The sequence below is a fragment of the Hyaena hyaena genome, unplaced genomic scaffold (genome assembly GCF_003009895.1).
Source record: "Hyaena hyaena isolate Hyena2069 unplaced genomic scaffold, ASM300989v1 scaffold_103, whole genome shotgun sequence".
Lineage (NCBI taxonomy): Eukaryota > Metazoa > Chordata > Mammalia > Carnivora > Hyaenidae > Hyaena > Hyaena hyaena.
The window spans coordinates 3,122,463-3,699,178 of record NW_024080735.1 but is presented as its reverse complement, the minus strand read 5'-3'; the positions used below and the strand labels follow the sequence as shown (position 1 = coordinate 3,699,178).

Below are 576,716 nucleotides of genomic sequence, written 5' to 3'. Positions count from 1 at the left end.
CACGGTCTTAATTTTGAGAAAGGGGTTGTTCTCTGTGTTGTTATTCTTAACAGCTGTTATGACAATGACTCTTAAACTCAGAATTTTTGAGTCTTCTCTAGTCATAGTAATTTTCTGAGAGGAGCCTATCTCACACCCAACTATACTAATGGTGGTAACTATAGCAACAGAGAGCTTTCCTATTTCACTCCCCAGTGAAACTGGTGGAAATTATTAAAGAAAAAGTGAAAATGGAAAAACCACCATTTGCAGACTCAGTAACGAATGGTCCTGAGGGCAAACAGTCAATGACAAAACATCAGTTCAAGGAATCGTATCCAAGTTGTTAGGGGGGAGTCTGGGATTTGAAGCGGGAGCAGGCCCTTCCTCTCCCTCTGCCAGCTCCGGCAGGTGGAGACTCTGCTCCAGACGGCTGGAGCTCTGACCACAGGGCTCCCTCTGTCCCCAGATGGGAGGGCTTTCTTCCGGGCGGGAGCAGGATATGAGCGTTTCCCATCCTGCCCTGCGTGCCTGTTGTGAGGCTCTTGGTGACAGGTAGGATGCCCACGTGTGCAGGTGTACTTCGTTCACATGATGCTGGGAATACCCGGGTGCTGGCTGTCCTTGGCCCGGCCCGAGGTGGCGGTTCCATGCCAGGGGGGGATCAGGCTGCTGTTCCATTCGTCACATGCTGGGGCTTCAAAAACAGGGGACAGCTTGGAGCTGTTCCTACCCCCAAACCCTGAGCCCAGGGTTCGCCATCCTGCCTCGGGGGACAGCAACTGCTCTCTTCTCAAAGGGGACTTCATTTTCTCTCTTACAGAAACCTGACCTATGGGCACAATCGGGAACAGAAGAGGTTGTGATGGAAGGTGACTGGGAGGAGGTTTGTTTTGATACTGGTTAAATTACAGGCCCTCTGCTTTGCAGAAGTGGTGGGGGTGGGGGGTGTAGGGGGTGCCGGGAAGACAGCTGGGATGAACGCACCTGGAGTCCAGATATAGATCAGTCACCGATCTCAGAAACGGTTCCTTTTAAAGGAATCTGAGAATCCTTGGCCCGGTCCAAAGTCACGAATATTTACTGTGGTTTTTTTTTACTTAACAGTTCTCGTTTTTGTGGCTTTGGTCCCTATTTTGTTAACTTTCATTTACACGGTGTGAGGTAAGTGTCCAAGTTCATTGTTTTTGCATGCAGCTATCAAGTTTTTCCGGGACTGTTTCCGGCAAAGGCTGTTCTCTGCCCATTTTGGCAGCCTTGTTGAAAACCAGGTGGCCGTGGAGGCCTGGGATGTTTTCTGATCGCTCTGTGTCATCACATTAACCTATAGGTCTCTCACTGTGTCAGTGTCACACTGTCTTGGTCACTGCTGTCTATATCCGTAAAGCCATCTAATTACGGATCTACCTGGCTGCTGAAATACTTTCTGTGACGCAGATGAATGCTGAGGGACAGGAAACAATGGACACAAATGCCGACGGACAGGAGAGGAAAAGCATCAGGTTGTACAGGGTCCAAGCGGGAAAGGAGGCCTCCTAGAAGGTCTCCATCACGTTCACTGCATGCCTTTGCGGACGAGTTACCACTGTCCTGCACGCCCTTTGCACGTTGCTCTGTCTAGCATACCCTCTCCAAATCTTGCTTCTTCTTTGGGTCAGCCTCATGCTTCTACCTCCAGGAGTTTTCACGGCCACCCAGGTAGAACAAACTAGACCCAATCTCTCTCTGGGGGCCCAGGAGGTTTGCCTGACCACGGCGGGACACACTACTACCAGTCATTTACCCCCACGCGCTGCAAGCTTTGTGTCCTGTCCTTAGCATAGGGTTTGACCCACAGCACTCAAGAGTGTGCTGGGTGGGCCAACTGTCCAGAATGATCTTAAATCTTAAGTTACACAGCGGTAATCGGGGTTTGTTGCAGGGTCCCTGAGCAAGTGTAATCCCTTAGTGTTTCAACAACACAGCTCAACAACTAGCTGTAGTAAGTTCCATAAATACACGTATCTGTAAATGCACTTAAAATCCATAGACTTCGTTCCGAACCGGCAACTTGCCTGCTTACGATCTGCCGTTACTGAGGAGGGGGAAGTACACTTACCAAAAACAACACATGTCTATATTCACCAACCCGCACTGGGGCAAGAAATTATTGACTTGACAGTACGTATGTTTCTCTCATCAATTTTTTATTGAGCTACTTGTGCAGAGGAATGAAATTGCGTGTTTACTAAGTTATGTTCAGATCTTTACTCATTTAAACAAGTTCATTTAAATCTTCCATAAATGACAAGCAGCTTACACATTTGATCACTGTCATTAGAAAGTTAATAAAACGAGTCATAGTCAAAATGTCAACAAGGCGATGGGCCATCCATCACTGACCTGACTGAAAGGCCGCACACGCACTGCGACGGTCACACTGTCCATACTTGGCACAGGTATCTTCACCAGGTTCCCGTCGCTCGTGTCAGTTATTTGGTAGAAAAATAAGGTAGAAAGTGCACCACTGTGCTTCACGCTGAAATGTTAAAAGCTGAGCCAACGAAAGCAGTTTGTTTCTAGACAATCAATTATTCATGGTCCATTCATTACACACGATCAGTGGCCTGTTATAAATTATTTTACAACACTTACTTATTGATGAGTGTCATAGCCCACGTCAAGCATCCCCACTTCATTGCACACAGTCATCCCAGAGGACAGTGTCCTGGTTCTTCCTCCCACCCCTTCCCCACCTCTACTTAGGCTCTTTGCCCGTCCTCAATAGTCTGTGCCTGAGGTCCTAGGAATATGTGTCCGTTTAAAAACCTGAATGGTAAGGGACTTCTGTAATTTAATAGCAATCTCCTTCACAGCGAGAATGTCGTAAAAAAAATTTGTTCAGACTTGTCATTCTATCCACAGTGAGCACACACAAGGCGTGCCCAAGGGCCATGAAACGGACTTGTCTCAAGTTCCCCCCTTCTCAACCCTTTCCGAGAAGTTGCTAGTGAGCAGTGAACCGGTCGGTCTAACCTGGATAATTAGTCTCTGAATAATTAAGAGACCATACAAATAGCCTTGAAGCTTGCTGAACAAGGAATGCCAACGTCGTATTGAACCGATGCATTACTTGGAAAATCGCTCAGTTGAGGTAGAATATACAAAATTTGTTAGACTACAAAACGCGGCAGAATTACATGCCCATAATTCGATTTCAACATAGTAATAACAAGCCAAAAAAAAATACATTTTTTGATTAGAAATCTCAATCATAGAAGCAAAGTGCATAAATTATAAAACAGCAACTTTGAAAAAGAATCGACAGTTCTTCAATCGTCCTGATTTTAAGACTGGCCCACCGCCATCAACTGTAGAGGAAGCCAGGGCACCAGCGCCTAGCGGCATTAGAAAATCAGTATTAAAACAGAAATCACCTCTCAAAAATCTAACAGACACAAACTACTGTGAAGTATACACTTTATTTAACATTCCAATAATAAGCCATATTTACATCCTGTATAAATGTATGAAGTCTTAATATAAAATAGAAAAAACTGCCTGGACTAAAAGATTCACACTCCTTATGGAGTTACTTTGCCTACTGAAGAGCCTCTGTCTACAAAAATTTACAGTAACTTATACAAATCCTTTTCTTCTAAATTAGGTAATTTTTAATAATCCACACAAGTTTGATGACTCTTAGAAATTGGTGTACATTAAAAACTTGAACAAAAATTACAGCAGTTTTCTGCGTAAAACTTGCTTTGGAAAGGAAGACAGTTTCTTCCTGCTCCTTCCCAGACCTCTGGCCGGTACTGCGGGAGCCCTTCGAGGCTTGTTCTTTACGTCATCTGCCGGGCTTCCCAGAGGAGAAACCAGCCTGATCTTCACAGGAGGAGGTGACCAAGGGTCTTCTTCTTTGTTTCTGAGGACAAAACACAACTCGAGTAAGAGCACACACACGGTAGTGGAAAACAGGGCCACTTCCCCATGGCACTCAGGAAGAAGCATGAAGGAGCGGGTGCTTTCCTGGTGCTTTGAGAGGAGTGAAGAATGTCGTGAAGGGAAGTGGAGGCAGAGTGAAGGCCCACGTGACGCAGAGGGGTGAGCGCCCAGCAGGCCCGTGACTGTGACACTAACAGCAACCCTCACACCCCACCGTCCGTGATCCCGCGCACACGTCCGCCACAAGTGTCCCGCCTGTGCGACAAAGCCAACTGATGTATAAGCCGTGTTCTCAATTAGGGTCAAAAATCTTGATAAGTCAGCTTTCAAAGTACGATGTAATGGACTGCTTTGTACTTTTACGAAATTCGACCACCCCGTAACACAAATCCATCCGGAGAAGTCTCCCCACAAATGAAGTTTTACTGCCATTAGTAAAACAACTGCAAGATTTTTAAGTTTATAATTAGTTTTACTACTGTTACCTACCTTTACTAGGGAAAGGGCGACACATCCGTTCACCCCCCTCCCCCGCCCTCAGAACAGAGGACACAAGGGGCACAGACCTGCCCCACAGCCCTGCTTTCAAGGGCCACTGGGTTCTCACTGGCCTGTGGAGAGGCCCCTCGCCTTGCTTGGTAAGGCCCTGTAACCGCCGGCAGCCAGTGCTCACAGACACCCCAACAATTACCCTTTTCCGAAGAGCTTGATCTCTCAAGACTCTTTTCAGATCTAATTCACAAAACAAAATGGATAAAAATTACTGCATAAAACAGGTCAGACCTGCTTGCCTGTCTGGTCTTTGTGGTCCGGGGTGTTTTCGCTTTTTGCTTTCCCACAGTTTCTGTTGATTGGGTGTGATCTTTCTGCGGGGTACAAGTTTGGAGAGAGAAATTGTTAGTAACTAAGTATTTGCAATCTGAACTGAATCCTTCTATCCTGAGTCAACGAATCCCCCCAAACAGCGCTAATGAATTCAGAGGCAAGTCCCAGGTGGACTTTTTTTTTTTCCTTTAATGTTTGTTTATTTTTGAGGCGGGGAAGGGCAGAGAGGGAGGGAAACCGGATTCCCAAGCAGGGTCTAGGCTCTGAGCTGTCAGTACAGAACCCAACATGGGGCTTGAACCCACCTCTGTGACCTGGGCTGAAGTTGGCCGCTTAACCGACTGAGTTGCCCGGGGCGACCCCCCTCCCCACATGGAATCTCTTTATTTTCAGCAGGAACTCTCCGGTCATTTCAGGCCGCTCCTCCTCCCCATGCACACAGTCTGTCTCCAAGGCACAGGTTTCCTCGTCTGCTGCCCTCCTGTTCCCAGTGCTTCTGTCCAAACCCAGGGCTCATCATCTCAGGAAGGACCGCGCCCCCAGGGACTCCCTTTCCTCCCCGGAACTCATGTCCTCCTGCCTTCAACATGCACACGGCAGTTTGTAAGGAGCTCCACCCCCGGTGCCTCTGTGGTCCCTGACGCTCCCTTCCAGGACGGCCTGCCTCCTTCACCTTCTGCCTAGAGGGCTACTTGGGTAGAAACGATTCTTGGCATACTGTGAATTAATTGTGTGTGTTTTAGCCTCTTCACTTAAACTGAGCTCCTGAAAGGCCAGGCATTTGCCCAAGTGATTTCTGTGGGCGTCTCTGCCTTTGCACAGTAACTGGTCACGGCAGATAATTCAAGAAACGCTTATGAATTCACACTGCTAAACAGTTCAGTCCATGAACTCTTTTCGTTTTATGGTTTTGTGCAATCAGGTGACTGGACAACTCTGAAACCCTGCCCCTCCAAGTGTGGTCTGTGGATGACACCCCGGGGGTTCAGGGACCAACATTCATATAAACGCCTCCAGAGAAGGCGGAGGAGACGCTAAAAGTGAAAAACCTCTTCCCCAACAGGTCATCCAAGCCGCAGCTGCCAGTAACATACCATCAGCGACGTGCCACAAATGTGGCCACAGGCGGGCACTCCAAGTGCAGAGAAGGCAATTTTGGGCTTTCAGTATGTCTGCTCTTTTAATTATTTTTTGAAATTTATTTTTATTTATTTTTTGAGAGAGAGAGAGAGAGAGAGAGAGACAGAAAGAATGAGGCAGGGGCAGGGAGAGAGTGGGAGACAGAATCCCAAGGAGGCTCTGTGCTATCAGAGCCAGACGTGGGGCTCAAATTCACAAACTGTGACATCATTACCTAAGCAGAAGTCAAGGGTTGGAAGCTTAACTGACTGAGCCCCCAGGTGCCCCAAATCTCTGCTCTCTTATTTTTTTTAAATATTTTTTTAACATATACTTATTATCTTTGAGAGACAGAGCATGAGCGGGGCAGGGGCAGAGAGAGAGGGAGACACAGGATCTGAAGCAGCTCCAGGCTCTGAGCTGTCAGCACAGAGCCTGACGCGGGGCTCAAACCCACAAACCGTGAGATCATGACCTGAGCCGAAGTTGGCCGCTTAACCCACTGCGCCACCCAGGCACCCCTCTCTGCTCTTTTAAAAGAGATTTATTTATGAAACATTGCTTAAAAAAGTAAAGAGCATGTTTTTTTTTCTTTCTTAGAGAGAGGGTGCAGAGGGAGAGGCAGAGAGAGAGAGAGAGAGAGAGAGAGAGAGAGAGAGAGAGAATCATAAGCAGGCTCCCGATGCAGGGCTCGATCCCACACCCTGGTATCACGCCCTGAACCATAATCAAAAGTCGGACACTTCCCCCACTGAGCCACCCAGGCGCCCCAAGAGCACGTTTAAACGTGCCTACAAATGAATAAAATGCACTTCTTACCAGTTCGTCTCCGAGTCTTGATGTATTGGATGCATTTTTCTGCCTGGTCCGTAAAGTAGGTGGTGAGAAGACAAACTGAGGAGATAAATCTGAAACTAATTCTTGCAGCTGTGCTGGAGCCTCTATCTTTTTAGCTGCAGAAAGGCAGGGAAGAAGAAACAAACACTGAAATCCAGGTCCACAAATACGGATCTTGAGATCTATCTTTTATAAAAGTGTGGAACAGAGAACACACGCTGGAAAGATGTACACATTTCCGAGCCTGGAAAACGCTAGTGGGGACACACACTGGCCGTGTGAGGAGAGACAGACGCAGGGAAAAACCTCCACACCGTTTGGGTCAACCTGACGTGTAGAAATTTAATGCCCCAAACTAAATAGTGTTACAATATAAAAACAATATTTAAGAAGCAAACTCAGAACTGTTATTCTGCGAGTTTTCATCATTACTGCTCCTCCCTCATATGTTCTCGGGAAGGAAAACATCCATCTTCTATATAACCTGTGCTAGTTTACTTCAAAATCCCTACTATTCCAAGATGACATTTTTATTTACAAAGATATTTTCAAAGAGACTCAAAACTTTTTTCCTTCCAGATCATTCTCAGCTAGTGGTTCCAGTCAAAGGAACAACAGAAAAGTTCACGTTGTGAAGGGAAAAAGGGAACAGAGAAAGTAATTAATAGAAGAAAAAACAGGCTGATTGGAAGATACTCCATAGATAAATAAATAAAAGTGATTTACTTAAGAACTGGTCCAGAACATGTGACTAAAAACATCACAGATGTTCTCTCAGATTTATTTTTGCCATTGGGTCTCCATATCAAAGGTGATTACCAAGGTTATTGTGGAAGCAGCAGGTGCAGCCAAACCCGTCTGCCACAGGTTAGATCCCAGCTTCTGGATCCGCTACTTGCGGGGCCCAAGGCAAATCAGATAAAGCTCTCTGTGCTTCAGTGTCTATAGTATGGGGTCACAGCACTGGGACCTAGGAGTTGCTGTGAAGATTACAGGATCAGAAGAGAGTGTGGGGCGCCCGGCAAGGTCTGTATTCGTCACAGGCTTGTGGCTTCCAGAATTTACAAATCCTAAAGTAAGATTCTCCAAGTTCAATGTTATTTCACCTAGTGGGGGCCATCAAGACTTCTGTAAGATATCAAATTCTGCATTTAAAGCCCAGGATTCTTAAAAAGGAAACAGGAGTGGTCAGAAATGAAAGTCCTCTCTGCTGCCTGCTAATAAGGGGCAGAAATGGCAACAGCTGGGGTGCTGGGGGTAACCTTCCCCTTTGGGTGTTAAAAAAACAACAACGGATCCATGTTCTTTACAGGAAATGAAGACACTGTATTTTTCTCTTTCTAGGCTACCCGGAGCCACAGAGGGTCTGCCCTTCACAGACGCGCTTCCGCTCCTCACCGCCGGTCCCCCTGCAGCGCACAAACTACACTATCATGTGCACACGTGTCGGGCCTCACCCGCCTCCCACGTGCTCCTATTGGCCACACAGGACTTGGTTCCCCATGTTAGTTCCTCCCCATCTCTCTCCAGTGAGTTCCAACGTCCTAGTGGCAAAGCCAGGGACGGGCTGGTAAGTGGCTCTGACACCGGGAGCAGCAGCCAGCAGGAGGTGGCTCCACCGCAGCGTGCGTGCGTGTGTGTGTGTGTCTGTGTGTGTCTGTGTGTCTGTGTGTGTCCCTGCACCTGGTCCGGCCTCGGGCAGAGGTGCGCCCCTCAGCATCTGCTGCCGGCAACAGAAAGGAAGGAAGCTTTGTGTCTGAGCAGCGAATACATTCAGAGGTGGCATCTCTTTGACGGGTTTCGATTAAACAGAGGACGTTCTGCACCTGCTCCCTGCACTTCCTACCCCTCCCTGAAGAGCTTTCAAACTATGACTGGGGTTGGCATGGGGGACAGAGGCGCAGTGGGGGGGGGGACAGAGGGACAACCAGAGCCTGGGGGGAGGGGCTGCCCTGGTGAAGGAGCGACAAAAGAGTGCAGCGCTGCCGCCGTCACCGCACGCGGAGGAAAAGCAGGATCGGGAGGGCCACACGGCTGCTCGCGCCCAGCTAGTAAAGTGGCAGAAATGACAGTTGCCCCCACCCCCCCAACTTCTCATCACTTCTCGCCAGAAGGTGTCTCTCTTTAATACCAGAAAATCTGAGAACCATTCAGATGCCCGGAGAACGCGTGAGCAGCCTACGGCCCGGCCCTCTCAGCGTGCGAGCAACAAAACACACAAGCATCTGAAGACCCTCGGCGGGCAAGGGGGGAGCGGAACGCACAACTGCACACGCCCCAGGCTGCTGGGCGTTAAAACTATGCCCACCAGGGGAAGGGGCGGCGGACACAGGCTTGGGTCCTCTGAGGACCGTGTTCTGGTCTCTCGGGCACGCGTGCTTCGTTACAGGAGGGGCTACAGGTAACGTGGGGGGTGACCGTAAAGGCCACAAAGCGGGGGATCGCGGCTGTCCGTATGAGAAGGGCACGCAGTTGCTGTGCTGGCTGCACCGTTCTAAGCCCCGGGGAAAGCGGAAAAGACTTGCGTTAACGACCTTCTGCTCCCTGCACTGCTGACTTCCTGTCATCTGAACTCACATGAGCTGCGATGCACATTCGGAGCGAAGGATGGCCGCGGCCCCCTTTCCCGGCACCAGGAAACTGAACTACACACATCACAAAATCAAAGACCTGATGTTAAAAAACTGGGAGGGGGCAGAGGAGACCTCCTACAATCACAAATTATTATTTTTTAATGTTTATTTTTGAGAAAGAGGAGAAGGGGCAGAGCGGGAGACTGAGGATCCAAAGCGGGCTCTGGAGCTGACAGTGGAGAACCCGGTGCTAGGCTTGAACTCCGAAACCACGAGATCATGACCTGAGCCAAAGTAAGATGCCTAACAGAATGAGCCAGACACGCACCCCAACCACAAACTCTATTAATTTTAAAGTTTCTTTCTTTATTTTGAGAGAGAAAGCACACACGGGGGCAGGGAGCAGAGAGAGGATGAGAGAGAGAACCAAGCAGGCTCCATGCTTTCAGCACAGTGTGTAACCGAGAGCGCCACCCAGGCGATCCTCAACCACAAATTATTTTTAAAACAAATGATTAATCTCATGACAAAGGGCCCTTTCCTGGGCTCAAGCTTTGTGAACATAACAGACGACTGCATAAATACGTACATTTAAAGAGGTGCCTATGCAGTGAATGCTGAATGTAGAAAATTTCAGTTTGCAGATTTTTAAATGGCTTATCTCCCCGTGGGCCTTCCTCAAGTCAGGAGGCAACAATCTGGGACGTTCCCCACTGCATTTGTAAGTACCTGCAGCCGTCTGCATAGGTTTAAGACAACAACGAAGTCACCTACTTTACTTAGAAGTCTCTGAGCCGCTTCGCTGAAATCAACCATTTAATCCGTAAAGAAACCACCGCTTTGATCACATGTGCAAACAACTCCCGCACCAAGTCTGCTGGGCCACAGCGGCCTCTCTCCGTTTTCTTCATAGTCACCTTTTAGACCCTTTTTCTCCAAGTACTAACCAGCCCAGACCCTGCTTAGCTTCCGAGATCAGACGAGATCGAGATCGGGTGCGTTCAGGGTGGAATGGCTATAGACTAGACCCTTTTTCTTAAGTGCCTGCTTCACTGAAAAATTCCCCCTCCAAGTCTTAACGGCACAGATACATTGTAATCTTTGCTATCCTACACAGACCTGTGCTCTAGACCTAAAGAGGAAGAGGCTCTCACCCTCTGTGGAAACCCATCAACCCTTTGCGAAGGTACTGACTGAACACTGCGACCATGAGCTCATCAGCGGCAATGAGGCAGGACGGACAGGCAGCCGAGCCAACCGGGGGTGGCCAGGAGCACGCACTTAGGTAATCTGTGTCCTAGTGACATCTTATCACTCCTTCCCCTCCCTGCAAACAATCCGAAGCTGCGGGTATCAGTGGGGTCAAGAGCCAGACACGGCGGCGGCACTTAAATAAAAAATGCTGCCTCTACGTGGGGAGAAATTAAGTCATTCAGGTCAGGGCAGAAAGAGAAGGGAGGATACTACTCTAAAAGATAAAAACCCTGACAAGGGCATTACAGGATTTAAAGAGTCCTACTGGACCAGAAAATTCTTGAATCTAAAGATAAACCCTGAAATAGAAAATCTTTAAGTTTTACTATTAAAAGATCAAGACTGTTTTCTTCTTTGGAACGGGGAGGGCCTCTCTATAACTACTGATCATTTTCAGGTAATTCATCAAATCTGATCAATAACTGATCAAGTAATTTCATCACAATCAGTTATAGTCTTAAATGGAATTGAACTGTGCTGAAAACAGAAGGCATCGCATGAGATGAAAACCGTGCTTTGAGTAGAAGTAGAAGTACCTTTCTCCTTCCGTGGAGCCTTGGACACTGGAGGGGAGAAGACGAACTCCACTTCCGGCTCCGGGAGGTCGGGGGGCGAGACCCTGGTCCTCCTCCTGCCACGCGCAGGCCCTTTGGCTTCCGGGTCACCACGTTCTTTCAGGTCTTTGTCGGTGTCTTTTTCCGATATTGAGCGTAATGCACGTGTGCGGCTTTGATTTTCGGTCCTTTTTGTAAGCCTTCTCTCCTCGCTGGTCTCGGCGGTGAGCTCCTCAGCTGGCGCCAGAACGGACCTCGGCACAGCTGGCTTCCCCGCGTCAGCCTCGCCGCTCCTGGCCGGGGTGCTCCTGGCGGCCCTCCTCTGGCGGCCGGGGGTCTGTGTCTTCTTGGGACTCCTTACCTCCTTGGTGGCCTTGGAGCCCACATCTTCAGGTGGATTTTTCCTCGGTCGACCTCGTTTCCTAGGCTGATCTGATTCGGCCTCAAGCGCCACCTGGGATGCGTCAAGTTGGGAGTCTTCTGGAACACCCAGTGTGCTGAATTGTCTCTTAGCCCTTCTGTCCTGCTGGACAAGTGCTGCCTCGTCAACTTGCATGGGATCTGGTTTGCGTCCTACACTTCCAGAAGCTCCTGCGTTAGCACTTCTCAGTTTTCTGGTGCTTCTGCCAGAATGTGCTGCTTTACTAGCGTTCCCATCTTGATCTACCACCATCTCCATGCTGTCAGCATTATCCACTGCTTTTTTACTTCTTCTTGGGGTCTTTTTGGTGACAGGTGAAAGCTTGTTTTTGCCACCTTGCTTATACCCCGTATTTTCGGAAGCCCCGATTTTAGCACTTCTCAGTTTTCTGGTGCTTCCACCAGAACGTGCTACTTTACTAACTTCGATATCTAGATCTACCATTTCAGCACTGTCTTCATTTTCCACTGCTTTTTTAATTCTTCTAGGGGTCTTTTTGGTGACAGATGAAAGCTTGGTTTCTTTAGCTGCCGGTGCCCGCAGTGGAGAGGACTTGAACGTCCCGAGCCTGCCGTCTGCGGGGGCCGGGTGCTCCTGTGCCGTCGGAGCATCACTTTCTAATGTGCGTTGAGGATCTTCCTTTCTCTTCCGTCCTCCCCGAGGAGTACCAGAATCTGGAGGTATCTGCCGGTTCTGAGACGCCCCCACGAGGTCTTTTGTCCTCCTTGCTCGCCTCCCGCCTGAAAGCCCCAGGGCGTCGGGGGTGGCAGCAGCCTCGGGCTCCTCCTGTTGAGCTGGAGTGCCGTTCAGGTCTGGGATGCGCTGTCCTCTCCCGCGCGTTCTGGACGAGACCATGTCCCGCACCTGGCTCACGTTTACAGTCACTGTACTCGTTTCCTGAACAGTCTTCAATGTAGATCTGCCTACTTTGCTGGGGCAGACTAGCTTCTGGCTTATTAAAGGTATGTTTTCATGAATGGACGATGGGTCCACTGTACCGGAAGTAATTTCTTTACTTCTTGTGTCTTTAATCACATCTAGTAAGTTTTCTGCAATTGCAACTTGAATTGGTTCAGGCACATATGGTAACGTCTCTATCTTCTGGGACTCCTGGTCACTCGCGGTGATGGACGGGGAACCTGCGGCGCGTCCGTGACCACTGTCCTCCCCGCCGCATGCGTGGTTCTCCTCCGCTGCCATGTTCGCTGCCTTGGCTGACACACTGGATGCTGCAGAACCACCTGCCTCAAACTCTCCTTCTTCACCTTCCAGGATCAAGGTAAAGTTGCTCTGAGCCCCAAAAAGCTCCCCGTCTACTTCGGCAATATCACACTCAGCGGAGTCTTTGTTATCAGGTAAGTCACAGAACTGCTGCTCAATGGTATCAAAATTATACTGGAGCTTAAGTGTCCCTGAGGGATACAACTCAGTGAATGAAAGATTGCTAGCCTCGCGTCCTGAACCTTGAACTCCAAGCTTTTCATGTTCAATCGCCTAAAATGAATTAAAGATAAAAGATGGGTTAAAGGATTTTAACATATTTATTTTAACCTAAAGCACAAAGTTTTTAAAAAATCACCTCACCCTTGGTGTATGAACTGTAAACATATAAACTACATTTGATATGGCCTATGCTTATGGGTTTACTTTATAAAATATCCATTTAAGCAAGCAGACATTATTACTGAGTCAAAATAACTAAACAGAAAAAGATTCTGAATGGAAGTAAAACAGAAATTCCACATTTCCCTAGGTAAAAAAAGGCATTCTTTATAAAACCTTGAAAATTATCATGATGCTAATAACAGTTGTGAGACGAATTTAAAGGACTTATTCTGTTCTCACCCGAGAAAAAAAAATTAACTGGAGAAAAAGAAACAACCCCCAAATTGTGTTTTAATGGTAATCCCCAAATTGCCTAACTAACCACACTTTTTCTAAATAGCACGATCCCCATAAGGTTGAAGAAGAGTTCACCTACATAAGCTCCCTTGGGCTAGACTCAATCCTCTTCCCTTTGCTGGGGCTGCATAAACCATGAAATTCCTAAGGCTTTCAAGTTCAGTACCTCTCTTGCAAGGGTTTGGTGGAAGAAGGAATGGTCCTTGCATTTACCTTTTGGTAAGGGAAGGGGAGAAAAAGGAGGAGGTAGAAAGTAACAGAGAGATCTCCTGACCAAGAAGGTAGAACATTACCACCCACCTAGACAATAACATTTCCCACTCCCCAAACATTCAGTGAGAGGAGAGACTGGAAATACCCAGAGATCAAGTTTCTCACTCATACCATGCCAATTTTTATTAGCTTCCCAGATGAAGGAATGGGGACGTTATCCACCTATTTTACAGTGAGAATACTCATAAAAACAAATATGGATAAGCATGACACGATTATGTTAAGAAACTTCCCAGATACTACACAGCCACATTTCTATAAATTAGAGGTGTTTTTGGTTTATCTTAAAGTCATTTATCATATAAAAGTTGCCTATTGATAGTAAAAGAAACTTGATGGAATTTTTAGAAAGCATAAATCGTATTAAATACCAAAATATAAAAATAAAAAATAAAAAAAAAGGAAAGAAAAAAAATCCTTTCTCAAGGGTATAGAGGTTAAACCCCAGTCAGATGATGATCATTCTCCTACAAGTATACATGAGGGAAAAGGTCCTATTTTTTAAAAAAATTTTTTTAAATGTTTATTTTTGAGAACAAGAGAGCACGGAATGGGGGAGGGGCAGAGAGAGAGGGAGACAGAGAATCTGAAACAGGCTCTAGGCTCTGAGCTGTCAGCAAAGAGCCCAACGCGGGGCTCGAACTTGGGTATGGTGAGATCGTGACCTGAGCCAAAGTCGGAGGCTCACCTGACTGAGCTGCCCAGGCACCCCAAAAGTCCTATTTAACTGTATTCAATTATTTTCAAATATATGCTCTGAAGAGGTTCAATGTCATACTTGTCTCTGGGATGGCCAGTACCTGCCACCGTATGGCTAAAAGAGCCTTCATCTGAAGCAGGTACTAAGCAAAGATTAAATTGTGAGGGGCGCCGGGAGGACTCAGTGGGTTGGACGTCCAACTTCGTCTCAGGTCATGATCTCAACAGCTCATGAGTTCAAGGCCCACAGCAGGCTCTGTGCTGACAGCCTGGAGCCTGGTTTGGGTTCCATGTCTCCCTCTCTCTCTCCGCCACTGCCCAACTTGTGCTCTGTCTCTCAAAAATAAACTTAAAAAAAAAAAAAAAAAAAAAATTTAAATTGTTAAAATTGCGACAACATAGCCTTTTGGTTTTCATGCAAAACAATTTCTCACTTAAAGGATTTGTTCTTTTATATTCCACAAAATATTTACACTTTCTTTTCCACGCAATTATAAAGAGGCTTTTTAGATAGCAATCAGGTAAATCTATGCATTAGGTTTAAACTATGGCTTGAAAACTAACTAAACCAAAACTAACAAGTAAGTGAAAACTTAATTTTTTTACATGAATTTCTTGAGTATCCGGAGGGCTGTCAGAGACAGGAGGCTTTTCTTCTGCTAAGTCAACACCTGCTTTCAGTACATCAGCTGCTACTTCATGATCTTTTAAGGTCAGTGCTATCTCTCGGTCAGACTTATGATCAGAGGTAACAGGACTTTTGGAGACAATAAGCCCCAGGTCCCCAGGGTCACCACGGACATCGGCCGCAGCTGAAAGGAAAACGAGAGTTAATCCTCCAGGTTTTAAATGGAAAGAAAACCAAAAAGATACATACCACACTATTTGAGAAGTAACAGACAGGAAAAGGCTGTATTGCACTTGAGACTATTTCCTTGAAAACCAGACATATTGCCAAATGGCCTCTAATATCTGAAAGGGGAAAAGTCAGTGAGGGCTTACATGTTAATCCTCTCTCTTCAGTGTCCATTTGGTTTAAACAATGCATACTTGCTTTACACAAACACACAAATGATAAATTTTACATTTAAAAATTACAATACTGGGTTTTTTTTTTTTTAATGTTTATTTTTGAAAGAGCATGAGCAGGGTATGGGCAGAGGGAGAGAGGGAGACACAGAATTGCAAGCAGCCTCCAGGTTCCAAGCCGTCAGCACAGAGCTGGATGTGGGGCTCGAACTCATGAGCCGTGAGATCATGAACTGAGCCAAAGTCAGACGCTCAACTGACTGCACCACCCAGGTGCCCCAGCCCGTGTTCTTTTCAACTTGGATAGAAAGATTTCTTGCCCTTACTCTGAAACTTCAGTATGAGCCCAACTGCTCTGAGGGGCTCAGATGTTTGTTCCCCATTCATTCGTCAGGTGACTAGTGGCACCCAGCTCTCCCTGCTGAGCCATTACAGGACGTGAAGGACACAGTCTGGGCTTTCTCTCGCTACAGAGAGGACTAGATCTCTCTCTGTGAGCAGAAAGCATCCAAATGGCCACAAATACACTCTACCACTTGGAAAAACTGGAAGGGAGCTGAGGGAGGGCAACAACTCATCTAAAAAAAAAAAAAATTCCTCCTTTTATCTATTTGCCAGTGATTTATAGGTCATTAGCACCCATGATTATTTATATGTCATTTGGGTTTGTGAATGACACAAAATACAAAACACTTCACGGCGGGTGTGTGTGTGGGGGTGTCTGACTAAATCAAAAGCTTTTAGAGTTTAACAAAAAATAAAAAGGTTGTTAAAAAAAAAAATGAGGAAAAATATTTTCACACTTTTGACAGATAACGGGGCTAGCGTCCCTAATATGAAAGACAGCTTATAAAACAAAATGAAAAAAGTTGTCCCCTGTCCATTTGGCAAGAGGAATGGGAAAACACGTACTTCACCTTCTGATTGTGAGTGTACAAAAGCAGTGAATAACCTGTGCTGGAGCAAATCATAGAAGTCTGTGCATATTCCTTGACCTGCGAGGCAAGCCTGTGGTTTGGAACCACTGAACAGAAATACGGACACAAAATGTGCAAAGATACGGATACACAAAAAAAATTCAATGCAGAAATGAAATGGAGAAACAGGAATGATCGGCCCAGGTGCTCCTCAACATGCAACGAGTTAAGCATACCACAAAACGTCCATACTAACAAACACTACCAGGGCTGCTGAAAAGGACAGCATTAATCTAGATTAATGACGTAGGAAAATGTCATATATATACTGCTAACTGAAAAAAAAAAGAGTTGCTTTTTCGGTAATAAACTGATGATAATTTATAATCCTAGCTAACATTTACTGAGCTTTTATTAACATTTAAAAGTATTAATATTTTATAGAAAAGCAATGGGAGGTACAGGCTGTAACCTTTACGTATTTTAAAGTGCAGAGCTGGGTTATGAATCCAAGCAAAGCCTCCACACTTACCTTTTCAACACAAGCAGGAAAATATGCACAAAGACAGAAACCCAGGAAAGATACTTTAAATTGTCCATAATGGATCCTTAAAGTAGATGACCAGGTTATGGGGATTTCTACTTTACTTGGCTATGATCTCCTCGTTATTTTACTATAAACACATATTTCATTCAAGGGGCACCTGGGTGGCTCAGCTGGTTAAGCTACAGACTCCTGGTTTCAGCTCAGGTCATGATCTCGCAGATGGTGGGATTGAGACCCACATTACGCTCTGCACTGACAGTGTGGAGCCAGCTTGGGGTTTTCGCTCTCTCCCTCTCAAAAATAAACTTAAAAAACAAAAAACAAAAAACAAAAACAACAACTACATTCTTAATGAGGGGGAATAAACCAAAACCAAAAACCAAGTTTATTCAAGTCTGTCCTAATCCCTATTCATGATATGACGGGCAGGAGGGTGTTTCGTTAAGAGCATGAGCTTGGAGTCAGCAGCAACATTGTATTGGTAGGTGATCACGCTAAATGCTAAGTTCTGGGCATCAGCATTCAAGATGTCTGCTTTCCCCAAACCCAGCTGTAAGCTGAGGAAAACACAGCTCCCTCATCTCTATATGGCCAGGGTCTAAGAGAAGGCACTTAAAAAAAAAATGTCATTGGATTATTAAAATAAAAAAAGAAAAAATCAAATGAACTTTATATGTTCGTTAACTTCCCTAGAGAAAATTCAGTCTGGCTGGGGACTGATAACTTATTTTACTCTTCTTAGATGTTCTGAAGGAAAATATGTCCACAAAAAGCCTTCTAACACCATTCTACTATCAGACCACAGAATGCCTTAGGAGAGACTCTAGAACCTGACTAAAGAGGTAAAACTGTGGTAAGAAAATCTAGATAACAGATTCCTTTGTTCTAAGAATAGAACACTCCTGAAACACTGTAACAGAATTATTCGTTACAGTGCTTCAAAATAATGTATATACGCTTCGGTTACCTGCTCCGCTTCGGTTACCTGCTCCGCTTCGGTTACCTGCTCCGAGTGAAGAGGTGCAGGCCTCCACCGACACTACTCCTTCGTCCAGAACTGGCACCCCCAAATTCCAGGTGAGGACTTTCCTTTAAAAACAGAAATATGCCAGTGAGCATGTATGAAGGCCCCGCCTGCTCTTACACCTGAGTTAACCACGCTCCTTCTGCTACATGCCCTACAGGTAATGAAAACCAAGGTTCAGAGAACCAAATACCACCCTAGTTCGGTTTGAAGAACACTCTACAATCTGTAAGTGAATTCAGAAACAAGCAATGCTGGATTTGGTGCTCCCATCTTCTAGGACTTCAACCTGTTGGCAACAGTGGCATGACCTTAAATTACAAGTACAAGTACTTTAAAACGCTGGTCAGTGTAAATTACACTTATGCTGGTTTTTAAATTATCTGTGGGCAGACCCTTAAGTAAGTCTGTCAGGTACTATGGAGTACCGCCTCTATCCGCAGTAAAATCAGGTTCAGTATTTCAGTGTTATGAAAAGAGGATGATAAAACAGTGGGAGACCGATGGGGCCTGTATCACTAGATTAAAGTTAAGTTCTGGAAATATGGGGACAGTGATCCCTTCGATCCCTTCCTGTGCTGAGCTAGCCTCTCCCCAACTAAATCATGCTAACTTTGTGAGAGGGGACAAAATAAAATTATAAACTCGAGAAAAAGCATGCATTTGGAATATATACGTTTATTTCATAGGTGTATTTTAAAGAACTTATCTCACAATGTCAGGATAACCAAGAACTGATAAATTTATATTTAAAAAGGACACAGCTTGTTATGATGGAGACTATTCACCTAGATTATTACCGGTCACCACAAAGTTTGTCACGTGACTGTGTTTGCTTTGCAACTGTTGCAATTAACAACCAAACCCACCGCAATAAGTATTATTTTCATTGAAATTCAAGAAATGTGAGAATGGAATAATAAAAACAATCTAGGTGATCTTTTCATATTACGTCCTCCCACTTTTTGTGTGAAGTCCCAGCAAAGAGTCCGGCTAATCAAGATCTGTCTTCTCGGAAGGGAAGCACCTGACTGAGGTCACGAAGGAGACGTGACTGTAGCGACACTGATTTTTGTGGGTGCTTTGTGAACTCCCTCAGGCCCGACAGAGCGATGAACCATCGACAGTATCTTAAACGATCATGCTGTGTGTGCGTTCATTCGCCCTTGCTGCTTCCTGATCACCAAAGCTGCTACTTTTCTGTACTCTGCAACTGCGCTGCTCAGGCTCCGGGTGTGCGAGGTGTCCACCCTGCAACCAGACCGAGGCGCTTCTGCTAGAAGGTCCATCACGTCACTGCTTAGTTCAGCGGACTCTCAAGAAGGGATGCGGTGCACAGATTGATATTCTAATACAAGCTGCCTGTCTGCTGTGTCGCAGAACATAAACCAATCAGGAGCCAGGGTCCGTCTGCTGGAGCACACTGAGAGCACCCCAACATCATCTAGGGCAGTGCCCACATGTGCAAACACTAAATAAAACTGGGGCGGGGGGCGCACAGTGCTTCAGGCAGTCATTCAAAACCTAAACTTGGCTGGAGTTTCATATTCACTGGATGGCAGGAACAGCATAGCCTCTGTCTATACTATCAGACAGCTCATTGGCCTGAAGCCACTGGAAATGGAGGGCGTGGAGGAATATACAGCCATAAATCAAACTCCAGTCTTCAACAAAAATGGAATCACCAATAAATATAAAAGGAGATCTGCCTCAACTCATCGTGACTTCAAATATTCGGGAAATGTCTACTTTCATTCTAGGATTCATGGTAACTACTAAATAACACACATTTGTACCAATGGAAACCGTTTAAATGGAAACCGTCACTGGAGTGGGAATGTCCAAGATCTAAAATAAAAGCTAGCCTATGCACCGAATATTAAACTACTGGCTCACCGTTTTAGTACACTTTCTTAACACGGGAACTTTTCTCTGCTAACTTACCCTTCATGGGCTGCTGGTACATAGAGCGAAGCTTCGACTCCTTGAACGGGGCTCGAGTGACTGAGTTCTGCAAGTTCCGCATGACTGAGTTCTGCAAGTTCCGCCTCTGCAGCCACCTCTTCCAAAGGGCCTGGAAATCACGCGGTGGAGAACACTTACAATGATTTATGCCACATGTTTAGCGATTCCTCACGGTCCTTCTTGGATGATTACTTTTGAACAAGTCTGTTGGGTCTGCTTTTTTATACGGTTAGGTTTACTCGCTCGGCATCAGAAATACCAACAGGTCCTTCGAATTCTCTGAGCCCAGTCCAAGGGCCCCCTTACCCCACCACTTCTCACTTCTGGCTTCACGCGCAAGTGTTGTACACGGATCGACTCACTCAGTCATCAACAGCCAAAGTGGTCAAATTATCCTCCCCATTTTATAGATGAGGAAACAGAGGCACACAGTCACATCTTATCCCAGGCCTAGTAAGTAGCCAATCATGGAGATTCAGTCTGTTTTCTACAGTTTGTGCCTTAGGATGCCCCATGAGAACAGAAGTTTCTATTTGAGACTGCCTGATCTTTGTAGGAACATCAATGAAGATACTGCCATGAACATCCTCTGTTTCATCACTCAATTATTTTAGGGGAACAGAACACATCCAAAGTGATGTCAACATGTAGACAGGTGCTATTCACGGGGACAGCCATAGGCTCTTAGAGCAATTACTGATGCCTCTGTTTCTGAAACAGACCTCAGAGCCCCAAAGAAACTACCAGGACACAGATTTTTATAGAAGTACTCAATTTAACAGTTTGAGAGTCAGGAGTTACCTTTAAATATTCCTATTAAAACTGAGCAGGGGTTTGAAGCATGAAAAAAGAGACTAAATTTCTGATGCAATTCTCAGCCAAGTCTCTCCTCTCTCTGGGGTTCCCCTGCGCCCTCCATGCCGCCTCCAGCAGCATGTATCAAACAACAGTGTAAGTGCTTGTTCATTTATCTAGAGTCCACTAGGCTCTAAGTTACCAACGGGCAGGGCTGCGTCTGCTCCCCTCACTGTCTGACCCTCAATCATGACCCACACAGAAAGCGTCCACCTGCTGCGCATGCCTGAGGGGCTCTAAATCTTTTCGATGGATAAATAAATGTAAAGCTATAAATTCATGGGCCCTTGGTTTGTTTTGATTGCCCCGCTCTTATTTTAGCAGTAGGGACTGTGACAAGAACAAATGAACGACCTGGTTTTCTAAGCAGCTTTCTAGGAAGTTAAGGCTGCTGGACAATTTAAAACCCGCACTAACAATTGAGTCTGCGGGGCTGTACTGCTACTCCTCACGGACAGAAGAGGGCGCGGAGGTGCGTGTGTGCACTGTGTCTACAAGCCAGCACGCTGCCACCGTGTGACTCTCCAGTCCCGATGCTTCTCTTACCATGGAAGAATTCTGTTACAAATTCTTTATCTGGAAATGAGTCCTTACCCATCTGTTTCTCCAGGTCTGGAGGAGTTACTTCTGATTCAAGAACTTCTGTATCACCGTCCTTCTCAGCCTGTTCAGTTACATTAGTAATTAGTTCTGTGGAAGAGCTCGCCGGCTTTGAGGCCACGGAAAGATCTTCCAAGTCTCCCGGGGACGGCGCATCCTGGTACTCCAAGGTGGTCTGGTCCGACCTGGTTGAAGTTCCGCTACTTTCTTTGCTCACGTCCAGTTTCTCCAAACTCTGTGAAGCTGCGTCCTCTGATCTCAGGTCTGATTCTTGATCGTCCTTTTCAGGACTGTTCAGGGCAAAGGCTGCCATCTTGTCTCTGCTCCTTAGCCATCTGCTTTCCTCCGGGGCTCCGCATTTATGGAAAGGGGTAGTAAAGGATAGTTTTGTTTTGCTCTCATTTGCACCCTGTCAAGTAAACGATTTTGGGGGAGAAAATACTGACTAGTAAAAGAATCATAGTTGAGCCTCAGCTATCCACACTTTCCATGTTTGCTATTTCTCTAGAATTCTCTCCTCAATCAACACTTAGTTATTCCTAAATCCATCCTCTCAGATAGAGAACGAATATACATACATGGCTGTGAACGTTTCCCTGACTGGTAACAAGACAGTTTTTCCAAAAGGCTAAACACAAAAGGCAAGATGACCCACTACCACCAAACGGTGCCCTGTGAATCCACAATGGAGCTCTGACAACATACCCACCTAAAAAACCAGTGAGAAGCAACACAAGATAAGGTGAGAAACAAACCACGGATTAAGAATTAGGAGGCTCCAGCCACCAAATAGCTATTTGATTACAGGCAATTTACTTGGTGCTTCTGGGCTGTATTTTCTTCACTTGTAAATGATGGGTCTGGCTTAGCCAATACCAGGAGTCTTTCTGAACTAATGTTTTCTGATTTCATGACTATCTGCGAGATTGCAAACAAAATCTACAGTGATATTATTTATTTGGCTTCATCTTTTCACTCCAAAAAGCTAATATATTCTTATTAAGTCTTTTTGGTTCAACTACGATCAGGCTTACTTCAGCAGTCCGTTTTGTGGCAATGCCTTCTTCCATGAATGAAATTCTAGTTTCTTTAAGTCGCAAAGGAGGGGTAAGGGACCTTCCAGGTGATAGAGATGGAGACGGTAATGGTGATGTTCGAAGACCAGACCTTAAGATGGACTGAGGAGTGAACTCGGCAAACCCAGAGGAAGTGATGGACATGGCCAGAGTTTTAGCTTTCTGTGACAAAGAACAAATGGAATTCTGCCGTTAGTATTTGTAAAAGGCACTTACAGAAGGACAGACAGGGTCAATGGAGTCACAGTGGTGGCTGTATGTATACATATGTATATATATATACATATATATACATATGTATATATATATATATATACACTCACCTCTAATAAACACATCAATAAAAACTTTTATCACAGATTACTGGGAAGAAAACACAAAATTCTACTCATAGGTTTCTATTTACAGAAAGCAACAAAAAAAACATAAAACTGTATCTATAATCATTCTAAAGACCTTGGTTGTTCCTAGTTTAAATTCCACTTAAAAAACAAAGCGTAGGAGCGCCTAGGGGGCTCAGTTGATTAAGCATCCGACTCTTGATTGTGGCTCAGGTCATGATCTCACGGTCTCGGAGTTCAAACCCCACATCAGGATCTGTGCTGACAATGTGGAGCCTGCTTTGGATTCTCTTTCCCTCTCTCTGCCCCTCCCCCGCATGCACATGCTCTCTCTCTCAAAATAAATAAACTAAAAAAAAAAAAAAATACAGTGTAGAGATAAATTATTTAATGCTTGCTTACAAAACTTTAGTTAGGCAGAGAGAAATGATAGTGTGCAATGAAAAGAACAGAGTTTAATTACAGCAAGTTAATACAGATGAGCCTGACTTTAAAACTGTTTTAAAAATTTTTTTTTATGTTTTATTTATTTCTATGAGAGAGAGAGACAGTGTGAGCAGGAGGGGGTCAGAGAGAGAGGGAGTCACAGACCGAAAGAGGCTCCAGGCTCTGAGCTGGCAGTCAGCACAGAGCCCGACGTGGGGCTCGAACCCATGAACGGCGAGATCATGACCTAAGCGAAAGTCGGACGCTTAACCGACTAAGCCACCCAGGTGCCCCATAAACTGTTTTTATAAAAAAATATAATTTCATCACACAACTCCAATAGTAACTGATTACTTATGGAAATCCTGAGGATTTTCCATAATCAATAGAAATAATTAGCACAGAAACTGTTTAGCAGAAATAATTCCTTCACTTAACTTCTCCTCTAAAGGACTAGCAGATTGTTGTATCCCATTAGATTACTGAATACCAACAGATCTATTTCAATTACTAGATTTTTTTGTCTAGATTATTTTTGGTAGTAGGCACAAAATATAATTACATGACAGAATATGGAATGTAATTTAACAAAATTTTTTAATGTTTATTTATATTTGAGACACAGAGACAGAGCGTACACAGTGGAAGGACACAGAGGGAGACAGAATCTGAAGCAGGCTCCAGGCTCTGAGCTGTCAGCACAGAGCCCGACGCGGGGCTCGAACTCATGAACTGCAAGAGCATGAACTGAGGCGAAGTTAGACACTTAACTGAATGAGCCACCCAGGTGCCCTGAGATGTGGTCTTTTTAATAGATGAAAACAAAGAAACAAAAACAAATTTAAGGGAAAAAAAGGAGGGGGGCAACACCTGAGTGGCTCAGTCGAGTGTCCGAATCTTGATTTTGGCTCAGGTCATGGTCTCAGGGTTCATGAAATCAAGTCCCGAGTGGGGCTCCATGTGGAGCCTGCTTAAGATTCCCTCTCTTTCCTCCCTCCACCTCGACCCAACTCACCTACTTTGTGCGGGGAAGCACTCTCCCCCCACAAAATAAGTAAATATTAGAAGAAGGAAAGAAAGAAAGGAAACAAGAATCACAGTATCCTGCATATTGAATGTCAGGAACTGAATTAGCTTATCCACCGTCTTTTCAACTTCTTTTAGTATTTTCAGACTGGCATTTATTGAACTATCTTACTCACTCTGAAAAGCAAGACTCCCCTGGCTCTGCTCGCAGTGCGGACTATGCAGAAATACATAAATATTTCTGGCCTAAATATGGGCAGAGCCTGTGGGACCCCGCCGGGCGCTGGGCTCGGCATCAGCGCACAGCCGGCACAAGACCCTGGCGGCGGCGGGACGGAGGCAGGTCTGCTGCTATGGTTTCCAGGGCTTCTCAGAGACGGTGGAGGAAAAGGAATCAGGCAGACAGGCTGCTAACAAGGGCTAACAGTTTACAGTTTCACCGAAGGAGAGAATGTATATAAATAAAAATGCCCCTGAGAACTGAAAGCATCTGATAGAAGGAAGAAGTAACAACAAAAAGGCAGCAGAGATGGGCGGGGGGACAAACCCAAGAGCGTGAAAGCTCTTTCCGAGGTTTTAACTTAGAGGTTTCAACTTGTAAGGACCACAGAGACTTGCGTTGCTCTAACAACGTCAGTGAGGCATACAAGGTAAATCCAGTAACAGTCTGTTTAAGATGTAAAAATACAGTTAACAGTTTGGAAAGGTAACTCCCCCTAATGGGTTTAAAGCTGTCAATTACCCAGAGAAACTGGTTAAAAACAGCTTCTCTCTTCTACTTGGAAAGTGAGAGCTTCCCAGCTTCCTTGCGAATGTAGGTACCGACTACTCACCTTCACGACAAACGGAGTTTCAAGTATGCGGAATTCTGAAGCCCTGGGAGAGCTCTGACGCGATCCTTTCTGCTGGGATCTTGATTGTAGTGAACTGGACGCTTGGTACAAAGGAGACTGTGGGGGGGTTTGCTGAGTGAATCTCAAACGCTGAGGAGGCTGGGGCACAGGATGGACGACCAAATCCAGTGGTCTGTAATCAAGGCACACACACAGGGCACAGAGATCCGAGTAACTCACTTGCCGACAGACTCATTTGCTAGACTCATTTTTATGAGCACGTACAAATTCCCAGCACCTGCACAGGACCTACATAACGAATCCTGGCATGCTCTGCCGTTATGGCTTTTACTGCAATGCAAGGATGATCACCAAGCCACACACAATCTTTATTTTTTCAAATTAATGAGGACAGTGACAAAATGGAATCCCAAGATTCTGCTGAATGTTTTCTAGAAGGTCCTGGGCGTACTTCACACAAATGATATAATTAATCTCATCAATAATTTGTATTAAGCATGCATAGTCCCAACACCTTAAAAACTTAATTTATAGGTAAAGAATTTACATTCAAAGTGAAAATTCAGGTTACAAATCCTGATGGACCATTTATTTGCGTAGGTCACTCCTCCCCCAATGTCCTCATAAACAGTCTGCTTGATGGTTATATTCTGTAGCAATAAGAACAAAACATTTTTACTTCCCCCAAATGACTCTATGGTTCAGCTGCGAAGAACCAGAGAGGTACCGCCTGTCTGGTGCCCAGGAATCTCCCCCACCCCCGCCGTCCTTGCCCTTCTGTTCTCTACATTCAAGTGAGATTTTCACGACTGGGCCAGTAGATGAACACAGTTCACAGACGGGGGCTTTAAGACTCCACCTGTGACCTGGTGGGAAACATTTGTAGGAAGCATTATCTTAATAATGCTTATTATTCTGTACTAATAAGCATAGCCTTGAGATTTCCACCAAACCAAACATACCCAATCAGGCCACTAAATATTTCTTTCTCTGTTGCCTGTTCCAATTCTTGTTTTCCTTCTCTGGGTCACTGGTATTCAAAAATCTGTAATTGTAAACTGCTCACTTTTAGACTGAACTATTCCCAAATAGGTGTTTTGTTAAATGCCTTTGCACTGTGTTAATATTTATGCTCAAGGTGCCTATTTATAAATGATCCTCAAAAGCACGGCCTGTGCAACAAAGTTACCTACTTAGTAAATGAGAAACTCTTATACTCATAAGACCTAATATATATAAATTCTACTAAAACAATTAAAGAAAAGACATTTTTTGATTATGTTATTTCCTTTAAAAATGTGGTTCTTAGGATTTCTACAATTCTTATACCACTGTAACAGTAAGTAATGCATTTCAGGTCATACGCACACACAAAACATAAATTACATAGAATAGCATATATACATATATGCCTTACTATATGCAGTGCCCACTGACATTACCTTTCTGTTTTGTGGAAAGACATGCTAGTCACAATCCATTAAATTTACGTACTACTCACTAATGCAAACCAGTTTGAAAAAACAGAATTAGGGAATGGAATGATTTCTATAAAAATAAATATTCACACCTCAATGGACTTTCTTCCATGTGAGTTAATCATAGCTTTGAAGGATTCTCAGTACTTCTTTTTCTTTAGGTCCTTAGGCCATTAGTCATGAGTCTGAAAACTTTTATTATTGTTCCCCTCTTGAACCCCAGATCTATTAAAGTACAAAGGGACTGAGAAAAAGTGACTTGTGGGGGAAAAAAAAATGGAACTACTGACAGGAAAACAGAATGACAATAATAATGACTTTTATTTGAGATAATCTTCCTGGTAATAAAAACAACCTCGACCTAATTAAATCTAACCCCCAAACAGAAAACCTTGTAAAGCTTTGAAAATACATATGCCCACTTTACTATAAAAAGCTTTGGCCCCAACTGTTTGTAAATTACTAATTTCTTCCGAGTACTTTAAATTCAGATCATCTGATTCTCCCAAAATAATGTAATTTCGTTCTTGATAAGATGTAAACGATCAGTTATGTACAACAATCATGAGCCTGGTATTAAAGACAAGGAATCAAACGTTAAGAGACACCTGATTGTTCTCTGCTACTGAGGGTATGAATACTTTTTCCAACAATCCAATATTTTAAATGAAACAATCACAATTTCATCTTGGATGCAAAACTTCAACTTAACTATTTCCTCTCCTAAAACACAGTTGAAGATGGACAAGTATGACTGCATCTGAAGCCACGTAGGCATTTAGCGGGCTCTGCCAGCACAGGACAAAGTTCCAGTGAGCCAACCAAGATTAGTCACAAATTATACAAACAAACTTCAGTCACAGATCAGTCAACAAGGAAATTATATTAAAGAAAGCAAGTTAATAGTTTACTTTGCTCATGATTTTAATAAAACAAAGTTTGCTTCTTTCCATTAAGCAATCTGAAATCATTCAGCGAAAATTCTAAGTAGACTAGCAGCTGGTGTAAAGTTCCCTAAAATTACTTACACAACTTACCAAGTTATAAAAAAATTAAAAACAAGCATAAAAACTCATTCAAGGATTTAAAATAAAGTTTAAAGATAATTAAAAATTACAGTGCAAGTATTATCTAACATTGTGACTTCAGAATGATTTAATTAAAGTCTTACCTAGAAACTTTTTGTGATGCTTTTAAAATTGGTGTTCCAACAAATGCCTCAGGCATTTTTGCATGTGAGATAGAAGGAGAAGGTCCTTCTGGTTTAGGACTACAAAGAAAATAAAAATTTAACTTTGGATTATGTATTATGAAGAGTATTATGTTAAAATATGCTTTAAGAAGAGGGGAGAGGGGGCTCCTGGGTGGCGCAGTCAGTTGAGCGTTTGACTCTTGATTTCAGTTCAGGTCACAATCTCACGAATCATGGGATTGAGCTCCGCATCGGGCTCTGTGCTGAGAACGCAGAGCCTGCTTGGGATTCTCTCTCACTCTCTCTCTCTCTCTCTGCCCCCTCCCTCTCTGCCCCTCCCACGCTTGTATGCATTCTCTCTCACTCTCAAAATAAACAAACTTAAAAAAAATGAGATGTGATTAGAGAGGAGAGGAGGGCTTTCACTTTTTACTTTGTACATTTCTGCTTAGTTACAAATAACAATAAATATAAATGCCTTTAAATTTAAAGACAAAAAAAATTCTTCTTACAGTAAGAATAGTCAACATACAAACTCTTCCTTTTTGCACACACTAATAAACTCTAAGGCTGGATCGCTGATGACGGCTTCTGACCTCCAGGGAGGCTTAGTGAGCAGCCAGGCGGTCCCGGGGTGTGAGGAGAGCGTACCTGCTGCAGGCTGACGGGCCGTCCGCAGGGTCACTGTTCTCCCAGACCTCTCCGATTTTAGACAACACGCTGCTGATGAACGTAGATCTTGTTAACACAGTCCCTGTTCTGGTCTGCTTGGTAACAGTGGACAATGGTTTGGGTCTAGAAACTGTAATACAAAGAATGTGAGGTTTAATTTCATCTCTAATACCAGGATTTTACTAGATTAATATGAAAGAGCAACTGGAAAACAGGGGTCACGAGATAAGAGTAGTTTAAAATTATACTTGGCTTAGCAACATCTATGCAGCAAGATTTAACAACTTGAGCTTTCAGGAGGCAGTAAAAATATTACTTGCCATGTTCTCTACTAGCTGCATGGGAGTGTCCAAATGAAATACAATGAGTTCTTTTATTCTGTACTACACTGCTAAATTATAAACACTTCCAAGAAAGCTTTATATCGGGGGGAGGAAGGATGGGAAGGGGCAGCTAGGATGGCCAGTAAAAAAAAAAGCAGTACTGTAATGAATCAAAGCAAAAGTGAGCTGAAGAGAAGGTAAGTGTTTTCAGAAGGTAATCATCCTTTCTCACCTGATAGTTTATGATAGTTTTCAATGAAATCTTATTACCTTCTTGAAGCACTGGTGATGTGGACAGATGGTAAGGCTTAGCTTGCTCAAAGGCTAATTTCCGCTGGATTTTAGGAAGGACTTTCCCATATTGGTCTATTATCGCATTCCGAACCTCTGATCTCTCTCGCAGAAGAGGGTCACGATCATTCTATTGAACATGCCGTGATTGGTAAAGATTTAATCTTCAAAACATTAAGTGCTATGTTTACATATTTACCATTTAGAACAGAATTCTGCACACCTGAGAATGTCTTCCTCCTTCCTACATATCCCTTCCTCCTGACCCAGGACCTCTGACGCACACCTAACTGCATTGGCAGTCCCTGCCCATCAGCCTCGGTCCTTCACAACTACTAAAACAGCAGCTATCGTTCACTGAGCGTCTACACGGTCAGGCACCATGTAGCTCCGGACACACCTCTATGCACCCCCACAAAGAGACCTTGTCATTTTACAGATGAGGAGCTGAGGCTCAGAGGATGTTTCAGGCAGAGTGCAGAGCAGAGTCCATCGGACCCCTGAGCCCGTGCTCCTCGCACTGTGAGAACTCCGACTGCCCGCCCGCCTCTTCCTCTTGTTCCCGAGTGAGGGGCTTAGCCTGGCAAGAACTGTGGGCAGTCGGCTCAAAAGAAACGGCACACGTGAGAGAATTAGGGAAGCACCGACACCCTGTTGCCCATCTGCTACCGAAAGCAAGGAGGGGATTCTCCGAGCTCAGGATTATGTAACAAACCCAGTGGTTACCAATGCACAAACTCTTACAGAGCAAAGTCACCAGCTTCCCTGTTCTCTTGTCCCCCCAAATGAAACAAGTTTCACTCTACCGTGAGGTTGGCCTTCAGAGTTTGGTTCAGCCTCAGGGCAGAGGCGTAATTGGCACGCTGCAAATAGTGAACTAGAAGGAATTCCTGATTTCGAACATTGGGGCTGGACTGCAGAAACCTCACCAAGCACTCCTGGGAAGAAGCACAAACACGTGTAAGCCACTAACTGCCCTGACCTTCTGACAGGCTGGGGTGGGGGGTCCTCACCTGCTCGGTGTCTGTGAAGGGCAGCTGCAGCAAGTCCTCCATGAGCCCCGTCTCCTGGCAGACCTCATATGTGTGCCTCAGGAGGTCCTCCACGTTCAGGCCAGTGGAGTGCTGTCGCAGGAAAGCCCACGCCTCCACCACGTACCTGGAACCGGCGTTCAGCACGATTTCGTGTTAGAAAAGAGTTGGAGGTACTTAAAACAAGCGATCCACCTACAGAATCTTTGATGAAATACTCATTGTCACGGGTGCCCATGCGGCTCACTCGGTTACGAGTCCGATGCTTGGTTTCAGCTCAGATCTTGCTTGCACCATTTGTGAGCTTGAGCCCTGCACAGGGCGCTGCACTGACAGCACAGAGCCTGCTTGGGATTCTCTCCTGTTTCTCTGACTCTCCCCTGCTCACTCATTCGGTTTGTCTCTCAAAAAAAAAAAAGAAAAAAAACAACAAAAAACAAAAAACTAGGGATCATTGCATAATGACGTTTGCTAACGCCAACAAGAAGACTTCCCGTGATGCTGTTCTGGACTATTACTCATGTGTAAACAGGAAACCTCGGTAAGGACACGAGCTAACGTGGTCCGGGTGGAGGAAGGGAAGGGTAGTGGTGCGGCAGAGAAAAGCGCCTCTCATGGAAGAGACCCCCAGGGTGCAGACAGTGGACATGGAACAGTGTTTACGGGCCGGTGATGGGCTTACTTAGCTCAGTAGAAGAACACTGTGACTGTGTTCTTTAAGTAAGATCTGATTAGAGAACACGGGTTCAGTTAGACACTTTTGGGGGCGCCTGGGTGGCTTAGTCGGTTAAGCGTCCGACTTTCGCTTAGGTCATGATCTCGCGGTTCGTGGGTTCNATTTATGAAGTCAGATATACACCTACCTTATGGTCGAGCAATGTTAGATCTAGGTATTTTCCCCAAAGAAATTAAAACGTATTCACAAAATGTTTATGACAGTTTTATTCATAGCATCTAAAAATTGCAAACAACCCAATTTCCATATAGAAAAGAAATGTATAGGGGCGCCTGGGTGGCTTAGTTGGTTAAGCGTCCGACTTTCGCTCAGGTCATGATCTCGCGGTTCGTGGATTCGGGCCCCGTGTCGGGCTCTGTGCTGCCAGCTCAGAGCCTGGAGCCTGTTTCAGAGTCTGTGTCTCCCTCTCTCTCTCTGACCCTCCCCTGCTCATGCTGTCTCTCTCTCTCTCTCCTAGAAATAAATAAAAATAATAAATTAAAAAAAAATTAGACTTTTGGACATCGCATGGGGGTCAGGAGGCTATCCTTCCATGGGCAATAAGACCATCAAATAAGCAGTGTTTCTCATGATATACTGTTAAGTGGGAAAAAAAAAAAAATAAAGCAAGCTTACAACAGTACAAACAGTAATTATTTTAAAAAATTAACCAATGAACAAAGCCTATAAACATTTACGTCCTTATTACGTAGATAACAAAACATCTTGAAAGCCAGGAGAGTATGGGGGTTTCTGGTTTTCAACAATAGATATTTACATGCTTCGAAATGAGTCAAAAGGATACACAGCACACTCCCAGACTCTTAAGCTGCTTCTCGGTGCCCAGGCAATGCTAACAATCTCGTGCATCCTTCCTAAGAAGTTCTGGATATACGTAAGAAAATACGTATCTGTTTCTTCCCACCACTACTTAAAACTCTCTGTCCCCACTTTCTGAAGAGCACTTGTTGGCATGTAATGAACCTATTTACTAAATAAACATTTATCACCATTAGCTTCTTTAAAAATTTTTTTTTAACATTTATTTTTGAGAGACAGAGTGCAAATGTGGGAGGAGCAGAGAGAGAGGGAGACAGAATCCGAAGCAGGCTCTAGGCTCTGAGCCGTCAGCACAGAGCCCAACGCGGGGCTTAAACCTATGAACTGTGAGATCATGACCTGAGCTCAAGTGGAACGCTGAACTGACTGAGACACGCAGGTGCCCCTTTCTTTCTGTTCAGTCCATATTTATTCAGCTAGCTGAATGCTTCTGGCTGATCCAAATTATTTCATTTCAACAAGTACTTCCTAATTCATTACTTTTGAGGACACTGGCAGTTTCCACTTAACCAACCCACTATTCCACTAGGGAACTTATCTTCTATCTGAGATGGAGAGATTCAACCCTCTCTTCTCAGAGATGCACTGTTTAACACAAGAGAACAAAGAAAACACTGACTTTCAGAGTGCTGGCACTGAGGTGGTGTTTGGCTCATTAAGGACAATTTGCCACGAGTAAAGTGACTGTTTTCTAAAAATATAAAAATGACCAATTGACAGAACTAGAAAAAAATGAGTTGTATAAGACAGTTACATTCAAGTAAGAAATACTAGCTCCAAGCAACTTCCCCTACTAATTTGGTTAGCAAGGAAACCTGATAATCAGATCACTGTATTTCCAATCATGACATTTAACTTGTCGCCATTACATACATGACAGATAACGTAACTGCAGATATGTGTTGCTATAATATAAATGGCAAATATCATACTGAGTAGAGAACATTATTAAAATATGGCAAAGGGAAGAAGCAAAGTAAAGATACAACCTGCTCAAATCTGGCCAAGGTATTTAAGACACCAAACCTAATTTTACAACCCAGGATGACTTCATCCTACCTCTATATTTTTGGCTCCTTTTCAGAAGCTACTAAACCTCAACTGCCCATGGTGCAGACTGCAATACTGACAATTAGCAGCAGATATAATTTCTTTGTTTTTTTTTAAATGAAATGTTTTTTTCAAGTTTACTTGAGACCGCGCATGCATGTGAGTAGGGGAGGGGCTGACAGCAAGGGGGAAAGAGAACCCCAAGCAGGCTCCGCACGGACAGTGGGTGGGGAGCTCCATGCAGAGCACCATGAGAGCATGACGGAGAGAGCCACCCAGGGAGCGTCCCGCCACAGATATCATTTTAAACCTCAGGTGGGATTCCCATCATTCAACATACTCCTTATTCATCCTTTTCTATGGCAAAAGGTTTTTTAACATTTTTTTCCTAACTTTGAAAGATGAAGAATCCTAAGAATGGATATCACGTAACACAACCAAAGCAGAATATTACGTACTGTCGATTTCATTGACTCTGTTTTACTGATGTATGATCAAGACTTTGATTGTAGATTCAGAATACGGACTCACCTGTTAGAAAGCAGAACAGTGAGGTGAAGGAGGACGTCGTCGACACTGGACACCGTGGGCTTCATGGTCTGGATGTACCTGAGGGCCTGTCTGTGCTCGCCCTGACTCATAAAGGCTTGAATAATCTTCGAATGCTGCCATGACACAGGTTTTGCAGTGCTTGGGTGAAACAGGAGATCCAAGCCGCTCTGCGAAGAGGACACGAAACTTGGTGAGCACAAACAAGGCGTGCCGTGTTGCGACAAAGCAGCTGAGCTCTAAAAAGACAGGCCACGCTAGAGCCACACAGAGCGGTTTAAATGCAACCTTTAAAGATCTCCTTTAACCCATGGTATATTTTAAGTAAAAGCCTTATCAAAAGCTTCTTTTGAGGCCTCATTAAGCTATTATATGAAGCTTTCTACCACCACCGTCAGGCTCAATGCCAAGGCCTGCCTTCTACGGCAACACGCCTAACAGATCTCTAACAGAAAAATCACCGTATTTGTACTGTTAGTAATTGTTTACTATTTCTTTCCTTCTTTGGACAGTACGGAACCTGGGGTTCTGAACTGTTTTATCTTTGTATCCTCACTGGCTAAGACAGTGCCTGGTAAAGGCACTGATGGAACAGAGTCCTTAAATTCCCTCTCAAAGCAGAATGTATCGTATCTTTAATATCACAACCCAGCTATGTACTTCCTTCTAAAATCTTAATCTTGTATGAACGTTTACATTCTAAGTGACCAGACTTACCCCATAATCATTATGATCTATCAGCCAAAACCCTTGGATAAGTTTAACCTGGCCCCATGAAATGGCAAAGGCAGTCGGAAATGATTCAATGCAAGCATCTGTTTTGTTTGGGAAGGAATACATGATATCAAGTAACAAATAAATGGTCTTTAAAAACGAGGGTTAAGGGCAATAAACAAGAAGAAACCCCCCACCTATCCGCTTGTATTAGGCAGCAACAGACCACAGCAGCGAAGCGGCTTGAAGGGGCTGCTGTTGAGCACTTGGAAAGCCCGAATGGATAACCAACCACGGTAGTTTTACTAAATGCGGGTGTAGCCAATCTACACCCGACCTCACTGGTTCTCAACACTAAGTACCATCACGAAGGAGGAAGACTAAAGCATACTTTCTTCAAGAAGCCAGTGGCTTACGAGCAAACTGAAGAAGCAGAGCTACAGACAAAACTCCAGGTAGGCAGCAAAACCCAGCATCTTAAAGCAAACCCATCAAGTCTCTTATAAACTATGAATGGAACCACATGTTTTTAGATAAAGAAACCAACATCAGTACAACAGTCTTACTGCAAAGACCACTGGGCTCCAAGGCAATACCTAAGGTAACAGAAAGCTCACTTCTCGTGTATTCGATTGAACACAGAGGTTAACCTCACTAAGAAGGAGCATTTGGCCGGCAATGTTTCACAGCCATTCTAACTTTGGTACCATCCCGGGCACATGGTATAGTCTGAGGAGAGTCCTGGACGCCGTCCCTAGAAAGTTAAGCACCAAACACAATTCTGCATGGCTTCAGGTCTGAACCCTCTGAACCCGACCAACAGACCCCGGATTAATTTTTCCTTTAGAAAAGTTCCCAGTATGAAACGGAGACTGGTTTAGGTTGTGTGAGGCTCTCTCCACTCTGCGATCTGATGGCTCAGGTAACGCATGAGTTGCGGGACAGCATTTAAAGGATACGATGGCGTGTTTGCTTGCTTCTGTCACATCGTCTAGTAGGTATATGTCCAGTAGTGCCTATGAAAGGACAATACATTCAGTGTGTTTTATACACTCATTCACTCATGCTCCCTGGTTTCCCCAGCCTGTGCCGGGAGTGAAAAATAGAGCTAAGCATGTCTCCTGCTCCACACCTCTGCTGTCGGGCACTTACGTGTAGACTGCTGGGGGGGTATTTTCCTGTGCCTCCTTCATCCCGTTTCCACAGTTTCTCTACACCATCTCCCAGCTGAGAAACCAACCCGTCGATCATCAAGTAATCAGGATTCCACTTCCCTCTGAAAAGGGCAACAATCAGGATTATTTAATATTAGCACGGATTCCTATTATCAGAACAAGAGGCATCAAAGCCTTAAAAGTAACAATCCTGACAATCAAAAGGAGAAGAGACTTGACTTGCTAAGGGCCCCACTTAGCATCAAGTGAGCCCCAGTCATCAAGAACCAGTTAGGCCCCGAAGAGGCCTCCGGCTGGGGTACCAGCAGGCCAGCATGGGAAGGTCAGGTCCCGGGTAGAACCGGGTCCCACCTGCCAGGTGCCTGAGGCGATTCAGAAAGTTTAGCAAATTGGCTCACATACTCTGGAAGTAACAGATCTAGAATTTTCAGATATGTCTAATAAGTCTCCCAAGACCGTGGTCAGTCTCCAAAATTATTAGTTCTTCCAAAGCACTGGACCCCTCACTGGCCACGCACCAAAGTTCCAGAAGCCACTGCCTTCTAGGCACTGCTCTCTGGGTGACTGTGACCTCGCGCCCGGCACCTGGGCGAGCCAGTGAGGTCAGGGCTGCGGGCTGTGGTACTACTGAGCCATTCCAGCCCGAGGAAGAAGGCGCAGAGTCCAGAGGCAGAGCTGAGGCTCACTCCCTGCTCTTTCTTCTAGTGCTTCTGCTTCCTTATTTCAAAGGACTCAATGAGGCTAACAGTCATGTATTTTCAAAAAGAAATAAAGGAAATAAAAAAAAACCCCAGAAAAGAGTGGGTGAAGTGATGAACCGCAGCTGTTAATGGAAAGAACGTGACACGCCTAACTGGTGGTATGTTTTATGCTTTTTTGGGGACTCGGAGCTTCTAGTCTTTTTCTGAATATGAATGCTCAGGAAAAATACACACAGGCTCTCCTCTATTAAACCAATCGTGGGAACTACTTAGATTAGGAAATACTGAGGGGCTATACTCAAGTTTCAGAGTAAAAGTGGTAACCCTTAGGTCAAGGTAGACAGGCAGACATTACCACTAAAATAATAAGGCTGGCAACAAATCCTGTCACCATACTTGAGAATTCCACACATTTTGGCCTCTGTAGGATGATGAATTCTGTTCTGAGAAAGCAATGACTTCTTACAAAAGCAATTGCTAAAATGTTCTGGAAGGTTCCGGACATACCGTACCTGGACAGACGCTCACACTTCTGTCGACGGCTGTTGTAGTAGTTCTGGATGACGGGGTAGTTGTAGCACAGGCGGGGCAGGGGCGTGGCATCGTCTAGACATTGGTTAAGGGTCGGGTAAAGGTCAGTAAGATCTCCAAAACATCCCAACGCTACTTGAGGTTACGCACATTAACGCTTTACTAAATTCATAGGATGTTGTTTAACCTGCAGGTTTCCTAAATTTAAGTACTAAACTTACTTAAATATAGTAAGTGAATTTAAGTAGTAAACAAATGTCATCAGCAGATCCAGAAATGAGAAAATAGAGTCTCTTGTGACAGTCTGTAAACACAAGGGTGCTGGCTTAAAACTCTGGAAAAGCTATTCTAGAAATTGATTCTACTCCCTTAATCACAAATGATAATTGAAAGGCAGCAATGTTGACCAGTTAAGTAAAATCAAAGGGCATAAGGGAAGGGTAGATCAGCAGCGATCATGCACAGGAAAGACACGCTTCTTAACAGAATCTAGTGTGTGTCCCAGACATGCAAGAAGTTAGAGGCTTTAGAAGTGCTCCAAGCAAACATGGCCCAAGTCCAATTCTCTAATTCTTGGTATTGGCATAAATTATTAGGTAAAAGGAGGTATTCAACAGACGGCAAATAATATTGGTTAATAACCATTATTAAGAGAACTCATAAGGAGAAAAAGAACAGTAAGTTGGATTAGGAAACCCACAGCTGAATGGGTCTGAACACAGCTGGTGATCTCACCGACCCCTCGTTCAGAGCCCTGTGCTGTGTCACTCGGTTCAGGGAGTGACGTGTGCGCGCCTGGGAGCGGCACGGGGCGAGGCTCCCAACACAAAGTGCGAAAGGACAGAAGGAGGTAAGAACAGGAGAAAACCTGAGTGAGGTGCTGGAAGAAAGGAAATCTGAAACCTGAGAACCACCAAATGATAATGACTTAAGAACGCGTCCACGCCCGGAACTCTGTTACCTGAGCCCTCTGGCAGCAGCCCCGAGCGACAGAACCACAGCACCACTTGTGTGTAGCGGCAGATGAGGCTGGTCACCAGGCACTTCCTGTGGAGGTCCTTAAGGCCTGTGTAGGAGGGTCAAACACCAGATATGCAAGGTGCACACTGTCAACCACACGTGAAACTCAACACACTTGGCGGTTCTCAAAAACTAATTATTTCGTGATTTTTAACAGGATATGTGTGTTTTTGAACACCCTCGGCTTGAACAAGTAATCTCCAAAATTCTAAAGTAAGTAACTTTCCAAGTAGGCATTTTTGAGAAATCTGATTCCACCTCAGCTGTTTCCATTTACTTAGTTTCAGAAGCCGAATCTAGACATTAATATAAACTAGTAGAGTAATATTAACATATAGCCTGTTCAAACCAGGCCTTTAAATGAAATTGGCTATTTTTTTGTTTATATAGCAAAACAGAGACCAAACATTTACAATGACTTCTGTGAATAAAAACGAGTAATTTAAGAATTCGAAACTCTAATGTTAGTATGTACTCCACCCCAATGTTCAGAAAATTTAACCCTCAAATTTCCCACGCTTATTTACTTAAGCAGGGGCTCATGGCACATCGAATAACATTCTGTAGTTTCCATTAAAAAACAAACACAAGAACCAACGCCTCACCACAATGATGCATCTAAGACACGGATGCTTATTGTTTCTCGAAGCCGGAAGTAAAATTGAAATAAAAACTCATCTACAGAAGACAAAGCACACACCTCTCTCAGTGATGTCTTGGGCCTCCCTCACGAAACAGTTTAAGACGGAATTGAGGTTGCTAAGAAGCAAGCAGCACTGCCGAAGGGACTGTATGGTTTGCGTATCGATGAAGCGACACGAGCCATCAAACAATGGTGTACCTTCCAAGGATAAAATACAAGATTCGTTTGGACACAATAAACAGGAATTAATTAAAATCACAAATGCAGTATTTATCAAACTCCTATTAACCACAGAATCAGTCTACACATTCTGGGTTTTGCAAAACACAAACCTCAAGAGCCCCAGATGGGACAAATACAAATTACTATTTTTTATGAGGCACAACAAGGGTAGCGATACGTGAACAGAGGAAAGTGATCGAGAATCAACTTCAGATTCACTACAAATTAGTTCATTAAATGCTTCTCCTCCAAATAAAGCTTTCAGGGCAGATCTCTTACATACAGTGCTGTTTTGGGATTAGTATTTTACAAGAACTCTTCCTCCACCTCCAGTCTTCAAAAGTGAGACACTAAAATGAAGACTCAGATAAAGACTTTATTATAATAAAATTGCATGCTTGTTACAATTCCTTGTAGATTTGGTTGTCCTTTCATTTCAAACTCGAGATTGAGTTTGTAAATTCATTTTTTGGGGAAAAAATGGGTATTTTAGTTGCTACTAGCTACACCTTTTAGGTAAGATTTAATCTCATTAATATTTAATGGGTAATTAAACCACAAAACAAGTATCCTAATCAGAAATCCTTCCTCAAATGACATGCTCTACTTCCAATACATTTAAAATATTAGGCTTCGCACTTTAATTACATTTAGGTTAAAAAAAAAATTTTTTTTTAAATGTTTTATTAATTTTTGAGAGAGAGACAGAGACAGCATGAGCACGGGAGGGTCAGAGAGGGAGGCAGACACAGAATGCAAAGCAGGTTCCAGGCTCTGAGCTAGCTGTCAGCACAGAGCCCGACGCGGGGCTCGAACCCACAAACTGTGAGATCACGGCCTGAGCTGAAGTTGGACACTTAACCAACTGAGCCACCCAGGTGCCCCTACATTTAGGTTTTAAAAAAAAACTCCATTAACTAATAATGAAAGTTCAAGGCAGCAATAATGGCGGAGTTACCAAGTTCAAGCCTGAAGCACATTATACTCTTATATAAGAAAGGCATACAATTTGTGAACTAATCTGAAATTTTTTTTACACGAGTTACAGAATCATAACCAATCCTGAAAATATTTTCCTCTCAAAAAAATACATTTTTACTCTGATTCTGAACTATTAGGTGTTTGTCCCTCACTTCAAATGTACTAAGTAATCACCAAAATATTTAAAACTATTTCATGTTTATAATGTTATTAAATATGCCCTAAAAATATTATAGAACCTCAGGTCTTCCGACAAAACTTGAAAATCCTCTAAGAATAATTTACTTAAAAAGTCCATTTGTTCATTCATCACTGACACGATGAGAGAAGTAACAAAAACATATACATCTAAAACTTAAATTTTACTTTCTTGTACAGGGCAATCACATATTATACCTTTCACATTTTTTGCACAAATTAGGCATTAGTGTTTAATGCTCACAGGACACCTCAAAACTCAAAGTGTACAACAAATAAGCAAAACTGTTAAGAAAAAGGACTTTGAACGACTGATAAAAACATCTGTTCGTAGAAGACAGAGGAGATTTTTGCCCTCCTATTCAGCCTTTTTATAGTCATAAATATTTTAAATAGAAAGTAAACAGAGGAGATTCTGGGGTTAACTGGCATATTCTAACTCCATCATCAACATGTTTTATAATCTCATAAGATCAAAAATTAGAATTCCAATTCTTGGTATTGGACACATCTTAACATGTGCCAGTTTAACAATGTGTTGCAAAATCTTGCTCAAGAAAGAATTTGGTCGGGGCGCCTGGCCGGCTCAGTGGTGGAGCGTGGGACTCTTGATCCTGAGGTTGGGAGTTTGAGCCCCATGCTGGGTGTAGAAATTAAAAATAAAGTATTCTTTAATTTTCAAAACCTTTTTATTTTAGAGAGAGAGTGCGCAAGTGGGAGAGGGGCAGAGGAGAGAGGGAGGGAGGGAAGGAGGGAGGGAGGGAGGGAGAGAGAGAGAGAGACAGAGAGTGAAAATCCTAAGCAGGCTCCGTGTTCACTGCGAGCCTGATGCAGGACTCGAAGTCACAACCCTGGGATCAGGACCTGAGCCGAAATCAAAAGTTGGAAGCTCAACTGACTGAGCCACCCAGGCACCCCGAAAATAAAATCTTTGAAAATCAAACAAAAATAATAATTTTGTCACCCCAATTTAAAAAGAAATGGTATTCTTTTTATTAAAGATAAAAAGAGCTCACAACGTCAAAATGATTAAGGTATTAAAGAGCTCACAACATCAAAATGATTAAAAGTTGTCATGTACTTAAAACATATACTAAAGTTAATGTTTTAATATAATACTTACACAGTCTGTCAAATTCCTCTTTTGTGAAAATCACTTTATTCCAGGTCCATTCAAGAACAAAGCGCAGATTAGCAGCAGAATTTGGTTGTTCTTATTTGTAAATATCAATGGAAAAAATAAAGAATTATTAATTACAAACAAGAAATTAGTAACTTCGGGGAAACGAGAGCCGCCATCCTGATCAAGCGAGCAACGTTAAGTTCAACAGTAACAGAGACAAGCAGGTACTGCCCCCTCCTGGTGAAACACAGCAAGGAGCACGTCCTTTTATGCAGTGCTGTTGTGAAATGTGTAAAATCTGAATCTACTACGGGGAAAGAGTAACAAACACACACTGAAAGGCTGTCTACAAAAACAAACACACACTGAAAGGCTGTCTACAAAACAATAGGCTTATATTTCTTTTAAAATGTCAATTTCTTCAAAGATAGCGCCCTAGGAATCGTACAAGACTAAGAGAAATTTAAAAGACATAAACACTAAACACAAAGTATATTCCGGATTCCCTACCCCTCTAAATGCTACAAAGGACATTACTGGCCTGATGAATAAGATTCCAGTAAGGTCTGGAGATCAGATAACAACATGTATTAATGTTTTCCTGATTTTTAGAAACACAAAGTGGTTTGGTAATATAAGTTTTTGTTCTTGGAAAAAAACACTGAAATGTTACTTACAATTAAAGAAACCTGACATCCTCAACTTAGTCTCAAATGACTCAACAAAAATAATGTGTGGAGTACGTGTTTGTAAAGAAGAGGACACATACCATGAGGATGAATTCCAGAGAATTCTGCTGAGTGAAAAAAGAGTCAACCCCAAAGTTTACGTACACTGTAATTACATTTACGAAGTTTTTAAAAATGTGTGTTTATTTTTGAGACATAGAGACAGAGCACGAGCAGGGAGAGAGAGAGGGAGACACAGAATCCTAAGCAGGCTCCAGGCTCTGAGCTGTCAGCACAGAGTCCAATGCGGGGCTCCAACTCACAAACCGTGAGATCATGACCTGAGCCGAAGTTGGATGCTTAACCGACTGAGCCACCCAGGTGCCCCATGAACATTTTTGAAATGACAAAATTATAGAAGTAGAGAACAGATTGGTGGCTGCCAAGGGTTAAGGATGGGGGTGGGTAATGGCAGGCGTGGCTATAAAAAGGGCAACGTGGGGGCACTGACTGAGATACTGTACTAGAGGTCGCCCAGGCCTTGCCGGGGGAAGGCGATGGTGAAAGGGTACACGGGATGTCTACATGATGTCTTAAAGCTACGATGTCAATTGATGATCATCTCAAAATAAAGCTTAACTAACTCCCCCCGCAATGAATAATTAAAAATTTTTTAAATACAAAAATAATTTTTTATTTGTTAAAAACTAAGATCTTACCTTCTGCTATCCACTTGTTGATGCATCCAGTCAAAAGTCCCAGGGAACTCGTATGGATTGCTGCCGACAATATAGCTTCTAACTGTTCTTCCTAAAAGAAGACAAGAAGATTAAAAGTAAGACAAGAAGATAAAGGACCTGTGATCCCAGGCTCAGAGACAGCAAGTTCAATAAGAGGACACATGGGTAGAGGCTTAAATATCCTGACCCGCTAGACGGCTGTAAACCAGAAGCTAGACGTGGACGCCACTCGCAGTGACGCGGCCTCACTGCAAGGCTCACATTGGACAGTGGGAACGTAGAATGGTAAAAGTCACTTTGGGAAACAGTTGTAGATTCTGGTCACCTCAGACCTGGCAACTCCATACCCAAGAAAAATGAAGGCACAGGCCCACACCAAAAGTGTCCATGAGATGTTATTCTTAATAGTCCCAAAATGAAACCAAGCCAAATGGCCACAGGCTGACGAATGGATGAACAAAATGCGGCACATGCCTGTGCAGACACCAAAGGGGACGAAGTACTGGTGTGTGCTACCACACAGTGAACCTGAAGTTCATACACGTGTGAAATTCCTAGGGGAAGTCAGTCAGAATGCAGATCAACAGTTATCAAAGCTGGAGGACGAAGGGGAAGGAAGGAGAAAGGGGGTCTTTGTGGAGGCGATAAAAATGTTCTAAAACTGAATGTGGGGCCGGGCGCACAATTTCGGGAATTTATTCAAAACCACTGAATTACCCACTTTCAACGGGTGACCTAAAGTATATAAGTTATGTCTTAATAAATCTGATACTTAAAATATTGTTTAGTCACATTTAATATCCAAGAAATCTATGAATGTCATTTATTCTTTTTTCTTTTTCTTTCTTTTTTTTTTTTTTTTACAAATAACTACATGAATAAACAGAGAGTTAGATAGGAATAGAAATGCTACGGTATGATGAAGGTTCACCCAAATGAAGAAAAGCACAATTCTAAAAGGAGACTTGCTAAAGCATTTACATTATGATCAGGGACAAAACAAGTGTGTCTGCTGGTACCATTATTTTTTCCGGTTTGTGGAGGTTCTGCCAACACTATGCAAAAATAAACAAAAATAGTAAAAGAAAAGAGGGCTACATTTCTGCCGACTGTGTACCTTGAAAATCTAAGAGATTCTAACTTGGTTAAATAGATATTAAAGAGATATACAAAAATTAATTGCATTTTCATATGTTAGCAGCAACCATTTAGAAATGAATACAGGAAAAATGTTCTACTCACAATGAGCAAAAGTACAGAATACTTAAAAGATAAAAATAGAAACAAATTCGTAAGAAAATAACCATAAACTCTTGCTGATAAATGTAAAACAAACCGTGGGTAAACGGGAAGATACAAGATTTAGACTTGGATCTGATAAAAATGTCAAATCTCTCCAAACTTAGTATGTGAATATAATAAGTTTCCAAAAAGAATTCCAATGGAGGTGCTGGATAAAACCATCTTATAATTAATACAAAAAATGCCTATGAACTGACCAAAAATTACAGGGAAAAAAGGGCTACATTAGCAAATATTAAAACAGTATTTTAAAATGGCATATAAATAGATGAGATTAACAGGACAAAATTAAAATACAGAAACAAAACCCAGTCCACCCAGACACTGGAAATCAAATAAATGTGGTATTTCAGTAGCACGGGAAAAGCCTATTCTATGTTTTTCTAAATGGTACAGAACCACTAGACTAAACACCATCTGGGAAAGAGGGGGGAAATAAAAAAAATCAACCTTCACCTGATCTGTTACACAAAGATGAATTAAAGCTTTAAATGTTAAAGAAACATTTACGTGTTAGATTTTTTAAGCCAGAGCTATAAAACAAATTTGACCACAAAAATCAATTTGTATGTAGCAAAAGATACCATTAGACAATCCAGAAGAAAACAGCAGGAGAAATATGTATAAAATGACAGAAAAGAGAAATATGTATTTCATAAAGAATTTCTATAGACAACCCAGTAAAAAAGGGTAAAACCTATAAATATGTCATTAATTATGATCAGCCAATAATAACATGAAACTGCACACACCTCGTCCTTTTCACATATACGGAAGGATACATCGAGGAACAGAACGAAAAAGTCTACAGTCAAGAAGCCCACACAGCACATAATGCAAACCGGCAGGTGACTACGAAGCGGTCGTCCAGACGGTGACCCGGGCCTAGGCGGAGACGACTGCTGGACCCCAGAAGCTTGTCTGCTCCTCCCCGGTCAGAAGCAAGTCCCACCAGCCCCCACCATCTCCCACGGTGACCCCCATCATCTCCCCTGCCTTCTGAAGGAATCATTTTCTTGCTTTTCCTTTTGTTTTACCTCTATGAACACATCACTGAAGAACGTTCTAGGAACGGACAACAGAATGCCAATACTGATGTGCCTCCGAACAGTTTAGCCAAGTTTCTAAATTCAAACTATTCGTTTATTATTTATATAACTGGAAACAAAACCAGTTTCCAGGTTGAAGTACCAGGTTTAAAATAATCAATCACAGAAAACACTAAATGCTGTTTTATCCACGCAGCTGAATTATAGGTAATTGTTTCTCATGTCAAATTTGTAAGACATTCTTGCCTTAACTAAATTTGACAACGTGTAATTAGAAAAGATTAATCAGCATTAAGTTTCCTAGAGTAAAAGGGTTGAATGGAGCACCTGGAGCACCTGGGTCTGGAGGATGACGAGCAGCTGGCTCTCTGCTGTGACCAAGCAGGAGCGCTTGGCAGGCAACGGCAGTTTCAACCCGACTCGCCTGGTCTCACTCTCTCACACCTGTGCTGCTCTCACGGGGGCTGGAAAACGGTCCCCGGTCTGTTTTAACAGCTTCCACTCGGGTCAAGGCTGAGGTCACGATGGGGTGCCTCCTGTCCTGTGTCCTATTCGGCTACGTGAACCCAGTGTCGAGTCATGGCCTAATGGGTCCGGGGAGTGTGTGGCGTGAGCCAAACCCGAGACCACAGCTGCTGATCACGCACACTGAGCTCTACGTTACCCAACCCACCAAGGCCGAAATCACCTAGCAGATTTTTACTACAATAGAAAGCTAACGGTCTATGACCCCAAATAAACAACAAAGTTAGAGGTCACCTCACCTGAGTTAAGTTGGAAGGCTGAATATCAGCGAGTCTCGGGGACAGAAGACCAGCCATTAGACAACGATTATAACCATCAGGTATGAATTCACTGAGAGACGGTCCTGATTTCTTTAAAAAAGTCAAAGTCTGCAAAGATTGGTTAGTAAACATCAAAAACCACAACTTAAATAAACAAATTTAAGATAATAAACTCATCATCCTACTTTACACTTAATGTTTCGAGTAAAATTAAAAGACACTGAACAGAAATTGCAAAAGACTCCATTTTTACGTTTCTGACAAGGAAAAGGGTTTATCGGTTCTCGAGCTAAACCAATGCTTATTAGTGATAAAGAACATTACTGATAGGTGTACTTTAGGTCACTTTTTGTTTTTATGAAAAGTAACCCTATTAACCTTCCTTATAGCTGACAGACTTGGTAACAGACCTTATGAACATACCCCCTCCATCCCCCCTCACCGCCCCCGGCGGTTTATTCCTGATTTAATGTACAAAAGATCGAATACAAGTATAAATATGGCATTCACATGCATCTAGCTGATTATCAATTTAAACATCTGCCATTTTGTGCCTTCCTGGAAAAGTGGTTTTCAACATTAGTCATTGCCCACTCTGTGCCAGGCACCATCCTAGGCATCTTTTTTGTGTCACTTCATTTATTCATAAGCTTCCTGAGAAGAAAGAGGAGAAGTGAGGGATGGACAGAGAGGGGTGTGGTTAAGGCACTGACCTACTTCGCTCTCTTCCTGAAGGTCCAAGCAGCTAACATCCACACAAAGCTGCTAAACACAGCCCAACGCCTCTTCTGGTACGTTGCCATCAGTAACTAATGTCACTAGCCGCCAACACCACAAACCTAGCAGAACCTACCATTTGAGCTGAAACAACAGTCGGCGTAACTAACACTAAATGAAGTTTACATCCAATGACCTGACTTCAGCCCAGTTAGACACACTCTGTCCACAGTGTTAGTTGCTACCTACCTCCTTGTGAAAGCCATTACAAGTTATACGAACAATTCCTGAGTTTAATAAACAAGTGGCATCTAAAAAAAAAAAAGGAAAAAACAACCGCTCACATATTATATTTTAGACTGCACTGATACAACAAAATGTACCCTAAGAAGAGACTGCTAGGCAAAGTATCAAAATCGTTGCATATGACAAGTTTTAAAACAGGGGCGCCTGGGTGGCTCAGTTGGTAAAGTGTCTGACTCTTGATTTCGGCTCAGGTCACGATCTCAGTCCATGGAATCGAGCCCCACTTCGGGCTCTCAGCAGCAGGGAGCCTGCCTGGTATTCTCTCTCTCCCTCCCTCTGCCCCTCCCCTGCGTGCGTACGCATGCATGCTCTCACAAAATAAGTAAACTTTAAAAAATAAATAAAATAATTTTTCCAGGCACTTTTATCCTAGCAAGATACCCAGCTTCATCATAAATAATAGTTACCTTTTCTATCAAGTTCAAAATAGTGATACTTTCTTTATAAAATATCTAAGTATTAACTTTCTCACATACGTATCAAGGTAATTTCCTCAGCTACCCATATATTAATGGTAAGGAGACATGAAGAGATAATTATATACACATGCCAACTATACACTGTATATGTACCATATGTATATGCACACACATCACACACAAACACGCGGACACGTTGTTATTTTTCTTGAAAGGTCATGTTAAGGAAATACATACCAAAATTGTAAGTACTTGGGCTAAAAAACTGCTCAGGAGGTGGAAAGGAAGGAGGCACTCCTCGACTCAAGCTTCTCTCGTGCACCAGCACATCCAGGATGTAATGGGGGAACGTCTTACTCACGACAGAATCCAGAGACCACAATGCAAAATAAGGGCAATTATGCAGATACTCTCCTGATCTGAAAGAAAATGTTACAGAATTATTAAGGCACCAAGCTGCTACACATAAAAAATAAATACCAGAATGAGAAAGAGAGAGAGAGAAATCATACCTTAACGAATCTGGCATTTGAGCATGATACCAACGATTTATGTCAAAAAGTCCCAAATACACAGAAGGCTTTCCTTGTCCGTATACATTCACCTGCCAGGTAAATACTGAAACACTAGTGTCAGGAGACAGCGCTAAAAGGAAAGAACGTAGTTTTGAAAAATTGAATAAATCACTGCAAAGTAAAATTACCCAAAATAAAATGTCAGCAGCATTTTCTCATACAGTAAGAAGTTTCAATTCCATTTGATACATCAAAACACACTTCCACTGCTCATTCTGTAAGAAGAGTTACATTCACTTGTATCTTAACTGTTTTCCTATTTCAAGAAGATTTTATCAAAAAGTAAACATCAGAAAAGATATATCTTGGCTTATTTTCACTTAACGCTTTGGCCACTTTGACGCAGCTGAGGTAGAAAGCAGAAAATGATTTGAATGAATATTGTCCCAACAACGGAGCAGTTAGTACAGAGCATATCAATACCTACGATGGACGGCCCAGGCGCAGGGCTTAACTCTTGAGAGGAATTCTAGCCGAGAAGGACGGATCCAGCCTTACTGTACAGGGGGGAAGACAAGCGCTTGGATGGTAGTTGGGGAATGGAAAGACAGAATCGCAGTGAGAGACGGCAACAGCAGAGAAAGATGTAAGCATCGGAGAACCAACAGAGGGGAAACACAAAATGGAAGAGGGGCGTGAACGATGAGAAGAAGTGGAGTGCGGGGAGTTCTGTGTGGGGCATTTTGCTGGATGTGACCACCAGACCACCTACCGACGTGGGACTAGAACAGAGGACACACTCAGGGCGGAGGCACTGACCATGAGCTCATGAGCCCCAATAAGAACACCAACGCCGCCAGGGCCCTGGTACACGTTCCCGGACTGAACGAACCCATCCCACGGTCCCGCTCCACCGGCACAACAGCTTCTGCAGAAGGTACAGCTGTATCACTCTGCTCACGGTGGGGGAAGGGAGGCCCTCACAACCAACGACACAGATGGGACGTGAATCCCTGCTGGATTCTAAACCCTCTGCAACTGTGAGCAAGCGAGTCTTGTTCACCAGGAAGAAGGGATGATACGGAAGGAAACAGAAAAATTGAAGGCAACCACCGCAGGTCTGCCATCACGTCTGGAAACTACACAGAGGGAACCATTACCCATGGTGTGCACGCTAGTCAAACTGCAGACCTTCTCCGCCTGTTCACAGGGAGCTGGAGCAAGACTCAAGGGCCCTTCAGTAAGGGTGCCTGAAGCTACCCTGTTCTTGGGTTCCGCAGAGCAACGTGGAGAGTAACAAATACCTAGGACATCACACAGACCTAAATAAATGCTGTACTTAGTATCCCAATTTTTTAACTGCCAGGAGTATGAACTCTAAGAAGCAGTTCTCTGTCATAAATCTTAAATCAAGATAAATCTCAAAATCAAGCATTCCACATGATATACATTTAGAGCACTTTTTAACCAACCTTCATCCATACCTTCCTCTCTGTCGCCATGATATCGAAATTTCTCTATACTCTGGCATCCCAACAGCTTGGTATTACTAGTCTGTCCCCTCAGGGGAAACATGCCACCTGTGAGGTCCAGTGTGTATCTTTCTTCACAGTACTCTAACCCCTGAGAGAGAAAACGTATATGAACCTTAACAGAATTCTAAGCAAAGAGTCATTCAAAAACTAAATGTCCTCCAAATCTCGGGTGCCTGGGGGACTCGGTCGATTAAGTGTCAGACTCTTGGTTTGGCTCAGGTCATGATCTCATGGTTTGTGAGTTTGAGCCCCATGTCAGGCTCTGCACGGACAGTGCGGAGGCTGCTTGGGATTCTCTCTTCCTCCCTCTTTCTCTGCCTCTCCCACTCGTTCTCAGAATAAACTTTAAAAATTAAACATGAAAAAAAAATAAGTGGTCTCCAAACTTAAAGATCTTTCACACAATCCAAAGGAAACACAAAAAGGTTAAAGACTAAAGAGAACAAATCACTGAAAAGGGCTCTGCGATTTTATAGAGCATAAGACACAAAAGGCTAAATTTAGTCTCTCGAAAATAGTTACCAACAAATCTTCTAAAGCCGTTATCAAACATGGGAACCTTGCACTTTGGGCTGGAGTGTGAACTGGACTAACCACAAAAATTGCACACAAGTATACTCCAGGCCAGCAAAGCTGTTCCCGTGTTCTCAGGGAAATTCTTGCTCTAGAGAAGCAGCTCTTAAAATTGTTTTTGCTAATCAATCTCTTTAAAAACCTAAGAGAAGCTATGAAACTTTCTCCCCAGAAAAATCCATTGATCATAAAAAAGTCAAACATAATTGGGAGACTCGTGGATCCTCTAACGCCCACCCACATGTCTGCAAACACTAGGCTCAGGAAGTCTGCTCTCCAGAGAGGGGAGGGAGGGCTGGCCACACCGCGAGGGGCAGCACACTTCTTCCTCGAGGATTCAGCTGGAGAAAGACTTCTGAAAGGCCGAACATTTACGTGCTTTTACAACTGTTAAATATTTTTTTTTAATTTTGGGGCGCGTGGGTGGCTCAGTCAGCTGAGCGTCTGACTTCAGGTCCGGTCATGATCTCAGAGTTTATGAGTTTGAGCCCTGCGTCAGGCTGGCTGCTATCAGCACACAGCTCACTTTAGATCCTCTGTCCACCCCATCTCTATCCGTCCTCTCCTCGCTTGCTTGCTCTCTCTCTCAAAAAGAAGCATTTTAAAAATTTTTATTTATTTTTTTAAGATTTTATTTTTAAGTAACTCTACACCCAGCATGGGGCTTGAACTCACCACCACAAGATCAAGAGGTCGCGTGCTCTACTGAGCCAGTCTGGCACCCTAGGACTGTTTATAAAGTCACCCTATGGCTTACTGCTTGGTATCAGAGCTGTTGCTCTAATAAGTAGAGCTATTTTTCTTGGGTACCAATTAGGTCACAAGATGAGTCTTGTCTAATCCCCTCATTTTAGAGGACAGTGATGGCCAGGGAAGGTAACTTGGTAAAACGCTCATCTTCTAATCCCTAATCTAACACTTTTTTCATTATACTATGAATACATTATTCACTTGAACAGAAGAGTAATTTTTCAATATGTTGATACCTTAAGACAAAGATTAAAAAAGGCAAACAATGACAATATGGTAATAATGAAATGTATCCCCAGTACCATTTACCTCATACAAGATCTGTCCTGATGCCAAACACTTTCTATCACCGAAGGCCAGCTGAAGTAGGTGTAAACTCAAAACATCCCCTTCACTGAAAAAAAAAACACAAAAAAAACAGAGAATAGCTGAGAAGAAACACTCAACATCATATTGATATATGAAGCATCTCTTACTGTCCAGTATGTAACACTGAGTGCACATGACAAAACTAAGGTAAAAGTGAAGAACTTACTTGGTCGTTTTCACAAAATGCAGTCCTCTGAAACAACTGATTTTTATCTTTTATTATTTTTTAAATCTTTATTTCCTTTTGAGAGAGACAGAGTGCGAGCGGCAGAGGAGCAGAGAGACGGAGACACAGAATCCAAAGCAGACTCCAGGCTCCGAGCTGTCAGCACATAGCCCTACAAAGGGCTTGAACTCACAAATCCTGAGATCATGACCTGAGCCAAAGTCACATGCTCAACAGACTGAGCCACGCAGGCATCCCTGACTTGTATTTTTAACTGATTCTAATCAGCTTAAGCTGATCTTATTTGCAACCTTTAGGTGGCCCCTTATGTGGCAGAGACTACAGCTCTTTACCCAACTTTCTTTCGCAGGGATGTGTTTGTTAAGTACATGGCTGCCGAAAATGTGTTACATTTCCCAACTTTCTGTGCAGCTGGGTGCAGGAGGCCAGTTTCACCAACAGATGGGAACAGAACTATCCTGCGGCAACTACAGAAAGCCCTTGGTACGGGACAGCACGTTCCCGCCCCTCCTTGCTGGTCTCTTCCTCCAGCTTGTGACGCTCCTGCCTGGAACAAAGGGGCTGCCATGTACCACAGCACGATGGCTAGACAGTGTGAACATAAAGCAGATACCGGATCGGGCGTGCGCTGCTCCAGGACACCAGCACGCAGTAAGGACTGAAAGCACACATTTCCATACTGTCTGACTTTGAATTCTTAGTCTCTCTGGCTGATCTTTTTTTTTTTTTTTTTTTAAATAGTTTGTCAACTTGGTTTCCATGTAACACCCAGTGCTCATCCCCACAAGTGCCCTCCTCCGTGCCCATCAGCCCTGTTTGTTCTCAGCATTTTTTTTTTTTTTTTTTTTTAAATAGTTTGTCAACTTGGTTTCCATGTAACACCCAGTGCTCATCCCCACAAGTGCCCTCCTCCGTGCCCATCAGCCCTGTTTGTTCTCAGCATTCAAGAGTCTCTCATGGTTTGCCTCCCTCTCTCTCCCCAACTATTTTTCCCCTTCTTCTCCCCCATGGTCCCAGTCAAGTTCCTCCTAATCCTCCTATACGTGCAAACATATGGTATTTGTCCTTCTCTGTCTGACTTATTTCGCTCAGCATAACTCCCTCAAGTTCCATCCATGTTGCTACACATGGCCAGATTTCATTCTTTCTCATTGCCATGTAGTATTCCACTCTACAGATGAACCATATCTTTTTTTTTGTTAATGTTTTATTTATTTCTCAGAGAGAGACAGACGCCATGAGTAGGGGACGGTCAGAGAGAGAGGGAGTTACAGAATCTGAAACAGGCTCCAGGCTCTGAGCCAGCTGTCAGCACAGAGCCCGACACGGGGCTCGAACCCACGAACCATGAGATCATGACCTGAGGTGAAGTCAGACACTTAACCGACTTAGCCACCCAGGCGCCCCGAACCATATCTTCTTGATCCATCCGTCAGTTGATGGATATTTAGGCTCTTTCCATGATTTGGCTATTGTTTTAGAGTGCTGCTATGAACATTGGGGTACATGTGCCCCTATGCATCAGCACTCCTGTATCCCTTCGGTAAATTCCTAGCAGTGCTACTGCTGGGTCATAGGGGAGTTCTATTGTTAATTTTTTGAGGAACCTCCACACTGTTTTCCAGAGGAGTCGCACCAGTTTACATTCCCACCAACAGTATGGGAGGGTGCCTGTTTCTCCACATCCTTGCCAGCACCTAGAGTCTCCTGATTTGTTCATTTCAGCCACTCTGACCAGCATGAGATGGTATCTCCGTGTGGTTTTGATTTGTATTTCCCTGATGAGGAGGGATGCTAACCACTGTTTCATGCGTCTGTTGGCCATCTAGATGTACTCCTTGGAGAAGTGTCTGTTCATGTCTTCTGCCCATTTCTTCACTGGATTATTTGTTTTTCGGGTGTGGAGTTTGGTGAGTTCTTTATAGATTTTGGATACTAGTTCTTTATCTGATATGTCATTTGCAACTATCTTTTCCCATTCCATCAGTTTTATGGACTGTTTCCTTTGCCATGCAGAAGCCTTTTATCTTGATGAGGTCCCAATAATTCATTTTTGCTCGTGATTCCCTTGCCTTTGGGGATGTGTCAAGTAAGAAACTACTGTGGTTGAGGTCTAGGAAGTTGTTTCCTGCTTCCTCCTCTAGGGTTTTGATGGTTTCCTGTATCACATTCAGGTCCTTTATCCATTTTGAGTTTATTTTTGTGTATGGTGTGAGAAAATGATCTAGTTTCATTCCTCTGCATGTTCCTGTCCAGTTTTCCCAGCACCATTTGTTAAAGAGGCTGTCTTTTTTCCATTGGATGTTCTTTTCTGCTTTGTCAAAGATTAGTTGGCCAGACATTTGTGGGTCCAATTCTGAGTTCTCTATTCTATTCCTTCGGTCTATGTGTCTATTTTTGTGCCAATACCATACTGTCTTGATGATGACAGCTTTGTAGTAGAGGCTAAAGTCTGGGATGGTGATGCCTCGCATTTTGGTTTTCTTTTTCAATACCACTTTGGTTATTCGGGGTCTTTTGTGGTTCCATACAAATTTTAGGATAGTTTGTTCTAGTTTTGAGAAGTATGCTGGTGCAATTTTGATTGGACTGCACTGAATGTGTACACTGCTTTGGGTAGTAATGACATTTTAACAATATTCTTCTGACCCATGAGCATGGAATGTTTTTCCATTTCTTTGTGCCTTCTTCCATTTCCTTCATAAGTTTTCTATAGTTTTCATCATACAGATCTCTTGTATCCTAGGTTAGGATTATTCCTAGGTATTTTGTTTCTTTGTGCAACTGTGAATGGGAACAGTTTCTTGATTTCTCTTTCTGTTGCTTCATTATTGGTGTGTAAAAATGCAACTGATTTCTGTACGTTTATTTTGTACCCTGCAACTTTGCTGAATTCTTGGATCAGTTTTAGAAGGCTTCTGGTGGAGCCTGTCGGGTTTTCCATGTAGAGTATCATGTCGTCTGCAAAAAGTGAAAGTTTGACGACTTCTTTGCCAATTCTGATGCCTTTGATTTCCTTTTGTTGTCTGATGGCTGATGCTAGGACTTCCAGCACTATGTTAAACAACAGTAGTGAGAGTGGACATACCTGTCGTGTTCCTGATCTCAGGGGGAAAGCTCTCAGTTTTTCCCCGTTGAGGATGATGTTAGCTGAGGGCTTCTCATAGACGGCTTTTATTATGTTTAAGTAGGTTCCTTCTATCCCGACTTTCTCTAGAGTCTTTATTAAGAAGGGATGCTGTATTTTGTCAAATGCTTTTCTGCATCTATCAACAGGATCATATTGTTTTTATCTTTTCTTTTGTTGATGTGATGTATCACATTGATTGATTTGAGAATGTTGAACCAGCCCTGCAACCCAGGAATAAATCCCACTTGATCTTGGTGGATAATTCTTTTTATGTGCTGCTGAATTCTACTTGGAAGTATCTTGTTGAGGATTTTTGCATCCATATTCATCAAGGATATTGGCCTGTAGTTCTCTTTTTGTTGGGTCTCTGTCTGGCTTGGGAACCACCATGATGCTGACTTCGTAGAATGAGTCTGGAAGTTTTCCTTCAATTTCTATTTTTTGGAATAGCTTGAGAAAAATGGGTATTAATTCTGTTTTAAATGTCTAGTAGAATTCCCCAGGGAAGTCATCTGGCCCAGGGCTCTTATTTTTTGGGAGATTTTTGATAACTGATTCAATTTCTTCACTAGTTATGGGTCTGTTCAGATTTTCTATCTCTTCCCAGGTGAATTTTGGTAGTGTGTGTGTGTGTTTAGGAATTTGTCCATTTCTTCTAAGTTGTCCACTTTGTTGGCATATAATTTTTCATAGTATTCCCTGATAATTGCTTGTATTTCTGAGGGGTTGGTTGTAGTAAGTCCTTTTTCATTCATGATTTTGTCTATTTGGGTGCTCTCTCTTTGCTTTTTGAGAAGCCTGGCTAGAGGTTTGTCAATTTTGTTTATTTTTTCAAAAAACCAACTCTTGGTTTCATTGATCTGTTCAACTGTTTCTTTGGTCTCTAGATTGTTTATTCTGCCCTGATTTTTATTATTTCTCTTCTCTTACTGGGTTTGGGGTGCTCTTGTTGCTCTCCTTCTAGTTCCTTCGGTGCACTGTTAGATTTTGTACTTGCGCTTTTTCTAATTTCTTGAAATAGGCCTAGAGTGCAATGTACTTTCCCCTTAGGACTGCCTTTGCCGCACCCCATAGAGTTTGGATTGTTGTGTTTTCATTTTCATTTGTTTCCATGTATTTTTTAATTTCTTCTCTAATTGCCTGATTGGCCCATTAGTTCCTTAGTAGGATGTTCTTTAACCTCCATGTTTTTGGAGGTTTTCCTGACTTCATCCTGTGATTGATTTCAAGGTTTGTGTTCAAGCATTGTGACCTAAAAGTGTGCATGGTATGATCTCAATTCTTTTGTATTTATTGAGGGCTGCTTTATGTCCCAGTATGTGATCTATCTTAGAAAATGTGCCATGCACACTTGAGAAGAAAGGAATTCCATGGCCTCAGGATGTAGAGTTCTAAATATATGTCAAATCCCTCTGTTCCAATGTGTCTTTCAAGTCCATTATTTCTTTAGTAATTTTCTGTCTAGCTGATCTACCCATTGCTGTAAGTGGAGTATTAAAGTCCCCTGCTACTAGCACATTCTTACCCATAAAATTGTTTGTGACTGTTTTATGTATTTATGTGCTCCCGTATTTGGGGCATAAACATTTATAATTGTTAGCTCTTCCTGATGAATAGACCCTGTTATTAGTATATATTGCTTTCTTCATCCCTTGTCACTGCCTTTACTTTAAAGTCCAGTTTGTCTGATGTAAGTATAGCTATTTCAGCTTTCTTTTGACTTCCAGTAGCATGATACATATTTCTCCATCCCCTTACTTTCAATCTGAAGGTGTCCTCAGGTCTAAAATGAGTCTCTTGTAGATACAAATAGATGGATTTTGTTTTTTTTTATCCATTCTGCTACCCTATGTCTTTTGATTGGAGCATTTAGCCCATTTACATTCAGTGTTATTATTGAAAAATATGGGTTTAGAGTCACTGTGTTCTTTGTAGAATTCATGCTTGTGATGGTGTCTCTGGTACCTTGCGTTCCTTGCAACATTTCCCTCATAGAGTCCCCCTCAGGATTTCTTGTAGGGCTGGTTTAATGGTGACAAATTCTTTCAATTTTTATTTGGGAAGACTTTTATCTCTTCTTCTATTATGAATGACAGGCTTGCTGGATACAGGATTCTTGGCTGCATATTTTTTCTGTTCATCACATTGAAGATCTCCTGCCATTCCTTTCTGGCCTGTCAAGTTTCAGTAGATAGGTCTGTCACCACTCTGATCGGTTTCCCTTTGTATGTTAGAGCCCTTTTATCCCTGTTTTCAGAATTCTCTCTTTGTCCATAAATTTTGCCAGTTTCACTATGATATGTCGTGCAGAAGATGGATTCAAGTTACATCTGAGGGTAGTTCTCTGTGCCTCTTGGATTTCAATGTCTGTTTCCTTCCCCAGATTGGGGAAGTTTCAAGGACTCCTTCAGCACCTTTCCCTCTCTCTTCCTCTTCTGGGATTCCTATGATAATACAGATATTGTTCCATTTGATTGTATCGCTCTGCTCTCGAACTCTTTCATGTTCCTGGATCAGTTTATATCTCTTTTTCTCAACTTCCTCTTTCTCTATAATTGTGTCTTCTAATTCACCTATTCTCTCTGCCTCTTCAATCCATGCATTGGATGCCTCCATTTTATTACGCATCTCATTTATAGCATTTTTTTAATTCATCACAATTATTTTTAGGCTCCATAGTCTTTGTAGCAATAGTTTCTCTGATGTCTTCCATGCCTTTTTCAAGCCCAGTGATTAATTTTATGACTATTGTTCTAAATTCTTGTTCAGTTATGTTGCTTTTATCTGTTTTGAGAAGTTTTTAAAAACTTTATTTGTAGTTTCTTTATTTTTCAGGCAGAGAGAGACAGAGCATGAGTGGGGAAAGGGCAGCAAGAGAGGGAGACACAGAATCTAAAACAGGCTCCAGGCTCTGAGCTGTCAGCACAGAACCCAATGTGGGGCTCAAACCCATGAACCGTGAGATCATGACCTAAGCTGAAGTCAGACACTTAACCGACTGAGCGACCCAGGCGCTCCTGTTTTGAGCAGTTCTTCAGCTGTCATTTCTTCCTGGAATTTCTCCTGCAATTTCTCTAGAGGAGAGTTCTTCCATTTCATCATTTTGGTTAGCTTTCTATCTCTTGTTAGTTTTAAAAGCTCGTTATGCACTCTGCACCTAGGAGTGCTGCTGTATTAAAGAAGACTCTTTGACTGTCCAGGGCCTGTCCATTCAGGAAGTGCTCTTTGAATGGTGTCTCTTGGTCTCTCTTGTTGAGACTTTGGTTATTTTATTTCCCTACTTGTAGTGGTATTTGGGGCTCTCCACCATGTGCACTTTGGCTTGTTTCTTGAGGTAGCCCTGTCCACAAACAAGGGCGTGCCCTCTGGGTGGTTGGCCGGAGCCTGGAGTGGGTTTGAGGATTGGTGACGAGGGTTGGGAGCCTCTCGCCTCACCACTGGGGATCGAGCCGAGCCAGAAGCACAGTGACGCAGTTTCAGGCATGCCACATACCCTCCAGATTGAGCTGGCTGGTGAGCAGAGGGGTGGTTTCTCCCGGGGTCGCCTGGGACCAGTGTGTCCCACTCAGGGCGAGCTGGACAGCAGGAAACCGGATCCCTCTGTGTCCCAAGCCGAGGTTTTTCTCTTCTCCAGGGACAGGGACAGTGTCTTGAGTAGTTCCGCTGCTCTTTCTTTTCCCCTAGACTCACCGCAGCTCCCCGCAAAGGGGACTCCCTCCACTCCCTCCAAGTCTCCGGTCCCAGCCCGTTTTTATCTTTCTCAGTTCACACTCACGCTATAAGGTTTTCTCAGCGGAATCTGTCTCCTTTTCCTCCCATATTCCTGGATATTCTTGGATTCTGTAAGGGTTCCTATGGCTTCAGGCCTTCTCCATTTGACAGATGGGGGTGAGTGAAATGTACAGAGCTCCCTGCTTCTCCGCCATCTTGCCTCTCCGTGGCTGATCTTTCTTAAAGGACCTACTCTACTTGGCTTCCAAGGATACCACAGTCTTCATGGTCCCCACATACACTACCCTCGGTCTCTGCTGGCAGTTCTGTCTCCTGCTTCTCAACCTTCGGTCATCCCTGCGTGCAGAAGGCTTCCCAGCTCTCTTCTCTAGCTATTCTCTCTCTGGGCTAGTAGTGCTCTACCTTGGTTGCTTATGATTAGAATCACCAGAGGAGTTTACAGAAAATACTAGTGCTTAGATAGGCCTTACCACCAGAAATGGGTTTCACTGGTCTGGTGCACCAGAGCAAACTCAATACTCATATTATCCTGACCTCCACGGCCCTCCACACACCAGTTCTATTTTTCTGACCTCACCCACGACTACTCTGCATTCTACCCTTTACCACTCTTGCTGCTTTTCCTTGCAACATTTTTCTAAGGCCTTTGCCATCTTTCCCTCAGATCTTCCCATGGCTCTCCTACCTCCCAGTCCCAACCGACTTCATTCACATCTCCCTGACTACACAGATCTAAAATAGCAGTTCCCTATATCACACATTCTGTATCTCCTCTGCCAGCTTTATTTTTCTGTACTTAACATCACTACCTGAGATTACATTAAATATGTGCACTAATATACTTATGAAATATACTCCCTGAAATATACCATCCAGAAGAACAGAGATTTATTGGTTATGCATCGCTATGTATCTCCAACTGTCACTAGCACCCAGTAAATGCTCGATAATTACGCTGAATGAATAAACACACGGATGTGAAACAAAGACAACCTCGCAAAGACCAAATATTAAACAGGATAAACTGCATACAACCACCATTCAAGGGACACCAGTTTTTCCATTCACTTTTCCATATTACAAAATTAACTTGGCTTTTATTGTAATTGAGGAGCATGGTAGTGAGGATGGAGTTGTACACCCGTGTAATCTTGTGGTGGTGTGGTCACGACAATGATTCTTTCCTTCCTTCTTTTATCCCATTTAAATAATTACTCTGGCAGTAAAAAGGAAGGACCACGCCATCTTTCTCATTTAGACTTACAATCTAAATTTATATTATTTTCATCAGCTTATAATACCAGTACGGTGCTGGGAAAGTCCATGACCAGGGGATCAAAGAAGAGCCTTTGTTAAGTAATATGCCTTTGTGAAATGAGAGATTAGACTAAGCGTGATTTAAAGCAGGATTCCTGCCCTGGGATCTGAGGGGAGATAAGAGAGCATCTGTGAGTTCCCGTAAATTGTAAACAAGAATATTTCTCTTTATATGTGTATGTGAACAATACATAATAAAGATATATATGTACACGTATACAAAGAATACACACACAAACAACACTTCTACAGAGTGTATGTAATACTCACATATAAACAAATGTAAATACTCTCTTTAAATTTTTTTTAATGTGTTATTTCTGAGAGAGAGAGAGACAGGGAGAGAGCGTGAGCAGGGGAGGGTTAGAGAGGGAGGGAGACACAGAATCCGAAGCAGGCTACAGGCTCTGAGCTAGCTGTCAGGACAGAGCCCGACGCAGAGCTCGAACCCACAAACCGTGAGATCATAGCCTGAGCCGAAGTCGGATGCTTAACCGACTGAGCCACCCAGGCGCCCCTCAAATGTAAATACTCTTGTGTACAACTTACAGGAGCTCACAGACTGCACTCTGTCTCCCCGCAGACCCCAGGCAGGAATCCTGCTTTAAATCGTATCACATACACACACCAATACATATCCCGGCCTTCATCAGATTCTCAAAGAGCCCCATGACAGACTAACTTAAGTCAAAGACTAGAAGACCACAAAAATACCATTCTCAAAAACATCTCACATCAGTAACACTACAAACACAAAGTAAATCATGTCAGAATAAATAATCCAAATTACCAAATAAATTAACCCTACCCTATTAAAAGAATATATACAGTATCAGAAAGTGGTTTCAAAGTCATTAGAGAATTATGCCCATGTCTTATTTCCAAAATGTGTCGTGATAATAAACATAAGTAAATGCAGAATGTCACCGTAAGAGAAGCAAACAGTATGTTCTGCCTGTATTTTAAACTATGATTCATTTGTGCTTCAAGTGCAAATTCAGTTGACCCTCCAACAACATGGGTTTGAACCCATGTTCAAAAGTTACAGGTGGGGGGCGCCTGGGTGGCTTAGTCGGTTAAGCGTCCGACTTTCGCTTAGGTCATGATCTCGCGGTACGTGGGTTCGAGCCCCGCGTCAGGCTCTGTGCTGACTGTCAGCACAGAGCCTGGAGCCTGTTTCAGAGTCTATCTCCCTTTCAGAGTCTATCTCCCTCTCTCTCTGACCCTCCTCTGCTCACGCTGTCTCTCTCTCTCCTAGAAATAAATAAAAATATTAAAAAAAAAAAAGTTACAGGTGGATTTTTGACTGCAGGGGGTGGGAGGTGGGGGCTGGGGGCGGTGAGTAGAAGAGTCAACTGTGGAGCTCTGAAAACCTCAAAAAAGGACTCAGGGAAGTGCATTCAGTTCACGAGGGTTTTACACAAAATCAGGAGCAGAGAATAGCAGACAGCTTCCTGATTACAAGGACACAGTAGACATCACTCACTGACAGTACTAAAAGAATCAAGAGTGGTATGATAAAAAAGAACGCAGACTTATTCACCAAGTTCCAAAATAAGAGAACAACACTCTAGACTTTAGTGTACAAATCTTAGGAAAAGCAAAATTTTAAAAACCCACATAAATAATAATAAATCAGAGCACTTGGGTGGCTCAGCTGGTTAAGCATCCGACCGCAGCTTAGGTCATGATCTCTCCATTCCCAAGTTTGAGCCCCGTGTCGGGCTCTGTGCTGACAGCTCAGAGCCTGGAGCCTGCTTCCGATTCTGTGTCTCCCTATCTCTTTGCCCCTCCCCTGCTCATACTCTGTCTCTCTCTCTCTCAAAAATGAATGTTAAAACAATTTTTTGAAGGGTAATAAATTACCGAACTCATCCTAAGAGGCAATCCTAGGAGGAAAAATAACCAAACAACAATCATTTAGATGAAAGTCCCCTTGCATCCCCCTCCCCACCCCAACCCTGCCTGAACAGCCCAGCGGAGTCTCAACCATCAAACTGCTGCTGCCCACACCGCACTGGGGCAGACGGAAACACAGCCTGGACTCCATGAAGGAGAGAGAGCTCCACAGCGGTCTCCTTATTTTCAGTTCCATAGTTTTTCGGGATTGACAAATTTCAAAAGTGGCAAATCAAGTCTTCTTTCCATCACTGACCACAGAGTAAGGCAAGATAAAACCACCAAGTGTGGCATCTAATACAAAATCCCAGAAATCTAATACAAACAGACCCCAATTCAGGTACCCAGAGCCCGAGGTGGGATGGGCTTGGGAGGAGCAAGTACTGGGAACAAAGGTGATCACCATCGTGGCGTTTATATCATAAGCGCGACTGTTTCACTAATCTTAGAAGGGATGAAACATTAAAGAGAAAGAAGAGGAAGTCAATACTACTACCATTCTAGCCCTGGAAACAAGCGAGCATAACCAGACAGAATCAGCTGAAAGATTTCTCACGAGCTATACTTGGGACAAAATTAGACCCTGTGACAGAGTAAAAAATAAGCAAGTGAATGCTACGAGTTTACTGCGCCAGGCAAGCAGGACAAGGAACAGAGTCGGGGTCAATAAAAACGGGAGGCACACACAACAGGGAAAGAAGGTGCTGGGACACGAGACCCCAGGAGGCCACCGCCCCCCACCTGCACTGGCCGGCTCCCGGCAACAGCAAGCAAACAGGCGCGCACAGTGTCCTCCCGGCCTCAGAACGTACTCAACCACGTGGAAACAATCCCTTCGTTTTCAGGATCGTCCCAATTGCCACCCGTGACAGTGATGTTGCTTCCGGGGAAACTGAGACAATGTACTGTGAAGCTTTCTGAGAGGCTCGCTGCGGCCTCGTCGCTGGCCAGGGTCGTTGAAAACCCCACGCGCCACACTCACCTATCCTGTGTAGACTGAACGGCCCACAGGTAACAGCAATTACGAGGGTCATTCTCCGGTTCTTGAAAAGTGAGAGCGTACACAGGGACTCTTCCACCTTCCAACTGGGTATAGTACCTAAAACGGTAACAGAAAGGACTTCATATTCTTACGTGGTGATTTCAGGAAGAATCCGGGCTCTCATGGGAGACTCTCCGGTTAGAGCAACTGCCGCTCGCGCAATCGTCTCATCTTCAAAACTACACAGGGCATTCGAGGTCACGACTGCCCGTGGCCATGGTGCCAGAAGGGCTAAAACCACCCCCAAGGTCGCCTTCCAGTCCCGTGGACGCCACGTGAGCTGCTCCCCAGGGAGGCGGCACTCCGCCTGGGCCACCTGCCCCGGCCAGTTTCCCCAGAACAACCCCGAGGGGGTGAGAACGCTCCCGGGAACCAGCGAGAAGTCAGCCCGGAGCGGCCAGCGCTAGGGACGCACGTAGAGAGGCCGGGGACCCCCAGGTTCGCAGGAGCAATTCAAAGACAAGAGCTGGGGAAAGGCTCTCGGCACAACACAGAGAGCTGAGGTGGCCTCCCGTGGGGGCTACTGGGCGACAGCACCTCCACCCCATTGCTGGTAACTTGCAAAACCCAAACCAAAAAGAAAAAAAAAAAAGGACTCTGAGGATCTGAGGAGGTGCAAGGACAGAAGTTACTTAAAGCACTTGTGATTCTCTACTTTATCAAAGAGCAACGGTGAGCAGCAGGTCTGGTTTGAGATGAGAGAAACTTGTTATTTTCCTCCTCTCTCTTTTCTCTTTCACCTCAACCCTGGTATACGGTATACATTTATTACCAAGGTGAGCCAAGCAGGAAACGTTTGGAAGAGTAACTACTACTGATTTTTTTTGCAAGATAAAGTATTCAAGAAAATATTCCAATATGCCTTGAAAAAACAGAGAATATTAAATTGACAACTTACAAGGAAAATGGGCATCTACTTAGCTATAGGGATTAAAAGTCTGCAATACTTATCTGTCACCCTCCTCAATAAAGGGTTAATCCCACACGATTTTCAAGATTTTTTATTAAAATCTTAATCTCACACCCAGTGTGGGGCTCAAACTCACAACCTCAAGATTAAGAGTCGCACGCTCTACTGACCGAGCCCCCTTCAGCAATTTGAACACCAGAAATGCCAATTTAAAAAGTATCAATACAACTGGGGGAAATTTAAACAGCATCAAAATTTCAAAACATGGTGTCTTTTAACTTTGATTAAAAAGCCTGTTTTCCCATCAACCAAGTACTACCATCACCTTCTACTCTACACGTGTGGTTGGAAGTACTCATGACAGAATTCATACCCCATGAATACGTGGCTTACCATTACAGAGCAGCATCTTACTCGCCAACAGCCCACCACACTCGCTGAAGGGCCTTTTAAATACACACCAAAGAGCCGACCTATATTCACGCGATGAGGCCTTCCTTTATTATATCAAGTTATGATTTTGTGCAGCAAGAAATCATCCAGACTCACTAAACTGCTAAGCTACCCTACCTTTTTCTCTTTACTCTAATTTTAAACTATTAATACCTGAGTACAAGCTATCTTCGGAAAACGGCTACCAATAAACAAACAAGAGGAAAAAGCTGTACTTACTCTCTTTTCATGCTTTTCATATTCCACAGAGCTAGGTAGCCGTCAGAAAAGCCCACGGCCAGCTGGTTAGTCCTGCTGATGTAACAGAGCACCGACACGGCCGTCCCCGACGGGCTGGTGAGCTGGAAACACAGGTGGCGCCCTGCCCGCGTCACAGTCTCTCTGATGTGCGGCACCTCGGCCGGAATGCCAGTGACAACTTCGAGGTCTAGAGACGCAGAGTGAGTAAGATCAGCAAATTGTAAAGAGCATAAAAGCAAACGTGTCACCCCCTAGTCAAGCTGCAACTGAAGCCCACTGGGGTCGATGAAAAAGGATCTGTGACAACACAGCACGCTCAGCTCCTAAACAGCCTCCCATCTATGTAAATGCTACGATTTTCAAAACACATTTAGGTGTGTAACTTTTTAAAACTCTCATGGCACGTTTTAAATATTCTCTAAAGTACATTTTTTTTAAAGGATTAAAGAATTTCCTTACTAATCATAAACAAAGCTGACAGTTTCTTTATTTACATTTAGAACTAAAAACCTAAATACTCCCTTTGGAGAAGTGCCGGTTCCAGGTCTGGGGCAGGAAATATGTGAGGTGAGCCTAGTTCATCTTGTGCCCGAAATCGAGGAAGCCATCGAAATCTATAGGGGATCTGGCAGACTCCAGAAGGGGCTTGTCAGTAACAAATGCCATTTTGAGCACTGTTTCTTTAACAATGAAAATGAATGAATGAAACACATTAAGTATGTAAAACCTCATGAGTTCCCGCCCTGCTCACCTAAAGACTTTCCTGAACCATTTTAAGTCCCTGGGTACCAGCTCCTTACTCTGAAAATTAGTACTTAGAGAAATAGTAAGCATTTATCCTTTTCTGTACAAACTGTATTTCAGGCAAACAGCCCTAGTTAATGAGAAAATCCTTCCTTAGATTTACAGAATTTTAAAATCATCATTTTTGTATCCCCTAATGAAGAAACTGAGGTAACAGTCTCAATGGACGAAACAATTAATTTATGTAGGGTTTTTCAACTCTGGCTCCACTGACGCTCTGGGTCAGAGCAATCTTGGCTGAGGAACAGCCCTATGCGTATAGGATGGTCAGCTGCATCCCGGGCTTCTACCCAACGCCACCAGCACCATCTCTCTCCAGGAGCAACAACCAAAACACATCCCGGACACCTCATCAAAGATCCCCCAGAGGGCAAACGTCACCCCCGGGTGAGAATCACCGGTACAGGGGGAAATTGTAACAAGGAAGAATCAAGCTGTCGTCATCTGGACCTACTGGTCACTGAAGGTGAAACATGACACCATGTGCCCCTGTCATGATACAATACGAAGCACCTGGCTCTTCCGAGGCAGCCTTGCCAATGTCACACCTGACTCTGGTCAGAACTGACTTACGTTTGCAGAAAACGCAAAATGTAAATGACAGCACGTGAAAACACCCTGATAACTGCAAACTGCGGGGCATTCTACCAGCTAAACTAACTTCTTTAGCAAGTCAGAAGCACTACAAATAGAAAAAGAGGGGAAGGGGGAGGACTGCTCTACATTCAAGGCGACAGAGACGTACCTCAAATGTCATGTGTGGACCTTCTTTAGACCCAGATTCAAATGATACAAATGCAAAACGATGCTTTAGAGACAATCACAGCAATCTGACTTATGGGTTCGTTACTAGATTACACCAAGGAGTTCTTATTAACGTACTTAGGACTGGTAATGGCCTTAGGACTATGTAGTAAAACAGCCCTTATCAGCTTTAAATTAATTCAGAGGCAAAGGTGGGGGAGAAGGAAAAGAAAACAAATGTACACGTGGTAAGTTCTGAAAACGAACTTGAATTTAGGTGATGGACATGTGGGAATTCTTATATTCTTCTCTCTTTGAAGATGTCTGAAATCTTTCATAGAAAGGAAAACTACTCAGGTCCGTATGTTAATATAACCGAGATGCAAGGGCAGGTTCCCTCAACGCTGCTATGCAGAGGGGAAAAATCATATATTGTACTTGAACAATTACCCTCTTGATCCCTTCTGCTTCTGATTTTTTTTTCCCAGAGAAGCAAGTGATTAAATTTTGCCAAAATAAATAGTTCATACAATGGAATAATGTAACCTTACGCAAGAGGGTAAGATAGACTCTATCTGTACTGATGTGGGAAGATGTTAAGGTTGGAAAAATTGTAACACAGTATTTATAGTATAATAAACATCAGGAACTTCATTTTCTATGTTATGTGTATTACAGTGAAGACCAAATAGTTGTAATCCTAAATTACTTTTGTAAACAAAAAAATATATTTTGTATTAAACCCCAATTTTTTATTCAATGGCTTTATAATTCTTTATAACTGGGAAATGATTCTGATCTCTGATCACAATCCAAAGTGTATCATTATAAAACTATCCTTGTGTTGAATTCCACTACTGATTGTGGACTTCTGAAGTAAAGAAAGTTCTAACTCTACTATTCTGGTCTGAAGAAGAGTTTTAATTATGAATATGAGCACATTGATTAGCCTTACACCTAGAAGGATACGATCTACAAAACTCTGGAACAAAAGCCATCATGACTATTTAATTCCTCTATCAACTTTCTGTAAAGGCAGTTTAGGCATTTCTAATATTCTATAAATTCACTTTCAGTTTCTGTGATTTCTGCAAGTCAATTCTTTTCATTAATTTTACACAGAGTTAATCAGTCAGATCTTTGTACATATCAAATTTGCAGATACAATTCTCATCACTGTGAGGATCTTTTTTTAAATTTTTTAATGTTTATTTATTTTCGAGAGACAGAGACAGAGAGTGCAAGTGGGGTAGGAGCTGAGAGGGAGAGGGAGACACAGAATCTGAAACAGGCTCCAGGCTCTGAGCTGTTAGCACAGAGCCTGACGTAGGGCTCCAGCTCACGACCTGTGAGATCATGACCTGAGCTGAAGTTGGATGCTTAACTGACTGAGCCATCCAGGTGCCCCCAGGATTTTTTTTTTTTTTTAAGTGTACATGTGGCCATTATTTCTGTCAAATCAAGTGTTTTCAAGTCATATTACAGAAATCTGTAAAATCAAAAAGTTTGTTCAGAAATCTGATTTTGCTCTTAAGTTTCTGGCTAAATATAATTTTTACTACTTGCAGTTACAATCAGTTTTATTAAACACTGACAATTTTTATTCGTTATGCTCATTATAATTTGGGGGAAAATAATGATCATTTGTATCTTTCTTTCTTAGCTGATCTACAGAGAAAGATCTGCCCTATTATAGGACTGCTTTAAAAATCAAGAAAGTCCTCAAAATTAAACGGTCTTTTCCTAAAACTGTATGATATATACATTTTTAAAAGGCTTTTAGGTTACCTCTCCTCCCTACATAAGCCAGTCTTAACACTGGATAATTCTATAACGTCTACACCTTCAGCCCTCCTCCTGGCATAACGGAACGACAGCTATTGTTCAAGTGTTGATTTAAAACAAATCAGGAATTGTCTCAAAAATAAATAAAACAAATCAGGACCTCAATCTCTTTCAAGACCTACTTTCGTACCTCATCAATAAACAGAATAACTCATGCAAAAGTATCCCTGGGCCCCAAAACGCTAATACAATGGGTCCAGACCATTAAAGAAACAAAGACACACAGAAGCAATTTCTACATAAAGGTTTTTCACTGTTTAAGGAACCCTGGTCCATTGCATCGGAATCCACCAGCGCTCAGTTCGAGGCTCCACACGATTACCTGATGCTTCCACTTCATTCTGGCCGCACGACAAGTCATCCAAGCACAGGTCAATGAGGAGGATGTGCCCGATATCAGTCACCACGGCCGCCACACCGAAAAGCCACCGCAGGCTGGGGTGCAGGTGCTGGGTGCTTGCACTGGCGCCGCCGTGGTTGATGACAGGCTCGATGGCGGTCACCTGGGGGGCAGAGAGTGAAAAAACACAATGAAACAACAGAACAAATTTGGAGGTTAGAGACGGCTCTCAGCGATAACAGATTTAAACATTTTCTACTAGAGATTATAAATTTGCATTTGGCTGGTGGATCTGAATAACGTTAATGAAACCTTCAGGAACAGAAACACCATCGTTTCACTATAAAAATATATCCGGGTCGGTGTTTACTGGAAGCGTACCACAGGCCAGGCCTTGTCTAACTGCATCACGTAACGTCATGGTAACCTTGGATACGGGGTTATGTGTAATTACACCTGTTACGGATGAAGCACGCTGAAGCCTAGAAAGTTTAACTGGGGTCATTTATACTCAAACCCAGATTCTTCTCTATAAAGCTGTCAACCAGCTACTGCTCCATCATACAGCCTGTTGTCCTGAGGAAGGATGAAAAGAAATCATTCAAGAAAAATTTACAGTTTTACTTTTATGCATTTTATGCATTCATGTCAGAGTAAAGTTTGTTTCAGGCTGTAACTCATTACAGACAAAAGCCTGGCTCTGTATTTCACTGGTATACAAAACATTCTACAGTGTTTCTAATTCTGAAAGCCGTGATTTCATGGACTGTCTTCCTTGTCTAACTCACAGTGATATTGTCTACAAATACTAAAGCCCAGTCTCTCAGTCCCTTCTGAGTGGTTAAAAAATCTATCTGGGTTTGCATTCCTCATACAAACACTGTATTAATTAACTGAAAATGGGATCTTATTATTAATTTTAAAATGAGACACTTAAAGCAAACAGAGTTAAGAGAGGATACTGTGCCCCAGACAAGAAACTTAGCTGACCAAGTTCTTGGGAAGGTTTCGATCAGTCTCCTCCCAGCCCTTCCCTTCTATATCCCCCCTTCTCTGCGGTGCCAACCATCTGCACGACTGAGCAACCAGGCACCTCGCCACCCTCATTCCTTCTCAATTACTCATCCAAATGATCGACAGGGCCAGGCCGTGTTACCTCCTGAATATATTCTACTTTTGTTCCGTCTTCTCCACTTTGACCGTCATTTCCCTTGTCCAGTTCATTATCATTATCCATCTGCACCTACTCCAATCCAATGAGCTTTTTATACTAGAGCTCTGCTTCAACCTTAAACGACCACCAAAGACTTCAGATGGAGGCCACTAACTACAAACAAGTCCCTTCACTATCCCAACCTTCCCCATTTCTAGACCCCACCTCCTCCGTCCCCTCCCGCAGCCATTCTACGTAAGCCCAATCCCCAAATGTCCCATACACTAGGACTTTTTACATGCTGGTCCCTTTGCCTAAAATATCCAACCTCTCTAAGCAGAAATTATCTAGGTGTTTCCATGTTCCGTGTGCTTGAGTTTATCAAAATACTTACTATACTTAGGCTATAAACTTATTACCTGTCTTCTCCCACTAGACTACAGGCTTTTTCAACAGCATGAACCAAGTTCCATTTATCTACTTTTCTCCAAAATTTAGGATATAGCTTGATTTACAGTAAGCACTCAATAAACTGCTAAATGAAATCTGACTTTAAAATCAGCACTGGCAACTACATTTAAGACACCAGGCTATGACCACTTCGACCCCCAGCAGTGCCCACTGAGTGAGTTTCCTCAAACTGTCAAAACATAGTATTTTGACATTTACCTCCCTTTAAAAATTCTATTCTAGGGGCACCAGGGTGGCTCAGTCAGTTAAGCATATGACTTCAGCTCAGGTCATGATCTACTGGTCCGTGTGTTCGAGCCCTGTGTCAGATTCTATGTTGACAGCTTGGAGCCTGGAGCCTGCTTCAGATTCTGTGTCTCCCTCTCTCTCTGACTCTCCCCTGCTCACGCTGTCTCTCTCTCTCTCAGAAATAAATAAAACATTAAAAAAAAAATTTTTTTTAAATATCATTTGACTCTTAAGAAAAATATATTCAACTCTTAAACAAGAGTGAAGACATACTTTCCATACTGCGGCAAGGCTACAGTGTCAAATTAAAAAAGAAGAAAAACAAACCGAAACACACCACAGTAATGAGTATTTTAATAGAAACTTCCAGTGTGCTCATAAACTCCAACTGAAGCTGATGAGACTCAGATGATCCTCTTCACACAAGAGAGTATCAGAACACTTCGTGTCACCCCTACTTTCATTTGCAATTTTCTAACCAAGCATAAAAAGTTCTATATTAAACGTTAAGTTCTTTTGATAACATACTGTCTTTAAGCTCTTTATTTTGAACTTTTAATGGAAAATAACAATTCCATAGAAGTAAGCAAATTTTAACAATGCAGAGCTCAATGGATTTTCCCAAAGCCAACACACCTGTGTGACCAGCAGGGGTTAGCTCTGAACACAGAGAGCTCATGTATATTCAACGGCACCTACCCTTCCAGGAAGAACAACAGCTTTCACTACTCTGGACACGCCAAGGTCGTACAGACAGAGAACACTCCCTTCTGCTTCCTCGAGTCCGATTAACAACCCAGTTCTCTTCTGCCAGGAGAATTCCTTCATAGCCAGGACTATGGGAGGCTGGTGATTCGCTCCACTGAATCGATACGCAGACAGCCGCGCTCCTGTTAGAAAGTTCACTACCTCGAGCTGTGGACCACAAGCCAGGCAAGCAAGTGCATTTCTCCCTAGAAGAAGGAAAAGAAAAAAGAAAAAAAGCAAAAAACGTTACTTATTTCAATGGACACCATGTAAGTAAACAGAAGTTAGAAGTTTTACATACATGATATACAGCTTATTATGTAGAACCTGATGCATTAGCTCTAAAGTGAAATCTGACCATTTATAGAACACAGTGGTCCAGAGATTAGTAAAATACATTAAACAACTATTACCTCAGTAAGAAAGTTAACCATTGGGTGAAGGCACCTGCTATGGGCTAAAAGAAACGATCTCATTTAGTCCCCGTCACACCTCAATACAGAGAAAAAGCAACGGAACTCTCACACAGGTAACTAACCTGCCCCCGGCCGTGTGGCAACAAGGACCGCAGCCAGAGGGGCACCGCAAGTCAAACTCCAAACCTCACAGGTCCACGATGTTATACCTCAGGAGTTACACGTGGTGCTCTGAGCCTCATAAGATATAACCCATGGTTCTATCCCCGAGTTGTTCAAAATCTAACTGAGAAGACAAGATGTAACTGGTGTCACAGGAAAGGCCAGGAGCCCTTCTGGACCCCTTACCAGTCATGCCTGGATCTTACTGTGTACACAGTGTAAACTACCCGGAGGTTTTTAACCTATCTGATAGGTTTTTAAACGTTACCCTCTCTGCTAAGCGAAACAGGGACAAGGGGGAGCACAGGGCACAGGTGCAGGATGAGACCCCAGGCCCGGCGGGCGACCATGAACGAAGAAAAGTAGACTGACAAGAGATTCGTCTTGGAGACAGGACTGAGAGTATGCGCTTGCTGATGGAAGACCATAAGGGAGGTAAATAAACCAAGAATCAGGAACAGACTCGAATTTGCCCTTGAGCAGCTGGGTGCGTGGTAACTTTTAAATCTGTGATGGCTACCTCGCATCCAAGGACACAGGTGGCTAACCCAGGCTGGAGCAACGGGACACTCTGCAGTTTAAGGAAACAGCACAGCACAGCGGGGACCCAGAACACATGGCTTCAGAGAGAATTCTCACCACTTGCTATCTCAACCTGCCGGGTTCTTAGCCGCACAGATCAGTGAGGGTCTACTCAGAAGAGTCTGATACCTCAGGGCAAAGTTGTTACAGGGCCTAGCACTGCTCTTATACTCCAGACAGGAGCGCTGCGAATAGCCACGTGGCTGACAGGTGTCCCTGTCCACCCACCAGGGTGGATGGCTGGGAAATTCACTTTCCTAAAACTCGCCTGCAGCCTCTTTCAGCGGACTGAAGTCCACGACTGAATGGCTCCTCTGCTACGGTTTTCTGCTCTATTATATAATCGAAACTGTATATTAAGATCTTGTTCAAGTTAACGAAATTAAGAAATAAGACTTTGTGGGTATTATTCGAGGCCCTACAGTCAGACTGTTCTACTCATAAGACTATTTAGATTCTAATCCAAATTCATCGCCAGTAAACCTTACTGATTACAAAGAAATAACAGCTGTGTATTATTTCTATCTTCTAAATATAAACAGTCAATACTAAAAGATAGTGTACACATAGTACAAAAACTATAAAGCACACAGTACTCTTAATAAGCAAAACACCCACCCAGGAGTCACCGAGAATTGTTCGAGAGTATACGGACATGATTCCACATGCAGCTGGGATGCCAGATGCTCAGGTAAGACCCCTACGACCAGGTAGTGCGATTTTATCCCGGATTAAAGGAAATTATAATACGTGCTTATTATTCTCTCCCAAATCTATCACATTGGTCAACGCCCAGTAACGTTATTTACCTGGAGTGAGCCTTCCACGAAGCACACATTCTGACGTCCTGCCGTCTTCCGCACAGGCTTGCACCGTCACCTCCGGCAAGCGCAGGAGGGCCGTCACTTGCGCCGTTAAGCCTCGCATGCTTTCACTGTAAGGAGTTGGAAGAGAAAGCATTACGTTCGGAGCGTAATATGCTTGAGCCCAGAAGAAAAAACGGAAAAGCCATCACACGAAAATAAATATGCTAAAACCAAAATCTGATTATAAAACACATTTCGTGTGCTTCTGGGTCTAAGGTCCTACCTCCTAATAAGATGTTTCCCAACAGCCTTAGGAGAGGAAAGATGTAGTAAGCCAGATGGCCTGAGGGTAGACTTGATTCCCCAGACGGCCTGGCCCTGTGCAGCTCACCTTATCTACTGCCTGACCTACTACTCTCCAAGAACACTTCACACACAAACAGGAAGAACTGATGAATGTTACAAAAACTGCTGCTCCAGGGAAGGGGGAGAAAGTCCCCCAAAAGTGTGCAAACACACAGTAATCTCAGGAATTGAGTTTGGGACGGCTCTTTAACTAGACAGGAAAAAAAAATTGGAAATTATCTTTCACTTCCAATATATAGAAGATTAGATTCCCTCTACTGTCAGCGACCAAAACTAATGGTTAAAATACCACTTTTTTGGGAGGGGGCAAGATGGCGGAGAAGTAGGGAGCTCCATACATTGCACTCGCCCCCATATCTCACACAGAAAAGATCTGAAGCCATAGGAAACCTTACAGAACCCAAGAGATTGGGAGAAAAAGGACGCAGGATCCACTGAGAAAGCCTTCTAATGTGAGTGCGAACTGGGGAAGATAAAATCGGGCCAGGATCGGAGACTGGAGGGACTGGGCGATCCCCCTCTGTGGGGAGTGAGAGGGGAAAGAGAGAGTCCGAAACTACTCAAGACACGGCCCCTGTCGCTGGGGAACAGAAAAACCTCCGCTTGGGGCACAAAAGGACTGTGCACGCCAACTCATCCTGGAAGGGCCACCCGTTGACCGCTCCTTTGAGCTCCTGGCTGGGTGGACCCCTGGAGTAACCGCGTGCGTACTGGGCCTCTGTGCTCTGAGCTGGCTGGACACTTAGAGGGAAGGCGAAGGGCTTAAAACTGGGAGATTTGCCCGCGAGTTCGTGTTTCGGGTGATGAAACACGGAGGGACCCAGTTTCCCGCTCTCCAGCGGGCCTGCGCGCCCCCCAGGCAAACCCCCCATCCTTGCTCGCCAACCCGACCCAGAGGAGAAGGGAGCAGCGATTCATGCTTCACCCCCAGGGCGAGGCAAGAGGCTTGGAATTGCCCCAAGGGGATCACCTGCGAGGTTGTGTCTACGGCAATTTCAGTGGGGCGCACGGACTGGGATTTGGAAACTAGTCTGGCCTGGGTTAAAGAGTGTGACCCACTTTGGCTGCGCCCCTGGCACGGGGAGTTTACACACCCAAAAAAGCGAGGTGCAGTGCTTGGTTCAAGAAGGGACTGGAGCGCCCCCACCCTCCTCCCCACAACTGCCAACGCAGAACCCCCACCTGACGCATCGGATCACACCATGCCCGTCCCTGCCTGAGAGCTGCCCTCCTCCCCTTTTTTTTTTTTTTGTTCTGGAACACTGACCTGATTAACTCTGGTCACCAGCTTGCTTAAACAGTCACATCTAGTCCATTCTGTAGATGTAAATTCTACACCTACCAACCTTATCATCTCTTTCTCTCAGGAGTAATTAGACTATATAGTTTCTCTGGATAAGACCAGCGTCCTTCTCTCATCTATCCAACCATATTCCACCCTTTAGCTCTTTGAAAAAAGCTTCTTATCTCTTCTGCCTGTTCATTCTATTTCCAATTTTGCCTCATCTCCTCCCTGTCTTCTCTCTCTTTCTCTATGCTCTTCAACCAGCACTGCATACACACGGCTATTTAATTGTAGCTGGGAAATCCGGTTATATGCTTTAAACCATTCTTTGTCCATCGGTTTTCTTCTTTTTTCTTTTCTCCTTTTTGACCCTTTTATGTATTTTATACTCTCTATTATTTGCCCTCCCTCCTCCGTCTTTTCTCTTAACTTTTTCATTTTCCCTCTCAGTTTGCATGTTTGTTGGATTTGTCTGTGCGTTTGTGTGCCCCTGCTCCCTGTGTGTTTGTCTGTCTGTTTTCTTCTCCAGGGTTACTTCAAGAAACTAGCCATAGTATACATGGTGGAGAGTCCCAAATATCACTACTAGTAGGAAAATAAAATAACCAAGGTCTCAACAAGAGAGACCAAGAGATACCATTCAAAAAACACTCTCTGAAAGAATAGGCCCTGGACAGTCAAAGAGTCTTCTTGGGTATAGCAGCGCTCACAGGTGCACAGAGCATAACAAGTCTTTAAAAGTAACGAAAGACAGAAAGCTAACTAAAATGACAAAACGAAAGAGCTCTCCTCCAAAGAAATTCCAAGAAGAATTGACAGCTAATGAACAGCTCAAAACAGATATAAGCAGCATAACTGAACAAGATTTTAGAATAATCATAAAATTATGACAGAAGGTAAAGCTAAGGGCTGGCAGAGCCAAGGCAAGCTAAGAGCCCCCTCCTCACCCCACTGAGCTCCGGTAAGGTTGTGTCCTCGGCATAAAGGTCAGTGAGAAAAGCACTCAGTGTGCAAGACAGGGTGCGGTAACGCTGCCCGTTTTAACCATGGCTGTTAAGTCTCTACTCGGAGTATTTCCCTTCACACAAACTGGTGGCCAGAATCCAAGCTAGGTTATCTGAAAGCACCCGGGGAGGGTTTTTTTATAAATTATTCTCAGGTTGGTAACGCTGCACACAACCCATAGAAACCACCTAGTCTCTAGAATATCAAGGAGTTTTCAGAGATGAAATTCCAAAGAAAATGGGCTCACAGTCAAATAATGAACTGTAACAAGGGTACCATGATCAGCAGCCAGCAGAATCAACCTGTCAAAGACTTCGGATGTTGAAAATGATCAGAGAACAGAAAATAGGTTTAATAGGTTTAAAGAAATCAAAGTTCTAGCTTGCTAATGCGGAAGAAATTTCACAAAAATAATGAATAGTCAAGCAGATCTGACAAAAGTTACAGAACTTGTGGAATAAAAAATTAAGTGAAACTCAGAACTCAATGGGGAAAATACCTCAATGGAGTTAGAACTGCGGCATATGCAACAAGATGGAAAAGCGCCACCAGAGTACAACACTACACAATGAGAGGAGCAGAAAATACATGTAGAATGATTACATTTACATTAAGGTAAAAAGGTTGCAAAACTAAGCAAAATAATACCTAAGGATACAAACGTGTGTAGCAAAACTATGCATGAAACAAGGAAACAAACACAAAAACCCGACAGTAGTGTGAGAAGAGGGAAAGGGACTGGAACGCAGGGGAGTAAGCCAGGGCTCTGGGGCAATGGTAACGTTCTTTTTCTACAGCCCCATGGTGAGCAGGCTCGTGTTCACCTACTCACCGCTCAGGCTTCTTTGTAACTTACAAATATTCTCTTTTATATCCAGGCAGCAAATAGTTCTTTTGTATCAAAAGTCAGCAAAACCAACTTAAAAAGTTAGTAACACGGCACACTAACTAGAAGGAGAAAGAGAGCCCCAAACTCCTGCAGAACATAAGACAGAGACAAAGAAATGAGCAGTTGGAAGTTACAGACAAGAGGGACCCCTGGCTGGCTTGGTCGGTGAAGCATCCAACTCTAGATCTTGGGATGGGGAGTTTGAGCACCCTGCTGGGTGTAGAAATTACAAGTAAAGTCTTAAAAAACGTGATAGACAAGAGAGGGAGAAGAACATATGCTTATTCAGAATCCCTCAACATACAACACTAAATGATAAGGAAGAAGCAGTATTCTAAAAGATATTTCCCAGACTTGGACATACCAATTCTTTGGAATCAGGAAGACCAGTGAATCCTGCATAGAGTAAATAAGAAGACGGCTGGAATATCTTCAAAATTCTAAGCAAAAATTGCTGTCAACGTTAAATTACAGATCACTGGAGTTATCATTAAACATGAAACATGTTTTTAGGAAACCAGAGTTCACCACAAATAAACTCTCCCTTAAAGAGACTTCGAAAAGATTACAGCTAGAAGGTTTCAGGTGGGATAGTGGTCAGAGAAAAGCTCCAGATACCTGCAGCGGGTTCCCCTGAACCTTCGTATGATCAGCGTAAGCATGTAAGGAAACCAGCAGAGGCCAAGGAATGAATCACTGCAAAAACCGAGGAGGGACAATCCCCAAAGCTTGCACAAGGCCAGGAATAACCCTGCACTGGAAAACATTCTAATACATGAGGCCCTGAGTAGGGTACTCGGAATGGTATTGACTGCTCCAGTTGGGGGGGGGATGGTGAAATTCGCCCTTGTCCAAGGCTCATTCTGGGCCTTTCTAAAAAGGCAATCCTCAAAAGACTCAAACTGTTTCCAAATAGCTGAGCGGCATCCTAGAACATGGAAGGCTCAAGAATATGTAAAGGAATGCAAAAAATACTCAGTACTCAAGAAGGTGAAATTCGCAATATCTGGCTTCCAATCAAAAATTGTCAGGCATGCAAAAGAAGTGGAAAAATATGACCCATAATAAAGGGAAAAAACCCAAACCCTGACCAATAGAAACAGACCACGAAATGACACAAAGGTTAGAATTACTAAAGGAGGACATGAAATCAGTTATTCTAGGGGCGCCTGGGTGGCTCAGTCAGTTAAGCGTCCGACTTTGGCTCAGGTCATGATCTCACGGTTTGTGGGTTCGAGCTCCGCATCAGGCTCTGTGCTGACAGCTAGCTCAGAGCCTGGAGCCGGTTTCGGATTCTGTGTCTCCCTCTCTCTCTGACCCTCCCCTGCTCATGCTGTCTCTATCTCTTTCACAAAAATAAATAAAATGGTTTTTTTTTTTTCAAAAAAAAAAAAAATGAAATCAGTTATTCTGGCTATAATCCCTATGTCCAAAAAGTCAGAGGAAAGCATAAGCATGTTAAGACTCAGAAGATATTTAAAAAGACTAAACCAAACATCTAGAGATGGGATATACACGGATAGAGATTCACAGACAGACACATTAAGTATTACTGAACTTAAACACCCACAATAGAAACTGTCTAAAATGAGCCACCATGAGAAAAAAGACTGGAGCAGAAAGGGAAGGAGCAGGGCACCTGTGGGCTATGAGACAATATTAAGTGCCCTAATATATGCAAAAGCAATCTCCAAAAATAGAGAACAGGCATATTTCAAAACTACTGGCCAAAATGGTCCAAATTTGATGAAAACTATAAACCTACAACCAGAAGGTCACTGTACTTCAAGCACAAGAAACATGAAGAAACCTCACTAAAATACATCATAATTAAAGGACAAAATCATAAAGTCTCCCACTGCAAAAAGGAACAAGGTAAGAATGACAGGAGACTTCTTGTGGAAAACAATGCAAGACAGAAGACAATGGAACAAATAACTGAAAGAAAACAATGGAACTGAAAGAAAGCTGTCAACCTAGAATTCTATATCCAGTGAAAACATCACTTAAATACAGAGAACAAACTGAGGGCTAATGGGAACGGGCAATGGGCACTAAGGGCACTTGTTGGGAAGAGCACTGGGTGTCATATGTGAGTGATGAAGCACTGGAATCTACTCCTGAGGCCAAGAGTACACTATATGTTAGCTAACTTAAAAATACATTAAAAAAAAAAAAAAAGGCAAAATAAAGACCTTGCAGACATACAAGAGCTGAAAAGACAGTCACCAGTAGTAGATCTGCACTACAAGGAATGTTAAAGAAATTCCTTTAGGAAGAAAGCAAATGATACCAGACGGAAATCTAGATCTACATAAAAGAATACAGACCACCAAAAACTGGCAAATTTCTTCTTAACCCATTGAGCCACCCAGGTGCCCCCCCCCCCCGTCAAATATCTTCTTAAAAGACAATTATGTATTTGAAGCAAAAATGATAGCAATATATGGAGTTTCTAATATGTTTACAAATTAAAATGACTAACACAAGGCTTAGGAGAAATGGAAGCACAGTTACAAAGTCCTTACACTGTATATTAAATGCTCTAATGGTACTTCAATATAGGTGGCAATAATTTAAAGATGTACACAATAAACCTCAGCACAACCACACAGCACAACATATACACACTGAGCTATATCGCTAATTAACCAATGGAAGCAATAAAATATCATCATAAAAACTTAAATCCAACAGATGGCACAAAAAAGGGAAAATGAAAGAACAGATGGGACAAAAAAAAATTGGAAGACAGCAGATTTAACCCTAACCGTGGTACATCAACATTAATGAGATGACTTGGAAGATGGCAGATTTAAACCTAACCATGGTATATCAACATTAATGAAATGACTTTAACGTTCCAATTAAAAAGCAGACTGTCAGATTGGATTTTTTTTAAAAAGCAAGAGTTTAAATAAAAAGGCTAGTTAGGTTGAGAGTAAAAATAATGGAAGCTAGATCACACTAACACTGATTTAAAAAAAAAAAAAAGGTAGAACAGCTATATGAATATCAAAGAATTCAGAGCAAAGAATATTACCACGGATAAAAAGGTTCACTTCATCATGATAAAGTGCTCAAGTCACCAAGTAAACATTAACACTCCTGAACATTTATACTGAATAACAGAGCTTCAAAATAAATGGGGCAAAAACTAGGAGCTGAAAGGAAAAACACAAACCCACAACTGTAATTGGAGATTTCATCAGCCCCCTCTCCACGACTGACAGTAACAACTAGACAGAAGAGCAGTAAGGACAAAAAAGACCTAAATACATCTGGCCAACCTGACTGATTATTATAGAACATTCTACCCAAGAACAAAAGACTGCACATTCTTTTCAAATGCACACAAATGACTTACCAAGATAGACTATATACTTATATTTAAAAGGATTCAAATCATACAAAGCATGTCCTCTGCTCAAAATGAAATAAAAAATCAGTAAAATGTCTGGAAAATTTACAAACATTTGAATACTAAGTAACATACTTCTAAACGAGTCATGGATCAGAAAGATCAAAAGGGAAATGAAAGTACTTTGAATTGAATGAAAAAAAAAAGATGTATCAAAATTTGTGTGATGCAGCTTAAAGCAGTACTTACGGGGAAACTGATAGCACTAAACTTCTGTAAGAGCACAGATCAGTAACCTAAGATTCTACCTTAAGAAACTAGACAAACTCAGCATCAGCAGAAGGAATAAAAGAGCTGAATTCAGTGAAACAGAAAACAAATAAATCATAGTAAAAAAATCAGTGAAATCAAAAGCAGGCTGACAAGAATTAAAAAAAAAAAAAAATTAGATTAACGAAAGTGAGAGACCAGAGACAGAACTATTTCACTTACGACAAAAATAAATTTTTCTCTTTATCTCATTCTGCAAATTTAACTAGGATGTGTCTCGTTGTTGACCTGCTTTTGCTGATCTTGTTGGGAGTTCTTGGTGTCTCCTGAATTTGGATATATTTCCTTTCCCAGATTAGGTAAATCTTCAGCTATAATTTCCTTACCATCCGCTAAAATGCACAAAAATAAAATGCTGAAATCCTAGCTTCCTCCTAAATCTTCCTCTATCTTCACCTCACCATATCCCTCTTTATCCAATTGTTTCTCAGGATTAAGGTAACAATTAAAATTCATTTCTCGGTCCTGCAAGTTAATTACACTTAGCTTCTATATAACTAAAAGAATGTACTCCATTAGTTTGGAATTAGAGCAGTGTTCTCAAACTTCCATCCTACACCAATGCCTGGTTCAAGATGAAAAAGGATTTCTCAAAGCTTTTAGTGTCTGAGAAGCAGCAAGGTGAATTATAATAGCAGGCTCCATCCAGAGTATGAGAAAAGGCAGGAACTTTGAATCAGAATGGCTTTAAAGCCCACGTTCTGCCACTTCCTAGTACATGGAATGCTGAACTTCCGTACTGTCTTCGTGTCACACCTTCTGAAAAAGGTGAATACTTATCTCTCCCAACTCTTAGCTTATCATAGTGCCTGGCATGAAGGAGTTCAAAAAGATGTTCAGTGAGTGAAAGAGAAAGTTTTTCAAATTTACAAGTTAGCCTTTGAATCTACGAGGGAAAAACTGGTTTCAAGACCTTTCGAATCCCAAATTTACAGTGTGAATTTTAACATTTTAAGCACATTGAAGAGAACTAAAAAATATATTAGAAAGAACATCTCATATGGACACGTATGCTCACATACACACATTAAGCAGCCATGCTCAGCATCGTACAAAATTAAGTAGCGTCCCAGCCTTCAAGACACGCCAGCACTGGGAACCTCTGAAAGGGAATTTAGAAAGTTTAAACTCCTTCTGAAGGGCCAGGTAGGCAGAGCAGGACATGACGCTGGCTCCCAATGAAATAAAGATATTGTTCATCTTCTTGATAAAGCACAGATGGGTTATGTCACTGCCTTCTCAAAACCCTCCAATGACTCCCTTCTACTGTAAAAAGCAACATCCTCAGCCTCAGACAACGAAGGTCCTCCTCGACCAGGCAGCCCCAGTCTATCTCTACAGCGCGGCCTCCCAAAACCATCATCAGTTTGCTACTGCCTGTACTTTTGCTCTTTCTGCTGTTCCGCTTTCCAGCTGTCTGCCAAAACCCTGCCTACCGCTTAAACACTAAATTCCTAGCATGGTCTGGACAGACCCATCCCTTCCCATTTAATCTGATCTCTTAGCTCGCTCCTTTCCACCTTTAGGGAAGCAATCACAAATATTATTTCTGAAAGTCATTACTTGTCTTTGCCGGTCTTCCCCACTATCATATTAATTCCTAGAAGGCAAAAATCATAACTAATTCCCGTGATTTCCAGTCACAATGCATTGCAACTAACAGATCCAAAACATGGTGAATCAGGACAGCCTGATACTAGTAGCTAACAGAAATAGATATATTGAACAATAAAATCAATTTTTAAAACCTCAGTATTCTTAAAAACCAACAGGAAAAGAACCCAATTAAAAAATGCAGAGGGGCGCCTGGGTGGGCTGTTAGGCGTCTGACGTTGGTTCAGGTCATGATCTCACGGTTTGTGAGTTCGAGCCCTTGCATCTGGCTCTGTGCTAACAGCTCAGAGCTTGGAGCCTGTTCAGATTCTGTGTCTCCATCTCTCTCTGCCCCTCCCCTGCTGGTGCGCACTCTCTCTCAAAAATAAACATTAAAAAAAAAAAAGGCCACAGACCTACCAGAAACTTCACTAAAGAAGATACATGGATAGCAAATAAACACACGAACAGAAGCCCCACAGCATACGTCATCAGAGAAATGTGTCGTAAAATGACGAGATACCACTGCACACCTTTTAGAAGGGCCCAAATCCGGAACACTGACACCACCAAATGTTGGTGAGGGTGAGAAGCAACAGGAACTCTCCTTCGCTGCTGGTGGAAACAGCCACTCTGGAAGATAATTTGGCAGTTTCTTTCAGAACTAAACATATTCTTACCATACGATCCAGCAATCAGGCTCCTTGGTATTTACTCAAAGGAGGTGAAAACGGACGTCCACACTAAAGACGACACAAAGATGTTTTATCAGCTTTCCTCATAACTGTCAAAACCTGTAAACAACTAAGATGCCCTTCTGAGTGAATGAAGGGTTGAATAAATGGTGGAACATCTAGACAATGGAATTTATTCAGTGCTAAGAAGAAATGAGCACGGTGCCCGGCTGGCTCAGTCCGAAGAGCATGCAACTCTTGATCTCAGGGTCCTGAGTTGGAGTCCCATGTTGGGCGCAGAGATTACTTAAAAACAAAACAAGCAAACAAAACTTTAAGAAAGAAATGAGCTACCAAGCCACAAAAGGACATGGAGGAAACCTAAATGAATTCTTACTAAGTAAAAAAAGGCAATCTGAAAGGGCTCCATACTGCAGAATCCCAACTATCTGACGATTCTGGAAAAAGCAAAACTACGGAGACAATAAAAAAAAAAAAATCAGTGGTTGCCAGGGGTTAGCAGTGAGCGAAGGACAGAGGCAGAGCGCAGAGGGCTTCTAGGGCAGTGAAACTACTCTAAATACTATAATGGTGATCTATGTCGTCATACATCTGTCCCAAATCCACAGAACACACACCAAGGGGGAACCCTAATATAAATTGCCAACTTTGGTGACACCGATGTGTGTAGGTTCATCAACTGTAACAAGCGTTCTACGCTAGTGGGGGGTCTTGATAATGGGACAAAGTGTGTACCAGAACTCCCTGTACCTACCACTCAACTCTGCTGTGAGCCTAAAACGGCTCTAAAAAATAAAGTCTATTAAAAAGAAAAAGCCCATGGGGCTCCTGGGTGGCTCAGTCGGTTAAGCGTCTGACTTCGGCTCTGGTCATAATCTCACAGTTCATGAGTTCGAGCCCCACGGCGGGCTCTGTGCTGACAGCTCAGAGACTGAAGCCTGCTTCGGATTCTGTGTCTCCCTCTCTCTCTGCCTCTCCCCCACTCACCTCTGTCTCTTTCTCTCTCAAAAATAAATAAAACATTAAAAAAAATTTAAGAAGCAAAAAAAAAATTTCCAAAATTACCAGGAAAGATTTTATTAGCACAGAATACCACAGATCAGTTCTGTAGGAAATATACATAGGCTTGAAAGCAGCTGCATTCCACCGCAGCAAATAATTCAGTAATTATATTGTTACACATACTGAACAAACTTCTCTACAGAACATTCTGTATGCATTTTTACTCCTCCCCCCCCCCCCCCCCCCCCCCCGGCCTTTTACTGAAAACTAAGGTGATACACATAGAAGCTGCCAGCGCACTCAGAAACCTCCGGCCTTGTAGCGGCTGTTCTTCCAAAGTTAACAACTTGGAACATTTATGGATCTCCAAGCACTTTTAAAAAGTTGTGCTGGGAAGGGACTGGGAGGGCAGGTAGACGACCCACTTCTGACCTCAAGGAGTTGCATTCTGGGAGACGCATCATCAAGAACAGAATATTAGACACAAATAAATAGGGGATAAATGATGTGGGAGAAGGAGAAATGAAAGCGTGCCTAGGAAAGAAGGCATGGAAGCTGAGCAAGGTGCGAAACTGGAGAACTTGAAAGGAAGCAGGTATGGCGCCCAAGGCCACGGGGCAGAGCAACACCAAATCACACCTTCAAGAAAATGGGCCCAGGAGTGGGGAGCCTTCTGGTAGCAGTAAAGCACAGAGCAGACGTATATTCTAGAGACCGCTGACCTAAACCAGGGAAGTTCTCCTTCCTTCTGTTAAGAAAAACGAGGAGTCCCTGGAAAATGTTCACGGTCAGGAGACAAAGAAACTATGTCTTATTTCCCCTTAAATCAAGAGGAGTCCGTCCCCCAAGTGAGACTGAAATCTTTTTAAAATGGATTTTAATTTTTCCCTGTCTTGCGAACTGGGGTCACTTCGGTAGTGGGTTACGGGAAAACGGGGATCAAAAATTACAGGTGGGAGAGGACGTGGACGTCCCCCGTGGCGTTGGACGCACATGGAGCATCCCGCGGGCCTGAAAGGTAGCCGGGCTTGACATCCCCCGGTCACCGGCCCAGCCAGTCAACGCTCACCAGAGCTTCCTAACATCTGCTAGTTCTTTAGGGTATTCTGAGAACCGAAGTTGGGAGTTGCTGAGAGATCCGGGTTTTATCCTAAAGGGCCCGGCTCCTCCAAACGCTTCTCAAACTGCCGATTTGAAAAAAAGAGAACAGCGAGCAAGGACCTTGTTGGCGCTGAGCACGCAGACCGCCGCCCCCCACCCCCCGCCCAGAAGTCAACTAGTAACAAAGTGACGGTTCTCAGGCTCCCGAAGGGGGAGACAAGAAGGTGGGTTAAGAGCCACTCCGAGACGTCCCGCGCTCCTACGCCGCACTTGTCCACTCGCCGCGCCCCCACTCACCCGAGCCAGGCCCAGGAACATGTGGGGTGCAGGTCGGCGCCGGAGGCCAAGGTCTCCACCGCCCCGGGGTACAGCGCGGGAGGAACGCCGCGGGCCCTAGCGCCCTTCGGGGCGTGCGGGGCCGGCTGTCGCGGAAGAAAGATCGCAGCGCCCATCACCATGTGCCACCGCTCGGCCGAGTGGTGGTTATGTAACCCGTTGCCAGGGCCCATCCCCACAGTTGGAACGCACCGCCCCGCGCCGCCAACCGCGTCCGCTCGCGGGACGCCGCCCCGGCCCCGCGCGGGGAGGCCCGCGGCCCTGCGGCCCAGGCCGCGCGGACCCGCCCTCGCGCGCCGGTCCGGCCCCTCCCGCCCCTCCCCTACCTGCGCAGGGCGGGCGGCCGAGTGCGGGGGGCGCGAGGCCGGGCGCGAGCTCCTCCCGCGCGGGTCCGTCACAGCATCTCCCGGGAGACACGGCCGCCGCCACGGGCAGGGCGCGCTCACCGTCGCCGCCGCGCCGAACCTCCAGCCTCCGCCCGCGACCTCGCCGGCCGCAACAGCCCCACAGCCCCGCGCGCGCCTCTGCCGGCTGCAGGCCGGCGCGCCGCTCAGCGACTCGAACGCCGCGGCGGTTCCGGGTCCTCCTCCCCGCGACTCTGCGTCCCAGACGCTGACGCCGCCAGCCCCGTTCTGAGCATTACCCTGGGCCGACCGACCGATCCGGTCGTATATACCCGGGAGCGGAGGGGAGGGGCGGGGCGGGACGCGGAGGGGGGGGCAGGGGGCAGGGGCGGGGAGCGGGGGTGCGGCGCGCGGAGGGAGGGCGGCGGTGAAGGATATCGCGGCGCCGGCCCTGAGTTCTCGCGAGTGTTGAGGCCTCGGCGCCTGCTCCGCGGGAATTTTCAAACTCTCGCAGGAGGAGGTGGGGGGAGGGGAGGGGAGGAAAGGGAAGCCGGCTGGAGAAGGGCTGGTCATTTACATAAAACAGGATCTCCCCGCCTCCAAAGAGCTGACGGGACCGGAAGTGGAGGGCTGTGGGTGGGAACTACGAGTCCGTGATGCCTCGCGCGCCGCACGGCTGCGGCGGCCGGGCGCTAGGCCCCGCGTGGAGTCGGGAGTGGTAGTTTTTTTTTTGCCAGCGGTCCGCCGCGCCGGCCGGGACCCGCCCTCCACTAGGCCTCGTGGGCGGGGAGAGCGGCGGGAGCGTCTCAGCCCGGTTAGCGGGTGGCCCTGCTTGCGAGCGACCGCGTGACAGTCTTTGCCTCCATTGGAGGCGCGTCAGCTTGCGGTGGTTTTCGTGCCCAAACACGTTTCAAGCAATTAGTGTCTAGTATGCCCCTAATCGTGAACACCAAATAAAAGGGTCCTAACGTGGGGTAAAGGGAAGATCCTAGCAGGCCGCTTCTCTTACTAGCGAAGTTTATCCTTTTCTGTTACTCTTTCCCCTATTTGAGATACGCTGCCTTTTAGGAACATAATTTCCTTTGTCTCGTAATTTTGGTTTCTTTATTGACACCAGCCTCTAAACATATTTGTTTGCAAGGGTGCTGGGCTAAGTTGTGGCAGAGGAGTTAAAAGGGGTCTTGGGTTATTTGTCTTAATTATTTTAAGCAGACCTTTCAAACAGAAACCACCGCCTTGGCAAATGTGCCTATGTCGTGGCCTTGTCCCCCGCCCCCATCCTGCACTTCCTTTCTTTGGCACCATTTTATGCTCAATTCGTGAGTACTGAACTTCTTGGGAGTCGGAAGACCGGAGTTCTCAACTCTGGTCTCCTGCTCCTGACGCTGTGTGACCTTAGGAAAATCAGGTGACCTCTCTGGGCTTCAGTTGTCAGATCGGTGGAGTAAGGGGGACTGGATTTGAGGATTGACTGATTCGTTACACAGCCATCTGTTAGCTTTTCTCTAAGGGCCCAGCCAGTTGCAAAATTCAAAAATCTATCTCCTCCTACTTACTATAGAGATTAATCGACCTTCTAAATCAGATTTTAATCTTTCCTTCCATCTTCCCACCAGGATGGTTACTGTGTGGCTATCTATAATCTGGGCCAACCCTACCTGTCCTACTTTATTTACCTCTGTAGTTGTGAGGATCCTTTCTTTACTCTGAGGAGAGCAAAAAGCAGACAGGGCAAAACGGGAGCTGACCCACCCCCTGAAGGTGGGATTCCTCAGGTACAGGTAACTGCGTAAGAAGAGGCAAAGGAAAAACAATTGGCCAACTGATAAAGATCACAGTCATGTAGGACTTGAAACTCCACCACAGTTTGTAACCATCTTAATAATTTACAAGAAAAATACAATCTTAATAGTAGACCTCCAGGAAACTGTAGACTCAATCTCCTGGAGCCCTGACATCACCTTCACCTCCATAGGATAGGAAACTTTATATGATCAGTCACTCCCCACAATCACAGTGCTGCTCTCTCTGCCCCCAGGTCTTGTCCCCCTGGTATAATAACATCTTTCCTTGCCCTACAATGTCACAAGAATTCTTTCTTGGCCAGAGGGCTTGACGATTCCATATCAACTCTCCTCCAAACGTATTTTTGCCTTTCACTGTCTCCCAGCCTCTCCCGTTGTCTAAATCTCAATATCCTTCAGGGTCCAGCTCAAGCCTCTTTTCTCTCCCCAGTCTGCCCTTCAACGTCAGCCCACATTAGTTATTAAGAACTGGCCCCGAAAATATGCTAATGGTATTATTTCATGTCTGTTTCCCTGTTTGCCTCCAACTCTGTCCATCTACCCACCACCCCGGTCTCCTAAATACCCTGAAAGCAGAATGTATCTTATATTCTTTTAAGTTTATCTATTTGTTGGGGGGAGGGGCAGAGAGAGAGAGAGGGAGAGAGAGAGAGTCCCAAGCAGGCTCTGAGCTGACAGTGAGGAGCCCTAGGCGGGGCTGGAACCCATGAACCGTGAGATCATGATCTGAGCCAAAATCAAGAGTTAATCACCTAATGGACTGAGCTGCCCAGGTGCCCCAACCTTACACTTTTTTTCAAATGCTTCCCTTATCACTGCTAGTTGTTCATTTTATTTTTATTTTTTAATGTTTATTTATCCTTGAGAGAGAGAGACAGACAGACAGAGCACAAGTGGGGGAGATGCAGAGAGAGAGGGAGACAGAATCCGAAGCAGGATCCAGGCTTAGAGCTGTCAGCCCAGAGCCTGACGTGGGGCTCAAACTCACAAACTGTGAGATCCTGACCTGAGCGAGGTGGGACGCTTAATCCACTGAGCCAACCCCGTGCCCCTAGCTGTTTATTTTAATTCCGTTTGAAAACTGAATTTTCACTTCAAAGCTGTCATTCACCCCTTTTCCTTCTTTTCATTTCAGCATATGCCAAATCATTTGTTAGTTTCAAGAAATGTTAATGTGCATTTTTTCATGGTTATTCTTATTTTGTTGAACAGTAGTTTCGATGTAAAGCTAGAAGGGGACTTAAAGAATGTAGAATAGTGAAGGGGTGAAGGCCTTCACACACTTAGTGAGTAGTCAGCTAGGAAGATGCATGAAACTTTGGGTTGGAATCAGAGTGAAAACATGTTGGCTGAAGGGAGATCCTTGATTTCCTCCTTCAACAATCTCTCGGTTGACAAAAGTCTATAGAAATATGAGTGTTTATGAAAAACTCATATTTTCACAAAACGCCATCGGATGGGAGAAACGGTCAGGATGGAAGGATGTGGGCTGTGGGGGGCAGTCAGTCTGCAGCCTGGATGGCTGGACCGGAGGACCCCGTGTGGGCCCAGGACCCGGACATTAAGAGCAGGCTGGGAAGAAGTCTAGAGGCAGAGCTTAGCGCATTCACCACAAGCCCTAGCTTTCCGGTCAAGAGTCTCAAGTGATGCCGGTGCTTTCCTCAGACAAGGTGTATTCAATGGAAAAAACAGTCCGGGTTTGGTCGTCAAATGAGTTTGGGGAAACGCTGATTAAACAAAATCCAGCATTTCCTGTATGCAGTATTTCACTGCCTTCAACATTCTTAGCACCTCCCAGAGTCACTTGACCGTGGCCTCCATTGAGGCTCATGGATCGTCTTGCCTCATTAACGTTCTCCAGAACGGACTTTGGTAAACACGGCTTCAAAGCTTTCCCTTAGCGGAGGAAGCGTCGTGTAGTGAATAGAATATGGTCATCTGGAGCCAGAAAAATCTTGGGTTTTAATCCTTTTCACCACTTTCGGGCAACATGACTTTAATGGAATTACTTCACTCTCTGAGCCTGTTTTCTCTCTGGGGAGAAAGGATAATGTCGCTCACTTGTCTGACAGGGTGTTGGCGAGATTAAAGAGAAGTGTGTGCCCAGCTCAAAACTTCATTCCCTCCTTACCTCCATGGTCAATAGGCTTGTTTTTTGCTTTTGGGGGGGAAGGGCATTCTTTTGGTAAAAAGCCTAGAAAATAATAATGATATAGCCCCCCACACTTCTGTTTGGAATGTTTTATTTAAAAGGCAATATTTCAGTACCAATGCAGCATCCTGGGAGCGACCGACACCCATCTGATTTCAGAGACTTTAGAATCTCATTGAAGTATTCTGATTTAGATTTTGGTTTGTTTTGCAAAGAAATGGGTGGGGGCGGGGAGCTCTGATACTTGAACAACAACAAACGGAGCTTGCCTGTCTCAAATAGAGGCGATCGCTTGCCCTAAACAGTTACATTTTTCTCATTTTTGTAGAGATTATTGGTTATGACAAGCAGTACCCGACCCTTGATTTCTCCAAATGACAATCAGCTTGGTGAGTGAGTCTTATTTTTCTTGTTCTCCATGACATTTCCAGAGATGGAATCATGCCAACACGCGAAATAAGTGCTGAGATAATTGTTTAGTGAATTAGTATGTCTTTATCGATTTCACCATTCGAAGCAAAATGTGCAATATTAGATTAAAAGGGACCCTAGAGATAGTTAGACCAATAGATGGGGAAACGGATCATCAAATGATTTGCCACAAATGCTTTGTGACGGTTTTTATTTGTTTTCTTAAAAAAAAAAAAAAGACATTAAAGATGTCTGGGTGGCTCAGTTGATTAAGTGTCCAACTTTGGCTCAGGTCATGATTTTGCAGTCCGAGAGTTCAAGCCCCCTGTCGGACTCTGTGCTGACTGCTTAGAGCCTGGAGCCTGCTTCCAGTTCTGTGTCTCCTTCTCTCTCTGCCCCTCCCCCACTCGCACTCTGTTTCTCTCTCTCAGAAATAGATAAGTACTTAAAAAAATTTTTTTAAAAAGGACATTAAATCTACAGTTTCTTGAAAATAAAACTAGTATATTTCCGTCATTAAAATAATCTTTATGCACCTGAAAAAATGTTTTACGTAATACCCAAAAAAGCTACATATTTTCTTTCTTTCTCTAAACAATGATAATATTTGCCATAAACACAGTACCAGCATTAATCTCTTCTTAAAAATTATTTCCCTTTCTGCCTCTCCTTTTCTTTCACGTTCTCCTCTCCTAATATTACTTCTTAAAATCTACATTCAAGAAAAAAACTTTTTGTTTATTTTGGAGAGACAGAGAGACAGAGCATGAGTGGGGGAGGGGCAGAGAGAGGGAGACGCAGAATCTGAAGCAGCTCCAGGCTCTGAGCTGTCAGTACAGAGCCTGACGCGAGGCTCGAACTCACCGACCGGAAGATCACGACCTGAGCCAAAGTCTGCTGTTTAACCAACTGAGTCACCCAGGCGCCCCAAAATCTATACATTTTAACCAAAACTCTCAAGGTTCTGATTTCTTTGTCCCTTAATCCACCCACCCCCAAACACCATTAATGACAGATCTTGAGATTCTGCGACACACTCACATATCATTGCATTTTTGTTTTGAGCCTTTGCCTTTTCAAGACTCGCTCTTGCCAGGGCGCCTGGGTGGCTTAGTCGGTTGAGCGTCCGACTTTCGCTTAGGTCGTGATCTCATGTTCGTGGGTTCGAGCCCCGCGTCGGGCTCTGTGCTGACTGCCGGCTCAGAGCCTGGAGCCTGTTTCAGTCTGTGACTCCCTCTCTCTCTGACCCTCCCCTGCTCACGCTGTCTCTCTCTCTCTCTCTCTCCTAGAAATAATAAATTAAAAAAAAAAAAAGACTCGCTCTTGCCTTGGAGCGGCGTTATGCCAGATCCCAGAGGGTGCGTACTAGTTACAATTTTCCTTTCGTCCGTGATGTTGCAAGTCCCGCTTCAAAGTCACAGACCCCTCACTTGTCTGAAGCTCCCTGCCTCGCAGGAAACCCAGCCTGGAGAAGTCGGCTCAGCTGCGAAGTCGTGGAAATGAGCACAGTCCAGTGTGATAGTCCATTGAGGGGACAGGTCACCCGTTTTAACAATTGCTTCGTGCCCAGTTTATCAGATAGATTCTCAGCCTCTCTTTCCCGAGAACTTATTTTAATCCCATTGAGCTGGCATGTCCTATATTAACCGTGGCATTTTCAAGGTGCTCTCAATTTTCCAAGTGTTTTAAATCATTAGTCAAAACTATCTCTGCATGGTTTGGATGATACACTGTGGATTTGTTTTCCCTTTTGTGTTTTCTGACGTCTACTCCTCTTGGGGCCCTCTGTCTGGTTTTGTAATAAACTTCAGGTAGACTCGTTGGATTTGATTGGAGAAAGGTGTGTAGGTGACGTGGTATCCATTTTTCACTGGGAAAAGTCTGTGAAAATCAAAACAAGATGTTCATTAGGATGCCCTACGTGGAGAGCCAGCAACAGAATGTCCAGGATAAAGTTCAGCACAGCCTAGGGCATTCTCCTCCCGAAAATAAGTTTCAGTGCAGAAGACCTTTAGGGTTTGGAAGTGAATTATTTATTAGCAGACCACCTAAGTCCTGCTTAGAGAAGAAAACAATACAGAGCTTTTTAAAACTTGTATTTATTTTGAGGGAGACAGAGAGTGTGAGTGGGGGAGAGAGAGATGAGACAGTGGGGGAGAGAGAGAATCCCAAGCAGGCTCTGGCAAAACCGAGTCGGAGGCTAAGCCGACTGAGCCACCCAGGCGCCCCACATCCTTAAGATCCTAAATCATAATTGTCGAATACTATTTTTCAGTATAGTTTTGTTCCTGTTCTCTGTCATTCATTCATTCATTTGTTCATCCAGCAAATATTATTTGAATATTTTCAATAGGCTGGTTTTTACTCAAGGCACGGGGGGTACAAAGCTCGATAAGACCAGTATCTGTGTCCTTCAGCAATGCAATCAGGAGAACAGAATGAAATGAAAAATTACCTTTTGTTTGAAATATTTTTTTGTAAAACCTCCTTTCAAATCAAAGAGAGCTACAATTCTTTCTCAAATATCTTATTGATAATTATAATGAGCACTCAGTGCCCTGGTCAGTCATAGGAATATTCTAGCTTCCCATTCTGTTTTTGGTCAAGCCATGTATTCAAAAGAACTGGTTGGGTCACAGACTCATTTCCCACTAAGTGGACGAAAGGCACTTTTCAGGAAGGCCTGCCACTTTTATGTTTGGTGTGTTTTTGAGTAATAGCTTTATAATCTCTCAGATTTCTTTTGTTTGTACGATTCTACATTCTCTCATTTTAAAGGGTCTAATTTTAAAGTTAGATAACTACTGGGGCGCCTGAATGGCTCAGTTGGTTAAGTGTCCAACTTCAGCTCAGGTCATGATCTCTCAGCTGGTGAGTTCAAGCCCCACATCGGGCTCTGAGCTAACAGCTCAGAGCCTGGCGCCTGCTTTGGATTCTGTGTCTCCCTCCCTCTCTCTGCCCCTCTCCCATTTGTACTCTGTCTCTCTCAAAAATAAACACTTAAAAATGTAAAAATAAATAAATAAAGTTAGATAACTATCCTTCCTTACCTTTGCCACAGATTCTGGACATGAGGGTTTAATAGACTTGGCAAATTTCAGGTATTCAAGATAGTCCTCGACTTTGGTTAAAGTATGAATAACAAAACACCCCCTTACTCTACATTGTTCCCGCAATACTTATGTTTTTGTATGGTTGGGAGGTTTTTTACGTTTTCTGGGGGAGGGACAAATGAAGCACTCGGGTGATCTTTTAATCCCATCTAAGACAAACATATTTTGCCTGTCAATAGAGCAGTTTTCAGGAAACAGACACCTGATAAATCTTTAGTAAATAAGGCTGGTAGCTATCTCCTCAGCAAGGTAGACAGTGGAAACCTTAACCTCTAAAAAGAAGAGGCTGAGGAGTGACATAGCAGAGCCATAGTGTAAGAATCCTTGTCTTTTTAATGTTTTAAAATATTTTTTAATGTTTATTTTTTTAATTTTCTTTACATTTATTTATTTTTGAGAGATAGAATGAGACAGATTGTGAGTGGGGAGGGGCAAAGAGAGAAGGAGATACAGAATATGAAGCAGGCTCCAGGCTCTGAGCAAGAGTTCAGCACAGAGCCCAATGCGGGGCTCAAACCCACAAACCATGAGATCATGACCTGAGCTGAAGTCAGATACGCATCTGACTGAGCCACCCAGGCGCCCCTATTTACTTATTTTTGAGAGGGCGGAGGGGCAGAGAGAAAGGGAGACAGAAGCCCAAGCAGGCTCCGTGCTGTCAGCACAGAGCCTGACGTGGGGCTCTGTTACGTAGAGTACATCTCCGTAAACCCTTCAAGGGTCCTTAAGAACCCACTGGCTTTGTTAACGGTATTTCATTAGAATCCTTTCTTTCCTTTGCTATTTTTGCCGGCAAACTTCAAACCTGCATGTGGTCAGCCTCCTGGAGAAGAGGAGATCTGGAAGTCCCAACTTCAAGGTCACCCTTCGAGTCCCCCCAGACCATCAGGCCTGCAGGCCAGGGCAGCCCCAGTCATCTCCTATCCTAGACCAACCTCAATGCAAACACCACGGGGTCCCGTATCTCCAGCACGTGGCTGAAAGCAGCATTCTCCTAAGAATTTCCTCAAATGTGTGAAACACTTTGGGAAGCAGCGTGTTGAAACACAAAAACACTGAATTCACAGGGAGCAGATGTACATGTGAATCCTGACGGCTGGGCTACCTTTGGCATCGGTGTATCTGTGGAAAAAGACCTCAGGCTGTCCCAACCTCAGTTTCTTCATCTGTTGTGAGGATTATGAATAAAAGTACGCAGTAAACTTTGAACTTCTACCAAGTTTTTGCTAGTGCTAACACTTTTTTGGACATTGGATGACTTATTTAAGCTGGATAGATAAGAACAATGAGTGGTAGCATAGAACATATCTCTCTATTGTTTTGGATGCATTGTTCTACATCAAGATTAGTCTACAGTCTGTCATTGCAATAAGATTTTTCTTTTAAGTTGCTAGTCCCTGACTTTTTTAAAGTTTGTTTATTTATTTTGAGAGAGACAGAGACGGTGTGAGCAGGTGAGGGGTAGAGAGAGGGGGAGAGAGAATCCCAGGCAGATTCTGCACTGTCAGCACAGAGCCCAACATGGGGGTCGAACTCATCAACCATGAGATCATGACTTGAGCTGAAACTGAGCATCCAACGCTTAACTGACTGAGCCACCCACGTGCCCCAACTAGTCATTGATTTTTACTGTTGACCCATCGACTATATAATTTCATATATAAATCACAGAGGCCCCTACAAAATTACCCAATCCAGCCTGTTTTGATGAGATTTTTGCTAAAAGTCACGTTTCGTGTTGGCAAACCTAAACAGCCCACAGGGCTCCTGAGGTCCTGTACCCCATTCACTTCAACCCGAAGGAAATTAATTGCCCTTAATGACACAGCTGGGAGCAAAATACATAAAATCTATCCTCCTGCCCACTTTAAAACATCAACATGGGTGATTAGACAGGAAACAAAACACAGTTGCGATATGAAAGAGAAACAAAGCGTTTCCAGCTTCATGAACCGGAATCAAAAAAATCTTCCCCCATAATTGCTGCTATTATCTCATGTGTTTGCAGCGAGTTAACGGAAGGGGCTCTCCAGATGCAGGGAGCGAATGCACAATGCTGGTATTTGCACTGATCCGGAAGCCGGCTCCTTGAAACCCAAAGTTGTTCATCGTGTGAGCTACAGCAAGTTGACACTGTCTTCTGATTACTTTTGTTTTTTAAATGTTCATTTGTGTGAGAGAGAGAGACAGAGACAGAGCATGAACAGGGGAGGGGCAGAAAGAGAGGGAAACACAGAGTCCAAAGGAGGCTCCAGGCTCTGAGCCGTCAGCACACAGCCGGATGTGGGGCTTGAACCCACGAACCGTAAGATCATGACATGAGCCGAAGTCAGACGCTTAACCAACTGAGCCACCTAGGTGCCTCTCTTCTGATTACTTTTTAGAAGTTATCTTCCTGGGGACACTGTGAGCTTTGTTAACACTGAGACAACAGCTCTGTCACCGTTTTTCTACAACATCAACCAAGAACCTACCATCTAAAAGGCATTCACAGTTGTTTTTTCAGTAAGAAATGAATAAATCCACTTTCTCTTCTTTCATGGAGTTGGAGAACAAGAAAGCAAAAATGATAGAGGGATTCGTCAATACAAACACGGAGGACTGTCCCTTTACCGTCAATGGGAAGTAGATTCGGATATAGGTTCCCCTGGAGACGGCTGCACTGAACCAGGTGGGGATGTACCTGCAACAGGCAAGCTGTGCTGTGCACTGATGACCGCCCTCCCCGACTGAGCCACCCAGGTGCCCCACCCTTTGTCACTTTTCTGAATTACCTGGTTCTTACTATTCTCTCAATACGTGTGCCATTGGATTCACTTTTAGCCTTCTAAAAAGTTTGCTTATTTTCTCTGACTTTTTACTTGTTTCCTGACATTTATGTAGCCAACCATCGTGCTTGTTCTTGAAGGCTGGAAAGAAGAGCATTGAGAGTGACAGCATCTGGCCAGCAGCCCCTCAGACCCCTTCAAGGGTGATAGCGTCACGAACCTGGCTCTAGTCTTGGTCTAGAAACTGAGCCGTATCAGGACCCCCGGGTTCATCTGTCTCCAGCAGACTGACTTGTAGGAAGCACATTCGTAAGAAGTTTACATATACAAACCCAAATTCTAATGCATTGACGTACAGTCTTGGACATTTCCTTGCTTTTGCTAGGATCCCTGTGACTCCTGTCCAGGGCACCCCCTTTTCTGATGGGGAGGCATCTGGGAAATGTTGCACCAAAAGACTGCTTGAAGAACACTAAGTCAAAGCTTGGAGGGCAGGAATTGTTTTGGGAGAGATTTCATCCAAGCCTGAGAAGCTGTGATGACTCACAGTTGCCTCACGACAGGACTGCCGGCTCCCAGTCCCTGACTTCCTGTCCCAGGAAGAAAAGGTTCATGGCTGCCAATTGGAGCGTAAGGTCAGTCTGGACAGGGCCCAGCACATCAGACTGGGTTTTTGCTGGTGAAACTGCAACCAGGCTGGCTCTCTGAGGGTGCTTCCAGGACACTGCGAGTGATACATGGGTGTTTCCACACTTCTCGATGCACATGTGTTCACTGGTCTCTCGATTCACTCCCACTGATGGTCAAGTCTATCCATGATATGTGTGAATTTCATTCAAAGGACAAGTTAAAAAATTTTATTAATGTTTGTTTATTTTTAAGAGAGACATAGACAGAGCAGGGGAAGGGCAGAGGGAGAAAGAGAGAGGGAGACACAGAATCTGAAGCAGGCTTCAGGCTCTGAGCTGTCAGCACAGAGCCTGACGTGGGGCTCGAACCCATGAACCATGAGACCATGACCTGAGCTGAAGTTGGGTGCTTAACCGACAGAGCCACACAGCACCCGGAAAGGACATTTTTAAAGTTTTTTAAAAATATATTTTATAGTTTATTTATTTATTTTTGAGAGAGAGTGTGTGAGCATGAGTGGGGGGAGGAGCAGAGAGGGGGAGAGAAAGAAGCCCAAGCAGGCTCCACGCTGTCAGCACAGAGCCCAACATGGGGCTCGAACTCATGAACCGTGAGATCACAACCTGAGCCGAAGTCAGACACCTAAAAGACTGAGCCACCCAGGTGCCCCTCAAAGTACTTCCCTTACTTTCTTGGGGGAAACCTTACTCTCTCTTCCACAAATTACTATGTACTAGTATCACACTCTTCTATAATTCTAACAGATCATTTACAAAAGCACCTGGTCTTGTGTAACATACTTACTGCCAAATCATGGCAAGGAACGGGAGAGAGAACACACCGCGGAGGCTATTTGCTGGGGCGATCGCCTCATTCATCTCCCTGTGCTGGGAGAGAGCACAGGGCTGAGCTGGTTTGGAAGCCTGTCTCTTCCGCTCATTACTTGTGAGACTGTCAGTGATTTACTTGACCTTGCTGAGCCAGTGCTACTCCAAGCATAGTCTTCAAACTGTCTAGACAGGTCTTCAAGGAAATAAGGTGCATCATCTATGTCACTGAGCGCACTTTCTTTCAAGAGAAAATTTCCTCACTGAAGAAAGCCAGATTTATATTCCAGCCCGGTCTCCTGAGCAATAAAATTGGGAAATTATACCAACCACGTAGAGCTGCTATTCTAGGGATAAAATGAATGATGATGCATGACTCGGAGCACCTGGGTGACTCAGACCGTTAAGCGTCCGAGTCTTGATTTCGACTCAGGTCATGATCTCAGCCCTGTGTCCGGCTCTGTGCTGACAGTGTGGAGCCCACTTCGGATTCTGTGTCTCCCTCTCTCTCTGCCCCTCCCCCCATGCACACTCTGTCTCTCTCAAAATAAATAAATGAATAAAAGTCAAAGAATTTATTTAAAAAATGATGATCCCCAATAGGAGTACAATAAATGGCTGTCTGGTTTGTTATTTTGTTGTTGTTGTTACTGTAGTTCAGCACCGACAATGGAGTTTTCTAGAAAGTGTAAGGCAGCCGCAGGCTCACAGAAGGGAAGAGGATGGAGAGGCTGAGGGTTTACAACCTGCCGTTCACCTCATGACTCTGCGGAACCCAGCACACCTTTCTCAGCATCTGCTCCTTCCTCTGGACACTGGGATGATAATCATGCCCCCCACACCGAGGTGTTAGTAGGGCCTAAAACACACAACCCGAGTAACACACTCAGAATAGTGCCAAACACATAAGAGGGGTCTAATAAATGCTAGTTTTCTTCCTTCATTTTGACTGGCTTTGAGGACACTTGCATCAATAGTAGCATAATATTCAGAGAAACAACCATATGCAAAAAAGTTTTCCAAAGGTAACAGTAACCCCAGAACTCAAAATAATAATAATAATAATAATAATAATAATAATTCAAGATAGGAACAAAGTGGATGGACAGTGATCACAAGAATGAACATAGAAATGCCATATTGTGGTATTTGTCTCTAACTTAATGCTGAGAGAAGCAGGTGAACTTGAACTTTGGCTCAACACAGCTGTGTTGAAAGCATGAGACTACTGTTTTCAATAGAGCTCTCTCCCTTGATCCATGGGCTTTCCTTTCTGACTGAGCTGAATCATCTTCTTCTTCTTCTTCTTCTTCTTCTTCTTCTACTTCTACTTCTACTTCTACTTCTTCTTCTTCTTCAAGTCTATTTATTTATTTTGAGAGAGAAAGAGTGACCGTGACCTCCAGGAGGGGCTGAGAGAGAAGGAGAGAGGGAATCCTAAGCAGACTCTGTGCTATTAGCCCAGACCCCGACACAGAGCTCAATCTCATGAACTGTGAGGTCATGACCTGACCAAATGCCAGACACTTAACCGACTGAGCCACACAGGCACCCCCTGAATGTTCATATTCTTACATGTCCCCAAAGTGACTGATCCCTCCCTCCTCGAAGGTCCTTCCCCTCTGCCTGCCTCCTTGACATTGAGTACGTGGTCAGTGTGACTGCTGCTACCTATTCCATATCACAAAGTCATGGAAAGGACCAATTACTGCTCTTATATAACATAACCATCAATACGTAGTAACAACTGTGTATGTGTCTCTTAATGTAAACATAGAGAGACTGTACATTTTATGACAGTTAAACAGGAAATCTAAGCAATCGGCTTTAAAATTTATCACGTAAGTCATGTTTCTTTATCTCATGCCCCAAGAGGGGATGGCATTTGTATTCTATTGTTAAGTGCGTATGTTCTCCATTTTACAAAAAAAAAATTTTTTTTTAAGTCATTGTGCTAAAGTTACAGACAAGATTTGTTACTGGAATCCAGACAAACGAATGGGATGTTGACATAAGGTCAACCACCCCTTGCTCACCACCTTTAACTAGTCACGTCTACTTTTGGTTAATTTTATTTATTGCTATTTGCTTACAATCAGAAGAATGAACATATGACCAAGATGGAGTCCTGTCCTGAGTGGTTTAAAAATAATTACCGAAGAGATTCAGATCTGCTACCCTTTGTGATTATACACAATGCTTTTAAAATAATGCTTGTGGGGCGGAGGGGTGGGGGTTGGCACCTGGGTGGTTCAGTTGGTTGGGCGTCCGACTTTGGCTCAGTTCATGATCTCGTGGTTCATGAGTTTGAGCCCTGCATTGGGTTCTGGGCTGACAGCTCAGAGCCTGGAGCCTGCTTCAGATTCTGTGTCTCCCTCTCTCTGCCCCTCCCCTGCTCACACTCTGTCTCTCTTTCTCTCTCAAAAATAAATGAACATTAAAAAATCAAAATACTGTTTCTGGTACAGAAGCAAGTAAAAGTTACAGGGATTTCCATCTTATTGTCCCACAAAGTTTGGGGCAAGTTACTTACTCCTTGCTTCTGTTTCCTCATTTGCAATATACAAAAAGACAGTAGCTTTATCCTGTAATGCTCTTGGGAAAATGAAATGCTTAACCTGTATAAAACACTTCGGAATGGTACAGTTGTCCTTGAACTTGGGTGCGAACTGCACAAGTCCACTTATATGCAGATTTAAAAAAAAAATAAATGTACCACAGTACAGAACATGTATTTTCTCTCTTATTATTTTCCTTCTCAATAACATTTGCTTTTCTCTGGCATTATTGTAAGAATACAATAGAAAATACATATAACATACAAGATATGTGTTGATCGGCTATATAGGTCATCGGTAAGGCTTCTAGTCGCTAGTAGTCTATTTGTGGTTAAGTCTGGGGAAAGCCTAAAGTTACACATGGATTTTCAACCATTGTAGAAGGTTCGTGCTCCTCACCCACGTGTTGCTCAAGGGTCAGCTGTACGTGGCCCCTAACGTGCTCAGGAAGCGTTAGTTATTCTTACGATCACTGAAAATTTAAGAAAATGAAACAAGAAGTCTCTAGTTTCTTCAAATCAACATTCCCTTGTTTACTACCAATCAACACGTAGTTAGTAATAAACCAAGAATTTGACCTTCATCATTCTCCTATGACTGAGTGGTGTTCCTCAGATTGCAAGAATATTGTGCTTTCCACACAAAGTATTGCGCTACAACCTGCCTCCTACAGAGGCTCTAAGAAATTCTCAGTGTGTGTGCTCATTTATCATGACGCCAGTCACTCTTGACCCAGTTCCTTCTTTTGGGAACAAGCGGCTGTACCTTTGGTCTCTGTTTTTGATTGAACTGTGTCCTCCCTGAAAGATGCATTGATACAGATCAAGGGAAGAGGACAGAGAGCCCAGACATAAACATATTCATATATGATTAACTCATCCAGACATAAACACATGCATATATGATTAACTCATCCATGACAAAGGCAGGAGTATACAAAGGGGAAAAGATGGTCCCTTCAACAAATGGTGTGCGGAAATCTGGACAGCCACATGCCAAAGAATGACCCTAGACTACTTTCCTACCCCATACACAAAAATAAACTCAAAATCGATTGAAGACATAAATGTGAGGCATGAACCCACAAGCCTCCTAAAAGAAAACAGGCATTATCTCTTGGACATCAGCCTTAGCAACATACTTGAGAGATATGTCCTCAGGCAAAGGAAACAAAAGCAAAAGTAAACTGTTAGGGCTGCACCAAAGTAAGAACTTTTTGCACAGCAAAGGAAGCCATTAACAAAATGAAAAGGCAACCCATTGAATGGGAGAGAGGAGATATTTGCAAATGATTTATCCGATAAGGGGGTAATATTCACAATATATAAAGAACTTATACAACTCAGCACACACAAAATAAGTAATCCAATTTAAAAATGAGAAGAACACATGAATAGACACTTTTCCAGAGAAGATATGCAAATAGCCAACAGACAAATGAAGAGAAGCTCAGGCGTCACTGATCATCAGGCAAATGCAAATCAAAACTGCAAGGAGATACCACTTCACACCTGTCAGAATGGCTGGTATCAAAAAGACAAAAAATGACAAGCGTTGGTGAGGATGTGGAGAAAAAGGAACTCTCTCTCATCCAATGTAGGTGGAAATGTACATCGGTGCAGCCACTGTGGAAAACAGTGTGGAGGGTTTGTAAAAAATTAAAAATAGAAATATCGTATGATCCAACAATTCCACTACTGAGTACTTACCCAAAGAAAATGAAAACATTAATTTGAAAAGATCTGTACACCCCCATGTTCATTGCAGCATTATTTTCAATAGCCAAGATTTGGAAGCAACTCAAGTGGTCATCAGTAAATGAATGGATAAAAATGTGGTGTCTTTATGTACACACACACAATGGAATATTACTCAGTCATCAAGAGGAACGAAATCTTGCCATTTGTGACAACATGGATGGACCTAGAAGGTATTATGCTAAGTGAATGAAGTCAGTCAGAGAAACACAAATACCATATGATTTCACTTATGTGTGGAATCTAAGAAACAAAGAAATAAAAGAAACAAAAAGAGAAACAGACTCATAAATACAGAGAACACACTGGTGGTCACCAGATGGGAAGGTTTGGATGGGCAAAATGGATGAGGGGGATTAAGAGGTATAAACTTCCAGTTATAAAATAAATAAGTCATAGAGATGAAAAGTACAGCATAGGAGATACAGTCAGTAACATTGCACTAATGTTGGATGGTGACAGCTGGTGATAATACTTGTTGTGTGAGTGCAGAGTAATGTATAGAGTTGTGAGTCACAGTGGCACTGGGGTGGCTCAGTTGGTTGTGTGTCCAAATCTTGATCTCAGGGTTGTGAGTTCAAGTCTCGCGTCGGGCATGGAGCCTTCTTAAGAAAAAAAAAGAATTGTTGAGTACCTATGTTGTGCAAAAACCAATGTAACATTGTATGTCAACTGTACTTAAATAATGAAGAAAAAAAAAGATTTTTTTAAGCTGTGGTGAAGTCCTAGCCCTAGTACTTGATAATGTGACTGTATTTGGAAATAGGGTCATTGCAGGTATAATTCCTTGGCATACGGCAGTAGGATGGACCCTTAACCAACATGACTGATGTCCTTTAAGAAGAGAAGAGACACAAACATGGAGGGAAGATGTCCACATGAAGACAGGCAGAGACTGTAGTGACTGCCGGGACGACCAGATGCTGGAAGAGACAGGAAGGATCTTCAATGAGAGGCTTCGGAACAAGCATGACCGTGCTTGGGACACGGTGGTTTTGGACGCCAAGCCTCCATGATGGGGAGACAGTAAATTTCAGGTTGTGGGCGTTTGTCACAGCAGCCCTAGACAACTAATACAGGCTCCCTGACCAGAAAGTAGAGCCAAGAGGCAAGGCTTGGGCCAATCGCAGAGAAGACCAGTCCTTTGCTGTAGGAATCCAAGTTGTCTGCAAAACCAGCCTCCAGGAGGCGGGTCCTTCGCATGGGGAAGCGAGCCTGGGAAGTGAGGTGCTTACTAAGTTGAGCCAGCCCTTTGGGACTAGGGAGGGATGGAGGCCTTCTCAGGGAGGCTTTCCCCGACTGCCCCACCTCTTACCTGCCCCGTCTTCATGGCATCGGCCGACACGTGTTATCTTTATTTGTTTCCTGTCTAACTTCCCAAGTACGACTTCCACCACTGGAGTGGAAGCTTCATGAGAACAGGGACCACAGGTGATATTTTTCTAGGGTTCTTTTGTGCCCCCTGTGATTGTACACAGGTGATTATTAAAAAAATCTTTTGTGTGTGTGTCTCCCTGTCTTTTGCACATAGTTTTTGTTTTTTATTTTTTAATTTTTTTCATGTTTATTTATTTTTTGAGAGAGAGACAGAGCATGAGCAGGGGAGGGGCAGAGAGAGAGGGAGACACAGAATCCGAAGCAGCTCCAGGTTCTGAGCTGTCAGCACAGAGCCCAAAGTGGGGCTCGAACCCATGAACTGTGATATCATGACCTGAGCCAAAGTCGGATGCTCAACGGACTGAGCCACCCAGACGCCCCAGTTTTTGTCTTTTAAATCAGCAAAGGGTATTAAAAACTATAAGCTTAGGGGGCTGGTGTCAACACTCTCAAGTGTCATTCATCATTTGTGTCTCCAGTGTATGCTAGATTCTCGATGAATATTTTCTTTAAAGTTTATTTCTTTTGAGAAAGAGAGAGAGAGAAAGAGTAGGGGAGGGGCAGGGAGAGAAGGAGAGAGAGAATCCCAAGCAGGCTCTGAGCTATCCACACAGACCTCGATGTGGGGCTCGAAACCATGAACGGTGAGATCATGACCTGAGCCGAAACCAAAAGTCAGATGCCTAACTGACTGAGCCACCCAGGGGCCCCTGAATATTTTTTTAACGAATCATTGGATAAATGATATTACGATATTCTTTATGTGTAATTCCCCTTCCCCCACTTCCCCCCACAGTATTTAGTAACTTCTTTCTGGAAAGTACTTCCTTTCTCAGCCGTGCCGAAGGAAACCTAACAAAACAATCTGGCCAGGCCTGGGCCATACCAGAAGGGGCATGTCCCCACTAGAATTCCCCACACTTCCCAATAGCCAAGTTTGATCACATTCCTGGAATCTTGGTTCAGGACTGGCTTTGCTCTATTGTACTAGATGTTTCCTCATCATATGCCAGGCCTCCAATGGACAGGAGCATAAGAGAACATTGGCAGCTTCCAGTAGATATGAATGGCTTAACCATTCTTCTATTCATTCATGAATTCTGGAAGGTCATCAAACTTGTAAATTTGGACCTAGAAGCTGATTGCTTATTTTAAGAAAACCCGCATAGTATCCTCACTAATAAAAACAGTGGAGCCTAAAACTGGGGGTAAGTGTGGCTCATGGGGCTTGGCTAACACTCCAAGGAGTCCCAAGAGGAGAGCCATTCACCATTATCAGAAATTCTGAGGTCTTCTTTCTCCATCCTTAGAACAACTGTGCCCAAATACGAGGTTACTAGCGCAAGAATGAGCACATGGCTTCTGTTTGTGCTCAGCTGGACAGATTCCCTTGCCAATCAGGCTAACCCTGAAGCCACAGTAGGAGCTAGTCCTGAATTCCCCTGAGAGCCAACAGCACTAAGAACAGGGAGAATAAAATCCCCGGGTATGGTGCTCACTACCCAACCACATGGCCTGGCGGCTTGAAGCCAAAGGCAGAAACAAGTGATGCGAGTCGTCGGCTGTCCCAGGGGAAATGCTCCAAAGCGATCTCACGCTCAACTTTGTTTATCTTCAGCCCATATTGCCGGAGAAGTCCCCTCGCCCTTCTGGTGGCGGAAGACCAATCTCCAGGCTGGCAGTCGCCGTCACCCTGAGGTTACTGTCCCAGTTTGGCAGTCAGGGGACAGTCAGAAAAATTCACGTAACTGGGAGATGAGGAACACAGAGGCTGGGAACAGAAGATCCCAACAGTCTTATCTGATTGCAGGACTTCGGAGTGGGACTTCTGTGCATAGAAACCAAGTGTACCTAGAGCCTTGTGGTTAAGCAAATCCCTCGGTAAGGGTCACCCATGAGATCATCTGTCAGAGTGGAGAGTCTGGATCAGATGACCTCGAAGAGCCCTGACCCCTGTGAGCCTCGCTGTCTCTGTTGCGAGATGGGCTCCTTGCTTATTAAATAGTTAGAAAGATAATAACAGAGAATGCCCAAACTAGCAAGCAGTAAGGACAAAATGCCTACATGTAATTTTATTTAATTGGAAGCAAGGAACCTCGCTCTTTATACAACGGTCGATGGACTATACACTCCGGAATTGTCACTCTGCTCAGCATTGCATATTTCCTTGTTGAGCTTGTCAGACACCCCATAAGGAACAGAAATGGTTTAATTTTAATCCAGATCCATTTTCTTTTGTATAAAAGATTTTTTTTTTCAAGATTTGCTCCAGTCCTTTGAGCTAAAGTGACAATCCCCTATGTTTACGGAGCACTGTTAACTTTTCCAGTCTGTCTGGAATGTAAGCTCCTGAGTTCACTGCTGTATCTTCTGGAACCGTGTACAGCACATAGTACGCACCCTGCAGGGTTTCGGACCCATTCACTCTATGACAACTGTATTAGCTTTCATAGCTATGGTCGGATATTTTTGGCAGGCTGTTGTCCTCATGAAATAAACAGTTTCACCTCCAGCCAATACCTGTAAGTCTATCAGATTATACATCTCACAAATGCGCTCTTTGAAACTAACTTGAGCTGCATTGAGAAGCTCAGCTTTGAAAAGTCTTACTCTTTCCTTCGACAGAACAAAAGGTCAAGAAATTGCATGAAGAGGGGTTCCCTGGGTGGCTGAGTTGGTTGAGCGTCGGACTCTTGATTTCGGCTTGGGTCATGATCTCACAGTTCGTGAGTTCGAGCCCCATGTCGGGCTCTGCACTGACAGTGCAGAGCCTGCTTGAGCGTCTCTCTCTCTCTTCTCTCTCTGCCCCTCCCTCACACTGTCTCTGTCTCTCTCTCAAAATAAATACGTAAATTTAAAGAAAAAAGAAATTACACGAAGAATTCATAATTGTTTACTTTTTCTATCAGAGTCACACATTTTGCCATGTCATTATTTAAGGAGGCTTCACCATATTGTAATACTTCCTCTTTTCTCTCAGACAAAGAAAATGTAAACATATCAGCAAAAGGGGAACTGTAGTGTTATCTGAAACACAAATACATTTAAAGAGAACAAACCTGCCACCCTCAAATTTCTGTGACTGAGACGCATTTTGCCGTATGCGAACAAGACGTTACAATTACTGTTTTGTAAAAGATCACTCTCTCTCTCTGCCTCTGTATCTATTGAGAGAGAGGTTCTTGCAGTGGCTTAATACTTTCTTCAGTGTTATTTGTCATACGTATGCTGTGCAACGACAGAATAACACCCGTGTTTCACATACATATAAAAACCCCAGAGTGTAATTTATTTCCATTTGGAGTATTGAGGTTATACAAGAACTGACAAGCCCTTGTCTTCATGTCTGTCCACGAATTCAGGTCCGTTCTCAGGAGTTCAAGGAGGCTAACTATCATCCAAAGAACAGTACAAGAGAGACACCTGCGTGGCTTAGTTGCTTAAGCATCTGATTTTGGCTCAGGTCGTGATCTCACAGTTTGTGAATTCAAGCACTGCATCGGGCTCCGTGCTGACAGCTCAGAGCCTGGAGCCTGCTTCGGATTCTGCGTCTCCCCCTCTGTCGCTGCCCCTCCCCTACTTGTGCTCGGTCTCTCTCTCTCAAAAATTTTTTTAAAAAAACGTGGCAAAGAACAGTACAAGAACATGCAAAAGGAAAGGATCTATAAAGCCCTTTTGAGCTCAAATGTTTTTTTATTTCATTTATCATTTAAAAACATCATAAAGGTGAACCTCTTGGCTTGATTCACTTATTGGAACTCACAGTAGGGTCAATTAATGGTCAAGAAAAAGTATCAACTTTAAAACGTGGGATGAAACTCTTACAGAGTACGTACTTAACTCAAAATAGCCACTTTTAACAGTGTCATTAAAGAAGAAATTATATACCTGACATTCTTCTAATTAGGCAGAACCCTCCATTAGAAGTTACATATGTGCTAAAAGCCACCTCCAACTGTGCCAGACTAGGATCTATTTATTCCATTAATGCGGTGATCTTTCATTGCTACCTATTGTTTTATGTGCGCGCGGGTACTCAATAAAAGCTTTTAAAATACATGAATTCTACCTTCTTATAAGGCATGCCTTTGTATCCTATCACCCATTATTGCCACTCTCCACCTCTTCCATTCCATAAAACGTAAGGTCTTTGCTATAGAAGCTGCTTGTATTCAAGTGAGTCACTTTAACAGCTCTTTTCATACTTACTGGCAAGTTCTGCTTCTCTTTTCCAGACCCTCAGGAAATCTTTCCAGGTTGCTTCCTTTCTACCCTCCGAAGTTTACTCAACCTCCCACGCCACCCTCCAACATGCCTGCTAACTTTGCTTAGAGTCCCTTTCCTTCCCACGCAGCATTCACCCGTCACCCTGGTCCCCCTGGTAGATGAAAGATACTTCAAATTCTCTTCCTGGGTGCTGTCCTTGGGCTCCTCATCCAGCAGCCTGGAAAGGACAGCCAGTCCCAGCCTGGGAGGGACATTCACACAGCGGACTTGGTGGCAAAGGTGAGCTGACCACTGTGACCATTGACTTCAAGGTTGACCGGCCGCTTAGAAAAATGTCTTCTTCACTCCCTTTATCACTCAATTAAGGGAAAGACCTTCACAGGAAGACAGAGGAATCAAGTAGTACCTCAAGGGCACGGGGGCTTAGTTTAGCATCTAGCACTGTGCTTTCCCTAAGGATTTGTTGCCCTGGCAGATTTTGGTGCGATGATCCCGCTTGCCTGTACCTTTGTAAACTCAGACAAATCTAAACTTGTCTTTAGGGAAACCCAGGCATAATTTCCCTCTCCGCTTACTTCCTGGGGCCGTTGGGGTAGGGCAAGAAGGCACAGAGCCCTGTGTAACAAATTAAAGCAATATCTACATTATGGGCTTGGTCTTTCATGATGGAAGGGAGACTGTGGTTAATGGTGCTCAGGTCGGACTTCTTGCCACCAGCCAGTGTCCACCTATGGTGAATACAGATGACTGGTTTGGGCTTTGAGCTCGCCATAACGGGCCCTGGCGACTAGGATCAGGAGGGGGATTAGTGATGCTGTGTGACCCCTTTACATCTGTATTTGGCAAAGGGTACCACCGTCCCTCAAGTCAGCCATGTTAGAAATCTGGTGGCCATCCTAGACTCCTCTGCTGACCCGTCTCACACCAATGTGTTTACCAAGTCCCGAAGGCCTTGCTTCCTAGATACCATCCATTCTAATCTTTCCCTTCCCTTTCAGGGCCTCTGCCCCTGATTCACTTCTTGAGGTGGGCCTGTATTGCTATAAACTTCCTTCTTATTTATTTACTTTTTTAAAGTTTTTAAAGATGCTTATTTATTTTTGAGGGGGGGAGGGGCAGAGAAAGAGGGAGACACCGAATCCCAAGCAGGTTTCAGGCTCTGCACTATCAGCACAGAGCCTGATGTAGGGCTTGAACCCATGAACTGTGAGATCGTGGCCTGAGCAGAGGTCAGACACTTAACCAACTGAGCCACCTAGGTGCCCCTAAAATTCCCTCTTAGAACAGCTTTTGCTGCACCCCCAAAGGGTTCAGGCTGTCGTGTTTTAATTTTCATTTGTTTCTGTATGCTTTTTGATTTCTCCTTTATTTCCTGGTTGACGCATTCATTGTTTAGTAGCATGTTATTTAACCTCCATGAATTTGCGCTCTTTCCAATATTTTTCTTATGGTTGACTTCCAGTTTCGTAGCATTGATGTCAGAAAAGTTGCATGGTATGATTTCGATCTTCTTGGATTTGTTGAGGCTTGTTTTGTGGCCTAAAATGTGATAGTCTCTGGAGAATGCCCTATGTGCACTTTAAAAGAATATATTCTGGGGCACCTGGGTGGCTTAGTCAGTTGAGTGTCTGATGTCAGCTCAGGTCACGATCTTGCAGTTCGTGAGTTCAAGCCCCACGTCGCACTCTGTGCTGACAGCTTAGAGCCTGGAGCCCGCTTTGGATTCTGTGTCTTCCCCTCTCTGTCCCTTCCCTGCTCGCACTCTCTGTCTCTCTGTCCCTCTGTCTCTATCTCTCAAAAACAAATAAACATTAAAAGAATGTAGATTCTGTTGCTGTAGGGTGGAATGTTCTGAATATATCTGTAAAATCCATCAGGTCCAGTATGTCATTCAAAGTCATTGTTTCCTTGTTGATTCTCTGCTTAGATGATGTGCTCATTGATGTAAGTGGGGTGTAAAGTTCCCTACTATTACTGTATTATTATCAATTAGTTCCTTTATGTTTGTAATTAATTGTTTTATATATTCGGGTGCATCAATGTTGGGTGCATAAATATTTACAATTCTGATATCTTCTTGTTGGATTGTCCCCTTTATGGTTATAAAGGACACCAGTCCTTCTTTGTGTCTTGTTACAGTCTTTGTTTCAAAGTCAAGTTTGTCTGATATAAGTATTGCTAGTTCACCTTTCTTTTGATATGCATTTACGTGATAGATGTTTCTCCATCCCCTCAGTTTCCTTCTCTCTCTCTCTCTCTTTTTTTTCTTTTAGAGAGAGTAAGTGCATGAGCAAGTGGGGTGGGGGAGAGGGCGAGGGAGAGAATCTCAAGCAGGCTCCACATCCAGTGTGGAGCCCCAAGTGGGGTTCCAACTCACGACCACTAGATTATGACCTGAGCCGAAATCAAGAGTTGGACTCCTAATTGACTGAGCCACTCAGGCGCCCTTCCAGCCCCTCACTTTCAATCTGCAGGTGACTTGAGGTCCAAGATGTGGGCAGCATATAGATGGGTCTTATTTTTTTTTTTTTAATCTGTTCTGATACCCCTATGTCTTTTGACTGGAGATTTTAGTCTATTTACATTAAAAGTAATTATTTTTTAAAGATTTTATTTTTAAGTAATCTCTCACCCAAAGTGGGGCTCAAACTTACAACCATGAGATCAAGAGTCACATGCTGTACTAACTGAGCCAGCCAGGTGCCCCTCAAAATAATTATTGATAGATATGTATTTATTGCCATTTTATTACTTCTTTTGTGGTTGTTTCTGAAGATTTCTTCTGATCCTTTCCTGTCTTTCTCTCTTTGATGGTTTGTTGGTTTTCTTTAGCGATAAATATGGATTTATTTCTCTTTATTCTTTGCATATTTATTAGTGGTTTTTGAAATACGGTTGCCATTAGGTGCGTATATAACCTCTCCTGCACGTAGCAGTCTGTATTAAGTTGATGCTCGCTCAAGTTTAAACCCATTCATCACTCCTCTCTCCTCCACATTGTATATATATGGTGTCATATTTTACATCTTTTTATTTTGTGAGCTCCCTGACTGATTTTTTGCAGAAATATTCATTTTTACTGCTCTTGTGTTTCCTACCTCCATACTGTCATTTTTGCTCTTTTCTTTCCACTCGAAGAGTCCTCTTTAATATTTCTTACAGGGTTGTTTTAGTGGTCATGAAAAACTCAGGTTTTTCTCACTCAGCACATTGAATAAATATACCATGCCACTCCCTTCTAGATTGGAACATTTCTGCTGAAAAGTCCACTGGCAGCCTTATGCGGTTTCCTTTGTAGGTAAATCTCTTCTTTTGTCTTGCTGCTTTTAACATTTTTTCTTTATCACTATATTTTGCCATTTTTTAAATTACAAATGTTTTTTAAAAATTTTTTGTTTTTATTTATTTCTCAGAGAGAAATAGCATGAGCAGGGGAGGGTCAACGAGAGAGGGAGACACAGAATCTGAAACAGGCTCTAGGCTCTGAGCTAGCTATCAGCACAGAGCCCGACACGGGGCTCAAACCCATGAACTGTAAGATCATGACCTGAGCTTAAGTTGGACACTTAATCGACTGAGCCACTCAGACGCCCCTATTTTGCCTTTTTAAAAGTTTATACACTTTGGGGAGAGCATGAGCTGGGGAGGGGCAGAAAGAGATTGAGAAAGAGAGAATCCCAAACAGGCCCCACACTGTTGGCACAGAGCCCAACGTGGGGCTCAAACCCACGAACCATGAGATCATGACCTGAGCCAAAACCAAAAGCTGGATGCTTCACAGACTGAGCCACCACCCAGGCACTCCTTTTTTTCTCTCTTTTGTTCAGCTCAATTACTTTCCATTACTCTGTTTTCTAGGCCATTAATTTGTTCCTCTGCTTCTTCCATCTGGCCTGCTGTTCATTCCATCAGGTGTCATTCTCATATTGACCCCTTTATCTCTGCCATGTTATTCCTTATCTCTGCATTAAGGGTCTCCTTCATGTCTTCCTCTCTTTCCTCAAGTCCAGTGAGTATCCTTATGATCAATGTTTTATTTATTTTATTATTTTTTTTAATGTTTTATTTATTTCCGAGAGAGAGACACACAGCGTGAGCAGGAGAGGGTCAGAGAGCGGGAGATACAGAATCTGAAATAGGCTCCAGGCTCTGAGTTGTCTGTCAGCACAGAGCCCGATGCGAGACTTGAACCCACGAACTGTGAGATCATGACCTGAGCCGAAGTCGGACGCTTAACCGACTGAGCCACCCAGGTGCCCCGTTTTCCTGTTCTTTCATTTGGGACAAATTCCTCTTTCTTCTCATCTTGTCTAAGCCTCGGTGCCTGTTTCTGTGTGTTAGAAAAGTCAGCTACATTGCCTGTTTTGGAGGGTAATGGCCTTATGAAGAAGAGGTCCCGCAGTGTGGTGTCCCCTGTACTCTGGGGCCTGACACTTCTGGGACTGTTTCCAATGTGCGCTGCGCGTGCTTTGCTGTCTTGTCCTGATGGCTTTATCCTTCAGACCAGTCATCTGCGGAGGCTGTCTCTGCCTGCTGTGGGCAGTGTTTGGTCCCCGGCGTGATGGCGGCGTGTTTTAACTAGGTGTGCTCTGGTCTGCCTCTGAAAGGAGACCTGTCGCTACTGCCACTGGGACCGAGGCCTCACAACACTCCTGGGTAGTGGGCCCTGGTGTTGGCAAGGGGTTGGGCTGGTCTTCTCTAGGGCCGGGCCTACCGCAGTAACCACTGGGAGGGCCAGTTCCACCAGAGTGTAGGGGGAGGGGACTCGGTGTAAGCAAAGTAGGGAGTGAGTGCCGGTGCTCAGCTCACTCTTTCCCCGCAGGTGGCCTTGTGCTTATGCTGAGGATCAGGGGAGGGAAATGGTGCGGGCCAGTTCTTCTCCTCCTGGAGAGGAATGCTGCCTCTCTGGGCCACACACCAAGATGAATAAATAACATCCCCACTGTGTGCCCCAGGTGCTCTTCGGATGGCTGTCTCCACACTGCATGTCTGCAGGCTGCTTGCCTGCTTTCTCTCCAAGAGTATCCCCAATGTTCTATAAGCTCTCCCCAAACCAAACACGCTGACTTTTAAAACTCTAGGCTTTAAGCCCCCCATTGGTTACCAGAACTCAGGCAATTCAGCCCCTCTCCCTTTCCAAACCAATTGCTATGGGGGTTCATTTTCCCTGTGAGCTCCCTTGGGTGCCAGTCTCCAAGACCACGGTTCCTGCCCCACCAGAGCAGCCACAATCTGTTTCTTCCCCAAACCATGTCGCCATGCTTCGTACCTTCTTCGATGTGGCCTCATCTCCGACTTTAGTTGTGGAGTTTTTTGGCCAGTCTTCAGATCAATTTCTGGGATATTTAGGATGATTTGATAGTTATCTAGTTGTGTTCATGGAAGGAGGTGAGCCTAGAGGTCTCCTACCCCACCGCCATCTTTCCTGAAAAATCCCGCCTCTGCCACAGATTTAATTTAGGTCCTCATCATTAACCACTGGAGCTGTTGAGCTTAGAACCTTGTCTCCTTGTATCCAGACTCCATGTCTCAGCTAACATCTTCTACATTACTGATATACTCAGATTTCACTCACTGCCCTGTCACCCACCCCAGCCCAGAAACTTCCAGTGACGCCCCCGCTGCTTCAGGCTGAAGTTCGAACCCCCCGCATGGCAAGCTGCCCTGCTGCTTGGCCCCATCCCCACGTGCCCTTCATTCCAGATCCATCCCTCCAATTTCAGTTTCCTGATCGTATCACAGGCTCACCCCCTTCCGGGGTCGTCCACACCACCCCCTCATGCCCAAACCACTACTACCTACTAATGACCTCCCCTCTACCACTGCTCCAGCATTCTATTCATCCAGCATCCTATCCATGGAATATGTACTGAGGCTTACCTTGGCCAGGTACTATTTCAGGCGCCTCACAGACAGAACTTCCCACCTTGTAGGACTTACCTCATAGAGGTGTTGATGGTAGTGATGGGAGGGGGCAGACAACGAGCAACATAGAATACATAGAACTGGAAGGGAAGCAGGACAGGGGGAGGTCGAGGAGAGCTTCATTGAGAAAGGACATTGGAGCAAAGACAAGGAAGTGAAGGGGCAGCCCGTGCAAGTGTTTGGGGGTAAATCATTCAGAGAAAAGTGAAAAGCAGAGGGCAGGGGGCATGCCTCATGTGCGGGAGGGGCTGGAAGGAGGCCAGCATGGCCCGAACAGAGCGGGTAAAGGGGAGAACAGCGAAAGTCAAAGTGGGAGACAGAGGAGACCTCGTAAGGCTTTGCAAAGCAGCACGGACCTCGCCTCCAAGGACAGAAGCGGTGTGGACCTCGGTGGTAGCAGTGAAGGCGGTGGGACCAGTTGGACTCTGGGTGTAGCTTAAAGGCGGGTCTGACTGGATTTGACAGGGAATCGGATGGGGGTTAAGACAGAAAGAAAGGCGACAAGGATGGTGTCAAAGCTTTTGGTGTGAGCAGCTCTAAGGACGGAGCCGCCGGTGACTAAGGAAGGAAGGAGAGACGTGGAGGAGCAGGTTTTGAGGAGAAGGTCAGGAGTTCCGATTTGCACTTGGCAAGTTGGAGATGCTTGAAAACTCTCTCCTCTCCTCACACAGAAGATGCATTTGGCTTCTCCTGTAACTCTGGGGAGGTTGGTTGTTTTTTGCTTTGCTTTGTTTCTCTTTATTTTTTCTCTTCTCTTCTCTTCTCTTCTCTTCTCTTCTCTTCTCTTCTCTTCTCTTCTCTTCTCTTCTCTTCTCTTTTTGCTGTCATGGCCCTTGGCACACAAAACAACCCTTGGAACACAGATGTTTTAGATTAAGCATGTGTTGATTTGGCCTAGAAAACAAACCAGTAACTTCTGTTTGGGCAGCAAAGGAGTCATTGAAGTAGAACTTGCTCTTCTGGCATAAAGAACCAGAAGACAGGATGACATATGTGAAGTGACTGTGCTCAGATCCTGGGACACTACGCAATGGGAGCATGGGGGTGGCTGTAAGCGATTTGCAGTTTGTGGGGCAGCATCTTGAAGAGGAAGGAGCTACAAAAGAAAGTGCTCCTGAGCGGCGCCTGGGGGACTCAGTTGGTTGAGTGTCCGACTTCGGCTCAGGTCATGATCTTGCGGTCTGTGGGTTTGAGCCTCAAATCAGGTTCTGTGCTGACAGCTCAGAGCCTGGAGCCTGTTTCAGATTCTGTGTCTCCTTCTCTCTCTGCCTCTCCCCCACTCATGCTCTGTGTCTCTCTGTCTCAAATATAAACTATAAAAATTTTTTTTAAATAAATAAACATTAAAAAGTTTTTAAAAGAAAACAGGTGTGTTTACAAAAACAAATTAAAAAAACTAAAGTGCTCCTGAAATAGGGGTTCCCTCCAGACTTTGTGTGGGTGAATCACCCTAGAGCTTGGGAAGAATTGGTGGGAATTTAACGGCTAAAAGTTCCCAAAGCTGAGACAGGGACTAGGAAACCGGAGTTCTTGGCCTGCAGGGTGGAATGCCCTCTTCAACATCTGGGGTACCGAGTAAAAGCCCCCAAAGGGTCCCTGTCTCAGTAGAAGTGCTGATTAGCCCTACTGGAAAGGCCTAAAACAAACAAACAAAGATCAACCCCATCTGCAAATAACTGCCCAACAAGACAGACGTTAATTCTCCGTAAAGGGAGCCAATAAGATCCCATCACCTAACAACATGATACTTACAGTGTCGGAATTTAAAATAGCACCAAAAGGGGCGCCTGGGTGGCTTAGTCGGTTAAGCGTCCGACTTTTGCTTTGGTCATGATCTCGCGGTTCTTGGGTTCGAGCCCCTCGTTTGGCTCTGTGCTGACTGCCAGCTCAGAGCCTGGAGCCTGTTTCAGAGTCTGTGACTCCCTCTCTCTCTGACCCTCCCTGCTCACGCTGTCTCTCTCTCTCTCTCTCCTAGAAATAAATAAAAAATATTTAAAAAAAAATAAATAAAATAGCACCAAAAGCCATGAAATATTTAGGGATGAATCCTGTATGTGTGGGAACTGGCTCATAATCAGTCATCGCTTCGGAACTGTTAACAGGCATCATGTTGAGAGCTTGAAATTGATTATGTTATATATATTTTACACACATAAATTGGCAGATGAAACAAATTAGGGGTTTATGATACCCCCCCCAAAGATGTTTCACCAGCACGCCACTGGATAAACGTAACAAAATATGGAATGATGTCTACAACAACACATCACCAAGAGAAGCTATAGGAGGCCTAAATAAATGGAGAGCTAGAATTTGTTCCTGGTTTGGAAGATTCAGTGCTGTTGGGATGTCAGTTATCCTCCCTAAATAAATGAATCTGGAGGCTCAACGTAATCCTAATAAAAATCCCAACCGACAGGCTGATCTCAAAACCTATGAGGAAATGCAAAGTCCTAGAATCATCGCAAGTTGAAAAAGAAGTTGGATGACCGACTACAGGGCTTTAGTGTTTACTGCAAAGCTATACTCGTGAAGACACATAGTACCGGGACAGGATAACATAGACAGACCAAGGAAGACGACTCTAGAAATTCATCCAGATAGATACAGCTGATTGCTTTTCTTTGGCACTAGACATTGCATGGCTACTTGATTGAGACTTCGTAATGGTTGTTTGGGGCATTGATTAATACTCATGTTAAAAAAAAATCCGAGCAAAAGTTATCATGACTATGTTTCATGGCATAAGATTTTGGGACTTCAGCCACCCATTTGTCCTTTGCTGGAACGAACTCAGAACTATTCTCTAAAATCATGTGTGCTCTGCCTACAAACATTGCCTTGGCCTTTCTTTGAGCATTAGATATTTATTTATTCGTTTGTTTTAATTTCTGAGAGAGAGCGAGAGAGACAGCATGAGCAGGGGAGGGTCAAAGAGAGAGGGAGACACAGAATCTGAAACAGGCTCCAGGCTCTGAGATAGCTTCCAGCACAGAGCCCAACATGCGGCTCGAACCCACGAACCATGAGATCATGACCTGAGCCGAAGTTGGACGCTTAACTGACTGAGCCACCCAGGTGCCCCAATGTGTATTACATCTTTAGTCAGTCAAGTGGCCTGCCTCTAATTAAAGTATCAGGATCTGTTCTTAATCAGCACCATAAAATAAGCCATCCGGCCCTGGACTCTTTGTTGGGAGATTTTTGATTACTGATTCAATTTGTTTATTGGTTATGAGCCTGTTCAAATGTTCTATTTCTCCTTGTTTCAGTTTTGGTAGTTTATGTGATTCTAGGAATTTATCCATTTCTTCCAGGTTGTCCAGTTTGTTGGCATGTAATTGCTCATAATACTCTTAAACATTTTTTAATGTTTATTTTGAGAGAGAGAGCAAGCAGGGGAGGGGTAGAGAGAGAGGGAGACACAGAATCAAAAGAAGGCTCCAAGCTCTGAGCTGTTGCAGAGACCCTGATGCAGGTCTTGAATTCACAAACTGTGAGATCATGACCTGAGCCGAAGTCAGACACTTGCCCAACTAAGGCACCAGGCGCCTCGCTTATAATATTCTATTATTGTTTGTATCTCTTCTGTGTTGCTTATGGTCTTTCCTCTTTCATTTGTGATTTTATTTACTTGGGTCATTTCCTTTTTCTTTTCGATAAATCTGGCTGGGGATTTATCAGTTTTGTTAATTCTTTCAAAGAACCAGCTCCTAGTTTCTTTGATCTGTTCTATGTTTGTTTGTTTTTTTAATTTCAATATCATTGATTTCTGAACTTTATTATTGTCCTTATGCCGGTTTTGGGCTTTATTTGCTGTCCTTTTCCTAGTTTCTTTAGGTGTAAGTTTAGGTTGGATGTTTGAGACCTTTTTTCCTTCTTTAGGAAGGATTGCTATGTACTTCCATCTTATGGCTGCCTTTGCGGCATCTCAGTGGTTTTGGACTGTCGTGTTTTCATTTTCATTGGCTTCCATGTACTTTTTAATTTCCTTTTCAATTTCTTCATTAACCCTTTAATTCTTTAGTAGAATGTTCTTTAACCCCTGGTATTTGTGGTCTTTCCAAATTTTTTCTTGTGGTTGATTTCAAGTTTCATAGTGTTGTGGTCTGAAAATATGCATGGTATGATCTCTATCTTTTTCTACTTGTTGAGGGCTGGTTTGTAACCCAGTATGTGATTTATTCTGGAGAATGTTCCCTGTGCATTTGAGAAAAATATGTATTCTGCTTTATTCCTTTCTTTCTTTTTTTAATGTTTACTTTTCAGAGAGAGAAAGAGGAGAGCACACATGGGGGAGAGGCAGAGAGAGAAGGAGAAAGATGATCTGGATTGGGCTCTGTGCTTATAGCAGAGAGCCCGATGCAGGGCTGGAACTCATAAACTGTGAGACCATGACCTGCGGTGATGTCAGATGCTTAACCGACTGAGCCACCCAGGAGCCCCTCTGCTGCCTTAGGATGAAATGTTCTGAATATACCTGTTAAGTCCATCTGGTCCACTGTGTCATTCAAAGCCATTGTTTCCGTGTTGATTGTCTGTTCAGATGATATGTCCACTGCTGTAAATGGGGTGTTAAAGCCTCCTAGTATTATTGCATTATTATCAATGAGTTTTTTTTTTAATGTTTGTGATTGATTTATGTATTAGGGTGTCTCCAAATTGGGAGCATAAATATCTATAATTGTTAGATCTTCTTCATGGATAGACCCCTTCATCTTTTGTTACAGTCTTTGTTTTAAACTCTAGTTCATATAAGTATGGCTTTCTTTTGCTGTCCAGTAGCATGATAAATTGTTCTCCATCCCCTCACTTTCAATCTGCAGGTGTCTTTAGCTCTAAAATGAGTCTCCTGTAGGTAGCATTTAGAAGCGTCTCATTTTTTAAAATCCATTCTGACACTGTCTGTCTTTTGATTGCAACATTTAGTCCTTTTACGTTCAGACTAATAATTGATAAATATGAATTCAGTGCCATTGTATGACTTTATTTATTTATTGTTTGCCATTATGGCTGGGGATTTCTCTGTTCTCTTCTGGTCTTTGTCACTTTTGGTCTTTCTTTCTTAGTCAAGAGAGTCCCCTTTAATATTTCTTGTGGGGCTACTTTTGTGGTCACAAACTCCTTTAGTTTTTGCTTGTCTGGGAAACTCTTTATCTCTCCTTCTATTCTGAGTGACAGCTTTGCTGGATAGAGTATTCTTGGCTGCATATTTTTTCCATTCAGCATGTTGAATATATTATGCCACTTGTTTCTGGCCTGCCAAGTTTCTGTGGAGAAATCTGCTGCTAACCTTATTTGTTTTCCCTTGTAAGTTAGTGACTTCTTTTCTCTTGCTGCTTTTAGGATTTTTTTCTTTATCTATGTTTTGCAAATTGTACTATAATATGTCTTGGTGTTGGCCCACTTTATTTGATTATGATTGGAATTCTCTATGCTTCCTGGATTTGGATGTCTGTTTCCTTCCACAGATTAGGTAAGGATTTGGCTATAATTTCCTCAAATAAACCTTCCTCTGCTGTTCCCTCTCTTCTTCTTCTGAGTCTCCTATGACACTAATGTTATGTTTTATGGAGTCACTGAGTTCCCTACATCTATATTCATAATCCAATATTTTCCTTTCCCTCTTCTTTTCAGCTTCATTATTTCCATAATTTTATCTTCTATATCACTGATTCATTCCTCTGGTTCTTCCATCCTTGTGGTCATTACATCCAGTTGGTTTCACAATTCAGTTACAGCATTTTTTATTTTGGCCTGACTAGTTTTTAGGCCTTTTATCTCTGGGATAAAGGACTCCCTGGTGTCTCCTATGCTTTTCTCAAGACTGGCTAGTATCCTTGAGGTTGTTGTTTTAAATTCTGGATCAGGCATATTACTTATATCTGTTTTGATCAGATCCCTGGCCATGACCGTTTCCTGTTCTTTCTTTTGGGATGAGTTCCTCCATCTTGGCATTTTGTCTTAGGTCTCTGTCTTCTTCTCTGTGTTAGGAAAGCCTGTTATATTTCCTCTTCCTGAGAGTAATGGCTATCTTAAGAAGAGGTCATATACTATCCAGGCGTTCGAGGAAGTGTCTCTGGCATATGCTGTGTGCACTCTGTTGCTGTGTTTTGGCTGCTCTTTCCCTCAAATCAGTCCTCTGCAGAATTTCTCCTTGCTTGTAGCGGGGAGTGTTTGGACCTTGGCCATAATGTGGCGAGTTTTAACTAGGGTGTTCTGTGTCTGCTTGTGAAAAGAGACCTGATGCTGTTTCCACTAGAGTTGAAGCTTTGCAGCACTCTGGTCAGTAGATGTGGTGCATGGGGGTGGGGGGGTGGAGTGGATTGTGCTGGTCTTCATGGGGACGGGCCCGCAGCACTTGCAGAACACAGGAGGCTGGGACTTGGTGGAAGTGGTTTCAATTGCCATTGTTGGCACTGTGCTGCTTATTGAAGTTATTTTATGCTGAGGCATGTGGGAGGAAAATGGCACCAGCCGTCTCCTTTTTCCTGGGAGAACAGAGTTCATGCCTGCCACTGTTCAGGAAGCCCTCCCAGAAGAGCAAATATTCTCTTGTGTGTCCGAGGTGTCCCTCAGATCCCCTACCTTCACCTTGCCTGTGTCTGGGCCGTCTGCCTGTCTGGCAGCACAGTGCACCTGTGTTTTATCCAGACAGGCCTGCCGAGTTTCGAAACTCCAAACTTTAAGGATGTGCTATGGCCAGGACCTGAGTCCTCTGGGGGACAGTCTCACCACTCTGGGACTGGTGCAGCTTTGTCCCAGAAGGATGGTTGCACCAGGAGTGTGGGGTTTTGATAAAGCACAGCAAAAAGCCAGTGTCCAGGTTAGCCACCCTCAGCAGGTGTCTTGATAAAGCACAGCAAAAAGCCAGTGTCCAGGTTAGCCACCCTCAGCAGGTGTCTCTGCACTGACCCTAAGGGCCAGGCCAGCGCAATGGCACTCACTGGTTCTTTTGTCCCCTGTGAGGCAGTGACTCCTCTCCCAGTGCACGCCCAGAAGGCAGAAACAGCTCTCACCATGCTCCCAGGAGATCTGCAGATCCCATTGTCTGCCCCTGGGCCCCCACCCCCCTACGCCACAGGACCACTGCAGCACCTGCCGGGCTCCACACCATCTGCACTGCGGGCCTCTAAAACTCGTCTTTAAGGGGCACCTGGGTGTCTCAGTCAGTTGAGCATCCGACTTTGGCTCAGGTCATGATCTCATGGTTCACGTTTTGAGCCCCATGTTGGACTCTGTGCTGACAGCTCAGAGCCTGGAGCCTGCTTCAGATCCTGTGTCTCCCTCCCTCTCTGCCCCTCCCCTGCTCGTGCTCTCTCTCTCTCTCAAAAATAAATTAATATTTTAAAAAATTAAAAATAAATAAATAAAATGCCAGTCTTTGAGCCTTCCTGCTTGTAGAAACTCACGATAATCAGCCTCTCTTGTTTTCCACTTGAGGGCTTTGGGGAAGTGTTTTCTTTGTGTATATCCCTATGCACCTTCCTCTCTCCCTTCCACGGCACCCACAACCTATTTCTCCCCCCCAGCCACATCTCTGCACCTCCTATCTTCCACAACGTGGCCTCTTCTCTACCTCTAGTTTTGTAGTTTGTTCTGCCAGTCCTCGGGTCAGTCTCTTGGGTGTTCAGAATGACTTGATATTTATCTAGCTGTATTTGAGGGGCGGAGCAAGCCTAAAGTTCTTCTACTACTTTCCCACCTTAGTGCCTCCTAACCTCCTCAAAACTATATTAAAATAGTTTGGCTCCTTGCATGTCCCTGGGTTACCACGAGGTTGGCTATAGGCTAAAGTCCTCATTTTTATTTTCATGGGTATGATGACAATAAATCTTGATTCTCTAAGGTAATCTGAGTGAACACCTACAATTGAAAGAGCCTATGGAACACATGACATTTTATAATAAAAATATTCCAGAAAGCAAGCACAGGGGCTTCCCTTAGTGCTCTGCCTGGACCAGACACCATCGCCAGCTCTGGGTCCCAGGACCTCTTCGGCCCAGTCATGTCACCCATGCTAGCATCCAGCCATTTCTCCTAAGCTCCAAAATCTAACTCATATCAAACTACCTGCTCAGTCCCTCCATGTCCCTGTCTAATGGGCATATTAAAATGTGATGAAGGGCCGCCTGGGTGGCTCAGTAGGTTAAGCATCCGACTTCGGCTCAGGTCATGATGTCACAGTTCGTGGGTTTGGGCCCCGCGTCGGGCTCTGTGCTGACAGCTCAGAGCCTGGAGCCTGTTTCAGATTCTGTGTCTCCCTCTCTCTCTGACCCTCCCCTGCTCATGCTGTCTCTCTCTCTCAGAAATAAATAAAACATTAAAAAAAAATTTTTTTTAATGTGATGTAATCCAGGGCTCATTTGGTTAAGATTCCGATTTTGGCTCAGGTCATGATCTCATGGTCTGTGAGTTCAAGCCCTGCACCAGGCGCTGTGCTGATAGCTCAGAGTCTGAAGGCTCCTTCAGATTCTGTGTGTCCCTCTCTCTCTGTTCCTCCCTGTTCATGCTCTGTCTCTCTCTCAAAAAAAAAAAAATTTAAATGTGATGTAATCCAAAATGGATAAAGACCTCCCTGTCTTTATCCACTTCTCCAAGCCTTCTGAGTTGGGGGCCTCAGGAAAGGTATAGCTCAGGTAAAGATGGTACTTCCTGTAAGATCTAATCAGGTCAAGATGGAGTCTCAGGTAAGGTCTAACTCAGATGAAGAATGAGATCTTAGGTAAAGTATAATCAGATGGAGATAGGATCTCAGGTAAAGTCTAACTCAGGTGATGAATATGATCATAGGTAAAGTCTAAGTGAGGTTACAGGGTGGTCTCAGGTAAGGTCTGACTCAGATGAAGATGAGATTTCAGTTAAAGTCTAAGTCATGTGAAGAGTTCAGTCTCAGGTAATGTCTGACTCAGATGAAGAGTGTGTTCTTAGGTAAGGTTTAACTCAGGTGAAGCTGGGATCTAAGGTCTAATTCAGCTAAAGAATGTAGTTTCAAGTAAAGTCTAACTCAGGTGAAGAAGGTCTCAGGTATGGTTTAACTTAGGTGAAGAGCGGGGTCTCAGGTAAGCCCTAACTCAAGTGAAGGGCGTGGTCTCAAGTAACATCTAACTCAGGTGATGGGAGGGTCCCAGCTAAAGTCTAACTCCGGTGAAATTGGGATCTCAGGCAAGGTGTAACTCAGGTGAAGATAGGGTCTCGGGTAAGGGCTAACTCTGGTACAGACAGGACCTCAGATATGTCTAACTGAGGTGAAGAATGTGATCTTAGGCAAAGTCTAAGTCAGGTGAAGGGTGTGGTCTCGGGGAAGGTCAACTCAGGTGAACAGTGTGAGCTCAGTTAAGGTCTAACTGAAGTGAGGGTAGGATCTCAGGTAGGTCTAATTCAGCTGAAGGTGTGGTCTCAGGCAAAGGTGATGGAGGAGGGCTCTGGGACTTAATGTGTCTCGAGGTCAGGGCACACTTTTGGACCCTCCCCCCCATCATCAGTGGCTGGGGCTGCCCCTTTCTCCTGGGAGAAGAGGGTTTATAACTGCGCCAGGCAGGGGCAGTCCCCAGGCCAGGGGAGGCCACAGAGCAGCCGTGGGCTGTTAGCCACAGTCACTCAGCAGCTGTGAGGGGGTCTGGGCCGGTGCTGCAGCCTCCAGAACAGAGGGTGGTCAAGATTGTTCTTTTAAGGGGCGCTTGGGTGGCTTAGTCGGTTAAGCGTCCGACTTTCGCTTAGGTCATGATCTTGCGGTTCATGGGTTCGGGTCCCGCGTCGGGCTCTGTGCTGACTGCCAGCTCAGAGCCTGGAGCCTATTTCAGAGTCCGTGTCTCCCTCTCTCTCTGACCCTCCCCTGCTCACGCTGTCTCTCTCTCTCTCTCTCTCCTAGAAAAAAAAAAAAAGATTGTTCTTTTAAACACGTGTATGAGGGGATTCCAATGGCTAATGGAAAGTTGAAGAATGCGATAGAATGGGGGTGGAAGGGGGTTATCTCGGACGTCTAGTGTTCTCTTCTAGCCAATCTGCAGCACACCCTAGAGCGGGATTTGGAGTTTGTGAAACAACAAAGCAAGGGATCCTTCCCGGTTGTGACGGGATGACAGCCACCCCCCAGCTCTGGCGTCACCGAGTCAGCTGTGGGTGGGCAGCACCAGCAGAGCCCTTCCATCACGTCTCCTGTCTCCCCCACGTCCATCCCCTCCCGTCCTCCCTAGTCTCTGAGCTGCTCAAGTGGCATCACCTGAGTGCATTTGTTTCCCACCGTGACCTGCTACAACCACTAACGTCCCTGAAGCGCACCTTCTCAGGGCCTTGCTGCACCAGCCCCAGCTCCCCGGCCTTGGCCCACTGCGGAGGACAGGATGAGCCTGCTTCTGGACCCCGGTTCCCAGGCCTTGGCCCCAGGGCCAGCTTCCATGGGCTGCTGGAGCCCCTAGGGCTGGTAGGAGGAGGGGGAAGGGTAGGGTCCTGCATTTATGGACCCAGGACATTGTGAAGCCCGCTTTGTTTGGACAGAAGACCCGGGGCCACCTGGCTGGAGACGGATACAGCCAATTCCCCCCGGGGAGGGCGTGTGACTCAAGCCCTTCCCCATCCATCTCTCAGGGAGGAGCCTGTCAAGAGCTTAGCGTTATCACCCAGCACCCCTGCCCCCTATAAAGGGAGAGACATTTCTTCGAGGACTTCTACTTTTTGTCTACTTCAGACTCCCGTCCCCAGCACTGCAAGTACCACCACCTGCTCTGCCGTCCCGGCTTGCCTTGGCCCGGGCTGGCCTCACACTGTTGAGAATGAATGATTTCTCCAGCAGAGGAGGGGGAACTCCTCTCATCCTCACTTCCTGGCTCTTTCCTGCCGGGAAGAGGTACCTTCAGCAAGAGAGTGCGCTTACTTTCCCAGCCATCCCGTCAAGCTTGACTGACTCCAGCCAACCTGTCTAGCTCCCAAGAGCTATGATGGATGGTATTTCAGGAGCTCCCACCCGCCCCCCCTCGGGCAGCCACTTTCCAAGCCTTGTACTGGATTCCCCACCATCTGTAGTTTGCTAAACAGAAGTTAGGAACGAGATGATGACGTGTCATGGTCCCTTGGAGCTGGAGATCCAGTCTTGAAACAGGATAGGAGCCACGGGCAGCTGGTCAACTATTTCGTTCGAGAGTTACCGGGGAGCATCTCAGAGATGCTCCCAGCATGATCTCTGAGAATGCATCACTCGGTCCAAGATTCAGTGTCAGGAGAGTCTGAGTGGCCTCGCCTGGCTCATGGGCCCACGTCTTGGCTGCGTGCAAAAGTCCTTTGATTCGCTGTCCCACCCAAAGGGCACACAGGGTGAGAAGCTCAACTCCACAAACAAAAGCTGGGGTGCTGGGGCGCCTGGGGGGCTCAGTGGGTTGAGGGGCCCACTCTTGATTTCAGCTCACGTCATGATCTTGCAGTTTTGTGGGTTCCAGCCCTAAGCCTGGCTCTGTGCCAGCAGCGCGGAGCCTGCTTGGGATTCTCTCGCTCTCTCTCTGCCCCTCCCCTGCTCGCACTTCTCTTTCAAAATAAATAAATAAACTTAAAAATAAAAAAGCTGGCGTGCTACCTCCAGGAAAGGGGAAACAGATGCTGGGAAATTAGACAAATGCCCCCCCAGGACCTGTGTCTCTGTGTTTCCCCCACCATGCGGCTAGTGGACCCCACCTTACTCCTGCAGAAACCACACACGAGAAACTCCCACACGGCAAGGTGGCCCAGAAGCGCCTCCAGGCTGCCCTCTGGAGGCCACGGGTGGGTATAACCTCCTGGACGACAGGAATCCAGTAAAGGCTGCAGAATGAAGCTAACCAGCTGGACCCTAGGGTACGATGCTCTGAGACCCAGAAAGAGTTCTGTGTGTGTTTCACATACTTTAGGAGCAATCAGTCCAGAGGCTTTCTGACTTTAATGGTCTCTGTCCACTACCTTTCCCTACTGTCACCCCCGGCCCTCCAGGTCTCACCCTCCCTCCACCAGTCACCCACCTCGGGGACCATCCATTCAGGATGGAACAATGTTGAGTCTTACAGGAAGCCTCGGACGGAGATGCCGCTGTGGTTAAACCATCTCATCAAGCACAGGGCCCTGTTATACTCCTGCCGAACGGGATATGCCTCTGGGCTCGCAGAGTCAGCCAAATGGTTCCTTCCTCCCCGGTAAGAAGTCCACAGGCACATTCAAATACATCCATAAATATTTATTCAGCGTTTACGAACTGGCAGGTACCATGGGGACACCCTGGTGATAGCATGTTGCACTTGCAGGCTTGAGGGGAGGACACATGAGGCCACTGGATGCACACGAATGTAATTAACCATGATATTTGCCAGGAGGGAAATGTACATTCTAGAGCAGATAGCAGGAGGCCATGTGACCTGCAGGTCGGGGCTGGTTTCTCTAAAGAGGTAATGTTTGAGTGCCATATTCAGGGTGAAGAGCTCGGTAGGCAGACGGGGAAAGTCACCTGTCTGTCGTCGGAGGCCACAGCACTGTGCTGGGCCTGGGTTGTGGGACGGAGCTTCGTCTTGATCCTCAGAGCGATCGTAAAATACTAACTAGCTCATTTTAAGCAGGCTGCTGTGGATGATTGAGGGAACTGCATAGAGGGAAGGAAAGTGAATATTTAGGGGCACCTGGGTGGCTCAGTTGGCTAACCGTCTGTCTGTGGCTTGAGTCATGATCTCACAGTTCATGAGATCGAGCCCTGCTATGGGCTCTGTGCTGACAGCTCAGAGCCTGGAGCCTCCTTTGGATTCTGTGTCTCTGGCTTTCTCTGCCCCTGCTCCACTTGTGCTCTGTCTCTTTCTCTCAAAAATAAATAAATATTGAAAAAGAAAAAGAAAAGAAATTGAATATTTAGTCAGGAGGCCAGGCCACAGGGAGATTTGGATGAGGAAGTGGGGGAGAAGTGGGAGGATCTAGGGAGTATTTCGAACTTGGACTTGGAGGACTTGATAATGGGGTGCAGGTGAAGAGCGGCCCTGGGATTCTGGAGGGTGCACGTCCCTCTGTCGCTGCCCCTACAACACACCACCTGTTACCGTCCCTCCCACCCCGAACTGCAATGTCATCCAGCTGGGGATCTTGGCTTGTGCTCACATCCGGGTATCTTAGGCAAACTTGGTGCATCTCCGCTCCCGGCCTGGCGGCCCTGCAGCCCTGAAATTCTCCAGTAGGTGGCAGCACACGAAAACCGAACCGGCCACTTCTTCCGGGATGTGAACTTTGGTTTCCTCCGCAGCCTGCTGACTCCGCGTGGTCAGCTTCCCCCGCCGCGGTCCCGATTCCCAGAGAAGCCCTTCCTTCTCCCGCCTTTCTGAGCGGCCTCCGTGCAGGGGGTGACTTACCCAGGGAACTTTTCATGTGAGGCCACGGCCTGGAGCCTCTTTATTTGGGGCTGCCGGGGCTTTCCCCAGGCTGTTGTCCCCCTTCCCGGCCTTTCACAAAGCGCGCTTCTCTCCTCCGATGCGCAGCCTGGGCACCCGGACCGCATCCGTGCGAGCCTGCCGGGTCAGGTCAGCGGGAGATGGGCAAAGCCCAGGCCTGAGTCAGAAGGTGGGTTTGGGTCTAGGAAAGGGGCTTGGGGTGAGCCTGGTTCTGAAAAGCTCAAAGCCTCCCCTGGGAGAGGTGAGCCACGGGGCTGCGGCCTCCTCCCTGGGTAAGGGAAGAGTGGACTTGGGGGGAGGAGGAAGGGGATGAGCTGGATGAAAAGTACAAGAACAGTGACCTAGTGAGGGATGCAGGAAGTTGAAGGTCAATTTAGGGGACCCAGTGCCAGGAGGGAAAGGATTTTCACTACCTCCGTTTTGACTTCAGTCTGTGCTTTCTGATTGCATTCGTTTTTCCCGCTTCTCTCTTAACTCAGGCAAACACGAGGCAGGCGAAGCACCCCCCCCCCCCATGGGAACTGAAAGCACCCCTTCCGCAGTGGGGACTGCCCTGAGCCCGCAGGAGCCTGCGAGCCTGACCCCAAGGCAACGATCCACCTGCCATTCACTGCCCACCCGCTTGGCCCACCGACCTCTGTCCCACACTCGCCTTGTATGAACTTGGTCGTATTTTCAGCACTTTGGAGACCGTCTTTGAGCCGCTAGTCCATTGTCTAGTGGTGCCCTCGTGGAAATAAATTCCTTTCCTGTCTTCCCATCATCCATCTCTCTGCCTTTGACTTTGTGAGCGGCCAGAGGCCAAACCTGGTCTGTCCAAGACACCGGAGCTAGGGGCTCTCATCCCCGGCGCCCTGGCCACAGGAGGAACACAGGCCAGAATCCAGAACCATCTTACCCGATGCTGGGGATTCGTTTCTAGACTAGTGTAGGGGTCTGCGGCCATATGTGACATCAGGACTTCGTCCCCTGTTCAGAGCCTTTGTCACTGACGGAACGCTGTGGGAAGGGCTTCACCCTGTAGGAGAAACAGCCAGAGCCGCCATCCCCGCTCGTGTTCTCTGCCGGACGCCCACCGTGTGACCCCTTTTAACCTCTCCTCTCTTGTCCCCACCCCTCCTGCTTCTATTCCTCGCCTCTTCTGACCTCGATCTTTGGAGAGTGGTTCCCAATTTCAGGAGCCTCGTTATCCCCAGACCGCACACGGACTCCGTCAGCCTCCGACTGATTTCCTGAAGCACCGCGGTCTCATTGCGTAACTTTATTACTATGATCTTATTGCAGTTCAATGTCTCAGGTCTTGTATTAGTAGTATCGATCTATTTTTTTCTATGTTAATGCTTGTTGTCAGTTCAATTCAACAAGTGCATGTTGAAGGCCCACTTGGGGGACGGCCGATCCACCCCGTATTCCAAATGTGCTATTCTGGGAAAGTACTGTGTTCATCTGTTATCTGTCACTTGCTCCTTAGGTTGGAATGCTTGTGCTCCTGGGTCACCCCGAACTGATCTTAGGTAGTAGCCCCGGCCAGGACGGCCTGATGGCGTTTCTGCCGTGAGTCTGTGGGCAGACGTGCCCGGCCCAGTCTCTGCCGTTCTTTGTACGACACGCAGGCCAGATACCCACACGACCTGCGTTGCTCAGGGGCATCAGTCTGTGCTGCACGCCTGCATCTTTTCCGCTCGTTGCCTCTATTGCCTGAGATACGCCTTGGCCTGTGGTCATCTGGCCGCTTCCCAGCGTTTATCAGGATTCGTGATCACTGTCACCTCTTCCAGGAAGTCTGCTCTGGTTGCCCAGATGGTGTCTGGCATGTGCCGAGCTCTGTGCTAGACATGGGGGGGTCCCGAGTTAAGGAAATCATAGTCCAGGACCTCAAAGTGCACTCTGGCTTGGGGACGGGGCAGCATGGGAAGTGCTATGATAGAGGTAAGCACCCGGATGGGGCCCAGAGAGGGTGACACAGAGGAAGCGGCGGAGGGAAGCATGTCCCAGATAAGGATTTCTGGTGAGAGGAAGTGCCAGTGTGGCACATTTGAGCCACTGCTGGTCACTCAAAGGACAAAGCCAGGAAGTGATAAGAGAGAACATTTGACCAGATCAGAAAGGGCCAGGCCATGGATTTGTGGATTTGGTCATTCTAACAACTTTGGGCTTTATCCTGAAGACACCGGGCAGCCCCCACTCTCCCGGGAAGGATTTTAAACAGGGGAGGATGGGATCACACTGGCATTTTAAAGACTTAGCTCTGGGGTCACCTGGGTGGCTCGGTTGGTTAAGTGTCTGACTCTTGATCTCAGCTCAGCTCTTGATCTCAGGGTCGTGTGAGTTCAAGTCCCACACTGGGCTCCACGCTGGGCGTGAAGCCTAAAAAAAGAGAGTTAACTATGGCTGGAGTGCGAACAGTAAGTCAGAGGGAAGGGGGCAGGAGGCAGGGAGGTGGCCCTGGCCTGAACCCAGATGACAGTGTCAGGACCGAGGGAGAGAATGGGGGAGGGTCAGGACATGCCAAGGGGCTACGGTCGCTGGCGCTGAGAAGAGCACCATCCAGCCTCCACCTGTGACCCAGGCGGACGGTGGTCATTTGCTGACATGGTGTTCTCCAGCGGGTGTCAGGTTTGGTGGGGTGTCAAGATTGAGTTCAAGGTTCTCTGGCATCTTCAGATGGAGATGTCCAGTGGGCGGCTGGCTGTGCAACTCTAGAGTGCGTGCAAGTGACTGGAATCCCATACCCTCCAGGACGGCTAGTCTCAAAAAACCAGAAAGTGGCGAGTGTTGGCAGGGATTGGAGAGGTTGAGACTTTTGCACACTCCTGGGGGGAATGTGAGATGGTGGGAAACAGTGTGGCAGGTTCTCAAAAAATTAAAAACGGAATTATCATACGGGGGCACCTGGGTGGCTCAATCGGTTAAGCATCTGACTTTTTTTTTTTTTTTTACTTTTTAATGTTTATTTTATTTTGAGAGACATGGAGAGACAGAAAGCCAGAGATTATTTGAGTCAATTCCTACGTTTGTTTTTGATGAGCACTAGTGGGAGGGGCGATTCACATATGCTTTTATTTATTTATTTAATTTTATTTTTTTTACTTTTTAAATGTTTATTTATTTTTGAGAGACATGGAGAGACAGAGAGAGACAGAGCATGAGCAGGGGAGGGGCAGAGAGAGAGAGGGAGACAGAATCTGAAGCAGGCTCCAGGCTCTGAGCTGTCAGCAGAGCCCAATGCAAGGCTTGAACTCATGAGCCGTGAGATCATGACCTGAGTGGAAGTTGGACGCTCAACCCAGTGAGCCACCCAGGTGCCCGACTCTTGATTTCAGCTCAGGTCATGATGTCATGAGTCGAGGGATCAATCCCCACGCCGGGCTCTGCACTGACAGTGTGGAGCCTGCTTGGGATTCTCTCTCTCCCTCTCACTCTGCCACTCCCCTGCTTGCACGCTCTCTCTCAAAACTAAATAAACCTTAAAAAAAAACCCAACCCAGAATTATCATACACTATAGCAGTTCTACTGCTGGGCATTTGTCCCAAGGAATCGAAAACAGGGTCTTGGAAAGATACTTGTACCCTCATCTTCACAGCTGTACTGTTCAAATAGCCGAGAAGTGTAAGTAACACAAGTATCCAAGGACGGACGAACATATCAACAAAATGCAGCCTGTCTGTGTGTATACATATACAATGCAGCCTGGAAAAGGATGGAAATTCCACCACCTGCCACGACATAGAGGAACCTGGGGGGCATTATGCTGAGTGAAATAAACATTCACAAAAGGACCAACGCTGTGCGATTCCTCTTATATGAGGTGTCCAACTCACAGACACAGAAATTCGAATGGTGGCTGCCAGGATCAGGGGGAAGGAAGACCGGAGGGCTATTGTTCAACAGGCACAGAGCTCCAATTTTGCGAGATGAAAGCGTTCTGGAGACAGATGGTGGTGATGTTTGCCCAACAGTGCGAATGTGTTTCGTGCCGCTGAAATGTACACTTAAAAAAGCCCCTAAAATGGTTCTGATGGTACATTTATGTTTCATGTATTTTAGCACGTTGGGTGGAAAAGGGGCATTTGAGCCATAGATAGGGATTTGGGAATTTTTCGACCATGTGAATGGCGACTGAATTTGTGATTTCAGCTGGACGGGGAGCGAAGAGGGAAGCAATCAGCTGCGGGATGGGCAGAGAAAATGGTGGAAAGGGGTCTGGGCAGTAGCAGCCAGATTCATAGGAGGGAAACTGGAAAGGAGTGGATGTGGGGAGAGGAGAGCAGGTCACAAGCCAGTGACAAGGGTGACTTGTGGCCTCCCCGAAGGCACCTGCTGAGGATGGAATCCAGATTGGGATGAGGGTCCGGGCCCTGTGGGCTGAGGGAGCAGAGGAAAGTGTAGCTCCTAGAAACTTGGCTCTCCCGGGCGGGGAGGGAGGCGGTGGCCCGGCAGGTACCGCAGCTGCCCTAAGTTGACGACAAGATCACTGGCTTTGCAGCTTGCTCCAATTTCATGCTCACTCAGCATCCTTCTGTGTCTATCCAGGTTCCAAAGCCCACGTGGACATATGGCCTTCCAGACAGGGCCACTCTGGCTTAAGAAGCTGGCATTCGAGCTCTTGAGAATGAGGTTGGCTCCCGGATTCCAAACAGCTCAGGCAAGATCAAGGTTGCGGAATTGCTGCGCTCAAGGTGCTGGATCGCACGGTGGTCTCTGCTGTCCCTCCTGAGCTGCCCTCTCCGCCCACAGTGCTGTCTGTCTGTCACGTGCAACTTCCTCTGAGACGCAGTTTGGGCTTCACTCCAGAAAGCCTTCCCCTCCAGCCCCAGGCTGGTTACGGGCTCCCCCCCTGCACCCTTCCTCGGGATCCCATGCTCTGGAACGTGTGCCGGCCACACGGTGTGTGGTGATTTGCTTCTTTCCCCACTGAGCTTGGCTGGCCCCAGAATGTCCTGATCCCAGCATATGGCGGGTGCTCCCTAAGCGTGTATCCACCTGACGAGTGACTCTTGAAGGAAGACTGGGCTGGAACTGTCCAGTGGGTCAGAGGACAGGAAATCCCTCCTTGGAGAGCAGGATTTATCTAACGCCAGGTGGGCTGGCCGCACGGAAAGAAGGACCCTGCCCCAAGGAGCATATGCACGGCGGCTCTTGAGTCCCAGCATCCTATTTGAAAGAGGAATGGTAGTTATATTTGGCCTCTGTGCTCTCAAAATTATTTGTTCATACTTGAGGCTGGCACATCGTACACAATCAATCTTTGTTGACTAGATGAATGAGCCTTTATCATAGGACTTATGATACGATTTTCTAGTTTGTATGTGTGATTTCTCCCCCTCCCCTGCCCCTGACTGTGAGCTCCTGGAAGTCGTGGGCCGTGTCTCACTCACATTTGTTTCTAGAATCTAGCCCAGAGCTTTGCACACCTTCGGTACCGAGAATGTTTATTGGCTGAAAGAGATGAGAACAGTGCCCACATCCACCCACATGTGTTCTACACTCTCCCTTCTCCCCCGCTCCCCAGTATTATTTTTTCCATAGGAAACCAGGTGAAAAACCCATTTCTTGTCATTGGCTTTCAGCAGGCCTGAACGTTTATGCAGGCTTCCTTGGTACCGTGCTCCGGCGGCGGCCAACAGGCATCCACGGCCTCTAAAGAGGTGCTGAGCGATCTGGGAAGACGCACGACCAGCGTGTATGGGGTGGCTGGTCGTCCTAAAGCCCACAGTGTTTCTCTGACAGTGGGTGCTGGCTGATAGAGACAGAGCTGTGCTCCTGTCTGGGGGGGGGGTGCCCCACTGAGAGCTGCGTGTTTATCTTTACTAAATTCTCCAATGAGGACATTCTTTTTTTTCTTTTTTCTTTAATTTTTTTAAATGTTTTTATTTATTTCTGAGAGACAGAGACAGCACGAGCAGGGGAGGGTCAGAGAGAGAGAGGGAGACACAGAATCCGAAACAGGCTCCAGGCTCTGAGCTTGCTGTCAGCACAGAGCCCGACGTGGGGCTCGAACCCACGAACCATGAGATCATGACCTGAGCCGAAGTCGGATGCTTAACCAACTGAGCCCCCCGGATGCCCCCATCTTTGTTCTGCCTGCAGGGGAAATGGGTTTGTGGAAGCAGGGATGAATTTCTCAGGTGAGGTTAAGCGGGAGGATGAGGATTTTATATGCATTTTTCCCCCCCTTAGGGATGCAATGAGCTTATCGAAGAACAGAAGACAAGGCCTCAGTGCCACGGGTGATTTCATCTTGGAGTTTCTAAATGTTGTTATAGGGGCAGCCATGGTGGCTGGGACCCTGGGTCAGAGCAAGGATGACGCCCCCTCGCACCCGCTCCTTGGCCGGCTCAGCCCCGCCTGCCTTTGGTGACCAGCCCTCCAGCCGTGGCTCCTGCACCCTGTCCCCGCCCTTGGGGACAAAGACTAGTGGCTCATGACTTCAGCACACCTTCTTATGGTCTCCTGGCTGTGCCGGGTGACTCCAAACAGTTCAAGGTCAGCCCTGGAGGGGCGTGCCCTTGGTGGTGGTTCTCTTTCCCAGGCTTCTGGCATTTGGCTCCAACTCCACAAGCAGGGCTTGGAAAAGCCTTAACGCTTTAATGATCCGCCGCCTGATTTCTCTCGGACCAGCCCGATTTCTTTCCTGCTCTCTTTGGAGGGAGGGGGAGGGTTGTTCCAACGCGTGCTGTGTTTATTCCCAAGGAAAGAGCTGGCTTCCTCTTCAGCTGTTTCCCTGCTCTTTGCTATCAGTAAATCCCGACTCTGCGGCCTCCAGCGAATCTACAAGTTATTATTAGCAGCTATGTGGAAACCTCATAGTCGAAATGTTTTCTGATAAAAGAACGTTCTTTGTTAAAAATTATTCTGGCTGCTCTGTGCTCACCCAGCTCATATGCTGTAACTTCACAACTTCAAAAAATATCCTTTTGGGGGCGCCTGGGGGGCTCAGTCGGTTAAGCGTCTGACTTCGCCTCAGGTTACAACTATCTCACAGTTCGTGGGTTTGAGCCCCACGTCGGGCTCTGCGCTGACAGCTCAGAGCCTGGAGCCTGCTTGGGATTCTGCGTCTCCCTCTCTCTCTCCCCTCTGCTGCTCTCTCTCTGTTTCCCTCTCTCTCAAAAATAAGTAAACATTAAAAAATTAATAACTATTAATGTTGTGCCAGATTAAAAGTCTTTTTTAATTTTTTAAATGTTTGTTTATTTTTTGAGAGAAAAAGACAGAGCACGAGTAGGGGAAGAACAGAGACAGAGGGAGACATGGAATCCGAAGCAGGCTCCAGGTTCTGAGCTGTCAGCACAGAGCCCGACGCGGGGCTCGAACCCACGAACCGTGAGATAGTGACCTGAACCGAAGTCAGATGTTCAACTGACTGAGCCGCCCAAGTGCCCACAATGTTAATAGTTATTAATTCCAGGTGGTGGGAATACGGGTTTTAAAGGATTACTTGGATGTTTCTGTAACTTTAACAGGAAAAAAAAGAAAGCCTGTAAAATAAGTTGCTCTCCGTCCTCTCCCAGAGGTGACGTTGGTGAGCCAGCTGCTATCTCAGTTCCTGAGCGGTTCACGGGACCTCACTGTTTCCTCCGGGCACAAATGAGATCTCTGTGTTCTCGGCCAGTCTCCCACCTCACAACCGCGCTTGCCAACCATTCTTGCTGGGCCTGGAAGCTGAAGATTAAACAACAAAAGGGAGACAGGGCGTCCCCAGGGGCCTCTCTGCTGAACCCCACCGGGGATTGCTAGTTTTGCTCGGGTGGCTCTGGGCCGGTTCCTGGGGAGAATAAGCAGGCTCAGAGGTGGACAGACCCTGCAGAAGCTTCCAGAGTGGACGGGACCGAGATGGCCCATTGTTCGACATGAGGGAGCTGCGGACCCAGGGCCGAAGTGTTGATTTCAGATTTTCACGTTCTAACTAGGCTTGGCCCCAGCCTCGTTTGCCATCTGTTAACCAACAAACTGCGCCCCAGTGTGCTTCTTCAGTTAGTGCTTCTCAACGCTTCTCAAAGCTGCACCCTGAGAGTCTGTTAGAACACAGACTTCTGTGTTCACCCCCAGAAGTTTCCTGTTCAGTGGGACCAGGCTCCAGCTGGAGAATTTGTATTTCTAGTAAGTTCCCAGGTGAAGCTGCTGCTTCTGGTTGGGGTCAAGAGTTAGAAAATTGTTGATTTAGGGACGCCTGGGTGGCTCAGTCAGTTAAGCTCCCGACTTCGGCTCAGGTCATAATCTCGCTGTCCGTGAGTTTGAGCCCCGCGTGGGGCTCTGTGTTGACAGTTGGGAGCCTGGAGCCTGCTTCGGATTCCGTGTCTCCCTCTCTCTCTGTTCTTCCCCTACTCGTGCTCTGTCTCTCTCTCTTTCAAAATAATAAATAAACATTAAAAATCGAAAGAAAGAACATCGCTGACTTAGAAGACGTGCCTGGTAGGTTTATCTTACCTGTTTACTGGCGTGAGAGAAAGGGGGGAGCGGAGGACCTGTGGGAGTTTTGTACAGTTCTGTGTCTCTAGAAATGCTTATAACCTGTGCTTCCCTGTGCTCCAGAAGTGGGGGCGGGGCCCTCTTCGGGAAGGGGCACTTCAGTGTGGATCTCAACCCAGACGGTATTTTCTCTGGTCTAATGGTGACCCCTACCCCTTCTCTGGTTGGAAGTCAACTTGCAATTTGCATTTCTAGGTTGTTGTGAGTTTACTAACGATATTCCTCAAAGCTGTACTGTGTATCTGGTGTCTGAGCCCTATTTCAGGGTATCCTAATCCCATGGTACTTTGTCCCCCTCAAGTCGGCCGAGTGTCTGTTGTCGTCATCAATGCCAGCCTCTCAGCCCCATGGAGTCTTGGGGGTTCACAGCAAACCTCCGGGCATGACGGACCCACAAGCTGCACCCCAGAGTTACCAGGCTCCGGCTGCCTTCAGATGTGATTGAGTGTGAAGTTCTTGTGGACACTAACATAATTGCTCAGGAAGTGGAAAAATCCTCAATATGTGCGTCTTGTGTGTTTGGAGATGTGGGAGAGCATTGGGGAGGGAAGAGGCAGTCTATTTTCGTTGCTCAGTCCATTCTTCCCAAAACTATCTCCAGTCTTCCAATGTTTAGCCCAGGGAGGAACATTTTAGGGATCTAAAATTCTGACGAGCAGTAGAGGGCAGAGGGCTGGTAATACATCATTGTTTTCTTATACAGCAGCAAGACTTGATTTGTGCTGTGGGACTTTATGTTTAGAGCAGTGGAGAGTTTCTGCATAGGGTTATGGTTTCAAGTTTTAGCCTCCTCTCTGTACACTAATAATTCATTATAAACGCACTGTATTGTACGACTCCTTCTGTCATTCCTAAAGTCTCATATATAAGAAAGTTAAAACAACAACTATCTTAAAATAGCAGTGCTCTCTTACCTTGCACCCCTGTGGGAGTGTTTTAGAAATCTTTCTGTCCTCACTGATGCTGACACAATCTTATTTCAGAGTCAAATTGGAGGCTTCATTACTTTCTCTGTACCACCGCCATTTTCTGTGAACTATGGGGGCCATTTGGTGACTTATCTGGAGGGACAGAGAGATACATTACAACCCTTTGCCATAGAAAACAATTTAAGAGTAGCCAGTGGTCCCCGGACCGGGTGATATTTGCTTTCATGCACCTTGCCATTAGATGGTAGTATAGTAACAGACATAACAATTTGCGGGTCCAGTCTTGGTCTCTTTCTCCACCCATTCAAATAAGCTCAGAGAGGTTAGAAGTTGGTCTACTAGAAGCATCAGGTCCTCGTCAGCCCCGCAAGGGCTAGATTGGGGCCAGAGACCTCTGTCCTGAGTGGGACTCCATGGAAAGTCAGAATGAGGGCTGGTGTTGTAAACTGAGTAGTGGTCGTAGCAAGCCCTGTTACCTTCAGATCTGGAATAATGATCATTTAAAGCCCAAGGATGCCTGGGTGGGTTTGGAGGTATTGCTCTGAGACTCCTTATAACAGCTTTGGGCTTCCCTATTTTTGAAAATTTGGATGTCGATGTATATAATTTATCACTACTCCCTGACAAAGCTGTTGCGTATCTAGCATCCAAACCGAAAGTGCATATTACCACTGGAACTCAACCCCTTCCTCATGGCTATACTCTCCTTAGTGTCTGGGGTGTCTGGGGGGCTCAGTCAGTTGAGTGTCTGACTCTTGATTAAGGCTCAGGTCGTGAATCCCAGAGTCATGGGATCGAGCCCCACATCGGGCTCAGGGCTGAGCATGGAGCCTGCTTGGGATTCTCTCTCTCTCCCTCTGTCCCTTTAACTAACTAACTAACTAACTAACTAACTAACTAATAAAAGACGAACATATCTAGTGTTTGGCAACTTCTTTCCTCTGTAATGTGTGACCAGAAAGGAAGAAATAGCTCTTCTCAGGCTCTGTCCCTCCTCAGTATTGAGCCCACCACCCTTTGACATTGGGGTCTTCCTGTCTCCTGCCTTGAGTCATCAGGTGTCATTGTCAGGGACTCTTTGCCCCAAGAGGACCGAAGAAAGCCAGGTCCAGGCGACTTCCATGGAAATTTAAACATTTTTAAGAATGGCATGTTTGGCTTCATTTCTCATATAATTGAGATTCTCTAACAGTATTAGAAAGTTAATGGGGCTACACATAGCTGGTAGAAAACCAACCACAAAAACCCATCCAATTAGACCTCATTTCTGTAAAGATAATAAGTCCAAGAAGAAAACAAATTCTGCAGATATACAGAAAATGGAGCAGATTTGCCGCGTCAACATTCTCCCGCCTTAGCAATCAAGGTGACAGATGGATTCTCTGATGGGTCTCAGGGGTGTGGATCCGCCCAGGGCATTCCCCTGTCTGGTCTCGTCCCCCGGCGTGCTAATGCTGTTAGGACCCTGCCAAATGGCTGAGCCAGGGCACTCGCCAGCCCTGGCCCTGTGCTCCGGGTCCGGCCCATCTGCACCACGATGAGCAGACACCCAGACCAGATCTGCTGCCTTCAAAGGCCAGAGGGCTGAGCGCAGCTAGGGAGCCACAGAGGCCACTTGGTTTGGAGTGGCCGTCCCTGCTTCTGGACAACAGGAAGGAGCCGAGACTTGTCTAAGCCTGAACATGGGGCCACCGTGCCCCGAGGGCCACTCAAGCCCTCCCAGCCTGAGTTCTCACTCTGTGAGGAGCACACACCCACTCCTCTGCCCCAGCTGTTAGGAAATTACTTTTCCCAGAAAACAGGTGCTTCCTTGGGCCCTGAGAACCCATTGTCCTTCCCTTGGGCACATCTCCGGGGCCACTTTCAGGGCTGTTCCTGTGTCGGGGCCTCTGTTCTTCTGCTCCCTCCTTCTCCTCACCCGGGAGCCTTATCTTCCAGCCACGTCACGTGAGGCCTCCAGATATCGACCATATCTAGCAGCAATGTTCGTTGCATGATACTTTCATGCAGTGGTTGGTGAGCGTTCAATGATCAGCTCCGGGCAGGGAAGGGGGAGAAAGCTCTGACTTGCAGCATTGGCTCGTGTCCGTAGGGGAAATACTCTCTCCGTCGCCAATTTCCAGCTACCAATGTGACATTCCAGACCTTGGGAGCTGGGAACGCATGGACACGGACTCCAGGACAGCCACGAAGGCACGTGCCTCACCAGAGCTTGTCCTCTGGTCTTGTCCAAATCCTGACATTTCTGGGAGGCGAGGAGGTCTGAGAGTATTTTCTTAGGGTGTAGTAATATCTATTGTTGAATACTACTGATAACAAACTAGGGGCACCTGGGGGGCTCAGTCGGCTGGGCGTCCAACGTCAGCTCGGGTCATGATCTCATGGTTGGTGAGATCGAGCCCTGCATCAGGCTCTGTGCTGACAGAGCAGAACATGTTTGGGACTCTCTGTCTCTTTCCCTCCTGTCTGCCCCTTCCCTGTTCTCTCTCTCTCTCAAAATAAACAAATAAGCTTAAAAAAAGGAATTACAAAAAAGTTTTTTTAATTAAAAAAGGAATTGCAAACTATAGCATATGTTCAAAAAATGCAAATTTAAAACTATGGAGAGGTTTTCCACACCGTGTGGGATACGATAAAGGTTTCTGATCTCAAAATCTTAAGAAGCTAAAAGCAAACTGGGTTCATAGCCCCATCAATAGGAGAACGTAAGCACTGCTTCCAGCTAAGGGCCATGGACTCAGACTGGCCTTAGCAGGGCACACAGTGTTATTCCCACTCCATATAAGACGACTCGTAGGTGCCCTGAGCAGGTGCTGGCTGAATAGTGTATTCACTGGAGACCTATGTATTGTCACACTGACCATACGCAGATCTTCAAAGGAAATATCCAGAAACTGGTTTTCACAGCCCCTGAAAACCCATATCTGTGAAGGAATATAAAAGGACCAAGAAACAAGAGAGGGGGCTTTGGGAGAAAAGTTATGACTGTACTGCCCTCCCTAAGAGGCGGGGGGCCGGGCTGTTAGCCTCCTTACCGACTCGTCTCGCAGGGGAAGATCTACTCCGAGACCTGCATTTGGGGACCTGCTGAGAAGGCTCCAGCAGCGGCCTTGGCAGCGGGCAGAGGCAGAGAGAGAGAGAGAAACTGGGGCTTTATCTGAGAGAGGAGTGCAGCCCACAGAGTGCAGGGTCCCTCCTGCGTGGGCCCAGCTCGGAGAGGGGAGGCCAAGAGACATGCTAACTTTGATCCAACAGTTGGCTGGAGAGGTGAGGGGATGAGGGAAGCGTAGGAGGGAGGTTCTATGTGGGGAGTGCAGCCCAGAGCCTGAGGGTGGTATCAGGGCGCCTAAATGAGACTAAAACAAGCCAAAAGACAGACCCAGGAAGGAGAGTCCCTTCTGCTCTCTTGCTGCGTCCTGAGAGGCCGGTAACAGCCCCGGCATCTGCTCCGGGCGGCGCTCCCGGGCACGGGAAGGGCTGGGAAAACCCACCTTGGAATGAATATGGCAATGTTGACATGCTGGCTACGTGGCCCAGGCACCCGATTTCTGAAACAAGACTGTGTTGTGTGATCTGAAGGTCCATCCACAGGATGATCTCATACCTCTGGGGAGCAGACACATTCTGGCGTTCCTGCCGTTTGTCATCAGAGGGCAGGAAAGAGCTTCCCCTGGGGGAATACAGGATGAAGGAGCAGCAGGGGACAAGAACTGAGTCGCTCTGGGAGGGACTCTGGAGAGGGCAGCTGGTGGACGGACTCGTGGTTAATGGGAGTGGGGGGCGGGGGTGGGCTCGGCGACCAGCCCGCTGTGCTGAGTTCCTCGGGGCGGGGCCTGATAGCCCAGCTGTCTGGGAGGAGTGGGGCGGCCCAGCCCAGGGAGGGGTTCCTTCAACCCGCTCTGAACTGTGGTAAAGGCCTGGTTTAAAAATGCAACTGTTAATCAGATGAGACAATTGCAGACACAGTTCTCGCCGGAGTCAAAATTCTGAGGGACAGATCCCCACTCCCATCCGGGAGTCTGTGCAGATCTTCTCGCAGCCCCTTCCGGACTCACCAAGGGTGGGGGTCGAGCACACACCCTCCCCCACCTCGGCCCCCTCCCAGCCCAGCCTCTTGGCGATCCGATCGCGGCCAGCGGGGAAAATCAACGCCACTAACCACATTTCATCCCGTGCTGTTGCGGAGGCGGAGGGAGACCCAGCCCTGCTCGCCGTCAGAGCTGGCTCCCGTTTGCAGACGCGGGCCCTGGAGACACGTGTCCAGCGCCTTCGGGAAGGAGCCGCCCTGAAAGCTGTGCATGGGAAGCTGAGTGAACGGGACGTCCTTAAACGTTCCGCCGGGGTGGCGGCCGCAGGGATGCCTGCAGCACAGGCTGGGGCTTCTGCGTGTGTGTGTGTGTGTGTGTGTGTGTGTGTGTGTGCGCGCGCGCGCGCGCGCGCACGGCTCTTCTGGGAGCGGCCGCCCGGCCACCCGGGCTGCAGCTGGTGTTGATGGCGCAGAAGCGCTGAGTCACGGGCTCTTCCGAGGCCCTCACATCACGTTCCATTGTCCTTTCTTCCCTTCTAGGCTTTTAAGGGCTCTTGCAGCGTTTCTGTTTTGTTCTCTGTTTGCCTCCAGCTTATACCCGCTTGGGAATCTGGGGTGTCAAAACCCAGAGGCCCCGGGGCTTGGGAACAAAGCCCGTGCAGAGAGGGGCAGAGGCCCCTCGGGCGCTGAGAACACCCAGCACCCCGACCGGGTCCCCGCTCCCAGGCGCCCGGAGGCGGAGCTGCAGGTGCCTCGCACCGCACCGGCTCCCCGGCTCCCCCTCCTGCGCAGGTTCGAACGGGAGCCGATGAGTTTCACAGTCTCTCTTTACCTTGTTCTTCAGGCCGTCTCAGCACAAGTGTAACAGGTGTGACCTAAGTTCGTGCACAGCTAGCCCCTGGGGAGGGCCACGGGAATTTGTTTAAAGGACTGTTTTGACCCAACACGCTTGTCGCTTTATTGGAAAAAAAATGATTTGGTTATAAAAATAACTGTTTATTATGGAGAAGTTGGGGGCATACACAGAAAAGCTTACGGGATAAAATGACCCATAATCCATCGGTGGGGAATGATCACCGTTAACATTTTGACAGGTAATCTTCCAACGTTTTCCCTATACATCAGCTGATACCCACATACATTTTACATCATTGGGCCCTCACTGTGCATTTTATTTAAACTGAAAAAGATTCTATGAATACACTCTTAGTTGTTAAACCATATTCTAGAAGAGCTAGAAATTGGTCCAGTATAAGCAAAGAGGAATGGCTAGATCTTTAACTATTTTCTTTTTTTAAAGATTTTTTTAATGTTTACTTTATTCTTTTTGAGAGAGAGAGAGAGAGACAGAGTGTGAGCAGAGGAGGGGCAGAGAGAGGGAGACGCAGAATCTGAAGCGGGCTCCAGGCTCTGAGCTGTCAGCACAGAGCCCGATGCGGGGCTGGAACCCATCAACCGCAAGATCGGGACCTGAGCCCAAGTCAGACACTTAACCGACTGAGCCACCCAGGCGCTGCCACAGTTTCTTAATGGAGGATCAGAACCGAAGGGTTTGGCGAGCCCCCCAGGACCCCTGAGAGTGGAAGCCGGAGTGATTTGTCCCTCACTATCACTGCATCCCGTTCTCCCAAAGAGCTGGCTCAGAAGGAAATGCACAGATGCCCAGACTGTTTGTTAGAGGAAATGACACATTATCCTCTCCCAACATCTGGTAATTCCTGAAAGACAGTCCATCCTGATAATAGTGCCGGTTCACCAGAAGCCTGTGTCTTCTTTCCCCAGGGGACGTGGGGGGCAACCAAAGAGAACAGAGTCTATTTTGGTGTCTGCTGAGCGGGGGGGGGGGGGCAGATCACCAAGCACCGCTGTTCTGCCCTGTAAGCCAGCAACACGCGCTTCCTTCCTGTCCAGCCTTGAGCAGCAGTCTCTTAAGTTTCAAATCGTCCATGGAGAGCTGAAAAGAATTAAAAATGCCATCATGGGCCGGAATGGCTACACACGAGGGCAGACAGACCGACGCAGCGGGAGTCGAGACGTAGCAGGACACGGGGCTGGGGTTGCAGCAAAGGAGCACAGAGCTGGGTGAGGTGGGGTGGCCGCCACCACGCGCGTGATGACTCAGAGGGACCCAGAAGCGTCTGGCTGCCCCTTGGCTGGGAAATGCACATTTTGTTTTGGCCCTAAGGCATCTTCTGGAGACAAAAAGCAACACGTGGAAAGACTGGGATGGGCGTGAGCAGTGAGTGCCTGCCTTTCCCACGTTGACTGATTTCACGCAGGTGAGGAGAGGCAGAGCCTTGAACTCAACAGAGATCCGAGGGGTGAGTGTCTCAGGATCGACAGACCCCTATTCAGCATCTAGACCTTGGAGCAAACTTTTTTTTTTTTAATGTTTTTATGTATTTTTGAGAGAGAGAGAGACAGAGCACCAGCAGGGGAGAGGCAGAGAGAGAGGGAGACACAGAATCCGAAACAGGCTCCAGGCTCTGAGCTGTCAGCACAGAGCCCGATGCGGGGCTCGAACTCATGAACCATGAGATCATGACCTGAGCCAAAGTCAGACGTTCAACCGACTGGGCCACCCAGGCGCCCTGACCTTGGAGCAACTTTAAGTTGAGGTCTGAGAGAAGGGAGTCTTGTTCTCATTAAATGAGCACAGGCCTGGGGGCGTGGGGGAGGGGCGGGTGGACAGTGAGGGGAGGGCACCTCTGTCCCCAGATCTAAGGGCGTTCGTTGGGCCAGGCCCTTGTTTTGTTCCAGCCCGGCCACTCTGGTGAAAGCATCCTGGGAATTCAGCCTTGCAAACAGAAAGAGCGTTTCCTTGTGTGGGTTTCCTGTTTAGGTCTGCGTAGAAACCCAGCGGAGCGCGTGGCCTCGTAAATCCTCTAGACATTTCTGCTTTGGCTGGCTGCCATGGGAAAATCTCACACAAATAGAAGGGGTGGAGGGGAAGTGCATTCACTCGCGGGCTTCTGGGTGGGTTTCAGGCTTCATGTGTTTGGATCCGTAAATAGAGAGGGGTTGGGCTCGTGGAGATGATCAGTAAGGTCCTTTCCAGCTTTAACATTCTCAGATTCCGCTTCCCTCTGGAGGGTCACCCAGAGCTCTCACTGTCCAGCTCTGTGACGGGGGCCTGCGGAAACAGAAACGGGATGACAATCTCTGGCTAAAAATCCAGAAGCTGCCCTAAAACATCCTATGGGCTCCTTCACAGAAAGAAGGTCCTTTTGAATTCTGGTAATTCCCAGACTTTCCTAAACACTCAAGTTTGTCTCCAAAAAGGCAGACACTGAGCTCAGGGCCATCACGGGAGTCTCATGGCCGGTTTTTGGCACAAAGCAAGTTCTCAGAGCGGACCCCAAGGTGGTACACAGAGTGTGTGAGAGGCGACATCACCCACTTTAAACCTTTTTAGAGCTTTTTAAAACTTCCCATCGTCCTCAGTTTCTGCAGCTGTTGAATGGGCATTCAGACGCGTTGGCTTCGTGGAAGAAGCCACGTTTGCCTTCTTACTCTGAGGCCGAAGCCCCAGAGGCCGTGGCAGGTTCCACACAGAGTCTGACCACACGTGAGTACGCTGGGGAAGTGACAAGACAGGGACAGGATTTCTGGCCCGAGTTTCTCGTGTCAACTGTGCTTTGTCCTGTGAGGAGGTCCCATTTGTCTTATACTTCTGTGCATTCCTGTTTTCTCATTTGACCTAGTGAGCATTATTTTAAGAAAAATTTTATGGAACTGTCATCATGAAGTGTGACATTTGTCTATAAACCTCGTTCCCTCGGACATGTCCTTATGGGTAAATAAATCAGCGAAGGAACGGTCACTTCCTAGGTCCCGTTCTGCTATTTATTTTCCAAATTTCGCTTCTGTATATCCGAGCTATCGCCTCTTTTCCCCCAGTGACTGTGAACTGGCGCCCCACTAATGGTGTGGAAGCGAGAATGATCTGAAGGTCTAAGTCTTTTGGGTCAGCGCTCCCCAGAACACTGGTCCAGAGAAACGTATTTCCAAATGGGATTTCTATGGTCCATGTGCGTGGAAATGGCTGTTGTCTTCGGGAGTCACAGGGCGCTCTGATGTGTTCAGGGCTCTGAAAATTCACCCGATGAAGAAACACATTCAACTTTAACTCAGTATTTCCCAAACTTTTCTGATCAAGAGAAACTCTTTTTAGGGGCACCTGGGTGGTTCAGTCAGTTAAGCGTCTGACTTGGGCGTGACTTGGGCGTCATGATCTTGTGGTTCGTGGGTTCGGGCCCCACATGGGGCTCTGGGCTGACAGCTCGGCGGAGCCCGGAGCCTGCTTCGGATTCTGTGTCTCCCTTTCTCTCTGCCCCTCCCCCACGCGCACTCGGTTTCTCTCAAAAATAAATAAACATTTAAAAACTTTAAGAAAAATGGGGCGCCTGGGTGGCTTAGTCGGTTAAGCGTCCGACTTTCGCTTAGGTCATGATCTCGCGGTTCGTGGGTTCGGGCCCCGCGTCGGGCTCTGTGCTGACTGCCAGCTCAGAGCCTGGAGCCTCTTTCAGCCTGTGACTCCCTCTCTCTCTGACCCTCCCCTGCTCACGCTGTCTCTCTCTCTCTCCTAAAAATAAATAAAACATTAAAAAAAATTTTTTTTTAAATAAAAATAAAAATAAAAACTTTAAGAAAATCTCTTTTTATATTATATCTACAGGAGCTGATAACAAATGAAGGAATTGATGTTTCAGGGGACACATCTTGGGAATGCTCCTTTCAGCCAAAAGCTAGTGTTTATTGTCTTTCATTTAGCAGCTGGGGGTATTTGAGAGACAGATTATCGGCATGTAATGGAAATATTTCTACTCTTTTCAGAATTTTAGCAGGGAATAGACCAGAATGAGTGTAGCTATGGAGAGGTTTTCATGGTAAACATATCAGAAAGAAACACCCCGAAATTTCATCAGTGGCTCTGGGTGGCTGACAGGCAATTTTTTCCCTCTATTTTTGTTCTCTCCCATATCTTCCGTAATGAAGATGAATTATTTCTGTATTTGGCGGTGAGAAACAAAATAAACTTTATTTTTTATTTTTCTTGGAAGTTTATTTGTTTATTTTGAGGGAGGGACAGACAGAGAGGGAGAGAGAGAGTCCCAAGCAGGTTCCACGCGCCGTGTACTCCTGGCTGTACCCTGACGTGGGGCTCGATCTCACAACCGTGAGATCAATCGGAACTGAGATCAAGAGTTGGACGCTCAACCTGTTTCAGATTCTGTGTCTCCTTCTCTCTCTGATCCTCTGATCCTTTCTGCTCACGCTCTCTCTTTCTCTCTCTCACTCTCTCTCAGAAATAAATAAAAAACATTAAAAAAAAAAAAAAAGGAGCTGGACGCTCAACTGGCCGAGCCACGCAGGCGCCCCTAAACCTTATTTTTATGTTTTAAAAAGTTTATTTATTTTTGAGGGGGAGAGGGAGACAGAGGATCCGAAGCAGGCCGACAGCAGAGGGCTGAAAACAGAGAGCCTGATGCAGGGCTTGAACTCAGGAACCGTGAGATCATGACCTGAGCCAAAGTCAGATGCTCAACCACCTGAACCACCCAGGTGCCTCTAAACTTTATTTGTTAAAGAAGAATTAATATCCAAGTTTCTTTTTCATTTTTTTCATAATGAACATATCTACTTCACGGCAGAGAAGCTACCAGATGCATCTCCTCTCTCTGGTTTCTTCCCCCAGCGTACTTGGGGTCCCCTAGTGCTTGTCTGCTAGGTTCTGGGGTCTTCCCTGGAGTATATACAGCTCCTTCAGATTTGTGAGAAAGTAAAACAGTTCACACTTGGTGCGAGGGTCACCCCAAGAACAGGAACGGGCCCCACCAAGCCCGCGATCCTAAGTTGTTTCTGGATCACGTGTCCACGAAGGAAGGGTTGGCATAGCAGTTGAGATTCCTGGCTGTACCCAACGAAGGTCTCTTCTAGTTGACCTGAGCAGAGAATGAATTTACCGGAAGAGCACCATGCAGCTTGCAGAACCATTGTGGGGGCTCGACACCCGGGTGATTGGAAATGAATAAGATCACGGCTGGGTCGGGGCAAGGCATGGCCAAGATTTTCACACGGGATGCTCTGCTTAGGGTCCTGTCACTGGTGTTGTCTCTGCTGGACACCAGTTTGGGACTCGGCCACCCCAAACACCTTTCGCCACGCTCCTGGACATTCAAGTACACACATCGTGTCCCGGAGGGGGCCTCTGATTGGCCAAGTCCAGGAGATGTGATGTTTCCCTAGTTGCTGGGGCAAAGATAGAAACTTGGCCCTCTTCGGCTTCTAAAGTAGGGAGAAGAGACCCTCCTCCTCTCTGCTCTGGGCTTCCCCCAAAATGGGAAGGTTGTTTAAAGGTTGGGGAGCCAGAATGGCCAACATGCATGACATTTAGGTATTCTGTAAAGGGGCTCCTAGGATCCTGGAGAGACAGGGCAGACCGGGGCAGCCATGTTCAAAAGTGAGCTCACCCTCCTGGAGTTGTGTAATGAACGCGTGGTCTTCTTTCAACCTGGATTCCTGAGACGGGAAAGCTGCCACCGGATTTCTCAATCACTGCCCCTCAGGAAGAACTGACCTCTCAATAAAAGCCACACTGAGTAATAAAATAAGAATTACCGTTTTCCAGAGGAACCAGGAGGCAAATGCAGAATGCCCATCTGATTGCAAGTCTAGTTGTGTGTTTCCTCCGTCAGTGGGCCACGTGGATCGTCCGCAGGGCACTGACCAAGAGAAATGAAGGAATGATAAAGCATTGGAAGGATTGCTTTTTTTTTTTCTTTGAAGCACTTACAGTTTAGGGAAGCTGATTAACTAAATTGACATGACCTCAGAGAAGGGCCCTATAGCTGCAGGGGATGGGAAAGGAGTGGACAATATGAACGTGCATCATTCATTGACTTCCTCATTCGAGGATATCCCTTTCCACTTGCAAGCTTCCAAACATGGGGGTCGAGTCCAGAGACCGAAAGACGAGGTCCAGGGAGAGAGCCAAGGTGGCTGTGGTTGATCACGGCAGAGTTTGGAGTCTAAGTAAGGAGTGTTAACTGAAAATTCGTGATTAAAAAACAAGAAAAATCTCTTTGTTTTGGAACAATACGGATCTGCTCACCTCAGAGTAAGGGAGGTATGGTTTGAGAACCTCAGGAACTTGGCTTTATGTAGAATGTCTATATGAGTATAATTTTCCACAGTGAATTGCTTCTCTTTTGCTTCTAGAGTGTTCGGACCCTTACACATCTTCCATTGTTGACGGGACCTTTTGAGGACTGTCAACATACCCACAGAGAAGGGGTTTCCAACCTCACGAATATTCTTCCCAGAAATGCAAAGAAGAAAGCAAACTGAGTTCATTGCCTTGGGCAACATGAGTTCTTGCCCACTTGCAAGTGGGATCTTAATCTTTCTAGAAGATCTCTTTCTAGATTTCTTCTAGCAAGAGAAGACGAGCTATACCTTAGACAGTGGAGTTACAGGCAGGTGCTCTGTCACCTGGAACTGAATCTCACTGCCATACACGAGATTTAATGATCAGTTGTAAGAACACCTCAAGTGAAGAAATGTTGAAGAACTCAAGGGGCCTCTTGGAATTGGAGGTCTGTCCATTCCTGGGAAGGCTGAGATAAGTCACGTGATGCCTCTTTTGTAACCCCAACATTTCTCCAAGGAAACCTTTGGAGGAAAAAAGTCACAAAAGTGTAGACTGAGGACTGAAACAGAGACAGTGTGGGAGGGTGACGGGAGGGAATGTCCCACTTTCATTCCCATTCACCGTAGAGGCTGTTGGGAATAGGGGTTGGGTAAAGCAGATTGGAGTTTCCAATATCCGGTGCATGGATAATGTTCTTTCACCTTGGGCTGTGTCCTTAGTGACTGGACAGCGCACGGTGAGCAGAAGGTCTCAAGGGAGAGCCTGATTTAGCATCTGTCCTGGACGAGGGAGGTTGGGGCCAGGGCCCAGGAAATGGGTTTAGGCCCAGAGTGAACATCTTCATCCTCAGTTGTGTTAAAAGATGGTGTCGGGGCACTTGGTGGCTCAGTGGGTTAAATGTCTGGCTTCAGCTCAGGTCATGATCTCGCGGTTCATGAGTTCAAGCCCCGAGTCAGGCTCTGTGCTGACAGCTCGGAGCCTGAAGCCTGCTTCAGTTTCTGTCTCTCCCTCTCTCTCTGTCCCTCCCCTGCTCATGCTATCTCTCTCTCTCTTTCTCTCTCTCTCAAAAATAAATACACATTAAAAAATTAAAAGCTGGTGTCCATAACGAGGCGACTTGGGTTTCAACCTAGCTCTGTACCTTTTACTAGTTATGGGACTTTAAGTAAGAAATTCCCTAACCTTTCTGTGACTCAGTTTTATCATTTGTTAAAGGAAGAGAAGACAATGACCAGCCCCATAGGATTTTCCTGAGTATTAAATATGTTAATTCATGGAAAGTGCTCACAGCTGTACCGGGCACATAAGTCATTGTAATCAAGTAATTGCATGATACGCATTAGGCTTCAATATTATCGGAGCCGTTAGCCTGGGCCAAGATGAGGGTGACATTTTCCATCTCCAAAGCTTTTGGGGGACATCCACGTAAGCTTTTATTTAGAGGAAGCTCAGAAAGTGCCACAGCCGTTCACTTCCATGCGGCTGACATTCCCGAAGCATCTTCTCCGTGGAAATCATTAACTTACACCCATAACGCTAAGAGATTGTTAGTGTTAAAATCTTATCAGTAGGAAGTGCTTTGTTTCATTAAAGCCTTTTCCTAAGCAGAGTCACGTGGTTGGAATGCAGCTGTCCTGGGTCCTAGTATTAGCATCCTTGAAAGTCGAGTTCTCAGGAGGGAAAATACTGGGTTCCTCTTAATGCTTCTCACACATATGGCCCCAGGATTTGGGGAGAACTTGAGAATGTGTACATGTAGGTCTTCATAGACTAAAGCTTTTAGTCTTTTCAAGTCAGCTGTTTCTCAGACTGGGGTTTCCGAGATTTGCTTCTCCTTCACAAAGTGTCAGAGTGTTAATGGAATCTGAGGAATGTTGGTGGGGTAGACAGGACATGGACTTTGGAATCAGAGAGACCCATGTCCACATACTGTTTCTACAATTTACTTGCTGGAATGTGGTGGACATGTTGCTTGACTTCTCTGAGCCTCAATTTTCTCATCTGTAAAATGGTGGCAAGAGATACTCACGCTCTGGTCACGAAGAGTGTCTGGGAATTATTTAGCGTGCAGTAGGGGCTCAGTAAAATTTCTCTCCCATCGTTTTGCCCATTTTTTTCTCCCCTAAAGAAACAAGGTACCTTCTTTTCTTGAAGGATAGTAAAGAGAAATTCAATTGAGGTATTAAATGGGTTTGTACTATTTCTATTACTAGAGAAATCCAACATTTGGGCTTCCCAGTTTGGGTAGTCCCCCACTAGAAATGGGCACATTTTCTATGCTCTCCAGGTCACCACTCCCCACAACACCCTGACCCTTTCTAGAAGTGGAGTCATGTGACTGATAAAGAACTGGAAGGCATGCTTTGAGGACCTTGAGGGCTATCCTAATTGCAGGACCAGCTGAAGCAGCCGGAAAGAAATGTCAGTCATGCGGGATTTTTTTTTTCTTTTTGAGAGCGAGCGTGGGTGAAGGAGGGGCAGAGAGAGAGGCAGAGTGAATCTTAAGCAGGCTCCACGCTCAGTGCAGAATCCAACTCGGGGCTTCATCTCCCAACCATGAGAACGTGACCTGAGCAGAAATCAAGAGTCAGAAGCTCAACCAACTGAGCCATCCAGTGGCCCCAGTCATATAGGATTTTTACTTTTTTATATTTTTAAAATTTTTTAAATGTTTATTCACCTTTGAGAGACAGAGAGGGACAGAGCATGAGTGGGGGAGGGGCAGTGAGACAGGGAGACACAGAATCCGAAGCAGGCTCCAAGCTCCCAACTGTCAGCACAGATCCTGAGGTGGGGCTTGAACTCATGAGCCGCAAGATCATGACCTGAGCTGAAGTCGGCTGCTCAACCAACTGAGCCACCAGGCGCCCCAGTCATATAGGAGTTTTATAAGAAGAGGATGTCTTACCTTCCCAACTTTGGCTCTTCAGAAAATGTAACATCATCGTGTCCTTAGAGCATCAAACGAGAGCCAAATTCTGTTCCGTAACAGCCATGCGTATAGAATAGAGACAAAGTTGTCGTGCTGACTCGATATAATCACATCCTTGCACATAAACCTTATCTTTCTTTGTAGGCATCCAGAGAACACAACAGACGCTCCTGCGTGTTTTCCCACCACCCTGCCAGGTACGTCGGGAGCAGGCACTATTCTTGTCTTCATCTTGTATGTACACAGAGACCTTTCCTGAGAATCATTTGTCCAAAGTTCCATTGGCAATAAGAGTAATGAAAAGAAAGTGACCGGAGTCCAAATTTAGAAAACAGAACTTCCTAGTTAGACAAGTTCAGACCCTAGTCCTGGGATCATTCTAATTTCAGGCATTCGTGGAGCAAGGGGGCATAAAATATTATGTCTCTTTATTTGTGGGTGTGTGGGAGGGAATGGGGTAGCAGATGATTTAATTAAGTCAGTTCAGCTGTGGGTACTGTTTAACTGTTCAGCATCTGCGGGGAGCTTCAGGATGTTTCCTTCTGTGAGGGCAAAAGCATCACCAAATATAGCTCAGTATGGTGGGGCGAGCAATGAAATCTGGAATGTGAATGTGATTCCATAGCAGTTTTTGGCTAATGAGGCTCTTCCACTGTGATGATGAAAACGTTTAGCATTGCAAAGATCTGGGCTGGAGCGGGTCTTGCTTTTTTTGTCCATAAAATGAGCACACTATTTATGTTACATAAATAAATAAAAGGAGATCATATATCTAAAGTGCTCTCTAAACAGCAAAATGCTATAGAAAAACAAGGTATTATGATGGTTGGACCAATACAATTATAGGCCCTAAAAGTGGTTATATTTTCTTCCAGTGGGGGTTTATTTTCAATGGGTCATCAGGGTAAAGGGCATGCCTTTAAATCTGCAAATTATTATATCTCTGGAAAATCAGGAGAAAAGACAATAAGGAGGGGAAAGGAAGCCCAGGGCTATAGGTATATCAAAAATTGTTAAATACGTCAGGTATGAACTCTAGTCTGTCCGGTGGAATTCAAGTGTCCATTCCCTGTAGGGGCCAGGAAGCTTGGAAAATCAAGCTTTCCTGCGCTTTCTGGAAGGGCGACCCTTCATTCAGGATCTACGAAGTAAACAATTCCATCAGAAGTATTTGTTTAATTAATGGTAGCCAGAACTTAGCGGGCAGGTAGGCCAGATCTCATCGCACAATGTTATTGCTTCGCCAACCACACGAGCATACTTTAACTCAAGTGCAAACCCACGAGATTTGAACTCCTAACCTTTAAAATACAAGGCTGCTACTCTGGCCACAAGGCATTGGAGTTCTTGTTTACCGGGACTGGGAATTCTCAGCAGACAGAGCCCCATTTATTCGGTGACCCCGGTGGAATAACACTGAGAAACCCAAAGGAATAGCTACTTTAAATTAGTGTCTTTGGCACCGAAAGGATTCTGGGGCTCTGAATCAGCCCCTTACCTCATGGCAAAATTTACGGGCTTTCTGAGTTAAATGAAAATCAGATTGGAATGTATGGGGTTCTATTTTTCTGTAATGACACGTTGTGTGGAAGGACGGCAATTTTCTTGGACGTTCCTCTAAAACCAGTGCACTTGCAGTGGTTAATTTTGGTGTACGAAGCTCTCTCTGAAACACCCCCGGGCCCACTGCCCTCTCCACAGACTTGCTCTCTGGGCCACGGGGGCCATTTGTCCTTACTCCTCATCCCTTTCACTCCGCATGCGTTTGCTTCTTTTCAAAGCAGTCAGAAAGTGGACTTGACTACCTCATTTTTTGCTCTGGAGTCACTTAATGATTACATTAAAAAAAACACCCCGATTATCTAAAATACAATCTTAGACTCAGGTTCCTCCTACAAGTTGGAAGCACTGGGGATGGAAGGAAATTAAAAAAAGGAAAGAAATGTGTCTATTCCTTTCATCTGACTTTGAAAAATCCATATACTGTAACCTGAAAGGGAAAAATAAACACAGCCCATGAAATTCTGTGGCAAAAAGGAATGAAAATATTCTTAAAAAAAAGAAAGCCAACAAAACTGAACTGTATTCTCTGCAGGTTTCAAGGCAACTTTTGCCAAAATCTGGTTTCTGGGAACTTTCCTCCAGACCTGGCGCCTACCAACCGGCTTGGCTGCAGGAGACGGGCTTGGAAGACTGTGGTTTGGAATGTGTGAATGTTAAAATCAGACACTGTTCCTTTTTCTCTGTAACAACAACACGCCTTTGGTTTGGGCCGAGCTCGTGCTGGGTTTTCTGGTGTTGGCTCATCTCGTGTTTCACAGCAAGGTCAGAGCTACTGAGGGGGTCCGGATGCTCGGGGTCCATCCTCTTTGTGACCAGCGCTTTGCCCAGTCTCACGATGCCCCAGAGAACCTAACGGGCACATTTCCATGTGGAAATGTAGACATGACCGAGGAAAGAGGACTCGCAGGAGGCCACACAGCAAGCTGGAGGAAGAGTCTGGATCAGAACTTGGAATTCCCACATCCTCCCCAGAGCTGTAAACCGGTCTCCTTTTTTTTTTTTTTAACATTTTATTTATTTTTAAGGGACAGTGCACACCTGGGGAGGGGCAGAGAAAGAGGGAGACGCAGAATCCAAAGCAGGCTGCAGGCTCTGAGCTGTCAGCACAGAGCCTGACGTGGGGCTCAAATCCACAAATGGTGAGATCATGACCTGAGCTGAAGTCAGACGCTTAACCGACTGAGCCACCCAGGCACCCATAAACCTGGTCTTCTAAGGAAAGTTTCCTAAGACACTGAGTTCACAGACGCGTGATGGCCCACTGGCGGTGGGTGACACCCCAGACTTTGAGTCCCCACGGTTATGGTGACTGGACATGGACACCTCCATGGGATAGTGATCGCCGGCCAGGGCGGAGTCATAACACAGTTGTTGTATCACAGATCATTCCAACTTTGAACACAGTTTAATTCAGATAGAACATGGAAACATTCTACCTATTCTCAGCTTAGAGAAGATTTGCTCAGCAAACAGCAAATATAAGGCATATTATAGGGACGTGTTATGCGCCATGTGTCACATACATAAGAACAGACACAGGAAATGACAGAATCAATGCTTATTGTATTGGGAGTGAGCTGCCTTCGAGAAACTGTTATTTCCTGTGTCTTGTTCCTGGCATGCAGTATATCACATATGACCTGAGACAGAGTGGAAGTGTCATAGCAGGGACATGGTCTGTGTAATCTGCCACGTCCCACAGCAGCCACGGCAACTGAATACACCATTCCCAGGAAGAGGGCAGATGCTGAGGCCATTTTTACTGGATCTTTGGTGAGCAGATCTGTCTGCCTCAGTTGCATTCAGGAGGAGCGTGGGAATGTGCATGGCTGGAAGCAGAGAACATGCTGGAAAGCATACTTAGGGGAGCCGTGGCATGCTGAGACACGGAATTCTCCGGAATTCATGGGAAATGCTTCCTGACTCCAGGAAGCCTTCCTGATGAAGGAGGGCATGGAAGGTGGGACAGTGCGGACGCAGACAAAGCTCAGTGGGTGACATCGAGCCAGGGCAACAGGAAGGATCGCGGAGGACCAGGGCAGGGATGTTTCCATCGGCCGTCCTTGTCTAAACTGAAATCCAGAGCCACACTACATATTGTTTATAGCTTGTTGTGTGCGTACATTTTCTAAGTTAACTGCTTATCGTTCCTTCACAATGTTGGTAATTTTTATACTATTCTTGGTTTTTTTCCCCATTAAATCAGATCAAAATCATCACCTCTTGTAGTGTTAGTTGATAAAGAATTGTACGTTGTCCACCTGAAATTGATAAAACACTGTATGTCAAGTGTACTTCAATAAAAAAGTCAATATTGGGCATTTTATAGATTGCAGATTATATGCATCCATTAGCCTTCATTCCCTTCTAAGCTGTTCTAAAGTGTACATCAAGGGGCGCCTGGGTGGCTCAGTTGGCTAAGCATCCAATTTCGGTTCAGGTCATAATCTCATGATTCATGGGTTTGAGCCCCGCGGTTAGAGAAATATATTTTTTTTTATTTTTCAGAGAGGGAGAGAGAGAGAGGGAGAGAGAGAATCTCAAGCAGGCTCTGCACTGTCAGCCCTGAGCCCAACATGGGGTTCTATCTCACACACCTTGGGATCGTGACCTGAGCTGAGATTAAGAGTCAAGACACTTAACCTGGGCGCTCCTGCGGAATATTATTCAGCAAAAATAAATAAATAAAGTTCTGATTCACACGACAACAGAGATGAACCCTAGAAACATGATGAGATGTGAAGGCCTCTAGTCACACAGCAGCATCTATGGTATGATTCTATGAACATGAAATCCCCAGAAGGGGCAAATCCACAGAAATAGAAAGTAGATTAGTGGTTGTGTAGGGCTAGTGAGAGAAAGGAAGGGAGGATTTCCACTAATGAGTATTTTTAAGGTAATAAAAATATTCTAAAATTAAGTGTCGTGATGAATGCACAGCTATGTGAATATATTAAAAACTATTGACTATGACATGTTAAATGGGTGAGATTGTACTGTATGTGAATTATATTTCAATGAAACTGTTTTTGTTTTTAAACTTTTAAAAAATGTTTATTTTTGAGAGAGAGATAGAGCATGAACGTGGGAGGGGCAAAGAGAGGGAGACACAGAATCTGAAGCAGGTTCCAGGCTCTGAGCTGTCAGCACAGAGTCAGGTGCATGGGCTCGAACCCACAAACTGTGAGATCATGCCTTGAGCCAAAGTCGGCTGCTTAACTGACTGAGCCACCCAGGCGCCCCTGTTTTTTACTTTTTTTTTTTTAAATTTCTGAGAGAGAGAGAGAGAGAGAGACAGCGTAAGCAGGGGAGGGTCAGAGAGAGAAGGAGACACAGAATCCGAAACAGGCTCCAGGCTCTGAGCTAGCTGTCAGCACAGAGCCCGACGCGGGGCTCGAACCCACGAACCATGAGATCATGACCTGAGCCGAAGTCGGACACTTAACCAACTGAGCCACACAGGCGTCCCTGTTTTTTTACTTTTTAAAAGAAGTGATTTGATACCCATGTTACCTCTCCTGCCCAAGAAAATGTTTTCTGGACTAGGGAACACCAGACATACTTCAGGGTGGGGGTACCACACTAAAACCAGAGATAGTAAGTGAAATTTTGCTCACTGAATGCTGGTCCCTGCATCACCTCTTCCATTAATCAGCTCCTGGTGCACAGGCATCAGGCTTAGGCCTTCCATCTAAACAGAAAATTGAAAGTCTTTTCTGGAGAATCTGTCCATCCCTTGAGAAAAGATCTAATGACACCAACATGGGTAGGGGAGGGGCTTGTCCTCTAATGACATGGCCTGGCCATTAGCTCTACAGTGAGACTCATCGTTCACAAGCCCCGTGAGCAGATAGAGATTCCTATATAAGTGGACATCCACAAGTCCTCAGACACTTGAGGAAAACCTCTGATAGGAAAGATGGAGAACAAATAAACAGGAAAAGCAGTTTGGATGAAACAGAGATGGAAGGAGAAGACTATTTCAAAAGGACAGCTGTAATTAGTAGCCTCAGAGTGATAAAGGAGGATACTAAACCCACAAAATAAGGATAAGGACAGGATTCTATGAAAGAAAGAAAGAAAGAAAGAAAGAAAGAAAGAAAGAAAGAAAGAAAGAAAGAAAGAAAGAAAGATCCAGGGAGGTTTTCTAGAACATAAGGGAACAATGTCTTCAAAATTTTGGGGGAAAATAACCAAAAACCTAGACTTTTATACCTAGACACACTCTCAGTTAGGTGTGAAGGCAGGTTAAAGATATTTTCAGACATGTAAGTGCTCCCCAATTTTCTCTGCCAAAAAGGAAGATAAACCCAAAGAGAAAGACAAGGGATCCTCGAAACAGAAGAGCCAAGCTGGAAGAAGCCCAGGGAATCCTCTGGAAGAGGGAAAGGGGAGAGGCCAAGAGCAAAGCTCACAGAGTAGCCAATTCAGATTGAGGTGGGTTGGAAGTTTCCAGAAAAGGCTTCTTTACAAAGATGAAATTAATGGCGGGGAGCCCGGGTGGCTCAGTCAGTTGAGTGCCTGACTTTGGCTCAGGTCATGATCTTGCATTTGTGAGCCCCACATCGGGCTCCCTGTTGACAGTCAGATCCTGGAGCCTGCTTTGGATTCTGTGTTTCTCTCTCTATCTCTCTCTGCCCTTCTTCGTGTGCACTCTCTCTCTCTCTGTCTCTCAAAAAATAAAATAAAACATTAGAAAATGTTTTAAAAAGATGAACTTAATGGAAGGCCCAATGTGATTAACTCTAATGAGAAGTCTACACAACTAAAGAAGAATTTGGAGTTGATGCAGCCTTAAGGGCATAAAAAATAATGAAACAAACTTCAAAACCAAACGAGACTATTATTAATTCCATGGAAAATAAAGTGATCAGGACAGACCCAGTGACCATAGTGTGCCACGTGGCTTTGCTGTTAATCATGCCATAGAGTCAAAATAGTGTAAACACTGAATGTTTAACCCAAATTATATTTTAACCACACTGTAGAATGGGGGCTAGGGAGAGAATGGATGTGAATAATGGCAGAGGAAATAGCACCAAATCCTCACCCTCCAACGTGGGGACCTGAAACTGACAAATCATACAGTAGTGAGATGAGCTTCCATTTTTAAAATTTGTTTTAATATTTTTAATATTTTAATTAAAAATTTTAATGTTTAGTTTTGAAAGAGAGAGAGAGAGACAGTGGGTGAGTGTGGGAGGGGCAGAGAGAGAGGGAGACACAGAATCCGAAGCAGGCTCCAGGCTCTGAGCTGTCAGCACAGAGCCTGACGCGGAGCTTGAACCTACGAACCCTGAGACTGTGACCTGAGCTGAAGTCGGAGCGCCACCCAGGCGCTCCCAGACTCCCTTTTAGAAATACGGAAGTAGTCGCTAGAAGAATCCATTGAAAGCATTGCCACTGGGGTGTAGGAAACGAAGGTGGATTCAGCAAAATGCTGATTTTCATACCTTATATATCACTTCCCACTCCCCCCAAAATTATGTGAAAGCATCATTTGGATAAAAACAAAAGTTCCGGGTTCAAGTTCCATGGAGTTGCCAAAAAAAAAAAAAAAAAAAAGCAGGGGGACAAAAAAAGCAAAAAAAGCAGAAAAGGCCAGCACTCAACAATAAGAAAGTGAATAATTATATTAAACAATAGGTTGAAGCCCTTAACAGATATCTCGCTGAAGATGATAGTTACATGGCAAATATGCAGCTGAAAAGATGCTGTGCATCCTACGTCATCAGGGAAACGAATTTCAAACAGTGAGTCGCTGCACACCTATTAGAATCGCTGAAATCCAGATCGCCGATAACACCAAGTTCTGGTGAGAATGTGGACCTGTCGGCTCTCTCATTCATTGCTGGCAGGGATGCAAAATGGTACAGCTACGTTGGAAGACAATTTGGCAGCTTCTTCTACAATGAAACACATCCTTCTCATTGATGCAGCAATCTTGCCCACAGAAAAACATCCACACACATGTGTACTGGAGTTTATTCACACACACCCAAACTGGAAGCAATCAAGATATCCTTTGGTGGGGGTGGCGCTTGGGTGGCTCAGTCAGTTAAGTGTCTGGCTTTGGCTCAGGTCATGATCTCATGGTTTGTGAGTTCAAGCCCCACATTGGGCTTTTGCCATCAGCTCAGAGCCCACTTTGGATTCTCTGTCCACCCCCCTCCCCGACCCTACCTCACTCTGGTCCCAAGCTCTCTTTCTCTCTCAAAAAATAAATAAACATTAAAAAAAAAAAGATGTCCTTTAGAGGGTGAATGGATAAATAAACTGTGGTCCATCTAGACAATGGACTATTATTTGGTGCTAAAAAGAAATCAGCCATCAAACCATTAAAAGACAGGATGATACCTTAAATGCGTATTACTAAGTGAAAGAGGCCAATCAGAAAAGGCTACATGCTGCATGATTCCACTTCTATCACATCCTGTAGAAGGCAAAGCTATGGAGACAGTGAAAGATCAATGGCACCCAGGGGCTGGGGGAGGGGCACAGAGGACTTTAAGGGCGGTACCACTATTCTGTATGATGCTATAATGGTGGATACATGTCATTATATACTTGTTGAAACCCACAGAACACACAAAACCATGAGTGAACATTAATGTAAAAACTATGGACTTGAGGTGACAGGGATGTGTCTATGCAAGTTTATCCATCGTAACAAGCATTCTACTCTAGTGTGGGATGTTGACGGGGGGAGACTGTGCATGTGTGGGAGCAGCAGGCCCATGGGAAATCTGTATCTTTTATTTTTTTAAGTCTTATTTATTTATTAAATAAATATTTTTAGGTGGGCTCTATGCCCAATGTGGGGCTCCAACTTATGACCCCAAGCTCATGACATACTCTACGGACTGAGCCAGCCAAGTGTCCTGAGAAATCTGTACCTTTTGTTCCATTTTTGTTAAAACTGTTCTATACAATAAAGCACATTAAATTGAATAAATAATTTTTTTTTACTGTTTTTATTTATTTCTAGGAGAGAGAGAGAGAGACAGCGTGAGCAGGGGAGGGTCAGAGAGAGAGGGAGACACAGACTCTGAAACAGGCTCCAGGCTCTGAGCTGGCAGTCAGCACAGAGCCCGACTCGGGGCTCGAACCCAACGAACCGCGAGATCATGACCTAAGCGAAAGTCGGACGCTTAACCAACTAAGCCACCCAGGCGCCCCTGAATAAATAAATTTAAGAAGAGGACAAAAAGGAATAGCTACAGCCCTACCCTCAGGCTTCCATTATGGAATATGTATGCTAGCATGTATTACTCTTGAAAGAAGGAGAAAAAAAACCCCAATAAGTACTTTGAAAACATTTATTTAAAGTTGATTCTAGAACTTGGTGTACTGGGCTGGTCAGACAGTCTGCTTACGGTGGGGGGGGGGTTGGGGAAGCAGCTACAGCCTGTTCCTACCACAGTGCACACCCACCCCCCACCCAGGGCCCAGACGGTGCAGTGCGCTTTCTCCACTGAGAGCAGGGATAACCTTGAGAACACTTAAATTATTGAGAATAAAATAATTACGTCCAAAGAGTCTTTACATCTACTTAAAAAAGAAGTAGAAACCCATTGTTTTACAAAGACAGTCCCAGGGCTCCAAGAAATTGAGTTAAAGGGAGAGCAGACTTGGTGGTAGAATGTGTTCTCCATCCATCATCTCACAAGTATCCCAAGAAGTAGGTGATGGTATTGATTTGTGTTTCCCTGATGAGTAGGGATGCTGAGCATCATTTCATGTGTCTGTTGACCATCTGGATATCCTTTTTGGAGAAGTGTCTGTTCATATCTTCTGCCCATTTCTTTACTGGGTTGTTTGTTTTTCGGGTGTGGAGTTTGGTGAGTTCCTTATAGATTCTGGATATCAACCCTTTATCTGATATGTCGTTTGCAACTATCTTTTCCCATTCCGTTGGTTGCCTATTAGTTTTGTGGGTTGTTTCCTTTGCCGTGCAGAAGCTTTTAATCTTGATGAGGTCCCAATAATTTATTTTTGCTCTTGATTCCTTTGCTTTGGGGGATGTGTCAAGTAAGAGGTTGCTGTGGTGGAGGTCAAAGAGTGCTAAAATGAGCAAATCAGAGACCACGAGATGCTGGCAAGGATGTGGAGACACGGGCACCCTCCTACAGTGTTGGTGGGAATGTAAACTGGTACAGCCCCTCTGGAAAACAGTGTGGAGGTTCCTCAAAAAATTAACAATAGAACTCCCCTATGACCCAGCAGTAGCACTGCTAGGAATTTACCCAAGGGATATAGAAATGCTGAGGCATAGGAGCACATGTACCCCAATGTTCATAGCAGCACTCTCAACAATAGCCAAAACATGGAAAGAGCCTAAGTGTTCATCAACGGACAAATGGATCAAGAAGATGTGGTTTATCTATACCATGGAATACTACATGGCAATGAGAAAGAATGACATTTGGCCATGTGTAGCAACATGGATGGACCTTGAGGGTGTTATGCTGAGTGAAATAAGTCAGGCAGAGAAGGACAAATATATGTTTGCACATATAGGAGGATTAGGAGGAACTTAACTGAGGAACAAGGGGGAGAAGAAGGGGGAAATGGTGGGGGAAAGGGAGAGAGGCGAACCAGGAGAGACTCTTGAATGCTAACAAAAACTGAGAACTGATGGATGTAGGGGGGAGGGGGGATGGGCATGGAGGAGGTCACTCGTGGGGATTAGCACTGGGTGTTATGTGGAAACTAATTTGACAATAAACTATTTTTAAAAAAAAAAAAGAAGAAGAAGAAGAAGTAGGTGATGGTAGTGTCCCTGTGTTATAGACAAGAGCAATGAGGGGCTGGGGGTTCCTCTTGCGTTCGCACGTCAGTTAAATGGCAGAATCCACTGTGAACTTGGAGCAGCTGGGCTACCCCCACGCTAGACCTCCTCCTTCGGCACCTGTCTTCTTGAATCACTGCTTGGTGATTCTGTTGCTTGGTCATTTGTCTTGAATTCTAATTGCACGCTGGGAAGGTCATCCTTTCCTGTGGTTGTTTTCCAGCTTCCCTATTCTAACTTTACATTGGCCATCAAAGTAGCTGTGAATTTTTGTCTGGTCACAGCATGCTCAGAGCTTCACGCCTACGGCCACTCTAATCTCCCCTTTATCCATATACCAGTGTATAACCCAAAAAGATGTGTCCGAAATCCGATGTTTCACTCATTCATTGATTTACTACTTCTTTCAAAAGTTATTCATTGAGTACTATGGGCAGGGCCTTGGTTATACAGTGAGCAGACGTGGTCCATGTGCTGATGGGGAAAGATAGACATGAAATAAGCAATCAGATCGATAACTAGAATTACAAGGATCTGAGGGGCACCTCAGTGGCTCAGTCAATTGAGCATCCGACTCCTGATTTCGGCTCAGGTCATGATCTCAGGCTTGTGGGATCGAGTCCCACATTGGGCTCTGTGCTGAGTGTGGAGCCTGCTTGGGATTCCCTCTCTCTCCCTCTCTCTCTGCCCTTCCCCCACACACATACACGCTTTCTCTCTCCTTCTCTCAAATAAATAAAAATTTTCAAAATTAAATTTAAAGATTAAGATTAAAAGGATCTGAGACAAGAAAGAGTTTGTGTGTTAAGAATTTAAAACAACTCAGGGCGCCTGGGTGGCTCAGTTGGTTAAGCGTCCAACTTCAGCTCAGGTCATGATCTCACAGTTCGTGGGTTCGAGCCCCACTTCAGGCTCTGTGCTAACAGCTCAGAGCCTGGAGCTTGTCTTCGGATTCTGTGTCTCCCTCTCTCTCTGACCCTCCCCTTCTCATGCTGTCTCTACCTTCCTCTCAAAAATAAATGAAACATTAAAAAAAATTTAAAACAGCTTGTGTGGCCAGAGTGTAGTCCATGAGTAGGAATATGGGAAGAAACGAAGTTAAAGGACTAGACGGAAGTCTGATCCTTCGGTCCTTGTAGGCCCCATAAGGACATCTCATGTTCTATTAAATGCAGTGAGGGGCCAGTGACAGTTCTGAAGTATGTTGAAAAGACCTCCCGGCCCCTGTGGGGAGCCCCAGAGGAGGAGCAAGAGAGGAACATGTTGCAGAATCCCCTTCGAGAGACGGTGGGGGCTTGGAGGTAGAGAGATATGGGCAGATTTGTGAACTACCTGGGAAGTGGGATCAGTAGCCTTCGGTCATGGGTTAGCTTTTAGGAGCAATGAGGTAGGAGTCTGCAAAGATGACTCCTGGGTTTGTGAGTTCAGCAAATGGACAGATGGTAGTTCTACTTATTCAGATAAGGGAGGCAGGAGGAGGACCCAGAGCTCAGTTCTGGACAAGTTCAGTGTGAGCCGTCTCTGAGATATCTGAGTGGGCAGTGGGGTACGCAAGCCTGGAGCTCAGAAAGAAGGTCTGGGCTGGAGAGAAAAATATGGGAGTTAACAGCACTTTGGTGATAGTTAAAGTTGTGGTGCTGGCTGAGATCACCCGGCCAGAGTGTAGAGAGAGCAGGGGAACAGAGCCCCAAGGAGAGGAGAGCAAGCACCTCTAAGACAGAGGTGGAAGGGAGGAAGCCGAGCTGCCAGGGTGGGGGCACGCCCAAGCAGGAGAGGAGGGGAGTGGCTGATGGAAAGGCACAGGGCGAGTTTCAACAGTGCTGAGTGCGGGGGAGGGGTCCATGGGAGGCCTGGGAAGCACTGGCTTTCACCTTGTGCTGGTAGAGTGCTGGGCTTTCGTCCTGTCCCCCCACAAACCCTACAATCCTTTTTTTTCCTTTTTCTTGGAAAGGTGCCCCTGGTGGTGTGACCCCATTTGTAACAGAATGAAGGGGAAACCGGCCTTCTCTGTTCTTTCTGGTCCCATCAGGAGAGTTCCAGAACATTTTCCATGAAAATGAATTCTCTTCAAAGAAACCAGCGGAGTGTGTAAACTTCCTTTGAAGTGAGCTTTACCTTTGCCACAGGACTCTCTAAAGTCTTAGCCTTTTAGTCACTAACCTTCGCAAATTTGAAGCAGACCAACGGGGAAAAAATTCAGTGTGGTCATATGAAGAATTTCTTCCAACTCTGAGTTGGCTGTAAGAAATTCCAGGAAGCATAAGCAGTAAACCACATTTCATTTACTCCTGGGTTTATTTACTTAGTAAAAATAATCATTAGAAGATTCCAGAATTCGCGGGCTAAGAGTCGACATTTTCCCCATCTTGCTTTTTCATTGAAAAAAAATGCTTGCTATTCTATGATTATGCGGATAAGAAAATTAACGGGGAGGTAGAAAGTTTGATTATTTTCAATATGGTGACAGTTGAATTAGATTAGTTGATGAACGAGCCAATTATCAGATACTCAGGTGTTAAGATACAGTCATTTAAAGAACTGGGCTTTTGACATTATTTTAGTCGTGACGTGTGGTCACAGACTAAATCCTGTTCTTGCCTCAAAGCGAACCAAAGACTGAACTGAATGCAATATCAGCCAGAATTTGGCATTTCCGGAGTAAATTAAAATAAGAGTTCCATGCCGAGATGGGAGTGGAAGCCAGGCTCCCTGCTTGAAGCCAGAAGCAGAGGCAGGTTCCGCCTACTCATGAAACAAGGCTGAAATAGAAGCTAGTTCTGCCTGGCCTACAGCTTTCAGCAAACTGCGGACTTAGGGGAGAGAGAAGACACGGACAGAACCTTGCCAAGGGACTATGAAGGGACCAGTCCATTGCCTGGCATGGCCTGGGTCCTCAGGAAGGCTGTGGGCTGGGTTGCTGCAGCTCCGTTATTAGACTGGTCCGAACCGGGTCCAGGGAGCCAAGCACAGACTGAAAGCAATCAAACAAAACAAAACAAAACAAAAACAAAAAACAAACCCACTAGACAGGAAGGGGAAAGCAATGGGGGTGGAAAGGAGAAGAGAAACAGACAGACGGCCTGCAAGCCTGGACTCAAAATGATCTTCTCGACCCAGATCCGATGCTGAGAAAGACAACCAACAAAACAAACCGAGAACACAAATTAATTCCCATTGAAACTGATGTGTGGAGCCATCCGCGAAAAGGTCTAAAATGTGCTTAGACTGTACAGAGATGCATGAAGGCATAGCTTCCATTTAAAAAAGAGCAAGGCATGATGAGAAAAATGGCAGCGTAAATGGAATCAGAATGCATGGGTACTGAAAAGCACAACGTAGAAACCTTGGGAATGAGAAATGGAGCGAGTAAAATGAAAATCCAATAGGTAAGCTAAGCTCTATGTAGGAAGGAGTTCAAAAGAAAATTAGTGAATTGGAAAGGGTGTGAGGATCTCCCCCCAGGAAACAGCAGAGACAGGAGATGAAAACGTGAGGGGCAGATAAGAGTCAGAGAAGATGGGTTGATGGGTCCCAGCGTATGTCCCCGAGGGGGAGAGTGAAAGTTGAGATGGGGAAGCAGTTCCCCAGAAGCGCTAGCTCAGGATTTTCCACAGTTAACCACCTGAGGGCTGAGGTGGAAGGTCGTAGGGAGCACCAAGCGTGGGAATCCTCACAGCTCAGTGAATCCACGTGACATCAAAGATGAAAACTCAGGGGCGTCTGGCTGACTCCGTCGGGAGAGCATGTGACTCTTGATCTCAGGGGTGTGAGTTCAAGCCCCACTTTGGGTGTACAGATTACTTAAAAATAAAATCTTAAAAAAAAAAAAGGTACATAGAAAACTTGAAATCCATGTGAGAAAAAACAACGTATCGCCCTCCCGAGAATGAGAATTAGACCAAGAGCTGATTTCTCATGGGCATGGACTGATGCCAGAGGACAGAGAAGCATGGTCTTTGTGGTGTTGATGGAAGGAGCTGAGAACCCTAAAATCTCATACTTCTTTAAATTATTATTTAACAGTGAGAGGCGGTTAAAGATGGGTTCAAAAATACAGTGATTAAGGTATTTCAACTCCTAGACCCTCATGAAAATTGTTAGCAGGGATGTATTTTAGAAAAACAAAAGGAAACAGAGGTTGAAAATGATAACGCAGAAATTGATAAACGAGGTTAGTGAATTTAATTTTCTCACAAAACCCACCTTTTTTGCATCTATTAAAGGATAAACTCTAGGGGGGCCCAGCTGGCTCCGTCGGTAGAGCGTGTGGCTCTTGATCTCGGGTCGTGAGGTCAAGCCCTGCATTGGGTGTAGACATTACTTAAAAATAAAATCTTAAAGAAAAAGAGAGAGAGAGATGAACTCTAGACACAATTCTAGACAAAAATAAAAAAAAACTATAGGGTGTAAAGGATAGGAAGAGATGAGAATTATTCAATGGGAAGTTAATATATGCTAAGATCAGGGTCGTGTCAGGCAAAAGGGTAAAAATATGGAATAATTTTAGATGTTTTTAGAAAATAGTTATGTATGTTAACCCTTTAAGGGTGACCACTAAAATACATAAATTATCATGTCTGAAAGTCAGCAGAAACGGAAGAAGGAAATATAAAAAAGGCAGGAAAAGTGGGGTGAGGGGAAGCAAGGGATAGGAAACATAAAATTAAAAAAAAAGAGTTAAAAAGAAGTTCAAATATTATTACTAACATTTGCAACGATAAATAATAAAAGTTGATTTAAAAAAAGGAGATTATTAGAATAAACAAAAAACCAATTTCAGCTGTATACTGCACACAACAGACAGAACGATATGGAAAAATAAGAAATGAAGGCATATAAAATGATTCATATAAAATATATTTTTAAGATTTTATTAAAAAGTTTTTTATGTTTATTTTATTTTTGAGAGAGAGAGAGAGTGTGTGTGTGTGGGGGTAGGGGAAGATAGACAGAAAGGGAGACACAGAATCCAAAGCAGGCTCCAGGCTCTGAGCTGTCAACACAGAGCCTGACATGGGGCTTGAACCCACAAACCATGAGATCATGACTTGAGCAAGTCAGAGGCTTAACTGACTGAGCCACTTAGGCACCCCTAAGATTTTATTTTTAAATATTCTCTAAGCCCAACGTGGGGCTTGAGCTCACAAATCTGAGACCAAGAGTCATATGAGGCATGAACTGAGCCAACCAGGTGCCCCACACAGTAAAAATACTAACAACGCAACAAAAAAGCTGACATAGATATCTTAATATCAGATGCAATAAAATTTAAAAATATAAAAAATTAACAGCGACCAAAAGGGACATTATATATTCACATAACATACAGTCATAAATCTATGGACACTTCAAAATATGTAAAGAAGAAAATGACCGTATTATAGAGAAACTTACCAGCCCATTATAATGATAAAAGATTTAATACACTTTTGCTAGCTCTAGTAGATTAAAAAATTAGCAACTACCTAAAATATTTGAACACAAGATTTTAAAATGTGATCTAATGCATATGCTGAATATATATAATACTCTGAACCAAGCAAATGAAGAATGTATACAGTATCTTCTTTTAAATTATCTATGGAACTTTTACAAAAGAGATTTATCACATACTAGATAAAAAAAGTAGTCTCAACACAGTATTAAGAAATCAGTATCATCGAGGCCATAATCTGACTAGAGTTCAATGCGATTAGAATCAACACTAAAAATATAACTCAATCTTTGCATGTTTTGAAACTTAAACATTCACAATCAAATAACTCAATATTAAGAAGGAAATTGCGATGATAATCACACAAATGTATCAAGTAGCACCTAGTGGTAAATGTTTATTCTTTCACATATTTATTAAGAAAACAAGACTGAAGATAAACAAGTTAACCATTCAACATAGAAAGTAAAAAAAATCATAGAGGAAGAGGGGCACCTGTGCGACTCAGTTGATTAAGCATCCAACTTCAGCTCCGGTCATGATCTTGTGGTTTGTGGTTTTGAACCCCATGTCGGGCTCTGTGCTGACAGCTCAGAGCCTGGAACCTGCTTCAGATTCTGTGTCTCCCTCTCTTGCTCTGCCTCCTCCAGCTCATGCTCTGTCTCTCTCTCTCTCTCTCTCAAGAATAAATAAGCATTAAAAACTTTTTTAAAAAAAGAAAAATCATAGAAGAAGAAATTAAAGAGTGGAGAAGGAAGGTGCGTTGCTTTCCTCAGGCCGCCATAACAGAGGACCACCAGCTGGGTGGCCTGAACAACAGAAATGTATCACGTTGCAGTGTGGAGACTGGAAGTCTGGTGTAGACAGGGCTCTCGGAAATGTGGTGGAAGGAACTGGAGCAGGCCCGCTCCTAGCTTCTAGCAGCCTCAGGCATCCCTTGCCTCGTAGATCATCATCCTCTTCACCCGGTGTTCTCCCTGTGCGTCTCCACAACGTCTTCCTCCCTCTGTCCAAATTCCCTTGGTAGAAGGAAACCAGTCATGTTGGATTAGCGGCCCATCCTACACCAGTTTGACCTCATGACAATGTCATTAATCACATCTGCAGGACTCCTATTTCCAAATAAAGTCACTGTATGAGGTACAGGGGATTAGCTTCAATATCTTATTTGGGGAGAAGTGTGCACATGTGACCCATCACAGAGGCACTGATGAAAATAAGAGCAGAAAAGGCTGAAATAGAAAACAAAGTCATAATAGAGGAAACAAACACAACCAAAAGTTAGTTATCAGAAAAAAATCTAGTATGAATACACAGCCTTTAACAAAACTGATGTGACAAAAAGGCACAAGTAAACAATTTGAAGAACACGAAGAGAATATAGCCACAATATAGAACGGAGTTACAGAATCACAAATCACTGCACTGTGACAAAGAACACTGTGAGTAACTGCATGCCAACCAATCTGAAAACATAAATAACGTGGATAATTTTCTTTAATATATGTATTAGTCATCTGATGGAAAAACTGGAGCCTCCATTTGATGTGTGAGTTCTTACAGCAGTCTTGACATTTGAACTGATTTATCTTTAAAAAAAAAGAAAATCATGAAGAAGATAACATGCAATTGAATCGTGGACTTTGTCGAAGGAAAGCTAGTTCCGTTCCCTTAACCTACCCATTCATCTTGCCTGGTTAATTTCATATAGTAATGGCAGTGGTCTTATAGCAACAGGGTGGTGAAGGAGAGTGACGTAGGTATGGATTTAAGGGCTCCTGCACAAATATGGGTATGGATTTCACTCATACTCTTAATATACAATTCACATTTATTATTTTTTTAATCTTTATTTATTTTTGAGAAAGAGAGAGCAGAGGAGAGGCAGAGAGAGAAAGAGAGACACAGAATACGAAGAAGGCTCCAGGCTCTTAGCTAGCTGTCAGCACAGAGCCCAAAGTGGGGCTCAAACCCACGAGCCGTGAGATCATGACCTGAGCTGAAGTCGGACGCTTAACCGACTGAGCCACCCAGGTGCCCCAATTCACATTTATTTTTAAAGCAAATTCTATAAGTCTTGGACAGGGTACCACTCCAATCTATTTTAAAGACTTGCATGGGTAGATGATCATATAATATTCTTATTTATAATAGCAAAATCTCTTCCCTTGACTTACATTGGACACTATTTTCAGGTTTTTCGATGAAGAGCAAGGGACTGAGAAAGGGGCTCTTAGCCAGTAGGGAGCTGTGGAGTTTGAAAAACAATTTCTAGAGGTGCCTGAGTGGCTCAGTTGATTAAGCATCTGACTAGAGATCTTGGCCCAGGTCATGATCGCACAGGTCGTGAGTTCGAATTAGACTCTGGGACGCCTGGTGGCTCAGTCGGTTAAGCGAATTGGACTCTGTGCTAATAGTGCAAAGCCTGTTTGAGATTCTCTCTCTCTCTCACGTTCAAAAATAAATAAACAAACATTAAAAAAAGAAGTGTATAAAAAAGAAAAACAATTTCTAGGAACTTTTAATTTTAACCATGAAATGAATATTTAGTGCCCTTGTACACACAGAGCATGTATTTTTACCTCCTCTAATCTTCCTGTGTGGATATGAAAATATATGTAGGAGAAAATGTTAATGCAACTGCTGACAGATGCTTTGGTACAGCTGCAAAACAGAAGTATTTCTCTCTGTATATTCATATTCACTGTCAAGATAGAGATCTACAAACCTGCTCAGCTGGTATTCTACTTACGTGCTATTTTCTGTCTGCCTCTTAATGAGGGACTCCACATTCCTCATCCAATCTACATTTTACTTTAACAACCATGTTCTTGGCTTTGTTCTTCTCTTGTCAGCTTTATCCATCAACAGCCTGTTTTAGTAGTGATTTCTCAGCTTCAGACTTTGACTTGCTTTCCCCCTCCATCAGAAATGTCCTGTAATTGTATTTATTGTTTCCTGAAGTGTAGTTCCCACTCAGATTTTTGATAAATGACAGCCTTTTCCCAAAGGAGACCAAATCAGTTGAGTCATTCGCCAGCTCCACTTAAAGCCACAGTTAAATACAAATACAATTGCTTCCATTTTTTTCTGCCTTGCTTCTCATGTATGACCTAAACACTCAAAACATTACCCAATGAAACCACAAAAGACTCTGAATAGACAAAGCGATCCTGAGAAAGAACTAAGCTGTAGGCATTCCACTTTCTGATTTCAAATCATACTACAAAGCTATGGTAAGTCAAACAGTATGGTACTGGCATAAAAATAGACACACGAACTAATGGAACAGCCTCAAAAGCTCAGAACTAGATCCATGGATATCTGGTCAACTAATATTCAACAAGACAGCCAAACACACTCATTGGGGAAAGGATAGTCTTTTCAATAAATGGTTTGGAGAGGCGCCTGGGTGGCTCAGTCAGTTAAATGTCTGGCTTTTGATTTTGGCTCAGGTCATGATCTCATGGATCGTGTGTTCAAGCCCTGCGTTGGGCTCTGCACCGACAGCATGGAACCTGCTTGGGATTCTCTCCCTCTCTGCTCCTCCCCCACACTTGTACTCTCAAAATAAATAAATAAACTTAAAAAAAAAAGATTCCCCCTCTCTCCCTCCCTTTTTGCTCCTTCCCCCCCTCAAAAATAATAAAAATAAAATAAATGGTGTTGGAAAAACTGGATAGTACTTGTAGATGAATGAAACTGGGCCCCAATCTTACACCACTCTCAAAAAATAACTCAGAATGGATTAAAGACTTAAACATAAGACCCTAATTATAAAACTCCTAGGAGAAAACATGGGGCTGTGGGTGGGGGTGGTGGGAATCTCCTTGACATTGGTCTTGGCAATGATGTTTTGGATATGACACCAGAAACACAAACAACAAGAGCCAAAATTAATAAGTGGGACTATAGCAAACTACAGAGCTTCTGCACAACAAAAGAGATAAGCAGCGAAATGAAAAGGCAACTTATGGAATGGGAGAAAATATTTGCCTATTTTATATCCAACATTTATAGAGAACTCCTACAACCCAATAGCAAACAAACAATCAAAAAGCCCAAACGATACAATTAAAAAAAGGGCAGAAGAACGGAATAGACATTTTCCTAAAGAAGACATGCAGGTGGACAACAGATACATAAAAAGGTGTTTGACGTTACCCATCATCAAAGAAATGCAAATCAGAACCACTGTGAAATGCTATCTTTCGCCTGTTGAGATCTCGATCAGCAAAGAGGCAAGAGATAAGTGCTGGTGAGGCTGTATAGAAAAGACACCTTCATGCACTGTCGGTGGGAATGTCAATTGGTGCAGCCACCATGAAAAAAATATAGCAGTTCTTCAGTGAACTTTGCAAAAGTTCTGGGACAACTAAATAACACTACAACTGTTTGGGTAAATCAAGAAGGTTTCTGTTTCTATGACCCAAATCATGTTAAACAAGTAAAAAAATAAAACTATGCTAAATATTTTAACTTTTAGTCAGTATCCCCTATGTGAAAAGGAATCCTACCCTATTTACCTACCCTTAATATAAGATAAAGAACAAAACATGGAAAGCCTCACAAAGCAGACCAGTATCTTTCTTAGCTTTGTGGTAATTTTAAGACCTGTGTAATAGAAGCTACAGGTAAAATAAAAGCATACTAACTTGCTTATCATTGAAAAACTTTCTCTTCTTTCTTTTTTTAATTTTCTTTTTTAATTTTAGAGAGAGAAAGAGCACAAGCAGGGAAGAGGAGCAGAGGGAGTAAGAGAGAGACACACACACAAAGAGAGAGAAAGAGTGGATCTCAAGACTTGGGGTTCAATCCCACCACCTTGAGACCACGACTGAAACCAAAATCAAGAGTTGGATGCTCAGGTGACTGAACTACCTGGGTGCCCCTGAAAAACTTTCTTGAAGAAAAAAATTAAAGTAGACCTACCATCTGATCCAGCGATCCCACTTCTGGATATCTAGCCAATGAAAATGAAAACAGAATCTTGAAGAGATGTATTAATTGCAGCATTATTCACCATAGCCATGACATGGAAACAACCTAAGTGTCCATCACCAGGTGAATGGATGCAGAAGACGTAACATACATATCATATATATTCATATATATATGAATGCTAATTTGCAACAACATGGGTGGACCTTGAAGGTATTACGCTAAGTGAAATAAGTCAGGCAGAGAAAGACAAATACTGTACCTTACTCACACGTGGAATCTAAAAATGCCAAACTCATGGAAACAGAGTAGAATGGTGGTTACCGCACACTGGCGAGTGCAGAAATGGGGAGACGCTGGTCACAGGGTACAAATTTTGAGTTAAAAGATGACTAGGTTCTTGGGATCTAATGAACAGTATGGTGACCATGGTTAACAATACTGTATCATGTACTTGAAAGTGGCTAAGCGAGTAGATCTTTAATGCCCTCACCACAAAGAAATAGAGGTAATTAAGTGATGTGATAGAAGTGTTAACTAATGCTATGGTGGTAATCGTTTTGCAATACGTAAGTATATCAAATCATCATACCCTTTAAACTTATACAGTGTTGTATGGCTGTACAGGTTGGGGGCAATGTCATTACCAAAACCTACCTCTTGTTCTTGTGATAGTGGCTTTTAATTTTCTTTAATGTATTTATTTATCTTGAGAGAGACAGAGATGGCACAAATTGGGGGAAGGCAGAGAGAATTCCAATCAGGCTCTGTGCTACCAGCACAGAGCCTGACATGGGGCTTGAATTCACAAAACCTGAGCTGAAACCAGTGCTCAACCACTGAGCCACCCAGGTCCCCCGGCTTTTAATTTTTTTAAACAAACTTCTGGTGGTTGTCTTAGAATTCTGTAATGCTCAGGAATAAGTTATAAGGTGGTTGAACTGTGGTTTCCCTTCCTAATTAAGCAGACTATTCCATTTCCTGTGCACACACCCGTCTACCCCTGGACCTTTCCTTATGTCAGTCACTCCATCTGGAACTCATTTCTCTTTTTTCCCCTCTTACTCAATTGCTAAAGAAACTGAGGCTGGCCCCTGACTTACCCAAGGTTACACAGTTAGGGTTAACCCAGACTACAGATTATCTCTGGACTCCTGGTTTTCAGGGACTTTCCAACCACACCCCACTCTGCTTTTTAGATTCATTATTTGGGGCACTTGGGTGGCTCAGTCAGTGAAGCGTCAACTCTGGATTTGGGCTCAGGTCATGATCTCACGGTGAGATGGAGCCCCGCCTGCTTGAGATTGTCTCTCTTTCTGCCTCTCCTTCATTTGTGCACCCCTTCCTTCTTTCAAAATAAATAAATAAATATTAAAAAACATAAAGATTCGTTATTTGAACTTTTAAGGCTTATTTCAGAGGCTTTCTTGAAAACTTCAAATAGAAGTAATCTGTCCCTTCTTTGAACTCCTACATACTTTAATTGTACCTCTCTTAGGTTGCTTATCACCATTTATTTTGTCTTATGGTTATTTTCTCCCCTCCGGGAGCCATTAAGCTCCCTAAGGACTGGCATTTGTTTCATGTACGTCTGTGTCTTTTCATGTCACCTAACCTTGTATTAGTAGGGTCCTCACTGTATATTTGCTAAAGCAATTAAATCCCTTTTGGAGTTTGGATACCTTGCAGCCCCAGAAAGCATATAGAAACCAGCTGCAACAACACTGGGGATCTTTCAAGCTTGGCTATCCTGACTTTTGCTTCACCCTTGCCTGGCTCTAGACCTGCACTGTCCAAGAGAACCTTCGATAATGATGGAAATGTTTAATATCTGCATTGTCCAATAGGATGCCACCAGCCACATTTGGCCATTGAGCATTTGAACATGGTGGGCTTGAAGCACTAAACACTTAATCCTATATGATTTTAGTTAACTTCTATTTGAATAGGTACATGTAATTTGTGGTAACCATATTGGACAGTATAGTTCTAGACTGTACCACATTTTGATAAATCTACTGGTCTTGCCCCTTTGAACTTGATTGTGTAATTGCCTCCTTAGTGAGAAATGGCACTGTTGTCCTCCAAGCTCAAGGTTCAAGATTCCTCACTTGACATTCTTTCTCTGCCCCCCCACCTCACCCCCAAGAGAAAGATAGAACTCATTAAGCTTTTCCTGTGGACTGCAATTTTCAGGGACCTCCCTTGCCTCAGATTTGGAGCCTGTCTACAATGCATAGGTATAATACTTGGATGATACGTTACTCTGTTTGCTGACATTTTGAATCTTAGTATTTCCTAAATAGATTACAAACGTCTTTAAGCAAAGACCACCCATTCCATATCTTCCAGATTCTCTCTGGTGCCTATTATGGTGTCACTTATATTGTAAATGTTCTGTAAATATTGATCGATTGATTGATTGAAAAGGAGCCTCATATGATTAAGAAAAGAGTTTCTGGGACATAGAAGAAGGGGGGTGTCAGGGCACCTGGGTGGCTCAGTCGGTTAAGCCTCTGACTTCGGCTCAGATCATGGTCTTGTGGTTCACAAGTTCGAGTCCAGTGTCAGGCTCTGTGCTGACAGCTCAAAGTCTGGAACCTGCTTCAGATTCTGTCTCCTCCTCTCTCTGCCATTCCCTTGCTCATGTTCTAAACTTTAAAAATTTAAAAAAAGAAGAAAAGGGGGTGTGTCTTAAGATTTACTTAGCACCTTAAAAATTAAAGGTCTTTCAGAAATTATTTCCTGTAATATTTTTCAAACACCTTTTAGAATGATTTTTCCAGCCATCTAAGGAACTCAGTTCAAAACCTTTTTTTGGGTGGATGGGGGATGGGTGAAATAGGTGATGGGACCAAGGAGCACACTGGTCCCAATGTGTACTTGGTGATGTAAGGAAGCATTGAACCCCTGTATTGTACACCTGAAGCTAACATTATGCTGTATGTTAACAAACTGGAATTTACATAAAAACTTAAAAAAGAAACCTTTTTTTCCTGAGTACTTATGTGGCAAAAACCGTTATGCATTTTGAATGTATCCCTTTCTAATAGGGTTTTCTACCAGAGAAATTTTCTAACCGCACGTATGAGGCTCATCAGAGAGCACTTATTGAGAAATTGAAGGGTTGCTAAGATGCCCCAAACAGCACATTTGGTGGATCCAAGATTGGCATGTGGCTGTCTGTATGTTCAAAACCTCCCCTTGACGGCAGGTGTTCATGCACCATGCTTTCCTTCTTGGGTGACCAGGAAATCGAGGGGAAGACCATGCTTGGTGTGGCCCCCACGTCTATGAAAAGTACTTCATTCACCTTCCCCTTGTCCTTAAGCGCCCAAATTAGACTTTAGCGCATTTGAACTCCTGCAAGACTCTAACTTATGGCAAAATTCCTGCTGACCACACCCTGGGTGAGACCGCCGTGAGCTGGGAGCCCTAAGCTGTAGTTCATGTCCCCACAGAGCCCTGCGGCCTGCCTGAGCTCCAACCACTAGCTCGCGGCGCCCAAAATATGAAAAGAAAATAAGGGGCCAGAAGGGAGTTGTCCTTGTGGGACAAGAATGTCAGCTGGCGTCGGTTCATCACATTTTTCCAGCTATTTTGACATGTGTTATATAAGGGAGCCGATTCCAAGACAAAACAAAAAACCGAAAGCCTCCTTCCTACAGAAGCGCCTGCAGAGTAAATGAGATCTGACTTCTCCTTTGAACTTTTTATTTACATCGGATGGGTTTGTCGAAGCAATTGTGTTTTTTGTCCACGAAGCCCCACATCTAGCCTGGTAGCCTCCTATTTACTAACTAGTGCTTGTTTTTAGGTCTGCGAGCTTCCATACGTTTCAAATATGTTTTCAATTTGCTGAAAATACTTACAAATCATATGCACACACGCATGTGTACAATAAATCATTTTTACAGGACCAATCAAATCTGGCTTATTCTTTTTTTCTTTTTTGTAGCTCACGGTGGTTCAAACTTTCAAGGCTGTGGCCTGGTGTTGAGCTTTAACTTGATGTTCACAAAATTGGTGGGTCAAGAGGCACCTGGGTGGCTCAGTCAGTTGAGCATCCAACTTTGGCTCAGGTCATGATCTCACGGTTCGTGGGTTCGAACCCCATGTCGGGCTCTGTGCTAACAGCTAGCTTAGAGCCTGGGGCCTGCTTCAGATTCTGTGTCTCCCTCTCTCTCTGACCCTTCCCTGCTCACGCTGCCTCTCTCTCTCAGAAATAAATAAAACATTAAATAAAAAAAACAAAACAAAAACAAAGAAAACCCAAAAAAAACCCCAAATGCTGATGGATCCAAATTACACTTGCATTCCTGACTGAATTCCGGAGGTCATCCGTATTATTTCTACTCGAGTATCTGATGGTCTTCAATGTAACATGTCTGAAAAAAACATCTCAATGCTACACCCCTGAAACTTGCCAGCCCCAACCCCGGTCACCCCCATCTCAGTTAACAGCATCATTACTCACCTGGTTGGTCATTCTGAGATTTTTGACTCAGATGTATGCGGTCTATAGACACACATATTTAAGACGCGGAATAGTTCCATTACTGCAAAAATACACCCCTGTGCTTTTTAGTTCGTTGCACCTTCTCCAGCCTCTGGAAACCACTGATTCATTTGCCATCCCTCTGGTTTTCCGGAACATTACAGAAACTGTTGTCTTCTTTCTGGTTCTTTCACTTACCCTAATGTGTTTCAGATTCACTGATGTTGGAGCGTGTTTCAATAGCTCATTCCTTCTTATTACTGAGCAGTATTCCACTGGATGCACGCTCCGCAGCTGGTATATCCATTCACCAGCTGAAGGACATTTAGGTCATTTTCAGTTCAGAGGGGATGATAACTAATGCTGTTATGAACATTCATTTATGTGCCTTTGAGTGAACACCAGATTTCATTTCTCTTTGGGTAAATAGGAGTGGTGCTGGGACTTGTATGGTACGTATATTTTTAACTTTATGAAAAAATGGCTGAACTGTTTTCCAGAGTGGCTGTTCCATTTTATGTTCCCACTGGCACTGTGTAAGGGATCCAGTTTCTTTGATTTTTTAAATAAAAATACAGTGTGTGATGATATCTATTGTGGTCTTAACATGCGTTTCCTTAATGGCTGATGATGTCAAACATCTTTTTGGGCCCTTTTTGTCATTCATATGCGCTTCAGTAAAGAGTCTGAGTCTGTTTGATATTTTTCAGTTGGGTTGTTTGTTTACTGACTATTGAGTTTAGAAGGTTTTTTTGTGGATAGTGTGGATATAAGTCTTTTTTTGGGGGGTATGTGGTTTGTAAATATTTTTTCCCTCTACCTACTTTGCTCTCTAAAAATATTTCATTTCATTTATTTATTTTTTAAATGTTTATTTTTGAAAGAAAGAGAGAGAGAGACAGGATGAACAGGGATGGTCAGAGTGGGGGGCGGGGGGAGAAAGGATCTGAAGCAGCCTCCACATTGACAGCAGCAAGCATGATGCGGGGCTCCAACCCACAAACCATGAGATCATGACCTGAGCCAAAGCTGGACGCTTAACCGACTGAGCCACCCAGGTGCCCCCAAAACATTTTATTTTTTAGAACTATTTTAGGTTCATAGCCAAATTGAATAGAAGGTACACAGATTTCCTATATACCACCTGCGCCCACACACCCACACAGCTTCCCCCACTATCAACATCAACCCCACCCCCCAACCCCCCAGTGGAACATCTGTTAAAAGTGATGAACCTACACATCACGGTCACCCAAAGTCCACAGTTTACATTAGGGTTCACTCATGATGTTGTGTGTTCTGTGGGTTTTGACAGGTATATAATGACATGTATCCACCATTATAGCATCATACAGAATAGTTTTACTGCCCTTAAAGTCCTCTCCCCAGCCCCTCCCCCAGCCCCTGGGCGCCAATGGTCTTTCACTGTCTCCATAGCTTTGCCTTTTCCGGAATGTCATAGAGGTGGAATCACACACTATGTAGCCTTTTCAGACTGGCTTCTTTCACTTAGTGCTATGCACTTAAGGTTCCTTCCTGTATTTCATGGCTTGATGGGTCATTTCTTTATAGCACTGAATGATATTTCACTGTCTGGACGGACCACAATTTACTTATCCATTCATTTACCCACTAAAAGACATCTTGTTTGCTCCAAATTTTGGCAACTTTAAATAAAGCTGCTATAAACATCCATGTGCACATTTTTGTGTGGACATAAGTTTTCAAGTCCTTTGGGTAAATTCCAAGGAGCACATTGCTGCATCCTATGGTAAATGTTAAGAGTATGTTTAGTTTCGTAAGAAGCTCCACATTGTCTTCCAAAGTGGCCGCATCGTTTTGCATTCCCACCAGCAGTGAACGAGAGTCCCTGTTGCTCTACATCCTTGCCAGCATTTGATGGTGTCAGGGTTCCAAATTTTGGCCATTTTAATAGGTGTGAGTTAATTTTTGTGAAGAGCGTAAGTCTGTGTCTAGATTCGTTATTTTGCATGTGGATGTGTCGCTGTTCCAGTATCATTTGTTGGAAAGGCTGTTCTCCATTGTATTTCCCTTGGTCCTTTCTCAGAGGTGAGTTGACTATATAGGGTTGCCTGGGTGGCTCAGTTGGTTAGGCATCCAACTTTGGCTAAGGTCACAATCTCACAGTTCATGGGTTCAAGCCCTGCATTGGGCTCTGAGCTGGAGCCTGCTTCAGATTCTGTGTCTCCCTCTCTCTCTGCACCTCCCCTGCTCACGGTCTATCTCTCTGTGTCTCTTAAAAATGCGTAAACGTTAAAAAATTTTTTTCAAAAAGGTAAGTTGACTATACAGTGTATATATGTGAATCTATTTCTGGGCCTTCTGTTCTATGGACCTATTTGCCTACTCTTTTGTTATCAATACGACATTGTCTTGATTACTGAAGCTCTGTAGTAAGTATTGAAGTTGGGTAGTGTCAGTCCTCCAACTCTGTTCTTCTCCTTGAGTATGGTGTCAGCCGTTCCTGGTATTTTGCCCTCTGTATAAACTTTAGAGTCTGTTGATATCCACAAAACAGCTTGTACAGATTTTGACTGGGATTACATTGACTTTGAAAAGCAAGTGGGGAAGAGCTGATATCCTGAGGGTTCTAATCCATGAACATGACATATCTCTCCATTAATTTAGGTCTTTGATATCTTGTAGGTTTGTTTCCTGTAGTTTTCTTTATATAGATCTTGCTCATATTTTGTTAGGTCTATACCTAAGTATTTTGTTTGTTGGGGTGCTAAAGTAAATGGTATTGTATTTTTAATTTTGGATTCCACTTGCTCGTGGCTATAGGATAGTGGCCAACTTTTGTATATCCACCTTATATCCTGCAAACTTGCTAGGATCACTTTTTTGTTCCAGGAGGGGTTTTTTTTGTTGATTCTTTTGGATTTTCTACATTAGACAATCATGTCACCTACAAACAAAGATAGTTTTATGTCTTCCTTCCCAATGGGTTCACGTTTTATTTCCTTTTCTTGTCTTAGTATATTAGCTAGTACTTCTGGTAAGATGTGGAAAAGGAGTCGTGAGAGGGGACATTTTTGCCTGGCTCTTGATCTTAATAGAAAAGCTTTGAGCTTTTTATCTTAAGTCTGATGCTATCTGTAGGTGTCTATAGATGTTCCTTATCAAGTTGAGGAAGTTCCCCTCTATTATTAAATTACTGAGAGTTTTTATTATAAATGGGTATTGGATTTTGTCAAATGGTTTTTTTTTTTTTTTGCATATATTGATATGGTCACAGGATTTTTCTTCTTTAGCCTATTGATGTGATGGGTTACTTTAATTGATTCTCAAATGTTGAATCGGTTTTGCATACCTAGGATAAATCCCACTTGGTCATGGTATATAATGCTTTTTCTGCATTGTTGAATTATATTTGTTAACATTTTGTTGAGGATTTTTAAACCTATGTTCATGAGAGATATTGGTCTGTAGATTTGTTGTAATGTCTTTGTCTAGTTTTGGTATTAAAATAATGAATTAAGGGAGACTGGGTGGTTCAGTTGGTTAAACATCTAGCTTCAGTTTGGGTCACGATCTTGTGGTTTGTAGGTTTGAGTCCCCCGATGGACTCTCACCTGACAGCTCAGAGCCTGGAGCCTGCTTTGGATTCTGTGTCTCCCTCTCTCTCTGCCCCTGCCCTGCTCATGCTCTGTCTCTCTCTCTCTCAAAAATAAACATTAAACAGAGGCGCCTGGGTGGCTCAGTTGGTTAAGCGTCTGACTTCAGCTCAGGTCATGATCTCACGGTTCGTAGGTTTGAGCCTTGCATCCGGCTCTGTGTTGACAGCTAGTTCGGAGCCTGGAGGCTGCTTCGGATTCTGTGTCTCCCTCTCTCTCTGACCCTCCCCTGCTCATGCTGTCTCTATCTCTCTCTCAAAAATAAAATAAATAAATAAATAAACATTAAACATTGTTTCAAAAATATAATAAATTAAAAAAATAAATTATAACTGAGTAAATTTAAAAATCTAATTGCCTTTATTCAACAATTCATGAATTGGGCATCCCATGCAGCAAGTAGATAGGAGCTCTGAGGAGTTGTACAGAACGGAACATTTTTATAGACTGAAGGAGGGTAGAATAGGACATTAAGAGTGGATTATTTGAGGTAAGCTCACCGCCTTCCCTCAGGGGGAGGCAGGGGGTCTCAGCATGCAGATGTCCTCCCTAGTGCCACCAGGAAACCCCAGACTTATTAGTTTGAGATTCCACTCCTTGGAGAGGCTGAAACTGCAGTTAGGATAGGTATTAAGTGTTGGCAAAGCTTAGCACAAGTGACGCCATTTTGAGCCTGTTGCTTTTTAACAGATCTAATAAGGATGATTGGTTTTGTAGTTTGTTCAGCTTTCTACTTGTTGTTAGGACGGAATAGCAATTTCCAAACTATGTGCTGAACTCATCGTACCTTGTCTTTTAATCCTCTAAACATTATTTCTCAGAGAGCAGAAATTCTTAATTTTAATGAAGTCCAGTTTTCAATATTTGCTTTTAGGGATCAAAATTTTGTGTGCTACTCTTAAGAAAGCTATGCTCAACTCAAGGTCACAAAGATTTTCATCTGTTTTCTTCTAGCAGAGTGATCCTTTTAAGGTGTAAATCAGATCACACCACCACCTGCCTTAAAACTCTCCCAGGGTTTTCCCTCATATTGAGAATAGAAATCTAAACTCTGAACCCTGATCTACAAAACCCTGCATGGTCTTGCCTTAGGCTTCTTCTTTGACCTCTCCCTCCTACCCCTTTCTCCCTCGTTCCCTCTGCTCCAGCCACATTTTCTTTCTTGCCATTCCACATCCCTTCTCTGTAGCCCTTGCACTTGCTTTCCCCTCTTTCTGGATTATTCCTCATGTAACAGGGGCGCAGGGGCAAGAGCACGTGGCTCCGGGGTTCCCAAACAGAACAGGTTCAGCAATTTGCCACTCACAAGTCCAAAGGCAGAGAGACGGATGGTGGTGAAACAGGAAAGGAATTTATTCCAGTGAGGCCAATACCAGGAAGACAGGGGACTAGTGTCTCAAAGGTGGCCTCCAAAGTGCCCAAAATACATCTAGGTTTATATAAGGAAAGAGTGGGACAAAGGTCAGTGGGTTCATGCAGGTGTTCATGCAGGTGAGCCAGAAAGGTTAGGTTGATCATAGTCTTTGAGTCAGCCACTCGGATCTAGCTGGCTCAGGGTGGTCCCTATTGCTTGAGGGGTAGTTTCAGTCCCCATGGAGGGGTGCTTTGCCTGCAGGGTCTTTTGCCTGAGTTAAGAGATAAGCTGGAAAGAAGAATTTAATCAACTAGAAGGTACAGGCTGAGGTCAAAATGGAGGTAGTTTCATCCTCCGGGAACTTTACATGGCTCACTTCTCAACTCTTAGGACTCTGCTCAAGTACCACCTCCTTGGGGAGGCATCCTTCCACCAGTCTGTCTAAAATAGGATGCTTCTTTCACCTGAGATCCTGTTCTCTCTCTTTATTTTCTTCATAGCTTTTATCACTATCTGGAGTTACTTCATTTTTTTGTTTGATGGATTGATTGAAGGATACTTCAGACATTTGTTTTCTTGCTTATTTATGTGCCTAAAATGTAAATCCTTTAAGGACAAGGGAGGGGTGTTCTGTTTTGTTTACTACTCTATTTCCTGAGTCAAGAATGATACCTGGCACAGAACATTTGCTCATATGTTGAAAAAAAAAAAGAATTACATTTTACTGAAGACTTTATCGAATATACGGGGAAACTCAAAATATGGACCTTGGCATAAGAGAGAGGATAAGATTAGGACCAAGTGGAACTTGTTCTGAAGAAAAGAAGAATGGAAGTTTTCAGCGGGCCTCTGGAGAGAGGAAGTCTGCTGAGCAGGGACACAGCCAGTTCCAGAGAATGATGACTCATGCTTGATTCCCTCATGTAAACAGTGTCCAAGAAGAGACTCTCAGCACTTGAACCCCACTGCCTTCCTTCAGGGCAAGATTTCTCTCAGGACCTTGAGCTTAGTGCAATCCGAGGGAGCCTTCTGGACTCCACATTTTATTGCTTCCAGCTTAATTTTTGACAAGAACAATATTTTTTGATTTATTATTCGAGTTTCAATTAGTATTAACGTAAGAATAGACAGATAACTCAATGGCTAAAACTGAGGGTCCACATATAAACCATTACATCTAGGGTCAATCAAGTTCCCGAGAGTATCAAGACAGTCTTTTCAACAAATGGCGCTGGGACAACTGGATATTCACTTGCAAGAGAATGAGGTGGACCCCTTCCTCAAACCATCCACAAAATGGATCCCATCAAAAAGGATCTGACACTATACAGTTTTTAGAAGAAAGCAGTCAATCTTTATGGACATGAGTCAGCCGGTGGTTCCTTAGACATGATCCAAACACACAAGTAACACAAGAAACAGCTATAAATTCCACTTTATCAAAATTAAAAGCTTTTGTGCTTCAAAGGGCATCATCCAGAAAGTAGAAAGATAACACATAGAGTGGGAGAAAAATTTTGTGGATCATATACCTGATAAGAAACCTGTTTCCAGAATACATAAAGAACTCTTATAACTCAGCAATAAAAAGACAAATAATGCAATTTGAAAATGGGCAAATGATTTGAATAGATATTTCTCCAAAGAAGACACACAAATGGCCAATACACATAAAAAAAAAAAAAAAAAAAACCCAGGATGGCTCTCATCAAAAAGAAGGACAATGGCAAGTGTCTGTGATGGTTCAGAGAAATCAGAACCCTTGTATATTGCTGGTGGGAAGGTAAAAAAAAGTGCAGCCACTTTGGAAAGCAGTTTGGCAGTTCTCAAAAGGTTAAACACAGAGTCACCATATAACCCATCAGTTCCGCCCCTAGATGTATACCCAAGAGAAACGAAAGCACAGGTTCACACAAAAACTTCTGCACGAATATTTAAACTAGTCTTTTTTAATCAGAGCCAAAACGTAAAACAACTCAAGCAGTCATCAACTGATGAATGAATAAACGATTGTAGTATAATGGAATATTATGTGAACATATAACGGAATGATAGTGTGGCTCAGTCAATTAAGCATCCGACTTTGGCTCAGGTCATGATATCGTGGGTTCGGGCTCTGTCTTGACAGCTCAGAGCCTGGAGTCTGCTTTGGATTCTGTGTCTCCCTCTCTCTCTGCCCCTCCCCTGCTCATGCTCTCTCTCTCTCTCTCTCTCTCTCTCTCTATCAAAAATAAATAAACATTAAAAAAATTTTTTTAAAGGGGGAATGATACACACTATGACAGGGATATGCCATGTGAACATTCTACGTGAAAGAAGCCAGCCACAAAAGACCATATATTTTGTCATTCCATTTTATGAAATGTCCAGTATAACCAAGTCTATTTAGAAAGAAAGTAGATCAGTGGCTTCTTGGGCTGGGAGAAGGGTAAAGCGGGGTTCAGGAGGAGATTGCTAAAGGCTTTCTTTCTGAAGGGACAGAAATTTCTAAAATTAAATTGCGTTGGGGCACTTGGGTGGCTCAGTTGGTTGAGCATCTGACTTCAGCTCAAGTCATGATTTCACAGTTTGTGCATTCGAGCCCTGCAGCAGACTTGCTGCTATGAGTGCAGAGCCCACTTCGGATCCTCTTTCTCTCCCTCTCTGCCCCTCCCCCATTCACACACACTCTCTCTCTCTCAAAAAAAAAAAAAACGTTTACAAATAAAAAATAAAATAAAATTAGATCCCGTGAAGTTACTCAAACCATTGAGTTATGTACTTTTATATGGGCAATGTGTGTGGTGTGAGAATGATCCACCTAAGGCTGTTACTGATTTAAATTCGAAATACATGCCCGGTTTCAGTGTCACATTCTCCCACCATTTACTGAGCAACTTCTATGTGCTACGTGCTCAGATGCCAGGACAGGTAAAGCACGGTGCTTCCCTTGAGTGCCTTAACTCATGGTACAAATAAAGGATTCAAACACGTAAACATAGAAATGGAACTTCAAGCGCAGCGCTTTAGGATTAACGAAGGCAGAAAAGTAACCCTGCCCAAAATATTGGAGAAGACTCCAGAGGGGATAATGGACAAGTAGGAGTTTGCTGGACAATGAAAGAGGAATGTCGGAGGGTTGGCAGGTGGGCATCTAGGCTCAGGGAGCAGAATATGTGAAGGCACAGAATCCCAGGAGAGCCTGAAGTGTTCAGGGTCAATTCATTTGGCAAGAGGGCGCGTTGACTGGGGGAGCCAAGAGTTATTCAGAATGATAAGCCAAGCGAGACCGAGGGAACCACGTGTAAAATCCCAGCTTTACCTTGTATGCAAAGGGGACCCAGACACAAGAGACAGGCAGGTTCTCAGAAGGAAGGTACTTCTGCAAACGGCGCGGGATGGAGCTGAGCAAGGCGAGGCCGGGGGCAGGGAAGCTGGTCCACAGGCTCTTGCCAGAAGGGGCTTGGTGGCACTCAGGAAACACTCCTGAGACAGGGGGCAGGATGTGTGGGGTGGAGGCGCCAGAGGGAGGGAGTTTCTAATCTCAGCGGTGGAATGGCTGGAGGCCCAGTTCCCTGCCGCCACGGTGTAGACGAGAGGGCAGGTTGGACCGGAGGAAGCCACGTTTGATGTGGAACATGCTCTCCCTGCAGGACTTCCCAGATGGAGCGCTGGGTGGTCGGACACGTGTGGCTGGAGCTGAGACCAAGATATACACGTGGGAGCCTTGAGTCTGTACGTGGAAACTGAAGTCTTGAAGTGGATGCGTCACCCAAGGGGAATATATTGAGTGGAAACAGGAGGGGCCTGAGTGGGGGATTCGTGGGTTTGAGCCCCGCGTGGGGCTCTGTGCTGACAGCTTGGAGCCTGGAGCCTCCCCTGCTTGCGCTCTGTCTCTGTCTTTCTCTCTCTCTCAAAAATAAATAAGTATTAAAATAAATAAAATCATGCTTTTTTGAAAGCTTATTTATTTTTTTGGTTTCTTTTTTTAAGTTTTTAAAAATGTGTATATTTATTTCTGAGAGAGAGAGAGAGAGAGAGAGAGACAGCGTGAGCAGGGGAGGGTCAGAGAGAGAGGGAGAGCTCTGAGCTGTCAGCACAGAGCCTGACATGGGGCTCAAACCCATGAACTGTGAGATCATGACCTGAGCCGAAGTCGGGCACTTAACTGACTGAGCCACCCAGGTGCCCCTAAAAGTTTATTTTTATTTATTTTGAGAGCGAGATAGAGAATAAGCAAAGGACGGGCAGAAAGAGAGGGAAACAGAATCCCAAGCAGGCTCTGCACTGCCAGCACAGAGCCGGATATGGGACTTGATCTCATGAACTGTGAGATCACGACCTGAGCCGAAGTCAAGAGTCAAACGCTTTACCAACTAAGCCACCCAGGCACCCCTAAAATCGTGTTTTGAAATTCGTGTTCGATTACAGAGATCTTCAGTATCAAACAGGCAGTTATCTTCTTTAAAGAGTTCAAGGATGCTGTAGGGAGAAAAACTGCCTTTGAAAGTTTACAAAACCTCTCCCTTATTTTGTTAGAATAAGAATCATAACGCAGACACCGAAACACGTTAAACTATTTTTGTCGTTGTCGTTAGCATTCATCGAATTGTTTCTTCACTCCCTTTCCTGCTTTTTCTTCCTGAAAATCCCACTGCACTTGGGGGACTGGCTTTTATTACCTTTAATTATGCACAGCCTAGAAGCAGATGCTATCCATGGAGGTATTTTGTCTTATGCAGCAACCCACGTGGGAGCAAACCACAGCAGACGATGTGTGCCCAGTGCTGCCTTGGGTTCTTCCTGCAGATCGGGTGACCAGCTTGCTTATCAGCAAGCGCCATTTCCAGGAGACTAGTGATGACATAGCATCATCTGGGATGGAGTAAAAAAAGTGGCTCCTGGTGGCCCAGCCAAGGCTCAGACAGATTGGCTGCTCGACCCTGGTCAAGTCATTGTCGTGTTCTTGGTTCAGTCTCATCATCGATATCTGTAAAATGAAGTGGTTAGATGGGAATTGATGACTCTGGGACTTACCTGGGGGTTCTTGTTAATATATAAATTCCAGACCCTACCCCAGACCTGCTGGACCAGGATCTGGGGATGGAGCCTGGGAAGGGCAGGTGTAAGAGGAACTGTCTGCACGCCCTCTCCCTCGATGATTTCTTTCTTTCTTTCTTTCTTTCTTTCTTTCTTTCTTTCTTTCTTTCTTTCTTTCTTTCTTTCTTTCTCTTTCTTTCTTTCCTTCTTCTTTCTTTCTTTCTTTCTTTCCTTTTTTAATGCTCATTTATTTTTGAGAGACAGAGAAAGAGTGTGAGCAGGGGAGAAGCAGAGAGAGAGGGAGACACAGAATCCAAAGCGGGCTCCAGGCTCCGAGCTGTCAGCACAGAGCCCGACACGGGGCTCAAACCCCGTGAGATCGCAACCTGAGCCGAAGTCAAACACTTCACCAACTGAGCCACCCAGGCACCCCTACGATTCCATCTTTCTAGTACTGGGGGGTGGGGGGCAAGCCTGAGCTAACTGGAGATTCCCCTCATGCCCACCCCATCCATACTCTGGTCACTCATACATACGTAGTGAAGCTCAGCCTAAGAGGAAGAAACAAAATAGTGGCTCCCCCACGTCTACGTCTCCAGAGTTGGCCCTCTGGGGACAGGGCCACTGGGGACAGGGCCACTGGGCCATGGAGGAAGAGACTCACAAGGTACCGGGGGGATGTACTCTACATGACGGCGTTGTGCTTTGTAAACATGAGTGATGTCATTCAGTCGTCTTCTTCCAAAGAGAAGGCTGTTTTTCGGGTATTTCAGTGCATTTAGAATGGTGTCACTCATTAGGGTCTCCCAGAAGCTCTGTTCAGAATAGCGTCTTTAAGGACTCATTTGAGCCACGATGCCATGAAAATAGGCACCATTTCCACTCTGTCTAAGCTGTCAGTCGAGGCAGACAAACATGTCGAAGGGCAGACAAACGGAGCTGCAAACACAAGGACACATAAACAGAGACCTTACCCAGCAAATAAATGTAATTTGAAATACTGGCATTCTGAACAGGGATTAGTGCTCACTCTTATGTTCTGGGTTAAGATGGTTGGAGCCAGGCCAGGGGGACCGGACTCACTGCCCTATGCCAATAGAGACTAGGTTATTTCCTCCTAGCCATTCGCCCTCTCTCTGAATTTGGGATTGCAAATGTATTCATAAGTGTTTACTAAATTGGTTCTATTTTCTAAGAGTTACACACTGAGGCTGCAAAAAAATTAGATATCTTCCTGACCTTTGGAGACTTGGCAGTGACAAAGCTCGGCAAATGCAAGAAGAACGTGTCACCAAGAAAGTACAGGGAAACTTTCTGATGAATTGAAGCGATCCAGACCCCAAACAAGCATGTAAATGTTTGGATCACTAAAATCAGCTTGGCCTCCAAGCCTTATCCAGGATTAGTGAAAAGCCCAAGCTGGCTCATTCCATGGGAATTGCCTTAATTGTCTTATTGTAAATTAATTGGATTTTTTTTTTTTTTGTGGGTCAGATGAGTTGATCTCATTTTGACTGGAAGCCGGTTTTTCCTTCTCCGTCCGTGGGACGCAGCAGCAGTAGATCCACACTGTGGCTTGTACACAGATGGAGCACTAATGTTTCCTTTTTTCAGGCATTTTTAGATGTGAAGTCTTCTGGGTGCAATTCTGACGGTAGAGTCAAATGCACACCTTCCGTGAGTCTGGGTTCAACTTTCCTGACTTTGGAGGCTGTCTTTTACAAACAGCTGAGTCCCCTGCACACTGGGCCCTCTGAAGATCTGTTATGAGTGTAGTTAATGGGCTGGGGGCACAGTAAGTGGACCTAGAATCCTCGAAACATTTCCCAAGGATGTAAAGACGACAACGGCTGCCATCTTTATGCCGTCTAATTGTGCTCACAGCAAGAAGCTGTCTACCGAAGACTGGCTGCAGTTGGTCAAGGACATACTAAAAATGTTTTCCATATGTTGGCAGAACCTTTATGGACCTATAATTTGATTTTCTGACATGTAATTTGATTTCACTTGCTGCCTTAATTCTAGATTTGCCTTACGGCAAGCAATAAATTGGGTCTTACTCCAGCCTCGTCCAAAAGTCTTTCCTGACCTCATTCTAGCTGGATGAGATACTTTTCTCAGAGCTCCCAAAATACCCTCTGTATTTCGATATCACTGCTCTTTCCTTATTCTTTTATAGCCATAATAGTCTTGATGTATCTGATACCGCTGCTAGACTGGGAGCTTCTTGTTTTTATTTAATTTTTTAAATGCTTATTACTTTTGAGAAAGACAGAGCGTGAGCAGGAGAGGGGCAGACAGAGAGGAAGACACAGAATCTGAAGCAGGCTCCAGGCTCTGAGCTGTCAGCACAGAGCCTGATGTGGGGCTTGAATTCACCAACTGGGAGATCATGACCTGAGCCGAAGTCGGACACTTAACCGACCGAGCCACCCAGGCGCCCTTAGACTGGGAGCTTCTCGAGGTGAGCAATATTAAATTGTTTATTTCTCCCTGGCTTGGCACATGACAGATGTTTCACAAATGCTTTCTAAATACATGATTACTGGGGTGCCAGGTGGCTCAGTCGGTTAAGCATCTGACACTTGATTTCAGCACAGGTCATGATCTGAGTCCTGAGTCCCGAGTCTAGAGTTGGGCTCTGGGCTAACAGTGTGGACCCTACTTCTCTCCCTCTCTCTCTGCCCCTCCCCTGCTCACGTGCTCTCTCTCTGTCTCAAAATAAAATTAATAAGCTTTAAAATTATATAAATAAGTGATTACGCACACAGGTACATGTATGTCTGAATAAGAATGAGGATACATACAAGAACGCAGGGATAAATACACCCCAGCACTGTGGGATTTAGCTGTTCTTCTGTGGCGCTAAAAATCACCTTCTATGAGAGGGAATCAATTGTTGGCTGTGGCCATCGGAAGTGATTTAGGTCCCCTACCAGCTGAGATGGTTAGAAGGTAACATTCTGTGTCACAGGTTCTATCTCTGGGAGATGAGTTCTGGAGAAGGCAAGGTCAAAGCAAGGGAAGTTAGGACATAGAGGCAAGTTGGGGTGTGTGGGGCAGAGCAGGGAGGCCATCAGGGGCTGATGACATGGGGCAGCCGCGCATGGGAACAAGGGGGAGGGAAGGGGGCCTAGGAGTTGGGGAACCTTCTAGATTAGAGACTTTTGGTTCCCAGGAATGTGTCATGTCATTGGAAAGGAAGTGGCTAATGCCCGGGACCTCTGGCATTGGTCTGGAAGCACCAATGGGCCCGGGGGCTGTCATAACCATAAGCAGGTGGCACAGAGCCCTGGTCTCTCTGCAGCCCTCTCAGCTGGAGGACCAGTGCCCGCCGTCACCTGCCACATTCAATGCGGCAACTTCGATTCACCGGATTCCACGAGAAAGAAATTCGTAAATCTTGGAAATTGTTCCCTACTTTATTTTCTAATGCTGAACACACACACACACACACACACACACACATACTCATACACACACACACACTCATACACACACACACAGAGTTCCTAAAAGCTACCTGCTTACAAGTGAAACAGAGCTTCTGACACTGAAAAAGACCCCCAAGAGCAGACAATTGACCCTGAACCCCCCCCCACCCCCCCCGCCTATGTTATGGTCAAATCAGAACCGGAGAAGGAAGAATGAGGCTTAATTCTTGAAAAGAGGGTAGGTTCCAGTGACTGGAACGAATTCCCCTGGGAGTCCCGTGAAAATGGCAGGGACTTGATCCACAAAGTAAATTATCAGGACAAGTTAAAGCAGAGGAGAATGATCGGGCCTCTGTGGGGCCTGTCTGGGCCTGGTCAAGGTGTAATTTAATGCAGGCCGATGTATGTTTTCTCGCTGCAGAGTGGGTTGTTGTCTTTGCTTGATAATTGTCTGCATGTCTGTTTTAGATAAAAATTGGGAGCTTGGCTTGGCTTCTGCTGTGGCTGGTTCAGAGCCAGCGGGCTGCTGAGTGGGTGTGTAGAAGGAGGCCGCACTCTCGCCCCGGTGGCTGATGGGTCGTTCTCACACCCTGCTGACCTCTGATTTCGAAGCGTTCCTGCCTCTTTTACTAATAAATATCTCACCCTGTACGTGTTTCTGGGCATCAGGCAACCGGGATGGCTCTCTGTGCCACTTACCAAACACTGCTCAGACACCCCCCTTGGTTGGCCGCGGCGAGGCTCGGCTATGACATGGGCAAGATGGTCTTATTTCCTTACATCTTGAATGCCAAGGCTGGGGTTGGTAAGAAGAGCATTGTGCCAGACCAATGTTATTTCCTTTTACGCTAAAGGGGCAGGCTATACAGCGGTGGGTGGTGGAGAGTGGAGGAGGAGGGGGAGGGACGTAGCTTCTGCGGATGTGAATGAGGCCTTGATTCTATGTCACATGATACCCTAAGCCAGAAGCTGAGATGCTGCTAACACCACTATTAGCCCACTGAAAATTCCTAAACAATGATTATCGGTGACTCCTTATCAACTCAAGGACATCCTCAGGGGTGAGTTCTTTATCAGTAATTCTGGCAAAGGTATTGAAAGTATTCACTACACTTGGAGAGGCCCCCATCTGCAGGGAAGGGAATGCTATCAAATTGAATATTAGGAAAAGAATGCAGCATGACTTTGAGAACTCAGAAATTTTGTCCATTAAAATAAAAATTTACTCTGAATCTCAACAGAGACACATGCGTGTTAAAATCTTTGGGAGTCGGGAATATGGACTCAAGGGGGCGTAGGACCGAAGAGACACAAACACAGGAGGAAACATTTACGTGTGAGATCCTAAGTTAAATGCGTTAGCAATGTAGTACCCTAATTAAAACAATTTGTTGTGAGCAGTTAAAGGGAACATACCACACAAAGACAGGGAATCATCCCTTGGTAGTGTTTAGCGTTTCTAGTACTGGGAGTTCGTTTGTTAGGACCCCACTTTCCAAAGAGCAAACGTACCAGAGAAGTCCGCTAATGGCAATGGGAGAAAAGACAGACACTTGAAGGAAGAGGAAAGCCATCGCTCTCCACGAGGGACATGCCACCCGACCCCTTCGGTGTCCATAACATGAGAGCACATCATCAGATCGCCAGTGTTACTTTCGAGTCTCTTCTGCAGGGTCAGATTTTACAACTCTGGAGCTCAGCTTTACTGAATAATGAAAAAATAGGTAAGCTGATGGGCTAAAATTAGCCCCTAATTATTTGCGAGGCGGTTCTCTATCAGGCTCTCCTCATACTTGCCCTACTTTTCTTTGTCCCTGGCGTTAGAGATCATTTATCTTTTTTAAACAACCTAGGAATCACAGCAGCACATCCTTGGCCTGAAATTCAGGCTTCTGTTGTACTGATTCTAGTCAATTACTATTCTTTACTGAAATGCTAACCCATAAATAAGAGAGGTTAGCAAACCTGAGTTTCTCAGCCAACATCTCTGGCAATTGGATGCTCCCAGAATGGAGGAGCATGAGAGCAGCGTTGGCGAGCCCCTGAGGTGGACTGGGCGAGGGCTGGCTCCTCTGTCTGGCCTCTTCAGTGCCCTGTGCCTCCTTCCATCATACAACTCATTGCACTTTATTTTCTTCTTTAAAAATATTTTTATTTACTTTTTAAAAGCAAGCTCTACACCCATCACGGGGCTTGAACTCACAACCCAAGATCAAGAGTCGTACGTTCCACACTGAGCCAGCTGGGCGCCCCTATTTATTACACTTTCCATACGTGTATGTTTCTTTTGTTTTTTTAATTTTTTAAAATTTATTTCTGAGCCAGAGACAGAGCACAAACGGGAGGGGGGGGGAGTGGAGAAAGAGAGGGAGACATAGAATCTGAAGCAGGTTCCAGACTCTGAGCTGTCAGCACAGGCTCGAACCCATGACCCATGAGATCACGACCTGAACCAAAGTTGGACGCTTAACCTACTGAGCCACCCAGGCGCCCTGATACGTGTATGTTTCTACCTGTAGGTTCATGTGCTAGGCCAGTGCTTCTCAAACTTCATTGTACATTCAGATCACCTGGGAACCCTGTTAAAACTCAGATTCTGCTTCAGTAGGTTTGGGGTGGGGCCTGAGAGTCTCATTTCTGGCAGAAGTCAGTGCCACTGGTCCTGTGGAATGCACTGTAAGCTCCTTGAGAGCTGGGGAAAGGTCTTTAGTTCTTTTTCTAAAGCCTTCTATTGAAGTACAAGTACAATTTACATAAGAAATGCGCACAGGGACGCCTGGGTGGTTTAGTCGGTTAAGCATCCGACTATGGCTCAGGTCGTGATCTCACAGTTCACGAGTTCGAGCCCTGCATCGGGCTCTGTGCTGACAGTTTGGAGCTGACAGCCTGCTTCGGATTCTGTGTCTCCCTCTCTCTCTGCCCCTCCCCCACTCGCGCTCTGTCTCAAAAATAAACAAACATTAAGAAAATTTAAAAAAAAGAAATGTGTGCAAATCCTCAGAGTTTAATGTTTTTCCAAAAGCTAAACACACTTATGTAATCAGCCCTCAAATGAAGAATTAGAACGTGCGCATCCAGTCACTACCCATCCCCAAAGGTGGATGGAATCTGATCTCTTTCACTTTTGCTCTACCTGCGATACCCCGCTGAACATACGTGGACATGTCCCTTTGTTGGTGTGCGTGTGAATTTCTCTAGAGTAGATACCTCGCTAGACCCATCCTGATTTTAGAGGCAGCTGGTGCTCCACAGAATCCCCAGTGCGTTCTGTCTCTTTTAGGACAGTAGATTTTGGCCTTTGGATGGCTTTTCTCTGGCATCGAAGACGGATGAATGGTTGATAAATGTTGCCAATAGCCTCAAGTTATTTTGCGTTTCGTTGTCATCCTCAAGCTGAAACAGAGGAACTGTGATCAGTCTTCCGTCAACGCATGAAGTATGTTTCTCCTTTCCGTAAGGTCTAAATGTGGACACTCTGGCCCTGTAATTTGTTGTAAAGAAGTAGGCCTGGGGTGGGGCGCCTGGGTGGCTTAGTCGGTTAAGCGTCCGACTTTCGCTTGGGTCATGATCTCACGGTTCGTGGGTTCTAGCCCCGCGTCGGGCTCTGTGCTGACAGCCAGCTCAGAGCCTGGAGCCTGTTTCAGTCTGTGATTCCCTCTCTCTCTGACCCTCCCCTGCTCATGCTGTCTCTATCTCTCTCCTAGAAATAAATAAAAAAAAAAAACAAAAAAACAAAAAAACAAAAAAAAACAAAAACAAAAAAAAAGAAGTAGGCCTGGGGTTTTGAAGAAATATCAAACATACTAGTTTCGAACATGAGGAGCATTTTCTTTCCTTTTTAAAAAAAAGTTGTTTAAGTTTATTTCTGAGATGGGGAGAGAAACAGCCTGAGCAGGGGAGGGACAGAGAGAGAGGGAGACACAGAATCTGAAGCAGGCTCCGGGCTCTGAGCTGTCAGCACAGAGCCTGACATGGAGCTGGAACTCATGAACCAGGAGACCATGACCTGAGCCGAAGTCAGAGGCTTAACTGAATGAGCCATCCAGGTGCCCTCATGAGAAGCATTTTCTGAACATGGGATGAACGAGCCTCTGTCTACCATTCGGAGGGAAAACACCCCTACCATTAGTTAGGGATGATAATTTGGCCAGGACTGGGCCTCATAAAGCAGGACAGGGTCTAAATCATTGAGAACAGGATTCTTCTGGGGCTTCTCAATATGGCGGCCGCCCAGCTGTCAGGATGGTGCTATCCCATAAGTCTCTACATGTGCCAAACACACGCCCACAGTGGTAGGGTTTCAGGGCCTGAAGAAAGCAATGTATCTGGTTAAAACATGATTTATGCTTTGATAACTCTGGGGACAAAAGATTTACAAAGGACTCTGTCCCAGAATCTAATTTAATCAGTATCTGCAACTGTAGAAATCAACATCTTCCTTGGAATCCATTATCAATTAGTTCTTTGAGGTAATAATTATCAAAGGACATGAACTGTGTCTACAGTTGATTTTTGTATATGATACTGTTTATTACTTTGCCAGGCAGCTTTTTAAAAATGTTTATTTATTTATTTTTGAGAGAGAACGAGTGTGTCTGTGCTGCATGAGTGGGAGAGGGGCAGAGAGAGAAAGACAGAGGACCTGAAGCAGGCTCTGTGCTGACAGCAGAATGTGGGGCTCGAGCTCACAAACTGTGAGATCATGACTGGAGCTGAAGTTGGACACTTAACCGACTGAGCCATCCAGGCGGTCCTCGCAGGCAGTTTTTGGAGGGATTCCTTTTTCGTATGATTGCTGGTATCTTCCTTTTTTTTTTCTTTTTTCTTTAATTTATTTTTTAAGTTTACGTCCAAGTTAGTTAGCATATAACGCAACAATGATTTCAGGAGGAGATTCCTTAATGCCCCTCACCCATTTAGCCCATCCCCCCTCTCCCACAACCCCTCCAACAACCCTCTGTTTGTTCTCCATATTTAAGAGCCTCTTATGTTTTCTCCCCCTCCCTGTTTTTATATTATTTTTGCTTCTCTGCCCTATGTTCATCTGTTTTGTATCTTAAAGTCTTCATATGAGCGGAGTCATGATATTTGTCTTTCTCTGACTAATTTCATTTAGCATAATACCCTCCAGTTCCACCCACGTAGTTGCAAATGGCAAGATTTCATTCTTTTTGATTGCCGAGTAATACTCCATTGTATATATACCACATCTTCTTTATCCATTCATCCATCGACGGACATTTGGGCTCTTTCCATACTTTGGTTATTGTCAATAGTGCTGCTATAAACATTGGGGTGCACGTGCCCCTTTGAAACAGATTGCTGGTATCTTCTTACCAGCCTCCAGTTGTTTGATTAAACATGAGATAGACAATATTTTTCTTTTTCATTCAGGCAATTTTCCTGGAAGTATGACCCAATCGAAATTTCCTAAATAAGCAGGCTTCGCAGAAACACTGCAGACATTGATGTCCAGGCACTCCTAAATTAAGACGTTAGCTGGTGGATACATAAAAACACGTGGGATTCAGGAGACCAGCAGTTGGTCCCAGACCTCTGAGGGATTAGTGTGCAGATTAGTAAAATGATACATGTGGATGTTAAGGCACATGTGTTGTCGGGAAACTGGATTAGGGTTATGAGACTAGTTTCTTTCTCACATGCATGTGTTTGCTTCAAGAACGTGGCTTCTGTTACCAAATGCAACTAGAGCTCACCTCCTCATTCAAAAAGGTCCATCGAGTGTATATTACATGGCAGGTGCTATGGCCCCACTGAGGACATGGAGGTGAACGTGAGCAGCTCCTGCCCTGACATGATCCACGGTCCACCTGGGATGATAGACATATAAGCAGACACAGTGGCAATTAGGGTGAGAACTTTAAACATTTTTTAAAAATGTTTATTTTTGAGAGAAAGAGAGAGAGAGACAGAGTATGAACAGGGAGAGGCAGAGAGAGAAGGACACACAGAATCTGAAGCAGGCTCCAGGCTCTGAGCTGTCAGCACACAGAGCCCAAAGTGGGGCCTGAACCCACAAACCGCGAGATCATGACCTGAGCTGAGGTCGGACACTTAACCGACTGAGCCATCCAGGCGCCCCTAGGGTGAGAACTTTTAAGATGTTGTGTCCTTTTGTATTAACAGCAACTAACCCAGGACTTGACATAGTAAATATTCAGTTGAAGAATGCATATATCCTCTAATGCGGGAATGTTCTGAGAAGGTATAACAGTGACCCAAAGGAATACTTATCAACCTATTCCGGGATAGGGTAGAAAGGCCAGAATCAGGAAAGTCTTCATAGAGGGAAAAATATATGCCTGGTGTGGTGGGGTCATAATGCCCCCCAAAGGTGTTCACGTGCTATCTCCAGTACATGCAAATATGTCAGAGGCAAGAGGGACTTTTGCAGATGGGATTCAGTTAAAGATCTTGAGATGGGGGGATTATCTAGAAGGGTCCAATGTAGTCACAGGTCCTTATGGGAGAGAGGCAGGCAAGTCTGAGTCCAAAGGAAACGTGGGAGAAGGGTCGGGTTCTGTCCTTGAGCCTCCAGAAAAAAAACCAGTCCTTCTGACCTCTTTGCCTGAAGACTAATGAGTCTGATTTCAGACTTTTTTTTTTTTACATTTTAAAATGTTTTATTTATTTTTGAGAGAGAGAGAAGCAGAGTACGAGCAGAGGAGGGGCAGAGAGAAAGGGAGACAGAGAAGCCAGGAAGCAGGCTCCAGGCTCTGAGCTGTCAGCACAGAGCCCGATGCGGGGCTCAAACCTGTGAACCATGAGATCAAGACTTGAGCCGAAGTCAGATGCTTAACCAACTGAGCCACCTAGGCGCCCCTGATTTTCAACTTCTAACCTCTGTAACTGTAAAATAATCTATTGTATTGTTTTAAGCTACTCGGTTTGCGGTGATTTCTTACCACGGTGATGGGTAACCAGAACACTGGTCACTCCGTACCTGTAATCCAACCTCTCCAGTGTTTTCCTTATACACGTAGAGATTCATTCAAGGCTGTGCTCTCTCAGCCCTTGACTGCCTTTGTTCCGTGGAGCTCTACCCTACGTCAGCACTCACCAGGGGCCACCCGGGATGTTACTAATGACGGCAGGTCCTCTGTAACTTTCGCTTTCAAGGATCACCCTCTGACCCCCACTTCCTATTTTTCTGGCACTCTCTCCAGTGCCCGATGCCTGCCATCCTCCAGTCCCTTCTGGATCCTCCAACCCACTGGCCCCACCACCTGTTCACTGTCCTTCACCCTTGATGTCCTCGCTTCCCTCCTAACCCGATTTAGATTGCTTGGGCAATCACTGTGAACATTCCCTTGCCTCCCTCTTGCCTTGACCTATTTGCTTACCAGAGCTCCACTCCTGCCTATATCTGATTGTGTGCACTTGGCCTGCTGAGCGTGACCGAAGAAAATATCCAACCATGCTGCTGGACCCAGCTTAAACTCAGAACCACTCATCTCAAGCAGCCCTAGTGCTGCAGTCCACGCCCCACCCCTCGGTCCCCTCTCCCCAGCTAACCACTGACCCTCCCTCTCCTTCACCCTCCACCCCCGCTTCTGATTCTGGAAATGGCAGTCAGCTGAAGACTCCCACATGCTTACGCCATTGCTACCTTCCTGCCCTCCTCCATGCACATGCTCTTCCTCTCCCCTCTGTGATTCCCGGCGAACTGTCTGCACTCCTGTCCTAAGCCAACTGGTCCATTCATGCACCATTTCCATTCTCTGCGCCCGACATTGTTTCCCTCCTCTCCAAGGTCATCCTGTGTTGTACCAGAACTCCCTCTGCTCTCTCTGTTTCCTCTCCATCCACTCCTCTTGAGCCTACTCCGGTCCAGCTTCCTTTCGTACCATCTTACTGAAATTGCTCCTGTGGATGGGTCAGAGATCCCAGGATGCCAAACCCAGTGGCCAGGCCCCATTGAACTTTCCAGAAGCACCTGAGACTATGATCATGCCTTTTTCTTGAAACATGATTTTGCTTTGGTTTCTGGAACATTCTTTCTTGGCCCTCCTCCTCCTCGGCTGAGGACTCTCTGTTTGCACTTGTCTCTCCGACTTCTAGACCCTTGGAGACGCAGGCTCAGTCCTGAGAGCTCTCTTCTCCATCTATGCCCCCCACCCCGGGATCTCACCCAGACCCATGCTTTAGGTATCATGACTGCCCCCAGATTCGTATCTCCCTCTTGACCCCCAGCCCTGAACATCCAGCTGTTGCCTCGACATCTCCACTCGGAGGGCTGGTAGGTGTATCAAAGCAGCAGGGGTGAGGCTGAGACCCTGATCACCACATCTGCCCAACACCACACCATCGCATATGCTACCCTTGGAACAGCCTCTGTACACAGCAACTCCATCCTTCCCCAGACCCCAGCCTCAGTCTTGACTCTTCTCTCTTACCTACACCCCACATCGAATCCATTAGCACATTCTGTCTGCTTCCCGATATGCTCAGGATCCAAGTAGTTGCCATTTCTACTGCGACAGCTGGGATTCAAATCCTTTCCTCCCTGCTCTCCTGGCTTGCTGCACCGGCCTCAGTGTTGATCTCTTTGTTGCTACCATGGCTCCCTGTCTCAGCAAGAAGGGTCCATTCTCAACATGGAGGCCATTTATTTAACAAAGATTTATTTATTTATTTAAAATGTTGATTTATTTATTTTGAGAGAGAGCAGGGAAGGGGCAGAGAGGCATAGAGAGAATTGCAAGCATGTTCCATGCTGTCAGAGCGGAGCCCGATGCAGTGTTCAAACTCACGACCCATGAGATCTTAACCTGCCGAAATCAAAAGTTGGATGCTTAACCGACTGAGCCACCCAGGTGCCCCAATTTAACGGATGTTTAGTAATGGAACATTTGCTCTGAAATGTGAGAGCCCATCAAATGTCTACTCCCCAGAGTAGATGTCAAAGCTCTCAATGGCCAAAGGGCTGAAAATGGTCTGCCCCTTTGACCTGGTTTCCCAGTAGACCTCTCCCCCACATTGCGGGCATTCAGAGAAGCCAAGTGTCCCTCTACCTCCAGGACTTGTATTTGTGGTCCACTCTGCCTGGAATGTATACCCCCTAGATCTCATGGCTTGCTTATTTCTTTCAGGGCTCAAGGAACCAGGGAGAACTTTCTAAAATAGTGTCGTCTTACCTACAACCCACCCTCCCTTTTCCCCTGTCCTCACTTTATTCTTCTTCATGACATTTGTTTATGTTCTAACAATATTATTGTATATTTACTTGTTTATGGCTGGTCTCCTTCCACAAGAATATAAACTCTCCGAGGGCAGGAATTTGAGTTATTTTGTTCACTGCTCTATTGTCAGTGCTTAGAATACTTTCTGGCATGTGATAGATGTTCAATAAATACTTGAAGAATGAACAAGTTTGCTGGATAAAATACAGGATGCCCAGTACTTTTGAATTTCCAATAAACAAGTTAATTGTTTAGTATAAGTATATCTCATGGACTATTTGGACATACTTAACACTGAAAAGTTTTCTGTTGTTTATTGGAAATTGAAATGTATTTGTATATCCTGTATTTTTTTAAGTATATTTATTTATTTATTTATTTATTTTGAGAGAGAGAGAGAGAGAGTGCAAGCAGAGGAGGGGCAGAGAAAGAAAGAGAGAGAGAGAGAGAGAGAGAGAGAGAATCCCAAGTAGGCTCTGCACTGTTAGCGTAAAGCTTGACTCGGGGCTCGATCGATCCCACAAACCATGAGATCATGACCTGAGCTGAAATCGAGAGTCAGATGCTTAATTGACTGAGCCATCCAGGTGGCTTGTATTTTTTTTTTAAACTAAATCTGGCAATCTTATGCACATATGAATAGTTGATGAGGGTCTTGACGAATTCTGGTAGAAGACAAGGGGGTAAGAAAAGATAGTCTGGCAAAAGAATGAGTTTGCAAAGGGACACAGGTGTGAGAGCGGTAGCATTCATCCAGAGAAGAATAATTTAGAAAAACTAGCCTATCCTCACCTCTGCCAGGATTGTTTTGTTAGAAAAGAGACTTCCAAAGGGTCGGCTTCAACACTTGGACAGACTGTAAGTCCCATCTTCACATATGGGTAATACTGAAGGTTTACAGGAAATTTAGAAGACAGAATATACAAAATATGACAAGAACATCTTGGGGTGGGCGAAAACGTATTTTTGCTGTTTCAGCCTTGAGATTACATGAACCCCTTTGCAGTTACCATCTTATTCTTACTGCTGATATTTTTAGGTCTAACATCTCTGGACAAAGTCTCCTCCCTTGTAATGGAGGAAGTTTTGTACTGATTAGATCTTTTTGCCTGAGAAAGAGACTTCTCTTTATACGGTGATGCTGTGGTGTGGTGCCCACAGGCCACTTCAAGACTGAGGCACTCATTCACCCAGCTGTCAGGAGTGTTGATATCTGGGTGCTCTCATTTGAATTATTTTCTATGAATTGCCATTAGCCAAAGGGAGCCTCTTTGCCCAAGTCATACTCTAACTTGAGTGACCCACATCCCACCTCAGAGCTCCCTGTGGGATCAATAAGCAGAGGCCCTCACTGTGATTTACAAAGCGATTCATGTCCTCCTCTCTATTCCTTCTTTCTTCATCTCCTTTCCATGTTGATCTGATGACACTCCTCCCTTTATAAATCTAAAGTATGTAGGGGCGCCTGGGTGGCTCAGTTGGTTAAGCGTCCGACTTCGGCTCAGGTCATGATCTCACGGTTTGTGGGTTAGAGCCCTGCGTCGGGCTCTGTGCTGACAGCTAGCTCAGAGCCTGGAGCCTGCTTCAGATTCTGTGTCTCCCTCTCTCTCTGACCCTCCCCTGCTCACGCTGTCTCTCTCTCTCAGAAATAAATAAAAAACATTAAAAAAATTTATTAAATCTAATGTGTGCTAATTCCCAGCTCCCAATCTGCTTCTTACGGAACTTCAACCTAGGATAGTTGGTTCCACGAATGATCTGAAGAAGACAACTCTAAAATGGATTTGGGGCTGGATTACCCATGCTCACAGGCGATGAGGCTAATGCTGTAGAGGGTGGAGCAGGGGTAGTGCTTGGCATGCTGTGGCCATGCAGTTACAATTTCTGATGGTGGTGAACTGGGCTGCGGCATTGGTGGAAGGCAATGCAGGGGCAATATCTCAAGTATTTGGGAAGTTCGGGGGAAGTAGTAATTATAACAACTATAGAAATGGATGGCTGTTGGGGCGCCTGGATGGCCCAGTTGGTTGAGCGTCTCCCTCTTGGTCTCAGCTCAGGTCATGATCTCGTGGTTTGTGGGTTCAGGCCCCACGTCGGGCTCTGTGCTGAGAGCATGGAGCCTGCTTGGGATTCTTTCTCCCTCTCTTTGCTCCTCCTTCTCTCTTTCACCCTCTCTCTGTCTCTCAAAATAAATAAGTAAACTTTAAAATTTTTTAAGAAAAGAGATGGATGGCTGTTGCTGTGGACATTGGTGCATTGGAGAAACACAAGGAAGGCTGAAGATGATTAATCAACAATCAGAAAACCAGCTTTCTTTGGATCCGTGAGATTGTGACCTGAGCCGAAGTTGGATGCTTAGCCGACTGAGCCACCCAGGCACCCTCTTTGGATCCTATAAAGAGATTCTTATCCTATAACTGGAACACAGGAAAAGCTGAGGATAAGGCCCAGGACTTAATTACAAGAGGAAGACGGCTCCAGGAGAGATTGAATTCACGGTATCTACCTCTGTCACACGGGTTCTTCTCCCTCAGCTCACACCTAAGGACCATGGAGGGTTGACAGGGAGGGAAAAGGTCATGCCAAGTTCATGCCTGGACTTTGGATGCAAGACGTAAAGGGACCCACCTGCCCTACTGCTGAATTGCAGCCCTGCAGTGGGAGACCCTGAAAGACAGTGAAGGAAATCCTACCAGTTGGCAGATCTCTGATCAGTGCACCTCATCATCTACTCCTGGCAGTTAGTTTCATGGTATGCTCAGAAGAAGGGCAGAGGGTGAAAACACTAGAAGATTGGGGGTAAAGACATTTGTAGAAAGGTGCATTTTTAATGGACCTATGGACATGGCCCAAAGTGTGAAGGGTTTTGAATCCTACTGTTAATGCCCATTAGACAACATCCACCATGGAAAAGGTACCAGAACCAAGTAGAAAGAATGACAACTGATAGTTATCAGCCAGCCCATCATCAGCCACACCAGTGATGGCACAACAGGTACCTGGACAGAATAGCCATGGTGGCTACACCATGAGGTAAGCGCACTAACTCTCACTCACCAAGGCTGGTCGAGCTCCTGGAACGGCCAGATGTCCAACCTTCCAGCAACAGAAGCCAATCTGGGTCCCCAACATGGTGCCACCTCTCCAGGGGACCCTTTAGCCACTTGGTGGCAAGTTAATTACACTGGACCCTTCTTTATTGGAAGGGGCAGCACTTAATTTGGCAGGAATCAGTACACATAGATGTGAATTTGCCTTCGGTGCCTACAGGCTGTTGGCCAGCCCCACCCTCTGAGGGTTTGCAGACTCTTTGATAGACTAACTGTACGACACCATATCAGTCCAAAGGACCCACTTTTTTTTTTTTAATGTTTTATTTGTTTCTGAGAGAGAGAGACAGCATGAACTGGGGAGGGTCAGAGAGAGAGGGAGACACAGAATCCGAAACAGGCTCCAGGCTCTGAGCTAGCTGTCAGCACAGAGCCTGACACGAGGCTCGAACCCATGAACCATGAGATCATGACACGAGCCGAAGTTGGACGCTTAACCGACTGAGCCACTCAGGCACCCCCAAGGGACTCACTTTATAGCAAAAGGAGTTCGAAAGCAGACACATGGCCATGAAGTCAACTGGACCTTCCCAGCCTGCTAGAAAGGTGGAATGGCCTTTGAAGGGGCCACTGAGGCTCCGGCTTGGAGATGATAACCTGCCAGGATGGGGCATTATTCACCAGGTTGCAGAACATACCCTGAATCAGCTACCACTATGTAGTGGTAGCTACGTGTCCCCAGAGGCAAGAATACATGGATCTGGGAACCCATGTGGCGGTAGGGTGGCTATATTTACCATCCCTATCAGCGACTAATGGGAATGTGTGCTTTCTGTCCTTTCAGCTCTGGACTCTGTGGATTTAGAGGTCTTGTACCTGAGGAGAAACCACTTCCTTCAGGAGACACGGCAATGATTTCATTAAACGTGAAGCTATAGCTGCCACCCCCATCACTTCAGGCTCCTTGTTGTAAGAGACAAGAAGAGGAAAGGAACCATCGGCCTGGGGACACATCATATTGGGGACCCAGCTGGGGTCATTGACTCTGATCATCAGGGGGAGGTGCATGGTGCCAGGGAAAAATATGCTTGGCATGCATGTCGCCTCCAGGAGCATTTCCTCATATTCTCTTTTCCGATTTTGGTGGTGAATGGACGAGTTGTCACAGTCACAGCCTGAGAAGGGCATGGCCACCAGGGTCTCAGACGCATCAGGGACGAGAGTCTAGGTCACCCTATCCAGTACGCCATCAATACCAACAGAGTTGCTGGCCAAGGGCGAGGGGAAGATAGAAAAGGTGGTAGAGAAGGGAAACCATCTGTTGGCACCTTAACCGGAAGTTGTAGTTTTTCCTCTTGTAAATTTCCCAGACAAAGAGTCAGCCAGAATCCTGGAGGAACTGTTTGCAGAACTTAACTTTACATAGAAAACAATCCAAGCAGCAGAAAGGGTGGGCCGTAGTTAATGCTGTGATACACGGTCCAGATTTTCCCTTCAGAACTGAGATACCATTTTTCCAGCTGTTGGGAGGGTGGGCAGCTGAAGGCTCTCCGCTGAGTCACTCTCCAGAAATGCTTAGTCCCTTGCCCAAGAACCTACCCTCCCTGGGGCCAGTTTCCAACCAAAGGCGGACAGATGCGGGATACAAAGGTTTAACCCCTTTGCCCCAAGGTGGGCCAAGCGAGTCCCCCTTCGGCCGCAGCCTGGCTTTTACGCATCGCATCTCAGCTCCTTTCTCTACCTCCCTGGCGCTCTGTTGGGGCTGATCCCAAAACACTCCCCAATAAACTTCCTGCGCACAAATCTGTTCCAAAGTCTGAGTCCCTGGGGATGTGACCGAAGAAAACTTTGTCGCAAATGCATTATGATTTACAGCCAGGGAGAGTGCAATCATATGAGAAACAACCTGAGGAAAGAGTCATTACGTGATAATTCACAAAGGAAATGACACAGAGGGACTTGGTGAAACGTGCTAATAGATAAGAAGGGTGTTGCCTGGTTGAGCTTTACAGATGGAGAAAAACTCCCTATTGAGACTGTTTCCCGAAGAGAATCAGAGAGATGGTAGGCAAAATAGAAGGTTTGGGCAAAGAGGATTGTAGGAGGCAATGTTCTGGGAGGGGACGTGTCAGAGATACCACGTGTCCGACCGCCCCTCGGCCCACTTTTTTATGCCAGCTGTTGATGTGACTGGTGTCCGGTGGCATTAAGCGGGGCTGGCTTGCATCCTGGTCGGCGAGAAGGTCATCAGCCCTGTGCAGGGGCACTCTGACAGCGCCTCCCTCAGCTGTATCACACACCTCTCCATCTCTCTCACTTCCTGCCCCGTGGGGTGTGTGCCAGAGCCCATTCAGCCATTCTGACACACGGGCTATGCCAACCTGCCAGGGAGTTTCATTTCCTGGGGCTGCTCTTGACCAATGGGAGACGCCCAGGGGGACAAGTTCCAGGTGCCTCTTACCTGGCTCCTTAGAGAGTGCCAGAAGGATTGGACCTAATTACCAACCTGACAACACACCTTTGGATTGTTTTTCCTCCTTCCCGGTTTCGCTTTTCCTAGAGTATTCCGGTCCCTTGGGGGTCACTTTTCAAAACAAACTACCTGCATGCAAACCCTCCGCTTAGGCTGTACTTTTTAGGGAAACCCACCCTAGGATGGTTGGAACCAGAAGTAGCCTAGAGAGGTAGGCTTTCACCAGTCAAGGACCTCTGGTGGTGAGCGGGGTGATGATACCCCTGGCCTGTAGCAGCGTCCTCGTCATGAACAATTTCACCAGTGACATGGATTGGCGCGAGATGCCCGTGAACACTAGAACACTGTGTTAGGCCACAGTAATGGCATCCGAATGGTATATGGGAACAAGCTACCTTACATGGATGTGGACTCGGCTGAATCTTGTTCACAGCATTAGAAGTCGTGAGAAAGAAAGTGACAGGCTCCCATTAATCAAATATGAACTTAAGATGTTCTGGGAAAGCCAGAAAGCCTTCATGGTGGTACTTAAAAAAGGCTCCTGTCTTCCGTATTTAATTACGGATTTAATTGAATGGATACAGAGTTACAACGAATAGTAAGTGCACAGCCTTGACAAGCTCCCTGTACCGAAGTCGGAGCCTTGAAAGGGATGAGTGATCTCCAGGAAGTGGAAAGGGAATGTTGGTTTGGACCTAGAGAACTTTGAGTTCCCAGAGTCCCCTGAACTCTCTGGGTTGGCGGAAGTAGCTTGCTATGCCATGCCAGAGGAGAGGAGCCTCTCTCCTACTACAAACTCTTTAGGGACCTCACGGAGACAGTTGCCTCCTAGACAAATGTCCTCCTTCAGCCCCCCTCCTGATTCAAGATCTGGCTAATAGGTATTGGCAGATAATAGGAAGGCATAGCTACAGGTGTATCTTGAGGCACTTGGGCTGGGAAGGACAAGATCTAAAGCTGAGGGTGGGGGAGGTGAGAATTGATTGACCTGCGAGTGTTCTATAATTAGGCGTTTCATCTGAATCGGTTCTAATATGTGCTGGGATTGCTCGATAAAAATGTATCGATGACCTGCAGTAAATGAGGTAGGGAGAGGCTGGAACTATCTTTCAGAGTATCGAGAAGGGGCTAGAAGGCTCAAAAAGATGGAAATAGAAGAGTGGATTTATCATATGATACAAAGAGCCCATTCCTGAGCATGCAGTCCATGGAACATTCACGGAAGCAATAAGGCCGTGCTTATGAGGGGCGCCAGCATCTCTGAGAGGTTCAATGATGGTTATCCTCCATGGGGCAGGAGTAACCGTAGGAGATTCTGCCATGGAACTGGGCTCTCCGGCATGGATGGAGGTAAGAGGATTCTGGAATAGCAGAGCCCAGGCGTGGCGCTTAACGGACAAGGGCAAAGGTGGATGTAACAGAACCAGGTGGCAAGGTCGGACCCTAAAACAGGGTGCCTCCTCTCAGAGTTTTGTGGCAATGGCTAAGAAATAGACTGTAGTGATTCTAGAGAGGTGAGATCGACGGGCAGCTAACTGAGATGCTACCTCACTTAAATAACCAGAAAAGCCCAAGAGCTCAGTGAGCAGAAGGCCAGCTTCAACCGCAGAAGTGGAAAACCACAACCCCTTGTCCAGTTTCCAGATCTGAGCTGCGTCTCACTCACAGAGGCCACCGACTGAAGGAGAGGCTAGGTCCACTCGTGAAAGAAGCCATGTCACTTACAGGAATATACAGTTACCATTTCCCCTGATTCTTCCCGTGTGTGTCCATGACCTGTGGTCAATGGCCAGAATCAGTATATAGAGGGAAGGGGGAAATTACCGGGCCATTTGGGGGCTGTTGGATGGAGTGGACTCAAAATACCATTGCAATCCCCTAGTTGCAGTAGAAACTATGGAATCTAGGTGATATTACCAATGCGGTGAATGTGCCCTTTCTAATTGCCATCCATAAGTGAAGGTGATCTTTCCAATTACAGTTTGCTTCTACGAGGCAGCAGAATACGGTCACTGTCTTGCCACAGGGCTCTTAACTCTTTTTCCTTCTATGACAACAGAGCCCACGGGGCCCTTGACCATTTCGATCCTCTGGAAGCAGGATATCACACTGATGTGTTAGATGAATGACATCGGCTCATTTTGATTTGGAGAGCAGGAATTAGTGCAAACTTTGAACGCCTTAGTCAAACACTCTGCGCGTCAAAGGATAGGAGATCAACACCGCGGATGCTCACAGATGGAAGTAGACACAGCTGCAGACAAGCCCTGACAATTTACAGCCATCCTCCAGAGGTTATGAAGCTACCAGTAACATCAGGTCTTGTGATTGTTGTAATTCACCCATAACAGACAATTGAAAGGAAAGGGGAGGGTAATCGTCAATAACCTCTTGCGTGTTTCACGAGGCGCTTCCTGATTTGGGGGTATGACCGGCCGTATTGCTGCTGCAATTAAGGAACCGAAAAATCTCAGAAATACAAACGCGTTGCTGTGTCGTGCATACTTCTGTCGTTGTTGGAAATGACACGGTTTCCTTACCAGTGGACCGACAGCCATTGCTATCGTTGAGACAGATAAGCGAATAAAAAAGATGCATAAAATAATAGGAGTGTGCAACTAGGTGTGGACATTGGCAGGTTGTAAGAGGCCGCCTGAGTCAGGACTGGGGTGGCGGGGTCCCCGGGAAGCACGGGTGCCCAGGGAAAAGGCAGGGAGACTAACGCCGTGTGACAGGGACCGAGAGCAGGTGAGCGTGGGAAAGAGGGAACAGCAGAGTCTGTAAACAGCTGATGCGAAAGAATGGAAAAAAGAATCAATGAGTCCGTGTCACTTGTAGGAAGAACAGCAAAGTTGAGTGATACCAAAAGACTGATCTGCCTCAAAAAAAAAATTCTGGATGCCTTTCCCACTACAAGATTGATTGTCTCCAGGAAAGACATCCTGAAATTCTCCCCAAAATTTATTTTTTTAAGTGACTCTTGCCGCTCCCCCTTAGCAAAGGTAGTTAACACGTTTTGTAAAACACAAATGAGCAAAAAGGGAAACAACTCTTAATTGTCCCATTCAGAGATTAATTCCATTAAAATGTTCATGTTTACCATCCAAGGATTTTGTGTGCACATATTCTCTTTTAATAAAAACAGGATCACAGTGCATAAGACAATTTCTTTTAAAAAATGCATTGCTTTCATCCGTGAGGGGAACAATGGGGTTTCCCTCAAATCGCATTCAATTTCGGAAAGGAACTCAACGGACGACAGAAAATCCCTCCTGGGATTATTTTTTATTTGAATCCTCCACATCCTATTTTTTTCTTCTGGAATGTGCTGCATCACTGCGGTGTGAAGCCAGGGCTGGGTCAGGCTCTTTCCTTTCTGCAGAGCGCCATACCCCCTGTCATGTGACGTTACCAGCAGCTTGCTACAGCTGACCCACATGTTTAATTTATTTTTATGGAGCCTTTTTCTGGAACAATAAAAAAAAAAAAGTGGTGTGGGATAGCTTCCACAAGAAATGGAGAGGAAGGGCTGTCAGTCTGGGAGAACGTCAGGGCGGGTGGGCGCTCCCTACTCACCGGGACGTCACCGCAGGGGGTCAGCGCCTCATGGCCCCTTCACTGCGGTCCTATTTAAGACTGGACGGAGGCCGGGGAACAGATGGGGTGTATATAATGACCCGGCGTCATCTTGCCTTCTCATTAACCAGGATTCTGAGCAAGTTACTTAAATTCTCCATGCCTCGGTTTCCCCGCATCAGCTAAAGGAAATAATACCTGTGCTGTAAAGTGGTGGCGAGAACTGAGTAAGACGGTACAGGATAAGAATGGGCATTTCTTGGGGCGCCTGGGTGGCTTAGTCGGTTAAGCGTCCGACTTTCGCTTAGGTCATGATCTCGCGGTTCGTGGGTTCGAGCCCCGCGTCGGGCTCTGTGCTGACTGCCAGCTCGGAGCCTGGAGTCTATTTCAGAGTCTGTGACTCCCTCTCTCTCTGACCCTCCCCTGTTCACCCTGTCTCTCTCTCTCTCTCTCTCTCTCCTAGAAATAAATAAAACATTAAAAAAAAATGGGCATTTCTTCACCATGTGCAGAAACAACCACTCACTCACTCTGCAAACTCATACCCTGGAAAAGTAAGAGGGTTTCTGGGAAAAACAGGATTGGGGCAGGTTCCTTGAGGCCTATGCAGTGTCGCCATGAAAGCACTGACAATAACAGTAACCATCGTAGGGGCACCTGGGGGGCTCAGTCGGTGAAGGGTCTGGCTCTTGATTTCAGCTCAGGTCATGATCTCATGGTTTCGTGGGTTCAAGCCCCTCGTTGGGCTCTGCGCTGATGGGGGTTCTCTGTCTCCCTCTCTCTCTGCCCCTCCCCAACTTGTGCTGTCTCCGTCTCTCTCAAAATAAATAAACTTAAAAAATTAAAAAAAAACAACAATACCCATCCTGATAAAATGCTCTCAAGGGACACTTCTAAAAAGAATACTAAGTAAATATAAGACTAGGCTTGAAGGAAAGGTGATGGCTGCTTGATGGAAGGAGGTGCGAGTAAGAGAGGGTGTTGCCAAGATATGGAGGGGGGAGAAAACTGCACCAAGATCCAGGAAAACTTCCCAGGGAGCACTTCTCAGACGGAGCCAAGAGGAAGAAAGTGGGGTGAATGGGTACCTTGTTCAGTACGGGATGACTTCATGACTTCCTGTGGGTTTTTTTTTTAATGCTTATTAAATAGTGTGCATTGAACTGTAAAATAGTAACATGTGCACCCTGCGCTGCAAATATTGACGGGAAAATCACATAGGAATCAAAGCAATCTCGGTTATATCGCTATCTCCCGATTTACCACGCATGCATGAACCGATTGGCATCACATACACAAACTGTACTTAGAATGGAGGCTGGCCCCTAGCACATGCTCCTGAAAGATTGTAAAATCCCCCTCCTCCTCATTAACGTCATCCTCATTATGGAAATGGTCATCCTACATGGGAATCTGCACTAGTCAGGAATTCGGAACAGAGAAAGTTAACACACAGAACCAGTATCCAAGGGACCATAAGGAATAACCATCCTAAAGCAAGATTCTGACCCCGGGGGTGCCTGGGTGGCTCAGTTGGTTAAGCATCAGCTTAGGTCATGATCTTATAATCTGTGAGTTCCAGCCCTGCATCAGGCTCTGTGCTGACAGCTTGGAGCCTGGAGCCTGTTTCAGATTCTGTGTCTCCCTCTCTCTCTCTGTCCCTTTCCCACTCACGCTCCGTCTCTCTCTCCTTCAAAAATAAGTTAAAATTTAAAAGAAAATTTTTTTTAAAAAGCAAGATTCTGACCCTGGCCAGAGGCTTAGTGTGTGTTCCTGCTAAAAGAGGATCTGGTTCTAGAATGTTGGCAGTTTTTGGGGTTTTTTGTTTATTTGTTTTTAATTTTTTTAATGTTTATTTATTTTTGAGAGCGAGACAGACAGACAGAGTGTGAGTGGGGAAAGGGTGGAGAGGGAGACACAGAATCTGAACAGGCTCCAGGCTCTGAGCTGTCAGCACAGAGCCCGACGCGGGACTTGAACTCATGGATGGCAAGATTATGACCTGAGCTGAAGTCGAATGCTCAACCAACTGAGCCACCCAGGGGCTCCCGGATGTTGGCAGTTTTGAATTTCAGTTGAAAGTCACAGGTGAGGGTAGAGAACCAGATGGCTTTGGGAATAACCATACCGAGGCTTGGAATTTAGCATTTCTCATCTAACCTTCTTAGGGCAAAATGATATGGCTGGGTTTACTTAGTGTCCAAACCCGAGAACACAATGAGGCGCTTTGCTTTTATTTTTATCAATTACCTACTAAAACGGGATTGTGAATAAGCATAAATTGAATCTAATCCCTCCATTCTATGTAATTTTGGATTTCACATTTATTGCAAAAGGTCTCGGAAAAATAGAGGACTCGTGTTTTACCTAAATTTGACCTTTACATAAGAGCCATCGATGTTTCTTAGCTTTTGCAACAGACTTCAGTCTTGCTTGATAGGTTGGCGGAAATTTGTGTCAGGAGGCAATAATGATTTTAAGAATTAAATGGGGTGCCTGGGTGGCTCAGTCGGTTGTGCTGACAGCTAGCTCAGAGCCGGGAGCCTGCTTCAGATTCTGTGTCTCCCTCTCTCTGTGACCCTCCCCCTGCTCATGCTGTGTGTGTGTCTCTCTCTCAGAAATAAATAAAAAACATTAAAAAATTTTTAAATAAAAAAATAGAAAAATTAGAAAAATAAAAAGAATTAAGAACCAGGGGCACCTGGGTGGCTCAGTCAGTTAAGCGTCCGACTTTGGCTCAGCTCATGATCTCACAGTTTGTGGGTTCAAGCCCTGTGTCAGGCTGTGTGCTGACAGCTAGCTTAGAGCCTGGAGCCTGCTTCAGATTCTGTATCTCCCTCTCTCTCTGACCCTCCCCAGCTCACGCTCTCTCTCTCTCTCTCAGAAACAAAAAAAAATTAAAATTAAAAAAAAGAATTAAAAACCAATTACTTCAGGGGTACCTGGGGGGCTCAGTCAGTTAAGCGGCTGACTTCAGCTCAGGACACCAGCTCACAGTTTGTGAGTTCGAGCCCCGTGTTGGGCTCTGTGCTGACAGCTCAGAGCCTGGAGCCTCTTCCAATTCTCGCTGTCTCTCTCTGCCCTTTCCCTACTGGCACTCTGTTTCTCTCAAAAATAAATAGACATTAAAAAAATTTAAAAACACAATTACTTCATATGGAGCCTTCTTCAAATATCAATAAGAGCTTCAGTCTCAGACCTACTTAGTGCCACATTCGTTTGACTCTGCTCCCACAAACCCTTGCCCCAGGCTGTCTTCGAGGGCCACAGCAGCCATCCTGATGGAAGGAAACAAAGTTGAAAAGACAAAACTTAGCACATGATGCTTGTTTTCCAGAAAGTGTCCATACATGGTATAACTTAACAGTACGAACTTAGACCTTCAAGAATTAGGACATTCCAGAGTGAAGGTTCTTATATAGCACATTAAAAAACATTTTTTTTGTTAACATTTATTCATTTTTGAGAGACAGAGAGAGACAGAGTATGAATGCAGGAGGGACAGAGAGGAAGACACAGAACTCATGGACTGTGGGGTTATGACCTGAGCGGAAGTCAGATACTCAACTGACGGAGCCCCAGCGTGTTCAAAATGGTTTATAATCGGCCCTACAAATGTAAACCATAACATGGTATGCTATTGTATACCACTCTAAGAAAAATATGGGAAGACTCACTTATGGCTGAAAAGACTGAATGAGTCTTGCTATGAGAATCTTTGGAATTTCTTATGCTTTGATCATGTCTATCCCTAATATATATGCTTCATTGCTATCATTTTTTCAAGGCTTAGATAGAAAGTATATCAAAAGAAAAAGTGATTGTTTTGCTCAAGTCAAATCCCTAAATTGCAACGTTTTGAATCAGGAAGCCTTAAGTCAAAGGTCTTGCAGAAACCCATAAAATGTTCTATTTTGTGCTTGTTCTAAAATACATTATTTAAATCTTCATGACGTTAGGTTGGCTTGATTTTTCCCCTTCCTCCACTGGGAGTACATTCTTGCCAAGTTGGAAGTTTGTAACAATCATTTTTGAATGACATAAATGCAAAAAAATCTCAACCGTCTGTCTGCAATAGGAAAAATTATATTTCTTTCACCATTGTTTTACTGCAAGCTCATGAAGCTATTTTTATAAAACAATTTTTTTTTTCATGGGGGAAGAAAGTTCAGTACAAATATGTGGACTTAAAACCCAACCTAATTTTTCTAGGAAGGTCTTCGGTAAATGAGTGACTATATTATCGTCTTAAATATTAGGCCTTTAAAATATGTTTGGTGTTGACTTTCACTGACTTGAGTCATCTGGGCAAGGTGACAGGTCTTTCTAAGCTTCCTTTTCACAAAGCAAAACTGGGTATAGTTTACGTAATAGACGACAGTAACTATTGTTATTTATCTGCCCAGCAAGATTTCCCAACACCTTTCTTGGGTTAATATTTCCTGCCCCTAGGAGTCCTTCCCTGGAATATCTTGATTTGCAACCTAAGGAGGAACAGCCATGCCCCTGAAGTCAGGTGCTAAAGGCGCATGACAGGAAGTATGTCGGTGGGAAGATGGGGGAAGTGACCAGCTTCTCCACCATGAGCTGACGCCTCTCTGCAGCAAAAGAGGGTAAAATCAAGCAGAACCAGAAATGAGCAACATATGGACTGAAGGTGGCCAGGGAGCCAGGATAGCACTAGTGAGTGGGCAAGAAGGAGAGTGAGACATTCCTTGTCTTCTTTCCAGTTCCAGAAGGCTCCTCAGGTCCAGATCAATCCCTTTATCTATGAGGTACCCTATTATCCACAGCCTCATGGACTAGGATATTACCTTTGTATGCAAGAGCTATAAGTATGGTTCGATTTCTTTTTTTTTAATGTTTATTTTTTTTTGAGAGAAAAAGAGAGAGAGAGAGAGCACACACACGCTTGAGTGGGGGAAGGGCAGAGAGAGGGTGAGAGAGAGAGACTACTAAGCAGACTCCACGTCCAGCATGGAGCCTGATGCAGGACTTGATCCCACGAACCATGAGATCATGACCCAAGCCAAAATCAAGAGTCGGACACACTTAACCAACTGAGCCACTCCAGTGCCCCCAGAAGGAGTTTTTTCATTTGTCAAAAATTATAGCGCCCTAATATTTTATGATTTTTAAAAATTTCTCCTAGGAGGGAGCAAAGGAATAAAAGAACACTCCATCTGGTTCTTCCAAATAACAGAGAAACACAGGAAAACGGAAAGTATTGTTCAGTAATACACGGTGGTGTATTTCCGTATTGACTTTGGGAAGAATACACTGCTATTGTTTACGATGTTCTGTACTCAATCAGCAGACACATTTAGCTTCTATTCCAGGTTGTTAATAAAGCAGATATTTTATGCCCTCACTCCCCAAACCCAGTGTAACAACCTTACAAGTTATATGCATGATAACTGTAGCCAGAGTTTATATTATAATATATTAAAAATTCTGGGGCGCCTGGGTGGCTCAGTTGGTTGAGCCTCTGACTCTTGACTTTGGCTCAGGTCATGATCCCAGGGTCATGGAATGTAGCCCTGCATTGGGTTCTGTGCTGAGCATGGAGCCTCCTTGAGATTCTCTCTCTCTCTCTCTCTCTCTCTCTCTCTCTCAAATAATAATTTCAAAAATTCTAATGAGTAGGAAATCAATTTTACCAGCTCTGCGAGTTCAGTTCTGTTACCATTACCAATAGTTAAATCTATTGCTCAGTCTGCCAGAAATATCATGTGGGGAAAAAATTCTTTGTTTCTTTTTTTAATTTTTGAGAAAGAACAGAGTGTATTGAACAAATGTGATAATGAAAACATTACAGCTTTACTGTGTATTGTTATATTTTCATTGTGTGGCAACCACCTATCAGGACTATTTCTTTTTTTCTAGCATGGGAATTGTCCATTTAAAAAAATGTGTATTTTATTTTTAGAGAGATCGTGAACAGGGGATGGGCAGAGAGAGAGAGAGAGAGAGAGAGAAAGAGAGACTCCCAAGCAGGCTCTGCACTGGTGCTGCAGAGCCCAACTCAGGGCTTGATCCCATGAACCATGAGATCATGACCTGAGCCCAAATCAAGAGTCAGATGCTTAACTGACTGAGCTACTCAGGGGCCGCTGGAAGTGCCCACTTTTGAGTAATATACTCATGGTTATATGCAGCTGGTTGAACCAGGTCAGACACACCAATTGTGGGGCAGTGTCTTTGATGTGCTGTTGTTAAATGTGTTGAATATCACCCCTAAGTAACCGTGTCTTAGAAACCAATGTTTAAAAATGTTTTTTAAATTGTTATTTATTTTGATAGAGAGCAAGTGGAGGAGGGGCAGAAGGAGAGGGAAAGAGAGAGAATCCTAAGCAGGCTCCATGCTGTCAGTGCAGAGCCCAATATGGGGCTTCATCTCTCCAACCACAAGGTCACGACCCAAGCTGAAATCAATAGTCAGGTGTTTAACCGACTGAGCCACCCAAGAACCCCTCTTAGAAACCTTTTTTTTGGGGGGGTCTATTTTTGAGACAGACAGAGAGAGAGAAACAGAGTACAAGTGGGGAAGGGTCAGAGAGAGAGGGAGACACAGAATCTGAAACAGGCTCCAGGCTCAGAGCTGTCAGCACAGAGCCTGATGTGAGGCTGGAACTCGTGAACTGTGAGATCATGACCTGAGCTGAAGTTGGATGCTTAACCGACTGAGCCACCCAGGCGCCCCCTTAGAAACCATTCTTAAAGGTACAAGCCTCAGGGTGCCTGGGTGGCTCAGTCCATTAAGGGTCCAACTCTTGGTTTGGGCTCAGTTCATGATCCTGCAGTTAGTGGATTCAAGCCCCATGTTGGGCTCTGCACTGGGGGTGTGGAACCTGCTTGGGATTGTCTCTCTCCCTCTCTCTCTGCCCCTACCCTCCTCTCTCTCTCTCTCTCTCTCTCTCTCTCAAATAAATAAATAAACATTTAAAAAAGGTACAAATCTCAGTGCTAATTCTTTGACAAAGAAATGAGACACAGCAGGTTATTTTGGTTGTGTTTTGAGACTTCAAAAATTTAACCAGGCTTTTTAAATCTTAAGACACTTTTTTTTTTAAAAAAGAAACTAACGATAAATGAAATAAGTATCAACATGCGTTGTTTTGAAAGTATACATACACGGATCGGTTACTTAGTAGCCTTGTCACTTTGTCCAAATATCAAGGTTCCTGAACCTCCCACAGGCGGATTTCTCTTCTGGAAAATACAGAGTTTGGATTGGATGCTCTCTGCATCCCTTTTAAAGCTTACATTCCACAATCTTACAGGGGGAGTGTGGGTAGCCTAATGACTCATCAACAGTTTTCTATAAACGTATCTCTGTTTATAGAAGTTCCTAGACTTCAGGAGTTGAATCCATTCCATACCTTCATTTAGGAATCTGAGACACAGAGAACATGAGCGGTACATGACCAAACTTCACAGGGAATGGTGCCTCATAAAGGGAGAAAATTGGAAACTTGAGAGCAAGGCGGAAATCTGTGTACCAGAATTGTGGGCGTGTTGGAGAAGTGGCTGGAGAAGGGGGGACTGATGTGACCCGTTATTTATGGAGAGCCTCCTCCCTCCAAAAGCAGCAGATTACTGTGGTTTTTCCGTGGAATCTCACCATATGCTCTGTGGCAGCTAAATTATTAACTCCTTCATATGTGGGGAAATGGAACTCATACAAGCAAGTAATTTTTGCGGGTTTATGCAATGAGCCAGTGTTCAAAATCAGATTTAAAAGCTTGAAATGTGGGGCGCCTGAATATATCACACGAGTATGGTCATGTGAAAAGACTGTTAAATTTAAGTGAAAAGCCGATGTTAGCCGAGTTTCCTTTTCTATCGGCATGAAAACTAAATAGCTTTAAAGGAAATAATTGTGGGGGAACACTGCATCGTCACTGTTTACAAAAGAAACCATTCAAAGTAGTACTATGCGGGCTCACTTTCAACTGCTGTTGAAAATCAAAACACAGACTCTGAATCACAAACGAAACTTGGTACAGTTGAGTACAGATGAGCATAATTAGTGTGAGTGCAATTAAAATGACGGGTAAACTGTGTACCGGTAAAACCAAGACATAGAAGTTTTTGTGCAAAGGAGAATCTATATAAGTGAAGTCTGAGGTTCCTGGTTTGAAAGGGATTAACTAAACATCACAGAAGTAAAGCCAAAGAAAACGTACACTTAATCTGGGAGAAAGAGAAAATGCTTAAGTTTCTCTTGGTGATGGCATATGGCTACTGGATAATCAGGTCCTTGCAAGGATCAGCTCTCACATATTCCGTTAATAATATTAAAAACCCAGTCTTTACAACTCTGCTGAGTCCACTGGCATAATTCACAGCAGATAAAGGAAATACATCCTCTGACAACTTTTGGCTCACTATCCAGAGAATCTGCTGTTTGATATATTTAATAAAACAGGGAAGCTTGATATTGAGTTTCTACAGAGCAGAAATATCCCAAGAATGTGCATAGAAAAAATAAATAAGAATATGATTCTAGTAAAGGAATTGAAACAAATGTGAAGATGGAAGAACTTTAAAGTAGAGATGAATTAGACTAGTTTCACATTCTAAACATTTTTTAAAGTTTATTTAGTTAAGAGAGAGAGTGCTTGGGAGGGACAGAGAGAGAGAGCATCCCAAGCAGGCTCTGCACTATCAGTCCGGAGCCTGAAGCCAGGCTTGAATTTAAGAACTGTGAGATCATGACCAGAGACCAAATCAAGTCGGACGCTTCACCGATTGAGCCACTCAGGTGCCCCATACCTTTAAATGACTGGGAATTTATTTTATGTTGGCATCAAGTTGGAAGATCATACCACTACCAATCTATAGTATAATATAAAAAAAGAATTTTTTTATGTCTTGAAATAGATCATTAAAATATGCTTGGATATGCTATATTTTTCCTGTTTAAAAATGGATTCACACACTAATTGGGACTATAGCAATTACCTTGATAAAGCCTAGCATTTAGGCGCAATGAACACCCAACGCTGGAGGAAAGGGAGCCCGGACCTGGAGTAGTTGTGGGAGATTCAGCAGACCGTGCCTGCGGCATATGCAATGGTCATGAAAGTGGAACCAAAATGGGGTTCTGTAGGTTCCATTCCCTACTTTGTATACTTACCAATATCTTCATATGGCCTCACATGTCTGCCCAAAGAATCTAGTTGCATGACTCTTATTTTCTTACTTTCTGTATTCTTTTTTCTTTTTTTTTGAAGTTTATTTATTTTGAGAGAGACAGAGACATCGTGAGTAGGGGAAGGGCAGAGAAGGGAGAGAGAATCCCAAGCAGGCTCCACGCTCAGTGCAGAGCCCGACATGGGGCTGGAACTCACATAATTGTGATCATGACCTGAGCTGAAACCAAGAGTCGGACGCTTAACCAACTGAGCCACCCAGGTGCCCCTACTTTCTGGATTCTTGACTCTCTGGCATCAGGGGGCCTCTCAGAAATGGGGAACTGCCCTCCTCCAGGGTTAACTGTCCTAATCACCACAGGGCCAGGTGCTGGGCAACTGGGGAGTATCCCTACAGCCAGCGCCTGCTGATGATTATTCAGACTCTTCAACCGTACGTCTGTAGAGCTGGCCTACCTGGAAGCACACTAAAAGCTCCTGCCCACAGGCCTCCTCTCTTTGCTCGCTCATCTTGCTCATCTTGCTCTGGTACGTCCCTATGGGGCCCTGCGTGGTGTGGTATGGGATGGCATGCCCCCATCTCTAGGGGATTGTGAATATATTGAAAGAATTTCTTCCCATTGTGATCATTTTCATGTTTCATTTTCACACCTGCTCAAAACAAGCCCCAGGTACATTTTTTGAATGATCGTGTGATGCAAGTTTACTGAACTTTTCAACTCTCCACGTAGACTGCTCCAACTTACCGTTTTTTTTCTGAAGGTTGCCCGTTATGTACCATGGTCCCCAAGATACCTTACCCTCCACGTTTATTTTCACTCAGCATTTTAATGACACCGTGTCCATGACGGTACCGTGGACTGTTTGGGATGGCCCAGCAACATTTCCTATTCTGGAAAATGAGAAATGTGTCCTTTCTCCCCCAGTTGGATCTTTGTTAGGTGCCAGGCCCCTTCTCTGTCCAGGAGCTGAGCACGCAGCCAGACGAGGTCAGCTAGACGTTGTTTCCCTGACGTTCGGTGCCTGCCTCATATGACACAGGGTCAGAAGTGTTGGCGTTAATGTACCCTGTCATCAGCACCTGGAAGAAAAGACCACTCGTTCTCGCTGCCTGGATCCTATAGGTGTCCTGGTGGTACTGCGTTTCCTCTGATTTTGTGAGTTCTCTCCAAAGCTTCCAGCAAACTCCATCTAGCACTGGAGTCTTACAAAATCCTGACGGATACTCATGAATACAGTGAATAGAGCACTTCATGCAAACTTGACTCGTAAAGTAGAAGTCACAGAGATTCCTGAAAGCTCAGAGCGTGTTAAGAGAGTTTATGTGTGAAAGTATGTTTTGTAAAATGGTCAGCGGTCTATAGCACTGACCTCTAGTCTTGTCTCTGCTCATCTTCCTCACTCCACCCCTTACGCTAAACCAAAGGTCAGGCTTTAATATAGACACTCTGTCCTTCGCTAGAAGGATAATTTATTGGCCATTCTGTATCTGTGGGTAGAGTCAGTGTCCTCAGGGAAACATCTGGTAAATAAGAAAGGGTTCCTCCCTCTGGAAAGCTAGAGAAGGGATAGAAAGGCTGAATCTCGCCCCTCAGTGTGGAGAGTCACTGAGGGCTTTCTCACCCCCCACAAAGGGAGAGTGTGATGAACACTCTCATCTTTCCTCTTCAGATGCCTTGACACCCCTCCCCACCTGTGACTTTCTGACAGCCCTGTGATTCTGCCCTGACCTCAAGTTTAGGCTTTGAGACAAACCATCTCTTTTGGGGTCTGTATTTTGGACCTTGTGCTTCACATCTTGTGGAAATGATCTGTCCACACAGAGGAGTGAAAAGATCTGAGACTCGAGTTCAGGTATCCAGTAGAAAAACACAAGGTAGGCCTTTAGGCCTATGTAGGTTTAAGGCTACTCAGATTTAAAGAAAAATTTTTTTAATGTTTATTTATTTTTGAGAGAGAGACAGAACACAAGCAGGGGAGGGGCAGAGAAAGAGGGAGACACAGAATCTGAAGCAGTCTCCAGGCTCTGAGCTGTCAGCTCTGAGCTGTCAGCACAGAGCCCAATGCGGGGCTCAAACCCACAAACCATTAGATCATGACCTGAGCTGAGGTCGGACGCTTAACCGACTGAGCCACCCAGATGCCCCGAAACATTCATTTCTCATATCCTTAATGTCATAGCCCACATGTCCCATATGTAATTTTGATGATCTGTGTGGCCAGTGGCAAAACAGCCACAATTGTTTATAGTCCCCTGTACCCACACCCTTTATCATGGCCCATTCGGGGCCGAAGTCCAGTTTCCCACTCGCTGAGTCTAGGTTGGACTGGGGATTCCGTGTTGGCCTATGTGATGTGGCCGAAGGAATGGTGTGTCCATTTCAACACCTGTGTCTTTCTACTTGCTCTCTCGGACTCCGGCCCCTGGCATGCAGACAAGTCCAGGCTGGCTGGCCGCAGAACGTGAGACTGTGCCAACCAGAGCCGAGTCAGCTCACTGGTCCCAGCTGAGGCTTCAGACTTGTGTGAGGGCCCATCCCCCACCAGCAAAGCTGATCTATAGCCACAGATGCTCGAAGGAGCCCCGCAGAAGAACCGGGATGCAGAACTGAGCCAAGCTGCTGGCTCTGGGATCATGAGCTGTATAAAAGGTGGTGCTAAGTGATGCATTTTGAAGGGGTTTGTTACGCAAAGCAGCAATCGCTAACTGGTACGATGTATTATTTATTATTCATGATAAAAGGTAGATTTAGCAATAAAGTCGAGCTTGAAAAGCAGTAAGATCCTTGCCACTGGGATCTCTAAGCAGAGATTTGTGATTCTTACACTGTGAAATGATCCTGAGTAGGAGTATCAATTCTCCAATTCTGAAATTCTGCATTATGATAGTTTTTTTCTCTATCACTTAAAATTTTTTTTTAACATTTATTCATTTTTGAGAGACAGGGTGTGAGCAGGGTCAGGAGCAGAGAGAGAGGGAGATACATCCAAACAGGCTCCAGGCTCTGAGCCGTCAGCCGAGAAGCCTGACGTGAGGCTCAAACCCAGAAACTGTGAGATGATGACCTGAGCCGATGTTGGACACTCAACCAACTGAGCCACCCATGGGCCTCTTTCTATCATTTTTTTAAAGCAGGCTCCGTGCCCAACATGAGGCTTGAACTCACAACCCTGAGATCAAGACTCACCTGCTCTAGTAACAGAGCCAGCCAGGTGCCCTATTATTCTAGATGCAGATAAACACATTTAAAAACATATTGGTCTAAGGGCACCTGAGTGGCCCAGTTGGTTGAGCATCTGACTCTTGGTTTTGGCCCAGGTCATGATCTCACAGTCTTGGGATCAAACCCCACACCAGGCTCCACTAGAGATTCTCTCTCTCTCTCTGCCCCTCTCCCCTGCTTACACACACACACTCTCTCAAAAGAAATTAATCAATAAATACAAATTAAAAAAACATATTTTTCTCTTCTTCCCATAAATAAAACATCTGTACATTTGCATGAAAATATCCAAAATTAATAAAGAATCTATTGAGTGTGGATAAGAAAAGCCAACCGGCTGTGTGCCAAGAGTGTAATAGAAACGATAGATTTTGACACACAGGGGCATTGGCTTCTAAGCCATGGTCATGTCTTTAATATGTTCTCCCTGTTACTACTGGACCTCAGGAAGTTCCCTACACTTGAGCTTGGGTTTCATGGTCCATACAATGGGCACAATAATCTCTTATCCTGAGATTTGGTGCAAGCTACTCACATATTCCCTCTAAAGAGCAGAGAACTTAAGGCAGATTAAGTATACATCCAGAGGACCATCACATGAAGAAAATAAATCGCTTAAGAAGAATATCTTGGTAACTATATCACCTAAGGCATGAATATCCCCCAAATAAAGGTCTCATTGAAGAAATAATCAGGTTAGAAAACAAATGATCACATTGCATTAGTCATAAGATATTAACTACTGTAGACAACTTAAACTTATGTTTACACAGGAGCCAAGAGAAATAGGAGTTATTAAAACTTCTGAGAGAATAGATGTAAGAGAGAGGCACTAATAGGACACCCAGCATAGCGAACAGCTCAGAGCCAAGTTTCCAGATGGACAGACTTGCTTAGTCATCCATTAGGTTTTCATTTCTTTCTGAAATAAAATGACTGACTTGTCCATGCCACCAAATTTCAAGATAGAAATTCGGTGAGTATGTGTATGTGGATTTTCATATCCAAAATTATTTACATTCTCAAAATTATTTAAAATGTTAATTGTGAGGGGCGCCTGGGTGGCTCAGTCAGTTAGGCGTCTGACTTCGGGTCAGGTCATGATCTCGCGGTTCGTGGGTTCGAGCCCCGCGTCGGGCTCTGTGCTGACTGCCAGCTCAGAGGCTGGAGCCTGTTGCAGATTCTGTGCCTCCCTCTCTCCCTGACCCTCCCCTGCTCAAGCTCTCTCTCTCTCTCTCTCTCTCTCAGAAATAAATAAAACATTAAAAAATGTTAATTGTGAAAACACACAACATAAAATGTACCATCTTAATCATTCTGAAGTGTCCAGCTCAGTAGTGCTAAGTATACTCCCCTGATATTCTGGAGATTTTTAACGAATTAATGGCAAATGAAATTTTACAAAGGAGGGAGGGTCAGAAAAATATTTCAAAGCCTCTGCACACACGTGAGCTTCAGGCCTTGAACTGCTGTATCAAAAATGTGGCCAAGCTGTGACTCTTATTTTATAGGGGGTGGTCCCTGGGAATGTTTATGCAGAGGCTGCGTGACTTCTGGGTTGGGTAAGATAATGATTTTTCCAGCACAGAAATTTCAACGCCTGCTGCTCTGAATCTTGTTTCATACATTCCTTGATCACGTATTCCACCCCTCAAGTCCACGCCTGTACCCTGCAGGGCCCCCGGTGTGAAGCTGAACGAGACCGTGAGCCAGGGGGCCCAGGAGTCCTCAGAATCCTTACCATGGTTCCCTTTTCCCATGTGGCTTTGTTTGAGCAGACACAACTAGGAAGCTGGTGAAGCTTCTCTCTCTGTTCTGTCACCATGGACTTTGGTACCAGGCAGACTGGGCCCTACCCAGCTCGGCCACTAACGCCTGTTTCCTCATCTGCAGATAACGCTGCCTGATTGCGAGGGGCGTTGTGAGGGTCAGAGAAAGATGTGAGGACTGTGTTCAAGATGGACTCTCCATGGAATGTTTGCTCTGATTTTTCCATTCCTCACTGCCCTGTGGAGTGTCCCAGGCATAGACCTTTCTTCATCTAGCTACCCGTCACCAGTTGTTGGAAAAAATGACACACGTGGCATTCTCTTCCTTCAGCCCTGTCCCTTCTGGGTAAGGTAGTTCATGTAAATCCATAGGAATGTTCTAGTAAGTGCTAACTGCATGCTATTTGTCCCAGCTAATGAACTTAATGGGAACTTCCGTGAAATCATACATTTTCCCCCCACTGAGACTGGTTATGTTTAATAAGTATTTTTAAGGTTATTTATTTTGAGAGAGAGGGTATGTGTGAGAGAAGGAGAATCCCGAGCAAGCTCTACACTGTCAGTGTGGAGTCTGATGAGGGGCTCGAACTCACGAACCCATGAGATTGTACCTGAGCTGAAATCAAGAGTTGGATGCTAAACTGACTGAGCCACCCACATGCCCCTCTAATAAATGTTTTTAAACGTATTTTCTTTGATGATGATGATGAGTTAAGGGAAAAGAAAGTAGCAGGAAGGTAAGGGAGAAAGAAGGGAAAAAGAGGGGAGAACACTAGAAAGGAAAAAGCATGCATGGGAGGGGGAAGGTAGGCAGAGGAAAAGAAGGAAGAGGGAGACCAACAGAAATTGCTACAAGAAGTTACATTGTCAGAGGTTGAGGCGAGTGCAGGGTAGCAACTAGGAATGAGAAAGAGCTTGAGAGAGAATTGTTTGTATTTTCAAGCCTCACATAGACTGGGAAGCATGAAGCACACACTGGCATACAGTCAGTGCTCAATATATGTGTGCCAAATGCAAGTGTGTGAAAGGACCGAGGCAGTTGCCTTCGACTAACGTGTCATTGAGGCACCCGATCGCCATCTGATTGTTCTTTGGGTGAAGATGTTATTCCTGGGCTGTCTCTTCTGACTTGCCTTTTACAGATTTTTTTTTTTTTTTAATTTCTAGGAGAGAGAGAGAGAGAGACAGCGTGAGCAGGGGAGGGTCAGAGAGAGAGGGAGTCACAGACTGAAACAGGCTCCAGGCTCTGAGCTGGCAGTCAGCACAGAGCCCGACGCGGGGCCCGAACCCACGAACCGCGAGATCATGACCTAAGCGAAAGCCGGACGCTTAACCGACTAAGCCACCCAGGCGCCCCCTGACTTGCCTTTTAAAGACCAACAGGCTTGCAAGGAAGAAATCATCCTTTGAACTTCAGTTCCAGTGCTCAGAGTAATAAGTATCCATATGCTTGCGTCAGGCCAACCCCAGCTGCGGTTTGTATCCAGCCTGTGAAAGATGTTCCCCAACTTCACCTTGAGCCAAACCAATGGTCAGGCTGTTGAAGGTGCCAGGCATCACGGTGGGATGTGAAGGAGGAGATAACTCCAGGCAGGTGGCCGCCGACCAGTCCCGAGCACACGCCAGCAGCGATTCCCCTCAGGCTCCACCCCACAGGGGACCTGAACAGGGCAAGCCCTGCCTTACAGAGCACCCCAACGATTCTGACCACTAGGTAGCAAGATCGGGAAGTAGGTCCTTGCACCCACGTGTTGGGTCCAGTGGGCCCAAAGTCACATGTACCTCCTGACTCCTAAGAGAGCATCTGCCTGCCCCCAATTCTACCTGCTCAGCTCATGGTGTAGGCTTTGCATCTTGGTTTTGGGGTTCTGTTCCAGTCCTCTGATGAAACTGGAGTCCGTCCCTTCTTGGCTGAGACCTGAAAGCTCTCATCTCATGGGCTCCTCCCTCTGGATCTGCTTCTTACCTCTTTTACTAACCAATGCCGCCTTAACCTAGAAAGACTCATCTACAATCTCGGGATCCACCTGCCCCCTATCACTGCTTCCTCTAAGACGTGGCTCCACCCAGCCCCGTCCTCAGGGAATCAGCCACTTGGGTGTTAAAACACCGACACATAAGATTTCATGTCGCCATGCTTGGATTTGTTCATCTGTACATCTGTCCTTTCCTGGAGGGGCCTGACTCTTCTGTCCTGGCTTGTCCCCTACAGCGCCGAGACTGCCTTCCTTCCTCCCTGTGGGAAAAATCACTTCTGTCTGCTCCATTCCGTGAGTAATCCAAAGCTCACCAAGGGGTGTAGTCTCGTTCAGTCCCCAGGGAAAATTCTTTGCTTCTTTACCTCCTACTAACTAACCTTCTCCTTTCAATAAAAGGACACTAACAATACTGTGATAGCTTTGCTTACGATTTCTGTCTTTGGGGATTTGTGTAGTGAACGATGAACACCATCCACTCCTACTTTTTGCTCTGTTCCTGGTGCATTTGGGGGACTTGGTAAATGACTATTGACGAATGAATGAACTAAAACAGCTTAATAATGGTTTTTAAAAATTGTGAATGGTTTCTCTAGTATACTTATTAGTGGTTAGCTAATGCTTTTGTGAGATGGTTAATTCCATCCTAAGTATGAAGTACTTAATGAGGACAAAGTAGTAACTTTTGGGGCTGCCTGGGTGGCTCAGTCGGTTAAGTGTCTGACTTCGGCTCAGGTCATGATCTCGCGGTTTGTGGCTTCAAGCCCTGCGTCGGACTCTGTGCTGACAGCTCAGAGCTTGGAGCCTGCTTTGGATTCTGTGTCTGCCTGTCTCTCTGACCCTCCCCTGCTCACGCTCCATCTCTCTCTCTCTCTCTCTCTCTCAAAAAGTAAACACTAAAAAAGATTTTAAGAAAGTAATTTTTTTCCTCAGATATTTTTATTATCTGTTACTCTTAAAATTACATATTTTATTTTTATTTTTTATTAAAAAATTTTCACTCCATTGTAGTCAACACACAGTGTTATATTAGTTTTAGGTGTACAATACAGTGATTCAGTGAATATATATTACTCAGTGCTCATCATGATAAGCGTACTCGTAATCTCCTTCACCTGTTTTACCCATCCCCCACCCAACTTCCTTCTGGTAACCAGTAGAATGTTCTCTATAGGTAAGAGTCTGTTTCTTGATTTGTTTTTTAATTTTCTTTGTTCATTTGTTTTGTTTCTTAAATTGCACATATGAGTGAAACCACGGTACTTTTCTTTCTCTGTCGGACTTATTTCACTTAGCATCATACTCTCTAGCTCCATCTATGTCCTTGCAAATGGCAAGATTTCATTCTTTTCTTACAGCTGAGTAATATTCTATTGTATATATATACCACATCTTTAGCTGTTCATCTCTTGATGGACACTTGGGCTGCTTCCATAATTTGCCTACTGGAAATAATTCTGCAATAAACTTAAAGGTGCCCATATCTTTTCAAACTAGTGTTTTCATTATTTTTGGGTAAATATTCAGTAGAGGAATTACTGGATCATATGATAATTCTACTTAAAAAATTTTTTTTTTGTTGTTTATTTATTTTTGAGACAGAGAGAGACAGATCACGTGTGGGGGAGGCACAGAGAGGGAGACCCACAATCTGAAACAGGCTCCAGGCTCTGAGCTGTCAGCCCAGAACCCGAAGCAGGGCTTGAACTCATGATCTGTGAGATCATGACCTGGGCCAAAGTTGGACGCTTAACTGACTGAGCCACACAGGCACCCCCTATAAATATATTTTTAACATTTATTTACTTATTTATTTATTTATTTATTTAATTTTAAGGTTTACTTATTTATTTTGAGAGAGACAGAGACAGCACAGGTTGAAGAGGGGCAGAGAGAGAGAGAGAGGGAGAGAAAGAATCCCAAGCAGGCTCTGCATTGCCAGCGCACAACCTGATGGGGGGGCTCGAATCCACAAAGCCACGAGATTGTGACCAGAGCTGAAACAAAGAGTTGGATGCTTGACTGACAGAGCCACCCAGAAGCCCCCCTATTTTTAATATTTTGAGGAACCTCCACACTGTTTTCCACAGTGGCTGCACCAATTTGCATCCCCACCAGCAGTGAAGGGGGTACCTCTTTCTCCACATCCTTGCCAACATGTTGTTTCTTGTGTTTTTGATTTTCGCCATTCTGACAGGTGTGATGTGGTACCTCGTTGTGGTTTTGATTTGCACTCCCCTGATGATGAGTAATGTTGAGCATCTTTTCATGTGTCTGTTGGCCATCTGTATGTCTCCTTTGGAGAAGACAGAGTAGTAGTTTTATTACTGCCTAGAAATTTATTATTATGTAGAGAAATTACCTGCTCCACAGTTATACATGGTACCTTGTACCGGGCTCGTCATGAAATAAATCATGATTTTCTCACAAGGCATGGTGAGAAAAAGGCTGTGAATGCTGCAGAGAAAATTCAGCTTCATTGCTGCGATAATAAACCACTAATGATCAATTGTTTATATAGGGTAACATGCTATCATTATGAGAAACAAAATTTCAAAGAACAGGAATACCTAATGTTACAGTAGAGAAAAGTACTTAATTTGTCTTCTTTTAGCACCATTATTTAATATTCTCTAGCTTTCCCCCGACCTGAGCCATGCTCATATCTGAAGAAGGGGTTGGAATGAGTCCAAGTTGTAATACTTACAAAGTTTTTCATATTGTTCCTTCTCGTCTGCATGGATTTTTGCTTGTATTTTATGACGTTATGGGCCTTTTTTATTTGAGGAAAGCCCCTCTTGATATCTCAGATTTAATTTCCCTGAATTTTCATTTCCTTTATTCTCATGAATGCCTGGGGGGCTCCAGATACCATCCGATTTGTGGGTTTATGTCTTGATACTTTTTATTATTATTTTTGTTACTTTTTTTTATCCTGAGGAACATTGCTGACAGCGCTCGTATTTCATTCCATTGGGCTTGTAAGTGCTGATGCTGCTATCTTCTGGGTCAGAAAGAGGTCACAGTCTGTTCTAAAACCTAATCACTGGCCCCACCATATGACTGTGGGTTTAATTAGCCCCCCGTACTGGTGTGGAAGCACTGAATCTTCTTGCTGACTGCAGCCTGGAGAGTGCATCTGTTCTGGTCCTTTTACCTTCTGGCAGGTGGATTCCAAACGATTCAAGAGAAATGGCGGTAGAAATTGCGTTGAAATTGATCATTCTTAAAATCGTCAAGAGATTACAACTCCACAGTCTCTCTTTGTGTCTGATTTGGGGGGCTTGCCATCCTGACGGTTCGGAGTTTCTCTGCTTCTCTAAAGGAAATAAATCCTATTTTAATAAAACTGTTCTCTCTGGTTTAGCTCTTCTTTGCATGGAAAATTATTGACCAAAATTCCTGCAAGAGAGTGTCTTCTATGCTTCAAGGGTTTGATGGAGTCATTTTAGTTTTCCCTTCTTTTGGTTAGACAATAGGGCTTGGTGTAATTATTAATCGGTTAATTGATACTAGTTTCTCTTAGCTTGCCAGGAGTTGGGTTAGCAAAGCGTTTCGGCGCATGGGCTTTCTATTCAGTTTCACTTGGGTTGAAATCCTGACCTTCCCGTCTATCAGCTTTATAACCTTGGGAAAGTCATTCATTTTTCTATATGGAAATTTTATGGACTGAATGTTTGTGTCCCCACCCCGGCCCCATTCATACATTCAAATCCTAAACCCCAGTGTGATGGTGTTTGGAGGCGGGGCCTTTGGGAGATGATTAGGCCATGAGGAGGACCCTCCTGGTGGGATCAGAACAAATGAGAGGACACAGGAGAGAGCCATCTTCCTCTCTCTGCGCTCACCACCATGTAAAGATACAATGAGAAGACATCCATCTTCACTGAAGGGCGTGTAACCAGTTCGCCACCATCTTGATCTTGGTCTTCCCAACCTCCAGAACTGTGAGCAATGCATGCTTGTTGTGTAAGCTCCCCCATCGGTGGTAATTTGCTACAGCAGCCTGAGCTGAGGGAAATAAGTGTAGTTTCTGACCTGTTGAGTTAGGATGATTCCGCGAATGCAAAGTTCTTAGTTTGGTGCTTGATAGAGAAGGTGCTCAATTAATGTTGGCCATTAGTACTGCTTCTTGAGGCCCATTGTACGGCAAAGGACTGGTGTCACATCTTGTTTTCCCCAAATTAATAACCTATCTAAAGGATTTTTTTCCTCTAGTTTATTTATTATAATTTTTTAATTAAAGAATTTTTAAATGTATATTTATTTTTGAGAGAGAGGGAGAGCATGAGTGGGGAAGGGGCAGAGGGAGAGGGAGACACAGAATCCAAAGCAGGCTCCAGGCTCCGAGCTATCAGCACAGAGCCTGACATGGGGCTCGACCTCACAAGTTGTGAGTTCATGACCTGAGCCTAAGTCAGATGCCCAACTGAGCCACCCAGGTGCCCCATGGAACTTACATTTTATTTTTGCTTGTTTTTGTTTTGTTTGTTTGTTTATTTATTTTTGAGAGAGAGAGAAGTGGGAGAGAGAGGGAGACACAGAATCCAAAGCAGGTTCCAGGTTCTGAGCTGTCAGCACAGAACCCCATGCAGGGCTCAAACTCACGAATTGCAAGATCATGACCTAAGCCAAAGTCAGACACTTAACTGACTGAGCCCCCCAGGAGCCCCAAGGAGCTTACATTTTAGAGGAGAGATTCAAGCAAGAAATAAACATTCAAATATATAACAACCACAAAAATCTGTAATGCCATGTAGATACATAGGACAAAGCAGGATGAATGGATCCAAGATGGCGAGATGGGTGGGAATGCTGTCCAGAAAAGGCCTCTCTGCGAAGTGATGTTGGAGGAGAGACTTGAGTGGCAGAAGAATGTTCTAGGCAGAGGGCGTGGCCAACTGCAAAGAGCCTGAGGCAGCAGTGTGTCCTATTTGAGAAAGAGCATGGGGTGGGGGGGCAGTGTGGTTGAAACACAATGAGTTTGGGAGAGGGGAGTTAAGGGAATGGAATCCCAGATAGTCAGGGACTGGGTCATGGAGGGCCTTGCAGGCTATGGTAGGGTTTGGTCTTCTTTCTAAGCAGAATGGGAAGCGAGTGTGGTGTTCTGAGAGGCTGGGTGTGAAGGCGGCAGGAAGAAGTAGTCACATCTGTTGTGATATTCAGACCAGCATCTGTCCTGATTGGTTGGAGCCCATTTCAACATAGGGTAGACAGGATTTGCTGCTAACAGTCTGGTCTTGGAGGGTGAGAGAAAGTGAAGAGTTTGGATTCATGCCACGGAGCTGGGTAAACGAAAACACTATTTACTGGGGTGGGGAGCCCTAGAGAACGATCATTAATTCTCATGCTTTTGGAGGGGGGCAGGTTAAAGACTTCTGTTTTGAACATACTGCCTTCAAACAAGTGTCAGGTAGGCAGAAAGATAAGTCTGAAGTTCAGGGCAAAGGTTCAGATGAAAAAAAACAGGGGGTCATCAGCATTTATATTTTATTCTGGTTGGTTATTATGTTTGTGGGACAACTCAAAACATAGCAGCTTACCATGATCATTTTATTAGGTTCATGGTTGCTGTGCATTTGGACATTTGGAAAAGATACAATGAAGAGAGCTTGTCTGTTCCACCATGACTGGAGCATTAGCTGGGAGGAGGTATCTTCAGCTATACATCTGACGTTGCGGTTGCCTAGAGCTGCTGACTTGGTGTCTGCTTGGGGTTCCTTCATGGCTTGGGCTCCCTTCTAGCAGGGCAGTCCTGGGAACAGTTGGGCTTCTCATAATAGTTGAACTTCTTACATGGCAGTGCAGTGTTCGCGTGATAGTATTCCAGGCGACAAGGGAAGGCTACGTGGCCTCTTATAGCCAGCCTGGGAAGTTCAACACTCCTTTCCGCTATATTCTACTTGTTACAAGGGGACCACGAACACTGGCCTAGATTCAAGGTGAGGGGATAGAGGCCCAACCTCTTGAGGAGAAGAGTGTTGAAGAATTTGTGACAGTTTTCAAACCATCATGTATAGTATTTTTTTGTTTGTTTTAATTGTTTAAGAGTTTTCACTTGTTTTTTAAATGTTTGTTTTTTAGAGAGGGAGAGAGAGAGAGAGAGCAAGGGAGAGGCAGAGAAAGAGGGGGACCAGGGATCCGAAGCAGGCTCTGCACTGTTAGCACAGAGCTCGACATGGGGCTCGAACTCATGGACCTCGAAGTGGTGATCTGAGTGGAAGTCGGATGCTCAACCGAACGAGCCAGGCGCCCCATCATGTATAGTATTTAAATCCTTAAGATGAATAGAGATCATCTAAGGGAATGGGTGTAGATAGAAAGAAGAGAAGGCTCAAAGATTGATCCCTGGGTCATCCCATTGTTAGAGATCAGAAGGACAAGGAGGACCTGTCAAAGACTGAGAAATAGCGGCCTGTGAGGTAGGAGAAAATCAAGAGAGCGGAGAAGCAGAGGGAAGAAGTATTTCAGGAAAGGGGGATGATCAGTGCTGTCAAATGAAATGTGGCCTGAGGATCGACAGTTGGCTTTGGTCACTGGGGACCTGGACCAGAGCGACTTCCTTGCGTGGTAACTGGATTCTTCAATTCTCACTTCTTTGGCTGGCGGCCCACGGGTCTGGGCTATGTCACCTCTAGTGCCACCTGAGGACTGAGAGGAACACACCAGCTTCCCGGGCATGCTTTTTGTCATCACACATGGTCACGGAGTCTTGCCAAATGTTTCCTGCGGATGGAATTTATAAGAGATGGCCGCCTATCTTCTGAATGTTCAAATTTACGAAAGAGCTCCAATAGCAGACGGTAGCTGTATCATAATGTTTGACCCAAAGCGGATTTTTGAAAATTCCATTTAGAGTAGAGCTTGTTAATAGAGAGCTTGAATGAAAAGTTTAAATCAGAGATTTAAAGATACGGCAAGATGGGCAAGATCTATTCATGAGCAAGTGGGAAACCTTAGTCTGTGAACCGAATTAAACTTACCCTAGATGATGAACTTTTGTTTGGTTGAGTTTTTAAGCTTCTTGAGGGATTAAGGAAAGCAAAATAAATATGAAAAGGTAAGAGTATAAGTTGTTCCTATGTTAAAACCATGCACTTCAAAATCCACCTAATGGTTGTCCAGAAATAAAACATTTATTTCATCTTTTTTTTTTTTAAATGTTTATTTATTTCTAGGAGACAGAGAGAGAGAGACAGCGTGAGCAGGGGAGGGTCAGAGAGGGAGTCACAGACTGAAACAGGCTCCAGGCTCTGAGCTGGCAGTCAGCACAGAGCCTGACTCGGGGCTCGAACCCACGAACCGTGAGATCATGACCTAAGCGAAAGTCGGACGCTTAACCAACTAAGCCACCCAGGCACCCCATTATTTCATCTTTTTAAAAATGTTTATTTCTTGGGGCACCTGTGTGGCCCAGTTGGTTGAGTGTCCAACTTTGACTCAGGTCATGATCTTGCCTTTCATGAGTTCGAGCCCCGTGTCAGGGTCTGTGCTGACAGCTCAGAGCCTGGATCCTGCTTCTGATTCTGTGTCTCCCTCTCTCTCTCTCTGCTACCTCTCTCTCTCCTCCCCCCCTCCCTGCCCCCCGCTTGTGGTCTGTCTCTCTCTCAAAAATAAATAAACCTTAAAAAATGTTTAAAAATTATTTATTTATTTGAAAGAGAGACAGAGTGAGAGAGAAAGAGAATCCCAAGCAGGCTCCATGCTCAGCACAGAGCCCAAAGTGGGGCTTGATCCCATGATCCTGGGATCGTGACCTGAGCTGAAATCAAGAGTTGAACACTCAGCCGAGCCACCCAGGTGCCCCTCATCTTTTTGTTTTTTTAAATAGTTTGGGTAAAACCTACATTGTGTGGATTGTACGCATGTAAATCCTTGGCCTGCTTGCCTTTACAGCCATTTATCACCCATCGCCTGCTCTGTGTCTGGGGGAACACTGCACACAGGCTCCGTGCTAGCCGCAAAAGTCTGGAGACTCCAGGTGAGAGGCTTCTCCTTCTCCCCCTCTGCCTCACATCCGCCCTAGAAGCCCTTTATCCCTTCCGTGGCTCAGCCCCCAGAAGGCCCGGTCCTAGCTTCCACCAGCATCGCAGTGGTACCAGCTGCCACCCCCAAATTGTGGGGTCACCATTTCCCAGAATTTAGCTTCGCCTGGTTTTAAGACACGGCGATTTCTGGTTTTCTGGTTGGGCCCTGACACTCCCTATCTGTTTCCCCGTCTCGCCTGCATGTCGATTTCTAATACCCAAACATGTGAAGTAACCACTCCCTGCTTCCCGGTCACAATAGAATTCTGGGTTTACAGAATTCTGCACTTAGAGACCTCACTTGTATAGGGGTTAAAACCACAGGCCCTGGGGGCGCCTGGCTGGCTCAGTCGGTAAAACATGTGATTCTCGATCTCGGGGTTGTGAGTTCACGCCTGACATTGGGTGTAGAGATTACTTAAAAATAAAATTGTAAAAATAAATAAATAAATAAATAAATAAACAAACAAACAAAACCACAGGCCTGGCATGAGCTGGACCTGGTGTTAACTGGTAGCTCCTTGGTCACTTGCTAGCTATGGATGTATGCTCGGTTTTCTCATCTATGACGCGGAGAGGATACTTTTTCTATTTCATATGCTTATGACAATATAGAGTAATGTGTCCAATGTACTCAGGACAGTATTTACACACTGTAAGTGTTCTGTAAAGGAAGCAATTACTCTTGTTGGGAGTTCGGGAACCCACTGTGAAGTGAGGACAAGCTGGGGTTTCATCCTCAGAGGGCTTGTTAAAACCATGTCATTCATTTGTGGGGTCAGGATGTACTGGGCTGAAAGGAGATATGATGTGGTACACACCTCATTCTTGGCCCTCTTGTCCATCATTCTTTTTTTTTTAATGTTTAAAAATTTTTTTTAATGTTTTTATTTATTTCTGAGAGAGAGAGAGACAGTGTGAGCAGGGGAGGGTCAGAGAGAGAGGGAGACACAGAACCTGAAACAGGCTCCAGGCTCTGAGCTGGCTGTCAGCACAGAGCTGGATGCGGGGCTTGAACCCACAAACCATGAGATCATGACCTGAGCCGAAGTCGGATGCTTAACCGACTGAGCCACCCAGGCGCCCCAGTGTTTATTTATTTTTAAGAGAGAGAGGGAGAGAGAGTGGGGAGGGGCAGAGAGAGGGAGACACAGAATCCGAAGCAGGCTCCAAGCTCTGAGCTGTCAGCACAGAGCCCCGGAGTGCGGTTCCAAATCACAAACTGCAGGATCATGACCTGAGCCAAAGTTGGACACCCAACCGATTGGGCCACCCAGGCGTCCCATGTTGTCCATCATTCTGGAGTAAGATATAACAAGGTAAGAGTGAGCTTGGCGTTATAAACGTTCATTGGTGGATCCATTCTCTTGCTTTGAGGCCCGAATCTTAGGATTGGATAGATGAAGAGAGCTTGCATTGGAGACAAGGCTTAGTGACTCCTGCCCTCTTTCTATTCTGAAAGGTCAGAATAATTCCCAACACCTTCCTAAAACTTTTCCCGATGATTTCAAACAAATTGTGCTCGTGGTGGCATACATCTAATCTCCAGGCCCCCGACCAGAGTTGCACAAAGACCTCCCCCAGGCTCTTTTCCCGGGGACGCCTGCCAGGCAGCCAGTGCCAGGAAGCCCGTGCCACTCGCGGTTCGCAGGAGCACTCCAAGCACCGTGAAGGCCGCCGAGGCTGCACCTTTCTTTGGCTTCAGACCGGTTTCATTAACAAGCATGTTCACACTTCAACTGGAACATTTAAAATAACACCCGCACAATGTGTTTAGTGTCTAGTTAATTATTAACTCCCTGAGCTTGAATTATTCAAGCAAAATTGATTGCGTTCAACCTTCTTCCTTCTCTTTGTGCCTTTTTTTTTTTTTTTTAAGTAAGAATAAGTCCTCCCCTTTACTCTCTAAACAACGTGGAAAAGGTTATTAAGCAACCATCAATACCCTGGACTGTGGGTGGTACCCAAGTGCTAACAGAATAGGGAGAGACGACTGGCAGCTTGAGTCTTTTGTTCAAAAAAAAAATCTGTATCTCGTACACTTCCATTGTTAATTAGCATTTATAAAGGCTGAACATTTTAAAAGTTCTCTCTTTTAAATTCTTTCTTATAGTTATCTACAAGTTGGGTGAGTAGGCATCTTGGAGTCATTTCTTAAAAAAATGTTTATTTATTTATTTTTTGAGAGAGAGAGAGAGAGAGAGCGAGCGAGCGAGCGGAGAAGGGGCAGAGAGGAAGACACAGAATCCGAAGCAGGCTCCAGGCTCTGAGCTGTCAGCACAGAGCCCGACATGGGGCTCGAACCCACAAACTGTGAGATCATGACCTCAGAGGAAGTTGGATGCTTAACAGACTGACCCACCCACACGCCCCTCTTTCTTTGCTAGTTCAAATGAGGGTGTTAAAATGTCTTGGCTGCACTATTAAAACCCATTTTGTTGAAGAACATTCCTTGCCCTAAAGAGATGTTTACAGTATATTGCTAAGTGAAAAGACAAGGCTATAAAACTGTCTTTGAGTGTGTATCATTTTTGTTAAATGCATGGATAGAAGACCTGAATAATAAACACCAAAATATTATCTGTGTTAGGATTAAACAGTTCATTTTTGCCTTTCTATTACTTTTATAACCAGACAACACACACGTACAAAGATGTCATGGCTAGAAATGATTGATCTTTTGTCTAAGTATCACCCGTATCAACAGTAGGAGAGATAACGCCCTCCTACTTAAGTCAGGCAAGTGTAGACTTGGCACGCGTAGATTTTACACAAAATTCATAGTGTTTTGTGAATCCCAGCAACTTGAATAATTTCTAGTAGCCTTTGTTTCTTAGGCTTCATTTCTAGTTGTTCCTCAGCTTCCATATTATTGACATGTAAAAAAGATGCCATTGTGGGCACTAACATAGAAAACATTACTGGCCCAAGGGCACAGGCAAGGGAGAGAAAATAATTGTGTTTTGGAGAAAAGTTATAAAGGCGATGGCCATTTTGAGAGGAAATGACAGAAACGCAGTGACCCAGTTTGGTGATACATTTCAATGTGGGACCTTCCATGAGAAATTTGTAAACAGAGCTCTCCTAAAACCAAGACTGGAAAAAACCGGGAAGGCCCCAAATGCCTAAAAGCATCAGGGACGGTAGCTTCTGAACTTGCCCCTGCTACCCAGCTTCTGCAGCGCCCCAGGGCCACACGTGTGCTGGCGCGTGCGCGCGCGCACAGGGGCCGCGGGTTCGAAGCCGGCCGAGCACCGTGGGGACTCCAGCACCGCCTGAACGCCCGCAGGTGGTAACCTTGGCTGAGGATGCACGGGCGGCAGCCGGAGTGGTTCCGGGGGAGGGGCCCGGAGCTCCGCGGAGGGAAACTTTCGGGACTGGAGATGGGCATCCTGCCCTTGGCACACACACGCTCCCGATACGGACGCTAGCGCACACGGGTCCATCACTGCATTTGTCCTGGGAATGACACACGAAGCGGTGTAATTAGACACCCAGGGAATTGCCATCCGGTTCAGCTCGGGATCCGCATTTGGGGAGGGCGGGTGGTGCGCAGGTAAGGGGCGCTGAGAGGGGCACGTCCTCGGCAAGGCGGGGGACCCCCGGCGGCGGCTCCTGCCCCTTCCCCCCTCCTCCCGGAGCAAGAGTGCAGGGCAGGTGGTGCTCAGCGGGCGCCGAGCGAGGCCCGCTCGCCGTCCGCATCAGAGGCCTCCGCGGGTCCTCCAGCATCCCTGCGTTCCACATCGCGGCGGCCGCGGCCCCGCCGGGAGGGCTGGGTGCAGCCGCCCGCACCCCGGCCCCACGCCCCGCCTGGGCCTCGGCTCCGCTCCGCGCAGCTCGGGGACCGGCCCCTCTGGGCCCGGCGGGCTCGGGCGGGGGCGGGGGCGGGGGCGGGGGCGGGGCGGTGCGGGCGCGCGGCCGGGCCGCCATATTGGATCCGGGGGCGCGCGCGCGCGCGCGCGCGCGGCGGGGGCTGGGGGGGAGCCTGGCAGAGCCCAGGGCGCGAGCGCGCCAGGCCGGGAAGGCGGGGGAGGGGTGGGACGGAGAGGAAGGGAGTGGCTGCGAGCCGGGCTGCCGCAGCCTCCGCGCTCCTCACCCGCGGCGCCGACCCCTCCTCCCGCGCCCGGTCGTGGGGAAGATGCCCTTAGCCCCGGGGCGTGAAGAAGGGGGAGACCGCGTCCTGTGAATCCAGAACCACCCCCCCCGCCCCCGCCCCGCTCCAGGGCGTCGGGAGCCTCCGGGGCGGCCGCCGGGCGGCCGAGGGGGGCGGGGGAGAGCGGCTGTCCGCCCCGCGCGGCGCAGGCCCCCGGCCGGCGACCCCCCGCCATGGGGCGGGCGCGGGCGGCCGAGTAGCCGCAGCCCCCGGAGCCGGGTCGGGCGCCGCCGCAGCCCGCGCTCCCGGCCCGGCCGCGCCGCGCGTCAGGCCCCGGCGGACGCCGCGAGGAAAATGAGGAGTGTCGCCCGGAATCCGCGGGAGAGCGGACTCGCCGCAGCGCCCTGACGAGGGGGCCGCCGGGAGGAGGGAGGAAACGCGTCCTCCGGGAAGGGCCGGGCGGGCGGCGCGCCGAGGGGGCTGCCCCGCGGACCCCGCCGCCGGGCCGCTCTGCCCGCGGCGCTCGCCGAGCCGTTGCGGCGGCGGCGCTGCCTTGGCCTCCGCCGCGTACCTTCTGGGGGCTTCCTCCCCTTGCCGTTGTCCTGCTTCCCGGGGAGCGGAGTGCTGGTGCCCATCGGACCTGATCCATTAATGATGCGGCCGGACTCGCTGCGGGATTGTGTTGCACGAGTTGAATTTTGAATGAAGGCGAAGAGTTGTGTTTTCTTTTCTTTAAAAAAAAAATTTTTTTTTTTTTTTTAAGAAGTCTGGACTCTTGGGTTCGGTGTACTTGGAATGACTCTCGGATTGAAGCCTGCGACTGAACTGTGCTCTTCTGGGTAAAAACAGAAAACGATGCACGGAAGCCCTGGTTTATGGTAACTCGCCCCGCGGAGCCGTGTGCGCGCGCGCGCGGGGTCGCAGACGCTCCGGGCCGGCGGGCTCCCCGGCCGGGCGGGGGTCGCGCGGCGGCGGCGGCCCGGCCTGACAGCTGCGCGGGGGACGAGACCCGCCGCCTGCCGAGCTCCGGCCCGGGGCCGCCGCGCGCCCAGCGCGCCAGTGACCGAGGGGAGGCGCGGCCGACGTGGGCGCAAACATGTCCGGAGAGGTGCGCCTGCGGCAGCTGGAGCAGTTCATCCTGGACGGGCCCGCGCAGACCAACGGGCAGTGCTTCAGCGTCGAGACGCTGCTGGACATCCTCATCTGCCTGTATGATGAGTGCAACAACTCTCCGCTCCGAAGGGAGAAGAACATTCTCGAATACCTGGAGTGGGGTGAGTGTGCCCGCGTGCCTCCGCTCCCCTTTCGTTGGGCATTGGTGGTTTGAGTGCTGCGGGGAGTTCGCGCGAGTGAGCGGGGGTTGCGATCAGCTGGCCATGGGGCGTCCGTGTAACGTGTGTGTTAAACGCATCGCGGGCCCGGAACGTGTGTTTAAGTTAGATGTGCCTCAGGGGAACGGATCCCGCTGACTCGAGATTTTTTTTTTTTTAATGGTTTTTGGTAGATGTCCCACGAGTAAAAACCGTGCTCTCGCCTGGTTGCTTTGATTTCATGTGGCGTTGGGGAGGACTGACTTACGTTTTTAGGTCAACGGCAAGAGATTTTTGAATCATTCTGTGATGAGCCAAGTGGCTTATTGCTCACGGTTGCCCACAGCATGGCGGGATCACGCACACTCAGTTGGAAGGTGTTTGTTGGGGGGACGCATTCCTTCCCAGACTCTGGAAGTCACTCTTGAATTGGGCGGGGATATGGAAATCATCTTCGGGCCACGGGAACTTGAAGGTGGCGGCCCCTGGGTTTTAGTTCATCTCCTCGTGGCGCTTAGCGGAGGAAACTGCTCATCATGGACCTTCCAGAAACTGTCATGTTTGGAAGACAGCATGACATACTAGTTAAAACATTCTGTGATAGTACTTGGTGGGGAATGTTTAGGAACAGCTCCCACTCGAGGGCTAGACGGACTGTAAATTTAATTCGGGTCTGAACCGGCTAGACGTTTGTCTCCGTTCCCCAGACTATAGAGACAGGACTCGGAGGAGGAAGACCTACTGTGGCGGAGTAGATGGGCGAGGAGCGCGGACGCTCCATGTGACCTTCAAGCTGGGGGGGCTCGGCTGCAGTTCCGCCTCGCGTGTCACGTGCGCGCACGTCGCACCCCAGCGGCTCGCTGCTGGGAGAGTGAACCCCCCCACCCCACACCTGCCCAGAGGGGCGTTGGCTCGGAAAGTGGGTCGTACCTGTGGATACTAACACTTTTCGTTTGTTGGCAGGTGTTTATCTTAAAATGCCTTCCCAAGCAGAGCTTTAGTTTCTCGAAGTGCAAGTCAGGTGGTGATTATTTCGTGGATTGACTGATAGAGTTTCGGTTTGAAATTGATTAAAAATTAGTTTGTCAGGGAAATCCCTCCTAGGCCGTATAATGGCCTATCCATAATGTGTTCCGCTTGGCCAGGATCAGAAGTTTTCTAGCAGCTTCAGGGCATGAGGTGTTGAAAACGTGTGTGTGTGTTTATGAACGTGAACGGGATTTTTACAGACAAACCACTAGGCTCACGCTGGGGATGTACGAATTCGAAACGATCTTTCCTCCTAAGAGTGACACCATTTTGATTGATTTTGGTGCTGGTTTTGTGTGTCCTTTATTTTTATGTGTAGGGTAAAATATTGTATAACGCATACGTGGTTTTCCATTCCATGTGTCATAAATGTAGGGATTTTCTTACTGTTTCTTTTGAAAATTCAGAGAAATGGGCTAGGTACTTCTACCAGAGTTTCCGTTCTTGGATTGTGGTTCTACAGCGACAGTCTTGTCAATGATCATCATTTACTATCCTTTCTCATCTATGAAATGGTGGGAGATCTCTATGCACCAGTAATAAATACAAGTTTAAAAATACAATAAAAGAGAAAATCGTATCCTGAATTGCCTTTTGATTATTAAGAGTTTACATAGTAGTTTTATGGAAGAAGATACTTTGCTGTTTGGCCAGAATAATTTACGTATATTTTTCACTAAGTATGTTTTCTCGAACTTTGTTTTTTATAGCTTTACTAAAAAAAATCCTTGCTATGCGTATTTAGTTTAAGCCACGTAAGCCAAAATCAAATAGGTATTTGGCCACATTTATTTTTATTAATGTATTTTAAGTAATTTCAAACCACGGATTTTGCACAGTTTAAAGTAGGTTAAGTTTTAGTGGTATCGTTCATATTTTGTCTTTTTAGAAGTCAGACATGACATGTCAGAAATGGACAGTCTCATGTAAATTCATATTCTTTTTCTTAGGAATTGAAAAAAAGACTAGAATTTTTAGGGACTTACTTTGTACGATGTGGGGCGAGGCAGTGTCTGTTCAGGCATTTTTAAGATAGATAATGAGGTGTTGAAGGTGGCAGTTATCCACCATAGAAGGTTGGGAAAGGACTAAGAAAAAGTTGAGAATGGAGAAGCTGTCGAGATGTGTCTTAAGTAGTAGTGCTATTTTTAAGTTATTTGAGAATTTGCGTTAAGAATGCCAGTCTGCTCTCTCCAGTTAAGAATTGATGTGGACCAGCTGTTGGGTCTCAATTCATGACTACCTTTTGGGGAAATGGCCTATTTTATTCTTACTATCTAACATTGTATAAAAAATGGATCAAGGAAGTTGCCAGATAGTGAAATGACCTCAATATAATTTCTTGGACATTACTTTTTTGGTCTGTGTTGGAAATTTATAGGGATTGTTTGTTGGGCTTAAATATGATAGTTATGATTTGCGTTAAACGGTACAGTTTTCAGTTTGATTTTTATTTTTTAAAAAATTTTTAATGTTTTATTTATTTCTGAGAGAGAGAGATAGAGACAGAGACAGCGTGAGCAGGGGAGGGTCAGAGAGAGAGGGAGATACAGAATCTGAAACAGACTCCAGGCTCTGAGCTAGCTGTCAGCACAGAGCCTGACACGGGGCTCGAACCCACGAACCATGAGATCGTGACCTGAGCCGAAGTCGGACGCTTAACCGACTGAGCCACTCAGGCGCCCCCAGTTTGATTTTTTTAGAAGACTCAGTATTTGCAGCAGTAGAGCAGCACTAGTTAAGTAGTCTGTATTACATGCTGGGGATATGCGTGTTTGGCTGTTGACATGAATGAACGAGTCATCTGGTTATGCCTTATTTTCATGCTGAAGATAGGCTACTTGAAAAAATGGGAGTCAGCCAAGACTATCTGTCTGCCTTTCTTCATTTCCATCAGTTTCACTTTACTCCTGGGTGGGGTCCATTTCACTTTTATTATCCGTACTGTTAATGTTTTGTTCATTACAGTATCACAACAAGAAAACTGACAAGTCACTCAGGTACTTTTTTTTTTTTTTTTTGCAGGGGGAGGACAGCGTTCCTTACTCTTGCTGATGTCTTGAGGGAGGAAATGAGTAGAGTTTAGAGAGGAAGAGGGAATGAAGGCCATGAGCAAGAGAACAAGGGGATAAGCGTGCCTTAGGCTCTATAGACTGCTTACATTTAATGAGATATTTTCCAGTTATATCCAATAAGATTAGAAGGACTTGTTTTGTGTCCTTGTTTTTCAACTGCCGAAATGATAAGAGGTTTGTGTTTGTTTATAAAATAATTGCTTGATATCACTAGTGTAACTCTAGAATAATTTATAGAATTGTAGAAGTAAAAGTAACATTTGTATTATAAACTAATTTGCTATCAGTGACTACATGAGCACACTGTTCATTGAATTGGCTACCTCTCCTTTGAAATGGGAAATTGGAATTTTAGGGACTTCTTTACCAAATTACTCAAGACACAGATGTAAGATAATGTTAACACAGAAGAAGCACGCAAGGCTGTGTGTGGATAACTGTTCTTTGATGCTTTCTGAATCACGTACTTTGTAATCTCATTTAAGTTATCCTTAATAATAATTTTATAGGTTAGTTAGTATATGCATACGCATACATCTAAATGATCAATAATAAACTTGTTACTCGAGCACTTCAGCAGGTCCTGGGGTTTAAACATTTGCTTTCATTGGGGGTAGTTTTAAATCTTAGTCAGGTCTTTTCACATGTGGGTAAATTAACTGAGGTGACGAGGGCTTGGTTAGAAGGATCTGAGTCTTTTCTAGAATACTTTGTTCTTCACTTCAGCTGTCGCTCCTTAGCTGTGGGTTAGCAGAATTTGTCACACTGAACTATCAAAATGTTTGTGTGATACACATGATTAAGCTTGTTTTATTTAAAGCCCTTAGGATTATCACAAATGTCATCAGAAATACGAGTTGGGCCCTTATTTCCTTTATACTAGCCAATAAATTTAGTCTTATTCTAAGAACGATACTATAAATTTTTGATCTAAACAATGCTGTTACAGTAGGTGGGGTCTATTTTTCTATTTCTCTCTTTTCTGTTTCTTTTTAAAAAAGAAATGTAATTATCATACACTGTTAATGTTAGTTTCAGGTGTGCCATACAGTGATTCAACAATTCTGTACAGTAGTCAGTGCTCAGGATAAATGGACCCTTAAGCCCTTTTTCTGTTTCACCCCATCCGTCCCCTCTCTGGCAACCACCAGTTTGTTCTGTGTTTAAGAGTCTGTTTTTTTGTTTGTGTTTGCCTTTGTTCATCTGTTTTGTTTCTTAAATTCCATATATGAGTGAAATCATATGGTATTGTGTCTCTTTTTAAAAAATATATATTGCTTTGTGAGTGAGAATGGGGATGTTAGGATTACCACTTAAAGAATTCTAGGAATTTATTTTTCCTATGGAAACATAAGGCATACCTTAGCATCGCAGTGTAAAAACAAATAGTATAATGTTGGCAATTTTGTGAACCATTTCCTAATTCCTGGGACTTGATTAATAGTACAGAGAAAGCTCAGGCTCTTCTAGGGTAAAGGAACCAAACTTGGTACAAATTAATATTGTGATACACTACACTTCAGTTTGGCAGTTAATTTCTTTGAAACCTTTTATCTTTTGGTACATTTACTGCCAGTATGTTGTGTCTGTAGCTCATTGTGTTTCATCCTCTTGTTTTGATAGCTTTTAAAATCAATTTACTGAGTCCAATGAGCATTTAAGAAATTAAACAGGCCAGAATTGAGACTATCAAGTACATCATGTTTAGAAAGAATAAGTATTTGCATCTAAAACTCTTGTGTTTTCCTGTATTTCTACTGTAGATTGGGATCAAAAGAGTTTGAAACTCTAGTGTAGATTGAAGCTAATATATGTTGACTAACAGCAAAAAGATTATAGACATAGTTCCTTTTTTCAGGAAGAAAAGTGCACATGATAAAAAAAAAAGGGGGGGGACAGACTGGAGAATTCAGTGGAGAGGAGTTTAGAAAGGGGCAAGGATGGAGGAATGTGAGACAGAACGGGAGAAAGGACAGATGAGAACATGAGCTCGGATGAAGCGCTTTGCTGTGTTGCTACCGGAGTCTGAGCTGTGAATGGGTATTTTTAATTTACAAGAACTTAGTGAGCAGAGAACTTGACTCTACGTCATATTGTCTTTGAGTCTTTGATGGTTCATTTCCTTTTCCTTTGACATTTTTCCTTTTCTGACTTTGGGCTCTTGGATGTTGACTCGCTGATTGTCAGAGTTGAGGAAGTTTGGAGAACAGGAGGGATGGCCCTGTAGCCTGTAGACACTGGTGTTAGTTTTGGCTCTGTCTTCCCATTACTCCAGATGAACCTCTAGAGCAGATGCAAGTGAGAAGGGTTGGCTGCTTCCATGGATTTTCTGATCCCTTGTTACGAAACTGCCAGTGGGAGTGACTTCAGGTTTCTGGAAGCCAGGACCAAGAATTGCTCAGCTGCTTTGTATGTTAATCAGTCCAGAAGTTCTTTCCATAAAGATTTATGTTTTGGAATGACGCACACTGCACGGATAGGTCATCCCGTATATGAATGGCCATCTTTGTTGGTCAGTGCATACACAACCCCTTTGTAGATGAGAGGTTTCTCTTCCCCACTGATGCTGATCAGGGCTCCAGGTAGCGCTTGTGGTCTAGTTGCTCTGAACTTTCTAGTGTCCACTTCCTTTTTCCACTGAGTCCATGGGAATGGCTAACCCCCCTGCCCTGCCTCCTGGTGCTCCTTATCTGCTAAAGGAAAGCCGCACGCTAGCTCTCCTGGTAAGAGGAGGCATGAAGACCCAGCCCCCCACTTTCCCAGCTTGTCCCTTCCTTCTTCCTCGTAGGAACTGTTTTCTTCTGCTTTGAAATGAGGGCTGCTTTAGTCTGGCCCTGTCCCTAGTTTCAAAATGTGCTCTGGAAATCCAGGGGGTAAGAATAGGTGCTTTGTGGAGGGAGGGGGAAGGAGATGTTTACCTGACTGAATAAATTTGGGAAACAATTTAAACAAAATTAAACATCAAATATAGTGCCAGTTACCCTAGAATCTATACAGTTTGTATGATGAATCTTTTAAAAAATTTTAAAAATGTTTTACATATTTTTGAGAGAGAGAAGAGAGACAGAGCACAAGCGGGGGAGGGGCAGAGAGAGGGGGGGATACAGAATCCAAAGCAGGCTCCAGGCTCTGAGCTGTCAGCACAGAGCCCAACGTGGGGCTCGAACCCACAAACCGTGAGATCATGACCTGAGCCGAAGTCAGAAGCTTAACTGACTGAGCCTCCCAAGTGCCCCACATCTTTTTTTTTTTTTTTAAACAATATCTGGATGACGTGTAGCAACAAGTGTCCCATGGAACACCCTGTGAGAAATGCTCTTTTATTAAGAGGTCATGGTGTTTCTTGTATCAGGGTTAGAAGGAGATAATTTTGGGAAACGTTGGTATGCTTTGTGGTTTGAGGGAGAATCGTAATTTGAGTAAGTGGTACTTTAATTGCCTTCTGGTGATAGTCTCATGAACTGAGAGATAAACTTGATCATGGTGGACTAGCACAGGAGTGGTGCCGCTGAACAATTACACGTACGAAAAGCATCCTATAAAATAGAATGAAATTAGATGTAAGATAATGAACCACTACTATCAATCCTTACAGTCCTTGAAATTACTGAGAAGACTATTTATGACCTTTTCTTGCTCTAATTAAACTTGCTTTTCAGGACTCAGGGTGGCCCAGTTGGTTGAGTGTCTGACTCTTGATTTCAGCTCAGATCATGATCCTGGGGTTGTGGGATTGAGCCCTGTGTTGGGCTCTCTGCTGACAATGGAGCCTGGTTAGGATTCTCTCTCTCACTCTCACTCTCACTCACTCTCTCACTCACTGTCTCTGCCCCTCTTCCCCACTTGTGCTTTATCTCTGTCTTAAAAAAAATAGGCAGTCACCATAAATACAAAAATTCTTATATTATCTTTTGTTGTTTTAGTGACTATAATTGTTAATATGTTGCAAAAGAATTTATCTGAATCAGTTTGATCCATTACTTTGTGACATTTAAGAGGAAAAGATCAAAGGCTTAACAGTTTTTAGAATTCATTGTAGTATTTTTTTTTTAAATGTTTTATTTATTTCTAGGAGACAGAGAGAGACAGTGTGAGCAGGGGAGAGTCAGAGAGAGAGGGAGTCACAGACTGAAACAGGCTCCAGGCTCTGAACTGGTAGTCAGCACAGAGCCCAACTAGGGGCCCGAACCCACGAACGGCGAGATCATGACCTAAGCGAAAGTCGGAGCTTAACCGACTAAGCCACCCAGGCACCCCGAATTCATTGTAGTATTAAGTATTGTTTTTTCTAAGGTTATAATTTTTTTTAAAATATATTTTTTTATTTATTTCTAGGAGAGAGAGAGAGACAGTGTGAGCAGGGGAGGGTCAGAGAGAGGGAGACACAGACTCTGAAATAGGCCCCAGGCTCTGAGCTGGCAGTCAGCACAGAGCCCGATGCGGGGCCCGAACCCACGAACCGCGAGATCATGACCTAAGCGAAAGTCGGACGCTTAACCGACTAAGCCACCCAGACTCCCCTAAGATTACAATGTTTTAACTAAGCGATTGGTTTCAGACTTTTGGACCAGTGTGGAAATTCACAACTCCCTATAACATCGTATGTGTGAAGCCCTGTGTTTCAAGTGCCAGTACCTATTTATATGTAGCTCAAAGAAACCACAAAATACAATTCTTTTGTTGAAGAGAAAAATACCTATACAGGCACACCTTGGAGATACTGGGGGTTTGGTTCCAGACCACCACAGTAAAGCAAATACTGCAATAAAAGAATCAAATGAATTTTCTGGTTTACCAGTGAGTATAAACGTTATGTTTATCTACTGAGTGTGCAGTAGCGTTATGTCTAAAAAAATGGATGTACCTTAATTACAAAGTGCTTTGTTGCTAAAACACCCTATCATCTGTCTGAGTTTTTGCGAGTCTGAGCTTTCCGCTGCTGGAGGGTCTGGCCTCCCTGCTGGCGGCTGCTGACTGGTCAGGGTGCTGGGGCTGCCGGCTGGCGGCCGTGGCACTTTCTGAAAATAAGACAAGTCGGCCTCAGCGATGGACTCTTCCCCTCACGAGCGATTTCTCTGGAACACGCGGTGCAGCCTGACCGCATGGGACCCGTGGTAGAACTTCCTTCAGGCCTGAGTCCGTCCTCAGACCCCGCCGCCGCCGCCTCAGCCCGGCCGGTGTCCCGTTCTGAGTCCTCCGCGGTCACTTCCGCCGCCGCCGCCGCAGCCCGGCCGGTGTCCCGTTCTGAGTCCTCCGCGGTCACTTCCGCCGCCGCCGCCTCAGCCCGGCCGGTGTCGCGTTCTGAGTCCTCGGCGGTCACTTCCGCCACCTTCACGGCGTCTTCACCAGGAGGACGTTCCTCCTCCAGGAACCGTGTGCTCCTCCGTTCAGTGTGATGATGAGATCGCAGCCCTTCTGTTCCGTCTTCGGTCCCCACTCTTGGTCCCCGTTCCGTGCTGTTTCCACCACATCTGCGGGGACTTCCTCCCCTGACGTCCCGAAGGCGTCTCGAAGGCTGGAATCCACTTCTCCCAAACCCCAGTGAATGTTGGTATTTTGACCTCTTCCCACAAATCACAAATGTCCTAATGCATCTAGAATAGATGAAATAGAAAGGTGAATCCTTTCCAGAAGGTGTTTTACTTTGCCCAGATCCACGAGAGGATCACTACCTGTGGCAGCTCCAGGCTAATGAGATGTATTTCTTCAATAACAAGGCTTCAGAGTTAAGATCACCTCATGATCTGTGGGCTGCAGAATGGATGTCGTGTTAAGAGACGTGAAATCAACATCAGTCTCCTCATCTGTCTCCATCAGAGCTCTTGCTTGACCAATGTGTCAATGAGCAGTCATGTTTTAAAAGCAGTCTTTTTTCTGATCAGTAGGTCTCAACAGTGGGCTTAAAGTCAGCCTTGCTGTAAACACATGTGCTGTCTCATCCAGGCCTTGTTCCGTTTCTAGGGCACAGGTGGAGTAGAGTTAGCATAACCCGTAAGGTCCAGGGAGTTTGGAATGGCACGTGAGCACTGACGTCAGGTTACAGTCCTCACTGGGCTGCATTAGCCCCTAACAAGAGAGTCAGCCTGTCCCTTGAAGCTCTGAAGCCGGGCACTGACTCCTCTCCAGCTGTGAAAGATCTAGATGGCATCTTCCAGTATGAGGCTGTTTCGTCTACACTGAGATCTGATGTTGAGCATCACCACCTTCATTATTAATTCTCTTAGCGGGACCTTCTGGAGAACTCGCTGCGGCTTCTCCATCAGCACCTGCTTCCTCACCTTGTACTTTTACAGAGACGACTTCTCTCCTTAAGCCCCGTGACCCAGCCTCCGCCAGCTTCAGACTCCCCTTCTGCAGCCTCCTCACCTCTCCCCGCCTTCACACACTGGAAGGAGCCAGGGCCTTGCTCCGGGTCGGACTCCGGCTTAAGGGGATGTCATGGCTGTTGGGTCTTCTGTCCAGGCCCTGGACTCTCCTCCCATCAGCTGTAAGGCTGTTTTGCCTTCTTGTCATTCTCGTGTTCACTGGGGTAGCATATTTCATTTATTTTGAGAGCTTTCTGTTTGCGTTTACAAGTTGGCTTCTTGGTACAAGAGGCCTGGCTTTCAGCCTGTCTTGGCTTTCAGCGTGGCTTCCTCCCAGAGCTCCATCACTTCTCGTCACGATGTAAAGAGAGGTGCGACTCTTCCTTTCACTTGCACACTTAGAGGTTATTGCGGGTTATTAATTGGTCTAGTTTCAGTATTGGTGCATCTCAGGGAACAGGGAGGCCGACTCGAGGGACAGAGATGGAGGAAGAGCTGGTCAGAACACACACACAGTTGTTAAGTTCTCCATCGTCTGTGGGCGTGGCTCGCAGTGCCCCGAGGCAGTTACGATAGTAACATCCCGGGTCACAGATCCCTGGATTGCCGTGACAAATGTAATACTCATGAGAAGATGTAAATCCTGCAAGAATTACCAACATGTGACACAGAGACATGAAGTGAGCAAATGCTGTTGGAACAGTGGTGCTGCTAGACTAGCTTGATGTGATGTTGCCATTTACCTTCAATTTGTAAAACAAAAAAAACCCAACGACAATATGAAGCACGATAAAGTAGTAAGTCGTCAGAGGGTCAGTAGTAGCCTCATGCTGTATCACGGTGTCTGTGGTCACTGACTTGCATCACCTCATCACGTAGGCAATTGATCATCTCATATTGTCATGGGGAAGAGTGAGTGCAGCACAGTGAGATATTTTGAGAGGCCGCATTCACATAACTCTTATTATAGTGTACTTTTGTAATTGTTATTTTTTTTAAGTTCACGTAAACCTTATTTTGAGAGAGAGCACGAGCAGGGAAGGAATGGAGAATCCCAAGCAGGCTCTGCACTGCCAGTGACTGACAGATGCGGGGCTCGAACTCACCAACCAGGAGATCATGACCTGAGCCGAAACTGAGAGCCAGACGCTCAACCGATTGAGCCACCCAGTCGGTGCCCCTATGATTGTTATGTTTTATTAGTAGCCTCTTACTATGTCTAAAATTTTAATTAGACTTTATCACAGGTATGTATGTATAGGAAAAAATATAGTGTATGTAGGGTTCAGTACTATCCTCAGTGTCCACTGGGTTCTTGGAACACATACCCCCAGGATAAGGGCAAACTACAGTAATCGGTGCTGTTTTTACCATGAACTTCTCAGGATATCAGGGTGGCAGATAATAAGACTAGAGGATAATTCAATTTGATTATTTAAAGACAAATAGCTTATAGGGGGAGAAATTGATTAGCTTTTTTTCCTCCTCCGATCTACATTTATTTCTTTTTCTTCCCCATCAACACTGTTCCTCTCCCCCAATCTAATTATGCCTGAAAGCACTTCCTGTATGGATGAAAACAGTCTTCTAAGAATACACGCGAATGAATTTGGTCATGTGTGGTCATCTATGATTTGGTTTTATTTCAGACTGCTTAAACATCACTGTAGGCTAATCAGTGACAAAACCCCAACATTTCAGTTGCTCGATTCGTCGTGATCAAGCTTAATTAAGTTTACTTAGAATTTTTGCGGTGAACATCTGCGCGTGGGATACCTCAACCTGAAATACTCCTGCTCTACGCCAGCATCCTGGTTAAGAGCGCAGGCTTTCGGGGACGCCTGGGTGGCTCAGTCAGTTGGGCGTCCAACTTCAGCTCAGGTCATGATCTCATGGATTATGCCCCTTCCCCACTCATCCTCTGTTTCTCTATCCTTCCAAAATAAATAGACATTTTTTTTTAAAAAAAAACAAACGAGCTTTTGATTCAGACCAATGGCTTGGGTTCCTGGCTGGCTGATCTCAGTGAGTACCTAACCCTCTCTAAGTTTTGTCATCTGTAAGAAATGGACATGATAGTAATAGCTTATTTTGCCAAGAGGTTGAAAGTTGGTCTAGGTTTATTCCTTTTCTGGTGATTTATATGTTCTTGTATTTTTTTTTTCCTTGTTTTCTGTTTTCGAAGTTTCAGTCTAGTGTTATGATACAGTTAAGATGAATATACTATTTTTTTGTTAAAGTTTAATTTAACTAATGGAAAGTTATGCATTTAATTATCCATTTAATTAATGGATAGCTGTATCAATACCAGCATGTATTTTCTCATTAACAAGTATCTCTTACTGATCATATGATTATATTGGCATTGGAGGTGTCTTTCCTTATGTAACTATGCAAACAGCATCTTATTCCTTCTTTTTGGACAAGGTATTTTGCATCGAAACATCTTGTTCTTAACAGAACTGTTTTTCAGCAAATGTCAAGCCAGTATCCATCCTTTATGTCACCGACAGCAAATATTATTAAATGGATAGTTATGCTAAAATTTTTCTTTTACATTTATTTATTTTTGAGAGACAGAGCACAAGTGGGGGAGGGGCAGAGAGAGAATGAGACACAGAATCCGAAGCAGGCTCCAGGCTCTGAGCTGTCAGCACAGAGCCTGACTCAGGGCTCGAACCTGTAAACTGTGAGATCATGACTTGAGCCGAAGTTGGACACTCAACCAACTGAGCCACCTAGCGCTCCAGTTATGTTTTATTTTTATATTTATATAGCTCCAATCTCCACATGAGTGGTAGCATTCTAGACTTCGAATCAGAAGGTTAAAGTAAATGTGAAAAGTCATTGACGCGTTGCTCACTTAAGACTGTGGACTAAAGATTATGCAGCACCCATAAGTACATGTTTGGTCTGACGGGGGCGTGAAGAAAATGAACAGTGAACACCTGTGTTTCCTAACCTGTATTTCAAGGATGTAAGTGAATATTCCGAAGATGAAGAGTTCAGTGAATATGTAGGATTGGACAGTAGTTTTATTGTATCTTTGGATATTACAAAACGCATTGTCAGAGTAAAAGTTTTCATAAGTTCTACAGTACAGGGCGCCTGGGGGGCTCAGGCGGTCGAATGTCCGACTTCGGCTAAGGTCGTGATCTCGCGGTTTGTGAGTTTGAGCCCCGCATCGGGCTCGCTGCTGTCAGCCTGTCGGCACAGAGCCTCCTTCAGGTCTTTTGCCCCCTCTCTCTTCCCCTTCCCCTTCTTTGCATACTCTCTCTGAAAAATAAATAAACATAAAAAAATTTTTAAAAAGTTCCGCGGTACAGAAACCATTTTAGCTTTATCTAGAATTTGCCTGGGTTATTTGTCCTTGGAGCCCTTTTATGAGGAGCATTGACCGCGTTAGGAAAATGCCAGTGCACATTCAGGCTCTGCAGGCAGTGTCAGAGCCTTTAAACTGGTGTTGCCACAGAGGGTTGTTCCTAGATTCTTCATCACATAGGCTTTGAGTATTGTTGCAATTTACATCAGACTCCAGAGGCCGAGGATGGAGGGACTGGCTTTTATCCTTTCCCTGCATAACATTTTCCAGCACTTCCTTCACATCCCTGGAAGCCAGCCTGACAGCATCTGTTAGGTTAGCGGGGAGCTCTGCGTCAGGTGGACGTGCATTGACCAAGGACAGGAAGACTCGATACAGGCCTTGGAGGTTCTACGTGCAGTTCCTCATTTGCAAAGATGCCCCTGCTTAACCCAGTAAGTTTTTTTCAGTAGAGCTTGATCATTTTTTAATCCAGCTACCTACCGCTGCATTGGATCAGAATTTGAGAGACCGTCACGGCTGTTGAGATGGAACAAGCCTACTTCGGCTTTATGAGGGTTTTGTAAAAGTAGTGTAGTTGTTCTGGCACAGCCGGAATCGCATTCTTTACTCTCTGGGTTACGAGGAGCGGCTGATGCTCCAAGTTCACTCTGATATTGTTAGCATTATTATTATTATTATTATTGTTTTTAAAAGATTTTATTTTGAAGTAATTTCTGCACCCATTGTGGGGCTCAAACTTACCACCCCAAGATCAAGATCAAGAGTCGCATGCTCTTCTGACTGATAACAGCCTGGAGACCCGACCCTGATATTATTAAAAGCAGTCAAGCATTTACTTCTGTCCTAAGATTTAGAAAATATGTGTATAAAAAGGTTAGGAAGAGCGTGCAGTGGCTAATGCCCCGTTTTAAGACTGTGTTGCTGGGTAAGTATGGCCTTAACCTGACCAAAAATTATAACTAGGAAACACTTAAGAACAGACTAAAAGCTCAGGTATGTAGTCAAGCTGACATATGGGTATGATATCATAAAGCCTCTCTGCACTCCATACTTACAAAGGTTTTCCTAGGATTTTTGGTGAAAACCACAGTAGCGTTTGCAAGTCTAGTGTGATCTCCATTTCTGCCCTTTAGCTGCATGCCCTTGTGCTGTGTCACCCCATTCTGGCCGACGCGTGCCACGGCGGCCGTTTCCCCAGGAGTCCTTGCCGTGTTACATGGCGCGAGGTTATGGTTAAGTGTGACGATTCTGTTGCCTGTGTGCTTGTGGTAGTCTCCAGGACCGGCCGCCCTGGTTTCGTTCAGCCTCTCTGTGCACCTGGCTCTGTTGACTCGACTGTATCAAACGTACCTAAACGGATTGCATTTCTGGATCTTACTGACCTCCGTAATCATGCTTCTGTTTCTCCGTTAAATGCTAAATAATCTGTAGCCTCATTATTACATGTGTCCCTAGCCTGAAAATACTGTGCATCCTGCCCAGAGAATGACCTCTACGCTCCTTAGCATGGCATACAGAAGTTTAAATGATAGAGTCTTTGTCGATTTTCCTAATCTTTTTCTTCACTTAAAAAATAAGTTTAAAAAATTTGAAACAACATTAAACACAGAAAAATTGCAAATACAGTGTAGTGTCTTTTCCCCTGAACCATTTGAGAGTAAGTTGCATATTCATGTCCTATATCACCCCCAAACATTTTCATGTGTATTTTTGATATTTTTTTGCATAAATACGATGCAACTATTAAAATCAAGAAACTGACACTAATGTGTTACTGTCATCTAATCTTTCAGGTTTTGTCAGTTGTGCTGGTAATAGTTTTATAGCAAAAGTTCAGACTCACAGGTTGCATTTGGATGTCATGTCTTTCAGTATTCATTCGGTCTGGATTAGGGCTTCAGGTTTTCCTAAACTTTCTTGACTGAGACATTTGAAGATTATTGGCCAGTTATTTTGCAGCCTTTGTGATAGCCCTGAATTTGGGTTTGTTTCTTCCTGAAAATACATCTTTGGCAAGAATGTCCCAGAAGGGATTGCACGCAACCCTTTTATGTGGACCTCCTTTTCATCTAGTTCAGCCTTCAGCACCCTACTCTGGTCCACCATGACTTCTGTCTCCACCTGTGCCTACTTTGATCTGTGTGTCTGTAATTTTGTTTAGATTTATTTCCCATTCTCAACTTTAAAAAACAAAAAAAAAAATCTTTTCAAAATATATATAGAGAGTGGCTTTTACTCTTTTTGGTATATATTCCTTGAATTTTGGCCAGTGTAGACCACTAGTGGAGTCAAGATGCAGAGTAGTTCCATTCACCGCCCCCCCCCCAAAATGTTCTCTTGTGTTGTTGCCCTTTCGCACCACACTCATCTTTTGCTCCAGCGGTAGTGAAGTGTTGACTATTCTATGGCTTTTCACGCATTGGTTAATTTGTTTGGAAACTCATCTTCCATACCACCTCCCCCCCTCCGGCCCTCCTGTCCCAGTACACATAGCGCATAGTAGGCCTTTGGTAATGTTGTTGGGTGAATTAATGTGGTTCTACTTGCTTTAGACAAGGCTGAAAGCAGTAGGTTTGATCTCGAAGCCCTGCGTGAAAATGTTTGTATGTCAAGGACTTTCCTCGTTGATTTGTCCTGATTTATTTTAGAAGTGATTTCTTACGAGTAGTGGTTTATAACCCCCTCCCTTAGCAGTTGGCAATCTGTACACAAGTACTTCGTGGGGTGGAGGGAAGGAGAGGGTGCTACTGTTTAAAGGAATAAGATAAAATCAAGTAACGTTTAACTTGTCAAGTTAAAATTGTCTTACTTAAAATATGTCTTTATAACTGCACAGTGTACGACATAAACTTTAAAGTCTGGTGATTATGAGTTGAACGCACAAATACATTTCATTCCCTCCTACCGTCTTCTAAAACTCTAGTGAAGGAATGTTTTGAAAAGTCATGAACCTCCAAGGATGAGGAAAACTGGGGAGGTTCTCTGGCAGGGAAGTTGCAGGAGCCGAAACGTCAGCAGATGAGCAAGGACAGAGTTAGCAGATCTGAGGAAGTTGCATCCTCAGTTAATACTAGTGAAAGCTGAGTACTTCCCCAGTTTACCTGGCAGAATCCTCAAACATCTTAGAAATTGGTATCTTCAGGAACCTCTGAAAGTTGAGGGGGGGCGTGGGGTAAAATATGGAGGATCGCCTGGAACTGTTTTATAAGCAGTAGGAACTCTCAAGCCTTCCCTGCCCCGTGCACTGGGCTACAGTAGTCTTCTTCCCGGGGAGATCGGATGGTTATTCTCAGTAAAACAGAGGCTCTCTGGGTTGAGGGTAGTTTAGGGTGGGCATTTCATACTGAAAATACAATGAAAAAATGTTTATTGACTTCTACTTGGCTCCCAGAATGCTGGCAACAGGCCTTCATCAAGGACAGAAGAGTCTTCTCAGGTGACTCTGACCAGCCTGAGAAGACGACCCAGTGGCGTGAAGACATCGGGGATCCTTTAGGAGAGGGCAAGGCAGTCATGCTGCAGTGAAGGCCATTGGTCCATGGGTTTCACCCAATGGTTCCAAGCTTCAGATTGTCTTTTCATTTTCTCATACTTAATGTGGCATGAGTAGAAATATGAATGGGAAACCAAAGATTGCCAGCTACCCAAGTAAGGCATAGCTCCACATAAGCAAACACACAGACCAGAAAAAAGGGCAACTTACACGAACCAGACTCTGTAGGGGAAGCATAATTTCAAAAACAAAGCTATCAGTATCCTTAGAGTTAAGAGAAAAACCATGAATTAAGTCAGGATGTCTTAAAAGGGAATAAAAGAGAATGAAAAAAATTCTTTGACATTAAAAATGTGATAGCTTAAATTAAAACCTCAGCACAGAGTTGGAAAGTGAAGTAGAAAAAGTTTCTCAGGAAATAGAGCACTACAAAGAGGAAAAAGGAGAGGAGGAAAAAACTACAAAGAGGAAAGAGGAGAGAGCTAGAACCTTTTAAGCCAGTTTAGGAGGCCTGGATACTAATCTGAATAATAGGAGTTTCAGTAGGGAGAGCAGACGGAAGGAATTCATCATGAAATAATTCCAGAAAATGTTCTAGAACTGAAGCCTATGAGTTTTTCTGTATTCAGCACAATGGGTGGAAATAAATTCACATCAAGATTCACAACCAGTAAACTGTGGAATTTTCAGAAATTAGGACAAACAACAAGACCCAGAAAGTATCCAGAGAGAAAGGATACAAAGAATCGGCAATCAGAAAGGCTTTGGGCTTCTCAGCGAGACTGGAGGATAGAAGACGACGTGAATGTTGGAAGTCTGTGCCCAAATTCTCAATCAAGTACGAGGACGGGATAAGGACTCTTGTAGACCTGGGAGTTTTCGAAAACGTTCACTTTCTGCCATCTCTGGGCTCGCGATGAGGTAAGCAGCCCGCCATCCAGGCTCACCCGGGACTGAGGTGTTCTTCCATATTGGGGACTCGTGCCAAAACCAGGGAGATCCCAGGGAGACTCTGATGAGTTGGTTGTCCTGGCCGGAAGTTAAGATGAGGGGATATAGCATAGGAAGCAGGAGATACAGAACAGGGGAGGGAAGCAGGGCTTTCCTAGGACGATGGCGAAGGGAGAACACAGATCGGTAGCTTTGCACTTGACACCGAGGTCATTGGAGCCAGATAGAGACTTCACTACCGATGTGAGTGGACCTCTGGAGAGAGTCTGGGGTTGCTTAGAAAATGAAGCAAATGAGAAGGCAATTATTGAGAATGTAAAGGTTTGTAGAGGAGAGAAAAATACTAATTTACATGGCTCTAGTCATGGAAACACTGAATATTGATCTGACCGGAATTGTGCTGTAACTTTTTTGGGAGGGTGGTATGGGAAGGGCAAGTTGTTTTCAGTGAGGAGGATGGGACTTACTGGGCCTGATGTTTTTCTTAAAGTGACCGTTGGGTCTGAGTTCATGAATAGGTGATAAAAATGAAAACTTAAAAAAAATAGCTGTCCTTTTTGCGGAGTTAAAAAGTCCCAATTTCTGGGGCACCTGGGTGGCTTAGTCGGTTAAGCGTCCGACTTTCGCTTGGGTCATGATCTCGCGGTTCGTGGGTTTGAGCCCCGCGTCGGGCTCTGTGCCTGGAGCCTGTTTCAGTCTGTGACTCCCTCTCTCTCTGACCCTCCCCTGCTCATGCTGTCTCTATCTCTCTCCTAGAAATAAATAAAAAACATTAAAAAAAAAAAAGTCCCAATTTCTTTACACTTTTCTCATGATCTTATTTCCAGGCTTTTTTTCTAAGTCCTGTTAACCAGATACAGTGAATAAGAGGTTTAGAATTTATCAGTGTATTGTTTGAAGAGATGAGTCACTTCTTTATTTTTTATTTTTTTATTTTTATCTTTTAACGTTTATTTCTTTTTTTGAGAGACAGAGAGAGACAGAACATGAGCAGGGAAGGGGCAGAGAGAGGGAGACAGAGAGAGAGGGAGAGACAGGATCTGAGGCAGGCTTCTGGCTCTGAGCTGTCAGCACAGAGCCCGATGTGGGGCTCGAACCCACAGACCGCGGGATCATGACCTGAGCCGAAGTCGGATGCTCAACCAACTGAGCCACCCAGGCGCCCTGAGATGAGTCACTTCTTTATAGTGATTGTTCTTATGGCTGGCAATTTATAAATAGCCTTTGTTTATTCCTGAAAAAGCAGCGTAGGACAAATTCCATGTATTTGTGTTAACGATACACAGATCCTTCAAATGTTACACAGACACGCACATAGTATCCTTATTTATGGAATTGGACACAGACCGAAAGAACTCCACCATAGCTATACAGACAAAATAAATCACACGAGTGATGTAAATGGTGGGTATAATGATCACTTCTGTCCACTAGTGAGCTACCAGGGACCATGAGAGGAGGCATCAGAACTCTTGTCAGACGCATGAGTGCGGGGTAGCTCTGCGTCAGTGGTGCCCGGCTGCTTGTGGGTCTCCTGAAATGCAGGCCGGTCCTTGAAGATGGAAAGGATTGCTTCCTGTCAAGTGAGACTCTTCTTGTAGTGGATTTCAGCCATTCACGGAGAACATATTTTGAAATCTAAATCATTGAGCTGTCCTTCTTTCTGTTTTAGGGCTGAGTTAAGAGAAGTCTGTTTTAGGGAGTGGCAGAAATGTAGGCATACATGGAAAGTTGACCCATTTTGGGCCAGGTTGCGGACTGCTCCAGGTTTTCAGAGGATGACTTCAGTATTTAATGGGAACGTGAGGATGCGTGTTGGAATGCACACCCCTAAGCAGATGATCATATTGAGTTATTGCTGTGGCCTTTATGTGAGTGTCTCTAAAACTTGTATGTTATAATTGTAATCCCCAAAGAGATGATGGTATAAGGTCGCACCTAAGTGGGACCTTAGGTGCTTAGGTCATGAGGGTGATCCCTCACCAATGGGACTAGAACCTTTCACCTTGTGAGGATGCAGTGAAATGGTGCCAGCTAGTGACCAGGAAGAGGGGGCTTCACTGGAATGCAGTCATGCTGATATTGATCATGCACTCTGACCTCGCACGATTGTAAGAAACACATTTCTGTTGTTTATAAGATATTCCGCCCGTGTTACTTTGTTACAGCAGCTTAAAGGACTAATACAGCTAATACAGTTATATAATCCTTTGTTTCCTTATATTAGATAGTCCTTTGATTAGTTTGTTGATTACTTCTGTTGTTCAAGGTTATTTTGATTCTCTTCTCCAGTTTGTTGGACACTTATTTTGTTGGTGATTGTGTATTTAAAAAGTTCTTTTTTTAATTAAAATTTTTTTAACATTCAGTTTTGAGAGAGCGAGAGAGAGAGAGAGAGAGCGCACGCTGGAAGAGGGTCAGAGAAAGAGAGGGAGATACAGAATCTGAAGCAGGCTCCAGGCTCTGAGCTGTCAGCACAGAGCCCAACGCGGGGCTCAAACTCAGAAACGGTGAGATCGTGACCTGAGCCATCAGACTCTTAACTGACTGAGCCACCCTATTTAAAAAGTTCTGAGGGAAAAAAAAGTTTTTGGGGCATCTGGCTGGTCCAGTAGAGCGTGTGACTTTTGATCTCTAGGTTGTGAGTTTGAGCCCCACGTTGGGTATAGAGATTACTTATAAAAATAAAATCTTTAAAAATTTAAAACAAAAAAGTTCTGTAGTTACTCTCCTGTTTTACTTAAAAGAGAAAAAGAAGACATTAAAGATATAAAGCCATAGGTAAGATATTTATGTCGGTGATCATTTTTTAGTTTCTAGATTTAATGCCTTTACTTGAAATCAAGTAGATAGATACTAACCAGAGTGCTTGGATCCAACATTCGTAGTTTAAAATAGTCACTTAGGGTCAGGATGAAGTATTTATGACAGTGTAGTGTATTTTGTTTCCAGTTAGGTATGTTACTAAAAAATACAACTTCAACTATCCCATTTAAAGAAACGAAGAAGTAAAAGGAAATGATGTAATATAAGTAGTATTTGCAAATGATAAAGGAATTTTCTCCCCAGCGGTGGTGACATTTCCTTTGCAGCAGCATCTGACGTTTCAGCTCTAAAATAATACGAAGATAATTTTGTAAGAGGATGTGGTTTTGCAATAGAAATTATTTAGACTTTAAACAGTTTTAATTGTTAAGTGTTCATTAATGTTAAGATATTTTCAGGTAAAGCTATCTTCACTATATTTTTTTCCCTGAAATGGTCTACATGTGGCTAAAATTGTATTCCAGTCCAAACTTCTTGTTTTGAAAATCCGGAAAGTTTTATGAAGAAATACCAGGGAAACGTTTAGTTCAGTCTACTGTCCTTTACCAGAAGGCCTTTCACTTTATTTAACTGCTTCAGCTGATGTTTTTAGATGTCAGTGCTGTTCATTTCTTTCTTTTTAATGTTTGTTTATTGTGAGGGAGAGACAGAGTGTAAGCAGGGGAGGGGCAGAGAGAGGGGGAGACAGAATCCGAAGCAGGTTCCAGGCTCTGAGCTGTCAGCACAGAGCCCAACGTGGGGCTCGAACCCACGAACTGCGAGATTGTGACCTGAGCTGAAGTCGGACGCTCAACCGACTGAGTGCCCCCCAGGCGCCCAAGTTCTGTTCATTTGTGAAGGTCACTAGCCTCCGTAATGTGGAGAGTTTTCTATGATTGTGATGTCTTAGCAGGTCGGATGTGGAGTTTTGGGGATAACCAGTGCCTTTTGTTCAGTTTAGTCTAATTTTCTCTTGAGTGTTGAGGTTCTAGCACCAACATACACATGTCCCTGTCTAGTTTATACATGTATGCAGCCAAATTAGTAAAACCAAATACACGGCTTTCTTTAGGTTATTACTACGAAAAGTGGTACAAGGTGAGCGAGGGCAGTTTAATGCTTGAATTTCTGGTACTGTTTGGTCATAATTTAACTTGTGGTTATTTTGTGTGCGTGTGTGTTGGGTGTGATGTAAATGCTCCCTGATCCTGGGCCTCGGACACATGTCTGAGTTTGGAATCGCGGTAGAACTCTGGGGAGAGAGGCCGGCTGCCTGAGATTCTTACGCAGCGCACACGAGCTTGTGCGCGTGTGTATGTGTTTTGAGATGTTTGAAAATACAGCCCTCCCTCTTGTTTCCCCCAGCTTCCTATCTATCTCCTTCCTTCCTTTCACCTTTTTTCTTTTTGTGGTAAACTATGCATAACAGTTTGTCATGTTAACCCATTTTTAAGTATCTAACCCAGTGACGTTCATTACAGTCATGGTGTCATGCAGCCATCCAGGCTCTGTTGCTAGAACTTCTTCATCAGTCCAGACAGAAACTTTGTGCCCCTAACACAGTAACCCTCCATTCTCCTCTCCCCGCAGCTCCTGGGAGCCCAGAATGTACTTTATGAATTTGCCGCTTCTGGAAGTTTCATAGAGGTGGAATCATACAGTATTTAACCTTTGGTATCGGACTTGTTTCCCTTAGCATAGTTTTCAGGGTTTCTCCACCCTGTAGCGTGTATCGGAATTTGACGGATTTTTAAGGCTGAATAATACACCGTTGTCTAAATAGACACTGCGTTTTCTTGTCCGTCTATCAGTGAACATTTAGATTGTTTCCACTTTTTGGCTATTATGAATAACGTTGCGCTGAAACTTTGTGTTTAAGTATCTGAGTTCCTATTAAAATTCTTGAGGGGCACCTGCCTGGCTTAGGAGAGCCCGCGACTTGATTGCAGGGTCGTGAGTTCAAGCCCTATGTTGTATATAGTGTTTACTTAAAAAAAAAAAAAAAATTCTTTAGGTACATACCTAGGCATGGAATTGCTGGGTCCTACAGTTTTTTATTTTTATTTATTTTTTATTTATTTCTGAGAGAGACCGACAGTGTGAGCAGGCGAGGGTCAGAGAGAGAGAGGGAGATATAGAATCTGAAGCAGGCTCCAGGCTCTGAGCTAGCTGTCAGCACAGTGCCCGTTGCGAGACTCGAACCCACGAACCGCCAGATCATGACCTGAGCTGAAGTTGGATGCTTAACCGACTGAGCCACCCAAGCGCCCCGGGTCCTACAGTTGGAGGAAATGCCCAACTTTTCACAACAGCTGCACTACTTTCCAGTTTTATCGGCAGTGTACTTAGGTTTCAGGTTCTCTGTCTCCTTGTCAATACTTGGTATTTTGCATTTTTTCATTATAGCCACCCTGGTGTGTGTGATGTGGTAGCTTGTAGTTTTCATTTGCATTTCTGCAGTGATGAGTGGTGTTCAGCATCTTTTCATGTGCTTATTAGCCATTTATATTTTTTCTTTGGAGACCTGTCTGTTCCAGTCATTTGCCCATTTATAATTGGGTGGTTTGTCTTTTTATTGTTGAGAGTTCTAAGTTCTTTATATATTGTGGATATTAATCCCTTATCAAGATAAATGATTTGCAAATATTTTCTCCCATTTGGTGGGTTTCCTTTTTGCTCTACTGATAACTGTCTTTTCTTTATTTTCATGAAATCTAGTATATCTGTTTTTTTCTTTTGTTACCTGTGCCTTTGGTGCCTTATCTAAGAAATCATTGCCAAGTCCACTATCATGAAGCTTTTCCCCTATGCTTTCTTCTAAGAGTTTTATAGTTCAGCTTTTATATTTAAGTTATCAATACATTTGGAAGTATTTTTTTACATTTTTAATGATTTTTTAAATGTTTGCTTATTTTTGAGAGAAAGAGAGACAGAGCATGAGTAGGGGAAGGGGCAGAGAAAGGGGGAGACACAGAATCCAAAGCAGGCTCCAGCTGCAGAGCTGTCAGCACAGAGCCTGATGCAGGGCTTGAACCCACAAATCGTGAGATCATAACCTGAGCTGAAGTCGGACACTTAACTAAGTCACCCAGGTGTCCTGGAATTAATTTTTGTATGTGGTGTGATGTAGAGGTCTAGCATCATTCTTTTGTATGTGGAAATCAGTTATCCTGCATAGTTTGTTAAAGAGATCATTGTTTCTCCACTGAACGGATTAAGCATCCTTTGAAGCATCAACTGGCCATAGACGTATGGGTTATTTCTGGAGTCCAGTTCTATTCCCCTGATCTGTATGTCGATTCTGTGCCAGTACCACATACCCAAGTTCTCATTACTACCGAGCTTTGTAGTACAGTACAGAATTGGGAAGTGTCGTTCTCTGCCTTTGCTCTTCTCTTTTGAGACTTTGGCGATTCTGGTCTCCTTGCAATTCCGTGCAAATTTGAGGATCGGCTTTTCCATTTCTGCAAAAAAGACTGTGGACTTTTTGATGGGGCTCCCCTCCCTCTTTAGTAACAACACTTGGTTGACTGCGTTCTGGCTTTCTTTGTGGTCAGGTGAATCCACGTGGCTAGTCCTGGTCGGTTGCTGTAATGTAAGTGGAAGTCAGAAGTGCTATGGGTTATTTATCAGGAGTTTTATTGACAGAGGTGAGCCTTCCCCCACTCTGTTCCCTTCTGCTGCACAGAGCACACGTGATGTCTGCAGAGCCGGGACCGCGAGGCGGGGGGTGAGCACGGATGGCCTCGTGGTGAACCAAGGGCATCTGGGTCCCTGGCGACTTGGTCAAACTGCCTTGCCAGCTGTGGACTGCTTAGCTTCAGACTTTCTTTACTTAAAAAGAAAGATTTTTATTTTGTTTAACCTGTGTTCAATTTGCATTTTCTGTGTGGTAGAGCTGAACTAAATTGATACACTTTTCCCACTACGAATTAATTTGGTTATCTCTTCCTTGTGTGCCGCTCTGAGGGGAGGGAGGAAGAGAATATACTGCCAGCATTGCTGGAACTGTGATTAATGTAAGCATTTTGTATTGTATATATATCCTTTGTGAGTTTAACCGTGGAATTATTTTTCCTGAATATGTAATATTAGCATGTTGGCCCAAAGAAAGCCTTCAATAAGTGTTAGTTATCATTATCTCCAATATTGTATCATCCTAGCCTCTTTTTCTATATTATTGTAGACTTTTCATAATTACCATTTTCAAAATCTTAATATTCCACTAAATAGATACACAATTATTGGGCACTACAATATTTTTTGAATAGTTAAGCTATTTCCAGTTTTCTTTAGCTGTTATAAATAGTGCTGTTGTAGACTGATCTGTGTTTAATTGTGATTTTATTATGAGCTAGGGCCGTTTTTCAAAGCAGCCTTTGCCCCTGCCTTTATAACGAAGTAGTGAAGAAAATGGGAAATAGGTCTTTTTTTAAGTGACTTTATCATAATAGCCGTGCCTAGCAATCTGATAGCTATCGGGGATACAGACTTCTCTGACAGTAAATGATAGTAGTTGAAGGTTGTATAGCCCATTCATTACAAATTCCATGAGCTGGAGGATTCAGCTCGGTCGACTTCCCTCTTTGTGATAATGTTTAGAAATTGTAAGCAATTAAGGATTAAAAGGTGATTAAAAATGTACCAATCTCAACAAATATATACCACAGTTCCCAATTTACAACACATATCACTATTTTATTTTTTTTTACAGTTTATTTTGAGAGAGAGGGAGAGAGAGTGAGCAAGCAAGCGTCTACAAGTAGGGGAGGGGCAGAGAGAGAGAGAGAGAGAATCCCAAGTAGTCTCCGCACTGATGGTGTGGGGCTTGAACCTATGAACCACGGGATCATGATCTGAGCTGAAGTCGGATGCTTAACTGGCTGAGCTCCCCAGATGCCCCCCCTTATTACTATTTTAGATTGTGTATGCTTGTTACTATTTGATTAATATAACGTATTAATCTTCCCTACCAGAGAAGGGAATGTGTCTGTTTTGCTTCTCACTTCATCCCCAATACCTAACACAAGTACTTGGTATATTACAGGCACTCAGATACTTCATTTGATAAATGAAAGAATTGGTGAATGGACATTGAAATAATTAGGCAATTAAATTAAAGTTATTTGAATACAGTTCACTCTCAACATCAAGTCAATTGTTGTGATGAAGAAAAAACTTCTGAAATTCCTACTTTATTATTTTTTTTAGAAATCTTTTTTTTTAATGTTTTTTTATTTATTTCTAGGAGAGAGAGAGACAGCGTGATCAGGGGAGGGTCAGAGAGAGAGGGAGTCACAGACTGAAACTGGCTCCAGGCTCTGAGCTGGCAGTCAGCACAGAGCCCGACGCGGGGCTCGAACCCACAAACCGCGAGATCATGACCTAAGCGAAAGTCGGATGCTTAACCGACTAAGCCACCCAGGCGCCCCTGAAATTCCTACTTTAAAGCAATTCTGTAGAAATTAAGAAAGAAATAGATATATGACAAAGAGGGTAATCTAAATACCAAAATGTTTAAGTCTGTAGACTTTTGGTTTTATTTGAATGATCATGACAACATCCAAGTAGAATGTTCAGGAGTCATAAAGATGGATCAGAAGTCAAATGGTCATTAATGATAAATGGCAGTAATTAAATCCAAACAATTATGGAATGCTTACTTTGTGCTGGATAATTGTACTAGGTGTGGAAGGTGGAAAGAAATACAATAATATTATTAAAATGTTTTTAACCCCCATGATCCTCTTTATAAGTAAAGTTTTAACAAATTTAGAATTTTGATTTTAGAATTAGTGGAAAATAGTAAGATTATGACCAGATTATTTTAAGATCTGTTAAACTTTCAGTGCGTCTTCTAGGTAATAGAAGAACATTTGAATTCAGCGACTCATTTGTTAAATCAAACTATTTTCAAAATACTTGTTTTACTGCCATTCTATCGAAAATAATTGGAATAATATGATTATACCTATTTCACTTTTATGTCCCTTAAGATGGAAATATGGAAACTCTTGTACATCTGTAAAAATAACTACATAGTGATATGTAGTTATCATTTGAAATAGAAAAAAATCATCTTAGACTTTATATTTCTTCTTTTTGAAAAACGTTTATTTTGTGGGGGAAGAGAATGAGCGGGGAGGGGCAGAGGGAGAGAGAGAATCTCAAGCAGGCTCCACACCGTTAGTGAGGAGCCCAACGCGGGGCTCGGTCCCATGAACTGTAAGATCATGACCTGAGCCAAAATCAAGAGTCAGTTGCTTAACGGACTGAGCCACCCTGGCGCCCTATATTTCTTCCTTTAAACAGTGATACTTTAAAAACTACTGTAACATGTCTGTTGTAGACCTTAGACCTTTTCGTTATTTTTCAACGGTCTTTTCTTTAAAACGAACCTGAAAGGAATTCTGTGAACATTTGTATTTTATTTCTTGAATTTATGATTCTGTAGCAGAAACAGGTCACATTTCTAATGGTACAAAGCCCTGACTTAAGTGGTTGAAGTAAAAAGAAACAATTTAAAGGCTCGTATGGTAACAAGAAAAAGTTGTTGATTAGGCAACAAAAATGGGGTTGATGTGTGCTTTTGGCATAAGTCACTAAAAATCCAGTGCACACTGGTTTAAGCAATAAGGAATGTTCTCCTGACTAACCTATCAAGAGTGGAAGTAGGGCGAGCTGCTGGGGCGCGCGGCTCAACAGTGTTCCCACACATCCGGGTCCTTTCAGTCTCCCAGCTGCCAGAGTCTAGTCTTCTCGTAACACTATTTTCCTCCAGGGTTGTAGGCACTGGGACAACCCGGTTCCCTGTTCAGGTGGAAGAGAGAGAGAGACAGACAGACAGACAGACAGACATGGCTTCCTGTAACCTCTCAAGAGGAGCTAGACTTTACCTTGGCAGAAACACCCAGAAAATCTCCTGTCTGGTCTTGATGACCAGAGTAGGTCTCACGTCTGGTCTTGAACTAGTCGTTGCAATGGTGGGATTATTAAGGTACACGGCCTGTGTGAGGGCAGCGTAAGTAACAGTGTTAGATGTCCATTTAGGAAGAGGGAGTGGATTCTGGATAAACCACAGACCGTCTCCACCACGACTGGCTTGGTACTTTGCAGTTTTTCCACAGCATTTTCTTCAGGGATTATCAGCAGTGAAGGCTTCTTTGCCTTTTCCCTGCCTCGAAGTAATGCCTCCTCTACTGTGTGGTTTTGATTTAATGATTCTGAGTCAGTGTTACTGTGTGGAAGAGAGAAAAGGATGCATTATAGATATCTATAATTAAATTTTAATTTTAAGATTGCAGTCGTCATTCAAATGCTGCTTTTCCCAGCCACGTGCTCTTCCATTGACTTGGCCTCTCTGAATGCCTATAACACTTGTTTATGGTGCTCATTTGGGTGCCACCATGAATTATCGTAGATTATATTAATTATCTTTTTATATATGTTACCCCAAGGAGTGTCTCTGTGTCTCTAACACAAATTCCAGTAGGTATTTATTGTTGGTGAAGTCTGCAGAGGGCGTGGTGAGGAGGTCTGTTTAAAGTTAATTCAGTGAACATTTATCGCGCGTAATAAATGTTATGTGTATAATGGGGTGTGGGAGTTGTGTGTATGATGGAGTGTGGGAACAGTAAAGATGGACAGTGTGCAGCGCCTGCCCACAAGGAATTAAGCAGGATGGTAAGTGCATGAAGGAGGCACAAGAGAGAAATTGGTTTTGATGAGGAGAGTGGCGAACGGAGAAGGATCAGTCACGGAGGTGACGTTGGAGCTGACCCTTAAGAGGTGTTTTGTGAATCATGTAGGAGGACGGCAGCTTAGATGAAGAGGAGAACAGTGCAACCAAGGGTACGAGGCAGGAAAGCTCAAAGTCATGTGCCTGGAGCAGAGGGAGGGAATCATGGGAAGTATACTTGGAAGGATGAGTTGGGGCCGTTTCGGAAGGCTTACTGCATAATTTGAATTTGACTCTGGACAGTAGAAAGCCATTGAATATACATTTGTTTGTAAAGCAAGGAGACTTGGAAATTACCTTCTACCAGAATGGAAGTAGCTTTAAGATTTGTAGTCTTTTGTTACGATAGAATGTTTTTGGAGTACACTCACTGATTCATTTTAACCAGTGTGTATTGCATACATCACCTCCTAAGTGGTGTGTACCAGTTTCTGGAGACACAGCAGTGACCAGGACAGGTAGGGCTTGTCTTGTCACACAGCTTACATCAGAATTTGTGTGTGTGTGTGTGTGTGTATGTGTATGTGTGTGCGCACACGTGTGTGTGGTAGTGGGGGGAGTCAGGACATAAATGTGAACATAAATAGGATTATTTTGGATATTGGTAGGAGCCATAAAGAAAAGTATGGCAGGACAGAGTGTTTTGGGTGGTAATTGAGGTCTGTTGGTCATGGTGTGGAGCTCATGTTTCCGGGCTGGGTGACTGGATGAATGACAATGGCCCAAGGTTTATTGAGCAGTTACAGTCAAGGTTATGTTACTTACTCAGCACCAACCTTGCAAGCAGGCCTTTCTTTTTTAAAAAAAATCTTTTAATGTTTTTTTTTTTTTTAAATATTTATTTCTGAGAGAGAGAGCGAGCGAGCAGAGGAGGGTCAGAGAAAGAGGGAGATACGGAATCTGAAGCAGGCTCTAGGCTCCGAGCTAGCTGTCAGCCCAGAGTCTGCCGTGGGGCTCAAACTCACGAACCGTAAGATCATGACCTGAGCCAAAGTTGGACACTTAACCGACTGAGCCACCCAGCATTTCAGCAAGCAGGCCTTTATGAGCATAGCAGCCTTGACCTGTGATGCTACCTCTTTTCAGCACAACATGAAGTAGTAGTTTTGGAGGTAGGAGAGCGTACGGAGATTGTCGGGAAGATTGTGTCCGTGTGAAATGTGTGGTGATGGAGTTAAGCAGTCAGTGTGGTTGTGTTTGTTTTTTCCTCTCTAGCTACATCCAGCTGGTCAGGAGTGGGTGGAATTGCAGTTTTAACTGGGGTGTACCAAAATAGTTTGACTTGCTCAAGAATGGGGGTATGGGGTTGCTCCTTTCTCGCTCCAGTCTGAGGCAAAGGCAGTGATTTCTCCAATTTTATTGACCATTAATACTGCCACCATATGTCCTAAATGATTCTCTCCCTCGTGAGAGGAGCAGACAGGACTCACAGAGGGTAGAATTCAAACAGAATAACCTGGATATCTTCAAGAAAAGCAAATCACCAGATCCTGATAACTTTTCGTTGTGACTTTTTTGGGGTCCCTTTACTTGGTTTGGTTCTGGGCCAGTTATTTCAGGGCTAGAAGGGTGGAATTTGGGTGTCATTTCGGGGCCAGGTGGATGGAACCAAGAATGCAGATTTTGGTTTGCCTTTTGTAGGCATATGTTGTTATTGAACAGTTACTTACAATGTAAGTTACGTAGGATGTAAGTAACCGCAACCTCAAAAAATGTGGTTCTTAAGTTAGCGTTTACATCCAAGTGACTCACGTGGCTTTTTAGGAGACTGTATGATTTAAGAAAAAATAAATAAAAGAATGTATGATTTTAATTCATTTCCAGAGATTATGATTCACTTAACTCCGGTTGGAGACCAGGGTGTGTAAATTTAAAAAAATGCTTCCCTGTTGATTCTAATGTGCACTTCTGATGAAGAGATACAGTTCCAGACTGGAGGATGTCCGCTTACTCTTGATATGTTTTGGACCCTCCATTAATGAACCTGTGAAGGCAACTTGTTTTGCTCCTTGTTTTAGACCAGAAACCAGAAGAATTTTGTCGTGTTGAGCCATGTATCTGTATGGAAGACTGCACAGCACTGTCTGGACCATGTTTTTCCACCTAGAGTTGTAGGTCAGAGAATCTTTTTGTTGGCCTGTTTAGAACTAAGTGGACCTCCTTCCCTCCCTCTCTCTTTCTCTTTCTTTCTTTCAAAAATTTTTTATTTTTGAGAGAGAGAAGGAGCACACATGTGCCAGTATGAGCAGGGGAGTGGCAGAGAGAGGGGGACAGAGCATCTGAAGCAGGCTCTGCGCTGCCAGCAGAAAGCCTGACATGGGGCTCGAACTCATTAACTGTCAGATCACAACCTGATCCAAAGTTGGACGCTTAACTGGCTGAGCCACCCAAGCTCCCCAAAACGAAGTGGATTTCTGATAGGAGAACATTGTTTTCTAACAAGAAACTTGACTAGTTTTGTCCTAAAATTTAGGCTCAGGAACTAACTTAGTATTTCTTTAGGAATCCTAGATTGAGAACTTAGTACACTGTCTTCCGTGCTGTTAGGTTCAGGCACTCCGTGTGATTTCAAGGAGAATAAAATGTCAAAAAGTAAATCAAGAATTTTTGTAGGAAGTAAAAATCCTTGTAATATTTTTAGTTTCAAATAATCAAGGTGTATTAGTAAATATGCATCACACCATAGCATCGTACCTGATGTGACAAGAGAAAGCATTAATTTCTAAACAGTCATTTCCTGTTCCAGAAGGAAGAGTTTCTGGATTGTTCATTAGTTACTTAAAACAGTGTAGTAAAGCATTTTGAAAGTAAATAGCACAAACTTACAGCACAAATATTTTCATCACAAACAGAATCTTCCTACTTGGTTCTTAAATACTTTGCATTAATGCAGAGAGTGGGAAGTAAGACAAACTGCGTATAGGCTCTCAGTAGATAACGGTAGTAAAGTGTTTTCAGGATAACAAATGAAGCCTCTCATTTTTATGGTGGCTTAAATACTTTCTGCTCATTTATATTCCTCTTGTTTATGTGCATACAGAAAGCCTATATAAGAACTTTCTATATCATTTAACGTCAACAGATTCACAGATGTTTGCTCACAAAAATATTTATGAGACTAACTTCCGTGCATCTATTCAGGATGTTGCTGTTGCTTCAGTGTGTGGTTCGTGTTGCTTAGAGCACTCGAACTCTGCCACTAAAACAGAATAGCGGAAAATTTTCTTTAATTTTCAGGAAAGATTAAGTCCGTGGGTGGCATTTTCTGAAAGTTTTTCCTCATGATTTTAAAAATAGTTATTTTTAAAACTTGCAGTAAAATAATATATAACAGTTACCTTTTTAATCATTTTTAGGTGTGTGGTTTGGGGTCGTCAAGTGCATTTATGCAGCCATCTCTACCATCCACTCATGGGGCTTTCTCATCTTCCCAAGCTGCACCTGTTCGTATTAAAAATAACTGCCCATTATTCCCGACCCCCCTCCCCGCCCCCGCACCTGGCAGCCCATTCTGCTTTCTGTCTGAATTTCACTGTTCTAAATCCCTCTTGAGTGGAATCCTACTGTGTGTCCTTTTTTAACTGGCTAATCTCCCTGGCTCTAGAATACTGTAAGAACTGCTTGCAAAAAGTGAGGGGGAGATGTGCCTTTCTGCTGTTTGCATTTTACCTGCTCCTAAGCAAGCAGTATTCCAAATCACATACTTTTGTTTTAAACCCTTATCGTCTGTTTTTACAAGATCACTATGATATATTAAGCAAAATCATTGATAACTGCAGGCAGTAACAGAGAACCCATTCTGTGCTTGAGAAATTCTACTGCTTTTTCTACTCAGCTCCCATTAAACTTTCCGTATCACACATGTGTGAGATATCTGCAAACACTGGAAGTGATTTTGTTGTTTTCTCTATAGATGTTTTAGGGTGTTACGCAAACAACTGTTTAATTTTGGTTTAATCTCATAAATGCTGCATAGAAGCCATAAAAATAATAATTTTCAGGAAATCACTGTTCTCTCCCTAAGAATATTAATATTGTGTTTCTAGGTAATATTTACTCATCCACATTTTTTTTTCCCTTTTTTTCTTTTGTAAAAGTTTTGTTTTTGAGAGAGAGCGTGGGCGAGTGTGCACGTGAGCAGGAGGGGCAGAGAGAGAGGGAGACAGAGAATCCCAAGCAGGCTCCGTGGTGTCAGTGCAGAGCCCGGTGTAGGTAGGGCTTGAACCCACGAACCATGAGATCATGACCTGAGCCAAAATCAAGAGTCGGATGCTTCACTGGCTGAGCCACCCAGGCGCCCCTTCTTTTCCGTTTAGTCATTAAAACTCTTTTTCTGACGGACTGACTCTGGTGCTCGCCGGGACCAGGTGGGTTCTGTCACTCCCCTGTTTGTATGAAGGGGCACGCCTCACTCAGGGTGATTTATGAGTTCGTGGCACGGCCGCAGCAGAAGTTGGGGTCTCCAGGGCCTTCTTCCCTGCCTCGGGCTTTGTTCTCAGACTCTCAGTTGTAGGAGTTGGAGACTTGTAGAAGCTCTGACTCTGGGCGGCAGCGGAGGGGCTCAGGGCAGGGCCTCCGGTCCCGCTGCTGGGGGCAGGCCGGGGGTATCTGTCCCCAGGGACTCCCCAGCTGCAGGCGGGCAAGCCCGTGAGCGCTGGGCCTCACACCCAGGCGGCAGCTCTTCCCCGGCCCCACAAGGGCAGGGACCAGGCGTGTGGCCCCTGGCTGGCTGGCTCCACCCCACAGCGCGGACGACAGGCTGGGGGTATCTGTGTTCTGACAAGTCTTGGAGGCCCCTCGGCACTGGGGTGGGAAGTAGGGACAGAACGGGAACCCAGGGCCCGGGGCTCTGAACCTTCCCGCACCTGGTTCTGGGCAAAGCCAGGGCAGCCAGTCAGCAAAAAGAGTTCTAAGGACTTCTAAAAATTTTTTAAAAAAATTTTGTTTTTAACTGTGGCTTATTAAAGGGGTTTTGCTAGGACAGCAGACTGACTTTCTGGGTTTGGTTTGGCTTAGATTCTCCTGCGCTCGGCACTCTCCACACTCAGCGTGCCGCACTGTTCCACCGTGTGGAGGCCCGAGTTTGGGGGGATCCGGGCAGCGGGGAGGCCTGGCCCTATGCAGCTGCTCGTGGACCTTGGTCCCTGGAGCAGCAGGCCTGTCCCCGGGGACCTCGGAGGCGGTTCTGCCTGATGCCCTGGGTCCCTGTGCCGGGGTCCCTGGCTGGAGGCCCACCTCAGCGTGAGGAGAAGTGGGAAGGGGCTAAGAAGGAGGGCCCCACTTCCAGCCAGACACTCCTTCTACCTCCTGCGATGATCGCTGTTAGAAAACCGATTCTTGAGGCTGGAGTCCCGTTTTTGAGGTATCATCCTTCACTTACCGCCAAGAATGAAAATCCGATTAAAATTTCTTCCTAAAATAAAAATGATCAGTTTCACTTTTCAAAATTGTCTACTAAAGCTCGTGATTATGGTGATCTCGTGCAGGGGGCTTCAGACTGAGGGGTCTGTACCATGGGGCTGAAGACTTCCCGGGGATACGTGGGTGTGGACGGTTTTATGGAATCCAGTTCTGAATTGTCAACCTCCCTGAGTCCTCTAAACTCCGTCTGCTTGAGGAATGCTGTACAGTCTTGATTTTCTTTTCCCAGCCTCATTTCACTGTTGCCTACCTCCCGCTTTCTACACTAATGGCGCGCCCCTTACCAGTCTCAAATCCTGCCGGGTGGTGTGTTGCTTTTGATCATGAAGGTCTGGGTGCAGGATGGAGGGGACTGATTGAGAATGCCTGGCTCCTGAGGGAGGGAGGGCGAAACCAGAGCTTCTGGAAAAAGTATTGAAGCAGGTGTTTTATTTCAGTAGTTTATAAACTTGGGGTAGAGTTCTGTCCTCCATCCTTGTTCCCAGAGCTCTGAAACAAAGTGGTTGATACTGGGCTGTCATAACACTTCCATTTGAAGTAAAAATGAGAGTCATACTTTTTCTAACAGAAAGTAAGTCTTATTTTTGCCCATTGACTTGACAGTGAGGACTGGCTTTGCCAATCAGATTATACGGGGGACATTTCCCTTCAACTTTTTGTAATTTCAGGTTTTGCTGGAATACTCTTTAAAGCCCACATGCAATACAAAATACATTGGAAATTAAATCATTTACAACCATTCAATCTATAATTACGTATTTCAGCGGTGTCTGGGTGGCTCAGTCAGTTAAACATCCAACTCTTGGTTTTGGCTCAGGTCACGGTGTGGTGTTTGGTGGGATCAAGCCCCATGTCGAGGCCGATCCTGCTTGGGATTTTCTCTCCCTCTCTCTTTGCCCCTCCTCCTGTAAAGTAAACAAACATTTGAAAAAATACTTGAGCTATGATTTAAAACTGTTCAGGGGAAGTCACCTGGGGGGCTCAATCAGTTAAGCATCCGACTTTAGCTTGGGTCATGATCTCACAGTTTGTGAATTCGAATCTGCGTTGGGCCCTATGCTGATAACTCAAGAGCTTGGAGCCTGCTTTGGATTCTGTGTCTTCCTCCCTCTCTGCCCCTCTCTGCCCCTCCCCAGTTGGCACTCCGTCTCTGTTTCTCTCAAAAATAAATAAATGTTAAAAATTTTTAAACCATTCTGGGGAATATGTTATTTTTCAAAACCTTCATGGAGACAGTATGTGAACTGAAATATTTCATGACTCTTGCTAGAATGTTGTAGAAAAAGGCTGTCTTAGAGTCAGTTTGAGTGGCCCTGCTTTGAATCCTGTCCCTGGGAATATTGGCTTTAGAAGTTGACTTAAAAACCATTTAAGGTTTTTAAATGATTGGGGTGCCTGGATGGCTCCTGGGGCATGGATGGTCTCATTTGGTTGAGCGTCTGACTCTTGATTTCAGCTCAGGTCATGATCTCATGGTTTGAGCCTCACATCGGGCTCTGCACCAACAGTATAGACAACCTGCTTGAGATGCTCTCTCTCCCTCTCTGTCTGCCCCTTTCTCTCTCTCAAAATAAATAAATAAACTTAAAAAAAATTCAGGGGTTTTATCTAGTATATCTCGTCCTAGTTTTCTAAGAGGTTTAAATTTTTTTAAAAATATAAACTGTTGGGGCGCCTGGGTGGCTTAGTCGGTTAAGCGTCCGACTTTCGCTTAGGTCGTGATCTCGCAGTTCGTGGGTTCGAGCCCCGTGTCGGGCTCTGTGCTGACTGCCAGCTCAGAGCCTGGAGCCTGTTTCAGTCTGTGACTCCCTCTGTCTCTGACCCTCCCCTGCTCACGCTGTCTCTCTCTCTCTCTCTCCTAGAAGTAAATAAAAAAATTAAAAAAATATATATATATAAACTTATTTTAATATAAATACAGTATAAGTTTAATTTTATTTGATATAATTGTATTGGATTTTATCATTTTTTTGCATTCATTGAGATAGTCATGATTAAAAAAATTTTTTTAACTTTATTTTTGAGAGACAGAGACAGAGCATGAATGGGTGAATGGGGGAGGGGCAGAGAGAGGGGAAGACACAGAATCTGAAGCAGGCTTCAGGCTCCGAGCTGTCAGCATGCTCAGATATGGGGCTTGAATCCATGAACAGTGAGATCATGTCCTCTGTCTAAGTTGGGCACTTAACTGACTGAGCCACCCAGGTGCCCCATAATTTTTTATCTTTTACTTCAAGAACGTCATGATTAACCTTGAAGTTTGGATATTGGGTCAACCTTTACATACCTGGATTAAACCCAGTTTAGTTGTGATTTAGTAGTGATTTGATTACAATTTTTTGCAGTGTGCACACAAGAGGGATTAGCCTATAGTTTTCTTACAACGTGTGCAAGGTTTTGGTATAAGATTCTGCTGGCCTCATAACACAAGTTGGAAAATATTTGCTCATGTAATGACGGTGTCATTCCTACTTAAGTATTTGAAAGCTTGGAAGAATTCAGTGACAGATCTAGTTCATCTGGAGTTTTCTTTCTGTAAAGATTTTTTAAGTAGGGATTCAATTTCTTTATTAAATATAGAATTATTCAAATTTTGTGTTCTTGTGACAAGTTGAATTTTCTTAGGAATTTGCCCATTTTAATTTTTTTTTAACGTTTATTTTTATTATTGAGAGACAGAGACAGAGCATGGGAGGGGCAGAGAGAGGGAGACACAGATTCTGAAGCAGGTCCCAGGCTCCGGGCTGTCAGCACAGTGCTTGGCGCAGGGCTCGAACCCACAAACCACGAGATCATGACCTGAGCCGAAGTCAGACACTTAACAGACTGAGCCACCCCGGCGCCCCTTAATTTTTTTTTAGTGTTCATTTTTGGGAGAGAGAGACAGAGCACAAGCAGGGGAGGGGGAGAGAGAGGGAGAAACAGAATCTGAAACAGGATCCAGGCCCTGAGCTGTCAGCACAGAGCCCAACACAGAGCCCAAACTTGGGAATGGGGAGATCATGACCTGAGCCAAAGTTGGATGCTTCACTGAGCCACCCAGGCGCCCCAGGAATTTGCTTGTTTCATCTTAGTTTTAAAATTTCTTGGATAAGTTTACTCAAAATAATAATTTTCACTTTACTTTCTTAAAACCAGTAATTGTGTACATTTTTTTCACTTCTAATGTTGCTTATTCATGTCTTCTCTTTTTAGAGTTGTGTCAATTATGAAAGAGCCAGTATTTTGAAATGTTAAGGATTTTATCTATTTTCTATTTTATTAATATCTACTCTGCATCTGTATTTTTTTTTCATTTACTTTTTCCTTTTCTCTATCTTTTAAAGTTCTATGATTAATTCATTAATTCTTATTCTTTTCTAATATAAATTTTAAGGCTAATCTTTAGATTGCTACCTACCACTATGGTTACATCCTACATGTTTTGATATGTTGTCTTTTCCTTATTGTTCGTTTTTAAATGTTTTCTCATTTTCTAGTTGTTTTCTTCTTTATACTGTGAGTTGTTTAGAGGTATGTTTTAATTTCCAAATGCTTTTTTTTAAGTCATTATTTGAAAAATTTTCTAACTTATTTGTATCATGGCCCAGTGTTTAACATATATGAAAGTTCTGCATGTTTTAAAAATAACGTTTCTCCTGCAGTTTTATTGTATCCGTGTCCTCTGTACCCAGCTTGTTATTTATATTGTTTAGATTTCTGTCTGCTTCATCTATCCATCACAGAGAATGTTAAATGTTACCTATTTTGATGGGGCATTTGCCAGTTTTTTTCATGAAACTCTTATCAGTTTTTGCCCATTATATACTTTGAGGCTAGATTAATTAAGTACATAAAGTGTAAAATTATTATGTTTTCCTGAGGAATTGGACCTTTTAAGTAATGATAATCATTATTTCCAGTGAGGATTTTTTTCCCTCCGTGTGAAATCTTTTTGTATTTTAACTGTAGTGTGTAGGCCATTTACATTTATTGTAAATACAGATTTGTTTGGATTTACTTCTATCGTATTTTTCTTTCCTGTTTTTTTAAACTTTTAATTTATTTTTCCATATGTCCTCAGTATCTTTGGGATTAATTCAGTATATTTTCCTGAATCAGTTTTCTCCTGTCCTTGTTTGGCTGACATACATTCCGTTTCTCTTTGTTAAGTAGTTACCCAATTGAAACTTACACATATAAGTTATCCAAGTATAAAGTTAATCGCTGTCTTCTATGCTTCTCTCAAGGATTCTCTCCTGTGACTCCTAGTCTCTGTTTGTTTTAAAGAGAGACAGACTCTGATCAGGATAGCTTGGATAAAGTGTCTCCTGGATCATGACTATTGTAAGGTATGGGGGAGAGGAAGAATTTTAGTAGAGATATGGTCACTGGGTTTCTCTCTCTTAACTCCTTAACACCTCCTTCCCTTTTCCTGTACCATATATTATTGACTTCTTTCAGCCATTTTCAGGAGCTATCTACTACAGAATTGCAGCATACTCAAATATATGTAATTTCATATACTTTCAGTAAGACTTCTCACATATTCAGAGTGGGAGAAGTTTCTTCTCCTGCTTATTCCTTCTCCTTATTCTTCCTTCCTTTCTTCCCCTTCCCTGCTTCACCATCTACCCCTTCTGTTTTGTGTATGTGAATATTTGAAACCTATGCAGATCGAGTCCCACACCTCAACTGGTTATCTCTCCATGGCTGTGCTGTTTGAAAAGCCTTGGGTCCTTTATGTCTCTTGCCTTGTGCTTTTCCTTCTTTTCCATGAGAAAGTTGGAATTGGTTGAGACTTCCTAAGAAACTGAATGGGTCATCAGTGTTCCATAGTTAGAATGAACTATGCGCTAACAGTTAATGGAGGTTCAGGACCACGGACAGATGTATATAAGCCACCTGTCTGTCTCACATTTGAGCATTTTAGCAAGCTAAGACATTTTTTGGAAGTCACCATGCTCATCATTCTTTCCATTTCAAGTTGAAGTCTTCTCCATTTTTATCAATCATCTTATAGGGAGGTCTTGCCTTTTTGAAGCTTTCATCTCATCTACTTATACTTATATCTTACCATCATCTTTGAGTTAATGATTTAGTGTCCATGAAGAAACCATGCATTAGATAGGTTAAGAAATTTATCCAGCATTAACACATCTCTTCAATTATAGTAAGGTTTGGAACTCAGATTTTTCTGAATGTGAAGACAGAGCTCTAAATTACTTTTTATACTTGATCTAAGGCTTGTTGAATGGGTATTTTAAATGATTTCTACTTATTTAAAAAATTACCCATTTGGCCTATGTTTAAAAAAATTTTTTTTTAATGTTTTTATTTATTTCTGAGAGAGATAGCGTGAGCAGGGGAGGGTCAGAGAGAGCGGGAGACACAGAATCTGAAGCAGGCTCCAGGCTCTGAGCTAGCTGTCAGCACAGAGACCGACATGGGGCGCGAACCCACAAACCATGAGATCATGACCTGAGCCTAAGTCGGACGCTCAACCGACTGAGCCACCCAGGCCCCTCCCATTTGGCCCATCTTCTGTTGTAAGGCTCTCTCCTTTTTCTTACTATATTGCAAGAGCTCTTGGAGTTTTAGGGATGGAAACCCTTTAACAATCAATTGACAGATATCTTCCTATTTGTAATTTATTTTTCTTTTAAACTTATTTAGAGTATTTGTAGAGTTATAGGATTAATGAAGATGTTATTGAATTCATGAGACTCTAAGGCTCAACCTTATGGTATATTTGCTGCTGAAGTGAGCATAATTTCAGCTGTATTGAATTGATAGAATCAGACATACTAATATATTCACTAATCTCACTAATTTATAAGAGGCACAGTAGATGAACTCAAATGCAAATTTAGCAATTTACAATAAAAAGTAGATCTGTCAAACATTGGAGTCATTTGTGTCCGCCCCACCTGTGCTTTTTTATTCCTGGTGGAAAAATTTTATCAGGAGTTTGCTCACAGAATGGAATTGGAATAAGGATTGTTACGCTGGATCTAAGCTTTGATAGTCTGTGATAGGAAGGACATGTGCAGCAGATTAATACTTCGTTCGTTTGTCAGCACGTGTGTATGCAAGACCACTACCTCGGTCTCTCACCAGTATTCTCTCTAGATCAGTGTCTTCCTCCTGCAGCCATTCTTTCTTTAGTTATGTGATTATTTTACCTTCAGACCTTGCTCTTAATTAGGACTAAATATTTTAAAAAATTTACATGTTGTGTATGAACACGTGCTTATTTAAACTATTCAAATAATAGAAGTGTAATTAAAATGTATTGAGTCTTTGTATATGCCGATATCATGCTAGGTATTTGATTTTCTTATCGAATTTAAAGCCTGTTGAGGGACTCAGATACCTGTACACCCGTGTCCATAGCAGTATTATTTACAGAAACTAAAAGGAAACAACCCAAATGTTTATTAAGTGATGAAAGGGTAAAAAGAATATTTTATATGTGTATGTTTATAAATTATATACATTCCAAGTGATACATGTTATAATATACATTATATATAAGTGGAATATGATTCAGCCATAAAAAGGAATGAAGTCCCAGTACATGTTGTAAGTTGGATGATCTCTGAAAAACATTGTTAAGTGAAATAGGCCAGAAGTAAGCCACGCGTGTATTGTATTCCACTTGTATGAGGCAACTAACACCAGCAAATTCATGGAGAAAGAAAGTAGATCATAGGTTTCCAGGGGACGTGGGAAAAGGAGGAACGGGGAGGTACTGCGTAATCGTTGCAGAGTTCTGCGTGGGGGGACGAGGAAGGTACAGTAGAGAGCAGTGACAGCTGCAGCACCCTGTGAACGGAATTACTGTCACCAGTGTGTGCGCACAAGGGGTTAAAATGGCATATTTTGTTATATATGTTTACCACAAAATAGAAGTGAAAAGACAAACAACCCATCGGCTTAGGTTCTCTTATCTCCATTTTGCAAATGAGGCTTATAAAAGTTAAATCCCTAGTATGAGACCATATAGCTAATAAGTGACCAACCCTGGCCTTGAGCCCAGGTCTGTCTGACCTCAGATTCCATATTTTTAATCAAATGGTTCTCTGCTTTTGGTAATAGAAGTGAAAAGCCCTTTTTTCCTATTTCCTATTTCCATTCTCTTTATTTATTAAAAGAAATTTTTAATGTTTGTTTATTTTTGAGAGAGAGGGAGAGAACGACCCGGGGAGAGGCAGAGAGAGGGAGACAGAATCTGAAGCAGGCTCCAGGCTCCAGGCTGTCAGCACAGAGCCTGACGTGGGCCTCGAACTCAGGGACCATTAGATCATGACCTGAGCTGAAGTTGGATGCTTAACTGAGTCACTCAGGTGCCCCTCCCCATTTCCATTCTCTTTAATAGAAGTTATCTCTATTGATTGTTTCACCTGTACCCTTTTAGACCTTTTTCCTTGGAGTCCTCTTAAAAATTTGTGTACATTTACAAATGTGTATGTTTCCTATTTTGTTTAATTAACCTAATTGCGATAATTTTCTTCATATCGTTTTGTAACTGCCTTTTTTTTTTAAACTTAACAGTATGCCCTAGAGATGTTTCCCTGTTAATTCACGTAGGTCTACTTCATTCTCTTTATTGACTGCGTGGTCTTTATTACGTACTTTATGGTATAATTTGATACCATTTTCCTACTTAGTTTCTAGATTTTTGTTCTAACATACAGTGTTATAGTACTTGTTTGTGTATCTTTGTGTATTACTCAAGAGCAGATACACAGAAGTGGGGCCATGGGATGCACCTTTAAAATACTAAAAGGTATTGGGGCACCTGGGTGGCTTAGTCGGTTGGGCGTCCGACTTTCGCTTGGGTCATGATCTCGCGGTTCGTGGGTTCGAGCCCCGCGTCGGGCTCTGTGCTGGCTGCCGGCTCGGAGCCTGGAGCCTGTTTCGGAGTCTGTGTCTCCCTCTCTCTCTCTGGCCCTCCCCTGCTCATGCTGTCTCTCTCTCTCTCTCTCTCTCCTAGAAATAAAATAAAAATTAAAAAAAAAAATACTAAAAGGTATTGCAGTATTTCCTTTCCCAAAAGTGGATACCAGTTGAAACTCCCAATAATGGCGTGTGAGCATGCCTGTTTTCAAGAAACAGGCCATTATCAGTTTTTTTTTCCCTTCCTCTCCCATGGTCAATATTTGATACTTGTTACTTGAAAATATAAACCTCTAACTTAGAGACATTTCCCATATGGCATTCTTTTCTTTTTAATTACCTATTTATATGTCCTCCTCTTTTTTCTAAGAATAGCCTTTTCTTATTGATGTGTAAAAACTATATGTTCTGTATGTTAATTCTTCTTAAATATTTGTTACAAATATGTTTTTTCAGTTTTTTAAAATTAACTTTGTTCATGTTAACTCTAACCTTACATAAGGCTTCAGTTTTTATGTAAGTAAATTTAGCATTTTTATCTTTTGCAGCTTCTGGCCATATGGCTCTGTTTTGCCGAGAAAGTCTTATGCCCTTCAAGATTACAGGAATATGCTCCAGTACTTTTTCCTATCAGTACTATAGGTTTTACAAACACTCATTTCTGTAATTATGGTATTATTTTTTGAGTTGTATGCAGCGTGGATTGTTTTTTCCCCCCAAAGAGTCTGTCTTTATTTTGTAGATTTTAAAGTACTTGATTCAAAACTCAGTACTAGCCGCAGTCCCTGGCCATATGCTTAATAAATGCTATTTGTATGAATGGTCCAGAGTTCTTTGTACTGTATCTTTAGCTTCAGACTGCCTTATTAGCTCGATGTAGATAATCACTCACAGATACCTGTCACCCTTAGCTGATGGCGGCTATGTGAATTGCATACATGATGGATGATACAAACCAGGCTGTGTGTTTCTAAAGTGATCAAGGGCCAGAAAAGATTCCTAAGACATTAAAAAATCATTGTACGATTCCTTCTTTTCCACTAGCCTTATAGATATTTGATCTAAGTCAATTTAATTTATTTATTTATTTTTGAGAGAGTGTATGAGGGGGGCAGGGGAGAGCAGAGTGAAAGAGAGAAAATCTCAAGCTCAGCCTGGAGCCTCATGTGGGATCTTGACCTGAGCCAAAATCAAGAGTCAGATGCTCAACTGACTCAGCCCCCCAGGTGCCCCTACTTGATCTGAGTTTTAAGAGACCACCAGATTCCTAAATTAATTTCGTTTTGTAGAATTATATTGTATATATTCCATGTATCTCTATGAGTAACTTATCGGAACTGAATTGGAGATGAGTAGGGATATCATTCGTTAATGTAGTTATGTCATTCAACACTAAATGTGAATTCTTGGCTGAAGGAGCTATATAAACAAAATCTATTGTTATAAAAATGAATTAATTATTACTAAGAACAAACTATCTGATCTGTTTTCTAAGTTTTCTTTCCTACATTTGCAATGGCCATTTTAAGTTTTCTTTTTTAAAAATGTTTTTAGTGTTTATTATTAATTTTTGAGAGAGAAAGAGAGAGTGTAAGCAGGGGAGGGCAGAGAGAGAGAGGGAAACCCAGAATGCAAAGCAGGCTCCGGGCTCTGAGCTGTTAGCAAAGAGCCCGATGCGGGGCTCAAACTCATGAACTCTCATGAACTGTGAGATCATGACCTGAGCCGAAGTCAGATGCTTAACTGACTGAGCCATGCAGGCGCCCCTAAGTTTTACTTCTATTGTTCCTTCCTTAGCAACTCCAACTCAGCATTTTCCTGCCCTTTCTGATCTACTAAAGATAATATGCTAGATATTCTGGTTTGAATCTCAGTTCCTTCATTTATTTGGCTATTTGAGGGCCAGCAAAATTATCAAAAATTAGTTGAAAACTATTTAAAAAACTAAGTAAAATAAATTCTCTTGCTTCTGTTTTCTTGTTTCTAAAATGAACTAATGATGGTACGCAGCCCTGTAAGTTGTTGTGAGAAAGTTGGTATGTGCCAAACCCTTCAACAGAACTTGTTACTTAGTAAACTTTTAGTGAGGAGTTCTAACTTCTTCTTTTGTGCTGGTTAAAAAATTATTTTGTGGTTTCCAAAAATTATTTCCCATATTTTAGCCTGGTGTCTAACATCCCTTAAGACTGGGATAGAATAAGGATTATGCCTATGTTTTGTTTTTTTTTTAATTTCTCCAGAGAGGAGAGAAGGAGGAGGAATGTAAAATGCTGAACTTGTTCAGTGGAAAGAATCTGAACATGATGAGTACTGTGCAGTTGACCTAATTTAGGAGAAAGTAGAAAAGCATTACAGACATGTATAGCTTCAATTAAGAAATGCAGAGATAACATTGTTGACGAGAGCTGAACTTGACAAAATTTTCACAAAATATTTATCAGTCACAGGATAGAATTATATTTTGAATTTGTGTTTAATATCGGTAACACTTAAGATGTGCTTATTATTACCTGTAAGTTACAGAGACGCCAACTAACAGTGGCTTAAAACTCCAGGACATTCGCTGCTAGGCGGGATGTCAAGCGGCAGGCCCAGAGCTGGTTCTCCGGCTCCGTGTCAGACATTAGCAGGCCTTTCCCAGCATGGTGGCAAGGCAGGTCCTGGAAAAATGCATCATCACTGTGACAGCCTATATAGAAAGAAAGGGAATGTATGGGAAAGGGCTTTCTCTTCATTCTTCCTCATCAGGGAGAAAAAATGTCTCAGAATCCCTTAGGCCATTTACTTCCTTGGTCATAAGCAGGTTTCACAGCAAGTCCTGACCAGACAGTGGGAAAAGGGGAAGGGGTGCTGATGGTTGGCATATATCAACTATAATTCGACGTCTGGGGCAAACATAAGGCCACCCCCCGTCGCCCCTCCCCCAGTCTGGAGTCTGTTAGCGAGGAGGAAGGGAAGAGTATTTGTCCAGAAGGTAACTAGACTGTTGGCCACGATGCCACGATATTCATTTATGTCACAGTGATTTACAGAGGAACAGGTTTTGAAGTCGTAAACAAAACAGATCTAGTCCCTTGAATTCATGAGACTTTTTTCCTCTGAATCTTTTTCCTTTTAAGGTCTGCTGCTGTTGGGATGGTACTTAGGCATTTTCTTATCCCCTGAATGCTTATCATAAGTCTTAGAACTTAAAGGACCTTCTTTGGAGCATCAGAGTTTTAAAATCTATGTTTTGAGATCCTCAGAGGAAAGTAATTCAGCTTAAAAATATTTTATTTTTACAGGTCTGCATCAGTAGTTCTGGTTTAGGGAAAAGGAGAACCTGGGGTCCAGAGATGTAGTACACTTAAGATCAAAGATTAAATAGATAATAAGTGGCACTAAAGAGTCTTTTAACAATGCCAACTAATACTTTTGAATCCTTGTATATTCCTGGTGCTTATTACAGATCTTTTTCGCCTTATGAGGGTGTTACTTCCCATTAAACCCATCATCATTTGAAAATATCTAACCTACCGAATGGCCTAGCTAAGCCTAGCCTACCTTAAACTTGCTCATTATACTTACACTAGGCTACATGTGGGCCAGATCATCCAATACTAAGCCTGTGAAAGGCTGAATGTCTCCTTATGTAACTTAACCGAATACCGTGCTGGAAGTGATGAATGGGATGGTCGTCGTGTGCTGGTTGTTTGCCGTCTCGGTTGTGGTGCCCGCGCCCAGTATCTCGAGACAGGACTGCGTGTTGCTAGCCCGGGAAAGGGTCCAAATTCAGAATTCCAAGTTTGGTTTCTTTTTTTCTTTTTTTTTTTTTTAATTTTTTTTTTTAACGTTTTATTTATTTCTAGGAGAGAGAGAGAGAGAGAGAGACAGCGTGAGCAGGGGAGGGTCAGAGAGAGAAGGAGTCACAGACTGAAACAGGCTCCAGGCTCTGAGCTGGCAGTCAGCACAGAGCCCGACGCGGGGCTTGAACCCACGATCTGCGAGATCATGACCTAAGCGAAAGTCGACGCTTAACCGACTAAGCCACCCAGGCGCCCCCCAAGTTTGGTTTCTGTTGAATGCATATCCCTTTCACACCATTGTAACATTGAAAATTGTTAAAGTAGGCCATCTTAAGCTGGGGATCCTCTGTACTTAGCTCTAGGTGTTTATTACATCCCGGTGACTGAGGATTACGAGGTATCGGTGCCCGTGCAAATGCGTAAACACCCCATTTCACAGCCTCACTGGTAGTCAGAGTCCCTCCGACTAACTCCTCGGGGCTTCGCTGCCAAGACCATTAACGATGAAACCTTCTATTGTATAAATGAAATTCTTCCTTTAACCTTTGTGTGTAAGAAAGCAATTTAATGAGAATTGCTAAAAATCTGTAGCATAAAGTAGCTGCTTTGCTACTCCCAGTCACTCGTTATTGAAGTCACATTTATGGTAGGGTTGGGAAGGTGTTAGGTTAGCGTTTAGGTGAGATGTTTCTCTGTAGCGTATTTAAATTTCCTCTGTCATTGGAACAGCATTTCCTAAGTTCCCTACTGTTCTCGTGGTGGATCCTGGGAAGTAGAATTCGCTGATGTTGGGAACATGGTAGGTGACGTTCTCCGGATATCCTGTGGCTTAAAAGGCTATTTTTTTTTTTAACCAGGTGATACTTTCTGTGATGAGATATAATTTGGTTTAAATTTATACTTAATAGTAAGGTTTAAAATATGTCTGCATACTTAGTACCCTTTAGAACATGATTTCTTAATCTAAGTTTATGACGTATCTAGTCATCCTTTGTATGATATTTAAAATTTGAGGTATATGTGCTTTCTCTTGGGAGGAGTTCTTAGTCTTCTACCTTATTCTCAAGGAAGTCCAGGATTCACTCACCTCATACTCCCAACCCACCGTTCCCTCCTCCTGTTTTGGAGTTATTGGTTTAGATTATTTGCTTTTCTTTTTAAGTGAAGTGTGAGGGGCACATGGGTGGCTCAGTTGGTTTTGCATCCCTGTCTTGATCTCAGCTGGGTCTTGATCTTGGGTTCAGGGTTCAGCCCGTGTTAGGCTCTGCCCTGTTGTGGAGTGTTATAAAGAAACACTAAAAGACAAATATAGAGAAGTAAGTTGGTGACTTAAATTATCTGATACGCACATGTTATGAGTAACTATTAAATTTCAGTGACTCTACTTTTTTTCTTTTTTTTAAATGGTTATTTATTTTTGAGAGAGAGAAAGAGAGAGAGAGATTCAGAGTGCAGGCAGGGGACGGGCAGAGAGAGAAAGAGAGAGGGAGACACAGAATCCGAAGGTAGCTCCAGGCCCTGAGCTGTCAGCACAGAGCTGGATGCGGGACTCGAACTCACGAACTGTGAGAATATAACCTGAGTCAAAGTTAGTTGCTTAACCGACGGAGCCACCCAGGCGCCCCTCCGTGACTGTACTTTAAGGTTCTTGAAGTTTTCTTTGGTTCATTTTCATAATTTGTTTTCATTATTATTTATATTCTATCTCTTTAATCATTGTTACCCACTTATTTTATGGTGTTTTCAGAGTGTACTGTTCTCTTGAGTTCTTGGTACTAAGTTGTTTGTTTTGATTGCCAACTTTCCATTGTGGTGGACCATTTCCTCATCGAGTTTAAACTTGTACATTGTGGGCTCGCTTTTGATTGGGGTAGGTTTTTCTGGGTTGAGTTCTCTTCCCCTGAGTGCTTTTCCTCTGTGGGGCAGGGACTGGATCTAATACTAATTTCTTGGCTAAGGATTCTTTTACCACATGAGCAGTGTAGACTCAGACTCCTACTCTTACGTGCTCTCCCTTTGCACCCCCAACCCCTACCCTGGATTGCCTTACCTCATCCAAGATTCAGAAGTTTTGTTATTTTCTTACATGGAGAAAAGTGGTTGGCTTTTAAATCAGGGGTTTTGACACCAGTCCTGTGCCTCCCTGAGGTCACCAGCAATACCTCATGTTTCCTTGTCTGTCCGTTAGGGCCTGGGTCCAGGACTCGTAACCCCTTAATCTTTTCACAGCATTTACTCCTGTGTTTAAAATTTCGATTGGCATTTCCTCTGTAGTTCTGGCTCTTGGGGATTCCCCCCCACCCTTTTCTCTTATTTGAGTTTGAATATATATATGTAAATTTTTAATTCTTGTCTATTTCACTCAGCATTTTTGTGTTCTGTGTGTTTGTCCTGTGGTTGTATGTATTTGAATCAGTGTTACTTTTGCTTACTGTGCTGCCAAAACCGTAAGGACTATGCTGTAAGTTCTTTCAATAATAACTCAGTTATTACAAATTAAAAAAAAACCACGCTAAGCTACTATTTTAGGTGCTGAAAAGTGAGTAGGATGCAGTTTTACACCTGCTTTCAATATCCATTGTTGCCCAAACATCTCAGACACATGCCACGTGTAACTTTTTTCTTTGTAGATTACAAGTGATTACTGTAGAGTCCCAGTCTATTTCACAGTGTTTACCTATAGATTAACCTTGAAGTGCCCGGTATGTGTTGCTACAGCTGGTTAAAGCTTTAACCTCTTGTTTCCCTTCTGTCTTCCCTTCTGCATGGATGGCGGTCTCTCCCTGCCCTGGCGGCCGTCCCTGCCTCTCCCGTTACCTGCCCTGCAGCTCAGCGGCCACGCCCGCGGTGGAGGGACAGGCCGTGGCCATGATAAGGACGAGGAAGATAGAGAAGCTGGAGAGGCAAGGGGGGAGGCAAGCCGCATGGGTGAAGGGAAGGTTAAAACCTTTCGCTCCAGGGCTCCCTGTTCTCTCCCAGGCCTTTCTGCATCCTCGGGCGCTGTCCGTCCGTATTCCCCAGCTGCTCTCTCGTACCTCCCCTTCTCCACGCCCCTTTTCTGTGGGAACCGTGAACTTCGTTCCCTGCTCATCCTGTGGTCAGTCGGTGACACCAGCGGCTCATAGCCAGCAGCCTGTGTTCCTGTCCCCGGGCCTGGGCCGTGGTGCTGAGGAGGAGGGCGGCCGGAGCTCAGGAGCCTCCGTGTTTCGATCTTGGGCTGTAGTCAGCAGGGAAGACCTGTATCTGTGAGCTGTGCCGGGCATTTCATGTGGGCAATTTGAACTCTTTCCCTTTTAGAATAAGTAATTCATTTGTCCTTTTACTCAGCAGCGTGTACAGCGAATGAGCCAGGTAGTGTGCTGGGGCTCACATAGAAACTTGCATTCGTCTTTCCTGTTTCAGAGATCTTCAGTTTTTTTAAAATTTAGAATTATTTTATATTTGACTCTTAGAATTTTAGCATCTGTTTATTTCAAAACTTTCGGAGACAGAGGCAGCATGGTATATTAGAAGGGCTTTGGAGCCTGACCGATCAGAGTTCGAATCCCACTTGTGCCACTCATGAGCAGTGTGATCTTAGCAATTTGTTTCACCTTTCTGAACCTGTTTTTTTCCCCTCCCAGAAAATGGGAATAATAGTTACTCTGAATGATAATGAAAGTGAGAGAGAACGTAGGACAAGTGCTTCGCGTGGTCCTGGGCTTAGACAGGTCCCAGTGAAACGGTTCCCGCTTATCATTATCATCGCACAGTTTGTCCGTAGTTCTAAAAATCATTTCATTGCCCAGAAGCACTTTAAAAAATGGGGTACGTTCAGACAACAATGAAGGGATTTTTCTTAAGCATCATATTCTTGGATTTGGGGCAAGTTTTCGGAATGATGCATACAATGATGACTTCCACGTCGGCGTGTCCCTCTCTGAGGCAGCCGCGGGGTAGCCATGCTGCGACTTAAGTAGTCACATTAATAAGGGTTAGTAACATGCACTGTAGGGAGTTTGTGATAAATCAGTTGTAGATCGGATGCCGACTGACTGACTACTGTGAGTGGAAATACAGGTTCTGTACCATCACATTGAGGGCTGTTCCAGGAGCTCAAGTCAGCAGCGCAGCCAGCGTCCAGGAGCCCGCTGGAGCCCGAATAGGCGAGAGCTGTCAGAACCATCTTTGCTGCTCTTCCTGCACGCACTGTGCTTTTCGCTTTCTGTCTTTTTCCGATGCTTTTCTCCTTTGCTTTTAGTCTAGTGGTGGAATGCTGGCCAGTCCCTCCTGAGCGGACATGCTGCCGCTTCTAATCAGCTGCAGAGATGAGCGTTTTCTGAGCTGCAGTTTTGAAAGACTTGTTCTACGGGTGTGGTCCGTCCTATGCTCTGGTTCACGTAACTGAGGCTCTGCCTTACGCACTTGACCTTCCCCTGGGGATCAGGGGAGGATCTTCAGAGAAGGGGAGGGAGTCGGCATGGCAGACACCTCAGAAAGAATGTGCCTCAAATGACATCCCTGAAGTGTACAGCATTAAAGTCAGGGTATTGCTGTCATTAGATGGTGTGGTACTTGGTGAAACGTCCCTGAACATCGTCCACTCAGTAAGATGTGTCTGCTGTCTAGAAGCACAACAGATGAATTCTGTGGCCTTGATCTTTGTCAGAGGCAGATATATAGTTGTATTGAATCTTTTTCAATTATTGTAATGAATATAAAGGGTTTTTTTTTTGTAATTTGTCTTATATATACAAAATGATTTTAATCACACTGAGTGATTAAAATGGCCTTGTGGTGGATAGAATTCATGACTTATTTTTTAATGTTTATTTTTGAGAGAGAGAGAGAGAGAAGGGAAGGGGCAGAGAAAGAGGGAGATACAGAATCTGAAGCAGGCTTCTGACTCTGAGCTGTCAGCACAGAGCCCAACATGGGGCTAGAAGGCGTGAACCATGAGGTCGTGACCTGAGCTGAAGTCAGATGCTCAACCGACTGAGCTCCCCAGGCACCCCCTTCATGACTTTTTTCTTGCTTATTTTTGTTAATTGTTGCTAGTGAAATTTTGGTAATAAGTTGGATGTATAATCAACTCTTTTCAAGTGCAATATAGAAATAAGAAATATTCAAGTAATTGAAATGGTGAATCGTCTGGTTCTATGTCAGAATTTCATTGAATTTCTGAACTCTCTGCTCTAATGTATTAGGAAATCTTTTAAACTGTCCCAGACATGATGAATGGCATGAAGGGTGACTATATACCCCTCCGTAGATATTTAATAGTTCTTATTCCTCGGTCATTTGCACCACAAATTAGAATAATCAGAGATGTAATTTGCCAGAAGTGTCAGCTCTCCACACCATTTCCAGACTTCTGAGTTAGCCTTGGGAAGAAGTAAATTATGTGTGAATGATAACCTTTGTTTTGAGATCCTGTTATACAGTAGAAATCAAAGCTCCTTTTAAGTATTGGAGATTGGTGCTCTAATTTTTTTAGGCTCCCATTTTCAGCTCGAATAGGGCCTGTATGTATCAACCCACCTGGTCAGACTTTTTTTTTTTTTTTTTAAGGAAGAAAGCTTAGAGCGAAAGAAAAGGTTTATTGAGATACAGTTCATACCAAACAATTCACTGACTCAAAGTGTATGTTTTTGGTATATTATTTTACTAATTTTTAACATTGTGGTAAAGTCTATAAAATTTGCTATTTTAACCTTTTTTAAGTGTACAATTCATTGCATTAATTGCGTTCATTTCATAATGTCATACGACTGAATGTCATAAATCATGACTATTTATGTCCCACACTTTTTCATTATCCCAGAGAGAAATTCTGTAATCATTAAATAGTAACTCCCCGTTTTCTCCTCTCTCCTAGCTCCCGATAACTTCTAATTTACTTTCTATGAATTTGCCTGTTCTAGATATTTTGTGTAAATTGAAGCAAACAGTATTTGTCTTTCTTATGTTTGGCTTATTTCACCGAGCATAATGTCTTCAAGATTGAGCCATGGTGGACCATATATCAAAGTTTCATTTCTTCTTCACATTGAATAACTTATCACTGTGTGTATATACATGTTGTGTTTATCCTTTTTTCTACTGATGGACATTTGGGTTGTTTCTACCCTTCGGCTATTGTGAATCACGCTGACGAACACGGTGTTGTAGGATCTGTCTGAATCCCTTCTTTAAATTCCTGTGTGTGTATAGCTAGTGAAGGGCTTGCTGGCTCACAAGGTAAATGTTTGTTTAGCTCTTGGAGGACCTGCCAAACTGTTGGCCAAAGCAGCTGTCCCATCTGCATTCCTACCGGCAGTGTGTGGGGCTCTGCTGTCTCCACATCCGGGCCAGTACTTACTTTAAGTTATTTTATTATCATGATATTTTATTATGGCCATCCTGGAGAGTGTGTAGTGGTATCTTGTGATTTTGGTTTGCCTTTCCCTAATTATTGGTGAGGTTTAGCGTCTTTTCATGTGCTTTTCAGCTATTTGTCTTTGGAGAAATACTTATTCAAACTTTCAACCAATTTTTGATAAGAGTTTTTCGTTCCTGAGTTATAGGAGTTCTTTATATGTTCTGTATTAATCCCTTATTCGATATATGATTTGCAACTATTTTTCCTCATTGTGAGTTGTCTTTTCTCTATCTTGATAGTGTACTTGGATGTCCAAAAATTTTTTAACTTTGATGAAGCCCTACCTGTATTTTTTCTTTTACTGACTGCGCCGTTTGTGTCCTACCCAAAAAATCATTTCGCGTCCTGTCTAAAAAAAATCACAAAAGTTTCTCCCTATGTTTCCTTCAAAGAGTTTTATAGTTTTAGCGTATACGTTTAGGTCTTTGATGCATTTCAAGTTCATTAAAAGTAATTACGATCCAGGGCGCCTGGGTGGCTCACTCGGTTAAGCGTCCGCTGTCAGCTCAGGTCATGATCTCACGGCTCGTGGGTTCAAGCCCTGCGTCGGGCTCTGTGCTCACAGCTCAGAGCCTGGAGCCTGCTTCGGATTCTGTGTCTCCCTCTCTCTCTGACCCTCCCCTGCTCATGCTGCCCCCCCCCCGAAATAAATAAAACATTAAAAAAAAAGTAATTACGATCCATGTTCCCTCTTATGTATATGGACATCTAGTTTTCTGAGCACCATTTGTTGAGAAGGCTCTCCTGTCCTCTGTGAATGGTCTTGGCAACTTTGTCAAAATCAGGTGATCATATATGTGAACGTTTAATGGGATCCGTGTCAGTTACATCCTTTGGCTTGTTTCAGTCTTTGTTAAAGGTGAACAGATCTGAGTCTATAGAGTCGTAGGTAAGATGAGTTGCAATCAGAAGGAAGTGTGCGAGGCCCACAAGTATATATTGTGGTGAGGGAGGCTCATGAGGACAAGCAGAAGAGCGAGATGCCCTTGAGCTGTGCTCCTTGGTACAATGTGAATAGAACATGCCTCTGAACTAAGTAATCATTGGTAAGATGATTGTTTTACGTGAGGGATCAAGTTGCTTCCTCATGTGTGCAGTAGGTGTAAGGACCTATAATCAACCAGTTGTTTTTTGTTTTTTTGTTTTTAATTTATTATTTCTAGGAGAGAGAGAGAGAGAGACAGCGTGAGCAGGGGAGGGTCAGAGAGAGAGGGAGTCACAGACTGAAACAGGCTCCAGGCTCTGAGCTGGCAGTCAGCACAGAGCCCGACGTGGGGCTCGAACCCACGAACCGCGAGATCATGACCCAAGCGAAAGTCGGACGCTTAACGGACTAAGCCACCCAGGCACCCCATCAACCAGTTGTTTACTCTTCTCAGGAACGTCTTCAGAGAACTCTTTTTTGGACGAATAATGACTAGTAATGATTTATTTTGTTCCTAAAGTTCACAGTTCATTTTTTCACGACCAATTGTTTTCACCAAACTCGATCACTAAACTTAAAGGTATATCACTAGGTTTAATGAAAAACATCATAGTTTCTCAGGTTGGAAAGAATATCAAGTTGTGAAAAAATTCTGGCCAAACAACTCAATTTTTGAGGTAACCATTTTCATTAAAATGAATATTGTTTTATTCACATACAGATTTAAAATTTTTTTATTAAAACTTTTCCTGTGCACACATATATATATAAAAGAGTTTATCAAACTTTTCTGCACAGTTCAAAAGATGAAAATAAGATGTTCCCCTCTCTGTCCTTTGATCTAGCTTAAGAAATGCGATATGAACAGGATCTTAGAAACACCCCTGTGTGTCTGTGTGTTTTTTTTTTTCCCCCAGGATAAATCACCACCATGAAATTTCTTGCTTTTCTTTATAGATTTATCACTTTTATAAGTTCCTGTAGAATGTTATTTCTTTTTGCCTGTTTTTGAAGTTTAAAAGAAATCATACTGTATGTTTTCGGTGACTTCTTTCCTAAGCAGTGTGTTTTTGAGATTTATCTGCATTGCTTATGCTAGCCTTAAGCATAAAACCGTTATTTTGCTAGCAAAAATGGTTTTATTCAGGAATAATAGAGAATTGCATTTCAGGATATGCAAACTATAGGCAAGTCCAACAAAGAGAGGAGAGGAACATTATTTTATAGATAAGGAGGAGGAAATTGGGAGGGAGTTGTTTTGAACCAAGGCCCGTTTGGAGAAAAGCAACTGTTCAGGGTGTTGGATTCTCACCGGCTGAGCTGCAGGCATGACTGTTTCTTGTAGGAGAGATGCTGTGCTGGCTTGTCTTTCCCTGTTGGCGCTGGAATTCAGGATTCTTTCTTGTAAATGATTTCTCTTCTGTAATTGACAGTTCTTCCTGTAATTGACATTGAGTGATACAGCTCCACTCCAGCCTCCCCTTCTGCATCCAGAATCCACTTTAGTGAGATTTCCTTCTGTTAATTTTTCACACTTAAAACAGCTTCAGTTTATTTTCACGTACTTACATTACTTGATTGTATGAATGAACCACAGTTTATTTATCTTCATGTTGATGGACATTTGTTTCCAGGTTTTCGTTATTATGGATAATGCTGAATAGTACTGTCTTTCAGTTCCCATATGCAAAAATTTCTTTAGGTGATGTGTATCTTAGAAGGAATCTCTGGATAGCAGGATATACACATTTTCAGTTGAAATAGCTAAATGGGAAACTTAAATAAAGTGGTTGTATTCATTTACATTCCCACTAGCAGTAGACAAGACCGTATTCCTTCCATCACTTGGTGTCATTAACTTTAATTTTTGCCAGATGTGTGAAATGGTCATTGTGGTTTTAGGTACATTTGTTTGATTACTAATGAGCTGTCTATCTTTTGATAGGTGTGGGCCATTGTGTTTTCTTCTCTGTGAAATACACAAGTTTTTAGTTGGTTTGTTTCTTTTAAATGGATTGGTAGGAGATCAGTGTGTATTCCAAATACCAATCCATTTTCAGTTATATGTGTCACAGTTAATTACTCCTGGTTAGTGTCTTGCTTTTAGGGTGCCTTCTGATGAAAAAAAGTCTTAATTTTACACGGCAAGTTTATTCTTTTTAAAGTAAATTATTCTTATTTTGATTTAAAAGTTCTTCTCTAACCCAAAGTCATAGAGTCCTGTATGTTGCCTTTCAACAACCTGGTATGACTTTGTGTATCATGTGACATGACATACTATTCCAGTTGCACTCCTTTTCCAAAAATGACCATTGTCCCAAAGTCATGTGTTAAAATAGTCCATTCTTTTCCCACCATTGTATTCTGCCAGTACTATTATAAATCATGTCCATACGTGTGTGCGTTGCTTCTGGGCTGTTTGTTTGGTCAATGTGTCCATCTTCTTGGCACACATACTATTTTAATTACCACAGTTTTTTTTTTTTAATAGTGCAAGTCTTTTTTGTTTTTCTGTTTCTTTAAAATTTTTTGTCAAAAGTGTCTTGATTATCTAGGTTTTTTGTTCATCCTTGTAAATTTTAATTTTTAAATGTTCATTTATTTTTGAGAGAGAGAGAGAGAGAGAAATGGAGTGTGACCAGGGGAGGGGCAGAGAGAGAGAGGGAGACACAGAATCCCAAGCAGGCTCCAGGCTCTGAGCTGTCAGCACAGAGCCCAATGTGGGGCTCAAACCCACAAACTGTGAGATCATGACCTGAGCTGAAGTCGGACACTCAACTGACTGAGCCACCCAGGTGCCCCTTAAAAAATATTTTTTTAATGTTTATTTTTGAAAGAAAGAGAGCGAGCACATGTGAACACGTGAGCAGAGGAGGGGCAGAAAGAGGGAGACACAGAATCTGAGGCAGGTCCTTATAAATTTTAGAATTGTCAAGTTCATGAAAATCTTGGTTGGGATTTTCATTTTAATTACATCAAATTGCAGATATGTGTGGTGGAGAATTGACGTTTTAATGAACCAGTGCCTTCCTATCCAAGTACTTTTTATTTGGGTCTTTAACATCTTTCAGTAAACCTTTGTAGTATATTAAGGGCAGATACATCTTTTGATAGATTTATTGATAGGTACTTTCAATAGTCCCATCATAAATATGTTTCCAGATGATTTTCCAAAAACTTTTTTGTTATGTAGGAGTGAAATTGACTTTTGCATGTTATTTATGTCTGTCAACTTGCTTGACTCAATCATTGCAATCATGATGTGTGTTGATGTTTTTGTGGGCTTTTAATTTTCTCTCCGTGCTATACCTTTCATCTCCATGACTTTTTTGTTTTATCACTGGAAGTTTATACTCTTAATCTCCTTCACCTAATTTGCCCATCCTCCCACCCAGCCCCCCTGGCAACCATGGGTTGGTTCTCTGTAATTAGGAGTCTGAGTTTTGTTTGGTGGAGGGTAATGTATTTGAAATAATTTATTTGCATGTAGAGGACTCACTTTAAAATATTATGGATCATTTTATTTCAATTTGAAGCAAATTTATATGGAAGATGCATTTTAATACATCTCCTCAAACACATCTGGAATATAGTTGACACACAGTGTTGTGTTAGTCTTAGGTGTTCAGCGTAGTAACTCCACTTGTTTGTGTTGCTGCCGTCTGACCCCACACGACGCCATTACAACATCACTGACTGCATTTGCCACGCTGTGCCTTTTATTCCCGTGACTTAGTGATGCCATAACTGAGGGCCTGTATTTCCACTTTCACCGGCTCCCACCCCCTCCCCGCTGGCAACCATCAGTTTGTTCTCTGTATTTCCAGGTCTCATTATGCTTTTTGTTAGTTTATTCATTTGTTTTGTTTTTGTTTTTAGATTCGGCTTTCTCAGTCCCACTTACTTCACTTGGCGTAATGCCCTCTATCCATCCGTGTTGTCCCAGATGGCAAGATCTCACCCTTTTTTATGGCTGTGTAATCAGTCACTTACGGCCGACTTGCTTCCATAGCTTGGCTATTGTAAATAATGCCACAGGAAACGTTACATATCTTTTTGAATTAGTGGTTTCATTTTCTGTGGATAAATAGTAATGGAATTATTGGATCATGTATTCTATTTTTAATATTTTGAGGAACCTCCATATTTTCCATCGTTGTTGTCCTAGTTTGCATTCTCATCAGCAGATGAGAATATATATATACATATATATATATATATATACATATATATATATATATATAATTTTTTTTCTTCAGAGAGAGAGAAAGAAAGCGTGATCAGGGGAGGGGCAGAGGGAGAGGGAAAGAGAGAATCTCAAGTATGCTCCACACCCAGCTCAGAGCCCCATGTGGGGCTCGATCTCACAACTGTGGGATCATGACCTGAGCCAAAATCAAGAGTTGGACACACTGAACTGACTGAGCCCCGCAGGTGCCCCATCTTGTCGGCGATACTAGCCATTCAGCCTGGTGTGAGGTGATAGCTCAGTGTGGTTTTGGTCTGCTTGTGGGGTTTTCTCCGCAGATAATCACCTCATCAGTGCCTCACCTCGTAACAGCTTGCTTTCTTCCTTTTCTTATGTTTGTTACTTCTTTTCCTGCTGCACTGACTTGTATCATTATTAAAATGCTAATTAGAGCTGATAATATCAATTGTTTTAATAGAAGACCTTCCTGTGTGCTCTGGGTTGTGAAGAGAATGCTTTTAACAGTGGTACGTTTTATGTTCTGCTAGTGCCACTGTTGGCGCTGTCTGTTATCAGACCATGAAAGTTTCCTTTTGTTTCTCATTGTTAAAAGTGTAGTTTTTAAAAGTAGCATGAAGGTTGTGTAGTTTTATTGAACAGGGTTTGTATATAAATATATTTGTTAAGATATTGACATTTTCTTCAATCTCTTTATGTCATGAATTCTGTTAATCAGTTTTCTAATATTAAAACAACCTTGCATTCTTTTCTTTTTTTTTTAATGTTTACTTTTGAGAGAGAGAGAGAGGCAGACAGAGCGTGAGCAGAAGGGCAGAGAGAGAGGGAGACACAGAATCTGAAGCAGGCTCCAGACTGAGCGTTAGCACTGAGCCTGATGCGGGGCTCAAACTCACAAACCATGAGATCATGACCTGAGCCAAAGTCAGAGGCTTTGTTACAGAGCCATCCAGGCACCCCAAACAACCTTGCATACTTGGGATAAACTCAACTAGGTCATGCTATTCTATTTATAAATTGCTTGGTTAATCAGTTTGCTAATTTGATAAGATTTTTTGCATCTGTATTCATGAACAACCTTATCTGTATTTTTGGCATGAGGTTAGGATGAAATGATAGCTTTTCCTCTGGGTTTATTCTTTGGACAATGTGTTTTAATGTGGGAATTACCTCTTTGTTAATGTGTATAGTTGAACTTGTGGGTAAAACTGTTTAGGATTGGTCTTTTCTTTGTGGAAGATTTTTACTCACTGAGTCAACTTATTTATTGGAGAGTTCATATTTTCAATTTTGAAAAAATCAGTTACTCATTCTAGGAATTTGTTCACTTTTACATTTTTAGATTTATTGGCATAAGCTTTTAGTGATCTTCTCTTACTACCCATTTAATCTCAGCAGCATCTGGAGTTTTGTCCAGTTTCTCATTCCTAATGACTTTTCTGTTGTTTTTATTAGTTTTTTCAGTGAACCATTCTTTGGCCTTGTTGAACTTACCTATTAAATGGTTATTTTAAAATTAGTTTTATTTTGCTTTCTTACATTTTTGTTTCCTTCTACTGTGGGTTTATTCTTTTGCTACAATATTTTATGTTGTCTGGTTAACACTTTAATTTTTTTTTTAAATGTTTTATTTATTTCTAGGAGAGAGAGAGAGAGACAGCATGAGCAGGGGAGGGTCAGAGAGAGAGGGAGACACAGACTCTGAAACAGGCTCCAGGCTCTGAGCTGGCAGTCAGCACAGAGCCTGATGCGGGGCTCGAACCCACGAACCGTGAGGTAATGACCTAAGCGAAAGTCGGACGCTTAACCGACTAAGCCACCCAGGCGCCCCAACACTTTAATTTTTAAGCTTCTTTACTAATGTAAATGTCGAGAGCTCCCCCACCCCTCAGTTTATACTGGTTTAGACTGTGTTCTAGAACTTTTGATGTATTTTGTTACTATATAATCCTGAGTATTTTTGAATTATTAATTTCTTCTTTAAAATTGTTTTTGGATATCAGAGTTTATGGTTTTTCCTGGGAATATTTCTGTTAGTGATTTTTTTTTTTTTTTACCAATAGTTTATTGTCAAGTTGATTTCCATATAACACCCGGTGCTCATCCCCACACGTGCCCTCCTCCATGTGTTAGTGATTTTTTTAATGTTTATTTATTTTGAGAGCGAACACAAGTGGGGGAGGGGCGCAGAGAGAGAGAGAGAGAGAGAGAGAGAGAGAGACCTGAGCCGTCAAGAGTTGGTCACTTAACTGACTGAACCACCCAGGTGCCCCTCTGTTATAGATTTCTAATTACACTATACTCATGTAATTTGGTTTTTATGTTCCCAACACTTTGAAATTCTTTGGAGGTAGTTTTAAGTCTTGGCATGTTATCAAAATTTGTAGCAGCTTTGTGTGTGTTTCAAAATGATATTCTCCAACTCATCCCTGGTGCATTCCAGGCATGGTGCTCAGTTTCTTTGTTTTTGGTTTTGCTTTTTTTAATGGTCCATTTGCACTGACAATTACTGAGAGGGTTATAGTAAAATACAGGAAGATGAGTTTGTTTCTTTTATATCTGTTGGTTTGGCTTTACCTATCTTGAGCTTGTGTTACTGGTATATACATGTTTAGAATCATTGTGTCCTGGTTAGTTCAACATTTTTTTTAAGCACTGTGTATGGCTCTTTTTAATCTTTATTCTACTAATGCCTTTCCCCCGATATCTCTTTTGCCAATTACTAATATGCCTTAGTTTTTTTGTAGGAGGGGGAGGGTTAATATTAGCCTCTACTTTTTCTGAAATTTTGCATAAATTTGGGGGAGAACCTACTCAAACAAGAAAAAACTCCACAGAATTTTAGAGAGGACCAGCACATCTAAATATTATGTACTTGGAAGAATAATTGTAAAATGTGCAAACTTCCCGCTGTGTTGGTAAGGAAAAACAATGAAAATAGATCCAGATATACAATATTAGCACCTAAAAAGGAATCAAACCTATCTGTCTTCTAGATTTTTAAAACAAAAGAATATTATTTCACTTTGTTCCAATAGATTTGAAAATTTCAGCACAGTGTATAAATTTGTAGAAAAATATTAACAGCTGTCACAGAAGAAATAAAAAACATGAAAATGGCAATAATGTGAAAGAAATCAGTTATCAAAAGATGTTTGCACTAGCACGTTTTTTTCAGACCTTATAATCAATTTCTGCTTTTGCCTTCTAAAAGTTTTGTAGTTTTGGTTTTCACCTTGAGCTCTTTAAGCAACCTGAATTTTGTTTTGAGACTAAACAAGGAGAGAAAGCTACTCAACTTATTTAATGAGGTTGATTTGTCATGGGTCCCAAAGCAGATGAAGACAGTGTAGGAAAAAAGTCATTGTAGACTGACATTATCTATGAGCACAGATGTAAAATGTTAAAGTAGAGTCAAAGCAATGCCGTGTGTTTATTAACTAAATACATCACACCTAAGTATAGTTTGTCTCACGGTATATAAAGATGACTCAACTTCTAAAACCTTTTTAATAGGTCAAATTAAGAGAATGAAATAGAAACCCAGATCTTCCCGGAGATTGTAATTAACAGCCCCACCCGCTCCGTATGAGAATCCCTGTTACTCACATACCCGCAGACACTTGGTGGCTTCAGGTTTTTTGTTTTTGGCCCATTTAGTAGGTAAGTAATCGAATATTTCTAGTATGTTTATTTGCATTTCTGTGATTTCTTGTGAGTATTATTTTCTGTTTATTAGCCATGTGTAGTCACACTGAAAATTTTAAACGGAAAAGTAACACCTACTGCATAATTTGTTTACTTGAGGACAGGGACTGCTTATTTTTTGTGCCTCTAACATCTTACAAAGTAGCTGACATACAGCCGGTAGGAGAAGGTACTAGTTGAGTGAGTTGAGTAAATAGTACAACTGTGAGCCTTCCAAAGAAGTTTGTGACTCAACTCATTTTTGAATGCTTAAAAATAGAATAGTTTTGAAGTGTCTAAGACATGGGATTTTTACTTGCAGGTTCCAGGATGTAAAGAGTAGATAGGATTGTTTTTTACTTATTTATTTTAATGTATTTTTAAAAATGTTCATTTTTGAGACAGAGAGAGACAGAAAGCGAGCGGGGGAGGGACAGAGAGAGAGGGAGACACAGAATCCAAAGCAGGCTCCAGGCTCTGAGCTGTCAGCACAGAGCCCGACATGGGGCTCGAACCCACGAACCGCAAGATCATGAACTGAGCTGAAGTCGGATGCTTAACTGACTGAGCCACCTAGGCGCCCTTAGGATTGTTTTTTAAATTTCTTTCAGTGCTGTAGGTTCCCATAAAACTTGGATAACGGACAACATCTCTCATCCTAATCACACGTGATTTTAGAGTATTCATCTGCTTGGTGCTTTCAGGGTACGTGCTACTGCCCAGAAGACTAGCATTGCTGATTGTTTGTCTACTGTTTTGTACCTTTGCTAAAAGATCATTTTAACAGCCATTTGCTTCCCTAAATTGTATTTCATTTACTCTAGTTAAAAAAAAAATAGTTTCTTTTCCTGTTTTGTGATACCGTTTCAGAGGTTTGAAAGGCCTACATTTTTGACCGTTTAGATAAGTACCCAGAAGGAGGTGCGTGCATGGAATTATCCTTGAAGAACTGAACTGGATTATAAATGACTGTGGTGGTCTGTGAGGAAATGCTGGTTTTGGATTTAGGGTCAGTAATGAGACCAGGATACAGAGCATACACTTTATTTGGGGTCAGGTTATTTGGAAGTCTTGAGCCGGGGCGGGGGGGGGGTGGGGGACGGACATCCAGGGAAGTAGAAGATGTATTTAAAGGACTGCGAAGCGTGAGGTTGTCGGTTGCCATGCAGCGTGTTAGCTGTCGCTGGCAACTAGGCTTCCCCTGCTCTCATACCGTCTGGCTCCGCACCTTTAATTTCTCTGTTGCGTACCTGCCCTCTTACCAGCTCTTTCTGAAATGCTGGTATAGAAGCTGGGAAAGGGAGGCACACTGGCGTCAGCGTGCTGCTCGACAGGTGGATAGATGACTGCTCTTCCTTGCCGTTCCCTTACACCCCTCCTCCACCTTTGCAGAGAGGTTGCTTGTCGGTAACGTCTCCTCCATTTGTGATATACTTCCCTTTCCTTTTGGGCCCCTGACTGGTACACGGTGGCCACAGTCTCAACAGTTTGTCCAGTCCGGTTTGTTGAAACCCATTTCATCGAGTCATTTCATCAAGGTGTTCTTTCACTTGGCAGTGTGGTTTTGTGTCCTGTCTTTCCAGGGTGAGAGCCTCCATATCTTCATTCAAAATTGTTCTTCCTTTGACTGGCATCTTCTCCACTGTGTGGATTCCAAATGCAGAGCCCATCTGTTTCCTTGTTGTCTAAAAGATTGACACAGAAATCTCTACTAGACTGAGATATGTAGTGTGGAATACCCTTCTTTTCTAAGTTCGTAGGACCAGATACCTTCAGAACAGATCAGGTTGTAAGGGCTCTATTTCACTTTCCTAATGCTCAAATAAATATGACTCTTGCTCCGTGGAAGGAAGGGGAAGAGAGCTCTACCCATATATGATGACTTTGTTTTTTAAATTATCACAATTGTTTTACTTTGATACTTTTTAAATGTTTATTTGGTTATTTTGAGAGCGAGCGAGCGAGCACATGAGCAGGGAAGGGGCAGAGAGAAGGGGAGAGAGAATCCCAAGCGGATGCTGCACTGACAGCGCAGAGCCTGATGTGGGATGTTACCTCCTAAACCGTGAGATCATGACCTGAGCCGAAATCAAGACTCAGACTGAGCCACCCAGGGGCCCCAGAAATGTTCAGTTTTGATGATGGGCCTTTGATTTAATTTGGGGCACTCATTAAAAGTTGATTTCAGAAGTAGGATTTAGTGATTCATCACTTCCATATAGTACCCAGCGTTCATCTCAAGTGCCCTCCTCAGTGCCCATCACCCATTTAGCCCATCCCACCTCCCCTCCAGCAACTCTATATTTGTTCTCTAGTTAAGAGTCTCTTATGGTTTACCTCCCTCTCTTGTTTTTATGTTATTTTTCTGTCCATTATGTTTGTTTCTTAAATTCCACATATGTGTGAAGTCATATGGTAGTTTTCTTTCTTCGACTTATTTCACTTAGCATAATACACTCTTGTTCCATCTATATCATTGCAAATGGCAAGATTTCATTCTTTTTGACGGCCGAGTAATATTCCAGTGCACATGTATACCACATTTTCTTTATCCATTCATCAGTCGATGGACTTTTAGATTCTTTCCGTAATTTGGCTGTTGTTGATAGCGCTGCTGTAAACATTGGGGTGCATGTGCCCCTTTCAGTCAGTAGTTTTGTGTCCTTTGGATAAATACGTAATAGTGCAATTGCTGGGTCTTCGGGTAGTTGGGTCTTTAACTTTCTGAGGAACTTCCACACTGTTTTCCAGAGTGGTTGCACCAGTTTGCATTCCCACCAGCAGTGCAAGAGGGTTTCTCTTTCTCCACATCCTCACCAACATCTGTGGTTTCCTGAGTTGTTAATTCTAGCCATTTTGACCCGGGTGAGGTGGTAACTCACCGTGGTTTTGATTTGTATTTCCCTGATGATGAGCGACATTGAGCATCTTTCCATGCGTCTGTTAGCCATCTCTGTGTCGTCTTTGGAGAAATGTCTCATGTCTTCTGCTTGTTTCTTAACTGGATTATTAAGTTAATAGTAATTATTAATTATCAAACTAATAAGCTCTTTATAGATTTTGGATACTAGCCATTTACCAGATATGTCATTTGTAGATATCTTCTCCCATTCCTTAGGTTGCCTTTTAATATTGTTGATTGTTTCCTTTGCTGTGCAGATGCTTTGTATCTCAATGAGGTCCCAGTAGTTCACTTTTGCTCTTGTTTCCCATGCCTCCCGAGACGGGTCTGTTAAGAAGTTGCGGTGGCCAAAGTCGAAGAGGTTGCTGCCTGTGTTCTCTAGGATTTTGGTGGTTTCCTGCTTCACATTTAGGTCTTTCATCCATGTTGAATTTGTTTTCATGTGTGGTATAAGAAAGTGGTCCAGTTTCATTCGTTTGCATGTTGCTCTCCTGTTTTCCCATCGCCATTTGTTGAAAATACTTCCTTTTTCCCATGGATATTCTTAACTGCTTTGTTGAAGATGAGTGGACCATATAGTTGTGGTCCATTTTTCAGTCTGTTCTGTTCCATTGATCGATGTGTCCTTTTTTTTTTTTTTTTTTTTTTTCCACGATTCACTTTTTTTGATGACTATAGCTTTATAAACAGCTTGATGTCTGAAATTGTGATGACTCATACTTCGCTTTTCTATTTGGGGACTTTTCTGGTTGCATACAAATTTTAGAATTGTTTGTTCTAGCTCTGTGAAAAATGTTGGTGTTCTATTCATAGGGACTGTATTGAATGTGTAGATTGCTTTGGGTTGTATAGACATTTTAACAGTGTTCTTCCAAATCATGAACATGGTATTCCATTTCCATTTCTTTGTATGTTCAGTTTCTTTCATAAGTGTTCTATAGTTCTCAGAGTACAGATCTAATTTTTACCTCTTTGATTAGGTTTATTCCTGGTATGTTATGATTTTTGGTGCAATTGTAAAAGGGATCGATTCCTTGATTTCTCTTTCTTCTGCTTCATTATTGATGTGTAGACATGCAACGGATTTCTGTACATTGATGTATCCTGGGACTTCGCTGAATTCATGTGTCCATTCCATTAGAGTTTTGGTGGAGTCTTTCAGGCTTTCCATGTGGAGTATCATGTCATCTGTGAAGAGTGAAAGTTTGACTTCTTCCCTGTTGATTTGGATGCTTTTTCTTTCTTCTTGTTGCCTGATGGCTGAGGCTAGGACTTCCAGTACTATGTTGAGCAAGTGGTGAGAGTGGACATTCCTGTCGTATTCCTGACCTTCGGGAAAAAGCTCTCGGTTTTTACCTGTTGAGGATGATACTAGCTGTGGGCCCTTTGTTTGTGGCCTTCATGATGTTGAGGTACATTCCTTCTCAAGCTACTTTCTTGATGGTTTTTAATCAAGAAAGGATGCTGTATTTTGTCAAATGCTTTTTTGGATCTATCGAGAGAACCATATGGTTCTTATCCTTTCTTTTATTACTGTGGTCCATCATACTGCTTTGCGAATATCCATATATAATGACCTTTTAATCACTTTACTCTTTTTTTGTGTGAGAATAAATAGGGAAATGAGGAGAGGAAAGGAAGCAAGTCTACATTTCTCTTAGAGGCAGCAGGCAATTGATTTTGTAATTTTTAAAAAATGTCAATTTATCCCCTTAATTAATAATATGTTTAAATTCTTTGTATGGTATTCAAGGCCATTTACATTTCCACTTTCCAGCTCCGATTTCTTTGCATTTCTTCGTTTCATCTCAAAATTCTGCAATGACAATGGATTCTTTAGTGCTAATCACCTCAAGTTCATTTCCTTCCTCTCTTCATTTGCTTATATTGCTCCCTGTGCCTGGAACGTCTACACCGCAAACCCAGGCAAAGTAGCAGAATTGTACTTTGTTCTCAAGGTCCGGGTCCTGTGGTAATTCCTCTGTGAAGTATTAGTGTTCCGTCCTCACCTGTTCTGAAGCACTTTATATTTACCTCCATTACAAGTTTCATCACATTCTTAAGTTTTGTCCGTGTGCCTACTATCCTTCCTAAGGGCTCAGAACTTCTTGAGGGAAGGTACTATATTGTAATCTTATTTGTTCAGACTCTAGTGATTGCTACCATGCTTTGTGTAGTGTGAACTCTTGCTAAGGGTGTGTTAAAAGGATAAATAAATGAATGAGTATGAAAGAAATCTGAATTTACTTGACGGGAATTGCCGAAACTCCCTTGGGTACCATGAAAATTGCTTTTACTTCTCGGACATTTTTGTTCAAATGTGTATCTAGCATTGAGAATATTTAGAATATGCAGAATATTTAACAGGAAAATAAACTGGTCTCATTTGTAGATCCCTGTTCCTTTGCATTATTTCATATGTTATTAGGTGCTTAAAAATACATTCTCAAGAAAAATATAATTCACATGTAAGAAATAAAGGAAATTGGGGCACCTGGGTGGCTCACTCGATTAAGCGTCCGCCTTCAGCTCAGGTCATGATGTCACGGTTCATGGGTTCAAGCCCTGAGTCGGGCTCTGTGCTGACAGCTCAGAGCCTGGAGCCTGCTTTGGATTCTGTGTCTCCCTCTCTCTGCCCCTCTCCTGCTCACCTCTTTCTCTCTCTCTCAAAAATAAATATAAACAGAAAGGAAATTGTTTTCTTATGGATATTAAATCTATTCTCAATATAGTATGATGGGATTATGAAACTCTTTGACTTCATTCTTAATCATAATTTGAATTTTTATTGTTTAAGAAATGCCATTCTGTGTATATAATTTGCATCACATTTCATTAAGAAAGTAACCGATGTTGCTCTTTCGTTTCAGCCAAACCATTTACTTCTAAAGTGAAACAGATGCGACTCCATAGAGAAGACTTTGAGATATTGAAGGTGATTGGTCGAGGAGCTTTTGGAGAGGTAAGAAAGCAAGTTTTTATAAAAGTTCTGCCGAATGGTTTGGAAGTGATTTTATACAGTCTGTGAGGCAGTTTAACTGAAGTATGATTTCCTTGCTGTCGTAACTGAAACAGTTGATTAGAAAATATATTAGAGTTGGAATGAAATATTTCCACATGGAATTTTTTTCCAAGATATTTTTCTTCTTCGTAGGTCGATAAGGTTGAGTATGCTTCTGGACTCTCTCCTCCGATGGCATGTCTGTCTCTCCTGTAGCTTACAAAGTCTCCCCATCTGGCAGTGCACGTGCTCCAGCACCGTCCCCTCCTCCTCTGTTCTTGGCCCTTTAGATTTTCATGTAATTTTACAATGGGTATTTCAATTTCAGAATCACTCTTAAAGATCCATACCCACATATGTGCTTGAATTTTGGTGAGGATTACACTGAAACTAGAGATCAGTTTGTAGGAGCGCCTGAGTGGCTCAGTTGGTTAAGCTCTGACGCCGGACTTTGGCTCCGGTCATGATCTCGCGGTTCATGAGACAGAGCCTCCTGTCGGGCTCAGTGCTGACAGCGTGGAGCCTGCTTGGGATTCTCTCTCTCTCTGCCCCTCTCCTGTTCGTGCTCCCTCTTACCCCCATCTCTCAAAATAAATGAATACACTTAAAGAAAACAACAAAAAATCTCTTTAGACATCAATTTGAGGACAATTGACACCTTAATACTAAGTCAGCCAAGCAACGAAGGAATGTAACATTCTTTACTGTTTTAATTAGAATTGTTAAATTTCATTTTCTGGTTGTTTTTTGCTAGTAGTTAGAAATATAATTGAATTTTGTTTGACTTCATACCTAGCAACCTAGCTAATTTTGCTTTTTCAGTTATGAATTGTGCTGGATTTTAAGAAGATGTTTTATCAGCATCTTTTGAGACACTTAAGGCTTTTCTCTCTTACTCTGTTAATGGATTGAATTACATCAGTTTATTTTCAACTATTGAACTAACCTTGCACCTCTAAGCTAAGCCCAACTTTGTATTATCGTCTTTGGGTTTCCTTGCACTTGGTTTGCTATGTGAGCATGTACGTGCTTAGGATCTTTGAGAGAAATGGGCCTGTAATTTTCCTACTTAAAATCCTGATGAGATGTTGGTATTTTGATTATGCTGGCCTCATAAAAAGAGGGACATGTTCCCTCTTTTACCGGTCTCTGGTTGAGCTCAGGAAGATTGTTATTTCTTCCTTATATGCTTAGAGGAATTCACTTGTAAAACCACTGGGCCTCGAGATTGCTAGTGACACAGTTTGCGATGATATATTTAATATCTTTAGTGGAAATCAGACTGTCACATGCTCTACTGACTGAAACAGCCGGGCGCCTTTGTTTTCTAATCCAGTCTAATAATCTCTTGTCTTTTAATTGGAGTATATGGTCAGTTGGCATTTAGTGCAGATACACTACCTGCTACTATTTTATTTCTATACCTGTCTTGCCCATTCTGTATTCTGTGCCTTTCAACTCCTGGATTAATGGAGTAGTTTATTTTATTTTATGTTTTTAAAATATTTTTTATTTATTTCTAGGAGAGAGAAAGAGAGAGAGAGAGACAGCGTGAGCAGGGGAGGGTCAGAGAGAGAGGGAGATACAGACTCTGAAACAGGCTCCAGGCTCCAAGCTGGCAGTCAGCATAGAGCCTGACGCGGGGCTTGAACCCACGAACCACGAGATCATGACCCAAGCGAAAGTCGGACGCTTAACTGACTAAGCCACCCAGGCGCCCCTAATGGAGTATTTTAAATGATTCTTTCCCTCATTTATTAATTTCTTAGTTTTACCTTTTATTGGTTTCCCTAGAGATTGCCTCATGTGTCCTTGGTAAATCTGTGTTTTGCCAATTCTGATTTACCTGACTTCTACCTTTTTGTCATTGTTGTTATGTTTTTAGTTCTACATATAACTAAAACCTCAGAAACTACTGTCCCTCCTCATGTAGGCCGACTCCTTCGTTTACATTTTCTCTTATTCTTCACATTTGCATACTTCCCTTTGGTACCGTTTTCATTTTGACCTAAAAATTCCTTTTACTATTTCACATTGTCTGCTAGTGATAAACCGCTTTTATTTGTCTGCAAATATATTTATTTTGAGGTCATAAAATTTTTTAAAAGTTGAGTTATATGCACGCATAACTTAGTGGATTTTTACATTTGCATGGATTTGTGTGGCCGTTACGCAGACCAAGATAGGTGTGCATTGCCTCCCCTGTGTGAATACGTACCTCCGTATTGACTGTCTCATTGGCTTTATCACTGTAGACTGATTTTGCCTCTTTTTGAATTTTATATTAATGGAATTTTAATATATCCTTTTTGTGTCTTATTTTGCTCAAGATTATGCCTGTGTTATTCACTTTTGTTTGTATTGGTTCATAGTACTCCTTTGTATAAATATGCCACAGGTTATTTATTCATACTGTTGGTGCGAACTCAAGTTGTTTATGGTTTATGGCCATGTCAGTGATGTTGTTATGAACATTCTTGTACATGGCTTTTGGGAGACGAGGCACTAATTTGTGTTGGATATAAACTGAGGAGTGGAATTGCTGGGTCACTGGGTAGCCATATTCAGCTTCAGTAATTAGTGCCAAATAATTTCCTGGGTGGTTACCCATTTATCATTTTTACCAATACATCCACCAACAATGTGTGAAGGTCCCAATTGCTTTACAGCCTCACCAGTACTTGGTAATTTTTTTTTTTAACTTTAGCCATGTTTTGGTGGATGGATAGTAATACTGAATTATGATTTTATTTTACATTTTCTGGTAATTCTTTAAGTTAAGCCCATTTTCATATTACTTTATATAACTTAGTTGTTGTTTTTTTTCCATGAAGTGCACATTCTGAGGTTGGGGAATTAGGATTGGTTGGGGGATTGGGAGCAGGTTGTTGGATTTACTGGTATGTATTCTAGATTTAAGTCCTTTGTTGGAGATCGTGTATATGTGTGTATTAAATAAAATATCTCTTCCTTCCTGTGGCTTGGCTTTTCCTGCTCCATATGGATCTTTTATTGAAGAGAAGTTCTTAGATTTAGTGAGGACCAGTTAATTAAACTTTTCTTTATTGATCAGATCCTTTTCGTGTTTTTTTCCTAACCTCAAGGTCATATAGACATTTTCTTGTGGCATCTTCTATAATCTTTAAAAGTATATTTTATATTTCAGTCTCTGATCCAATTGGTATCAATTATTTTGTATTTCTTGAGGTAGAGGTCAAGGTTCATTTTATTCTTTGTGGGTTTTATACATTTATTTATGAGAGTTTGATGTTTGTGGATGAACTTTATATAGAATTCTATTTTCTAACTTTGTTGCTAGAATAGAAATACAATTGATTTTTGTATATTCTCATCTTGTATATAAGGAGGATCTTGACGTTAGTTTATTAATTCTAGTTTATATGTGAGTTTTTTGAATTTCTCATAATCATATTTCTAAATAATGACAGCTTTTTCTTTATTTCTCCCCAATCCTTGTGCCTTTTATTTCTTTTTCTTGTATTATTGCAGTGGAAAGTACCTTCCATAAAATGTTGAATTCAAGTGGTGACAATAGAATTTTTATCTGGTTTGTGATTTCAGGGGAAAGTGTTCACTATTTTACTATTGAGTTTGAAGTTTGCTACAGCTTTTTTGTTTGTATTGTTACTCTTTTTCAGCTTAAGGAAGTTGTCCTTACAGTCCTAGACTGCTGAGAGTTTTTGCCACGCACAGGAGTTAACTTTATTGAGAGCATTTTCTGTATGTGTTTTGATGTTATGATTTAACTTCTTTATTTGGTTACTGTGGGGATTATATTGGTTAGTTTTTAAATGTGCCAATATTGCATTACTGTGTAAGTCCAGTTGTTCCTGATGTGTCATTTTAATATACAGAGTTGGGTTTTGTTCAGCAGTTTTTTGTTTTATATGCATGACAAAGATTGGCCTTTAGTTTATGTAGCCTGTTAATTTTGGAATGACATATTTAGTTCATAAGACAATTTGGGAAGTGTGCTTGCTTTTTCAGTTTTTTGAAAGAGTTTGTAGAGGTTTAGTATTATTTCTTTGAAAACTAGTGAAGCCATTTAGACTAGGAGTGTAATTTTTTTTTGTTTTGGTTGTCTAGCTCTTCTGAGGTAAACTTTATATATGTTGAAGTACACAAATTGCATATACATATAATGCTGTGAGTTTTGATAGATAGATTCACCTTTATTGAAGATACAGAATAATTCTATCTTCCTAGCAAGCTCTCTTTCCTGTCAGTTTCCCATAACTTCCAGTGGCAACCACTGTTCTACATTTTAACTGTGGATTGGTTTTGGGTTTTTGAAAATTTCATGTATGTGGAATCATACCCTAGGTACCTTTTGGTATACAAATTCTTTTGCGCAGAATATGTCTATGAGAGTCATCCTTGTGATTGAATGTATCAATATTCCCATTTTATTGCTGATTAGCATACTGTTTTATTAATATACTACAATTGATCCATTCTTCTGTTGATGAGCATTTGGGCTGTTTATAGTACAAGAAATACTTGTACAAGTATTTATGGAAATATGTTCGTCTTTTCTTTGGACAAATACCTCCTACTGGAACTGCCCTGTTAATGGTAGGTGCAGGTTTAAATTTAAAAGAAACAGGCACATTTTTTCTAATGAGGTTATACCAGTTCACATTCCTACCACGTTCCATGGCTCCCACCAGTACTTTTCTGTTGTTAGTCTAGTGGGTGTGTAATAGTATCTCGTGGTCTTAACTTGCATTATTACGTGGATTTGTGTTATCTATCAACATAATGTGTTTTTGTGGCTTATTCACCATTCTTTTATCTTCTTGGTGAAGTATGTGTTGAGACATTTTGCTCATTTTTAAAAATTGAGGTATTTGTATTGTCATTGAGTTGTAGGAGTTCATTAATTTTTTAATGTTTGTTTATTTTTGAGAGAGAGAGACAGAGCACAAGTTGGGGAGGGGCAGAGAGAGAGGCAGACACAGAACCAGAAGCAGGCTCCAGGCTTCAGGCTGTCAGGAGAGAGCCTGACACTAGGCTCAAACCCACAGGATCATGACCTGAGCTGAAGTCAGTCACTTAACCTGACTGAGCCACCCAGGTGCCCCTTATGTTTTATATTGATAAAAGTCCTTTGTCAGATACATGTTTTGTCAATATTTTCCCACAGGCTGTGTGGCTTGCCTATTGATTTTCTGAAAATTTTCCTGTAAGAAGTTTTAAGTTTTGATGATATAATTGTGAACTGTTTTTCTCCTCTGGTTATTATTTTCTAGTCTTTCTAAGAAATTGTTCATATCCAGGTTGCAAAGATATTTCTCTTTTTTCCCAAAAGCTTTATAACTTTAGCTCTTAGGATGTGTAGATTGCTGATTTATTTCGAATGACTTCACGTCACGTGAGATAAGGATTGAGGTTCACTTATTTCCTGCCCATAGCCAGTTGTTTCCGTACCGTTTAGTGCAAAGTCCGTTTTCCCTGTATTGAGTTACTTCAGCACCTTTGTCTGAATAATCAGTTGACCATATAAGTCTTGAACTTTTTCTGCTCTTCCTATTCTGTCTCATTGATCTGTTTGTCCCTGTGCCAGTGTCCTGCTATCTTGATTTTGATGCCTCTACCTCTTTACTATAAAGTCGAGAGCATGTAGTGAAGTCTGAGGGTAAGTCCTTCTACCTTGTTCTGTTTCAGAATTGTTTCAGCTCTTCTTGGATTGTTGCAGTACTGCGTGCATTTCAGTCTGTGTCCGATTCCATACGTGCCCACTCATCACTGAAAATGAGTTCACGTTCGATTATAGATCAGTTTTGGGAGGACTGCATATTAATAATGTTGAGTCTACTAGTTCATAAACAAGATATTTCTCTTGTTTTTTTTAAAGGTGTCTTTTACTTCTTCTCAAGATCATCTTATTTAGTGTACAGGTTTTTTCATACTTTGTGAAATTTATTCCTAAGTATATTGTCTTTTTGATGCTAGGGTAGAGGATACTGGAAATTTTTGTGTTTAGATAGAATGCTGCTAATATGTAGATAGAGCACTGGTTTTTGTATCTGACATGATTTCCTAAATTCACTTACTATTTTTTAAGTAGTTTTTTAAATTGTTGTTTTCTTAGATTTTCTTTGTAAACAATCACATTGTCTGAGACTAGGGACAATTTCCTTTTTACTTTCCAGACTTTATAACTTCTGTTTCTTTATCCTGACTTACTGCACTAGTTTGGGTCCCTAGGAAAATTCTGAATAGGTGTCATGGGAGTTGGCATCCTTACCTTCTTTCTGAGCTTTAGGAGAAAGGACTCAGTGTTTCACTACTGAGTATGGTGTTAATGGTAGGGGTTTGTGGAGGTGCCTTTTATCTGATCTAAGATACTGTCTTCTGTTCCTAGTTTGCTGAGAATTTAAAAAATTTAATGACCAATAGGTGTGGAATTTTGTCGTATGCTTTCTTCGCATCTATTGAAATGATCATATAGATTTGCCCTTTTCTTCTGTTCATACAGTAAGTCACTCTGATTGACATTTTAAAAATAGACTGATTTTTTGAGCAGTTGTAGGTTTGTAGCAGAGTTGAGTGGAAAGTCTGGGGGTTCCCGTGCACCCTGCCCTGACGTGTGCACAGCCTCGCCCGCTGGCAGCATCTGCACGCTAGTGATGCACCTGTCTGGAGCCTGTGAATCTGCAGTGACACCTCATCACCCAAGGTCCACGTTTACCTTAGGGTTCGCTCTTGGTGTTGCACACTGTCTGGGTTTGAACAAATGTGTAAAGACACGTATCTACTGTATCGTATCACACCTATCACACGAATCGTTTCACCGCCTTCAAAATGCTCCAGGCTGTGTGTATCATCCTCCCTCCAGGAATCCTCTGTCACTGATCTTGTCACTGTCTGTTCAGTCTGGCCTCTTCCAGAATGTCCTGTAGCTGGAATTATACAGGATGTAGCCTTTTCAGATTGCCTTCTTCCACGGTCAGTTAAGTTCCCTTCATGTCTTCTAATGGCTTCTGATCACTCATTTCTTTTTAGTGCTGAATGACACCCCATCGTCCGAATGTGCCACTGTTTTTATTTATCCACTTACCTACTGAAAGACATCTTCGTTGTGTCCGGCTTTGGGCAATTAGAAATCGAGCTGCCACAAACACCCACATGCAGGTTGTTGTATGGACATAAATTTTCACTTCTTTTGGGCAGATACCAAAGAGCATGATGGCTGAATTGAAGGATAAGAGTGTTATTAAAGTTTTCTAAGAAACTGCCAAAAGGTCTTTCAGAGTGGCCAGTACCGTATTGCATTTTGAGCAGGAATGAATGAGAGTTCCCGTAGCTCCATACCCTTAGCAGCATTTGGGGTGTTCAGGGTTTTAAATTTTGGTCATTCTAGCACGTGTGTAGTGGGGTCTCATAGTTGTTTTTAACTTGCACTTCCCAGGGTGGCGGGGGGCATCTTTCCATGGGCTTGTTTGTGTATCTTCCTGGGGGAGATGTCTGGGAGGATCTTTGGCCCATTTTTCTAATGGGTTTGGTTTGTCTTCTTAATGTTGAACTTTAAGAGTTCTCTGTTTATTTTGGATCCCAGTCCTTTATCAAGTGTGTCTTTTGTGATAATTTCTCCCAGATTTGTCTGCTCATTCGCATGACAGTGGCTGTCACAGAGCAGAATTGTTAAATTCTGGTGAAGTCTAACTTACCAATTATTTCTTTCATGGATTATGCCTTTGGTATATGATTGATTTTTCAAATACTAAACTAATCTCTGGGATAAATTCCAGTTGGTCATGACTTCCTGTCCTTTGAGATAATTGTTCTATTCAATAGTTCCTTAGTATTTTCTTAGCTATTTCCATATCTATAATTCACAGAGCATGTTGACCTAGAGTATCTTTTTTATAATGTCAGTGTCAAGTTTTGACGTTAATATTATGCTGGACTTAAAAAATGAATTGGGGGAGGTTTTTTTTTTTAATATTTGGTGTAAATTTGGAATTTCCCCCCCTTAAATGTTTGATAGAATTTTCCAGTGAAACCATCTGGAATTGTTTTTTTTTTTGTGGGGAATATAATCCTATTAGTTTCTTGGTGATTACAAAGCTATTCAGTTTTCTGCTATATCTTGTGTCAACTTCAGCAAATTTTGTTTTTCATGGCAGTCATGTTTAGAGGTTTTTCAGTGTTACTAATTTTGAACAAAGCTGCATTAGATTTATGAATTGTCTATATTTTATCACTTTTTAACTTTAATTTTTTTTACCTTTGTTATTTCTTTCCTAATACTTCCTTTGGGTTAAATTTGCTCCTCTTTTTTTCTGGTTTCTCAAGGTAGAACCTTAGATCTTTGATTCTTTTCCATTGTAATATAAACATTAAAACTATAATTTCCTTCTGCACAGGACTAGGTGCTTTCCATGTATCTTGATGTATATTTTAATTATTCATATCAAAATACTATTTATCTTTGATAACTTCTTTGAGTTATTAAATATAGCATTTACTTTTTATAATTTGGGGGCTGTATGAACGATCTTATTGATATCCAAGTTATTTTATTAGGGTCAGACATCATACTCTAAGTTTTCAGTACGTGTTGGGTTTAATAAAATTCATTTTATGGTCAAAATATCTTTATGAACACTTCATGTGCACACAAAAATAGTTTTTATTCTACATTTGTTGCATGTAGTCTTTTATACACGTCCAATCAAGAGAGTTGATGCTGTCAATAAAATCTTCCATAATATGGTGAGTTTTGTTTCGTTCTTTTGAGAGATGGGTGTTAGAATCTTCAAATATAATTGTGGGTATGTCTGTTCCTCCTCTTCATGCATCTTGAAACTCTTTAAAAGGGGTGTACGGTTTCTCCATGTTTATGTGTTTTCGATACATTAACCCTTTTATCATTATGGAATGTTCCCCTTTGTAACTTAATCGTTTCGGGTCTGGTGGTGTGGTTCCTCTGACGGTAATGTAGCTTTCTTAAGGCTTGAACGTTTTCTTTCTGCATCTGTATATAAAGTGAATCTCTTCTGGACCATATAGAGTCCGGTTTTGCACTTTTTACACATTCAGCTGATTTCTGCACTTAGGCTTTTTAGGCTGTGGGGCAGTAGACTTTTTCTGTGGACTGCCAGACAGTGAGCATTTCAGATTGCACAGTCCGTGTGGTCCGGTACCCTGCTCTGTCACTGTCATGCGAGCACAGCCCTAGGCAGTTTGTACCTGAACGGATTTGACCCTATTCACATAAACCTGTGTTTATAAAACAGGTATTGGAATGTAGTTGACCTCGAGGCCATGGTTGGTTGAAGCCTGGTTTAGACCATTTGAATGAATATTTATAAGTATGTTCTAGAAGTATGTCATTTTTTTTGTTTTCTGTTTGCCTCTTCCTTGTTCCTCTCTTGCTCTCACCCTCCATTTTTGGGGTTCCTTGAATATTTTTTAAGGTTCTCTTTTGAACTCTCCGTGGACTCCTTTGCCAGACATCTTTACATTATTTTCATAGTGTTTTTTCTTGAGTACAGATCTTTTTCCCACTCAAAGAATTTAGCATCTTTTAAGAAGTATTGCAGAGTTCTTATTCATTACAGAAACATCTGTGTCAGTTTTCTTGGTGATAATTTTGCTCTCTTTCTTCTACCTTTCCGCTATCACATAAACCAGAAAGCAGAATCACCTAAATCACCCATAACTAGAGTCAAACACAAATGAATTGGAATGACCCAGACACACGTATAGTGTTTGCCAAAAAGCCCTTATCACTTGGGCATAAGAATTGAAAAGGACGAGTTTTAGAACATCAGTTTGCGAATATATTATTATAGATCTAAAAAATAGATCTAAAAAATATATCTAAAAGCTCCAAGATAATGCTGAAAGCTACTATAAATTAAAGGGTTAATTCAAAAATAATTACACATCTACACAAATCATGAGCCTTTATATGTATAACCAACCACAGTTGGAAAATAACGGAAGAGAAAAATACGATTGCCACATCATAAAAATGTTCATTATTTATAAGTTAACAGATTAAATAATTCCAATACATATACTAATTACTAGACTGATTCTTTAATTTATACAAGAAAATAATTAAGAATCAACAGAAAACAGGATCTCCTAGGTGGCTCAGTCAGTTAAGCATCCGACTCTTGATTTCAACCCAGGTCTGTGATCTCACGGTTCATAGGATCGAGCCCCGCAGTGGTTTCCTTGCTGACGGCACAGAGCCTGTTTGGGATACTCTCCCTCCTTCTCTCTGCCCCTCCCCTGCTTGCGTGCTCTTTCTCTCTCAAAATAAATTTAAAAAAAAAAAACTAAACTAAACAGAAAAACTCCTGAAAATTGGAGCAGTGACAGACCTCCTGTATATTAAAAATGTGATGAAGCCTCAGGAAATAGCATGTGAAGTCCAGAAATAGGCTCAAACCTACACAGTAAGTTACTACTTGCTAACGGCAACGTCTCCAGTTAGAGTCCTGAAGGCGTGTCTGGAGACCACAGGACAGCCGACTGGAAGGGACTCCTGTTCTAGATGAGGACAGACGACAAGTGGATCAAATGTTCAAGTGTAAAAGATAAGACACATACGGCCCAAGTGTCCACAGTAGGTCGAATAAATGACGGTTTATCCACACCCTGGCACCCCGCAGCCACAGTACAGAGTGGCCACTGCCCTGCGCGGAGGGCGCTAGGAGGTGCTGTAAGTGACTAAAACAGGACGCAGGATCATAGATAAGGGATGCTATTTTTTTGTTAAAAACAAGTTTTTTCGTTAAAATATTAAGATCCATACTTGTCTTATCGTAAAGTAGCATTTTACAGGGACGCCAGGGACACTCACTGTAGCAGGAGGGACACCCAAGTGGAATCATTTGTGTTTTGATTTGCGAGGCCACTACCTATGTAGTGAGTAATGAGTCCATTTTGAACTTACCACCTGTTTAAAGAGTCATTACAAAGTCTGCCAGGTTGGGGTGAATGACGGTCAGTTCTGTGAGTAACGCGAGGAAGAAGTAATTCTACATCTAAACTTCCCCAAATGTCCGAAAAAGAGGGATCACCGCCCAACTCATGAGGCTAGAGTAACCTTGTTTTGAAGCTGACAAGATGCAGAGTTGGTGGAGGCCACACAGGAAAGAATGCGGATGGTTTGATTGTGTCACAGAAGTCAGGATAACGGTGTGTAGTGGGGGTGGGCGACGCGTGGGTAGTGTTGTTTCTTGATCTTGGTTTTAGGTATACGTCGTTCACTTTATGATTGTGTTGGACTCTTCTGTTTTGTTTTCCGTATATATGTGAGAACCGGTTATACATGTTCTAAAATCACTTTTAAAAGAAGCTATAATAATCGTGGAATATGTGTTCATCTAACAAATTAGCTTTAAAATATATACCGTAACGACCGATAAAATTTGCATAAGGGAATCCAGAAGCTTGCAGTAGTTTAGAATAGAGCTTTTAACTCCCTTCTCAGAAATTGACAGGTCAAGACTAGAAGTCTCGATTTTTTGAAGGTGGAACTTTTTAGTTGCATATTTATTCCATCCTGTGCTAAAAGCAGTTGGTAGAGTAAAGCAGTGAGATTTAAACAAACTGGCTTCTCCCAGACTAGTTTCACGAGGGGATTAGAGGCAGTCAAATCTGTATCCAGTGGGGACCCACCTACTTTTGTTTTGTTCAAGCGCTTTTGTTGGGACTTACGTTCCGCAGCTAGCGCAGCAGTTCTCGCCGCTGTCGGAATTGTTCACTCACGTGACCAGGTTCATCGCAAATGAACCTTCTGTTTAAAAAAACCTCCGACATGCACAGAAAAGAAGAGAGGGTATCCACAGTGGAGGGGTCAACAGATGTAGAGACTCCCGGACAAAGTGTCTTTCCTTATTTATTTTTTTACTTTTTAATTTTTTTTAATTTTTTAACTTATTTTTGGGGTGGGAGGGAGAGAGAGAGAGCATATGTGCACATGTGAGTCGGGGAGGGGCAGAGAGAGAGGGGGAGAGACACAGAATCAGAAGCAGGCTCCAGGCTCCGACCTGTCAGCGCAGAGCCCAGTGCGGGGCTTGGACCCATGAACTGTGAGATCATGACCTGAGCTGCAGTCAAACACTTAACAGGCACCCCCGACCTTTCCTCATTTAAAGGGCTGTCGTCTTTCCTCTTATTTCAAATCTAGAAAGTAACTGTGTAGTAAGAGGTACTGAATATATGTAGGAATTGAAATCACTGTCAGGAATTTCCTTTCCCATCCCTTTGGAAAACCTGGAGTCACACCCTGCAGGTGCCTCAGTTTTGCTCCCTGGAGAGGCCCCCGGGGAGAATTTGGACGTTGGTTGTGGCGGGATCTGGAGCGCAGGCACTAGTCTGCGCACAGGTCCTTATTAGGAAGCTGAAAGGGCTGGCTGCCCGGCCCGCGTGAGGGTCCATCCCCGGCAGAGGCCGCATGGAGCCAGGATCTGTCTGGAGTTTTCCCTAGGTAAGGGCGCTCTGTTGAACTCCGGAAAGATCATCTTCAATAGTGCACGCAGGGCGTGGCCTGGTCCAGTCTCTCAGGTCCCCGAAGCACACCAGCCTCCATCTGAACTCTTCAGTCTTACCTGAACTGAAAGAGTAAAAGGAGCTCCTAGGCCATGCTCTCCTTACCCCGGTCTTATAACAACCCAAAACCAAACAGCAAAACCAGGCCCCGGCAGGCCACCGCATTTTTGTGGTACTAATCAGTCCCCGAGATTCCTGCCACAGTCGCTGATTGATTTCACAGCGGCCTCTGCTCAGAGAATTTGAAGAGCAGCTGCCATTCCCCGCCTCCCAGATGTCGGGGAGTGACCCCAGTGGGGGTGGCTTTCTCTGCTCCCCAGTCCAGGATGTCGTTGGCATGGCCTCCCTTTATTTTGCTGGTGACCAGTTGAACTCCAGATCTGGCCGGCGCGTGTCCTTGTGCACGGGGCGGGCTCCCTCTGCTGGGCCCTTCTCGTAGACACCAGTGGCCTGACTGCTCCCTCTGGGGAAGGAGTGTAGCAGGGCTCACAGAGCTCGCTGCACTTGGGAGTGTCTCCATCTCCCTCCGCTGGTGACTGAGATAGTGCTCACATGGGGGGCGGGGGTGGAGGTTTGTAGCCCACGTGGGCCTTATACCGAGGCCATCAGAGACCAGGCCTTTCTTTGTACAAGAGTCCCAGGCTCCAGAAGGAAGGCCCCGGGCGGTCATCCCCAGACTGCACAGCAGAGGACCAGTTTTCGGGGGGGAGGGGCATCTGTCTCCACGTTGGCATTCTTGTGAGTGTGGATGCCCACCTGGTGAGAAAGGGTTTTCATGGTCCAGCCAACCAGGAAGGGACACAGGAATTCTGTTGATGACGTCTGTGGTGTTGAGATAGTTTGGCCGCCATTTCTGGGTAGCGCAGGGTTTTAGACAGACTTGTTTCCTTAGCTGACCTCACTCTTCGACGCAGCCCCAGTCTGTTAGCGGATGTCCCTGTCGTGGAGGCCGAACAGTTCCCCAGCAGGGGTGCAGAACGGGTCTGCTTCAGTAGGAAGCACCACCGGCCATAAAAGGATGGTTGGGACCACTAGGCTGTGGGATCCGGATTCTGGATTCGCTGAGGCCGTGGAGACCCCGCACCTGCAGTTATTGCGTCCGGTCCTGGGACTGCTTCCCATCAGCCCACGTCCACCTTTATTGCCACTGGGACGAGATGCAAAATATTTTAGTGACATGTTTATCATGAACCTAACAGATACATAAAGAATTCCATATCCAACAGAGAATACACATTCTTTTCCAGCACATACAGATCATTCTTAAACTTTCCAATGTTCTAGACGAGAAGGAGTGCCTCGGTAACTTCCAGAAAATGTCAGTGTTCTACAGACCAGTATCTCTGACTTTAATGAAATAAAATGAGAAATTAATATCAGCTAAAAATGACCCATATATTTGTGTACTTAAAAGTATAGATCATAAGGGAAATTTCAAAATAAGTGGATATGAATGGGTGCTGCATTTCAAAACTTGTGAAAAATTTAGATTTATAGCTTATAATACATTTACCAGGAAACAGGAAACTGCTGTGGGCTGAATTGTGGCTCTCTCCCCCAGCCCTCAAAAGCCCTCAAAAGCATTCATATGTGGAAATCCCCACCTCCAGGACCTCAGAATATGACTGTCTGGAAATCGAGGAGTCTTTATGGAGGTAATTTCATTAAAATGAGGCCATTAGTATGGGCCCCACTGTAGCTGCGCAGCTCTCCTTATAAGAAGGGGAAGTCTGGACAGAGCCCTGGGCAGAGGGAAGATGATGAGAAGATACAGGGGCGAGGCGGCCACGTCAAGCCAAGGAGCAAGGTCTGGACTAGATCCTTCATGACACTGGGAAGTAACCGCCCCTGTCACCTTGATCTTGGACTTCTCATTCTCCAGAGCTGTAAGAGAAAATACGTTTCTGTTGTTTAAGCTACCCAGTCTGTGATACCTTGTTAAGGCAACCTGAGCAAACTAATACCATAATCAATCAGCCAAATTTTAATTCAGGAAGTTGGAAAAAGAATCACAGAGTAAACAGGAAGGAAAGAAACAATAAAATGCTGGAAATCTGTTAAGTAGAGAGTAGTAGTATCACACCCCCAAACTGGTTCTTTAAAAAAAGTTAACATACTTAAAAATTGTTGGATCATGGCTCATGATTGTTTCACTTTTAGATAAAAGCATTAAGGGCCGCCTGGGTGGCTCAGTTGGATGTCTGATTCTTGGTTTCAGCTCGGGTCATGGTCCCATGTCTGGGCTCTGGGCTGACAGTGAAAAGCCTGCTTGGGATTCTCTCTCTCTGTCTCTCTCTCTCTCCCCCTCTCTCAGTAAATAAGTCAACCTAAAAAAAGGCATTAAGTTAATACATACGTGTTATAAAAACTCAAAATAATAAAGGGAATGTCTTTAATTTGATGAAGGACATGTGCTAAAACCTAAAGCAAACTTCAAATGGAACACGTTCAGGTGCATGCCACTTAGGATCAGGAGTAAGACAACTGTGGTCAGCACTGCTACCGCTTTTCATGTTACTGGGGTTCCCGGCCAGGACGTTAAGAAAAGAAATGAGGTAACAGGATTGGAAGGGAAGAGATTTAATCTCTATCTATAGATAACCTACAGTTAAAAATCTACAGAACCAGTAGGCAAAATATATGTATTAATAAGATAATGTACTATTTCTCAAATAAAAGCTCATTTTACAAAGAAAAGAATTCCTCTGTACTCAAAATCATCAACTAGAAAGGGGCGCCTGGGTGGCTCAGTCATTTGAGCGTCTGACTTTTGATTTTGGCTCAGGTCACAACCTCACATTTTAGGAGTTCAAGCCCTGCATTGGGCTATGTGCTGATGGTGCAGAGCCTGCTTGGGGTTTTCTCCCTGTCCTTCAGCCCTTCTCCCTTGCTCATGTTCTCTCTCTCTCTCTCTCTCAAAAAAAAAAAAAAAAAAAATCAGCTAGAAGAAATGATGGTATAAGATACCATTTACAATAATAAAAACAAATATCTAGGATATAACAATGGCCAAGATTTACATGGAGTAACCCTTTTTACAACCCTTTTACAGAGTATGATAAAAAGGCCTGAAAAACAGACTATGTTCAGACATGGTATAACATATTTGTAAATATGTCCATTCTCTCTAGACCAATCTATAAACTCTATGAAATGCCAACCACAATCCTGTAGAATGTTTTGAGGAATTTGACACACTGCATAATCCACACGGAACTTCTGATTCTGATTGTGACCCACATATATCACCACCTCTGCTGCTGAGAACAACTGGACAATTTGATTAGACTGTAAATGTATCTGCAAGTGTAGAGCTATAAAATCGGTAAGGACACAGGGGCGATGATGAGTCAGAGAAGTAGGTTCGTTGAGCTATGAATCCCTAGCATTTAGCTCCGACCTTTCAGTTGGAGGCAGAGAAGTTAAAGAAAACTTTGAGAAACCTCTCAGTAGGGCAAACAGAAATCAGAGATTAGGTCTCAGTAAAGACGAGGACTCTGTTAATTTTCTAGGTATTTAATTGGGGTTCCTTAAAGGTTACACCCCTTAGATGGAAGGACAAACGGAAATGGGCCAGCCCCTCTAAGACGGAAACTCTGTTGTAACGACTCCTGGGTTGTGTTAAGGGGATCTGACCCTAGGGTAGAAAGAAAACGTACAGTGGTTTAAATTAAAACTCAGTAGTTTTCGTAGCAACCACAGAAAACTGAAGAGAGGATTAGTGGACTGGAAACCAGGTCAGTAGAAAATATCTGGGGTGAGGTATGGAAAGGAAAAAAAAAAGGACAGAAAATTAAAAAATAAATTAGGATTCCTATTAGACACAGTGAAAAACTTAACATGTATGTATTTATAGTTCCAGAAGGAGACAAGAGAGAAAATGGGACAGAAACAGTATCTGAAGAGATAATTTTTGAGAGCTTTTCAAAGCTATAGCTCAGAACAGAAATCTATACGTAGATTCAAGAATTCATCCGACTCCATGACGGGATAAATACTTCTCAGCACACAGTACACCCAGGCATATATAATAGTTAAACTAAGGAAAACCAAATATAAAGAGAAGTTTTTCATAACAGTTAGCAGAAGGAGGACATGTGATTTCCAAAAAGCAGTGAGACAGTTCACAAGGGAAATGATAGAAGTGGAAGGTAAATGGAAATGTTAAAACTGCTCAAAGAAGCAAACTTGTCAACCTGTGATTCCATACCCAACAAGAATATTTATTTTTAGATGAATGCAAAACTATAAAATGTTGAGAGCAATTAAAGAAGACCTAGACAAATTGAAGATCTGTACTCACAGGTTGGAAGATGTCTAATTGTTAAGATGACATTTCTCCCCGAATTGGTGTACAGCTTCAGTGTAATTCCTGTACAAACCCAAGCCACCTTTTGTGTAGAAATTGACAGATTGATTTTATGGGGCACCTGCGGGGGCACCTGCGGGGGGAGCTCAGTCAGTTGAGCATGTGACTTCAACTCAGGTCGTGATCTCACGGTTGGTGAGTTGGAGCCCTGTGTCGGGCTCTGTACTGAGAGTGTGGAGCCTGCTTGGATCCTCTGTCCCCCTCTCTCTCTGCTCCTCCCTCCATCATGCTCCCTCTCTCAGAAATAAACCTTTAAAAAAAAAAGAGATTGACAGGTTTATTTTAAATTTATGTAGAAATGCACAGGGCCCAGAATAATCAAAATGATTTTGGAAAGGAACAACGTGGGAGGACTCTCACTTCTGATTTTAGTACTGGTAATCAAGGCAGTGTGGTCCTGGCTTCCGGATCCCATACGGATCAATGGAATATAATTCAAAGCCCAGAAATAAACGTATACATCTACGGTCAGTTGATTCCTTCCTTCCTCTCCTTCCTTGTTTTTTTTTTTTTTTTTAAACTTTTATTTATTAAGTAATCTCTACCCCCAAGGTGGGGCTTGAACTCACGACCTCAAAATCACGAGTCACACACTCTGTTGACCAAGCCAGCCAGGCGCCCTTGGTCAGTTGATTTTTGACAGGGGTACCAAGAACATTCAAGGGTATTAAAAAAAAAAGTCTTTTCAACAAATGTTACAGGAGTCCCTGGAGATGCACAAGCAAAAGAATGAACCTGGACCTTACCTGACACAATCTGTAAAATGAACTCAAAATCGATCAGAGACTTAGACTAGACCGAAGACTCAAAACTCTGTAACTCCTAGAAGGAAACATACATATAGATTTTAGTGACCTTGGGTTGGGCAATGGTTTCTTAAGCATACACCAAAACCACAAGCTCCACAGAAAAGATAGATAAATTAGATTTCATCAAAATAAAAAATGTGCTTCTAAAAAATGCTACTGGGAAAGTGAAAAGCCAGTCCACAGAATGGGAGAAAATCTGATACAGGTCTAGTATAAAGAACGTTTACAACTCAGCAGTAAAAATGCAAATAACCTAACTAAAAATTGTCAAATGATTTCAATAGACGTTTCTCCAAAGAAGATAAATGAATGACCAGTAAGTGAGTGAAAAGATGCCCCACATTGTTAGTTGCTTGGGAAACACAAGTCAAAACTGCAGTGATCTACCACTTCTCGCCCACCAACATGGCTGTGATTAGAAAGACCGTAACAGGTGTTGGTGAGGATGTGGAGACATTGGAAGTCTTGTATGTTGCTGGTGGGAGTGTAAAATGTGCACCTGCTTTAGAAAACATGCATTCAGGGGTGCCTGGGTGGCTCAGTCAGTTACGTGACTGACTCTCGATTTCAGCTCAGGTCATGATCTCACGGTTCATGAGTTCGAGCCCCGCATCAGGCTCTGACAGCGCAGAGCCTGCCTGGGATCCTCTCTCTCCCACTCTCTGCCCCTTCCTGGCTGGCGCTCTCTCTCTCTCTCTCTCTCTCTCTCTCTCTCAAAATAAACATTAAAAAAGTTAAAAACACCCATTCAATCCAGCAATTCTATTCCTAGATACACACCCAAGAGGTCAGAATGCAAACACACCCACAAAACCCTGTATGTGAACGTGCATAGGAGCCTTAGTCAGAAGAGCCCAAACATGGGAGCCCAAATGTCTGTCAGCTAATGGGCGATACACATATCCACCCAATGGGCTATTATTCAGCCACAGGGACTGGAATACTGGTAGCAGCTACTACAGGAGTGAACTTTGAAATCACGCTGAGTAAAACTAATGAGATGCAAACAGCCCCATATTATATGATTCCATTTGTGTGAAATACCCAGAATAGGCAAATCCATAGAGACTGAAAGTAGGTTAATGGCTGTCAGGGGCTGATGGGAGGGGGGTGGGGCATGCTTGCTTCTGGGGGGGGGGGCGGTTTGGGGGAGTGATGAAAACATTCTGGCATTAGATAGTGGTGATGATGGTACACCTTTGTGATTATACTGAAAACTAGTGAATTGTACACTTTCATAGGGTGAATTGTATGGTATATGAATTACATCTCAATTTTTCATAAATGAAGGCAAAATAAAGATGTTTTAGACAGAGAACAGAAAATCTGTCCTCAGTAGACTTACACTAACGGAAATACTAAAGGGAATCTTAAGGCAGAAGGAAAATGATCCTAGATAAAGCCCGGAAGTATAGGAAGGGATGGAGAGCTTCAGAAAGGGTAAATGTGTCTTTTGATGACTGTTGTAAAACAGAATAATGCGTGATGGGGTATGCAGATGTGAACATTTAGGTTACATGACAGCGATACCCAGTGGCTAGGAGGTGGGGAAATGGATTTAATGTGTTCTAAGACCTAGTCATTGCCAGGGAGGTGCTACTGTAAATTGTAATCTTAGGATAGTCAGTGACCGAAAATATTGTAGTGGCTCAGTCGGTTGAGCGCTGACTTTGGCTCAGGTCATGATCTCACTGTCTGTGGGTTCGAGCCCTGCATCAGGCTCTGTGCTGACAGCTCAGAGCCTGGAGCCTGCTTCAGATTCTGTGTCTCCCTCTCTCTGTACCCCTCCCCCACTCTCAGTCTCTCTCTCTCTCTCTCTCTCTCAGCATTAAACAACGTCAAGAAGTAATTCTCCAACTGCATATAAAGAAAAAGATGCTAACAGATCATACCTGAGGAAAATAGACATGTAACCATTTAGCAGTTTTTTACTCACAGCACTTTTTTTAAAATTTTAATTAAAATATTTTTTTAAAATTTTAGTTTAGACAGAGTACGTGATGAGCGGGAGGGGGGAAGGGGGGAGAGAGAGAGAGATAGAGAATCTTAAGCAGGTTTCAAGTTCAGCTGGGAGCCCAACATGGGGCTTGATCCCACAGCTCTGGGACCGTGCCTGGAGCCAAAATTGAAACCAGGAGTCGGGCACTTAACCGACTGAGCCACGCAGGCGACCCACTCACAACACTTCTAATAGCAAATATGTGGTTTTCTTTTTCTTACATCATCCAGTTCTCCAAGTGTTTGGACACCAGCTGGATGTCCAGCGATTCGATTCTGACCCTGCCTACCTGGAGTTAGCAGCAGGTCCCACAAGTTAGAGCTCAGTCCCCCAAGACGCCACTGGGAAGTCCTGGGCCACGAGGACTTCTTCTCACCAGCCAGCTGTAAAAATTGGGGGTTTCCACCAGTCGAAAACAATGTGCTAGAAGGACTTTCCAGAGTATCACTGGTTTAGTATCAAAGGATACAGGAGGGGCGCCTGGGGGGCTCAGTCAGTTAAGTGTCCTGTTTCAGCTCAGGTCATGATCTCAACAGTCTGTGAGTTCAAGCCCCGTGTCGGGCTCTGTGCTGACAGCTCAGAGCCTGGAGCCTGCTTCAGATTCTGTGTCCCCCCCTCTCTCTCTCTGACCCTCCTCTAATCCCCCCTCAATAAAATAATAAAAACATGTAAAAAAGTGTAAAGGATACAGGGACAGCTAAGTGGAAGAGAGGCACAGGGTTAGGTGTGGAGGAGGCGTGTGGCACCTCCGTGCCCTGTCTGTGCGCCACTCTCCCGGCACCTCGACGTGTTCAGCAACCCGGAAGCTCCCAGAACCCCATCATTTAGGGGGTTTTGAGAAGACTACGTTACATAGGCATGATTGATGAAATCATTGGCCGTCAACAACTCAGCCTCCAGCACCTGCCCCCTTCTCTGGAGGTTGGGGCTGGGGCTGAAACTTAAAAGCTTTTAATCCCCTTTTAGTTCGTCTTCCTGGCCACCAGCCCCTGTACGGAAGCTACCAAGGGACCCCAGCCACCAGTCAGCTCATTAACATACAGAAGACAGCCCACTCTCTCCACAGATTCCAGAGGTTTAGGAACTGTGTACCAGGAACTAAGGACAGACACCAAATGTTCAATATTTACCACATCGATTATAGCTTTGTATCGCTCAAGTAATGGCTTTTTATGTATATAGAGCAAAATTGGACAGAACTCAAAGGACACACATATGAATTTCATAGTAGGAGATTTTTAAAAAATGTTAATTTAAACATTAGACAGAAGAGGGGGAGAGACAGAGACAGCACGAGCAGTGAGGGGGGTGGGCAGAGAGAGAGGAGACACAGAATCCGAAGTCCGATGCAGGGCTTGAGCTCTTGAACGGGAGATCATGACCTGAGCTGCCGCCTGACACTTCAGCTGACACTCCTCCATAGGAGGAGATCTTAACACACCGATTTACTGATGGGACATGTTGACAAGTTGACAATGGTTAGTAAGGAACAAAAGATGTGAATGACAAACTCAGCCCAGTTGATGATGAGCACAACACTCCGCAACTGAGCATCCTTTTTCCCTGCTGGGGCGCACGGACACCGTGGTGCATAGACGTGCAGTTCATGTCCCTTTGTATGGACCTTGCGTCCTGTGACCATTGTCATCCACCTCCTAGGTCCGGCTTCCTGTTTGATGATTCCCCTTTGATGACGGCGAGGCCTTATTTCCTAGCTCCTCCGGCTTTCCAGGTCCCAAACTGCCAGTTCAGTCTCCAGGGTTTGGCAGGAAGCTCCGGGATGCCAGCGGCCATGCTTGCTTTCCCTGCAGTTTCTTAGAGGAGCTTAGTCCCGAGGCCACGCCCACTTCTTTCATCCCACCTCTGAAATGCGTTCAAGGTTGTTTGCATGGTTTCTTACATCTGGGATGTTCAGGAAGCTCCTTTGAGCTGTGTCACCTTCCATACCACCTGGAATAGAAGGGCTGCTTTTCTATATAAGATTCAATTTGTCTACTGTTTTCATTGGGGCGATAAAAATTTATAGATTAATTAAAGGAGAATTGGTCCCTAATCCTCTTTGGGATTATAATATGATTTATAATTTCAGAGAAGAAAGATGGGTCATTTTTATACACTTTTTGTTCATTTCTTATTCTGTTAATACTGGGTTTTGTTTCTTTGGTTCTACTGGTGGCATATTTTCTGCTATTTCCTCTTTTTTCTTGAAGTATGGAAGCTGTTTATATATACTACTTTATTTGTGTTACATTTGTTACCAGCTACTTTACCAGATTACCTTGTTTCTTATAGTTTCCTGTTCATTTATTATTTTGTTCTTTTTTTTAAAATTAAAAAAAATTATGTCTTTTATTTTGAGAGAAAGAGACAGAGCACAAGCTGGGGAGGGGCAGAGAGAGAGGAGACACAGAATCCGAAGCAGCTCCAGGCTCTGAGCTGTCAGCACAGAGCCCGACACGGGGCTTGAACCCACAGATTGTGAGATCATGACCTGAGCCAAAGTCAGATGCTCAACCGACTGAACCACCCAGGTGCCCCTGTTTTATTCCCATTTAAGTATACAGTTATATCTTCCACCAGAAATAATAAAATGTGCAGTTACACTGGTGATTTCCATGTGAGCTCTCTTTACCCTGTAAGCTCCTTGATTTTGGTCTTTAACTGTCTACGTAATTTGCTAGTAACTGTGCATTAATTTTCTTCTGCAGTGAAGTGTGGGCCATGTTTCTCCATTCTTGTCTATGTAACCCCGTTTTACTCATCCTAGATCTTAGAAATTCTTTAAAGTATTTCATCAGCTGATGTTGCTCTTTCTAATGTTGTTACAGTTTTATTTCTTTTGACAACTTACATTTTCTGTCATTTTGTGAGCTCCAGGGTGGGGATGAAATAAAGGAGAATCCCTCATTCCCCATCTGAGAAATACTATCAAAGTATTAACTTTAGAAAGAAAACATTAGTGGGGCGCCTGGGTGGCGCAGTCAGTTAAGCACCAACTCTTGATTTCAGCTCAGGTCATGATCTCATGGTTTGTGAGTTGGAGCCCTGAGTCAGACTCTACACTGACAGTGTGGAACCTGCTTGGGAGTCAGTCTGTCTGTCTCTCTGTCTGTCTCTCTCTGCCCCTCCTCACACATGACTTCCCCCCAAAATAAACAAACTTAAAAAAAAAACATTAACCAAAGTCTGTGTTCCTGGCTCATATCTTTTCAATAACTGAATATTATTTGGCTAATCGTCACAGGTGAGGTTCTTTATATTACCCTTGAGTGCTTCCATTAAAAAATTTTTTTATTTAATTATTTTAAATTATTTAATTTTTGAAAGGGAGACAGAGCATGAGCGAGCAAGGGGCAGACAGAGAGGGAGACACAGAATCCAAAGCAGGCTCCAGGCTCTGAGCTGTCAGCACAGAGCCCGACACAGCGCCCAAACCCACAAATCATGAGATCATGACCTGAGCCAAGGTCGGGCACCCAACCGACTGAGCCACCCAGGCGCCCCAGGTGCTTCCGTTTTTTAGGAACCCCAAATCCTCCCTGTTCCTGCTTCTGTGTATCATTCGCGAATGTCTCCAGTCCCAGTACTGTAGATCGTGGGTGTGCTTGGTACTTTTGATTTCTGGGCTATAAGGTAGTGGCACCTGTACAGGGAGGGGAGTTTCTACTTCCTGTCTTCTCTCTGCCTCTGAGTTTTAACCAGTACATTGGAGCCAAGGCAGGTTCAGAGTAATCCAGATCCCCTATTAAAAGGGATTCGGACATGAGCTTGGAGCCAAACTAGAGACTTCCAGCTACCTTCCCCCAAATGTAACTCTTGGATCCTGAAATAGACTCAATGTTTGTCCAGGTAGTTAAACTGATGTTTCCAGTGCACCTTACAGACTCATTTGCTAGCAGAACACTGAGCGATGAGATACGAGCCTTCCGGCCTCTAGCTAGAGAGCAAGTCTGGAGTCTGAATCCACCTGAGTTGTGATTTGGACAGAAGGGGAGGGGAACTAACTCATCTTTGTTTTTCACCAGTTGCCTCTCAACTCCAGGAGAGATGATAGAGCCTTTCTTGCTTTTGGGGTAGAAAGCATTCCACTTCCATTCACTCAGACTTGAGCACTCGAAAGAAAAAGTAGCAGGGTAAATTTTACAGGATAAGGAAGTAGAGGCTAGCAACTTGGCCCGTACACGCCTCTCTTTTGATACCCTTCCTCCAGATACTTCGAAATGACTAATGCATTATATTTAAGGCCACCTTTAATGGATAGTGTGCTTTCAGAGAAAACAGAGGTCCTTCCTGTCGAACAAAACACATTTCCTTATCGCCTATTGCTTCTTTGAGATCAGTCCATATTTGGAAGTCAGAGAAGGACTGGATGGCAGAATGCAGTCCACAGAGGAGCGGAATGGGAGAATGAACTTAGTGGGTGGGATGTGCTTATAAAAAGGGGAATAAAGATGTCAGATACCTTCATCTTTCTCACGGGGAAGCTGACAGCCCCTGTACAGTTGCTTCCTGACACCTAGAACTTTCTTCTTTCTGGGCTTCATGTTTGTCTTCTCTGGATGACCACAAGTGAGGGCAGGGGTCGAATTTCTTGATTCATTATCCTGAGTACCCAGCACCGTGCTTTTGAAGATAATAATCATCCTTATTCGATTAAAAGCAGAAAAATGAAGTTCTTTCTTCTTTCATGCTTCTCTGTTTTGACTAATGAAAATCATACTTATTAGTCATGTGCTGTCATCCCAATACCTTTTGTGCCTCTGGTTAGAGCCACCGTCTCCTTAGCAAGAGGAAAAAGGCACGTGGCATTGAGATCTGCTTCTAAACTTTTTGGGCATTTCTTTCTAATGTTGTTTCTCTTCATGGATAGTTAAACTGGGATTTTTTTTCATTATATTGAAGTTCATTTTTTTTTTTAGTTCATGGAGCAGGTGGGAATTTTGTGACTGGATATAGAGTGGTTGGGGAGCGAGCCGAGGATGGGAAGGTCACTTGAATGTGAGTGATTGTGCTGTGCTACGGAGCTCCACTCTGTAGGAATGAGGGGCTGTCAAAGGGTGGTAAGTGGAGTAGTGAGAGTCAGCAGGGAAAAGGATAGTCCTGGTGATGGTGCTGAGGAAGAATTGGAGAGAGAAGAGTCCAGAGACACGGAGAGCCTGGATTTGCCCTCTCCGGTCCCACATCTGATGAATCACCAACTTTCATATTCTCAGTATTTCTTGAATTTCTTCCTCTCTTCCCCCAGTCGGGACGTCGGTATCTTTCACCTCAGCCATGGCTGTAATCTTTTTCTTTCCCTGCCTCAGAACCATTCTCCATCGAGCTGTGAACATGATCAAGCTAATCCCAGCTCTGGAGAGTGGTTCTCTGTTATTCGTATTTTAAGGTTCTGGTTGATTAACGCAGCACATGAGCTCTTCCCTTATTTGGATCCCTCACCCTTATTTCTTGCTCCTCCCTGCTGGAAGGAAAACCTTGCCTAGGAAGGAAAATGGCTTCTTGTCCCCAAACATCTCACCTCTGTCCCCCACACAGATTATTTCTGGCTTCTTGTCTCCAAATATCTCACCTCTGTCCCGCACACAGATTATTTCTGGCTTCTGTGCCTTGCTCATCTGTACCCACTTCACAAAACCCCCTCCCTCCGATCAGACCCTTTGGTCCCCTTTTCTGGGGTGTGTTGTGGGACACAGGCGTCAGTCACCTCTTCCAATGAACTTTAACATGTATTCGCATATCAACTCTCTTCCCTACTCTCCCCTTCTGGGTCAGGAATCTGTCTTCTGTGCTTTCATGTAGGACCTTGTTTTTACCTTTTCCGAGTTGTGCTGTGATTGTTCTGGTATGTTCCCACATTGAACTGTGAGATTTTTGAGGGCAAGAGCTCTTTTTTTTACCTTTGTATTCTTGGCAGTAAGCATCATGTCTGGCATATAGTCAGGTGGTCAAAAAGGATCTGATTTATCATTTTCTAGATGAGATAATGAGGCAGGGGGTGGTGGTGGTGGTGGTGGTGAACCAGGCCGGTGGTGGTGGGAGAGAAGGGTGGGTAGGAGAGACAGATCGGAAAGAAGTCACATGGATGGCAGAGACGAGTTACGGGTGGAAGTCATGAATGATTTGGGTGTGCGCCTTAGTAAATGAGCCTGGTATATGGGTTTTTGACTTGTTAAATTTAAGATCTTTGCTGAGCATTTAGAGATGACTAGTAGGCACCTAGAAATACGGGTATAGATATTAGGAGATCAGGATTTAAGAGACATGAGCACATAGGTGTTAGCTGGGGCATTTGGAGCAGTTATACGGTCAGGAAGGGGAGGGGACAGGAAAAGATGGAGTAGGGGTCCTGGGGGAGCATTGACCGAGTAAAAGAAAAAGGAGAGTGTACTGATGGTCAACAGTGATGAAGAAAGGGGGAAACAGATGAGAATTGAGAATATATTGTATTTGCAAAGTAGAAGATCATTATTGATCTTTGAGAGAATAATTTGGGACCAGTGGAGTGAAATAGAAACTCGGCTGAAATTAGTGATTGAAAGAGGCTGAGAAGCAGATAAACGGTGAGCAAGTGAGGAAGCAAGCACATGCTCCTCTATAAAAATGTGCTTTGTGGAGAAATGGTGCCTTCTGGAAAAGGGGTGTGGTATCAGCTTCTTGAGGGGAAGGTAGTTTGGCAGTAAGTTTCTTGTTTCATTTTCTTGGTTTTGGATGGGAGAGGGTCTTGGAAATGTTTATCCATTGCTATTCAGGAAGCAGAAGAAAGGGGCTTGAAGTCTGGAAAGAAAGTTTCACCAGAACAAGGTTAAGAAGGAAGAGAAGGTCTGGGGATCAAGACCTCAGATGGTACTGTGAGCCTCGAAAGTGGTGGGGACATGTCTTTCCTGGCTTCAAAAGGAAGAGGAGTCAGGATACGTGGAAATGTGGATACACACAGAGGCGGCGCGAGGGGATGTGAAGGGTCTGTGTCCTGTGAAGTCGGCCGCCAGGCCATTAAGCGTGGGACGAAGGGCGGACGGCCCAGACAGGAAGGGCGGGGCGGGCGGCACGGGGTATTGTATAGGACCGGGAGAGGGCAGGGAAGTAGTGGGGATGCAGGTAGATTTCAGGGCCCGGTTGAGGTTGAGCTTGGGAAAACCAGAAAGCAATAATAAAAACACTTCAGTAGTTGTTTTTTGTTTTTTGTTTTTTTTTCAAAAAAAGTGGCTGAGAAAAGGACGGCACTAGAGAATTCCTTACACGTCCGCCCGGGATGAAGTGAGGCCGATCGCTGAAGACAGCAGTACGGGGGCGGAGATGTCCTGCCCGGGCTGGGCTGGCGCAGCTTGGACCCCAGAGTCAGCCCACAGGACCTAGTACGCGACTGATGAGATTTGAGATTCGGCGTGAGAAGGGCCTTTGTGTTTCCCTTTCTTTTTTCGTACCCTCTTGCTCCATATGAATATCAGACTATGTCAAATGTAACAGATTGTAGATAATTGACTCTCTTTTAAGGTAGTGAATTTTAAATATTGGCTGGATTATGAGCTCTTAACTGCAGAGTTACTCGTCCCTGATTAGAATAGCTCTGGTGGCCTCACCAGTCGCGGGACACAGTGAGGAGCGAGACGGAGAACTGCACGCCGGCAGAGCCTGTGTCTGCTGTGATCGTTAGTTCCTGCCCGACTTAACACTGGATTTTCATTTCTGCTTCAGGAAGACCTTGAACTTACACCCTGGGTGTTGCCAGTCCCCAGTGCCTGGTGGCTCGCCACCCCCGCCTGCGCCAGCCTTTACTCTGGCAGCTTCAAGGCTTCTTGTGAAACTGCCTCCGGTGTCATTTGCTCGCTTCCTCTGCCGACCGTCACTAGGCCCTGGCGCGTCTGCGTGGCCTAGGCCGAGGCTGAATGTAGGGGTGCGTGTGAGCCGTTCATCCTTCCTGAAACGTTCTTGTGTCCCCGGCTCTCCTGGGATTCAAGGGGGAGTCAAAGAAGTTGGGGGCCTACTGCACAGTTCACTTCCGACAGCCTCTGCGCAGGCAGGGCCAGTCTTGCGTCTGCAGGGGTGTGGTGGTACGGGCATGCCGCGTTGATGTGGCCTGTGTCCGTTCGGATCAGTTGATGCCCAGGCTGTTCTGACTTCTAAATGTTCTCACTGTGGCTACTGTGTATGTGAATTGTGTCTCCATAGAGAGCGTACCTCTAGCTGTTAGTAAACGCTGGTTTGCTTGTTAAAGAGACTTAATTTTTGTTGTTTGTCCCAGTAAATATTTTGAACACAAACTGATCACCAACAGAAGAACAGCATAGGTACCAAATACACTGATTTCCATACATATTAACGGTGATCACCCTTAACGTGTCCGTAGGCGTCAAGGTTAGCGGCGTGATGCGTGGGAGGGTGTTCGGGGCCTATGGAGCTGCTCAGGACTTCAGTCTAGAGAGCACTACCTCTGTAATCAGGCAGGGAGCATGGTCGACCCTGCGGTACAGCGCTGTAGGGCCGGGGGGCCTGCCTGTGATGTGCAGTGTGCCAGTGCCAGGCACACGGGCAGCCTGCCCTGAGTAAGAGTGGCTTTGTCATTATTGTTAACAGTGAGTGATGGTAGATGCTGTACCTCGGAGGTAAGGAGACGAAGACACGAGGCAGTAAATTGTCAACAGGCAGCATCAGGCAGGAGGTGACAGCCAGGCTGTGAGGTCGAGACTGGAGAAGCGTGGGTTCTGCCCCGAGAGCAGCATGGGCCGGAATCGTCCCCCCCACGGTTCGCCTCAGTCACGCTGTTGCATATCCGACATGAGGCCTTGTTTTCATTCGCGTGTGAGTGTCAGTTGAGTGGTGTACTCGAAGCTGCCAGTATCGATGCCCAGCAACTTCCTACGTACAGATACCCACACGGTGACAGATATCCCTCATTCACCCATCCGGTACTTACGAGTACCTGTCGATCCCCAAGGCTGGGCACATGCCAGTGAGCAGATGGGGGGAACGGCTTACGAGTACCTGTCGATCCCCAAGGCCGGGCACATGCCAGTGAGCAGACGGGAACGAGCCCCTGGCATCATAGACCTTGTGTTCTAGCGAGTGAGGCACGTGGTCAAATGCGGAAAAATGTACAGTCTGTTCAATGAGAGCAAAGGGCAGAGGGAGGCAAGAGGTGATACAGTGTGATAGGGCAGTGACAGTTCAGGAAGCGATACTTGTCAGTGACTTTGGGACTGAACCGGGTGACCAGAACGTGTGGCACAGAGCGAGCTAGGGACAGCGTGTGGGACATGGGAGGCTGGAAGACTGGAATACGTTGGCCTGAGAAGTTACAGTAGGTTGACTGTCACCTGGAGAGTGATGGGAAACCGTGATGGGTGAAACAGCAAAGGAGTGTCATGATCTGTGCTGTGGCGACACAGGACCCCTCTGACTGCCGGGTGGAGGAGAGATCGTGGGGCTTCAGGGCAGAACTGGAGAGGTGGGGGGACCTTCTGGGCAGGACGCAGCGGCGGGTTGAATGGGGGGGGGGCCAGGGAGGCATGGTGAGCTCTGGGTTTACCGAACGCAGACGAGTTTGGAGCACTGCCTGGGAACTGGTACTCGGGTATTGAAATTCTGTTTAATTTCAGAGAGTGACAGATCCCGTGTTATGTGTTGTGGCAGTAAGTGCAGAGACGAACGCTGTGTTTAAGAACTCATTCATTCATTGACATCTGACACCTACTGATGTTTTTCTGTATTTGCTGTTTTTCTAACCTCGGAGTGCTTTACATAGGAAGCCTTTAAAGAGACCTCTCTGTTGTTTTTAAGAATAACATCTTTGGGGGGTGCCTGGGTGGCTCAGTCGGTTGAGTGTCCAACTTCGGCTCAGGTCGTAATCTCACAGTTCGTGGGTTTGAGCCCCGTGTTGGGCTCTGTGCTGACAGCTCAGAGCCTGGAGCCTGCTTCAGATCCTGTGTCTCCCTTTTTCTCTGCCCTTCCCCTGCTCATGATCTGTCTCTCAAAAATAAATAAACATTAAAAAAAAAATAACATCTTTGTTCTGTGTTAAATTTATAGTCCTCTAGTCCATACTAAATGTAGTTTTAATTTTAAAAAAAATTTTTTAAACATTCATTCATTTTTGAGAGACGGAGCATGAGCAAGGAAGGGGCAGAGAGAGAGAGAGGGAGACACAATCTGAAGCAGGCTCCAGGCTCTGAGCTGTCAGCACAGAACCCGACACGGGGCTCAAACCCATGAACTGTGAGATCATGACCTGAGCTGAAGTCAAACGCTTAACTGACTGAGCCACCCAGGTGCCCCAGTATAGTTTTCATTTTGATCAGATTGAGTAAGAAAGGACATTTTAACATACTCCCCCCTTGCATGTCAGTTAGCTTTGGTTCTTGGAAATCTAGACCCCGAAGTTAGAGTCCTGGGAGAGTGATCTTGCTCTGTTTTCTGCTGCTGCTGTGAGCAGGGGAATGGTGTATGGTATTAGAGCGGGAAATCAGGAGGGGTCTTATTCTGTGTTGTCCCTGCATCAGCTTCGTAGACTTATCTCCATTATGTCATCAGTTTGATAATTCAGGAATATTTCCTGAACTGACATTTTTTATTTCCCTCCATCCCACCCCATTCCTGAGAAGATTTGGGGCAGCCCCTGAGGCTGTTGTGGGGTGATGTTAAGAACGCACTTCTCCTGCAGCAGCCCTGCACCCCCGAGCATCTCCCAGATGTGCCCAGATGTGCGGGTGGCTCTCATTTGGGCCCTTACCAGTCACGCGACAGCACCTCAGTAATTGGTAGGCATTTTGTGACCAAGGGGAAGTGTGGCATTTCACGCTCTCCCGTTCCGTGCTTCAAATTTTGTATGTTCCATACAGAAAATGCAGAAAGGGGAGTAGAAATCCTCTCACCTAGAAATACCTGATTTTTAAATATTTTGGTGCCTGTCTTTCTCTACATTCGTATGGCATAGAAATTTATAGATATGATTTTGTGTATATACAGAAAAAATGTGCAAACTTTAATAAACTTCTTTCAAGCAGTATAGTCTGTATTTTTGCCTTTTAGATAATATTTTTTAATAATATTTTAAAAATCTTTTAATGTTTGTTTATTTTTGAGAGAGAGAGCATGAGCATGGAAGGGATAGAGAAAGAGGGAGACCCAGAATCTGAGACAGGCTCCAGGCACTGAGCTGTCAGCACAGAGCCTGACACAGGGCTGGAACCCATGAACCATGAAGTCATGACCTGAGCTGAAGTCAGAGGCTTAACTTACTAAGCCACCAAGGCGCCCCTCTTTAATATTTTTAAAATATAAATAATTTTCTATTGTTCTGAGACAGGCTCCAGGCACTGAGCTGTCAGCACAGAGCCCAACATGCTGGGGTTTGAACCCATGAACCATGAAGTCATGACCTGAGCTGAAGTCAGAGGCTTAACTTACTAAGCCACCAAGGCGCCCCTCTTTAATATTTTTAAAATATGAATAATTTTCTATTGTTCTGTGATGTATTTAGTAAATTTCATCTTTCAGAATACTTAAGTGATCCCCAATAGAGTACTGTCGGAAACCACACTATAGTAAATATAGTAAATATTGTGACTTCATTTTTATTTGTGTATATGTATATATAATGTATAGTATGTATATATTTTAACTTTTTTAATGTTATTTTTTAGAGAGAAAGAGAGAGACAATGTATGAGCAGGAGAGGGGCAGAGAGAGAGCAAGACACAGAATCTGAGGCAGGCTCCAGACTCCTGGCTGTCAGCACAGAACCTGATGCTTTTTTATTTTTGAGAGAGAGAGAGAGAGACAAAGACAGAAAGAGAGCATGAATATGGGAGGGGCTTGAACTCACAAACCACGAGACCATGATCTGAGCCAAAGTCGGACGCTTAACCAACTGAGCCACCCAGGCGCCCCACATTTATTTTCTTTCACTTGAGGCTCTTTCTAGCTATACTTCTATGTGCCGTGGGTATAAAGTTATAAGTTGAAGAGGCTGGAATTTCTTATTTCATCATTAAAGAAATTAAATAACTTGGGATGTGTAACGTCAGCTACACATTAGGTAGGGGTAAAGCAGACGATGGTGAAGGGATTGGGCTGTCCCGTGCTTAGTGCAGTGCCTGACACAGAATAAGAGTTGGTGTTGGCTGAGCACTAGTAAGTTATAAGGACTTTATGCTTGTATTAATGATTTTCCTCTTACCGCAGTTCTGTAGGGCAAGTACTCTTAGCGCGTGTGCGTTAGTATAGTAGCTGTTATGCGGAGGAGAAAATCGAAATCCTGGGAGGTTATCCGCCCAGAGCTGCACAGCTGGTGACAGAGCCAGGACCCAGGTGAGGTGGCCTGCCTGCAGCACGCGTGCCGTCGCGGCCACGCCGAGCGGCCTCCCGAGATGCTCGCCCAGTGCTCGCGTGCTTAGTGAGGGCTGATCCCGCACAGCTCTATAACCCACAGCTGGTTTGGGTTCCAGGATTTTTTGTATTTGAGGAAGATCATTAAGTGCTTAAGCTATATTTTATACGGGTGCCCTGTGGGGGTTTGAAACAGCACCTCAAAAGCAGGTGCTTTAGTGTTTCTGCAGTGAAGCATGTTTGTCTTTATACTAAATGAGATTAAAAAAACAAAACCCAAAAACCTATAATCAGCCTGATGTCAGTACCTGCTGCCAAATGCCTTGTGAAAACCTTGCGGCTTTAGAACTGCGAGCAGAGGATTGTGGACCCGCATAAAACGCTTAGAAGAGAACTGGCATTAGAACATGCTCAGATACTACGGCTATTCTTCTTCCCAGTGATCACCAGAAACTTCTGTACTCAAACCCAGACCTGGTGAGGCACACGGAGCTAGGCGACGTGAGGAGGGGGAATCTTAGGTGTTACAGTCTTTCAGCCATTCTTCCCTCATTCAGAAGAAGGACGGCTTAAGTGTCCTTCCCTGTCCTGAATGTAAGTGTGTCGAACTCAGTGTCCCTGTCTTTCTGTCTGTCTGCACTCCTAACGTGTAATTTGAATCTACGGAGCAGCTAAACTTGTTCCCAGCCTTTCAGAGGTTTTGGTGAAACAATATTTCAGGTTTTTCCTTGCTGTTTATGATAGTGTCCTTTATTGTTTCCCCATTTTTATTGAGATATTATTGACCTATAATGTGGTGGAGTTTAAGGTGTCCTAAGTAATGAATCGATACGTGTATATGTTGCAAAATGATTACCACAGGACGGTTGATATCACCTCACATAATTACCTTTTTTGTCCCTCTGCCACGAGAACATTTAAGATCTTTTCTCTTTGCAGGGGCGCCTGGGTGGCTTAGTCGGTTAAGCGTCCGACTTTCGCTTAGGTCATGATCTCTCGGTTCGTGGGTTCGAGCCCCGCGTCGGGCTCTGTGCTGACTGCCAGCTCAGAGCCTGGAGCCTGTTTCAGTCTGTGACTCCCTCTCTCTCTGACCCTCCCCTGTTCATGCTGTCTCTCTCTCTCTCTCTCTCTCTCTCTCTCCCCTAGAAATAAATAAAAAAAAAAACGTTTAAAAAAAAAAAGATCTTTTCTCTTTGCAGCTTTCAGGTATGTAGTACAACACTGTTAACTGTCGTGCTGGACAGCGCGTGCCCAGACCGTTTTCATCCTGTAACTGGAACTTCGTAGCCTTGGACCAACGTCTCCCTGTCTCTCCCAGCCCTGGCTGCCCTCACTCTGTTCTCTGTTTTCATGCGTTTGACTTTTTTAGGTTCCACGTATAAATGAGATCACATGGGATTTGTTTTCTATGTCTGGCTTATTTCACTTAGCACAATGCCCTCCAGGTTCATGGTCCATCCATGTTGTCATAAAAGCAGGATTTCCTTCTTTTTTATGGCTGGATAATATCCCATTATACGTGTACACCATTTTTTTTTTTTTAATCTCTTCATCTACTGATGGACATTTAGATTGTTTCTGTGTCACTGACAGTCCCCTTTTTTGAAGCATGAATCAGTGGGAGAGCAATTTCACTGACCCATCATTTTTGCAGATGTGACCAGAAATGACTAAAGACTAAAGTGCTTGCACTTGAAATTGAGATGTTTCTCTTCTTTCCTACTGTTATCATTGGTGAAAAACTCTAATCACAAGTCATTGTAACCATTTATGACAATAACCAAGAAAAGTTCTTGCTTACGTTGTATTGTGGTATTCTGCAGTGATTTTAACTCTGTGGTCATGTTACTTTTATTGCAGTCCAATCCAGATACAGATTTGTTAAGTGCTCCTAATATGTCCATTTGCTATTAAGACTTTAAAATTCTGACACTCGAGTTTAAACCTATTCTCTATCCTTGGAAATATCCTTTCGAACTATTTGAAGAGATGCTGTGTAAAGTTTGTTCTCTCCTTCTGCATATGAGGGCAGTGTTTGTCTTTGTCTTCCCAGCCCCCAGTGACTGGAAAGCAACCTTGGTCTCATCTTACGTAGTTGAGTGTCAGCCCTTGAGCATCCCCAGGGAGAGGGAGAAAGATGGGGGTTGTAGTATAGCAGTAAGAATATGGGGTGTGAAAAATAGTCTCATTTTCAGTTGACTTTGTATTATTTGATTCCCACGAAACGGACTTGTGTTGGCAGCAGGCCTTCTCTGTAGCATCATGTTGGAACCTGGCGTGTGGTATTCAACAAGCTCTAGGTATTTCAGCGTTGTATGTTCTGGTCAATTTCCTAGTGATAGTAGATGTTGAGTTTAAATTCTAGAGCAGAAAACTTGTAAAGGGGGATGTAATAAACAATCAGTTGATACGATGTAAAAAATAACACTTGTTTGGCCCACGTTGACTAATGTAACTTTTTCAACTGACAGTATTATTTGATTTAGGATCTTGGGATATGAACTGCCATGGAAATCATTGATAATTTTGTTATTTTTTAACAGAGAGGAAAATGGATGACTGAAAACATTTTTATTTGTCATATTTTAAAAGTTGTATTTTCTCTTCTAGGTTGCTGTAGTGAAACTAAAAAATGCAGATAAGGTATTTGCCATGAAAATATTGAATAAATGGGAAATGCTGAAAAGAGCTGAGGTAAGATTCTAATTATTGGAATGTTTAAATGATGTTTTAGAAATCAGTTTAGAGATTCATGAAATTGGAGAGATCAATAGATCCTTAAATCATTTAGTAATGTATCTGCAGGGCCATTATTTTTAAGGTAACAAGTTCAACAATTTATGGTGGTGATAGTGATGCTAATTTCATATTGTCTGAAAACCAAATGTAATGTGGGGCTTAAACGTTCATGTGAAAAGGGTGTTTGGGAACCTGTTTCTTTTATAGGAAAAAATTTTGTAGTGCTTGAGTTCCAGCTTGATGTAACTTGTTTATATTCTCTATGTATCTATGTTCTGCTCAAAGCAGAAGTGAGCAGGAGCTTTGAAAGTGCCCTGTAAGAGTTCTGTTATTGATTATACAATTCAGTTTGTGTTTTTTACATTATTAGAGGATGGTAGTAGAATCTGCTGTTGCAAGAATTGCCATTGTTTCTGTGCTGGTCCTTGACACAAGGGAAGGATCAGCTGGAGTGAGGTTGCAGATACCTCATGGCTGGTATGGTGTGGTCAGAACTGATGTAACACACAGGTCTTGGGGGGAGGGTTGTGGAGTCTCCTGCCGTGTTCTACCCTGGTGAGGGTCTGGAGGGGGCTGGGCCCTCAGGGGCTTCCAGGAAGCAGAACTTACTGGTGATGCAAGTATTTTAGTATTTCAACTTGTGGGAGGACCATACTGCTGAGCAGGCTGAATATTAGCTCTGGAGCCCAGTAAGATTTCTCTCACGAGAAATAGCGTTTGGAAATCTTTACGTACCAGGACTTGTAGCAGCCTGGGAAACACCAAACATACGGAGGGAAGCAAAGAACGTTGCCCTGCTGGAAGATGGGACGTAGTGAAATACTTCATTAGCTGTTTCCTTTGGGAAGTTTGAGGAATGTAACCAAACACGAAGGAGAAACTAACAGTCATTTATATCCAGTCACCTAGAATTAATCACTGACATTCAGGGGAAGTTTCTGCCTTTAGTCTTAATTTCTATGTGTCTCCTGGGGAAAAAAAAAAACCCTACAGAAATGAAATAGAAATATATTATCACTAAAACAAACACTAGCACGTTACAGACAAAGCTGAGGTCCTCTTTGACCACACCCTGCCCCGCACCGCCCCCTCTCCTGTTGAGAAAAGCATTTGGAGACTTTTGTCACTTTCTGGCGTACGCGCCAGTGTCCACTGTATTCAGTAACTTCAGTCTGCGCTTTTGAATCTGCTTCCTGACACCGACTCGCCTTACGGTCACTGGTCAGACTTGCCAGGTGGGAAACACTGAGCTTGAATGAGGACGTTCTTCTGAGATGGGGACTGATGGGAGGGAAAGGGGGTGAACTGTCACTTTCAGGGAGAAGCCAAGCTGTCCAGCAGGGAGCTGTGGAGCAGAAACGGTTCCTTGGAGCCCCGTGTGAGGCCAGAGGACTGACCTTTTTGTATGTGCCGCGTTCGATCACTGAGGACGGGCCGTCCCCGGAAGGACGTGGCCTTGGGAACAGTAGAGTTCCTGCCGCCGAAGAAGCTGGTGGCGTTGTCAGCGGCGGGAGCGACGGATCTTACTAGTAAGAAATAGTAAACAAGCATGTTCTCATTGTTTCCAGGAAATCGTAATTGTGGGAAGGTTAGTGTTTCAGCCTTGGAGTTGTTAAAAATGGAGTTAAAGGCTGCACTGCTTTCTTTGAAGTCGGTGTGCCGGGCAAGATGGAATAGGCGTACTTCTTCCTATCCCTCCCATTAAGTACAGCCTCCGAGGCCCTGGACATTGCATATAAAACATGTATAAGAAGACACTGCAAGGCAGAGAGAAGGAGGTGGGCCGTGGGGCCTGAGGAACAGCACTTACTCTGTGAAGTCAGTAATATTCGGACAGGAAGACCACACAGGGACCACACAAAGAAAATTAAAGACCAAAATGCCTCATGAACGTAGATAAAAAAAAATCTTTAACAAAATGTTAGCAAATAGAATTCAGCAGTATATATAATAGAATTCGTCCACCATGATGGATGGGTTTTATTTCAGGGATACAGGCTGATTCAGTATTCTAAAGGAACTGTTTGAAACTTGCATTACAGAAATTCTATATCAAAATCTTTAAAAAATTTTTAATAAAATTTTTTTAACATTTATTTGTCTTTGAAAGTCAAGACAGAACATGAGCAGGAGAGGGACAGAGAGAGTGGGAGACACAGAATCTGAAGTAGGCTTCAGGCTCTGAGCTGTCAGCACAGAGCCTGATGGGGGCTCGAACTCACACACCATGAGATCATGACCTGAGCCAACGTCAGAGGCTTTTCTGACTGAGTCACCCAGGTGCCCTGACATTGAAATTTTTAAAGAGAGATTAATTTTGAACTAGAGTGGAATTGTATATCTGTGCTTGAATTATTAAGTCCTTTTTTAAACAAATGTTAAAAACACCGCCGTTCTGACCGTGACTTCTCCCACTTTGGCTCACTGGGCCTACTCGTGATGCTTAAAAATTTACAGATGACGGGCAAATGTTGGGATTTTTAACCTGTGCGTTGTCGGTGCTTTAAAACAGTGTTTCAGGAGTGCCTGTGTGGCTCAGTCAGTTGAGTGTTCACCTCTTTATTTCGGCTCAGGTCATGCATGATCCCAGGGTTGTGGGATTGAGCCCCATGTCAGGCCCCATGCTGAGCATGGAACCTGCTTAAGTTTTTCTCTCTCCCTCTGCCCGCTGCTCACAGGCATGCTCTCTCTCTAAAGTGAAATGAGATGAAATGAAACAAAACAAAATAATTTTTCAAAGATTTACCTCTAACCTAGTTGCTGTATTTATTTCCCTACTTGTTACATAACAAATATATACTCGGTGGGGTATGCATTATTTGAAGGTGATAGGACACCCTCTCTCTTTTGAGGCAGCTGAATAACTGCTAACCAATCTTACGGTTACGGAGGCCGCTGTCCCTGCCCGTTCATCATCTGCAGACTTTGTCAGCAGCCCCTTAACTTTTCCCAATCTGTTCTGTAAATATCACCTTCTCTTCAGAATGTATTCAGCGCCTTGTGGGAGATGAATTTTCCTCGCTCATTTTCCTGGAAGGTGTGAACTAGTTGACAGAATGCTCTCCATTGGCTCTGTCATCCCGCTCATTAAATACAGATTATAGGTGGGGCGCCTGGGTGGCTTAGTCGGTTAAGCATCCGACTTTCGCTTAGGTCATGATCTCGCGGTTCGTGGGTTCGAGCCCCGCATCGGGCTCTGTGCTGACTGCCACCTCAGAGCCTGGAGCCTGCTTCAGAGTCTGTATCTCCCTCTCTCTCTGACCCTCCCCTGCTCACATTGTCTATCTCTCTCTCTCTCCTAGAAATAAATAAAAATATTTTTAAAAAAATTTAAAAAAAAATACAGATTATAGGCTAATAATGTACCTGGGTTGAACTGTGATGGTACTGGTTTGTGCCACTGGCCTTAGTAGTTTTGTTACTGTTGTTATTCCTTGATTATTATTTTCATAATGGCAGGGGCCAGTAATAGTAATATTAATGAAATGAGGCCATTGGATTTGACCTGCCTTACTTCCTGGTCTGCCACCTACATTAAAAGAAAGCATGTAAGCACAACAGAAAATAAAAACTAAAAATATGAAGGGTCTCTTTTCTTCCTCAAATGTCTAATCTTTCTATTCAAAGTAAACCACTACTAAGAGTTTTCATATTTGTCTTTAATGGAAATTTTTATTATAATGAAATCATATTAAAAGGCTGATTTTCACATTGCTTTTATCATTTAATTATGTATATATTAGGTTTTTCTATTTCCATATTTATACATTTATTGCATCCTATTAAATAGCTTCACTATACTGAATGGATATATATTTTAGTAGCTTGATTTTTTTTTTTTAAAATATTGATGGTCATTTAGATTCTGTCCCCATTTTTACTATCTTGAACTCTTCTGTGGTCAAAATCTTTACACATATCCCTTGGAATAGCGAGTTTAATCAAAGTGTGAATTCTCAGCAAGGTGAAATCAGATTACCAGCACATTGAGTCATTTCAGCACATCTGAGTGTGTGTGGCTGGCAGAGAGAAAATTGAAAATGCGAGAAGACAGCGCATCAGAACTACTCCCTGCGCCTCAGAAGCATGTGTGGTGTAAATTAGAATGAGAGGGTCTCAAGGGTTCGTAGTCTGCCATGTTCAAGGATAGTTTTTACACTGCAGGATATTCATGTTGTGTGGACTCTAACATGTATCCATTCCTCAGATTAAATTCCTCGGTAGTGGATCCCCTTTGCAGAGGGGCACCTGTACATGGAGACTTTCATAGTCTTTGGGAAAAGTTGGATCAGTGTACCTTGGCACTCAAAGGGTTTAAACATGTCTGGTTTCTCACATATCACATATTTCCCAAGTTTGGCCATTATTAAATGATTTTTCTCCTTAATTATGTAAGAAAATTTTTCTTTTGCTGACAAATAAGTTGAAATATGATGTAGCTCACGTTTGGTTTGGCTGTCACGTCTCTTTGAAATGGAGATTTGGAAGTAAACTGATGCCATGGTGAATAAGACCTGATATTTGGAATTCTTGCATTTCGCAATTAAAAATAACACTTGTTTTCTTATTTTTTAAAAAATAAAAAAAATTGTCTTTTTTCTCCTCAAATACTAGATTCAAGAGAATGATTTATTATTTGAAAGAATTTCTCTGTGAATACTTTATGGATGAGAGAAATCTCTATTACAAATAAATGGGAGGCCAAAGTGGATATAATCACAAGTGGGTATTTTCATTTTAACACATGATTTTCAACTATTGAGACAGTTTTGGTGTGCTTTGTAAGAATGTTGATCTAAGATACACCTGTTGATCTGGGGAAAATAATCCTGTGACACTTGTGCAGAATTATTATCATTTGTATATGGTCCATATTAACTTCTGTTTCAGCATAGGTATTACTGTTGCTCTTTCTCTTTAACCAGTAGCCCGTTAAGGGTAAAGTTTAAACAATATATAACTGCGTATTAAAAATATAAAGCTGCAAAGCAGATACAACAGCACTGTGGCAAACAGTATATATGGTTGAATAGAAACCGCATGACAGAGTCTGAAGAAAGCCGTATGATCTCCAGCAGCCCCTCCCACATATATATTACATTCTTATATACTCAAATATTCTGTTTTAAAGGGGGATATTAAAAGTTAGTGAGTTTTTTTTTTAAAGGTAAAAGACATTATTACAGCCTATTTAGACATGTGGACTCCTTGTTACAGCTTCATGAAGCTTAAAGTAATGCAGGCATCATGGTCTGGTTCGTACTGATTGAGAACAAGGTTTCTCAGCAGTGGCACTTACAATATTTGGGACCAGATAAGTCCTTGAGGCATAAGCTTCCTAATGCATTGTAGGATGTGTAGCAGCATCCTCGGCCTCTTCCCATGAGATTGTCCTAACCACCCTTACCCCACTTGTGACACCTGAGGACAGTGTGACCTACTGGAGCAAAAAAGACTGTGTTTAACATCTAATCTCGGTATCTGAGGCATTGATAGGACTAGTTTAATACCTAAATACTTACCAATAAAATCCTAGGATGTCTGCAGTTTGCTTAAAAAAAAAAAAAAAGAGTCTGCGTGTGTGTGTGTGTGTGTGTGTGTGTACACATGTGTGTACACACACACACACACGTTTCCATGGAGGGAGGGTGGTGGCAAGGGTGAGGGGTTGAGGGTGTGGATGAAACAGGATGGAACAGTAACATAGTTGTTGAAGTTGGTTGATGAGAACCTTGTGGGGAAGAAGTGGTTTCATTCTTTTCTCTTGTATATGTTTGAAGTTCTGGGTTATAGTTTATATTTTTTAAAATTATTTTTTCACTGAATGGTTCAGAATAGATTAGAATGTGCTAACGTTTAATCTGTTGACAAATTGTCTTTGGAGCTTTGTTTACTTGGAGTCCCTTGTCAAACGTTTTTTAGAATTTAGCTAGACTGTCTTTGAGATTCCAGAAAGCTTTTATAACAAAATAAAGTCAGGAGAGAGGAGTCTTCTGGGCTCGAACAGTCTGTGCCGCTCTCGGACTGTAAGTGTATGTCACTCAGGCTCTGAAACAGGACTTAGCAGGGAGTGAGTTGGGTGGTTCTGCTTTCCTGCTAAAGTGAACCAAAGCATCAAGTGAACTTCAGTCACCGGATTGGCAGGTAAAGCTGCTTGTTGATTTGGTTTAACGATTTTTAAAATTTTCTCTGGTGCCAATTCATGCATGGCTCTGGAAGTTTTATCTGATCAAATAAAATTTATGGATATACATGGAAAAAAATGGAGGTACTTGATGAGGTAATGTTAATAGTTTTGTGTATTATGGCTGTTGAGCTTATTTTATGGGAGATCTGAAAGTCGGCGCCTCCCCCAGATAGAATACTGTGGTGACTCTTCAGTGTGCCCGGAGTATTATGCAGCCAGTAGGGAGAAGGAGGTGTGTGTCCTGGTTTGGAAAACTGTTCGGGTATAGGGTTACTTGAAAAAAAACAAAAACAAAAACAAAAACAAAAAACAAACTTGCAGAGCACCGTGATCTGATTTGCATAAAGAAAAGAAAAGATAGGGGAGATGAGGCACCACGTGAATATTGCGTGTGTTCACATGCACCCGTGCGTTCACCCAGAGACACAAATTTTCTAAGAAATTTCTGAGACCCCAGAGTTCTTGGTGGTGACCTGGACACACGTGACACTGAAAGTGTGGGGCGTGACTCAGAAAATTGAGATTTTACTTTTACCCTTCAGTTCTTTTTGAACTTTCTGGTGTACTGGGGCTTTTTAAATTAAAACTTTAAAGATGATAGATTATTGGGACACCTGTGTGGCTCAGTCAGTTAAGTGTCCAACCTCGGCTCAGGTCATGATCCCACGGTTTGTGGGTTCGAGCCCCACGTCAGGTTCTGTGCTGACAGCTCAGAGCCTGGAGCCTCCTTCAGATTCTGTGTCCCCCCGCTCTCTCTGCCCCTCCCCTGCTCTCACTCACTCTCTCTCTTGAAAATAAACATTAAAAAATAAAAAGGATAGATTATAGAATTATATTGTATCATATAAAATGTTTTAATTTAAGCCACACATTTCTGAGGGTTCTACTTTTATAATAGTGGAAATACAGTCTCAGAATAAACTAAAACTCCTACAAATCAAAAATGAAAAAACAGTCCATTAGAGAAAATGGACAAAGGTGAGTGAACAATTCAGAGGAAGTTCAGTTGTCCAGGAAGCGTAGGTAACGCTCTTTATCTGCGTGCGTAATTGGGAGTATGTGAATGAAAAGAACGGTGGCATGGGGTTTTACACCCCCTGTATTGACACGCTTTAAAGTCTTATAATGCCAAATGCAGTTGAGGATGTGGGGAAGAGGGGAGACTTCTCCACCGGGTAGTAACCAGCACAAACTTAGGGAAAATTGGCTACGTCTGGTAAAGCTGAAAATGCTTCTGGGTAGCATTTCTGCCCCTAAGCATATACCTGGAGAGGCTCTCATACAGGTATGTTCACCGCAGTACCCTAGTAACAAAATGAAGGTAACTGTGTTTTCCTGGCTGGGGGTTTGCGTGGATAAATTCCAGCAGGTTCCAACAGGCTGTCACAGCAGTTGAAAGGAAAATAGCCACCATTGAATAAGAAGTCATCGAGTTGCAGAAGGGTAGATAAAATGATAACATTCATGGAAAATTTCAAAATGCAAAGCATTTCTTTGTTTTTGGACACGTATACGTGTGATCCAGGCACACGAGGGGAAGAAAATAACATCTGCGGATGAGTCATTTTATCAGGGGAGGTGGGTGGGGCGAAAAGAGCAAGATGACCACTTACTTGTATTTTATGTCCTTCAAATTAAAAAGGACGGAAGTAAAGATGGCAAAGTGTTACCTACATGGGCCGTGGTTGCGGGGTGAATACGTGCATTTTTCTGGTTGTTGGAAACTACGGCAGTGTTGCTTCATAGGAAATGTTTTCAAGGGTCTCATCCCTGTTGTCTGCTTCCTGAGGGTGCCTGACTTGTTGACCAGTCCTATAACCTCGGATGTGTTCCTTTTCCAGGACAGAAAGCATGATAAACATCTTAAGCAGTTGTTTGCATCATATATTTCCTAGTTTTACGTGAAGTGTCCTCTCATTAAAAAATCTTTTTCCCCCCTTTTCAGACAGCATGTTTTCGTGAAGAAAGGGACGTCTTAGTGAATGGAGATAACAAATGGATTACGACCTTGCACTATGCTTTCCAGGACGACAATAACTTAGTAAGAACCGTTTCTATATGTTTCAGTATTCTTATTGCGTTTTTATGGGCAGAATTTACGGTTATTTTCTTTTAAGTGGTATTTAAATGTAGTTTTTATTTAGAAAACCACTGAATTCCACAGCGTAGAAATTGTCCTCCACCCGTCCCCCCGAGGTACTTCAGTACGTTTCTCCTGGAATTTTTTATGCTTTTTAATAGGCAAGTCCACACTAAATGCAAACATTTAAATTCTGTAAAAGGTGCTCAGGATTTTCTCTTTTCACCACTTCCCCAGTATGTCTTGTTTGTAGTATTCTGTTACTACTTGGAATTTTACATAAAAGTTTTCAAAGCGGCCACGTGCCACTTTAAGCAGAGCCGCGTTTTGCATCCAGGCTGCACCTGCTTCTGTGTGGGATGTCACGGACCACGTGACAGAAGAAACCGGGGTGAGCTCGGAGGAAAACAGAAGCATGCAAAGTGCTGCTAAGTGACGATTGAAGGGACGAACAAGGAAGCAGGAGAGGCAGGGGGCTGCACGCCCCCGCCTACGACCCCTGTGTTTTCTGGCCCTAGTTTTTATTTTGCGGTTTTTTAGCGCACACGTGTTGAGTTCCTGCCATGTGCCACGCACGACACTGGGTCCTGGGGTAGAAAATTTAACACGATGTCTTGTTCTCGTGACATACGTTCACTGGACGTGTGCCGGGTGCTAGGCGCTGCTTTCTAGATTCTGGAGACGTGTTGGTAAGGGACAGAGGAGCTCTGTTTTTACTGTTCCAGGCGATGAATCCGAAGTCAGGTAAGTAATATTCTCAGAGGGTCTCAGGTGAAGAAGGTAGAACATTCACTGAAAGGCGTGAGGTCGGTGAGGACCCTTCTGAGACGACTGTCAGTTAAGCCAAGAAGGGAGGAGAGGCAGAGCGGGCTAGGTGAGTCCAAGTGTGCAGGGTGAAGCAGCTTGCTGTGTTCGCCCCGGTGGGGGGGAGAGTAGGGGCGTGGGGGGGAGAGAGGGAGAGGGTCCCAGCACCTAGCCCCGGACAGGCCACGGGAAAGAAGTTAACCACGTTTCTCAAAGCGATGAGGATTTTTGGTCATGGAACTCTTGTGTATTTTTTAAAATGGCATTCTAGACCAACATGGGACTTCCCCGGTGTGGCCAGGCACCGCCCGCCACTGTCCTGCTGGAACGCGGGTGTCCCCCGTGCACGGCGAGCTCTGAGCTCCGATCGCGGCATTCCCAGCCGTCAGGAAGGTCGCAGACCAGAAAACAATACCTTATCACCGCAGAAGTTCGTCACAGAAATAAAACCTGAAAAGGGTGCGGCAGCCGTAGGCAGCGCGTGAAGGCCTGTTTGTCAGACGGGCAGGCGGGATGACCGGCCGCTTCCCAGCGTCCAGTGAATTCAATCAGGCTTGTGGCCGCGGCCAAAGAAACGCATTCATAGAGAATAGACTCGGCTCTGACGGTCAGCCTTTGGGCGAGAACAGTTGCTTAAAGAATGGGGGGACGTTGGGAACAGCAGCAGTAGTTGATTTTAAAACCAGGAAATGAGTTTGAGTGGTTGGTTTGGGCTCTGGAGTTGAAGGAGGTTATGAATTCCGTTCTGTTGTTCTTTGAGGCGCCGGGCCTGAGTTTGCAGTGACCGACACATCAGCCTTTATTAATAGTTAGTGTGGAATGTTTACAGTGAAAGAATTTTCAGAGAAGTTGAGAAGACACGAATTAGGTACAACCTGAATGTTCTCTGCTTCGATGTATTACCATGGAGAGCAGTGAAAGCAGGCATGGACGGATTTACATGTAATGTGAAATACCAGGCGCCTAATGCCCGCAGATATCCCTTGTCTTCTTAGTCAGCAGGGAGCCGGCAGCAGATATGTGAATCTGTCCTTTGTCACTGAATCAGTAATGTCACTGGTCAGCTTTACTCAGTCTCATGGAAGCAACTGTTCCCACATCCGTGAAATTTCGTTGGAAATCCCAGCTGCACGTCCGTGTGTTTGGTGCTTTTACGCTGTTAACGTTTTGTGGCAAAGGGCCAAGATCGAAACATGTCTGAACAAAAAAAACCCACCCTCAGCCATTATTAGAGAATACTGAATAGCTGTGAAATTAGTGTTTCCTGTAGACTTGATATGTTTTAAAATAAATTTAACCCAAGATTCTAGGACAAAGCAGCACACAGACATGTACAACTTACCCTGTCATGTTGACAGCTCACCTTAACTGGAATCGCAGGTCCTGTCGAGCTGCTTTATCTAATTCTCATGCTGTCAAAAGTGAAAAGAAATGAGATCCCCATTTCCACATAAGCTTGCTTCAGATGGACCTTTTGAGCTCAAACTATATTTAGCACTAGTTTTGGGGATTTGAGTGCTAAGGAAATGTCCATAGTTCCAAACCCACTTTACGGCATTGGAGAACTCCCACCTGACCGTTAGTTAGAAGTGATGAATCTGCAGTGAAATGACACGCCGAAACACAGGTATCAGAACAGTCAGTAAAGGCCTTCCAAGTGAGGGATATGCTTCATTAAAATTATATGCTCATGAGGGGTGCCTCGGGGGCCTCTTCAGTTAAGCGTCCGACTCTTGACTTCGGCTCAGGTCATGTTCTCGTGGTTCGTGAGTTGAAGCCCTACATCATGCTCTGAGCTGACAGCACAGAACCTGCTAAGAATTCTTTGTCTCTCTCTTTCTTTCTGCCCTCTCCCACTTGCTCTCTATCTCTCTCAAGAAAATAAATAAAAAATTATATGCTCATGAATTAGTGCTGCCATTATATGAGTGACACATGTCTATATACATCTCTGACTTAAATGACATGAACCCTGCCATCTTTAAGCGAAAATATAATTAAAAGTTTGTGTAACTTAGTAGTCACAGAGTTCGTCTAATTTAGGCCAGATCTTGTCTTTATATTCCTTACACGCTTCCAGACTGAAATAGTGTGTTTCAAACTTCAGATTGAAAGTTTTATTATGACTCGTTGGTTGATCATAAAATCAATGCAAGGGGGGTTACAACCAGCATTTAAAAAATTAAGTAAAACAGGAAATGACAGAGTTCAAGCAGTAAGAGGAGTTATTGTCTTGTGACATTTATTTCTTGAATAATATGTATCAAATCATCATATAAATCGTATTTATTATTGTGGGTTTTAGTCAGAATTGTTGTAGAGCTTTGCATACATTAGTTCTGTTAAATTGAGTGGGATGGTATTTGACTTGAACTTACCATACTTCTGTGAAATTTTTGTGGTGAGTGTGTCAGCGCAAATACAATCTACACAGGTTTGTTAGCAAAATTTCCAAGAGTAAACACACACCAAGTTTTTGCTTAGCAAACTTACAGCAGTTCATCATGATGGATTTTTGAAGGCTTTTAGGTAATAAGGACTAAAATCCACCAGTCACCGTGTTTTTCTGTTATAGATAGGCACAACAGTGTGGATTCAGGGATTGCTTAAAACTCTGCATTTCATTAGAAATGTAGAAATTTACAGATACAGAACTAGAGTATCCAACTACCGAATCTTGTATAGTAAAATTTTGCCTCATTTTCGTTGACAAAAAGTCTGACTTATTCTGTCTTCTCTGAGTTTAGTCTTCTATGTGCCCTTTGCTTTTGACATTAGAATTAACCTGGCTTTTTTCATTTCTCGGTGAGAAGTAGTCTGTATATATCAGTTATTTCTCACTGAGAAATAATCTGTATACATCACTCATTAATTTCTTGGTGAGAAGTAATCTGTGTATCTGTGTGATTAATTCTATTAGGAATAAAAGTTAGAGTGGGGCGCCTGGGTGGCTTAGTCGGTTAAGCGTCCAACTTTCGCTTAGGTCATGATCTCGCGGTTCGTGGGTTCGAGCCCCTCGTCGGGCTCTGTGCTGACTGCCAGCTCAGAGCCTGGAGCCTGTTTCAGTCTGTGACTCCCTCTCTCACTGACCCTCCCCTGCTCGCGCTGTCTCTCTCTCTCTCTCTCTCTCTCTCTCTCTCTCTCTCTCTCTCCTAGAAATAAAAAAAAAAAAAAAAAAGTTAGAGTTTAACAGGAGGGGCACTGAAATAGACAAAATCTGTAAATCGCCAGTTTTCCTTAGCGTAGGGGAAGTTCGCGCTGTGTTAGTCTCAAGAGTATGAGTCCTAAATTACCTTGGTCATCACCAAAGATTTTCTGTTGAATATTTATGAAATATTAGAAAATAAAATCATTTAGCAATGTTGGCAAATCTAGTCTTAGATACCAAAAAGGAAAATTTATTTTACGGTTCTTTTCCAAAATAACCTGATCTGCAGTGCTGTGTGATTCGAGGAAGCCATGAGGAATAATTTCAGTTTCACGTATAACCTGCTCAGATATCTCCACAGCCCGTTGCTGGAAAAATATAGAGTCATAGCATTTTATGTGCGTCAGATAAGTTGCGTACCTTAACGAATGATCTTAAAATGTGATTAGAACCTTTATTTTTTAAAAAACTAATTAAACACAGACCTGCTTAGTTGCATCAACAGGGTCACATAACAGTTTTTCTCACTTAGATATCATTTAGAATATTTTGAATCCGTGCAGTGTGTCTCTTCTTCATACCTTCTTGTCCACTTTTCCTGTTTAGGTATTTTATCCTGGAGGGGAAAAAAATCCGGAAAATATTTAAAACAAAAATTTTACTTCTTAAATTAGCATTTGTAAACTGTTTACAGGATAAGAGACGTTTAAATGTTAGATGGTGATTAGTCATATGAACTCCGGAGATGAACTCCGGACTCTTTACTGGAATCCAGTTTGTGCTGAGGATAGAAATTGTTGGCAAACAAGGCAAGAAGGGGGTTAGTGCAGTGTGGGCTCCAGGATTAACTAGTGGTGTCTCTGGCAGCAGGTGGACTAAACGGACTTCCTGTTCTCCCTAAGGAAACTCCCAAAAGCATATCTGTTCTAAGAGATGTTCTTTCTCCAGAACACAGTTCATTTTTTGTGTGCTTTTACACATTTTAGCATTGTTTCTTTGGAATGTAGTTTCTTAGAAGCACAAGCTTTGAAATAAAGATTTTTTTTTTTTTTTTAAAGAAATTGGGAGCTGGAAATCTTATGGTGTGTTACAGCCATATCTAGTGGTCTGGTTTATTTTGGAGGGATGAAAGATTGCTGAAGACTCAGTCTGGACCTTGAATTTCTTTTTTATTATTCCGGCATTCTGCGCATATTCTTTATGTAATGAATGTAGTCAGCTTTTTTATGGAACTGAGTCTTTTGAGTAAAAAGAAAGTGATCTCAGGATCAAGAACCCTGAGTTCTGGTTTTTCCACTGCCCAGGGTGTGTTTGGGCAAATCGTTTCACTTCTTACACCTCTGAATACACAGCCGTAAGGCGGCGCAGCAGCTGCGATCCCTGTGTCCAGTACAGGGACCTTATCTAAGTACCCTGTGTCCGCACTCTGGGACTCCTAATTCATGGGGACGGTGAAAGTGCTGGTCACTCAAGCATGAACACCCCACTTTCCCTGCTCTAGTCTCAGCGTTACCTTTCACCTCCTCTGGATCTGTGCAGATTTGCTCCTATTTGTACCTGTTCTCATTCTTCCTCTCACTGTGGGTGAGCTGTTTGCCTTTGACTTTGGGTCCATCACCTTTGGCCCTTCACAGAACTCGACTGCACTGGTCCACTGCAGTGTGACTAGCTCTTTCCGCCTCTACAATACACAGCGCTAGAAATGTAAAAACCAAGTATATATTACTCTGCATCTTGCTCTTGTCCTTCAATGATCCCATGGGCATATATACTTAATTATTCTTTTTGGCGACTGTATAAGAGTCCACAGAATGACCATGTTGAATGGATCTATTTAATAGTTTCTTGTTGATCTCTCTTCATATTGCTTCTGACTTGGGGCAGTTATCGAAGTGCTGTGCAGTAAATATACTTGTCCACATGCCCGACATAATTGGAGTTTTTCTTTTCATTGACTATATTCCTAAAAGTGGGTCCAAGGACACGCACCTTTTAAATTTCAACAGATACAGGCAGTTACTTTCCCGAGGAGTTGCAGTGTGTCATCCTCAAGAACGCAGTGTTGTTTCAACTCACCGCTCCCAAAACAGGAATGGGCTTCTTGCTGCTCTGATTGGTATAAAATGGATCTCATTGTCACTTTGGTTGTGACCATATAATAATTGGCTAATTGTGCTTCCTCTCAGATGAATTAATTGTTAATACGGCCTCAGCCTCATTTTGCTGGATTGCTTGCCCTCTTCTTGACACCTGGTGGGAGGCCTTTGTGATGGGATTATCATGTCCTTGACATATCTTGCCAACATTACCCCTCAATCTATATTTTTCTTAAACTTGCTTAAAGACATCTTTGCCATATTGGGTAATACTTTAAAGGTAGTTGATAAGTAGGAAGTTCTAGCAGATATTAAACTTTACTAATTATTCACGAGAGCCATATGATATTGACATGGGAATAGACAACCACAGGAAGACAGAGTGCCCAAGAGCAGATCCAAGTGTATTTCACATCCTGAATTATGATAAGGGGACATTTCAGTTTAATTACAGGAAAGAACGGATATTTAACTGCTTTTTTAGATTATTGACTCTTTTTTAAAATTTATTTTTTAATGTTTTATTTATTTTTGAGACAGAGACAGAGCATGAGTGGGGGAGGGGCAGAGAGAGATGGGGAGACACAGAGTCCAAAGCAGGCTCCAGGCTCTGAGGTGTCAGCACAGAGCCCAATGCGGGGCTCGAACTTGCGAACTGCGAGATCATGACCCGAAGTTGGACACTTAACCAACTGAGCCACCCAGGTGTCCCAGATAATTGACTCTTTAAATAAGAGAGTAGCTTTCACACCTTGTACAAAAAGACATTTTAGACGAATGAATGAATGAACATGATCCAAGGTCAGGTTCTGTTCCTTAAAGGGCCTACAGCAATACCCTCTACTTTCCTGTCACAGTATTTACAGGACACTGAAGTCCCCACTGATTTGTGTTTTCTTCTCCATTAGGTTGTAAATTCAATCGAGGCAGGAGGCCTGACTTAGTCACTGTAGCGGCTCCATTGTGGAGTGTGATATTCACACACAGTGGGTCCTTTCTCTCTGGAATTGTGAATGAGCTTATATTTATGTTTCTCTCTTGTTCGGTATTCTGTCTTCCATTCCCAAGAAAGTCATTTACAGAATAAAATATAAAATAGGAAGCTATTTACTTTGTCCCTATACCTGTAAGAGTAATACAGTGGAGGCGGCCAGGGGCCTGGATGAGGATTGGGGAAGTGGGTGGGGTAGAAGTGGATGGACCCCAGGAGATTCAGGAGGAAGTCGCAGGACCTGGGCGATTGTGACAAACGTTGTCCTGAACAAAGGGGAACACGTAAAAGAATGACTTGCAGCTCTTGGGAGGGATCTGCTGGGCTCGGTTTTGGACAGAAGGAGCTTTTTCCCTATGTGAGGTTTTTATTCTCTGTTTCTAATTCATCTTGTCTCCCTAATACCAAAACCCGATTGCAGGTGTAGTTAATTTTAACTCCTCGCTTGTCTCTTATGAATTTTCTTTGGTGTTTCTGCTCATTGCTCTCTCCAGTTGCTGAATTCTGTCCTAGTAACAGCTAATTTACCTCTGAGGGCAGAGTAGGGGAAGAGTATACGAGCAGGCAGAGCCAGCACGCTGTTTAGCAGGCCGCAGGAAAGGAAAACTAGGAATAATTAGATATTCATAATTTTTTAAAAATTTTATTAGAATCCCAAGCAGGCTTCATGCTCTGCATGGAACCTGATGCAGGGCTTTCGACCCCACAGCCCCGGGATCACGACCTGAGCCGAAACCAAGAGTCAGACGCTCAACCAGCCGAGCCACCCAGGCGCCCAAATCTATATATTTGTATATACAAAAATATACAAAATTATATTCATAATCTCATGGAGCTTTATTATCATAGAAGAGGTCCAGTAAGACACATGGAGAGGCCCAAGGAAAGGGATCCACGGGGTTTATTAAGAGGGAGCACGTAGCAGATTATGGGTAAAAGTAGGCGGTAGGCTGACACAGGGAGCCTAAACTTTGAATGGGACCGTGGGTGGCAAAAATGTGGAGATGGGTGTTTTCTAGCAGTGGACTGGCAGATGGTTACCCCCAGACCTTAGGAGCCTGGGAGACAGTAGCTCCTGTGCACCGTCGAGGCAGGAAAGCCTCGGATGGAGGAGCCCTTTGCCTTCTTATCCCCTGGTTTCTTCTCTGGGTTTGGGATAGAAAAATCTTGATTGGCACCCGGTGAATGTTTGTTGAAGGGGGTGAGTCATGTTTTATGACTTTCTGTGTGGAAGTATTTGCTTCCAGTTTTGATAGCAGACTTCTTTATTTGTAAAGTTTTGTGTTTGCTACTCACAGTACGTCTTTAAAGTAGTAGATGTGGGTTTCTTCTCCACAGCCGCCATCCTTGCTAGCAACATGTTTATGCTAAGAGTTTCATTATATAGGTTTGTTCTGATCTTCATGATAGGGTCTGGTCTGTTAAACATTAGGCCTAGTAAATAGAGCAAGTAAACTGTAGACCAGGATTTGAAATACGTTGTTTCTCTGATTTTCAAGGATTTGAAAAATTAAATTGGTTGCTTTCATTTAACAAAAATTGCCCATGCTTATAATTTTAATGTACGAATGTGAATTTCCTCAAGACTCTTTAAATCTTAAATGTCAACTTGGTGATGTCACTGAAGTGATATCTTTATTTGGCAGTAAAATAATTTTCCTTATTTGTTTATTTATTGAAATAGAGAGGGACCGAGCAAGCCTGTGCTCCCACGAGCAGGGGAGAGAGGCAGAAGGAGAGGGAGAGAGGGAGAATATTAAGCAGGCTCGATGCCCAGTGCACAGCCCAAAACAGGTTTTGATCTCATGATTGCGAGGTCGTGACCTGAGCCGAAATCAAGAGTTGGACGCGTAACCAACTGAGCCCCCAGGTGCCCCTTGGTAATAAAATCATTTTAACTTCAAGGTGTTAAAATTGACATTTAAGTATCTTCTGTGTGCTCTCCTTCACGCTGAGTGCTATGCTCTGAAGAAGGTGTCGTTAGCATAGATATATAGATGACAAAATAAAGTGTCAAAGAGAGTAATTTATTTTTCAAAAGTTATTTATAACCCAGGGTCAAAATTTAAATACAGATATCTCTGTCTACAAAGGCCATCTTTTTACTGTGTCTTGTTTTCACTCAACTTAAAAAAAATACATAATATATGATATAGTATGATATAATTAATATAATAATACACACATATATACATATTTATAAAGCAATATAGAAAATACCAAAAAGCGGGGCACCTAGTGGTTGAGTCGGTTAAGCATCTGACCTTTGACTTCAGCTCAGGTCATGATCTCGTGGTTTGTGGGACTGACCCGTGTCGGGCTTCATGCTAGTGGCCCAGAGCCTCCTTGGGATTTTCTCACCTCCTCTGTCTCTGCCCCTCCCCTGCTCACGCTCCCTCTCTCTCTCTGTCTCAAAATAAATAAATAAACTTAAAAACAAAGAAGAACGGAAATACCAGAAAGCTGTGACACCACGGGTAACCTAACACTGCAGAGCTAATCCCTGCGAACATCTTGGCGTCAACTCCTTGTCCTTTCGTTCCCGGCACACACACACCCGTGGTGAAGGAGAACTGTTGGTTCACTTTGTTGCATGGCACTCTCTCCGTACCGCCTTGCTTCTGCCATTAGGAGAGCGGGTTTCTACACCCGCGTCAAACGGTGGGGGGCAGTGCCACGAGGTCGATCCGCCGCAGCAGCTTGCCCGACTCAGACCAGCGCCCGGACACGGGTGCGCAGGGCAAGGTGTGGCGAGAGGGGCGCCGACCCCCTCAGCGACGCCTCTACCCGTTGGCCAGCCTGAAGCTCTCCCTTCCTCCTTCCGGGGTGCCAGCAAGGCCTCACACGTAGGCGTGGTCCACAGGGTGCTGCCCATTACTGAGGGGTCCCTCCTCCGCCCTTCCCTGGAAATTTCCAACCTTCCCGTCTTGGTTGGTGCCCCTGGTGACCCACCCCCGTCCTTAGGTTACCCAAGGGCTTTGCAAAAGTCACCTCAGTAGCATAAATACCAGTGTGGTTGGAAGGAGTTCGTTATAAATAAGAAAAGCCAGCTTTGTGCCAAAAATATATATATATATATATGATTATAAATCACAGTATCATATACACATACTTGTGAGAGTCCATGTCTTAAATTAGTGGACATCTGTTTCCATAGACCTAAGAAGAGTCCATGTGGATATTTCTGCACTTTCAGAAGTAAGAGGGGAAATACGTACATCGTGGAAATTATTATGTCCTGTATCATAGTGCTTTCCACATGCTGCTCCAAGTACTGGGTTAGTGAAGTTGTTGCCAGTCCAAGAGAAAGGAAGGAAAATGTCATGATGATAAAGAGGAATTTATTCAACAGGCATGACTGTCTTGTATTCTGAGTTACTGTCACCATTTTTGGAGAATTAGAATGTTTCTTCTTCTATGAAATGTCTGTTCAAGGGGATGATGTTGCTGTTACTTGTGGATGCTGTTACTTGGCAAAGTATAACAACAAAGCAGTGGTAATCCTTTGTTGTTCCCTGCTCAGTTTTTAACAATTTTATTTTCTTGCCTTGGGAAGCTTACAGGCCCTGTCAAGATCATCTTACACAACTTCTTGTTAATTGACGACAGTATTTGACCCCAGTGCTACTTGACCTTGGGATCTGTTACATGTACTTTTTCACCCTTCTTATTTTTGCTTACTTTTTCTTCTTCCCAGTACCTGGTTATGGACTATTACGTGGGCGGGGATTTGCTGACGCTGCTCAGCAAATTTGAAGACAGACTGCCTGAGGACATGGCTCGGTTTTACTTGGCTGAGATGGTGATCGCGATCGACTCCGTTCATCAGCTGCACTACGTGCACAGGTGGGTAAGACACCCCGCCCCCCCCCCCATGCGGCAGCAGGCTGTGTGTGTGTCCAAGGAGGCTTTTTCATGGCAACGTGGTGCTTTCCAGGGCCGTGGAGTAATTGTTTCTTTGTAAACTGCTTGACCGGTGTAGTGATTGATTGAAAGTCTTCCCTACAGATGTGGGTGTAACTGTATGCAGTTTAAGATGGAATGATAGAAGTGGGCCTGTTTACAAAATGATTTTTCATCAGGATTATTCTTCTACTTTTTTTTTTTTTTAAATGTTTTTTTTATTTCTAGGAGAGAGAGAGAGAGAGACAGCGTGAGCAGGGGAGGGTCAGAGAGAGAGGGAGTCACAGACTGAAACAGGCTCCAGGCTCTGAGCTGGCAGTCAGCACAGAGCCCGACGTGGGGCTCGAACCCACGAACTGCGAGATCATGACCTAAGCGAAAGTCGGACGCTTAACCGACTGAGCCACCCAGGCGCCCCTATTCTTCTACTTCTTGACACACATTAAAAATTTCTTTCTCCATGAACGGTTCATAATAATTTATGTGTAATAAATTTTAAAACATACAGTTTTAAAGGCAGTCTCATATTTTATTTTTTATTAAAAAAGTTTTTCAAGTTTATTTTTGAGAGAGAGACAGGGAAAGTGAGTGAGGTAGGGACAGAAAGAGAAAGAGAGAATCCCAAGTAAGCTCTGCACTGTCAGCATGGAGCCCGACGTGGGGCTCGACCCCACAAACCATGAGATCATGACCTGAGCTGAAACCAAGAGCCAGACACTTAACTGACTGAGCTCCCCAGGCGCCCCGGCAGGCTCACATTTTAAAAGGAGAGAACATAAGAAACCATCACAAAGTTACTGATGAATTAATCATTCAGATGAGGACATCTTGGGTTGTGCAAGATGTGAGCGTGAAGAGGCGCTGGGGAGCAGCAGGTGCGGAGCCTGACCCGTCTGAGAGGGAAGGCGCTGTTGTCAGAGACCGCGGGGCCGTGTCGCAGTGACGCGGAGGGCTTGCTGCGGCCCCGCCGGCAGGGGGCTCCGGGGCTCTGGGTCAGATGGGGCTGGGAGCTGGCATTTCCCACACATCCCCGGGTGCTCCTGCTGCCGCTGGTCCAGCCACCAGACCACACTTTGAGTCCTTCTGCTCAGTAACACAGAAGCGACCGTTCCTTCTAAGTTGTGGGTGATGGTAATCTTTGGGAAGGACAGGAGTGGGGGAAGAAGAGGAAGTTTCTGTTTTGGTGGTGAGTTTTTTTTTTTTTTTAAGATGTGATTATCTTCTGCTGATTGGTTTACTTAGCAATGCACTTCTAGGACATTATTAAAGGAAGAATATTTTTGTTAATGTGTATTTATTTTGAGAGAAGAAGAGAGCATGAACAGGGCGGGGGGAGGGGCAGAGAGAGAGGGAGAGAGAATTCCAACCCCGTTCTGCTCTGTCAGCTCAAGAGCCCAGTGTGGGGCTCAGTCCCATGAACTGTGAGATCATGACCTGAGCCGAAACCAAGAGTTGGTCGCTTATCCAACTCAGCCACAGGTGCCCCAAAAGTAAAATATTTTGCTTAAAATTTTTCTAGCCTACTCCTATGCTTTTCCCTGTTGATGTTTGATAGTCACAAATTTTATTGAAACTAAAAACATGAAAATACTTGGAAAATTGCAGAACACAACATGTTTTTAAGATGGCATTGTGGTCTCGAGAACGAATTATAGGATGAGAAACTAAAGGGCTTTTTTTGTTGCTCAAACAGTAACCCAAGGTCCTAGCTGAGGACTGTCATTTAAAAATACTTTAAAAGTATAGGGGCGCCTGGGTGGCTTAGTCGGTTAAGCATCCGACTTTCGCTTAGGTCATGATCTCGCAGTTCGTGGGTTCGAGCCCTGCGTCGGGCTCTGTGCTGACTGCCAGCTCAGAGTCTGGAGCCTGTTTCAGTCTGTGACTCCCTGTCTCTCTGACCCTCCCCTGCTCACGCTGTCTCTCTCTCTCTCTCCTAGAAATAAATTAAAAAAAAATTTTAAAAAAAATTTTTTTTAAAAATAAATAAATAAAATAAAATAAAAATACTTTAAAAGTATCATTTTATTGACCATTTAAAGAATGTTAGTCTCATGGGGTTTAGGGAAACTTTACCCGATTCGTATCTAAATTCTCAATAAGGAATGATTGCTTTTGAAGATAATTCCTCTGGATTGGAGATAGTCAGTTTGAGGTGTTTGTGTCACCTGCCCGTGTTCCAAGCTGTGACAGCTCTTCCTGCCATCACAAGACCCCCTCCCACCGACGGTACACACCGTCCCCCTCAGTACAGCCCTCCACACGACAGCTGTCTTCCTGGAGTTGACACTGAGAAGCCTTCCAACCCTGAGCTCTGCTTACACACACATCAGCTACAAGGTGCCTCGTGGTGAATGAATCCCATTCATTCCATTGTCGGGCAGTCCACTGCCATAGGATTTTACTTTATGTGAAGTTTTTCTCCTAATCATTGGTCCTAGTTTTGCCTTAGAACCACATATAATAATCTAATTTATCTTATTATCATTGCCTCCTGAAGTCCTCTCATCTTTAGGTTAAACATCTAAGTATCTGTAGTTTCTCTGTTATCAAGGCTTACGGACACGTTCTCTCTCCCACCATCTGCCATGCGCATACATACCCTCACCGTCACATTGTGCCCCTCCCCCCCACGCCTCCTCTCCCTCCTGTCTCTCCCTTTACTCCTCAGTGGACATGTTCTGCTGGGTCAGCGTACCTCTTAAAATGTGGTTCTCATTTTCTGGATAGATTGTAGTTTAGTAGATGCTTTACTGAGGAAGTATTCATGGAGTCTTCTTTTATAAATAGCACTGCGCTGAACTGCATAAAATTTCAAGTACGTGTAGCATATAGTCCTGACTTGTGAACGGCTTCCAGTCTGTTTGGGGACACAAAACACAAGACATAAAGAACTAAAGTAACAGAAGTTAAATAACCATTTGGGGCAAAAGTATAAGAGATGGAGTGAGCCCTGATTGTGAACTCTTAATTGAATTATACAAGCAAATTATAAACTCCGAGAAACAAGTGATAAGCTTAATTCTAATGGTTTTTTCCAGTGGTAATTTAACTCTCACTATGTGTTATACACGTTACCTGTATTCTTCTAATTCTGACAATTCCGTGATTAGGCTGTCATCTAAATTGGATGTTGTTCTGTTTTATAGTTGAGGAAACCCAGCTTCAGAGACAGGAGCCAGTAATTAGCATAGCCTGGGGTAAAACTGAAGTCAGGTGGAGGCCAGAATTTATCCTGTTCATACAACGTCATAATGCTCATAAGAGAATGCTTTACTGCTAGGATTTTGCAGGCTAAAAAGGCTTTCTGTGGGCAGAGAGGAAGGCATGCTAGAGACAAGGCATGGAGGAGACAGGGACACAGGCGGGCAGAGCACAAGTCTAGAGAAGAGAACTTACGTTGAGTTTAGGAAGAGGGAGGCCATTCCTGTTGTGGAAACGCTTGAATACCATGCTATAGACTTTATATCTTGGGAGCCATCAAGTTACTGATAATTTTAGGTAATGTCGTGTTTGATTAAAACAGTGTGTTGAGTAAGTTGGTCTTACAGTAAACTTGCGTATCAGTTTTCACGTTTTGCCAAATCTCAGAATGTTTTATAATTAGGAACTTCAAGTATAGGGAGTTAGAGCAGATAAAAAGGGAGTAATGGAGACTGGGTGTGTTTGAGGAAGGAAATAACTTTTTTTCCCTTCTGTTCTTTTATTATTTTTGAAAATGTTTATGGATTTATTTTGAGAGAGAGTGTGTGTGTGAGCAGGGAAGGGGCAGAGAGAGGGGAAGAGAGAGAATCCCAAGCAGCCTCCGTGCTGTCAGTGCAGAGCCTGATGCGGGGCTCGAACTCACAAGCCGTAGGTTATAACCTGAGCCAAAATCAAGAGTTAGACACTTAACCGACTGAGCCACCCAGATGCCCCGCCCCCCGCCGTGTTCTTTTAAAATAAATTTATTTCCAAACTTATAAAATACATTATTGGTGTTCTAAAAGCACAGACATTTTCATATGCAAATTTTGTCTTCACTTATGTGTGGTTTTATTGAGAGAAATGAACAGAGGAGAGTAGCAGATGAGAGGAGTCATGAAATCGTACATGCGAGTGCTGAGCACATTGTGAGAGTTCAGTCAAGAACCTTGCAACTTCCTTTGAAATGTCTAGAAATACACTTTAAAAACGCAATGTAAAGCATTACCTTACCTGTTTTCAGAGGAGATGTTAATGAACAGGAGACGAAAGAGATAGGAACGGGATAGGGAAATCCGAATCGCAGAGATTGACTCCAGAAGGCTGTAAAGTTGATTTACACACTGACCCCATACAGTAAAAACGTTTCCTAGTAACATTATGTAGTGAAAAAAAGCCTTCAGCTAGGTGCCAGCAGCCTTGTATTCTGTGCTGGTTCCTCTGGAAGCTTTTTAAATTTAGATTCTAAACCATGATTTATCACCGAGGTCACAGCAGCTTGGAAGTTGTAAAAACAACGACAAAACCAATCTTGTAACGATGGAAAGATGCTGCTTATTCCAGCGCTGGCGACGGGCTGCTGGCACACAGACTGCCTCCTGGTCGCTGTACTGAGATGTCTGGGAATGTGATCTGTAAGGACACCTAGGGGCTGCCCCCTTGATTTTCTACTGAGAGGTACCCCAGCAGCCCCTCCCCTTTTAAAGGAGGCGGGGAAAGGGTGCAGTGGGACAGAAGACAGAACAAACATGGCAGCCCTAGAGCTGGGGGCGTGGCTGATGGGTGTGACATCAGTTCTCCCCAAATCGATCTGCAGGTTTGATGCCATCCCTATCAAAATCCCAGCAGGGTGTTTTAAAATATATTTTTAAATTTATTTACTTTGAGAGAGAGACAGAGAGTGTGAGTGGAGGAGAGAGAGAGAGGGAGACACAGAATCCAAACCAGGGTCCGGGCTCTGAGCTGGCAGCGCCCAGCACAATGCGGGGCTTGAACCTATGAACCATGAGATCATGACCTGAGCCAAAGACGAAGGCTTAGCCTACTGAACCACCCAGGTGTCCCTGTTTTTGTTTTTGTTTTTGTTTTTTGTTTTTGTTTTAAATCAGGGTGGAAGCATTAATGTTGGGCGCCCCACCTCCCCCCCCCCCCCAAGCAGGCCCAGCTGCTGCCCTTGTGTTTGTAGTTGTGGTTAGGCCTCAGGCTCCTAGCTTGTCCCTAAATAACTGTCCGTAGCTACAGATTTAATAACATCGTTTCATTTTCAGTATTTATGACAGCTCACAGGTTTTCCGTTTAGAGTAGTAAAGACTTGGTTTTTTAGGTAAAAACAAGCTTACTCCAAAGTTTGTCTGGAAATGTAATGGAACTAGAGTAGCTAAAATGATTTTTTTTGTTTTTAATGATTTTGGAAAAGGACAATGAGGTAGTCAGAATAACTACCTGATCTTAAGACTGATGTATTTCTGCCTTAAGCAAGAGACCACGTAGTGGGGAAAGGATAAAAATCACAGACCCCTGGGTAGAACACGGGACCCAGCAGAAATGCACTCAGATGCCCCCAACTGATTTTGATGAAGGTGCTAGTGCAACTCAGTGGGGGAAGGGTCGTCTTCAGCAAGTGGTGCTGGAATAATAAGCAAAAAAGGAAACTTCCTTCAGTGTCACACAAATGTGAAAGATAATTTAAAATGGGTCATGGACTTAAATCGACTCTGTAGGGGCACAGGTCATGTCAGGTCATGATCAGGTCAGATCATGATCAGGTCAGGTTGGTGGGTTTGAGCCCCGCGTGGGGCCCTGTGCTGTCAGCTCAGAGCCCGCTTCAGGTCCTCCGTCCCCCGCCCCTGAACCTCCCCTGCTCGCGCGCTCTCTCTCAAAAATTAAAAATACATACATACATAAAAATTAAAAATAAACATTAAAAAGTAAATACATAACATAAAAGTATAAAACTTTCAGAAGAAAACGTCAAAGAACATCTTCTGGACCTAGGGCTTGGTAAGGAGTTCTTAAGATAGGACACTGAAAATTACTAAAAGTAGGCTTCATCAAAACTAAACATGTGCGCTTCCGAAAGCCCAGGTAAGTGGACGAAGGGGCAGGCCCCAGAATGGGGGAAATATTTGCAGACCACATACAGGATGCACACCTTCTATCTAGGTTATATAAACTCTTGAAACACAATCCTCAAAAAACCTCAGACAGTCCAAATATAGGATGGATGAAAGACGCAAAGGGACGTTTTGCCCACAAGATGTGGATGGCAGTGAGGCACATAGAACACTGCTCCGTGCCATTGGCCGTCAGCAGACTAGAAACTGCACCCGCTACAACGTGTCAGGGAGCAGGTATTAGGACTGCTAAAATACAAAGTAGCGGTCATACTAAGTGCCAGTGACCACATGGAGAAGGGAGATCTCCCACAGAGCGTAAAATGGTTTGGCTACTCTGGAAATAGTTTGCAAGTTTAAAAAAAGTAAATGTGCACTTACCATATGACCTTGTAGTTGCATTTGTAGACATTTATCCCAGAGAAATTAAAACATCCTCACAGAAAAACCTGTACGTGAATGTTCATAGCAGCTTTGTTTGTAATAGCAAAATATCAGAAACAGCCTGCGAGTCCTTCCTCAGGTGGCATGCTGACTACCTGCTTGTGTACTCAGCCTGCAGCACTGGGATGCAGTGCTTGGCCTGCAGTACTGGGATGCAGTACTCAGCCTGCAGTTCTCGGCCCACAGTACTGGGATGCAGTGCTGGAATGCAGTACTAGGCCTGCAGTACTTGGTCCACAGTACTGGGATGCAGTGCTTAGCCCACAGTACTGGGATGCAGTGCTCGGCCTGCAGTACTGGGACACAGTGCTCAGTCTGCAGTTCTCAGCCCGCAGTACTGGGATGCAGTACTCAGCCTGCAGTGCTTGGCCCTCAGTACTGGGATGCAACACTCGGCCTGCAGTATTTGGCCCACAGTACTGGGATGGAGTGCTCAGCCTGAAGTACTTGGCCCGCAGTTACAGGAATGCAGTGCTCAGCCCGCAGTACTGGGATGCAGTACTCGGCCTCCAGTGCTTGGCCCTCAGTACTGGAATGCAGTGCTCAGCCCACAGTACTGGGATGCACTGCTCAGCCTGCAGTACTGGGATGCAGTACCCAGTCCACATACTGGGATGCAGTGCTCAGCCCACATTACTGGGATGCAGTACTCAGGCTGCAGTGCTTGGCCCATAGTACCGGGATACAGCACTAGAATGCAGTACTCGGCCTGTGGTATTTGGCCCACAGTACTGGGATGGAGTACTCGGCCTGCCGTACTCAGCCCGCAGTACTGGAATGCAGTACTCGGCCTGCAGTGATTGGCCTCAATACTGGGATGCAGTACTCGGCTTGCAGTACTGGGTTGCAGTGCTCAGCCCGCAGTACCAGGATGCAGCACTGGGAACTCACAGCCACCTGAATGGCCCCAAAGGGCATGATGGTGAGTGGCAAGAATTAAAGCTCAAAATGTTATGTTGTTTATGATTCCACTTATCTAATACTCCTGAATTACCAAAACAACAGAGGTAGAAAACAGCTGAATGGTGGCCAGGGGACAAGGTCAGAGGCAGAGTGAGGCTGAGACAGCACCGGGCAGTTCTTTTCTGTGGTGACAGAGCAGCCGTGTATCTTGAATGTGGTGGTAGTTACGTGAGTCGATATGTGGGCTGGAATTGCATGGAACTACACACAGAATTAAAAAGGATAAGAGCTGAAAGGGGCCGATTCCAACATTAATGTAGTCGTGTCAGATTCCTGGTTTTGCTTTTGTGTTTTGTGACCAGTGGAGAAGCCAGGTAGAACGGCTCATGGGATGCCTTGTACCATTTATGCAGTTTCCTTTGCATCTGTAATCATTTCCATTCTGGGGGACTCAAGTTAGTTAAGCACCTGACTCTCGATTTCGGCTCAGGCCGTGATCTGGTTCGTGGATTGAGCCCTGCATTGGGCTCTGTGCTCATGGCATGGAGCCTGCTTGGGATTCTCTCTCTCCCTCTCTCTCTATGCCCCTCCTCCACTTGCTTTCCCTCCCTCTCTCAAAAATAAACAGACTTTTTTAAAAAATGGAAGTTTTAAGAAATAAAAAGCACCTCTACTGCTTTATTTTAAAAAGTCTGAAAACCAGGCCCAAGAAACTCTCCATCTTGGTGAATTCCTCAAGGATGCCAAATTTGCTTAGGCTTCTGGCCTGCCTGGAAGTGATTTTTCTTCCCACCTGTCAGGCTGGGACCTGCAATCCAGGCACTTGGGTTTCACTGGCATATAGATGTGTAGTTCACGAGGTAAGCGGAGTCCACTTAGTGAAATGGTCAGTAGTAGGTTCCTGGACTGAGCCCTGAGGAGCTTGAGTATTTTGAGATTGGGTAGAGTAGTAGTGGCCACAAAGCAAACTAAGAAGAAGCAATAGGAGGAAAATAACGAGAATATGGAAAATAAAGTAAATCCCCTTTTCCTTGATGTTTAATTAAGTTACATTAATGTCTTAGCCGATGCTTTTTTTTTTTTTTTTTTTTTTTAGTGTTTTTAATGTTTATTTTTGAGAGAGACAGAGCATGAGTTGGGGAGGGGCAGAGAGAGAGGAAAACACAGAATCCAAAGCAGTCTCTAGGCTCTGAGCTGTCAGCACAGAGCCTGACACAGGACTCGAACCCACGAACCGTGAGATCATGACCTGAGCTGAAGTCGGATGCCTAACCGACTGGGCCACCCAGGCGCCCCTTAGCTAATGCATCTCAAACAAACATTTAATATCATTTTTCGTGTCCTGGGCGTTGGAGTGGGTGTGCGGGCTACTATTTATGGAAGTAATATGATCTTTACCTTCAATTTATTGCCTTTAGAAAAAAGACTAAGTTTCAGAAGACACTTCTTCATAGTTTTGCCTAAGTCAGACAAATTTTAATTTTGGAAATTCATTCATTGTGAAAGTATTGTTCTGTCTGTACTGTTTTTCCTAGTATTCTGCCTATTTTCTTAGGTGAGATACTCAATAGGAATGGAGGAAATATGTCTTTATTTTGAGAAATTACTTTGAGATAAGCTTAACTCTAATAATAGAGAGCAACTGAATGACAACAAAACCAGGTTAAAAAAAAAAAAAAAGCAGTAACGGGGCGCCTGGGTGGCTTAGTCGGTTAAGCGTCCGACTTTCGCTTAGGTCATGATCTCGCGGTTCGTGGGTTCGAGCCCCGCATCGGGCTCTGTGCTGACTGCCAGCTCAGAGCCTGGAGCCTGTTTCAGAGTCTGTGACTCCCTCTCTCTCTGACCCTCCCCTGCTCACGCTGTCTCTCTCTCTCTCTTTCTCTCTCCTAGAAATAAATGAAACGTTTTTAAAAAATTTTAAAAAAGCAGTAAGAATTACATACTTAACCACTGTGGAGTTGGAGAATAAGAGAGTAAATTGGGTCATGAACATGTGAAGCCTGTCTGTGATAGGAAGTAGATGGCTTAAGACATTGAAATAACTTCGCTGAGGAAGGAGGACATATACAAAGAATGAACATTAACATTTAGGAATAAAATTTTATCATTATTTTAATGTGAAAGATATCACTTAAATACTTAGAAAAATATAATATAGAAGTAGTGTTATAAAAGCATGTCCATATTTTTTAATGCTTTTAGCAAAATGACTGTTTTTTCTCCGTGTTTGTTGAAACACTATTTCGGCAGTCCTGAAATATGTTATTTTCAGCCTGTCAAATCAGATTTTTGCCTTTGCCATCCATGCACTTCAGTTTCCAACGTGAGGTCTGGATGCCAGCATTTCCATTTTTGATTTGCTGAATAAGCAGTTTGCATTTTAAGAGTGTGTCCTTTCTCTTCAATCATTTATTTGCTTGAATGCAAAATTTGTGAGAGAGATTATTTCCAACAACCAAGCAGTATCCTGTGGCATATGTTGGACTCCGGTTGATTAAAGTACACGCCAAATGTTGGGTTAGAATAAAGCAAGCCCTAATTATAGGTTGGGGGGAAAGACCCCAATTTTTTCTCCATGTGTTAATTAAACTCAGCAGTAGGCTTGGTGTTCAAGCTGTCAAGCATGCTAATAATGGAAGACATAAAATCCTACTAGAACAACAAAAATTAAGCTCGATCTAATTAGAATGTGGTGTTTGATGATCCTCTGGATTGTTTTAAATGACAGAATTGGAAAGGTGAGGACATTTGTGATGTCTTTAAATAATACATGGATAATCAAAACGTTGATTCTGGTACCAAAATATTAGCAGCCAATATTGTGTCTTACCTTGATTTCTGTCTCCAGTGGGGTTTTTTTCTGTGATGTCACCATTTTAAGAGTGGTGCACTCGTTGTCTACAAACCAGAAGGGAAGGGAAGGTCACTGATGGTCAGCAGGTCACGGAGATCAGTGATAAAAAGCATATAATGCTTTAAGGTTGTTGCTTAGAGAGAATTAGATATGCATATAATCTTCAGAGAGAAGTCCTTTCTTCAGGTTAGATCACCTATCATTTTACAGTTCTTTGTGGAAATAGATATCCCTATAGTTAGGTAATGGTAGACTGTGAACCCAGTTTTTAAGAATGGAGAATTCTCTCCCTACTTTAAACCCTTCAGAGGCAGTTTTAAAAAATGATCTGAAAATCACAGACCTCTCTTAATTGGCTCTCCTCCTCATAGCATTAGATCTTATCCTTGATAATTCACATTAATAGTTTTCATTGGTATGTTACTGGCTCCTGACTTTTCCCCAAATTTCTTTCACTGGTAGGAGGAAAGAATGAGCTCTACCTTTTTGTGTTACTTGCCAGTGGTATTCGGGGGATCTTCGTTAAAAATTGCTTTAAGATTTCATTATAAATATTCCTTTTTAACAGTTTTATTGAGATGTAATTCACATACCATACCATTCAGTCATTTAAAATGTACAGTGGTTTTTAGTATTTTCACAGATACATTTAACCATTACCTCAGTCCATTTTAGTATTTTCATCATTTCAAGAAGAAACCCTGTACCCTTTTCACCTCCCTGTTCCCTATTTCTCTAGCCCTAAGCAACCATTAATCTGTCTTTATCGATTTGTCTAGCGTGGACACTTAATATAAATGAAATCATGTAACGGGTCTCTTTTGACTGGCTTCTTTCCCTTGCCACACTGCATTCAAGGCTCAGGTGTGTTATGGAGGATGTGAGAGTATACGTCTCAGACTGACCAGGCTGACTGTCTGGTAAAACGAAAACACCAACATTCTCTGGAGATTTTTGACAGAATCCACAGCATACATGGCATCATAATGTGCACAGAATAATCCAGAATTAGTCTATCAGGAAATTATGACTCAGTCTCAAGAGGAGAAAGTGGACTGATAGCTCAAGATGACCCAAGTCACCCAGGTTTGAATTATAAAAGTTATCAGATAAAAACCTTTAAAAAAAAAAAAAAAGTACTTCTTTTAAATATACTTCATGAAGTAATAGAAGACACACTTGAAATGAATGAGATGATAGAAAATCTCAGTTAACAGAAAAGAAGAACCAAATGAAAACTTCAGAATAGAAAAACACAGTATCTCAGATAAAAATTCACTGAATGGTGTCTCGACCAGAAAGGAGACGCAAAAGAAAAAGTCTGTGAAGTTGAATATAGATCAATAGAAAGTATCTTATGCAAAGCAGGTATGAAAAGATTAAAAGAATGAACAATTTAGGGATGAAGAGATCTAACAAGATGTCATTGGAGCCCCAGACATGGCTTAAAAAAATAATGGCTTAAAACTTCCCAACTTTGGAGAAACATATAAATTTATAGAGTCAACAATTGCATCAAGCCAAAACAATAGAAATTCAAAGAAAATCACTCCTAGCACCTCCAAATCAAAGTATGAAGTTAAAGGATATGAGGAGTCTTGATAGCATCCGGAGGAAGTACCATTTCCCATGGGAAAAACAAGTGGAAAGAGCTCAGATTTCACATCACAGCCACGGGTACTAAAAGATAATTAAACAACTTTGGCAACACTGGAAAGAAGAAAACTATCAACCTAGAATTTTGCATCCAGTGAAAATTTCCTTCAGGAATGAAGTTAAAAGAGAGTATTTTCAGATACATGAAACCCAAGAGAATTTATTGCCCTAAGACCTTCCTTACAAGAACCACTGATGACAGATTTCAGAGTGAAGAGAAGTGTCCCCAGCAGGAAATGAGGATCTTTAAGAAAGAAGAAAGAGCATAATGGTAAAAAAATCTCAACATACATAAAACACCTTTTTTTCTCTTAATTTCTATATATTTTTTAAGATTAAACTTTACTTTTTATTTTAAGTTGTCTCTACATCCACCATGGGGCTTAACCTCACAACCCTAGGATCAAGAGCTGTACACTGAACCAACTGACCCAGCCAGGCACCCTCTCCAAAATTCTTTAAGATACGTGACAGTTTTATATATATAATTTATGTATTGTGTATAATATATATCATTCATATATTATATATAACATTTATATTTAATTATATATAATATATTGTATATATGTAATATATATTATATGTAAATATATTTATATATAATATATTGTATATATGTAATATATATAATTTTTTTGAGAGAGAGCATAAGCTGGGGAGAAGGGCAGAGGGAGAGAGAGAGCATCTCAAGCAGGCTCCATGCTCAGTGGAGAGCCTGATGGTAGGACTCGATCCCACAGCCTTGGGATCATGACCTGAGCTGAAATCAAGTCAGATGCTTAACTAACTGAGCCACCCAGGTGCCCTAAAATACATGACTGTTTAAAGAAATTTGTTTTGGTAGATTTTTCAGTGAATGCATATGTAATCAGTGTGACAACTATAACATAACGGATAGAGAGAGGGCATAAACAAATCCTAGTATAATTATAGAACTTTGAAGTTTTGTGTTTTTTTTTTGAAGGAAAAAATCCTGTGGCGACAAAGAGAGTAAGTGACAGATAGGGGAAGTAAAACTAGCGTATCATCAGACTTTTCAACAACAAAGCTTTATGACAAGGAAAAAAAAGTACATTAAGTATTTATGATACCCCAGAAAAGAGAACACGAACATCGTCAACTTTCAGGTATAAGGCACACACACCAGTGCTGTCACCTTGCAGGAGTGAGGGGGACATTGTTCCCACAAATTCTTCCTGAAGAATCTGGAAGATTCCACTAGAGAATGAGCTACAGACAACCAGAATGAGCGGAGAGACCTCAGCTTAAGGACTGGTGTTGCCCATTAAATGATCATTTGTAGAACTCAAACAGAAAAAAAGAGGGAGCTTGAACAGGATTGATGCCCCAACAATGGACATTTAACAGACCTGAAAAGGTCAGTGGTGATAACTGGGAGAATTGAAGCAGGCATTTTTTCAGATCATCTTCAGTAAAATTTTGGGGTCATATTCATCACATTATTTTGAGATTGTTGAGTGTGAATGTGAAATAAAACAAATGAGTGATACGGAGTTTCCTAGTTCTCTTGCCCCCGTGTTCCTGAGAATCCGGCCTCCTGGTGTAGAAGGAAGGAGATGCTGGAATAGCAGAAGAGCTTGCCTGTGAACCCTGCACCTCTGAATTTGGAGTGGAAGGATCAGAATGAACTTCTGAGTTTTCCATACTTTTCAACAAGGACTCGCAGAATTTACTGAACACTTTCCAGCTTACATTTCATTGTGCAAAAAAGGCACAGATTGAAACCAGCAAGAGAAGAGCGTGTAGGGCAGAGTTGAGGAGAGCGTCTGTCCCCCGCAAGCTCACCTGAGCATTGGATTTCCGGAGTTTTGGGGCTCAGCTGCCTACCGTCTCCACGATCGACCTTCCCCTGAAGTTGGGATGATATCATTAGTTTGCAGTCCCTCCTGGAGGTAAAACTGATACCATGTGGCCCAAATCATTTCCATCATAAATTACATTGTTAGACCATCTGGTGGCCAAAGCCTCCATTCAGAGACACACCCGTCAGGCATGACATTCCAGTGGCCCAGAGATCCCCTCCCAGTGGCTGAAGCAAAGGCCAGACCTTTCATTGGGTTTGTTCTTCATGACACATGCCACCCCGTGACCTTTAACGCAAGGCTCGCTGAGAGCAAGGTCATCGTATTTGATTGGGCATCTACATTCTGTATAGTATTTATATCAGCAGTAGTAGTGTGAATGTGTGTGTCATTGAGCCACGAACCCATTCTGTAAGGTCATTATGTACATTTTCATTTGTACTAATTTAATTATCTGTTTCTCCATTTACTACCGTTTTTGCTGTATGATACACTTGTGCGGAGCTCTGGCATAGAGACTAGCTGATGGTTAGCTAGATCTGCTGCTTCCTCGGGCTGGTCGTTTTTTCAGATCCTGTGGAGGCTTTAGCCAAATCTCCTAATACATTTAATTATCGGTATCAGGATTATCTTAGACCTGTTTACGCTGCAGGGCTGAGGCTCTACCACCCAGGCCAGTGTACGCCATATGGTAGTAGATGTAACTGGAAAAATAAGAGCCAGAAGACACTAGCATATTGCAGCGCTCCGCTGAGTTATTATCCACCTAGACCATCATCAGTCATATCACGTGACTCAGTGTCTCCCAGAGTGATGGTGTCCAGGTTTGCACATTTCTGTTTGACCGTGTCACGTTCCAAAAGCAGAGGCGTCTTGGCAGCACATGGCTTCACCACTCTAGGTGTCTGGTGTAACTGAGCTGAGGGATAGTAGCCTCTTTTGCTCAGAGTCTCACAAAGCACCAGTGTAATACTGGGTTTCCCTCATTGCATAACCCGTTTATTGATTCCTTTAGCCCTAGTTCTTATTCCTCCTCCTCTCCATTTAGCATTTATTTTTGCCCAGACTTTTCCACCTCTGGAAGGGATGTCCAGCTTGACCACCGTGCTGGCCCAAATGCCGACAGCAATATTCGTCTCGTAAACGCCTCCCTCTCAGTGCATTCTTTCGTTGCAGAATTAGAAACAGAAGTTGTGGACTAGCTCAACCACCTGGCAGTCTGGCAATATTACCTGCTGACTTTGGTTTTGCCAGATGGGGTACAGTGTTAACTCACCCCACCAGGACTAAGAATTGTGACATTGAGGTTGAAAGGCATATATGGAGTTCCTTGCCTCAGAACCATCCTCATTTCCGGCACCTGTGGGTGCGGCCCTGGTCCTGGGACCCCACGTCAGCCTGGGAGGATGAGGTGCGGAGGGAAGAAGTACATCGTCATCTCAACTTCCTCTTTCCCCCCAGAAAGTGGAATGTGCACATTTATACTTGTTCTGTATCTGAGCAAGTCCTGATTCAAGGATCTTTTTTTTTTTTTTTTTTTTTTTAATCACTGTTAGGGAGTTTTGTTTTGTTTTGCCTTGAAATTTACTTTGCTTGGTAAAATGTAACCATACCAGTCTTTTAGTAATGACATTCATATTCTCTGATTTTCTTTCATCTTATTTTTATTCTTTTCATTTTGTGCATTTCTTGTGCGTGCAGCAATTAGTTGTTTTTACTTGCTGACCTAAAAAACATCTGTGACTGTCACTTAAAACAGTGCATGGAAAATAGAAAGTACTAACTAAGCACTAGGTGTTATATCAAGACAGAAGAAGAGATACAGAGAAGTCATAGTATGACTAGAACCGTAAGTGTGTCGTAGGCTTAAAACCCAATAGCAGCACTGTGAGCAACTGTACACCAGCAGATTTGAAACTGGGGATGAGATGTGCGCTAGAAAAATAAAAGCCACTGCACTGTACTCGGGAAGAAATAGAAATTATCTGAATACCGTAAGAACATTTAGAGAAACTTGGGCCTGTAATGGAAAGTTCCCCTTCCACAAAATAACAGTCTCCTATACTTTTAGGTATTTTATGCCTTGTCTCCTTTATCTTTAAAATTGAAATACGCCTCAAATACACAAGTGTTAAATGTTCAGTGACGAGTTTTGACAATCGATACACCTGTATAACCATCTTTGCACTCAAGATATAGAATGTTTTTGATCACTCTGAAAATTTCCTGGTGCTCTTTTCCGTGAACATCTTCTATTTCTCTGGTCACTAGTTGTTCTGGTTTCTGTCACCTGAGCTTAATTTCGCCTGTTCTGGAACTTCTTACAAATAGGATTACGCACATGTGTTCTTTTCTGTCTGATGTCTTTTTATCGACCTAAGATTTTGAGATTCATTCAATTTTATATATGTGTCAGTAGATTTTTCTTTATTGATGAGTGATCTTCCAGTGTGAAAATATATGACAGTTCACAACAGGAGAGCTGCTGTGAACATTCTTGTACTCCATGTGGTTTCACAGATGAATTCTCTTTTACTTTTTTCTTTTTAATGTTTTTATTTATTATTGAAAGAGAGAGAGCTTGAGCATGGGAGGGGCAGAGAGGGGAGAGACCCAGAATCCGAAGGAGGCTCCAGGCTCTGAGCTGTCAGCACAGAACCCAACACGGGGCTCGAACTCACAAACTGCGAGATCATGACCTGAGCCGAAGTTGGACGCATAACCAACTGAGCCACCCAGGCGCCCCTCTTTTTACTTTTAAGAAAGCAATAACTGAATCCTATGTAAATTGTTTCAGAGAGTTTGAGAATTTTTAAAAAGCTATTTTCCTCACTTTAGGACAATAGTAAAGTCTTGATCACAAAGCTTGAAAAGGACCATTCAAGAGGAGAACGTTTGTATGGAGCAGGGTTCCTTATGGATAGAAGAGCATAAGTCAAGAAAAACTTGAATCAAATTCACTGTGTATATGTTGTACTTATCAATACTAATAAGACAGACTGACTTTTCAATGTAATGTCTCTGAAATTGGGGTGCTGGCTTCTAAAACTGTAGCCATCAGTGTATTCCCGCTTGTAGCTGCACTTGACGTAGTGATGCATCTTTACAATTAGTGGAATTTTAGAGTCAGTGCTACGTGGTGCAACAAGCACGTATGACCATGTGGGTTTCGGCCCAGGATACAAGGGAGTTTCAGCTTTAGAACATCTGTTAGTGTAATATACTATGTTACTGCATTGAAGGGAAGAACCATCAGATAATCTCAATGCTGACAATAACAATAAAATTGAATATCCTTTCCTGATACTTTTAGCAAATTGGGTGTAAAAGATAATTTTCATAACCTAATATTGAATTTCTTTTTTTTCCTAATACTGAATTTCTATCAGAAACATTCCTGTTAAAATTGGAAACAAAATAGGGCACCTGGGTGGCTCATTCAGTGGGTTGAGCATCTGACTCTTGGTTTCAGCTCAGGTCATGATCCCAGGGTTGTGAGACCCAGCCCCACGTCGGGCTCCATGCTGAGCTTGGAGTCTGCTTGGATCTGTCTGTCTGTCTGTCTGTCTCTCTCACCCCGCCTTCCTCCCTATGCCTCTCCCCCACTTGCACGCATGCTTCTTCAAAAAAATTAAAAACATTTAAAAAAATTGGAAGCAAAGGAAGATTGCTTCTATGAAGAAAATCCCATTCACAATAGCAATAAAACTATAAAGTACCTAAAACTATAGATAATAAAAAAAGGGAAATAAATATATAGTTACTAAAAGTAAATAATAGCCATATAGGTAATAAAAGCTCTTTGCAGAAAAAAAATCAGTATTATTGAAAGACATAAAAGAATCCTCATCAGTAAGATACAATGTATACTTGGATGGGAAGAGTCTGATTATAAAGACCTCAGTTCTCTTTAGATTACTATATAAAATCACTGTGATTCCCATCAAAATCTCAGTTGTTTTTTTTTTAATGTTTTACTTATTTCTGGGAGAGGAAGAGAGACAGCATGAGCAGGGGAGAGTCAGAGAGAGAGGGAGACACAGAATCTGAAGCAGGCTCCAGGCTCTGAGCTGGCTGTCGGCACAGAGCCCAATTCGGGGCTTGAACCCACAAACCGGGAGATCATGACCTGACCTGAAGTCAGGCGCTTAACCGACTGAGCCACCCAGGTGCCCCATAAAATCTCAGTGTGTTTTATGGACCCTGTTAAGCTAATCCTAGCTTTCATCTGGAAGAGCCATGATTGTTTGAAAACTTGATCTGCTGGTGAGGAGAGGCCCTTACGGAGCTTCCATAATTAAGACAGAGTGGTGTTGGCCTGGGCATATACACAGGGTGATCCCATGTCTAATCTTGCCTGGTCCGTTCCAGATTATGTTCATTGTTCTGGCAGTTATTAATAGGCGTCCTTTTACTCTAATGACTGTTCAGGGAAAGAGCTTTAGGAAGTTCTGAATGTGATCCGCTTGATCTGTGGCCTGTGTGGTATTAGGAGCCAGTGGTGTTGGGACAGAAAGAAATGCGAAGGGCCCTCATCTCACACTATGGGAGACATTGATTCCAGGGAGACTAAAGACTTGAAATGAGAAGTAAAACTTTCAAACTTACAAAAGAAAATTTAGGACACCACCCTCCTGACCTCTGGGAGAAGGTAAGGGAGGTTTCCAGGACAAAAACCACAAATCGTGAGAATCGTGTGGGTGCCAGAGGCTGGGGAAGTAGGGAGAGGGTAGTAAACGGGCACAAACTCCCAGTCTCAAAATGAAGAAGGTCTGAGAAGCTAACGTATAACATGGTGACTGTAGGTGATGGCACCGTATTATATAACCCCACTTTTCTACGTGTTTACCAGAAACACCACCCCCAACAAGAGTAAACACGTGATGGGAGGGTGACTCAGCAAGAATCCTTGCACGATGTGTGTGTAAGTCACATCGTCCTGTTGTATACTTTACATATGTGGCAGTTTTATTTGTCAATTATATCTCAGTGAAGCTGAAAATAGTGAAAAAGACAAAGACACAAATTATAAATTAGGAGACTACATTGACATTAAATCATTTTCTTTTTACAAATAAGAGATTATAAACAACGATGAAAAACAAGCCCACGTGCTAAGAGATTTGTAACACGTGTAAACTAAGTTTGAGTCAACAGAATTCCTGAATAGTAACCAACACCCAAAACAAACCACACACACACACACACACACACACACACACACACACACACACACTGTAAGAAAATGGCAAAGGATATCAACCAGCAATTTTACAGAAGTGGGATGTGAGAGGAAAAAGATTCTTAACCTTAATAGTAATCAAGGTTGTAAAGTTGAAGACACACACAGCCTTTCATTCTAGAATTCCGCTTCTCATTACACAGCCTGGAACATATGTTCACAGATGAGCCCTAGAAGACATTTATGCAAATACTCACTCCAGAACTTTGTAAAGTAGCAAAATAGAAACCTACAACAATCTAGAATTGTTGGAGACCATCTAATTCTCTCATCAGGAGATTGGTAAATTTGGTATATGAAAGTAGTCCCTACAGCAGTTGAAACTAACAAACTAGAACGATGTGTGTGTGTGTGTGTGTGTGTGTGTGTGTGTGTGTGTGTGTGTGTGGATGACATGTTTCAGAAACAGTATTAGTATAAAACCAAGTTGCAAAGATGGCAGTACAGTTTGGTTCTAAAGTTTAAAGACATTCAGAAAAATACATGGTCTTAAGGTTGCATATATATGTTCTAATAATACAAGCTATGTGTGGAAACAGTAAATGGGATCGTAGTTGCTGACCTCTGGGGAGTCAGGGAAGGAGATAACATGGAAGGGAAATGGGATACTGTGGGAGAGTCAGTACTATCCTGGTAAATATTTTTCATTACATTGTTTACTACTTGTTATAAATACAATTTTTTGTCTAATTAGGTTTTAATATTTCCTATTTTTAAAATATTGATGATTATGAACCGTTTCACTATTGTCCTTTTCTGTAATTCCTTTAGTCTTCTTTAAAATGTGAGAAATATACCAGGACCAGTTATGTGTAGTGATTGTACGGCTCATTTTTTTTTTTTTTTTGAGCGAGCATGAGGGAGAGGGGTGGAGGGAGGGAGAGACACAGAGAGAATCTAAAGTAGGCTTCATGCTCAGCACAGAGCCTAACGCTGATCTCTGTCTCAGCGACCATGAGATCATGACCAGAGTGGAAATCAAGAGTTGGAGTTGGCTTAACCTACTGAGCCACCCAGGTGCCCCAGCTTAATATATACATGTATATATTTTTATACATATATGTATACACACATGTATATACATATATATATATGTTTTATATATGTATATGTATATATTTAAGTTTATTTGTTTATTTTGAGAGAGAGAGAGCGTGAGCTGTGGAGGAGAGGCAAAGAGAGAGAGAGAAGCCCAAGCAGGCTCCACATTGTCAGCACGGAGCCCAGCGTGGGGCTCCAGCACACAAACTGTGAGATCGTGACCTGTGCCAAAATCCAGAGTCAGATGCTGAACCGACTGAGCCACCCAGGTGCCCCACTATCTTCCCCCCCCCCCAGTCTTTTAAAATAAAGAATAAAATATATTTTTTATAGTCATCTGAAAATGGCTTAGGTAATTTCTAAGATTCCTTCTAGCACTAAAGTATAGTTCTTTGATGTTTCCAAACAACAGAAAAATCTTTTTTTAATGTGCCATCTGACAATTCTAGGTAATTCAAGCATTGAGGACAATGAAACCAATTTGCTATAAAAGTTGTTTTTTTCAGTCCATCTATCCTTTCTCCAGCCTCTACAACAGGTGTCCCCAAACTTTTTCTATAAGGGGCCAGACAGGAAATATTTTAGGCTTTTAAGGGCACACCGGGGCACCTGGGTGGCTCAGTCGATTAAGTGTCTGACTTCGGCTCAGGTCATGATCTTACAGTTTGTGAGTTTGAGCCCCACATCGAGCTCTGTGCTGACAGCTTGGAGCCTGGAGCCTGCCTGGGATTCTGTGTCTCATTCTCTCTCCGCCTCTCCCCCACTTGTGCTCTGTCTCTCCCTGTTTCTCAAAAATAAATAAATGTAAAAAAATTTTTTTTTTAAATAAGACCACTGTTGTCAGAGCTACTCACTTCTGCTGTATAGTGGGAAAGCTACCATAGATAATACAAGTGAATGGATGTGACTTTACAACAAAACTTTTTTTTCAAAAATAGGCAATGGACTAGATTGAGCCTATGTGTCAGTATTTCCATATCGTGATGTAGAGCGCCCTGAAATGACTTCAGTCATATTATCCCCTTATTGCAAATGAGAGAGCTGAGGCATAGAAACCTTAGGTGGTGTCATTCAGGGTAAAGTGATCCTAGGTAAGGAGACATCTACAAAAATGTTGCTAAGGCCAAAGTCAGAGAGATTACTGCAAATGTTTTATTCTAGTTTTATGATTTCAGATCTCACATTTAAGTCTTTAATCCATTTTGAGTTTATGTTTGTGTATGGTGTGAGAAAGCAGTCAGTTTCATTCTTCTGCATGTCGCTGTCCAGTTTTCCCAACACCATTTATTGTATAGCCTGTCTTTTTCCCACTGTATATTCCTGCCTCCTTTGTTGTAGATTAAGTGACCATAAAAGCTTGGGTTTATTTGCTCCCTATTCTGTCCCATTCATCTATTTGTCTGTTTCTGTGTCTGTACCATAGTGTTTGATGACTACAACTCTGTAGTATATCTTGAAATCTAGGATCAAGATACCTCCAGCTTTGTTCGAAATGGGTTTCCTCAAGCAAGGGAACAAAAGAATAAACTATGAGGACTGCATCAACATAAAAGGCTTTTGGGGCACCTGAGTGGCTCTGTAGGTTAAGCATCTGACTTCGGCTCAGGTCATCTCACAGTTCGTGGGTTCAAGCCCTGTGTCAGGCCCTGTGCTGACAGCTCAGAGCCTGGGGCCTGATTCAGATTCTGTGTCTCCCTCTCTCTCTGCCCCTCCCCCACTCACACTCTGTCTCTCTCAAAAATAAACAACGACAGAAAAGCTTTTGCACATGCATAGCAAAGGAAACTGTCAACAAGACAAAAAGGCAACCTGTTAAATGGGAGGAGGTGTTTGCTCACGATGTACCTGGTAAGGGACTGGTCTCCATAGAAAGAATTCCTGCAGCTTAGAAAACCAGATTATCCAGTTTAAAAATGGGTCTAAAAACTAAATGGACATTTTTCAAGAGAGTACTTGAGAACAGCACCAGACACATGAAGAGACGCTAAACCTCACTCACTGTCAGGAGAATGCAAATCCAAACCACACCGAGATGTTACCGTACACGTGTTGGGATTGCCAGAATCTCAAAGGTGACGGTGAGGGTGTAGAAGAAAAGGAATTCTTGTGGGCTCTCGGTGGGACTGTAAACTGGTGCAGCCACTGTGGAAAACATTGGGTGGGAGGTGTCCTCAAAAGAGTTAAAAACAGAGATAACCGTATGATCCAGCAATTGCATTCCTGGGTATTTACGCAAAGAAAATGAAAACCCTAACTTGAAAAGATACATGCACCCATATGTTCATTACAACATTATTGACAATAGCCAACATACGGAAGCAGCCCAAGTGTCCACTGATAGGTGATTGGATAAAGATGATGTACATACATAGAGTGGATTGTTACTTAACCATAAAAAGAATATGATTTTGCCATTTGTGAGAAGATGGATATACCTGGAGTGTATTATGCTAAGTGAGATCAGAGAAATACAAATATATAAGTCCATTTCTATGTAGATCTAAAGAAACAAATGAACCAAGAAAGAAACAAAAAACCAGACTTTTAAATTCACAGTCTGATGGTTGTTGGAGGTGAGGTGGTGGGGAAACGGGTGAGATAGGTAATGGGATTAAGAGGTACAAACCTCCAGTTATAAGTCCAGGAAAGAGATAGATGGGGGCAGGGGGGAGGGAATGACCCTGACCACATGGTAATAGAATTCTTTTTGCATACATGATACTCATAGAAGATTCTTTTTCTTCCTCTACAGGTAGAATACATTGAGAGAGTCTAAATTCGTAATTTTTTACATTTAATCTTTATATTTTTTTAAATTTTTAATGTTTTATTTTTATTTTTGAGGGAGAGAGAGACAGTGTGAACAGGGGAGAGGCAGAGAGAGAGGGAGACACAGAATCTGAAGACAGGCCCCAGGCTCTGAGCCAGCTGTCAGCACAGAGCCTGATGCGAGGCTCGAACCCACAAACCATGAGTCATGACCTGAGCCGAAGTCAGACGCTTAACCGACTGAGCCACCCAGGCGCCCCTAACTTTAATCTTTAAATTGTTATTAGAAAACACATTGCTGGGTCTTCTTTACGGGAATCCTTTATGTATGATTTTTTGCCAAGGTTTGCAACGCTTTTCCTTATTCAAATGTAGAAACAAATACAAAACCTGGTATGATGTCATTTGTTGTTCATTAGACCTGGATACCTCACCAGCCTTTGACTTAACATCTACAAATAGCTTCATATCACATAAATTCCTACTGAGCAGTGGTGTCCATTGAATTTAAAAGCTTTATGAAGCAGTGTCTTGTCTTTGCAATTACTTTGGCCTGAAGTAATTAGAAATTTATTACAAGGTCGAAGAAGTATATTTTTCCCTCTCCAATTTCACGGCCTGGAGCATAGTTTGTTTTGTGTATATCAAGGCATCGTGGTCTTCTCCGTGTCCCAAAAGGAGGCCTAACATGGGCACTTTGGAACCTGTGCAGATATAAGGGAAGGGTTCTATGGTTCATTTAACGTGATTGAAAACTGCCGACAGTTTTTATCTCCAGGGGAACACTGAAAGTGCATGTGTTTAAGAAAGTTTTCAAATGAATCCGAATCAGGATTTGAACCCGTAAAGTAAGTGTTCTTAGAGTATTAACTTTAAGAGAAGTTGAGATTTTCAGAGAGATTTTTATCTTACCAAATAAATGGTTCTATTTACTTTTCCCCAGCTAAAAATTGCCTGTATCTGTCTTTTCAGGGACATCAAACCTGACAATATATTGATGGATATGAATGGACATATTCGGTTAGCAGATTTTGGCTCTTGTCTGAAGCTGATGGAAGATGGAACGGTAAATAAAGATAAATCTTAAGTTATTTTATCCAGAGATATCTCCCTTGCTACATGTCCTCCTTACCTGTTTTGGAAACCGTCTATTTATATTATTTAGCTATCCATCCACCCATCCGTTTGTCTTTCTACATCCCACCTTTTCCCACACGGCATTTAGGCATATTTACTCATAACAGGGTTTGTTTATAAAGTCATATGCCAGTTTTCACTGCTTATATTAATGATGGTAAGATTGACACAGTGTCTTTTATGAGAATTTGGTTCTTCTCCAGCGGAACTGTTGATTGTACTTGAGATTTTTTCACAGTTTTAGAGATGCGAATAAAGTCAAGTCTCACACGGGAGAAGAAAATGTGGATCCTTCCTGACTTTTACTTTTTTTTTTTTTTAATGTTTTTTATTTATTCTAGGAGAGAGAGAGAGAGAGAGAGAGAGAGAGACAGCGTAAGCAGGGGAGGGTCAGAGAGAGAGGGAGTCACAGACTGAAACTGGCTCCAGGCTCTGAGCTGGCAGCCAGCACAGAGCCCGACGTGGGGCTCGAACCCACGAACCGTGAGATCATGACCTAAGCGAATGTCGGATGCTTAACTGACTAAGCCACCCAGGCGCCTCACTTTTTTTTTTTTTATCTTTCTTTCCCAGTTGTCTAGTTATTTTTTTGAGGGACGGTGTTCAACAGATGAATGTTTAATCAGGACATCCTCTATGGATTTCGTTTTTTACATGACCATTTGGTTTTAGTTCTGTTACCCTACATCCCTCAGCTGTTTTCTTTCACTTGTATCAAAGTTTATATGCCTCAATTTATGCTCTGTTTTGTTTTATTTTGTTTGTTTTTCAGTTTTCTGGCTGTATAGCAGAGGTTCAAATATATGTAATTTCAATTGGCGGGAACTGTTTTTGAGAGCAGTTTAGTGTAATACATTCCGAGGGCTATGAAAATTCTAGACCAGTAATTTAGCTTCTGAACATTTATCCTGAGGAGATACCTTGAAAAACAATAGATGATATGACTTCTGCCTCTGGTCGTGATGGAGTGACTGGTACCAGTTGTGCTGTCACTGTAAACAGCTGTGTAACTGTACATAACACTTGGGACACCTGTTTGCAGGCACGGACAACAGGCAGCATCAGACTGTTACCTTTGAGAGAAACGGATTCACAAGTCGCCCCTTATGGTTTCTGAGGACTGGGTGCGTCTGCAGGCTGTGGCGCAGAGCGCTGGACTTAGAGCGGCGAGCAGTAGCCCCGCAGAGCCGAGGAGGAAGACGTCAGAGTTGAATGAGCTGAATTAGTCCTCAGTGCTTAACATGGGAGAGGAGGGAGTTGTTGAGAGGGGCTAAAGCATCCCTACGGGGCAATCTCATGAGGTCTGGGCGGTATATATATATATATGCAGAACAAGAGCGTAAGACATACCGAATAGTACATGCTTTGCATTTGAAAATGGAACAGGTTACGGGAAATCAGGAGATTCTGGAGGAGAAAGATGCACAGGGACACTGGACGTTTGGCCCTGGAGAGCTTTAACCCCTTTATCACAGGGAAGACTTCTTCTAGACCTAACAGTCTCAGTCTAAGCAAGTCCTGATAAGATCCACAGAGTTTGAGGGGCGCCTGGGTGGCTTAGTCGGTTAAGCGTCCGACTTTCGCTTAGGTCATGATCTCGCGGTTCGTGGGTTCGTGCCCCGCGTCGGGCTCTGTGCTGACTGCCAGCTCAGAGCCTGGAGCCTGTTTCAGTCTGTGACTCCCTCTCTCTCTGACCCTCCCCTGCTCACACTGTCTCTCTCTCTCCTAGAAATAAATAAAACATTAAAAAAAAAAAAAAAAAAAAAGATCCACAGAGTTTGAAAGTGAAAGTGTTCCTCCCAAGTCAGGGGCCTTGAGATGAATCTGAGACTTTAGGTAAATCTGCCCCCAAAGGGTGTAATTGAACAAACCAACCTTGTTCAAGGAGACCAGGCATATATATAATTTTTTACTGCCTCTACAAGAATTAATATCTGCAGAGGAAGATAACAGGATCTCGGCTCTCTGCTCCAATAGCTTACTGATAGTGACCAGCGTTCAGTCAGAAATCACCAAACCAAACAAAAATGGGGACAGGATAGGGATCCCGAGACAGAGTTAAAAAATAGAAGCAGTCAGGGGTACCTGGGTGGCTCAGTTGAACGTTTGACTCTCTTGATTTTGGCTCAGGTCGTGACTAAAGAATTAAAATATAGTCTTAAAGATTATTTAGATGAGAAATCGCAGAGAAAGAAATCAGATGGACCTTTTATTTATACTTAAATTTTTTAATGTGTGTTTTTGAGAGAGAGAGACAGAGCACAAACAGATGAGGGGCAGAGAGAGAGGGAGACTCAGAACCTGAAGCAGCCTCCAGGCTCCAAGCTGTCAGCACAGAGCCCGACACAGGGCTCAAACTCATGAACCATGAGATCATGATCTGAGCTGAAGTCAGACGCTTAACTGACTGAGCCACCCAGGTGCCCCTCAGATGGACCTTTTACAACTTGAAAAGTGGGACAGCTGGGTGGCTCAGTCGGTTGGGTGTCCGGCTTTGGCTCAGGTCATGATCTCACAGACCATGGGTTCAAGCCCCGCGTCGGGTTCTGTGCTGACAGCTACTTTAGAGCCTGGTGCCTGTCTTTGGATTCTGTGTCTCCCTCTCTCTCTGACCCTCCCCTGCTCATGCTGTCTCTCTCTCAAAAATAAATTAAAAAATACATTCAAAAAAATTTTTTTAACTTGCAAAGTATAGTAATAGAAATTGAGATTTTTTTTTAAAACAGATATTTTAAAATAATCTCCGAGCTACTCATAAGTATTGGCCTTTTGGGGGGGGAGGGGAGGTATTATTTTCATTCTAATGAATTGTAGGATTTTTCCCAGGTTGATTGTTTTTATATGTGCATGATAGTCAGATAATATCAGTAATAAGAATGTTCCGTACTCAGTATTCAATTTGTTTTTAACAGTTGTGTGTTCAGATCATATTGTGACACCAAATTTAGTCAGTGGAGTAACAGCAATAATAAATATTCTAGAATGTTACGAAATACGAGAACTGTCAGTGTAGAGATTATCTAAAATTTAACTCTGTGTACACCGAGACCAAAGTCAGGTAATGAAAAAGGTGTAGTTGTTTTGAAATAATGTCTGTTGTGCGTTTAAGTAAATGTAAATATTTTGAATTAAAAATTATTATTTGTTTCTAATATCATAACTTACTAGAAATGTCTGAACTTCTTAGGTCCAATCTTCAGTGGCTGTTGGAACTCCCGATTATATCTCTCCTGAAATCCTTCAGGCCATGGAGGATGGGAAAGGCAGATACGGACCCGAGTGTGACTGGTGGTCGTTGGGGGTCTGTATGTACGAAATGCTTTATGGAGAAACACCGTTTTATGCAGAATCTCTGGTGGAGACATATGGAAAAATCATGAATCATAAAGTTAGTATATTTTACTTTTTTCAACAATTGAATGTGGTAAATAATACATACAATACATTTAAAGTAATGTGATACTTAAAAGGAAAATATTTTCTAAGAACAGTGAACAATTGAATTTTTATGCTATTAGGGGACGTGACTCATCATGAATAATCAAAAGCCATAAATTAGACCTAAAATTATTAGTTCTCCCTTCTCCTGTATTTTATTAGAAGTGCTAATAAAGAGGAAATTAAATGGTCTCTTCAGTAGAATAACAAAGATCGTAAGCAGATAATTTATATCCTTACTGCTCTCAGGACATTCATGACTAGAATGCAGTTAAAAAATTCTCATCCTTGGCAGTAATAAATGAAATGCAAATCAAAATAAAAATGAGCTATTTGTTTTCTCCCCTGGCAAAGATGAAAAGAAAAATTATACTCTGTACCGTAAATAACTCAGTGAGATGGACGGTGTCAGGTGTTGTTGATAGGAATACAAATTGATGTCATCAATTTATAAGTATGCATCCACAGCCTTAAAAATGTCAGACCTCGGGGGCACCTGAGTGGCTCAGTCTGGACGGTTAAGCGTCCGACTCTTGGTTTTGCCTCTGGTCATGATCTCCTGATTCAGGCCCCACATTGGGCTGAGCGCTGACAGTGCAGCGCCTTCTTGGGATTCTCTCTCTCCCTCTCTCTGCCCCTCCCCTGCTCTCTCTCTCTCTCTCATAATAAATAAATAAACTTAAAAAAAATTTTTTTTAAATGGTAGAATTTTGGATTGAGCAACTTCAGTTTTAGGAATCTGCCCCAAGAATATAATCAGTTGAACCAAGAGGTACGTACAGGGATACCTTTTCCAGTCTTATTTGTGATCAAAGTAGCAGAAACAATCCCACTTCACAACGGGGACACATTAGCAGTACCTTAACCCATTTAGTGCCAGGTGAGATGGAAATAAATTATAAGTAGAAGTTGTTTCTGATTGATTGGTTTCGGAAGAGTGTGAGCAGTTGGAAAAACCTGGAGTAGGAACATCCCCGAAAAGGAGTGACGATCTGTTCTCCTGAGTTGACCTGGTGAAACCGTTATGATTAGTTGACCCTCCCGTGAGGTTGACGCTCTTCCAGAGAGTTGGCGCTTCCGGTAGAGGTGGCGCTCTGGTCCCTGGCTGCGAAGGTGATCTGCTAAGTGGTTAGGAAGAGTTGAAAGATAGGGACGAACTACACAGTTGGAACTGGCACGTCAGGCGTTTCAGAGAGAGAGAGAGACAGAGAGAGAGATGGTCTGTGATGTGGCGCTTCAGGCCTGGATTCCAGGGTCAGGCCGCTCCACCAGGGCCCGTCGTGTGACTGGGAGCGGACTGCTTGGACTCCCTGGGCCTTTGTTTCCTCCTCTGGGCCATTGGAATGAGAGAGGTGCCTGCCTAGACCCCTACTGCCTACTGTGAGGACCCCCTGCTGTGAGGACCAGCCCAGCGTGGTGAGTGAGTAGAGCAATTTAGTGGCCTCAAGTACGCGTTCCATTCTTTCCAAATGTTTATTTATTAGCAAGACTTACCGAATGTTATCAGTCACATACACTCTCCTGAAATGTTGAGTCGGACTCTACTTTAATGAGTTCTCTTCATTCTGACAGCAGGGTGAGGTATGTTAGTGGCTGATTTTTTCTCCTTCCTGCAGTGTGTGTGTCCTTGAAGCACACTTAAAATGACAAATTCTTTTACGAAAACGCTCTTTTCTCACAATCCCCATATCTCCTGCTGTGGGAGTACTTGGTAGCAGTGTCACTTCTTAGACATTTTTAAGAGAAGGTGCATTTTGAAGAAAACGAGTGTACGTCAGCCTACTCGGGGAGCTGAAGACTGATATATATTTTGTTTCTGTTTTTCAGGAGAGGTTTCAGTTTCCAGCTCAAGTGACCGACGTGTCTGAAAATGCTAAGGATCTTATTCGAAGGCTCATTTGCAGCAGAGAACACCGACTGGGGCAAAATGGCATAGAAGACTTTAAGAAACACCCCTTTTTCAATGGAATTGATTGGGATAATATTCGAAACTGTGAAGCACCGTATATCCCAGAAGTTAGTAGCCCAACAGATACGTCAAATTTTGATGTGGACGATGATTGTTTAAAGAATTCTGTAAGTGTGACTCTGTGAAGAAGTTCTGTCTCTTTCTTTTTAATATGGTTATAAAGCAGTCTTACGGACTTTCTTCTCAGCGACCAGTCAGACAGTCTCATGGCTTCTAGTATTTATTCTCTCAGACATGAAGCAGTTAAGAGAGTTCGCTGAGGCCAGCATGTTTGTTCATGACAAGGAGCAGAATTCAACTTCACGACTTACTCGTTAGGTCAGTTACACCTTAGGTTTCCGAGGAGGAGCAGAGGTTAGCTGCTTAGAAAAGTAGACTCACGATAGCAGAGTGAGGAGGTTGGCAAATCTCTCCTTAAAGAGCACCGTGATCCTGGACTATCTTGGGGCTTGACGAAACAACCCGGGGTAAATCAATTTAGAAGCCTTTATTCCTAAGAACCTGGGCTTTGGTTCAAAACCGCCCCCACTGCCTTCCGTCAGCTTGGTTGGGGCTATAGAACTGTTAGCAGGAAGCAGCTTTGCTGCCAGGGAACTGACGCGATCGGGAGAGCTGCCCATACCCGGTGGTGGTACCACGAGAAATAGCAAAGTTGGGGGGAGTGAATGGGGAGGAAATCTACAGCCTTGCTGTCCTGAGGTTCCAGCCTTACCTGGGGTGGTGGTGGACCAGCCGTGTAGCCAGGCCTTCCACCGCTTGGAGCTTAGGGCTGGCATAGGTCCTCAACCCCTGCTCCAGTCCTTTAAGGTCCATAAATACAATTTCCGACAAGAAGAATGCACGATTTTTATGGGGTTTGTCCTTTTAGTCTTCTTTTTTTTTTTCTTTAATTTTTTTTTTTATGTTTTATTTATTTCTAGGGGAGAGAGAGGGAGACAGTGTGAGCAGGGGAGGGTCAGAGAGAGAGGGAGTCACAGACTGAAACAGGCTCCAGGCTCTGAGCTGGCAGTCAGCACAGAGCCCGACACGGGGCTTGAACCCACGAACCGCGAGATCATGACCTAAGCGAAAGTCGGGCGCTTAACTGACTAAGCCACCCAGGCGCCCCTTCTTTTTTTTTTTTTAAAGTTCATTTTGAGAGAGAGAGCACAAGCAGGAGAGGGGCAGAGAGAGGGGGAGAGAGAGAAACCCAAGCAGGCTCCGCACTGTCAGTGTGGAGCCCGGTGTGGGGCTCGATCTCATGGAACCGTGAGGTAACGACCTGAGCCGAAATCACGAGTTGGCCGCTTAACCAACTGAGCCACCCAGGTGCCCCGCCTTATTACCCTTCTTAATTTGAACTTTATTCTTTTATTCCACTGTTTTATTTCTTATGGTTTTAATTCTCCACTAAGAAATTTTATATTAATTTTAGGTCACTTTTCACTGTTCAGGAAGTAGCACATGCAAGGCAGATAAGAACATCCTATGCTTCTGTCTCTGGGCTTTCCTCATGAGTTTTCTTTCTTATTATAAGAGTTGTATTTACTGTTAACAGAAGCTTGAGTCATTCCAAATTCAGTATGTGGTACAGCCAATTCTGATGATGGTAGTTACACATTCAGTTAGGTCTGTGTACAGGGCATTAGCGAGTATTGAACCACCACTCCCGGGGAAAGTTAGCTTCTAAGAGCCTCTGGCCTTCTGACCAGCCAGTCAACACAGAACCTTGTTTTATGTATGTTTCTATTTAAAGTCACCTTATTTCATGATATTGTTGATCGATGAAGTTTGACCTCACAGCCAACAGCCATGTAACTCGCGCCTGCACAGAGCTGGTCTAACACACGGACTTCGTAGGGCACGTCACAGCCGCCTTGCTTAGGAAGGCCAGGTGGCCCTTGGCACTGTGCTGGTGGGACTTGTTAAACAACGCAGTGCCCGTAAAAGCAGAAAAATGTGAAAAACATGGCACGTGTAGGTCCCGGAAGGAGTGCTGGTCTGGAGTGCCCGAGCTGACACGGGAGGCTAGAGCGCCTCCCTGTCCGGCCCCAGCTGGAAACCCAGGCAGCAGACACTCGGTTTAGTGTGGTCTCTCTGCACACGTCCCTGAGCGATTGCAGGACTGTGAGCATTGATTTCGGGTTACAAATAACTCTTCGGGACACAGCAGGTGCACAGCTGTGAATGCCTGGATCATGACTGAACTGTCAGCGTCAGCCTTTCCATCTCGATTTTCGTTTTACTAGAATGTTCTGGCATCAGTGTTTGCTGCGTGCGTTGTAGGTCCCGACACGTCTGTCCTAGACCCAACCTGGGGGTCTACCTCCAGCCCTGTGTTCCCTCGTGACAGCAGCCCTGCGGATGAGCCTCCTGGTCACAGTTGCTCATTTCTTACCAGATGTTTTCTCGCCCCTCAGGAAACGATGCCTCCCCCCACACATACCGCCTTCTCGGGCCACCACCTGCCGTTTGTGGGCTTCACGTACACCAGTAGCTGGTAAGTTGGAAAAGTTCACATACTGTGGACGGCTCCAAGCAGGTTAAAATGAACGGAGATTGTAAAATACATACCAGAGAGTCTTGTAAATAATAATTTAAAAAAATTAAATATAGGAAGAAGCTACTGCAGGAGAAAGAACATGAGACTCTGAAGTCATTTGGAGGAGACAGAAGGGCGGTAGGACTCGGGATCTAGCTCTCGGCACCGGAGCAGGAAGCGGGAGGGTCCCTTGAGCAGGTGCACCGCGCCTGCTCTCCCTCCATCAGGCCGCCGCCCGCTCCCCCGTCCCCCTCGCTCGCTCGGCGTAGGCTGAGGGTGATTCTAATCACTCCTTACCTGCCCCTTCCCCCTCGGCTGCCTCTTGCTCTGTCACATGGTTTTGCTAAGGTGACATCCCTTTTCTGCCCGCACCTGTGCAGCTCAGGGTCCAGAGAAACTTCCCTGGCCTTTCTTGCTGGTCTTCCTTAAGTTCATGATTACCAACCTCAAGCACCTCCTTGCTGCCTGGACGGTGCACTGTGTTCCCCCCCACCCCCCAGCCCGTTCTTCCGCTCTCCCCGGGCTCCATCTCATGCTTTATACTTTCCCCGGAAACCTCCGTCGCCATGCACTCACCTCATAATCCCGCTCCCTCTTGCACGGAGAGGTCGAGGCAGTTGGTTTCCCTACGCGCCTTCGCACGTGGCACCGCCTCCCTCTGGCCCCGAGCTCCCGTCTGTGTGGATGGACTGGGGGGGCTTTGGACTCGCTCTGCTTCCTCTGGCTTTCTGGCCTCTCCTCTGTCTCTGGCTCCCTGTGCCCCAGCGCTTAGTCTTGGGACCTTTTCCGTTTACCCCCCGGTGCCCTCCCAGACATTTGCTGCTGTGTCCCCAGCGGAGGCCTCTCTGCTCTCTCCTACTTCCAGCCTCTCAGCCTCCCACCTCTCAGGTTTCTAGTGTCGTCTCTTAGATTCTCTGAACCGGCTGGTGCTGGCCTGAGGGAATTCTCAGCGCAGCCCGCCCTCCTCCGCTCAGGGCCAACCCCCCACTGTCCCCCCAGCCCAGCGCCTTCGCCTCTCACTCCAAACCGCGGTTCCTGCAAGGCCCTGCATGACTGGCTCACTTTACCTTTCTGTTTCCCGCTACTCTTGACCTTGCTCACTCGACTCCGGCCACACACGTGTCCTTTCTGGCCTGTGAATGTGCCGGACACGCTCTTGTCTCAGAGCTTTTGCACTTCTGTTCCATCTGCCTGGAATGCTGCTCCCCCTGTTACTCCCTTGGCTCGTCCCCTTCCTTGCTCTGGACTTTATTCAGAGTTCCTTTCTGCGTGAAAGCTGCCCGGCCACTCTGTCTAGATTTTTCTTTCCTCCCCGTTAATATTTGACTTCCTCCTTTCCTGCTTTATGTCTGCTCCAGCAGTCTGATGCCCCGGAGGTTTTACCTATTTATCTGGTTTGTTTCTGTCTCTGGAAGACAAGCGGCCAACACTCCACGTATTTTTAGCTAAATTGTATTAAAGAAAGCATTTCACTTTTGCATCTGAATCCTGATAAAGAGGACGTGACGTGTGCTTTGGACCACGATTCCACTTGCGTGGGTCGCCATGTTTTCAGCAAACTTCATTCTGTCATTTGTGGTGATTAAAATTCGAGACACATGGGACTCTCTTTCACTTAAAAATTCTTCTGAAAAGTCACTTGTGTTGAGTTTTGCAAACAGGGTGTCTGGCAGTCACTGTAGTGGTGGCCACAGCCGTCCTGAGCCATTCAAATCCGTGTTTGAAGCGGACGGTTCCCTGCAGGCGCCCGTGTCTGTGCGAACTCACCCGGTTTGTCCCCGCAGCGTTCTCTCTGACCGGAGCTGTCTGCGCGTGACAGCCGGGCCCGCCTCGCTGGACCTGGACGTCAGCGTTCAGAGGACTCTGGACAACACGTTGGCCACCGAGGCTTACGAGAGAAGGATCAAGCGCCTGGAGCAGGAGAAACTCGAACTTGGCAGAAAGCTTCAAGGTAAGTATGTGTCAGAGATGCCGTTCTGTCTTTTGAATTGGACTCACAGTTTGAGGGACTGTTTATTGAGGGACTGTTGTTTTATCTTGAGACGAAATTTGTTTTACGAGGTGAGAAAAAGCCAGGTGAAGGAGGTCACGCGGAATATAGTAGAAGACCATTCATGTAGACTCGCAACCTCAGCGGTAAACCTCAGAGCAGCGTTCCCCCCCCACCCCCGGGCGCGTGTGCTGCACACGGACACGTCTGGGGACGCGGGGCCCTTCTCACCCCGGCGTCGCACTCCTTGTCACCGTCGCATTGCTGGTCCCTAAAAGGCCAGCTTCCTAGCAGCCTTTCTCTGCAGCATCACTCCTGTCCTCACACTTGGTGGTTTTATTCTCTTTATTTATTTCTTAAGTTTATTTACTGATTTTGAGAGAGAGAGAGAGAACGTGAGCAGGGGAGGGACAGAGAGAGAAGGAGAGAGAGAATCCCACTCAGAAGCCCACGCGGGGCTCGGACTCACGAACTGTGAGATCACGACCTGAGCCAAAACCAGGAGTCGGACGCTGAACCGCCTGAGCCTCCCGGGCGCCCCAGACACTTGGTGATTTCGAGACGCGTGTGGGCAGATCCTCGTGTTCTGAGCTGCTGGCCTCCTGGTCGCTCGCGTCCCACGGTCTTGTCCTCCGCCCGCCCTCATCGGCTCCTGTCTCGAGACCGCGCTCTCAGGCAGACCCGCGGCGTCCCCCGTTCTCGCCGTCTGCTCCACCCCGGTGGTGCCTCCAGTTCCGTCAGCCCCACCGTCACCTACGGCCCTGTCGCCCTGCCCCGTGGTCGGTCGTCTTCGTGCCCTCTCGCGGGCGTCCCCTCTGTTGCCCCTCCTGCTGCCTGTCTCCCCTTTGCCAGAACTCCAGCCCTGCTGACGTGCATCACCCGTGCACCTGCGTGGCTGCGGGAACGTGCTGGGGACCCGCCGCGCGCTGACCGATCGCCCCGAGTTCACGGGCACTGATGTCAATTTGAGGCGTCCCGAATACTGCCCAGTCCGAATCTTCTCACCCGTCAGCACTTGCCTACTTGACGCCACCCCCCCCCCCAAGAGATCTTCACCCCCTATGACCCCCTCCATTGCTCTTTCGGCTTCTGGCCGCTCTGGGCTCCTTGGCTGTTCTTTCCACAAACCTGGCACATCCCCACCTCAGGGCCTTTGCATAGCTGCTGCCCTGCCTAAACTCCCTTCCTTTGTGTTCACACGACTCGTTCCCTTACCTCGGTCAGGGAGGTATTTCTACCTGAATGTTACCTTTAAGTGAGGCCTTTCCTGACTACCCCGTTTGTAACCTAACCTTGCTTTATCTCCGGCATTCACTGTGCCCCTCTCCTGCTTTATTTTCTCCAAAATAAAGGGCGTAACATACAATTTATTTTACTTCACTCCTTTGGTGAATGAAGGAATATAACCCAAAAGCTTCTGACTCTTACTAGATAAAGAATCAGATTGTTAGAATAGTAAACTTCTGCTTTTCTGTTTTCAGAGGCCCAGTGGGGAAAGAAACGCCACCGACAGCAGTAAAACAGACTGCTTTCTGTTTTTCCATCAGTCGCCCAGATTTCTGCATGTGGATTAGTTCCTCTCTGTGGTGCAAGTTGTTTTGACTGTTTAATCGAATATATTTACCGCGTATCACTGTATACATTTAAGGCGTGCACCTTGTGACTTTGGTGCATCCGTGCATCGTGACGAGATTGTCGTTGCGGGAAGCTTAGCACCTTCTCTCACGGCACATAGTCACACTGCGGCGTTGCTGTCTGTGTTCCTCACACTGTGCCCTAGACCTTCAGGATTCATTTGCTACTTGTTGCGAGTTTGGACCCTTGAATACCACTCTCCCTGCCCGCGCCCCCTCCCTGTAACCGCGCTTTTACTCTCTGTTATTTTATGAGCTGGACTTCTTCGGATCTCACACAGAAGGGACGTCATACACCACGTGTCTTTCTACGTCTGACTGAGCCACTCAGCGCAGTGGCTCAAGGTCCATCCGTCCACGTTGTCACACATGGCAGGACGCTGTCCTTTCTCATGGCCGAATGACAGTCCGTTGTGTACCTGCGCCCCACCTTTTTACCCATTCATCCACTGGGGCACCTTTAGGTGGTTTCCACGACTTGGTTATTGCGAATTATGCTTCAGGAAACATGGGGGCGCATCTATCCCTTCGAAATCCTGCCCTTACTTCCTTTGGGAACACAACCAGAAATGGAACTGCTGGGTTGTATGGTTGTCAATTTTTAATTCTTTTGAGGAAACTTCAAACCGTTGTCAGTGGTGGCTGGAGACGTTCATTCCCACCAGCTGTGCACTTGGGTTCCGTTTTTCACCACGTCCCATCCGCACCTGTTGTCTCTTGTCTTCCTGTCTTTCTGGTCTTCTTGATCGCCATTCTGACAGGTGTGAGCACAGTGATACCTCACTGGGGTTTTGATCTGCATTTCCCTTACGATTAGTGATGTGAAATCGAGCGTCTTTTCATGCGCCTGTTGGCCATTTGGAAGGGCTTTTTTGAAAAATGTCTATTCGGTTCTTCTGCCCATTTCTGAATTGGATTGTTTGGTTTTTGTTAGTAAGTTGTGTGAGTTCTTCGTGTATCTCGGATATTATCCCGTTAGCCAGTATATCGCTTGCAAAGATTTCCTCCCATTCTGTAAGTCGCCTTTTCACTTTGCTAATTGTTTCTTTTGCTTTACGGAAGCGTCTGTGTGGGGGGTAGGCCCAATTGTCTTGTTTCTGTTGCACATGCATTTTGGTGGCGCATGCATTTTGGTGTCACATGCAGAAGACCATTGCCAGGACCAACGTCCGCGAGCTTTTCCCTGTTTTCCTCTAGGCGTCCTACACTGTCAGGTCTTCTTGTTTAAGTCTCTGATCTATTTGGAGTTAATTTTTGTGAGTGGGGGAAGAGGGGCCCACTTGCGTCATTCTGTGTGTTTTCGTGGCACCATTTGTGGAAGAGAGTGTCCTTCCCCAGTGGGTGACCTTGGCTCCCTTGTTGAGTAGGAGTTGACCATGTTTGGCGCCATCTGATCCTGGGCTCTGTTTTGTTCTGTGTGTCTGCGTTTGTGCCCGTAGCGTATTGTTTTTTTTCCTGTCACTTTGTAGTGTGGTTTGAAGTGAGGAAGCGTTCTACCTCTGACCTTGTTCTTTTTGTCGGGACTGCTCTGTGCGGTGTCTCTGTGATGCCACGGCCGATTTGAGGGTGGTTGGTTCTGTGTCTGTGAGGAATCCTTTGGTGTTTTGATGGCTGTTGTGTTAAATCTGTACATGGCTTTGGTAGGATAAACATTTTAACAGTATTAATTCTTGTGACCCATGAATGCACGACGTCTTTCCACCTGTCTGTGTTGTCTTCTGTTTCAGCAACTCTTAGGGTTTCCTTGGTACAGATCTTGTCCTTCCTTGGTTCACGTCTTCCTGAGTAGTTCATTGTTTTTGGTGCTGTGTGAAGGAGATGGTTTTCTTTCTTTCTTTTTCCGACGTCTCGCGTTTGCTGTGAAGGAGTACAACAGATTCATTTATGTTGATTTTGTGTCCTGCAACTTTGCCGAAAGTGGCGATCAGCTCTCCCGCGGTTTTCTGGGTCTGCTCTTTGGGCCTTTCTGTATGTGGAGTCTTGAGCAGATAGTAACATTTGTCCCCTCTCTCTGATTTGCATGCCTTTTCTTTCTTTGTTTTGCCTGGCCGCTCTGGCCAGCACTTCCAGGACATTGATGACGGAGTGGACAGAGTGGACATCCTCGTCTTCCTCCTGATCTCAGAGGGAAAGGCCTCCCTTGAATATAATCGCTGTCGGTTTGTTGTCAGTGGCCGTGTTTTGCCACATTCCTTCTACATCCAGTCTGTTAAGGCTTTTTATCATGAAAAGATGTTGCATTTTTGTCAGATGCTTTTTCTCTGTCTATTGAGCTGAGCATGTGATTTTCATCTTCCATTTTATTGAGGTGATGTGTGGCGTTTATTGATTTGCACATGTGGGGCCACCCTCGCATCCCAGAGATAAATCCCACTTTGTCACGGTGGGTCTTCCTCTGACTGTTCCTGAGTAGGGCTTACTGATATTCTGTTGACAATTTTTACATCTGTATTCATGGAGACACTGGCGTATCGGTTTTCTGCGGTCTTCTCTGGTTATAGAATGAATTTGGAAATGTTCCCTCCTCCTCAGTATTTTGAAGAGTTTGAGGAGGATTGTTAGTTTTTTCTTAAAACGTTCAGTAGGACTCCCCAGTGAACCTGTCAATTCCTAGAGATTTCTGTGTTGGGAGATTTTTGTTTACTAATTCAATTACATTTTTCGTTACTGGTCTGTTCAAACTTCTACTTCTTCCTGATTCACTCTTGGTAGGCTGCATGTTTCTAGAAATGTATCCATCTCTTCCGGTTATGTAGTTTCCTAGCCTCTAATTGTTCATAGTATATGATCCTATATATTTCTGTGGTTTCGGTCATAATGTCTCTTTCATTTCTTCTTCTTCTTTTTTTTAGATGTTTATTTTTGAGAGAAAGAGAGCAAGCAGGGAAGGAGGGGGGACGGAGGGTCCAAAGCAGGCTTTGCACTATAGCAGAGAGCCCTTTGGGGGCCTCAAACTCATGACCCGTGAGATCATGACCTGAGCTGAAGTCAGACGCTTAACCAACTAGCCCCCCCACGTGCCCCATATTTTTAATTTTATTTGAGTCTCTTTTTTTCTTAGTGTAGATAAATGTTTGTCAATGTAGTTCTTTTTTCAGAGAACCAGCTCTTAGTTTCTTCAGTCCTTTCTATTAGTTTTCTGGTCTTGATTTCATTTATTTCTTCCCTGAACCTTATTTTTACCTCCCATTTGCTAACTTTGGACTTAATTATTTGTTTTTTTTTTTTTTNTTTTTTTTTTTTTTGTTTTTTTTTTTTAGCTCTTTGAAGTGTAAGTTAGGTTATTTGAAATCTTTCTAATTTATTAATATGTTCATTTTTTGCTCTCAGCTTTCAGGGAACACATTGAGGGTTGCTGGAGGGGAGATGGGGGGATGGGCTAGATGGGTGGTGGTTATTAAGGAGAACACTTGCTGTGATGAGCACTGGGTGTTGTCTGTAAGTGATGAACCACTGAAATCTACTTCTGAAACTAATATTGCACAGAACCACTGAAATCTACTTCTGAAACTAATACTGCGCAGTATGTTAACTACATAGAATGCACATAAAATTTTTGAAAGAAAAAAAAACCTTTCTCATAGAACTGCTTTAATCCATCCATTCCACAGATTGGATGTGTTGTATTTTCATTTTCATTTGTTTTGAGAAGATTTTTTATTTCATTTTTTATTTCTTCTTTGACTCAGTGGTTGTTTAGAATTGTTTAATTTTTACATATTTGTAGATCTGCTCACTTTCCTCTTGTTGATTTCTAATGTCATACCATTGTGGTCAGAAAAGATGGTATAATTTTTTCTTAAATTTTCTAATGTTTGTTTATGTCCTGTCACATGATCTGTCCTGAGCATGTCCTGTGCACACTTAAGAAGAATGTGTATTCTGCTTCTGTTGGACGGAATGTCCTATAATGTCTGTTAAGTCCATTTGTTCTGAAGTTGGGTTCGATTGCAACGTTTCCCTGCTGATTTTCTGTCTGGACCATTTATCCATTGCTAATAGTGGGGTATTGAAGTCACCAACTATTATTGTATTGTCTCCTTCTTCCTTAAGATCTGGTATCATTTGCTTAATATATTTGGGTGCTTGGCTGTTGGGAGTATATATATTTGTAATTATTATATCCTTTTTTTAAAAAAAATATTTATTTTGAGAGAGAAAAAGCGTGTGAGTGGGGGAGGGGCAGAGAGAGGGAGAGAGAATCCTAAACAGGCTTGTGCTGTCAGCACAGAGCCCCATGTGGGACTCGATCTCACAAACCGAGGGTTCACGCCCTGAGCTAAAATCAAGAGTTGGACACTTCACCAACTTAGCCATCCAGGTTATTCTATCTTCTTAACATATTGACCCCTTTGCCTTATATAATGACCTTTGTCTTGTTACCATCTCTGGCTTGAAGTCTACTTTGTTTGATGGAAGTATGGCTAGTCCCACTTTGTTTGGGTTTTTACTTGCTTGGAATGTTATCTCCCATCCCTTCACTTTGAGCCTGTGTGTATCTTCGGAGCTGATGAGTCTCCTTTAGGCAGCGTATATACTTGGGTCTCATTTGTTTGTTTGTTTAAATCTTCCCACCTGTTCTATGCCTTCTTATTGGTGAATTCAATCCATTTATGTTTAGGGTGATTATTGACACATAAGCACTTATCTTGTCATTTTATCTTTAGCCTTCTGGTGATTTTGTCTCTCCATTGTTTCCTAACTTCTCTTTCCATCTGCCTTTGCCAGTTGGTGGTTTTCAATGGTGATTTGCTCCTTCTCCCCATTTTATGTTTTGTGTCTCTGCTCTAGACTTTGGCTATGTGATGACCATGAGGTTGTAGTCCTGTCTCTGCTGAGAACAGCTTCCCTTCATTCGCCTATAAAGGTTCCATCCTTTTATGCCTTCCCTTTTATGGTTTTGGTATCACAAGTTATATCTTTTTCTGCTGTGAATTTGTTATCAAATTGTAGTAGCTAGGGGTGCCTGGGATCTCAGTCAGTTAAGCCTTCATGACTTCGGCTCAGGTCGTGATCTCACAGTTCGTGGGTTCGAGCCCCGCGTCGGGCTCTGTGCTGACTGCCAGCTCAGAGCCTGGAACCTGCTTCAAATTCTGTGTCTTCCTCTCTCTCTGCCCCTCCCCTGTTCATGTTCTCTCTCAAAAATAAACATTAAAAAATTATTTTTTAATTGTGGTAGCTATAGTTATCTTAATGCCCCTTTCCTTTAACATTTATGCTATCATTAAGCTGTCATTATGCTATTCTGAGATAGGGCTATAGTTTTCTGATTCTTCTTTTTTTTAATGTTTTATTTATTTTTGACAGAGATAGAGACAGCGTGAGCAGTGGAGGGTCAGAGAGAGAGGGAGACACAGAATCTGAAACAGGCTCCAGGCTCTTAGCTAGCTGTCAGCACAGAGCCCATCGTGGGGGCTCAAACCCATGAATCGTGAGATCATGACCTGAGCTGAAGTCGGATGCTTAACCGACTGAGCCACCCAGGCGCCCCTACAGTTTTCTAATTCTTAATGTTTGTTTATTATCTGAATCAGGATTTTGTGTGCTTTCATGTTCCACTTGAGTTTTTTTATTTTTTAATTTAATATTTTTAATTTTTTTAATTTTTAATTTTTTAAATGTTTACTTAATTTTGAGAGAGAGCATGTGAGCAGGGGAGGGGCAGAGAGAGAGGGAGGCAGAATCCAAAGCAGGCTCCAGGCTCTGAGCCATCAGCACAGAGCCCAATATGGGGCTCGAACTCAACGAACTGTGAGATCATGACCTGAGCTGAAGTCGGATGCTTAATCACCTAAGCCACCCAGGTGCCCCCCTTCTTTCAGTTTTAAGAGCTCCTTTCAACATTTCTTGGAAGGCAGGTCTGATGGTGGTGAGTTACCTTAGCTATTTTTTGTCTTGGAAAGCCCTTCTCTCTCCCTCATATTAGAAGGATAACTGCTGGATAGAATATTCTTGGCTGGTGGTTTTTATTTGTCTGTACTTTGGATATGTCATTCCACTCTCTCCTGGTCTGTGGTTTCTGCTGAGAAATCTGTTGATAGTCTGATGGGTGGAAGTCACATCCTTTTTTCCCCGGTTGCTTTTAAAATTTTGTACCATTGATGGGATGCCTGTGTGGCTCAGTCGGTTAAACATCTGACTCTTAATTTTGGCTCAGGTCATGATCTCACAGTTCATGGGTTTGAGCCCTGCATCCGGCTCTGCATGGACAGTACAGAGCCTGCTTGGGATTCTCTGTCCCCTTCTTTCTCTGCCCCTCCTCTGCTCACGTGTGTGTTCTCTTTTCCTCTCTCTCTCTCTCAAAAGAGACTTCAAAAAAAAAATCTTTTAAAAAGTTCTTTACCATTGACTCTTGACAGTTTCATTCTGAAGTGTGTTAGTGAAGATATTTTTACATTGAGGTAGTACTGTGTTCTGTTCAGCTGTGTGGACCCTTATGACTAGTTCTGTTTTCCAGTTTGGGGAAGTTCTCAGCTATTTTTTTTAAATGAACCACCTCCCTGTGGTATGCTCATTTTCCTTATGTTCGCTTGTCTGATGGAGGTAACTTTTGTGGAGTTTATTCACTTCTTAAAAATCTCAGATCTCTCTTCTCATCCACCTGAATCATTTCTAGATTCCCACCCTCCAAATCATGTATTCTCTTTGATCTGCTCTGTCTCTAGTGCTTTCTTTTTTAAAAAAATTTTTTTAAATTTATTTTGAGAGAGACAGCAGGAACGGGGGGAGGGGCAGAGAGAGGAGGAGTCCAGGCAGGCTCCTCGCTCAGTGCGGAGCCCGACACACGGCTCTCAATTCCGTGAACTGTGAGACGGTGATGTGAGCCAAAACCAAGAATCTGTACTCAACCCACTGAGCCCCCTGGGTGCCCCCCAGCGCTGGCTCATGCATTCTTCAGCTCATGTATTGACAGTTTCAGCCCCAGAATTTTTGTTTGCATCTTCCTCATAATTTCAGCCTCTTTGATAATGTATTCCTCCTATTCGCTAATTTTATTCCTGAGTTTACTGCATTTCCTCTCTGAGTTTTCTCCTAGTTCACTGAATTTCTTCATAACCGCTATTTTGTATATTTTATCTGTGAGAACGCAGTGGTTCATGTCTTTGAGTTTGGTTGCTGGAGAATAGTCCTTTCTTTTTGTGAAACCGCATCACTGTGATTTTCTCATAGTGTGTCATGAAATGTACCTCTGCTGTCACACTTGAAGTAGCAAACACCTCTCTTAGGTGAGGTTTTATTTCCTTGGATTTTAAGGGTTCAACAGGTTGTCATTCAGAAGCCTTTCTCTTGTTTTCCAGAAGGTGGCGCTATCGCACAAGTTTGTGGTTTCCCCTAGCGCTCCGTCTAACCCGGAATTGAGCTAGGACAAGGCCGGGTTTCAGTTTTCATTGGCTCAGCCTGTCTCCAGGTGCAAATACCACAAGTGGAGATCTAGATGGAGCCCAACTGGGCCTCTCTCTCCCTCACTCTATAAAACCTGGGCGATGCACCCCGCCATTCAGCCTTCTACCCTGTGCCCTTTTCCATATTTGGCGAATGTGTTGATGGGGAGACTGGCCACATATTTGAGACAGACTCTTCCGAGGCAAGACTTTTGTGTCTCAAATACTCCAGTACTGGAGGAGATTTTAGTCTGAATTTTAGGAGCTCCTGACCGCCGTCACAGTCTCCAGTTACACCGAGTACACCACGATGGAAACAGCACCACACATTTAGGGATCTAGAGGTTTCCAGGTTGTTTCAGCAGCCCCGCCCATTCCCCAGCGCCTTGCTGTGTTTTTCCTCTGCGTAATATCCTCCATTTAGGGCAGCCTGGAGCCTTAGCCGGCCCACAGAATTGGGGACAGTTCAGAGATCAGAGGCCCCTGACAGCATCTTTTCGCCTCAGAACGGCTGTTCCGTCTCTGTTTTACTGTACTGCGTCCCCACTGGTCTCTCAGACCCCTGATGTCTGTAAAAGTAAGATTTTTGCAAGTTACATACTTTGACTTTTTGCAGTGGGAGTGATAAAGCAAAGACCTGGTGCTTCCTACTCCTTCCTGTTCCGAATGAAAAGATTCCTGTAGAGTGGGCTTGGCAGATGTTGGAATTCTCTAACGTGTCCTTAGGAAGTATCCATATATGGGATTGGTATCGTTTCCCAAAGCTATGACATCATCTCCTGTTGTATCAACGCCTGTTTCCCGCAGTGGCGCGGGTGTACGTGTGAGCGGCTCCGTCCCTGGACCGGCCATTGAGTGAACACTGGTTCTGCATGTCACCGTTCTGCATGTGGCCAAGGGTGTGACACTGAACCGAACAAGAGATCAGCACCGGCCTGGCAGTGCTTACATTCACAGACACAAAATCAGATACACAAAGCAGAGTGCATCCACTGAGAAGGTGGAGACCGTGTGAGACTTTTGTCAAGATAAAGAGAACGTGAAATGGTCAGTTTGAAGAAGACAGAGTGGTCTAGGGAAGTGGGTAGGACCACCGGTCATCGCCCAAGTGTTCAGTGTCCGCAGACATGCATCTCAAGTGACTGTTTCCTTCAGCCACTTTGTCATCTTGTGGGGTGGAAACACCAGTAGGAGAGTCAGATCCTGCCGAGACGGGGGCCTTCCAGGAGGAAGGAGGTGAAGAGAGGAGGGCAGAGAGATGGAAGGCGCGTTTGCTGTAGTGATGGTCCGCAGAATCTAACTGCGGTAAAGACGGGAAAAAACTGAATAATGTTAGGACAGTGGATTTGATCTCTTGGTGGGAATGAAGAATTACTGAAGTGGCCCCTCAGGTGAGCACACTGCAGAGATAAGAGAGAGTGGTACCCCTGAAGTCAAGGTTTGGGAGGCTGTGCGGTTGGTTACATCACGGCAGAGTTTACGGTAGCTCTTGTCCATAGGCGAGCCACTAGCGTAGGAGAGGAGTGGCTCTTTGGTGCGGGAGATCGGTTCACGTTCTGTAGGATACTGAGCTTCCTTGGTCCCCAGGCGCTAATCACCTTGCGCGGTGTCCTAGCTGTGGCTGTGCGAGCACCACGCATCCCCTGCTCCAGGTTCACGTGAGAGAGGAACCGCGGGTCTAGGCTATGACCCATCGATCTGGTGGTTTAGCTAGAAAATAGTCTACCGGCTAGGTTGTTTGGGGCTGCAAGTCATAGATTTCTTAAATAATACGGATTTGTTATCTTAGGAAGTCAGAAGTAGACCATTCCAGGGCCCGTATTGGGGTTAGCTTCTCTTTAACGTTCATGGCTTTCCTCTCATGATTCTGCCATGCTGTCCAAGTTGCAGACCTTGCGTGCGCACACGTGCAGAGACCAAAAGAAGAGGGTTCCTTTGCTTTCATCCATCTCTTACTCAAGAGGAGATTTAAAACTTTTCCGGGAAGCCCCAAGTGGACTTCTTCTCAAGGTGCTGTTAGTTCTAACTAGGTCCCATACCTCATTCTTAACCAGTAGCGGCACGTAGCATGGGACTTCCATGTTTGACTTCAACCGCCTTCTGTGTTTGGCTGGTCTGCCTTGCCAGAGCACACTGTTGCATGGTTCCGGAACGTAGTTCACAAGCCATAAGAGGGAAAAAAAATAAAAAAAAAAAAAAAAAAAAAAAAAAAAAAAAAAACCAACAGTGTGGGCCTTGGAGGATTTGTGTGGCTGAGAAGCCAGAGTGGTAAGTGGATTGTCTACTTTGATGTGAAAGTCACTAAGAGTAATAATGAAAAGGGTTGTAGTGGTAAGGACAGTGAGCAATGTGCGGAATTGTTATTTAAGGAGAAGAAAACAATGGCTGATAACTCCCGCGGAAGGCTCCAGACAGAGGTAACAAAGAGGAGCCCATCTCCTGCCCACCTCCCTGCCCTGCTGCAGGGGGAGTCTAGGAAGAAAAGTAGCTGTTACTAGTATTCCCGGGCTGTTTTTCTAGCTCCCTTCTTCTCCTTCCAACTCAGATACTTTTTTTAAAACAAACAAATAAGGAATGTTTCTTTGAAAATAATAAATACCAAATACACCAGTATTTACCATGTTTTGAACCCAAAAATAAATGTAGAAGAGTACTTACTGGATGTAGAAGATGATGGTTGGATGCACAAAAGGTAGATCTTACACCTTTAGTTCAAGTTAATAAATACTGGCTGCCATGCACATGAAGATCATGATACTATTCTCTATGCAATTGGTACAAATTAATGAGAATACCCACCTCCCCTGAAGGCCACAATGTTTTGGAGCTTATGTGAGTGTGTGTATATAAGTGATATATATAAGTGATAATATGGTATAGAGATACTAACATAATTTACATAAAGCAGTATATAAATAACATAAGTAGTATAAAGCAACCAGTCATGATTTGTACTAACAGACAATTACAGCGAAGGTAGAGGCTTCCTATTGTGAACTCTCCATAAAATAGCGCAGTAACTGTGGGAGCACAAGAGTGGATTTGTTTCTGACATAAGATTCTTTTATAGTTTGCTTTTTTCCAGATCTTCTGATAACATCTGGAAATACACTTCCATAGAGTCAATGTTTCTTTAATACTTTGCGTCTTCTGACGCACATACTCATAGTCTCTATTTTTGCTAAATTTACGAGCCAGAGGCACCTGGAGGTGAGCGTCAGCTGTCATACGTAACATTTGGAGGCCGGCATTTCTTTCTTTCTTTTTTTTAATAGTTTATTGTCAAGTTTTCCATATAACACCCAGTGCTCATGCCCACAAGTGCCCTCCTCCATGCCCATCACCCCCCTTCCCCTCCCCCCCACTTCCATCAGCCCTCAGTTTGTTCTCAGCATTCAAGAGTCTTTCATGGTTTGCCTCCCTCCCTCTCCCCCACTGTTTTTCTCCTTCTTCTCCCCCATGGTCCTCCGTTAAGTTCCTCCTAATCCTCCTGTACGTGCAAACATATGGTATCTGTCCTTCTCTGCCTGACTTATTTCGCTCAGTATAACACCCTCAAGTTCTATCCATGTTGCTACACATGGCCAGATTTAATTCTTTTTCATTGCCATGTAGTATTCCATCGTATAGATAGACCACATCTTCTTGATCCATTCGTCTGTTGATGGACACTTAGGCTCTTTCCATGTTTTGGCTATTGTTGAGAGTGCTGCTGTGAACATTGGGGTACATGTGCTCCTATGCATCAGCACTCCTGTATCCCTTGGGTAAATTGCTAGCAGTGCTATTGCTGGGTCATGGAGGAGCTCTATTGTTAAGTTTTTTGAGGAACCTCCACACTGTTTTCCTGAGGGGCTGCACAGTTTACATTCCCACCAACAGTGTAGGAGGGTGCCCGTTTCTCCACATCCTTGCTAGCATCTAGAGTTCTCTGATTTGCTCATTTTAGCCACTCTGGCTGGCGTGAGGTGGTATCTCAGTGTGGTTTTGATTTGTAGTTCCCTGAGGAGGAGGGATGCTGAGCATCGTTTCGTGTGTCTGTTGGCCATCTGGATGTCCTCTTTGGAGAAGTGTCTGTTCATATCTTCTGCCCATTTCTTCACTGGGTTTTTTGTTTTTCGGGTGTGGAATTTGGTGAGTTCCTTATAGATTTTGGATACTAACCTTTTATCTGATATGTCATTTGCAACTATCTTTTCCCATTCCGTTGGTTGCCTATTAGTTTTGTGGATTGTTTCCTTTGCTGTGCAGAAGCTTTTAATCTTGATGTGGTCCCAGTAGTTCATTTTTGCTCTTGATTCCCTTGTGGATGCCGGCTTTTCTGTATGTCATAGGCACACGACCCGTAGAACAGTGCAGCTTTGAAATACATGGGTCCTGTGCCTTTATTTCCTTTTCGATAAATACAGTATAGTACCATAAATGTGTCTTCTCTTCCTCATGGTTTTCTCAGTAACATTTTCTTTTTCTCTAGCTTACTTTTTATTGTAAGAATACAGCGTATGATACACGTAGAATACAAAGTCTGTGTTATTGACAGTTAATATTATTGGTTAGGTTTCTGGTCAACAGGAGGCTGTTAGTAGTTAAGTTTTTGGGGAATTGAAAGTCAGACACGGATGTTTGGGGTGCCTGGGTGCCTCAGCAAGTTAAGCGTCAGGCTTTGGCTCTGGTCACCATCTCACGGTTCGTGGGTTTGGGCACCACGTCAGCTCAGAGACCAGAGCCTGCTTCGGCTTCTGTGTCTCCCTCGCTCTCTGCCCCTCCCCTGCATGTTCTCTTTCTCTTTCTTTCTCTCTCTCTCTCTCTCTCTCTCTCTCTCTCTCTCAAAAATAAACAAACATTTAAAAAAAAAATTTTTAAGTCATATACAGGTTTTCAACTGCATGGGGGGGGGATCATTGCCCGGAACCCCATGCATTTTTCAAAGTCAAGTGTGTTAACGTCTCTGAACCTCCCTTCACACACTGCACTCTGCTTTGAATGTATCAATCAGACACGGGAAGTATGGGTACCACATGACGACCCTTCCTGCCAGAATGAAAGGGACCTGAATGGTTGACCCGCTGGTAGGGTGCAGCTGCAGTGTTTGATAGAAGGCCGATCCTCTCTTATGTCTGTTATACATTTAAAGATACGCACATTGGAGTTTTGGGACTTAATTGTGATGTGTTTGCATGCTTTTTGTCAACGAATAGATGTTTTGATCAGTAGAATTATATAAGGATTTCTATAGAAAGAAATATATTGGGGCACCTGGATGGCTCAGTTGGTTAAGTGTCCAACTCTTCATTTCGGCTCACGTCATGATCTCTTGGTTCATGAGTTCGAGCCCTATGTCAGGCTCTACACTGACAATGTAGAGCCTGCTTGGGATTCTCTCTCCCTCTCTCGCTGCCCCTCCTGCACTCATGTTCTCTCTCAACATAAATAAAGTTAACTTTAAAAAAAGAAATATATTGCTGTTAGTTTAATATTGTTTATGGGGCACCTGGGTAGCCCAGTCGGTTAAGCGTCCGACTTCGGCTCAGGTCATGATCTCACTTTTTGTGGGTTTTGAGCCCCACGTCAGGCTCTGTGCTGACAGCTAACTCAGAGCCTGGAGCCTGTTTCAGATTCTGTGTCTCCCTCTCTCTCTGACCCTCCCTTGCTCACGCTGACTCTCTCTCTCTCTCTCTCTCTCTCTCAGAAGTAAATAAAACATTTTTTTAAAGTTTTAAAAAGAAATTAAATGAAAATAAAAGAAAATTGTTTTAACATGGCCTTATTTCTCATTTTATCCTTTATTTTTTTTTTTTAAGAGTCAACGCAGACAGTCCAAGCTCTGCAATATTCAACTGCTGATGGCCCGCTAGCAGCCAGCAAGGATTTAGAAATCAAAGCCTTGAAAGAAGAAATCGAAAAACTAAGGAAACAAGTAAGAGGTAAATTTCTGTGATTCACTGTTAATTCAGATGAGTAGGTTTAAAAAAAAAATACGCTGTTTACACACACAACGTATTTTGAGTGCCAGTCACGTGTCACACGATATGAGCTCTGCACTGGCGAGTGGAGAGCAAATCGAGGGGTTTCTGCTCTCAGGGTGCTCACATTTTGGTACCGGGAGAAATAGCATCTGCAGGACCTGAGAAAATAAGCGTTGGTGCGTGGGGAGCATTAGGAGGGTGCCTGACTGAGGCGCATGGTAACAGAGGCGGTGTCTGGGGGACGTCTGTTAGTCTGGGATGCTTCGTTGGGGTTCGCCTGGCTGCCATGTTCATAGTGCCAGGGGTGAGGAAGAGGACAGCGTAGGCAAGGAGAGCGCATGTATGCGGATGGCAGGACAGGCGAGAGTGTACCTTCCCGGTAACAGCTCCTTCCAGCGTATTGGTGAGACGCAGTTAAATTAATGTAGGCAAGTGTCACTAGGCCTGCTCCGTCCATTCATGGTATTTCGTTCAGCGTATACTGCCTGCGCCCCTGCTGGGGGGCAGGTGTGGTTTGAGGCTCTTGTGATGTGGTACTAAGCACAGTGATGGTCCTAAGCACGGTGATGGAGCTAAATATGGCGGCTGTACTAAGCACAGCAATGGTACTAAACACAGTGAGGGTATTAAGCACAGTGACGGTACTAAGCACAGTGATGGAGCTAAGCACGGCGACTGCGCTAAGCACAATGACGGTACTAAGCATGGCAGAAGTGCTAAGCACAGTGACTGAGCTAAACACAGTGACGGTACTAAGCACAGTGATGAAGCTAAGCATGGCGACTGTGCTAAGCACGGTGACAGTACTAAGCATGGTGATGGTACTAAGCACAGTGACTGTCCTAGTCATGTGACATAGTTAAGCACAGTGACAATACTAAGCACAGTGACGGAGCTAAGCACAGTGACGGTACTAAGCACGGTGACTGTGCTAAGCACAACGATGGTACTAAGCACAGTGACTGTGCTAAGCATAGTGACAGAGCTAAGCACTGTGATGGTGCTAAGCATGGCGGCAGAGCTAAGCACAGTGACGGTACTAAGCACAGTGATAGTACTAAGCACAGCAACTGTGCTAAGCCCGGTGACAGTGCTAAGCGTGGTGGCAGAACCCTGGTCCTTGCGGGCCTGGGAGGCACCCAACAGCAATAAGGCAGTGGCTGTGTGACTCTGTAAATGCCACACTATGTTAGAGGCGGTGGAGACTTGAAGACAGCAGAATAAGGAGAAGGGGTCAGGGGTCCGGGGTGGGGAGTTCTGTAGTTTTATGCAGGCTGGTCTGGGGAGAAGCCCCACTGAGAAGGTGACAGGTGAGCACGCACTCGAAGAAGGTAAGGGGCTAGCTGTGCACTTACGTGGGAAGTAGTTACGTGGGAAGTAGTTACGTGGGAAGTGTGTGTTCCACGCAGAAGGACCCGCCAGTGCAAAGGCCCTGAAGTCAGAACGTGGCTCACGGGTTCAGACGGCGTGGCTGGAGAAGGACGGAGGAGGCGACGTGGAGAAGTAGAGGATCTGATCAGTAGAGTCCCACTGACTGTTACAAGGTTTCTGGTTTTTCCTGTCAGCGTGATGGAAGCCTTTTGTGGGGTGTAGAGGCGTGGCACCCTGTCTCAGGATAGGGAGAGAGAGAAGGTACTGGCTTAGCCAGGGTAGTCAGGCCTCTCCAGAAATGCCGTTTTAAGACTGAAGTAAGTGAAGGAGAAGAAAGAATCTGAGACAGTCTTCAATTTAAAATTTTTTTAATGTTAATTTTGGGGGGGTGGCAGAGAGAGGGAGACACAGAATCTGAAGCAGGCTCCAGGCTCCAAGCTGTCAGCACAGAGCCTGATGTGGGTCTTGAACTCATGACTGTGAGATAGTGACCTGAGCCGAGGTCGGACACTCAACTGACTGAGCCCCCCAGGCGCCCCTAAAAAGGACGGCTTAAATGGCAGGTAATTTGCTTATATTAAATACATGGAACGCTTAAATTTGACCATAATTTATGCTGTCCTATTTTATTAAGTGGCTCTCTTCCTAAGAGATATCTCTATCAAATTTCTGTAGCTTTACCTTTCTCAAATTAAGGTATTTGGAAATGTGATCAGCAGACTCATTTGCTTTGCCTTAAACCTCAAGAGCACTGAGTGTGTTGGCTACATGGCACTGAGAAGACATCCGCTGGGGTGGTCGGTGACGTATCTTCAGGGAGATAATACGGATCGGGATGAGTCACTCATAAGCCCATCTTATTGGCTCTAAGAGGATGGTGGTGTTTTTTATTTTTTAATTGATTCCTTAAGATTTTCTGTGCAGTCATCTTGCATCTGCAAATAGGACAGTTGTGTTTTTGCCTCTCTGATCTGTGTGCTTTTTATTTCCTTTTGTGGTGCTGCTAGAATCCGCACCGTGCGGAAGAGCGAGGAGAATGCACATCCTGGCTTTCTTCCCAGCCTTAGGGGGAAGCCTCCAGACTCTCACCCGCAAGCGCAATATTAGCTACACGTTTTCTATAGATGCTCTTTACTGAGTCAGAAGTTCACTGTATTTCTGAGAGTTTTTATCACAGGTGGTTGTTGAAATTTGTCGAATATTTTTTCTGCATTTACTGATAGGAACATGTGATTTTGCCCCCTTTACTTAGCCTATAAATATGGGGGATTAGAGTGGTTGATTTTGACATAATTGGACCAGCCTTACATCCCTGAAGTAAATACATGACCAGTCATGGTGTATAGTTATATTATTTTTATGTGTTACTGAATTTTATTACTAGTGTTTTTGCATCTGTATACGTGAAGGATATTGGTCTTTAGTTTTCTGCCTTTCTTTTTCTTTCTTTTGTTCTTTGTACTGCCTTTGTTTTTGTTTCTGTTCTTTAATTTTTTTCTTATTGAGATATAGTTGACATGCAACATTACATTAATTAGCTTCAGATGTACACATAATGATTCAGTGTTTGTATGTATTGCGAAATGACCACCACAGGACCTCCGGTTAGCCACCGTTAGTACTCGTACTTACAGATTTTTTTTCTTGTGCTTAGAAATTTTAAGAGCTACTCTCGACGACTTTTCAGTATGCGGTACAGAATTATTAGCTGTAGTCCTCATGCTGTAAATGGCATCCCCAGGATTTACTTATTATATAACTAGAAGTTTGTACCTGTGATCACCTTTACCCCATTAATGTGCCCTGCACCCCTCCCTCTTGGAATCACCAATTTGTTCTCTGAGTTCACTTTTTTGGGGTTTTAGATTCCACATATATGTGAGATCATGCAGTATTTGTCTTTCTCTGACTACTTTTCCTTAGCATAATTCCCTCAAGTTTCATCCACTTTGCTGCAAATGGCAAGATAGCCCTCATTTTAATGGCTCAGTGGTATACCATTGTACATATACCCCACATTTTATTTATCCATGTATCTGTCATCGGATATTTAGGTTGCTTCTGTGTCTTGACTATTGTGAATAATGCTGCGGTAAACACAGAATGCGTATATATTTTCAATTTAGTGATTTTGTTTTCTCTGGATGAATATTCAGGAGTGGAATTGCTAGATCCTTTGGTAGCTCTATTCTAATTTTTTTTAAGGTTTGTTTATTTTTGAGACAGAAAGACAGAATGCAAGCCCTGTAGGGGCAGAGAGAGAGAAGGAGACAGACTCCAAAGCAGGCTCCAGGCTCTGAGCTGTCATCACAGAGCCCAGTGCAGGGCTCAGATTCATGAACCCTTCAGCTCATGACCTGAGCTGAAGTAGGACACTTAACTGGCTGAGCCACCCAGGTGCCCCTCTTTTAATTTTTTGAAGAACCTCCATACTGTTTTCCAAAGTGGCTGCACTAATTAGCATTTCCACCAGCAGTGCACACATACCGTCTTTTATTTGCATCCTTGCCAACACTTGTTACTCCTTGTCTTTTGGATGGCAGCCATTCTAACAGGTGTGAGGTGATAACCTCATTGTGGTTTTGATTTGTGTTGCCCTGATAATTTATGACGTTGAACACCTTTTCATGTACCTGTTAGCCATCTTTATGTCTTCTTCGGAAAAAAAATGTCTGTTCAGATCCTCTGCCCATTTTCTAAGCGGATTGTTTGTTTGCCAGTGATTTATGAGTTATTAAAATATTTTTTCTATACTAACCCCTTATCAGATCTATGATTTGCAGATTCTTTCTCTCATCCATTGGTTGCCTTTTTATGTTGTGGATGGTTTCCCTTGCTGAGCAGAAGTAAGTTCAACGTCGCCTCACTTGTTGATTTTTGCTTTTGGTGCCCTCCTAGTGCTGGCCTCATAAAATGAGTTTGAACATATTCCTTCCACTTTCATTTTTTAGAAAATTTCAAGGAGGATTGGTGTTAATTCTTTTTAAAAGGTTTGTTAGAATTCACCAGTAAAACCGTCAGGTCCTGGATTTTTTTTTTTTTTTTTTGGAGGTTTTAATTCAGTATCTTTAGTATTATTGGTCTGCTTAGATTTTTTTTTTTAATGTTTTTTTATTTATTTCTAGGAGAGAGAGAGAGAGAGAGAGACAGCGTGAGCAGGGGAGGGTCAGAGAGAGAGGGAGTCACAGTCTGAAACTGGCTCCAGGCTCTGAGCTGGCAGTCAGCACAGAGCCCGACACGGGGCTCGAACCCACGAATCGCGAGATCATGACCTAAGCGAAAGTCAGACGCTTAACCGACTAAGCCACCCAGGCGCCCCTGCTTAGTTTTTTTTTAACTTATTCACAGTTCAGTTTTGTTTGATTCTCTGTTTCTATAAATTATCCGTTTTTCTAGGTTATCCAGTTTGCTGGCTTATAATTGTTCATAGTAGTCTCTTATGATCTTTGTATATGTGCTGCCCATTGAAATGTTTTCTGTTTCATTTGTTTTTATTTATGAGTCGTCTTTTTAAAAAAAATTTTTTTAACGTTTTATTTCTTTCTCAGAGAGAGGGACAGCGTGAGCAGGGGAAGGTCAGAGAGAGAGCGAGGTACAGATTCTGAAACAAGCTCCAAGCTCTGAGCTGGCTATCAGCACAGAGCCCAACACGGGGCTCCAACCCACGAACCATGAGATCATGACCTGAGACGATGTCGGCCGCTTAACTGACTGAGCCACCCGGGTGCCCCATGAGTCTTCTTTTCTAGTCCAGATAAAGTTTTGCCAGTTTTGATTGTCCAAAAACAGTCTCTTAATTATGTTGATCTTTTGTTTTCCTGATGCTTGTTTCATTTATTGCTACTCTGATCTTTGTTCATTCCTTTCTCTGGCTAACTAGGTTTAGTTTGATTTTTTTCTAGCTGCTTGATAACTAAAGTTAGGTGTTTCAGATCTTTCATTTTTTTTAACGTAGGTGTTTATAGCCATGAACTTCCTTCTTAGAACTGCTTCTGCCATATCCCATGTGTTTTTGGTATATAGTGTTTCCATTTTGGTTTGTTAGAAAAAATTTTTTTATTTCCCTTTTAATTTCTTCTTGTGATCTGTTGGTTATTCAGGAGTGTGTTGCTCAGTTTCCACATTTTCATGAATTTTCCAGTTTCCTCCTTTATTGATTTCTAATTTCATACCTTTGTGCTTGGAAAAGATTCTTAGTGTGGTTTGCTGAATTTCTTAAGACTTGTTTTGTGAGGTGCCTGGTTGGCTCAGTTGGTTAAATGTTCAACTTCTGGCTCAGGTCATGATCTTGTGGCTCATGGGTTCAAGCCCCACGTCAGGCTCTGTGCTGACAGCTCCGAGCCTGGAGCCTGCTTCGGATTCTGTGTCTCCCTCTCTCTCTGCCCCTCCCCCACTCATGTCCATGCATGTTCTTTCAAAAATAAACATTTAAAATTTTTTCAAAAAATTAAATAACACTTGTTTTGTAGCCTAGCTTTTGATGTATCCTGGAGAATGTTCCTTGTGTGTTTGGGAAGAATGTATATTCTGCTGCTATTGGATGCAATGTTCTGTATATGTCTGTTAGATCCATTTGGTCTAAAATATAATTCCCATTCAGTGTTTCCTTATTGATTTTTCTGACTAGATGATGTATCCATGTTGGAAGTACGGTATTGAAGTCCCCTACTTTATCGTAGTGTTTATTTATTCCTTCAAATCTGGTATATCTGCTCAGTATATTTAGGTGCTATAGTATTAGGTGCATATATATTTATAATTGTCATATCTTCTTGATAAATTAACCTTTTTATTATTATATGGTAGCTTTTTTTGTCTCTTGTTACCATTTTTGACTTAACCTCTCTTTTGTCTAAGTATAGTTACCCTTGTTTTCTTTTGGTTTCCATTTGGATGAAATCTCTTGTTCCATCCCTTCATTTGAGCCTTTGTGTCTCCTTAAAGTCGGAGTGAAGCTTTTATAGACAGTGTATAATTGGGTCTTGCTGTTTTAATTCATCCAGCCATGTTAGGTCTTGTTGGAGAATTTTATCCATTTATATTTAAAAAGATAAAACGTAAGGATTTACTAAAGGCATCTTATTGTTTTCAGAGTGTTTTGTAGTTCCTGTGTTTCTCTCTTTTTCTCTTACTAACTTCGTTAGTAAATTAATCATTTTCAATAGTGTTAACACTCTGATTCCCTTCTCTGTCTTCTGTGTTCCTGCTGTTGCTTTATGGTTGCTATGAGGCTAACATACAATATCTTAATTATAACAGTCTGTTTTGTGTTAATAACAATTATTTTTTCTCCTGGTTTAATATATAACTGCTTCAAGTATTTTCTCTTCATGTGTTTTAGAAGCATATTGGACAAGGTTATAATATTTCCTGCAACCATGGAATATAATTTAGAAAACTTAAGAGAAGAAAATCCTTGTGGATTTACCCATATTTTAAAATATTTATTTATTTATTTAAATGCTTATTTTTGAGAGAGAGTGCATGCACATGTGCTCAAGTGGAAGAAGGGCAGAGAAAGAGAGGACAGAGGATTTGAAGTGGCCTCTGTGCTCACAGCAGAGAGCTTGATGCAGGGCTTGAACCCACAAACTGTGAGATCATGACAAGAGCTGAAGTCGGACACTTAACTGACTAAGCCACCCAGGCGCCCCAGTTTACCCATATTTTTATGTACCACACTCTTCATGCCTTCTTGATATTGATGAGCTCCTTGTTCTGTTGTCTTCTGTTGAGATAATTTTCTTTAGCTGTTAAAAAAAATTTTTTAATGTTTATTTTTGAGAGAGAGACAGAGTGTGAGCAAAGGAGGGGCAGAGAGAGAGGGAGACACAGAATCTGAAGCAGGCCCCAGGCTCCGAGCTGTCAGCACAGAGCCTGAAGCAGGGCTTGAACTCACAAACCGCAGGATCATGACCTGAGCTGAAGTTGGACGTGTAACCAACTGAGCTGCCCAGGCGTCCCTTCCTTTAACCATTTTTTTAAAGATAGCCCTGCTGTCAGCAAATTCTCTTAGTTTTTACTCATCTGAGAATATCTTAATTTCTTCTTTATAACTAAAGAATATTTTTGCAGGGCATGGGATCCTGGGTTGAGGTTTTTTTGTTTGTTTTAGCATCTGAAAACTATTGTACCACCTCCATTAGGACTCTGTGGTTCATGAGGAGGAAAATCAGTCATTCTGAGGTTTTTGGGTTTTTTTTCCCCTTTTATCTAAGGTGTTGTTTTTCTCTGGCTGCTTGCAAGGTTTTTCTTTTATAGTTCTCTGATGTTTAATGGTGTATTTGGGCATGGATTTCTTGGGGTTTATTCTGTCTGGGATTTGTTCATTTTCTGTAATAAAGATACATAAATGTGTCTTTCCACATTTTTCCACTTTTACTTTGAGTACTTTTACAGACCCGCCTACTCTCTTATCTTTCTGGGACTCTTAAGACTTAGATGTTCTTTCCTTTGTTGTCAACCCACAAACCGTTGGGTCTCTGTGCATTCTTGTTTTCATTGTTTTTCCCCCCACTATTTAGATTGGTCAATTTCTACTGTTTTCTCTTCCATCTCACTGATTCTTTCCTCTCCTCCCTCCTTTGTGCTGCTGAATCCAACAACCCAGATTTTTATTACATTTATTTGTAAAATTTCCATTCTGTTTTTTGTAAACTTGTTTCTTTGCTGAGACTTGCTTGCTGTACCTTCTCTTGAGTCTTCTGTGTTTTCATTTACTTCAGATATGTCCATAAGTACTCAGGGAAGCATTTTTATAATAGCCGGTGTCCTGTCTTGTCAGGTAGTTCTAACGTCTCTGTCATTTCAGTGTCTGCATCTATTGAGTTCTCTTCTCATTCAAGTCGAGATTTTCCTAGTTCCTGATAGGGTGACTGACTTTAAGTTAGTGTCTCTGGATCTTATTTAAACTTTCCATTTTCGCTGGCTTTTCCTGACACCACTCCAGCAGCGGTAGATTGCCAGGTTGAGGTAGAAGTTCAGTGTCTCCACGTGGCCTCCCTCGACACCCAAAGACGGGCCCTTCGTTATCCCTGGAAGAGGTTGGGTGTTCCAGGCCCCCTGCCTGTTTCCCCCCAGCACTGGTGGGCGTGGCCCTAGTACCGCAGGGCAGTGGCGGATGGTCCGCCTTCCCTGACACCACCCCAAAGTGGGAAGGTGGAGGGCCTCACTACTGCCAGTGGGGGGCGGAGGTGCTGGGTGGCCGTGTGGTTTCCACTGACACTGCGTGTGGGACGCGCTTGTTAGAGCCAACAGGATTGACTCCTGGCCCTGGCCCAGCCCTCCTCCGAGTACCCTTTGTGCCTCACAGGGTGTTGGGCGCTTCATCACGGCCTGACGTGACTGGAAGTCTCCTCACGTGTCCTTTGCTGACGGAAGTGGTTGTGGAGTAAGTTGTTTCTGTGTTGTTTAACGTGAGCGGGACAGTTATTTCCTGAAAGTTTTCAGTCTTGCTGATTTGTTCCTTTCCTGGGCCTCTGGGTGGAAAGAGTAGGCTTTTGTTGGGGCTTTATTTGCTCCCCTGTTGGCATTTCTGGGTCGCCAGTGTCTTTGGCTCTGTGTCTGGAGAAAATGAACCGGAAAGAAAACCCAGAGAACTTGCGGTTGTGTTGGTCCAGTACTCCTGACATCACAGTTTCAGGTTCCCTTGTCCCCATTGGTCATCCTTTTTCTCTCCAAATTTCAGTTTTCTTGTATTTGTTTTATTATGATGTCCAGGGAAGAGGGAAAGTGTATCTAACCCAGCTTTCTGGAAGCAGAAGTCCTCAGAGGAAGCTCTTCAGATGTAGATCCGATCACGTCACAGCCTCAGCACACATGCTACCGTGTCCTCCTTCCGCACATCCCCACTGGCTCCCGGATGAAAGTAAAACGTCAGCTCCGTCTCCAGGGCCCTCGGTTCTCTTGGACGTAGCTGCGTCCCCAGACTCCCGCCAAAGTGAACTGCGCTTAGTTCTGCTTGGTCACATTCAGAGCTTTCACTGTTTCGTTGTCTTTCCTCTCTTTCTCCACCCCCTCTTCCTTCCCGCCTGCCTTCCCTCTTTCCTTCCTGCTTCATTTTATTCATTTTTGCTTGTTTGCTCGCCAGAAACATTCCTCACCTTAAACTCCTCTAGAATACGTTTTATCACTGACGTATTTTTTTATGTGTATATTGTTTTCCTTCCCTTCCCTCACTGCTAGATGGTAAGCTTCTTGAAAATAGGAATTTTGGGGGCGCGTGGGTGGCTCAGTCCGTTAAGAGTCTGACTTCGGCTCAGGTCATGATCTCACAGTTTGTGGGTTCAAGCCCCGCGTCGGGCTCTGTGCTGACAGCTAGCTCAGAGCCTTGAGCCTGTCTTTGGATTCTATGTCTCCCTCTCTTTCTGACCCTCCTCTGCTCATGGTGTCTCTCTCTCTCTCCCTCTCTCAAAAATAAATAAAACATTAAAAATTAAAAAAAAAAGAAAATAGGAAATTTGACAGTTTTATTCCTTGATACGTCCAAGTGCACTGAAGGATGCATGAACACTTAAACACCCCTAGTCAATATTTGTTGATGAGCCAGTGACTAAGTGAAACTTCGCTCTTGAAAACGTGTGATCACTTCCTAAGGTGTCTCCCTAATATGTCTTTCCGGGCAATTCCCAGCACACTCAGCCCTTACGTACAAGCTACGTGCCTGGAAGGAGCCATCCTAACTGGGGAAATTGCTTACCATTGACCTCTTATTGATGGAGAGTCTCTTCTCTACTTTACCCCTAAACATGGAGCCTGTACGACTGCTCTTCACTTATAGTTTAGCATTTCCCGGGTGGGGTTGGGGGCAGAACCGGTGAAAACGAGGTTAAGGGAAAAGGTAAATCCTCTTTTTAGTATCCTTCCTTCCCAGACCCTCTTTTCTGGGTCACGTGCTGGTCTCTCAGCATGCCTCTTGATTCCAGTAAATCTCGTTCATTTCTTTCACCGTTCACTTTTAAGCCTATTTTTTGTGGTAAAACGTACATAACATAAAATGACCATTTTAACCATTTTTAAACATCAGGCCAGTGGCCTCTTAACACGGTCATGTGCTGTGCAACTATCACGCTCTGTCTGCAGCCCAGCGTTGTCCCCCACGGAAGCCCTTCCCCCACCAGCCCCCAGCCCCTGGCACCCACCCTTTTTTCTGCATCTCTGCAAGTCTAAACTTTCTCTCTCTTCCCCCTCTCCCCCTCCCCCCCTCACACACACACATACACACACACACACACACACACACACACACACACACAGCCTTGCATCGTGTAAATGAAGGAGAAAGATAGTGAATGAAGGGAGAAGGGTGAGAATAGGGGAGCCTCTTTTCCCCATCATGATGAGAAGTCAGATCTCTTCACCTCTCGGAAGGTCCAGGATGATTTTAGGGATCAGAGCGTCAAGGAGAAGCGGCCATGCCACGTCCGCGCGGCGCAGGAATGGGTGAGGGAGACGCGCGAGGCCGCGTCCGCGCGCAGAGCAGGGAGGGATGAGGGAGACACACGAGGCCGCGTCCACGCGGGGCAGGGATGGGTGAGGGAGACGCGCGAGGCCGCGTCCGCGCGCGGGGCAGGGAGAGGTGACGGAGACGCGCGAGGCCGCGTCCACGCGGGGCAGGGATGGGTGAGGGAGACGCGCGAGGCCGCGTCCGCGCGCGGGGCAGGGAGAGGTGAGGGAGACGCGCGAGGCCGCGTCCGCGCGGGGCAGGGAGACGTGCTTGTGCCCCTGACGCCCCCCCTGACCGCGGGCCTCGCCCGTCGCGGGCTGTCCTGCCCCATGCGCAGTCCCGCGGCAGCCGTGACCTCCCGCCTTGGCCTCCTTCCCGGGTCCCTAGAACCGGCCACGCGGTTTACGTGTGCGCCTCGCCTTCACGTGTGGTGGGTCACTCTTCATCCTCCTGACTTGTCATCTCCTTCAAGACGGAGTCTGTTTAATACTTCTCTTCTGTGCCACTTGCTGCAGAGAAAATTCCCCTCCCGCGTTCTCATCCCGGATTCAGTCCTCATCACGAGCACGTCGGATCCCGCGGCAGCCCCGGCGGCAGCAGCTCGGAACCGGGTTGGGATGCGCTAGCCCGTGGTGCTGGTGCTGGTGCTGGTGCTGCTCCCGAAAACTGCGTTTTAACCACTTCACCCGGGTGGCATGGTCGTCGTGTCGCATGGGGTACTTTTTATAGTCTCTGAGGATTTCTTTCAGTGTCTTGATCGAATTCACCAATTGTCAGTGGAAGTAAATAGTCACGTGCCTTCGCCATTTTACACTTGTTGGTCAAAATTCAGCGCATTCTGGATTTTTCTGAAACTCAGTACATACTGGATTTTTCTTGAGTTGGGGTTTTTCTCTTTGGGGAATGAAAAATTCCGTGTCTATTAGCTTGGAAGATTCTATAAATCATCACATGTTTGTCTTCTCCAACCCTTCTGTGTGAAACAGCGAACATCTGACCTGTAATTCGCAGATACACTTACGAACTCCACTGCAAAGCAGCCACAGTGAAATGGCTGGGGGCAGACAGTTGCCCTCCACCGGGAGAGAGCCGTGACCGTCCCCGCAGGCTGCCGAAGCCGCCCTGGGGAGTCGTTTCGCTGTCACTCGATGTGATGCAGACAGTTTATAAAACACTGACTTCATTTTTGTTTCTTATGAAAAGCAGTTGAGATAAGCAAATGACTCCATAATTTGCCAAAACCCTCCACCATGCCAGGGTAGAACTCTTCGGAGTAGAAGAAAGGAGGTGAGTGTCAGTCATTCAGCTGGCTCGGGTGAATAGGATTCCAGTTAGACCCCTCAAATGACAAAAGTCAGCCATGTCACATACTAAATTTTGACTCCAAATTACTAGAAATAACAAACTTTTGACATCTTAAAAGTGTTAAAACCTTAAAATAACAGAAAAGTTTCACTTAAAAATGTTTCAAGGAAATTAGTCTAAACTGAAAAAAAAATCCTACATGCAATGCTGAAACTTGAGGAAGCGGTCAAATATAATTTTGAGTGTAAGACTAAAGATCTTTAAGATTAAACATCCTGAAAACCATCCCCTAGAGGAGAAAGCAGGAAACAACCTCCTTGACCTCCACCGCAGCAATTTCTTACTTGACACATCCCCAAAAGCAAGGGAATCAAGAGCAAACATAAACGATTGGGACCTCATCAAGATTAAAAGCTTCTGCACGGCAAAGGAAACAACCCATGAAACTAATAGGCAACCAACGGAATGGGAAAAGATAGCTGCAAATGACATATCAGATAAAGGGCTAGTATCCAAAATCTATAAGGAACTCACCAAACTCCACACCTGAAAAACAAACAATCCAGTGAAGAAATGGGCAGAAGACATGAACAGACACTTCTCCAAAGAAGACATCCAGGTGGCCAACAGACACACGAAACAATGCTCAGCATCCCTCCTCATCAGGGAAATACAAATCAAAACCACACTGAGATACCACCTCACACCGGTCAGAGTGGCTAAAATGAACAAATCAGGAGACTCTAGATGCTGGCGAGGATGTGGAGAAACGGGCACCCTCCTACACTGTTGGTGGGAATGTAAACTGGTGCAGCCCCTCTGGAGAGCAGTGTGGAGGTTCCTCAAAAATTAACAATAGAACTCCCCTATGACCCAGCAGTAGCACTGCTAGCAATTTACCCAAGGGATACAGGAGTGCTGATGCATAGGGGCACATGGACCCCAATGTTCACAGCAACACTCTCAACCATAGCCAAATCATGGAAAGAGCCTAAGTGTCCATCAACGGACGAATGGATCAAGAAGATGTGGTTTATCTATACCATGGAATACTACATGGCAATGAGAAACAATGAAATCTGGCCATGTGTAGCAACATGGATGGACCTTGAGGGTGTTATGCTGAGCGAAATAAGTCAGGCAGAGAAGGACAAATATCATATGTTTGCACGTATAGGAGGATTAGGAGGAACTTAACGGAGGACTGTGGGGGAGAAGAAGGGGAAAAACAGTGGGGGAGAGGGAGGGAGGCAAACCATGAAAGACTCTTGAATACAGAGAACAGACCGAGGGCTGGTGGGGTGGGGGAGAGGGGAAGGGGGGGTGATGGGCATGGAGGAAGGCACTTGTGGGGATGAGCACTGGGTGTTATATGGAAACCAACTTGACAATAAACTATTTAAAGAAAAAAAAAAAGAATTATTTAGTAGGGGCGCCTGGGTGGCTCAGTCGGTTAAACCATTGACTTTGGCTCAGGTCATGATCTCACAGTTTGAAAGTTCGAGCCCCACATCGGATTCTGTGCTGACAGCTTGGAGCCTGGAGCCTGCTTCGGATTCTGTGTCTCGCTCTCTCTTGCTGCTCCTCCCCTGCTCATGCTCTGTCTCTCTCTCTCAAAAATAAACATTAAAAAAAAATATTTTTTAAAGAATTATTTGGTAACGTTACTTTCCAGGTGAGGAGGCCCATGCCAGAGTTCCTGAGTGGTCATCTTTGCTCCAAGACCATTTAGCAATGTGACCTCAGGCTAGATATCCAGCTCCCTGGGCCTCGGTTTCTTCTTCTAGAAAATGGGGGAACAGACCTAGATCAGAGGTGTTCAGACATTTGCTTTGTGAAATCAGGGACTCTTCCTCAGATACCCACTAGTGAAACTGGGCTGGGGCCCAAAACCATTAGAAGCGCAGCCGGCTTAACAATAATGTGACTAAAGTCAGCACACAAACGCTAATAACCAACCACAGAGGAAAACCAGTCTATTTTGTCTGTTGGCATTTGATGTCTTTAATAGTTTTAAGCTTTTAATTGGTTCTGAAGGCACTTTTCTGGAAGTATGGTCTTTTTCTAATAGAAATGTAGGACATTTTTACACACAGGTGTTACACATTTTCACACTGACAGTAGCCGTACACCCTCTTCAGTGAACTTCATTCGCCTTGAACTATGGTGAGTTACAGTCCTAGTGCAAGGTGTCTATAAGCCTAATACCAAATTCCAGATATGTTATTTTTTAACTTAGTTGTTTAAAACCGTGGTTTTAAGCATTTGTTTTTATACTAATACTAAAATAAACACTTTTCTTCTTTTAGATTCCAGTCACTTGGAACAGCAGCTTGAGGAGGCCCACGGCGTGAGGACGGAGCTGGATGACGCTATCAGACAAATCAAGGCTTATGAAAAGCAAATCAAAACACTGCAACAAGAAAGGGAAGAATTAAACAAGGTAAAAATACACGGATAGAAAGTATTGATTGTAAAAAGTTTATTTTGGTATATGTCATTTGATTAATAGCTAGTAAAGAAGAAACTTTCATATTCTCAAGAATTTTTAACTTCAGAGTCCTTTGTTCTTTTGAAAAGTTAAATCAAAGGACTTGATTAAAAGTAAATGTTCTTAAAAATATTAAGGAATAAGCAAACAGTGAAATATGTTTAGCCTCTTTGGACAAATAAAAACTAAAGACATGCTTTCATTGGGATTTGCCTAATTGTTTAACTTAATTTTTTAACCCTTAATTCACACATTCTTAAAAGATTGTAATAAAAACTTTCTTTAATGTTTTAATTATTTTTTAAAATGTCAGTTTCTCTTTCAAAGCCCAGATGAACAAGCTAAAATTATTTTCATAAGAACTTGATGTAATACTTACACAGTATTATGTAAACATCAACACAATTTATTAATAGCAAAAACAATCTAACACATCCAATAGGGTAAATAATGTTCAAGCACCAGAGAAAAATCTTTTACTTAAACCACTCAGAATGTGTACTATGCCTTTCATTAACAAATTGAAAAATGTCAGAATACTAGCCAACATAAAAAAAGCAATGAGTGGTTTATGGCATGTATAAATTGTATTTGATGATGTAGTCTATAACTGATAGTATAATGAAGTACTTTTGGAGAAGATTTTAAAGTCTTCCTGTCAGTAAAGAAATGGAGCCAATTAAAAATAAAACAACCTTTTGCTGATGAAGCAAATCAAAGAGTAATAGAGAAAGCTATAAAGGTTAAATTTAATTTGGTTAGTGTATTTTTACTTTTTAATTAATGCAGTTAGAAGCAGTTTTGTGTTCAGATCCATTTAAATCCGTGGCCAACTTCATAACATTTGGAATTTATGGCAGATGCTCTATATGTTTTAATAATATTGTAGTAATGTTGTATTAGTGGTAACTTATGTATTTAAAACTAGAATTATTCAACCAAACTTAGTAAACATGAAAAGGATGAGAATCCGATATCTAGATTTATAGTAACAAGTACCTTGCCAATTTTATTAAGTTTTAATATTAAAAATCCTTTTTTAGTGTGTTTTGAGAAGAGGGTAGTGCTATAAAGAAAAATTGATAAAAAATTTTAAGTGATTTACTTAATATCCTACAGGCAGCAGATAATCTTTTTAACAGTTTTTCATTAGATACATATAAAAGAATAAATGTAACATTGTATGAGTTTTAATGCAAAAAATATAATGCACATCTCTGAACCTACCATCTAATTTAAGGAATAGAACATTACGAATCTTGTGGCATAGCTTTGGCCAGTTATTTTTTTATTCCTTTCTCCTTATTGTCTGTCATTTCCTTATTGAAAAATACTTCTTATCCCATATTAGTGTCTAAATAATATATAATAAGATAAATGTGTCATGAAGTTAAAAAGTAGAGCATAGGGAATATAGTCAGTAATATGGTAATAGCATTGTGTGGTGATGGACAGTAACTCTGCTTATCCTGGTGAGCACTGAGTGACGTATAGAATTGTCGAATCACCGTGTTGTACACCGTTCTATGTTAATTATACCTCAGTAAAAATAAATAAAAATGCCAGTGCCAAATGCTCCAGGTAAGATTATAATCTGATATATTATTTCTGGAAAGCTAATTTGCAATAAGTATCCAGAGCCTTCAAATACTAAAGTACTTGATATAATAAATTCCATTCGTCGAAATTTAATTCACGAAGATAATCATTCAAACAAAAATTTGTTCATGAGAAATTTCTTACCACATTTACAAAAGAAAAATATTAGAAACAACTGAAATGCCCAACCAGTTCATATGATGGAATATTATATAGCCATTAAGATTGTTGGCTAAAGCATTTTTAATGCCATAGGAAATTAAAAATATATACAAAAATATTTAGTGTTGCTTGTCTCTGAGCTTTGTAAAGTGGTACACGCAACTTTGTACAGTTTGGTTTTTTACTCCTTATATTTCCAAGATTCATCCATAGAGCTGTAGAGCATTCATTTATCGGCTGTGCAGTACACCACTATGCGAATGCTCCAGAATCTATGTATTCAGGTTTTTTTAAGAGTCATTAAAGCTGCTCACACTTGATAGCCACTGTAAATGACCATTCTTGAATATGTATGCTGATGTGCACACACTTGTACATATAATTACGAGTAGAATAATTGGGTCATAAATAATGCAGATAACTCTATTTTTCATGATAATGCCGAATCGTTTCCACTGATTGCATCAATTTATACTTTCACTCCACCACCTGGTCTATTTTCAACAATACTAGTTTGTTAAGAATTCTTGAAAATTTCTGTATTAATCTTTTGTAAGTTGTGTTAAAAAACCTCCCAGTTAGTGGCTTGACTTCTCATTTTCTTCATGGGATCTTTTGAATAACAGAAGTTTTTAGTTTTAATGTAGTCAAATATGTCAATCTTTCTTAAAGATTTAAAGATTTGCTGGCTTATGTAAGAAACCTGAGGTTAAAATTTTCAGGTTTTTTTTTAAAGTTCTCAGTTTTTAGTTTGAAGTTTTAAAGTTCGGCCTTTTGTATTTAAATTTTAATATACCAGATTTACTTTTTGGTATCATGTGAGATGCAAGGATCCAATTTCAGCTTTTCCTGTAGCTAACAGTAGCTCATTTACAAAATAGGCCCTGTCTTCCCCAGTGACGTGCAGCGTCACCTCTGTCGTATGTTACATTTCCATCTATGCATGACTCTGTATCTCACCTCTCCATTCCTTAAAACCTTTGATGAGATCTTGATTAAAATTGCGTTAAATCTGTAGAGTAATTTCAGGAGAATTGACATCGTTACAGTATTGAATCTTTAAGTTCTTACTGTCATATTTATTAATATTATTCCAAGTACACACACCGATTTCAGGACCAGGGCACAGTATTGTGATGCACATACAGCAGAGATAAGCACACCGCTCGCCTGTGTGCTAATGCTTACCTCTGAGGCAGTGCAGAGCTGGGTAGATAAAGCCCTGCTTATAAATACACACACACATATATATGGAATCGGTGTTGTGGATGAGGAATCCTAAAAAAGTGAGGGTGTTTATATAAAGATGAGAGGCAGATGCTTCCTTCTCTCTGTCCCCCATTATCTCCACCCATCCTTCTGAGAGTCTCCTTGGAACTGTCAAGAGAAGAGTCTAGGACCCTTTGGAATATAAGTAAATCCCTCCAGTGGAAAAATCAGCCCAGACGCTCCAGCTCTGTGAAGAGGGTGGCTCCCTGATCCAGGCTCCTGTTGATCTCCTCACCTCTGCTAAAATACAAGCACGTACATCCAGGAGTTAAATCTCTTTGGAGTTTCTCATTCTAAATTAGTCATAAATTATAAGGCTTGCTTTTAGCCCAGGTCCCAGCTTTCAGTAAAATTTGTTAGAAAGTGCCGTCTATACAGAAACATAAAAATGTTTCCTCTGGAGCCCCACAGTCTTCCCATCCACAAACTTGGCATATTTCACCATATCTTTAACATCTTGAATGTTTTAACATAAAATTTTATGTAGGTCTTTTTTGCCTTTCTTTAAATTTGCTGTTCTATTTTTTCACATTTTAAATGGTATCTTTATATTTTCTTACTGATTTTGCTTTGGCACCATTACTAAATTCTTATTAATTGTACTAATATATTTGAGATTCTTACAGGTTTTTTTTTTTAATTGTTATGACTTTTCTTTCTTTCCTTGTCTCACTGTGTTAGCTAGGACCCACAGTACAGTGTTGAATTGAACTGGTGATAGCAGACTCCCTGTCTTAGTGCTGATTTCAAAGAAAATGCCTTTACTGTTTCACCACTAATAATATTTTCTGTAAGTTTTTGGTAAATCTTTTTTATCAGGTTAAGAAATTTATCTTCTATTCCTGTTTTGCTAATCATTTTTATCAAGGATGGGTATTGAACTTATTAAATACGCTTTTCTGCACACTGTTATGACAGATGTCTAGGAATTGGTAATATCTTTTGACATGCTTATATGATTGTTCTTTAATAACTTGGTTTGGCACATTGTATTTATAGACTTTTCCTAATGTTAAGCCATTTTTGTATTCTGGGTTAAACCTTAATTGTGCATATATTAGCTGCTAAATAATAATATGCCACTATATGTAACACTTATGTAATAGCACTGCTATTAGAGTGTTTTACCTATATTAGATCAGTCTCTATAAGAGCCTTGTGATTTAGGTATTATTGTTGTTGTTTTATTATTAATATTTTATAAATGGTGAAACTAAGCACAGAGAGGTCAAGTACACTTGCTCAAGATCATAGAGCTAGACAGTGACAGAGCTGGAATTCCAACACAAGAAGTTGAGGCCCAGAGTTCATGCGTATCTACTTTATATATCACTGGAGTTGATTTGCTAATGTCGTTTTTTTTCTAATTTTTGATTTGTCATTATCAATAAGATTGGCTTGTAATTTTTTTTCTTTCTGGTGTTTTTTATGGTATCAAGATTATATTGGTCTCCTAGAATGAGTTGTGTAGCATTGCTTCTTCTTTTCTCGATAAAATTTTGTATAAGAGGAAAATTTGTTCCTTGAAACACTGGAGGAATCACTTGTAAAACCATCTGAGTTTGGAAATTCTTTCCCTCTGAGGGGGTGGGGAGAGTTTGTTAACTATTACTTAGGTACTTTAATTATTACAGGACTATTTAGGCATTCTGTTTCTGGCTGAAGCGGTTTTGAGAAATTGTATTTTTGTACGAATTCATTTCAGAAGTTAACAAATTTATTGGCATAAAGTTTTTCTTCTTTTAGCTTTTTTTTTTTTTTTAACATTTATTTATTTTTGGGAGACAGAGAGAGACAGAGCATGAGCAGGGGAGGGGCAGAGAGAGAGGGAGACACAGAATCCGAAGCAGGCTCCAGGCTCTGAGCTGTCAGCACAGAGCCCAATGCGAGGCTTGAACTCACAAACCACGAGATCATGACCTGAGCCGAAGTTGGATGCTTAACCAACTGAGCCACCCTGGCGGCCCTCCATTAACTTTTTTGATCTCTTCCAGATTTGTAGTTATAATATTGTTGTCTTTCTTAACATTATTTCTTTTTGCATTTATTCTTCCTTTCTTTGATCTCACCAGGTACTTGCCTATTTTATTATTTTTCTCAAAGAACCAACTTTTGACTTTGTTGATGTTCATTATCCTCACATTTCTTTTTCATTAGTTTATGTTCTTATTTTTATTATCTTCTTATGTTGGTGGAAGGTTTGTGTGTTCTGTCCTTTTTTATATGGAATTTCATTGAATTTAAATCCTTTTTTTTAATTGCAGTATACGTATTTCAAGCTATAAATCTACCCCTAAGTAAAATCTACCTGTTACTGCTTTCTCATTTTATTACATGTACTAGACATTTTTATTGTTTGTATTTTCAACTTTTTTTCTAGTCCTAAATATTTTAACAACTTTTCTCCTTGACCAATGAGGTATTATGGAATTTAGCCTTTTTAAAAATTTCTATTGTAATGGTGATGTTATGAAAGAACTTGAGCGTTGATATCTCTTCTTTGAAATCTGCTGAAACTTGTTTCATGGCCTAATCAGACTGTTCCATTTTCGAATGTTCACTGTATGCTTGAGAAGAATGCATGTTCCCAGTATTGGATGAGAGCATCTACTTACGAAGCTTGATAATCACTATTTCACTGTTTTTTAACTGCTTGGTTTATTAATGAACGTGAAATCAAAATTTCTCATTATTGTAATGTGTTCACCAATTTTTCTATGATGATTTTGCAATTCCTTTGTAATCTATTTTGAGTCTACTTTATGGAATGCATAAAAGTTGAGAATAGCGCTTCTTCCTGGTGTTGAATTTTACATTACATGGAACATTCTCTGTCCTTAATAACACATTTTTGATTAAAGTCTAGATCATTATTTTTAGTTTGTTATAACAAACTTAGCCCTTTCATATTTATTTTGACCAACTTATCTAGACGTGTTTGTACCAAAGTACTTTCTCCTTTCTGTTTGTCATGCCATCTCTGTGCTTCTCTTTGTTTCCTTTCTTCCCTTTTTAAAATTGTGGTAGAATGCATATAACATAACATCTACCCTAACCATTTTTAACATGTACAGTTTGGTAGTGTAAAGTACATTCATGTTGTTGTACAACTAATCTCCAGATTTTTTTTAACTTGCACAATTTTTTCTTGACTTTTCATTGTATTTGTTTTTTGTTTATGCTCCCACTTTTCTCACTATTGGTTTTAACAGTTTCTAATAGTTGCTCTTGAATCTTATCATGCATGTTTAACAAAATCTAAATTATTATCTCCCCAGCAGTTTAAGGACCTCTAACTCTGTTGCCTCTTTCCAACTTTTGTGTTGTTTTTGACCAAAAATTACTTATATCCTTTCTGTTTCCTGTACAGTTGAGACCTGTTTATCATACAGACTTCTGTGCATGTTTACATTCACATTTATGTCAACCAGTGTCTTAGGCCTCCATTTCTATGTCATTAGACTTTGCTTTTAAAATTATTTTTCTTTTCCCTGAGATAAATCTTTAGAAGTTCCTATTTAGCATAGATCTGATCGTGATAAGCTTTGTCGATTTTCATTTATATGAATCTAATTATTTTAGCCCCATACTCGAAAAGGAACTTTCCTGGGTCTGCAGTTTTAATTTTTCTTCTCTCTTTACATTTTCCCTGTTTCTGTTGTTACTTTTCAGGTGTCGGCTCTAAGTCTATCTCTTTCTTTTAGAGGGTGGGGGATAGGGGATTTGTCTTTTTTCCACTGATTTCCTTTAAGGACATTTATTTTTACTTGGTGCTCCATAATTTTATTTTTTTGAAGTTTCTGGATTCAAGCTTTAACACTTTTTCTTGTCTCCTATAGAGCTAACTTCATTGATAGGTTCAGGTCTTTAATTTTAACACTTGTATTTTTTCCATTTCTAAATGTTCTGTACAGCTGTTTATAAATTTCCCTGGTCATTTTCGATAGTCTTTTGTCGTTTTCCCATTTTGATGATTTCTTTTTACTTCCTCAAATGTAACATTTTATCTTAATATTTGACAATGCAAACATCCAAATACCATTGGCAGTTGTATTTTTTTAATGTTCTTATTTTGTTTTTAAGAGAGACAGAGTGAGAGGGTGCTAGTAGGGGAGGGGCAGAGAGAGGGAGACACAGAATCCGAAGCAGGTTCCAGGCTCTGAGCTGTCAGCACAGAGCCCAATGCGACGCTTGAACTCATGAACCGTGATATCGTGGCCTGAGCCAAAGTCAGACACTTAACCAACTGACTGAGCTACCCAGGCACCTCACCATTGGAGTTTATTGTTTCTGTTCCCTGCTTATGGTCGTTCGTTCTTTGGGTGTTTGGGAATCTCTGGTTGTGTGCTCATATTTGTGTGTCTAAAAACCCTAGATTTCATTGAAGCTCTTTCCTCAAAAAAGATTTGTGTTTCCTCTTGCCCAGAGGCAGGTGGTTCTCCTGACCTGAGTTGTCTTTAACTCCTCTCCTTTCACTTTCATCCTGGCATTTATTTAGCTTTCTCTCCTTGCTTCTGGCTAAGTCATAGTCTCCACTTGAGATCATTCCTTGTTTTTTACCATTTGTAGTGATTCAATAGAATTTTCAAACATCTCACAAGCATCCATTACATTTCACAAAACCTTTAATAGACCATCACATCTGGTATTTCCATACTTTTTATTCTTTTGTAGAAACTAAGGTACTAGAAGATTCAATCAGCTGTTCTGTCGCAATTAGCTGATGAGCATAAGGAACCGAGAACATGAATGGAGCGCCATGCTATTACTGTCTGTTCAAAAGGAGTTGATTCCTTTTAATTTTGTCCAGAGATGAATAATTTTGGCTCTTCATGACTTAATGATAGCTCCTTTGAGGGCCACAGTGGGTCCCTAGGTTGCAGAATTGGTAACTTATATTCTTTTTACGAAACCGTAGGAACTAGTCCAGGCTAGTGAGCGATTAAAAAACCAGTCCAAAGAGCTGAAAGACGCACACTGTCAGAGGAAACTGGCCATGCAGGAATTCATGGAGATCAATGAGCGGCTGACAGAGTTGCACACCCAAAAACAGAAACTTGCTCGCCACGTGCGAGATAAGGAAGAAGAGGTGGACCTGGTGATGCAAAAAGTTGAAAGCTTAAGGCAAGAACTGCGCAGGACAGAGAGAGCCAAGAAAGAGGTTAGTAGTCAGGCAGATTTTCTAGTGCCCAGGGGGTCGCGATTAAAGCTGCCTTTTCAGATAAGTGAAATAATGTGTATCTCGTACTTTAATTGTGGAAAAGAATTTTTTTAGTTGGCTAACTGTATTTAACACGAATTTCAACATTTGAGTTCCCTTCTTGCGACAAGGTAAATTCCCACGGGGGAAAGCATCTCACTGGAAAACAGGTTGTAACCGTGGAATCTGCCTTTTTCATTTGATTTTAAAGCTGGAAGTGCGTTCCGAAGCCGTGGCTGCCGAGGCGTCTAAAGACAGGAAGCTGCGTGAACAGAGCGAGCACTATTCTAAGCAGCTGGAAAACGAATTGGAGGGACTAAAGGTATTGTTGGACTTCACATCTGCAAAGTTGAAATAATTGGCTTCTCTTAAGGCTTAACACGAGTGTTAGTCCGCGTTCTCTCTTTGATGTGGACTGAAAACTAGCTCTCCTCCAAACCTAGCATTTGCCATTCTTGTTTTTTCTAGCAGAAGCTGACATAGACCTCCTTGGCATTCTAGAAGGAAAGGGAAGGTTGTGTTTAGTGGGGAGAAGAAATCCATCAGGAAGGAGTTAAACTATTGAGGCACACTTGGGCATGGCGTGTGGGTACTCTGCGGGGGGCACCGTCAGAGCCCCGGACCCTCGAGCTCGCAAAGGACTTTGGAGAGCCTCAGGGGAGCTCCTCATGTGAGGGGGGGCTCAGACGATAATAGGCATGGGTTCACACAGCTGAGCAAGGGAGATCCTTTTGCCAAACTCTAAAGTCAGACTGCTTGGTTTTAACTCCTAGCCCTATCATTTACTAGCTGTGTGATACAGGACAAAGCATTTTAATCTCTTCAGACCTAGATTTTCTTATCTGTGAAACCCTATCTCCTTGGTTCTATGTAAGGAGCACATGCACAGACCTGTAACTGCTCAGTACCTGTTAGCTGTGATACTCGTGTTAGGTATGCCCAAGTGAGAGAACAGTGGACGTCCTGTTTTTACAATGCTGCATTATAATCTGCACGATGTCTGCCCCTTCTGCACTCTAACCTTGGCAGAGGAGTCTTCTCTGTGTCATCTGCGAGCCCTCCCCTACACACTCTCCTTGCATAACCACGCATAGTCTAGTCTCACTCATCTGGCAAGAATCAAGTTGAATGTCATCTCAGGAAGTCCATGCTACTGTAGAATTCTGCTAATAACTTTAATATCCTTTTATCATATTTATCCACAGAATGTCTCCCTGCCTAAACTGTGACCTAGCTTATTGAAAACACACAGATATAGTATTTACCTGGCTCGAGATTGGATATTCAATACTTGTTTAATAAATGTTTTAAATCATTGAATGAATGATGTGGTAGAATTGATCAGAACTTTTTCTCCAAATGCTAGAGATCAGTGGTTGCAAATAAGATTTCTCTGTTGTAAATTTAAATATAAACTCTAGATTTTATTTCTTGTTTTAGATACTGGTTTATTTTTATTTTTCTGATTCATCATGATTGCATAGCTTTTCCAAGTAGAGATGTTTCTTCTATATACTTAGCTTCTGGAATAGGATTAGTACATAGAAGGTACTACATTACTGTCTCAAATAATTTTCAGTCAGGGTCTCTTTTGTTTCCGGCACTGTCTTAGGTGATTGGGTAACAAACAGTCGTAAAGACTGGAAGGTATCTTAGAGATTATTTGCATTTGAAGAAATTAAAACCCAGGAGACTTAAGGATTGTGTGGTCATAAGTGATAAAGTACACTTGAAACCTGGATTTTCAAGGGGCACCTGGGTGGCTCAGTCGGTTAAGCATCTGACTTTGGGTGAGGTCATGATCTTGCAGTTCGAACTACACATTGGGTTCTGCACTGATGGCTCAGAGCCTGGAGCCTGCTTCAGAATTTGTGTCTTCCTCTTTCTGCCCCTCTGCCACTCACACTCTTTCTGTTTCTTTCTCTCTCTCAAAAACAATAAATAAACATTAAAAAAAAATTAACCTGGACTTTCTAACTCAGTGCCATGTTCTATCCACTAGTTTGCTCTTTATCATTTCCTGTGGTGAACACTGCTGCACTGAGAACTTTGAATCATATGTATTTACCTGTTGATCAAACTCTCATAATCTCTCATATCATGTATAAATTTGGGATTTATACATAAGCTAGTGCATTTAAAATTGTTTGCCTAGAGCCTGGCAGAAAATAAAGGCTCAGTAAATGTTGGCTGTGATTATTCTTACACTGTCATTTCATAAGGGTATTTAAAATTGGAATTTCTTGGTTTAATTTCTTGTAAACCTGTTTTGAATTGTTTTTGAAACCTATTTTGACCATTCTAAAAGGATGAACCTATTCAGTTCATTAGAAATACTCTTCAATAGAATAAAGGGAGAGATAATTCTTAAATAACAGAAAATTCAATACCCTATTCCAAATAATGCATAGAACATATAGACAGAAGATATGTATACAGAGGGCTTGGGCAACCCTATAACTAACCAGACCTAACAGACTTGTATAAAAAACTTTCTACTCAACACAGCAGAATACACATTCTTCTCAAGTGCATATGATATATTCCCCAGTATACACCAGATGTTTAGGCACAACACAAGTCTCAAAAATCTAAGAAGACCGAAGTCACACAAAGTATCTTCTCCAGCCACAGCGGAATGAAGGTAAAAATCAGTAACATAAGGAAAATTGGAATGTTAAGAAAATATGTGGAAATAAAACAAGATACTCTTAACCAGTGGGTCAAAGAAGAAATCAAAGACAATTAGAAAATACCTAGAGAGGAGTCTGATGAAAACACCACACTGATGCAGTGGAAGCAGTGCATTAAGCAGTTACCTAGCTTAATATCTTACAGAACCAGAAAAAGAAGAGCAAAAGAAACTCAAAGCTAGAAGGAGGAAAATAATAAAGATTAGAGCAGAGTTAATTAAATGAAAATAGAAAAATAATAACAAGAATGAATGAAACCAAAATTGAATTTTTCAAAGATCAACTAAATTGACAAACCTTTAGCTAGAAGCATATGAATTACTTAAAGTGACTCAAGAAAAAAAAAACAAAAAGCAAAACAAAACACAACAACCAGAACATCTCAACAAACCTATAACAAGTAAAGAGATGAAATCAATAAGAAGAAATCTCCTGACAAAGAGAAGTCCAGGGCCAGAGGCTTTCAATGAATTGAACCCAACATATAAAGAAGCATGAACACCAATCTCTTTTAAACTCTACCATAGATTACAAGAGTAGGGAGTACTTCTCAACTCATCCTATAATATTAGCATTACTCTGATACCAGAGTCATATATTAAAAAACATTACAAGAAAAAAACACATTACAAGAAAAAAAAAACATTACAGGAAAAGAAAATTACAGATCAGTATACATTCCTAATGAGGTATAAATCGTCAGCAAAATGCTAGCCAACCAAGTCCAAAACGCTATTAAAAGGATTAGGTACTATGACAAATTGTTTTACTTCAGCAATTCAAGCGTAGTTCAGCTTAAGAAAGTAAACCACTATAGAACCTGGCGGGGAATGACCACCTTAATTGAAGCGCATAAGTCATTTTACAAAATCCAACATCCTTTCATGAAGGAAGCTCCCAGAAAACTAGGAATAGAAAGGAATGCACTCAACATGATGGAAGATATTTATGAAAAGCCCACAGTTAACATCATACTCAGTGTTGACCAACCAAAACTTTTGTCCCTAACATTAGGAATGTGACAGGTATGCCCATTTTTACCACTGCTGTGTAACATTATACTGAAGTATCTAGCCAGAGGAATGGACAAGAAAAAGAAAGAGAGGGCATCCAAACTGGAAAGGGCGCAGAGGAACTATCTCTTCCCAGATCACATAATTCTATATATAAAAATATTCAAAAGAATACTACTAATTTTTAGTCCAGCATAGATGATGCTTGGAAGGTACTTTGTTTGAACAAACTAAAAGCTGAATAAATTAAAAAGATCAACAACTCTTCTTAGACCTATAAGAGAAATGACATCACAAGACAAACCGCTGCTCTTACATTTGGAGGTACAGACAGGCAAATACAGAGAATCACTGTATTTGCTTAACAGAACAGAAACCTTTGTAGGAATCATTGCCAGTGTATGAAAACCTGAACTACAAATGAAAAATCGTTGGAGGTTCCATGTGGACAAGTCTAAGAGATAAAATCTCCAGAGAACACAGTCATTGGCAGGATCCCACACTTTTGTGAATTTTACTTCCTGGACCTTAACCAGGTTCTCCCAGAGAATATCAGAGAAAACTGCCCTTGTGCTAACAGTAATGGAAACCATTTTGAAATATACCAGACCATCCTGTTCTTCGTAACACAGCCTGCTCTCAGAAGAAACTCCTCAATGAGAGCTTAACCTGCTGGAGTTTATCAAAGCCTAATGGACTTGAGACAAGTAAGACATCTAAGTCCAGCCTGCTGTAGTCATCCTGCCCAAACTGAGGGGGAGATCAAAGCCGACAGGGTGTACAGTGTATGGTTCAGAGGCATCGGCTCAATAAAAGACTGATTTCTAATCCTAGGACTATAGAACACTTCCCCTCTCCCTTCTCCCCTCTCCCCACAACTCCCCACCACATCACTAAGAGCCTATTTACAGCCATGCCTTTTACCCAGTATATCGTGTGTGCCTATCACAAAAAAATTACAAGATATACTGAAAGGTAGAAAATAGAGTTGGAAGAGACAGCAAGCATCAGAACTGACTAAACATGGCAGAGATGTTGAAATTATGAGACTGGGAATTTAAAACTATGATTAATTGATATGCTGAGGACTGTAATGGATAAAGTAGAGAGAATGGAAGAATACATGAACAGTGTAAAAAGAAAGATGGAAATTCTAAGAAAGAACTAAAAAGAAATGCTAGATGTATACTGTAACTGAAATTAAGAATATCTTGGGGCACCTGGCTGGCTTAGTTTGAAGTGCATGCAACTCTTGATGTTGGAGTCATGAATACAAGCCCCATGCTGGGTGTAGAGATTACTAAAAATAAATAAATAAATGTTTTTTGTTTTTTTTAAGCCTCTAGTACAGAGCTGTAATCATCAAGACAGTATGGTATTGGCACAAAAACGGCACATAAACCAAGGAAATAGAATAGAGAACCCAGAATTGGGCCCACAGATGTATAGCCAACTAATCTTTGACAAAGCAGAAAAGAGCATCCAATGGAAAAAAGACAGTCTCTTTAGCAAATGGTGTTGGGAAAACTGACAGCAACATGCCGAAGAATGAAACTAGACCACTTCCTTACACTATACACAAAAATAAATTCAAAATGGATGAAAGACCTAAATGTGAGACAGGAAACCATCAAAACCCTAGAGGAGAAAGCAGGCAACAACCTCTTTGACCTCAGCTGCATCAGTTTCTTGCTCAACACGTCTCCAAAGGCAAGGAAATTAAAAGCAAAAAATGAACTATTGGGACCTTCATCAAGATCAAAAGCTTCTGCACTGCAAAGGAGACAACAAAACTAAAAGGCAGCCAACGGAATGTGGAACGATAGTTGCAAATGACATATCGGATAAAGGGCTAGTATCCAAAATCTATAAAGAACTCACCAAACTCCACACCCAAAAAACAAATAATCCAGGGAAGAAATGGGCAGAAGTCATGATTAGACACCTGTCCAAAGAAGACATCCAAATGGTCAACAGACACCATGAAATGATGCTCAACGTCACACATCATCAGGGAAATACGAATCAAAACCACACTGAGATACCACCTCACACCGGTCAGAGTGGCTAAAATGAACACCTCAGGAAACTACAGATGCTGGCGAGGATGTGGAGAAATGGGAACCCTCTTGCACTGTTGATGGGAATGCAAACTGGTCCAGCTGCTCTGGAAATCAGTGTGGAGGCTTCTCAAAAAAACTAAAAATACAACTACTCTACAACCCAGCAATAGCACTACTAGGAATTTACCCAAGGGAAGCGGGAGTGCTGATACATAGGGGCACATGTACCCCACTGTTTATAGCAGCGCCTTCAACAGTCGCCAAATTATGGAAAGAGCCTTAAATGTCCATCAACTGACGAATGGATAAAGATGTGGTTTATATATACAATGGAATACTGCTTGCAATGAGAAAGAATGAAATCCTGCCATTTGCAGCAACATGGATAGAACTAGAAGGTATTCTGCTGAGTGAAATAAATCAGTCAGAGAAGGACAGATATCCTGTGTTTTCATTCATATGTCGATCTTGAGAAAGTAAACAGAAGACCATAGGGGAAGGGAAGGGGAAAAAATAGTGACAAGCAGAGAGGGAGGGAGGTAAACCACAAGAGACTTAAAAACAGAGAACAAACCGAGGGTGGATGGGGGTTGGGGGAGAAGGGAAAATGGGTGATGGGCACGGAGGAGGGCGCTTGCTGGATAAGCACTGGGTGTTGTATGTAAGCCAATTTGACAATAAATTTAAATTCACTTCAAAAAAAAGAAACCTAGTCTTTAATGGGCACTTGGTATAGTTGAGGAAAGACTGTCTGAGCTTGTGGATATCTAAATAGAAACTGACAGAACTGAAAGGCAAAGAGAAAAGCAATTGGAAAAAGAAAAACAGAAGAGAGTATGCAAGTGCTATGGAACAAGTATAAAGCTTATGACACGTCTGACGGGAATATCAGAATGAGAAGAGAGAGGAACAGAAGAAATATTTGAAAGAACAGTGACTGAGAATTTCTCCAAATTAGTATCAGACACCAAACCACAGATCCAGGAAGCTCATAGAATACAAGCTAGACAAATGCCCAAAGAATGACACCTAGAGATATCATTTTCAAACTATAGAAATCAAAGATAAAGAAAAATCCTAAAAGCCAGAGCAAAAAAAAACACTACCTTACCTATAGAGGATGTAAGACCAGGATTACAGCTGACTTCTCAGAAACCCATGCAAACAAGAAGAGAGTGGAGTGAAATATTTGAAGTGTTGAGAGAAAATTAACCTAGAATTTTGTACCCTATAAAATTACCCTTCAGAAGTGAAAGAAAAAGAAATAGTTTGAGTCAAAAATGTAAGTAATTTGTTGCCATTAAACCTGCTTGCAAGAAATGTTAAAAGGAGTTTTCTGCAAAGAAGGAAAATGATATAGGCCGGAAACTTGTAACTACACAAAGAAAAAGCATCAGGGGGCGCCTGGGTGGCTGGTGGTTGAGCATCCAACTTCAGCTCAGGTCATGATCTCATAGTTCGTGAGTTCAAGGCCTGGGTCAGGCTTTGCACTGACAGCACCGAGCCTGCTTTGGATTCTCTGTCTCCCTCTCTCTGCCCCTCTTCCACTTGCATGTTCTCTCTCTCTCTCTTTCTCTCTCTCTCTCTCTCTCTCAAAAATAATAAACATTTTAAAAAGTTTTAAAAAAAAAAAGAAGAAAAAGCATCAGAGAGGGAATAAGGTAGAATAAATACTTTTATTTTTCTTAGTCTAATAGTTTGTTCAAAGTAATAATAATGCATTTGATTATATGTGCATACACACATGCTTCTATATGCTTGTTTAAAACTGAAATGAATGAAAGCAATGATATAGAGGCTAGGAGGGAGGAATTAGGATTATTTTATTCTAAAGTATTTGCACTACTCATGAAGTGGTAGAATATATTGTGAAAGCAGACTGGAATTGGTTGTAAATAGATACTGCAAACTATAGCACAACCACTAAAGAGGAAGTGTAACTGCTGTCCTTAGAACAGACAGAAAATGGGATTATGGGGGCGCCTGGGTGGCTCAGTCTGTTAAAGCGTCCGACTTCAGCTCAGGTCATGATCTCACAGTTCATGGGTTAGAGCCCCGCATCGGCCTCTGTGCTGACATCCAGCTCAGAGCCTGGAGCCTGTTTCAAATTCTGTGTCTCCCTCTCTCTCTGAACCTCCCCTGCTCATGCTGTCCTTCTCTCCCTCAGAAATAAATAAAACATTTAAAAAATAAAAAATAAAGAAAAGAAAATGGGATCATATAAATCACTTCATTAAAACCAAGACAGAAAAGGACTAGAAGACAAAAACAGGAATAAAGAGCATGACCAAAAAATAGAAAAACAGTTGCAAATATAGTAGATATTAATCCAAACATATCAGTAATCACTTTGAATGTCAGTGGCCTAAGTATATCAGTTATAAAACAGAGATTGTGAGGGCACCTAAGTGGCTCAATCAGTTAAGCATCTTCAGGTCAGGTCATGATCTCACGGTTCATGAGTTTGAGCCCAGTATTGGGCTCTGTGCTGACAGCTCAGAGCCTGAAGCGTGCTTTAGATTCTATGTCTCCCTCTCTCTCTGCCCCTCACCTGCTCACATTTTGTTTCTGTCTCTCTCAAAAATAAATAAACATTAAAATTTTTTTAATAAAACCCAGAGATTGTATCAGGTTAGATAAAAAAAAAATCAAGATATATATTTTGTCTATAAGAAGCCCACTTTAAATATAGAGGCAAGAAAGACATATCATGCTAACACCAATTAAAAGAAAGTGGGAGTAGCTATATTAATTTCAGAGAGGAGTTCAGACTAAGAAAAGTTTTTAGGAATAAAAAGGGCATCAGATAATGATAAAGGAATCCTTTCTCCAAGAAGACATAACAGTACTTAACATGTATGCATATAACAATGCAGCATCAAAATGCATGAGGCAAAAACTGCGCTGTAAGGAAAAATAGACAACTGTGCTATTCTAGTTGGAAACTTCAACACCACTGTTTCAGAAATGAACAAGTCCAGGAGACATAAAGTAGGTAAGGACATAGATGAACTTAACACCATCATCAGTCATTAAGTCAGCTGCCTTATACCAGCTAACATTGTACTTATTGGTGAGAAACTTGACACTTTTTCACTAAGGTTCAACATGGGTCTCAACATTTATTGGATATCCTAGCTAATCCAATAAGACAAGAAGGCAAAATAAGAGGTATATGGATTGTGAAGGAAGATGTAAAATGGCCTGTTCAGAGGCAACATGTTCATCTATATAGAGAATCAGAAAAATTGACAAAAGGACTGGAACTAATTAGACTTTATGGGAAGGTTGCAGAATACAAGATTAATACGCAAAAGCCGATCACTTTCCTATACAGCAGCCATGAACAAGTGGAAATTGAAATTTAAAACTCAATACTAATAATACCCACAAAAATGAAATATTTAGGTATAAATATAAAATATGCATTAGAGCTATATGGGGAAAACTATAAAACTCTTGATAAAAGAAATCAAAGAACTAAATAAATGGAGAGACATTCCATGTTCATGGATACGAAGATTGAATATCAAGATGTCAGTTCTTCCCAACTCGATCTGTAGATTTAATGCATTCCCAATCAAAATCACAGTTAGTCCTTTTGTGGATATTATCACATTAAACCCAAAGTTTGTATGGAGAGACAAAAGACCTAGAATAGCTAGCACATATTGAAGGAAAATAATGCAATTGGAAGACTGACTGCCTGGCTTAAAGACTTACTGTCAACATGCAGTAATCAAGACAGTGTGGCACTGGTGAATCAATAAGCAGAGAAGTCATTTTTAACGAAGGAGCAAGGGCAATACAATGGAGTAAAGATTGGTTTTTCAGCAGATAGTGCTGAACAACTAGACATCCACATAATGAATGAATGAAACTTACAACCTTTACAAAAATCAAGTTGAAATAGATCACAGACCTAAATGTAAAATATAAAACTATAACACTTCTGGAAGATAACATAGGAGAAGATCTAGATGGCCTTTGGTAGGATTGTGTCTTATATAACACACCAAAGACACAATTCATGAACTAAAGAATGGATATGCTAGACTCAATTGAATTAAAATTTTCTGGGGTGCCTGGGTGGCCCAGTTGGTTAAGCATCTCATCCAACTTGAGCTCAGGTCATGATCTCACAGTTTGTGGGTTCGAGCCCCAATTGGGCTCTGTGCTAACAGGTTGGAGCCTAGAGTCTGCTTGGGATTCCATGTCTCCCTCTCTCTCCCTGCCACTCCTCTGCTCTCACCCTGTCTCTCTCTCTTTCAAAAGTAAACATTTTTTAAGTTTTAAAAAAAGAAATTAAAAATTTCTGCTCTGCAAAAGACTGTTATGCAAAATGTACAGAAAACTTTTAAAACTCAATAAGTAGGCAACAAGATGACCCTGGGGTTGCAAGACCAACACCCAGTAATTAGCTGTGTGCCCGTAAGCCAGCAGTGAACAATCCACAAAGGACCTTGTAAAAGCAATTTCAATTCTAATAACAGCTAAAAGAATAAACTTCCTTGGGATAAATTCAGCCAAGAAGGTTAAAGGCTTGTGTACTGAAAATTACAAAACATTGCTGAAAGATATTAAAGGAGACATAAATAAATGGAAAGACATACTATGTTTATGGATAGGATGACTTAATATTGTTTAGATGTCATTGGTACCCAAAGAGATATACAGGTTCATTACAATTGCTAGTAAAAATCCAACAGCCCTTTCTGCAGAAATGGAAAATATCCTAAAATTCATATAGAATTTCAGGTGGCCCTAAGCAGCCAAACAATTATGAAAAAGAAAACAGAATTGGAGGACTCAGACTTCCCAGTTTTAAAACAAACTTACAATAACAAAAAGCATGTGGTACTGGCCTAAGAGTAGAAACACAGGCCACTGGAATAGCATGAAGAGTGGAGAAATGAACTTCTGCATTGTGGCCAAGTGCTTTTTAACATCGTACTAAATCTGTTCAGTGAGGAAAGGATAGTCCTTCAGTTTATGTGCCAAGACAACTGTATGTCTGCATGCAAAGAAACTTAGATCCCTAGCTCATGCCATATAAAACAATTTACTCAAAACAGATCACCTTAAATATAAGACCTACAAGTTTGAAGTTAAAACCACTCAAGATACCACTCCATTACCTACTAAGTTGGCTAAAATAGGAGGTTAAAAAGAAACAAAACAGGTATTTGCAAGCACTTTAAAAGTTTGGTGGTTGCTCAAAAAGGTAAACAGAGTTACCATATGACCCAGCAATTCACCTCCTAGGTACTGTCCCCTGAAGAATTGCAAGCAAGTACTCAAACTGATAGTTGCACACCCCTGTTCTTTGAAACAATATTACAATAGCCAACAGGTGGAAACAATCAAGTGTACATCAACAGATGGAGAAGCAAAATGTGGTATTTATGTAGGATAGAATATCGGTCAACCATCAAAAGGGAGGACTCTCTGATACATGCTCCTACATGGATGAATCTTGAACACATTATGCTATGTGAGAGATGCCTGATTAAAAAAAAACAAATACTGTATGATTCTATGTGAATGAAATATCTAGAACAGGCAAGTTCACTAAGATAAAGAGTAGAATCGAGGTTACCAGCGGCTGGGTAGAGTGGGTAATGGAGAGTTACTCTTCAGTGGTTTAGTGGTTGTAGAGGATTTCTCTTTGGAATAGTGAAAAAGTTCTAGAATGAAGGTGGTCATGGTTGCACAACCTTTTGAATGTAATACCTACTAAACTCTATACTTAAAATGGTTAAAACGGCAGAACTTTATAGTGTATGTGTTTTACCGTTAATGTAATATCCATAAACCATTGAATTGTACGCTTTAAATGTGCAAATAGTATGATGTGAATAGTAGCTCAATAAGGCTGTTTAAAAAATACTTTTCAGTTGCTGTGATCATATGCTACAAGGGCTTTTTACCCGGTGGTGTTAGATTGCTAGGGCTGCCACAAATCACCGCGCACTGGGTGGCCTCAAAAACCGGAATTTATTGTTCCGATTATTGCAACTAGATGTCCGAAGCAGTGATGGTGGAGTGATGATAGTTTGGGTTGCTTGGTTTACCTGTCATCTCGACCTCTGCTTTCTTTCTGTGTGCCAGATTGGGAGTCCATATTTCTTTTCATAAGGACACAGTTACATTGGAATAGGGCCCAGCCTAAGACCTCATTTAAGTCAGTGACCTTGGTAAAGACTCTACTTTTTTTTTTTTCCCATTCTTACGGAGATATGATTGACAAACAAAACTCGCGTATACTTAGGGTGTAACGTGATGTTTAGGTATACATGTACATTGTGAAACATGTACGAGGTATTAACGTAAATAAAACAAGGTAATTAACATAGCCTCACTTTATTTTGGGTGAGAACGGTTAAGATCCACCCCCTTAGAAATCTAAAGTATACAGTTCAGTCTTGTTAACTGCATTCACCCTGCTTCATGTCACATCTCCAGAACTTATTCATCCACATATGTGGAATTTCTGTATCCTTTGACCCACACTCTCCCCTTCCCTCACCCTCCCAGCCCTGGGCAGCCACCATTCTCCCCTCTGCTCCACAGAGCTTCACTGTGTTAGATTCCACATACAAGTCAGATTAGATAGTATTTGAGAACATATTTTAAAATATGATCATATTCTAAGGTACTAGTGGTGGTTAGTGCCTTAACGTGAATTTGGGAAGGATACAATTCAACCCTTAACACATGGATTTTGTTTCAAGTTAACACTTGAAAGTGCGATACAAGCTCTTACACTCATTACCGAACTGTCACAAACATAACCTTCATAATTATGGAAAAATATCCACTCATTCAAGCCTCTGCTGTTAAATATCTTTCACCTTTGCAGGATTATCATTACCATGAACACTTCTGTGCACTGCTTTTTTTAAATATTATTTCTTATAACAGATGCCTAGAAATGAAATTGTCAGATCACTTCGAAGCGCTTGATATGGGCCACAAATTGTTGAAAGTAGAAGAGGCATTTATTTCTTGCCTTATTAGTAGACTTTTTATTAATCATATTTTTTCTTTGCGAATTACTGCTTTAAGTCATTTGCCTTTTTAGTTTTATAATCTGAATGTTTCTCTTACAATTCCCTTTGCATAGTGAAAAAGTATATTTCTTAAAATATATATATTTTCTACTACTATATTAATTTATCATTTGCCCTTTTTTTTTTAATGTTTATTCATTTTTGACAGAGCATGGGCAGGGGCGGGGGGCAGAGAGAGAGGGAAACACAAAATCCGAGGCAGGCTCCAGGCTCTGAGCTGTCAGCCCAATGCGGGACTCGAACTCACACGCTGTGATATCATGACCTGAGTTGAAGTCAGACACCCAACCGACTGAGCCACCCAGGTGCCCCATATCATTTGCCCTTTAATTTTGGTCTTGTTTTGTTTTCAAATTATAGGACGTTTGTTCTTATTTTTTTCAGTGTTTCTCTTACTGCTTCAAAGTTTGGCCTATCCTTTGTTCAGAGTTTGTTAAGTATTCAGTTCTGCCTTTTCTTGCATGTTTTCTATTGGGTTTAAAAATATTTAACTCTAGGGGTGCCTGGGTGGCTCAGTTGGTTAAGCATCTGACTTTGGCTCAGGTCATGATCTCACAGTGTATGGGTTCAAGCCCCGCATCAGGCTCTGTACTGATAGCTCGGAGCCTGGAACCTGCTTCCATTTCTGTGTCTCCCTCTCTTTCTGCTCTTCCTCCACTCACACTCTGTCTCTTTCTCTCAAAAATAAATAAAAACCTTTCCTTAAAAGTTTTATAGTATGTTTTAATATTGGAAAAGAACATTCTTCTCTCTCCCTCTTTACTCTTTTTTCCTCCAAGATTTTCTTTGGCGTTTTTCCAAGTAGGTTTTTCCTGTGTCCTGGGAACATCTGACTCCACCTGCCACCCCCATTTCCCATAGTTAATTTTTTATTTTTATAAGAATATAATTTGAGAAATAGTAAATACATATACATTTAATCTTTTCTTTCAAGTAGTTGATATTTTTTGTATATTGTTTCAAGTCTTCTTTTAGGTCTTTTGTAAAGACATTTCCTTTCTTCATGTAATTTTCAGATAAATTACTCTCTTGTGATTCCTCACATGTCTCTATTAGTTTCTTGTAATTTTTGTTTGATTTTTTTTAAAGCAGTGAGCTTTTTTTACTATGTTCTATCCTTGCTCACTCCACTCTCCAGAAGTACTGTGGATTTGTGTTTATCTTACATGCAGATGTTTTACTCAGTTCTGCCACTTTTTTGTGGATTTATTTACATTTTCTGGGTGAAGAATTATATGGAAATTATAGTGGAATTATAGTGGTTGTATCTCTTTCCTTTCTAATCATTTCTTGTGACTATTGCACATGTTACTTGGTCAACCAGAATATTTAAAAACTAATGCTGCAAAATAAGAGATCATGAAAGACACCCTTTCTGTTGTTATTATTCCTAAATCTTTTGTGTGTATTTCTGGGGCTTCACCGGTATGCATTTTGTCTGATAGCTGGAAAAGGGGTACTTTTTAAGTTAGGAGAATTATTTCATTGCTTTTTGTTTTATTATGGGACTTGGGGTGGTATTTGCACTTGGTATTGGATTTTACTGAATACATTTGGGCATGGGTACCTACTGAGATTATATGGGTTGATTTTTTTTTTACATTTATTAATAAATTTACTAATACTGGGGCACCTGGGTGGCTTAGTTGGTTAAGCGTCCGACTTTCGCTTAGGTCATGATCTCGCGGTTCGTGGGTTCGAGCCCCGCGTCGGGCTCTGTGCTGGCTGCCAGCTCAGAGCCTGGAGCCTGTTTCAGTCTGTGACTCCCTCTCTCTCTGACCCTCCCTTGTTCACGCTGTCTCTCTCTCCTAGAAATAAATAAAAAAAACATTTAAAAAAAAATAAATAAATAAATTTACTAATACTAAATTACCTTCAATACCTGTCAGAAGACGTGTTCTTTTGTGGCAGATTGTTTCTTTTTTACATATGGTTTCATTTCATCAACGTTTGATTTCAGTTTCCTTACACCCTCATCAGCAAGTGACTTGAGCAAGTCTTCTTTCAGCGGTATCTCTGTCAGCTCTTGCCGTCGAGGCAGTTGAAACTTGAGTGCGTGCTGCAGCTCTCCCAGCAGCCACAGTGTGCGAGGCAGGGCAGCAAACTGAGGTGTTCTTGAGGTGATTCTAAAAGGGAATAGGTAAGTGGTCGGTGCCACAGATGTCGGTGTAGACGTCGTGTTTGTGCAGATGTGTCCAAGACAGAATCCGACCCGCGTGGCTCTCCCCACTTTGCCCAGGGTGGGTGCGCCAGGCCGCCCCAGACACGGCTGTACATCTGGGTCCTGCCCGGGGTAGGCACGGCGTGAGTAGGTTTTTAGTAAACGGTTAACTATTCCAGTGGATACCCCAGTCCTTTCTGCAACCCAGTGGACATCTTTGGTTTGTTTGAGTTTTTTTTAAAGGTAGGTACCTCAGATGTGAGGAAGTGAGGACAGTTTTCTTTCAACTATAAATCAACTACTATTCACAGTTTTTCTGCCCTTAATACTATTTTCAAAAACCAGAGACAGTGTCCTCCAGGGTATAATTCCCTGTTGTCGCTAAACATAAACCCAGGTTTTTTGGGCTTTAAAGCTTTTCTTGTTGATGACCTGGAAACGTCGATAGCTTATAACAAAGTCATAGAAAAGTTTTGTAGCTCAGGGGGTCTTAAATGGTCATGACCTCTGTCTGTGTCTGTTAACCCTTGAGCACCGTCTGGAAGAAACTTTGGACTTTGCATTTTCCTTTCACCTTATTACTGAGAAGATACTTCATCCTAATTTCTAAAAGGGTGGCTTTCAACTAAATTTCTCCTCCCTGATGCCCTACCTGAATGCCAAGAGGCCTCTCATTTTTTCCAGCGGCTGTGAAGATGTTTGTTCAGACCTTTGTCCTTCTCCAAGGACCACTGGAGAAGCCTCCTTTCTTTCCTTTCTGTACATTCTAGCTCTCTCATTCCCCCCGCCCCCAAATTTGTGTCTTCTAAAGACACAAACGTATTTATAATGCTTTATTGGCTCCACATCAGAACTAGGGTGTGGTTACATTTTTCCCTCACTCCATACACCAGCAATGATTGTGTATAAATGAGAAATTTAAATATAAGCCAGTAACTATATAAGTACCAGCAGAAATTCCAGATACATATATAATTTTGCTAGGAAGAAGGCTGTAAAGTACAACATTAAGGGAATACGTACTGATGACGATATTTGCAATCTGTAGCTGGCCAAAGGTTAATAGCCTTAATAAAGAAAGATTTTTTTATGCGATGATGTACAACAACAACAGGTATATAAGCAGTTCTTTATGTTACAGAGAGAAGTTATTGTTTGATATTTTGTTATTCATATTAGATGAACCACTTTTTTGTTATTACTTCTATAGCAAAAACAAATTACTCACTCACCAGGACTGTGCAGCATAGAGCATCAGCAAGAGATCACCAAACTAAAGACCGATTTAGAAAAGAAAAGTATCTTTTACGAAGAAGAATTGTCTAAAAGAGAAGGAATACACGCCAACGAAATTAAAAACCTGAAGAAAGAACTTCACGACTCAGAAGGCCAGCAACTTGCTCTCAACAAGGAAATTATGATTTTGAAAGACAAATTGGAAAAAAACCGGAGAGAGAGGTAAGCATCAAGTTATTTCCCCCTCCCGTCAGTATCTCGTGACCGCCAGCGGTGTGTTCAGGGGCTGGAGATATGCAGGTGGCACACGCACCCCAGTCTTCAAGGAGTCCTTAGTCCTCAGTGCACATACTTGGTCCTCAAGGAGCCCATAGTCCATGTTAGCAAACCGAGAATGACAGCGGGTCGGGAGAGCAGACGGGATGTGCAAGTGTAAGCGGAAGGGCGGACGCAGCCGTGAGGCACGAGAGGTAACTTTGGATGTCGAGGTTTTCTGGACTAAATTCTATCTGACACCAAACAAATAGAACTTCTCTAACTGTGGGAGGGAGTCCAGAGGTAGCAAAACGGGCTGAGATGGGGAGGAAAAGGGGAGCACAACACATCCCGAAGATCAGGGCTGTTCCCTGCGGTGGAACCACAGAAAGACAGATGAGAGCGTGGGAAGCGGGGCTGGGGAGGGAAGTAGCGGCAAGGTCGTGAAGGAGGAAGGAATTGGGACTTCGTGCCGAGGCCGCTGAGGGCAGGTGACGGAGCGGTGCCCGTGGTGCCGTGCAGAGCAAGACTGACGGGAGCAGGTGGCAGGGAGGACCTGTTGGCCAAGACGAGCAGGCCCGCAGGAGCTGCCCGGGCGGGGGGCGGCGGGGGAGGAGGGTGTGAGGTCCAGGAGGATGTCTGGCCCTCCATGGCCACTGTGGAGTCTGCTGAAAATTCTCTCTCTCCCTTTACCTCTCTCCCCACACACATGCTTGTGCGCTCTCTCACGCACTCTCTCTAAAAAAAAAAAAAAGAAAAAAATAGGTAGATTGATCTCATTTATATAGCAACTCCATGTTTGAACACTGATTCCCCTTTCTCCCTAGGTGGCTTCTACAAAGTCTGTTAGAACTCTTTTTGCCTCTAAGGGTGAATCAGCTGTGCCCCTCAGAACTATCACTTTAAATAAGTTTTATAGGTGGCTCCTGGGTGGCTAAGTCAGTTGAGCTTCTGACTTCAGCTCAGGTCATGATCTCACAGTTGGTGAGTTCGAGCCCTGCATCAGGCTCTGTGCTGACAGCTCAGAGCCTGGAGCCTGCTTCGGATTCTGTGTCTCCCTCTCTCTTTGCCCCTCTCCTGCGTGCTCACTCTGTCTCTCTTTCTCTCTCAAAAATAATAAATAAACAAGTTTTATAATATTAAGTTTTTGCGTGTGTGCATATGTGTGTAGGTAGGTAGGTACATACTTAGGGAAGAAGGAAGGAAGGGCTGAATATATCGCGAGAACTATTGGAAATGTCACTGAGGATTTGCTGCCACTCTTGAGCTGAGAAGGAATCATATGGCGCCCCCTCTTTGCCTCCACCCCACCTTTCCCCATACTTGATGGTATGTATGCAGCCACATAAAGCAAGCGCAGTCATGAAGTCTTCCAATCACAGATGCCTTCCTCAGAGTTTCAAATGGAAAACAAAGTAGATGTTGTTGGGCAGACAGACCTATGAATTAAAAGGAAATGATTGTAACTTTTAATTTTAAGGGGGTAGATTGGGAGTTGGCACATTCAAGATGGTGCAGCTTTTCAGAGTGAACATGGAACGGCCTCCAGTCTGGGATATCATCGTTTTACCCTTAACTCACTTCCTGTTTTCTCCTCTTCTGTTTTGAATTGTGTTAGTCAAAGCGAAAGGGAAGAATTTGAAAATGAGTTCAAACAGCAGTATGAACGAGAAAAAGTATTGTTAACTGAAGAAAATAAGAAACTGACAAGTGAACTTGATAAGGTGAGTGATACAGTCTGACCTCCGTTCCCTGCACAGGCGCTAGATGTCCAGCACGGTGACAGAAATCGTAGGCATGATCTTATGCTCGGTACACCACTTGGGTTCAGTACCCTTCTTAGATGCGAGGACTGCTTGCGTGGCTCAGGTGGGGTCTCCTTACGCCTGCCCATGCAGGCTTGCTTATCTTACCGTCCTCTTTGCCCCATTTATTTGTTGAGCCTCTCCGCTTTCTTTCGCTCTCCATCTGTTCTCTTTTTACTCCTTCCTCTCCTGTGTGTCACTTATTCTGTCATGGCTGTCGAAGTTAAGCTGGCCCTCGGCAAGCGCAGGAACAATTAGGCCACCCTGGAATGCTTTTGACAACCATGAGATCATGTTCATGGTGGAGAACTGCTCGTAGCTACAAGTCGTATCATTGGAAGCCAGGAATCCAGAGAAACCCACTCTGCCTGTGGGCGCCTGGGGGCTCAGTCTGTTAAGCGTGCAACTCTTGACTTCGGTCATGAACGTGTAGCTGTTGCAACATGGCCAGGCAAAATCTGTCTTTCCTGTCCTTCTTGCAAAAGTCTAGTTGACATCACTCACAAATTAGTTGGACAGGCTGTCAGAAGCAAGGATAATCAAAAAAGGTATGTTCTAGGAATTGGCGGAGATGTCGCATCTGCCAAAAGAAATTTCAGAAACAACTGGTAGGCTTCTGGCTATGCCCACATGAAGAGACTGATGAATCCTCTCAAGAAAACATTTCAGGGTGGACACGATTGTGAGAAACAACGATTTCGAAGCCCTGGGAAGTAAAGAGAGGAACTCGTTACATAACTGAGTTACATATGTAACTCGTTACATAACATCGCTGACATAAATGAAGGAATGTCTGACCAGATGGGGAGACGTACTCCGTTAATGGGCGAAAGACACAGATGAGGAGGAAGCATTTGCAGATCACTTATCTGATAAGAAACATATTCAAGATGGAGGAAGAACTCTTAATACTCAATAATAAGTAAATACAAACAACCCATTGAAAACAATGGAAATTTTTGAATAGACATTTCATGAAATATCTCTGGGTGACAAATAAGCTCGTGAAAAGATGTTCGGTGTTGTCAGGAAAACAAGTAGAAGCCACGGCCACATGCTGCTCTTCACCCTCAGGAATGGGCTGAATCCATAGAGTGACCATACCTGCTGTTGGCAGGGACACGGACAAGCTGAAAATCCTGCATGCATGTAGGCATGGAAGGTGGTGCAGCCACTTTAGAAAATAATTTCAAAAATCCTCAAAAAGTTTAGCATACGCTTACCACATAACCCAGAAATCCTCGTACATATTCATTTAAAAGAATTTAAAAGAGTCCTTTTCAAGACTTGTATATGAATGTGCATAGCATCATTCTTCACAATAGCAAACCACCAGAAGCAATACACATGTCCACCAACTAGCACCTGGGCAAGTAAAGTTTACTACTATCCATATGATCGCACAGTACTCAGCTGTAGAAAGGAATGGATTTCTGATAACGTGCAACACTATGGTTGAACCTCAGTAATATGAGGAGGCATTACATTTCTAGGAAAAGCAAAACTGCAGAAGCAGAAAACAGATCTGCGACGCCTGGAACTCAGGGTGGGAGCCAGGATTGACTGCAAACCAGCACAGGGGAAGTTTCTCGTACTGGAAGCGAACCAGAACGGGATTGTGGTGATTGTCACACAACCGCTTAAATGTATTAAAGATCATTGAACCATAGTCTTGTAATGGATGAATGTTATTATACGTGAAGTATACCTCAGTAAATCTATAAAAGAAAAGAGCTGGTAAAGTACGTTTTCAGATGTGAGTGGCACCCCTTGAGGTACAGAACTTAAATCCCTTCTTAATACGCAGATGAGGGTGTATGTTGGCCTTGATAGCTTCTCTGGACCCCATTTCGTTCTGAGAAGACCATGGACATGGGGTTAAACGGATTACAGCTGCATTCCCTTGATAGTGGAAGAAATGAAACCGCACTATGACTCGTGCCGGAACTGTCTATCTCTCACAGAAGACAGGCCAAAACGCACGCGAGAAAAACCCTGGGTCATTAGGAGAATTCCTGACATATGTAAGTGGAGGAATTGACACGTGTGGCCTGTAGCCACATCCGGCTCTCAGACTGTTTCTTTATGACCCATGAATTAAGAAGAGTTTTTACACGTTTAGGTAGGTTTTTCTAAGAAGAACAAGATGTGATGGACACCATGTGTGGCCACAAAACCAGAAATACGTACTATCTGATGCTTTGTTGGGAAGTTTGCAGACCCCTGATTTAGAACATAGTTCTAGCCTGTGTTAGAAACTGAACGAAACATACACAAACATACACACACGTATGTGTAAAGATACTAAGTATAAGGAATTTGCTTACCTGATTATGGAGGCTGACAAGTCCCAGTACCTGCAGTTTGCAGCCTGGGGACCTGAGGGCGCCTACGGTATAGTTTCCGTCTGAGTCCAAAGGGCTTGAGAACCAGGAGGAGCTGCTGCTTGAATAAGAGTCCAAAGGCAGGAAAAACGGTCATTGCAGCTTGAAGACGTTGAGAAAGGAGGATATTGACTCTCTTGGGTCAGTCTTTTTGTTCTTTGGGCCTTTGGGTGATCGGGATGGGCCCACTGTGTTAGGGAGGGCAGTCTGCTTTAGTCACTCCACTGACTCAGATGTTAATATCATCCAGAGGCACCGTCACAGACACGCCCAGAGTGATGTTTGATCACACATGTGGATACCTTGTGTGGCCCAGCCGGCTTAGCACATACAGTTAACCATCACCTGGCCCCTCCTCTCCACGAACCTGTAAATAGCTCTTCTAGGAATGGGGCGCCTGGGTAGCTCGGTCTGTTGGGCGGCTGACTTTGGCTCAGGTCATGATCACGCGATTCATGGGTTCAAGCCCTGTGTCGGGCTCTGTGCTGACAGCCAGCTCAGAGCCTGGAGCCTGCTTCGGATTCTGTGTCTCCCTTTCTCTCTCTCTCTCTTCCTCCCTCCCTTATGCTCGCTCGCTTGCTCTCTCTCTCTCCCTCCCTCCCTCAAAAATGAATAAATTTTTTTCAAAAAAAATTTTTAAGTAGCCCTTCTAGGAAACACTCATCTCCTTCCAGTTGAGTAATCAAAAGGAAATGAACACTGTATCTCTATAAAACATGCCAAAAGCAAGACAGGAATCCTAACTAACGCAAGTTGAGACCATTTATCAGAGAAAATGTAACCGTGAGATAAAAATTGAATGTAAGTATTTTATCATAAATTTTTAAAAACATATTAAAGCAGGAATTTTTGCTTCTGACCGGGACAGATTAATTTGCATCATACCCACCACCTCTCCAAGAGCTGGATTTCTTTTTTAATTGTTTTCATTTCCCACCGTGTTTGTCTGCAGCAAGGCATTGGAGAGATAGGAGGGCAGTCTTGTTTACTGACCGAGATCCTACAGAGGAGAGGGCAGGGAGCTGAGCCAGCACTCAGTGCTTGCCCTTGAGGCATTTGCTGATGGGAAAGCAGTAGCTGACAGGCCAAGAAGCTAAGCACAGTATTCCAGGTTCTCACGGGTCTAGAGAGAGAAACACAGGCTTTCGGTTGGACTCATTGAAAGGCTACACTTTAGGAGTACGAGTGAACCGGAAAGAGATGAGAGCTCTCAGTGACTGAAACCTAGCCTCCAGGTAATGCAGCACCTGACCTGTCTTGAGTCTAAGGAAGAGGATATTATACAGAGCCCCAAATTACCTCTAAAGTTTTCATACAAAACATGTGGCATGCATTAAACAATTACCATGCACCCCAGGAAGTACAACTACATCACTGAAAACCAAGAGTAGAAACATAATCGCAAAAACAAAATAAGGAAAGAAAAAATGAAAAAAACTAGACAGTCCCTATAAATAAGCCCACAGAGGTTCCCGTGGGCATTTTCATAAATGAAATTTTAAAATAACTGTATGAGGGGTGCCTGGGTGGCTCAGTTGGTTAGGTGTCCGACTTCGGCTCAGGTCATGATCTCACGGTTCATGGGTTCAAGCCCCACATCAGGCTCTATGCTGACAGCTCAGAGCCTGGAGCCTGTCTTCAGATTCTGTGTCTCCCTCTCTCTCTCTGATCCTCCCCTACTCACGCTGTCTGTCTCTCTCTCTCTCTCTCAAAAATAAATAAAACGTTAATAAATAAATAAAATAACTGTATGATAGAAAATAGAAAACGTGATGAATTTCAGCAGACAACTGGAATGTATATAGAAGAGTCAAATAGCACCTGTATATGTAAAACCTAAAATAACCGAAACACCCAAGAGAAGATTTTAACAGCAGATTGGAAAGAGCCAAAAAGAGCGGATAAGTAGAAAAAAAAATTCAGACTAAAGCATGGGTAGAGATTAGAAAGGATGTAAACACATAAAAGAGGACAGAAACCTAGGGGACATGCCAGAAACATCTGACGCACAAATACCTGCTTTCCCAGATGGAGAGGACAGAGAGACCATGGCAGAAACAGTGTGTGAAGAGTGCATGGCCCATAATTTTCCAAAACTTAGGAGAAACATTTAGGTACAAATTCGGGAAATGCCACTAACCCCAAACGTGATCAAGGGAAACTAAATCCCACTCAGGGACATCAGAGAAAATCTGCTAAAAACCAGCAGCCAAAGAAAAGCCTAAAAGCTGACAGAGCAGAAAGTCACATTATATTCAAATGAGCAAAAGTTAAACTGAACAGTGGCTGACTTCCCAACAGAAAAAAAAAAAAAAGATGAAATCAAAAAGGAGTAAAAACAGGGAATAAAAAGGAATGACATTTTCAGAGTGCTGGAGGAGAATTGCCAACCTAAAATGTTCTCTACAGGGGAAAAAAAGTCTTTCAAAAATGAAAGCAGAAATCGAGACTAGAAAACTCTGCAAGACCAACAACCTACTTTTATCAACAAAGAAATTAGAAGAAAAATAAGAGTTGTGGAGGGGAACTGCTGTGGACTAGAATGTTCGCGTCCCTCCAAAATCCCCATGTTGAAACATAACCTCTGATGTGATAGGAGGAGGAGGCGCTGCCTGTGGGAGGGGGAGCCCTCGTGACGGGATTATTACCCCCATGAAAGTGACCCCGGAGAGCCTCCTCACGCCTCCCACCTCATGAAGACGCAGCCAGAAGACGGCCATCTGCGAACCAGAAGCAGACCCGCCAGACACTGAATCTGCCGGCACCTTGATCCTGACTCCAGCCTCTGGACTGTGAGAAATAAATGTCTCCTGTTTGGACCACCCAATCTCTGGTATTCTAGAATGGACTAAGAGGCTGTAAATAAAAGAGACTTAAAAGATATTGGGAACATTTAGTTCATAGCAGCACTCTCAACAATAGCCAAAACATGGAAAGAGCCTAAGTGTCCATCAACGGGCGAATGGGTCAAGAAGATGTGGTTTATCTATACCATGGAATACTACATGGCAATGAGAAACAATGAAATCTGGCCATGTGTAGCAACCTGGATGGACCTTGAGGGTGTGATGCTGAGCGAAATAAGTCAGGCAGAGAAGGACAAATATCATGTTTGCACATATAGGAGGATTAGGAGGAACTTAACAGAGGACCGTGGGGGAGAAGAAGGGGGGAAATGGTGGGGGAAAGGGAGAGAGGCAAACCATGAGAGACTCTTGAATGCTGACAAAAACTGAGGAATGATGGATGTTGGGGGGAGGGGGGGATGGGCATGGAGGAGGGCACTTGTGGGGATGAGCACTGGGTGTTATATGGAAACCAACTTGACAATAAACTATTTGTAAAAAAAAAAAAAGAAAAAAAGAAAAGAAAGAAATCACACACTTAAAAAAAGATATTGGAAACATTTAATCTGTGTTTACTTGTTGGCAACATGGTTCAATTTAATAAGCTGTTAACATATTTTTGATCTTTTGAGGTAACTGGAAATGTGAACAGTTAACTACCTATGTGATGATAATGAGGAGACTCATTAAATTTAATAATGTGCTTATATTTTGAAAGAGCAGGCCTTATTTGAAAGAGATATGCACAGAGATACATAAGGCTAAAATTACAGATGTCTGGTATTTGCTGTGAATACTAAAGGAGGAAGAAGACCAGATACAAATAAAATGGCTGACATCGAGGTGCTAATTGTTGATGTCAGGTGTGGGCTCACGGGAATTAACTTACACTGGCCCGTTTTTTTATGGGCTCGAAATTCTTTCTAAGATTTTATTTAAAAAAGAGGATGACCTAGAGATATTTTCAGATCAAGAAAAAAAAAAAAACCCAAGAGATGTTGTTACCAGTGGAACCTGGGAAGTTTGCAGGCAACTAGAGAAGGTTTGCCCACGGAAGCAATTTAGTGCAGGGAGTAAAGGAAAAGCAAAGGCAGGAGGAGAAAACATTTCATGTTTCCAAATTCAGTGACCAGCAGGGTGCACAGTCAGAAATCAGGGAGACAAGCATCGTTTCGTGGAATACGGGGAGCTATCAAATTTAACAAGAGGCGTCTGGGCACCTCGCAGTTCTGTTCCTAAAACTCACAAGTGTCTTAAAACTGCCTTTCAGCTCACCGCCTTGTATGAGAACTTAAGTATTCGCAACCAGCAGTTAGAGGAGGAGGTAAAAGACCTAGCAGACAAGAAAGAATCCGTTGCACATTGGGAAGCTCAAATCACAGAAATCATTCAGTGGTGAGTACTCTTTTAAATGGGTTTTTGTGGGTGATTTTGGACGTAGTTGGTGAGAATTCCACAAAGTTAGTAACGTGGGTGGGGGTTTTTTCTTTTTTTATTACTTTGAAAAATAAGTTTCCCTGAGAAGCATCATTTTCTACTGACTTGTCATTGAGTACCGGTCCGTGTTCGTCTAGATTTTCAGTTACTCTCTTTTCCCCAACTGTAACAAGTATCCCGCATCGCTTTCCACAGCTTCGCTGAAAACTGGTGTTTCTTAAGAAAAGGTAATTCTAAGACAGTTGGTCCTTAAAGAACTGAAGAAACTCATTCACTAGCTATAAAAGTTCCTTTCTAAGACCAAAATTGCTGTTTGCGATTATTTTAAGAAGCAGGCAGCCTGGAGAGGAATTTCGAGCCTCAAGACGTTGTGCCACCACTTTCTTTCGTGTACGACAGACTGATTCACACATGGCACCATAAAAACCTCAAGTGGTCACAGGTTCATAGTATCAACTCTTGTTTCAACTCTTAGGGTTTGATTTGGAATAATTACCTTAGTAACTTTCACATTATTTCATTAAGCGATTCTGGCATTTGTAAAAATGTGAATATTTCTGTAGAACATGACGAAAGTTGAATCCAACAGAGACTTTATTTTCTAATGAAAATAGGTAGCTTCACTTTTTATATTCAGCCTTTTGATTCTTCTTGGCACATCATGGATGTTAAATTCGTCTGAAGACAAATAGTTTCTTTATGTATCTATAAACCAGTCATTTCGTGGGAATTTTTTTATACTCTTATTTTGGTTCTTTAAGCATGTTTTTTCCATTTTCCTACCTTATGGCAGATTAGTACCCTCCATCTTAAATGAAATCAGAAGTGAATAAACACTGTCTTTCTAAGAGATCGTACCCAAATGACTCCAGTATTTTGATATAGGCTGAACTACAGAACTCTTGTGTTCACTCACCTTTGGCTTATGAATGTGACTATTTAGTGAAATAAATGAAAATGAATTTCCATTTCTATTCCATAAATGAATAAATTTCCAAACTGTGGAAGTTTAGTTGTGTTCCAAACAGTTAATAATTCATTACTATTTAATTTATGTCCTTGTCATCAAGTCTACATTTCTGAAGCAAAAGCATCCTGATTTTTAGCCAGGCTTATAATATCCAAAATTATGGGCCGCCTGAGTGGCTCGGTTGGTTAAGCATCTGACTCTTGGTTTCGGCTCGGGCCGTGATCTCACAATTCACGGGTTCAAGCCCCGCATCAGGCCCTGTGCTGATTGTGGAGCCTGCTCAGGATTCTCTCTCCCTCCCCCTCCCGGCCCCTCCCCCACTCGAGTGCACACATGCTCTCAAAATAAACTTTAAAAAATAATACCAAAAACTAGGAATCTTAGTTGCTTGAAACTGGTGGTGCCAAAAGCCAAAAAACTATGACTCTTCATAGATAGCTACATTATCATGTAATTGAACTTACAATCAAGCCGTTGCTAAAAATGACTTTACAGAAAACGAAGATGATCTGGCCAAAGCCAGAGTTCCTAGACTGCTGATCTTCTCTAGTGACTGGCAGGAGGAGTTCATGTGGAATGGGAAGTGGTTCCAGTAAAGGAAATAAGCTTTAAATGTGGACTCTGGAAAGGGTTAGTAGGGTGAAAGTTTTCACATGATACCACAAAACACTCATTTTAGACTTTTCACATTCAGGTGAAACGTGCAGAAGAAATCAGGAATGCAAGCAAGTCACTTTACATAAAAGCTGTTATGTAAATATGGGCTAAAATATTAGCTAATTACTAAATACCTAATGGAGTAAAAGACCTACTCCATATTCTCAGACTTCTCACCTACTTGAAAGTAAATCTGGGATATTCTGTTCGTGCTTAAGAAGGTCAGGAGTCTCGGGCTGTTTTGAGTTTTTCCATTTGGTGTGTTAAAAAATGAAGTGATGCCGGGGGCACCTGGGAGGCTCAGTCAGTTAATCGTCTGACTTCAACTCAGGTCATGATCTCACAGTCTGTGGGTTCGAGTCCCTTGTGAGGCTCTGTGCAGACAGCTCAGAGCCTGGAGCCTGCTTTGGATTCTGTGTCTCCTCTTCTCTCCGCCCCTCCCCTGCTCACTCTGTGTCTCTCAAAATAAAGACATAAAAAAAAAAAATGAAGTGATGCTGGAAATAGAAAGATGGCATAACATTTAAAAGTTTAAAAACGAATGTGACTGGATTTGGAGATTAGTTACAAGACTTACATGTAAGTTGCCCTGTGAATTATACTAGACCTCAGACTGGGTGCCTAAGAAAGTTGGGGGTAATCCGTTGCACTTGTGATGTATTTTCTGAAAACCCTGAGGTTAATAGAGTCCTAAACCTAGGTTGACTGAATTGGAGATTTCATATAAAGCAATTGGAAATAAGACAAGTAAAGTTACCACCACACAGTTACCATGAATACTAGGTAAGAATTTGACCTTCATTGATTTATAAGAAGGAGAGAAGGTTTTTGCAAAGGATAATGGCATTGATTAGATGATGCATTAGGAGGACAACTGTCTATACTGGTGTTGGGATGACAGAGGGAAATTGGGGGTAATGAACAAATGGAGGAGACATTCTGGGAGAAAAATCTCTAAGACTAAATTACAAATGAAGGACAAGAGATGACAAAGAATTAGTGCTTCTGAAATTCTGGGTTGGAGAGCTTAAGAAAATGGTGGTATCATTGAAGTAGGAGAGTCAGGGGAAGAAACCAACTTTGAGGAAGATAAAGTCAATTTTGATTGTTTTGAGACTGGGCTCATCTTAAGGCATCTGGGTGCAGATTTCCCGTATGCTTTTGGAAAGATTACAGAAAGGTCAAGGTTAAACATATACATTTAAGGGTTTAATTTCTAGTCAGTAAAGCCATTGACATTGTTGAGATCTTTCTAAAGAGAAAAGGAAGAAGGATATATGGCAGCATATAGAAGACAGAGGACAGCCAGGAAGATGTTTTCATAATCAGCAAAGAGTTTCAATAATAAAACTTTTATTCCCCTTTATTTACACTCACATTATTTGAAATATCTCTCATTCATTAATGTTCACTTGTGTAAAGTAATAGCTTGTACTGATTACAACGTAGTATGTTCCAGGCATTCAGCTGAAAATTCACTTGCACAGTGTTCTCATTTAGTTATCCCAACAGTCCTGCGAGGCAGGATTATTATTCCCATTTCACAGGTGGAATAAGAGAGAGCTAGAAAGGGTAAATGACTTAGTCCAAGTCCTGGAGCTGATGAGCAGTGACCTAGGATTTGAACCCTAGGTCAAAACCCGGTTTGACTCAGAAATCAAGTTCTTAGTCACTCTACTGTGTATGTCCTATTTCCTCAACATTTTAAGGACTGTGTTTTATATATCTTTTCCGTCTCCAAGTATGACCCCACATAATAGTACTAAAAAGTATTTCTAGATTAATTACGGTAAAGAACTTGGGAAGAGAAGACTGGATATGCCAGAAGAACAAAACAGATTGAAACTGGACTTTTGTAGTTGAGGAGTTATTTAATAAACTGTGGTTTCAGCAAAATAGTTGAGTAGAAATCAGACTTCAGAGAGTATGTAGGAGCGAGTGAGGGGTTAAACACTAGAGTAATTAGATATGAGTTGTATCACCATGAGTGGGAGAGGGATGGGGACAGGGACTTTCCCAGATGAGGAAAGGTCCTTACATGTTTAAACCAGCCAGTGGAAATAATGAAATTGAAAACATAAGCAGTGATAGAGAAGGGAATTATTTGTACATAGCAATAATAACTGGGAATCGGAATGCACTTAAATGATTGAGGCAAAGAAAATATGAGGGACTTGCTTATGAAACTTAAGAAAAAAATTAAGAAAATAAGCGTGAGTCAACTTATCCATATGGCCTAGAAGAAAGAGCAAGACAGTGTTGAGCTGGGGGAAGTGAAATTTTAAGGATTTTAGGTTGGAAACAGACAGCAATGATTCTGAAAAGGAATTGTTGTAGGACACCCAGGGCTTTAAGACAGTAATGAATTTCAGCCAACTTGAATCTTTTCCCTTTGATTGTTATTTTATTGACCATTTTAGAAAACAGAGGAGCTTTATTACAAGATAACCCTGATTTTCACAGAATATTCTACTTTAAACTTTCTAAACGTAATGTACTTCAGTACATGTAAAAAGGATGTTTGTTTTCATAAGATAAAAGGGCAGAATCCAATTAATGAGAAATCTTAATATTTGTTAGAAATCATGTAAGTGTGTATGTGTTTAATGTTAGATTAAAAGAGCATTAATTCTGTGGCTCGAGGATGAAATTTTACCAATTTATCAGGTGTAAGTAATTTGAACTTTCCTAAACGTGACCAGCTTTAATTTGTAGATAACAAAACAGTTCAGCAAACCTTTTTGCACTTCTTTCAAAAGCAGGGAAGAAGATATTGAAAGAAGATATTTAAGAATATATTTAAGTTGGGGAAAATGATGGGGTGCCTGGGTGGCTTAGTTGGTTAAACATCCAACTTCGGCTCAGGTCACGATCTCATGTTTTGTGGTTTTGAGCCCTGTGTCAGAGTCTGTGTGTTTCTCTCTCTCTCTCTCTCTCAAAATAATAAATATTTTAAAAAAAAATTTTTAATATAAATTGGGGAAAAGAAGTGATGGGCGTCAAGGAAGACACTTCTTGGGATGAGCACTGAGTGTTGTATGTTAAGCGATGAATCACAAGAACCTACCCCCAAAACCAAGAGCACATATACCCGTGTGTTAGCCAACTTGACAATAAATTATATTTTTTAAAAAAAGAATATGTTTAAATCTTTATCACTTCCACCTATTTCTTGTAGGATGCTTTAGAAACGACATCTGTCTCACCAAAGTGTTTCTGTTTGTTTTACTTTTGTGCTTCGGCCGTATACACGTGTATTCTAGGGTCAGTGACGAAAAGGACGCACGAGGCTATCTTCAGGCCTTGGCTTCCAAAATGACTGAGGAGCTGGAAGCCTTAAGAAACTCCAGCCTGGGTGCGCGAGCAACCGTAAGTTCTGCCGTTCTGCGGGGAGAGTTACCATCTTGGGTGGGTTTGTCTAGGCTTTAGCCTACCGTGCAGTTTCTCACAAGATATCAGTGCGTCCCAAGCCTTGGCCGGTTTGGGAAATCGTAACATCACTGTCTACCCGTCATTTGCAATGGGTAGCCGTTATTGGTAATGACTATGAAAAATAAACCCCTCTCTATGTGAATCTACGCTTATTTCTGAGTTTAATGAAAAAGGATATATCGTCACAAGTCGTGTTTCAGTTGTATTCTGTTACTAGAGAAGGACAGTGCTTTTACGCAGTTTCCAAGTGTATCTGCTGGACCGAATTTGGACGTCGGAGGTAAAGTAGGATGGAAGCTGAAAGCAGTGCTGTCGTTCGGTAGGACATGCCCTGGAAGATGCGTCGCTTTGCCAAACTGGACATGTCGGCGAGACTGGAGTTGCAGTCGGCCCTGGACGCGGAAATAAGAGCTAAACAGGCCATCCAGGAAGAGCTGAATAAAGTTAAAGCCTCGAACATCATCACAGAATGGTACGGTTGGGTAGCAGACTCTACTGGAATAATTTTCAAGTTGGCCTAGAAGTATTTGGGGGGAAGTTCTATGTTTTTTCCTCCCTGTCCCTCTACCAGAGATCTTTTACCAGTGGAGGTTCTCTTGATGAAGAATTTAATAACAGTAAAGTTATTTTAATTACAGTTATTTTTCCTGTTCTTTTATGTATTAAAAAAAAGTCCATCCTCTCCACAGCCTGAGACAATTACCTGATAAATACATTCCTTCAATCCTCAGCAGTGGAGCAAATTATGCTCTGAATAAGTAAATGATAAAATGAAAATCTTAATTAGATGGGATATCAACATGGTTCAAGAATAAGTCCATATCGGTGATACAGAGGAGCAATAGAGAGTTCTTGTTACAAATCAACACATACGTAGAAAAATCCATTTGATCCTGGAAGGCCAAGTCCCAAAGGCATTCGATCATGAAAAGAAACATAGTCCCATAAATTCCGTTTGTAATGGTATGAAGCCTTGGTGCTTAAACTGTAATCATTCACATTCTGAATCCAGCCGGAGGTCAGGCACCCAGCACCCCAGCTGAATGATAAACTCTCGTTATCAATAATCGAGACGTAAATTAAGTGTGCTCTGCTTAAATGTGCTCGTGTGACATGGCAAATGGAAGAAAACATTTTCTGGAGCCGGTGAGTGGATTCTGGCACAGAGAGCTACTGAGTGCCACCCTCCATGTTATCACTGGACCCAGTGTGAGTCTCTTGCCTGAGACGCGGGACTGTGGGCAAAACCAGAAACTGTGGACGTGCTGGTGAAAAGGCTCCACTTTCACGGCTCTCTGTGAAGGAGTCCAACAGAATTCTCAGTCTAACCTTTAGTTTTAGGACATTTGCAAATTTAAATCATTTGGCTCCAGGTCAGCCTCTTCTTTTTTTTTTTTTTTTTAATTTTTTTTAATGTTTTATTTATTTCTAGGAGAGAGAGAGAGAGAGAGTGTGAGCAGGGGAGGGTCAGAGAGAGAGGGAGTCACAGACTGAAACAGGCTCCAGGCTCTGAGCTGGCAGTCAGCACAGAGCCCGACGCGGGGCTCGAACCCACGAACCGCGAGATCGTGACCTAAGCGAAAGTCGGACGCTTAACCGACTAAGCCACCCAGGCGCCCCCAGGTCAGCCTCTTCTATAAAAGACCAGATTCTAGGTATTTTAGGCTTTGTGGGACACATTGTCTCTACTTGCTCAGCTCTGCTGTGGCAGAGCAAAAGCAGCCAGAGACCATCTGGAACGAGGCTGGCCGTGTTCCTGTAAAACTTTACTTGCACAAGAGTAGGTGACCGGCCCGATTTGTCTGTCCCACGGTGGTTTGCACGTCCCCGATCTGACGTGACGTAACCCAAGAAACTCCAACTGCGTACTGACTGCAGGATGGCTTACTGAGCAGTGGTAAAAATAATGACGCTTTTCCTTTTTTTTCCCCCTTATTAAAGTAAACTGAAAGACTCAGAGAAGAAGAACTTGGAGCTACTATCAGAAATCGAGCAGCTAATAAAGGACACTGAAGAGCTTAGATCGGAAAAGGGTATGAGTATGTGTTTTGCCTCCGTCAGGGCTTATTCTGTTACAAACACATTTTATTACACGTGCATCAACATGGTGTGTCGGTTGGAGAGTTCACACGAGCAGCACTGGCACTCACCGATGGATGCGTGTATGCTCACGTCACACACACACACGCACACACACACACGCGCACCCACTAGGCCGGTCCCTGAGTCATTTTATTGTGCTTCATATACATTGTTCACAGTCTTCATAGTAACAGGAAAACTCACTTTGTCATAATTTGGACGGTTTTTCCATAGCCATGAAGTAGTTCACAAGCCATATTTTGGGGATTGGAAAAAAACTGTTATTTGTATAACATATTTTATGCTGTGTTCAGATGTTATAGGGGACTCACTTCCAGGGTACTTGAGGAAACAGTGTATGAAGTAACTGGAGATTAATCCCGCATTAAAAGCAATTCAGTGACGAAGTATTTTGGCGCCTCATTGTTCCCTTCCAGGTTTGGCTCTTAAGCTGTCCGCCCTAGGGGACTTCTCAGGATTATTCCTGTTTTCTTGAAGGCATTGCCTGAGCATTAACGTGAACAGTAACTTACAGTGTGTGGGAGCTCTGTTACAAAGGGACTTCTTAGACTTTCTTTCCATCATGTGGGCATTCCGAATGTGAAGATTTAAAAAAAAAAAAGAAATTCAGAGTGTTATTTCTCAGTGAAGGGATCCTCCTATAGGCAGTTATTAGCAATCTGCCGTCCTGACAAAGTCAGCATTCCTGACTGAACAGCCAGCTAATTAATGTTATGCATACATTATGTCACGCTTCCCTCTGACTTCTCCGCCCTGGGACGCACACTGATGTTAAGGTGGTTGGGTCTCTGCATCTGCTTTTAAAATTGTGGAGGAAAGAGAGGGTATCACGTGAAGGACGGACGTGAAAAAACCATGAAAAGTAGCGGATGTTCCATACACTTTCGTTGATGGAATTTCCTAGTGAACAAGAAAGGAAGGAACCCAGAAAAAGCGAATGAGGAATTCAGATGGAGCACAGGGCTTCTCACCAAAGTGAGACTGAGGCTGGTTTGCAGACATGACTGGTGGAAGGGAGCTGCATTATTTCGGGAGCAGGAGGAAGAGAATGTACGGGACAAGAAGGACCTGTAGCCCTAGAAGCAGTCTGTATAGAAAAGATGCCGCGCAGAGTAGGACTCTGCTGTCACCGGTGGCGTCACATTTAGCCTGCATCTAAACTTACACAAGAAATAAGTTCATTGCATTGCTTTATGACAGCATGTTAGCCTGTCCCTTTTACTTGGATTTTGAACATATTAGAATAACCAAATTTCACTTTATGTTGTAACATAATGTACTCTACTACTTAAATCGTATAATGTGATGTTTAGATGACGAGGCCAAGGATTTTTTTTCTGCCGTGCCTACTAGTGTATCCCAGTTTCTAGATGGGGTTTGTTACCTGAGGGGCTCTCACTAAATGCGTACTGATTGGGTGAAATTCTGAACACGGAGCCTCATCTGGCATCCACGGTGTATTATTAGAGATTAGTGTGAAAACCACACAACTGAGTCGATGTAACTTCTGAAGGATAAGGAACTGTGTGCTTGATTGTGTCCGCTTTTTTCTTGCTGGTATTTATCATTGCCTGTCTATTTTAAGAATTACCTTGGAAATTATGCATTTAAAGTTAACGTCATGGCGAAGAAATCTGCAGAGACTTTTAAAACTTTACCTGAGAAAACCGAGGGTTTGAGTTCCTCGTTTTGTCAAGGAAACAATACCTGAAAATCAGATTGAGGCCTTGACGCAAGAGTTTTCATAACTAAACACACTTGTTTTACCACCATACTATTTTCTTGTAAGAGATCGTGTATGTTAGTGTGTATCGTATGTGCGGTAAGTGTTTCAAAGCAGAACTCTTGTTTGGTGACACATTAGCTAAGGAAAAACAGATATCACCATATTTTAAAGATTTCTCTCGACTCTACCACGATGTAACGTGTTTCTAATAAGGTGCTCTAAGGGAAAAGAACGAAATTCGAGAACTCAAGTCAGGAAACAGGAGTGTCGTGGAGACTGATAATAATCAATTGTTAAGTGATATTTTCAAGAAACACCAATAGAGGTTTTTTTTAACGTAGAGTTAATAGGATTGAGCAGCCTTAAAATATGGTAGTCTGTGAACAGCTCTTAAGAGATTCAGACAGGAAAGGTTATCCATGAGAATTAGTTAAAGTTTTTCTAGTTTTAAAAAAAAGTTGCTGCTTGTCTTCTAGGTATAGAGCACCGAGACTCACGGCATTCTTTCTTGGCATTTTTGAATACGCCTGCCGATGGTGCGGATCCACTTGAAGTAAGTACTGAGCTGCTCAAGTATTCCTGGCATCCCTTTCAGATTCACTTTGTGATTTCAGATTCACTGGCGGTGAACCGGCTTTCTCGCTTCCCACATAAGAGGACCTAGAATCTTCTGTAAACAAAAACATTTTAAAAGAGAATTATGTTCTGTATTCTTACGGAAACTGCGATCACATTTGCATTTAAGAAAAGTCTGAGGAAGGTCTAAATATGAGAGTCGTGAGATTTAAATTTCATCCCTTCCCTTGAGAAACAATAAATGCAGAACAAATCCTGACTTTTGAAATAATGTTGATACTTTTGTTTGTTTGTTTGCTACATGCACTATTATCGCTGTGTCTCCTAATCTGTAGATTTGATACTTTAGAAGTCCCGATGTCATTCACTCTCTTTGCTGAAATACCACCTGTCCGTATTCTCTCGGTTCCACATTAGATGGCGCAGAAGTCCCTGTCATAAAGCATTTCAATGTCCTGTTGAACATTTAACCTTTCTAGAAGCTGGAAAATAAAATGGGCTCATATGCAGATGTTCTGCAGGGAAACGGTTTTTAAACCTGGGGCGACTCTTAGGTTTTCTTTTTTTGTGTTTTGTTAAACATAATTCTTACACTCGGAAGAGTACTTTGCATAATTTTCCACTCAAGAAAACTCCTGATGTAGGTTTAAAAAAAATTTTTAACTGATTTTTCTCTGCCTTGGAAATATTATACCAAAGTGTACTATTTTCCATTCTGAATGGAAACTGTTTCATTATTCTTGAGACGGTCCTACAGTGTAATAAAAAGAGAACTCTTTTGATGGACAACAGTATTTCATGTGATCATCTACTGTATGTTTTACTGTACTAAAATATGCAAGCTGTTATTTCCATCGAAAATACCATTCACGAAAGAAAATGGCAAGGAAGTTTGAATAAGTTCTTTTAATTAAGGTTCCTTCTGTTAGAAAACCGTTTCCATTTTTTTCTTTTTCTTTTTAGTTTTTTTTTTTTTTTAACATTCATTTTTGAGAGAGAGAGAGACAGGGCGTGAGCAGGGGAGGGTCAGAGAGAGAGTAAGACACAGAATCTGAAGCAGGCTCCGGGCTCTGAGTTAGCTGTCAGCACAGAGCCCGACGTGGGTCTCAAACCCAGGAACCGTGAGATCATGACCTGAGCCGAAGTCAGATGCTTAGCCGGGCTGAGCCACCCAGGCACCTCCCACTCACCTCCCTTCTTAGTTCCCTTCTGCTTCCTTTCTTGTCCAGGAATCCGTTGTCACCTGACTGTTGCCTTAGCCCTCTAACCACCTTCCCCACCCCCACCAGCACAGGTCACTGCGCCTTCCCCCCGAATTGTCAAGTCACATCTCCACTGCGTGGTCATTTTTATACGTTGGGGACGAGGCCAGCAGTGCACTCCCCTCTCAGACACAGTTTGTATTCTTCCCATTTTACGGCCTGAAGCTCTGTTTCTGGCTGATAAGTATGACCGCCCTTCCGGAGTCCTCATTCACTCTGTCCGCAAGGCCCTGGGAGGATGAGGGCTTGAAAAATGGTGTAGGCTCCTCAGCACGATTGTTCTTTGTGCCCACGCCCCTCGGAGTGTGATGCGGAGGGCGCCCCCTGCAGGGAGCAGACTCTAGCCCTGAACTAACCCATATGACTCACCCTCGGGTCTTTCTTTTCTGATGTCTGTCTCATTGCTGCAGAAGAGAAACAGGTCACCTTGCGGCCCTGGAACTTGAATCTGCAGCTGCAACGTGTAGGTTCAGGAAGGGACAGAGCCGAGACTGAGCAGGGTCGCAGAAAGCACGTTTTCTTTGGTCCACACACCGTTGACCTCCTCCATCTGCTCGCAGTGGCCTAGCGACCTCATACTGACCTCTGGTGGTTTTTGTTGTTGTGGTGGTGGTGGTGGTTGTTTTTAGCACCAAACCACCCTTCCTTCCCTTCCAGAATCATCGGGGGCTTCCTTGTGTTCAAAATTGTAGTGAACGCTAGAATTTGGGGCAGTTTGGGAAGGCACTCGGAGCAGTTGGTTCCCCTGTAAGTTACCCAGTTTAGACAAGCCTTTCTCCGTGAGCAGAGCTTCTAGGAAGAGCAGCCCTGACAGAAGAGAATTGTAAATAGGTTCCTTCCTTCCCTCTGATTGAGGGATTGAGGCCACGCCTGCTTCTGTGAGTCCGGAGAACTCAGGTGGGCTTTCCTACGTGTCGAATCAGGAACTTCTAAAAGAAAAAGGAACTTGGAAAATACTCAGTGTGTGCTTTTAACCATCTGTCACTGCATTCTCCCATTAGTAAACTTGACAAGTTGCTGTCCCATTAGTGAAGTTTCTGGACTCTCAGTCTCCGGGGACGTCGGGAAGTGGCAATAACGGAGTACGACATTGCTCAGGGCAGATAGAATTAATGTTAATGTTCACAGAAACTGACGTCACTCTAACCACTTGGTCTCTCGGGTCAGGCGTTCCCACGTGTGGTGAGACACGAGTGACGGCAGTAGAAGGGACACCAGGGTAACCTCATCTTCCCTTTCAGCCCCACAACCCAGGCTCACCCTCCAGGTCCCAAACAGGGTGAGGGATGGGTGGAACTCGGCAGCTTGGCCTTTCCCTCGTCTGTTCCCTGCATCCCAGGGGCGAGAAGTCCAGGGATGACCAGACCTCACCTACAAACATCCCATCGTGCTCAGCGCATTTTCTTCTTTTCAAGCAAACCAAAACTAATACCTGGCTTGACCTTATTAAAGGCAATACTAATTTTGACCTTATAAATGAGCCACGTGTTCATTGTATTTGGTAAACAGATCGTCATTTATGAAATCTGTGCCAGATACGTTTTGAGTTTTATTAAATTACAGTTCTACACTCTGTTCATTTGGGCCAAGTTCACAAAAAAATGGGAATTGCCCGTTTACCTGGCAAATGAGAATTTGCCAACTTGCTCTCTGGAGGCTGAGTAGACCAAGGAATCAAAGGTCAGACGTAAAGGAATAGAGTTTGTACAAACAGTCCAACTGTCTGGTCCTCACTGATCCTGGTTTCTTGTATCCCGGAAAATCCCAAGAAGCCAGCAGCTAGTTCTTCTCCTCGTTTTGGCCTCATATTAAAATCTTGCTGAGATGTCCTAAAATATTTAATTTCCCCCCTGCCTCCTGGCTTCTTTCCTTCATCTCTTGCCTTTAGAGATCTCTTGTCTCTCCCCTGGCTTATTCGATATTCTGTCATAACCAGTCACAGAGATCTGAGGCTTGGCCACATTGCGTTAGCTGTATCAGGAAGGCTGATCATTCATGAGAGTCCATGGAAGGCAGAATTTTAAAACCTACATTATCAAGATCTTTTAATCCTATGACCCAAACTAGGCCTCGATCCTTCTGAGAGATTCTGGCATTCCTGATATTTCCTCCTTAGGTTCTTTTTTTAAAAACTTCTGTCCACATATTAAATACAGCCCAACGTGAAACTGTCACATTTCAGGAGATTGTCATATGCAGCCCTTCCCTAATTTAGGCAGTATTGTATCTCCGTGATATACGTAAGGTCTATGTTACATCCTTATATGTGTAGGCAGTCTGGCGGGAAAGACCCCTGAGAGCCTGGGCTTTCTACCTTTAGTCTCCTATTTTAAAAGACCTTTGGAATTCATTAGCTGAGTCTCAAAACCTATAGGACAAAGTACTTCTCTTGGTTTCTTGCTTCCCTCTGTGATCAGCCTGAACATTGTGGTGGCGACTGAGAGACCCCGATGTAACAGGCGTGGTATTAAAGGGTATATAATACATATGAAGGCAGCGTACTGGCTTCCGTGCCCCCATGCCATGAGACCATGCATGTCACTGTAGGAAACCGCAGTTGCGTGGGTGCGTAGAAGAGGGAGTGCGCTGTGCGCTCCTGTAACTGTGTCATCAGGAAGCAGTCTGATTTCCCCTTCTCTGTTGAAAATGGAAAAACAGCCATCTGATTTCTAGGTAACCACTTTGGCGAGAACGTTATCCTTGTGATTTAGTATCATCGTGAGCTTGTACAGTGCCGCCTTTGACCGCGTGTTGTCTGTGTGCACACACGGGTGGTTTTGAGAGACATTTGACTTGTTTTAATGTAGTACAGTGTATTCACTTTGAGCTAGTCCTGCATTTTTTCCTGGATTCAGCACACTCGGCTCTGCTCTAGAAGCGCAGGGATAGCCAGAAAGTGAAGGATTCTCTGTGTTAAGCATTCTAGCACTTTCTGCGTGGTGTAGTACTATACTTTGCACAGTGGGAGCTCCTGAGATCAATCAGATGGAGAAGTAGACGGTGAAATGCTTAGCGTCCTGGTAGGAAAAATAAATCCATAGTTACGTATTGCCCCATGTCAAAAGTGACAAATGCCATAAGCAATACTTAGGTTAAGTAATTGCAGCATTTCAGAATCCTTATGAAGGATTTTTAACTTGAGAGGCTTTATTATGATAAGCATATTACAGTATTTCTTGCCCTTAAGGATCCGAGTCTGATGGAAAAACCATACACGTAAATAAATAATTATCACACGATTGGAGGAAGCACAATAATAAAAGGTATGGACTGTATATCATAGGAGTATAAAGGGCAATACATGACTGAACTAGGCGGCTGCAGAAAGGCTTTCTGAAGGAACCGGTGCCTGAGTGGGGTGCTCGCGGACAGACAAGTGTGGTCCGCAGCGTGCAGGAGGAAGGTGTGCTAGTTGCACACTGGACGAATAACCGAAAACCTGCTTGAGAACCTGCAGGCCTTCTAATCCTGGCTCGCTGGTAACTCTTTGGGATGCAGCGTTCAAGTCCACCCCCACTTCCAGTTCCCTTGAAAGGCATAATCGTTCCTGTTTAGCCATCTACCAGAGTTGTACAGATACCACCGATAATCCGGAATGCTGCTTCTTACCCTTCCAAGTTTTCTCTGGAATCTTCTGTAGCTCCTGTAAATGCCAATTTATAAACTCCTTCCTCTAGGCCCCTCTGCAAATCCTGTACATCCCACCTCCAGCCTCCCACAAACCTCTGTGACCACACGAGGCCCATTATTGAGGGCACAGTGTAGTCCCCAACTTGTCAATACCTGGCCCATCGCAAACCCTCAGTGACTGTGAGGTTCACTTGAACATAGGAAATCGCCAGAGGTAGAGACGGTTTTTGTTTTTTGTTTTTAATAAGGATAGATTTTTTTAAATGTCTGTTTATTTTTGAGAGAGAGAGAAAGAGCACAAGCAGGGGAGGGGCAGAGAGAGAGGGAGACACAGAATCCGAAGCAGCTCCAAGCTCCAAGCTGTCAGCACAGAGCCCAATGCAGGGCTCGAACCCACAAACCGCGAGGTCATGACCTGAGCCAAAGTCAGACACTTAACTGACTGAGCCCCCCAGGCGCCCCGAGATGGTTTATGTTTATGCTCTGCTGGTAGTGCCTCACAGAGTTCCGGAGGCTTGGAAAATACTTTGATGCAATTACTACCTACTCACTGTTATTGCGGTTTTTCCCTAATTACTGAATCTTTAATGTCAGAAAGGTGAAGGTCCCTTTTGATATAAGCCTGATACTAGCCAGGACGGGCAGTATCGTTGAAGTAACTAACTGTTTTTTCATTCATGAGCAGTGATTCCGAAGGCCTGATTTAGCTCTTACCCTTTGAGAGAATCATCTTTGAAAACAAGAAGTGTTTGGTAGGAAAAAGACCAGCTCATTAAATACTTTATTAAATGCTAACCGGCACTAGATCAGAATTGTTTGGATCCTTTTTGTTCGCCTGTTTCCAATTGCTACTTCCAACCTCCACAGGAAAGAAATTGCCCATCACTTGATGGAACGTCATCTCCCGGGTCCCTGTTTCCATGGGGTCCGCTGAAAGCTTATTGTCATCTTAGCCTGAGTCTTACGGGTGTTTCTCTGCTGTCCTATCCTCCAGTTTTTCCCGAAAATCTGTGTACTTTCAGCCTATCAGAAAATGTGTCTTTACGTGTATGTTGATATACTTTGTCTGTTAACGACAGCGGTAGCCATCGGGAGCCACGTGTGAGTATTTGTAACGTGTAGTATTCTCCTTTCTTTGTTGAAGCGCCCTCCACCGTCCTGCACTCCAGCTAGCAAAGGCAGACGTGTAAGAAACCCGTGCACCGTGTGTCCCCACCCGCCCCCTCCCTGTCTCTTACCCCCTTTGCCTGTGGTTGCAGAACACGCTGGCGTCCCCATGGTGTGCCCTTCCCTCCCGCCGCATGCTGTGTGCCGCTGCTCCCGCTGCCGCCTTTCCGTGTTTTCCTTTTTGCCTCTTTCTTTTCTGTTTTTGGCTTTGGCCGTGAAGCTTTAGGAATGTTCCTGTACATTTCAGTAACCAAACAACTCAAATTATAAGGTATCCTTTTCATTTTTATTAGGGAAGAAATTGATCCTAAAGCGTGCTGTCCAAATCAATCACCTACAGAGTAAATGTAAATTCTCAGTAAGAATCTGATACAAGGAGTTATGTAGAGATTTCCTGGAGGTTTGAATTATGTAGGGAAAAACTTGATAATTCATATTATGCAGAATTCCAAAGAATTTGGGGCACGTTATAGATCTTATTGACTATAGTGTGACGTAAATCCATTCAGCAGAAATCTTTGATAGATTTTTTAATGCAGTTCAAAGGAATGTCTCTAAATATATTTATAGATTTGAGGCAATAATGTTAATAGTAAGTTGTTTATATTCTAAGATAGCTCCAAGATTTTTAAAAACATTGTGACATTCTTATATATGTACTGATAACCAAGTATAAGCCCCATCCAATGCTCAGGCTAGCTCAGGGTTTCTCAGGAATAAATGGGTTAGGCCACTGCCTCTCTCCTGTGAGATTCTGATATGCCCGGAGAGTGGGGTGTATTTGTAGAGAGGCCTCAATTTTCCTGAAGCAGCATCGACCCCAATGTCGTCATACACACCACACACACTCTCTAGTTGAAAAGCAGAGGGGTAGCTGTTGTTTGCTCTGGTTTTCATATGTGATATAAAATATTAACATTAAAAAGGAATGTCTGGTAAATAGAAGTTTTAAAACTTTCACCTGTCAGTGCTCGCTTCGGCAGCACGTATACTAAAATTGGAACGATACAGAAAAGATTAGCATGGCCCCTGCGCAAGGATGACACGCAAATTCGTGAAGCGTTCCATATTTAAAAAAAAAAAAAAAAAAAAACTTCACCTGTCGGCTTCAAAATCATTGGTATTGGTCAACCCCTTAAATTCAGAATTCTTTAGAATTCTTGGACTTGGAAAGAGCTACATTGTGGAATTCTCTGGTTTATAGAGAACATGGAAAATAGTAGGGTGGCTCGATAAACCCCCTAACCCTAGAGCACATGTTTCCAAACTACCGTTTAGTAGTGCATAAGCAGTTGAGATACCATTGGTATGGCCAAAGTGACTTCAACTAGTACTTCATTGATCAGTGGAGTTTTTTGAAGAGATTGCTGGTTCAACTGATTTTCTTATTATCTTGACATGTATAGAGGTAAAACCATTGGGTGCTTGGGTTTATCAGATTCATCTTTGAGTATGTGTTAAGTTTATCATAAAACCTCCAGAAAAGAAGACTGACATGTTGTGGCCCAGTGACATTAGGTTCAAATCATCAGCCTGTGAATTGTCTGAAGGTTTACCTAGTTATAATCAAAGAGATTTTATTTCGCTGCTTAAAAACAGATTATATCTCACTTGCCTTGCAGACGTCTAGGGGCCCTGACCCAGAACACTTCTATGAATCTTGGAATAGGGAGAACTCTTTGAGGGAAATAGCTGTTACAAGGTTCCTACTATTCAGTCTCCATCTTCATCCTAGAGGATGTGAAGAAGCCTCATTGACTAGAGTCTACTGACTATTTCTGTTTGATTTTTTTTAATGCAGATGTGATAGTGTTGATAATCTTCCCAGGCTTTCTGCAGTTTTTCCTTGGTTAAGTATCTGGCAAATCAAAAAACCACCGCTGAAAAGTGGTGATGTCTAAGATGGAACTGAGTGAAGACTTACCAACCATTCAGCTGGTCCACAGAAGCATCATGGGGGCACAGCGAGGGGCCCAGTGGTCCTGGGAAACAGAGGCACGTTACGGAAGGGACACAGATCGTTATCATTCCTAACCGTGGCCTTGAATCCAACAGTGGCATACAATTTTGTTACCGCCCGTGTTTTTAGACAGGCAATATGTAATACTTTTATAAATTTAAAATTCTTTAAGTCACTGTTAAATGTCATATAATTGAGGTATTACAATTTAAGGTTTACTGGACTTTTATTTCCAGTGTGCTGCAAAGCCCCATTCTTTAGAAGTGGTGTTAGTCAAGTAAGCATAGTATAAGACAGATTTCTTACGAATACTGTTATTAGTGCCTGAACATAAGTGGTTATGGAAGGGTCCGCAGTGTTTTCATTAAGAGAAGCATTGAATTTTAGAGTATTCCTTCAGAGTTTAGAACAGAGATTTTCAATAGCTAACATGTAGCTGAACTTTCTGTTTTCTGAATGCATTTGTAAATTCTCCAGAGTAGATATTCAAACCAATATATTGAAAATAACGAGTGCCAATTTACATTGTTTGTAATTAGGAAGGTTGTACTTACTGGTCATTACCTTCAGTAACTTACTATTTGCTTTAGGATGATAAAATATTATATTTGCTATTTCCCAAATGATATGTATTTCCATAATGCTATTTTTATCATAAGTTAAATTAACAAATAATTATATCACTGAAACTTTGAGGTTATAAAGTATTTCTAAGTACAAAAAATTGGATTACTTTCCACTTTGTTTCCAAACTACTTCTAGCTAAAGGGTGAAGATAATTGATAATAATTGGGGCTTTTTTCTGCTAACTTAGAGTTTTATATTTACCATCGCAAAACAAAATGTTAGATGTGAGCTTTTTTATTTAATCTAGATCAAATCCATATCATATATGGGTATCTTTTACTTTAAAACCAGGTTTCTTATGAGAATGTTTTGCTTTTTGTATCTGTTCAAATCTGTAATTATTGTTGGGGTAGAAAAGGCCCATTGATGCATAGTCAGGATGAGTTGTTTTTATTATTTATCAGAAAACCATGCTGCATAATTTGAGGACTTCCTTCCCCTAAAAAATAAGATCTGATCCTAGGCAGGGAAAAAACTTCTTTGTTTTACTGCACTCCTCTAAATACACATTTTGTTGATCATTCAGGAGGGAAATCCTGATCGATTCAGGAAACAGGATTTTATATATATATATATATATATATATATATATATATATTTTTTTTTTTTTTTTTTTTTTTTTTTTTTTTTTGAGAGAGAGAGAATGCAAGCAGGGGAGGAACAGAGAGAGAGGGAGACAAAGAATCTGAAATAGGCTCCAGGCTCTGAGCTGTCAGCACAGAGCCTGATGCGGGGCTTGAACTCATGAACCACAAGATCATGACCTGAGCTGAAGTCGGACTGTCAAACGACTGAGCCCCTCAAGTGCCCCATTATAGACTTTTTACGCGGCAGTGTTAGGTACCGTGGATGATACTGCTGATACTCATTGAGTTTTCCTTTTTTCCCCCCAAACAGAAGAGCAATAGTTGAAAATGAGTTTGGAGTATAGTAGATGTCACTGTTGCCTGTTTATCAGAACAACTTCTGGAAGTATGTTTACTTAGAAAAGAGAATTAGTTAACCAAAAACATTGAAAAAGAATCACATTTATACAAAGATATTCCTCATTTTTTTTTTTAGTAGATTGCAGCCTAGAAATATTGAGTGAATCGCTTAAACTCTTCATTAAGATTTGTTTCCAAAATCTTTCTCCAGATAATATCAGAAGGTGCTGTCCAATTAATATTAGCTATTTTTTCACCTTTTTCTCCTTTTTATCATTCCTTCTACAACCATAAACCTGATTATTGAATTATGATATCTCTGCTCTTGGTGCATATCATGTTTATCAGCTTTTCCTGCATTATTAATTCAAGTCATTGCTTACATTGCATGCTATCCAGTTTTTCAAAACACAGAGACTTTAATTTCCATGGTTTAAGTATATTAGTAATGATTGTGTTATAACCATGATAATGGCTCAGAAGATAAACATAACTGATGTGCTGTTAATCAGTTGCTTTGCTGCCATGTTCTCTCTGAATCGTTGCCAGGTAATTATCAAATTAATTTTAGGCTATTTGCAAATCAGCCGTACAGTTATTGAGTATTATAAAGGCTTACTAAAATTAATTGCTTTTTATTGGATAGAACCATTAACTATAAATGTATTGATAAGCACTTAGTTATAGATAAAATTAACATCTTGAGAAACCAGGCCTGTTGGTTATAATGAACACTTCGATATAGAAAATATGTAAGTACTGTTATATTTTTCTTATCCTTCCTGTTAAACTTCTTTTGAGATGTTGTTTACACTGGCAGTAATCCAGAAAGGAAATGAAATATTTAAATCTATTCTTCTAACAGGTGTTTGCTTCCAATAGCTTTTAGGAGATCTGGGGAAATTTTTTTTTCAGTTTAATATTCAAAACATTATTGCCATGAGTTTATTCATCTGTACCAAACTTTGTTCCTCATCTTTCCTAAGAAACACACTTGTGAAACATAAAGTGGTAATTTTTACGCTTCACATATGCATTCCTGTTTTTTAAAAAAATAAAAGTATCATCAACTAGTATAGTTCAACTTTTTAAATATACTCAATGCCATCTCAAGATACTACTCAAATGTTTTTACTTATTTTAAATTTTTTAAAGTAAGAACTACCTTGATTTTGTTCAGTCCCTGGTATTTATTTTTAAGAGCATATAGTTCCAAAAAGCAGGTATGGTAATTTTCATTGTTCTATGCTATTAGAATTGGTATTGGGTTAGTTTTTAAATCTAAATGTTTCCCCTTTTGAATAACCAGTTTTTATCTTGTGCAGCTAGGAAAATCAATTTAAAATCTCTCCTCATTCCTCTTGTTTTCTTTTTTACTTATGAGTAAAACTTGTGAGGAGAAAAAGACTTTTTCTAAGTGACAGTAATTCTAACGAGGGACGGAGAGGTATGTATTTAAAGCCTCTGGAGTTCCATCAGAGTTACTAATTTCTGTCATCATGGATTAAACCCCGATAGCCTCAGTGTCCTGCTGTCATGAGGTCACATTTTCATAGGGTCAGGAAACATGATGGTAAATGTTTCAAGGACCAAGTGTGGGGTGGAAGCGTGGACATCAATTTTTAGGTGTGATGATTCTGTGATGTACACCCCCCGCCCCCCGGGGCACATACGACAGAACGGCTGAAGCCAGTGGGTTCTGATCCCAGCGCAGGGAATTGAAGGTCACCAAGCCTCCCCCTCAGCCCCCTTCCTACAGGGACCCCCCCCCCCGCTTTTGTCTTCCAGTCACTTTTGTGTGACAGCTCAGAAGCTTCAGTTTTCTTAAGATGACCCAGTTTTTTACACTTAGCAAAACCCCTTCTCTGATACTTCTTTAAAACTTTGAGAGGCGGGCGCCTGGGTGGCTCAGGTGGTTAAGCATCCAGCTCTTCAGCTCAGGTCCTGATCTCACAATTCCGTGAGTTCAAGCCCCGAGTCAGGCTCCGCACACCAGGACGGCTTGGCTTTTCCGTTCTTTTTTCATTGAAGCCCTTCCCTGTGGGTTCTCATTCAGCTTGCAATTGTGTAATCTTACGGAAACTAGAAGGAGGAGGTTTTCACAAAGGATGACCTTCCTGCCTTATTTCCAGCCCGGGTTTATGTTCCAGATCAGTGATTTAAAAGGAATACCTTTTCCATGACTGTCCCTGAGTAAATTTGTGAACTGGGCAGAAAGTGTCTACAAGCGTCATTTTCTTCCTTTTGCTCTCCTCTTCCTGGTCAAAGTTCACTGTTAGGAGAAAAAGATAATGTAACTCAGGCTCCATTTTCATTAAAGCCGTGAGTGCCTTTCCTGTGGAAATGCCTCTGGTACAACAAAACCCTGAATTTGAAGGCAAGGAGTGGGATTCAGGCCTGGATCTCCCACTCCAGTAAGAGGTGCTAGCTTTCTGACTTTGGCCACTTCCCACACTCCGAGCTGGCATACAGCCAGATGCTTCCGTTCGAGTGTTCCAGGTTTTAAACTACTGAAACACGTTCCTAGCTGAGAAGTACTTATTTACAGTCTTCAAGCTGATTGTTCTTTTTATCGATTCGCAGCGTCTGATCTAAGCGTTGTCCTTGCTGTACAACACAGTGGAAACCGATTCCCTAACCTCTTTTCCCGATTGCTTTCATTGCCTTTCACTTGAAACATGCAATCTTGATAATTCTGAAAATTGCCAGACAGTACCAGGCATTGATCATTATGCCCCATGAGATCTTCCATGCTCCATTTTAACCCAAAGCCTTTTGAGTCTCTAAAAATACTTGGTTAAAAGGGTACAGTGCGTGTAAGTGCTGGCATTTCTTCTGCCGCAGAATATGGCAGCATATTCTGTCACCCGCAGTCACAGACACAAAGCTGATAAGTGAGGTTCCTTTTCCTGCAAGGAATGCCTGGGAGGGGACCAGATTCCTTCTTACAAAGGCCAGAATTATCTGGAATCTGCAGGATGTAGCTCTGTCAAGTCCTCGGGACTTGCGTATAAGATTTGCTTTGTGAGACATGAACATTTCATGGGGACTCCGCATAAAGAACGTAGAGTAGAGACCAGGACACGGAGTGAGAGGCCAGCCGTGAAGACGGGAGCGTTTCGGCGCCTGTTGCTGCCTTTCGCCTTGTTCCCATTGAAGGGGCGGCCTCCTGTGGGTGACGCGCCCCAAGGCGAATATTCACGCTGAAGTTCGTTTCCCTCTCTTCTCAAGAAATGTTACCATGACCATGCCTTCCAGAGATTTGCCACCAGCTGCACACTGTTTGAAAGTGATTTCTTGGATTTTTGTGTTTCCTGACTTATCTTCCTAGACCGACCCCATTGAGGACACATACGTACTGAATGCTAACGTCATGGTTTACAGCCAGTCAAGGTCCACATCTCCCTCCACATCTAGTGAAGCTGAGCCAGTGAAGGTGCCTCACGGGAGCAGCCTTGCCCCCCAACCTTTCCCTTGTTGTCAGGAAAGAGGGAATCACAGAAACAAGTGAAATCTGACTCCTGTTTGAATCAAATATATTCTGGAATAAGTTACAGGCTGTTGGATGAATTGCATTATTATTATTATGTGAATAGGACTGTGAAACAAAAGAAGGAAATTGTCCCTCCAGGTTCAACCTAAAACAGACAAATATTTATTTAGTTATAAAAGTAGACTGTACCTTAAGTAGAGGACTCTGTGGAATGGAGGGCAGAGTTCTCTAAATTTCGGAACTATCAGATGGGGACCTCGGAGGTGCCCGGCAGTGTCAGGTGCCAGTCTCTTATTTTAATTCTTCTGATCTAATAAAATAGGCATAACTGACACTTCAGAGGTAGAGTTTTAAAGTTAAAATTGCCAGTGCCGGCCAGCGAACAGCGTATTCTAACCGCTCAGTCAGCAGTAGGCATTCAGCTAAAGCCCACCTTTCGGTAGAACACCACCTTAATGGGCTTTTTTTTATTATTATTATTACTTTAATGTTTATTTACTTTTGAGAGAGAAAGAGAGAGAGTGAGTTGAGGAGGGCAGAGAGAGAAGGAGATACAGAATCTGAAGCAGGTTCCAGGCTCTGAGCTGTCAGCACAGAGCCTGACGCGGACTCGAACTCACAAGCCATGAGATCATGACCTGAGCTGAAGCTGGACGTTTAACCGGCCGAGCCACCCATGTGCCCCTCACATTAATGGCTTTAAGCAGCCAGCTGGCCAGTTTTCCCAGCAGAGGTCATTTTCCCAACAGGTCGCCAGGCCTTCGTGCCTCAGTTGGTGCAGTTGGCTTGTCCACTCATGTGCGGCTCTGACTTTGCTCCTTTGCTCCCCGTGCCCTCCCCGGAGCTGCATCTAGCATCCAGGAGAAGCAGACAGTCCGCGTGGGAAAGCTGTCTGAAATGAAGTGGGAGCTGGAGTTGGAGTTGACTTGGGTTTTTACAACCCTGTGGGAGACGGCCTTAGACTGCTTAAGTTGATGACACTTTGCTTTTTTTTAAGTCATTGTTTTGACTTTATACATTCTGACTGTTGAAATATTTCAAGCACAGAGAGAATAAGAAACACCCACACAACCACCATCCACAGATGTAGCAGATGTGTGGACATTTTGCCCTGCTCTGTTCCAATTTGTTTTCAAAGAAGGAAGACATTCCAGGCAGTTGAAACACCCTTCCCTACCCTTCCCCTTCCTCCTTTCTCAGACAAGTCTGAAGACCCCGACATTGACGTACTTCCTCTTCATCGGTTTTGCGTTTTACTTCATTTATATCCAGAAACCATACATGATAACATTTGCTTTACGTTTGTGTTTTACACAAAGGCCATCTGTATCTTCCTGTAAACGCTTTCATTCAACAGGATGCTTTTGAACTTTACTCCTGCAGATACGTGTCCATTTAGTCCACTCATCATAACCATAACGTCATACTTCGTTGTATGAATGTACCACAGCCATTTACGCATTCTCCTGTTGTTGGAAATTTAGAATATTTAATAGTATCCTGTTACCGGATATCTATTTCCAATCTTTGTTATCACAGTCAGTGCTGAAGTGAACATTCTAGTAGCTGTCTGCTTTTGCAAATGTGCAGAGTATGTTTAGCATATGTACCTGGAAGTTGAATTATTGGATTGTGTGGTATATGCATTTTCAACTTTAACTAGATTTTGCCAAATTATGTTCCACAGTGGTTGAACCAATTGTCACTCCCACCAGCAATGTGTGAGAGTTCCCCCCTTTTCCCACATCCTCGCCAACCCTTGGTACTGCCAGACATTAACTTTTGCCAATTTGATGGGTATGGACTGGTATTTTTATTCTTGGTTTGCATTTCTATGACCTTAAGTGTTAATTCAGCATCCTTTTATATGTTTATTGACCACTGGTGATTTGCCTGTTTATGTCTTTTGTCTCTTTTTATGTTGAATTGTTGCTCCTTTTGTTTTGTAACTGTTCTTTATATAATCTGGATACTAATCCTTAGCTGGCTTATATGCACTGCAAATTCTTCCTTCTCGTCTGTGGCTTACTTTAAAATTTTATTTGGTATCTTTTTGTCTTGCAACGGTGTTTATTTTAAAGTAGTCTTATGTACCAATCTTTTCCTCTGTGACTCCTGTTTTTTATGCCTTTCTAAAGCAACTCTGCCCTGTGCAGCATTTATAAAAGTTTTCTTTCATATTTTTTCTATGAGTTTAAAATCCTTTATTTTAACATGTTTAGGACCTTAAACTGAAATTGATTGTTACAAATGATGTGAAATGGGTTTCCTAATCTATTTTTCTCAGGGGCGCCCAGGTGGCTCAGTCAGTTAAGTATCCTACTCTTGATTTTGGCTCAAGTCATGATCCTCATGGTTTGTGAGATCGAGCCCTGCATCTGGTTCTGTGCTGACAGCATGGAGCCTGCTTGGGAATCTCTCTCTCCCTCTCTCTCTGCCCCTCTCCCACTTGTTTGTGTTTCTCTCTCTCTCTCTCTCCCTCTGTCTCAAAATAAACTTAATCTGTTTTTCTCATATGAACAACTGTCTTATATTTCCCCCATCAATTTGTAAACTCTCTCTGTTTATATAAATTGATCTGTTTGGGGGTTCTTTTTTCTCTTCTATTTTTTGTTTGTTTCTTTTGTTTTGGTCTGTTCCTGCACCAGCATCACATTGTCTTGATTACTGTAACCCTGAAGTCATTCGCCTGGTGTGATCAGCCACTCCCACCCACCTTATTCTTCCTTTTCTTTTTTGACCCTTTAGTCTTACATATGACTTTTATGATCAGCTTGTCACATTCCATGTGGGGCTTTTGATTGTCATTGCGTTGAATGTATAGATTTATCTGAGGAAAATTGACATCTTTGTGATTGGGTCTTTCCATCTGTGAAAATGATATGCATATCATTTAGGTGTTCTTTTACATCCTTCAGTAGAGTTTTGTTATTTTCTTCATTCGTTGACTTATTATTGCTTGTTAGATTTGTTCCTAAGTGTAGGGACCTTAAAGATTTTGTTGGTAACTGTGAATGCGATCTTTTCCAAATATGCATTCTTACTTGGCATTGCTGGTCTTCATGAACTCTGTTAATCTTGTCTCCAACACCCTTACTTCACTCCTTTTTATTCAAAACTTCTCTTGGACTTTCTGTTTAAATTCTAATGTCACTTTCATTTCCTATTGTTTTCTTACTAACTTTTATATGGGTATTCAGTGTTCTTTTCTTTTATTTCTCATGTTTACCTTTTTAAACATGAATTTATAAATAGAGTTCAAAACTTTTTCAAGCTACTTAAAGGTAAATTAAATTTAAATTAAAGTTAACCTCACAGTTAAGCAGAAAATTCTGAGAAACTCAATTCCATTCTAAGGTTATAAGGCATATAAAATATTCTTTTTAGTTTGCAAAGACAAAGAGAGACCATCTGTTTTTCTCTTAACATTTTAGAATATTCTGTAACTTTATTCAAAGCTAGCTTTCTCCTCGGGTCTGCTTGCTTAGCATCCTCAAGTGAAGTAGTTCTTCGTGCCTTTTTTTTTTTTAATTCTTTGCTAATTAGGTGATGTCTCTTTTCCAGTAAAATCACTGGTTCCTTTCATTAAAAGAAATATCTTACACTAATACTCTATAGAATATAAATAGGACTTTTAACTTTTAAATGTGTATGTTAAGTTCTGAACTCCAATAATATTAAATAGTCTGGTTTCCTTCTTTGGAAACTGATTTCTGCTCAGAATCCCATTAATCAGTCTCTTACTCTTTCTTTCTCCTTCTACATGCGCGCACACACACATCCACTGAATTGTGTTCCGTTGTGTATGTAACATACATCCTGTCATAGAAGTTAGGAGTTAAAAGACTTCTAAATATTTTGATTGTAAATCCTGCTTTAAAAAACACAAACTTTTAACAATTAATGGGGGGCATTTTCAGATGAGTTTGAAAATTAATATCTTCATTTTTATGTAGACTACATGCTGTGCTGTTTTTGTTTTCTTCTCTGGGTTCTCTTTTCTTTTTAAATCTCCAGACAAATATTTTTTTGCTAATTGAGCACATATTTCATTTGTAGACGTTGCAGGCTGAAATTTAAATTTATCAACAGTATGAGAATTTTAGCTCCGTTGAGAGATTTTTTTGCCTTATCGATGTTTTGCTTGGCTTTCTGTACTTTGATTTCTTTTTAGAGATGTGTGAAATAGATGGAGTGTCTCATGATCTCTATTTCCTCTCTTGCCCCCGGATTCAGCCTGTAGATGGCACTCCACTTCCTGTTCACACACCCACCTTAAGGAAAAAGGGATGTCCTGGTTCAGCGGGCTTTCCAGCTAAGGTACTGAATTCATCGCGATGTACGCATGACGTGTTCTGGGGGAAAAGTGCTAATAATGGGTTTCTTCTGCATTTTATGTCTGTTATAATTTGTGCTACTGGTTTCCTCACAATCACAAACGTAAAAGCTTGGAAAAGAAATTGTATACGAATGGAAATAATCACCACCACCGGGAAGGTAGGAAGAGTGGTGCAGAACTTCGTTTTTTTTTTATTCCATCTTTTCTCACTCTTTTTATGATTTTAATCTAAATGGAAAATGATAGAAGCCGAGAGTGGGAGGGCCTCTCCTGGAGTGCTCGATTCAGTCGGTTTTATTTATTTACTGAAAAAACCTGACAAGTTGGAGTTTTGTGCCTTTTCTTTTTTAGAGTTTCTAAGTTTTTGAAAGATTTCTGTTTCTAAAATATATTCTCCTTTTACTTTATGCTGTTAATGTTTTTGTTTGTTTGTTTTTTTCCAAATCAGCTCTGGGCACTAACAAATTGAAGGGGAAATAAAATAATTGATACACCAATTTTTTCAAAATCCCACACCATTTTTTATTATTAATTATTCTCATTGTAAAGTATAAAACCTGGAATAGCTTGAGTACACCACATGCACGGTATTAGCTTGCACTCAAACACATTTTAGATCAAGGAGAATGACAGCAGGCTTGCAGCATTCAGAGGAACACTGGGTTTGTGTTTTGCTAACTCTTTGGGGTTATACTTACTTTTTTTTCCCCTTAAATAGTTTATTGTCAAGTTGGTTTCCATATAACACCCAGTGCTCATCCCCACAAGTGCCTTCCTCCCCCCCCCTCCCATGAGTCCTCAGTTTGTTCTCAGCATTCAAGAGTCTCTCATGGTTTGCCTCCCTCCCTCTCCCCACCATTTCCCCCTTCTTCTCCCCCACGGTCCTCCGTCAAGTTCCTCCTAATCCTCCTATACGTGCAAACATATGGTATCTGTTCTTCTCTGCCTGACTTATTTCACTCAGCATAACACCCTCAAGGTCCATCCATGTTGCTACACGTGGCCAGATTTCATTCTTTCTCATTGCCATGTAGTATCCCATGGTATAGATAAACCACATCTTCTTGATCCATTTTTTAGTTGATGGACACTTAGGCTCTTTCCATGTTTTAGCTATTGTGGAGAGTGCTGCTATGCACATTGGGGTACATATGCTCCTATGCCTCAGCATTTCTGTATCCCTTGGGTAAATTCCTGGCAGTGCTATTGCTGGGTCATAGGGGAGTTCTCTTGTTAATTTTTTGAGAAACCTCCACACTGTTTTCCAGAGTGGCTGCACCAGTTTACATTCCCACCAACAGTATGGGAGGGTGCCTGTTTCTCCACATCCTCGCCAGCATCTAGAGTCTCCTGATTTGTTCATTTTAGCCACTCTGACCTGCGTGAGGTGGTATAAACGGCAGCTTCATAATTATATCTACAATTCATTTGTTTTTGAGAGAGAGTGCTTATGAGTTGGGTAGGGGCAGAGGGAGAGGGATAGAGACTCTTAAGTGGGCTCCTCGCTGCATCAGGCTCAGTCTCACAACTATGAGATCATGACCTGAGCTGAAATCAAGAGCTGAACATTTAACTGACTGAGCCACCCAGGTGCCCTTACCTACAATTTATTGAACAGGACTATGCCCTAGGCCTTACCTACTATATTGTTATTTCTATCACTGTTATTTCAATCATATGTCCAAAAGTTCCTAATTTAATTACAGCATGTGAAAATATCTATTATGTCTCCTTAGAGTAGAAAACTAAGGTTTAGAGAAATTAACTTTCCAAATATCACACAGGTAGTAAGCTATGAAGCCAATATTTGCATAGATCTGTACATTTCTAAGTTTTTTCTTTTTTTCTTTTCTTTTTTTTTTTTTTTGTAATGTGAATTTATTCTTGAGAAAGAGAGAGACAGAGTGCGAGTAGGGGAGGGGCAGAGAGAGAGGGAGGCAGAATCCGAAGCAGGCTCCAGGCTCTGGGCTGTCAGCACAGAGCCTAACACAGGACTTGAACTCATGAACCATGAGATCATGATCTGAGCCGCAGTTGGACATTTAACCAACCGAGCCACCCAGGCGCCCCTCAGAGTATTTTCTTTCAAATGATATCTACGATTAGATATACAGTTAACAAACAAAATAAATGTATAATTAAGCCATAATTCGAAAAGGTTTGGGGTTCTAGAAAAACAAATTGGCATTTGTTACTTATCTGGCATGGTTAGTTCATGTAGGTAATACAACAAATGGAAGTTTCTGATGGGTGGAGATTTTTGCTTCTATGCTTGCTCTCTGTTTTGTGATCTCCTTACTTCCATTTTCCTAAATTGAACGTCTTGAAATCTGCTACTGAAATCTTTTAAGGGGTAGAGTTTAGAGGACACACTGTAAAGAAGAAATGGTTGAGGAAGAATCTAAGGTTGAAGTTGACAAATCACTGAGAAAGGGAAATCTTTAGTGAACAATTCAGTTGAATTACTGTGTTTTCATTCTAGTCGACAAACTATGACTAAAGTATTGATCATGGTAGGAACGTGAAGATTTAGTTGCTTATCTCAAGCTCCTAACGAGAAATTCTAGAAATTGGAAAAATTTAAATGACCTCCCTCCCCAGAATGTAAACCCTGGATAAACCCAGAGAATGAGACACAGGTTGATGGATCTGAAAAGATAATGAGATACACAGAAGTATAACTGGTATTAAAAAAAAAAAAAAAAACAATCTGCATAACTTAGGCTAGACAAAGCAAAATTTCAAGGCCACAATATGATAAAATAAATAGGCACAATTGACATCTCAAAAAGTTAATTTAAAAAAAGGAAGTATAATTGGTAACATGGAGCAAGATAAGGCAGCTGTGAAGAAAGATGAGTTGCAAGTGTTCATGTGAAAATATAACTGCTGACGTGTAAAATGCTCAGCAGACAGCCTTAGTGGAAGGAAGAGACTGGATATAGCAGAGGAACGAGTTAACGAGGCGGAACATGAGATGGGTTGTCTAAGACGATACGAGAGCTAGCTTCAATGTCTGTAGTAGGACTTTCAAGGAGAAAGAAGAAAATAGAGAGTCAGAAGTACTGGAAGAAATAAGTCACCTAAAATTTCCCAGTAATTATCTAGATACATCATTATGTGCTAAAGAGAATAGATTTTTAAAAACGCAGACTTAGACACATTATAGTAAAATTTAAGGATATCCTAGGTCAAGAGAAAAGTCTAAAAACTTTCAAAGAGAACAAGTAAATTGTAAAGATAATTGAAATCGGTATCAGACTTCTCAACAGCAACATTGAATGCAAGAAAACTATTAAGATATCTGTTCAAAGTGTTGAAGGAAAAGAACTGTGAACCCTAAAGTATTAACCCAGCGATAATATCACTTCATTATGAGGGGAAGTTAAAAACATTTTTATGTGTACAAGAACTTAGTTTATTATGGGGGGAAAAAACGCTCTTTGAAAAAACTCTTTACACTAAAAACCAACTACCAAAAAGGAAATTAAGTAAACAATCCCATTTACAGTTGCATGGGAAAGAATAAAATACCGGGGAATAAAGTTAATCACGGAGGTAGATTTGTTCACTGAAAACTATCAGACATTAAGGAAAAAAATTAAAAAGAAGACACCAATAAATGGAAAAATATTTTTTGTTCATGGATTGGAGGAATTAATGTGTTTAAAGTATGTTTAGTACATGAAGAAATCTATTGATTCATTACAGCACTTATCAAAATTCCAACAGCATTTTTCACAGAAATAAAACAATGCTACAGTTTGTATGGAACCATGAAAGACCCCTGAATAGCCAAACAAGCTTGAGAAAGAAAAGGCTGGAAATGTCAACTGCCTGATTTCAAACTGTGTTACAAAACCATAGTAACCAAAATGGTACAGTACTGACATGCAAACAGAAACAGACCAGTGGAATAGAATAGAGAGCTCAGAAATAAATATGAATATGCCTTTTTACTGGACATACATATGGTCAATTAATTTATGACAAAGGCACCAAAAATAGACAATGGGAAAAGGATCATCTCTTTAAGAAATGATACTGGGAAAACTGGACATTTACACGCAAAAGAATGAAATTGGACCACCTTCTTATACCATACACAAAAATCAATTTAAAATGGATTAAAAACTTGAATGTTAAGACCATGAAACCATGAAACTCCTAGAAGAAAACAGTGGGATAATCTCCTTGAGTGTTGGGCTTAGCGATTTTTTGGATTCAATACCAAAAGAAAAAGAATGAAACAAAAGCAAAAGTCAGTAAGTGGAACTACATCAAACTAAAATACTTCTACCCTGCAAAGAAAACCATTACCAACATGAAAAGGCAGCCTACAGAAGGAGAGAAAATATTTGTAAATCATGGTAAGGGATTGATATCCTAAATATAAGAGAATTCCTACAACCCAATAGCAAAAACCAAAAACATAATCCAGTTGAAAGATGGGCCAACGACCTTAATCGACATTTTCCCAAAGAAGATACACAAATAAATGGCCAACACCTACGTAACATGGTGTTCATCATCACTAATCATCAGGGAAATGTAAATCAAAATGACCATGAGATATCACCTCATGCCTGTTAGGATGGCTATCATCCAAAAGGTGTCTGCAAGGATGTGGAGAAAAAGGAACCCTTGTGCACTGTTGGTGGGAATGTAAATTGGTGGAAAACAGCATGGAGGTTCCTCATACAATTAAACAGAGAAGTACCCTGTGGTCCAACAATTCCACTTCAGGGTATGTATCTGAAGGAAACAGAATCACTCTCTGAAAGAGATACTTGCACCCGCCTGTTCAGTGCAGCATTATTTACAGGGGTCAAAACATGAGAATAATTTAAGTGTCCGTTGACAGATAAATGGATTAAAAAATGTGTGCATGTGTGTGCACACACACACATACACAGTGGAATATTACACAGCCATGGGAAAAAGGAAAGTCTTACAATTTCAAGGGCATTATGTTAAGTGAAATAGGTCAGAGAAAGACAAATACTATATGATCTCACTTATGTGCAGAATCTTAAAAATTCAGACTCAACAGAAATGGAGAACATACTGGTTGCCAGAGGTGGGATTGGGAAATTAGGGAAATGGGTGAAGGAGGTCAAAAGGTACAGACTTCCAGTTATAAGATAAGTAAGCTCTGGGGATGGAATGAAAGCATGGTGACTGTAGTTAACAACACTGTATTGTATATTTGAAACTTGCTAAGAAAGTAGATCTTAAACATTCTCCTCACAAGAAAATATAATTGCAACTATATGAGGTGATGTGATTAACTTATGGTTATCATTTTGCATTATATACATACACCAAGCCATCGTGGAAGACGCCTTAAACTGATGTGTTTTATGTCAGTCATATCTCAGTAAAACTGGAAGATAGAAAAGCAACTATTCTTGAAGGAAGTACTCCATGAAAAAGAGGTATAGAGACACAAGGCCACTGTGAGAGATTTGGGAAATAGGGTGCATAGGTATCTCAGAGAACTTTGCTGTGGTCTATGAGCACAAGGACCCTCACTCTACAAAAATCAAAGAGAAAGGAAATATAGATTCAGAGAAGTCCAGAATTATACTCTAGACAAACACAGTGGAGGTGAGTATAAGGCTCAGATGAGGTGAACACAGTTAGGCATTTATCTCTTTGGGGAAGCGATGCAGAGACAGCATAGCATGGTAGTTACCATGGCGGGTTTCCAGCAGGGCCTCCTGAATTACAGGCTCCGCTCCGTCACACACTAGCTGGGCAGACTTGAGCAAGTTACATACCTTTCCCTGCTTCATTTCCTCATCAGAAAGTGAGGACAACCATAGTATCCATTTCACTGGATTCCTTGGAGTTTTAAAGAAGCTTAATATTTGTAAATATGTCAGCACAGCACCTGACATAATAGTATCATGTAAACATTTAAATAAATATTGGTAATTTGATGCAGAAAGTGAGCACAAGTATAGATCTCAGCACTTTGAAAGAAATAAACAGAAGACAAACATAGAATGTATAATTTTCATACCTGCAGAAGGAAATGAATTGAATGGAGGCAAGAAAGAAAAGGAAGAGAGGAAAACATGGTGACCTGTACTGAAAACTGCAGAAAATCGTCTCAAATCCCAATGGCTTAAAAAAATTTTTTTTATGATGCTCACAGTTTTGCAGGTATGGATTTGAGAAGGGCTCCCCTGGAAAGTTCTCACGAAGGGTCTGCCTTGGAGGGTGGCCAGCTGTCAGCCAAGGGTTGCAGGGGTGTGGACGTTCAGCTGTGCTGCATGTCCAGGACAGCTTGCTCCAGTGATGGGCGGCTCATGCTCATGGTCTGCCCAGATGACAGCCTCATACTTCCTACATGGTGGCTGTCTCCCCAGGGTGAGCACACCGCAAGAACTAACGAGAAGCCACGTGGCTGAAAGCAAAGGTGTATGGAAGGGGAGAGAGTACAGGAAAGTAGAAGTCACAGATACTTACTGTAATACAGAATTTAAGGTGTAGAATGTCAAGGGACGTGAAAGAGGACATTGTACACTAACAGAGGGCATAATAGACAAAGAAGGTAATGATCATGAATGTGTATGGGCCTAACAGTTAAACCTTCAGCTATAGGAAGCAAGAACTAATAACTCGGGATAAGCAGGTTAGAGACAGATTGGAGATTTTAACTCACACTCATCAGACCAATAATATAGTCGGGAAAATGCAGGGCAGAGGATGGAGGGTTAATACCTGCACGTACCAAGAGCTTTCATAATCCAGGGAATGAAGGTATGCATTAGGTAACTGGCCAAAAGCCAGGTATAAGCAGATGGAAAATCAAAATGACTGACACTGAAAAGATGGCCAGGGGCACTTGGGTGGCTCAGTCAATTAAGCCTCTGACTCTCGGTTTCGGCTCAGGTTGTGCTCTCACAGTTTCATGAGTTTGAGCCCCATGCTGGGCTCTGTGCTGACAGTTCAGAGCCTGCTTGGGATTCTCTCTTTCCCCCTCTCTGCCCCTATACCTGCCCCACTCATGCTGTCTCTGTCTCTCTCAAAAATAAGTAAATAAAAATTTTTTTAATTTAAAAAATAATTTTTAAAAAAGATGGGCAGACTTACTAGAAGTTGGGGAAAAGCAGTTTCAACTGATAATGAGCTGTCTCTTAGCATTGGTGGCGTACATACCCTTGTTATCTGTAGGGCACTATGACGCATCACACGTGCCAATGTGATTCCGTATCACCTTTTTAAATGCAATCAAAACATTTTGATGAAAAATCCGTTTCAGTGAGTCTTTAGAATCCAGGGAATGGAGGATTCTAGGAACTTGGTCACCGTGGCAACGTGGTTTTTAAATCTCTTCATAAAAACAGTCCTACTGAATAGATATCAAAACTTAAAAAAAAAAGGACCTGAACAAAAGATGAGAAGATTTTCCATGAACTTCAAAACTCAAACTGACAGGGGAAAAAAGTCATCTATAAGACTCCCCATGGTATTAAATAATGTGCAAGAAAAAAACAGAGGGGAAGCAGAGGGATTCATGACAATCCCCAAAATCCCCAAGCCAGAAATCCACCAAGCACAAGCCTGCACTGTTGGGCATCACGAGAACAGAAGACATTGAGGTGAATTTGCACCTCGATCCTGCAGCTGAGGGCAAGGGAGGCCAGATGGTCGGAAGATGGTCCAGTGCTGTGGCTGTAAGTTCTCGAAAGCAGCTGGTCAGAATATCCTTCCAGATCATAGCCCCCGACTAAAGAGGGCCAGCAGGGAGTAGGTTCAGAATTGAGCCAGGAAAGGAAAGAGAAGGTCCAGACAATGAAGAAGAGGGGAGGAAGAGCTCAGAAAGCACGAGGTCATTTTTTTTAAAACCATGTTACGAAAATAATAGAAAAGAGAGTCAAAGGCTTGGATCCAGAAGGATTACCTTGGCCCACCCCTCCCTCATAGAAGTACAGGAAAAGTCATTTCGCTTAAAACCGAGAAACTGAAAATGATCACAGTCAAGCCTCAAACACACAAAACGAGACTAACGAGCAACATATCTTAACAAAAAATGGAAGTGCACCAGAAAGACCGTTTGTGAAACCATTCAAAACTACAATCAGTATTTCAGAAGAAATTGAGGGAATAGTAGAATCTGTGAAATAAAAATTGGAAATTGCAAACCTTAGAAATGAGTGCTGGAAAATGCAAGATTTGAAGAGAGGTGACAGAAATCCAGGGAAAGAATTAGAAATTAAGATATATGATTAGAAATACAGGCTGACTTATAAGGAATTTGGGAGTAAATAAATTCAGTACATCACTTAAGAGAAATAGATGATGGAAAAGGAGACTTTTTAATCAAAAAATGAGGAAAAGAGGTGAAAAGGATTTGAGAAAAGTGATGGATGGACAGAAAAAAGAGGCAAAGAAGGGCCAATGTTTACTTAATAGGAGTCTCTGAAAGATAACACCAAAGCAATGGAAAATACAAAGATCTATATTCAAGAAAAATTTCCAAAATAAAGCAGACATGATTACCCTATATGTTATCTAACTTGAATTGAAATAAAGACTTGAAACAAAAACTAAAGCAGACTTGAAACTCATATTAAAGAGGCACACACCATAACTGAGAAAATAACCCAGACAAAACAAAACACATTCTAGTAAGCTATTGGTCTTTGAAGAAAAAGAAAAATACTGGGCATGCAGGCAGAAAGTAGTAAGTCACTCAAGGAGGAAGGAAAATGAAATTGTCGTCAGACTTTTCAGTAGCAACCGTACACCAGAAAACAATTGGGTAACATTTAAGATACCCAAGGAAAGTGTGAGTCAAAGGTTTTTCCCCCTTTGTGACTTTGTGTTTGACCGCTTTATTGAGATATAATTGATTAAAAAAAACCTGCACATAGTTAATGTAACAATTTGATAAGTTTAGAATGTCAAAGATTTTTCAGAATTTTAGGTTTTTTTAAGGATAATAAAGCACTCGTCAAAAATAAAAGCCACGGAATGCGCAAGAACTCAAGAAACGTTGTTTCCACAAGCCCTTCCTGAGGGATGCGTAGAGGACAAGCTTCAGATCAACCAAAATGATAAGGCACCAGGTCCCTTGAGGGACAGGAGTGAAAAGAGGAGCCTAGAATGAATTGGGGAATTGGTTCAAAGTCCACACAAAGCACTGTTAGATCATCTTTCAAACCTCGACAGCTTACCCCCAGTTCAGCACTATGTTCATCTTGTGAAATAAGCGAGCCAGAGACCACAGACTGAAGGACACCAGGCTCCGTGGTTGGTGAGAGAGGGGAGGTGTTGAACTAGAAGTAGTGAGATTTTGCAAAAGTCTGCAAACTGAAGGTAACTCCAAAACCCATTTCCCCTGCTTCGCTTCCGGAATGTTGACAGTGGGTTTATCGCCTCCTCCTTCCCTCCCCTCCTTGGGGGATTTCAGTGGATTCTCTGAAGAGATTGAATGACCCAGAAAAGGCTTTTGGATAATGGCATTTGAGAATCCCAAAGAGACGGCTGGGTTCTTATCAGTGGCACACACATGCTCCCAAAATATAAACCAAAAAAAAATCCTTCTACTCCACTGTTTTACTCACGTTTAAATATGAACAAGTTCCCATAGATCAGCAGATATTTTATGAAATCGACTAGCAAAAGAAAAAGATCCAAAGAAACAAAAAATTTTTCCTATTTTCATTGAAGGATAAAGAGGCAGTGCCAAGCAGAAGGAAACAAAAAGGAATAACCAGAAAAATAGGAAAAGTCCTTTGAAAATTAAAGATAGGACAAGCATTTAAAAATTCTTTTAGATGCATTGGGACATAAATTTAAGAAAATCTCTCTTAAAACTTACAGCAAAAGGATAGACAGAAAATAGAAAATAAAATTTGAGAACCCAATATCCAAAACAAAAGAAGTTCCAGTAAAATAACACAGAAAAAAAAAAAAGGAAATTGTACAATAATTAATATAGACACTTTCTGTCACTAAAGGACAAGGGTCCAGGGTGCGTGGAGTCCCGCCAGTTCCCAGCACAGTGGACAACAAATACCTCCTCCTGGGCACATCACTGGGTGATGTTTCAAGATCCCAAGAATATGGAGAACTTTTGTAAACCACCCAGAGATGGTTTACAAAATTTCAGGAACTAAAATGGTGTCATACTTGTTAATGGAAAAATGCAAAGGACAGTAGTAAGGTAACATGATTTCAAGCTCGAAACTTTGATTCCTTATCAAGCGTTTCATCAATTTTGAGGGGGGAAATAAGAGCTTTTTCAGAAAATCAGGATCTTCTAAAAGTGTATCACCCATGCTTTGCTTTCTAAGTAAACCACTAAGAAATGAATCCCAGCATAACAAGGGGGGAGATGAAGAAAGAGAAAGCCTAAGGTCCACAAGAGAGAGAACCCCACACAGACTGGTTGAGAGACTGAAGTCTGCAGCCGAAAGCAGAGCAGGAAAGCAAGAGGCTCCAGGAGTGACATTTGAAGTCCATGAACATGGGTAAGAGAAGTCTGGAAGGTTCCTTCCTTACATGGTAAATCGATTCTAGGGCATTTTGTAGTTCCTTTGGAGAATCTGGGGATAATTCATGAGAAAGACCTAGAAAATTAACTTTAAATGATGGAGGACATCATTCATTTCAGAAAAATAAAAAGATTGCACAGGAAAGATGTAACTATAGTAAACTTCTTGACTCATTGCGTAATATTTCCAAGATCATAATAACTGACACAGTAGATGTAAAATTTGACCCCAAACTGCTCTATAATAGTATTGGGAACACAAAGGGAGCCACTGTTATAAGTGCCAAATCCTTCTCTTCCGTAATAGGAAGTCCATACAATGTCTCAAATCAAGAAACCACAGTACAGTCTTGCTTTTGTTTATGTTTTGTTTTTGCCAGAAATATGGAAGTACATTACAGAAGGAAGCAAACAGCTAAAAGAATTCAAAGAAATCACTTTGAGGAAGGAGGACTCAGGGCAGAGAGATGCCTCTGCTTGTATTAAGCATAGTGATACTGTTGTACTTTCTAAACTGTGTACATATATTCAGTTTGATTTAAAAAATTAACATGCATAGGAGAACACGTGGAGAAGTTTGTTGAGTAAGCAATGAAAATAAGATCTCATATCATAAACATAAGATGAAAATATTGCTGGACTCATGTCAAAATTAAAGATGTTTGTACAGTGAAAGCTTGGTTAATAGGGGCTCGTGGGTGGCGACTGTCTAGTAAAGGATATTTGCACTGTGTGACACCAGTATGGGATTAACCTCTAAAATGTGGAACTCCTGCAACTCTGTATGAAAAAGATTGGAAATCCAGTTGAAAAACTGGTAAACTGTATGAATAAGTAATTCCCAGAAAAGGAAATCATAATGGTCAACAAGCATGTGAAGAAATGCCCAACTTTGTCGATAACTGGAGAAATTAAAAATTAATCCTTTAAAAATTACTGTCACTTTATACTCCCCAGATTGCCAGAAATTAAGTAAGACAACGTCAAGGGCGTGAAGGAACAGACAGCTTCTTACACAGCTAATAGAAGTATAAACGATATGGGGGCACCCGGGTGGCTTAGTCAGTTGAGTGTCCAACTTTTGCTCAGGTCATGATCTCGCGGTTCGTGGGTTCGAGCCCCGCATCGGGCTCTGTGCTGACAGCTCGGAGCCTGGAGCCTGCTTTGGACTCTGTGTCTCCCTCTCTCTCTGCCCCTCCCCCACTCACGCTCTGTCTCTCTCTCAAAAATAAATATTTTTTTAAAAGAATTTTAAACAGTATAAATGATCCACTCCCTCGGAGAGCAGCATGACACCGTGGCGTGGATGTGCACCACAGGACCCAGCAGCCTCCCTGATTCAGGAAAGCCTTTTACACAGATCCAGGCGGCAGCGTGGCAGAGATGCCACAGACGGTAGCAGAAAGATGGAAAAGTGGCCGGCGTGCTCCCCAGAGCCCCTGTGAAATCTACACTAGAAGCACAAGTATCTAAATTATCAGGATCTATACATAGCCAAGGGCCCATGTGAAGCCCGTTACGCTGGGCGCCACGTCTCATGGGGAAGGAGGGGTGGAGCAGCAGGGATAAACGGAAAAAACAATTGAGGCAAAGACAACCGGAGTGAGGCCCGCGCCAAGCTCTGTGATCGTGTTTCAGGGACGAACTATTAACCAGGTTCTGTGCCCTTAATGCTCCTCCCCCCAAAATAAAATTTACTCTAGATTTCTTAGAAGAAGAAGGAACTAATCTATAATGGTATCAAAATAAAAGTGTGTAAACGGAAAGAAAAAGCCTTTTTGAAGGTTGATCTTAAAAGGAAGGTTCATGTGAGGTGAAGACATCTTGTCACTTTCCCTCGGTAAAATTCCCAAATCAGCAGTGTATCCGATGGCTCTGCTGGGTCCTCACGGCCTCTGTTAAAGACATTGTACCTTCTCCAGTGAGTAGCTTGAGGTCTGCAGCACGGGCGAAACTGGAATGGAAAAGAGCCCTTCTTTCTGTCCACTTCTTTACATGTCGAGTTTATAGTTCATTGTTAGTTTACTCCAAATGGTCACATAATCAAAAACTCTAGTTTGGGCCCATACTGTCGGTTTAATGCCCCTTTTCCCAGACTATGTTTCGTCTTTCTCTCCTCCTCGAACTACCCTTTGGGGAAGTATTAGGAATCAGATACTGGCCAGGAGGCAGGAAAGAGGGTCTTAGAAAGGTCAGCAGCTAAGTAATCTGGATCCTAGAAGTGGATTCGTGTATCTTTCTGCCGCGGACCCTCTCACCCCCACAAAAAACAAAGCCAAAATCCTGCGGCCTGTTGCCTAGAGGTCAGTGCCATCAAGACTCCTGATCTTTGATTGTGTACTGTCCTTAGTTGAGATCAGGGAAAGATGGGCCCCTTACTCTGTGTAGTAACTCCCACCCCCTCCCAATTTAATCAGCACCTACCAGTTGGATCTCTGGTCACTTAAATAATACTCTGCTAAAGATTGTTTTTCTTTTCCCACATTCTCAGTTAAAATTAGGGCATCCTAAGTGGATCACTGGAAAAAAAAATGTGTAATATGTTTTGTTAGCAATTTATTGGGTATTGTGAAGAATAACTTATTGCTGATATTTCAGACCTGTCTATTATCCCTTAGAAGAAGAAAGAACGAAGTTCCTACCTTAAGCTGTTTATCAGTTGTCTTGTTGTGATTAAAGCCTCCAGAGCAAATCAGGAAACTAACTTTGTGTCTTTTGCATTTTAATGTATTTTAAACAACTGAAAATGCTAAAAAAAAAAAATTACTCTGGATGGTTCCTCAAAAAATAAAAAATTAAAGGGGCACCTGGGTGGCTCAGTTGGTTGAGTATCTGACTCTTGATTTCAGCTCAAATCATGATTCCAGGATTGTGGGATCGAGCCCGTGTCAGGCTCTGTGCTGAGTGTGGAGCCTGCTTGGGATTCTCTCTCCTTCCCTCCCTCCCCTCCCTCCCTTCCTCCCCCCTCCCACCCTCCCTCACCCCCACCCCTCTCCTGTTCACATGTGCTCTTTCTAAAATTAAAATAATAAATACAAAACTAAGAATTAAGAGTAAAAATTGGTATACAGGAGAAATATTGAGCAAGTTTTTATATGATATTAACAAATGAGGTGCTTGTATTTTTATCACAGGCATGGATAAGCCCTAGCATAAGCCCTTAGTCTTGACCTAACTATGTTTTACGTGGTTGGGGTTTGATTTTCTTTAAGGAGCATATTCTACACATTTTAGAATGATCAGACTTTTGTGAGATGGCAGAATCAGACGGACGTGAGCTTGAATTTTAACTCTACCATTAACTGTATGTCCATCGGTAACTGATTATTTTCTCTGAGTCTCAAGGAAACATTATCCATCTTTACGGGGAGTATTATCTCCATTAAATGAGATGATGTGTATGAATTACTGGCACCATGTCTGTTGGTTGGTGCTCAGTCCACACAGGATTCGTTTTAGAGTTAATACAGAGGTGGTCTGGATTCTCCTTGGAATCAGCCCCCAGTGCTGCGTGTAAGCTTCTGTGGTGTGTAAATCGCATATTGAGAAGAGCAGAACTTATTTGTAACTTAAGTTTTAAAGCTTTGAATAGTCCCTTTAGTTTTTAATATGATACGTTAGTTTTAACTAAAATAAAGACTCCTGTATTGCGTTGGTATTTGCATGGTATTGGGATATAGAATAAAGTTCTTACTAGTTTAAATCCATCACAAATGTAAAAAAAGGAAATAGCCAAATTTGTTTTCAAAAATAAATATGTTCTGAATGCTTACTCTGCTCCAGCACTGTGTATGTTCACATGTTCACGCCATGAAGTAGATACTGTTATTGATCCTATTTTATAGAATGAGGAGAGCAAAACAGAGGAGCTAAGTAATTTATTAATTACTCCAGAGAGTGCATCTGGAAAGGAGAGGCATGTTCCAGATCACTAAAGTCTATGTTGACTTACCACCAGATAGAACAGAGAAGACTTTGAGAATTTTCCCGGGTTTGCAGTAAGAAGTTTCAGGCTGCCGCCCCTCTCTCTAGAATAGTGTGTGTGCATATCTGTCTACGGAAGGGTGGGTAATACCGCCTGCTTCCATAGGACACAGGTGTGTTAAGCATATTATTTGTTCTTGGTCCCAGAAAATAAAATATTCAACGTATAGGGGGGACAAGAATTTTCAGTTACTTTCTGTTCTTCCAAAGAAGGTACTAAAAGCATATTAAAGTTCTGTATTTGTAAAGCTATAAATATGTGACCTTTCACCTAACTTTTTGCTGAAGGATAATTTGAAGAATTTGTAAAAATCCTGAATCAACATTTGTGAGCAAAAAGAAAAAAAGCCACGGTTTATAACTTTGAAATGTCATTCAAGAATGATTATCGTTTAACATCTTAGGTTAGTTTTAGCATCACCCAGCTCAGGACAGCATGGATGGACCTTGAGGGTGTTATGTGACAATAAACTATTTGTAAAAAAAAATAAATAAATAAATAATAAAAATATTTGAAAGGCATGAATTACAGAAAGATATGGGAAATGAAAATAATTCATCCCACTTATATTTAGAAAACATTCTAGTAGCTCGTGTGGAGCCCAGAGAGTCACGTTATGGAAATCTCTTAAATAATGGGTGTTTTTAATCATTGGAATATATATATTTTTTATGAATTTGTTTTGCAGCGGAAGACCCATCAGTTTTTTGTCAAATCTTTTACCACACCTACCAGATGTCATCAGTGCACCTCCCTGATGGTGGGTCTCATAAGGCAGGGCTGCTCCTGTGAAGGTAAGGACAGACCGACAGACTTCAGAGTCCTAACATTGACACCCTAAACTGTAATCAAAACACTTTGTTCTCCTTAAAAGGTATATAAATGTCTGTTTTATCTAATCATTTGCTTGTTTATTGTTTTGGGGCTTTTTCTGATAACAGAAATACAGATAATAAACTGAGCACCTTGGCGAAACTAGATAGCCAGCCCCTAGGAAAGTCTTCCAGAGGAGATATATTTAAATGTCTCATTCATCTTTGTTTCATTATTTGGGTGAGCTTGAGGTCCTGGAGCGTGAAAATTGCCTTAAGTTTTTTCATTTGATTGTAACCTTGTTTTATTTCTCTGACAAGAGAAATCATTCTTTTTTTTTTTTTTTTGGTATGTTTTATTTATTTTTGGGAGAGAGAGAGAGAGAGACAGCACAAGCAGGGGAGGGACAGAGAGAGAGGGAGACACAGAATCTGAAGCAGGCTCCAGAGCCTGACACGGGGCGTGAACTCACAGACTGCGAGACCATGACCTGAGCCGAAGTTGGACACTTAACCGACTGAGCCACTCAGGCACCCTGAAATCATTCTTAAAAAGTCGACCATTTGGTATCTTTTCAGAAGTGCTAGATGTGTGCCACTTTGGCTCAAAAGACATTTATCCCCAGGATGTATAGCAGTGGTCTTCCTCACACTCACTGATACATGATCCATCCCTCACATGTTCATGGAATACCTGTTCGACACTTCTGGGCGCTGGGGATGTAGTTGTGGGCAGGAGACAAGACGCAGCCTGCCCTCAGGGAGCTCACATTCTGAGAGATGAGCGATCAGGGGTCATTGGAACCGAAAACAAAGTATATTTGTCTGGGCACCACTTTATTTTTCCCAGGACTTCTGAAATGAAAATGATTTAAATGCACTGGGACACATTTATTTGTTTGGGAATCGTGTCAGAATGTACCTTTTGTGATCAAATGAAGTGAATCACTTTAACAGTGCCTTATATCTCATTTACTAGTGTATCTTATGAAAGAGGTAAGAAAACAGTTGCTAATTCTAACTCTAGGATTAGTTTCCATTTCTTAGCTCTTAGGGCTGGAAGAGACCTTGACATGAGGTGCAAGTGTCCCCCTTGTAGAATGTGCTTGTACCTGGTCTGCATTTGATTACTCTGGATAAGGGGGGAATTCAGAGCATCTTAAGGCAGTGCGTTCTGTGTCTGGGTAGCTCAGAAGATCCAGAAGGAATCCTCTCAGCTCATCTTTTGGATGCAGGGATTTAGAGCCAAAGAAGATGGTGTGCGTTAAAAAGTAGATTTGAGAGTTATGAGCACAAAGTGGTGGACGAGAATGACGTCTCCCAGGAAAAATCAGTTTGAAAAGGGACCAAGTATGAGGACAGAGCCTTAGGAAACAGAGTTCAGGGGAGGTAAAAGGTAAAGGTAGCAAAGCAGTCTGGGAAAGGAATAGCCCATTTCATTGTCCAGGAAGGTGTGATGGATGCCAAAGGAGGGAATTTGTAGTAACGTTTGTCTCACTTTGGATTTAGCCCGCTCTTACAGATGTCATCTCAGAATCGGTCAGAGAGAATACTTGGCTTAATGCTTTATTTCTTACGCACCAGAGTCCTCTGCAAAGACCTAGAAGGGGGTTTGAGGCCTGCCCAGACCACCTTCTTGAGTCTCCTGTCACAAAACTGTGCCTGTCTTCCCCACAGACCCCTAGAACTCCGCCTGGTGCGCTGTGGGCACCATTAAGTTAGACTCTGCCCAGGCTTTCTTAAAAGTGGTTACAGCCTCCAAAGAGTCCTGCCATTTTAATTTCTTCCTGGTTGATTGATGTTAGATCCTTTAGAGGATGGTTATTTTATTGCTTCCGCTGCTGTTGGGAGGTGAGATTTTTTTGCCTGTTAGTAGAACAAATTATAACTTGTTAGACGCCCCACTTACAAGTGAAGGAGACGTCGTATGGGAGCGTGGTGCTTTGACAGTCTGTGCTAGTGCATCTGCCTCTCGGGGGCCCGTAATGCCCTTCAGCAGTTTGATCATTTTCCCGGGGGTGTGTCCTCCCAAGATGCTCACCCTCCGTCTCTGCTCTTACTCCTTCCCAGGTATTGTCCAGAACCCACCCTCGAAGTAGGAGTTGTCTAAATACACATTCTTAGTCTGCAGCCCCCTCCGACAAGCTTGTTTGTTTTAAATATTTTAGTGTTTAATTCTCACCAACCAAGTCTCAGTGAAAACTACACATTCGTTTTTGTTTATCTTATTTCTTCGAGCCCCAGGTTTATCATATGAGTATCAGAGGTGTCAGGGCGGTATCATTGGCAATTAGAGATGGCATGCTCTCAGCCCAACTGACTGCCTGGGTTTCAGTTCTAGCAATGACACTTAGGATTCCTGTGACCCAGGGCAAGTCATGTATGAATAGGAGTGCCTTTTAGATTGTTACAGAAAAATTAAATGCACTCAATAAAGTTAACCATTATTATGATCTTAGCCCTAGTTCGGGTATCTGTAATGATATTAACAACTCCTGAAGTTTACGCTTAATCTGTGGCTTTTTAATAATTGAAAAATTTCATTTTCAAAAAGAGGGACTGGTAAAGTTTGCCAGATGTTACAAAAATGTCACGTAATTTCATGTCCATCAGTGGCCCTTGCAAGAGAACTATGAAGGCAGATAGGAAATTGGAGTGAGATAAAGAGTGAGAGAGAACTCCAGAAACTACTTTTTGGAATTCCAAATTTAAATCAGTTGTTGTATTCACAAGCTTAGATGTTTTTTTCTCTGTATGGGTTTCTCTTGATTAACACAGAACAGTAATACATACAAGTATTTACTATTTCTTACTGAAATTCTAATTCGTAAGTGCATGAATCCACTCCTCAAAGGGCAGAAAAGTTATTTAAATCAAAGCCATAGATGAGCCTTCATCTAACATGGCAACTTGCATGTGATGAGTGCTCAGTGAATTTTCTTCTCGTAAAAGGTGAGTTTCTATTGAACATTGGTTTTTTTTTCTCTCCCCCCCCCTTTGAAAAGTGTGCGGATTCTCATGTCATATAACTTGTGTAAACAAAGCTCCGACTGCTTGTCCGGTCCCTCCTGAGCAGACAAAATGTCCTCTGGGGATAGATCCACAGAAAGGAATAGGAACAGCATATGAAGGCCATGTCAGGGTAAGTATGATCAGGCTGGGTCTAGATTAATGTTTTGAGGTTGATTAATGACTGAGAACTAAGGGGCGCCTGGGTGGCTCAGTCAGTTGAGAGACCAACTTCGGCTCAGGTCATGATCTCATGGCTCAGGAGTTCAAGTGCCGCGTTGGGCTCTGTGCTGACAGCTCAGAGCTTGGAGCCTGCTTTGGATTTGGTGTTTCCCACTCTCTCTGTCTCTCTCTGCCTTTCCTGTACTTTCACTCTGTCTGTCTTTCTCTCAAAATAAACATTTTAAAATTTTTTTAATGAAAAAAATGAAAACTAAGTCCAGTCGCCCAACAAACACCCCTTGACAGAAAATCAAGCAAATAAAATTCATCCATAATTTTATTTCATCCACTGTGATTTGAAAACGAAACCTGGTGTTTGCTTGGAAATAAATTCCAGAATGTCTAGAATTTTCTGTACTGCCCCTGCGTTGTAACAAACAGATGTTGGAATCTCCATAAAGGAGTCTTCAGCACTTGGTCTTGCTGGGGATATAGCATATGCTTATGAAGGGTGAGCTATTATCAAGGGTGTATTCTTATCATAATCTTGAATAACGTTTAAAGCGTCAGCTGCATTTCATCTTACTCTCAAATTAGACTTTTATGCTATGTAGAAGTCCATGAATTTTCTTTACGATTTTAATTTTAAGTAATCTCTACACCCAGCGTAGGGTGCAAACTCACAACCTGAGATCAAGAGTTGCATGGTCTATTGACTGAGCCAGAGAGGCACCCCCCACCACGAATGTTATTTGAATGAATTATTAGTGAAAGTTAAAATCTTACCATTAAAAAATGTTTCAGAATCAAAAGTCATTTAGTATTTGAGGAATGTATTCTTATGTGTTCTTAAGTTATTAATGATATACGTGTTTCTTCTGCACTTTACAACCAGAGTGGCAGACTTTGAACACACAGACATCATCTCTAGGGTTTCATCGTATGGTTATATAGGTAATTAAAGGGGCTATGAGTGATGTTTTAGTTTGAATTGTTTTTGTCTCTCTGTCTAAGATCCCTAAGCCAGCAGGGGTGAAGAAAGGATGGCAAAGAGCATTGGCCGTGGTTTGTGACTTTAAACTCTTCCTGTACGACGTTGCTGAAGGAAAAGCATCTCAGCCCAGTGTTGTGGTCAGTCAGGTGATTGACATGAGGTAAGCTTTTGAGAGTGAAGATATTTGTATCTTTTGCAATGTAAGAATAAAACAGTGTCTGAATTTTCATCTAATTATATTGCCATATTTTTGTCTAATTCTGATTTTATGTTAATATTCTAATTTACTGATATTACTAGAATAATGTAATTAGAAACAGGAAGCAAAGTATAGTTGTAGGACGGGTTGATGTATGTGTGTAGAGTGAGCTGGGGATACGGCATCAGGGAAATGGTTGAATCCAAAAGACCAGCGTAAAGATGGGGTAATGAAGGCCTAACACATAGCATTTCAGTCATGGCCTGAAGGCATGGAGCAGAATTCCAGTGTGAGGATAGGGCATAGAAACGGCCGAATCAGACAGGCTCTTGGACTGTGTAATGAGCTGATAGACATTGAGCACATGTGCTGACTGTGGTCTCATTCCTCATGTTTTAACCCTGCCCCGTGGCACGCTCTCCTTTACTCTCTTCTTATAACTCCCGCGCTCCCCTTGAGTGACTGACGCACCCCCAGAGCATCCGCGGGCACCTCTGCGCCAAGGACTCCTACACGGGCGCCCGCCCAGCTTTTCCTCCAAGACTCAGAGCGGGTTTCCAGCAGTGGCACACACTGGCATTTCGTGCCAGCGCCTCAGCCCGCGCTGCCTTCCCCACCAGACACCACACACATACCCACATACGATAAGGACGTAGATGCGGGCGGTGTTAGCAAGGAAGGCCCAACAGAGTCTGCCAAGGGACTGGGCATGGAAGGGCAGGGAGAAGGATCAAAGACAAGACAAAGGCCTCAAGCCTTCAAGACCAAGAGAATGACGATACTAAGAACCAGAGTTAGGAAATCTCGAGGGGCCTGGGGGGGCTCGGTCGGTTGAGCGTCTGACTTCGGCTCAGGTCATGATCTCACAGTTCGTGGGTTTGAGCCCCGCGTCGGGCTCTGAGCGGAGCCTGCTTTGGAATCTGTATCTCCCTCTTTCTCTGACCCTCCCCTGCTCACACTGTGTGTGTGTCTCTCTCTCTCTCTCAGAAATAAATGAAACATTTTTAAAATTTTAAATTAAATTTAAAAAAAAAGGAAATCTCGAGGAATACATTACTGTGGAGGAATTCTGTTGCAGGTGTTGAGAGAACAGGAAGATGTCAGATAAGCCGTGTTGTGGGCACTTGCGAGCTGTTGCGGGAGGCAGGGGTCCGGTGTGTTGGAGGCTCTGGGGACCTTCCAGGGTCCAGGTCCTACTTCTCCATGTACGCGTCCTGGCCCAGCAGCTGCTCCCAGCTCTCGTACAGTTGCCCCTGTTAAGTTACTCCCAACGAGTTTCCTCAGGGACTGTCAATTACGATGATGGAGAAACCAACTTGTTTTAAAAATTCAATTTGGACATTTTGTGCAAGTCAGTTTTGAGGATTGCTTGGCGTGTGTTATCTGGATACATACCAGACACCACACACATACCCACATACGCTGACATTACTGTTTTCCTTTCCCTTCAGGGACGAAGAGTTTTCTGTGAGTTCAGTCTTGGCTTCTGATGTCATTCACGCAAGTCGGAAAGATATACCGTGCATATTTAGAGTAAGTATGTGGGCTGTAATTTGATCACTGAATTATGGGTTCTTAGCGCATATATATCTCATTCCTCCATTTAGATCATAAACGTACTAGGAATAGGTCCCAGTCCTGTATTTCTTACTGTGTTTCATATCTTCCAGTACTTGAATGTATAGACAATTAGTGCTAAGTAAGTATTTCATGACCAAAAGACCTGAGCAAAGCATGAATATTTGGCTTCTAAAATCGGGTTCATCTTGGGTGAGATTTTTGAGCCACAATTCAGTTTTCAAATATGCAACATGGAAAATTGAACAAGCATGAGGTTTCTCAAGTTTCTGAAAAACAGAGGTTTCTTTTTAAATCTCATGTAAAAAATTAATGTTTTATTTCTATTGCTTTGTAATTACTCCAAAACTTAGTGGCTTAAGCCAGTAATGATTTATTTTGTACCATTCAGTGGGCCGACTCTACAGTTCAAGTGTTGTCAGCTAGGGTCACTCACATGCACTCAGCTGGGGCTGGAATACCCAAAATGACCTTGCCCCCATGTCTGGGACCTTGCTGCTGGCTGTTTCCTGGGCGATCTCTGTGAACTTTCTCCATGTGGTCTTTCATCTGGCTGAGCTCTACATGGCTGGCCTCCGAGAGGACCAAAGAAGCTGCCAGAACTTTTGAGGACCAGGCCTAAGACACGCATAATGACTCTTGTTGGTCAAAGCACGTCATGAGGCCAGCCTGGACTTAAGGGGAGGGGCAGTAGACGGCACAGCTTGATGAGAAGAATGCAATTCCGTAGAAGACTTGCTGGTGGCCATCTTTGGAGGCTGCCTCCCCTCCCACAGGGCCATCTTGAATTGGCGAATTAAGACAGTAAAGGTTTAGGAGTGCCTAGGTGGCTCAGTTGGTTAAGCATCCAACTCTTGGTTTCAGCTCAGGTCATAAACTGACTATCCGGGAGATCGAGCTCTGTGTTGGGCTCCGCGCTGATTCTCTCTGTCCCTCTCTCTCCGCTCCTCCACTCGCAATCCCTCTCAAAATAAATAAAAAGTCTACTGCCCTAATGTTAGGCCTGCGTACTTAGTATTTGTCTATGAATACAGTGTCTGAGGACGGACACCAGAGGGGCCAAAAGAGGCCCCCTTGCCTATAGCTGATTCACACAGCGGGAGTTTATTGTCACTGCTGCCTAAACCACATGTATGTGACATTTAAATGTCTTGATTGTAAGTGCTATTTGTATAATGCTAAATCTTCATTTAAATATGAATCCAAGTGATCTGATCTTCCCTAAGATTATGTGCGTATGTTATGAAGTGGCAAAGAACATTAAGTTTATTTCTGAACACTTCTGACTTTTTAAAAGAAGTTGAGAACCGGTATGGCATGTAGTGTGTGTGAGCATGGACACGGGACCCAGTCTGGTGGGGCGTCCTTGGGGACGGTACACGTTCCCTCGGAGGGTCACTCAGATGCAGGAGCTGCCTCAGTGCTTGTGCACGGCTTTGATCGGTGCTCACGCTTAACCCAGGAAATGTCAGATGCTGTTGATCTATGAGTAATGGGGGCGATGCGTTTCTTAATGGTGGCACTCAGCACACCATAGCTAAGAAAATAAAAAGAGTAACATTTAAACTGGTACATCTGCTAGGGGCACCTGGGTGGCTCAGTCAGTTAAGCGTCCGACTTCGGCTCAGGTCATGATCTCACGGTTCGTGGGTTCGAGCCCCGCGTCGGGCTCTGTGCTGACAGCTCAGAGCCTGGAGCCTGCTTCGGATTCTGTATCTCCCTCTCTCTCTGACCCTCCCCTGCTCATGCTGTCTCTCTCTCTCTCTCTCTCTCTCTCTCTCAGAAATAAAAACATTAAAAATTTTTTAAAAATAAAATGGTACCTGCTATAAGTAATAGATATGGATGGGTAAACGTATCTGCTACCTTTGCTTTGTCATGAATCCTACTGCTAAGACTCGTTATTCTTCTGATTAGGGGAGCTGACCTCGGTGAAAGGGATCATTTGTTGAGTGCTCACCTTGTTGGCCAGAGCTAAGCAAACCAGCGTCAGCTTGAAACCTGCTTGAAGCGTGTCTGTTTTCTAACGCAGGCTGATTTAACTGTCCTAGGTCACAGCTTCCCAGCTCTCGACATCCGACAGCAGGTGTTCGGTCCTGATGCTCGCGGAGAGCGAGAGCGAGAGGAACAAGTGGGTGGGCGTGCTCAGCGAGCTGCACAAGATTTTGAAGAAAAACAAATTCCGAGACCGTTCCGTCTACGTCCCCAAGGAGGCTTATGACAGCACTCTGCCGCTCATTAAAACAACCCAGGCAGCCGCAATCATAGGTATGGACTGGCGCCGTTGACCGTGTTAGCACAGCTGTTGACCAGCCAGGGAGCGGGGCTGGCTTGCGTCCAGGAACCCCCCGTGTTCAGGGTGGCCGGTGCTGTGCCCCACATGCGCAGTGAGCATCTGCTGAGCAAGTACTCCGGGAAAAGTGCTTTCCAAGTGTGTTTTCTTCCGGAAAAAAAAACACTAAAGGTGAACCTGTGAACAATTTTCTGCTGTGTGACTTAGAACAAACTACTTAACTTCTTAAAGCTTAAGTTTCTCTGGGTAGGATGCAGGTTCTGATAACCTTGCAGAAGTTAGGAGGTTCGGTAAGGTGCGGCCCGGGACGGGATGTCTGTATAGCAGATGCCCGAGAGAGAGAGAGAGAAAGAGAGAGCAGTTTCTGGGTCTGGAGGTTTCAGTTCCTGTCAGATTATTGGTACACATCCAACTCTTTTGTTACTTTCTAGTAAATAATGAAAAGTTAACAAGTAGGGTCCAAATGCCTTCCACATTTTCTCCCTCCCAAAACAAGTAGAACTGGGCCCATGGCACTCGCAAGCTAGGTTTTTTTTCTTTTTTTTCCCACCCTCTATTGTATAAACATTACTTCTTTTTTAAGTATTGATATACTTTCTAATGATCGTCCTGTTAAAAATGACATGAGGTAGGGGCGCCTGGGTGGCTTAGTCGGTTAAGCGTCCGACTTTCGCTTAGGTCATGATCTCGCGGTTCATGGGTTCGAGCCCCGCGTCGGGCTCTGTGCTGACTGCCAGCTCAGAGCCTGGAGCCTGTTTCAGTCTGTGACTCCCTCTCTCTCTGACCCTCCCCCACTCACGCTGTCTTTCTCTCTGTCTCCTAGAAATAAATAAAACATTTAAAAAAAAAAAAATGACATGAGGTAATATTTACTTCAGTCATCTGAAAGGGAACTTAATAGTACAAATTGTTATTGTTATTTTTAAGTTACTTACTTGAGTGTTTTTGCACCAAATTTATTACCTATTTTGTTCTATCGGTTTAACCCAGCTTTGCCTGTTAACAGTGTTTCATATTCATGTCTTCTGTAGACCACGAAAGGATCACTCTGTTCACAATGTTTCATATTTGTGTCTTCTGTAGACCACGAAAGAATCGTAATCATGTTTTGTAGTAATCATGTTTTGTATTCGTGTCTTCTGTAGACCATGAAAGGACTGCCCTGTTAACAGTGTTTCGTATTTATGTCTTCTGCAGACCATGAACGGATCGCGTTGGGAAACGAAGAAGGGTTATTTGTTGTACACGTCACGAAAGATGGTAAGAGAAAAATTATTGCGGAGTAACTTTCAACCCTATGTTGTTAGAAAAATTCTAAACTCTAGGTTTTAAATTATAAGAAGAGCAGGATTTGATCTTATTCATTCTGTAATTGAAATTTTCCAGACCTCATTTGATGTGTTTCTAAATCAAAAGGTAATTTTTAAAATTCTTTAATCCTCTGAGTTCTTAAACTTCCAAGTGTGTGTTGTGTTTCTTGTATCATTTATTCAGCACCTGTGCTCTCCAGACCGCCTGCACGCCTGAAGAGGGGACGTGAAAGATACAGCCAGACTTTTCATTGCTCTGTTAGGATTAGAAGTAGTAGCCGTCATTCAAGTATGTGTTCACTGTTGCAGGATTTTCTCCCGCATTTACTACCGAAGATTTTTTTTCCAGGGCCAAATTAAATACCGAGGAAATAAAAAGGAACCAATTTATTAGTGTCCTATTTTTATATCAAGTGCGATCGTGGGAAGACAGTGCACTTAAACTGCATCTGTTACCCCTAGAATACGTTCAGTGAAATAAGTGTTTCTCAGTTTTTAAAACAGGAGTGCCATGGAGACGTTGCCAAGAGTTTAGTGCCAGCAAAAAGGTTTCTCCTGAAGGCGTGGTACCCTTTTCCTTACCTCACTGTGGGTGTGTGCCGTTACCTTGTGATGGGTATAATTATCTCCCCCTTTCTCCACATGAATCTGATCTCTTACCTTCCGTGTGCATCCATGTCTTCCTTATAAGTTGACCTTCCTTGTGCGTGTCATTGGGATATGAGGAATAACTAAAACGTTATTCTGCTTTTGATTTATTATTGCTTCTTTGCACAGAAATCATCAGAGTCGGTGACAACAAGAAGATCCATCAGATCGAACTCATTCCCAACGATCAGCTTGTTGTTGTCATCTCAGGGCGAAATCGGCACGTGCGACTTTTCCCCATGGCAGCTTTGGACGGGCGAGAGACCGATTTTTACAAGCTGGCAGAAACGAAAGGCTGTCAAAGCATAACTTCGGGCAAGATATGCCACGGAGCTCTCACGTGCCTGTGTGTGGCAATGAAAAGGCAGGTCCTCTGTTACGAACTATTTCAGAGCAAGACCCGTCACCGAAAATTTAAGGAAATTCAAGTCCCGTATAACGTGCAGTGGATGGCGATCTTCAGCGAGCAGCTGTGCGTGGGGTTCCAGTCGGGCTTCCTGAGGTACCCCCTGAATGGAGAAGGCGGTCCGTACAGTCTGCTGCACTCAAACGACCACACGCTGTCGTTTATCACGCATCAGCCGATGGACGCCATCTGTGCAGTTGAGATCTCCAGTAAAGAGTACCTGCTGTGTTTTAACAGCATGGGGATATACACGGACTGCCAGGGCCGGAGATCCAGACAGCAGGAGCTCATGTGGCCAGCCAACCCCTCTGCCTGTTGTAAGAGTCTCTTTCTTTTGGCCGTTTTCCCTCGGTGTCTCCTTCCTTCTCCCTCAGCCTCATTTCCTAATACATTCCCTCTTAATACCGGCTTATTTTCCTAGCTCTTCCGCGAGGTTTTGCCTAAGTACTAATTATGTCATTTGCACCAAGTAACTCTCCGTGGTTAGTTAGACCTAGGCCAGCAGGGTGGTCACAGTCCATAGTTGAAGCTGATCTTTCAGTGGAACATTTTACTTAGCCAGATTTTGAACCGAAGTACCTCTAAGCAACTATCTTCACTGTCCCCAAAAATACAATCTTACGAGCATAAACGGCCCCTAAGACTTACTCTGGAGAAGTAGTTACTGAGTGAACTACATAAGCCCTGATGTAAAGTATAACACAACAGCTAAAAGACGCCTTTCTCCACTTGATGGTTTTTTCTGAATACACGGATATTTAAGGTCGCCTCTTGCACCCTTTCAAGAACTACGAGGACATCAGTGAAGTAGCGGATGCCCATCACGTGCCCTTTCACTGGCCAAGATGCAGCCAGAGCGCAAGAGCAGCAGTGTCCTCACGGAGCACAGGGTGGAGTGGGCGGGACCCCTGTGGGCCGGGATGCTGCAGTGGGCTGTGGCCACCCTGTGGGGATGCGCAGGGCACCTAACCCCAAACCCTCAGCAGACGACACCTGAATGTGTTTGAATGCTGATCCGCTCAGCATTCTCCAACCAGGAAAGGTCAACTGTGTGGTAAATCCAGGAAATAGAGTAAGATCCCCACGGAGGCCAGACAGGATGGGTATCAAAACCCAGGGCAGGGTGGGGGTGAGGATCGGAGGTTGGGGGGCATGAAACCTCTTCCACTGGCCCCTGTGGGGAGGGATGGCGGGCACGGGCCCGTCCATGTAAAGGTTCAGTGGAAGAAGAGTTAGGAGGCCGTGTGTGCTTGTTACAGGAGTGAGAAAACCTAGATCTAAAAAAGAAAGAAAGAAAAAGAAAAATACTTCTAATCCTCCCTACCCAGACCTAACAATTCTTACATTTTTGTTTCTGTTACAATATGTACTTTCCTCTGTGGTGGTGTACGCAGGGTAAAGGCTGTCTTGTAACCTAGTCAGGTAATGGTGCAAAGCATTCCATCTAAGTGGAGTGAGAAGTAGAATATCTGGCTTGTCTGAGTAGCGTGGCCAGTAGTTTAATCCGTGACTCCGGCTTAGGTGATCGTCTCCTCCCTCTGCTCTGCCACTGTCGATGCTCATTCCATCACTGAACAGTTTTGAGGATTCATGTAACCATGCGAGGTGCTCTATCGTACATTCATAAAGGCGACTGCACGTGTTAATTCTGTTTCACTGTCAGTCATTCAATGGTCTAGGAATCAAGTATTGAAAACGTGACATGAGACATCCCTTTATAGAACTAGCATCAGACAAGGGAGCGTCACGCCCTCAGCATGAGCCAGAGCCTCCTGTGTGATAGCTGCCGTCTCATCCAACCCATAGCACGTCCACTGCTCGTTTATGGTTTATGTTCTGCTCAAAAATGATTGGACGCGGCCGCTGTGTGACTGCAGTAGGACTTCAGTGGGATTCCGTTCTACGATTATTTAGCATAGATCTTTCAGAATGTTTTGGGTTGAAGAATTAGAAGTACGGGAGTGCCTGGGTGGCTCAGCCAGTTAAGTGTCTTGATCTCAGCTCAGGTCTTGATCTCAGGGTCATGAGTTCAAGCCCCATGTTGGGCTCTGCACTGGGCATGAAGCCTACTGAGAAAAAAAAGAGGCGCCTGGGTGGCTCAGTCAGTTAAGCATCCGACTCTTGGTTTCAGCTCAGATCATGATCTCAGATTGAAATCAATCCCCCCCCCATCAGAATCTGCACTGAGCACAGAGCCCGCTTAAGATTCTCTCCCTCTCTCTGCCTCCCAAGCTCGCATGCATATGCATTCATGCTCTCTCTCTCAAAAAAAAACAAAACAAAAAAAACAAGTAATTAGCCACTGTTCCCTCATTCCCTTCTCATAGGCTACAATGCACCGTATCTCTCAGTGTACAGTGAAAACGCGGTCGATATCTTCGATGTGAACTCCATGGAATGGATTCAGACTCTCCCACTCAAAAAGGTAATTTAACCCTAAAATAGGGACTAGCAAACTCATGAATGTAGTGTAACACTGATGAGACCCATTAGCTCTTTTCACTAATCGAGCATTTTCTGGTGGTTGCTATGTGGGATTTAGCTAAGGGAAAGGAGATAGAAACAGAAGACGAGCTGGTTAATTGTATAAGTAGCTCAACACCATAGTATTTTTTATCACATTTAGTTTCACCGTGTTTTGCTTTGTCAACGTGAGTATCATGATAACCAGTGACAGGAACGTACCATCCACCTCACATGCAGGTCCTCCTCTCCTTCAGGAGCTCTGGGCAGGGGGTGGGAGGGGAACACCGTCACTCCTCCTTGTGGCTGTCGTTCACGGCGTGGCGTGTGGGTGGTGATCCTGTGAGACAGACCCCACAGGCTGGAAAAGTGACTAACCTGAGAGCCCAAACTATGCTGAAGCATCTTGTGATTAAAAAAATAAAGGTGTTATATGTTCCTCATAGAACATGCTCTTCCCTATGATGATAGAGAATTTTTACAAGTATACAACGACTGTTGTGCATCGGTGAAGAGTAATGGTGTCACGAAGACGTACGTAGCTTGCGTCGTCTGCGAGGGGCAGGGTTGAGAAGAATAGGTGCAGGAAAGTAGCCAAGGTCAGATTTCAAGGTCTGCCCCAACGTTAAAGGACGTCAACAGTGAAAACTCTTGGAAATACTCCCACCTCATGTAAAGCACCCAAAATATGGCCCTCTGGCTTGCAATTTGGGGCTGATTACATGTAATTTTCCGTTTTATCATGTAAATCCTATAATACATACAAAAGAATAGGACCTTTATGAAGTATAATAATTAACTGCTCACTCATGACCCCACCTCCTAACTTCGGGCCCAGAATATTACCAACATCACTGCCTCTTCCATCGTACACGTCCCTTGTCCCGTCCGCCAGGCCCCTCCAAAGGAAATCACTACCCTGAATGTTGCGTGTACCATTCCTTTCCTTTTCTTAAAATGCAGATTTTTTTTTGGCATATTTAAATATTCCTCAACACTTGTTTTGTTCTGTATCATTCAGTTCTATTCGCCTGTGAGCTTTGTGAAAACGTTATGTTGTGTGTTCTCTGCCTTGCTTCCTTCACGCATATTCCAGGGTCCATCCGTGCAGTTACAAATAGTGCATTGCTTTTCACAGCTATAAAATATTCTGTCGAGTGACCAAGTCACAATCCGTTTCTCCATTGTCTCATTGGCAGACACGTGAATCATTTTCCAGGTTTTGCTGCTGTGACCGCTGATGCCTGTGTCATTGGGCGTGTGTGTGCTTGAGCGCCTCTAAGTCACGTGTCTAGGACGGAATTGATGGAACACAGGGAATGCAGGGGTTCAACTTTACAAGCTAGTGTTGGATTATTTTCCGGAGTAATTGTACGGGCTCATACTCCCCCAGCAGTACACGGGAGGGCCTGCTCACCCACATCTTCTCTGACCTTGCCGTTCTCAGGACTCATTGTTTTATAACCATTATAAATGGTTGCAGCATGCTGTCTCAGTGAAGCATTACTTTGCTTGTCTCCAATTAACTGTGTTGTTGAGAATCTTTTATATGTTCATTCATTCTTATTTCTTCTCCTGTGAAATACCTACTCATGCTTTTTGCCTATTTTTCTGTTTGGCTTCTTTTTCTTACTGATTTATTGAAATTCTTTATATCTCATAAATACTGGGGAAAGGATGGGGTAAATCTTTTCTATTTGTGACCTATTTTTATGTTGTATTTTTCCAAGCATATATTTTTGTAAAATAATGATAAATCATATTATTTTGCTAAAAACTTACTGTTATAAATTTTAATGTCATTATGTGTATCACTCTTCTCCTTTACATTTATGTTTCTTCTGTTAAGAAACTCCTACCTCAAGGTCATAAAGATATGATCTATATTTTATTCCAAATGTTTGAAAGGTGTGCCAATTACATCAACGTCATGAATCTATGGAGTTGGTGTGGGTTTGTGTGTGGTGTGAACTGGGGATACCGTTTTCTCTGTGCGCCATTTCCCAGTGATGCAGTTTCATCTCTGTCATATGTGGACATTTAGTTCCACCCAGGTTCATAAAGTAGCTGTGTTGATATCTCCTTAGTATGATTATGTAGTCACTAAGGCTTTAAAAAGCCAAATTTAAGATTTCAGTGTATTTCTACTTTTTTCCCCAGAATATTCTTCCTTTAAAATATTGTCATCATAGGGGCGCCTGGGTGGCTTAGTCGGTTAAGCGTCCGACTTTCGCTTAGGTCATGATCTCGCGGTTCGTGGGTTCGAGCCCCGCATCAGGCTCTGTGCTGACTGCCAGCTCAGAGCCTGGAGCCTATTTCAGAGTGTGTGTCTCCCTCTCTCTCTGACCCTCCCCTGCTCACGCTGTCTCTCTGTCTCCTAGAAATAAATAAAAATATTTAAAAAAATAAAATGTTATCATTATAACTGTTTATTAAAATTAGATCATTGTATACCCACTTCCATCAGAATTAATGTTGATTTTTCTGAGAGTGCTATCTTCTGAAGAGGAAAGATAAATGAAAGGTCTTAATAGTCTGTACTTTACAAATAGGCCTAAAGTTTTATGATTCCATTGGATGGTGTTACTGAAATGCTAATTATATATTTTTTTCATTCTTATTTTAGGTTCGACCCTTAAACAGTGAAGGATCATTAAACCTTTTAGGGTTGGAGACCATTAGATTAATATATTTCAAAAATAAGATGGCAGGTAAGGAAATAAAACATTAATGGGATAGTCCCAGGGAAACATTCTCTCTGAGCTGACTGCCTAGAGATAATTAATAAATGGCAGTGACCACATTTAAACTCAGGATTCTCTTAGTCCAAAGTCTGTGACCCTGACTTCTGTCATACTCTCTCAATATAGTAAGTTAAATGGATAAAAAGTCCTTCCATCTAACCTTGTGTAGCTGTAGACAAAAATACTTGTTTGTGACCTCCCTTATTTTTCTGGGAAGTCCTGAATTAAGTGGAGAAAGTATGGCTGAAAATAGTATTTTCTGGACTATCAATGCTGCAAAACCCTAACCAAAGTCTATAATGGCACTAAAATGGTGAACACTCATCCGGAATTCTGACCGGGGACTTCAAGAGCATATCTTCCGCCAAGGGCACCTGGGGCCTAGAACTTCATGAGTGGCCATGACAGCACTGACCGCCAGAGTCAGGAGGGCGAATGGGAGCCAGGGAGGGCACGGGCGGTGTCCATGGACATGTGGTGGCCCCTCGGCACTCGGGTCCCTTGGCTGACCGACTGGTGGGTAGAGGAGGTCCTGCCTGAGGGGATATTCCACCGTGACATGAGAAAGGAGAGTGGGGTTTTAGAAGCGATTCCCACTCAGTGATGGATTCACCATGAAGCTACTAAACTTGAGCTCTAAGCCTCACCATGCCTGGGGCCTGTACTTAATTTGCATCTGTTTCCTAGAGGAAGTCCACATATTCGTATAGGGTCAGCTTCACCTGTTCTCAGCGCTTGTGGCCGGAATGATCCAGAAAGTATCCATTTCCCAGTTCACGTCTGTAGGATAAAGCCTCTTCCCACGCGTGTTTCCCCATCTTTCCACCCCTCCTTCTGCTGCTCTAGGCCGGCTGCAGAGGCGGAGCTTGGAGAGGGAAGACCTGGCAGAATTTCAGCACCTGCGTCTTGTGCTCAGCAAGGGCAGGGGGTGCCCGGTCCCCCAGAGGCCCTTTCCTTTTCTCTGTCTGGCTCAGACAACAAAAGGAAATAAAAGGCATCAGAATTGATAAAGAAGAAGTCAAACTTTCACTTTTCGCAGACGACATGATACTGTACATAGAAAACCCGACAGACTCCACCAGAAGCCTACTAGAACTGATCCATGAATTCAGCAATGTTGCAAGATATAAAATCAACATACAGAAATCGGTTGCATTTTTATACACCAATAATGAAGCAACAGAAAGAGAAATCAAGAAACTGATCCCATTTACAATTGCACAAAAACCATAAAATACCTAGGAATAAACCTAACCAAAGATAGAGGAGATCTGTATGATGAAAACTATAGAAAATTTATGAAGGAAATTGAAGAAGACACAAAGAAATGGAAAACCATTCATGCTCATGGGTCGGAAGAATAAATATTGTTAAAATGTCATTACTACCCAAAGCAATCTACACATTCAGTGCAATTCCAATCAAAATTCTCTGTCTGGCTCGGTCATTCAACTCTCGGGCTCAGTGTTGCCGCGGCCTTCATTCCGGCCATCACTTGTCCCCCACCGCCACCAGGACCCAGACCTCCTCCGGCTGCACAATTCTCACGCTCTAAAATCGTGCTTCACACGTAGTTAAGGCCAGCTGATGAGGCTGCATTATTAGGGTACAAGAAGAAAATTGCTTTTCCACTAACCCCCTGCCTCGGTTCACCTTTTCCTCACTTCAGCTTTGTGGGTGTTAAAAACTCTTCAGATGGGCTTTTCTTCTGTTCCACGTTGAGAGAACGGCATTCCTCATGTTGTGTGAGCACAGCTGCCTCTTTCATTCCTTGCGTGTGTTCACCGATCTCCGCGTGTCTGGGGAGCCTGTGGCTGGCGGTGGTTTACTTGTAGGTGTGAACATTGAACCCGGGTGCTGGGCGCATATGGTGAAGTATCCGCGCCCCACCGGCACGGGTTGGGGGCGGGGGGTGTAGAAACAGAAGAGTCGGGCCTTCAGTAAGGGAAGCTGGTCTAGTGCGGGTTTTTGTCCTTACCCACATCCAGCAGATTGGCTCTTGCACAGGAAATGTTTTATTATGTAAAAACAATTTTAATGAACATTTGCGTGAATAGTTTACCATTGATGCTGAGGACCATGTAGCTTAACCTGAGACGTTTTTTTAACACCTTAAGCCATTGGAACCAGTACTCGGAAAATGAGAGAAGACAGTGCAGAGGGATTGGGGTGGGGGGTGGGCACAAGGCGACAGGACCTGCATGCAACTGCATTTTCCTTTTCTTCCACTAAAATGGTGCCACTGTGTGTTTGTAATCCAATCAAGGTGAAAATGCATTTCGTAAGCTAGGTTTCACTTTGCGTATACCTGTTCCCATATGTCCCGGTGTGAATTACTATTTACCGTATCCGCACAGCTTTCAGAAATGTGAACTGGGTACATTGGGCAACTGAGTCATGCTTGCACTGCCTGGGAGACTAACGGACAAAAAGCATTTTAGCGCTTTAAAGAACATCGCTGTTCTTCGTATTCTTTTAACAGAAGGGGATGAACTGGTGGTTCCGGAAACATCGGATAATAGTCGAAAGCAGATGGTTAGAAATATTAACAATAAGCGACGCTACTCCTTCAGGGTCCCAGAAGAGGAAAGAGTGCAGCAGAGGAGGTAGGGGGGCGACAGGGCCCTCTGCAGGGGGGGTGCGGGGGACAACACAGTGAGCTGCTGCGGAAGGAAAATGTCTCAAAGTCCGTCGCCCCTCTGTGGTGTCAGACACCACAGTCACGAATGTCCTTCTCAGGGTGACTTTAATGAGTCCTCGCCACAGTGCAAATATGCGCTGGGTTAAAGTGCCACATTTTCATCCATCTCTCTGTGTACATGAAATACTCACAGTTTCTAGAATGTGAGCCTTTGTGCCATATAAACAGTTCCTCACTGCGTACAGGGCACATGTACAGGCATGAGCACTTCAGGGTAACTCTTCTCTTCAAGAGCAAACAGCCCATAGGCTGGTAGTATTTCCAGTTACATGTAAAAACGTCCCTAAACCGTTATCAGGTATTTTAAAAGACCTGCAGAAAATGGTCCGGACTGTCTGTGGCCTAGAGCTTTGGTATGTGAGTGCTGAGAAAGCCCTCTCTGTTCTCCCACCAAAAAGCACAAGATCTTGTAGCTAAAAACAGAAGTTCCGAAGTTTTAATTGAGTATATTTTCTTATTTATTCTATTCTATTCTATTCTTATTTATTTCTATTATTCTACTGAACTTGATTTCACCATTTTATTTTTGTGACCAAGGATGCTTAATTGTTTTCTCAAGTTTAACCAGACGGAGCACAGAAAAAGTGTCTAAACAGGTGTTTTCTCTTACAGAGAGATGCTACGAGATCCGGAAATGAGAAATAAGTTAATTTCTAACCCAACTAATTTTAACCACATAGCACACATGGGCCCAGGAGATGGCATTCAGATCCTAAAAGACCTGCCCATGGTAAGAAAAAGGGTGGCTGGGTGGGGACGGGGTTACGAGTGGGGCGGGGAGAAGACACATATGCGCGCGTGGGCCTAGCGCGATGCGGGAGTGTGATGACAAGAGGCTCATGTCCCCGTAGCGTTATAACGTGTGATGCGCACGTGAAAAACCGCATTCGGGCATCTGTGAGGGACCAGACAGATCAGGTTGGTAGCTGCACAGCCCGTAAACTTGCCCCACATCCATTTGTGGGGGAGCACACCGCCAGGCTGGGGGAGGGTCTCTCCTGGGATTCAGGGCCCGCTCACCAGATCAGCGACATTTCTACGTGGTAGCAGTTCCCTACAGATGTTTGGCTATTTCCCACCCGCAGAGAACCCCATATGCTGGTCATTAACGGTCGCACCTGTTACCTGGTTGGGCGGTCATATCTCTGTCCTCTCCCCGGTGACCCACCTGTTGCCCGGTCCATCTTCCACACAAAAGTACAACATAGGGAAACTGGTTTGTCACATGGAGGTCGGATCCTTGGACCCATGATGTTGAAATTAAGAACAGGAGCGGAATTAGGAATTTTCCAGGCTCTGTGCATATCGCATCTTGGTATCACAATACTGAGCAAACTGCTGACACGTTAATAGGCCCTTTGGGTGACTGGTGGTAGCATTCAGACTGAGAGTCTGGACCCCAGGCTCCTTCTGAGGGCACCTGTCTTCTTACCTCCTCGCCGGCCCGCTCTGCTGTGACAGGAGATAGGAACACATGTACCCAGGAGAAAAAAATGCTGGGTCATCTCGTTTAATGTGCAGTCAAGCTTTTAAAATGGCAAAGTTAAACTTTAAAAGGTCATTTTGCATTTGTCTCATGAGAGGAACCAAAAAAAGTCAGTCCTGGAGTCTGAGTCCCTCAGCGCACATCCCAAGTGGCCATTGAGCCCGTTCATGAATCAACACTGCGTTCTTACTGCTCGTAGCAATGACCCGGTGGTGGCCGTCCCTTCCTCTAGGTTCTCAGCTGTCACAATAGCCCTTCACCCGCTGGCAACCAGGATGTTTACCAGAAAAGTATAGATAAGCCAAAAGGTTACACATGGCCATTAAAACTAGGTAAAAACTCGAAGACCCAGCATGTTAGATATTCCACTGTTATACTTCTCTGTGAGTTACAACTTACACTGGTTTTTCGCCTTTTTGCCTGGCGGTGAGAGTTCAGACTTCACTCTTCACCCGTTCGGATCATCTGTTTAAAGAATTTTTTTTAATGTTTTAATTATTTCTGAGAGAGAGAGAGAGACAGTGTGAGCAGGGGAGGGTCAGAGAGAGAGGGAGACACAGAATCCGAAGCAGGCTCCAGGCTCTGAGCTGTCAGCACAGAGCCCGACATGGGGCTTGAACCCATGAACCATGAGATCACGACCTGAGCCAAAGTCAAACGCCTAACTGACTGAGTCCCCCAGGCACCCCTCTGAGCATCTGTTTAAAGTCCCTGGTCTGGTCATCCTTTATTCTCAGAAGTAAACCTAAACTGCCCATGTGGCTCCACGCCTCTGCCGTTTCAGAGAGAGTTTTTATACTTCGATAAACATGTGAGACGTGAATATACTTTATAGCTCTTATTTGAAAAGTCAAGTGTTAATGTACTATTTCAGTGAAACTTTTTAAAACTCAGTTGGATAATAGTTTTCAACACCTGATATATACTTCAGATTCTTTTGGAGAGCCTGTGTGGCTCATTTGGTTAAACTTTCGACTTCAGCTCAGGTCACGATCTCACAGTTCATGTGTTCGAGCCCCTGCATTGGGCTCTGTGCTGCCAGCTCAGAGCCTAGAGCCTGTTTTCAGACCCTCTGTCTCCCTCTCTCTCTGCCCCTTCCCCACTCGCAGTCTCTCTCTCAAAAATAAACGTTAAAAAAAATTTTTTTAGTGGCACCTGGGTGGCTTAGTCGGTTAAGCGTCCGACTTTCGCTTAGGTCATGATCTCACGGTTCATGGGTTCAAGCCCCCCGTCAGGCTCTGTGGTGACTGCCAGCTCAGAGCCTGGAGCCTGTTTCAGTCTGTGACTCCCTCTCTCTCTGACCCTCCCCTGCTCACGCTGTCTCTCTCTCTCTCTCTCTCTCTCCTAGAAATAAATAAAACATTTTTAAAAAAATTTTTTTAAAGATTCTATGGAGAGATTAGATACAAATTTCAAACACATGCATATGCTGCAAAGCCACACATCAACCAATAGGGAATTATTCAGTTGTTAGCAGGGTCTTAGTAGGTCTTATACTTTGTAAATTTTGTTTCACATGTGCTTTGTTTTGGTGCACAAAAAAGAATATACGTAGAACACAAGAGTTACAGAAAATTTTGCTATAAATTCTGTTATGTCCCACATCTTACGGCATTTTTCCTTAAGGTGAAATCGGGTGGGGGTTCACACAATAGTCCTCTGCTTCATAGTCTACTGCCATCACATGCAAAGTCAATTTGCTGATGTTCTAGAAGTTTTTCAGACCTTCCTATGCAGGAAGACTCGGCCATCACACCCCCAAATAAGCACACAGAAACGAGGTAGCAAATTTCCGACACTGTGAGAACCCCTCTGTCACGACACCATCTCCCTTCACCGTCCCACCCAACACTTCCAGTGAAAGAAATTGGTCTTTCCTTTTTTTGTTCAAAATAGGGGCCGGTGGTAATGACTGAGCAACCCCAGTCCCGACAGCGTTTCTGGGAGATTTCTTCCCACACCTGACCCCATGGCGCGTGGCCGCCCATGCTGGCCGTTCCCATCCAACCTCTTCATTTCTAGCGTTTGCCGTCCCTGATTGTGTTAACCCGTGACTGCCTGGCTGGCTCTTGGTGTCGTGGATACCAGGGCCTGTGTCCTACAGCGCGGTCCAGTTTGTCATGCATCTTCCGTTCCTTCCTTGACACATGAGCACTTTTGTGTTTCCAAGACGAGAAGTTGGTGTAAATTTTTGAAACCTGGGTCTTCGCCCTATTTTATTTTCACCGGACTTTCTTTTACTAGCCAGGGGCAGACAGGCAGGGGCTGCCGTAGGCATCCGTTTCATCAGCCAGCCGATGGTTTCGATCCACTGTCCGCCCAGACCTGTGTTTGTCTCGGGGTAGACCCTGCTATACACAGTCGTGCGCAGGTCTGAAAAAAAATAATATTCATGCGTGTACCCATGTATCTACATATATATGTGTATTGAAAATCTTGTGGTGTTTTAATATGCTCTCAGGTTGTCAGATGTCCTTTCCACTGAAATGGAATTATCTGTATTTAATGAACTGTTTCTAAAACCTAAGATGAATTCAGTCCATCAGCCATTACCTGCCATCCGTGCAAAGGGCAGCATGAGCCCCGGACATTTTCCTGTTTTCACTTCTCCCATCAGTACTGCTTTCCTGGGAAATACTTCCGACCGTAGAGAATTTGTTGGAGATCATTAGGAGCTTAGTTCTGTTTCCTTTATACCTTTATATCGATTGACACCGATCTACGGTTGTTTGCCTCAAATGTGGAAGAGATTGTCATGAGGAGGGAGTCTTTTTTTTTTCCTTTCTCTCTTGAATCAGAGGTGAGCCCTTTACACACCCACGTCTAGCCGAGTGATAGCGCGTACGACTTAGAAGTACGGACTGCGCTAGATGCTGAGACCTTGTCCTTTACCTTCCCTCACAGTGGGGGCCGCCAGTAAAGGACAGGTGCTTCTCCCGCTGAACACAAGAATAACATCTTACCTCCAGAAGATTTATTTTGGCACACTGGCCATAACTTTAGGAAGTCTTGGTTCACTCACATCTCTACATTTAAAACCATATCTTCTAGAGGAGCTCTTTTTTGAGCCTCCGTAGTTTGCGAGAGTTTGCAAGTTCATCCCAGTTCGGGAGGGTGGATGCACGGCCAGCCTCCTCCCCCACTGGTCCGCCCACCGGCCCTGGACCACACGGCCTCGGAGAAGGTGGCCGGGCGCTGAGTGACGGCTCCCTCATGACTCCTGTTCTGATAGACTAGCGCCCTTGGTTTGAAAAGCGTTTTCTCTATCTTTAGTACTATTACGGTATTTTATGTTTTTATTAATACACCCAGACATTGACGGGATTTTTCCCTTGTTAAAAATGAGCCTGTCTTTTTGGATGTGCAAGTGGAGACAGATCTGGGCTGCTGGGAGTTGACACTGATAATGAGGGTCACGGAAAGAAGACACACATGGAAATCTGTAAACACTGGGAAATGGTTTTAGCATCTAAAGAAAACAGGCTCCTAGCACTTCTAATGAGAGGCCGCTAGTGGGTTCGCCGACCTTTAACCAGTTCTTTCTGTCCTTATTGATGGCACGTTTTTGCTGTCAGCTGTCTCAGTACCAGCAGGTTACAGAACAGAACTTTCTGAGGCCTGGAGGTATTTCCTGAAGGACTCAGTGCTGATGGGAGCGATGTCATGCCTTCCGCATGTGTGCTGAGATGTCACGTGTAACCAGTGAATACATGTTCATTACCATGTTCCTTTTTTGTTTTCTTCTTCCTGTTGTTTTGATAGCCAGGCCTCCCTTATCCACCCTCTCTCCACTCCGGCCTCATCTCCTCTCCGATCAACTTTGAGCACATCTATCACATGACTGTTAATTCCGCTGAAAAATTTCTCTCTCCTGAGTCCATAAACCCCGAGTATTCCCCGTCTCTGCGCTCTGCCCCCGGTACACCCAGCTTTATGACTCTGAGGGTATGGACAGCCGAGTCAGGTGTTAACTACCACTGACCGTGTGCGGACCTCCTGAACCCAGCTTGATAAGTAACCCGCCGAGGGGGCTACCTTTGTGAATGTTCCTTCCTGCTTCTCTTCTGCCAGACCTCTCCCCCTCCCCCTCCTCCTCCTTCCCCTCCTCCTCCCCCTCCTCCTCTTCAAGTTCTATTTTCTTTCTTCTTCTGAGGAAAGACACAAAGCCTGGGGAAGATTTCACTTTTATTCTTTCAACCATATTGGAGGGTTGGTGGTTTTTGGTTTTGTTTTTTTTTTTTAAGTTTAATAGATGTTCCCATCTTGACGTCCCCTTACAGATGCCATCATTAGAAATAGCCCCGTGTGGGTCTTTACTCTGTTAAAAAAAAAAAGGAACCCCACCATTTCTGAATGTTTTTTATAGCTCATTACCCTATATCTGGCTCAATTCAGAGAAGTTTTATTGATTTAGCCAGGTTGCTTAAGGTCTGCAGCAGGACCTAGCCACGGGCCTTCTGTCTACCATAAACCCCTTTTTAAAAAGCTTCCAATTGTCCCAAGTAAAAATTACAATAGTATGAACGAGTAACAGGAAAAATGACAAAAAGAAGGTAATCCTCCTAGGCTCTGAGATGCTGATACGCCTTCAGTTCCGCCCAGGACCCACGGTACAACAACTAAATCAGAGAGCGAGAAAACACGAAGTATGCGGCATCGGGAAGGAGGGTGGCATTTGCCAATGGCCCCTTGGATGCCGCCGACATCTTTGTAGCCCGCGGCCCTTGCGGTGGCCGGAAGCTCTCCCGTCCTTCCACCCGTGGGTCCACACTGTGCTGACTGCCCAGCACTGTTCTCACAAGTTAATTTCGCAAATAAGATATTTGGGTTCTGTCGTGCAAGCCCATGTCGCACAGTGGCCTCTGACTTAGAAAAGTAGTCGCATCCATTGTTCATTTGTAGAGAGGGCTCTAGAGTGAGAAATTTCTTTTTGTATTTTTGTTTTTACTGTACACTCTAAATTATGTTTGAAATGTCGCTGTCACCAAGCCATAATGTCATAAAAATAAGTTATTTGACGAATCATAAGGTTAACTCTGATGTTAAAATAATCAGCCTTAGCTTGCTTTGTTAACTTCAGGGAGTGGAGTCTGGAGGAATATTGTGCAAATGCATTGGTCGAGAATTTTCCATACGAAAGATGACACGTGTTGTTTAGGTCTGTCCTCCGTGAGTAGAAACACTGCTGTCAGTGAAAGTGTTTCCACGTGAAAAAGACCAGCAGCTTAGGTGTTTGTAGAACGAAGGTGAACCTGAGCTGACTGAACAATAAACGTTTTTGTGTGGGTTTTTTTTTTCTTTTTCTCACAGAACATGTCTTCTGTGTGTCAGTCTTTTGTGACTTCAGCCTTGGTGTGACCACACTGGCATATTTTTACAGGCTGTTTTTTGCCATTTAGGCTAGTTTGTTCCGTAGGCAAGGACAGCACCGAGGTATTTTCAGGTTTATAGCAGGAGCAATAAAAATGTAAAGGTTGAAACTGACACCCCCATCTCTCGATCCTTCCTTTGCTGCCTCATGTGCACGTAGGTCACTGGTGTCTTAGAGGGCTGCTTCTGGGTGCGTGAATGTTAAGACGCTGGCACTGCTTTTGTTCGGTCTTATTTTCTTAGAGAATAAAAAGGTAAAGCGTTTGCTTTGAACAGATAACACGCTAAGAATTAAATGGACTTTGCAGATTTGATACACGAACCAAAACAGCAGCGGTTGAACTTAGAGCCAGTCCACCACCCTACTTCCCCTTCGTGTGGCCCTGTGACTTGGAGTTCTTCACCTGGCATCAGCGCGTTGTCCTTATCGCTGAGACCTGCGCCCGGCGTCCGTGGCTTTGACGTTAACCTTCTCTCAGGCACCAGCCCCAACGCCTCTCCTGGTCTCAAACGTCTGGGCCCATCAGGGCGGCCGAGGGCTTTCAGTTCTCAGCCAAGTCCAGACAGCCCGTCCCTCACGCCTCCTCTCTGGCTGTGCGTGACTTTTCACAACACCCTTCGGCCCACTTTTCCACCCGGAGCACCAGAATCATTCCACAGTTTGATGGAAAACTCTGTAAAGCAGTGTTCCCGAGTTAGAGCACCTCACCCCGGCTCTGATGGCTTCAGACGTGCTGCCTGTGGCCCGAGCCCCGCTCTGCCAGCCGCCGGGGCGTGGGGTGTGCAGGCGCGTGCCCTGCGGCACACGGAAAGCACTTCCTTGAGAAAAACGTGCCCTTCAGCCTGGTGCCTCCGCACGGGCTCACTCTGATCAGCTAATGCAGTTCTCCTGACCAGAGCCTCCTACGCAGTGAAACCTCCGTTTCGGGTATCTGCAAACGTCCATATAATTCTGCGCCGCGCTGTCACTTATAACCATGTAACTTCTACTTACTGTTCTCACAATAGAAAGAGTTTTTATTTGCTAATAACGGTTTCAATAAGTACAAGGACAAGCACTTATCCCTGAGCAGGGGGAGGTCGGCTTCCTTTGGGCAGGGTCATAGACTCGGGTCCTTGTTCTGTGCCACTCCGCTCGAGATCGTTGATTTGTTAGAGTGAAAATTAGACGTCTCCTCAGAAGATCACTTTCTCCAGCTGAAGAGGTTTTCCTTCTGCTTTGTTTTCAGAACCCTCGGCCTCAGGAGAGTCGGGCCGTGTTCAGCGGCTCTGTCAGTATCCCGTCTATCACCAAATCCCGCCCTGAACCCGGCCGCTCCATGAGCGCCAGCAGCGGCCTGTCAGCAAGTAAGTGCTCCCCCGGGGGACCGCGGGGCCCACCGGCTCCTCTCTCGCCCACGATGCTCGCACCCCTGCATGTCCGGCGGCCGCAGCGCCTCAGGCCTGCTGGGTGTGCCCCGTAAGCACGGGGGCACCTCTTAGGAGAGTGGTCACGGGGCCCGGAACCCCACCGCAGAGAGTAACCGGGGTAGCGTTGGCGATGGGCTCGCCCTTAAGAGTCACTGGGAAGGTCATGGGCTTTCCCTAGGGGTGGAGCGTGTCTGAGTCGTGTTTGATTGAGACAAGGCCGGTGTGGCCACCTGGTGGTGTCAGGGAGTGACTCAAACACAGGAGGTAGGCAAGGTCAGGTCAGGGACTCACAGAGCGAGTAGGACATTGTCTTCTTAGAAGCTCAGGACCTTTATCTCGTGTACATTCTTAGGAAGGTCAGTCCGTCTGCTGCCAGAGGGGGCAGGGCCACAGGCAGGGATGCAGGCACAGTCCCTGGGGCTCTCGGTGCCTCCTGGGGCTCGGCCAGGAGAGGAGGGGGTGTTCCTGGGAAGTGAGGGGGGAGAGCCACTCTGCAGGGAGAGGAGGGGATGGATCCGAGAGGTGAGCCACAGGTGCCCGGGTTCCAGAGGGCCTGGCGACACATTAGAATGGAGACCAGGGTCCATGTCACAGACCGGCTTCTCAGAAGCAGGCCTGTGACAGGCGCAGGGGCCCGTCGTTTGTGACCTGCCGCCAGGTGGCGCTGGCTGCACCGTCGACCTCTGTCCCCTGAGCCGCAGTGTGGCCTTGCTGGTGCTTCCGCAGAAACCTGGAGCTCGGCCGAGGGACGTTCGGAGGGGAGTCGGGGTGGCGTGTCCATTGCAGGGGTGCTGAACTCCGCCTCCTTGGTCCACACAGGGTGCACAGAGGCACCATGTAGCCACCTGTAACCATCGCGTGTCCCACTGAATTCGCGAGGACCTTTGGTTGTTCCTGGGTCACAAGCGGCGATGTAGACAGTCTATCATCTGCTTGTCTGTCACTTTCTCGGAAGTAGGGTGGTGGCTGGTGGGGGGGAGGGGAGGGGCTGGCCGCAGCTGGTCTCCAGGGGAGGCAGATCCGTGTTCAGTAAACGTATCTGTGGCCTCGAGTTCTGGAACATCAGCTACATGGACAGAGGGTCCCCCCTCCATGGTTGTTCTCTGGCCCCGGGCCGTGCGAGGACCGAAGTGAGGATCCTGGGTTTTCCCCTTTCTGAGGGCCCGGGATCTGGGAGCAGCCAAGCTGGATCTGCGCGGGGTCCCCTGGGTGGCCGCGGCTCCTCGTGTGGCTGGAAGCCTGCGTCCCTCGCCCCGCGGGCCTGAGCGTCCCGGCCCAGAGCAGGTGGCCTCACGGGCAGGTGGAGGTGGCAGCCTTTCTGTAACCTCCTCTCAGACGGGACTCGCTGGCCCTGGGGCCCCGTGCGGCGCTCAGACCCAGAGGCCAGGCTGGGGGCACCCGCTGGGGGCGGGGGGGGCCCTTGCCCATGTCCTGAGAGATGCGCTGGCCCGTGTGTGGCCCTGACCACAGTGAAAACTCCAGCCAGTTGGAAAAGCGATGACCACTTTTTTTTTTTTTTTTTACTAATTAATGGTGGCTAAACGAGGTCACAGGTTTGCCTTATAACCGCTGTGAATTACCCGGATTCAACACACGGAGCATCACAACGGTAATATTTTAGCCCATGAGTTTTCAGAATCCAGATTTTTTTACATACATTTGAGGAAAGAGTCTGTGGAATAATGTGTTACATTCCCAGCAAGATCAGGGCCACCACCCGCCACCCACAAATGTGTCCGTATTTGTCCCGCCGGATTCATGGCAGGCCATGCTAGAAACCTGTAGATAAATGTGGTCTTTTAAAATGAGCTCCAGGTGGCTCCCACCAGGGTCGCCACCACCCGGGTCCACATCAGCCTCAGGGAGGCGCCCCAGGCCCCTGTGGGATGGCAGGTGGAGACGGGACCTGTGAGGCAGAGCCCAGCTGCAGACCGGGCTGTGGGGCTGCTGTCAGGCGTGGCTCCATGAGGTCCCTGTCTAGGAATCCCCGAGGGGCATCTGCTGTGATGAGTGCCTCTCACCGGCTTTAAGAAGACTCCAGCTTATGGGAGAAGTTTCCAGAAGGACAGCCAGATGAGAGAGAAATGAGAAGTAACTGGGGACTGCGTTGTCTGTCTCCACAACCAGCCAGACTCAGGATGGCTTCCCGACACACAGCTGTTGACCGCCGTGGTTCCATCCAAGCTGCTGCCCTCCCCCGGGAGGAAGATGCGCTCCCATTAGCGACCTGGCCACTGGGGACCGTCGACACCTCGCTGCCCACCCCCCCGAGTGTGTGCTCTCAGTCAGCCAGGACCGGTCCTCAGACCGTCCCCAGGCCCCTTTGGCGGTCTGCTTTAATGGTTTAAGATTGAGTGATTGTCTTTTCTTTGAAAGGAACATTCCTGAAGTTCTTCAAAAAAGCGTAAATCACTGGGGGGGGGTGGGGGGGATGCATTAGTTTCTTCCTAAATAATCACAGCGCGGAAGGAGGGACTCCGGTAGATAGACAAGTGCGCTCACACCTGCAGGCCCTGCTGGGTCACATCCGTGTCCATGTGCTGAGCGCGCTCGTTCCCACAGAAACTCCGGGGTAGAAGTTAGTATTTGCAAATGAAAACCGAGACTCAGAAGGCCACACTATTTTCTTCTATTTTGAGGAGGGGGAGGTGGCACAACATGCACACAAGCTGGGGGAGGGACAGAGGGAGAGAACCTTAAAGCAGACCTCCCTCTCCATGCGGAGCCTGAGCTGGGACTCGATCCCTCGACCCTAGCCTCAGGACCTGAGCCAAAATCAAGAGTCGGAAGCTCAGCTGGCCGAGCCCCCCGGTGCCCCGGGGACCCACGGTTAACCAACAGATCAACGGAAGCCTCTAGCACTTTGGAGCTCCTTCTCAGAGTAACAGGATTTCAAACCCTAACGTGCGCAGCTCCTGGAGCGCGAGGCAGGCGCGGGAGCCCGGTGAGGTGACTGAAGGGCCCAGAAGAGCCACGTCAGAGAAGTAAGGCGTGCGTCCCCGGGGAGGAAGGACGAAGAGTCCATGGTTCCCAGCCAGGGGTACGTCCCGGAACCCTCATAAGAGGCTGAAGGGCTGCGTAGGCAGGGTCCCGCTCTGCCGCCCCGGATGCCTGCGTCCAGGGGCCGCGATCCACGTGCTTGAAACGGCCCTCTCTGACCCCCTTATCGAATTGTCCGTGCGGGAAAACCAAACGGGGGCTCGTCACGCCAGCGACAGCCTAGCCCTTGTGCGGAGACCATGGCACAGGCGTCTCTGACCAGGGGTCCTGACGTCGAAGGTCATCAAGGTTACCGTTTTTATGCAAAAACTAAAAAATAAATAGGAACACTGAGCACTTTAGGTACGAACAGTACCCGGTACTTCCGGGGGCGACATCCTTCTCCCTCCTCCCAACGGTGCCCGGCCGTCCTGGTGGTGCCTCGGCGGCGCGGAGACCCAAGGGGAACGGGTTTTAGGGGTTTTAAAGAAACTCCCCTGCTTTTTGCATCCCAGGCTCTCCGCCCCTCGGAAGGAGAGTGCTTCTCCCCGTTCTTTGCTGCTTATGCAGACCCTCCAGCAGTTAAGTGACAGGTGCAGAGGCGGCGGCCTTGACCGCGGCCCCACAGGCGGCCCCAGGGCAGGCACGCCGTCCACAGGGACCTCACCCGGGCCGTGTCTTGCAGGGTCGTCGGCGCAGAACGGCAGCGCCCTCAAGAGAGAGTTCTCCGGGGGGAGCTACAGTGCCAAGTGGCCGCCCGTGCCGTCGCCGTCCGAGGGCTCCCTGTCATCCGGAGGCATGGACCAGGGGAGCGACGCCCCGGTCAGGGACTTCGACGGAGAGGTGCGTGTGGGCGGGGAGCATCCATGTCTGGTGGGGGGAGAGACTCGCGCACTTGGGGCGCCGGCGGCTCAGCGGGTCAGGCCTCCTGCGCTCCATCTCAGGGTGGGGGTTTCAAGCCCCGCACCGGGCCCCACGCTAGGCTTGAAGCCTGGTTTTTAAAAAAAAAAAAAAAAAAAGACTTGAGAGCGACCTCCGCTGCAGCAGGGAACCCCGGCGGGGCGGGGCGGGGGCGCTGCAGAGAGGACTGCGGACCCCACGTTCTGGGCTCCGTTACTGGGCTCCTCGCACGGAGCGGGGGGGGGGGGGGGGGGGGGGGGGGGGGGGGGGGGGGGGGGGGGGGGGGGGGCGGGACGGCTCACGGATCGAGCGCCTCCGCTTCTCACCGTCTGCTCGGGCCCCCAGGACTCCGACTCCCCGCGGCACTCCACAGCCTCCAACAGCTCCAACCTGAGCAGCCCGCCCAGCCCCGCGTCGCCCCGCAAGACCAAGAGCCTGTCCCTGGAGAGCACGGACCGCGGGGGCTGGGACCCGTGAGCGGCCTCGGCGCTCAGAGCCGGCGCCAGAGCGGCCTCTCCCCCACCCAACACCCGCAGCCCCTCCACCCCCGCCCCTGCCCGGGAGGCCCTGGGCCAGGCAGCAGGAGCAGGGTGGGGGTTCGGGAACATGGACGATGCCCCTGCAGCCCCCCTCGCCCCCTCCGCCCCCCATCCCCTCACCCCCACAGCAACCACCACAAAGGCAAACTCACTGAGCAGCTTCCATGAGTATCAATTCCATTTTGTACACTTAGAGTCGCTTTCCATATAGTTGCCCCCCCACACCCCAGGTAGCTTGAGTAGACGGATCCTGTGGCGGCGCGGGGAGAACATCAGGCAGACTGGTGTCCTGGGGGGGGGGGGAGTGTCCCCGTCCCCAGCGGCACCGGTGCCTGTGGCGGCCGTCGACCCGATCGTCGCCGGTAAATCCTTATTCACTAAAGCAGGCATATTTTACTACAATACAGAGTTTAAATAAGTACACAAATGTAGAGTTAAATACTGAATGTACATAGTAAAAAGAAGCATCTTGTATTCAACAAAAGATGGATACGTATATAAGAGAGAGCATTTAATTTAAAGAAATGTGTTGTTTCTTGTCTGTTCTCCAGCTCAGTACTTTGAAGGGTAGGAAGGCCTCGAGTGTAGACACTCGCAGGCTTGAGGAGTCAGAGCCCCCCTCCCCCCGCCCCGCCCCCGCCCGGCTCTCACACTGGTCCCCTGGGGGCTTCAGGAAGACATTCCGGAACTTGGCGTCCCCTGCTCTGGGCCGTGACCCAGGCGACCCAGGCGGCAGACGTAACCCCGGAAGCCGCCTCAGCAGCAGCGTCGAACAGCTAATGTGCTTCCGAGACCGGCCTCCTCCAGCGGCGGGACTCCAGCCCGCTCGGTTCTCCGCCGTTGGCACCTTCTGCAGAGGAGAGTCGTAGAAACGCCTTCCCGCCGCGTCCCGAGCCCTTCCGTCGAGATGACGCAGGATGTCGTGGCTTCCAAGGGCCCCTAAAATGTTCCGAGGAGCGCTTTTCTCCTGGGCCACCCGGGCCCTCCCTGCGCTGGCCCCGTCCGAGGGTGGCGCGCGCTCTGCGGAGAAGCCTGAGGAAGGGTGTCGCTACCAAATAAAATAAAACCTCAACTGCAAGGACTTGAACAGCCTTAACCAAATACCCTTCCCCACGCGGGCGGGGAGCAGAAGCGCACGGCCCCGGGCGCGGGCAGGGAGCTCGCGGGCCACCACCCCCCCCCCCAGCCTGGCCAGCGGCGTCCCTTGTGCCCGCGTGACGCCCGCCGCCCTGGCCCCCGCGAGCTGCACGCCCGGGAGAGCTGTGCTTATTCAGACCTAGCTCACCGGTTAAGCACATGTGAGTGGAGGGAGAGAGAAATAAAGTATCTCCTGGAAGTAACGAGAACCTGTGTCAAGTTTTCTTTTTACCTGTAACTCTCCGGGAGCTAGAAAGGCGGTGTCCTCCCCGCTCAGGACTTCAGCTCACAGGGACCCCGAATGGCCGTCCCGTCTCCCCAGCGCAGGCCCAGCTCAGCTGATGCTCGGCCACGAGGGGAGGATGGGGGGGGGGATCGCTGTGTGGCAGAAGGGTCGCAGCAGAGAATTAAGGGGTTGGGTTTTCAAGCGTCATCCGGGCAGGTGGCCTGCAGACGGGCCTCGCCACCGCGGGTCCTGAGCTCCGAAATCGGCCCACCCTGGGGAGAGGAGGGTCTGCCAGCCGCTCCGAGGGTCCAGGTGTCGAGGATCAGACCGTGAGTTTGCTTCCCGCCCTCCGACCCGGTGGCTCCGCGAACTCCTTCCCTCCCTTTCCCTGCACCCTTCCCCTCCCCCGCCGGCCCTGCTGCGGTTCACGGGGACCCACACTAACACTAAGCCGTTAGTTTATAACTTTGACAACCACTCGTGAATTTTTGTTACCTGTAGGTGCTTCTTTATTGAAGGATGCTTTTAGGATCAAAGTATCCCCCCCTCCTGAAGCCTGGGCCCCACCGCAGGGAGGCCGAGCGGGCAGACGAGAGCAGGGAGCCCCCGAAGGCTTGGGCCCCAGCCCGGCTCTCAGGGAAGCGCACAGCGGGGCTCTGCAGGGGAACACCGCGGGGGGTGGGGGGGGGTTACAGCCTTCACCTGGGCTTCACACACACGCGCACACACACATGCACGCACACACACACACACACAGCACTAGCACAGAGCGCTTACCGGGTCCTGTCAGAAGCTTCTCAGAGTGACCAGAAAAGACCAGGGCAGGTTCCAGGGAGGCGACAGTGACGTTCATTCGATCAGATCCCAGAAGGGGCGTCGCCATCCGAAGTCATGTGTTGTCAGCAGGACCTTTTAAGGACTGGCAGGCAGTGCGGAAGGAGCTCGCAGGGAGAGGCTGTGAGGGGTTGGCGGCCTACTCTCTCCAAGTTGGTGTTTGGCGCTGTGTCCGCCCGTTGTCTAGCCCGGACTTCTCCTGAATCTCACTTTCGTGCTTTGGGGATATAAAATTATACGCATGTATATACATTTCTTTTTGCCAAATATAAAAGCCTTCCTCCTCGCTAAGTGATTACTGGAGAGTTCCGCGGCCCTACTGCGTGGGCCACGCACACTCGGTCCCGGGAGCAGGTGGAGGGGTGGGAGCCCGAGCTGGAAGGGCCCGTCCAGTCAGTTTCCCACACGCAACTCGCACCCGAGCTTCTAGGAAGAATCCGAAATTCCTGGTATGTTCACAGCCACAGTCTGTCACTCCCAGGCTGGCTCTCGGCCTCCCTCTGCCTTCTGTACGGTCAGGTTGTTTGTCACTTAGCGCCCATGCGCACTTCGGTAAAGGACCGGTTGCATTTATGAGGACTCTCAGGTATCACTTGGGCCAGAGCAGGGGTGGGGCGGCGGTCAGACGGGGTGGCTTCCTGGCCAGGCAGGTGTCTGGATGGAGGTGCGCACCCAGTAGCAGTCAGATGGGGAACTGGCGGGACCCCCTCCGCCCCCCACGGCCCTGGCCCAGCGGATGGGCTTCACGCCAGTTCATGGAGCGCGTCCTGAAGCCTCTTTCCTTGTTGGGACTTTCACTGTCGCCCGAATCTGGATTCTGTGCGGAGTCCTGCCAGGTGGGGGACCGGGTGGGCGCGAGCGGTCATCCGCCAGCAGCTGGGGCCAGCGGGCCAGGCCAGCCCTCCTCCCCAGAGACGACTGTCACACACAGGCAGCTGTGTCACGGGACGGTTGACAAAAACCAACCTTGAAATTTCATGAAAACAAAAACGATCTGCCTTTTTGATAAAGTAACATCTTTTTATTAATTTCTTAGGGTTTTTCTCATTCTAATATTATCGTACAGTATTGCCTGGCCTCGGTGGCATCATTCGTTGGGACTAGAATGCGGACAGATGGGTATGTGGAAGGCGAAAGCCGCTGCTTTGGCCTCTGCTCACTCTTGATTTCCTTTGGTTTGGTTTTACGCCCTCACTCTTAGGGAAGCTTCTAAGTGATTCTCTGCTACCAGACAGTGGTGTGGATCTTCCGCACAGAAATGTAACATGACTCCTCGCCAGTGATTCATGCTGGCGTCACTTCGTATTAACCGGAACTTGATGTATCGCAATAAAACAGGGACCTGTTGGACTTGACTGTTCTCTTCTCTCCCAGATCAGAAGGTCTGAGGAGAGGACGGGTCTTCCTGGATCCCGCCTTCTGCCACCCCCCTCCCCCTGCAGGACCCGGATTCGCGTAAGCCAGGACCACTTAGTTCCACCGCAGCGCGCTCCATCCTCTGCTGTGATGCCCCCCCCCCCCCCCCCCGCCACGGCTGTTATGTGCGACCGTACCACCCCGGTGGTGGCTGGTTGTCTGCTTCTCACAGTTAGGGCCCCGCTCCTGCCCCTGGGTCGGTTCCTGCCCCTGGGTCGGTTCAAATGGCACATCTGGGGACACACAGGCCATGCCAGGTGCTCTTAACGAGGTTAAGGTGAAACTGGCTGTGACTTCTTGTCAGAGAAGAGAGCCACTCCCCCCCCACCCCCCGTGGTTTCGCACGCGGTTGACATTTCCGACTGTTCTCAGTGTGTCGCTGCCGCATCATAGCGGGTGCCTCGCCGGAGAGGCAGGCTCGCAGCGGGTGGGGGCAGGCGCGGCCAACTCCCCGCAAGGGGCCCGTGAAGGTCTCCTGACACCCGGAGACCCAGGGCGCCCCTGCAGGCGGGGGGGTGCGGGGCACACAGTGCCCCCCACCCAGTTAAACCCGGACAGAACCTTCCAGGCACGTTTGGAGGCGGCAGGGGTGTGACATGGACCCTAACCCTTTCCCGGGGGAAGAATGAACACAACGACACTGGGATGGCGGGGTTTTGGTGGTGGGTTTTTTTTTTAATATTGAAACAAATCAGACAATTATAAGAATTGTACAAAAATTAAACCCTCGGGGCTAAGCAGGTGACATCTGCACATCGTCTCCTTCCACAAACACCACCTTCCCACACAGGGACAACAGCGCTGTCCCTGTCCCTGCGGCGGGCAGGGCCTGTTCAGAGCACAGGCTGGAGGGAAGGGCAGAAAACAAACCTCATTCTAGACACGCACACACACAAGCCTTCGTCTCCACGGTCCGTAAAATCCAGGGGTTTCTCAGTCTTTCTGGCAGCGGGGATGCTCTCACCTTCTGGCTAACGTTCCATCAGGAAAAACCCGGGTCTGGAGAGGAGAGGCGGCGCCTTAGCTTTTCCACCCATTCGCAGTGTGGACGGCTCGCCCCGCCACCCTCTGGGCAATAAACCCGCCTGGAGGCTCCAGAGCCCCACGCGTGGACGCCCGCCTCGCCCGCTACTGCGCGGCCTGCTGCCGTTGGTAGTTGCTGTAGGCCTCCTCGAACATGGCCTTGCAGGGGAAGCGGGCCTTGAGCTTGGAGCAGATGAGGAAGGAGCCCCCCATCTTCCTGTGCAGGGAGTAGGTCTCCTCGGGCGGCGGGATGAGGCGGTGCTTCAACATGATGGGGATCAGGCCGTGGATCTTCTCCGTGGTGCTCTGTGTGCCGAAGTCGAAGGGCTCCTCCGAGGCAAAGGCCTCCCCGAGGATCAGGATGGCGTCCAAGTGCGCGTCCTCCATGGCCTGGTGGGGGGAGGGGGCGGGGCACAGGGTGAACGGCGCCCCCAGCAGGCCACTCAGCAGGCGCGGGCAGGGTCAGGTTAACCGGGTGAGCGAGCGGTGACCGTGACCAGGAGGAAGCTGCAGGGCTCGGGGGAGGCCGCTGTGCTCCCCTCCCGCCAGGAGAGGACAGGGCTGTGCTCCCGGGACCTCGAGGCTATGCCACCCCTTACACGTTCCCCTGGGCCTGCTCCACGTCTACGCAGGCCCATGTAGGAGTGGAGCGCAGGGCAGAGGCAAGGCCGGAGGAGAGGGCGCCCTCACCCCTCCATCTGTTTACAAGTCGAGGTTCGGCTTCGAAGGACGAAGGAGCCCCCTTACCAGCCACCCACCCTCCCCTGTCACCCTGTGGGGCTGACCTTGACCTCGTAGCCAGTGAGGAACTTCATCTCTATGGACTTCTTCAGCACTGCCTCCCTGTCCCTGTCGGCCGCTGCCCTGATGATCTGGGGACGACGCACAGCAGGGACAAAGAGCAGCTCCTGAGGAGGCGCTCCCGGGGCCAGGGACCCCCAGCTGCCCCCCCACCCCATCTCCCTCACTGTCCTTCCAACCCCCACCCACCCGCCTGTGGGCCTTGAGTCTCCAAGCACCCTGAGGCCAGGCCCTGCCCCCCCTCCCTGCGCACCTGAATGTAGAGGTCAGTGAAGGATCGGTCAAATTCCCGGGTTGCCCCAAAGTCCAGCAGAGCCACCTGGGGGCAGGTGATGGGGGGAGGTTTGTCCTGGTGCAGCAGGGCCGCCCCCGCCCCCTGCGGAGCTCCGGGGGGCTCACCTTGTGCTGCTGAGGGTCATAGAAGAAGTTGGACCAGTTGGGGTCCGTCTGCATGAAGTGGAACTCGAACAGCTCCCGCAGGCACAGGACCAGAATGTTGTAGCAGATCTGGGGGCGGGCGGGCGGCCAGTCACCGCGGCCCCTCCTCCAAACGCCACTGCCCCACCCCTTGCTGCACCGGGGACACGGCGACCCTACCCGTCCCCGCCAGACACACCTCGTTCCGGACCTCCTGGCTCAGCCCCTCGGCCTGGTCCAGGGGGAAGCCGGTCACCAGCTCTGTGGTCAGCACGTGGGGGCTGCAGAGCTCGTCCACGATCTCGGGCACGTAGAAGAAGGGATGATCCTTCAGCAGCTCCCTGCAGTGGTGGGGGGGTCACACCCCGGCCACGGAGCCTCAGCCCCTCACCCCTCAGTGCTGCAGGGCCTTTCGCCCCCCAGCTTCACCCCCCAGGGGGCCGCCTGTCTCCCGGTCGGAGCTCCCGCTGCACCTGAACTTGCGGGCACAGGCCGCCTCCCGCTGGTAGTCACACTCCAGGGCCAGCTCCCGCCTCAGCACATCGATCAGGTGCTCGGGGAACAGGCCTGGGGAGGGAGGAGGGGGTCGGCGTGGGCTGGGGGCCCCTCTCGGGTCCCCAGAGCCCATCCTGAACACCTGCCCTTGACCCATGGCTGCTCTGACCTTCAGGAAGCATGTTGCTCATGTTCAGCACGGTCATGAGGTTGTTGACGTCACTGTTGATGCTCTGGGCCACCCCAGGGTACTGCAGGGGGACAGAGGGGTCCCCGGGCAGACATGGCAGCTGCTGCCCACTGGCTTCCCAGGGGAATCCCGCCCGGACCCCACCCCAGGCCAAGTGACAGCTAGGACCCTACAACGTTGCCAGGACCCCCATATGTGACTTGTTCTCCACCATCCACCTCCCCACCCCCAGGGATGGCTGCCCAGTCAGGGCCCCTCCCCCTGAGCAGACACGGACTTGTCCCCTGTCCCTGTCCCCCCACCTCCCAGCCCGAGGGGAGGCTCCTGTCCCTCCGGTCACTCCACAAATCCTTCCCGGTGCCGCCCAGGCACTGGGGACGGAAACAATGAGACGCAGGCCCCGCCACAGAGAGGGGGCACACAGGGTGGGTGGGCGAGGTGTAGGGTGCAGAGACCCCAACACCACAGAGCCCGCCCAGGTGCCCACCTGGATCTTCATGGCCACCTCGCGGCCACCCTTCATGCGCGCCAGGTGCACCTGCCCGATGGACGCGGCCGCAAAGGGCCGCTCCTCAAAGTACTCCAGCTTGTCCCGCCAGCCGGGGCCCAGGTCGCTGTTGAGAGTTTTCTGGCGGGAGGGGAGGGGCCGGGGAGGGGCCGTGAGCAGGACCCGCCCCAAGAGGCACCCGCAGCCGCCCCCCCAGGCCTGGAGGGGCCCGGAGGACCCAGAACCCCACCCAGGCACCGCCTGCCTCACCATCATCTGCTTCAGCGGCATGAAGTCCGCGCTCTGCCTCACCCGCTCGAAGATCTTGGCCAGATGGGGGTTGATGAATGCGTCATCTGGAAGGTACCAGGGAAGTCAGAGCGCAGAGGGCCAGCCCCTCGGAAGGAAGGGGCCCGGGTCAGCAGCCACTGGTTGGCCCCGCCACACCCCGGGAAGGAGGCCCCGGGCCGCCCCGCCTGGCCACCGCCCGCGAGCCTGGCTCAGAGGCAACAAAGCGAGGGCCCAAGGCCACACGGCAGCCCCCACCCGGCACACGGGCCCCCAAGGGCCGTCGACGAAGGCTCCAAAGGGGATGTGGGGACTCTGAGCCAGCCCGTGTACACTCCTGGGGCCCCCGGGCACTGGTGAGTCCCCGGAGCCCTGGCGTCGGCGGCAGGACACGTGCCAGGCCCGTGACACGTGCTAGGTCTCTCGGCCGCGGCTGCAGAGCCTCGCGGAGCCCAAGAGGCAAGCTGAGGAGACAAGGGTGGCAGGCCTGCGACGTCCCCGCCAGCACCTCCGACCGACACCCGTGGGCTGCAGAGGTGCTGGCACACGGACTCCGGCCCGCTTCGGAGAGCTCAGGACCACCCGCAGATGTGACAAACCACCCGGAAAGCAGGACGATGGGCCACGGGCTCCTACTTCAGAAGCGTCTACACCTGCAGGCTGGTCCGCAGCCGGAATTGGAGCAGGAGGAGCGAGTGCGGGGAAACGTCCCCCATCCGCTCCCAGCAGGGCTGCAGCTGTGCTCTCCCCACCCCCAGGCCCCCACCCAGGGGGTGCCCCCTCCTCCCCCCCCAAGACCCTCTCCCAACAGGACCGAATTGCCCCCCACAGGCCCCCTCCCAGCGGGGACCAAAGCTCTACACCCGTTCCCCCCAGTCCCAGGGCCCCCTCCCAGCGGCCTAAAGCTCTGCACCCTCCCCACCGCCCCCCAGGGGCCCCTCTGAACGGGGTCGAATTGCCCCCCCACCCCCAGGGCTCCCTCACCTTGGATGCTCAGCATCTGGCCCAGCTTGAGCGCTGCCCCGCGCACCTTGCACAGCGTGCGGACGATGCGCTCCGCGTTGGCCTCGGACAGGAAGGGGCTGGAGTCCAGCACAGCCTTCTTCCCTGAGGGCGGGTGGGTGCCAGGTCAGGGCAGGTGGCCCCTCGGGGTGTCTGCGGGCCTCACCCCACCGGAGAGGGGGGTACGAGGCCGGGGGTGCACACGCATTTGCACAGCTGAGCCCTTCCCTCCATATCGGTCCCCAGGGCCTGACACACGCACCCCTGAAGAGCACAGTCAGGGGCAGGGATGGGAGGGGCAGGCACTGGGAGGGCCCAGGTGAGGAAGACTAGTCACTGTCCCCCCACATACAGGAGAAAGTTCACAGCACCCCTGGGGTCACTGTGAGGCCAGCAGCCGCGGCGAGGGCTCAGCCCCCCAGGGAGGGGAGCACGGGGTCAAGGACACCACAGAGCCGGCTGGGGTCTACCTCCCCCTCTGCCAGAGGCCCCTTATGGGCAGTAACCTCGGGGGTGCAGACAACCCTTGTCCGGAACCCGCAGGGGCACAGGGTGCGGGGCGAGGACTCGGGGGTTCAGCACCTGGCCCCCCCCTCCCCGGCTCCTCCAGCCGCAGCTCATCCGCTGCCTTCCCTGCCCTGCAGCCTGTGCGAGCAGGGCCAGACCTGCCCCCCAAGGCTGCACCCGCGGCGCCCGGCACCCTCCTCACCTGCAGCCCCAGGGGCCTGGCCGGCGCATCCCCCAGCGCACCGCTGCCCTGGGGGCTGTGTCCAGCCTGGCATCTGACAGCCTGGGGTGGGGGGGACATGGGGACTAGGGCCCTGGGACAGAGTTTGCAGATTGAGAAGCCCAGGGAGAACCCACAAACCCACTGGCTCCTCACTCCCGGGGCCCCAGACGGCAGACCTGCCCCCGAGCTGGGCCGAGAGGGGGCCCCAGATCACCCCCTCCTTGGGCGGCAGCAGAGGGCCAGGCAAACACGCCCCCGCAGCGCACAGTAGGACTCCTGAGTTGGGGGGTCAGTGCGGAGCAGCCCTTCCCCGGGGTACGCACTCCTGCGGGCAGGGCTGGTTCTGAGGGCAGCCTGGGGAGGCCAGGCCATGGCCGAGGTGCCCCCGCTAGGGAGACACGCTCCAGGGGTGGCCTGGGCCCCGCCCGTCAGCGTCCTCCGGGCCACAGGTTCCAGAGCCTCCTCGGGACACTGGGACACAGCCAGGAGCTGCCCGGCCACCCCACCGTGTCCCGAGCCCAGGGAGCGCCCGTGACCCCAACCAGGGTCACCACTTCCCTGGCCAAGGCCACCAGCTGACCCCTGGGGCCTCATCCAAGGGTCGGAGAGCGGCCAGCTTCCGGGGTACGGGCTCTGCGCCTGGAGAACACAGGCTCCTCGTATCAGAGGAAGCCAGGCCTTGTCCCCCAAAGTGGCTCAGCGCCAACACTGAAACTCCCCTCACTAACCCTGTCCTCCAGCCCTTCCAAGGACACTCGGGGTGTCCCGTGCAGCCGGCACTCGGGGGCCGAGGGGGCAGGCGGTGCCCTCTCTCCAGGAGACCCTCTTCCCCACAAGGGGGTCCTGCAGCTGGCTGGCAGCCAGGACCCCGGGGACCACAGCACAACAGGACAGTGGGGTGTCCCTGGGGTCCCCGTAGGAAGAGAGAGGAGATGGCATCCCCTGAATGGGCCAGGGAACCCAGCCCAGATCGTCAAATACATTTGGGGGATCCCCCCCCCAGCGGAAGGTGTACCAGCACCTTCTCACCAGCCCCCGGGGCCCCAGGTACGGCAAAGCCACCAACGCCCATGCATGCCGGCCACGCACCCTAATGAGGGGCCCCTCCGGCTGCTTCCTGCCCTGGCGTCAGAGCAGCCAGTGTGAGGCACACCATCGACGGAGGACAGCTCCCAGCCAGCTGTCCAGACCAGTGGCACAGTGTTGTGACCTGACCTCAGTGACCCTGGGAGGCAGGGAACAGAGGAATCGTGATCCCACCTCAGACGGAGGGACGCAGGCCAGAGAGGCGGCCACTTCAGGTCTCTTAGTCGGGGCAGGGGATTATCAAGGCCCCTGAGGGGTCTGTTCCTCCAGCACCAACGTCCCTCACCTGCAGCCGAATGGGGAGCCCTGGGCACCCAACCCGGCCCGACCGCCGGGTCCCCGCAGCCCCGCAGAGGCACAGCTCCGGGCTCCATTTACACAGAACCCAGGATGTGGGGCAGCAGTGGAGGCCAGCACTCTGGGGACACCGGCGGGGGCTGGGGGCTGACAGGCCCACCCCCCAGGGCCCACCTGCCCTCCCAGTCGAGGGCCCGGCTCACCTGAGGGGTCCTCTGGGCGGAGGCTCTTCTTGGCTACCTCAGCCAGCGCGCCGAAGCCTAGACCCACGGCCAGACCTGCAAGGAGAAGGCGCTGGTGCGGGGCTGCCCCCTGGCCCCCCGTCCACAAGGCCCTGAGCAGCCCCACGGTCCCCCCCTCCACTCCCAGGGACCCTGGCAGACCATCCGGACATCACGAAAAGGGAGAAGAAAGGCAGGAGATACACATCCGCTGTTTTGGAAAAGCTCCACGCAGCCCGGCCACTCAGGCCCTAAGAAAACGCCCATGTGGGAACGAACAGAGTACGTGCCAGGAATGGTCCGTGGGCCGAGGACATCCTGGCCACACGGGCGCCCCTTGGAACGGAGAATTCTCTAGAATTCTCGCAACTGGAAGGAGAGCCCTCCTGCAGTGATAGAAGCAGCCGTCGGTGGGAGTCAGGGCGTTCTGCGAAGGCAAGCGGTCTCGTGTCCCCAGTCCAAACCACGGGGACTCGCAGGAGCCGCCCCCTCCCCAGCCGGTGTTCCAAAGACGGCCTGGGGGGGGGGGGCAGATAATATCTTCAACATCAAAGTCCATTAACACCTCTTTCATCCAGAGACTGAAGTGCCTGCTCCCAAATGTCCAAGAATGGCCCGCGGAGCCCAGCACGTGCCACTGAGGCCACACAGCAGGCCCCGGGCCTGGTGGGCGCCGAGGCGGGGCGCACACCCGCAGGGAGAGCGAAGGCGACACGGCTGAGCCCGCTGAGCCCGGCAGGAGGGACAGCAGAGGCGCCCTAAGACCCGCGGGGCCAGCAGACCGCGGGGCAGCAGCGCCCACACCCGCGGGGGCCACTTAGCCAGCCAGGAGCCCCGCATGAGCCTCCGCGCTCCCCACTTTTCCCGCAGCGAGTGCGCGTCGGCGTGACAAAAGCTGGTATCCTACTGAAGACTTTACTTAGTGAAAAATAAACTGCAAATATAAACAGTAATTGTTAAAATCAAAGAAAGGTAACCAACCTTAAAACGTGCTTTTGCGACACATCTTCGCGCCGGCGGCAGCCTCCCTCCCCCAGCTCCTGCCCCATGGGTCACGGCCAGGACTCACCGGTCCACCCGGGGCGGGGGGCGGGGGGCGGGGGGCGGGAGGGGGGGGCGCGGCACTCCCGACAGGCCCAGGCACCCGTAGCGCTCACAGCTTTGCTGCGGTCGCTGCTCCCATTCCAAACGGCCAGAGGAACACAATGCCAGCCTCGTGCATCATGTTAAATGTTCTGGGGTGCCTGGGGGCTCAACCGGTTAAGCGTCCGACTTCGGCTCAAGTCATGATCTGTGGGTCGGAGCCCCACATCAGGCTCTGTGCTGACAGCTCAGAGCCTGGAGTCGCTTTGGATTCTGTGTCTCCCTCTCTCTCTGCCCCTCCCCTACTCGCACTGTCTCTGTCTCTGAAAAATGAATAAACCTTAACAAAAAAAAAATTATTTTAATTTTCTAGTAGGCACCTTAAAAAAAGCAAACAGTGGCATGTGAAGTGAATGTGTGTCCTCTATCTTATTTAAAGTAAAACAGCCAACGTACTATCGTTTCTACACATGCTCTCACGTATGAAAATTACTAGAGGTAAAAAAAAAAAAAAAAAAAAAAATTACTAGAGGTATTTCGGCGTTTAGTTTTGCTTCTGTACGGAGAATGCAGAGCAGGGCCAGGGCGGCGCCGAGCTCCAGGAGCCACGGAAGCAGCCGCTCACCCACCGACGGCCCCTGGGCCCTCCCAGGACGCGGTGGCGCGGGGACACGGGCGCCAGGGTGTTTTCTCTCCTACCAGCTGCGGAAGGCACTGGGCACAGCCGAGGGCGGCCAGGGCCCCAGTTAAACATTAACTTCCCTGCTGCCCTCCCACCTCACCCCTCCCAACGCATTATCTGACTCTGCAAAGGAAGTGATGACAAGCAGGTTAACCTTCAAACCACAGTGACTTTCACCAAAGTCTCACTGTATCTAGATTTTTCTCTGCCAAGATCAGGTCCAAAGCCGAGCCCACTGAAAAGAGGCAGACGTCTCCGAAGGCTAACCAGCCTGGCCGATGCTCGCAGAGGCATCCCCTCTGCCCCTCAGACGCCCTGTCAAATTCTTCGGGGCCACCGCTCCGCCGGGCACGGCCACAGCATGGTCCACCAAGACGGCCCTAGGCTCGCCCAGCGCCGGCCAGAGGTGCTGCCGCGGCCCTGACCTTGGCCTCAGGGGCTCCTGCCCCAGTGAACCAAGAATAAACCGGCCCCCCTGCACCCCAACCTGGGCTCAGACGACGCCCGGAGCCTCGTCACTGGGAAGCACAAGGCAGGCCAGGCCCCTCCTTCCGCCAGAACCGGTGGTACCTGGAAGCCAACCCTGGTAGGCTGGCCCCCCCGCCTCGGACACCCCGAGCCCCGCTGAGCCAGCTCACTCCACGTGTCCCCCCACCCCGACCTCAGTCCCCCTGGGCGCCGGCCCACAGGGTGATGGCAGAGCTGCTCGCGGCCAGGCGCCAGGCCCTTCCGACACCACTGCTGGCAGTTCTCTCATGAACAGAGGTTCTGCCCCCACGTGCTGGGCAGATGGGAGAGCGCGGGGCCGGCATCCAGGCCCCCAGCCCGGGCCTGTCCCCACCAGGTCCCTCCAGAGGTCATCATGGCCACTGGACTGCTGCCCACACAGGCATCAGAGGGTAAGAAAAGGAAAAACAAACACCTTCCAACCAACGGCCTGATGAAGGCACCCCGAGCAGGAAGAGGAAGTAAAGGTTCCAGGTCTGGCCTCCCTGGCCAGCAGCCCCGGGTGTGTTGACAGAGCCCGGCTCGTTGGGTTCATGCGCAGGGGCCACGGGCAGAGGTGTCCAGGCAGCAGGCTGCGTGCCAGGCCGCTCTGAGCCCTTGCGTCTGTAACCCATCTAACGATCCTCCGATCCTGGAAGACAGAGCTACGCGCGGAAGATGCAGGGGCTCCGAGGGGATCCCGAGCCCCGGGGGCAGCAGGAAGGAGCGCAGAGGCCCTGGGGGCAGGGGGCCTAGGCCATCGGGAGCTGGCCCCCATGCCCTGCACCGGCCCGGCCACGGGACACGAGCGCTGGTCACCGGGCCCGGGCTCACACTGCCATGTGCGCAAGGGGCCTCCTCCACTCGGGTGCCTGCAACGTCACGAATAAGCACGCGGCCCCGGGGACCCGGCTGCCACAGCCCCGCTTGTCACCTGAACTGCAGGTTACAGTGAGTGCCCCCACCGTCCTCACAGCACTCTGAAGTGCAAACAGACACAGGCGCCCCTGCTAATGCGCCTCCCAGGGCAGTAGCCCCGCGCCCACAACCCCCCCACCCCAAGTAGGCACCCAAAGGGCACCGGCTTCCAGAAGACAAGCAGGAATGAGCCCCCAGAACTCGGGGGGGGCCAAGCTGGCATCGCCACGTGCCCCACCCCCCACAAGCACAGTCAGCCTTGCACGCAGCCCGTCGGCCCCAGGACCAGACTCCACGACCCCAGTGACCATCCAGTGCCCAGTCGGCAGAGGTTGAGAAGGGGGGGGCCTCGACTTATGACACGTGACCTGGGGCATCGTGCCAGGGCGCCGGGCACACAGGGCTGCCGCAGAGGCCCAAAGCCCCCACCCCATCGTCCTGAGCCCCGTTCCCGCCCCCTACCCCCACCGCAGGCCGTGGCATCACCACTGTAGACGGTTCTGCAGGGCTCCCAGCCAGGCCGTGGGGGGCGGGGGGGGGGGCTGTCTGTCACCAAACTTGTCACTCTGCCTCCCACCCTTCCTGGGAGCTTGTCCTTTGTACTCTTGCATTATTAAAGTGCCCTTTAAAAGAGGATAAGTAAAGTGAAAACAGTGTGTGGGAGTGGCTGCTGTGTTCAAAATGAGAGTGCTTGGCAGAATCAAAAAACCACCAGATATGCCCGTCCCCCGAGTGTGTGTTCCCCAGGGGAAGGGGACACGAGAGCCGCCCGGAGCGCCGGGGCCACGTCTCCGCGTGCGTCAGAACCACAGTAGCCGGCACGTTACGCCTCCGCCCAGGCGACCCTCTCCTCCACCCGACAGGACACACTTGGGGCCTCCCCCCTGCTCCTTAACACGTGGTTTCCTTACTAACGCGGTGCTCAGTGCTCTAACGTCAAGAGAGCCCTGCGACTCCCAGGGCACGAGGGGGGCGTCGTGTGAGCGAATGAGGAGGGACGAATGGACATACGGCCCCACGGATCCCCTGACCCCTTTCCTGACGTCCAGCCTTTTTTCTGCCTCTGCAGCCCGAGTGGGGCTCGAACCACGTCCCGAGATGGAAAGTCACCTGCTAGAACGACTGTGCCCCATTACCTTCTGTCTTCACCAACCCGATGGGCTCTCAGGAACTATTCGGTGAAACAAGTATTTTTCTGGGAGTCAGGGTCACTTAACCTTTCACCTCCTGAAAATGGAAGGCTTCCCCGGGGTCCGCTCCTCCGCCTGGCTCCTGCCCTGCGGTCTTGTTCTCACATCTGTTTTCTAGACCCTACTTCACAATCGCCTCCGCACATCACCCTCATTTCTTCCTGCTGCTTCGTGTTGTCTCCTCCCTGCGCTCCTGTGGCCTCAGTGCCCTCCGCGTCTGCCTGGTGGCGCCTGGGAGCCCTGGAAAGGCCGCGGCACCAACACACGGCTGAGATGGGCCTTCCCCAGCACCTGCCCCAAACGCTGGCGTCTCTTTCTACAACCTTCCATCCCGCTCACCGCACAGCCGCAGTGGGGACGGCTGAGGCACAAACCAGAAAAGGGACAGCTGGAAGGACAGAACAGAGAAGAGCAGCCACGCGGGACGCAGGAGACTTACACCTAACACGCGTGACGGCCCCCCAGGAAGGGGAGCCAGGGCGGGAACAGGGCAGAGGCGGTGCTTGAAGAAATGACTCAAATCCTCAACACTGATGAGGCAATAACCCGCAGATCGAAACATCCCCGCCCAAGTCATCCCAAGTCACCCCTACCTTGCGGGGCCCCGCACTCCTCTGCGGCCGGCAGCCACCCCACGGTCCGGGGCCCAGCCGACCACCAGGGCCTCCCTGTGAGAGCCGAGCCAAGGCTGCTGCAGGGCGGGCGGGGGGACACGGCTCTAAGTCGGTCCACGTGCGCCTGGGGTTCTGCTTCTGGTCCGCAGCCCCGCCCCTCAACCTCCCTCCTTCAACCACCCTTCACCCCCAACCCTCACCGTGTCCGTGCAGCAGGGCGGGCTGCGCTCGGAGGGGCACCCGGAGCCCTAAGGAGTGGGAGATGGCGGTGCCATTGACCTTGGAGGAGTCCACTGAGGGCCTGGAGCTCGTCCCGGTCACCGGCTCCCTGCGGCGTGTCCCGCACTGCAGCGAGCGGCCCCAGGGGCAAGACCACGCAGAAGGGGTACAGCCGCGGAGGCCCAGACTCCTGCGCCGTGGAATGAGGCTCCTGCCGGGGCATCAGCCACAGGGTGGCCCCGTGTCCCCGGAGGCCCCCGCGGGCCTGTCTCCCAGGGACAGCCAGCTTCCTTTCCGGGGGAGGAAGAAGAGACCCACAGCCCTGCCCTGCTCCCAGGACCGAGCCACAGGGGTGGGGGCGATCCTTCCGTGACCCTCATGTTCTGGGGAGCTGGCATTGGGCGGAGTGGAGAAAGGGGGAGCAGGATAGGTGGGGGACCACGACCGCACCCCCTCCTCCCTCTCGGCATGGCGGGGGAGGGAAGGGAAGGCAAACGCACTCCAGCCACATTCTGTCCACTGCCCAAGAGGGTCCTAGGGAAAATTGCTTGCCCGCTCTGCGCATCTCCGCCCCTAGATCTCCAGCGCGTGAAAGCCGCTGGGACAGGGAATGGTCCCCTTCAAAGGAGGGACACTAAGTTTTCCCAGGCCGGAGTGGAAGCATCAGGCATGAGACCAGACTCAGGCAGGACCGCGCGCTCCGTGGGAGGGAATCTCAGGCACCAGGCGGGGCCTCTCCACCTCTGGTCCAGTCCCCGAGAACAGGGTGCAGGGGAACTGGCCCCAGCGATGGGCTGTGACCGCAGGCCCGGGGGCAGCTCCCCAGCTGACTCCCATCTCCTCAGACCTGACAGAACTTGGTCTATTTGCCCCCATGGATGACAGCACCGCGGGCCCCACGTCCCCCAGGACGCCAGCTGTGTGCCAGTGATGCATCTTGCACATTTTAACTATTTTTCGTAGTATCAACGTTGTGCTGTCATAGCCTTGCGTACTTGGGTCCGACGCCCTCCTGCCCGTGCTGCGTTCTGTTCTCAGACCCGCGAGCAGTGTCAGGGGCGGTCGGTGACAGCTCCAGCTCCAGGGCTGCGCGGCAGGAATGCTCTGCTTCATCACCAGGGAGAACCACCGCTTCAAGGGCGTAGCCTGTGAGCTGCCTGTTTTGCCAACCAGAGCTGGCGCTTCTGCCCCAGTATCTTCTAGGAGCCCCAGCACCTTCCCTGCTCCGGGGGCAACTAGGATTTAGCTCCGCGGCCCCACGACTTCACCTCCTTCTACCGGAAGACTGGAAAACAGGTCTGAACAGGAAAAGGTTGGACCAGGACAGAGAGGCTGTGCCGGCCGAAGCCAGAGTGTGCCCATGGGTGGTAAGGGCTCCTGTTCCCGACTCCTGACCCTGGGCCGGGGGCTCGCTCCACACGGCAGACCCGCCCTTCGATGCATTGGGCTGGGCCTGCCATGCACAGCATGCGTGTGTGTGTGTGTTTAAAAAACTGAGCTGTTGGGGCACCTGGGTGGCTCAGTTGGTTGAGCCTCTGACTTCAGCTCAGGTCATGATCTCGCAGTTTGTGAGTTCGAACCCCGCATCAGGCTCTGTGCTGTCAGCAAGGAGCCTGCCTCAGACCCTCTGTCCCCTCTCTCTGCCCCTCCCCTGCTCACACCCTCTCAAAAATAAGCATTTTTTAAAACACAAACTGGTAAGGCTAGGGTTTGAGAATAATGCCTCCATGCCCATCTCAAGTTGCCCAGGGATGGGTACGTGAAGGGAAGGCTAAATTTCCTAATCTTTATAAATGCTGGGCTTTTCTCCTTGGCTTCCAAAGAGACCACGGCCCCAGCTCCCTGTGGTGCCCAGAGCAGTGCGCTGCCCAGGCCCATGGTAGCTAAAGGGGAAGAGGAAGTTTCATTTATGAGCCGTGAGATGACCACAAACCCAGCGCACTGTGGCCAAAGAGGGCACGTGCAACACAACGCACGGGGGACGGGAGGGGAGGGTCTGACCCTGGGTCCCGTCTCCCCCACCGCTGCCCTGCTAGTGCTCACCTTTGAGGACTTCACGAGTAGCTGGCCAGGTGACCGCTAGGTGGCCCGCTTTGTATAAATATAATGTGTTTGTCTTCTTCTCTTGGGGTTTAATTGTTTACAAACTCGTACAGATAAAAATAGCCAGTGTCCCTGACCAATGTTCCGCAGCAGGAAAAGAATCTGGAACACAGCTTGGTGACCCCTCCGTCTTAAACCACCCTTTCTCTCGTTCCCCTTCCCCTACTTACTATTTTGGGCCAGATTTCCTCTCCCAAAACCTTGACTCCTAGCCCATGCCCTCTTCTACCCCCTCCGAAAAACAAGCCCCCCACATCCACACTTAAGTCCCGAAGAACATTCCTTGTCCCCAGTCTCTTGTGTCAAGACCGTTCCTCAGTGAGATTCAGGCTGATACACTTGTATTTGGATGGATCAAACCTACTTCAATCTCTAATCTTAGGGGAGAGAGGAGGACAGCAATGGGGGGGGGGGGTTTCCACATAGAAAGTGGGGTCAGGAGACCAAGAAAGGAAGCTGAGTGTACACCCAGGTCACTCAGGAACGGTTATGCAGGCGCAGGACACTCATGTCACAGAGGCCACAGGACAGTCCAACAGGACAGACGAGTCAGCTCCACGTCACTGCTAGAAACCAAAGTGTGAAAGACGGACTTTGTGGGGGGAGGGCAGGGGAGGGGAGCGGAGGGGAGCGTGTACTATCTGTTCTTTCCCTGATCTCCTCCCCTCGTTTCTGAACTCAGGAGACAAAGCCACCTGGGCCTTCAGTGACCCCATCACCGTCTGATTTCGCTGTACCCAGTCCATGCTGACCCTCTTCCCTCCTCTCTTTATCCTGGGAAAATACAATGAATAAATTAAAATTTACTGGTACTAAAATAAAAAAATAAGACCCTGATTTTACAGAAGGGAAAACCAAGGCCACAAGGAAGCAGGGCCAGAACTGTGACCCAGATATCACACGGACCTAACCCAGTTCCGACCCCACATCAGTGTCTGAGCCCATCTTTCCCATCACGTCTCCGCCAGGACCCAGGGCCCGCCTCTCAGCCACACTCGCCGGAGCCGCCTGCACCCGGGACGCCCGCCCCCACCTCTGCAGCCGGACGGCCAGCACGGCCCTTCCCCCACCCCCGCTAGCTGAACGCCCAACCTTCCGGTCTAGACAAACCCCTCTCCTCCGTGTCCCCTCATGAAGCACTCCCGCACCTGTCGGTCCACACCCCACCCCGTGAGGGAAGAGAGGTTAGAAGTGCTTTGCAGAGACAGAGGAGCGTTACTTCCATCCGTGCAGACAGTGTCCCAGCAGGAAGCCACACCCCTCACGACACAGTGAAGAACACGTGTGAGCAGGATGCTTGCACCTCTGGACAAAAATCGCCTTTTGCGATGCATATGGTTCTAAGAACCTCTGCCATTATTTCTGACGGTCTTCTATTCAAGTCCATTCTACTCATTTTTCAAGTGCTGGGCCCAACCCACCAAATTCATGTCACACTCACTGAAGGGTCAAAACTCACGGCGTGAACAAGTCTGGGGGAGGGAGGGGGCCCGGCACTCACCTGTGGAGCCAGAGGAGCACGCTCCTCCCAGGCCCGGCCCCACTCTGTCACCCCACCCCTCCCAGCCCGAAACGGGAGCTGCAGAGTCTGGACCACAACACCGGCCAACCCCAAATCACCGCCGGGGCCGCCTCCAGGCCCAGACACCCGAGTCGGCTCCAGGCCCGTGGCTTCTGGTGGCACAGAGCACCTTCCAAAACCCCAACCCAGGCTGCCTCTGGCCACCCGCCCCCCACCCAAGGGGAGTCCCGCACCCGGCCTCTCTGTCCCACACGCCTTCCTCGACCCCCACCCAGGAGGGCCTGCTTTCGCCTCTTTCACCAGGAATCCATAGCCTTCCATCCCCTTCGAATTTACCCCCACGACCTTCACTCTGACCACCTTTCCCAAACAGACCCTCTACTACCCTCCCCTGCAAAGACACCCATGAGAGGATCACATGTCTGTAAAACCCGTCAGTCAAATGAAGCCTCGGTGGGGAGCCCCATCTGGAGCGGCGGGAAGACTACAGAGTAAGAAGGTACAGATCGGGCCTCAAACTCGGGGGGGGGGGGGAGAGGAGGGGCTCCATTCTGTACTTGAGTAATAACAAACACTCCCCCCTCACCCCAGCGAGCAGCCTCTTACAACGCAGGGGCCGTGCCAGGTCTCCTGTGGAGTAAGGGCCACCAGAGGCCCCCAGCAGGGACCCCGAAATCACCCTGGCAGCACCCCCCAGGAAGTCACAAGCTCTGTGAAGAATGGGTTGGATGCAAACCCGCATACGGAAGCAAAGCAACAGCTCAGGCCTGGAAATCGGACAACACCCTGTGCGGGGTCCTCGAGCGGCTAAGGAGCAGACGCCAACTTTCCAGAGCGCAACGATGGAAGGGAAGCCCAGGGCGGAGGAAGTCCCACCCGGGGAACGTGGCGGGCTCTGCGATTCGGAAGACGAGCAGCCGTCAGTCGGCGCAAGAGCCCGCACACGGGTCCCACTCTGAGAGCCAGGCTGGCTGGGGGCGCGGGGCCAGCCCCGGGTGAGGACTGGGAGGGCGGCCCCACGACAAGGGGCAGCAGAGAGAGGAGGGCACGTGACGGTTACAGGAGCTCAAAAGCCAGCCCCAGCGGGTCACAGCCCACACACACCGGAGCGAGCCCTTGTCCTGGTCAGGACACAAATACCGGCCGTGACCGCACACGGACGTGCCAGCACGGTGTCAGGAAGTAGATGCAAGCACGTGGCCCTTCGCCGAAACGATCCCCCCGCGTGCAGGTGCACCGCACACATGCCTCCTTGTGGAACAGCTAACATGGGAGCCCACGCCTCCCCAGGCCCCTGGGGCCCACACCGCCCCTCTCCCCGCGCGGCCCCAGCCCCACTCCACCAGGGCGCCAGGGAAGGTGAGGTGGCCCAGGGGTGCACGGCCACCTTACCTCCAAAGTTGGCCAGCCGCCCGATTCGTGTAACCGGCACCTTCCGCTCCCGAGCCCGCTCGCTGAGCTAGAGGGAGGAAGGGGAGAGACCTCACGGAATTGGCGAACGGGGACGGGACCCCCCTCAGGGATTCGCGCTGCCCCCCAGGTCCCCCTCCACCCCTAAAGTCAGCGGCTCCACCAAGAGGAGGCCTCCGTGCTCCCTGGAACCCCACATGCGTCCCCAGAGGGCCCGCCCCGTCCGAGGCCCCTCCAGGACGCACCGTCTGCTTGTGGGGCTTGCTCTCGGGGCGGGCCTTGGCCTGCCGGGCCTTCTCAATGTCCTCAGCCGTGAGGCCCCCCATGGGGGACTGGTCCTGGTGGAAGAACCTTCGCTGAAGGCCCAGGGCAGAGAGCGGGTCTCTGGGGTCCCCGAAGAGCCTCCCGGCCACCATGCCCAGAGGGAACGCAGCCTGGCCCCGGAGCCCAGCTTCCCTAAAGGGTCCGCCGGCGGCATAGGCAGGAGCCGGGCCCTCCCTGCCAGCGTGGTCCCAGGGTGGAGGCGGTGACCGGTCAGGGGAGGAGGCCGCAGAGAAATCCAGGGGGGGCCCAGCGGTCTGAGGACCGGAGAACTCCACTTCTGGGTCATCAAAGCCCTCGGCATACGGCTCTTCGGGCCGCTCCTGACCCTGCAGGGAACAAAAGCCGAGTGAGAGGAGCCCGAGGCCAGCCCAAGCACCCCGCCCCCCGCGACGCCCCACCACGTCCCCTCTGTACCAGATGGCACAACCCGAGAGGGAGCAGCCTCAGCAAGTTCTGCAGGGGCGAGCCTTCCCGGCCCGCAAGCCCGGAGACACAGGCTCCGGCCACGGTCCCCGGGGCCACACAGCCAGCGAGCACCTGCCGGGCCCTCGCCTGTAAATCAGGGCTAAAGGGCTCCCAGGGCCCTGGGGAGCCGGCCGGGCCAGCGGTGGGGCGGGCTCTGAGAGGTAAAAGACCAACCCGAGACTGGCAAGGACCGCACTGGTCTGCGACCACCCGGCCGCTCCGGGCCAGCACCTCGCCGCAGCCGCAGCTGCCACTGGCCGGCCTGAAGAGGCTCTCAGCGAGGGCCTGTCACAGCCAGCGCTGGCCGCTGTCCCCAGGAGGTGGGGGTCCAGGGCAGGCCATGAGGGAGACACCACATTTTCTCTGCAATGGTCACAGAGACTACGCTGGGGCCCAGGTCCCTCCTACGTCTGAACCCTGAGTGACCTGGGGGGCCCTCCTGACCCCTCCCTGCTAGCTGCTCATCTGAAAGTTAGGCTGTGCACAGTCACAAAGCTGTGTGGTCCACAGACAGGCCAGGGAACAGAAAGGGCTCCTGGGGGCCGGTGTGGTGGGACGCCCTGAGGCTATGCGGGGGGGGGGGGGTGCGGGGCACGCAAGGCACCCACAGGTGCTGCAAAGCTGCTGCACGGCCTCCCATCTCAGCCTGCGGGATATCGAGGGGTCTGAGGAGGGAAGGAAAGACACCGGCCCTCACTCTCATTTCACAAACGGGAAACTGAGGCTGGGAGAACTGAACTGATCTGGTAAAGTCCCGGCAGCTGGCCTGTGGTGGAAGAGGGATCGCTGGCCCCTCTGGCGGCACTTCGCAGTGCTGGGCAAGCCCGGGAGGGAGGGGGCGGGGCAGGCTCACAGGGGTGGGGCATTTCCAGATCACCCGGCCCTCCAGCACCCCCCTGCCCCCCCAGGACAAGGGGACGCAGGCCACCAGCCGCTCAGGCTGCCAGGAACGTCCAGGTGTCTTGCAAGGTGGCAGCCGGGGGACAGCGCTCTGCAGCAGCACACCCCAGGGACAGTCACCTGTCCCACGCTCAGTCTTGCCTGTGTGGGTGCACAGGAGAGGGCTCTGGGCTGGGCACACAGGCCAGTAGGATGGGGAGGAGGCGGGACGGGGGCTGTGACAGCTGCATGAGGGAGGGGGTGGAGCCCCCACACACGGAGGATGGAAGCTGGCCAGCCACGGCCCGGCTGGCGCGGTGGGAAGAGCCAGGTGACAGCTGGACACTGTGTCCTCCCCTACTTCTTCACCAAAACCGATCCAATGAAAAGGCAGTAACAGAAGTCGGATAAACTGGGAGAAGGCACTGGATCTCATAAACTGCCTCCCGTAAGAACACATTACTTTTGGGGTGCCTGGGTGGCTTAGTCGGTTAAGTGTCCGACTTTCGCTTAGGTCATGATCTTGCAGTTCGTGGGTTCAAGCCCCACGTCGGGCTCTGTGCTGACTGCCAGCTCAGAGCCTGGAGCCTATTTCAGAGTCTGTATCTCCCTCTCTCTCTGACCCTCCCCTGCTCACGCTGTCTTTCTCTCTCTCTCTCTCTCCTAGAAATGAAAATATAAAAAAAAAAAAAAAAAAAAGAACACATTACTTTTTAGTGACTTTTCTAAATTCCGAAATTAAAAAGGCCTCTGCCCAGCACATTCAGGGGGCCCAGGAACTGAATGCAGGCCCAGGGAAGGGGTGAGGGGGAAGGGAGAAGGCGGGGGGCAGGGGGCATGGTGCCCCTGTGGGAAGGGCCCGAGCCGACTGACAGGTAAATCAGGGTCTGTCTAGAGTGTGCGGGCCACCATCCTGGGGGGCCCTCCCCACTCCGTGAAGCTTTCTGAGCTGCAGCCACACAGGGACAGGAGTCACGAAGGGACCTGGCCATGCCTGGAAGGGCAGCAGGTCACCAGAGCCGGCCACCTGGCCGCATCCTGGGTCACCCCCCCCCATCTCCCTGAGAGCTCCCAGCCATGGCCCCCACCCCGGGCCCACCGGCCCCGCCTCCTCACCTGCGCCCTGCCCAGGACCAGGCCCATCTGCTCGGCGGCCGTGGACTGCAGCGTCCTCGCGGCCACCAGGAGCTCCCCGCCGAGGCCCCAGTGCTGCAGGTGCGTCTCTGCGGCCGCCCGCGCCAGCTTCGCAAGGCCTCTGAGCAGCATGACGGCGTCCCCCAACACGGCAGCCATGCCCCGGGGCTGGAAGAGGGTGGCCGGTCAGAGGTGCCCCATGCTGCCCCGGGTCACACGCCCACGGAGCAACTCCACACCACACTCTGGGCAGGGGCTACAGCAGGGTGGGCTCTTCCATGTGAACCCCCACCCCCTATCCGGGCTGCTGGAGAGGAAAGAGAGCGGGAGCGCCGGGGCTCAAGGTCGGCTCCGGGCGACCCCCTTCCCCGCACCGCTCCGGCCCTGGGCAGAGGAAAAGGCTCTGTGGAGATGGGGCTGGGGACCCCCAGCCACTATGTGAGATGCAGGAGGCATGGAGGACCCAAGTGATTTGCCCGACATCTCCGGGCCACCAAGTGGCAGAAGTGGGACTTGAAGCCGGACACACAGATTCAGTCCAGTGCTCGTTCCTCCGGACCCAAACCAGGCCGGAGAGGCAGCGTCTGCCGGCAAAGCATCTTCCCGTCCGGCCGAGGGTGTCCAACCCCAAGCCCTAGGGGCCTGCGGGTCCCTGCCCAGCTGCCCCGGGACAAACAGAGCCTCACCTCCCACCCCCAGGCTAGACTCCTCACCCCTGCAGCCCAGGCCCCCAGGGACAAGCAGAGCCCCCCCCACACCCCCAGGCTAGACTCCTTACTCCTGTAGTCCAGGCCCCCAGAGACAAGCAGGGCCCCCCTCCTCAGGTTAGACTCCTCACCCCTGCAGTCCAGGCCCCCAGGGACAAGTAGAGCACCCCCCCCTCAGGCTAGACTCTTCACCCCTGCAGTCCAGGCCCCGGGGAATAAGCAGAGCCCCCTGCCCTCAGGCTAGACTCCTCACCCCTGCAGTCCAGGCCCCCGGGGACAAGCAGAGCACCCCCCCTCAGGCTAGACTCTTCACCCCTGCAGTCCAGGCCCCCAGGAATAAGCAGAGCACCCCCCCCTCAGGCTAGACTCTTCACCCCTGCAGTCCAGGCCCCCAGGAATAAGCAGAGCCCCCTGCCCTCAGGCTAGACTCTTCACCCCTGCAGTCCAGGCCCCCAGGAATAAGCAGAGCCCCCTGCCCTCAGGCTAGACTCCTCACCCCTGCAGTCCAGGCCCCCGGGGACAAGCAGAGCCCAATCCCACCCCCCAAGGCTAGACTCCTCACCCCTGCAGTCCAGGCCCCCGGGCAGCACCTCTGGAGGGTCCTAAGCAGAAGGACTAGATGGGACAGTAAGCAGAGTGCACTGTGGGCAGGACCCCCGTGTGACTCTGTCCCCTTGTGTGAGCCCGCACTACTCTCCCTCTTTATCCAGTCATAGTGTAAAATGTGTTTAATGTTGGTGAGGGTCACGGCCCCAGCGATGCCTCATGGGGGAGAGCACGTGCTGTCAATCACCCACGTACCTCTTAAAGCCTCTGAGGGGCCGCGTGCTGAGGGACAGGATAAGGTCCCAGTAACATACTGGGGCCGAAGAAGGGCCCCAAAGGGGAAAGGGCAGCAGGGGAGCACTCCAGCCAGGCCGGGAGGCGCTGGGTCCCACTAGGAGTCTGGAGAGAAGACGGGAACCAGAGAGGAAGGCCGTGGGGGCCCCTGAGCAAACAAACACGAGGAAGCTGGGAAGGGCCGGATGTACCCTGGACGCGGGCCCGGGGCACACAGACGGGAAAGGCCCAGCCCGGGAGTCCTGCAGGGGCGCTGTCCCGAGTGCAGGCAGATGCGGCTACATGTATTTGGAAGGAACAGCACAGTGACGGCCAGAGGAACCCATGAACGCACGGGGGCCTGGACTGCTGAGCTGACCCGCCACCACCCACCCTCCCCACCATCGCAGACAGCGGCCGCCGGGCACCAGGCTGGGCGCTCTCCACACTCATCTCTTCCGATTCTCTGGGAGCAACCCGTGCATTGCTGCCCCTCCTTCACACAGGAGACAACCAAAGCCGGTGTGGTGTCCTGAATGGTGGCCCTGGGGTCCTGGGGTCCGACCCTGGCCCTCCTCTGCTCTGTGCCCACCACGCCGCGCCGCCTCCCCAAACACTCGGCCCACTGGCTCCCAGGCACTGGCACAGGGACGGGGCCCTGCTCAGGCACAAATGGGCCGCCTACACCGTCATCCAAGCCAAGGAGGTTTCTGGAAGGTGACCACACCCTTGAAAGAGACGAAGGGGAGGGGCTGGCCGGGCCCACACCTGTCGCCATTTCACACCCCGGGCTCTGACCTGGGATCCTGCACTTTACAGGAATAAACAAGGGCAAGCTGCCCACACCAAATGTCCAGACGTGGGGAGAGAGCACAGAATCAAAGCTCACACGGCCCGCGCTGGCTCTCAAACTGCCAGCCCCCGGCCCCAGCCCGACGCACACGGCCACACCTGACTCACCACCCCCATCGGGGGGAGGCCCAGTGAGAGGAGAGGTTTCCGAAGGAGAGATCAGGGACATACAGGGTGGATGGAGGCCAGGCCCGAGCCACATCTGTTCAGAAGGACCCTTGCGGGTGTCCCCGGGGAACCCACCCCTGCCCCAAGGGCCCGCACACAGGCCTTCCTCTTGCTCACCTCTCAGCCCAAACCAGATAACCAAAGCAGAGCCTCCCACGGACACATCTCCGATAATTCCAGAACCCCACCCTGTCCAATGACCCTCCTAAGCCCTATTTAATTCAGACTTCATCCCCAGGCTGAAAAGTACTTCTGCCTGAATGTCTCATCCAAGTTCAAAGCACGAACGGATGAAAGCCTCTCTGGAGCAGAGCTGAGAAGTGGCAACTGCCCCACGCTGGCTGGCCGGCCGGCCCACCGCACCGACAGAGGCTCGAACTGGAAGCCCACGTCCAGCCTTGCGGGCTGCAGACCCAGGCCTGGGGCTCCAGAGCCCAGTCCTCACTGGCCGCCCCCCCCCCCCCCCCCCACAGGCCGGAACTACACCGACTACACCAGGATGCTTTTTAAAAAAATTCCTGAGGAAACAATGTTACATAAATTGACCAAAAATGTTTATATTCCCCCATTTGGGAGGTAGGAGTAACGTGCTCTCTTCCAGTATTTTCCTAACGTCTTTAGTCCCACATAGACTACCTTCAAAAAGGCGAACAAGTCATCTGAGAACGGGACATGTTACAAAGGAATTAATTAGTTGTGCTTCTCCCTGTGTGACCGGCAGCCCTCGGCCCCACAGCAGTGTCCGTTGGTGCATCTCCCCCTGCCAGCGGGCCCCAGGGCAGGGAGGAGGTGGCCGGGTCGGCCACTGTGCCGGGCAGGCCCCAAGGGGGGGGGAGGGGAACACTGGCACAGAGACACCAGCTTCCCGATCCCCAGGGCAGAGCCTGTTTTTCCCAAGTCCACAGTCAAGTGTGAGCAGATTTACTGTGGATGCAGATTTCAAAACCGCAGCCCAGGCCCGCGGCTGCTCTGACAGATAGATTTACCTAACGTGCCAGGGCTGCACCACACCCCCCCACCCACACTCCCCCACCCACTGCTCTGCTGGCTCCGCACAAAGTGAACTGTCCACACCCTCACCCATACCACCTAAGTTCTGCGAAGGAGCGCCCACCCTCGGGGAGCAGCAGGAGGGGGAACTTCCAGGAGGCACCATCTTTCCAGAACTCTTCTCACCAAACGGTTTTCAAAAAGTGGGTCTCATGGGTCTCAGGCACCAGATTCCCAACGTGACTCAGAAGTCAGCGACCCGGAAAGTGCTGCAAACCCTCCCCCACCCTCCCGGAATGAACAAGAGAGAGCTACACCGGAAGGCGTCCTCATCTCGGTCGTAACTCAATAAAAGCCAAAGCCCCGGAACGTGTTTAACACACCAGTAAAACCTCACCTGCACCACTACTCCGCCTGCAGGTACTGGAGCCGAGCCCACCCGTTGCGTCCTGCCCAGAAGGGGTACAGGGGCCCTCGAAGGCACTCTCCCCCGAGGAGGGGGTGGCCAAAGTGCCTGGGGGCAAACGGATGCAGTGGGGGGGGGGGCGGCACTCCCCTCGGGGTGCCCACCAGAGACTAGCACCGAAACACAAAGGCACAAAGGTATGGTTCACAAAGGTGCCCCCCCACCTCCGGGGCTCACAGCCAGGCACCCGCAGGCACTTCTGTGACGGGCACAGAGGCCAACTTAGGCTGACACACGAGGGTCAGGTGCTGAGGAGGCCGCTGACAAGCAGGAGACGTCCTGGGCGCAGGGACATGGGGTCCCAGTGCTGCCACGTGCCAATTCGTCCCCCTGCAGTAGGACACGGCTTTGGGTGGCTCCCCTTTTCTGGGCCTAACACGCTAAACTGCCATAAAGGAAGTAAATAAGTTATCATCTAAAGAGAGAAACAACAAGAATAGCGCAGCTCGGCGCCCCCAGGGACAGAGGCTGAAGAAACACAGCCAGTTTCCCCGGATGTGCGGCCCTCAAGCTCCCAGAATTCTCCCACTGACCCTTCATCCTCTGACCTTCCCCACGGCTTTCAGGACCCTGGCTCGTTCCCAGTGGAGAACATCCCGGGGAACTGTCTGGAGCGTGGGGCCCCTCGAATCTGGTCTCCAAAACTAAAGAACGCCCACGAGGCGATGCCCAGCTGGCCAGACAGAACAAGAGGCTTCAGCTGGAAAAAGGTAAACGGAACAGGTGACCCTGAGAGCCACAGAGCAGATGAAGGTGCCGTGCGCCTTTCCACGCACGACCTGCACGCGGGATGTGCCGCCGGGAGGGGCCCACGCACACCCCGGCCCCCACTCAAGAGCCAGAACTCACCATCTGTCACTCGTCTCTGCTCTCCAGGGGACAGCGAGCCAAGATAGGGTGGGGGCTCCCCAAGCCGGTGTCGGACCCCCTTGGGGGCTCTAAGGCGCCATGTGACGGAGCAGCCCCTCCGACCAAAGCCGCCAGCAGCGCACACCCTCTGCGGGCCCCTGACTGCCCTAAGCTGCCCCAAAACTCACAGAAAGCACCCCAAAGTAAGCGGCATAGAAAGCTCTTTGTCTTGGGGAGTACATGTGAGGCTCATCCAGCCGTCTGCCACAAATGTCACCCTGTCACCCCCATGTCCCCCGGACAACAAGCTCAGCATGTACAAAACTGGGCTCTCCCCCACGCCCCCCTCCCGGGCTCCCCATCAAGAAGAAGTCGACCCCCACCTCCTCCACATCTCCCCTACCACCCTTACCTCCCCCCCCCCCGCCATAGTCCCTGCTGCCCCCCACCCCCAGCTTCCTGACTTCCCGGAGGTCCCTAAGAGGAGGAGCTCTGTGACGTGGCCACCCCTACTACCCAGTTTCCCTCCAGTCACTGACCTGGTGGGGTCAATCCAATTCTCCGGCTGGCCCCAGCACGGGATGAGATCGAACTTTCTTCCTCCCCAGCGCTCTCAGCCCAAACATCACTTCTTCTGGGACACCTCCCCAACATGCCCCCCACCCCCGTCTTTCCCTGCCCTAGTGGCAGTGACTGTCCCCTCCCCTACGGCGCTGTCAGCTGGAACCGGGCAAGGACCACCCCTGTCCTCCCCTCTCCGGTCGGTCTGCAGCTCCGGGCCGCACAGAACAGGCAGGTAATAAAGACAGTAGCCAGAATGCCCCCCGCTGGGCCCTCCACGGCTCCAGAAAGCTGCCATCGCCAGGCCGGGCTCACCCCTGCTGACGCTCCCATCCTAGACTGGGAATCACGGGCCCCTGAGGAGCCTGGTCCGGGGCAGCGCCCTCACGCTTTAGTGGGCATCCGAGCGCCCCGGGGGGCTTGTTAAAGCACAGACAGCTGTCCCCTGCCCCCCGCTTCCGATTCTGTAGGTCTGGGGCCGCCCTGGGGACCTGCACTACTCGCAGGGTCCCAGGTGCTGCTGCCGTGTGGACGCCTACCTGCGAGCCCTGCCCCGGAGGCCGAGGGGAAAGGCACCACAGGGGGCCTCGCCAAGCCCAGGCAGGAAGGCGGAAAACAGAGATCCTTCCCGCAAGTCTCCCTGCTGCCCCTCCCCCAAAGTCTGGCCTTGCCCTTCAGTGGAAACCTTCCACCTGCCCTTTCCTTTCCTGTTATTGCCTCAAGGAGCTGAAAAGAAGGCGCTTAGTGACAATGATCCACAGAGTCATGTCCCACACGCTGCTGGATGTCATCTTTGCAAGGCCCAGTGGGGGGGGGGGGTGGATGGGGGGCAGGGGCGGGGGGAGTCAGGGCGGGAGGTGTGCCATTAACCTTCGGCCCCGGCCCAGCCAAGAGCGAGCTCTACTGCACGGGCACCGAAAAGCTGTATGTGCTTGAAACTGTTTTCCTCTAAGAAAAGGGAAACACCAGGGGCGCCTGGGTGGCTTAGTCGGTTAAGCGTCCGACTTTCGCTTGGGTCATGATCTCGCGGTTGGTGGGTTCGAGCCCCGCGTCAGGCTCTGTGCTGACTGCCGGCTCAGAGCCTGGAGCCTGTTTCAGAGTCTGTATCTCCCTCTCTCTCTGACCCTCCCCGGCTCACGCTGTCTCTCTCTCTCCTAGAAATAGATAAAACATTAAAAAAAAAAAAGAAAGAAAGAAAGAAAAGGGAAACACCAGGTGACTGTTTCTCGAACAGACTCCGGAACGTGCAAGGCAGGGGAAGACGGAAACTCGGGAGCCCAAATCCACGGGCAAATGCAGCCACACTGTCACCTCAGCCTTCAGGGCCACACCCCAGAGGCCAGGCTCGAGCCTGGATACCTCGGGGGCTCCGTGCCTCCCACCAGTCTGGGGCGCCCAGGATCTGTCTCTCCTGCTGCTTCAGAAACCGCCGGATGTGCTGGCAACCGAGCCCACACAGGAAGACACAGAGCGAAACCGCCTCCATCGTCCGCCCACCGCGGCCAGACCTGGACAGTCAGCCTTCCCGACAGCGCACAGACCACTAGGGCCACCCAGTCCCTGGCCTTCTCCTCACCGGCCATCCTGCCCCATAATTATGCAAGAATCTGGCCAAAACCTGGCGCACTGCGCTCCCTTCCAGACGGATGCATGTGACACTTCAGCTACTAGATTGAATGCCCCGCAGAAGGGCATTTACAGAAAAGAGGAAAGTTTATCAAAACTTCCCACGTGAGGGGCACCTGGGTGGTTCAGTCGGTTAAGTGTCCGAATCGTCTCAGGGCCTGATCTCACGGTTTGTGAGTTCAAGCCCCGCATTGGGCTCTGTGCTGGCAGCTCAGAGCCTGGAGCCTGCTTTGGATTCTGTGACTCTCTCTCTCTCTCTCTCTCTCTGCTCCTCTCCCACTCGTGCTCTGTCTCTCTCGCTCAAAAATAAGTAAACTTAAAAGAAGTTTTAATAAAATATAAGAAAATCAATGATATAAAAATAACGTTAAGCATCTGCCTAAACTAAAACACATAGGCAGACACACGCAAGTGTAATTTAAAGAAACCGCTCTGAGTCCCTGAGGGACAGGAGGGGCAGCCGGCGGATGCCACCCTTCTCTCCCATGAGCCACCATCCCGCAGCAGGAGATGACGGCCCCTGAATGGCCGCCAGGAGCAGGGAACACAGACACCCCACTCCCAGGCAGAAGCTCAACCACCCTCCCAGAAGGTAGGGACACAGGTCAGCAGGAGGCATAGGGGCAGACCCTGCGGTACAGGTGGGGACTTCACCCCATGAAACCAAGATCCTAGTTTACAATAAAGTACAGCGACCACATTTTCCTGAACCAAAAGTTAGGACGAGTAAGACGACGAGGGTCCTGGTCGGTGAAGGCTCAGCAGAGCACGGCCCCTGGGTCCCACCTGGCCCGCCTCCCGCTTCTGTACATGTGTACTGGGCCCCGAGCATGTCACTCAGCTGTATGCTGCCCCCGCCCGCAGGCCGCAACAGCCACAAGGGAGAGCGATGGCCCACAGATCCCTTCCTGGGACGCGTGTCGACCCCTCATCCGCCGCGACAGTGAAACAGAAGCACCGGTGTCCCAGGAACTCTGGAAAGGTCCCCCCAGGGTCTCAGAGCCGCCCCACAAGGCCGGTGCTGGGGCAGGACCCCCCGACCCCAAGGGGGGCTCACTCACTGGACACAGAGCAGCACCCCCTACCCGCCAGGGCGACCTGAGCGCTGCCACAAAGGGTCAGGCCTGGGAGGCAGGGGGCTGTCGGGGTGACTTCCTCTGCATCTCCTCTCCCTCCTCCTGTCGCTTCAGCTGCCCTGCACCCCCTGGCCTCACCCTCGTCGACAAGTGCCACGTCCGTCCCCAGCTGGAGTCTGGGTGCACAGACACACCCACCGCACCATCCCCGTTCCTGTGCACCCACGTGCCCTTCCCTAACCAGAGCCCCGGCCAGGCCGCCCTGGGCCTGCATCAGAAGTGGCGTTTGGAGGGGGACAGACACAGGCCACACAGATGCACATCGCTGTGTCCATGTGAAGCCCACGGAGCCCCTGACCGGCTCACAGTGAGCCAACGTCTGCCCGGTTACCGTGGACCCCGCGTGGGTCTGAACCCACAGCCTCCCGGACGGCGCAGCAGAGTCGTGCGTCCTGACGGAGTTAGTTTCCAGGCCCCGAGCTGGATCTGGATTAAGGCCTCCGTGTCCCTCCAAAGCCTCCGGGCCCTAGGGCTCTTCCTTGGAAGTGGTGAAAAGTACACACACTTGTGCTCACACACACAAGAGCCTGGTGACCGGCAAACACCCCAACACTCCCCTCAGTGAATGTCCCCAGGTCCCCGGATGCTTCTATGCTACAAGGAGCAGAAAACCAGCACAGCGCGCTAACCACAGCTGCTCCTATTTACTGAGAGTTTACTATACACGCCAGGCTGCACGCTAAGTGTTCTACAAAAGTCCCTCAGTCGTTTTTATAAGGCAGATACTATTACCATGTCCACTTCTAAGATGAAGGCGCTAAGGCACAGAGAGGTTAAGCAACTTGGCCAAAGTCACACAGCTTACAAGAACTGGAGGTAGGAAGGAGCTCAGTCTCTCGGGCGCAGGAGCCAGGCCACCATTGAACAGGCAAGAGAAGAAAACAAGCTGAAGGCTATTTTGACATTAGGCTGTGAGCTTCCCCTCCCCGCCCATTGGGAGACTAAGATGTCCCCCACTTCACTGTTTTGCCCCAAGGCAGGCACTGGGCTGGGTGGTGGGGGGAGGGCTGTTAAAGGCAGAAGCTCCCCCCTCCAACGTGACGGCCCAGAGAGGACCCCGATGCTGTCAACGGACCCACACACACCCAGGGCTCCAAGCATGGGGGGCGGGCAGGGGAGAGTGGGGGACAGGGGTCCCGAGTGGCCTCCCCTCCTTCTGGAGAGCAAACGTGACTGCCCACACACAGGGCTTTTGTCCACCCGCCTGCCAGGCATGGGCTCCTGACAGCAACTTCATTTTCTGACTAAAAGCTCACCAGTTTTCTGCTTAAAACATGAGAACAGGAGCACCCACGTGGCTCAGTCAGTTAAGCATCCACATTCGGCTCAGGTCATGACCTCACAGCTCCTGGGTTCAAGCCCCACATCAGGATCTGTGCTGACAGCGTGGAGCCCACTTCGGATCCTCTGTCCCCCTCTCTGCCCCCCCACTCCTGCTCGCATCTGCACAATTGCGCTCCCTCTCTCTCTCTCTCTCAAAAATAAAAAAATAACAAACCATGAGAACAATGCTCATCACAGAAGCAGTGCTGGAGAGCAGTCGAGATGCTCTGGAGCGGGGCACCCTGGGTTCAAATCCTGACTTGCCGGCTGACCCGAGCCTCAGCCTCCCCATCAGCCCTCGAGAGGAGTGGGTTAGCTGACCCCCACTCCCACAGCACTTGGGGCCCCACGTGACTGGCACACAGCAGGTGTTCATTCCTGTGACCCCAGAGCCCCTCAAGACCGAGGCTGAGCCTCGGCAAGCCCAGAGGGCGCAGAATGACAGCGGCGTGCACAGTCCCACTTATTTGTGTCCAGACTCTCAGGCCAGGCACGGGGTCACGTCTGACACAGGAAGGGCATCTCACCCTCCCCCGGGGCCAGTGTGGCTGCCCCATGCTGGTCTATGAGGCGGCCCAGCGCCGGGAGCCGGCCTGGACGCAGGGAGTAAACACCGGCTGGCGGTCTTTACCACGGCCAAGGCCACTCTCAGAGAAGCTTTCGCTGGTATTTTATGGCAGGAACGTGGGGGGGGAGGGGGGCGCTCTGTCTGCAAGCCACAGCACACTCTACCCCGGAATAACCTCCCCCAAATCCCCTGCACCGCGCTGATGCCTCGCTCAAATGCTCCACGCTTGAAGGATAAACAGGACAGCCCCGCCGCCTGAGGCTGGAGGCGTCACGGTCAGGACCAGGCCACCGGCCTGGCGTCCACTTGTACCCGTGCCCCGGGAGCGTCCTCCAACCCCCTGGCAAGCAAGCCCGCCGGTGCACACCTGCACGTCTAACCCACCCCCCCCACTGCCCTGCAGACAGAAGAGCACTGTCCTGGTGAGGCCAGCGTCGGGGTCTGGGAATCGGCCGTCCGGCCAGCCAGGTCCCGCAGGCCTGTCCCTGAGCCTCCCTGTGCCCTGCTCGTCACCTGGAAGGTACAGCACAAACCCTACAGTGTTTGCTTGTGCAGGGAGTGCAGGTGCCCTGCACGTGTGAACACAGCACACCTACTCAAGGACATGTTCCCCATCCCAGGCGCCTTCGGAGCCTTCCCGCCAGCCGCCCTCCCCTCCCGGGCCGGCCCGGTCCCACCCTGCCCGCTAAGTCAGGGCTCCGGCGCGCACATGCCTTCCCTCTGAGCCCCTTCGTGGGAGCTGCGCCTCTCAGACCTCCCCCCCGCCCCCCGACACCCAGGCTGGGCCCGAAGATGAGAACACAAGCACCATCACACGGGAAGGCGGACAGGACCCCAGGTGGGGACCCCGGGGGGGGAGCTCCCCGTACAGGGAGAGCGGGAACTTAAAGGGCTGTGCTCAGGTTAACAGGCTGAACGACGCCTCGCACACACGTCCACGCTCTGGTCCCTGGGACTGTGGCTGGGCTACCTTACGTGCCGACGGGACGCGGCTGAAGACCCCTAGGGTGGGGGATTAGCGCGATGGCCCAGTTACTCACGGGTCCTTTCAGCAGAGAGGCAGGTGGTCCAAGTGTGCAGGAGCTGTGGGAAAGGTAACTTGGGGGTGCAAGCGTGAGGTAGGGGCCACAGCCAGGGCACACGGGCCGCCCCCAGAGGCTGGGAAACAGGAAAGCAAGGGCCACTTCCGCCCTGACACCTGTTCGGGACTTCTGACTCCAGAGCGCAGTGAGATCAGCAGTGCTTTACTTGGGTGGGCTTGAAACGACTCATCACCGCAGCCGCAGGACACTAACACAGCAGCTATTTTTAAAACGGCAAATGGTTGGGTTGGGAAGAAGGGCAGACTATGTTCTAGAATGCTTTCCAGATCATTCTTCTGAAATGATCAGTTTGGTCGCCCCGCAAACAGTGCTGAGTGGCAACCAAGTGGCAGGTGCTGGACTGTCCCACAGCCACTCAACGTGCACTCTCATTCCAGACGAGCAAGTCCTGCCGGCCCCCCGAGTGAACGCGCCCCGGGCTTCGGCAAGTCCCTTTCCGAGGCTCGGCTCAACGTCACACCAATGCCGAGTGTCCGCTACGTGCCGGGCACTGTGCACGGCCTGCGGTGCCACCAAGTCCGAGTCTTATTTATTTTTAGAGACAGGGTGTGAGGGAGGGGAGAGGAAGAGAGAGAGAATCCCAAGCTGTGCCGCCAGCACAGAGCCCGACGCGGGGCTCAAACCCCAACGTGAGAGCACGACCTGAGCCGAAACCAAGTCGGTCACCTAATGACAGAGTCCCCCAAGCACCTCTCAAAACTCATCGGCTTTTACCTCCTAATCTTTCAAAAAACCTGCACTTCGCATTTACTGTTTCAATGACACACACTCCTGGCCCTGCAACAACCCCATGGGGGGCCGTCCCAGTTAGCTGGGATTCTTCCCGAAGCCCCAGAGACGCCAGGCGCCAGCCCTTCCCACTGGCCCGACTCCAGGCCCCGGTCCCTCCCCTGCTGCCCAGGAGGCTGAGAGAGAAGCAGGTAAGAAAGCTGTCCCCGCATCAACAAATCAACATTTTGCTTTTTTTTTTTTTTAAATGTCTTATTTATTTCTAGGAGAGAGAGAGAGAGAGAGAGAGAAAGACAGCGTGAGCAGGGGAGATCAGAGAGAGAGGGAGATACAGACTGAAACAGGCTCCAGGCTCTGAGCTGGCAGTCAGCACAGAGCCCGACGCGGGGCTCGAACCCACGAACCACGAGATCATGACCTAAGCGAAAGTCAGACGCTTAACCGACTAAGCCACCCAGGCGCCCCCAAATCAACATTTTAAATCAACGGTCACTCTCCCGGAGGGCCAGCCCCGAAAAGTGCATCCACCTGGTTGTGGAAATCGTGAGCTACAGAAATCCTGGAGCCGGCAGGGCTCTCAGAGGCCATCTGGCCAGACAGCCCCTTCTGGAAAGCTCCCGAGTTACCTGGACCGAGAGCGAACGCCTCCCAGCACCACACCAGCCAGCCCAGCCCCGCGGGGCCGGGCTCGCTTCTGGCCTCAGACATAAACGGCAGAGATGGGCCCATGCTGAAGCCCACCTCGGGTGTGTGTGAGCCAGAGGAGACGCTGGGTGTGTGGCCTGCAGGGGCCACACAGCCGCCCGGGACCAGCCTTTACGAGCTGCGCCTCCCCAAGCCCCACGCAGCCCAAGAGGGACGCTAGGGCTACACGTGCACGGAGAAACCCAGTGGGTTTTTTTAAACATTTCTTTTTTAGAGAGAGAGAGAGAGAGAGAGCAGGAGAGAGCGAGCACGAGCTGGGAAGGGGCAGAGAGAGAGGAAGTCAGAATCGGAAGCAGGCTCCAGGCTCCGAGCTGTCAGCACAGACAGCGACACAGGGCTCTAACTCACAGACCGCGAGATCATGACCTGAGCAGAAGTCGTCAGGCGCTTAACCGACAGAGCCCCCCAGGCACCCCACAATCTTCAGTGCTTTTGTTTTTAATGTTTTATTTATTTCTGAGAGAGAGCGCGAGAGAGAGAGCAAGAGCGTGAGCAGGGAAGGGTCAGAGAGAGAGGGAGACACAGAATCTGAAACAGGCTCCAGGCTCTTAGCTGTCAGCACAGAGCCCAACGCGGGGCTTGAACCTACGAACCATGAGATCATGACCTGAGCTAAAGTCGGACACTTAACCGACTGAGCAACCCAGGCACCTCCCCCCGCCCCAAGTGCTTTTTAAAACCCGGGGCTTCGCCCAGACATGGAACAACTCGAGACAAACAACTATACTCAGGGAGAGAACGGGAAGATGATCAGCAGAGAGAGAGGCAACAAGGTCCCCGGGCAGGCGGCTGTCTCATCACTGATGTCCCCTGTCCTCTGGCTGCAGAAGTAAGGCTCCGGGCCCTGGCCTGGCCTCCCAGTCCCTCGACTGTGGACCCCAAGGCACCTTCCCAGCCTTATCTGTCACTGTCGCCCCCCACACCCCAGTGTGTCTGCCAGGATGACCCTACGCACACACGTGTGCACACACGCACACACGCACAGGGTTTCCCATGTCCATGTGCCACTCTCTCCTCCTCCCCCTGGAACACCACCTCCTGTGCCCAAACCTTACCTGTCCTGACACAACAGTAAACCCTGCAGGGTAGCCGTCCCCCACCCTCATCTCTTGATGGCCTCGGTGGCCTCCAGATGGCCTGTGTGACTCTGCGTCCCCGTCCCATCTCCCTCCCCCAGAGGCGAGCACCTGTCAGCACCGGATCCCCCTCACCTGCGGAGCCCCATCATCGAGAACCCAGGGAAACATCCGAGTGTACACTCGGCGTGTACGGCGGCTCTGGCCCCTTCCCCCCACCACCCGCACCGCCCCCGGCACGGCCAAGGGGGCGGCAGCAGCATCCCTGTCAAGCGGGGAGGGGCGAGGGACAGACGAGAGGATGATGCAGGCGGTGCACACGTGGGTGCACACGTGGGTGCACACGTGGGCCCCGGGATGGGTGGCTCCCACGCAGGACAGGGACCCGACTGCTCCTGTCCTGCCGCACCCCTGCTCACGAGAAATCGAGAGGGAAGCAGGGAAGGCAGCAGGCCTGGCCCACCATCGCTGGGCTCTACGCATGCCAGCCCCCACCCCCACCCCCACGTGCCGGCCGTGAACGCGCTCGCCAGCCAGAGCCACGGCTTCTCCGGCCTCAGAAACACTAACCGCCTGCAGGGCACAGGGCGATCGGCTGGGCCCTCCGCCCTCCAGCCCCCCGGGTCGGGGCCAGAGGGACACGGTGCCAGGCAGGAGGGAACATCGATCCCGGGGGAGCACAGCGCAGCCCCCGCTCTGAAATCCGGAGGCCACAGGTCCGAGGAGAGTAGTGCGCAGGACTCCGGTGTGGACCCTTCTAGGCCCCGCAGGAGGCGGCCTGCGCCACAGGGGCACCCGCCCTCCCCCAGGTGCAGCTGGGGCTTCCCTCCTGGGGACACACACCTCTGCGACCCAGGCCGTGGTCATGAGTACTGAGTCCACACCCACTCACGCTCATGCACTTGCACTCACACCACACACACTCACCAACACACCTACACATGCACACTCACGTGCTCACTCACACACATGCATGCTCGTGCGCTCACACCATGTTCACATACAATCACCAGTACACAGACACTCACACTCACATGCTCGCAGTCACATACACATGCACGCACATTCTCACATCAGTCACCAACACACTCATACGTGCATACACGTGTACTTTCCTGCACATGTACACATGCAGTCTCACACACTAGTCACCAACACACACATGCATACTCATGCTCGCACTCACACATGCACACTTATGCAAGCGCTCTCGCACCACACATACATAGTCACCAACATACACACACACACTCTCGCAACATGCACACACTCGTGTGCTTCCACTCTCACACATGTATACTCATGCATGTGCACTCTCACACTACAGTCACCACCACATATGCACACACTCACATGCTCACTCACTCATGCACTCACTCACAAGTCACCAACAAACATGCACACAATACTCTCACATTCACACACATGCACACTTGTACAATCACACCACAGTCACCAACATTCACACCTGCACACATGCATGTGCTCACTCATACATGCACTTTTGCACGCACTCTCACACCAACACTCACATAGTTATCAACACACACATGCACACAATCACATGCTCTCCCACTCACACATATGCACACTTGTGCATGTGCACTCTCACCCCACACACTTACAATCACCAACACTCACACATGCACACACTCACATGTTCACACTCACATGCACTCGTGTGGGTGTGCTCTCACACCACCCACATAGTCACCAAGGCATGTGTACACACTCTTGTGATTGCACACTCACATACACATGCACACTCACATGCTCGCAGTCACCAACACACAAGCACAACTCACATGCTCTCACACTCACACACTTGTGAATGAGCATTCTCACACCACACACATGTAGTCACAAACACATGTGCACACACTTGCGTGCCCTCGCACTCACACATGCACACTCATGTACATGCACTCTCACACCACACAGTCACCAACACACTCATACGTACACACCCACATGCTCACATGCACATGTGCACACTTGTGCATATGCACTCTCACCAGTCACCAATACTCACATGCACACACACGCTCTCACACTCAACACATGCACACACTAGTGCTCTCGCACTCACATGTGCACATTCATGCATGTGCATTTTCACACCAGTCACCAACACACCCATGCACACACTCGTGCATTCAAACTCAAAGTGACACCACTTCTCACACCACACATGCTCATGCGCCCACCAGGAACAAACACGTCCTCAGCGGGCAGGAGCGGGGCGGGGACAGAGGCCACCAGGCAGGCGGGACCCGGCTTTCTCCCCAGGCGGCCCGGCCACCTCCCCCCTCCTGCCAAACATGGGCCTCCCTCACTCCCAGCTGCTTCCCTGCTTCCCCAGGCAGAGGCCGCAAGCCCAGCCTACATCTCAGACCCCCAGACCCCTCTCCTGGCCCAGCACCTCCTCCCTCCTCCACAAGGGCTCTCCCTGCCTGAGAGCTGTTGCCTCCACTCTCTCCTTCTGCAGAAACTGTCCCCCTCAAGTCCGCAAACCCCCTCTCCCAGCCTTCTTGTGCCAAGCATGAAGATCCCCCCAGCCAACTGCTCCCCGTGGTCTCCTCTCCCACTCAGCCGCCCCCAGGCCCTCCCGACACTGTCCAAGGCCATGGCCACCCAACGCCTCAGGCCACCCAGCCCAGCCAACGCCACTCCCCCGTTTCCCGCCAGGCCCTCTCGCTCCCCTGAAACCCTTCCTGGGTCCCCACGATGCACTCCCACGTCTCACTCCAGCTCCGTGGTCTACACCGGCCCCTCCTCCTCCACCTCCCACCCAGCTCAGAGGTCCCCAGGCCTGGTCCTGTCCCCCGGGTCCCCCCCCCCCACCGCGACCCTCACCGTTCCCTGGGCTGGCCCAGGTGGCCTCCACCACTGAGCCGGTTCTAGAACCGACCCGGCTACACACACACTGCATCACCCCCCAAAGTCCCGCAGGCGTGGGGCAACGTGGGCGCTGCGGACCTGTCCTGCACCCTGCCATAGGGACGGTCACGTGGCTCCGTGCGGTCGTCCAACTTCACCACCCATGAGAACAGCTGCGCCTGCCGCACACAGACTGTTTCCTCGTACGAAGAGCAGGTGGGCCCCACAGGCACGTCGACCCCCTAGCAGCACCACCTTCGCCAAATCCGGCCCCCTTCTCCCGCACACTCTGTTTCCGGCGGTGACAGCACCATCCGCCCCAAACAGCTCCTGCCGATTAGAAACCTCAGCCGCCAGTGGCCAACTGGCCACCTCACCCAGAACCTCTACCTGCAGATTTATATTCTCTCCAATCTGTGCGTTGCACCGCCCCCTCCCCCACCCCGTCGTCCACCACCTGGGACTCCGCCTCCCTGGCTTCTCACAAGCCAACCCCCCCACCACGTTCCCCACTTGGCTTCCACCTGGCACCCTCCCCCTGGCACCCTCCCCCTGGCAACGCCCACTGGCTGCCAGACCTTTGCCCCTGCCTCGGCCTCCCAGCTTTTCTCAGGGGAAACGCACGCATCCTTCAGGCCCCAGCACTAGGCCTCTGGGCTCAGAAAGCACTTTCCCAGCTTCCCCAGCAGAACCAGTTCGCGCCCCGCCCCAGGTTCCCACAGCAGAGGGCTGGCACCCCCTCCGGGTCCTGCACAGTGTGCCCCTGACTGTGTGTATGCCAGGACTGCAAGCGCTCCCGCTCCCCGCCCCCCCCCCCCCCCCCCCCCCCCCCCCCCCCCCCCCCCCCCCCCCCCCCCCCCCCCCAAGGGCTGCAGCTGGACTCAAGAGCCAGGAGTGGTCGGCAACCCTTTCTGGCCTGAGCCGAATGTCAGCTGAGAATTGCCAGGAGTGCAATGCCAAGCCCTGCTGCCCCCGACCCCACTGCTGAGATAGTGGAAGCCCCACTCCGCCCCACCCAGCTCACCCCAACTCACCCACATACCCAACTCACCCACATACCAAGCTTACCCCAACTCACCCTGCTCACCCCACCTCACCCCACCTCACCCAACTCACCCAGCTCACCCAACTCATCTCAACTCACCCACATGCCCAACTCAGCCAACTCACCCGAACTCACCCAGCTCACCAAAACTCACCCAAACTCACCCAAACCGTGAGGGCGGAGCACACAGGCTGCTTCACCAGGAAATGCAAGAGCTCACCCCAACCGTTCCCCCAGCCTGCACTCACCCACCCCAGGGCCCCTGCTCAGGGCACCATGGACGCTCCTCAAGCAGGAGTCCTTGGACTGGTAATGTCTTCCATTCAGTAAGAGGAGTGAGTGCCTAGAAGCTTCCACAGCAACTGAGCATCACACGACATGTTTATGTGCTTTGTAAATGCACTGCTCAAACAAACTGGGAAAAAATAAAACTCGGTCCTTTGCCACAGGGAGTCTGGGAAGCCCTGACCCCTGATCCCCCCAAACTGCTGCCTCTTCCTGATGACCTCAGAGCCCTCCCCCAACACTCCTTCCCCAAGAAGTCGACCCAGTCTCCACCCAGGGCCCCTAATCCTAACCACACTGAGGGCGGTGAGGTGGGATCTGTACCCCCATTACCACAAGTTCCCTGTGGCTGGGGAGCCAAGTGGCGTTCACTCTGATATTCCCAACGCCACTCGCGAGGCGGCCAACCAACCAGTAGTTGCTCAATGAGGAGGAAAAAACCAGATCCACCTACGCTTCCAGAGTGGGCTTTCCTTCAGGGGCAGGATACGGAGGGGCACTGACCTGTAAGACACACAGGATTCTCCAGGCGTGGACCAAATGTAGCCCCTCTCCCCCAGCCCGGGTGGGAATAGGAGGAGATTTAACACACACACACACACACACACACACACACACACACGTCTAGGGATCTCGGGACAAAAACACAGTTGCTGTTCCGTTACACGCTGAAACGTCAATCTGAGCGAAAATCACTCAGCTCTCCAGTGAATCTCCACAATGTGCACACACTAAAAATAAATCATGCCCAAATATGAAAAATAAAAAGACATTTTCAGGGTCATTTTTGACTTTACTCTGTGGGCCCCTGACCTCAGAGCGAAAGGTCAAGGACTCAGGAGCCTGTAACCCCACGAAGAACAACATTGCTTGAGACCAACCAGCAGGTGCCCACTGGGGTTTGCAAAGCGAGGGCAGAAGCCCCCAGATGCAGCGGGGCCCTGGCCCTGCTTCGGGGTCAGTGGACGTCGCCCCCTTATAGGTGCAACTCTTGAAGAAGGGGGCCCCTGTGCCCCCCACTGCACCCTCTCTTTTCCCCGGGCCCCAAGTTCCTGGCTGCTATTCGGCGGGAATGCACGAACTATTTCCAGATGCCACTGTCAGATCAAGACAACGCTATCTAAATATTCCTGTCTAATTTTGCACACGGCTCTTGTTTCAACTGGCAAAGATAATGATTCACTGTCCGTGGCTCTTGGCGGAAAATCATCCTGCCAAGTTTGGACTTCTCTAAACTTCTTTTTGAGAAAGGAGAAGTCACCTCTCTGCCCAGATCCTTTTCCACAGGCCACCAAGGGCACCCGGACACCGCCTAGCTGACCAAGCAATGTTATGGGAAAATTCGGGAGAGATAGGGACTTGGGAGGTTTTTTCCTCACCCTACGCAAGATTCACTGTTTCTTGGCTTTTCTGCATCCCCATCAATTTGGTAGTTAGAACTTTGGATTAGAAATTCCAGGTGATCCTGAAGGCAAAATCTAGACACAGAAATAAAAGTATCTTTCTCCGCATGAAGAGAAATGGCCGTCTTTGACTCGGATGCTTCAATCAACCGTAAAAGAGCTATACAAAGGCCACACCTGCCCACGCTGCACTCCAGCCTAGCCTCCCTCACGGAGGGACACACGTTAACACCCCCACACAGGTGCCTGAAAGGCGGCCACTTACCCCCTGCACACACGGGCTGGCACACAAGAGAACTAAAGCATCACCTTGGAAAAGCCACTGTGGATAAATGAGTTGGCCTTCCTGCCAGGGTTCAGAAGCTTAAACTTGTTTTGCGCACTGTTTAAAAACTGGTCCACGGTCATTTCCTGGCTCCTTCCCTCCAGTGTTACAAAGCCCCCACAGCCTTCTACTTTTGCACTCTGGACCCCGCCGGTCACCGCCTTGCATCCAGCAGGCACAGCCAATGCCCACGCGCCTCTACCGCCTCTCTCTGTTCCTCCAGGTGCAGAGTCTCATTTGAAACCCAATCAACGGGGTTCCCATCAGAGGCTAAGGGCAGGGGGACACACGACCCTTCGTCTAAACCTCTCAACTGCTCACAGGCAGGGAACAGCGGGCTTCTGGTGGCTTGAGAACACTCTTGCTAGAGTCTCACTTCAATTGCTCTCAACCGAGGGCGATTCTGCCACCTGGGAGACATTTGGCAACGGCCAACCGGAGAAATTTCTGGTCGTCACAAGACACAGGTCAACCCTCCCACAACAAAGAACTGTCTGGTCCAGATGTCAATAGTCTGAAAACTAAAAAATCCCTGTCTTCCCGCGCCACACCCGGAAGTGCTCAGACCACCTGCTTCACTTCGCCACCCCCCCCCCAACTTCCCCAAGGTCAGGCCCCAAATCCTAATAACCCTGCTTTGCCCGCATTATTTTGCAAGGCTGAATGAAATACCCAGAGCCGCCGCCAGAGTCCTAAAGATGCCGGTCCTGGAAACTAGCCGCACTGGCCTGGTCTCTTCTCAGAAGGGCCCTCCTGAGGCAATGACCTGTCCATCCACAACATGACAACTGGCAGGCTGGCATCATGCATGCTCGGATCTTTGGCAGCCAAGGAGACCTGGCAGGCCTGGCCCTTCAGTCCTCTGTCACGCACACCCAAGGGCCAAGTGAGCGCCACAAGTTTTCCAATGGGCAGTGTCCAGCGCAGGCGGAGAGACAGCCCGGCCCCAAGTCTGTCGCCCTCCAGGAGGCTGGCATCTCTCAGCCACGTGGAAAGCACCTGCACCCAGACCTGCCCTTGCTGCACCCCACCCCCATCCCCAGGGCATGCGGGGGCACTGGCCATGGGGCGGCAGGGAGGCTGGGACGGGAGAAGGGCACCAGGGCCCTCAATGTAGCCCAAACCACTCCCAGGACCCCCAGTGCTTGGAGAAGTAGGGGGGAGGGCCCCAGAAAAGCGAACGTAGGAAGGCACCAAGAAGGGCCTCCTTTCCCAAGTACACCGCACACCGCCACCTGTGAACAGCTGGGCTGGGCCCAGGGGGTCAAAGTCCTGACACAAGCCTGCAGCCGGGGAGGGGGCGCGCAGACCCCGTGAGACACGGTGCACAGGGGTGTGGGAGAGAAGGGAAAGAGCCTGAGACGCCCAGGCGGCCACCGGGGCTGCTCTGCGCGCCCCCAGAGACCCGCGGCCTGCCGGAGCAGGGCCCGGGGTAGGCGGAACTCTCAGCGGGGAGGCCGCGGGCCCGCAGCAGGACGCCGAAGGGGCCCGCGCGGAGGACGGAGGGCGAGCAGGACGCTCCACAGCCTTACCCGGCGGCAGGAAGCGGGGCCCCGCGGTCACCTTCGCGCCGCCACCGCGCTCGCCCGCCGCACGCCGGCGCCGCACGCGCCCCGGATCTGTTTACCCACTCGCCCGCGCCCGGGCTCCGGGACTCCACGGCCCCGCCCCGCGGACGCCCCCATTGGCCGCGCCGCCGTCTCCGGCTTCGCGCCGCGACCAATCGGGACCGAGGGCGGAGCGAGAGAGGCCAATGGGAGGCCGCCCGCCTCTCGGGCCCCGCCCCCCTTCTCCGGGCTGCCCTTTGCCCTAGTTAGGCGCGGGGAGCTGCTGGTTGCGCAGAGGGGCCGGGCTGGGGGGCGTGTGCCCCGGACGCGCCCTCCGCTCCCGGCCGGAGCTCGCGGGGCGTCCTCCCGAGCGCGGAGCTGCGACGCTGTCCGCGGCCGTCACCCGAGCCCAAGGTGGTCCTTCAGTGTGAGACTGTTTGGCAATAAACGTTTAAGTCTTTGGAAACGTGTTTAATATCAAAACCCATCCGCGTGGACGCCTGGAAGGGGGGACGGGGTTGCATCATAAATCCAGGGGTGAGCGTAGCTCCCCAGTTCCTCACAGCCCATGTCCCCAAGAAGGAGCCCCTTCTTCCTGGGGAGGAGGCTTCGTCCCCAGGAGAGCGGATCCTGCAGGACGGTGCGCGGCCCATATTCTGACCCCTCCCCCCACGCCTGCACCTGAACACTGTTTACTTCTAAGAGCCTCTGGGAGATAAGGGGAGGGGCGTAGCTCCCCAAGCAGGGCGGGGCTGGGAACTGGGAACTTGGCCTCTAGCAGCCCCCTGGCTGCCGTTTACCGCACCGGAGAGAAAGGTCCTCGCCCAAGGGTCGAGTCTTGGACAGGTGCTCCCTGCTGCCTCCCACCCTGCTCCCTCACACTGCCCCCCCTCGAGCCCCGCCCGCCTGGGGACCCCCGCCAGGCCCTTGGGGTCAGAGAATCCCCTGTTCATCCAATTCTATAGTTTACAAACGACGCCCCCTTAGACCTAAGTCAGATGAGGGTAGGATTTTCATGAGCTCCTGCTTCTGATGGAAGTGAAGACAGGATGTGGTGCTTGAATTACACAAACCTGCGGAGCCACTGCTTGCTTCATGCTAGCTCAGTTCCGCTCTGCCTGCGAAGCCAGGGGGAGCCTCTCTCCAAAGGACCTGAGGATCGACATAGACTGCTACCATCAAGAGTTCTTATTCTTTTACTTCTTCCTCTCCTCCTCCTCCTCCTCCTCCTCCTCCTCCTCCTCCTCCTCCTCCTCCTCCTTCTTCTTCTTTTAATTTCTGAGAGAGGCAGCGTGAGCAGGGGAGGGTCAGAGAGAGAGGGAGATACAGAATCTGAAACAGGCTCCAGGCTCTGAGCGAGCTGTCAGCACAGAGCCCGATGCGGGGGGGCTCGAACCCACGAACTGCGAGATCATGCCCTGAGCCAATGTCAGATGCTTAACCGACTGAGCCACCCAGGCGCCCCCATAAAGAGTTCTTCTAAACGGCCACCAATCTAATTTACGAAAGCAGTGTCCCCTGCTCGTCTATGCAAAGAAGGAACCCGTCACATTAATATGATTTGAACCCTACTCCTTGAGAAATGACCTTTTCCTTATTATGCTAAAAACACATTTCTCTCTTTCCTGATCGGTTTCTTTTTACTGCAAAGATTCCCCCATATTGCAACTTAAAGATTCCTGAAAATTACATTTCAAGATGTGATAGTGACATTGTAGTTGCGTGGGGTTTTTTATGGTTTGTTTTGTTGTCGTTATTTGCAAAGATTCCTTGTGCTTTAGAGATACACGTGGAAGTATTTCCAGATAAAATAAGACGATGTAGGGGACTAGCTTCAAAATATTACAGGGTTGGGGCACCTGGGTGGCTCAGTCAGTTGAGCATCTGACTTGGGCTCAGGTCATGATCTCAGAGTTTGTGGGTTCGAGCCCCACAGCAGGCTCTGTGCTGACAGCTCAGCGTCTGGAGCCTCCTTCAGAGTCTGTGTCTCCCTCTCTCTCTGATCCTCCCTTGCTCACGCTGTGTGTCTCTCTCTCTGAAATAATAACATTAAAAAAAATTACAGGGCTGAGGGGAAGTGAATGGGGCACCAGGCTGATAATCATGGAAGGAGAATGATGGATATATTGGGACTCATATTATTTTGCATCTTTTTTATATCTTGGCAGCTCTCAATTAAAAAAAAAAAAAAGGTTAAAATAAAATTGGTACTTGCAAAGAAAGCCCAAATTGAAGATTTGTCAGGCAGGGTAGAACATCCAACTCTATCTTGGGGCGGGGAGTTCAAGCCCCACATTGGGTGTAGGGCCTACTTTAAATAAATAAATAAATAAGTCAGGCAGGGTGAACGACAGTATGACAGCTCTTCTTCATGTGAACCCTCGCAAAATAAGGGCAAGGAGGACTTTTATCTGTAGCTGATAAAAAGACAGCCAGAAAATTCAAAATCAGCAAGATGATATTTGACATATGGATTTCATTTACTATGCACCTCACTCTTGAGTGTCATGAGGTACTAGTGAATGATGATAGAATATGTCGTCTTAATTAACAAGACTTTTCAAATTATTCTTAAGCTTCTAAAAATTTACATTTTTGTGTATTTTTTTAAATACTTGCACATCTGCAAATATTTCTTTATTAATGTTTATTTATTTTTGAGAGAGAGTGAGCGGGGTCAGGTCAGAGAGAGGGAGAGGCACAGAGTCTGAAGCAGGCTCCAGGCTCTGAGCTGTCAGCACAGAGCCCAACATGGGGTTCGAACCCACGAACTGTGGGATCACGACCTGAGCTGAAGTCGGACGCTTAACCGACAAAGCTACCCATGCGCCCTGATTTGTGGATCTTTTCTGATGGGTGTGATATATATTAGTAAGATATTATTAATGTATACATGTATACATACTCTCCCAATAACCAAAGACACCAGTGCCTGGGACAAACCAACCAGTCAGTCCTCAGGGCTCATCTTAAACTATCAGTCGCATGTGACACAGTTGGTCATGCCCTTTATTCTTGGTAGTTGCCCTGGAGTATAATTAATATTCTGGTCCAAATTAATACTAACTTCGTTTCAATAATATACAAAAATTTGGCTCCTATACGGTTCCATTCTCCCCCACTTCTATGTTGTTATTGTCATACAATTACATTTTTTAGGTGTATTTTTTTTTAAAAGAGAGAGAGTGTACAGCATGAGCAGGGGATGGGCAGAGAGAGGGAGAGAGAGAGAATTCCAAGCAGGCTCAGTGCTGTCAGAACACGGAGTCTGATACGGGGCTCGAACTCACAAACCATGAGATCGTGACTTGAGCTGAAATCAAGAGTCAGACTCTTAACCAACTGAGCCACCCCAGGCGCTCCAATACAGTTACATTTTTATACATTGTCTGCCCATCCCCGCAGATTTATCATTATTGCTTTATGCAGTTTTTTTTTTTTACATCAGGAGAAAAAATAAGAGTAACAAACAAAAAATATACATACACCACCTATTATACTTACCTGTGTAGTTTCCTTTACCAGGATTCTTTATTTCTCCATGTGGATTTGAGTTACTGTCCCTTCATTTTAGCTTCAAGGACACCATTTGTTTTCTTACAGGAAAGATGTGCTAGTGATGAATGGTTTTCGTTCATCTGGAAAGGTCTTAATTTCTCCACTCTTTTGAGGATAGTTTTACTGGATATAAAATGTTTAGTTGACAGAGTTGGTGTTTTCTTCCCCTTCAGTACTTTAAAATCTGTCATGCCACAGCCTCTGGGCTCCATGATTTCTGATGAGAGAAACTGATCTCACCGAGGACCTTTGTTCATGATGAGTTGGCTCCTTTCTTGCCGTTCTCTGGATTCTTTGTCTTTTGACAGTTTGATTACCACGTGTCTAGGTGTTTGTCCTGTCCCTGAGTTTATTCTATTTCGGAGTTCAATGTGCTTCTTGGACATACGGATTAATGTTTTTCATTAAAATTGGGAAGTTTTCTGCCATTATTTTTTACAAATATTCTTTCTATCCCTTTTTTCTGTCTCTTCTTCTGGGACTCCCATTATATATATGTTGATATGTCTGATCCACAGATTTCTGGGGCTGGGTTCATTTTTCTTCGATCTTTTCCCCTTGCTTTCTTCAAAGTGGATCATCTGAATTGACTTTTCCTCAAGACAGGATGCTTTCTCCTGCTGCTCAGATCTGTTGTGGAGCCCCAGCCGTGAATTTTTCATCTCAGTTACTCTTTGTTTCTTTTCAACCATAGAACTCCTATTTGATTATTTTTTTGCCATAGAACTCCTATTTGATTAATTTCTACTTTTTATTGATTGTCCCCAATTGGCAAGAGATCATTCTCAAACTCTTATTTCATTCTTTAGAGTTGGTTTCATGTAGCTCTTTAAATGCATTTAAAATAGGTGAGTTAAAGTCTTTGGCTAGTAAGCACCATATCTGGGACATTTTCTATGCTTCTGCGGATTGATTTTTTTCTTCTCTACATGGCCCTACTTTCTTGTTTCTTTGCCTGTCTCATAATTTTTTGTTAAAAACTAAACATTTTAGGGGCGCCTGGGTGGCTTAGTCGGTTAAGCGTCCGACTTTCACTTAGGTCATGATCTTGCAGTTCGTGGGTTCGAGCCCCGCGTCGGGCTCTGTGCTGACTGCCAGCTCAGAGCCTGGAGCCTGTTTCAGTCTGTGACTCCCTGTCTCTCTGACCCTCCCCTGCTCACGCTGTCTCTCTCTCTCTCCTAGAAATAAATAAAACATTTTAAAAAAATAAAACTAAACATTTTAAATAATATACAGTGACATCTCTAGAAATCAGATTCTCCTTTACCCTCAGGGATTGTTTTCTGCTACCGTTTATTGTAGCTGTTGTTCTTTGTTTAGTGACTTTTGGAAACTAAGTCTATGAAGTCTGATCTTGTTATATGTGGCCACTGACATCTCCACTCAGCTACCTTCATGGCCAGCTAATGACAAGACAGAGATTTCCTTGAATGCCTGAAATCAACAAATCCTGCAGCTTTTGCTGATGGACTGTGTGTGTGTGTGTGTGTGTGTGTGTGTGTGTGTGTGTGTTTTGGGGCATGCCTTCAACACTGAGCTAGGCATTGACAACTCTACCTTCCCCTAACTTCCTGCTAGTGCAGAGCCTCAAGGTCAGTCAGAAGTGAGACCTCAGGGCCTCCTCGGGCCTTTCCTGAGCATGGGCACAGCCCTGACTCAGCAGGGTTCTTGGTAAAACTGGATTATTTTACATGGAAGTCCACAGATGAGCCTAGGAGAAGGTTCAGGAACCCGACTAAAGTTTGGTCAAGCAAAGAATCTTTACCAATTCCTGGGACCTTGGGGTATAAATTGAACAACATGTGGCCAAAATTACAAACAACTCAAAACTGGGGGCACCTGGGTGGCTCGGTCGGTTAAGTGTCTGATTTGGTTTCTGCTCAGGTCATGATCTTGAAGTTCATGAGTTTGGGCTCCACATTGGACTTTCTGCTGTCGACACAAAGCCTGTTTTGGATCCTCTGTCTATCTGTCTCTCTGTCTCTCTGTCTCTCTCTCTCAAAAATAAATATAGTCAGTTAAGCATCTGACTTTAAGTCATAATCTCATGGTTTGTGAGTTCGAGCCCCATGTTGGGCTCTGTGCTGACAGCTCGGAGCCTGGAGCCTGCTTCAAATTCTGTGTCTCTCCCTCTCTCTGCCCCTCCCATGCTCATGCTCTGTCTCTCTATCTCTCAATAATAAATCAACGTTAAGAAAAAAATTTTTTCATAAAATAAATATAAAAACCTCTAGAACTTTTAACTTAGTTTATTCCAATCTTCCACTGGGTAATATAGTCACGTGACTTTTTAAAACTATTTTAAAAAGATTTTTAGTGCCAAGTCTGCCCCACTCCATCTCTCTTCTGCCCAATTCCCAACCCCAATGCCCCCACCCACCCCCTCACACACAAATGTGACTACTGCAGTTATGTTTCTTATCTATTTTCAGTGTTTCTTTATGTATATGAGCAAAGACAAACACATACTCGTATTTTATACAGATTATACACTCCGTTGGGTTTTTTTTTCATTGATCACTATAGCCTGAAACTTTCCAAGTTTGTACCCAGAGAATCATCCTCATTTATTTTCCAGTATTACGTTATGCAGAGAAGCCGTATCTTAACTAGTCTCGAACCAGAGGCTCTGCAGACCACCTCGGCTCTTTCAGCATTTCAAACAGTGCTGCAGCGAATAATCCTGTTTTCAAAATGCAGTTAGCCTGGACCTAGGTGAGGCTGGGCTGGCGGTCCGAGCGTGCTGTGCCAGTGCAGAGCCCATGAGTGCCCTCGCTGTGGGTAGAGACCTGTCGAGCATGACTCGAGGACCCCATACTGCCCCCCAACACCCAGTGGTGAAAACAGATCATTTCTGGAGCACCAGAGATACGCCACGATGGGCTACAATCTGAGGTCGCCAGCTTTAGGAAAATCCAACCCAGTCCTGCTAAGAGAATGACTTCAAGGAATCCCCAAGCCTGTTCAACGAAGGCAACACTAATGACTGTAATTAGCTGACTGCACAATTAGAAGTGATTAACCACATTACGGAAGAGGCTCGGCTCCCCACCCCTGGAGACGGCCCAGCGCAGCCCATTAACTATATCTGCTCCCTTTCTCCCCACTTCCCTCAGTCTGTACTCACGGCACACATCTGACTTCACAATAGGGTATTCTTTTCCTTTTTCCAGATTAATTTCTTGTCAATGCACTGTAGCGTATGGACATTAGCCAAGGAAGCCTAATCGTCTGTTTGCTATTTTTCTATTTTTAAATTGTGATATAATTTGGGGAGCCTGGGTGGCTCAGTCAGTTGAACGTCCGACTTCAGCTCAGGTCATGATCTCACAGTCCGTGGGTTCAAGCCCCACGTCGGGCTCTGTGCTGACAGCTCAGAGCCTGGAGCCTGCTTCAGGTTCTGTGTCTCCCTCTCTCTCTGCCTCTCTCCTGCTTACTCTGTCTCTCAAAATAAAATAAAGACATTAAAAAAATAAATTGCAATATAATTTATATGCAGTAAAATACAGTTCTTAAGTCTATGGTTCACAAGTTTTTACAAACAAATATATCATGTAACTAACACCCCAATTAAACGTAGAACAAAAAGTTTTCCCTCCAAAATGTTCCTCCATGCCCTCTTCCTAATCACCCCCCACCTTGCCCAAAGAAATGGTCCTGGTTTTTTGGTGTGTGTGTGTGTGTT

General features: G+C 45.0%; 4 protein-coding genes, 3 long non-coding RNA genes and 1 other non-coding gene across 21 annotated transcripts in view; 4 read left to right on the top strand and 4 right to left on the bottom strand.

The window, feature by feature from the left end:
• Positions 1-2,505, bottom strand: part of LOC120234134 (kinesin-like protein KIF28P) — a gene marked incomplete at its 5' end in the record, with an annotated part of 63,020 nt that extends 60,515 nt beyond the window's left edge. The window contains one exon of the mRNA XM_039235799.1: positions 2,362-2,505. Coding sequence (XP_039091730.1) covers positions 2,362-2,505 — 144 coding nt within the window. The remainder of the gene's footprint in view (positions 1-2,361) is intronic.
• AHCTF1 (AT-hook containing transcription factor 1) lies at positions 2,145-84,021 on the bottom strand. 7 transcript variants are annotated; one of them, XM_039235849.1, is made up of 37 exons: positions 83,698-84,021; positions 80,771-80,870; positions 71,412-71,536; positions 69,395-69,648; positions 66,826-67,006; positions 63,090-63,297; positions 61,448-61,564; positions 50,141-50,225; positions 48,458-48,596; positions 46,971-47,103; positions 46,696-46,877; positions 45,983-46,044; positions 44,996-45,124; positions 41,860-41,950; positions 40,473-40,562; positions 38,006-38,146; positions 37,247-37,351; positions 36,267-36,360; positions 35,031-35,154; positions 34,838-34,894; positions 33,882-34,028; positions 33,147-33,334; positions 29,993-30,137; positions 29,786-29,917; positions 28,959-29,109; positions 28,345-28,495; positions 27,673-27,771; positions 25,003-25,195; positions 22,335-22,538; positions 21,295-21,709; positions 19,825-19,954; positions 17,824-17,945; positions 14,970-15,175; positions 11,051-12,983; positions 6,670-6,803; positions 4,690-4,772; positions 2,145-3,886 (listed from the first exon to the last, which is right to left on the bottom strand). In XM_039235849.1, the coding sequence occupies exons 3-37, from the start codon at positions 71,527-71,529 to the stop codon at positions 3,697-3,699; spliced, it is 6,933 nt and encodes a 2,310-aa protein (XP_039091780.1). In that variant the 5' UTR covers positions 71,530-71,536; positions 80,771-80,870; positions 83,698-84,021; the 3' UTR covers positions 2,145-3,696. The 7 variants fall into 7 exon arrangements, with proteins under 7 accessions (XP_039091780.1, XP_039091779.1, XP_039091777.1 ...); XM_039235848.1 differs by lacking the exon at positions 83,698-84,021 and adding an exon at positions 83,333-83,457; XM_039235846.1 differs by lacking the exon at positions 80,771-80,870.
• A 3,962-nt stretch (positions 84,022-87,983) lies between these two features.
• On the top strand, positions 87,984-92,417 carry LOC120234150. Its single transcript, XR_005528999.1, has 2 exons — positions 87,984-88,061; positions 92,016-92,417. It is a non-coding gene; the product is annotated as an uncharacterized LOC120234150 (long non-coding RNA).
• Positions 92,418-124,490: 32,073 nt separating this feature from the next.
• Positions 124,491-125,413, top strand: LOC120234116. Its single transcript, XR_005528994.1, has 2 exons — positions 124,491-124,819; positions 125,130-125,413. It is a non-coding gene; the product is annotated as an uncharacterized LOC120234116 (long non-coding RNA).
• Positions 125,414-233,887: 108,474 nt separating this feature from the next.
• CDC42BPA (CDC42 binding protein kinase alpha) lies at positions 233,888-525,974 on the top strand. 8 transcript variants are annotated; one of them, XM_039235873.1, is made up of 37 exons: positions 233,888-234,656; positions 300,492-300,583; positions 335,271-335,354; positions 343,532-343,627; positions 354,403-354,551; positions 378,390-378,483; positions 381,742-381,942; positions 383,820-384,068; positions 386,361-386,440; positions 388,267-388,433; positions 403,290-403,412; positions 417,885-418,018; positions 426,015-426,257; positions 426,508-426,618; positions 442,510-442,757; positions 444,409-444,514; positions 451,096-451,220; positions 456,153-456,258; positions 456,645-456,793; positions 458,263-458,354; positions 460,627-460,703; positions 478,028-478,111; positions 493,317-493,422; positions 496,446-496,582; positions 497,626-497,765; positions 499,256-499,337; positions 501,434-501,650; positions 502,873-502,935; positions 503,763-504,356; positions 506,367-506,464; positions 509,129-509,213; positions 511,729-511,852; positions 512,560-512,677; positions 517,196-517,378; positions 520,033-520,150; positions 523,878-524,035; positions 524,438-525,974. In XM_039235873.1, the coding sequence occupies exons 1-37, from the start codon at positions 234,479-234,481 to the stop codon at positions 524,567-524,569; spliced, it is 5,343 nt and encodes a 1,780-aa protein (XP_039091804.1). In that variant the 5' UTR covers positions 233,888-234,478; the 3' UTR covers positions 524,570-525,974. The 8 variants fall into 8 exon arrangements, with proteins under 8 accessions (XP_039091804.1, XP_039091808.1, XP_039091805.1 ...); XM_039235876.1 differs by lacking the exon at positions 233,888-234,656 and adding an exon at positions 251,792-251,840; XM_039235877.1 differs by lacking the exon at positions 426,015-426,257.
• Positions 348,110-357,789, bottom strand: LOC120234166. The gene is made up of 3 exons (XR_005529004.1): positions 357,684-357,789; positions 357,304-357,465; positions 348,110-348,234 (listed from the first exon to the last, which is right to left on the bottom strand). It is a non-coding gene; the product is annotated as an uncharacterized LOC120234166 (long non-coding RNA).
• On the top strand, positions 467,753-467,859 carry LOC120234169. The gene has a single exon (XR_005529006.1). It is a non-coding gene; the product is annotated as a U6 spliceosomal RNA (small nuclear RNA).
• A 2,937-nt stretch (positions 525,975-528,911) lies between the features above and the next one.
• COQ8A (coenzyme Q8A) lies at positions 528,912-569,541 on the bottom strand. The gene is made up of 15 exons (XM_039235865.1): positions 569,459-569,541; positions 548,293-548,478; positions 545,754-546,158; positions 545,491-545,557; positions 535,264-535,338; positions 532,930-533,052; positions 531,928-532,013; positions 531,658-531,798; positions 531,150-531,231; positions 530,959-531,052; positions 530,685-530,826; positions 530,468-530,575; positions 530,322-530,387; positions 530,053-530,139; positions 528,912-529,657 (listed from the first exon to the last, which is right to left on the bottom strand). Exons 2-15 carry the CDS (start codon positions 548,467-548,469, stop codon positions 529,373-529,375), a joined length of 1,938 nt encoding a protein of 645 aa, XP_039091796.1. The 5' UTR covers positions 548,470-548,478; positions 569,459-569,541; the 3' UTR covers positions 528,912-529,372.
• Between the last annotated feature and the right edge of the window lie 7,175 nt (positions 569,542-576,716).

What these genes read in the sequence shown, in the direction of transcription:
- AHCTF1 (XM_039235849.1), bottom strand. Translation starts at nt 71,529, where the DNA reads ATGCGAGGCTTAACGGCGCAAGTGACGGCCCTCCTGCGCTTGCCGGAG. An exon ending in GAATGAAGTGGAAGCATCAG is followed by an intron (nt 63,298 to 66,825) that starts GTAATCGTGTGG and finishes CTGCGTCTCTAG; the next exon opens with ACCTCGAAGTTGTCACTGGC. An exon ending in ACCCCCCCAGCAGTCTACAC is followed by an intron (nt 34,895 to 35,030) that starts GTAAGTGCCCGA and finishes GTCCTTTCATAG; the next exon opens with GCACTACTGGACATATACCT.
- CDC42BPA (XM_039235873.1), top strand. Translation starts at nt 234,479, where the DNA reads ATGTCCGGAGAGGTGCGCCTGCGGCAGCTGGAGCAGTTCATCCTGGAC. An exon ending in GTCGAGGAGCTTTTGGAGAG is followed by an intron (nt 300,584 to 335,270) that starts GTAAGAAAGCAA and finishes TTTCTCTTCTAG; the next exon opens with GTTGCTGTAGTGAAACTAAA. An exon ending in CAGAGAGAGCCAAGAAAGAG is followed by an intron (nt 426,258 to 426,507) that starts GTTAGTAGTCAG and finishes TTGATTTTAAAG; the next exon opens with CTGGAAGTGCGTTCCGAAGC.
- COQ8A (XM_039235865.1), bottom strand. Translation starts at nt 548,469, where the DNA reads ATGGCTGCCGTGTTGGGGGACGCCGTCATGCTGCTCAGAGGCCTTGCG. An exon ending in GCCTGTGCCCGCAAGTTCAG is followed by an intron (nt 530,827 to 530,958) that starts GTGCAGCGGGAG and finishes CCACCACTGCAG; the next exon opens with GGAGCTGCTGAAGGATCATC. An exon ending in TCACTGACCTCTACATTCAG is followed by an intron (nt 530,140 to 530,321) that starts GTGCGCAGGGAG and finishes CGTCGTCCCCAG; the next exon opens with ATCATCAGGGCAGCGGCCGA.